This window comes from Chiloscyllium punctatum, chromosome 17, assembly GCF_047496795.1.
Source record: "Chiloscyllium punctatum isolate Juve2018m chromosome 17, sChiPun1.3, whole genome shotgun sequence".
NCBI lineage: Eukaryota > Metazoa > Chordata > Chondrichthyes > Orectolobiformes > Hemiscylliidae > Chiloscyllium > Chiloscyllium punctatum.
This window is the reverse complement of record NC_092755.1, coordinates 94,616,186-95,083,410: the sequence shown is the minus strand read 5'-3', so window position 1 is coordinate 95,083,410 and position 467,225 is coordinate 94,616,186. Positions and strand designations below refer to the sequence as shown.

Genomic DNA, 467,225 nt, shown 5'->3' with positions numbered 1-467,225 from the left:
TGTAAAGGATCCCATGACACTATTTTGAAGAAGAAATTGTTCCTGGTGTCCAGGTAATATTTATCCTTTAGTCAATATGACAAAACAAGATGAATTGCTCATTATCCCACAATTGTGTGTGGGAACTTCTTTATACAAATTGATTCCCACACTTCTTTACAGCAGTAGTAGTAACTGGAGTTCAAGAACACGAATTAGCTTTCAGGCGCTCACGGACATGCAGAGATCAAGATTGAAGGATGCTATATAAATGCAAGTCTTATTTATTTTAACTGTTAAAAATCACACAACACCAGGTTCATTATTTTAACTCAGGCAACAGTCAGGTTGTCATTATGACTGGATTATACTGATTGGGGCTGTAAAAAAAATGAATTCGTTTAATGCATCCCAGACGTAGGTTTAAGGGTGCAGCATTTGACAGTTTAGAACTGGAACGTGTGACTACTGTGAAACCGAGGCTGTAACATCACAGTGAGCGATTGTGTGCCAAAGAGCACTATCAGCCAAGGCTGCAATTGACTGCCCTCTGGTGACAATTACAAATACTACGCTAAATTCTAACTTGCAGCAAGAATGACACAGTTCCATGTTCATTGTTTTTTTTTAACGTGATCATAGCAAGATAAATTGCAGCTCAGAAAAAAAAGTCCAATAATTGGTGCAATTACATTATACTTATGGTTACGTCACTAACTAAGTTACTAGATGCATGTTATCTTTTGTTCTAACCGCTGACCCCTCAGTTTTTATAAATCATATTTTCCAAACCATCTCATTTTCAAAGTCTTTGAATCTCCCAAATCCATGCCATAGCCAACAGTATGAAAATGGCTCTTATCAAAACCTCAGGTAACATCCCATCTGGTTCATTAAGTGTCCTTCAGGGAAGGAAACTGCCATCTTCACCTGGTCTGGCCTACATGTGACTCCAGAGCCACAGCAATGTGGTCAACTCTTAACTGGCCTCTGGACAATTAGGGGTGGGCAATAAATGCTGGCCTAGCCAGTGACGTCCTCACACTGTGAATGAATGTAAACAAATTCTGTGATGGTGGCAAATAAATGGGTCATTTTCAATGTTGAAGACAGTGACAATGTAGGACTGCAGGGATTAATACTTATGTCCTAACCTCATAACATATATTAATCAGGGAATCAAATGTTGTAATTTCAAAGCTTGGCCCTGTCACAAAACTAGGTGGGAGTGGAAGTGGGAGTGGTGCGGAGGATGAAAAGAGGCTTCAGGGCAACTTAGATAGTTTGAGAGTTTGGAAAAAAAAATGGCAGATACAGTATAATGCGGATACTTGTGAAATTGTCCACCTTGGTGGGAAAATGGAATGACAGAGCATTATTTAAGTCATGATAGAGGTGCCCTTGCACAGCGGTCACCGAAAAGCAGGCATGAGGTGCAGCAAGCAGTTCAGAAGGCAAATGATACGTTGACTTTCATTGTGTGAGGGTTTGAGTACAGGTGCAAGGAGGTCTAATTGCAGCCATACATGGCCTTAGTGAGACCACACTCGGAGTACTGTGTGCAGTTTTGATCCCTTTACCGAAGAAAAGATAAACTTGCTGCTGAGGGACAGCAGCAGACTGATTCCAGGGAATGGCAGGTTTGTCCTGTGACATTGAGACAACTGGATCCATACTTACTGGGGATTAGAAGAATGAGAGGGAATTACATAGAAATGTGAAAAACCCTGCACAGGTCTGGACAGACTCTATGGATGCAGGGATGATGTTTACCCGGCAGGGGGTCTGGAACAAGGGGTCATGGACTATGGGGTAGGCCATTTCAGACCAAAATGGGGAGAAATTTCTTCACTTGGTGGGTGGTGATCTGTGGAGTTATCTACCATAGAAGGCTGTAGAGGCCAAGTCATTGAATGTAATTAAAACATTAATACATTTTCTTGAAGCTAAAGGTTTCAAGGAGTATGATGAGAGAGTGGGAGATTGGCATTAAAATAGAGGATCAGTCACAAACATGGTGAATGGCAGAATGAGCAATGATGGGCCAAATGGCCTACTCCTGCTCCTATGTTTCTATTAGAAGAACCGTAACACTTGCAACAGTAACTCTTCCTAATCTTGCACAGTTACTCCCTGGTGTCCCCCACAGATTTATGTTTGACACTTTCCTATTACTTATCCATGTGGACATCACCCAAAAAGCACAGAATCAATTTCTAGTTGTTTAAACTGTCTCCAGCTGATACTCAACTCCACCTCAGCACCACTCCTCCCAATCCCTCCACTATATGTTGTCTGATTGCTTGTCTGATGCCGATTCAGTACTGGATGAGCAGAAGTAACCTCCAGTTAATTATTGGAAAGATCAAAGTCATCATCTTCGATCCCCATGACAATTTTTCTTTCTGTAATTATGAACTTCATCTCCCTCCATGGAAGCTATTTAAGCTTAATTAGGTCTGTGTGTGGCCTTGGTGATGTAATTGTTCCTGGGCTGAGCTTTTGACCACACACCACGACTAATACCTATTTTGTTTCCATAACATTATTCAAAGGGCTTTTCAAGCAATAGAAGCTTCACAGCTGAACTTCTTTCTGTCCTGAGCAATGCCCACATTCATACACTTCCAGCAGGAATTTCTGAACACAGGTCCAGAAAAGACACCTGCCCTCTCATGATTAAATCAGTGCTACTGAGGCCAATGATAGAGTGTGCTGTGGGATTCCAGCTGACATCTTTTGACTTGGTACAAACCAACATATGAACATTTTCCACTTTGTATGTCTGCACAACACTTGGCAGTATATAGTTTAGATCAGAGTGGTGCTGGAAAAGCACAGCAGGTCAGACAGCATCCGAGGAGCAGGAAAATCGATGTTTCGGGCAAAAGCCCTTCATCAGGCATTTGCGCACTGCAAGCTTGAGACTTATTTTTAGCCGTAGGTCATATCTGTGACCTCCACTCTTCCTCTTACATCCTCCTGTATTGTAACATTTTGCTTTAGTCCTTGCACAAAATGCAATTTCACTACTGAACAGATCTGAACATGCTGTACAGACTGGACTTCTTTGTTTTTATTTTTCACCCTTCTACGCTTGCATTGGAACATTGACAGGAATTCCCTGCCCTCTGTTGTCTTGCCCATTCAGCTGTTTTACCCCTTGTGTTGCCTGGGGAGCTGAGAGCATTTACAGGACCCAGACTGATCCTGCAGCTGAGTTCAGATGCTTCAGTACAGATCAGATATCTACTGTTCTACATAATATATCCCATCAGCTTGTGCCTTTTTCTCATAGCATCCTAACCTGTATCTCTACCTCAACCAGTATTACTATAACAGATTATCTAGTCATTATCACTGTGCATGAATTAGTGTCTGAACTTTCTACATTACAAGGATGCCCTATTGGCTCTAAAGAACTTTGTGATGTTCTGAGGGTGTGAAAAGCACTATATAAATGTAGGTCACTAATAAGACAATTTAAAACATTTAACGATGCAAATTTTAATACTTTTATCCGTTTTCTGAGAGGGACTGACAAATTATATCCTCCGATTCCCTCTGAGTCTATCCCCTGGGTAGTCACTTTCTCTGGTGCCACTTCCAGGTATCATGCTTCATATTTGGCTTTGACCACTGGGTCAACAGGCAATTCCATCGTATCAAAGCCCAGCTCCAGTCCTACACTCAGGAAGCACCCGCACTTCCTGAAGAATAGAACAGAACAGGGGAGCAGGAATTGTCACCAAGGACATTAACCTCTGGATACAGTGACCCACTGGAAGCTCATTCTGCCTGAGGTCACCACTGGGGATCGAGATTGGGAACTTCCTGGTTTGGGTACCTTCATATCTGAGTTCTTGAGAAACCTAGTTTTTAATTTGTGTTACTTGTTATTCATCTGAAGGTTAGGAAATGGGACATTTTTCATTGACACAAATTGTTAGCATTTTATTTTAGTTTAACTCGGCCTTAGCTGTTTTGAGTTGTGCAGATGCGCTCCTAGAGTTAGTAGAAGGTGTCCCTTTAGTGACTGCACTCGTTGGCCAATGGATGGGAGAAGAAGGCAGGAACGTCCTGTATTTGACTCCCTGTTACCATCTGGAGATGGCTCCAATCGGGTGGACAGTGAGGCTCTGCAGTTTCAATCTCAGTCTCCGCCTCCAGCCCAGACCTCCACCTCCCCCAGGCTCCCTGGTGGAGTCCCTGACGTGGCAGCACGATTTATAGCGGAGTTGTTCAGTGGAGGCTGGTGCTCACTGGATCTGTGCAACATGTTGCTGCCGCCGGTGCTGCTGACCCTGACCCTGACCCTGACCCAGGCGGTGTCCGGCTACAAACTCAACTTGGAGAAGCCGCCAACACTAGCCCGAGGCAGGGTGGAGGTAAAGCTAGAACAGTAACCCGGGAGATAACGGGAGGATCACCCTCCCATCTCACCTTCCTGCCGGTTACTTCGTTCAAATGGTTTCAGATTCTTTGAGAAGTTGCAGATTTTTGAGTGTTCCAACTGACCCTGATTAATTGTTCTCCCTTTTCCAGACCTGCGGCGGGTGACAGTTATCTGTCCTGACAGAGGTAAGGACTTTCCTTGTGCTCGTCTCTCTCCAGTTTTCCATCGAGTAGTCAGTGTTTTTGAAGTGAATAAGTGCTTTCTGCCTTCCTTTCCCGGTGACAGTGAACTGGGTTTCTTCAGTACAGACACTGCCAGTAAGGAGGGTCTTGGAATGTCAGCTCGAAGCAAGTTCTGGCCACTTCTGTGCCAGAAGAATTTGGCACAATCGCAAGTTTGAGATAGACTGCTTTAATACATCTGTCTGTGTGTGTCTGTGTGTGTGTCTGCGTCTGTGTCTATGTCTTTGTGTGTCTGTGTGTGTGTCTGCGTCTGTGCCTGTGTGTGTCTACGTCTGTGTGTGTGTGTGTCTGTGTCTGTGAGTGTGTGTTTGTGTCTGTGTGTGTGTCTGCATCTGTGCATGTGTGTCTACGTCTGTGTGTGTGTCTGTGTCTGTGTGTGTGCATGTCTGCATCTATGTCTGTGTGTGTGCCTGTGTCTGTGTGTGTCTGCGTCTGTGTCTGTGAGTGTGTGTGTCTGCATCTGTGTGTGTGCATCTGCGTGTGTGTCTGCGTCTGTGTGTGTGTGTCTGCGTCTGTGTGTGTCTGCATCTGTGTCTGTGTGTGTGTCTGTGTGTGTGTCTGTGTGTGTGTCTGCGTCTGTGTGTGTGTCTGTGAGTGTGTCTGTGTGTGTGTGTCTGTGTCTGTGTGTGTGTGTCTGTGGCTGTATGTGTGTCTGTGAGTGTGTTTTTGAGGGGAATGCTACATTTTGAAAAGTCTTAGTTGCTTTGGTTGGGAACAGCAAACGCGAAAACACTGAGAGAAACAATACAGATGCTGTCTGATCAGGCAAGGTTTTGAAGTAGAATTTGAATAGAATAGAAATAGGTGTTGAAACCTGAGAGAATGTTTGTGAGTGGATAATAAGGCAAAGGGATATTAAACTTAATTTAAACTCCAGAAGAGTACACATTCCCCTAGGCAGTTAATGGTAGGTGTCTGGGTAGTATTGTCTAACAGAGAGACTTAGAGGTTCAGGTGCATAGTTCTTTAAAAGTTGTGTGACAGGTAGACAAAGTGGTTAAGAAGGCATTTAGCACACTAGCCTTCATTGCTCAGACCATTAAGCATAGGAGTTGGAATGCCATGTTGAGATTGTGCATTGGTGAGGCCACTTTTGGACTTCTTTCACTGGACGAACGTGAGGACTGCAGATGCTAGAGATCAGACTCAAGATTAGAGTGGTGCTGGAAAAGCACAGCAGGTTAGGCAGCATCTGAGGAGTAGGAATATCAATGTTTTGGGCAGGAGCCCTTCGTCAGTTTGGAGTTTGAGGTTTGTAGAGGTTTGTAAAATCATGAGGGGAATAGATTATGTAAACAGCAAAAGTCTTTCTAATTAGGGGGCATATTTTTAAGGTGAGAGGAGAAAGATTGAAAAGAGACCTGAGGGGCAACTTTTTCACACAGTAGGTTAATATGTGGAATGAACAGTCTGAGGAAGTGGTAAATGCAGGTACAGTTACAAGATTAAAAAGACATTTGGACAGTTACAAAAATAGGAAAGGTTTAGAGGGATATGAGCCAAATGCAGGCAGGTGGGACTAGTTTAGTTTGGGAAACTTGGTCAGTGTGGATAGTTGAACTGAAGGGTCTGTTTCCATGCTGTATGACTCTAAGACTCTAAGTTCTATCGATCGATTCTCCATGTTCACCTATTGTGAAATAAAGTAGCTTCTGAGCTTGTAATGAACTTTATTCAGTTGACCGTTGGCTACAACACCCCTGCAAAATCAGTCCATCAGCCAAAGGCACACAGGCTGGTCCAGTTAACAAGAGGTTAGTTACTCATTTTGATCAGGGAGAAAGTGAGGACTGCAGATGCTGGCGATCAGAGTCGAGAATGTGGTGCTGGAAAAGTACAGCATCAAGGTAGCATCCAAGGAAGCGGAGAATCAACATTTCGGGCGTAAGCCTTCCTGATGAAGGGCTTATGCCTGGAATGTTGACTCTCCTGCTCCTCGGATGCTGCCTGACCTGCTGTGCTTTTCTAGCACCACACTGTCAGCTGCTGGTTTTCATCAACCTGATTAGACATGCCAGGAGTAAATGGCACATGAGCCCAGGCCTCCTCGCTCAGAGATAGAGAAACTACCAATGTGCCACAAAAACCCTAGCTTCTGTTTCCGATATTTTCCAAATCAGCTTTGATAAGAGCTGTTATGAGACACAGCTCTGGAGCAAGTGGGATTGGAACCTGGGCCTCCCAGGTCAGAAACAGGGACACTATCACAGCTCCACAAGAGCTCCAGGTTAATTACGGTAAAACCACTAGTTTAATGTTGTTCAGATAGTGATTGGCCGAGTGAGAAAACTCCGGGACCTGGGAGGTGGTGGGGTGTAGATGGGGTCGGGGGCATGGAGACAGTGCCCAGTCCTAGGGAGACAGGAGGCTGCAGACAATGCTTATATTGCAGATAGACAAGTTGGTCAGTGAATGTTGCTGGTCTGACAAGTAGCAGGAAGCACCAGCTTCACCAGTCCCCTGTATCTTGACTGTCTCATGGTCCTTTGTGTGAGGGAATGTTGGCGGCAGCTGTTTCTCAGCAGCCTGTCCTCACACCTTGTCCCCGATGAAGTGCAGGGTTCCTGTGCAGGATCAGCTTCCCTGTATTGAATCCCCAATTCATTGGAATTAATCCCTGGGCTGTTTTTTTTGTGCTTTTAAACCTGCCTCTCCGACACTCCTTCTCCCAGCTCCACATGCCTGGCTTGTTTCTATGGCAACAGGTGGCATTTGGATAGCACAAGTTAGTCAGTGGCGGAGTTAGCAGAGGCCTGAGCTGGAGGCTGCCGCTGTGGGACATTAATGGAATTTGAGACTACCTTGAAGGGCCACCAGTCGCTGGAGTAAAGAAGATGGTAAATTGAGTACTAGACTTGTAGCCACTATTGAGAGCTTAGCAGCGGATGTTCTGCTGCTCATGTTCTTCTCCATTCTTGTCCACTGGCTGTGTCACTAACTCAATCCACCAGATGACCAATGACAACTTAATTTGGTACAGAATCGTCTGTAGGTATTTCCAATGTGAGGGAAAGGGCTGGAAGCCCACGGCTGGGGACTTAGTGACAGAGGAGTTGAACAGAATTTCAAATAAGGCCCATTCAGCAGACATTTGGAAAAAGAATACACATGCCAAGGTGCAAGTCTGAACACAAGAGAAGGGCGGCACTAGTTGGAACCATTATTCAATGATTGACATTGAAGCTTGAAGATTCTATGAAAGCTCTTGAAATGGCATGGCAATTGTTCTTGAAATGGGCAAAGAACATGTCAAGGTGACGAATGAAGCCTGTCAGAGGAAACAGTCTAGTGCCTCATTTCTCTGGCCCTTCCCAACCCTCCTTCCTGATTGGAGTGTAGTCCCTAGGCTGGGCCCCACACAGGAGTTATTTCAGGTTCTATGTTCCTATGTTGTTTCCTGATCTCTGTCTTCCCTCAGTGTTGGGTGTTTGTGGGAAAGGGAATGCTGAGACCTGAAGATGCTGCTCAATGTTGGGATATACACCCTGGCCCTTCTCCTCTTCCCTTCCAAAGTGAACCATCCACATAGTGGATTGCACATGGAGGAATGCACAGACTGAAAGACTCTGCCAAGGTCAGTTTATAATTTGCACCACAGGAGGAGGACACTAGATCAATGCTATTAAATCTAACTTCTCAACTTGTCTTGTTTCCCTAAGAGTTGGGGCCTGATCTGTCTCTCTCCCTAATTCTGCTTATGAAGCAAAAGGCATTTTATTAATTAACAGTGCTGTTGGCATACTTTAATGGTCATTCTTATTTATGACTCATTTAAAGTTATCAATTTATTGTTTTGGCATTGTTTTTTGGCTCAGCAAATCACACTTTTTATGTCTTAACTTTTTTTATTGAAATATATGTTTCATGTTGTGCCAAACCAGGTCTAAGGCAGCTGCTGCTGGGTTTCTTGCTGAAGGAGTTGAGACACTCTCAGGGAGTCTGACTGCTGTTTGGAGAGCAGGCAAAAGGGGTATTTCACTGCAGTCACAACCTGAAGTGTTGGAAATGCACAGCATCTCTTATGACATCTGTGCAGAGAGAATCAGTGGTCTTTTATACTGGGGAAATAGGAGATGCATTTTACCTGAACAGCTCAGTGAGTCGTGTAACTCAGGTTGGGAAAACGTTAAACTAAACAGTGTGGGTAGTGGTGGTGGTGTTGAGGTTGGGGGTGGAAAGGAGCGGGGTGGGGGGGGATCCTGTGGGAAGAGATGTAGTAATGCAGAGGGAAAACGGTAACAGAGAAAGGTAGTATTAAACTGAAATAATGATAGTGATAGGGGTTAGAAAGAGACAGAGAGTACAAGCTTAAACATACATTTCAATAATAACAATTAAGACATAAAAAAAGTGATAAAAAACAATGCCAAAGCAATAAACTGATCATTTAAAAATGAGTCATAAATAAAAATGACCATTAAGAAATGCCAACAGCATTGTTAAACACACCAGCAGATAAGTATGCAGTTTGTAAAAATGGTAGAAAGACAAGAGTTAAATGCTCTCCATCTGAATGTGTCAGTATTTGTTCCAAAATGAGAGAAGTAACCAGTAATATAAAAACAGAGACAAAACTATGTATTACTTGAAAAGCTCAGCAGGTCGAGCAGCAGACAAATTGGAGTTAACATTTTGGGTTCAGTGACCCTTCCTCAGAACCTCCTCAAATTTCTGTTTTTGTCTCTGATATACAGTATCTACAGTTTGTTTGGTTTTTATATAGTACAAAAATAGTTCTTACAAGCATTTAAATAAGAGAAGAATGACGAAAACTAGTGATGGTCCTCGAAAGTGAATTTAGGGAATTAATGATGGGAAACAAAGCATGACAGATATTAACGAGGTACTTTACGTCTGTCTTTGTCATAGAAGACTTAGAAAACTGTTTTGGATCACACGGTGTATCCAAGTGGTTCTTTACAGATTCAGTTAAATGTCGTTAAGATTCAACCATAGCAATTTGCTTAAATATGAACATTTGATTTGATTCAATTCCCTACAGTGTGGAAACAGGCCCTTCGGTCCAACTCGTCCAAACCGACCCTCCGAAGAGTAACCCACCCAAACCCATTCCCCATATTTACCCCTGACTAATGCACCTAACTCTATGGGCAATTTAGCTTGGCCAATTCGCCTAACCTGAACATCTTTGGACTGTGGGATGAAACCGGAGCACCCGGAGGAAACCCACGCAGACACTGGGAGAATGTGCAAACTCCACACAGACAGTCACCCGAGGCTGGAATCAAACCCAGATTGTTGGTGCTGTGTGGCAGCAGTGTTAACCAATGAGCCAGCATGCCACACATAACCTTTATTGAGTAATGATAAAAGATGGAAAAGGAAAGAAAAATAAAAGACTGAATTGTGAACATCTATTAAGTAATTACAAAAAGGAAAAGAAAGCAATGAGCCTCATGCCCTCTTGCCTGTCAGGGGCTCCTCGATCAATGGCTGGTCCTGGAGGCCCAGGTTTGTTCCTGTTTGTGATCCCAGTCTGAGGTGAAGTTCAATGACTTGGAACAAAACTCTCTCTCTCTCTTATACAGTGTAATAAACTGCCAGCACAGAAAAACAGCACAGAACAGCCACTGATAATGCTGTCTGAGACACGTGCAGGAATGTTCATAGGACTCATTCAAGGTTATGCTGCTGTCAAATATCATCAACAATGTTAGCCCTTAAGCCCATCCTTTACAAAAACTTCCCAAAGATATTTGGAAATGAAGAGGTGACTGGGAAGCAAGAATTTAGCACAATCATCATCACTTTGTCCTAAAGGGTGACAACTAATCAAAGCCAGGTGGCCTGCACCCCAGTCTCTCTAGAATTCTGCAAGATTCCCAGTGGATTGGAAATGACAAATACAATGTTTATCAAGAAAGAAAGGAGTCAGAGTATGAAATTAGAGTCCAGTTAGACTTACAGGGAAACTTCCAAATCCATTATCAAGCAGGTTATAGCAGATACTGAGTAAATCATATCATGATCCGATAGAGTCAACAAAACTTTAAGCAAGGGAAGGCATGCTCAACTATTTTATTAGGATTTCTTTTGTGGATGTAATGTACAAGATAGATAAGGGGGAATCTAAGTTTGGTGTACTCTGATTTCTGAAACGTATTCAACAAGGTGTTACATCAAAGGTTACTACACAACATGATGTGGGGATTCACATATTAACTTGGTAAAGGATTGGTGGTTGAGCAGGAAGCTATAATTAGTTGAGTGCCACAGAGATCAGTGTTGGGTCTTCAACTATTTACAATCTACATCAGTGATTTAAATGAATTGGTTATCGAACGATGGCAGCAAATTTCATCGATAACAGCAAAATAGGTAGTGAAGTAAGTTGTCAAGATGGGATGGAGGGTCCAGAGAAGAATATACACAGAATAAGTGAGTAAGATTAACATAGTCTCACTCTCTCTTAGAGACTGATGCCTAGTAGTACATTTAACCTGAGGGTTAGTACATATTGAGAAGTTGCCAAGTTGAGAATGCCCTGTTTACGCTTCTTCCTGTCCATTAACCAATCATCTATCCTTGTTATTCTATTACTCCAGTCAGTCCTTAGCTTGCCAATGTGCCTTATTGAACAGATATACTACATCTACTGGTTTCCCTTTTTCTAACTTACTAGTTACATCTTCAAAATACTCCGATAAATTAGTCAAAGAGGATTTTCCTTTGGTAAAGTAAATTACCTCATTTGGTTACCTTGGACTGTAAGTAGATTAATGTCACCCATGATGATCACATTGCCTTCCTGAGAAACTCCAATAATTTATCATTTAAGTCTCTGTCCAACATGATAACCACTGTTAAGAGGTCAACTCTCAATGTTTTTTTTGGTGTTTGTGATTTTTCAACACCACTGTATTGTGATCTTCTGAGGCTAGATTCTTTCACCCTGATATTCTTCCTTTACTGTCAGGACCATCCCTCCTCCTTTACTATTCTGTCGGTCTTTCCGAAAGATTGTGTTCTCTGGGATATTTATTTCCAAATTTGAGCACCCTGGAGGAAGATCTCTGGAATGGTGATAGGCTCTAAGTCTTTTATGTCTATTTTTTGCCACTAGTTAATCAGTCTTATTCTGGATGTTTCATACATTTAAATAAAGAACCTTTAACTTTGTTTACCTCTATTTCTAGTAATGACCTTATTTCCTGACATGCAATTGTTTTGTTAAACTCTTTATCCTTTCCTATTCATGTGCGTGTCTTTATCCACATCACAATGTTGTTTCAAAGCTTCTAAACTTTCCCCTCGGATTTCTAAATCTATCCTCGCCCAAACCATCCACCCCCCCCACCCCTCCCGTTAATTTAGAGTGTGGTCCATAGCCCTAATTGTATGTTTCATCAGCACATGGATCCTAATTCCAACTAAATCCAACTTGCTTAGGTGCTGACGTGGTGTCATAAAACATAGAACATAGAAAAATACAGCGCAGTACAGGCCCTTCGGCCCGCGATGTTGCGCCGACCGAAGCCTACCTAACCTACACTAGCCCAATAACCTCCATATGCTTGTCCAATGCCCGCTTAAATGACCATAAAGAGGGAGAGTCCACCACTGCTACTGGCAGGGCATTCCATGAACTCACAACCCGCTGAGTAAAAAATCTACCCCTAACATCTGTCCTATACCTACCACCCCTTAATTTAAAGCTGTGTCCCCTAGTAACAGCTGTCCCATGAATTAAAATCCTAAACCACTCTTTGAGCCACGTTTTCTGCTTAAACCTGTGCCAACTGCCACATGGCTGAGGTAAGAATCAAGAGATGGTTGCCTTTGATCTGCATTTTAATTTGTACCCTAACCTCTCCACGTCCCACAGGTAAAACTAGGAATTAGGTTTTGCTGTGTTGATTTTCACATGGATCTCAATAACTGGATTTTTCCCATTTATCCTTCTCTAACTGGGAGATCTCCTTAACCCTGGCACGAGGTATGTAATACACCTTCAGAGTTCTGTCACGACTGTAGAAAACAGTATCTATTGGCCTGTCTATGTCAACCTCTTTCACTACTATGTTCTTCTTTGCTTTCATCACTTGAAAAGCCTTCTTCATGTTGGAGTCATGGTCAGTCATCTTATCCAAATTGTAATTCTTTTTCTCATCCACAAAGGGAGCAAGCCTATTGGACAGGATCAGGAGCTGTGACTCCTCTGTCACTACCTGCTGGTTCAGTATGTCTGCCTGACCTGCATCATGCCATCCTCACTCTACCTGTTGACCAGTTCTAACATTCTGTCTCACCTACGGGATGTGACTGCCTCCTGGAGCAAAACGTCCCGGTAACTTTTCCTCCTCCCTAATTTCCACAATTTCTGCAACTCAGACTCCAGGTGCCAGTGGCATTTTCAGATTGGCTGAGCTGGGCTCTAACCATTGTTTTCACATTCCATTGAAGGTTCAGAAGTTTTGGGTAACATCAACTATAAGTTTCTATACAGTCAGTATTTTGATTTTTTTTAAAATTGCGTCTTAATTTGAAGATGTCAAGTATGGGAGCTTCAAGCTGGAATGTGACACCTCCTGTAGTCGGATAGCCAACACTCACTGTCCATACTCCAAGATGAAGAATCTCTGACAAGAAATGCTGATAGCCCATGGAACTTCACAATACCTTCAGAAAGGACAGGGAGAAAATAGAATAATTTCTGAATGTTCTTGTGAAAGGCAGTTATTAGAAAATAACACGCAGCCGGGTGGTTTGTATTATGTGACCTTGTTTATGTTGGGTAAGGTAATTTCATCTTGGCACAGGCTAACAGTTTCTTTTCATTTTGCTTCTCTGATTTACAGGTGAAGGCTTTCGTTGAGGAAGACTTACCTCTTTAGTATCCTTTTGAGAATCTGGGCATACATATCAGGTTCATAACAGAAAGGTTGGATTGATTGGCTCTATGCTGGTGCTATATTGGGTTTCAGGGAGAGTGTGCTAGCCTTTAACTCACAGCTCTGTTCCCCACCTCCTCATGTCTATCACCAATACCCACAAGCTGTTGGAACCAGCTGGCTCTGGTGAGTTCTGAGCTATACCTCTATAAGGTCAACTCATCCTCTGACTCCAGAGAAAGACAAAGGCGTGGATCTAAGGGAAAGTTTTTTCCTTAGCTGAAGGAGGGCTGTGACAATTGTCACATCCTCATCACTGCCAAAACTGAGATTAAGTAATTCCATATAGACTAGAAATGTACATCTGCCCGCTATCTGGCTGCTGTGGTAGAATGACAAGATAATGATGGTTAGGAACAAAAAATAACCCCCTGCCCAGACCCAGCAAAGAAAGAAAGTGGGGGGGGGGGGGGGGGGGGTTGGTTGGAATCTACCTGTGGGCTGGGGTATAGCTACAAACTGATGTGTGTCTGCTGCACCTCCCGACCTACTTCACCCGTTTCTGTGACCCTTCTGAGTTAATGCTTTCCTGACCTGCTGCTGAAGTCACAACCTGGTACTGAAATATATTCCAGGAGCAACTCCTGAACTGCTCCTCTTGAACTACGATTTTGAAGAACTGAATGTAAGATCATTTTAATATTTGACATTGTAATTCTTTTATGTGACAGAGATGTTAGAATGAAAGAACACTCAAAGCAGTGACACAAGTGTTAGATAAAAGGAAGTGTCTATTAATTTTGCCCAATAATCTGTCACAGCCATCAATCAAAATCAAGAACCACCCGACCCCATTTCCTATCTTTTGGTGTCTAGGGTAAACTTTCTGATTTACAATGAGATCACAGACAAACCTGGGTCCTCCATCTTGCCCATGTAACTGTGTGTCTCCCTGGACCAAATAAGGTAATTGAGTGGGTAATCCAGTGGGAAGTCAAACTTGTTGCTGGTTGAGCAAAGCTAATGTGCTGAAGGATATTAGGGAGAAGGATTGTGATCATGATTCTGGGGGAGGGGAGAAGAAAGGGAGAGGGAGAGCTGCCCTTTGAAGTTGAAGAATTTCCCAGTGGGGAGGAGAATGAAATCAGGAGCAGCAAGGGGCAAATATTCCTGTCGACTCTACGCCAGGTGTGAGTGATATTTCTTGACCAGCTTCTAAATTCACAACCTGGCATTGACTTACTTCCCAGGAGTGGATCCTGAGCTCATCCTTCTGAACTACGCCTACCAGGAACTAGCTGTAAGACAGTTTTTTTCTTTATAGTTCCCTTTGCACTCATCTCAATGAGTGACAGCATGTGCATGCTGGTGCGTGAAATAAAGTCTGACTTTTGCAACCGGCTCCAACATATTGTACACGCCTGGGCTATAAAGTGACTTTTAATCAACCTATTGGACAAGTTATAGATAAGTGGGTCTTGAACTCAGACCTCCTGGTCCGGAGATATGGTCATTGCCAATGAACCACAACATTCTAAACCGGTAGTAGAACTTGGGTTAAGTGGGAAGGAAAGCCTCTTATACTCTGTTTAAGGCAGAAACAAAACCTCATAAGAGAGGCCTGTACTAAATCATTGAGATTGACAAGTTAATGTCAATTAGGGCCATGTCTGTGTTGTGGGCTCACTTGCAAATTTACTGATGCTACTCAAACCCTGTTTCACATGGGATTGAGAAATCCAACACGTATAAATATTACTATATAATATATAGCAATAGACCATTATGATTAAACCCAAACCTTAAAGGTGAAAGTGCACTGTATCATTCTGAATCAAATAACTATTTTTTTTTAAAGTGTATTTTATTTTGTAAGATTTCTAAGGCACATTTTATTGTTGTTACCCATTGCCTTTGAAGCTTATTCTCTTATATTACAACTTTGTCAAACCTCATTTTGACTTACTATTCAATTCTTTCATTTCTTGCCTCCCTAGCGAGTGGACCTTATGCCAATGACCAGGAAAGAGATCAATGAATTACTGTTGAAACTAGGATTTTACAAAAAGGAAAGTCCGGATGCCCAAGTGCCAATTGAGTCCTACTATGCCCCAATGGTGGGTAAACCCATCAGACAGTTTGACACACAACGAGGGAATCCTGCTAAAGCTGAGTCTGAGGACTTCGCAGAATCAAACGAGTTGAAGCAGGATCTATAAACAAATGATTGAAATGTAACCTCAGCTGGCCATAAATCAATGGAAAGATGATAACTCACAACTGGATTGAAAATGTGATGGCTTTGGCTTAAAACCTGGACGTTTCAGTAATCACATGCTGCTCATTTAACCATCAACCTGTTTATTATTAACATTGTCATTTCTTTCGGTTTAATTCTCTGTTAACTGTGGGGCAAAACACCATTGACGGACAAGTGCAAAAATACACAGGGGCTATCGGCAAGTGAGGGTGGGGAGTATGGGAAATAACTGGAATCCATCTGTCCAGTGGGTCCATTGTATGTTCTACATCTGAGGTTTATTGGGTCACTTTATGCCCAAATGTTGCAAATTGTCCTGCCCAGCCTCTTGGATGAAGTTTATCGGAAAGTGAATGGTGTTGATGGTAAACAGATTGGTCCAGCGAGAGCAGGTCGGCTGAATGAACTGAGGTCAACTGATATCAACAGCATCAGCACAAGACAGAGTGGATTCATCTAAAGAGATCCAGATGAAGGACTCCATGCACCACATGGTCGAGTCTTGGGCCCAGTTATTGATGGTATAAAAACACCAAGTAGGTTCACTGGACTGGTAAGTGTGTAGCTCAGTGTGATTCAGACCAGCAGGGTGTCAGGTCCACCCTTGGTCTGTTCTGAGCTCACTGACACCAGTGAGGGGGCTAGAGCTGTTACAACTGGCCTCAGTATCTCTGCTTCAGTTTGCCCTCCTGCTGCGGAGCACTGTTCTGGGACATCTTCATATCGATCTGTCCAGCCAGGACCAGAGAGGGTCAGATTGTGATGCCATGCTTGGTTGAATAGCCAGCAGACACTCGGTGGCTTATCTCACGTGAAGAAAGGCTACTTGGCTGATGGTGGGGTGAGGTGTTGGTGCGAATGAGACACCCTGGGAAAGGATGGGGAGAAAACTTCATTTGAAAATCAAAACCTGGATATCCTAATAAGAGTGTGTATGTTCGACCCTCACAGTAATGTGAAGACTTACTTTAATTTTTGTGAGGGTGTTTGATCATATTTTCACCTTTTCAGTTCAAGCATCTACCTGGCTGAATACCAACTGCTGATTCTCAGTGTCCAGTCAGCAGAGGGTGCTGGTGAATAATTTTCATTCAATATGAAATATATATTTGTTCCTCATGGCCTCTTTCTGTCCATCTACAGCCCTTTCTACTGGGCGTGCGATACATTTAAAAATCAGAGCATCTCCAGCCCCTATAAACCTAGTGGAGATGTGTTTACCGTAACTCCATGGCCAATGAAGGCTGTGGGGGAGATACTGACCAGGAGAGGGTGACCTTACCAGCCACCTCTGTCTACCTTCCCTCCACTCCACCACAGGCAGAGTTCAAAAGCAGCTTGTGTTTTCACCCTGACGCTCTCTCTGGGTTTTGAAATTTCTTTAAGCAAGAGGGAAACGATAAAACAAAGGGTTGATTTATCAAATTTAGCTGATAGCCTCTCGGCGAAAGGTTAATGTACAAACTGACCGTGCTGCATATACTGTCAGCTGACCTCGAGTTCTGCCTTTTCCAATAATCCGGCTGCATGAATCCATCATTTTGGATTTAGGGAGAAAATGAGCACATTGAGCAAACGGTTGTGCATTTTTATAAATGAAGTATTTTGGAATGAAAGATAACATTTTCACAACCTTACAGTTCACTCTGAAACGATCCTGACCAAGAAAACAACAGCAGACACCCAGTGTCTCCGGCTGGCTGGGTGCTTTTTGCATGTGAGCACCTCAGGCCTTGTCCAGGAATGTACATGAAGCACTCAGCTGAAAGGTGACCAGGCTGAGAGCAGAGGCACAGCATTCCTGAAGGCACAGAGGATTCCATGCTGGAAGAACCCACCAGTCGCAGCAAACATTTGATGTCATTTTTGTCTGTTGGATAACAATAAAATTCGACAGGTAACAATACATCAGTAGTCTGTCTGAGTCCATTTGGTGTGGATGGGAGTCTTTGTTTCATAATTGCTCTGTGAGTTTTTATGAGGGGAATATGGTAGTCGGTGGCCTCCACCCCCACGGGGGGTAACTTTCCAAGAGTTACCATGGAAGCCTGAAACCATGGATAGGTGCGAAACTCATTCATTTCAATGGGAAATGTACCTTCCCAGCAGTCCCCTGGTTCTGGAAGGTTCCCTGTAATGTGTTTAGGCCGCGGGTAACTGAAAGCACGGAAAACGATTCTGCAGATATTGTGGGGGCGGCGGGGAGGAGCAGGGTCACCCTGTGTACTCATAGAACATAGAAAAGTACTGCACAGACAGGCCCTTCAGCCCATGATGTTGTGCCAAGGATTATTCCTAATCTAAAATAAAATAACCTACCTATCTACCCCTTAATTCACTTCTGTCCAGCTGTCACTTAAATGTCCCTAATGATCTGCTTCCACCACTGCTGCTGGCAACGCATTCCATGCATTCACAACTCTCTGTGTAAAGAACCTACCTCTGATGTCTCCTCTATACCTTCCTCCAAACACCTTAAAACTATGACCCCCTCATGCCAGTCAATGCTGACATGGGGACAAATCTCTGGCTATTGACTCTATCCATACTTCTCATTACCTTGTATACCTCGATCAGGTCACGTCTCTTACTCCTTCTCTCCAGAGACAAATGTTCGAGCTTATTTAACCTCTGTTCATAAGACAAGCCCTCCAGTCCAGGTAGCATCCTAGTAAACCTTCTTTGCACCCTCTCCAAAGCCTCTGTATCTTGCCTGTAATAGGTTGACCAGAACTGGTCACAATATTCCAACAATATTCCAAGTGTGGTCTCACCAGGTTTTTGTAGAGATACAGCAAAACCTCATGGCTCTTAAACTCTATCTCCCTGTTAATGAAAGCCAAAACACCATATGCTTTCTTAACAATCCTATCCATTTGGGTGGCAACTTTGAGGAATCTATGCACTTGAATGCTAAGATCCCTCTGTTCCTCCACACTCCCAAGAATCCTGTCTTTAATCCTATATTTAGCATTCAAGTCTGACCTTCCAAAATGCATCACTTGACATTTATCCAGGTTAAACTCCATCTGCCATTTCTCAGCCCAGTTCTGCGTCCTGTCTAAGTCGTGCTGCAGCCCTTGATACTATCAACGTACATCCAACCTTTATGTCATCAGCTAATTTACTAACTCACCCTTCAGCCGCCTCATCCAAGTCATTTATAAAAGCCACAAAGAGCAGAGGCCCAAGAACAGAGCCCTGTGGGACACCACTGACCCTCATCACCTTCTGCCTCCTGAAGGCAGATTTCTTTCCATCTACAATCACTCTCTGCCTTCTGTTGGCCAACCAATTCTGAATCCAGACAGCCAAATCTCCCTGTATCCCATACCTACTGACTTAATGAATGAGCCTACCGTGGGGAACCTTATCAAATGCCTTGCTGAAGTCGACCTGTCATGTCACCTCCTCAAATAACTCAATAAGATTTGTGAGGCATGACCTGCCCCTCACAAAGCCATGCGGACTGCTATGCTTTTCCAATTAGTCATAAGTCCTATCCTTCAGAATTATTTTTGAAACCTTGCTGACCACAGACGTAAGACTGGTCTGTAATTGCCAGGGATTTCCCTATTACCCTTGCTGAAAAGAGAAACAACATTCACCTCTCTCCAATCCCCTATGGAGAGTGAGGAAGCAAAGATCTTCACAGCAGCTTAGCAATCTCCTTTCTCGCTTCCCAGAGCAACCTAGGATAAATCTAGTCTGGCCCTGAGGACTTAACAATCTTAATACTTGCCAAAATTTCCAGCACATCAACTTCATCAATCTTGATCTGTTCAAGCCTATTTCCCAGCTCCTCAAAGTTCTCATTCACAACAAGGTTCCATTCCTTAGTGAAAACTGAAGCAAGAAACTCATTTAGGGCTTCCCCAATCTGCTCAGATTCCACGCACAAGTTCCCTACGTTATCCCTGATTGGCCCTACCTTCTCCCTGATCATTCTCTTATTCCTCACATATGAGTAAAATGCCTTTGGGTTCTCCCTAATCCTTCTTGCCAAGCCTTTTTTGTGTCCCCACCTGGCTCTCCTGAGTCCATTTCTGAGCTCCCTTCTAGCAAGCCTGTAATCCTCTCAAGCTGTGCTAGACCCTTGCTTCCTCCACGTTACATAAGCTGCCTCCTTCCTTTTGATGAGAAGCTCCTCTGTTCTTGTCATCCAAGGTTCCTTCATCTTACCCCTTCTTGCCTGTCCCAGAGGAACAAATTTGTGCATCACTCACAACAACTGCTCCTTAAATAGTCTCCACATGTCTGTTGTGCCCTTTCTGTGGAACAATTGCTCCCAATCTGTACTCCCCAACTCCTGTCTGATAGTGTCATAATTTTCTTTTCCCCAATTAAATATCTTCCCATGGTAACTGCTCCTTTCCCTATCCATGGCTATGGAAAATGTGAGGCAGTTATGGTCACTGTCACCAAAGTGTTCTCCCACCGCGAGATCTGACACCTGTCCTGGCTCATTGCCGAGCATCAAATCCAAAATGGGCTCTCCCCTTGTCAGTTTATCTGAATAAGGAAACTCTCTACTGAGTAAGGAAACCCTCCTGAACACATCTGACAAAAATGGCTCCATCCAAACCATCTGCACTAAGGAGGTTCCAGTCAATATTGGGAAAGTTGAAGTCACCCATAACAACAACCCTGCTACATCTGCATTTTTCCAAAATCTGCCGGCCTATGAGTTCTTCGATCTTCCTACTCATATTCGGGGGTCTGTAGAAACCCCTAATGAGGTGGTTGCTCCCTTGCTGTTCCTAATTTCCACCCATACTGACTCAGTAGACAACCCTTCCTCGACAGCCTCCGTTTCTGTAGCTGTGATGCACTTGCTGATTAGCAGTGCTACACCCCCTCTCGTTCTCCACCCTCCTTGTTCTTTTCTAAAGGTTCAAAACCCTGGAACATCTAGCAACTATTCCTGCCCCTGTGAAACCCACAACTCCATTATGGCCACTACATCATAGTCCCAAGTACTCATTCAAGTACTCAGGTGTGATAGAGCTGTTCTCATATCTTTCTGAGGATTCTGTTAGCCTGGCCTCTTGCTCGGCTACAGGGGCATTGGGAGGGCGCAGGGGGGACTAGCTCAGCATATCTGCTTCCCAGTCTGTGCCACTGAAATCCCACAGGATTGTTGGCGAAGGTTAGCATTGTGCCCTCATTAACGAAAGGAGATATAAGACCAGGTTTCTGGTTTTCGCTGAGTTTTGCTGGGAAGTGAAAACTGAAATGTCCTAACGTGGTGTGCGAATGGATGGGAAGGCCACAATAGATGGAAATGCAGGTTTCCAACTGGCCCATTGTTTCACAAGAAAGAGAACAGGTGTTCCTAAGTCTGAAGTTTTCCCCAATCTCCTCCAAGAGCATTTTCCAATATGCAACCATTACCATCTTGAGGCACAAGGGCAGCAGCTACGGAAAACACCACCAGCTGCAAATTCCCCTCCAAGCGCCGTTGCTTCAGTGTCACTGGGATAAAGGCCTGGTGTTCCTTCCCTAACAGCACTGGAAGTGTACCTATCTGCCCTGGACTGGCAGTTCAACAGCTCCTTCCCCAGGGCGAGGTAGCTGTCTAGTGAGTGATGCCCACGTCCTGTGAATAAATAAACAAGAAGTCCATATGATTAACTGATGGTTATTCTTCAATGGGATGTGGGTGTCACAGGGTGAGCCAGCATTGTTACCCATTGCTAAAGGCTCTTGAATTGATTAGCTTGCTGGACTGTATCCAAGGACAATTCAGTCAATCACATTATTGTAGATCTGGAATCTCATGTAGAGCTTCCTTCCCTAAAGGGCATAAGTGAACCATACGGATCCACGTAATCAGTGATCATTGTCATGGTCACCAACACTGAGACTAGCTTAATATGCCAGGCTACTTATTGAATTTAGTTTCTAGCAGCTGTCGTATGGAATATGAATCTTTGTCCCCAGGCTATTAGTCAGGACATGGGAATGACCAATCCAGTGATATCGCCACAACTTTACCATCTCCCACAGAAAGATTTAGCTCTTTACCTCTTTCAGAAAATTCTGCGCAGTGATGAGCACAAAGAACATGTGGGATGTGTTCCAGAATTATTTTAAAATGTTTCCTTGATTGAAGAGTGCTGGTTATGTTGGGAATCCTGTGTTCTGGAGTTTGGTAATGTCCATTATGTACCGAGGAAAAAGAGAGGCAGGCAAAGTACAGAGAGGCAGCTGCTAAACAGAGACAGAGAAACATGGAGAAAGAGAGATGGCAATATCCCACAGAGACAAGTCCACACACCCTGATGTCTATACTTAAAACAAATCAAGTTATTCTTTTATCAATACTTAAATATTAAAACCATATTAATACAATTGTTGGTTATATCTTTAGATTTGGAGAACTTTTACTCTGCATGGAAACCAGAGTAAAAATCACACAAAATATTGACATTAAAAATATAGACCTAAATGGTGAATGTATGATAGTTCTTTCCTCCAGCCCGCCTCAGCAGTGCCACATGCCCCCAGGCACCATTCACGGCCCCAATCTGAGGCATGACCAACCATCCAATAGTTCACAGGATCAACCCATCATTTTCCAGCTTTGCCTCAAATCCTGTTCCTTTTTCTTCCGTGGATGCCACTTCTTCCATATTTCTTAGGCAGTGGCTGGGAGAAGGCTGGGGAGCTGTTGGCCTTGTGTCTGAGCAATAAGCTCCTGCAAGTCCATAACCTTCTGCCAACAGTCAGAAGCTGGGCAGGACTGCAGCCAGTCAGGACTCACTGCAAGTAGGTTTTATGGAGAGCGGGGGTTGAGTCCTGGAGGGTGTAATGGGTTAGGGCAGAATAGCCTGAACAATGTGAGTCAGGAGATGGGGAGGGGGAGGGGAGGGAAAGGTAGAACGACAGGAAGTATGATGGGAAATAAAAAGGGTAAGCAACAGGTTAGCATGTGTGCAGGAGAGTTTAAGTTCAAGGCAGACTTTGAACGCAATGAAAAGGAAGGATAACACAGGAGATATTATGAGAGATGTTCGAAAGCATGAGGGCACTTTCCCTGAATACTTGTAGCATTTGTAACACAGTCGATGAGTTAACGGCACAAATGATCACAAATGAATATGATTCAGTAGCCATTACAGAGACATGGTTACAGGATGGTCACAACTGGGAGTTAAATCCCCAGGGATATCAGACTATTTGGAAGGACAGGCAGAAAGGTAAGGCAGGTGATGTAGCTCTGATCAAGGCAGTGCTAAGAGATGATATAGGTTCTATGGAGAATAAGATTGAATGCATTTGGGTGGAAATTAGAAATTCTCAGAAGAACAAGTCACTGATAGGCGTAGTCCATAGGCCACCAAATAAAAACATTACATTGGGGTGGGCAATAAACAAAGAAACTAATACCTGTAAAAATGGTATGGCAATTATCATGGGGGATTTTAATCTACATGTCGATTGGTTGAACCAGCTCGGTTAGGGTAGCCCTGAGGAGTTCATTGACTGTATCTGCGATAGTTTTCTTAAACAGTGTGTAATGGAACTGACGAAGGAGCAAGCTGTCCTAGATCTGGTCCTGTGTAATGAAACAGGAATAATGAATGACCTCATAGTCAGGGATGCTCTTGGAAGGAGCGATCACAGTCTGGTTGAATTTAGAATACAGACAGAACATGTGAAGATAAAATCCAAAACCAGGGTCCTGTGCTTAAACAAAGGAGACTACAATAGAATGAGGGAGGACTTGGCTAAAGTAAGACTGGAAACAAAGACTTTATGGTGGGACCATTAATGAGCAGTGGAGGACGTTTAAAGTAGTTTTTCAAAGTGCTCAGCAAAAATATATTCCAGTGAAAAGGAAGGACTGTAAGGAAAGGGTAATCTACCATGAGTGTCTCAGGAAATAAGAGAGGCTATCAAATAAAAAAAGGCATACAAAGTGGCCAAGAACAGCATTAAACTAGAAGATTGGGAAGCTACAAAAAGACCTATAGAGAGAAGTAAGATAGAACATGAGAAAGAATTAGCACAGAATATAACAATAGATAGCAAAAGTTTCTATAAATACATAAAATGAAAAAGAGTGGCTAAAGCAAATGTTGGTCATTTGGACACTGAGAAGGGGCATTTAGTTATGGGATATGAGTAAACGGCCAAAGCATCGAACAGGTATTTTGTGTCAGTCTTCATAGTGGAGGACATGAATGACACACCAGTAATTGACAAAGAGACAAAGGTAGGGTGAGAACTTGGAAACAACCATTATTATGGAAGAGGTAGTACTGGGCAAGCTCATGGAGCTAAGGATAGACAAGTCACCTGGTCCAGATGGAATGCATCCCAGGGTACTAACAGAGATGGCGGGAGAAATAGCAAGCACACTTGTGGTAATTTTCCAAAATTCGTTGGACTCTGGGGTAGTTCCAGCAGATTGGAAAACAGCAAATGTGACGCCACTGTTTAAATATGGAGGTAGACAAGAAGATGGGGAGATGGGGAATTATAGACCGGTTAGCTTGACCTCTGTAGTGACGAAGATGCTTGAGTCTATTATCAAAGAAGAAATAGCAAGGCATCTAGTTAGAAATTGCCCCGTTGGGCAGATGCAGCATGGGGTTATGAAGAGTAGGTCATGCTTAACAAATCCTTTGGAATTCTATGAAAACATTATGAGCAAGCTGGACAACAGGGAACCAGTAGATGTGCCATATCTAGATTTCCAAATGGCGTTTGACAAGATGCCACACTAGATACTGCTGCATAAGATGCATGGCATTATGGGTAAAGTATTAGCATGGATAGAGGATTGGTTAACTAACAGGAAGCAAAGAGTGGGGATAAATGAGTGCAACTCTGATTGGCAATCAGTAACTAGTGGTGTGCCTCAGGGATCAGTGTTGGGACCGATCCAGATGATTTAGAGTTAGGTGTCAAAGTTAGGTACAGTGTCAAAGTGACAGGTGACATTAAGATGAGTGGCAAAGCAAAGTGTGCAGAGACTGTGAAACTTTGCAGAGGGACATGTATACTTTAAGTGAGTGGCAGATGGAATACAATGTTAATGAATGTGAAATCATTAGCAGTAACAGTAAAGAGGATTATCACTTGAATGGTTAAAAGTTACAGCATGCTGCTATGCAGAGGGTCCTGGGTGTCCATGTGCATGAATCACCAAAGGTACAACAGGTAATTAGGAAGGCAAATGGAATGTTGGATTGAGTTTAAAAGCAGGGAGGTTATGTTGCAGCTGTACAGGGTGCTGGTGGAGCCACAATTGGAGTACTGTGTGCAGTTTTGGTCTCCTTATTCGTGAAAAGATGTCCTGGCACTGGAGGGGGTGCAATTGATTCCAGAGTTGAGGGGGTTGGTTATGAAGACAGACTGGGTAGACTTGGATTATATTCATTGGAATTCAGAAGAATGAGGGGAGATCTTATGTAAAAATATAAAATTATGAAGGGAATAGATAAAATAGAAGTGGAGAGGATGGTTTCAAAAGACGAAAGTGAGGAACACAAATGCTGGGGATTAGAGTCGAGAATGTGGTGCTAGAAAGCACAGCAGGTCCGGCAGCATCCGAGGAGCAGGACAGTTGGTGTTTCAGGCAAAAGCCCTTCATCAGGAATGGGCCTTGTGAGCAAAGGGGGTGGATAGGGGATGGGGCTGGGGGGTAGATAGCCAAGAGTGCTAGAGGTGGGGGTAATGGTGATAGGTTGGAGAGGAGGGTGGAGAGGATAGGGGAGAAGGAAGATGGACAGGTGGGACAGGTCATCAGGGCGGTGCCAAGTTGGAAGATTGGATCTGGGTTAAGGTGGGGGTGATGGGAAAATGAGGAAACTGGTGAAATCCACATTGATCCCATGAGGTTGGAGGGTCCTGAGGCGGAAGATGAGGTGTCCTTCCTGCAGGCGTTGGGTAGTTAGGGTATGGCAATGAAGGAGGCCCAGGGCCTGCATGTCCTTGGCAGAGTGGGAGGGGCAGTTGAAGTGTTCGGCCACAGGGCGGTGGGGTTGGTTGGTATGAGTGTCCCGGAGATGTCCTCTGAAGCGCTCTGTGAGTAGGTGTCCTGTGTCCCCAACGTAGAGGAGACCGCATCAGGAGCAACAGAGACAGTAAATGACGCGTGGAAGTACAGGTGAAACCATTGATGGATGTGAAAGGCTTCTTTGGGGCCTTGGATGGAGGTGAGGGGAGAGGTATGGGCACAGGTTTTGCAATTCCTGTGGTAGCAGGGGAGGGTGCCGAGAGGGGATGGTGGGTTGTTAGGGGTCATGGACCTGATGAGGGAGTTGTGGAGGGAATGGTCTTTACGGAAAGTGGATAGGGGTGGGTAACTGTAGGGGTGTGGGGTTCCCAAACTGTGAGGTTGGAAGCTGTGGTGGGAGAATCCCTGAGGTGATGTGGTTGTGTACTGTCTGGGAGATGATGGTTTGGTGATCGGAGATGAGGCTGTGGTCAAGGGGGCAGTAGGAGGAGTATCTTTGAGTTGGCACCTAGCTTCAGTGGTGTAGAGGTCAGTGCGCCAAACTATCTCTGGTGGTGGGGTCTGTGTGTAGGGGCCAGAGAATGATGCGATATATACGGAGGTTAATAGGGTGGAAGGTGAAGGCCAGAGGGGTTCTGTCCTTGTTGTAGTTGGAGGGGTGGGGTTCGAGGGTGGAGGTGCAGGAAGTGGATGAGATACGCTGGAAGGCATCATCAAGCACGTGGGAGGGGAAATTGCAGTCGTTGAAGAAGGAGGCCATCTGGTGTGTTCTGTTGTGGAACTGGTCCTCCTGGGAGCAGATGCAGTAGAGGCGGAGGAATTGGGAATAAGGGATAGTATTTTTACAGAAGGTAGGGTGGGAGAGGTGTAGTCCAGGTAGCTGTGGGAGTTGGTGCATTTGTAGAAGATGTCAGTGTTAAGTCGGTCACCATTGATGGAGCTGGAGAGGTCCAGGAAGGGGACGGAGGTGTCTGAGGTTGTCCAGCTGAATTTAGGGTTTGGATGGAATCTGTTGGTGAAGTTGATGAATTGCTCAACCTACTCGTGGGTGCATGAGGTGGCGCCAATGCAGTCATCAATGTAGTGGAGGAAAAGGTGGGGATTGGTGCCAGTGTAACTATGGAAGATGGACTGTTCCACATAACCGACAAATAGACAGGCATTGCTGGGGCCCATGCGGGTGCCCATGGAGAAAGTGGGAGGATTCGTCTGGAGGAAGTAGGAGGATTCGTCTGGAGGAAGTGGGAGGATTCAAAGTAGAAATTATTGAGTGAAGACCAGTTTAGCCAAATGAATGAGTGTGTCAGTGGAAGGGTACTGTTGGGGATGTCAGGAAATGAAGAAACAGAGGGCTGGGAGGCCCTGGCCAAAGCAGATGGAGGTGTGCAGGGACTGGATGTCCATGGTGAAGATGAGGTGTTGGGGGCCAGGGAAACAAAAGTCTTGGAGGAGGTGGAGGGTGTGGGTGGTGTCCTGAACGTATGTGGGGAGTTCGTGAACTAGGGTTGGGGGGTGGTGGTGGGGAGTGTGGTAGAACAGTATCAAGGTAGGTGGAGATGAGTTTGGTGGGGCAGGAGCAGGCTGAGACGATGGGTCAGCCAGGGTAGTTAGGCTTGTGGACCTTGGGATGGAGGTAGAGCCAGGCAGTGTGGGGTTCCAGGACTATGAGGTTGGAAGCCGTGGGTGGGAGAACCCCTGAGGTGATGAGATTGTGTACTGTCTGCCAGATGATGGTTTGGTGATGGGAGGTGAGATCGTGGTCAAGGGGGTGGTAGGTGGAGGTGGCTTCAGCAGTGTAGAGGTCAGTGCACCAAATTACCATTGTGCCCCTCTTTGTCTGCTAGTTTGATGGTGAGGTTGGTGTTGAAATAGAGGGAATGAAGGGCTATACGTTGCGAGGGTGAGAGGTTGGAGTGGGCGAGGATATTGGAGGTTGAGGCGGTCAATGTTGTGGCAGCAGTTGGATATAAAGAGATTGAGGATGGGTAACAGACAGGCACGGCATGTAGGGGTGGATGGGGTGTGCTGGAGGCGGGCAGAGGGGTCCTCGTTGGGTGGGTGGGAGTCTTGATTGAAAAGGTGGGTCTGGAGTGGGAGGCAGCGGAAGAAGTGTTCGATGTCACAACGCGCGTTGTATTAGTTGATCCAGGAGCAGAGGGGGATGAAAGTAAAACCGTTGCTGAGGACTGATCGTTCATCCACAGTGAGGGGGAGGTCTTGGGGGGGGGGGGGTGGCAATGGTGAAAACTCAGCAGGGCTGGGAGCTAGGACCTGGTATAGGGACGTTTCCACTGGCAGGTGGAACTAGGACAAGAGGGCAGAGCCTCAAGATTAGTGGAAGCAGATTTAGGACTGAATTGAGAAGGAACTTCTTCACTCAGAGGGTTGTGAATCTATGGAATTCCTTGCCCAGTGAAGTAGTTGACGCTACTTCAGTAAATGTTTTAAAAGCTAAGGTAGATTTTTATTTTACAATAAAGGAATTAAGGAATATGGTGAGAGGGTGGGTAAGTGGAGCTGAATCCATGAAGAGTTCAGCCATGATCTCATTGAATGGCAGAGCGGGCTCGAAGGGCCAGACGGCCTACTCATGCTCCTCATTCTTATGTCCTTAGGCTCTAATGGGAGAGTAACAGCACAGTCTGACTCTTCGGGGGAGCTAGGGGATAGATGGTAGAGTATAGCCTGAGCTTAGCATCCTGAGATCTGGGGTAAGGGAGGGTGAGAGGTCCTGCTGAGCATGAGGAGGGGAAGATATTGGGAAGAGATACGTTGTATGTGGATGTGTTTGGGAAGCAGCAGGAGGAACATTGAGAAGTTGAGGAGACAGTCTGTTAATAAAGTCCTTTGTATGTGGAATGTTACAAAGGCTCTAGGTGGCCACACCAGTCCCCCATCCATTTAAATGCCCCCAAATCCAGTCAGAATGGTTTTCCTGCAGGAAAGCTGGTCATATCATTCATGAGCAGAGACAGTAATACTCCAGGTCATGGTCAAGATCCATGTCACAGCCTGGATCTAAAATTAGTTCAGGAATCTGAAAATACTTTAAAGCACATATTAATGGACGTGGAAACAGACTCTGGTGTTATCAAACAGGGAGATCAATAGTTAGGCAGAGAGTCCGGGAAAGTGCAAGTGGTAGCTGAGAGCAATAGGGCTTAAGATAAAATTTCATTGCACACATTTGAAATAGAAGTCAGAGATTCACAACTTATTTTAATCTAGCTGCAGCTGCATCTGTCATCCCAGGGCAATCCAAAAGGTTGCTGTGAAAACTGGTGTGAAGCTGATTAGATATTCTAGTACTATTTTTAAGGTGAGAGGAGAAAATTTTAAAAAGGACACGAGGGGCAATGTTTTTGCACAGAGAGTGGTTTGTCTTTGGAAGCAGTAGATGCAGCTATTTGGACAGGTACATGAATAGGAAGGGTTTGAAGGGCCAGGGACTAACCCCAAGTGGGAGTAGTTTAGTTTGGGAACATGATCGGCGTGGACTATTTGGACCAAAGGTTCTGTTTCCATGCTGTATGGCTCTATGACTAGATCCAATGCTAGGTCAGACTGGTGTTAGGGTGGAACATGATGACATTACTTGTTATTGGCAATAGAAGAGGAACAAAGGCTGCCTGAGGGAAGGAAATTAGCTTAAGAAACAAGGTTAAACTGGACTGGGTTATTTACCGTTGGGATCAGTAAGAGTGCGCTGACACTGGGGAAGTGCACAGAGAGCACAAAATCATCATTGATCAAGGAGGACCATAGAATGGAAACTGCCATCAGCAAGATATTGAATCTCAATCATCGGGTCATTCAAACATGGAAGACTGATTTGTTTCTAACCACTGAGTTACTGTCAAATTACTGAACATACACAAATCACGTAGCAGTGTCTACCAGAGTGAGGAAATTCACAAGGACACGGTCCTCAGCCAAGTGTCCAATTAGGTCATGAATGGGTTTCCTAAAGAGTGTGATGAAGAGAAACTGCAAGGTATATTACACAGAGAAATGATCTGTATAGAACAAGGTTGTGGCCAATGGGTTCTAATTATTCCACTAAGGTTTAGAGGGAGATAGCTAGGGAAATGTCATCAAGAACACACAGGGATAGTCCATATGAAAGCGGTAATGAGGATCTAATTTTGGTATCCAAAAGTAGGTGGAGATATTGAAGAGCTGGTGAAAGGTACGCCTCAGAAGGAGAGATGATCGAAACTAAGTTTATTTTCATTCCCCAGAAACTGTGAGAATGTATCAATTTCTTTGAAGGGGAAGGGGGAGCAATACCTTGTTTCGATAATGACAAATTGACAGAGTTTGAATTTTATGTGCAAAGCCACAAGCGCCAAAACTATTAGGGTTTTGAGAAGTTAGTTTGCAATTTATGGGTTGCAAAATGCGCTGGAGTCAGATAATGGTCCACAGCTTATATCAGAAGAGTTTGAAATATTTCTGAGGAATAATGGAGTTAAACACAATCTAATTGTTATATTCTAGATTCTGGGAACTTTCATAGATACTTTGTTTTACATTTAAATGTATTTTTTAAATGGTGAGTAAGTATAGAGCATTTTTAAAGCTGAGTATTTTGCTACACTCTCTTACTTGATGTCTATTCCATTGTGGAAGTGTAAAATAAAGTTACTTCATAATTAAAAATCACACAACACCAGATTATAGTCCAACAGGTTTAATTAGAAGCACTAGCTTTCGGAGTGCTGCTCCTTCATCAGGTGGTTGTGGAGTACACTATTGTAAGACACAATGCTTCCAATTAAACTTGTTGGACTATAATCTGGTGTTGTGTGATTTTTAACTTTGTACACCCCAGTCCAACAGCGGCATCTCCAAATCATGACTACTTTATAATGGCAGCTTGCAGTTGAGCATGAGAGTGTAACTCAGTGCAATACATAACTAAGGTAAAAACAATGACTGCAGATGCTGGAAGCCAGATTCTGGATTAGTGGTGCTGGAAGAGCACAGCAGTTCAGGCAGCATCCAAGGAGCTTCGAAATCGACGTTTTGGGCAAAGGCCCTTCATCAGGAATAAAGACAGTGAGCCTGAAGCGTGGAGAGATAAGCTAGAGGAGGGTGGGGGTGGGGAGAAAGTAGCATAGAGTACATTGGGTGAGTGGGGAGGGGATGAAGGTGATAGGTCAGGGAGGAGAGGGTGGAGTGGATAGGTGGAAAAGGAGATAGGCAGGTAGGACATGTCCGGACAAGTCATGGGGACAGTTACTGAGCTGGAAGTTTAGAACTAGGGTGAGGTGGGGGAAGGGGAAATGAGGAAACTGTTGAAGTCCACATTGATGCCCTGGGGTTGAAGTGTTCTGAGGCGGAAGATGAGGCATTCTTCCTCCAGGCGTCTGGTGGTGAGGGAGCACCAATCAACCACACCGCCCCGTGGCCCAACATTTCAACTCCCCCTCCCACACTGCCAAGGACATGGAGGTCCTGGGCCTCCTTCACCGCTGCTCCCTCACTACCAGACGCCTGGAGGAAGAACGCCTCATCTTCCGCCTCGGAACACTTCACCCCCAGGGCATCAATGTGGACTTCAACAGTTTCCTCATTTCCCCTTCCCCCCCCCACCTCACCCTAGTTCTAAACTTCCAGCTCAGCACTGTCCCCATGACTTGTCCGGACTTGTCCTACCTGCCTATCTCCTTTTCCACCTATCTACTCCCCCCTCTCCTCCCTGACCGATCACCTTCATCCCCTCCCCCACTCACCCATTGTACTCTATGCTACTTTCTCCCTACCCCCACCCTCCTCTAGCTTATCTCTCCACGCTTCAGGCTCACAGCCTTTATTCCTGATGAAGGGCTTTTGCCCAAAACGTCGATTTCAAAGCTCCTTGGATGCTGCCTGAATTGCTGTGCTCTTCCAGCAATACAAAACTAAACCCAGTTTAGGTCCTACACATTCCAATGTGCACACTTCCCAGCAGGGTACCAGTCAGCAGCAGCCCCACTCCAGGTTGACAATCCTTCCCCCCTCCACAATCCTGATGAAACGACAACTCTCTTGCCCCTCAGACGCTGCCTGACCAGCTGTGCTTTTTCCAGCGCCACACATTTCAACCTAGAAATGCCAACTGTGCTTCTCCAATTCATCCAACAAAGTGCAGAGATTGAATCTAGTTCCTTTATTGTCAAGCACACCAACTATTCAAAGTGACACCAGCACTTCCTTTCACGTAGGGTAAATCCGAATCCAAGATTTCTTTGCAATGCAAGTCTCCCACTTGGTGGATGCGTGCATGTGTGTGCATGTGGATGCTGTCTAGGTCAGTCATCTGAGGAACATGGGTGGGAGTAGGGGGTGAAAAGCTGGATTATTACAGAGAGACACGGAGCTGACAGGACGGAAACCTGGGTAAGACACTGTCAAACTAACTTTGGGGTTGTGTCTGATAGAAACAGAACAGGTGGTCTCCCCAGGACAAGGAGATTGGTACTGGGTTCATCTGTTGTCTGGATATGGTAAGGAACAATCAAACTAACAGGGAGCCACCAGAAGAATGTATACTAAGGCTTGACCTTGTTCTTTCAAGAGTTCAAAAGAAAAATTGCAAGAGATTAGAAGAATGCAAGGCCTATTCTGCGCGTAGATGTGGAAAGGTTGCTCCCCCATGTACGAGAGTCTAAGACAGAAGGCATCATTTCAGAATAAAGGGTCATCCCAGAGATGAGGAGGAATTTCTTCTCTCGGACGGAGTGAATTATTGAATTCTTTACCACAAAGAACTGTAGAGGCCAGGTCATTAGATATATTCAACGCTGAGGTAGATAGATTTTTAATCAGTAAGGAAATGGGAAAAGGCAGGAAAGTGGAATTAGGGATTAACAGATCAGTCATGATCTCGGTGAATGGCAGATCAGACTCAATGGGCTGAATGACCTATATTCTATGGTTTAGTGCTCTACACTGGCTGTGCATGTACCCACTGAGGCTCTGGGGAGGGGACGGGTCATAAAATTGTTCAGCTATGATTTTTCACACTCTTGTTTATTTGGTTCAGTGGATTTTGTAATGCCGAACCTAATCCCAAGTTATGTAATCCTTTAATAAATGACCATTCTAGACTGGCACAGTGGATAACAACATCATTTCCTGACTGAGGCAAAGTATGATGTGAAGTTTTTCTGTTCTTGGTGCACCATCTAGTGGCTGCTTTTAGAACAGTGCTAGCAGAGATCCACAACTCCTCTGTGAAAAAATTAGGAAAAACAATTTTTAAAAATCTTACAATTAAGTGTCTTTATCAAACAAAAACAAAATACCCACTTGTGTCTAATGCTGCACTATTAATAATAAACATTTTTCAAAACAGAAAGGGGGATTTAGTATTGGGGTATGAGGAAATGACTGAGACATTGAACAGATATTTTGTGTTGGTCTTCGCAGTGGAGGACATGAATAACATGCAGTAATTGACGAAGAGATGGGGGTAGTTGAGGACCTGAAAACAATCATATCATGAAAAAGGTAGTGTTGGCCAAGATAATAGAGCTAAGGATAGACAAGTCTCCTGGCCCTGATGGAATGCATCCCAGGGTACTAAAGGGGATGACAGGAGAAATAAGAAATATGCTTGTGGTAATTTTCCAAAATTCACTGGACACTGGAGCAATTCCAGCAGATTGGAAAACAGCAAATGTGATGCCACTGTTTAAAAACAGAGGTAGTCAAGAAGGAGGGAATTATAGACAGTTCATTTAACTTCTGTAGTGGGGAAAATGCTTGAATCTATTATCAAGGAAGAAATAGCAAAACATCTAGATAGAAATTGTCCCATTGGGCAGACTCACTATAGGTTCATGAAGGGCAGGTCATGCTTAGCTAATCTACTTGACCTCTCTGAATACATTACAAACACAGTGGACAACAGGGACCCAGTAGATGCAGTGTATCGAGATTTCCAAAAGACATTCAACAAGGTGCTACACAAAAGGCTGCTGCATAAGATGAAGATGCATGGTGTTATGGCCAGTGCATTTGCATGGATAGAGGATTGGTTAGCTAACAGGAAGCAGAGTGGGGATAAATGAGTGCTTTTCTTGTTGGTGATAAGTGTCTAGTGGTGTGCCTCAGGGACTACAAGTGTTGGGACCACAATTGTTTACAATTTTTATAGATGATTTGGAGTTGGGACCATGTGTAGTGTGTCAAGGTTTGCAGATGACACTAAGGTGAGTGGCAGAGCAAAGTGTGCAGAGGACTGTGAAACTTTGTAAAGGGACATAGATAGTTTAAGTGAGTGGGCAAAGGTCTGGCAGATGGAATAAAATGTTAATAAATGTGAAGTCATCCATTTTGGTAGGAATAATAGTACAAAAAGACTATTACTTGAATGGTAAAAAGTTGCAGCATGTTACTATGCAGAGGGATCTGGGTGTCCTTGTGCAAGAATCACAGAACGTTAGTCTGCAGGTATAACAGGTCATTAGGAAGGCAAATGGAATTTTGTCCTTCATTGCTAAAGGGATTGAGTTTAAAAGCGGGGAGGTTATGTTGCAGCTGTACGGGTTGCTGGTGAGGCCACACCTGGAGTACTGTGTGCAGTTTTGGTCTCCTTACTTGCAAAAGGATATACTGGCTCTGGAGGGGGTGCAGAGAAGGAATCTGGAGTTGTGGGGGTTTGGCTTTTGAGGAGAGATGGAGTAGCCTGGATTATATTCATTGGAATTTAAGAGAATGAAGGAGGATTTAATAGAAACATATAAATTATGAAGGGAATAGATAAGGTAGAAGTGGAGAAGATGTTTCCACTGGCAGGTGAAACTAGAACAAGAGGGCACAGCATCAAGATTAGAGGGAGCAGATTTAGGATTGAATTAAGGAGAAACTTCTTCACCCAAAGAATTGTGAATCTATGGAATTTCTTGTCCAGTGAAGTAGCTGTGGCTTTCTCTAAGTTTTTTTTAGAGCGATAAATAATTTTTGGAACAGCAAAGGGATTAAGGGTTATGCTGAGAGGACAGGAAAGTGGAGCTGAGGCCATGAAAAGATCAGCCCTGATCTTATTGAGTGTCGGAGCAGGCGTGAAGGGCCAGATGACCTACTCCTGCTCCTCGTTCTTATGTTTTTATGTTCTTATGAAAGGTTTGAATATCTTCCTCATAAATCAATTCCACCTCTATACTTTCTCCCAAAATCCCTCATTCCATCTTATAAGCCAATTTATACTGTTTGCTTTCATTGTGTCATTTTCCAATTTATTGATTAGACTTATTACCCTTTAAGTGAAAGACATGCTTGACGTTTTTCCAACGGCAGAGCATGTTGTCTACACTAAGCACTGCACCAACTCCTCAAAGCTCTTTTGAGAGAACCTTCTAAACCTGTGATGTCTAGCACCTAGAAAAACAAAGGCAACTCTCTCCCTATGAGCACTGAGGATCTCAGTCCCTTCACTGGATGGACTGCGGCAGTTCAGAAAAGTGGGAGGATAGTGTTATGCAGTCCTCCAATTGAGGCACTGGTCTGCTGAATGCTCAAGGCAAAGGGTCCAAAGTAGCTGCATTTCAAAATATTTAAGATTGTAATATCTGGTCGGCATGAAGGAGTTGGACTAAAGGGTCTGTTCTGTGCTGTACATCGCTATGATTCTCGGACTCTAACTGCAGTCTCAGGAGCTGAAATAAAACCAATTTTGGATCAAGTGGGATTGTGTTACAGGTTGTCTCAACAAAGCAAATAGGACACTGCTCTCAGCACCTTTGGTACGCTGGCTTTTGGAGGTGGAAACATATGAGAACCTACCTGTAGGAAGCTGCACCTTAGCTGCTGCCAGGCTAATCCACCGGGACTAAGTGCTAAGGAGCTGATGAAGAGGTTGGTAATGTTTTCTGAGATTAGAAACACGTACAGCTCCTATTGCACCATAGTCACTCCTTTAGGGCCAGGGGTCCTGATCTCCACTGATCTGCAGGGAGCACATTGTCACTGGTCTGTCCAAGGTGCAGTCAAGAGTCAATGAAGGAGCTAGATGTTAGGTCGGCAGAGCCTCAGCAGATGACAGACTTAAGAATTCAGCACAAAGCTGTGAATGTTGCTGCAGGTTTGTTGATTAATTACAGGATGAAAAGTAACATGTAGCAAAGTTGCCAGGCTCAACTTTCCAAAGGTTTGTGGATTAACCCAGGGCACAAATTTCGAGACATGATGCTCCACTTGGGAGGTGAGATTAGACCTTTTAATTGCTATTATTTGGCTACTTCAGTACTCCTTCAATTAACCTCAAATAGCAAAATAGTGATTGTTACAAGGTCAGCCAGGAGGGAACTCATAGAATGAGATCCCTGATTGGGGCTATTAACCTGGTCCAAACAGGGAGCCCTGGCTGACAGATATAAACTGGAGTGTCTCACACAGCGTTGCCCTTTGTGAAGGGCAGTGCTTCTCACTGGCCACTTGGGTGTTTACCCTTTTGAGAATTGGATCAGTGTGACTTTGTGCGTGCACATGCAAGGACTCTCCTCCTTGAAGGGGACTGTCCCTGGACTAGCTGCCCCACATTGAGAGAGAGGAAGGAAGAAGGAAGAAGGAAGAAGAGGAGGCAGAAGCGGAAGGTGGTGAGAGCTTTTGAGTCTGGGGCCTACTTTTGGAGCTGCAGCCTGGGCCTCACCCAGGTCAAGGCAGTGTTACTGCTGACCTGGGGCCCACTCCCACTGCTAGTCTCTGGGACCCCGTCCGGACCTGCCTCAGCTGCTGCTGTTTGGAGCCTGCCTCACTGCTGCTGCCTGGGACTCAATTTTGGGGCTGCCTGGGACTTGCCTTGGGGACCCTCCCCCACAGGTCTGCCCCCCACCGCTGCGACCAAGGGCCTACCTGGGACTCGCCCGAGGCCTGCCTCCACCGCTGCTGTTGCCTGAGGCCGGTCTCCACCGTCGCTGCCTGGAACTCGCCTTGGGTGACCGGCCTTGGGCACATCCCCAGGACTTCCGCCACTGCTGCTGCCAGAGGCCCACTAACATTCAGCAGCAGAGGATGGCGAGCCCGAAGGTCGTGGGGCCCAGCCACACCTACGACGGGGTAGCCGCTGCCTTAGGCTCGGCTGTCCCAACCCTGGCCGCAGCTGCAACCCCCTTCAGGCACCTGACTAAAAGGCTGGGGGTAAAGGCCTATCCCCATCCCAACATGTCCATCGAGGCCTGCAGCAAGGCCATGGCTAGTGTGGTCGGCCCACTGGCCATCGTCGCTGCGGCCCGGATGTACAGGAAGGCCGTGTTTTTCCTGAAGACAGAGCAGGCGGTCCACCTGGCCGTGGAGAGGGGGCTCACTGTGGGTGGGACACATTTGCCCGTCGACCCTTTGGAGGTCACGGCCCAGGGGGTCGTGATCTCCAACGTCCCGCCCTTCATTTCCAGTGAGCTCCTTCTTCCCCACCTCAACACCGTGGGGGAGATCCAGTCAGGTGTCCAACCGCTCCTGCTCGGTCTTAAGGACCCCGCTCTCCGGCACATATACTCCTTCTGACGCCAGGTGTTCATTTACCTGGCCCGGGAGGAGGTCACCGAGGGCTCTTTCACCCTCCTCCACGAGGGCACGGCCTACCGCGCCTTCTGGACGGTGGATGGTGCCACCTGTGCCGCGAGGTGGGGCACATAAGAAAAAACTGCCCCACCTAGAAGCCTGCCCAGCCCACGCTAACAGCTGATGGTGGTGCCGCCACACCCACTCCCCCTCCCCCGAAGTCAACACCACAAGCCCCGGCACCGGAGACTAAGCCGGAGGCTTCCAATGCTCTAGCCTCTGGCAGGGAGGGGGGTGAGTGTCCGGCCGGCCAGAAGGCGCTCAAGAAGATGCGATGCATCAGGCCCGCCCACGGGGAGACCACCCTATCCCCTTCCCTGACATCTAGCCCACGACCTGCCTCGACCCAGCATGACAATGCCCCTGCGGCCGTGCCAGCGTCACCCCGGCGCGGGAACCCTGACCCCAAAACCTGTACCTGACCCTAGCCGGGGAGGGGAAGGCCCATAAATTCTCCCCTGGCTCCCTGGGGAAGAGGTGCTGGTCCTTGAAGGAGAGAGACACTCCAGCAGTGCACTGGTGGCGCTGCCCCTCTCCAAGGGACGATCCAACGGTGCCCCTCGACTGTCCCGCACCGTGGCCCGACCTGCCCAAACCCCCAGGGGCTACAGCAGGGCCTCCTGCTGCCTCGACACTTCCGGCCCCTGGGGAGGACTTTAATAACCACACGGACTGTGGTGCGGGCGACAACGGAGGACCCTCTGCTTGGTCGCCGAGCGGTGGAGGGGAGGAAGGTGTCATCCTCGCCTCCCTCCCAGACTGTTTTTCCGGGGGCCTTGGCCCTGGGGGAGGACCTTTTCCCCGAGGAGCCGGGTGTCCTGGTGTCGGGAGGGGAGCGGGGCCCCGAGCCTCTGCTGCCTGACGACCCGAACTCGGGGCATTCCGGGAAGGGTGCGCCGAGGAAGGTACTGCCGGTGACCCTGGGGGGGGGGTCGCTGGCGGTTTGAGACCAGTTGGCGGTCCCGGACCAGCCCCCATCCTCTCGGTGGGGGAGGGTTCGGGATCGGTGGCGGACACCGGGGATGATGTGTCTCTGTCTGCAGTGACATTTTCGAGTCCCAGCTGCCCCCACATCCCCCTCTAGGAACTCTGGGAATTTGTCGAGGAAACTCTGAGTCGCCGGGATAGAGCCCAACTGGTGCTCGACCGCTGGAGCTCTTTTGAAGGAGTTTACTGGTCGGCCCACGCTGCTCGCCAGGTGCCTGGGCTCGACGTGAATGAGCGAAAGCGAGTCAGGAACTTCCTCGGGGTACTCCTGGTGAGGGCGAGAGACTTCTGTGCCCCTCCCCTGTCCTCCCAGTAAATGTATATATAGGTTTTTAACTGTACTGGTGGTGGTTGCACAACGCTTCCGACATGGAGACGACTATAGCCAGCCTCAACATCAACGGCAGCAGGGAGTCACAGTGCAGATTCCAGACCCTCTCAGTCCTTTGGGACGGGAGGTATGCGGTGTGCTTCCTGCAAGAAACCCACACTACCCCGGGAGACGAAGCCACCTGGCTCCTGGAGTGGCGAGGGGGGGGTCTACATGAGTCACCTCACCCGCAGATCTGGCGGGGTGGCTATCCTGTTGGCCCTGCATTTTCAGCCGAAGATCTTGGGGGTCAGAGAGCCAGTGCCAGGCCGTTTGCTTCACCTGACGGTTCGGCTGGGGGGCACGGTGCTTCACTTGGTGAACGTCTACGCTCCCCTGGCCGGGCTGAGGCAAGCGAGCTTCTTCGGAGAAGTGTCCGCTCATCTCGCTTCCATCGACGAGAACCAGTGCGTCGTCCTCGGGGGAGATTTTAACTGCGTCCTCGAGGGCAGGGACCACGGCGGTGCCCGCACTGGCTGTGCGTCGGGGAAGAGGTTGGGGGACTTGGTCAAGTCCTTCGACCTGGTGGACGTCTGGCGGAATCTCCATCCCGACTCCATCGCCTTCACCTTCGTGAGGCCTGGGGTCGGAGCGTCCAGAATCGACCGCCTGTACGTTTCGCGGGCGTACGCCTCCTGTTTTCCGAAGGCCTCCACGCGGCAGGTGTCGTGCACGGACCATCACCTGGTGTGGGCGGAACTCCTTCCGTTCGGCGCCAGGCTCGGCTCCGCGTACTGGCACTTTAATAACCTGCTGCTGGAGGACGAGCGGTTCCGGGACTCGTTTCATCGTTTCTGGGCCGGCTGGAGAAGGAAGCGGGGAAGCTTCCCCTCCCTGAGGCTATGGTGGGACGTGGGCAAGGCTCACGTCTGCGTCTTCTGTCAGGAGTACACGAGGGGGTTGACCAAGAGGCGGAAATCCAGGCTCGTGGAGTTGGAGAGGGAGATGCTTGACCTGGAGTCACGCCTCGGTCAGCCCGACGCGGACCCGGCCCTGCGCGGGGTGTACGAAGAGAAGAAGGCCGCGCTCCGGGACCTGCAGCTCGTCGGGGCTCGGGGCGAGTACATGAGGTCGCGGATCCAGCTCCTCCAGGACCTGGACCGCGGCTCCCCCTTCTTCTACTCGCTGGAAAAAAGGCGTGGCACCCGTCAGCAGCTCCTTGTGCTGCTGGCCGACGACGGGTCCCTTGCCTCTGATCCGGAGGGCATCAGGGCCCACGTCCGAACCTATTACACGGCTCTGTTCTCTCCGGATCCATCCAGCGAGGATGCTCGCAGAGTTCTGTGGGAGGACCTGCCGCAGCTCAGCCCAGAGGACGCCGGAAGGCTCGACGCTCCCGTCACTTTAGAGGAGCTGACCGGCGCCCTCGACTGGCTCTCGAGGGGCAAAACCCCGGGGCTGGACGGGCTGACTGTGGAGTTCTTCAGGGCGTTCTGGGACGTCCTGGGGAGCGACTACGCACAGGTCCTGGGGGAGTGTCTAAATGCCGGACAGCTGCCCCTTTCTTGGCACAGGGCGGTCATCGTCCTGCTGCCGAAGAAGGGGGACCTTCGTTCCTTAAAGAACTGGCGTCCGGTCTCCCTCCTCAGCACGGACTACAAAATCTTCGCCAGGGTGTTGTCTTCTCGCCTGGCTTCCGTGCTGGCCCACATGATTCACCCGGACCAGTCCTACACAGTCCCGGGCCGGAGGATACACGACAACGTCCACCTGGTCCAGGACCTGATCCATTTCTGTCGACGGGCTGGTCTGCCGAGCGCCTTCCTGTCTCTCGACCAGGAGAAGGCGTTCGACAGGGTCGATCACGAGTATCTGCTCGGAACTCTGCGGGCATTCGGGTTCGGGACGCGGTTCGTGGCCCGGATCCGACTTTTGTACGCCGCCGCAGAATGTCTGGTTAAAGTTAACGGGTCCCTGACGGCGCCCCTTCGCTTCGGGAGAGGAGTGTGTCAAGGCTGCCCCCTGTCCGGCCAGCTGTATTCCCTGTGCGTGGAGCCTTTCCTGCGCCTCTTGCGGAGGAGGTTGTTGGGGCTGGTTCTGCACGGCGCGGGCACGAGGGTGGTCCTCTCGGCCAACAACGTGTTCCTCACTTTCACTGACCCGGCTGACCTGGGGAGGATGCGCGAGTGCCAGGCCGTGTACTCGGCAGCATCTTCCGCCAGGATCAACTGGGCCAAATGTTCCAGACTACTGGTCGGTCCGTGGCGGGTGGACTCTCTGCCGGAGGAGTTACGGGGGTTCAGCTGGAGTACCACCCATCTCCTCTACCTGGGGGTCTACCTCAGCCCGGCTGAGGAATCCTGGCCGGCCAACTGGCAGGAGCTGGAGGCCAAAGTCTCGGCTCACCTAGGCCACTGGACAGGACTGCTCCGAGTGCTATCTTACAGGAGTCGAGTGCTGGTCATAAACCAGCTGGTGGCCGCCATGCTGTGGTACCGGCTGGTCACTTTGGTCCCTCCTCCTGGCTTTGCCGCTGACATCCAGAGAACGTTGGTCGACTTCTTCTGGGACAAAAAAGATACACTGGGTCGCCGCGCAGGTTCTGAGTCTCCCTATTGAGGAGGGCGGTCAGTCGCTGGTGTGCGTCCGCACCCAGGTCGCGACGTTCCGCCTTCAGACCTTGCGGCGATACCTTTACGTCGAGCCTCCTCCTAGGTGGTGCGCCCTGGTGACATATTTTTTCCGTCAGGTGCTTAGCCTCAACTACGACACGCAGCTCTTGTTCGTCGACCGTGACGGTTTGGAGGTCGCCCTCAAGACGCTGCCTGTCTTTTACCAGGACCTGATCACTGTCTGGAACATGGTCGAATCGCGTCGCGCCTACCCTCCGGCTGGAGTAGCGGCTGTCGTCAGGGAGCCGTTGCTCAGGAATCCGCACCTCCGTACTCGCGGGTTCGAGTGGCTGTCGGAGGGGAGGGCCGTGGCGGCGAGGGCGACCAGGGTCGGGGACGTGCTGGGTGCCGGCGGCCTGGGCTGGACGCTGCTGCAGGACATAGCTAGCAGGGCAGCGGTAGACGTCCGGTACGTGGCCACCGCCATCCGACGCCTTAAAACGGCGGTGCTCGGACCCGACGTAGTGCACCAGTTGGAGGACGCTCAGGTGTGCGGTGGGATCCCGTCCGCGCTCACCCCGGCCCGGACGGAATTTCACATTGGCCCCAAGGTCCCGTACTTCCCGCGGGAGCCTGTGCCCCACAACCTGAGCCGCCTCCGGAATTTTAATTTTGTCCCCTTTCAGGGGGTAAAAAGGCGGGCCCTGTATCGACTGCTGCTGCACACCGTCCACCTCTTCTCCCTCATCCACTGTCCGGACACGCCTTGGCGTGCCCATTTGCCACCGGGCGGTGGAGATCCCCGGTGGAGGGCTCTCTACGCGGGAGTCCTCCCCCTTTCTCTCGGGGATCTGGGGTGGAGGGTGCTGCACGCAGCAGTCCCCTGCAACCGCAGATTGCGTTGGTTCATGGACTCCCAGCCCAACTGCTTGTTCTGTGGCGCTGTGGAGTCCGTGGACCATGTATAAATTGGGTGTGGGCGTTTGCACTCCCTTTTTGATTTTTCTCAAACCTCTTCCTCTGCTTTTGGTTGCACTTCAGTCCCACGCTCCTGATCTTCGGGCACCCGGTACGGAGGGGGGAGGGCAGGTCCGAAGACCTCCTCGTGGGTCTGCTCCTGGGCCTGGCCAAACTGGCCATCAACAGGACGAGGCAGCGGGCCGTGGAGGGGGTCATTAGGGCCGATTACCTGCTCCCTTCCGGGGTTACGTTAGAGCCCGTGTGTCCTTGGAGGAGGAGCACGCGGTGTCCACCAACACCCTGGAGTTGTTCAGGGAGAGGTGGGCGCCACAGGGAGTGGAGTGTATTATTTCCCCCTCCAACTCTATTTTGATTTCGTCCCTACCCTCCCCTTCACTGTTTGATCACACAGCATTGCCCTTTGAGAAGGGCACTGCTTGTCACTGGCCACTCGGGTGTTTTCCTTTCGAGAGCTAGATCAGTGTCAGTGTGAGTGTGTGCATGTGCAAGGACTCTCCTCCTTGAAGGTGTCAGAGGGGAAGGGGACTGTCCCTGGACCAGCTGCCCCACATCCAGAGAGCTGAAGGAAGAAAAGAAGAGGGAGAAGGAGGAGGCAGAAGGAGGTGAGAGCTTTGAGTCCTGGGCCTGCTCTTGGAGCTGCAGCCTGTGCCTCACCCAGGTCAAGGGAGTGTTGCTGCTGACCTGGGGCCCACTCCCACTGCTGGTCTCAGGGACCCTGCATGATCCTGCCTCAGTTGTTACTGCTTGGGGCCTGCCTCACTGCTGCTGCCTGGGACTCGCCTTGGGCCCCTCACCAGGACCTCCACCACTGCTACTGCTGGAGGCCCACCTCCACTGCTGCTGCATGGGACTTGCCTGGGGGACCCTCCCCAACAGGTCTGCCCCCACCGCTGCGACCAAGGGCCTGCCTAGGATTTTCCTGAGGCCTGCCTCCAACGCTGAGGCCTGCCTCCACCATCGCTGCCTGGGACTCGCCTTGGGCCCCTCCCCAGGACCTCCACCACTGCTACTGCTGGAGGCCCACCTCCACTGCTGCTGCCTGTGACCTGCCTTGGGGACCCTCCCCAACAGGTCTGCCCCCACGGGCCTACCTGGGACTCGCCCGAGGCCAGTCTCACCCATTGCTGCCTGGGACTCGCCTTAGGCACCTCCCCAGGACTTCTGCCACTGCTGCTGCCAGAGGCCCACCTCCACTGCTATCCCCACCCCAATATGACCATCAAGGCCTGCAGCAAGGCCATGGCTAGTGTGGTCGGCCCACTGGCCATTGTTGCTGCGGCCCAGATGTACGGGAAGGCCGTCTTTTTCCTGAAGACCGAGCAGGTGGTCCACCTGGTCTTGGAGAGGGGTCTCACTGTGGGCGGGACACACTTGCCTGTCGACCCTCTGGAGGTTACGGCCCAGAGGGTCATGATCTCCAACGTCCCGCCCTTCATTGCCGGTGAGCTCCTTCTTCCCCACCTCAACATCTTGGGGGCGATCCGGTCAGGGGTCCAACCGCTCCTGCTCGGTCTTAAGGACCCCGCCCTCCGGCACGTATACTCCTTCTTCCGATGCCAGGTGTTCATTTGCCTGGCCCGGGAGGAGGTCACCGAGGGCTCTTTTACCCTCCTCCGCGAGGGTGTGGCCTACCTCGTCTTGCGGACGGCGTGCAGTGCCACCTGTGCTGGGAGGTGGGGCACATAAGAAAAAACTGCCCCACCCAGAAATTGCCAGCTCCTACCAATGGCTGAGGGTGGCGGCGCCACCGCACCCACTCCCCCTCCCCCGAAGTCAACACCACAAGCCCCGATAGCGGGGGCTGAGCCAGAGGCTTCCAATGCCTCAGCCTCTGGGAGGGAGGTGAGCGTCCAGCCGGCTGGAAGGCGCTCAGGAAGATGCAATGCGCCAGGACCGCCCACTGGGAGACCACCCTACCCCTTCCCCTATGACTAGCCCACGACCTGCCCCACCCTGGCATGACAATGCCCCCGTGGCAGTGCCAGCGTCACCCTGGTGCGGGAACCCAGACCCCCAAACCCGTACCTGATCCTGCCCCTGCTTACATCCACTGACCCCACACCCAACTGCAGTTAGGTGGTAGTGTGGGGTTTTAAGGAAAAAAAAACTGGAGTGTCAGAGGTTCTGCTCACTCTGAGAGCTGGCTCTGAGGGAGCTGGATCAGTGTCAAGTATTCTCCATCTGTAAATAAAGGGGGTCATGGCAAATGGAAACTGGCCTCTGTGGAGTTATTTCAGGGAGAGCTGACGACGACTCCAGCTCACACCTTCCTTCCCCATTGTATGTAATGATGTAAAAACGAGTGATGTCACCTTTCTGGTGTGCGAGGAGTGCTGGATGAATTTACTCATTATGCAAATGATCAAATATCAGAAGAGCACATGGTTTAGGTTTGGTGAGAAAGGAGGATGTGACTGTGATTAGAGTAAGAAAGAGATTGTGCAGTATGTGTTGTGATCAGAATTTGAAGGTTGTAATGGGAGAGGATTGTCAGGGATGTTGCTGGATGGGATGAGAGGAACATGCCACATGTTGATGAAGGTAGACAGTTGAAGAACTACAATCACCGAGGCTGTAACTGAACTGTTCTCTTTTCTTTCACACTGTACAGGCAAAACAGAAATCCAAAAACAATATTGGGTCAGATATTCAGGCCAAAGCTTCTGGTACAACAAACGCTCTGTGTGTCAGAGTTCGATAGGAGCTCCACAGTCACATGTTTTAATCTTTTACTCTGGAGAAGGTGGTTTAAAAGTAGTGCTATCAGTGTGGAGATGGTTAATTATTGTCCACTGTTTACGGTTTAATTCATTGGTTTGTTCACCTTGGCTTCCTTTACATTTCATTCCTGGCTTGAAACTTTTTTTTTCACCCACGTGGGGTGGTGTTCTGTTTTTACTTAGTAACACGAATAATTTCACTGATCCTGGTAGATTCAATATTGTAGCATCGCCACCCATATAGACTTAAACTTCAGGCAGCTTTCTCAACCCCAGTGAGTCTACCCTGAAGTGTTGACTCCTCTGAAACTCTGGGAGCAGCAATGAACTGGAAAGTAAAATACTTACAATTCTCAGCTGGATTCTGCAATGAATAGTAATTCAGTATGTCACAGCCCTTCCAAGCATTATACCATCACTCATTAAGAATGAGAGGAGACTGATGGAACCTGGTGAGGATCTGTAATGGCTGTTTTGATCTGACCTGGTCTCGGTGGGTGAAATTGTTGTATTTTGTAGAAATTATATATTCATGGCTCACATGTGCCACCTTCCAGAAAGCCTTTGACAAGGCACTGCACAGGACATTTCTCAATAATATGAGAGCCCATGGTGTTAGGGGCAAGATACTGGCATGGATAGAAGATTGGCTGACTGGCAGAAGGCAGAGAGTGGGGATAAAGGGGTGATTTACAGGATGGCAGCTGGCGACTGGTAGAGTTCTGCAAGGGTCAGTGTTGGGACTACAGTGATTCATGTTATGCATTAACGATCTGAATGAAGGAGTTGAGCTCATTATTGCTAAGCTTGCAGTGTTACAGAGGACAGGTAATGTCAAGGAATTGGGAAGACTAGTTTCTAAATGGGGAAAGGCTTTGGAAATCTGAAATACAAAGGCACTTAGGAGTCCTATTTCAGGATCCTCTTAAGGTTAACATGCAGGTTCAGTTGGTAGTTAGGAAGGCAAATGCAATATTGGCATTTATTTCAAGAGGGCTGGAATACAAGAGCAGAGATGTACTGCTGAGGCTGTATAAGTCTCTACTTAGACCACATTTGGAATGTTGTGAGCAGTTTTCGGCCCCATTTCTGAGGAAGGATGTGCTGGCCTTGGAGATGGTCCAGAAGAGATTTGCAAGAATAACCCTGGAGTTGAAGGGCTTGTCCTATGAGGAACAGTTGAAGATTCTGGCACTGTACTTGATGGAGTTTAGGAGGATAAGGGGTGATCTGATTGAAACTTTCAGGATGCTGAGAGGCCTGAATAGAGTGACACGAGTATGGGGTTGAGATACATATCAGTCATGATCAAAGTGTGGAGCAGATTTGATGGACCAAATGGCCTAATTCTGCTCCAATATCAGTTGGTCTTAATGTGATATTTTTAAGCACGGAAACAACAGTTGGTGTTAATGAAAATGTGGAGATAGTGACGTCTGCTGATTCTAGAGATCAGAGTTGAGAGTGTGGTGCTGGAAAAGCACAGAAGGTCAGGTAGCATCCGAGGAGCAGGAGGATCAGGATGAAGGGCTTCAGTCCGAAACGTTAATGATATGTATCAGCCATAGTACTAACAGCACGACCCAATGTATTATTATAGACATGATTTGGGCTATTGTTACAACTTGCAAATGTGGGATTCAATTTTTAAAATTTGTAGGACTAAAAATAAAGAAGAGTGACAAGTGTAAGTGGGAAGGATCAGTTCAGAAGATTTTAAAAATCTTGTGTAAGTGACTCACAGACAAATGTTTGAGGACCACTGCTCGATTGGATTGTGGTGATGCTCTGCAAATAGTCACCACCAGGGGGCAGGGAAAAACCCACAATCATTATTCACTTTTCCGATATGAGGTTACCCAACGGGTGAGAGGAGTTAATGGCTCACTCAAGTAAACTAAGGAACTCACTAAGATTGGCAGGCAGTGTTTAAGCATATGTGACCTTGATTCCACAACAAACGGTTCAAATATTTATGTAGTAATGCCACAGGGCTTTAAAAAAGCTCTCGTTGAATTAAAATGTTGAGTGCAATCCCGGAATCTCGGGAAGCAGCGAGTTTGGAGGCACAAGGCAACTGGCTGTTGATGTAATGGCATCATGCCACCTTCCACTTTCACTGGAATTAGTTGTTAGTGGGAGTTGCATTCTTATCCTACTGCCAATTGAGGATTTGAAGTGATCAGTTCAGGACACCTTAAGGATGATATTAGGACCTAGTCCTGTCTGGGCTGCAATGATCTCAGCTTTAGGCTGGACAGATCAGAAGTCTTCTACCCAAATGGTAAACTGCTGCTAGTTGGCTATGGTGCAATGGTAGTGGCTCTGCCTCTGAGCCAGGACACCTGTATTCAAATACCACCTGCTCCAGAGGTGAGTCATGACATAACTGAACAGGTTGATTTCAGAAAACATCTGTGCCTGTTGGCTGGGGGAGGGGGATGGTGTTAGAGAAATGTAATTGTACCTTGGGTATGCTTGCTGTTGTCATGTGGCCTACTGTAGTGTGAGCAGACAATAGCAGCTATTAAACAGAACATCACTGACAGTATGGAGTGAGATTGGTGCAGCTGAAAGCTTTTGTATTTTCAGAGCTGTGGGAGAGATAGATAATGAAGTATAAGAATTGTAATTATTGTACTTAGTGGCAAAACTATGAAATAGACACAGAAGAACCTACCTCAGGGAGGTGAATGCCGAGTGGTATTATCACTCAACTATTAATCCAGAGAGGTAAAAACAATAACTGCAGATGCTGGAAACCAGATTCTGGATTAGTGGTGCTGGAAGAGCACAGCAGTTCAGGCAGCATCCAAGGAGCAGCGAAATTGACATTTTGGGCAAAAGCCCTTCATCAGGAATAAAGGCAGTGAGCCTGAAGTGTAGAGAGATAAGCTAGAGGAGGGTGGGGGTGAGAAGAAAGTAGCATAGAGTACAATGCGTGAGTGGGGGAGGGGATGAAAGTGATAGGTCAGGGAGGAGAGGGTGGAGTCGTTAGGTGGAAAAGGAGATAGGCAGGTAGGACAAGTCCGGACAAGTCATGGGGACAGTTACTGAGCTGGAGGTTTAGAACTAGGGTGAGGTGGGGGAAGGGGAAATGAGGAAACTGTTGAAGTCCACATTGATGCCCTGGGGTTGAAGTGTTCCGAGGCGGAAGATGAGGCGTTCTTCCTCCAGGCGTCTGGTAGTGAGGGAGCGGCGGTGAAGGAGGCCCAGGACCTCCATGTCCTCGGCAGAGTGGGAGGGGGAGTTGAAATGTTGGGCCACGGGGCTGTGGTTGATTAGTGCGGGTGTCCCGGAGATGTTCCCGAAAGCGCTCTGCTAGGAGGCGCCCAGTCTCCCCAATGTAGAGGAGACCGCATCGGGAGCAACGGATACAAAAAATGATATTAGTGGATGTGCAAGTAAAACTTTGATGGACGTGGAAGGCTCCTTTAGGGCCTTGGATAGAGGTGAGGGAGGAGGTGTGGGCGCAGGTTTTGCAGTTCCTGAAGTGGCAGGGGAAGGTGCCAGGGTGGGAGGGTGGGTTGTAGGGGGGCATGGACCTGACCAGGTAGTTACGGAGGGAACGGTCTTTGCGGAAGACGGAAAGGGGTGGGGAGGGAAATATATCCCTGGTGGTGGGGTCTTTTTGGAGGTGGCGGAAATGTCAGTGGATGATTTGGTTTATACAAAAGTTGGTAGGGCCGAAGTTGAGCACCAGGGGCGTTCTGTTCTTGTTACGGTTGGAGGGGTGGGGTCTGAGGGCGGAGGTGCGGGATGTGGACGAGATGCGTTGGAGGGCATCTTTAACCACGTGGGAAGGGAAATTGCGGTCTTTAAAGAAGGAGGCCATCTGGTGTGTTCTGTGGTGGAACTGGTCCTCCTGGGAGCAGATATGGCGGAGGCGGAGGATTTGGGAATACGGGATGGCATTTTTGCAAGAGGTAGGGTGGGAAGAGGTGTAATCCAGCTAGCTGTGGGAGTCGTGGGTTTGTAAAAAATGTCAGTGTCAAGGCGGTCGTCACTAATGGAGATGGAAAGGTCCAGGAAGGGGAGGGAGGTGTCATAGTCCGGGAACTCCGCACTGCCCGGTTCTACCTCCTTCCCAAGATCCACAAGCCTGACCACCCTGGTCCAGGTAAATTTAAGGTTAGGGTGGAATGTGTTGAAGTTGATGAATTGCTCAATCTCTTCGCGGGAGCACGAGGTGGCGCCAATGCAGTCATCAATGTAGCAGAGGAAGAGGTGGGGAGTGGTGCCGGTGTAATTACGGAAGATCAACTACGGAAGATCTACGTAGCCAACAAAGAGACAGGCATAGCTAGGGCCCATATGTGTGCCCATGGCTACCCTTTTGGTCTGGTGGAAGTGGGAGGATTCTAAGGAAAAAAGGACCAGTCCGGCCAAACGAATGAGAGTGTCGGTGGAAGGGTACTGTTGGGGACGTCTGGAGAGGAAAAAACGGAGGGCTTGGAGGCCCTTGTCATGGTGGATGGAGGGGTAGAGGGTTGGATATCCATGGTGAAGATTAGGCGTTGGGGACCAGGGAAACGGAAGTCTTGGAGGAGGTGGAGGGCGTGGGTGGTGTATCGAACGTATGTAGGGAGTTCCTGGACTAGGGGGATAGGACAGTGTTGATGTAGGTAGAGATGAGTTCAGTGGGGCAGGAGCATGCTGAGACAATGGGTCGGCCAGGGTGGTCAGGCTTGTGGATCTTGGGAAGGAGGTAGAACCGGGCAGTGCGGGGTTCCCGGACTATGAGGTTGGAAGCTGTGGGTGGGAGATCTCCTGAGGTGATGAGGTTCTGTATGGTCTGGGAGATGATGGTTTGGTGATGTGGGGTGGGATCATGGTCGAGGGAGCATTAGGAAGAGGTGTCCTCGAGTTGGCATTTGGCTTCAGTAGTGTAGAGGTCAATGCGCCAGACTACCACTGCGCCCCCTTTATCCGTTGGCTTGATGGTGAGGTTGGGATTGGAGCAGAGGGATTGGAGGGCTGCGCGTTGAGGGTGAGAGGTTGGGAGGGGGGTAGACAGGTTGAGGTGGTTAAAGTCCCGGTGCCAGTTGGAAATGAAGAGGTCGAGGGCAGGTAATAGGCCAGTGCGGGGTGTCCAGGTGGATGCTGTGTGTTGGAGGTGGGCGAAGGCATCCTCGGAAGGTGGGCGGGAGTCCTGATTGTGAAAGTAAGCTCAGAGGCGGAGGCGACAGAAGAAGTGTCCGACGTCACGGTGTGTATTTATTTCATTGATGCGTGGACGGAGGGGGATGAAGGTGAGTCCTTTGCTGAGGACTGATCGTTCGTCCTCAGTGAGGGGGAGGTCTGGAGGGATGGTGAAAACTCGGCAGGGCTGGGATCTGGGATCTGGTGTGGGTGTAGAGCTGGGAGTGGGGACAGAACCTGTAACTGGAGTGGGTGTGGTGGTGGGGGAATGGGGATGGAGTCATGAGCAGGGGTAGTGTTCCCCTCCGGGGTTCTGGGGGGGTGAGGATAGTGACTGTGGGGTCTGTGGGGGGCGTGTCAGCAGAATGCAGGTGAGTGGCGCTGGTAGGGGTGGAAGTGGTAGTGACCATGGCAGTAGGGGTGGCGGAAGTCACTGAACGTGTGGCATAAGCGATGATGTGAGTGGCTGAAGTGATGCATGAAGAATTGAAGGGCGGAAGTGGTGGGAGTGGCCATGATGGGGGCGGAAGTGACATCATCAATCAGCGTGGGGGTGGCAGCTGCATCAGCTGCATGGCTAATGGCGTCTGAGTAGTTTCCAAAGCCAGGGGAATCTCCTGGAATGTTTGAGGAGCGCTGGTTATGGAGGTGGATAGATAAAAGTTTGTTGTACTTACAGTTTTGAGACCCAAGTAATGTTCTGGGGACCTGGGTTCAAATCTCACCATGAATTCAATAAGAAGAAATCTAAGATTAAGTGTCTAATGATGTCTAATCATTGTAAATTGTCAGGAAAAACTCATCTCGTTCACTATGTCCTTTAGGAAAGAAAATCTGCCATCCTTACCTGGTCTGGCCTACATGTGATTCCAGATCACATGGCAATGTGAAAGAGTGTGGTGCTGGAAAAGCACAGCCGGTCAGGCAGCATCCGAGGAGCAGGAGGATCGACATTTTGAGCATAAACTTTTCATTCCTGATGCTCAAAACTTCAACTCTCCTACTCCTTGGATGCTGCCTGACTGGATGTGCTTTTCCAGCACAATGCTCTTTGACTCTGGTCTCCAGCATCTGCAGTGCTCACTTTCTCCCACATAACAATGTGGTTGACCTTTTCAATTAGTGATGGGCAGTAAAGTCTGGCCTGGCCACTGATGTCCGCATTCTGTGATTTTTTTTTTGAGGAGTTAATGAGCAAATTAGACAAAGGGAAGCCATTGGGGATAATGTATTTGGATTTCCAGAACACCTTTGAAAAGGTCAGGAGGCTGCTAAAATAGATAAGAGACCATGGCCTTAGGGGCAGGGTATTGGCATGGATAGAGGATTATTTGACTAATAGAGGGCAGAGAGTAGGGTTAAAGAGGTCTTTTTCAGAATGGCAATTGGTTACTAGGGGAGCTCTGCAGGGGTCTGTATGGGGGCCATAAATATTCACGTTAATCATCAACAATACAGATGACGGAAGTGAAGGCATTGTTGCTAAGTTTGCAGATGACACAAAGATAGGTGGAGGGACAGGTAGTGTTGAGGAAGCAAGGAGTTTGCAGGAGGAATTGAGCAGGCTAGGAGAGTGGACATAGGAATGGCAGATGGAATACAATGTGAGGAAGTGTGGGGTTATGCACTTTGGTAGGAAGAATAGAGGCATTGACTATTTTCTCAAAGGGAAAGACTTTGGAAATATAGAACACAAAGGGACTTGGGAGTCCTAGTTCAGGATTTTCTTAAGGTTAACATGCAGGCTGTGTTAGCAGGGAAGAAGACAAATGCAATGTTAACAGTCATTTCAAGAGGGCTAGAATGCAAGAGCAGGGATGTACTGCTGAGGCAGTGTAAGGAATATTTGGAATATTGTGAGGGGTTTTGAGTCCGATATCTAAGGAAGGAAGTGTTGGTGCTGGAAGGGGTCCAGAGGAAATTTACAGGAATGATCCTGGGAATGAAGCCTTGTCATGTGGGAAGCCTTTGAGAACTCTGGGTCAGTAGTTAATGGATTTTAGAAAGATGGAGGGGTGTTGGAGCTGTCCCTACTTTTAAGGGACACAAAAAGGCTGGAATTTAAAGAAAAGCCAGCTTAAACTCTGTTTTTAAGAGACACAAAACAGCTGGAATTTTAAAAAGCCTACTTCAGCAATTAAGTGTAAAACAATCGTGCCTTTGAGATTATTCCAAAGCAAAAAAGAGCATTATCTGAACAGCAAGATTCCAAAGAATGCAAAAGACAATGTGATAAGGAGATTCAAGGATGAATAGTTCAAAGATTTGTAACAAGCATAGAAGAAGTAATGGAATTGTAACTCATAAAAAAGCTTTGGAAGATCACTAAACTACAGGTAATTAATTCCAGTCTCATTAAGGAAAGGATATGTTTAGCCTTAAAAACGGTAGCTAAAGTTATTTCAGAAATCAGTTGTTTCTTCAAGGTTTTTTCCAATCTTGCTAGGTTTAAATTGATCATTCTTTAAATAATCATGGAGATAGATTTCAATGTAATTATAAAACTTGATAATGAAAGCACTAAGGGAAAACATTAAAGAGATGCTTGCATATCTTGTCTCATTAGCTAAAGAGTTCTAACAGTAGGCGTAATTACAAAATTTTAATATTAAAAATTTTATAACATAATCAACTGTCTTTTATATAAAAAGTAATGAAATTTCATAGAGATAGCAAGTACAATGAACAATAGAATTCAAGTAGGCCTCAGGGACATGACCAAAACAGAACAGTCAGTAACTTTGGAATGCAACAGTGAAAGATTCCAAGGCCTAGAGTTTACTAAAATTGTTAAAAGATTATGGGAACCTAGGGTTGTCTGTAGGAATGTGCTTCATTGATCAGGTATTTTACAGGATTGGTCCCATAGAGGGGAAGGGGAGGGCATAGTAACCACATTGTGTATGATCATTATAACACAAAATGTATAAAAATACTGTCTTTTATTGTAAAAATCAGAGTGTGTCATTGATTTCTCTTCTAATCTGAGCTGAAGATTAAGTGAACAATTGTCATGGTCAGGGAAAATCCTTTGGCCTCTCCTTACATTAACTGGTTTTTGCCTGAATAAAAGTTTGCCACATGCCTGCATCCTGTCTGCCTCCTGAGTCTTTGTCCTCAGTCGAAGGGGTGGCTGGGAGGGGGTGTCACACTCCAAAAGGGGCCATTCTGATTTGAAATTTACAGAATATCAAGAGGCCTGGACAAACTGGACTTGTAGATGATGTTTCCACCAATAGGTGAGACTAAGACCTGAGGGCATTGTCTCAGAGTGAAAGAACAGTTCTTTACAACTGAGATGAAGAGGAATTTTGTCAGCCAGAGGCAGGTAAATCTGTGCAACTCATTGTCACAGAAGGCTGTGGACGCCAAGTCATTCAGTGTATTTAAGACAGAGATAGATAGGTTCTCAATTATAAGGGGATTAAGGGCTCCAGGGAGAAGGCAGGAAAATGGGGTTGATAAATGTATCAGCCATGATTGAATGGCAGAGCACACTCGATGGGTTGAACAACCTAATTCTGCTCCTATATTTTATGGTCCAATTTTTTAAACCAGTCCCTTTTCATCAGACCATAAGGACTGTACAAGGGATTGCTGCACTTCTTAAAAACAGATTACAGGATCCTCATTGTTATTATGTGGAGATGTAGGTGTTGAACTGGGGTGGACAAAGTTAAAAATCACACAACACTAGGTTATAGTCCAACAAGTTTATTTGGAAGTAAAAGCTTTCAGAGCGCTGCTCCTTCATCAGGTAGCTAGTGGGGCAGGATCATAGGTCACAAAATTTAAAATTAAAGATCAAACTGTCATACAACTAATGTGATATATTGAACAAATCTTGATTTATTGTCAAGTCTTTAATCACTTAGAATGGGGACCCGGGTTTCAATTGATTAATATATAAATCCCAGAACTTGTTTCAAGTCACATTCCTGAGATAACTTAAGGTTGGGCCGAAGGGCCTGTTTCCACACTGTAAGGAATCTAATATTCAGACTCTAACCTCACACCTTTTCTTCTATACTGATACAACCTTAAGTTATCTTGGGACTTTGACTCAAAAGAAGTTCTGGATTTACATATTAATCAATCGAAACCCACATCCCCATTCTAAGTGATTAAAGACTTAACAACAATCGAGGTTTGTTCAATACATCACATCACTTGTATGACAGTTTGATCTTTTACTATAAATTCTGTGTCCTATGATCCTGTCCCACTAGCTACCTGACGAAGGAGCAGCGCTCTGAAAGCTTTTACTTTCAAATAAACCCGTTGGACTATTAGCTGGTGCTGTGTAATTTTTAACTCGTTGTTATTGACATTTATACAGCTACTTGTTCAAACAGAAGCGGAAGGGAGTCCTCTCTACAGCAAATAAAAACTCAAGTCTGAAGAAAGCCAATTTATTTCCCCAGATCAGTTGCTGCAATTTGTGGTTTTTAAGCAATAAGTCAAAGACTTCAATGTGAACCAGTCGCTCTGTGCCTGTTGCAAGCAAGTGGAAGCACTTGGGGAAAGAAGATCAAGGAGTAGCAAATCATGACAAGCTAAAGGAATGTTTTAGTGAACTCTGTGGATGGGGATTATTGAACTCTCTTCCCAGTCTTTCCCTTCATCAATAACATCCAATTTTGTTTTGTATTTGCATGTATAACTGTGTAGGGAGAGTTTTATAAGGGGGTTAGAGTTTCAATTGATTGAACTATATGTCAGTGACTTATATTTGTTTATTTGTAGCTAGAATCGTTTTTGTAATGAATAGGAATCTTTTAAGTACTGAAACCCGATCTGTGCTTTCCGTTAGTCTGGGTCTAAGAGACAGATAAATTACGTATCTTTATAAAATCTCTAACTTCTGTGACGACTTCATGAATAGTGAGGATTTCTCTTGCACTACCCAAGTGAGGTGCAACTATTTCCAAATCACTAGCCCAGTTGAACTACAGAAAATTGCTGCAAACCAGGATTGAAAATTGAATTAAAATGTTTTCAATTGTTTGAGAAGTTTAAAGTTGATATGAAATCTGTGAGCAGTTGTTTATATTTACATAGGGACATTGCTTACAAAATGCACTTAATATTAAGTTTGCAAATAAAAAACAGGATAATACAATTCAGATCATAAATTAGTAATGTAGCATGGAACGTATCCTACTGTACTGCAATACAGGGTCAATGTGAGATAAAAATAGAAAATATTGTAAATATACAGCACGTTTTTCTGAAACCGAAAAGAGAAGTCACAGTTTAAAGATTTTTGATTAGACCTCCTTGGTCTGAATTCATTATTTCCTCTTATTGAGGAGGTACGTTGCCACTTTGTGAGGCCTGTTTCGGTCATGGCTGACCATGGGTTCTATCCTCGTTGTACTTGCTTTCTGCTTCCCTGAAGCAATGCTGCTTGTGACTGAGGAGACCAATGCTTTATGTTTTATGTTACTGCACTGGCAGGATAAATCCCATCCTATCTTTACCTGATATCTGCCAGGTGCATCTTTCAGCAAAGTCATTGGATAAAGAGCAGGAACCTATTTTTGATTTTGGTCCTCCCTTTTATGGTGAGCCTAGCTTAATCAGCTAAGGATTGAATATGGGACCTTTGGTATGTGTTACTCTCAAGACACCGGGTCACACAGAGTTAGCTATGTATTATGAAGATGTTTCATATTTTATGGATTTGAATTTGCAGGATTGTGGATATAACTGGAATGGTTTCTTTTGAAAGATTAAAAAAATACTTTTTGGAACTTTTCTCAACATACATTTCTTAGAAACCACATGGTTCCAGATAAATTCCCATTTTTTTTGCTTGAGCTCACTTCAGGGATAACACTTCACTTGACTGTTTGAACAACTGCGTTTTGTGGCTTCTGTTTGAGCAGTGTTTTTCAGACTTTGGGTTGGATTAGAATCTTTAGTTGGTAGCCAGCCCGTGGAGGGAAAGAAAAACTTTCCAGCTGTTTCTCCTGTCTATTAAGAACCTTTGTTGTAAAGCCAGTATGAAACCTGATTCTCTCCTTGGAGAGCATAGAATCATGGGGTCATAGAGCTGTACAGCATGGGAACCCTTTAGTCCAACTCGTCCATGCCGACCAGATATCCTAAATAAATCTAGTCCCATTTGCCAGCATTTGACTCATATCCCTCTAAATCCTTCCTGTTTATATTACCATCCAGATGCCTTTTAAATGTTGGAATCTAGCACTTCCTATGGCAGCCCATCCTATACACATACCACCCTCTGTGTGAAAAAGTTACCCCTGAGGTCCCATTTCAATCTTTCCCCCTCACCCTAAACCCATGCCCTCTAGTTTTGGACTCCCCCACCTGAGCGGAAACACCTTGTCTATTTATCCTATCCATGCCCCTCATGATTTTATAAATCTCAATAAGGTCACCCCTCATCCTCTGATACTCCAGGGAAAATAGCCGCAGCCGATTCAGCCTCTCCCTATTGCTTAAACCATCCAGTTCTGGCAACATCCTTGTAAATCTTTTCTGAACCCTTTCAAGTTTCACATCATCCTTCCGATAGGAGACCAGAATTACACACAATGTTCCAAAAGTGGCCTAACCAATATCCTGTACAGCCGCAACATGGCCTCCCAACTCCTATACTCAATGCACTGACAATAAAGGCAAGCATACCAAATGCATTCTTCACTATCCTGCCTACCTGCAACACCACCTTAAGTGAACTATGAACCTGCACTCCAAGATCTCTTTGTTTAGTAACATACAGCCCCAGGACCTTACCATTACGTGTACAAATCCTAGAGGAGAAAGTGAGGACTGCAGATGCTGGAGATCAGAGCTGAAAATGTGTTGCTGGAAAAGCGCAGCAGGTCAGGCAGCATCCAAGGAGCAGGAGAATCGACGTTTCGGGCATGATTCCTGAAGAAGGGCTCATGCCCGAAACATCGATTCTCCTGCTCCTTGGATGCTGCCTAACCTGCTGCGCTTTTCCAGCAACACATTTTCAGCGTGTACAAGTCCTACCCTGTTTTGCCTTTCCAAAGTGCAGCACCTCATAGTTATCTGAATTAAACTCTATCTGCCACTTCTCGGCCTATTGGCCCATCTGGTCATGATCCCGTGTATTCTGAGGTAACGCTCTTCGCTGTCCACTACATCTCCGATTTTAGTGTCATCTTCAAGTTTACTATTCCTCCTATGGTCCACATCCAAATCATCTATATAAACGATGCAAGACAGTGGACCCAGCATCGATCCTTGTGGCACACCACTGGTCATAGGCCTCCACTCTGAAAACCAACCCTCCAACACCACCATCTTCTACCTGAGTCAGTTCTGTATTCAAATGGCTAGTTCTCCGTGTATTCCATTTGATCTCACCTTGCTAACAAGTCTACCATGAGAAACCTTGTTCAATGCCTTACTGAGTCCATATACATCACATCCACTACTCTGGCCTCATCAGTTCCCTTTGTTACTTCTTCAAAAAGCTCCATCAAGTTAGTGAGACATGATTTCCCACACAAAAAGCCATGTGGACTATCTCTAATCAGTCCTTGCCTTTCCAATTACATATAAATCCTGTCCCTGAGGATTCCCTTCAACAACTTGCCCACCACTGATGTCAGGCTCACTGGTCTATAGTCCAATGGCTTTTCCTTACCACCTTTCTCAAATAGTGGCACCATGTTAACCAATCTCCAGTCTTCCAGCACCTCGCCTGTCACTTTTGATGATCCAAATATCTCAGCATGGGGCCCAGCAATCACTTCCCTAACTTCCCACGGAGTTCTAGGATACAGCTGATTAGGTCCTTCTGGAAGAATCTGGAGTTTTGTGCTTCCTGAACTTGCTGAATTTGCAAAGACCCTGGTATCAACCTATATTGGTAAATTCTACATTTGCCAGAATGCCAAATCAACAGCCATCTGAACAATCCACACAACTGTTGTTGTCAAGAACTAAAATCTATTGGCCAAAAATTATTTTCTCTTAAAGCGAATGTCTGTAGAGATGTATGTATATCACCCCCCGACTTTTTTGGTGTTAATGGATGCATGTGCTTGAGGTTATTTTGAAGGGTAAATATTTATGTTTTCATGCTGCATGTATTAACCAACTCTGCATCTTTATGATAAAAAATGAAAGAACTGTGGATGGTGTAAATCAGAACAAAACAGAAGGTCTGACAGCATCTGTGGAGAAAAATCAGTGTTAATGTTTAGCTGAATCTGCAGCTCTGAGGAAGAGCCACTCGACCCTAAATGTTAACTCTGTTTTCTCTCCATTGATGCTGCCAGATCTGCTGAGTTTTTCCAGCAACTTCTGATTTTTTTCTGCATTTTTGTTGAAATGTTTTATTTTATTATAAATTAATAATTCTGTGTTTATGAAAGAAATAAATGGCTAATGAATCTTTTTACCCTAAGTCTAAATATAGAAAAAAATGTATGATTGTCCATATCTGGAACTCGGTAAATCAAGTAACCGTATGTTGTGAACTGCAGAGTGGTGGAATTAGCAAAAGGCAATGTCCTCCTCCCATCTCAGCCATCGCCCATTATACAACTGGTTTTAATTTGGTTCTGTTGTATATTAATGGAGTTTTTGCTAGAAATGAGATTGTGAAATCCTCTGAACCCAACTTGTTGGTATGGTCAAATAAGAATAAACTTAAAGTATTTATTAGCTATATTATTACGTAAATAAAATTATATAGTCATTATTGTGTTTCAGATTTAACATTCAATTAGTAGCCTAACCAACAAAAATTGGTAAAGAAAATCAATTCTCTTTAAAAAATATTGATTTTTCCGATGGACTGAATATTAAATCATTAGTTTTCAGACAATCATAAAATGCTGATAGATATTACCCAAATGCCACTTCCGCTCGTCTGGTCAATTTTTAACCTGATCAGAACTGGCATTGAGTTATATACTGTTAGAAAGCCAAAACTATTTTCAGGTTTGGCTCTTATCACCATAATAAAAGCAAACTTCTGAACATGTAATGAGTGACTGAGTAATGCACAATGCTGGTGTAAGAAATTCAACAGCTCAAGAAGTGACCGGAATTGAAAACTATTGAGGTGATTGAGGACAAGCATCCAAATGGTCACTGGTGTGTCGCTGTATAAGATTCCAACTTGCATTCTCCAGTCTATTTTAGATCAGCATGCTGTGTATTAATAGACATGCAGATAATTTAATTTGGAGGGACTTCACTCTCACAGTAGTACCTTTCTGAAGTTTTTGCTACTGACTACACATTTTCAGGTGGGAATAGTAGTTGAACATTTCTCACCCATGATTTGGAGATGCCGGTGTTGGACTGGGGGTATACAAAGTTAAAAATCACACAACACCAGGTTATAGTGCAACAGGTTTAATTGGAAGCACTAGCTTTCGGAGCACTGCTCCTTCATCACAACCACCTGATGAAGGAGCAGCGCTCTGAAAGCTAGTGCTTCCAATTAAGCCTATTGCACTATAACATGGTGTTGTGTGATTTTTAACATTTCTCATCCATCTCTGATTCAAGTCATTCCATACACATAGTTTCAGAATTTCTACTTGTTATTTCCAGGTTGGGTTGAAGGAATGGATAGATCGACTTGTGTCTTGCTAATGTTATGCTGAGCATCAGTCAGATAGCAAAGTCATGTTGGTCAATGATGACTGTCATGATGAAGGGAAATCAATCTCATTTTAAAGATGGTGTTGCTGAAGGGCAGGAAAAAAAGGATGTCATCTTTGACATGGTAATGATGAATGTTAGAGGAGAAACTGCCACTGTGTGGGGAAAACAGTGACAGATCTAGATAAAATTGGTGCCAAGAAATTGACCTGCAAAGTGGGAGATGGAAAGAAGAGTACTCATCAATACTGAAGGCCACAGAGAAGGTAAGGACTGGAGAAATGGATTGGTATAGATCACATCGAATATCCAAATGGTTTTAATGCTGCAGTCGGGGACACAAAGCTGGTAGGAGAGCCACATGACTGGCTTTAAAACAACATTGGGAAGTCCATACATTTTAAGGTTTGAATCTTACATGCATTATTGACAGAGATAACTTTGCAGTTCTAGAAACCAGAATGAAGGGCTTCAAATAGTGTGTGTGGTGGGGCAGAAGGGTGAAATATGTAAATTATTGTTGGGCTCTTTAAATAAAACAAAGGATGACCTGTACATAATGGCAGGTCACATATACAAATCACAGTTCCAACTGAAATGTAATCTTAACACAATTATAGGTCTCCTATCTTGGATCAGAATGTTATGGATCCATTGCAGATTTGAGAGCATAATTTAGCACATTGGAGATGTTACAAAGTCAGAGAATTAAAGATTGAACTGTGAATGTAAAAGATGTCATGACATTACTTGAATAGCAGGAATTGTTTCTGGCAGCCTTGCAACATTTTCCTTTGACCAATGCTATTTGAAAAAATTATCAGCAAATTGATTTTGTTGTTTGTGAAATCTCATCGTATGTAGGCCGACTGTTGTGGTTGCCTACACTAGTGATAGTTGCAAAAACATAAATTGGATTAGAATTGACTCAAGTATATAAAGTGCTCTTTAACTGCAAGGTATTTCTTCTCTAATGCTTCTATCATTAGAGAGGAATTTATGAAAGGGTCTGACATGGACAAAAAGTCAGGAGAGAGGGGTTAGGGAACAAAAGCATCCAAAGATAAAGGAAAATAAAACAACTGGAAATGGAGATCAGCCGAAACACAATCATTTTGTTTGCAAATTTTTTTTATTGTAGTACATTTCTGTATATCTGCATATACTGTGTAAAACAGGCAAGTTATAAAATGCATACATAAAAATATGGACTGTATTACAATGGTGATATGGCCTGAAAAATACATAAATACATGACATTGAAGGTAAAGTCAGGCCTGTCTGACACATACCTCAATGTAGTACAAGCAAAAATATGGTCACGCTGTGAGCTCTTTGAAATAAAACACAAAATATTTAATTTATTTTAATTTGCTTCACAAGTTACAAAGAGAACAGACTTCAAATTTCATATAAGGCAATGTGTGGTTGTACTCTTTAAATTGAGTTTAGCAATGTCATTTAATAAACCAGTTTGTTAGAAGTAGGGCAAGCCTGCACTTTGTGACTGATGATAAACTACCTAAGTAATTGAACAGAAATAGCGTGAAATCAAATCTTCATCTAAATGTGATTGTCAGGCTCAGAAGCACTGATTCAATATGGGACAATGCAATTGGCAATGTATTTGCATCTAACCGATATAATATCTACGTGGTAATGTTTGAACCAATTGCAAAAATTGGAATATGTCCAATTTTCAACTCTAACACTCCCACCTTGATGAGCATGTGGTATTCTAAAAAAAACAAAAGATTGAAATGATCTTCCCAGAGGTAACTTATCATGGATGGCTAAACACGCAATGAATGCAATTCTAAAGGAAAATTCTGATTACTCAGCATTAAGTAAAGGTTTGCTGTTTTTGTATTACTCTTTAATTCATTCAGCTTGCATTGCATGTTGGGTCAGCCAGAGATAATGAGGTACTATGAATATCTTAAAAGCTACAGGAATAGACTAAATTTTGCTTGAAGTGAATGGATGGCTGCTGTGAATTAAGACATTTTAGCAGCAAACAATTTCTGTCAATGTTAAAATACCTTTCATGTAAATACAAGCCAGCAACAAGATTCACTTTATTACAAAGTAAAATGGGTCCATGATCCAAGAATCACAGAATGTTACGGCACAGAAAGAAGCCATCCAGACCTTTGTGCTTGCACCAGAATTTTGTGTATCAGTGTGTACTGCAAGTAATTAGTTAGTAACGTGGCAATGTATATATTTGTTGTACATTTCAATTAAAATCTCTAAGTATATTTTACAAACCAACAAAGAACTTCAAGCTCTAAAATAAACTATGTAGTGGAGCAGATATTGTACGTTTCTTACAAAGTGTGTCAATTTGCAGCCTGTTTGTGAAAATGCTCCTCTGTGTCACAAATTTACATGTTGCGTCCAGAAAGTCAGGGCCTAGAACTCTTTCCCCTTCATACACTTTAGATACATTAGTAACCTTCAACATAATGTCTTCCTCCTTACAACAATAATTATCCTCCATGTACCAATGGGCTAAAATCCATTGTTTCAAAAAGGAGTACCTTTAAATTGGATCAGTAGCAATGGCATAAATGTAGTTGAATGATCAGCCGAAACTCATCTGACACCAATGGCAGCACAGTTATAAAATTTGTATCCAAAATTTCCAAATTCCTATTTAGTTCCAATCTCCATTTCAACCTCCTGTTCACCAGTATCAATGGAATGTAGGTATCACGGTCTAGATGTTAAATGCAAATAGTTACCACTGAATAGGTATCTGCTTACATCATGCAATGTGATGACAGAAAAACAAAATCAGGGGAATTTCCAAAAAAAAAATTGGAGCCAACATTTCAGTTGAGGTGAAAAATCCAATATGGCAGTCAAAAATGTATTTTCTTTATTTCAAAAAGGAAGTACAACTTAAGTGCTGTAAATCAGAGACGCAAGCAGATAATGCACAGAAGGTTAAAAATTTGTCAAGATAAAATTTTTCAGTGGCAAAGCCAGCAGTGCAATGTTCATGGAGGTCTCCTAATTGTATACTTTATCTGGTAGGCTCTTCGTGATGCAGCCCCAAAGGGTCAGCAGCTTTGGAGCCTCAGTAGATTACTAAGGTAGATCAGGGATGGTAGAAGTGCCTCAACACGGAAGCACCCTTCATAGTAGAGTGGGCATAAACACAATCAAGCTTGGTACTGTCACAGGGTTGAGGGCAAAACCCTCTGATTATTTGGGAATGGCTACAATTGTGGCCTTCTGTGGGCTCCAGCATCAACGAACCACCACACTGTCACAGACAGGCTTGTGCCATGGTAAGGAACAGCTTTGCTAGTGACAAAGCGCCAGCAATATTGTAAAATTACTCCTAATAGGGCCTGAACAAGGTAATTAGCTCCCTGTCTCAGCAGAATGAATTCAGGAGCTATCCCCACACAACTCAGCACCCCCTATCTCCAAAGCTCTCATGTCGGAATGAGAACATTCAGCTCCATGTCCTTTTTGGGCCACCTTTACATGTGGACCTGCATTTTGTATATGCCTATATTTTATAAGCAATTTTCTATGGACTAAATCCTTTGAGCAGGTCTCACACATCAACGTGAATGTTATTTTATATACCACAAACCTGAAAGTGAGAAGCAGTGTTACAGTATCTACTTAGCGTGTTAAAATAGAGGGGTAGGGCACAGAGAGAGCAGAAAGTGAGAACTCTACCACTTTCAGAACCTCATCCTGTCACTGCTGCTGTTTATTCAGCACCAGGTGGAAGACTCACCAAGTGAGAAGGCCATGCAAGAGGCCAGGTAAACAAACTGTATCAGCATTGCTTGTGGGTTTCTGGAAGAGGGGATGGTCAGTGCCGTGAATCAAGCATTGTGATGTTGGTAGGATGGAGCTTTAGAAAAACAGGACACTAGGAATTACCCTCCTGTCCTATCTGTTGTTTCCCTTTCCCATTCCCATTCAATTCCCTCCCACTTTCACTTGCCTCCTTTCCCAGTTGGCAGGCTGGACCCTGATCACCTATATGAAGTTTCAGCCATTATTGTAGGATGGTCAGGGGGTGCCAGAGGAAATAAGGTTGATCAAAGGCTACAGCTGTTCCACCCAAAGCTGAAGACTGTTAAAAACTGATTTCTAAACCAAGAATTTCTCACCATCTCAAGTACAGGGAGGATAAAGAATCCACATTTGCAAAATTAAACATTTAAACTAATAAAAAATATTGCAGCAAGTTCAATGCTAACTCTAATAAGGAAACATTGGAATAATGTACAGATACACAGAAGTACATGAGGCAGTTTTCTTCATACAGGTTACATACAGACACATTGCACTTTTAAAAGCTAAATGTGGCATTAAGCACTATACTGATACAGTAAAAAAGGTGTTGCCAATTTCCCCTGCAAAGATTCTTTAATAACACACTCATACAATATGCTTGGCAGAGTGTAATATACTGAGCAGTTTTCAAGTCATATGAAATTAAAAACCTGTGCAGTTTGTGCTTACATTAACAGTGCTAGAGATGTGACCCTCTATAACAGTGCAGCAGAAATCTTAACTTGACACGTGTGTGTACAAATATATTTATTTTGGTGTGATGTGATGGTTGTTCTCTGGTTAATTGGATGTGAAGAAAAAAATGAGCACACCACCAAATATAATTTTCTCTTGTTAATGCATTTGAAAAGTTACTTTGATTATAAAACACATGTACCTGCCCCCTCTTTTGTGGCAGCATCAGCAGACTAAAGGGAATATACTCATAATTAAAAAGAATAATTGTTTAACAAACTAGTGACTGGGTAATAACATAAAATGTTTGTTGTATCTTCATGGATATCAATTTATAACATCAATTATTATGACTAAAGTGGACATCACTAATCTTTTCAATCTGTCTCTGTGGAAAAGTTCAATATGTGTTTCAAACAGATTCAGAGACATTGTTTGAGCTCTGATTAAAGATCATTGAACTATACACTAGTTTGATTTTACCCTCCCTTAAATTGGTATGAAGGGCAAATAATTGAGTGAATTGGCCCCAGAGAGATACTGATCTTCTTCTCACAACGTCAGCAAATAAATTCTGAGTGTGAAGGTCCTTGCACAACCTTCTCACAATGCCACCAATTAATTATCTTAATTGGTTAATTAAGGGTTTCTTTAGGATTTCAACTGACCATTGATCTGATTAACTGTCTTCTGAGCATGCAAGGATACTGGCTGGTTCCTGACTAAAAAGCCAATCTGGGGTGTGTGTGTGTGTATACAGAGACAGAGAGAGCGAGAGAGAGAGATTGGGGAACCTCCATCCATCACAATCATTGGCAATGGAGGATAGGGATGGGGCAAGAGGATGGCCTCCAAAAGCCACTCCAATCCTTACTCTGACTCACTCCCTGACACCCTTCACTTTTCAACCCTGATTAAGTGGTCCTCATCTACTCTGTTGCAGACCATCATGGCTTCACAGCCTGGTTCTCCATCAAGAATCTTCAAAGCTACCAGGCTCTGATTCGCTGGCAGTCTCAGGCATGGCAGGTTTTCAATAGCAAGGCTCCTGATTGGATGGCAAGTTCACTAGTCAGCACTTTAAGACTGTAACTGTCTCTTGATTTTGTGAGTTTTCTTATTGGTGAGACCAGGGTGTTAATGAACTCTGAAGTTAGGCAGAAGTGGGTACTGCAGATACTGGAGATTGGAGTCAAGATTAGAGTGGTGCTGGAAAAGCATAGCAGGTCAGGAAGCATCCGAGGAGTAGGAAAAATCGACGAAGGGCTTTGCCCAAAATGTTGATTTTTCCTGCTCCTCAGATGCTGCCTGACCTGCTGTGCTTTTCAAGCACCACTCTAATCTTGAACCCTGAAGTTGCCCACCCTATGCATAGGGCAAAGAACTCCAAATCCTGGCCACCAATTCTGTTTCTCTTCCAATAGATTCTGCTAGATCTGCTAGGTATTTTCTATTCTTCTTAATGTTTTGAGTGCAGCATTGTCAGATCTCTTTTCAGAGACCAATGATTCCTGACCACGTGTGATTTTGGCAAGTGAGGTGCACATAAGTAAGACACATGGCCAGCACTCTGACTTCCTCCCCACCCCCGAGTTGTTTTCATAGTAGTGTTATACAAGGCATCGGCTATCTTGCTACCTTAGGCTTTTTGAGGCTGTTAACCAACCAGAAAATCTGGTGCCATAACACAATCAACAATGAAAAGTGGAGGAAAATGGGCAGTCCACTTTTATACCAGCTAAAGTGAAAAAGCAGGAAGAAGTGTTTGGGGGATGCCTTGTGCACAGTGGAGGCAGCAGTAGTAGAGCGCAGGATTCCAAAGCTATGAAAATAAGCAAATTTGTTTGTCCCAAAGCAAATGAGTCTCCCCGTTCAAGCACTAACCTTTAAAATACATTATACTTTGAGGAAAGAGTTATAAACCATTGCATTTTTCAACTTGTATTGGATGTGAATAAGGTTTCCTGCTGCCTGCTCCTAGTCATCACTATCCTAGTAATAATGTCTGTCACCAAGATGCTAAGTGGGAATCTGCCTCCACCAATCAGTGGGACAATAAATATGTAGAGAAAGAAAAAGCATAAGATTCAGGAAGAGCCTGGATGACCAGTGAACAAAATGGTTAGATGTGAAACCTTTTTGGTTTCATAAGGATTTTTCTTCTCAACCTGTCCCTCATTTGAGGCATGGTGACCCTCAGGTTAAGCCATCATCAGTTGTCTCTCTGTAACAAGAAAGCAGCCCTATGGTGTGGTAAGTCTATGGTGACTTTACCTTTTTCGGTAAATGTGGCAGAAGATCAGCAGAAATCCCCCAAGAAACTGTAAGTGACTGCTAAGTATTCTTATTGTGTTTCGGCCAACGTTCTAATAACACATCAAACATTTTCTCCCAGTGAAGCAGCTTGGTTCAGAATCCTAATGTTGTTTAATTTGGAAAGCTTGGTATGGGGACAGATTCTGGATTAGAGTGATGCTGGAAAAGCACAGCAGTTCAGGCAGCATCCGAGGAACAGGAAAATCGACGTTTTGGGCAAAAGAGGAATAGAAGGAAGTTTTTTTTTCTAAATAAACACATACTTAAACATATTAGTTCCAAACCTAGGAAGTATAAGTTTTCACTGTACAGGTGATGACCCATCTTCTAACTGAGTGCAGCTCTATAGAATTCTCCAGCTTGACTATCTGTTATACTTTACTTGAAACCTAAAAAAAAAGCTTTTCTCCCATGTATCTTATTATCCCTTGCTCAACACAATAGTGTCTGAACCACAGTGATTACAGCCATTGTGATAATTTTACCCTTCAATTTTTCACATTGAGAACACTTTAATATTTTGCTTTTAAGCATTGTGAAAGAGAAGGAAACACTTTCAGCACACTTTACGTATCACATGGACAAGTCAATGACGTTCACCTTCAATTCCTCTCCTCTGTTAAACATAGATACTTTGTGGGGTATGATTCCATAGGTACTGGCAACATTCCTATATCTCCCCTAGTAAACTTCCTTGACGTAATAACATACTGATGCACACACAAGGTAACCTGGCAACACAGCAAAGTGCAAGCATTCCATTCCCACACTTAAATTGGTAATACTCTTCACTTCTTCCTCAGCACTAAAACCAATTGTAGCACTCCTAAACTATAACTCCATCTTTAATCAGCTGAGGACATAATGAGAATTGAATTGTTTATTGTTATTCCGAAGTAGCACTGTTTGATTGAGGCTAATAACTTAAGAATTTGAATCTCAATAGTGGCAAAATGTGGTTGGCTCTTTGGACAAATGAATTCCATAGCTGGATATATACTGGTTTTATTTTGCTCGAATGTATAGGAAAGTCCTCATTATTAGAATATCTATTAAATGTATCCATTATTTTGATTGTTGAAAGCAATATTATATTTTTTATTCTGACTGCATGATGTACATATTTCCTCTTATCTCACCAATGGCACATTTGGTACAATATAGAAGTAAATTTGCAAAAGTGAACACGATGCAGAATTATTACTTAAAAATGTCACAGTGAGACAAAACAGGTCTACCACATATCCTGAAACTGCCTTCTTTTATTGTTTTGAGAGACAGAAGTAGAGGGAGAGAGGAAGAGAAATGCATAATATAATTTCAATCAATTAGAATCAAATAAAATCAATTTTAAAAGGTCTTGAGAAGTCCAAGGACCTTAATTCAGTGCTGTAATGTGCTTATTTGCAAATGTTTATGCAGACAATTATATTGTATGGAAGGTTCTTTCTCAGTATATTTATAGTTTCTTTTCTTGATTTAGAATTTAAAAAGGGTCATATACAATGGTTTTATAATATACACAAAGTAGACAACTCATTACCCTGGCATTTTCATCCTGTCTTAGTGCAGAAAGAGAAATAAAATCCTACAGCGCAAATGCAGCACACAGTATATACATGTCTTCTGACAACTATCTAAAAACACAAGCATGCTGTGGACTGATATTCTGTTTAAACAGAAACTCAAGATATTCTGGCTTCCATATTCTAGGGCTGGTTACTCGTACCTTCGCAAGTGATTATACAGGGACTGCACGTACGTGAAGACACACTTTGGATCTGGTCTTTTGCCCATTATCATCATATCCTCTACTTCAATCAGGGGATCACAGGAAGCTATTTGTCTGCAATGAGAAAGTATAGATAAAGCAAATTACGCCAAAGTAATGCTTTATGATCGTAACATGCTGTGAAAGTAGATTTTAAAAAAAAAACTTTGCCATGCATTATCTATCATTCAAGATGGTCATAGAATCCCTACAGTGTGAAAGCAGGCCATTCAGCCCAACAAATTCACACCAATCCTCTGAAGAACAACCCACATCTCCTCCCCTTTCCCTGTAACCCTTTATTTCTCATGATTAATCCACCTAGCCTGCACACCCCTGGATACTACAGGGAAACTTAGCATAGCCAATCCACCTAGCCTGCACATCTTTAGACTGTGGGAGGGAACCCACACAGATACAGGGAGATGGTCATCAAAGGCTGAAATTGAACTCAGGTACCTAGTGCTCTGAAGTAGCAGTGCTAGCCACTGAGCCACAATGCCGTGAGTCTTTGCCAATGTCAGAATAGCAGATGGAAAGGATTTATACAATCCTGCAGAATACTCGAACAGAATGCTCATTCATTCTGTTATTCTTCCTTAATAATAGAAAACGAAGAAACGATAAAGGCATAGCCATTAAACAGGAACTAATCTTAACTGAACTCACTATCTGGTGACAATCAATGGAGCGAGACAAAATATATTTTAAAATCCATCATTAAGTTAATACCAGGAATAATATTTTAGTTAGGATGAAAATCTAAATGTTTGGGACTGTACACCTAAATGGAGAACAACAAAAATATATATTTACAAAGCACCTTTAAAGCAGAGGAATGTCACAAGGCACTTCATAGAGCTGTAAATCAGACAAAACTGGAAACTGCGCCGAAGGAGGTAATATTATGATCAAAATGGATAAAGGGACAGCTACTGCCAGTGTGTTAGCCAACTAATATTTTATGTGAAATATTTAATAAACTTTGAGTCAATAAATGACAGAATATTGGCAACCGACTTGAATTAGAAGTTCAACATTCAGAGTAATTAATAGCTACCATTTTATTAGTACCATGAAAGGAAAGGACATCCTAGAAACAAAACCTTGAGGTGAATTTATCTTCATTTCCTGAAAACAAATTCAGTTTATATCAAGAAATGTCAGACCAATGGATATTTCTGTTCAACATGCCTCTTTTAGTGCATTCAGTTTTCCTGATTAACTGGGCAAATAGTTTTAGTACCCTATGAGGAAACTTGTTATTCAAATGAAATCTGTGGCCATTTCACTGCCTGTACTACTATGACTCAAAAGGAAAAAAAATGGAAGGCACTTTTACTTGCAGAATTCAGTGCTTTTTCCTGAATTAATAGCAGCATTTTAGCGAGGATTTCTGATCCTGGCTGGTCTACAAGTTGGGTGCCAAATAAAAGCAGCCAGACTAAATGGTATTAATATAAACACTACTTTGAATAACATAAAACAGGCATGACTTTAGGAGACGAGTTCTGGAACGGAGGCTTTCACAGGGAGCTGAGGCCCTTTGTGGACTGGAGGTGAGGCCTTGACCTTTGAAGCCCGGTGTAGTCTGCAGACTTGGTCTGATGCGTTCTAGAGGCTAGATGCTGGCATGTATTGGGGTGGAAGGACTGCAAATTAAGTAGTTTTTAAAAGTTCCTTTTTATTCTTATTTCTTTTTATATTTTATACCAAATACTTCAGTATCTGTACCCAGGTAAACTGTACCCAATATGGCACCATATGTAGTGACATTGCAAACTTTTCACTGCAGTCATTCAAGTGCATGTGACAATAAAGCTAATTCAATTCAATTAGTTTCTAATGATTAGCTTCAATGCTCCCAATATAATTCAGTTCAAACCATGACATTAAGGGGAACTATTATACCATCTACTGAATTCCTGAACCACATTTAAACTTGGAAGCATCAAAATTTCAAACAGCTCAGATGCTACAGGTTTGATCCCATGTATTGTGACTAGGTCAGATTTCCATTTCTTGACTGGGACCTCTTCTTCTTTTGGGTTTTCTCATTTTACTTGGGATTGCCACAATACTGGTCAATTACCCTTCTCCATATCCTGTCTGTCAATAATTCATGTTCCGATCCTGCCACATTCAAGTGTCTTGCTACAATCATCCAATGATATCAGTCTTTGTCTCCTCCTTTCTCCTGACAATCCCAACTCTATTACTTCTCCACCACAACCACTGACCATACTACTTCACCCTTATCTCAGTTAGTGGTGCAGCCAAATCAGCATGTATCAGTCACAGTCTTGGTGCAGATAAATGGGGAGGGTTAATGATAGGAAGGACATCAGCTATAAAATCACCTTCTAAATCCAAATGGAGAAATAGAACCTCTACATCAAGATAAATTTAGGGTCCTGACCCTGTACAGCATCAGTTTGAAACACAAGCTGCAAATTTTGAAAGAATAGCTAACTAATGAACATGGAGTGTGCTCATTGTTCAAGGGTGGGAGGCAGGTAGTAGAAGTTGAAGGATGAAAAGAGGCCCTGCACCTGCCTGATAATGCAGATAAGGCACAGAAGAGATGTCCTCTCAGTTTTTTCAAAATTGTTAACTTTGAAAAGGGTCATACCTACCATGGTAGGAGGGTGTTGTTATAAAGAAATATGGAGGATCCTGCTCCATTTCACTGGTTTGTTTGAACCATTTCAGTGGGCCTACCTGTTAATTCAAAAATTCCAGTCTGTGTGGGCAGGATTCTTAATTAGTTACCCACAACCAGAGCAGTTATAAATTCAACATACTTTGTTAAAAATGGCCGGGAGGTGAGCGAGTTCAGTAACCTGACATGTCACCCACAGCCATTTTCTGCACTGCTGACTTTGGTCACCCTTTGTTCAAAATCCAGCCCATTGTGTCAAAAATTAAAATATTAAAAACTTTTTGAACTTAGTTTCAGACAAGTTCTTATAGAATATTATTTGATGTGATCCTTTGGTTTTTGGATTGATACAGTTTCGGAATTTTCAGTTGTGAGAATGGCATTTATACTGATTCATTTGTATTCAGTCTTTTTACAATGCATTAGGAGTTTGAACATTGTAAAGAGTTGTGACTAGACAGGACAAGATGCAAATTAAAAGACCATACTTGATATGAAACTGTCCTACAATAAATAAAATAAATATGTATATTTGAGACACTGCACATAAGCATCATTGAAATCCTACTGAAACCTTCCAATAAGAATGAAATAATAATAAAGAATAAGAATCTGAAGCTGTACTTACCAGAAATAACCAACCATATGTCCAATTTTACAATGTTTTGCTATAAATTCTGGGTTTTTATTCCTTTCAATGGGAGGAACAACAGCTAGCTTTATAAAACAATGTTAGAAAATCATTGAATAATTTGGGAATAAATCAAAAAGTAATTGAATATAAAACTTGTGAATCTTTCCTGAAATTAGTTTATTTTAATAGAAGTGGGAGAAAACACTGGAAAACCTCACAATCCTTCTCTCACCTGCACCAGAATAATGGTGGTGCCATCCACTTTCATTTCAGTTAACCCCTATAAAAGGGCAAAAAGAGCCAGCATGTTTGGTAGGATGCCTGACATTTGGATCCTCACTGACTCCAAGGATCGTGACCTTGATCAACCTAAGTCACTGGCCAACTGTTTCCAAGCCCTTGGACCTATATTGGAGGCTGCCCTTTACTGATTGTGCTGGGACTCTGTGACTGAAAGGAGTTTCCCTTGATGTGACTGAGTGCTACTTAACTCCAACTTGAAGACATGGACATTTGAGTGAAGCACATGTCTGTCACATCAGTTGCTGGCACGTAGTGCAGGGCTATTCGTGACATAGCATGATGACATTCAGCAACATGTCCACTCCCTTAACTGGTACCTGCTCACACCCATTACAATCTGCCTGGCCTTGTGTCTATGCTGAAAGGCAAGATATGGAAAGGCAGAGATGCTGTGAACATCCAAGTAAGTGTAAGTGAATGAACTAGGACAGCGAGTGAGCAAGCCTCAGATGTAGTCTGGTCCAAATTTGTGAGCTGCCCTGAATGCAAAGTATCCTTACAGCAGCACTGCAATGCAAGGTGCTGGTGTACTCTAAAGTTCAGCATTAAAATGCAGAAGTGCACGGCAAATGGATTGATGCAGAGACTAGAATGTGTCAGATGTCAAGGTCCGTGACTTTCATGTTATAAATTCTTGAGTTCTTATCTAGCACATGGTAAAATAGGAACCGACATATTAATGAGCTTACCTTCAGTGATAATAAGGGTGATAATGAGGAGTAAAGATCACCATGGATAGGCCTCCCATACCTCCCTAACATGAATTCAACTAGCAGAACTCTTGGAAAATGCAACTTTTCACTCCCGACATCAAGAAAGGCCTTGCTGGACTTGTCATGCAATTGTCCTAGATTCCTTGCTAAAGCTTGTGTCATTCAGGCTCTGAAGAAGATTGCTGTTTAAGTCTATAAAAGATTTATCAGTATTGTGATGATATATTGTATAAGGGTATACAGAGTTGGGAAGAGATATTACTGAGGAATGTCTTAAGGCTCCACTGTAATAATGTTGAAGAAGTAAGCACTATCTTCAGGATCTTTCTCTTTTTCTCTGTAGTAATGTCTATGATATTAATGTAACTTGCATATAGGTGCTATTATGTAATAAACTACATCTTGTCAGACTACCAAGTAGCTTTCCTCAACCACACTGGACCAAGTAGACCCTGTAGATCCGAACCTGGAAAGGGGGTGTTTACAGCAAATCTACCTTATATAATGAACAATAATAGAGTTTATACAGCATGAGGTACAGTGGTACAGATTGCTTTACAGTTATTAATGTGTTTTTGAATAAAAATCCTAAATAAATACTATATTCATGTATGCTTGATGGTCCATTAAAGAATGGTTTCAATGGTAGATGATTTCAGATAAAATATCTTGCTTTCGGTAACTGGCCACATCATTAATTTGCTGAGAGAAAAAATTGAGAGAAAGGTTAACAAGAACTTAATTTGGGGAAGGGCGTGGGAAGGAGTAGATTGGGTGCAAGTTTCTGTTTCAAGCAGGGTTTTAAAGCTTTTTCTTATATTAAGAACAATCTGGTGGGTGCTGACCTGGGAATATCTCCTTCTAGCAGAATTCTTTTTAAATTCTGGATACTGGCTGAAGAGTTTGAAACTCATGTCAACTGAAGGTCTCTGAACAGTGAGTTGAACTTCTGTTATTTCCAATTTGAGAAGATCCTGAGATGGATTTTTCAATACAAAACTCTACAGCTGAAGAATCCTGCAAACAGTGAGTTCTGATCCAAGGTGATTATATTTAAAAATGCTAGCAATGTCTAGTTGAACTGGATATTTGGAGATTTGACTTCTTTGCTGGAACTGGACTGAAAAATCAGTCTTCTGCAAATATTTAAAGTGGTATTCACACCAGTTGGATAATCTTTTATTTTTTGTAAATCTCTGACTTGAGTATTGGAGATGCAAGTCAAAAGAGTGGAGAAGGGAATTTGAGTTAAGAAGTTTGGTTTAGAAAATAAATTAGTGTTCATTCTACTTATAATTATCTTTAATGTAACTAACTACTTAACAGAATGATCATAATACATAAGAGCAGAAGTAGACTATTCAGTCCATCCAGTCTGCTCTGCTCTGCTATTCAGTGACACGATGGCTGATTTGATGATCCCGCTTTCTCTTGATTTCCATAATGATTAAAAAATCTGTCTACTTCAGCTTTGAATTTACACAATGATCTATCCTCAACAGCCCCTTGTATTAAAGAATTTCACAGATTCACTACCTTCTGAAAGAAGAAATTCTTCCTCATCTCTGTCTTATATGCAGGGCCCCTCATTCTGACATTATGCCCTCTGGTCCTAGACTTTCCCACAAAGGGATACAATCTTTCAGTATCTATCCAATTAAGGACCCTGTTTCAATAAGTGCACTTCTCATTCTTTTAAACTTCAATGAGTGCAGGCCCAAATTACTCAACCTCTCTCATAAAACAATCCCTCCATAACTGAGTTCAATATAGTAAACTGTCTCTGGACTGTCTCCAATGACAATACATCTTTTCTTTGGTAAGGGAACTATTGTTTTGAGGATTCCCCTGGGTGTGGAGTCTAGAACCAGGAGTTACAGCCTCAAGCTATAGGATAGGCTAAATAAGGAAACATTTCATCATTCAAAGAGTGATCACACTGTGGAATTTGCGACCACAGAATGCTGTGGAAACCAGGTCATTGAGTATATCCAACAACTAGATTTATACATTTTTAGATATTAAGGAAATCAACGGGGATACTATATTTGTTTCAGCTGAATTTGAAGAGAACAATCAGTATCCTTAAGTGTCAATTATAAGCTAGGATAGATGAATGGATGCTGAAGATGAGGAGAAAAAAAGTGCAAGGTGGACACATGTTGTACAGGATACCTCCTTGAGCCTCAAGACTTGTCACTCCCAGGATATCCCTCAGTATTGCACTTTCCCAACTGTCAACAACTTTACATTATTATTCTATTAATATGAAATATTGATGCTGGGGCATTGAAGGCTTACAGAAATGTGAGGAGATGACAGAAATAATAGTGAGGATAGTTACAGGTTCAGACTGTGATTATGGAACCATAAATGGTGGAATGAAGTATGCTATAGTGAATGCCACATCAAAGAAACAGTGGGTTCTTGAAGTTTCTATTTGACCTGCCATGTTGAAAACTTGTCTGCCAGCTATCTGCAGCTGAAGTATACTTTCTGATACTGTGATTAACTTTAAATTGGAATAGAAACCTATGATTCTCTCATCTCTGATTAGGTAGACTGCAAATAAATAGTGTGACTGGTAGTGGAGTTCACCTAATTTCTAATAACGAGGAGCTCCACTAATTTTATTTCTTTGTTCAGTCTGCATAATTAGGTGTATGCTGGCTGCACAGCTCTGAGTTTGAGCCTAAGATAGCCTGATACAAATTTCTACCCCATCAACTGAGCAGACATAACCATGCTCTTTTACCCATTTTATAAAAACAGGCAGTTGATACAAAAGCCTAAGAAAGTAGCACAGTACTTAAATAGATAAATCCTTCTAATTTATTTTTGGCAGGAAATACATTACTATGACTGCAACCTTCCTTTTAAAGTCATTATGTGCAGTAGTCAAAGGCACACTGTGACCATCGCCTCACAGAAAAAATACCATAAAAAGTCAATGTTTACAGCCTACAAAGGCAGTGACCTTCAAAGGCTGGAATAGCTCACAGATGCCCGTTAATTTTCTTGACAGAAATACCTAACGTGTAATTTTTTAGAAACACATAAAACATACACAATCATTGAATGCAGTATTAACAATATCAAACTTCAGTTTGATACACTGTTTAGTAGTCAAGGAGATGCATACTGTTTCACAAACAAAACTTCTATATTAATTTAAACCTTAGTTCACCCCTTCCCCCATTGTTATTTCAAATTCAAGCCAAGCTATGATGTAACCTAGCTTGAAGCTAATGCATCATTGACAGTATGCAATGTTTGACAGACAAATTTTTATTGCTGGATTGGACTTATTCAAATTGTGATATTTTAAAGAAAGTTAGTATAACATAATTTACCATCCTGCACACAGAACAGAGCAAGTTGATTTTAAAAGCGGTGTTCCCAGAATGGTAAAACTCTACAGCACAGAAAGAGACACTGGTCAGTGCCTGCTTTCTTCACCAGAACCATCCAAATCTGTTCTCAATGCTCTGTTTTCTCTACTGTTAGTGATAATTTGGAATTGACATCATTATAACCTAAACAAAATATAGGGTCAAACAAGCAAAAGTCTCTGTTAAACCTTTTTCTAGAACATCTTTCCTCATAACTATATTATCTTATTATGGGTATCAACCTGCTCTGTTTACTCTGTGACTTATTATTGTTCTTATAATACTGTATGCATTTCAGCACATCGTGTTATAAGTAAGGCCTAGCCTATGCATCTACAAATTAATCACTTACTCTTTATAAAACCTAAAATGCGACAAGCATATTCATGGTTTTATCTATCTATATTCATATTTTCAGGAAATTAAGCATTTGAATTTCCAGGTTCCTTCTTTATCCACCCCTTCTGCATCCTTCCCTTCACAGTTTTACTACAATTCATTCTCAAAACATATTATCTGTAGTTTCTCTGCATTAAATCTGAATTGCCATGTGTGCACTAGTTTATTGTGTCCATTAGTTCAACCTATGTACTTCTGAAGCCTTTCACAGCTCTCCTCACAGCTCTGCCTGAGACCAATACTACTATGTTATAGCAGAACCAACTGCAAATTACTCGATTTTTGCTGTTATAGTACTGTTTATACCTTCATCCCTCAGTTTGATTTGTCCTTTTTAAACAAAAACATTGTTTTTTTAAAGTGCTTTTTTACATATTGAGTCACTGAATGAATCATTACATGCCTCTGTGACACAGGTTTACAAACTACTTGTATGTACAAAGACTGGAATGACATCCTAACCAGAGTACAAATTTGGTACAGTAAACTTAACAGACATGTATTTTGCCATAATGTGGTCTAAATTAAATCAAATTACATTATTTAACCAGAGTGTTTTTTATTAATCCTGGCAGTACTTTGTTTCTGTTATTTTCTTTTAATCATCTTCAGATCTTGATTCATGCTGACATTTTACAACATCTCTCCTAGATTTTCAAGAACCTTAAAATGCTTCCATGAGCATTAGCAAACATCTGCTATTAACCCAAATGGTTACTTTTTATGATTATCCAGCTCAGCTTATCTAGATTCAGATTTTCATCGACAAGAGAGTCAAGAATCATGGGGACAGACAAGAAAGTGAAGTTAAGGTCACAATCAGATCATCAGGATTTTAGTGAATGGCATAACAGGCTCAAGGGACCAAATAACCTACTGCTTCTGTAATGTTTTATGTTCATCTATATAACAGAGCAGATTGTATAATCAGCAGGAAGAATATAACTGAATTATTTTATGCAGAAATATGTCTTTATCAACAGCAATTAGTCGCTATGTAGAAACAAACCCATCCTCATATTCTGATGAAATATAAATAAGGATCTCACAAAAACATATAATACAGAAGAGGCCATTCGGTTCATCAAGACTTCACTGCCAAAAATACACTACCACCTGCAATAGTCCGACACTGAGGACACTTCAAGTGTTCAGTCAAGTACTTTTTAAAGATTGTGAGGTTTCCTGCCTCAACGACCAACCGAGATAGTGCATTCCAGACACTCACCACTCTTCGGATGAAAAAAGATTTTCCTCAAATTTTCCTAAACCTCCTATCTTTCACTTTAAAATATGCCCCTTGTTATTGACCCTTCAATTAAGGTCAGCAGCTGTTTTCTATTCACCCTGTCCATACCCCTCCCAATCTTATATACACCCTCAACCTTCCCTGTTCCAAATAAAACAGCCCAAACTTATCCAACCTGTCTTCACGGTTGAAATATTCTATTCTAGAATAACAGCTTGGTGAATCTTCTTTGAACTCCAGTGCGACCTCAAGATAAATTATTTGAGAATGAGGCCCTAGGTTGTAAACATTCAGTAGCAAGTTTAAATTTTCCATTTAAATCATTAACTTCCTTTCTTTTCAACAGACTAATTAAAAAAAATTAAAGTCTTTTTCTGCTGTAGTGTTGTGTTAAAACAAAAGAAATTTTAAAACGGCAAGTGCGTTATAGACTTTTACAACTCAATTTTAAAGTATTTCAATAGCACAAATATAATTCCTGTTTTTCCATCCTTTGAAACTTCAGACATTCTGATATTCAATAGGCAAAATACACTGATAGAATATGAGGACAAAACACCTACTATCCATAAAAATAAACCCTTGGTTCTGTGAGAATTTGTTTTTTTTCCCATTATCTCTTTAATCCAATGCCACGTCTTGGCAATTCCTCTCATTTTTATCCTGGATAGGTTCTTAAATATAAGTTACGATTTATTAAACTGATCTGAAACTTTACTCTGATAAAACAATACCATTTAAAAGAACTGAGACAGAAAGATAGAATTAAACACCAATTAAATACCTTAAGGCAAGCTAATTGAAATGTTTGATATTCTTTCTGCCCTGTTTTGTCATAAAATATGCCACTGATAGAATTAGTGACTCCTCCCTCTCCCTGGTAAAGAGCTTATTTACTTCAAAAGTCACCATCATGTAAGTTGAGATCAGGTGCAAAATTACTGAGTTTCTTTTAAAACTCGCTCATGGAATGTAGTTGTCAGTGGTTGGCATTTATTATTTATCCTTAATTACCTTGGAGAAATTGGTGGTTAGCTAAGGTCTTGAACTGTTGCACTCCCTGGTGTGTAGTTAGATCCACAGTGCTGATAGGAAGTACATTCCAAGATTTTAACCCAGTGACATAAAGGAAAGGCAGGATATTTCCAACTCAGAAATATGTGGCTTGGAGGAGAACTATAGTGTATTATAGACCTGCTGTCCATATCCTTCTGGGTGTAGAGGTTGTGAGTCTGGAAGGTTCCAATGAAAGGACTTTGGTGAGTTATGGCAGTGCATATTGTAAGATGGTCATTGTATAGAGAAAGGAGTGAATGGTTAAGGTAGCAGATGGCTGTCAGCCACACTGCTTTGTCATGGGTAGTGTTCAGCTTCTTTAGTATTGTTGGATCTGTACTCATCCAGACAAATGGAGAGTATTCCACCACATTTTGACTTGTACTTTCAAGATGGTAGACAGAATTGAGGAGTCAGGAGAGAATTACTCTCAAGAATTCCGAGTCTTTGACTTGCTCTTCTAAGTTTGGTACAGTTCGGTTTCTGTCCAATGGAACTCTCTAGAATGTTTTTCATGGGATACTCAGTGATGATAGGGCCATTGAATGTCAAGGGTGATGGTTAAATTCTCTTTTGCTTGAGATATTCATTGCATGGCAGTTGTCCACCGGCAGGCAGGACACTCAATAGAATAGGCAGGTAAGCTGGTACACTGATGGTTTTGACACACATCATCTTCAAACTCAGAAGGGCAGGCAGGAAAAGGGCAGCATTGTTAGGATGGGAAGGAAATAGTACCATAGCAAGAAATGATCAAATGGAAACTAATGGGGCTAAAGAGCGATACACCTCCTGGACCTGATGGGATGCATTCTAGAATATTAAAAGAAGTAGCGACACAAATAGTAGATGCATCGGTAGTAATCTTCCAAGAATCCTTTGATTCTGGAAAAGTCCCAAAAGACTGGAAAATAGGCAATTTAAGATCTTTATTAAAAAAAGGAAAGAGACAAAAACAAGTAACTTTTAGGCCAGCTGGTTTAAAGACTGTTTTTGGGAGAAGGTGAGAGTCTGTTATAAAGGACGTAATAGCAAAGCATTTAAAAGTACATATTAATATCAAGCAGTGTCATAATGGCTTAATGAAGAGGAAATCATGCCTGACAAATATATTAAATTTTTTTGAGGAAATAATGAGCAAAGTAAAGGAGATGCACTGGATGTAATATATTTAGATTTTAAGAAGGTATTTGATAAGATACTACGCATTAGGCTACTTAATATACTACCTCCCATGGGTGTGGGAGGTAGTATATTAGCATGGGCAGAGAATTGGGTAACTAATAAAAAACAGAGAGCTGGGATAAGGAGGGCATTTTCAGGATGGCTACCTGAAACTAGTGCCACAGGGATCAGTGCTAGGGCCACAATTATTTACAATACATATTAATTACTTAGCTAAGAAAAGTGAATGTACTACAACCAAATTTATGGATGACATAAAAATGAGTGGGAAGGCAAGTGGCGAGGATGGCAAAAGAGTCTGCAGAGAGACATAGACAGGTTAAACAAGTAGGCAAGAACATAGCAGATAGAATACAATGTGGGAAAATGTGAGGTTATACATTTTGGCAGCAAGAACAGATGAACCAAATATTGTTTAAATGGAGAAAGGCTGCAGAAATCTGCAGCACAGACGATCTGGGAGTCCTCATGAATAAATCACATAAACCCATACATGTTCAGCAGGTAATAGGGAAGGCAAATACTACATTTGTCTTTATTTCAGAGGGAATGGAATATTAAAGTGGGGAAATCTTGCTAAAATCATACAAGGCACTAGTCAAGGCCATTGGAATATGTGAACAGGTTTAGGCCTCTAATCTAAACAAAGATATATTAGCATTGAATGCAGTGCAAAAAAAGCTCAATAGATTAATCCTGGGTATGAAGGGATTGTCTTATGAGGAGAGGTTTGGTCTGCGTACACTGGAGTTTAGACGAATGAAAGATGACCTTATTGAAACATAAAAGTTTGATAGGGAACCTGACAGGGTAATTTGGAAAGGTTGTTTCCCTTTGTGGGAGAGTCTAAGACAGAAGGCATAATTTCAAAGGGGTCATCTCAGAGATAAGGAGGAATTTCTTCTCTCAGAGCAAGTGAATTTTTTGAATTATTTACCACAAAGAGCTGTAGAGGCTAGGTTATTAAAAATATTCAAGGCTGAGATAGATAGATTTTTAATTAGTAAGGGAATGAGAAAGGCAGATTTGGGGATTAACAGATCAGTCATGATCTCTGTGAATGGCAGATCAGACTCAATGGGCTGAATGGCCTATATCTTATGGTTTAATGCTCTGTACAGCTCTGCACTGTCTGTGCATGTACCCACTGCGGCTCTGGGGAGGGCACAGATCATAAAATTACTCAACTGTGATTTTTTCACACACTTGTTTATTTACTTCAGTGGATCTTGTAATGGCAAATCTAATGCCAAGTTTGTAATGCTCTAATGAATGACCATTCTAGATTGTCACAGTGGGTAACAACCTCATTCCTTGATTGCTGATTTTCTAGCTTTTAAGATAGAGATGTGGAGAATTTCTTCTGAGAGGGTACTGAATTTGTGGATTTTATTTTACCACAGAAGGCTATAGAGGCTGGGTGATTAAGAATATTCAATCTGAAATAGACAGAGTTTTAATCAGCTAGAGAATCGAGGGTTATGGGGTAAAAGGCAGGGACTGAAGATTATTAAATTAATCATGATAGCATTGAGTGATGGAGCAGACTCAATGGGATGATTCTCCTACACTTCATGCTCAGTCTGGGAATGTTAAATCCAGCTCAAAGAAACAAAACTGCACTAGTATGTGAATGCAGCAAAAATGCAGTGAGTTAATTATACATTTTTATTTTAAATATAAAACATCACATTGTGAGAAGACATGAATGAGTTAGAGAAATACAGTTACATACAGAGAGACAAAATTAAAGAGATCTGAGCATTTATTATGATTCTAAAGTTCTTTGTACCACACCAAAATAATGGCAGAGCAAGAACAACTGTACACTTAAAAACAAAAATTCAGGAGCTCTACAGAAACAAATAGGAAGAAGTTCAAAAAATAACTAAAGTTGGCTTGAAAAATTTGAGTAGGGCAGAAAAATAAGAACTTTGTTTTACCAAGGCCTAAAATGTCTAATTAGATAACATCTCTCACCCTTCTCTCCGTTAATCGCTAGGAGGAGGTTTTGGTTTTAACCAGACCCTTCTGCACCAGACAGCGATAATATTCCTGAATGTAAGTGTAAACACATTTCCAATCGGGCTCCTTCATTCGCACCATATCTTCCACATCCAGTAGCTGTGGGCAGTCAGCATGCTTCCTAGGGGCCAGAGAGAGGGTCAAACAAGAGAGGAGACGGGACACAACAGGGAACAGAAGGAGAGAGGGAGAAAGAAAAAGCAAGAAAAAAAACAGAAGAAAACATAAATTACATTCATCTGGTGACATACAATGAACAAAAAGAAAAACCATGCTTCATGATACACAACATCAATAACATTGTGCCCAATACAGATTCATTCAACAGGGAATGTAGCACATGACATGAATATGGCAACTACATTAAAAGCAATGATTCTAGTGGAAAATAGGGAAATGTATAACCCTTTGAAGAACATACACAACAATTATGGAAGTATTAGCGATAGTTGTGGACAAAAGACTAACACAGAAAGTTAAGTAAATAAGTTAAAAGTTTTAGGGACTAAAAAGCATTCTGTGAAAAAGCAAAAAAAAGAACTGAACAAAGAAAAGAATTTGCAATATAGCCCAACAGCACAGTTCCACCATTACCTCTCGACAAAAGTCAGAGATTGATGCACAGTATGATTTAATATGAAGCCCTCAGGGCCAAAAACACAGTTCTAATCAACATGTTGCTATGACCTAAAGATATGCTCCATTTTACTGTATCAGAGTCAGTGTACATAGATAGCTCATTCGCATCTTTGAAATAAAAGAACTCTCTGTTCCAGCAGTTACATTTTTAAACTGTGATTAATCAGAACTTAGTGAGAATTATGTATTTTTGTTTGTTATAGAGATAGTCAAATGAAACTATGCATATTGATCTTCTCAAGTGAGAAATAAGGAATACCTGCATACATTTTACATTAAGATCCCATTCATGTGAAGGGCAAGGCTGGTGAGAATAGGGAATGTGGGATGACTAGAGAAATTGAGGCTCTGGTCAAGAAATAGGAAGCACATATCACATACAGGTAAAAACAATGACTGCAGATGCTGGAAACCAGATTCTGGATTAGAGTGGTGCTGGAAAAGCAGAGCAGTTCAGGCAGCATCCGAGGAGCAGAAAAATCGACGTTTCGGGCAAAAGCCTTTCATATAGACAGCTGAGATTGAGTGAATCCCCAGAGTACTATAAAAGCAGTCAGAGTATACTTAAAGGGGAAATCAAGAGGACAAAAAGGAGTCTATGAAGTAGCATTGACAAATACAGTTAGGGAGAATCCAAAGAGATTCTAGAAGTATATTAAGGGCAAAAGAGAAACAAGGGAGAGAATAGGGTTGCTCAAAGATCAATGCAGCCATATTTACTGTGGAGAAGGGTATAGAAGCTAGGCTACTGCGGGGAATACATAATGATGTCTTGAAAAGAGTTCGTATTTCAGAAGAGGAGGTGCTGGACATCTTAAAATATATAAAGGCAGATAAATCCCTGAGACCTAATCAGGTGTTTCCTAGACCTTTGTGGGAAGCTAGGGAAGAAATTGCTGGGTCCTTTGCTGAGATATTTGTATCATCTACAGCCACAGGTGAGGTGTTGGAAGACTGGAGGTTGGCTAATGTGGTGCCTTTATTTAAGGAAGGCTGTAAGGAACTATAGACTGGTAAGCCTTACATCACTGGTAGGTAAGTTGTTGGAGGAGATTCTGAGGGACCGGATTTACATTTGGAAAGGCAAGGACTGATTAGGAATAGTCAACATTGCTTTGTGCATGGAAAATCATGTCTTACTAACTTGATTGAGATTTTTGAAGAAATACATTGATGGAGACAGAGCAGGAGATGTTATCCATATGGACTTCAGTAAAGCGTTCGATAAGGTTCCACATGGTAGACTGATTTGTAAGGTTAGTTCACATGGGATCCAGGGGGAGCTAGCCAAATGGATACAAAATTGGGTTGAAAGTAGGAGACACTGGGTGGTGGTAGAGGGTTGCTTCTTAGATGGGAAACCTGTGACCAGTGGTGTGCTGCAAGGATTGGTACTGGCTCCATTCTTTTTCATCATTCATGTAAATAATTTGCATGTGAATATAGGAGGTACTGTTAGTAAGTTTGCCGACAACACCAAAATAGGTGGTATAGTGGACGGTGAAGAAAATTATCTCAGGGACCTTGATCAGATGGCCCAATGGGCTGATGAATGGCAGGTGGAATTTAATTTAGTTAAATGCGCAGTATTGCATTTTGGTAAGGCAAACCAGGGCAGGACTGAGACAGTTAATGGTAGTGCCCTGGGGAATGTTGTTGAACAAAGATACCCAGGGATGCAAATGCACGGTCCCTTGAAAGTGGAATCGCAGGTAAACTGGAGAATACAAAAACTAATATTTTATAGAAAAGCAAGTTTATCATTAAGGCAGAGAACTTAGAGCAGGCTAACCTGTCAGAGTCATTTTGGCAAATGGTGGGTGGTTGGGTTAAAAGATTCAGAGCAACTTTTAGTATATACTTTTCTCAAAAGATCCAATTTAGATTAGTATCTTTTAACTTACATGCAAGTCACTGGAATAGTAATCTCAAACCCCAGGATAATGTCCTGGGAATACTGTTTTGAAATTCACTATGACAGATAGTGAAATCTGAACTCAATGAGATCTGGAATTTTTAAAAAAACTAGTCGAAAGGTCGTTAAAACTTATCTGGCTCATTAGAGAAGAAAATTAGCTCTCCTTACTTGGTCTGGCCAATGTGTGAATGTGAAAGCAATGTGGTTAACTCTTAGCTGTTCTCTGAAAGGCTTAACATGACACAGAGTTGTATTAAATCACAACTCTATCATATTCTGTGACACTACCACCATGCTAAATGGGACAGACTTAAAGCAGATTTAGCAACTCAAAACCAGCAGCAAAATTATATTCGATCACAAATTGTAACCTCATAGCCTAACTAATGCCCCATTCTAGCATTATCATTAAACTGGGAGATCAACCATGATTCAATAAAGAGTGCAAGAACGTTTGTCAGGAAGAGGCATACCTAAAACTGAGATTTCAACCTGATGAAGCTACAATACTGGACTACTTGCATGCCAAACAGCAGAAGCAATATGAAATATACATGACTAAGCAATCCCACAATGAGTGGATCATGGCCTAAGCTCTGCAGTCCTACCGCATCCAGACATGAATAGTGATAGACAATAAACAATTAACATTTGGTGGAGGTTACACAAATATTCCTATCCTCAAAGATGGGGCAGAATAGCACATTATTGCAAAAACTGAGAACAAAAAATGTTGGAAGTCACAGCGGGTCAGGCAGCATCCACGGAGAGAAAGCAAGCTAACATTTTGAATCTGGATTACTCTACATCTGATGAAGAGTAATTTAGACTCAAAATGTTAGTTTACTTTTTCTCCATGGATGCTGCCTGACCTGCTGTGACCTCCAGCATTTTTTGTTTTCAGTTCAGATTCCAGCTTCTGCAATAATTTGCTCCTACATTAGTGCAAAAGACAAGTTTGAAGTACTTGCATCCATCTACAGCTGGAAGTGCTACATGGCTGATTAATCTTGGCCTCTTCTGAAGTGTACAGCATCACAGATGCCAGTCCTCAATCAATTCTACTTACTCCACGTAATATCAAGAAATGACTGAAAACTCTGGATATTGAAAGGGTACAGGTACTGATAACATTCTGCCAAATTCCTGAAAACTTGTCTTCCGGAACTAGCTGTGCCCCAGCCAAGTTTTTCCAGCCCAGATACACTAGTGGCATTTGTGCAACAATGTGAAAAATTGTCCTGTGTACAAGAACAGGGCAAATCCAACCTGGATAATTTCTGCTGTATTCATGCGCAGTCAATTATCAACGTGATTGAAGGGTAGTTGAAAATGATATCAAGAGGTACAAATAAAGAACTCACTGATGCTCAGTTTGGTTTCTACAAAGGCAATTCAGATCCTGATCTCATTACAGCCTTGATTCAAACATGCAAAAGAGCTGAATTCCATAAGTGAAGTGAGAGTGATTGTCCTTGACATCAAGGCCACATTTGAACCAAATGTGGTATCAAGGGGACCTAGCAAAGCTAGAACCATAGCAAACACAGACTGGAATCATACCTAGCACAAAGGAAGATTATTGTGCTTGTTGGAAATTAGTCATCTAAGCGCCCGTTATCAGTGTAGGGATTTCTCGGGATAGTATCCTTGGTCTAACCATCTTCTACTGCTTCATCAATGATCTTCCCTCCATCATAATATCAGAAGTGGGGATATTTGCTGATGATATTGAACAGCGCCAATTACAACAATTCACATATTGAAGCAGGTCTTGTTTATATGCAGCAAGACCTAGGCAACATCCAAGTTTGGGCTAATATGTGGAAGTAATATTTGTGCCTCACAGCACACAATATCTATCTCCTGCAGACAAGAACCTAACCAGATTCCTTTGATAGTTAATAGTATTGCATTTGCTCAATCCCCACTATCAAAATCATGAAGGTTAACATTGATCAGCAGATGGACTGGACCAATTATTTAAATACTGTGGCTTCAAAAGCAGGTCAGAGACTAGGAATTCTGTGGTGAGTAACTTACTTTCGATCTCCCTAATATCTGTCCAGCATCTATAAGGCTCAAGTCAGGAGTGTGAGGGAATACTTTCCATGTGCTTGAATAGGGGCAGCTCCAAAAACACTCAAGAAGCTTAAAACAATCTATGACAAAGCAGCCACATTACTGGCACCCATTCCCCACTGATGCACAGTGGCAGTGACATGTACTAGCTTAAATGAACTATGAATTCCCCTGATTCTGACTTCGAACTATATCACCATTTCATCAATGTTGCTGCATCAAATTCCTGGAACTCTGTCTCTAGCAGCACTTTTGGATTTCTAATGCCTAAAGGAACAGATATTTAAGACAGCAGCACACCACTACCATCTCCAAAGCTTAAGTCTTGGACAATTGTGGACTTCCATGAATGAATGAACCTTTGTTTTTAAAACAATCTTGGGTTTTCTTGTTGTGCTCCCATATGGCAAGCCCACTTCCCATTCTTGGGTAAGTATGTAGCATTGGAAAAGGTTCTAAGGGCTTTAAATGGTAGCGGTACATGTATAATCTCACCTGCCACAGACTTAATTAAGGTGAAGACTGAAGGATGGAAGAGTCCCCATCACCCACCGTTCTACCTGACTAAATGTCCACTCCACCACCAAACTTGGGCCAAGGGAGATCACTAAATCCCACCTTAAGTGTTAATTATAGAACTCACTTCAGACATTTTCTTAGATAATTCATGTGAGGAAATAGCAACGTTGGGCAATGTAGTCCATCTATTATGTAGACCTATGACATGCATGACCCCTCCCTACATGTTGGCTCTTCAGTTCCACTAAGAATGGAAGGAATCAGTTTTGGCAGCACACAAAGAACTGTTTGGCAACTTCCCCGAATTAACATAACTGAATGTATGTTACATTTCCATAATATTAATTAATCCAGCATTCCTGTGCCTTCAAGCAAGCATTGCAGTTTAAATAAATAAAGTCAAAAGCTATATTTTCTAAGGCTAATGACACTATTCATTATTTATCTTGCACATCGTAAAAGTTACTTTCCTTCAAAAATATATGATACAATTATTTGAAATTGTAACCAATTTCGGTTACTGAGAGGTATCTATTTTTAAAACAAAAGTATATTTTTAGTCACTTTTAATTAAAATGAAAGGTTCCAGGAACACCAATTCATAATTACATTGTTAATGGTATTCTGAATGTTTCAACTTCAGAAGCTGCTCCACTAAATATAAGAACTGCATAGAGCAATAAAGAGAAATAAGCGCATACTTAGTATTATATTTAAGGATTTGAACATGTTAAATTTATTTCCTGCCTTGTTACATTTTCCTAAATTTTTTAACCATCCCAATTTTATCATTTAGAAATATAGTCTTGTTTATCAAAGCATATCCATATATACAGTAATACCAAATCAGAATGAAACCAAAACACCCTCCACTTAATCACTGGACAAAATCAGTGATGGTTCCAGCACACAAATAGGATTCTAGTCCACATCGTAAATTCTCCATAGAATAAAGTATTTAGTCTCAACAAGGCTATCAAATTTCGGACTGGATGACAATTTCCTGAAAGGAAGTAAACAGTCATTTCAAACCACAAATGTGCAACTTTTAATAGTTAGATCAAGTACATCTGGGATAATGTAGCTGGAAGAGTGTCAAGACACAAGTCTTCCCACATGCCCTCTCATCTGAGGCTCGGTGCGTAATATGGCAAGACTTAGAATGGGAAAATTATTCATTTAATAACATGACGACAAGAGAGAATGACACTTGTGCAATTGGTACCTTGAGGAAATGATGGGTTAAAATGCCAGAGGAAAGATATTAATGGGAAATAAAGAAGCATAGAGGAGAAATGTAAGATAACTTTGGGGAAAAACCAATCCAAACAAAAAGAAATATTCCCATTCTGCCAAGAACACTTCTAAAAATTTATAAATTTTAAAATCATTTAAAATACTTACATTATTCCTATTTCTGTAACTTATTTAAAATCAGCTCATCAAGAACAGTTCAGAAATTAACCACAAAAACTTTTCTTCTTGTTAGAGAAATTAAACTAGGGAACATGACTTAAAGGAAGAGGTGTCCCTTATAGGACAGATTGTCATTAGTCCGTGGAATTCTTTTCCTCAAGAAAACAGTGGATGCCAGATCACTGAAGGAATTCAAGGCTGCATCAGATAAGTTTTGATAGACAAGCGAATCAAGGTTTATGAGGGGCAGGCAGGAAATTGGAGTTGACACCACCATCAAATCAGCCAAAATTTTACTGAATAGCACAACATGTTTGAAGGGCAAAATGGCCTACTTCTGTTCCAAAATGCTATATGCCCACATCACCTTCCAGGTTTATTAATGCAGTGCATTAATCAGTGTTCAAAGTCACATATCCCCAATCAAGAGATAAAACATGAACGCAATTGCATTAATATTACAATTTCTTGAGATTATTGATCGCATCACTTAAAACAGATGTGTGAATGAAAGTTGATCATTGAAATAACCTACAACCCAAGAAGCTGACAGACAGTAGTGAAAGCTTAGAATATATGCACTTACCAGAAAGCTCTAATTAATCAAATGTCTATGTTGTGCTTATTGTAGAGCTTAGCTATCAAAAATGTCATAAAGGGCATGTGTTTAGTATATCAATAATCAATTACATGCTTGAAAACTCCAGGAAAATCTTGAAGCTTGACTAATTCTAGCAATACCGATAAGTGAACAAACACTTACCATAAATGTTTAACTGGAACATCACCACTGACACTGACAGAAGCGGTAAAGAAAATTTACCTTAAACCTTAGTGGAAGATAAATGTTAATGGAAAACATTAATCAGACCTGTATTGAAGCCAGGCCTTGTACTGAAGCAGGTCTGTACCAAACCAAGCTCTTACAGAAATCAGACATGCAGCAACAGTGGACCATATATAATAAGCCAGTACAAACACCAATCCTGAATTGGAAAAAAATGTCTACATGAACAGCAGGTAGAACCAAAATCAAACCAGTGCTGACAGGATGAGGGTTACCTCTTGTCAATCTACAATCGGACAAGAAATAGGGGTTTGGATTGTTATGGACCAGACTAAACCCTTCAAATTATATTAAGAAAGTAGCCTCAACACTAATGTTTTCTTATTTTAAAAGTAAGTGTAAGGCACTGTGTTCCAGATGCAATTCAATCTGTCAAAATTATTTGACTTTAAGCAAAACACACTTTATTTTTACACTATAGTTAAAAGACAAATTAAAAATGAAACTTAACTTAACTGTCACTCTATTGAAATGCAATTATTTGACTTCAAGCAAAACACACTTTATTTTTACACTACAGTTAAAAGTCAAATTAAAAATGAAACTTAACTTAACTGTCACTCTATTGAAATGCAATTATTTGACTTCAAGCAAAACACACTTTATTTTTACACTACAGTTAAAAGTCAAATTAAAAATGAAACTTAACTTAACTGTCACTCTATTGAAATGCAATTATTTGACTTCAAGCAAAACACACTTTATTTTTACACTACAGTTAAAAGTCAAATTAAAAATGAAACTTAACTTAACTGTCACTCTATTGAAATGCTTAACAAAATAATATATACATTAACTACTACTAATTAACTGTTCAAATATAATAACATCTCATAAACACACCATCGGCAAAGACAAATTCAGTAAAATAGATTGTCTCACATTCAATTCTAGCAGCAGGAAGAGAACCTTAGACTTTAGCTGTCACAGAGAGAGGAATAAGAACTTCCACATACAGCTTCAAGATCCTAGCAACTGCTACTGAAGGCTAAAATTAAAACTCCTCATTCTATGGGAGCTTAACCCCATCCATTCAGGCTGCTTCTATTGTTTCAACTGAAATAAAAACCCTCAAGGCAGAACAAGCTGTTTACTTTATTGGCTTTGGAGCAGTCTGCTCAACTTTTCTTCATAAAAAAAGGACAAAATACACCTCTTAAAGCCATAGCATCATCACAGGGGTACCTTCATTTTCAAACATATAGAGCTGATGTTTTTGCATATACAATGAAGAAAGGTAAACCTGCATTTTCTGGTTTACATTTGCAGTAATTTTTGGGCACTCACCTCAAAAGCAGATAGATGTCACCACAGTTATCAGGCTTATATTAACTCACACCAATACAAATGCTAACATCAGTTGTTAACTTCTTTCACAACACTGATTATAGCATAGCTGGTCACTGGTGTTAAACTGGTAAGAAATGACACAGATGTTGCATCTACACAGAGGTGTGAGTTACTCAGTTTGATAGGAAGTGTATTTCAGTCATTAGATGACTCTTGCTTAAAGCATTTTTAAAAAAATAGTACCAATCCCTGAGCACAAATCCTTGAACTTGTAGACAGCACTAAGGCTTGTTCAATTCTGTATAATATAACACTGTAATATTACTGTTTGGACAATGGCATTTGAGAGGAAATGTAAAGGTCCTAAAATGAACAAGATTATTATATATATTATAGAGAGGTGGTTATGCACAATTCCTTGATTCTACAGTGAATTTACTTACAGCCTTCTCACACCAAGATTATTTTGCTGAACCATGTTTTCAATAAATATTATCTGATCACTCTTATTAGCAGTCGAGTTATGTTTTAGAAACCAAAATTCAGCATAGTTTATTACTTCATGGGTAGTAATACTCCTAGCACATCTTTAAAATGTAATGATTTTTTAAAAAGAACACACTAAATAATTATTGCTAGAGCCACCATTCTAAGCACATGAGGATCCAGAAATGGTACCTACTCTGCCATTTTGAATGCCACCTCGAAGTTATGCCTACGGTTGTTAGGGTTCAATTCTGAGTAATCAAAGGCCTCGGGGAAGAAGTTATGCACCAAAGCACAGAATGCCATCCCATCACTCCAGCTAGAGGAAAAGTTCTGGATAGTCACATGCTGATGGACAAAACCAAACATAGATTTAAGTGAACAGAGGATTAGTTATTTTGAGTTGCACAATGAAATGTAACACTTCTATTGACAAAAACAAAACTGTTCTTCAAGGAGGGAGCTTTACCACTTCACTCTTTTTAAAATCAAACTATTACAAAATTATAATAAAATAAAGAAATGTAGTTGCTGGAAATATGAAACAAGAGAAATTGCTGTTGAAGCTGGCAACATCTATGAGAAGACAGCAGAGATGACATTTTCAGTCACTGTACTTGCTGAGTTTCACTAGCAATTTCAGAAGGTTAACTCTGCTGTCTTCCCACAGATGCTGCCAGTTTCACCAGCAATTTCTCTTTTTGTTACAAGTTATAGTTTACTTCAGCAAAACCAGCAAATTTTCCTTTTTAATATCTGTTCTAAACAACAAGTCTCATACCATGCTATTATATTTATTATTACAAATAAGAAAGTACCTGAATCATTATCTATCTTAAATGGTGTAAAGTATATTCAATGTTGAAAATATTAAGTAATATGTCACTTTCAAAGTCTTGTCCTGTAATCAATGTTAGGAAGTTTAAATTACATTACTTTGCTGTTTTGATAAAGTGTTAATTCAAATAGATTACAGCAGGAGATAACAAGAATAGATACAGAGAAACAATTTTCTTTTGGTTGTGGAATACAGAACAAAAAACTGCAATTATAAAATTAAGGTTTTGCTATTTACGAACAAATTTGGAAGAGTGAAATTGCTCGATCACTCTGTAACGATATGAAAAGAAATGGAGCAAATGGTAGATAAATAGAGTGCATCAGCCATGATCTATTTGATTTGTGGAACAAGCTAGAAGAGTTGCAAGACATCTTTTGATCCAGCAATACAATCTTTATTTTTTTTTAAAATTGCCTTTCTGATGGAAATGAAATTAAATTTTCTCCCGCAGTCATGAATAGATTTTCTACATTTTTCTTCCCGGGTAGGATGGATGTATATGAGAATACCTCATAACCACGTGTCTTGGCTCTACACCAATCAAGCAGCATTTGCTTTATACTGTTAGCATTTGGTACACCACAACTTGAGGATCTCTGCACCTTCACTTTGGCAATGGCTGGATTTCCAGGACTGAAATATAGAAATGCAGATGAATGTTATTTGTTATAAATGGTTAAAACAATTACATAACTAATATTTACACTGCCCCATTTGCTGGATGATTTGAAATGATTTACTCTTGTTGCCACTCAACATGAGTATTCAAGCAAGCAATTTTCTCTGGTTTCCATTTCCTAGTGAGATTATGAACATGCTCAAAGATACTGACTAGAGAACGTCTTTCCATATTTCTTCACAATGTATCTATATGCAAGTAATTTTTTTTTGGTAGTATGAATTCTGTCAGAAATGCAGGACTCCCAACCTTCTACTCTGGTCCACTACTCCATTACTCCCAAGCCTCATGTCTCTCCCAAATTCAAAAACTGTAACACTTGTCCCTTTATCTCTTCCCCCATCATTGTCCAAGGTAACTCACACTCCATACAGGTGAAACATTGATTTAGTCAACAGTAAACATTGTTCTTCTTTCAATCCATTCTACTGTATGTGCTGCTCAAAATGGGGTCTTCTTTATTTTGAGCACCCAAAACGCAGGGTGGGTAACCATTTTGCAGAACACCTCCACTCATTGTGCAAGCAGAACTCCAACCTTCTGGCTGCTTATCATTTCAATGTAACACCTTGCTCTCATGTTGGCATTTATGTCCTAAGCCTCATTCAGTGTTCCAATGAAGCTCAATGCAAGCTGGAGAAATACCTAATTTTCTAATTAGGTACTTTACAGACTTGTAAATTGAGCATTGAGATTGGCAGCTTCAGACCTTTAACACTGTCCTCCATTTTTACCTTCCGTAGTATCCAGCTTCTTGCTTTCATATTTTGCTTTCAGCCAGTTAACCATTATTCTGCTATGAACACTTACTCTGGAAAAATGCTTTGTTTCATCACTGCAACTATTCTGCCGACCATCAACTTTTGTCATATAACATCTTTGATTTGTAATCTCCCTTGCCCTCTAATTCTCTGATTTTATGTTTTGTTCCACTTGCCCCTCCCCTTTCACCAACTGCATAACAACTAATCCTCTTTTCACTTCAAAAGTGTGTCATATAGGACTTGAAACATTTACTCTGTGCCTCTCTCCAAAGATGTTGCAAGACTGCTGAGTTTCTCCAACACTATATTTTTGTTTTGGACATCTTTCTATTTTTGTTTTGCTTTTATTTAAGTTGCAAAGGGCCATGACAGAGTAAATGAGTGGGTAAAACAATGACAAATAGAGTTTAATATCAGCAAGTGTTTGATATCAGCAAGTATCACCCATTCACTTTGGGTCTAGGAGTGATGTACCATTGGATTATTTAAATTGTGAGGTAACCATTAAGTTCTACATGGGCACAAATTTTGGGACATCAATAACTAAAACAGACACAAAACCCAATCAAAGCAACTAATGAAATATTGACTTCTTCCTCATGTGTGTTTGCAAAACAAAGGGGAGGAATTAATGTCTCGGGGCTAGAATCATATTCCACTCCTGGAAGTGGGAAAAATGGCAGATAGGGAATCTAATTCTACAAAGGGCCAAAATCAGGTTCCAGTGAGCAGTATGACAATTTGCAATAAGTTCTTGGAAGCCTCGAGGATAGGTTGTACTTCTTGATGCTTTGGTTGCCAAGCATCCTCATTAAAAGGTCAGCTCATCAGAATTAAACTTCCTTTCCCAACTGAGTACTCCACAAGCAAGTGCAGGATTTCCAAACTGCATATAAGAGGCTTGGAACAAGCAAAGTATTCTACTTCCTGGGAATTGAAGAGAATAGTTGTTACTTTGTCCATTCTGGGAGGTGTTTGTCAATGCCATGCCATGGTTGACACATTAATTGGACTGCAGACAGAGGATGACTTAAGGGGGCATGTTGGAGTGTAATGGTTCAGAGAATATGGTGAAGACAGCCAGGCTGGTAATGGAAGGGAGTCAATCTCACTGGAAAACAGCAGAAGGGCCAAATTATTTAGCTGCAGATATCCACTCAGATAGCCTGTGTGATCCTTGTGGCTTGCAGGGAATGTTTGTCTATCTGAATATACTTTAAATATAGTGCCAGGACCTTTGACTCAACAAGGTAATGATGTGCCTGCTAACTTCCTGATCATCTACGTTGCTAAATTTAAGTTACTTCCTATTTCATGACCTGATTGGCTGAAAAACCTATTGGGTCATCATTTAAGTCTCTGGCTGGAACTTGATTTGTAGACATTCTCACTGGTGGGGAAATTACGTTTATGTACACACAGCAGGTTTCTGTACTTAACAAAAATTACTATCTACAACTAGTTATTAGACTTTAGCTACAGGTATTCAATGATGAACTGTTGGTATATAACTTTAATTAAAACTCTATTCCCTTTATAAGTTCCCCCTTATGTGTGCAGACACAGTGAAAAACATCTGTATTGTTGACAAAAGGAAAACTGAGAAAGCAGTTTGATGGTCTCTGTTCACAGCATCTGCTGAGATGGTTCTTTTGCAGGAGGCCCAGGGGTTTACACTTATAAAATTTCACTGACCTGGTAAAGTCATGGCTTACAGCAACTGCTGGAGAACAAAACTAAACTGGTTTTCTTCAGGCTTAAGGTGAATTTTACTGCTGAAAACAGACCATTCGGCTACTTATTGCCTATCAAAGTTTCACTTATATGCAACCCTTTGGCTCTAGCTCATCTGTAAACTACACTTAAATGATTGCTCCAACCAACAGCTGAATAAACAGTGTTTATAATAAGTGTCAGGTTACTTGCTCTCAAAACATGCAGCAAATCCTCTAATCATCCCTGGCCTTAAAACAGTTCTTTTCTCAATTCAGGTTATAACTAAAAATACAGAGAAATAAAAACATACAATTCTTACAATACACTCCCTTCAAAAATATATTCTTCTTTACATATTACTTCCTACCACAATATATTACTTCACAGTTTGTTGCACTAAATTCAGTTTGCTACTTAAGCACCCATTCCATCTCTATGTCCCTTTGACGTTTATCACTGTTATCTTTGCAAGAAGAGTTGTGGGATGTAAAATTTCGATATCACACCGTTTACAAAGTTTTGGTCCTTTATATTTTCATAAAGAGGCATTCTTAGTACCAAAAGGAAACTGCACTATACACCTCCCCCAATCCAATAAACAACTACTCAATACTGTTCTCTCTTCTAGATGTAGGTTTGCTCGCTGAGCTGGAAGGTTCATTTTCAGACGTTTCGTCACCATACCAGGTAACATCTTCAGTGAACTTCTGGATGAAGCACTGCTGGTGCTTCCTGCTTTCTATTTATATGTTTGGGTTATGCAGCGGTTAGCACTGCTGCCTCACAGCACCAGGGTCCCAGGTTCGATTCCAGCCTCGGGCGATTGTCTGTGTGGAGTTTGCACATTCTCCCCGTGTTTGCGTTGGTTTCCTTTTGGTGTTCCAGTTTCTTCCCACAGTTACAAAGATGGGCAGGTCAGGTGAATTGGCCATGTTAAATTGCCCATAGTGTTTGGTGCATTAGTCAGAGTGAGATGGGTTGCTCTTTGGAGGGTCTGTGTGGGCTTGTTGGGCCGAAGGGCCTGTTTCCACACTGTAGGGAATCTAATCTAACTAATATGTAAAATAATAGCAGGGGGAGAATTTTGCAGTCTCTTACAAGCATATCTGCACCCAATGGAGGAGTCTAATATACCTCAGATAGCCTTCCCATTGTTGTCTCAACATGTCTGCAATTTTATGGTGGGACAAGTGAGGCTTAGGCCAGCCCACTTGGCCCTGTTCCAATTGATGGCCTTAAGTGTGCAATTAATGACCACTTATAGTCCCAGTCATGGACTGCTAATATGCTTTATGCTATAACAAATCTGATTGGCAATCAGCTGTCTGCAGCAGGACTTTGTTCCAAGTGAAGGCAGAAGTCCTGTCTCCAGCTAATTTGTCAAATGGCCACATCAAAGTCAGTATTGGTGGAGATGTGTTCTGCACAGACTCTTCCGACAGCTAGATGGGAAACATTCTCATCTAAAAATGTCCAGCCTTAGAAGATAAAACTTACATGATTAATTGTGGTAAATATCAAGATACTGAACTAATCATTAAGAAAAATCATTCAACCAATTTAAAAAACTGATAACTGAAGGAACTCACAATCTATTTGATTTATCTAGTTAGAATCTATTGTCTCATAAACAATTTCTTACGTTAGTTTTGAATTGTTGTCTCTGTAATTGGTGTTAGCAGGGCATGATGCACCGCAATAATTCATCAAGACTCATTTGATAGTCTGCAAACACTTCCAACTAGAAAAACCAGGACATCAGACACTCAAATCCACCACCATCCACAAGAACCCCCAAAATCACACATCATACTGACTTGGAAATGCTTTGTTGTTCCTAATTAGCAATGTATTAAAATGCTGGAGCTCCCTCCTTAATGTCATTTTGGGTGTAATACCTATATCATGTGGAGTGAAGGTAACTTGCCGCTATTTTCTCATCGGTAGACAATCAAGGATGAACAATAAATGTTGGTCATACTAGCAATTCTCACATTCTATAAAAGCATTTTAAAGAATATACTTTATTGAATTGACTCTGCACCAAAATTAGTATTGTTTTCTCATGTAACATTGTAATAATGTATGGAATATAGAATAATGCACAATACAAGATTTTCAGCATGATGTTTTTACAAATAATTTATTTATTCATTCACGAGATGTTGCTGATCCAGCATTTATTGCCCATCCCTAATTGCCTTCAAGAAGGTAACTGTGAGCTTCCTTCTTCAACTGCTCCAGTCCATTCGGTGAATGTATAGCCATGGGCTGTTAGTTCTGGGATTTTGGCCCAAGAACATGGAAAGAATGACAATGTATTTCCAAGTCAGGACGACGTCTGATTTCAAAACAAACTTGCAGGTGTTGGTGTTCCCATACATCTGCTACCCATGTCCTTGTATGTGGCAGTAGTCATGGGTTTGGAAGGTGTGGCCTGAGAGCCTAGGTGAATTTCTCAGGACACAACACAAAATGTATTTTATAAACTTCTTTTTTGAGAGTCCTACCTTCCACCTTCCTTTTCTAGTTTCTCAATTAATGCCTTCCGTGCCTGTGTTCCTGAAGTGCGTGGCAGCGTTTGTGACCTCATCACCTCTTTCCTCTTCTCAGCCTGCTTCCTCTCAAGTGCTGACACACTACTAGACCGTGCATCATCTTCTCTGTCAAAAATACTGAAAAAAAGCCATACAGTGAAAGAATTCCAAATGTACATGGTTCAGTAAACAATTCCAGGGAGTAGTTGAATAATGTAGACTGTGCATTTCCTTGGTCCAGTTCCTAGATTAAAAGATCTTGATCAGATTGGTTACAATTAATCTGAGAAGTTTTAATATTCAGAGCTAGAGTTTAGAAAATGCTAATTGTGGTAAAGGAGTAATAGAGATAAAAAAGGATAGATGTGAACAGGAGAAAACGGGTTCGTTCTTCTGAGAGCAAAGTCAACAAGGCACAGCCAGGGGAGGGTGATGGGATATAAAAAAATGGAGGGCAGTGGTCATGCTCTGAAGTTGTGAAACTTAATATTGAATCCTAGAGGATGTAAATGTCAAATGGAAAACAAGGTATTGTTCTGCCAGTTTATGTTAATCTCTGTTGGCACATTGTATCAGGTTCAGAGTGGAAATGTTAGCATAGGAACAAGACAGAATAGTGAGAAATTGGAAGGCCAGGGTAATTCCTATAGAGACAGTGGTGATGTTCTGCAAAGCAGTCACCCAATGTGCAGTTGATCTTGCTAATGTAAAAAAGAGTGGGCATTGTGAGCAGCAAACAGCATAAAAATCACCATTAAAAGAAATACAAGTAAAATACTGGTGCCTGTAAGGTGTGTTTGGTGTCTTAGATAGTAAAAGTGAATGGGCAAGTGTTACACTTTCTGTGATTGCATGGGACTGTACCAATGGGTGGAGGAATGTTGAGAAAGTATTAGGAGTCATGGAGGAATGGACCAGAGTGTCAGAGAGGGAATTTTATTTGGAATTCTGACAGTGGAGGGGAGGGGAAGATGTGCAAAGGATGATCATTTGAATGAGAGTCTGGTGGGGCTGGCAAGTTAGGACAAGTAGAATCCTATTGTTATTCTGGGATGGCAGGGAAGGAGTGAGGGAGATGGGTTGGACTCAGTTGAGCAACGTCTGGATTAGTGGTGCTGGAAGAGCACAGCAGTTCAGGCAGCATCCAACGAGCAGTGAAATCGATGTTTCGGGCAAAAGCCCTTCATTTTACCTCAGTTGAGCAACTTATCAACCACAATGGTAGCAATCCTTAGTTGAGAAAAAATAAGGTCTTATCTGAGGCCTGGTGGAAGGTGGCATCATCGGAATAGATGTAATACAAACAGAGAAACTGGGAGAATGGATAAAGATTTTCGCAGAACAGTGCGTAAGACAATGTAGTCAAGGGTAACCCTGGGAGTTGGTGAAAGTTGGTGCACATCCCCAGAAATGGAAACTGTGAAGTCAAGGAAGAGAAAGGTCATGTCAGAGATAGACCATAGAGTCATAGAGACGTACTGCACGGAAACAGACCCTTCGGTTCATGCTGACCAGATATCCTAAAATAATCTAGTCCCATTTGCCAGCACTTGGCCCACTTATCTCGAAGCCCTTCCTATTCAAATACCCATCCAGATGCATTTTAAATGTTGTAACTGTACCAGCCTCCACAAGTTCTTCTGGCAGCCCATTCCATAGAGGCACCACTCTCTATGTAAAAACGTTGCCCCTTAGGTCCCTTTTAAATGTTTCCCTTCAACCGAAACCTATTCCCTCTAGTTCTGGATTCCCCCACCTGAGGGAAAAGACCTTGTCTATTAACCCTATCCATGCCCCTCATCACTTTATAAACCTCTATAAGTTTACCCCTCAGCTTCCAATACTGTAGGGAAAACAGCCGCATCCTATTCAGCCTCTCCCTATAGCTCAAACCCTCCAACCCTGGCAACATCCTTGTAAATCTTTTCTGAGTCCTGTCAAGTTTCACAACATCTTGGAGGGAGACCACAATTGCACACAATATTCCAAAAGTGGTCTAACCAAAGTCCTGTACATCTGCAACGTGACCTCCCAACTCCTATACTCAATGCTCTAACCAACAAAGGGAAACATACCAAATGCTTTCTTCACTATCCTATACACCTGAGACTCCACTTTCAAGGAACCATGAATCTACACTCCAGAGTCTTTTTGTTCAGCAACACTCCCTAGGACCTTATCATTAAGTATATAAGTCCTGCTCTGATTTGCCTTTCCAAAAAAATGTGGCACCTCACATTTATCTAAATTTTAATTCCATCTGCCAGTCTTCAGCCCACTGGCCCATCTGATCAAGATCCCATTGTACTCTGAGGTAACCTTATTCCTTGCCCACTACACCTCCAATTTTGGTGTCATCTGAAAACTTACTATGTTCACATCCAAATCATTTAGATAAATGATGAAAAACAGTGGATCAAACACCAACCCCTGTGATCACTGATCACAAGCCTCCAGTCTGAAAGGCAACCCTCCACCACCATCCTCTATCTTCTACCTTTGAAATTAAAAATCACATTACACCAGGTTATAGCCCAACAGGTTGATTTGGCAGTACTAATTTTTGGAGTACTGCTCCTTCATCAGATAGCTGAGGAGCAGGACCATAAGACACAGAATTTATAGCAAAACATCACAGTGTCATGTATGCAGCTGATACGATATATTGAATAAACCTAGGTTGCTGTTAAGACTTAATAGCACTCTAGGTTTGTTCAACATATCGTATCAGCTAGATGCATGACACTGAGATCTTTTGCTATAAATTCTGTGTTTTATGAATCTGTTCCAAGCTACCTGATAAAGGAGCAGCACTCCAAAAGCTAGTACTACAAAATAAACCTGTTGGACTATAACCTGGTGTGGTGTGATTCTTAACTTTATCCACCCCAATCCAACATCAGCACCTCCACATTATTCTACATTTGAGTCAGTTTTGTATCGAAACAGCTACTTTTCCTTGTATTCCATGTGATCTAACCTTGATAACAAGTCTACCATGTGGAACCTTGTCGAATGCCTTACCGAATTCCATACAGATCATGTCCATTGCTCTGCCCTCATCGATCCTCTTTGTTACTTCTTCAAAAAACTCAATCAATAGCATGCGGCGTGATTTGCCACGCACAAAGTCATTCGTTGTCTTCCCAAATACATGTAAATCCTGTCCCTCAGGATTCCCTCCAACAACCTGCCCACCACCAATGGCAGGCTCACTGGTCTATAGTTCACTGGCTTTTCCTTACCACCTTTCTTAAATAGTGGCACCATGTTAGTCGACCTCCTGTTTTCCAGCACTTCATCTGTAACTATTGATGATGCAAATATCTCAGCAAGGGACTTAGTAACTATTTCCCCAGCTTCCCACAGAGTCCTAGGGTACACCTGATCCTGGGGATTTATCTACTTTTTTGAAGACATCCAGCACCATCTCCTCTGTAATATGGACATTTTTCAAGATGTCACCATCTATTTCCCCACATTCTGTATCTTCAATGTTCTTCTCTACAGTAAACACCGACGCAAAATACTTGGTGCAGGTGAATAGAAGAGAAGCATGGAAATTGAAAGCAAAGTTGATTAACTTTTCTAATTCCAGAAGAGAGCAGGAAGCAGTACAGATGGCATCATCAAAGTAGTACAGAAAGTTGTGGGTGAGAGGGTGAGTAGGACTAGAATAAGGAATGTTCCAGATACCACAAAAAGAGACAGGCACAAATGGGACCCTTGCTGGTATCCACTGCTACACATTTAGCTTGAAGAAAGTGAGTTGAGTTTAAAAAAAGGTTTTTCAAAGTGAGAATGAGTATAGCATGCAAAAGAGATTGGTGGTGGTAAATGAGGACTCTTTAGGCTTTCTTCCCAAGGAAGAAGTGGAGGGCCTTCAGACTGAGGGAGGATGGACATGCAAAGAGATGATACATCTCTGGTGAACAGGAGGCAACAACTGGAAATTCTGGAACCATTGCAAAGCATCAGCAGAATCGTGATGCAAGTGGGAAGGGACAGAACAAAGAAGGTGAGAAAAGTAAAGTCAAAATAGGAACAAATAAATTCAGTGAGGCAGGAACAGAAATAGGGCAGTTCTGTTTGTGGATTTTGGAAAGGAGGTAGAAGTAGGCTGTATAAGGTTGAGGGACAATGATATGAGAAACTACAGAGATTGCCAGAAAAGATGAGATCAGTGACAGTTCTGGAAATAACAGCTTGATGTTCAGTGGTACAGACATGAGCCTTGGGGGAGATAGGAAGCAGTGTCTGAGAGTTAGGAGATTTTATTCACTGTTTAAATGTTTCAGAGTAAATTGAATTTACTCTGTTGTACTCTGAATTTTAAAAAGTAATTCTTACCTTCCAATCTTTTTGGATGATGTGCTGCTGGAAGTAAAGGAGGACTTGGTCTGGACAACAGTAGCTCCACCTGCTAAGACAAAAACAATCAAAGATATTAAATTTTCTGCAAAGAGAGATAACACTCTTATGAAGTGTACCTTAGAATGCTATTTTTAAGTTAAAGAGAATATGTGCATGCAATTTGTTGTTACTATCTAAGTCAGGAAATGAAATTAAACATGTCTCATTAATACTCATGACTAATATTTCGTAGAGTCATATAAATTCCATATTTTATCAGACAGAGAGGGAACTGGCAAAAAGGAAAAAATGTCAGTCCAGGTACTCAGTGTGCTGTCATGTACCTTGTAGCAATTAGTTAGATACTAACAGGACAAAATACTTTAAGGATAATGTTGTGCTTTTGTTTAAGAAGGGATTTAAGGAGAAGCCTGGCAACTATAGACTTGTGAATCTGACTTCGGTGTGAGTAAGTTGCTGGAGGTGATTCTGAAAGATAGGATCTGAAGATGTAAGGAATGATTAGAGATAGTCAGCATGGCTAACCATGGCAAACCCTTCGGTGCACCAGCTCCTGCCAACCATAACCCAAACTAAATTAGTCTCTCCTGCCTGTGCTTGGCCCATAACCCTCCAAACCTTTCTTAATCATATACTTATCCAAATTCATTTAAATGATGCATCTGTACCTACATCCACCACTTCTTCTGGAAGTTCAAACCATTCTCTGTGTAAAAAACAACCTGTCCACATGCCTTTTTAAAATCTTCCTACTCTCATCTTAAAAACTGTCTCCTAGTTTTGAAACTGCTCCCCCCCTCTCAGCCCTAGGGAAAAGACACCTGCCATTCATTTTATCTATACTCTTCATGATTTTGTAAACCTCTATAATATCATCCTTCAACCACCTATGTTCCAGCCTGTCCAGCCTCTTCTTATAACTCAAACCCTCCATTCCCACACACCTCTTCTGAATCCTCTCCAGCTTAATGATAACCTTCCTATAAAAGGCAACCAGAACTGGATACAGTACTCCAGAAGAGACCTCACCAACAGCCTGTATAACCTAAGCATGATGCCCCAACTCCTATACTCAACTGAGCAGTGAAGGCAAGCATGGTAAATGCCTTCTTAACCACCCTGTCCATGTGATGCAAATTTCAAATAATTATATTCTTGAACTCCTAGGTCTCTTTTGTCTACAACACTACCCAAGGTCCTACTTATAATTGTATAAGTCCTGCCCTTGTTTGCTTTATCAAAATGCAATACCTCACATTTAACCAAATTAAACTCCATCTGTCCCTCCTCAGCCCATTTACCCGACTGATCAAGATCTGTTTGTAATCTTAGATAACCTTCTTAACTGTCCACTATACCACTAATCTTGGTATCATCCACAAACTTACTAACCATGCCTTCTATATTCTCGTCTAAATCATTTATATAAATGACAAACAAAAGTGGACCCAGCACCAATCCTCCATAGAACACTGCTGGTAACAAGCCTCCAGACTGACAAACAACCCTCCACCACCGCTCTGTGTCCTGTTATTAAGGACAATTTTGTATCGAACTGGCAAGCTCACCTTGAATCCCTTGTGATCTAACTTTACTAATTAGTCTACCATGCAGAACCCTTTACTTTGTTCATCCAGTCCAACATCAGCACCTTCACATCATGCAGAACCCTGCCAAAAGTTTTACTGAAAGCCAAATAAACAATGTCTACCACTCTGCCCTCATCAATCTCCTTGGATACTTCTTCAAAAAACTCAATCAAGTTTGTGAGATACAACTTCGCTTGCACAGAGCCATGCTGTCTATCTCTAATCATTCCTTACATCTCCTATCTTTTAAAACCACTTCCAGCAACTTATTCACACTGAAGTCAGACTCACAAGTCTATAGTTGCCAGGCTTCTCCTTAAATCCCTTCTTAAACAAAAGCACAACATTATCCTTAAAGTATTTTTTCCTGTTACTGTCTAACCAGTTGCTACAAGGTACATGACAACACGCTGAGTACCTGGACTGACATTTTTCCCTTTTTGCCAGTTCCCTCTCAATCTGATGAAATATGGAATTTGAGGTGTGGAAAATCACAGTATCAATGCTCCTAATCAATCAATACAAAATCAAAACTTCCTAATTCACAGGTTTTAACTTCAAAAGATCAGCCTGTACATTTGATCCCGTGTAACAACACAGTGAAGACACTTCTCCTAAAGCTGATTACATTATATTGCTGGACCTTAAACCAAATCATTGACATCTAGGGTTGGCGTCTCTTTCCAAATCAATTCTGATCTTTGAATCATGTTTCCAAATTAATGCTCACATCAGCTGATAGCTTCATATGAATTCCACCTTCACTCATATGCCAGTTTGACTTGCTAGTGATCTTTAGACCAATCCTTTGTTCCAGACTTTACTGCATCACTGGCTGCATGCAATTGATTCCACAAACTGTGTGATATTTCCAATGCTTTGATTGTATAAAGTAATATTTCAGAAATAATTAAAATTGGAGACAGAATTAAGCTCCACCCAAACTGATGATGTCATGCAGACTTGAATGGAAAATGAGGAATGTGACTTGAGGTTCCAGTGGGGTCAGATGTGTTATTTCTGGCTCCACAAGTAATTATGTCTAACAAAATCTATTTAACATTCACCTCAGAGCTGAAAGAAAGTGCAGGAAAACCTGTGCTGGCCATTAGGAGAATAGAAAATGTAGTCACACTTCAGTGTTAAACGTTCTCAGAGGAGAAAAACCTATAGGACCAGTACCAAATTGAGGTTCAGCTGGGAAGTGACCATTTAAAGCTCAGTAATTGAAATTAAAAATCCCCATGGACAAGGAAAAAATATTTAAATTAATAACACAAATGAGAAAGTGAAAAGTTAAAAAGGAACATTCACTGTTTACAGCAATGTCACTGCCAGTGTAAGTGGACACAAAACACAGATTCAGAAGTAAAGTCTAGAGCCATTAGATGAAGTAATTCCAAGCCTACAGCATTAAAAATGTGGCAAAGCAGATTTAAGAGAACAAAAGGCAATTTAGAAGATTTAGAAGATAGGATCTGGCAGATGAAGATACTTCAAAGAATTTTAAGACTGTGATAAAATTGGGAGATATATACTTTAAACTGTGGGTTTATTAAGGCACAGGCACAAAAACATTTCTGAAAAGTTTGAAAAAAGAAACTGCATTGATGTTAGGCTGGGAAGCGTACAAAAGCATTTGGTTTTCCTGGAGAAAATTGGGAAGTCTCCATCTTGGCTACAGATGGTGAAAAACCTTCAGTTTACCCACAGGAGGTGGTAAACCATCATTTTTCTCACAAAAGAGATTTGCAAACCCCACCCCTCCCAAATTGGCAGTATAGTTGCACAATTTAACAGATTTTAAAGCTTTAGAAGAAAGCATTGTCACAATACAGAATTGGAAGTTTTTTTTTAAAAAAGAAGTAAGTATAGGTATAATGCAGAGACTAAAAGCTTGCAAAACAAAGACAAAAAGACAGCATTGCCATTGTGCAAAATAACCAAATCTTGCAGGCAGATAATTGAGAAGCATGGATTTAATAAAAGACAGCAAATTACTAACAGCATTGAGGTACTGCAGATTTAAAACAGCAATAGGGACAAGAAGAATAAAGACTTGTGTTGTGAAGTTGGGTAAGTAATTGTAGATTGGGAGGCAGAAAGTTAAAATTTAGTGTTTGTAAAATTGTAAAATGCTAGGGGGGAAGCATTGCATAGTTCTTTTAAACGATGGTGCTATTTATGGGCTTAGAAATTTAAAATGAATGTCTGTAAGCAGCAGTTTGAGTTTGCAAATACTCTGAGAGCTCAAACTGAATCATTTATATCAAAAGGCTGTATCAAAGCAGACCAAGCAGCAGTTTTTACCAAGACAAAAGGTTATTGAATTTAGCCAATCAATTTGAACCTGGCACGTAGATACCAAAACCTATTAAATTTAAATCTGATGGTTTTGACAGTATAGGGCCAAATCTGTTGTACAAAATATTGATATGTCATCACAGGTATAAAAGAGGGTGTGAACTATCATCTGCCAGAGTTAACAGCCCTCAGCTCTCGAGAGAGATTCATTGGCTCTCACAGTCATCTATGTCTTAGAGAAAGCACCATCTAAATAATAACAGAAGAAACAACAGAGAAGGCGTTCCTGACAGAAGAATCGATGGAGAACATTTTGGAACCTTACAGAAGATACATAACCTGGCTGTAATTTTGACAGACCAGATTATATTTTCTAGTTATATGAATGGGACTTGTATTTATTTGAACAGCATACCATTAGAATTTTGTTTTATTTGGGAATAGTTAGTAGGTATAAGGGACTTTTTTGGTTTGTTAAGTTTAGTTAATTTATTCACTGTTAGAGTCATAGAGATGTACAGCACAGAAACAGACCTTTCAGTTCAACTCGTCCATGCCAACCAGATATCCGAAACCAATCTAGTCTCGTTTGCCAGCAGTTGGCACACATCCCTCTAAACCTTTCCTATTCATATACCCATCCAGATGCTTTTCAAATGTTGTAATTGTATCAGCCTCCACCACTTCCTCTGGCAGCTCATCCCATCTCATCCCATCCCTTCTGCATGAAGAAGTTGCCCCTTAGGTCCCTTTTAAATCATTCATTTCTCATCTTAAACCTATGCCCCCTAGTTCTGGACTCCCCCACCCCAGGGAAATGACCTTGTCTATTTACCCTATCCATGCCCCTCATAATTTTGTAAACCTCTATAAGGTCACCCCTCAGGCTCTGATAACTAAATTGTTACTTGTTGATTTTGAAGTGAGTGTCAGGGATTTATTTTATTTAACCACTAGAAGTTGCAGAAAAGCAGATTACAGCACTTTTCACATTCTTTTCACAGATTAGCGGATGAGGTGTTCCTCTTTGGGTGTTTTGGTTTCTTGCATGGGTGGCCAACCTTTATAACACTTGTGTTAAGAAGTAAAGGCAGAGAAATAACTCTACTGAGTTGATTTAATTTCAGAGAAAAGCCAAACAGAACACAATATTCAACATCTGTGTAAAGACTTGTAGCTCAGGTGCCAGTTGCAGTTGTTGTGGGTATGTTCGCCGAGCTGGGAAGTTGGTTTGCTTCCTTTCTAAGGGTCCTCAGTGCTGTGGAGTCTCCTGTGAAGTGCTGCTGTACTGGTTGGTTGGAATTTATTTTGTTTCATTCCTGCTTCTTCTGGTTGTTCATTGCAGTGGTCGGTATATTGGGTCTAGGTCTATGTGTTTATTGATGGAGTCTGTGGGTGAGTGCCAGGCTTCTAGAAATGCTCTGGCTGCCTTCTGTTTGGCTTGTCCTATTATTATTGTGTTGTCCCAGTCGAATTTGTGGTCCTTGTCAGCTGTGTATATAGGAACTAGGGACAGCTGGTTGTGGTGTTTAGTGGCTAGTTGATGTTCATGAATGTGGATCGCTATTGTCTGCCTTTTTTTTCCAACAGAGTGTTTCATGCAATCCCTGCATGAAATCTTGTGCACCATGTTTGTCCTCCATGATGGTATTGGGTCTTTTGTTCTGGTGAGTTGTTGTTTGAGCATGGCTGTCAGTTTATGTGCTGTCATGAATCCGAATGGTTGGAGAGGTCTGGCTGTTAGTTCTGAGATGTGTTTTATTTAAAATAGAGTATTTATTATGCTGGGTCATGGCATGACCTTGTCGCATTGTTTGTCTGCCAGGCATCTGCAGATGACATTGCAGGGATATCAGTTCTTGGCAAAGACTTTGTAGAGGTGTTCAAAGACGAGAACAAACATAAATCTGACCCAAACTTTGGATTAGACATGTGGACATAATTAAAAGAACAGGGATTGAGTGCACACACTGGATTATCAACATCATGTTCACAGAGATCAAATTTATGAGAGAGGAGGAGATTAACAACCGACTCCTATTCTTAGATGTGATGGTAGAAAGAACACAGAACGAGGAATGCACAACAAAAGTGTAAGGACACACACAGACCAGATCTTGCATTGTAACAGCAACCACCCTAACACATGTAAGCTGCATTGGGACCCTGTTCAAAAGGTAAAAACAATGACTGCAGATGCTGAAAACCAAATACTGGATTAGTGGTGCTGGAAGAGCACAGCAGTTCAGGCAGCATCCAACGAGCAGCGAAATCGACATTTCGGGCCTTTTGCCCGAAACGTCGATTTCGCTGCTTGTTGGATGCTGCCTGAACTGCTGTGCTCTTCCAGCACCACTAATCCAGTACCCTGTTCAAAAGGTCTATAACACACTGCACAACTCTCAATCTGTGAAGAGAGGGAGAAAAACACCTCTACAAAGTCTTTACCAAGAATAGATATCCCTGCAACTTTATCTGTAGATGCCTGACAGATAAACAACACAACAAGGACATACCATGACCCAACACACTAGCCACTCGACCTTATATTAAAAAAAGTCTCAGAAATGACAGCCAGACTTCTCCGACACTCGGATTCATAACAATTCTTAATCTGAACATGTAATTCTATATTGTATTCAATAGGACCTATAGCTGATGATATTATAATCATCAAAATATAAAATAAAGTGCATACATTTGAAGAGGCTTTCCAAGACTTTGGTAACGAGAATCGATGTTTCGGGCATAAGCCCTTCTTCAGGAAGGGCTTATGCCCAAAACATCGATTCTCCTGCTCCTCAGATGCTGCCTGGCCTGCTGTGTTTTTCCAGCACCACATTTTTCAACTCTGGTCTCCAGCATCTGCAGTCCTCACTTTCTCCCAGACATGTGACAAGTCAACAAAAGAGTAGGCCAAACAGCAGATACTCAGAGTCATTGTCAGTGCAACAGAACAAAAAAAGACGCACAGGCATAAGCAGTACCATGATAATGCTATAACAAATGAATTCTAGATCTATAAAACTAAAGGTCACTACTGGAACTTTACAGCATCGTGACATCAAATGCTGATTAATAATAATATTAATATGTTAGAACATTAGAAAAGATATCAGAGGCATTCCTAGTGGAAATTGATAGTTGAACAATTAGAGTTTGATAAAGACTATAAGCTATAGGAGCAGAATTAGGCCATTTGGCTTGAGTCTGCTCCACCATCTGATCATTGCTGACGTTTCTCAACTTCATTGTCCTGCCTTCTTCCCGTAGCCCTAGATCACCTTACTAATCAAGAAACCTTTTATTGTTTATGAATATTTCATGAATTTACACCTTAAACAGAGGATCTTGTCAGTATCTTATCAGAACAAATACCATGGATGAGGAAACAGAAATTACAGCTTACATGGACGAAACAACATGCTTCAGGTAGCATAATTCTCAAGTTTAAAGGAATGCTATAAATAATAAAGAAGTTTCAAAGAAGATAGTCCTTGTTTCCATGAAGCAGCTTCATGATTATATTATGTATAAGCTACAAAGAGAATTCAGGAAATTTAGAGTCCTCCAGATAAAGAACTGGACCTCTACTGGGCTGAGCAGGAATTAAATCTTGAGCGAAGGACATCCAAGAGATAAAAGATCCACCAGTAGAGTAATTATTCACAGGTCAATTGATGTCATGATTGGGCGGTGTAGTGGCATAGTGGTTAGCACTGCTGCCTCACAGTCCCAGCAACCTAGATTTGATTTCAAACTTGGTTGACTGTCTGTGTGGAGTCTGCACATTCTCCCCAAGTCCGTGTGGATTTCCTCTGGGCGCTCCAGATTTTTTCCCACAGGTCAGTGGATTGGCCATGCTAAATTGCCAATAGTGTTCATGGGTGTGCAGGCTAGTTGGATTAGCCATGGAAAATACAGCATTAAAGGGATAGGGTAGGGTGGGGTGCTCTTTGGAAGGTTGGTGTGAACTCAATGGGCCAAGTGCCTGCTTCCACACTGTAGGGACTCTATGATCAGAATCAAAGTCAACAATCCTTAAGCCAAAGGTAAACAAATCTTCCAAGTTCAAAGAGACCACATTCTGGAAGAATTGTGTTACCTCTTTACTGCCTGAATTTGTTAAGTTAACAGTCTTGGGCATTGATGGGGGAGTGGTAAATAAAATGTAGCTTTATAATTGAATGTATAGCTATTAACTATTGGTAAAATAGTTTGTGAGCAAACGTATAAGAAAGGATTAATATCTAAGGCTGCATTAAGTTTCACTCAGTCTAATTGTGTCAGTTTTAGGGGCAGAAATAGAAATCTAGGTTGAGATCCCAATGGGGTCAAATGTGCCATCACTGGCTCCTGATAGTCTTAATTTCTAACTAGCCCATGTAACTTGCATCTATTGCTATTGTGCAATAAACTAGATCTTGTCGTTAAGACAAATGTCTTTTCTTGTTAAGTCTTACTAGCAGTTCATCTTCGATTGATGTTAATCATATATGACCCTCAGTCCTGTATGGAAAGAAGGATTGGTAGCAAGACTCTACTCCAACCATGAGCTGGTAACGGTTGGTATTGTAAAGGATATCTACAGTTGATAGCCAGTTCTGCTTCTTTGGATAGAAATGTTGCCATCAACCTTTCTTGTAAAACTTGTCTACAGGGCTCACTACTATAAGTGGCGAAGGATTAACTACTAATAAGTTTTTAGGACATATTTAAGTAACAAGGAGTAGTTTATTACACATTAAGATATCAGAATACATTAGTTTAAGACAGGATAACGATATTACATTTGACAAGAGATACTGACATCTCTAAGAGATATTAGGCTAACCTAACTTACATGATTATTAATATAGAGTCAAGGTTAACAGATTAGAATGACAACAGACAACCAGAACTAATTATCTCCTTCCATTATCTCATCACACTCTTCAGTTGATTTTCCTGCTCAATGCAATCATTTGGGGATAATCTTGCCAATTTCCTTCCTGCCCAAATAACCCATCCAACTGTTTAACTCTGTGGACTCTGATAACAATTCATCTCCCATTATCCCTCCAAGGAGCTCCTTCCAGAAGGGTCTGTTCACTTGGGAACAAGATCCTTTCCCTCCGTAAACCTACAGTGGATCATTTCATAGACATTATGACTATAAGAGAAAACCTGACTGAGGTGTGACAATACTTTTCCCATTAATGAAGCCTCACCACCTAATTATATCTTTAAGCACTTTCCTTGAAAGATAAAATGGGACAGATTTGGTTCCTTTCAAATTCTGTTGCTTAGCTACTAATTCCATCCCTCATTCTGTAAACTGAGGTTATACTCATCCATTACAGTATATTCACAACTTTAGTGTCATATTTGGCTCCAGAATAAGCTTCCATCTAGTAAGACTTTATTTCCACTTATGTAACAGTGCTCAACTTGCCTTGTTTTAGCTAATCTGTTATCTCCAGATTTGATTCCTTGCTGGTGTCCCACATTCTACTCTTTATAAACTTGCGATCATCCAAAGGACTATCACTCAGATCTTAACTCTCACCAAATTCAGTACATATAAGACTTTGCATTTCCTAATCTATTTTTGGTACACAGTCAGGCACAGTGTTGATTTTAAAATTCTCATCTTTGCTTTCAAATCCTTCTATGGCCTTGTGCCTCCCTCAGAGATTTCTACAGTCATCTAATTCTGGCTCCTGCAGCTTCTCCTATTTTAATTACTCCATTAATGGCTGTTGTGCTTTTTGTTGCCTCAGTGCTATGCACAGGAATATCGTCCCTATACTTCACCTCTTTACCTTGCTTTTCGCATTTAAGATACCTCCCCCTTTGACCAAGCTTTTGCCATCTGACCTGATATCTCACTATATGGCTTGATGCTATATTTTTATAAAGCTCCTGTGAAACACATTGCTAACTTATGTTCAGGATGACATGTAAGTTGCTGTTGTTATACTGATTGCACTGAAACATACATGCATTTATTGCCAGTGCTTTAAAAGTCTGAAATCATTGTTACTTATGACAGTCTCTGTTGTTTTCAAAGCATTCACGAGTCACTCAAGAAATAACAGAAAGGTCAGTTGAACAGAACAAAGTTTATGGATTTCCTTTTTATTCTATTGCTATGAACTTCTATCATCTCCTTCTTTATTATGTTACTGACTTATTTAAGTTATTTTTCCATGTGTCCATGCTCTCATCCAAAGTGACTATTCTTAATATGTCACCTTAGACAGTCAAAGGTTTATCAAACTATTCAGTTGCACAGTACATCATAGCCAAGCCTGATCATGCCTTCACTTATCATTTTCAAACACACAAAGACCTTTTAACAGAGCCCCATCTTTGGCTTTTATTCATTGTCCCAACCAAGACTCTGAGGTTAACTATAATGTTACACTAATTGCCTTTGTTGAACATGGAGGTCAAATCCAGGATCCTCCTTGTTCAAGAAATTAAGATCCACACTTGATATTGCACTTACCAACTGAGATATTGGAGAAATTTAATCTTGTTGCATACTACAAAGATCCCAAATCGCAGGTATAGCAGAATTTGACATTGTTCAAGAATTTTTATTAGTCCAATTATTTCCACTTACCATCTGTTTTCTTTAAAATGCTTGATTCCATGGTAGTAGTTCGTAATGTTCTGTTGCCACCATCTGAAAGACCAGAATAATTTTCATACTTTTGAATGATACAAGGGCATTAGTATTGAGCCAGTACCAGTATAACCAAGCCAGATTTTTAAAAAATTCTGAAATATATATGTTGAGTTCTTGTCTGTAATTCAACAAGCTTGAAAAAGAGGAATAGAGAAACAAAAGTAACTCAAGAAGAGGTCATGAGATGGCATTAACCTCCAGTTTCAAAGGCTGGCAGCTTACAAGAGGAACAAGATAGATTGTTACTTATTACACTCTATTCTTTTCAATACATTCATGAATCACTCAAGAAATAAGAGAAAGGTCCGTTGAACAGACCAAGATAAATTGTTCCATTGTTGTGGGATATTAAGAATCAAGGAATTAAATGAGATGGAGTACTGAGGCCTTGATTCCAATACAAGGATCAAAGAGTGAGGTGATCTGGTTAGATTTGTTTTTTAGGTGATAATGTTTTAGTCCATTGATTAACTCCTTCTGGAATAAAAGCTCTGCTTTCTTTTCATTACAGATACTAGCTACTCCTTAACTTACTCCAGCAATCTCAATCTTTATTACAGCCGAATCCTGCTGCAAATCAACTTTGTTATCTGAACTGGATTCTCAAATTTTGATCTAACGGGCAATATTTTTCAGGTTTACGTGTAGTACCTTGTTATGAATCGCATTTTCCCCTCATAGTTCCTTCTAAAGTTATCTTGAGCCCTTGCTGCCTCACAGCTAATCCCTTGGACAGCAACGTTCTCCTCTAAACTGTCTTTATGTTCCGTATGTTTCAAGATTAGAATACTTCAGTTGCAGAGGCACAACCTGACACTGATAACATTGCATCTCCCATGTCTAATCCACCTAGCCTGCACACTCTGGGCAATTTAGCAAGGCCAATCTACCTAACCTGCATAGCTTTGGACCATGGAAGGAAACCAGAGAACCCGGAGGAAAGCCACACAGAGAGGGGGAGAACATGCAAACTCCACACAATGACCCAAGGCTGAAATCAAACCCAGTTCCTTGGCCCCATGATACGGTAGTTTTAACCACCAAGAAACCATGCCACTCATAGAAAATAAAACAAAAATTCACACCATTATAACAAAAGCTACATGATATTATAGAATTATGTTAGTGAGCTGCTAAAATATTTGTGAGGCATGATAAGCTCCTTTCAAAATGCAGTCCAATCAATTAATTCAAAATCACATGAACTTCACTAACATGTCAGCAGTACAAAAACTTTAAAATGCAGGATGTATCTTCTCTTTACTGGCTGTTGCCCTTGATGACATTTCTAGTATGGCATGCTCCTGGCCTTGCTATTATATTTCCAGCCATTCAACCAATCATCTTTTCTGCACCTGACTCCCGGAGGATGTCCAAGTTCAAAAAAGATTATCAAGGAAAACTGCTCCAGCTCCTCTAATCACAGATTTTCTCCCTCACAGCCTCGCTACTAATCCAATCATAGAATGCAGGAGAAGTAATGACCCACTAGTATATATCCATGACTTTACTGCTTACACACTAACCTCTGCATACACTCATGTTAAAACATCCTCCCACCAAATCTCCACCTAATCAAAAAAATCCTCTGGCCTCATCTGATATGTCCCTTAGTAAATTCCATTTCACCCAGAAGTACACATTTGTGTGATGGTTAATTCATATATTTAATAAAATGCAGTTTTATGCATTGTGTTTCAGGTGTCACTGATCAGAAGAAATGAAAAGCTAGTCAAGTTAAGTAATACCTGGCTTTTTCCTCTGAGTATGCTGACCTCCATAGCCTACCTTTAAATTCAACTTTCCTCAGAAAAGGAAGGAAACAGCAAAACCATAGTCAGCTTCCAACTGATTTGAACCAGACCATCCTATCCAAAGCCAGTACATGACCACCATGGCTTTTGGATTGAGCTTGGCAATATTCTGGTATACTGAAGAAATTTCCAAAAGTCCAGTTGTACTTCAGATGAAGGTATTCATAGATGCAGTAACTATTAGAATCTTCATCAATGTATAAATTTAATCTTCAGCTTGCAGACTACAACAAACAAGACACAAATATGTGGCCTATTTTCTTACTCATACTCTGATGCTCCCAAAGAGATGCCTTATGTTTCTTTTATTTCTGATCTACATGTTGATCCTGGATGACACCATCAGAAAGCATACCATCTCTTCACATCCACTGACAATACCAGTGCTACTTCATTGACTCACCCACTGGTGCTCAATTATCACACTTGTGAGGTTGCTATGGCTTTAAGAGGTGTGTTTTGTCCTGGTTTCTTTAGGACAGAGAGATTGCAGGACATGTGTTGAGCAGTCTATAAGAAGAGAAACAACTCGTGAGGCCTTGGAGTCTTTTTAAAAGTTGGAACAATACAAGCAGCCTGAGTAGATGAGGGCAAGCTCTCACATGTCTATAATTTTTAGTCAGCTTTCCGCAGTTGTCTCTGGGGTCTCAGCAGGGTTGGAAAGCAGTGAATCCCTCCTGGCTGCTACTACACTCTCTCTCTCAGAATTGTCTTTTTATGTTCTTTCCTCCTAATTGGAGAACTACATGTGAGACAATCTGCTTTCTGAATTTGCCTTTTTGCCAAGGGTGTGTTTATGGAATGTTGCTGTATTGGAACAGTTAACAGAATAATAAATACATTAACTATTACTAATTAAGGTTTCCAATTGATCTAAGTTATTCCAAGTTCTTCTTTCTTTTATTGTATTTTAACTGTAGTTTGAATAAACTGTATTTTGCTTAACATCCAGTAGTTTGACCAATCAAATCTCATCTGGAATGTAGCACCTCACATTTACTTTTAAAATACGAAAAAGTTAGGGTCTGTTATATATTGAGCGGTTTTGTTGGGATCAAAATCTTTAATTCCAGGTGTGCTCAAATGCAGCGAGTGGTAAGTGTTAGTGTTTTGTTTTGGGTGTTTCAGGTTGTTTTAAACAAGGGTTGCTTTGTGTTGTAATGGTTCTTTCAGTCACTAAGAGTTTCCTTGGGGTGGAAGAAGTCACTTTGGGAGTTCTCTCGGAAGTGAGCAAGATAAAAATTTCTGAACTGGCAAACAAGCTGGAGTTGAAGTTGCTTTTGTCCATGTGAAAAGGGAAGGTAATTGCAGCAGTAGCTCAACATTTATGATTGCCAGAAAAGCCATCGGAATCTTTAGAAATGGCTAAAATTTAATTGCAAATGATGTACCTTGAACTAGAGGCAAAAGAAAAGAAAGAAAAACCGTGGCAGAACAAACAGGAATAGAAAAGGAAATGAAACAGTTTGAATTACTATTAAAAGCAGGGGAAAAAGGAGAGGAAGGCCCTAGCAGAAGAAAAAGAAAGAGAGAGAGAGAGAGAGAGAGAGAGAGAGAAAAGAAAAGCAGAAAGAAAGGGAGGTTGAACTTCAGATGTTGGCCAGCAGAGAGGAAAATCAACTTAAAAGGTCAGAGGTGAAGGTAAAAGATAGGCTTAGTGAGGAGGATAGTGATGATGAGCAAAGCCAAAGGCCCAGTTGTAATTTGTTTAAATATGTCCAAATATTACCTAAGTTTGAAGAGAAAGATGTCGAAGCCTTTTTCATTTCATTTGAATAAGTGGCTAAACAAATGAAATGGCCGGCGATCATGCGGGTATTGTTGACCCAAACAAATGTGGTAGGTAGAGCTCGTGAGGTATTTGCATCACTATCAGAGAAGGTATCTGGGAAATAATGAGGAGGTGAAGAAAGCCATATTAAGTCTATATCAGCTTGTACCAGAAGCCTACAATGTTTCAGGAACCTAAAGAGGGAACCTGATCAAATGTACATTGAGTTTGAAAGGATCAAACAAAGTAATTCTGAGAAGTGAATAACAGTACTGAAAATAGATAAAACATGAAGTCCTTAGAGATTATTTTGGAGGAGTTCAAAAATTCACTTGCTGAAATAGTGGAAGAACAGAGAGTAGAAACTGCAAGATTAGCAATGGAAATGATTGATGATTAGGAGTTGGTTCATAAATTAAAGTTTGGCTTCTGACATCAATTTCAGTCTGTCAGGGATAGAAATTGGGGAAAAGAGAAATCCTCAGGTGGTAAAGGAAAAGGAGATCTCATTGAAAATAGTAAAGATAGTTTACCACACTGTAAAAATAAAACCCACGAGTGGGAAAGAAAAGTTAAAAATTTCAGGTGTTTTCACTGCAATAAAGTAGGCCACATGAAGTCACAGTGTTGGTGGTTTAGCCAAAGCACTGGGAAGCTAGATGTGGGAAACAGAATAAGCCAGTGAGTTTTGTTGAAGTGGGAAAGGAAAGCACAATGGAAGCTAAAAAGCTGCAATAGAATATACTACCTGATCAAAGGTTGGTTGTGAAGTAAGTGCCAGATCACTTTAAAGAATTTACTTGTAAGGATAATGTTTACACATGTATGCCAGGAGGAGCAGGTAAAGAAATTAAAATTTTAAGAGATAAGGGAGCATGTCAATCTTTGGTGGTGAGAGATAAGGAGATATGTAATTCAGAAGGAGTATTTCGAAAAAAGGTGGTAATATACTAGAATTCATGGTGAGAGGAGCAACGTTCCGTTATATAAAGTGAGATTGGACAGTCCAGTGAAAAGTGGTAGGAGGAGTAATAGAGAAATTCTTAGTTCCAGGAATCCAATTTATCCTTGGTAATGATATAGCTGGATCACAGTTAGAAGTGATGACTATTGTGGTTGAAAATCCAGGAGATAATCAGTCAATTGAAGTATTATAGAAAGTACATCCTGGGATTTTTCCTGACTGAGGTAACAAGGTCACAAAGCCACAGGTTGAAGCAGGAGGAGAAATCAAAGAATAAAGATAAAGAATTTGAAGTACAATTCTCGGAGACAACGTTTGACTAAATGGTTGAGAGAAAACAAGAACAGGTGGAGGACAAAGTGGATATTTTTAGTTCAGAGAAATTAACTGAATGACAACAGAAGATGAAAAATGAAAGAAATTGTATTAAAAAGCATACACAGAAGAATCTGAGTGTATCCCAGAATTTTACTATCTTAAAACTGATGTCTTGACAAGGAAATTGAGACCATTACACATTTATGCAGATGAGAAATGGGCAGAAGTTCATCAAGTTGTATTACAGGTGGATTATAGAAAGGAGGTGTTGAGGGTAGCACATTAAATACCAGTAGGAGGTCATTTGGGAGTAAGGAAAACTCAATCCAAAATCCAAACATTTTTATCTGCTTGGACTGCATAAAGATGTGGTTGAATTTTGCTGGACATGCCATTTTATTTTTATTTATAGAACCCCTACAGTGCGGAAACAGCCCCTTCAGCCCAACAAGTCCACATCGATTCTCTGAAGAGTAACCCATCCAAACCAATTCCTCTACACTATTACCCCTGACTAATCCACCTAATCTACATGTTGCTGAATACTACGGGCAATTTAGCATGGCCAATACGCCTAACCTGCACATTTTTGGACTATGGGAGGAAACCGGAGCATCCAGAGGAAACCCATGCAGACACAGGGAGAATGAGCAAACTCCAAGGCTAGAATCAAACCCGGGTCCCTGGCACCATGAGGCAGCCTTGTTATACACTGAGGCATCATATGTTTGAGGTAATTGGAAAACCTCAGGCAGCGATAAATCCAGCACTATTAATACAAATTCCTGCATTTGAGGAACCTTTTGCAAGGGTCTTGATTGCATAGAACCCATATCTAAGATAAAAAATGAAAATCAGTATTTGTTGATCATAATAATTGGTCCACTAGATTTCCAGAGGCCATTCAATTATGCGATATCAGGACTAAAAGGATTGTAGACGAGTTACTCAAATTGCTTTTTTGATACAGACTACCCACAAACATTCAATCAGATCAAGGGTCAACTTTTACATCAAAATTATTCAAGGAAATTATGGATAGCTTAGGAATAAAACAATTCAAATCCACTTCATACCATCCAGAATTGCAGGGAGCATTTGAACAAAGTTTAAAGATCCTGTTAAGGGCCTACAGTCAAGACTATACAGAGGATTGGGATAAAGGAATTCCATTTGTACTTTTTGCTATTAGGAATGCACCAAAGGATTCTACCAAATTCAATCCATTTGTGTCAGTTTTTGAGCATAAGGTGAGACGGTCATTGAAATGAATTAAGGAGAAATTGATGAGTCAGCATTCAGAGATTACGTATTTGGACTATGTATCAAAGTTTAGGGCAAGATTAAATATAGTAGGTGAGTTGGTTAAAGAACATTTAAAAATAGCACTGCATGTGATAAAACAGGAAGCATACAAAAAAATCAAAAATTCAAAATTTTGCTAATGAAGACAAATGTTAGTATTACTTCCAATGATAGATGAACCTTTAAAAGCAAGGTTTAGTGGGCCTTATCAAATTGAAAGGAAATTGAGTGAGGTGAATTATTTGATAAGAATGCCAGATAGAAAATGATCTCACAATGTATGTCACATGAATATGCTAAAAAGGTATTTTGATAGGGAAGGAAATATAAAGGAGAATGTGTTACTGTTTACAACACAGAACAATGTGCCATATTCAGATGATTCCGAATTAGATATTACTCAAATTAAAATTGATAACGAGGAAGTTCTCAAACATTAGGATAAATTATTTAGTTACCTTCCAGATGAAAATCTAAATGACTTGAAAGAGTTATTACGGGTAGTCCTCCTATAACATCGTAGTTGCATACCACTGAAACCTTGCTTAATAGAAAATCGCTTAATAGAAATAATGGGGCCTCTGGGAAAAGTGGGGTTGGAACAGACCAGCAATAAGTACCACTCACGGTCACTCAAAAATCACCCAAAAGCCTAACACAAAGTATAGCACAGCCTGAATGAAGGTTAAAATCATATTTATCGAAACAAAAGTAAAATTGACACATTACATTGAAAAATATTGTTAATGTAGGGACAGAGGGTTATCACCATTATGATCATCACCACTTTCAGGTGCAGTTGTGGTTGCAGATGTGGATGGCTGTGGTTTATTGTGTTCTGACTGTTCCTTGGGGGTTGGTTTAAATGAGACCTCAGTTTTTCCTGCCTTGCCCTTTTTCTTCTGTCTTGAAGAAGCTCCTCATGGGTATCTTATTGAACAAACTACTATCCTGCCACATTCTACATTATAATCGTCGTCCTCTTAGAGCTTCAACTGCCTCTCAATTTTCCTGAGGATAGAAGACAAAAGAGAAGTAGAAAGCTCTTGTGGTGCTGCATCTTGGACTTTATCTTTTTCATCTCCAGGTACCACTTCTGCTCAGCAATAAGCTGTTACAGATGAGCTATACAGAGGTCTTCACAGTGGGTCTCAAGCAATACACTGTATAGGAGATTTTCCTCTGGTCTGCGTCGTACCTCTGTGCTGCAGTGTGTGGTGGCTCATTGGAATAATGTTCTGATGCAGCTTCATTTGAGGATGTTGGGGCGATTGCTTCAGTAGTTCAATGTTTGATCCAAATATGTTGCTTTCCTGTAGACGCTGGTTTGAAGTTCCCCATTGGCTGTTCACTCTACTGTGACATCTAGGAATGGCAGTTTGTTGTTGTTTTCATCCTCTTTAGTGAATTTTATGCCACCAGGATACATGAACATCAACTAGCCACAAAACGACATGACCTTCTCTCACTAGTATCCTTACATACAGAGGAGGAAGGATAACTGGGGTAACACATCCATTTAGGACGAGCCAAACAGAGACATGCATGAGAATTCCTAGAAGCATGGCTTTCCAACGGAACTCTATCAACAAACACATCGAGTTAGATCCATCTGCCACCCACTGAGAAAAAGAACAGGAAATTATGTCACCACAGGAAATGATATCATCAACCCAAAGAAACCCAAACATATAAATAGAAAGCAGGAATTATTAACAGTCATCCGGAGACCCACTGAAGATATTACCTAGTAGGGTGACGAAACATCTGGAAATGAACCTTCCAGTTCAGTGAGCAAACCTACATCCATAACCTAGGAGTAGATTGTGTGATATGCAGGTGTAAGAACAAATTAGAAAGGCAAGTGATATGTATAAGAGTAATGCAGTCCTGCAGGAATTATTTCTGGGCTTATACAGGAATTATACAAGAATATTCTTGTCTCAAGGAAGCACAATGAACATTTATTAGTTTAGTTTTTGAGATGAAACTGCTCAATGTATAGTACTGTGCCTCTCACATGCTCTGATAGCTGCTCACACTGGTGCATGGGCTGAATGATGTGGAAAATCTGACACATGTGCAGAATAAATCGTGCGAAACGTGCTGATGGAATGGCACTATTGCGATCAGAGGTAAGCGCTCTCAAAAATACAGTTCCCTAATTTTTCAGTGATGTTATAGCCAAATTGTGCTGCTGAAACATGCTTTATAAGAGAATTACCTGTACAATCACGTGAACATGTGGGGAGATACATAGAAATACACTGGGAGTAAAAATCTAATTACATATGATATAGATATAGGAAACGCTGTTCCAATTAAGCAATATTCTCATAAACTTAACCCTCTAAAGTTGGCACAGGTTCAAGAAGAGATTGATTGTATGCTGAAAGATAATATAATCAAAGTGAGTTACATCAACTAGAGCTCACCCATAGTAATGGTGCCAAAAACAGATGGTACCAATATTATATGTGAACTATCACAAAGTCAGTGTAGTTACAAAGTCTGATTCATATTCTATTCCACATTTGGAAGACTGTATTGAGAAGGTGGGACAAGCAACTTATATTTCTAATTTGGACTTACTCAGAGGATACTGGTAGGTACCTTTATCCGAAAGAACGAAGACAATTTTGGCTTTCGTGACACCGAATGGACTGTACCAGTTTAAAGTCATGCCATTTGATATGAAAAATGCGCCAGACACATTTCAAAGACTAACCAATAACATCATTTCTGGATTATCCAATTGTATGGTGTATATTGATGACCTAGTGATTTTTAGTTACATACTAAAGGAATATTTGCAGCATCTATCGGAATTGTTCAATCGACTTTTGGAAGCGGATTTGGTGATAAACCTAAGAGTGAATTCACGAAAGTCCAAGTCATCTTCTTGGGCCATGTCATTGGACATGGACAGATGACACCACAGGATGTGAAAACAAGGGTTATTCGGAAGTTTCCCATACCTACAACATAGAGGGCAGTACAACGATCCCTGAGATTGAGTGTTTCGGAAGTTAGTACCAAATCTTAACAGTGTTGTTGCTCCAGCTTCTGACTTAGTGAAGAGGTGCCAAAAATTTCAGTGGACAGAGGACTGTCAGAATGCATTTGAAAGCCTGAAAGCTGTGTTAACCACTGCCCCAGTGTTTAACATGACTAACCATGCAAAGCCATTGAAGGTGGCTATTGATGCAAGTGATCTTGGTGTCATTGCTGTGCTCTTAGACTCTTAAAGATGTACAGCACAGAAACAGACCCTTTGGTCCAACTCACCCATGCAGAGTAGATATCCTAAATTAATCTAGTCCCATTTAGAACATAGAACATAGAACAATACAGCACAGAACAGGCCCTTCGGCCCACGATGTTGTGCCGAACTTCTATCCTAGATTAAGCACACATCCATGTACCTATCCAAATGCCGCTTAAAGGTCGCCAATGAATCTGACTCTACCACTCCCACGGGCAGCGCATTCCATGCCCCCACCACTCTCTGGGTAAAGAACCCACCCCTGACATCTCCCCTATACCTTCCACCCTTCACCTTGGCCCATATCCCATTAAAACCATTCCTGTTCATACACCCATCCAGATGCCTTTTAAATGTTGTAATTGTACCAGCCTCCACCACTTCCTCTGGCAGCTCACTCCATACACGCACCATCTCTGCGTGAAAAGGTTGCCCCTTAGGTCCCTTTTAAGTCTTTCCCCGCTCATCCTAAACCTGTGCCCGCTAGATCTGGACTTCCCCACCTCAGGGAAAAGACCTTATCTATTTACCCTATCCATGCCCCTCATGATTTTACAAACTTCTATAAGGTAATGCCTCCGATGCTCCAGGGAAAAGAACCCCAGCCTCAGTCTCTCTCTATAGCTCGAACCCTCCAATCCTGGCAACATCCTTGTAAATCTTTTCTGAACCCTTTCAGGTTTCACAACATCCTTCCAATAGGAGGGAGACCAGTCTTGCAAGAAGACAACAAGACAGAAAGGCTTATTGGGAATTTTTCTAGAAAACTGCATAAGCATCAACAGGTATATTCCATGATTGAGAAGGCGACCTTGAGTTTGGTGTTGGCGTTATAATATTTCAACATTTATATCAGCAGTAATATGTCTGAGACAATTGTATATACTGATTGTAACTACTTAAAGTTTTTGGAGAAATTTAAACATGCAAATTTCAGACTGCTTAGGAAGAGCTTATTATTGCAGCCATTCAGTTTGAACATTATACATATGGCAGCATGAGAGAATGTAATTGCTGACATATTGTCATGACTTTGATGAAGAAAGAAGGTGGTTTTCAGCGGCAGGTTAAACATTGGACTGAAATAGACCGTAGAAGTGAGTGTTTACACATTTAGAGTTAATGTAGTGTACATGTACTAGTAATGTTAGAAGAAAGGTTTTTTTAAAAAATGAAACTAGCTCTGTATTTTGATGGTTCATTTTGTTAATGAGGGAGGTGTGGCTTTAAGAGGTATGTTTTGTCTTAGTTTCTTTTAGAGAACAATTGGGAGATAGGTGACAAGCAGTCTATGAAAAGATAAATAACTTGTGAGGCCCTGGGGTTTTCTTTAAAAGTTGGAACAATAGAAGCAGCCTAAGCGGGTGTGGTCAAGTATCCATGATTTTTAGTTAGCTCTCAGCAGTTGTTGCTGGGGTCTCAGCAGGTTTGGAAGGCAGTGAATCTGTCTTGGCTTCTACACTCTCTGTCTGAGTTGTCTTTTGATGTTCTTTCCTCCTGGATTAGGAAACTGCATGTGAGACAATCTGTTTTCTGAATTTCCTTTTTGCCAATGGTTTATAGGATGCTATTTTATTGGAACAGTAAATTAGTAATAATTACTGTATCTATTATTCTGTTAAGTTTTCCAACAGAGTTAAGGTATTCCAAGTTCTTCTTTCCTTTGCTGTATTTCAGTTAGTGTTTGAATAAATTGTTTAGCTTATTGTCTAGTATTTGACCAACTGAATTGCATCTGGAACACAGCACATTGCATTTACCTTCAAAATAGGAAAAGTTAGGGTCTAGGTTACCTTCTTACTATATTTTGAGAGAGTTTGGTCTACTGCTTGTCTGACATCCAATACTGGATGAGCAGAAATTTCTTCTAATTAAAGATGTGGTAGATAAAATGTGTTGTTTTCGGATCTCTCCACATACTCTGTCATTTAGTTATCAACTTTATCCCTTTTCCTGGCAGGTTTTTAAAGTTAAACCCAATTGTTTGCAAACATTGATGTAATATCTGATCCAGAAATAACCTTCTGACTGAATTCCTGAGTCATCACAAAGACAATCTTTTTCCATCTCTGTAACATTTCCTGACTCTGTCTCATTTGATACTACCTATTGCCAAAATCCTGCTTATGCCTTTGTTACCTCTGTTAGTTGATTATATCAACACATGCCTGGGCAAGACTCCCACAATCTATCCAATGTAAACATGTCATTCAAAACTCTGCTTCCTGTACCCTTACTTGCACCAAGTTCTGTTCATTAACCAGTCTGCTACTCACTGACCTATAATGGCTCAGGATCAAGTCTTGATTTTTAGAATTCTCATTCTTGCCTTCAAATTTATCTAAGGTTTTCTTGTCCCATTCTCTTATGTTCTCCAGCTTGACAATCCTACAAGTATCTACATTTATCCAATTCTGTCCATTTAAGTATCTCTCATTGGTGGCTATGCTTTCAGCTGCCAAAGCCCCAAATTCTTTCATTCCTTCCCTTTATGCTTTTATTCTTCTTTAAGAGACTTCTTAAAACCTATCTTTTTGATCAAATAAGTGATCAATTTTGTTCTATAATGTTCCTGTGAAGATCCTTGGGATGAAATAAAGAACTGCAGATGTCGAAAGTCTAAAACAAAAACAGATATTGCTGGAGAAACTTAGCAGATCTAGCAGCATCTATAGACAGAAAGCAGAGCTAGCATTTCAAGTCTAGTGACACTTGGAATATTCTGTTACAGCAAAAGCTCAACATAAATACGAGTTATTGTACTTAGCAATGTACAAAGCAAGACCTTATGTAATATTGATGATTGGTAGTGTTGAAGTCTTTAGCCGAGTAGAATTCACAGCACAAACAGGAATGCCTGGAACTAGACTATTTGCCAGCCCAAGTGCCTAGTATTAAGTTTGGTATTAAAAGCTAGAATCAATGACATGAAACTATCATGACTGCAAAACCATTGACTAATGTCCATAATATGTTATCCTTACGCAGTCTGGCATCCCTGTGACTTCAAACTTACTTTACCATGGTTGACTATTAACTACTCTTTGAATGGCCAAACAAGCCTCTCAGTTCCAAGGTAATTAGGGATGGGTAACAGATGCTGGCTTTCCATCAGTATTCAAATCACATCACATCAAAAAATAAACAATAATTTTTGGCCGAATTTTACAGGTGGCTAACTGTCCTTACAGCAGAGTACAGGCATTCCAGCCCTTGATGTTGTGTTGACCTGTGGAACTAATTTGAAGCCCATCTAACCTACACCATTCCATTCTTGTCCATATGCCTATCCAATCACCATCTAAATGCCCTTAAAGTTGACCAGTCTACTACTGTTGCAGGCAGTGCATTCCACACTCCTACTACTCTCTGAGTAAAGAAACTACCTCTGACATTTGTCCTATATCTATCACCCCTCAATTTAAAGCTATGTCCCCTCGTGCTAGTCATCATCATCAGAGGAAAAAGGGTCTCACTGTCCAACCTATCTAACCCTCTGATTATCTTATATGTCTCAATTAAGTAATCTCTCAACCTTCCTCTCTCTCATGAAAACAATCTCAAGTCCCTCAGTCTTTTCTTGTAAGACCTTCTTTCCATACCAGGCAACATCCTAGGAAATCTCCTCTGAAACCTTCCAAAGTCCACATCCTTTCTATAATGCAGTGACCATAACTGTATACAATACTCCAAATGTGGCCACACCAGAGTTTTGTACAGCTGCTGCATGATCTTGTGGTTTTGAAACCATAAAACCTCTACCAATAAAAGCTAATACACTGTGTGCCTTCTTAACAACCCTATCAATCTGGGTGGCAACTTTCAAGGTTCTATGTACCTGGACACCAAGATCTCTCTGCTCATCTATACTATCAAGAATTTTACCATTCGCCTAGTACTCTGCATTCCTGTTACTCCTTCCAAAGTGAATCACCTCATTCTGCATTAAACTCCATTTGTCACCTTTCAGCAGCTTATCTATGTCTCTCTGTAACGTACAACATCCTTCGTCACAATCCACAACTCCACCGACCTTAGTGTCATCTGCAAGTTTTCTAACCCATCCTTCTGCATCCTCACCCAGGTCATTTTTAAGCTCTGATCTCCAGCATCTGCAGTCCTCACTTTCTCCTAGTTGATTTTAACCTACTGCGAATCCTCTTGCAAGGATGCCTTCCTTGAAGAAGCTCTCCTCCTCCCTCTACAAGGATCTCAGTGAGTTTTAATGATTTCTCCAGCTTTCTCATTTCCCCTTCCCCCACCTTGTCTCAGTCCCAACCCTCAGACTCAGCACCGCCTCCTTGACCTGCAATCTTTTTCCCGACCTCTCCGCCCCCACCCCCTCTCCGGCCTATCACACTCACCTTAACCTCCTTCCACCTATCGTATTCCCAACGCCCCTCCCCCAAGTCCCTCCTCCCTACCTTTTATCTTAGCCTGCTTGGCACACCCTCCTCATTCCTGAAGAAGGGCTTATGCCCGAAACATCAATTCTCCTGTTCCTTTGATTCTGCCTGACCTGCTGCGCTTTTCCAGCAACACATTTTTAAGCTCAAATCTCCAGTATCTGCAGTCCTCACTTTGTCCTACTCCATTTATAAAAATGACAAATAACAACTGAGCCATCACATCTCATCCTAACATAAGCCTTCTTCTTCCTTTTGACAAGAGATTCAACTTCCTTAGTAAACCATGGCTCCCGTGCTCGGCAACGTCATCCCTGCCTGACCAGTACATACTTCTCAAGGACCTGCAGTAGCTTGAATAAGCCCCACATTTCAATTGTGCCTATCCCCTAAAGTTTCCTTCCCCATTCTATGCATCCTAAATCTTGCCTAATCGCATCATAATTGCCTTTCCCCCAGCTATAACTTGCTGCCCTGTGGTATATATCTATCCCTTTCCAAGAATTACAAGCTTTCAATGAATTTGTAATTAATATTGCCCTCTGTTTGGAGTAACCAGTACTTATTTCATTACCTGCTTGAGTGATTTTCTCAGTCTTTGAGATTGCTGTCACAATCTTCCCATCTGTAGATTTTTGTATCTTAGATAGAGTCATTTCAGCAGTATTTAAGGATTTTCCTTTCTTCTCATCTGTTTTCTGCTTCAGTTCCTGTAGTCTCATTTCACGCTCTTTCTCTCGCTCATCTGAAGAGAGAAAAATACAACTGTTAGAGGAGTTAAAATCTATTTTCCTACTTTGGCAATGATCAATACCTAATGAAAAACAGTTATGTTAGACAGCTCTACAGGTTAGTTCATGGCTACACCAATCCCACACATTTACTGCTTCCACATTGCAGCAATCCTTGGTGGCAGGACTGAACAAAATTAGGCTGAACTTTTCACATGCACTGCCCTTAACACTTGAGTTTACTCTACAGATCTAAATAAAGCAGGTGACGAAGAGCACCAATAAACTTTCTTCAATAGCACAAAAGACTCTTATTTTCCTCAAAAATAAACGCTTAAAACTGAGATGGGCATTGAGTGTTAACGTGTTTTTTTCCCTCCCAGAACAATCTTACTGTATGACACTTGTTAGTTAGCTCAAGGTTTGTTCCTATTCATCAGAAAAAAAGATGATCCATCTAAATGAAAGTACTTTGTTCAATTTTTTTTAAAAATTCTGATTACACTGTAGCATTCACTTTCAGAAAGTATGTGGCTTGCAGCCCTACCTGAATTGACACAGAGTGAATATTGTACAGTGCGGTGTTCTGATTCAGTGGATAGAAGTAAATTATCGGATTCTAAATCCTTATTGCCACTTCTTCTTTGTCATTCGTAAGCTCCCCATCCAAAACATGATCTACGATGATATGACATCAAGAAACAAGACAAGCCTACATTTAAGATTATTCTGCTTGCTACCTCCACACCCTTTCTAATTCAGTAATATTATTTGTATCCATGGGTTCATTTATTAGATAGTGTGATGACAAATGACACACTAATGGACTGAAGTGTTGTCACTAAACATGAAATTGTGATCAATAAGTAACAAAACTTATGAGCACAGTATGGTATGAAGCTCACTCCAAACATAACAGTATTCAGGGCTGTTGGAAATGTCATCCTTAAAAATGGACAGGAGACTTGAACATATTGTCACCATTGTGGTATGTGAGCAAATAACCCAGATTGACTTCAGTATGTTCTGGATTATTCTGTTTCTACAGTCAGAGAGTACTGTGTCAGGGTACTGAAAGAATGCTGGCAGACATAGAACATAGAATGTTACAGCGCTCCATGTAACGTTCGGCCCTTCGGTCCGCGATGTTGCGCCGACCTGTGAAATTAACTTGATGCCCGTCTAACATACACCATTCCATTATTATCCATATGTATATCCAATGCCCATTTAAATGCTTTTAACACTGGCAAGTTATACTGCTGCAGGCAGGCTGTTCCACGCCCCTACTACTCTCTGAGTAAAGAAACTATCCCTGATATCTATCCAAGATCTATCACCCCTCAATCTAAAGCTATGTCCCTTGTGTTAGCCTTCACCATCCAAGGAAAAAAGTTCTCTGTCCACCCTATCTAACCCTTTCATTATCTTATACGTCTCGATTAAGTCACCTCTCAACTTTTTTCTCTCCAACAAAAACAGCCTCAGTTCCCTCAGCCTTTCCTCATATGACCAGGCAACGTTCGAGTAAACTCCTCTGAAACCTTTCCAGATCTTTCACATCCTTCCTATAACGCGGTGACCAGAATTACTCCAGGTGCAGGCTTACTAGTGTTTTGTAAAGCTGAAGCATGACCTTTTGGCTCCGAAACTCAATCTCCCGAGGAATAAATGCCAACACACCATATGCCTTCTTAACAACCCTATCAACCTGGGTGGAAACTTTCAGGGATTTATACATCTGGACACTGAGATCTCTCTGTTATAGAGTCATAGAGTCATAGATATGTACAGCATGGAAACAGACACTTTGGTCCAACCTGTCCACGCCGACCAGATATCCCAACCCAATCTAGTCCCACCTGCCAGCACCCAGCCCATATCCCTCCAAACCCTTCCTATTCATATTCCCATCTAAATGCCTCTTAAATGTTGCAATTGTACCAGCCTCCACCACTTCCTCTTGCAGCTCATTCCATATACGTACCACCCTCTGTGTGAAAAAGTTGCCCTTAGGTCTCTTTTATATCTTCCTCCTCTCACCCTAAACCTATGCCCTCTAGTTCTGGACTCCCCAACCCCAGGGAAAAGACTTTGTCTATTTATCCTATCCATCCCCCTCATAATTTTGTAAATCTCTATAAGGTCACCACTCAGTCTCCAAAAACAGCCCCAGCCTGTTCAGCCTCTACCTATAGCTCAAATCCTCCAACCCTAGCAACATCCTTGTAAATCTTTTCTGAACCCTTTCAAGTTTCACAACATCTTTCCAATAGGAAGGAGACCAGAATTGCACGCAATACTCCAACAGTGGCCCAACCAATGTCCTGTACAACTGCAACATGACCTCCCAACTCCTGTACTCAATACTCTGACCAATAAAGGAAAGCATACCAAATGCCTTCTTCACTATCCTATCTACCTGCAACTCCACTTTCAAGGAGCTATGAACCTGCACTCCAAGGTCTCTTTGTTCAGCAACACTCCCTAGGACCTTACCATTAAGTGTATAAGTCCTGCTAAGATTTGCTTTCCCAAAATGCAGCACCTCACATTTATCTGAATTAAACTCCATCTGCCACTTCTCAGCCCATTGACCCATCTGGTCAAGATCCTGTTGTAATCTGAGGTAACCCTCTTCACTGTCCACTACACCTCCAATTTTGGTGTCATCTGCAAACTTACTAACTGTACCTCTTATGCTCGCATCCAAATCATTTATGTAAATGACAAAAAGTAGAGGATCCTTGTGGCACTCCACTGGTCACAGGCCTCCAGTATGAAAAACAACCCCCCACCAACACCCTCTGTCTTCTACCTTTGAGCCAGTTCTGTATCCAAATGGCTAGTTCTCCATGTATTCCTGTGATTTAACCTTGCTAATCAGTCTCCCATGGGGAACCTTGTCGAACGCCTTACTGAAGTCCATATCGATCATATCTGCTGCTCTGCCCTCACCAATCCTCTTTGTTACTTCTTCAAAAAACTCAATCAAGTTTGTGAGACATGGTTTCCCACGCACAAAGCCATGTTGACTATCCCTAATCAGTCCTTGCCTTTCCAAATACATGTACATCCTATCCCCCAGGATTCCCTCCAACAACTTGCCCACCACTGAGGTCAGGCTCACCAATCTATAGTTCCCTGGCTTGTCTTTACCACCCTTCTTAAACAGTGGCACCACGTTTGCCAACCTCCAGTCTTCCGGCACCTCACCTGTGACTATCGATGACACAAGTATCTCAGCAAGAGGCCCAGCAATCACTTCTCTAGCTTCCCACAGAGTTCTCGGGTACACCTGATCAGGTCCTGGGGATTTATCCACCTTTAACCATTTCAAGACATCCAGCACTTACTCCTCTGTAATATGGACATTTTGCAAGATGTCACCATCTATTTCTCTACAGACTATATCTTCCATATCCTTTTCCACAGTAAATACTGATGCAAAATATTCATTTAGTATCATCTCCCATTTTCTGTGGCTCCACACAAAGGCTGCCTTGCTGATCTTTGGGTTGCCCTATTCTCTCCCTAGTTACCCTTTTGTCCTTAATATATTTTTAAAAACCCTTTGGCCTCTCCTTAATTCTATTTGCCAAAGCTATCTCATGTCCCCTTTTTCCCTCTTAAGTATACTCCTACTTCCTTTATTCTCTTCTAAGGCTTCACTCGATCTATCCTGTCTATACCTGACATATGCTTCCTTCATCTACACTGCCAAGAATTTTACCATTAGCCCAGTTCCCTGCATTCCTATTAATTCTTCCAAAGTGAACTACCTCACACTTTTCCAAATTAAACTCCATTTGCCACTTCTCAGCCCATCTCTGCAGTTTATCTATGTCCCTCTGTAACCCACAACTTTCTTCGGCAGTATCCACAACTCTACCTACTTTAGTGTCATCCACAAATTTACTAACCCATCCTCTACGCCCACATCAGGATCATTTATAAAAATGACAAACAGCAGTGGCCCCAAAACAGATCTTAGCAGCACACCACTGTAACTGAGCTCCAGGAAGAACATTTCCCATCAACCATACCCTCTATCTTCTTTCAGCTAGTCAATTTCTGATCCAAACAGCTAAATCACCTTCAATCCCGAAACTCCATATTTTGTGTAATAGCCGACCATATGGAACCATATCAAATGCCTTACTGAAGTCCATATATACCACATCAACCGCTTTACCTTCATTCACCCATTTTGTCATCTTCTCGAAGAAGTCAATAAGGTTGTTTAGGCATGACCTAACCTTCACAAAACCGTGTTGACTATCCCTGATCAAATTATTCCTTTCCAGATGATTATATATCCTATCGCTTATAACATTTTCCAACACCTTTCACACAACTGACGTAAGGCTCACTGGCCTATAACTACCAGGGTTGTCCTGACGCCCCTTCTTAAACAAAGGAACAACATTTGCTATCCTCCAGTCTTCTGGCACTACTCTGGACAATGATGATACAAAGATCAAAGCCAAAGGCTCTACAATCTCCTCCCTGGCTTCCCAGAGAATCCGAGGATAAATTTCATCCGGCCCAGGGGTCTTATTTATTTTCAGATGTTTCAAAATTGCTAAACATCCTCTTTGTCAACCGTAATCCCATCTAATCTAGTAGCCTGTATCTCCATATTCTCACTAACATTGCCCTCTTCCAATGTGAATACTGACAAAAAGTATTCATTAAGCACTTTTCCTATGTCCTCAGATTCCACACACAACTTCCCACAACTATCTTTGATTGGCCCTAATCTTACTCTATTCTTTAATTCCTGATATACCTCAAGAAAACCTTAGGGATTTTCTTGATCCTATCTGCCAACACTTCTCATGAGCCCTCCTGGCTCTTCTTAGCCCTTTCTTTAGATCTTTTCTGGCTGACTTATAACTCTTAAGCCCCCAACTGAGCCTTCACGCCTCATCCTCATGTAAGCCTTCTTCTTTCTCTTGACAAGAGCTTCAACTCTCTTTAGTAAACCATGGCTCCCTCTCTCGACAACCTACCTCCCTGCTTGATAGGTATATACTTATCAAGGACCTGCAGTAGCTGTTCCTTGAATAAGTTCCACATTTCAACTGTGTCAATCCCCTGCAAATCTTGCCTAATCACATCTTAATTGCCTTTCCCCCAGTTATACCTCTTTCCCTGCAGTATATATCTATCCTTGCTCATTGCTATTGTAAAGACGTATAGTACATCAGACAAAATATGAAGTATAGTCATTTTCTACTTTTCTGGACAGCATAAATAATTTTTTGACACTTTTAATAGATTAGATTAGATTACTTACAGTGTGGAAACAGGCCCTTCGGCCCAACAAGTCCACACCGCCCCGCCGAAGCGCAACCCACCCATACCCCTACATTTACCCCTTACCTAACACTACGGGCAATTTAGCATGGCCAATTCACCTGACCTGCACATCTTTGGACTGTGGGAGGAAACCGGAGCACCCGGAGGAAACCCACGCAGACACGGGGAGAACGTGCAAACTCCACACAGTTAGTCGCCTGAGGCGGGAATTGAACCCGGATCTCTGGCGCTGTGAGGCAACAGTGCTAACCACTGTGCCACCATGCTGCCCATAGCAGTAGGAAAAAGTAATTAATTTACATTGTTGAACATTTGGAACATTGTGTGGCTATAAAGATCCTGAGGGCATGAAAGGCACTGTATTATTGTAGGTTATTACCTTATCATGTTTGGAAACTTGACAAGATTAAGCACAGCTTGAGCTCCGTCATGTACATCATGTAGCAAGACAAAGTTACAACAGCATGATATTTGATCACACGAAACACCATAAGTATTAAAGACATATTGATAAGACCACAGCTTTGCTGACTCAGTATCTGTTGGCTATATGGAGGATCTTAGATTACTCAAGAAGTTCTTCACTGTAAACTGGAACAAGGCAGGCAGATTAAGCAGGCAATCAATTGTGCAGTTCTGCGAGATGCAAGATGAGCAACGGAACCGACTCTAGAATAAGCAAGATACATAATGGTGAGCTAAATAAGCAAACTTGTGATGTTTACTGCAGTTACAACAACTTCTGGAATCATCAGAATGTAGATCTGCTAGAAAAGAAACAATAAACCTGTAATATATACACTGCAAGCTATTGAACATAAGCTGGGTGTTTAAAATAATAAAAAAAGCAGGAAGTTACATCTCTGTCATATTGGCTTAAATAGTCAAAAACAGACTCAGGACTAATACTTTTTAAGACAAGATTGCAATCCTTTGTATGAAGGAATGCCACCACCACAAAATAGTTCTCAATTGCATTAATTAATATGCACTGTGGATTAATATCCAATGTTCTCACTAAGATAAATGTGTATATGACTATTGAACAGCCTGAAAAACACTGCAATTCTTCTTCTAGAATGCTTATGCACATATGTACAAAAAGAAGTGTTAGAATCCCACGTGGAAGAATGGGTCACCAAAAGGGAACATTGTCCGTTGAGAGATTAATTCAGACTACCCAGGCTAACTCTAATTAGGATTCAAATGAAACTTTTGCCTGTCCATTAGGGATAAGTAAAATTTTAGATCTCAACACAGCCTATCACTATCCTTCAATTTGTAATGTCTGGCTTCTGCTCAGGATCTCCCACAGTGCAGGTCCAAGATTTCCTATTTTTCAAAGTCACAGGAATAATCCCAAATTATTCTTACAGTGTTATCTTGTTTCTTGTTTAAGCCACCTACCTCTTTTCTTTTTCCGGAGCTCCCTCATTGCAGCTCGAATTATCTTCCTTTCCTCATAATCTGTTGTGGCATCAAGCTTCAGAAGATATAAGGAAAACAATATCATAATATTGCAATACTTCAAAGGATACAGATCTTTTAGCTTCTCTAATGCTAAAACTACAAGACTTGGGGTTTTATGGTGCCTCAACTGGTTTGAGCAGCGAGTCAATGTGCTACAATGACAAGGAAAATCCCAGATTTGAGTTTCAACTGTGCTGTTAATTGATTTCAATTAGGGTTCAATATAGGTTCTATAATTAACTTTGGTGAATAAGAGCCGAGTAAAAATTAGTCAAGGTTACCACCTTTGCCAGCAAAGCCCATGGAAATTTGTGAAAATGGATGCAGGGTATTTGTGTAAAAGATCTTGGCAGCTTTGCTCACCATATAAGCAAACACAGAAGAAGTCCATGGAACTATTTTCTAGCAAGAAACCAGCAACTTCATAATGTATATCGTAATGTAAATTTGGCAAGATTAAGAGAAATAAAAGACTGGAAAAGTATGGTGACTGACACTTCCTGGGTTAATGGAAACTCATACATAGGAACTTTGGCTGGAGATTCCTTTTGTTCACCATTTATTCTGGAGTCAGTTCTTCCATAGTTATTGAAGATTGAGATTAGGTTACTAAGTCAATAAAACTCCAACTATTTTAGAATTTTCCTTTCCTTCTACTCTTACTGTAGGTGACATATATGCAAAGTTCTACATGCTGGTAAAAATTCTCTATGCTGAGCACAAAAAATCTTTAGAACCAAAAAAAATTCAGACTAATGTAGCTAAATATACAAATTTTTCATATCTGAATGAAAAAAAATCGATGGATCAAACAAACATTAATAATTTCATAATGGAGTGTAATATTCCAGTAAAAATTAAGACAGCCACAATATCTGATTAATTATGTAAACCATACAATCCTACAGCAATTTTTTAAACCTAAAATGATCTCTCAACCATTTAAGTGTATAGTAGAATTTTTCAAAAGATAGTTTTGACAAGACATTTGAATATTTTGGGATATCAGTCTTTCTACTCAGTAGTTTGCTTCTCTCACAAACATTTACATTAGGATTTTATTCTGAGTGACAGAGATGCATCTCCAACTTTTTGCTCCTATTTAGAATATTTGAAATAATTTATAAACAGATCATTCACAAATACCTCAATTTAAGTATTCTTTGCTATTTGGTGCTATACTTAATGCAGCAGGATTGTGGATGGTGGGGTTTCTTGCCCTGCCATTTGAAGAGCAGTGGGGAACATATCCCCATAACCACTTAATACTTCAACATGCATTAATTAGCTGAGGACAGAGCTTCCATCCCTTACTCATGTAGACGTTCTACCGCAGGGAAGTAACAGCCAATCTGACTTTAAGTCCTGTAGTCTATGACAAAGTTTTTCTTAGTGGAGAGGAGGTGGAGGGCAGGTTGGTGATATGTAATGCGCAAACAAGGCTCTTAAGGAAGTCCTCCCTCACCATCCCTGGATTGAGCAGAGTGACTTGTTGGGTCACTCTTGTCTCCGAACCCCTCCACTAAGTTCAGTATTGCAGCCAGTTCTTAAGCAACTAATCAATGAGCACTCAAGGGCTTCAACTGGGGTGAGGGTTGGCAGGCTATTTAGACCACTGTACGATTGCAAATGGATCTGGGATGGGCAGGAAGGCAAACTGGGTAATTTTATAGGCCACTCCCCACTTGCAGACAAACTTTTGACCACAAGTTTGCACAATGAACACATACCATTTTATCCAGGACTTCTTCATCTTCAATCGCGCTTAAATCCTCCAAACCGGGTTTGTTTTTGTTTTCTTTTGTATTATTCTCCTTTTCCTTCTCCTCTGTACCATTAGGTAAAATAGCCTCAATATGTTGTAGTGATTGGGCTGCTTCGGTCATTACTTGTTCAGTATCCATCTGCAAAGACATGTAAATTAAACAGAATCAATTTGTTGTATCTGCCTGGTCTCAGTGTTAATGCATTTCAAATTTAATACGATGAAGAGAAAATGACCTTCACTATTGAACTCCATGATCAGAATTTCCTCAGTAAACCAAGGGAATTGTAGTAATTATAACATTGTTTCTTTTTCATTATTTATTTCTATTGACTGCATTTAAATATTTTGTAAATTTCCAACCAATTACCAACAGTATTGTTCAACTTCCAAACTAATCAGTTTTTTCACATTGAAGGCAAATATTATACTCTTACTTACATCTAGTTTTAAAGGAACTTTTTTCAAGTGGTTGTAAAGGGTTGGTTGATAAGATGAATATGAAGCAAATTAAAAGATTTCTTGTCAAATCAAACAAAAATAATGGCAAAATTACTAAATTTAACTCTAAAGCCTGGAAATCATTGTACCATTAGTGATGTTATATCAATGCTTAATGCATCTGCACCAATTCTTCACAATTATGTGAACAAAGACTTTAGTTCTTTTAATTTAAATGAGTAATACTTCAATTAAGATAGTAGACAAAGGATTTAGATGCAAACTGGCTTGAATATTATTGCTTATAAAACTTTCCAGTTTAAATTTCATCACATTCTCCAAACTTAACTTAGGTTAATGGAATGAATTATATTTTAATCAAAAATAAGGGCTGCATGAAACTGCCATAGATTATGAAAACTTCAGGAGCAAACTAAAATATTAATTCTCTCTCGAATTCTATAATCAACGCAACACAAAATACTATTTTCAATAGCACAATAATTATTGTACAATGACATGGCAGCAATGCTCAGCCAAAACAACAGCAAATATAAAGTTATTGATCTCAGCAAAAACACAAACTTTTGGGCCAGATTTTCCAGGGTGTAGCAATCTTACACAGAAGCTCAATATTTCTGAAAGCAGATTCCACTCAGGTCTCCCTCAGAAATGTGGAGCTGTACTTACAGTCATAGAGTCATAGAGATGTACAGCACAGAAACAGACCCTTCAGTCCAACTCATCCATGCCGACCAGATATCCTACACTAATCTAATCCCATTTGCCAGCACTTGGCCCATATCCCTCTAAAACCTTCCTGTTCATATACCCATCCAGATGTCTTTTAAATGCTGCAATTGTACTAGCCTCCACCACTTCCTCTGGTAGCTCACTCCATACATGTACCACCATCCCTTAGATCCCCTTTATGTCTTTCCCCTCTCACCCTGAACCAATGCTCTCTAGTTCTGGACTCCTCCACACCAGGGAAAAGACTTTGCTTATTTATCCTATTCCTGCCCTCATGATTTTATAAACCTTTTATAAAGTAACCCCTCACCCACTGACACTCCAGGGAAAACAGCCCCACCTATACAGCTTCCCTCTGCACTCAAATCCTCCAATCTTTTCTGAACCCTTTCAAGTTTCACAACCAAGTCTTTCATAGCAGAGAACTACCAGAGGAAGGAAAATCATGCCCTCTTTTTACAAGTCAGGTGCTGTAATTTCAATTTTAAAGGTCCTAACAGTCACTTTGACAGCTGCTGTCAAAGCTTAAACATGAGCTACATGTAAATTAGTGTTCTGGGAGGGTACAGATCTGTAGGGTGCCAGGTTAGTGGGTTGCCAGGTGGGTAGGATGGCAGGGCACCAGGTGGGGAGTGTGTAGTGTTCCAGGTTTTTGGATGCCAGATGGTAATGGGTGAATTGCCAGGTAAGTAGGGTGTCAGGAAAGTAGGTAGCAATCCAGAGTGATGTTAACCAGAGGACAGGGTGTGGTGGAAGCTGGGAAGGTGCCTGCTGAGGTATGGGTAAGGTGTCAGCTGGGTGCCAAGGTGCAAAATGGCAAGGTAGCAAGGGTGTTTATGGTAGATCAGGGTGGGCTGGAGAAATTATGTCTGGTAGAATAGGGGAGGTTGAGTGTTAGATCTAGGGGGTTTGAGTCAGGCAGCTCTGGGGTCAGATCGAGTCTTATATGGCAGGGGAAGGGGATTTGGTGGTTGGGTGCCATGGTCAGGTCAGGTCCCACTGTCGAGGGGATGTGGGTGTCGGTTCCAGTGTTGGTGGTGACGTGGTGATTTAGGGATTGGCTCTGCTTAGTGGATGTCAGGATGCAAGAGTGGAAGGGAGATCTGGGGGAGGGAAATTGAGCTCAGTGTCAGCAGCAGTTCTGGTGGAAGGGGTTGGGGGGTTTATCATGTCCCTATAGGTATCAGGTCATGGTTTGGGCACTGTAAGGGATCTGTGGGTGGTGTAGGTGGGGGGTTGTGAGCTAAGTATAGGATCAGTTTAATCGTTACTCAGGACTTAGAATATGTATTAAATAGTCTATAATTTCTTGAATAAGGTATTTTCTTTAATTTCATCAAAACGATCTTAACTCTTATGGAGAAAAAGTTTATGGAGACTTTCTGTGGGTTCTAGGCATAGAGGAATTATCAAGATGAATATTCAAGTTCTGAGGCAATTCCTTCAGAGATGCTAAAATGGTGATTCCACAGCACTCCCATGCACAATTCCAATCTTTGCTGGTATAACAACTATTTGGCCAGCTGAAAATCTGCCCATTGTTTCTAAGCTTCTGTCAAGTGTGCCCACCAAATAGATACAAAAAAAAACAAAGAGCACTTAATTATTAAACTGGAACTTTTTTTGGTTTATGTTCACTACATCAATGCTGGCAGCTGCTTTCCTCTGTATCATACCTGTGTCAACACTGGCACCAAAAATACTCTAATTCATACCATCCATATCATTTCCCAGTAATACACCAGACACACTTGTAGCAGTCTCATTACAATTGCCTATCCTTCAGTCATGATGTGGAGGAGCAGGTGTTGAACTGGGGTGGATAAAATTAAAAATCCCACATCACCAGGTTGTAGTTCAACAGGTTTATTTGGAAACACTAGCTTTCATCAGGCAGCGTTCCAAAAGTTAGCACTTCCAAATAAACCTGTTGGACCATAACCTGATGTTGTGTGATTTTTAATTCTATCCTTCAGTGTAATTAACATATATCAACCTCAAGCACTTCACTGGCTGTCAACATCTACCAGGACTATCCCTCAATGAGCCTCAAAGATCACAACTATGTATAATAACCCACTTTAATTTGACCCTATGATAATATTACATCTGAGGTTATGAACATTTATTGCAGCTTATGATAACATTTGAAACAGTCAATTAGATATTTAATTCAAAGGAACTATTCTTTACATACAATATTTTTTAAAAATCTCCCATTATTTTCTCTTTAAAACTGTGTGCTACATTTACTAAAATGTAAATTAGCTGATCACTGTGCAAACTATGATAGAGACACCATGTATGACTTCTGGTGTCCTTAGATTAGAAAGGGCTAGAGTCTACGCAACACTGCTCTGTAAGAACTTCTGTTGGAATCAGTTGAGTGTGAAGACCTCAGATGAGAAAATTAAATTGAAAACTCAAGCCCTGTGAAAAAACACTGTTGATTTTCATTGACTCGGTACATATGTGGAGAAAATCTTCTGCAGCACATCCAGAAGCATTTGATACCAATGGAACTGTACTAGAAAAAATGTTACTAAATTCAAAATAGGCAGCAGGTTGAAGAAAGCTCATGAGAGAAAAAAATCCTTTAATGCATTTGACTTTATAAGAGAAAGCAATTTGTTTGCTTTCACTATCGCATCACCTTTTGCTCTCATATACAATTGATCACTACTGACATCACCCTGACCTGGCCAGGACATATCAGATATATTTCACAAGCATATGTCAAGTGGATAAATTGTATACATTTAACAAGTAGGAGATGCATATAGGTTCCCTCACCATTACAGTATATAGGAACCTCAAACACTGCTAATTCATACAAGCTATCCATTATTCAATATTGATTATTACCTCAATCAGATATGTGAGACATTTAAACACTGAATTAAAAAGTATTATCCAAATTTAATTGCCAAATAGAATTTCATAATGCTTTTCCTAAAACAAAATTACTACCAATTTACAGTGAAAATCTAAAGGCAAATCTCTCATAACTGAACATATAAGAAGCAACAGAATGTACCTCAATAATTGATGGTGACTGGGTCCTTCTTTGGCTTGTTTTCCCCATATTCATGAAATTATCCCTTCATCAAATACATTCATTTAAATTCAGCTATAGGAAAACCAGTCAGACTCATGATCCCAATCCGTCTAAATATACAGTCATTTTCATGTCAGGTGCCAGATTGAAATGGAAAAGAATACAACACCTTCTTTGGTTTTGAAGTTTTCAATTGGTCTCTGAATCAAAGTTAATGAGATGACTGCTTACTCGAACTGTATCTCCTATAATCTACTGCATTCTAAACTTCAACAAAACTCATCCATCAACCAAATCCAGATATAGCCTGAATCCTAGAGACAACTGCTTCTCTTTTCCCAGATGACATTCCATCTTAGATATCTAATTCTACAAGCAGGTGAGCATATTTTGTCCTTCAAAACAGGTTCTACTTCATTTTTCTGATCCCTTTCGTTCTTGATTTAATATTCAATCAGTACACTCCGGATAGGTCATATATTTAAGCAATACAACACACAAGCACCCCCATACACATTTGAACATTTCCAACATATTTTGTTTTTATTTCAGATTTCCAACATTCACAATTTTTCTTGTGTTTACATTTTGAAACAGTCCTAAAAACATTTGTCACACTGATATTACTGTAACTATTTTTTATGAACTCTTGCTTCTTTCACTAAATAAAAACCCAAAGGGTTGAAATGGATTTCTTTGCATCAAATTTTTTGGGTGATTTTTTTGCTGCAAGGTCTAGCAAACATTCTCACTGTGAGAGTTAGCTAGTTTTTAATCCCATAATCTACCAAATTTGTGCCACCTCTAAAAACCCTCATGGCATATCACCAGTCCAGATGCTTTGGAGAGGGTGCAGAAAGAGTTCACCAGGATGTTACCTGATTTGTATGGTATTAATTATGAGACAAGACTGGGTAGACTTGGTTTGTTTTCACTTGAACATCGAAGGATGAGAGGCAACCTGATAGAAGTTTATAAAGTTATGACAGGCATGGATAGATTGGATAATTGGAATCTTTTTCCCAGGATAGAAAGGTCAATTAGTAGAGGACATCTAACTCAATCCTGCCCTTTCTCTCATTACAGAAGAAGAAGTCCATAACAGGGAACTAAACCAGTACAGTGGAGGATTCTGGACATCAGGTTCTTCACTCCATAAGAGAAGTGAATTCTTGCCCTCACAGTAGAAGACCAGGTTCACTCCAGTGGGGATCTCGAGACATTCATGTCCTGCCAACTGAGTAAATAGTCCCCTACATTCCAGTGCGATTCCCACATGAACTCCACTGTCAGTATCATCCATTGCACACCACTTCTAACCAATGGTTACGATGCAGCCTGAAAATTTTCCATCACCCTGGTGAAACATTTGGCTCCTCCAGAACCCATTTTTTGACCTTTGAGGACCACAGTACTGAGGCTTTCCCCACCACAGCAGATACTGTTCAGAAGGGTGCAGAAGACTCATCTTTGACTATCTGCTTCCAGAATTAAATTGGTGCAAGGCAGCCACCAGGATCCTGGATGGTCTCCCCAATGACCTTTTAGGTGGGAAGTTGGCAAGCATTGCAGCGCCTCATAAAATATAGTTCACAGCATTTTGAAAATGAGTCACAAGCTGTTTATATCTTTTACACATTAAAGATTCCAACCACACCTGGACTGAGCTACATAATGTCAGTGAGACTCTCCACGCCTGTAATAATTATATTTTAAAACAAAACTTTACAACAATACAATCTTAACCTTCTGGTTCAGTGAAAACAAAACAGAATATAAAATTCATTCCCAATCATGTAGATTTCTTAAGGATTAATGACTGAGTTTCTCCCTACTCATAAAATAAATTAAATAGTCACAAGGTAAAATTCTGTCAGATTGGGAAAAGTTTCTAAATTACAGTGCCTGCATTTGTCTTTTCGACCTTTACAGTGAATGTTGAGCCACTATTAAGTGATGTGAAATAGATGTACTGATTCAGTCATAAATTGCTAAGAATGGTAATGATTTCCATGGCACAGAAAATGGAAACTGAATCCATTAGTGAACTGAATCCTATGAGTATGACGTAGTGTATAGCACTAATTGCAGTCTTTATCATTATCTAAAAACATATCGTACATTATCTTCAGTATATCCATTTCTGATTAAAAATTTTGCTGTTTTTAATTCTACTCATGACCTTGTTTTCACACATATCTGCAAAAACAAAGCAAACCAAAATTATAATTCACATTTCTTAATTGTAATCAGGTAGGGGATACAATTTTAAATTATTTGACAAGGTAAGTTTTATATAAGGATATATGGCTTTCTATAAAATTAAGGCACTTTTGAAATTCATCCAGAATTGTTTTTACTCGATTAGCTTATGCCCAATTAAAGAATTCCATTTAGTATATAGAACATAGAACAGTACAGCACAGAACAGGCCCTTTCAGCCCACGATGTTGTGTCGACCATTAATCCTCATGTATGCACCCTCAAATTTCTGTGACCATATGCATGTCCAGCAGTCTCTTAAATGTCCCCAATGACCTTGCTTCCACAACTGCTGCTGGCAATGCATTCCATGCTCTCACAACTCTCTGTGTAAAGAACCCGTCTCTGACATCCCCTCTATACTTTCCTCCAACCAGCTTAAAACTATGACCCCTCATATTAGCCATTTCTACCCTGGGAAATAATCTCTGGCTATCGACTCTATCTATGCCTCTCATTATCTTGTATACCTCAATTAGGTCCCCTTTCCTCCTCCTTTTCTCCAATGAAAAAAGTCTGAGCTCAGTCAACCTCTCTTCATAAGGTAAGCCCTCCAGTCCAGGCAGCATCCTGGTAAACCTCCTCTGAACCCTCTCCAAAGCATCCACATCTTTTCTATAATAGGGCAACCAGAACTGGATGCAGTATTCCAAGTGCGGTCTAACCAAAGTTTTATAGAGCTACAACAAGATCTCACGACTCTTAAACTCAATACCCCTGTTAATGAAAGCCAAAACACCATATGCTTTCTTAACAACCCTGTCCACTTGGGTGGCCATTTTAAGGGATCTATGTATCTGCAAACCAAGATCCCTCTGTTCCTCCACATTGCCAAGAATCCTATCCTTAATCCTGTACTCAGCTTTCAAATTCGACCTTCCAAAATGCATCACCTCGCATTTATCCAGATTGAACTCCATCTGCCACCTCTCAGCCCATCTCTGCATCCTGTCAATGTCCTCCTGCAGCCTACAACAGCCCTCTATACTGTCAACGACACCTCCAACCTTTGTGTTGTCTGCAAACTTGCTGACCCATCCTTCAACCACCTTATCCAAGTCATTAATAAAAATTACAATCGGTTGAAGCCCAAGGACAGAGCCCTGTGGAACACCACTCACCACTGACTTCCAGGCAGAATATTTTCCTTCTACTACCACTCGCTGTCTTCTGTTGGCCAGCCAATTCTGTATCCAGACAGCTACGTTCCCCTGTATCCCATTCATCCTGACCTTCTGAATGAGCCTACCATGGGAACCTTATCAAATGCCTTGCTGAAGTCCATATACATCACATCCACAGCTCGACCCTCATCAACTTTTCTAGTCACATCCTTAAAGAACTCGATAAACGTTGTGAGGCATGACCTGCCCCTCACAAAGCTGTGTTGATTGCATTTAATCAAGCCATGCTCTTCCAGATGGTCATAAATCCTATCCCTCAGAAACCTTTCTAACACCTTGCAGATGACAGACATGAGACTTACTGGTCTTTAATTGCCAGGGATTTCTCTATTTCCTTTCTTGAAGAGAGGAATTACATCTGCCTCTCTCCAGTCCTCAGGTATGACTCCAGTGGAGAGCGAGGATGCAAAGATCTTCGCAAGTGGCGAAGCAATTGCATTTCTCGTTTCCCAAAGCAGCCGAGGACAAATCTGGTCCGGGCCTGGAGACTTGTCAATCTTAATGTTTGACAAAACTTTCAACACATCAGCTTCCTCTATCTCTATCCATTCCAGCATACACATCTGCTCTTCAAAGGTTTCCTTCACTACAAAGACAGAAGCAAAAAACTCATTTAGGGATCCCCTACCTCCTCGGACTCCACACACAAGTTCCCTATGCTATCCCTGATCAGCCCTACTCTTTCTTTGACCATTCTCTTATTCCTCACATAAGTGTAAAATGCCTTTGTGTTCTCCCTAATCCGTTCTGCTAAGCCTTTCTCGTGCCCCCTCCTGGCTCTCCTCAGACCATTTTTGAGTTCCTTCCTCACCTGCCTGTAATCCTCTAGAGCGGAGCTTGACCCTAGCTACCTCCACCTTATGTAAGCTGCCTTCTTCCTTTTGACGAGAAGCTCCACCGCTCTCGTCATCCAAGGTTCCTTTATCTTACCCCTTCTTGCCTGTCTCAGAGGGACATATTTAGTCATCACTCGCAACAACTGTTCCTTAAACAGGCTCCATATGTCTATAGTGCCTTTACTATGGAACAATTGCTCCCAGTCCATGCTTCCTAACTCGTGTCTAATCACATCATAGTTTCCTCTTCCCCAATTAAATATCCTCCCATTTTGCCTAATCCTCTCCTTCTCCATAGCTAAGTAAAGCATATGCTGCAGCTGTGGAAAATTCTGGTGCAGCGGCACTTGGAGTATTGTGTACAGTTCTGGTCACTGCATTTTAGGAAGGATGTGAAAGCTTTGGAAAGGGTTCAGAGGAGATTTACTTGGATGTTGCCTGGTATGGAGGGAAAGTCTTATGGGGAAAGGTTGAGGGACTTGAGGCTGTTTTTGTTAGAGAAAAGGTTGAGAGGAAACTTAATTGAGACATCCAAGATAATCAGAGGGTGGACAGTGAGAGCCTTTTTCCTCAGATGATGCTTGCTAGCAAGAGGGGACATTGCTTTAAATTGAGGGGTAATAGATATAGGACAGATGTCAGATAGGACAGATGTTTCTTTACTCAGAGAGTAGTAGGGGAATGGGACACACCACCAGCAACAGTAATAGACTCGCCAACTTTAATGGCATTTAAATGGTCATTGGATAAACATATGGATGAAAATGGAATAGTGTAGGATAGATGGACTTCAGATTGGTTCCACAGATCGGCGCAACATCGAGGGCCGAAGGGCCTGTACTGCGCTGGAATGTTCTATGTTCTGAATAAAAACCTTGAGTTAATCTTCCAGAATTGTTAGGTATGGAGTTTAAAAACAGGGAAGTTTTGTTACAATTGTACATGGTGTTGGTGAGGCTGCATTTGGAGTACTGTATGCAGTTTTGGTCCCTGAATGTAAAAAATAATACACTGGTATTGGACACTGTTTAAAAGAGATTCACTAGGCAAGTTCTTGGGGTGAAGGGGTTGACTTATCAAGAACACTTCAATAGGTTAGGCCTTTATCATTAGAGTTTAGAAGAATGCAGGGCATTATTATTATTGAAAGTACGAGATTCTGCGGGGGCTGACTGGATATTTGTTGAGAAGACACTTCCACCTATGGGTGAATCTTAAACTAGAGAACACAGTTACAAAATAAGGTGATACTGATTTAAAACTGAGAAGCAAAAGAATTTCTTCTTCCAGAGAGTAGTGAGTGTCTGGAATTGCATACCCAGAGTATTATGGAGGATAGATCAACCAAAATCTTTAAACAGAAGACAGATGGAGTTTTGAAAAACAGGGAGTTAACAGCTATACTAAGCTTGCATGAAAGAGGAGTTTACATCTGGGGCAGATCAGCCCTGATTTCGTTGAGTGATTGGCAAGCTTGAGGGGCCAAATGGTCTACTTCTGCTCCTACTTCTTGTTTTCATGATCGCTGCAAATTGCCAGAACATAAATTCTTATGCATCTCAGTCACTACTTAATTCAAAAAGCTCCACAGATATTTAATATTGTATTTTATTGAATGTTAACCTTATTTCCTATGCAGATAGCAATGGAGGCAGTGGCAACATAATGGTAATATCATTGGATTGACAATCTGAACTGTAGGTTAATGTCCTGGGGATATGGGTTTGAATCCTACTACGGAAGATGGTTAAAATTTAAATTCAGTTAAAATAAAAATATGGAATTAAAAGCTAGCCAGATGGTGACTATGTAGCTACTGTCAATTGTTATAAAAATCCATTTGGTTCACTAATGTCCTTTGAAGGGGAAATTTGTCATTCTTACCCAATCTGAATCATATGTAACTCCAGACCCACACAAATGTGATTTAGTCTTATCTATCCTCTGAAATGGCCTAGCAAAGTGCTCAATTAAAGGGCAATTAGGGATCAGAAATACATGCTGGCCTCATCAATGATGCCCATGTTCTCCAAACAAAAGAAAATGTTAGGAAATGTTAGGAAGGTGGACAGGTAGGTCAGGTCAAAAGGGCGGATTCAAGTTGGAGAATTGGATCTGGAATGGGTTGAGGGGAGGGAAATTTGGAAACTGGTGAATTCAATGTTAAGGCTGTGTGGTTGTAGGCTCCTGAGGGGGAAGATGAGGTGTTCCTCCTTCAGTTCATGAGTGGCCTTCTTTAGGCAGTGGAGGAGGCCAAGAATGGACATGCCATGTGTGGACTAGGAGGGGGATTCAAAATGGATGGCGATAGGAAGGTGAGGTTGGTTGGTGTGTACGGATCAGAGATATTCCCTGAACCGTTCTGCAAGTTTGCATTTGGTCTCTCCAATGTAGAGGAGACCACATCGAGGATATCCTTAAACTTTAATTACTGCATCCGTTTCTCTTGATGTGGTCTCCTCTGCATCAGAAAGACTGAGCGCAAACTCAACCTGGTGAGGTCGACACAAGGTGAGGTCCTATGACATATAAAGATTGGGTAGGTGAGATAGTCCTGAACAAACATGTGGATCACATGAAAGTTGCTACCTTGAAAACAGGCCAGGAGTGGAACATACCCCAACCCTTAGAACAGCCAAAAAGGCTGTCAGAAACCATGGGTTCTCACCCTCTGTCTAGCATCGAAAAAAACCTCAGAATCCGAGATGGATGCAGCTGATGTTGCAGCCTCGATACTGTTACCACCCAAAGAAAAGGGGGGATTTATTCTGAGATGCTTTGGGTGTAAGAGATGGGCCATGATCAATTACATACCACCTGTATCCAAGTTAGAGTTGGAGGAACTGGACCTGATACAAAAAACATCCCAGAAGTATATCACAATTAATACTTATAAGGGTTTGTACCAATACACACAACCGCAATTTCGGGTATCATCAGCCTGCATCCTTTTTCAGCATATGATAGAGAACATTTTACAAGGTCTACCCCAGGTTACTATTTATCTGGATGATGAACTAATAACCAGGAAGACCAATAAAGAGCACTTGGAGAACTTGGATATAGTGTTTAAACATTTCTCCCAGATGGGCATACGCCTTAGAAGAAAGTGGCCAAAAGTGAGGACAACAGATGCTGGAGATCAGAGTCTAGATTAGAGTGGTGCTGGAAAAGCACAGCAGGTTAGGCAGCATTTGAGGAGCAGGAAAATCGACGTTTCAGGCAAAAACCCTTCATCAGGAATGAAGGCAGGGATACTCTGGGGTGGAGAGATAAATGGGAGTGGGTTGGGGCTGGGGAGAAGGTAGCCAAGAGTACAATAGGTGGATGGAGGTGGGCATGAAGATGATAGGTCAGAGAGGAGGGTGGAGCGGATAGGTGGGAAGGAAGATTGGCAGGTAGGACAGGTCATGAGGATGGTGCTGAGCTGGAATTAGAAGGAAGGAAGTGACCTCCTTGGGCTACAGAGTCAAAGGACCAGGTTACACCATTGGAAGACAAAGTGAGGATGATCAAAGGTGCCCTGGCTCCCATGTCTGTGCCAGACCTTATATCTTTCCTTGGGCTGGTGAATTATTACAGAAAATTAATACATAACCTGGCCTCCATCCTGGCACCATTACATTTGCTATTGGAAAAAGGTCAGATTTGGAAATGGTCACATAGCCAAGAAGTAGCCTTTAGGGAAGTGGAAAAGCAGCTAAGGTGTTGGCTCACTACTGTCCCACTCTCTTCGCCAATGTAATAACTCCAAGAAGGCAGGTATCCCATCATCAAGTCACTTTTTATTTCCATGTGCACAGTACATGGACTCTGACTAGCTTGCTCAGTGCCAGTCCCTAGAATGAGGAATCTCTCTGAGACTCCTGTTTATATATTTTTTTCTTTATTTATTTTCCGGCACTAGTGGCCAGTGACAAACAATGCCCTTAGACCCCTGTTATTTTTTTAAATCAGTCTCCTCTTCTCTTCTCTTGAAACAGCCGAGTCCTTCCCTTCACTCCACACTGGTCCAGCTCCCTCAACAGCCAGCTCTCAGAGTGAACAAAACCCCTGATGCTCCTGTTTATTTTTTTTTTGTCTATTTTTTTCTTTTCTCATTACCTCCACACTACCGCCTAACTGCAGTAGTACTTATTTTTCCTCCGCACCCATATTGTGTGTGTGCAGGTGTGAGACACAGTGAAAGACACAAAGTGTACAAATCTTTATTTAATTTCCACCATCAGGAAGAAAACAAACACCCAAGTGGCCAGTGACAAGCAGTGTCCTTAGACCCCTGTTTATTTTTTTTTGTAAGACCAGCCAGTACAGAGTCAGTCCCCTAAACTGAGGGGACTCTGACTCTCCTGTTTATTTTTTTTTCCTTTTTTTTTCAAAAGGCAATGCTGTGTGAACACTCCTTTTTTTTGAGTGATAATCACCTGTTTATTTTTTTTCTTTTTTTTTACTTTTTTTAAATAGATTTGGAGGGGGAGGCCCCTGTTAATTTTTTTTTCACCCGAGTGAGTCCCGTGTTTATTTTTTTTTCAAATGGAGTTTGTTTTTTTTTTCTTTTTTTAATTTAACCCCCACACTACCACCTAACTGCAGTAGTGCTTATATTTGTCCCAGCACCCATGGTGTGTGTGTGTGTGTAGGTGTGAGACACAGTGAGAGACACAAAGTGCATGAATCTTTATTCAATTTCCACCATCAGGAAGAAAAAAAACACCCAAGTGGCCAGTGACAAGCAGTGTCCTTAGACCCCTGTTTATATCTGTCAAGCCAGGGCCCACTGATTGGGCCAGGTAACACCCCAATCAGAGATATCATACTCAATGAGATCCACCTGGCCCTCATTCCTATCACTACAGTGTCAATGACTTTTTTGAAAAATACTCAGCAAAAATTACCCTTAATTTTATAGGGACACTTGTGAAGACATCTAGCTTTTATGAGGTATGCGAGCCCTATTAGTGGTAGAATTGTTCTTCTCATGAGACATAGTTTCTGACGAGAGGGAAAGCAAAGATTTCAGCAAATTTTTGTTTCCACATTGATTTATATTCCGCAAACAGACAGTTACAGTTATGAAATGTTGCATGTTAAAAACATGCTTTATAAGGAAGAGTTCTGGGTAATCCAAGATGGAGGACGGGAAAAATTTCTGGCTGTAATAGCTGTTTCTTTTTTGAGGTATTCTAGGTGCTGGAGGTGATTTCCTTGAATTCCAGGAGCAGCAATTGCTGTTTCATATGCTGTTGCCTTGTTTTGGAACTTTGGGAAAAAAACAGTCAAAACAACAGCAGTTTTAAAAGGGAGAAGAACAGACAAAGGAAGCACATGGTGAGGTCACTGCAGGAGAGAGAGAGAGAGAATCTGCACAGTTACTGCCTTTGTTGTTTGAATTCATGTATCGCTGGACATCGGAGTGCATCTGGGAAAATTAACAGTGAAATTCACAACTGATCTTGGAGGAACTGTTGGGCGAAGTTCACAGCACAGAATCAGTTAAGATAATCGTTGTTTTAAGTGTGCCCTACAGAGAATCTGCAGTAGTGAGTAGAGTGGGTTCTTTCTTGATTATATGTTTTTGGAGATATGTCTCTTGATTAAACTTAAAATATGAGCCATAACTATAAATTTAACCTGGGGCAGTGTTTGTAGAGGAATAAGACGGTGTTATTTTCTGGGTCTGTAGATTGTGAAGGAGCAAAAATGGCCTTTAATAGAGTGATATGTACTTCTTGTCAGATGTGGGAGTTTAAAGAGAGTTTAAGGGTTACTGCGGATTATATCTGCCATAAAAGCTGCTGGCTGCGAATCTTATCAGATCAAATGGATTGGTTGGAGACAGTTAGAAGCAATGAGGAATTTGCAACAGCAACAGTATGTGATGGATGACAGTTATGACAGTTATAGGAAGGGGGGCAAGTCTCAGATACAGTCACATAGATGGGTTAACTCCAGGAAAGGTAAGAGAGTTAGGCACCTAGTGCAGATGTATTCTGTGGCTATTCCCCTTTCAAACAAGTATGCAGTTTTGGAAAATGTAGGGGGTGATGGATTCTCAGGGGAACGTAGCATGAATAGCCAAGTTTCTGGTATTGAGTCTGGCTCTAATGCAATGAGGGATATGTTGGCTTCCAAGAGATCAATTGTGTTAGGGGATTCTCTAATCTGAGGTACAGACAGACATTTCTGTGGACAGCAGCGAAAAAACAGAATGGAGTGTTGCTTCATGGTGCCAGGATCAAGGATGTCTCAGAGAGGGTGCAGAATGTTCACATGGGGGAGGGGGGCTAGCAAGAGGTCATTGTCCACATTGGAACCAACGACATAGGAAGGGAAAAAGTTGATATTCTGAAGGGAGATTACAGAAAGTTAGGCAGAAATTTGAAAAGGAGATCCTCGAGAGTAGTAATATCTGGATTACTCCCAGTGCTACGAGCTAGTGAGGGCAGGAAAAGGAGGATAGAGCAGATGAATTCATGACTGAGGAGCTGGTGTGTGGGAGAAGGATTCACATTTTTGGATTATTGGAATCTCTTTTGGGGTAGAAGTGACCTGTACAAGAAGGACGGATTGCTCCTAAATTGGAAGGGGACTGATATACGGGCAGGGAAATTTGCGAGAGCTGCTCGGGAAGATTTAAACTTGTAAGGGGGGGGGGGGGGGGAACCCAGGGAGATAGTGAGGAAAGAGATCAATCTGAGACTGGTACAGTTGAGAACAGAAGTCAAACCTTCAGGGCAGGCAGGGACAAGGTAGGACTAATAAATTAAACTGTATTTATTTCAATGCAAGGGGCTTAACAGGGAAGGCAGATGAACTCAGGGCATGGTTAGGAACATGGGACTGGGATATCATAGCAATTACAGAAACATGGCTCAGGGCTGGGCAGGACTGGCAGCTTAATGTTCCAGGATACAAATGTTACAGGAAGAATAGAAAGGGAGGCAAGAGAGGAGGGGGGTGGCATTTTTGATAAGGGATAGCATTACAGCTGTGCTGAGGGAGGATATTCCGGGAAATACATCCAGGGAAGTTATTTGGGTGGAACTGAGAAATAAGAAAGGGATGATCACCGTATTGGGATTGTATTATAGACTCCCTAATAGTCAGAGGGAAATTGAGAAACAAACTTGTAAGGAGATCGCAGCTATCTGTGAGAATAATAGGGTGGTTATGGTCGGGGATTTTAACTTTCCAAACATAGACTGGGACTGCCATATGGTTAAGGGTTTAGATGGAGAGGAATTTGTTAAGTGTGTCCAAGACAATTTTCTGATTCAGTATGTGGATGTACCTACGAGAGAAGATGCAAACCTTGACCTACTCTTGGGAAATAAGGTGGGGCAGATAACTGAGGTGTCATTGTGGGAGCACTTTGGGGCCAGCAACCATAATTCTATTAGATTTAAAATAATGATGGAAAAAGATAGATCAGATCTAAAAGTTGAAGTTCTAAGTTGGAGAATGGTCAATTTTGACGGTATTAGGCAAGAACTTTCAAAAGCTGATTGGGGGCAGATGTTCCCAGGTAAAGGGATGACTGGAAAATGGGTGCCTTCAGAAATGAGACAACAAGAATCTACAGAAAGTATATTCCTGTTAGGGTAAAAGGAAAGGGAATGCTGGATGACTAAAGAAATTGAGGGTTTGGTTAAGAAAAAGAAGGAAGCATATGTCAGGTATAGACAGGATAGATCGAGTGAATTCTTACAAGGGTATAAAGGAAGTAGGAGTATACTTAAGAGGGAAATAAGGAGGGCAAAAAGGGGACATGAGGTAGCTTTGGCAAATAGAATTAAGGAGAATCCAAAGGGTTTTTACAAATACAATAAGGACAAAAAGGTAACTAGGGAGAGATTAGGGTCCCTCAAAGATCAGCAAGGCGGCCTTTGTGTGGAGCTGCAGAAATTGGGGGAGATACTAACTGAATACTTTGCATCAGTATTTACTGTAGAAAAGGATGTGGAAGACATATATACTGTAGGGAAATAGAGGGTGACATCTGCAAAATGTCCATATTACAGAGGAGAAAGTGCTGGATGTCTTGAAATGGGTAAAGGTGGATAAATCCCCAGGACCTGATCAGGTGTACCTGAGAACTCTGTGGGAAGCTAGAGAAGCGATTGCTGGGCCTCTTGCTGAGATATTTGTATCATGGATAATCACAGATGAGGTGCTGGAGGACTGGAGGTTGGCTAACTTGGTGCCACTGTTTAAGAAGGGTGGTAAGGACAAGCCAGGGAACTATAGACCAGTGAGCCTGACTTCAGTGGTGGGCAAGTTGTTGGAGGGAATCCTGAGGGACAGGACGTACATTTATTTGGAAAGGCAAGGACTGATTCGGGATAGTCAACATAGCTTTGTGCGTGGAAAATCATGTCTCACAAACTTGATTGAGTTTTTGAGGAAGTAACAAAGAAGATTGATGAGTACAGAGTGGTAGATGTGATCTATATGGACTTCAGTAAGGCGCTCGACAAGGTTCCCCATGGTAGACTGATTAGCAAGGTTAGATCTCACAGAATTCAGGAAGAACTAGCCATTTGGATACAGAACTGGCTCAAAGGTAGAAGACAGAGGGTGGTGGTGGAGGGTTGTTTTACAGACTGGAGGCCTGTGACCAGTGGAGTGCCACAAGGATCGGTGCTGGGTCCTCTATTTTTTTTCATTTACATAAATGATTTGGATGCGAGCATAAGAGGTACAGTTAGTAAGTTTGCAGATGACACAAAAATTGGAAATGTAGTGGACAGCGAAGAGGGTTACCTCAGATTACAACAGGATCTTGACCAGATGGGCCAATGGGCTGAGAAGTGGCAGATGGAGTTTAATTCAGATAAATGTGAGGTGCTGCATTTTGGGTAAGCAAGTCTTAGCAGGATTTATATACTTAATGGTAAGGTCCTAGGGAGTGTTGCTGAACAAAGAGACTTTGGAGTGCAGGTTCATAGCTCCTTGAAAGTGGAGTCGCAGGTAGATAGGATAGTGAAGAAGGCGTTTGGTACGCTTTCCTTTATTGGTCAGAGTATTAAGTACGGGAGTTGGGAGGTCATGTTGCGGCTGTACAGGACATTGGTTCGACCACTGTTGGAATATTATGTGCAGTTCTGGTCTCCTTCCTATCGGAAAGATGTTGTGAAACTTGAAAGGGTTCAGAAAAGATTTACAAGGATGTTGCTAGGGTTGGAGGATTTGAGCTATAGGGAGAGGCTGAACAGTTTGGGGCTGTTTTCCCTGGAGCGTCCAAGGCTGAGGAGTGACCTCATAGAGGTTTACTAAATTATGAGGGGCATGGATAGGGTAAATAGGCAAAGTCTTTTCCCTGGGGTTGAGGATTCCAGAACTAGAGGGCATAGGTTTAGGATGAGAGGGGAAAGATATAAAAGAATCCTACAGGGCAACTTTTTCACACAGAGGGTGGTACAGGTATGGAATGAGCTGCCAGAGGATGTGGTGGAGGCTGGTACAATTGCAACATTTAAGAGGCATTTGGATGGGTATATGAATAGGAAGGGTTTGGAGGGATATGGGCCGGCTGCTGGCAGGTGGGACTAGATTGGGTTGGGATATCTGGTCGGCATGGACGGATTGGACCGAAGGGTCTGTTTCCATGCTGTAATTAGGCAGAAGTTTTAACTGAAAATATAAAATTAAATTATTTGGAATTGATTTTTACTAATGACTAGAATGAATCAGAATCAAAATGTTTTAATTTTGACAGTACTAGCAGCCACAAAGCTGTTGTGACCTCATTTATATCAGGTGTACCTGAGAACTCTGTGGGAAGCTAGAGAAGCGATTGCTGGGCCTCTTGCTGAGATATTTGTATCATCGATAGTCACAGGTGTGGTGCCGGAGGACTGGAGGTTGGCTAACTTGGTGCCACTGTTTTAGATGGGTGGTAAGGACAAGCCAGAAAACTATAGACCAGTAGCCTGACGTCGGTGGTGGGCAAGTTGGCAGGTGGGACAAGATTGGGTTGGGATATCTGGTCAGCATGGATGAGTTGAACCGAAGGGTCTGTTTCCATGCTGTACATCTCTATGACTCTAATTAGGCGGAAGTTTTAACTGAAAATATAAAATTAAATTATTTAGAATTAATTTTTACTAATGACTATAATGAATCAGAATCAAAATGTTTTAATTTTGACAGTACTAGCAGCCACAAAGCTGTTGTGACCTAATTTATATCTTTCTTAATGAAAGCCAAATAATAGTATGAAAAAACAATGTTGCTCCATTATCAAATGTTTTCACTCTTAAATTATTTTGGAACCAGCTTTATTACCGAAAAAGTGAGTTCTTTCAAATCAATATAATCATAGTTCACTGTAATTCAAATTCAAAATCACTGCTATCCAGCTGGTCCTTATTATAACTCTATATTTCCTCTTGAATTACTCACACCATAAATAACTCTGGGAACGGAACATCATTCTCCTTGAGTTAACAAGTATCAGTCAACTGCCTGTAGCATTAGTGTAAAATAATTGCTTAGCCAGCAATGCTCACATCTATGTACAAATGTACAATAAAATTTGGTCTTATAGTTTTGAGTAGTTAAGGTGATGGATTTGAAATCGACTGAGGTCTCCCTGTAATTTGAATCCTACTGACTACAATTCTCATTCACCCTCACTTTAGAGCTCTGTGACACAGTGACAGTACCCCTGCATACGTGCCAAAGGCCTGGGTTCAAGTGTCATCTGCTCCAGAAGTGAGTAATAACATCAAGTTGATCAGAAAATATCTACAAAGAAAAATTGGCTTTTTGCAAAGTTAATTTATTAATTTATGGTCCCCTGATTCAAGCTCCTCTAATATCTGGTCTGAATTTCCTCGGCTGCTTCTGCTTAAAGCGGAGCAAAGAGTTTCACAGTTCCCTAAGCTGACTTTGTCACATAATGTACAGCACTTTTCATTTAAATGCCTTGGAAAACCAAAACCATTTGTTGGCTCAGGAGCTCATTCTTCTTGTAATAAAAGGTCATATCATAGGCTATTTTTCAAAGGATGGAGAGTCATGTGGTGAAATGTGATATATTCAGTTATAGAGTCAGAGTCATACTGATTCAAAAAGGCCCTTCGATTCAACTTGTCCATGCCAACTAAGTTTCCCAAACCACAACTAGTTCCATTTGCCTGTATTTGGCCCCTATCCCTCTAAACCTTTCCTACTTATGTACCTGATCAAATGTTTTTTAACTGTTGTAAATGTACCTCCATTTACCACATCCTCTGACAGTTCATTCCACTTACGAACCACCCTCTGTGTGAAAAAAAAATTCTCTCAGGTCCCTTTTAAATCTCTCCCAATAACAATATGCCCTCTAGTTTTAATCTCCTTCCCCCTTTGCTATTCACTTTAGCTATGCCTCTCATGATTTTATAAAACTCTGCAAAGTCACCCATCAATCATCCACATTCCATGAATAAAAGTCCCAGCCTACCCAACTTCTCCTCCAACTTCTCAAACTCTGCAATTGTGGTTTAATGTGCAGGATGATCATTTTATGATCTTTGTGCCTCACTATAATTTGCCTAAATGTTGGACATTAAAAAGTTCTGGAAAATTTGAAAAGGTCAATAATAGTAAATTCTTATGCTAAAACCCCAAAATAAAGTTTATATAATGCAGTTAAATGAACAGCACCATTTTAAAACAGCAAAATAAAATTTCACTACTCTTCTCCAAACAATGTTAAATAATAGAAACCACTAAACACCAACTTTCAAATATAAACCATTAGAGTTGAGCCACCCAATTGTCCTGACATCCATATACGTCTTTCCACTATAAGTTTGCTTTACAGTAGTTAGAAATTGAACAAGGCATTTTTCTATTCCTAATCTAGAGATGCTGAAACCAGCTTCATCTCTCTCATCCAAATTTTACTTGTGGAATTTCTGTAAGGTATTCCCAACGCCTCAACTTCACCATGGACATCAAATCCCTCTACACCTTCATCCGCCATGACCAGGGCCTCCAAGCCCTCCATTTCTTCCTCTCCTTATGTCCCCAACAGTACCCCTCCACTGACACACTCATTTGTTTGGCTGAATTGGTCCTCACCCTTAACAATTTCTCCTTCGAATCCTCCCAGATCCTCCAGACCAAAGGGATAGCCACGGGCACCTGTATGGGCCCCAGCTATGCCTGTCTCTTTGTTGGCTTCCTTAGTTACACCAGTACCACTCCCCACCTCTTCCTCTGCTACATTGATGACTGCATCGGCACCACCTCGTGCTCTCGCGAGGAGGTTGAGTGATTCATCAACTTCATTAACACATTCCACCCTGACATTAAATTCACCTGGACCATCGACTTGACACTGACATTTTTTACAAACCCATTGACTCCCACAGCCAACTAGATTACACATCTTCCCACCCTACCTCCTGCAAAAATGCCATCCAGTATTCCTAATTCCTCCGCCTCTGCTGTATCTGCTCCCAGGAGGACCAGTTCCACCACAGAACACATCAGATGGCCTCCTTCTTTAGAGACCACAATTTCCCTTCCCATGTGGTTGAAGATGCCTTCCAATGTATCTCATCCACATCCCGCACTTCTGCCCTCAAACCCCACTCCTCCAACCGTAACAAGGATAGAACCCCCCGGTCCTCACTTTCCACCCCAACAACCTTCGCATAAACTGCATCATCTGCCGATATTTCCGCCACCTCCAAATGGACCCCACCACCAGAGATATATTTCCCTCCCCATCCCTTTCCGCTTTCTGCAAAGACCGTTCCCTCCGTGATTACCTGGTCAGGTCCACACCCCCCAACAACCCACTCTCCCATCCTGGCACCTTCCCCTGCCACCGCAGGAATTGCAAAACCTGCACCCACACCTCCTCCCTCACCTCCATCCAAGGCCCTAAAGGAGCCTTCCACATCCACCAAAGTTCACCTGCACATCAACCAATGTCATCTATTTATCCGTTGCTCCCGATGCGGTTTCCTCTACATTGGGGAGACTGGATGCCTCCTCGCAGAGCGCTTTAGGGATCATCTCCAGGACACCCACACCAATCAACCCCACCACTCTGTGGCCCAACATTTCAAATCCCCTGTCCCATTCTGCTGAGGACATGCAGGTCTTGGGCCTCCTCCACCGCTGCTCCCTCACCACCCGATGCCTGGAGGAAGAACACCTTATCTTCCAACTCGGAACACTTCAACCCCATGGCATCAATGTGGACTTCACCAGTTTCCTCATTTCCCCTTCCCCCACCTCACCCCAACTCCAACCTTCCAGCTGAGCACTGTCCTCATGACCTTCCCACCTATCCACTCCACCCTCCTCTCTGACCTATCACCTCCATCCCCACCCCCCCATTCACCTATTGTACTCTTTGCCACCTTCTCCCCAGCCCCCCTTCCACTTATCTCTCCACCCTGAAGGCTCCCTGCCTCAATTCCTGATGAAGGGCTTTTGCCCGAAATGTTGATTTTCCTGTTCCTTGAATGCTGCCTGACCTGCTGCTTTTCCAGCACCATTCTAATCTAAACTCTGGTTTCCAGCATCTGCAGTCCTCACTTTTGCCTAAGGTATTCCAGCTGCAATATAATCTGTTGTTAACTCACCAAAATCAACATTCTTCACCGAATACGACTCACACAACAAATGTCAGAGGGTAGTTTAACTCAGGAAACATGACAGCTGTGTTCAATATGATTTTTTCCAACAATGCTAATATGAACATTCCAGCAAGGGTCACTGAATAGTTAATCTTTGGTTCTGCTTGGATTCATCCAGAAAACAAAGGATTTTGTGGTGCAGTGGTAGTGTCCTCTGCCTGGGCCAAAACGCCCAAGTTAAAGCACCACCTGCTACAGACATGTGTCATTATATGATTTTGATTTATTAAATTAATAAATTAGTTAATTAAAAAAAAGAAACCTTTGTTTCCATGCAGAAAATGTTGAAGCCACTTGTATCTCAATCATTGTCTGACAAGAAACTAAGAAATAGGATTCAGAGTAATCATTTGGTTTTTGAGCTTGCTAAGCAATTTGAACAGATCATGTGATTTTTGATGTCAAAGTCACCTAGCCCATATTTCCTAATTTTAATTCGTCCCCAAAATTAACCTTCATCTTATGTCTACACTCTGGAATAGAAAATTCTGAAGATTGATAGCACTTAAATTAAGAAATCTCTCATAACTTCAGCCTTAAATTGATTACTTAATGGATTATTTTTAACTGTCAGAAAAAAATACATTAATGTAATTTATAAATAATTAACTGACCTAACAAGTCTATAAAGTATTTACTAAAGTGCCTTCATTATGCTGTTCTAAGTCTTCCAAAAGGAAACTAGATTAGTTATGTTTGACCTGAAAAATATTTGTTTTGCAAAGAAGAAAGTTTAACTAATAAAAGCAAAAGCAGTACTCCAAGTTTAGGTACACAGGAACTTAATAATTATTTATCGGTTAAACTATCATTCAAAAATCAGATCAGATTATATTCTATACTGTCTATAATGGGTTGGATTTTCATAGGAGCGGCAATCTCAGGCTGTATGCCACCCTTTCCTACTTTTATGAATTAAGGAAATTTTGCATTTCTGACAGGACATACCGATCAGGGCTCCTTCAGGCATATGCAGCCATATTTCCATGCTGATTACTCTTCCATAGAGCATAACTGAAAATGTGTTGCTGGAAAAGCGCAGCAGGTCAGGCAGCATCCAAGGAGCAGGAGAATCGACGTTTCAGGCATAAGCCCTTCTTCAGGAATGAGGAAAGTGTGTCCAGCAGGTTAGGATAAAAGGTAGGGAGGAGGGACTTGGGGGAGGGGCATTGGAAATGCGATAGGTGGAAGGAGGTTAAGGTGAGGGTGATAGGCCGGAGTGGGGTGGGGGCGGAGAGGTCAGGAAGAAGATTGCAGGTTAGGAAGGCGGTGCTGAGTTCGAGGGATTTGACTGAGACAAGGAGGGGGGAGGGGAAATGAGGAAACTGGAGAAATCTGATTTCATCCCTTGTGGTTGGAGGGTTCCTAGGCGGAAGATGAGGCGCTCTTCCTCCAACCGTCGTGTTGCTATGGTCTAGCTATGGAGGAGTCCAAGGACCTGCATGTCCTTGGTGGAGTGGGAGGGGGAGTTGAAGTGTTGAGCCACGGGGTGGTTGGGTTGGTTGATCCGGGTGTCCCAGAGGTGTTCTCTGAAACGTTCCGCAAGTAGGCAGCCTGTCTCCCCAATATAGAGGAGGCCACATCGGGTGCAGCGGATGCAATAAATGATGTGTGTGGAGGTGCAGGTGAATTTGTGGTGGATATGTAAGTATCCCTTGGGGCCTTGGAGGGAAGTAAGGGGGAAGGTGTGGGCGCAAGTTTTGCATTTCTTGGTTGCAGTGGTTGCAGGGGAAGGTGCCCGGAGTGGAGGTTGGGTTGGTGGGGGGTGTGGACCTGATGAGGGAGTCACCGAGGGAGTGGTCTTTTCGGAATGCTGATAGGAGAGGGGAGGGAAATATACCCCTGGTGGTGGGGTCCGTTTGGAGGTGGCGGAAATGACGGCGGATGATACGCTGTATATGGAGGTTGGTGGGTTGGTAGGTGAGGACCAGTGGGGTTCTGTCCTGGTGGCGGTTGGAGGGGCGGGGCTCAAGGGCGGAGGACCGGGAAGTGGAGGAGATGCGGTGGAGGGCATCGTCAATCACGTCTGGGGGGAAATTGCGGTCTTTGAAGAAGGAGGCCATCTGGGTTGTACGGTATTGGAACTGGTCCTCCTGGGAGCACATGCGGCGGAGACAAAGGAATTGGGAATATGGGATGGTGTTTTTACAGGGGGCAGGGTGGGAGGAGGTGTAGTCTAGGTAGCTGTGGGAGTCGATCGGTTTATAGTAAATGTCCATGTTGATTCGGTCACCCGAGATAGAAATGGAAAGGTCTAGGAAGGGGAGGGAGGAGTCTAAGACGGTCCAGGTGAATTTGAGGTCGGGGTGGAAGGTGTTGGTAAAGTGGATGAACTGTTCAACCTCCTTGTGGGAGCATGAGGCAGCGCTGATACAGTCATCAATGTAGCGGAGGAAAAGGTGGGGTGTGGTGCCAGTGTAGCTGCGGAAGATGGACTGTTCCACATATCCTACGAACAGGCAGGCATAGCTGGGGCCCATGCGGGTGCCCATGGCTACTCCTTTGGTTTGGAGGAAGTGGGAGGATTGGAAAGAGAAGTTGTTCAGGGTGAGGACCAATTCAGTCAGTCGAAGGAGGGTGTCAGTGGAAGGGTACTGGTTGGTATGGAAGGAAAGGAAGAAGCGGAGGGCTTTGAGTCCTTCGTGATGGGGGATGGAGGTGTACAGGGACTGGATGTCCATGGTGAAGATAAGGCGTTGGGGACCAGGGAAGCGAAAATCATGGAGGAGGTGGAGGGCGTGGATGGTGTTCCGAATGTACGTGGGGTGTTCTTGGATAAGGGAGTCGTAGAGCATAACTGTCATGTAAGACAAACCATATCTGTTCACTGCAGTCAGCTGCCATATTCTGAAACTTAAAGATCCTGACAGCCACATTTACAGCTGCTGATAAAGTCAGAACATCAAGCAAGTGTGATGTCATTAGCTGGGAGTATACTGGCACACTGATGCGGAAAAAGATTTTTGGGTTGAGAAGGCTCAACATGGTGGTGAATGAAGGATTGAGTGCAACTGAGGTAAGGGAGATCAGGTACAGAGCAGGGGAAGGGAATGAGTATGTCAGGTGATGGGGAAGAGATGTTGCATTTGTCACAAAGCTGGTCATTTTTCTAAAAGTTGGTCCTTCTTCTCAAGGATACCATCTCCTTGATTTTTTTCAGAAGGGTCGTAAAACAAACCATGCTCCAAATCAGCTGAAGGGATACAGAGATGAAAAGGGTATTGAGGGGCCTTTTTGTTTATATGTAAACAATGGGTCTTCAGGCTAAAGCTTTTATGTTTTAGAAGTAACTATACAATGAAAGGGGAGTGGTCCCTCTTGAAAGCCGAATTCTGTTTTTTAGTTCAGTTCAGCAGTAGTGTGTTTGTGTAGAAAGGCTGCTGAGGTCAGTCAGTTGAGAACTTCGCTCCCTCCTTCTGCCCTTCTAACTTCGACCTGTATGCTTCTGTCTCAGTTTTACTCTGTGTTTAAGGAGTTTGTTTATTGGGACTGTTGTGTATTTTCGGAACAGCATAATTAAGTCTAGTTTGGATAGGATAAGAGACAGTATTCTATATTCTGTTCTTTGTGTTTCATTCAGTAATTTCGTGAATAAATTTTTGTCTGTTTTAAAACCTGATAGTCAACCTAGCTAGGGACGGCACGGTGGCTCAGTGATTAGCACTGCTGCCTCACAGCACCAGGACCCGGGTTCAATTCCAGCCCCAGGTGATTGTCTGTGTAGAGTTTGCACATTCTCCCTGTGTCTGCGTGGGTTTCCTCCTGTTGGTCTGGTTTCCTCCCACAGTCCAAAGATATTCAGGTCAGGTGGATTGGCACTATTAAATTGCCCATAGCGTTAGGTGCATTAGTCAGAGGGAAATGGGTCTGGGCTGGTTACTTTTTGGAGGGCCGGTGTGGATTTGTTGAGGCCTGTTTCTACACTGTAGGGAATCTAATCTAATTGTACTGTAGGGAATCTAATTTAACTTACTCCAGGTAATTTTCACTGTATGCTTACCAAAACAAATAGCAAAGTTATAGTCTGGGCTGCCGGCTTAAGAATGTTTTGAGTGGTCTGGCCTAGTTCTTAACATATTGGGATCGGCAGCAGAGGAAAGGGTCTCAGATCAGTCTGAGGGTTGCAAGAGGTTCAGGGGAGGTATCTGAGCAAAGTACAGGATCAGATGACTACTTACTCAAGAGTTAGACTATGTATTAAATAATCTAACAGATCCTGGGCAACTACTTACTTAATTGCATCAGAACTCTCCATTTTAATTGGAGATTTTCAGAGGGATCTAGGTGTATGAAAATTTCTCAGTGGAATCTTCAAGTACCCAAGTTTTACATTTTAGAGTCTGTTACAATGAGGATTGTGCAGGATCTCCATGAACAACTCCCAAACACACTGAAATAATGACTGGGCATTGGAAAATCCAGGTCAAGATTTCACAATGATAATTTCCTCAATGGTTTGCTCTCCCACTGACTTCATAGGTCTTAATGAAAACTAATTTTCTTTGATAAAAATAAATCTTAAAATGTACTTTAACAGAAAGCAGTAAGCTTTGGTTTTGCTCCTAGCATCACTTGCACAATCACAAGCTCTTAATCTCAGCAGAGCAATTGGGAAAATCCAGTCATTTCTCTTCTGATGGCAAATTCCTAGATAAGATATTCAAGACGCTTCCTGCCAATTGCTAGAAGTTAATAGAAGGGCAGCATATGAGAGATCTGGAAGGAGCTCACTTGTTTCCTTTTGTTGGTTTCTTCACCTAGCCATGTTGTGTGACAGAACTTAGGTGGAACCAACAAAAAGGAGGGTGAAGATTTAAATTAGCAACTCTGTCCAAAAGTAAGCATTCAACTGATTTTTACTAACTGAAAAGTGGAAGATTTTTCAGTGTAAAATATTCAGTCTCCTGTTTTTAATCATCTAATCAACTTGTTGCAATAATTATCAACTGAAACAGTGGATGTAATTTACTGGGAAGGCAAAAACCCTGCGTGATTAGCGCATCCTGAAAAATTGTGAATAGTGTGCTTGCACTTTTCCAAAATGCACTGTTACCAAGGAAGGCTTCCTGCCTTCACATGAACTTAGAAATTAACCTTATGTACTGATTCTGCAAAACTAATTAATACATTGGTGAAGTCTGCAATCCAAAGGACTAAGATTCTAGTTAATTAGCCCTTTAGGAGAGTTACGACAGTTAACACACCTATCAGTGTGTTACGACAACATTCCACACACATTCATATTTTTATTTTCAGAGGTGTGTGGCAATACATCTGAACAAATCTGATTTTAAAAAACTCTATTGAAAGATGTCAGTAGTTTTCCTCTTCATTCTCCTGAAGTGGAGAGTTTCAGCTTACTGCTATTGCAGGGATAGTGGACAGCGAAGAGGGTTACCTCAGATTACAACAGGATCTGGACCAGATGGGCCAATGAGCTGAGAAGTGGCAGATGGAGTTTAATTCAGACAAATGTGAGGCGCTGCATCTTGGGAAAGCAAATCTTAGCAGGACTTATACATTTAATGGTAAGGTCCTAGGGAGTGTTGCTGAACAAAGAGACCTTGGAGTGCAAGTTCATAGCTCCTTGAAAGTGGAGTCGCAAGTAGATAGGATAGTGAAGAAGGCGTTTAGTATGCTTTCCTTTATTGGTCAGAGTATTGAGTACAGGAGTTGGGAGGTCATGTTGCGGCTGTACAGGACATTGGTTGGGCCACTGTTGGAGTATTGGGTGCAATTCTGGTTTCCTTCCTATTGGAAAGATATTGTGAAACTTGAAAGGGTTCAGAAAAGATTTACAAGGATGTTGCCAGGGTTGGAGGATTTGAGCTATAGGGAGAGGCTGAACAGGCTGGGGCTGTTTTCCCTGGTGTGTCGAAGGCTGAGGGGTGACCTTATAGAGGTTTACAAAATTATGAGGGGCATGGACAGGGTAAATAGACAAAATCTTTTCCCTGGGGTCGGTGAGTCCAGAACTAGAGGGCATAGGTTTAGGGTGAGAGGGGAAAGATATAAAAGAGACCTAAGGGGCAACTTTTTCACACAGAGGGTGGTACAGGTATGGAATGAGCTGCCAGAGGAAATGGTGGAGGCTGGTTGCAACATTTAAAAGGCATTTGGATGGGTATATGAATAAGAAGGGTTTGGAGGGATATGGGCCGGGTGCTGGCAGGTGGGACTAGATTGGGTTGCGATATCTTGTCGGCATGGACAGGTTGGACTGAAGGGTCTTTTTCCATGCTGTACATCTCTATGACTCTATGACTCTAGAAGGGGGAACTAGTATATTTTTTAAAGTGCACTATCATGCACTTGAAGCTGTCTGCATTGGTTGGATTTATATAAGAATTTCACATTGTCTTGACGGAAATATATTCACTGTTATCTTATTTCCTGACTCTTTATCCTTGTGTGGTGAAAAATAATAATTTGTATCATGTACATTGTCCTTAGTATCAACATCAATACAATGGCTGATATTATTCTCATTATGCTACAGAAACAGTGAAAAGCAGCTTTCATACTAACCAAACTGTTGCTTCTAGAGAGATGAACTGTTCCTGAGGAGGACAACATCCGAGTGCTTGCAAATGTTGGAGGATGTGCCACCAAATCTTCATTTTTTTCCAGCCCTAGAAACTTAGTTAGTGCCTCAACTTGTTGTGCCAATCTCTGCTGTTCCACCCTGAGCTGCAGATTCTCCTCTTTTAGATCATTCACATTGGCAGTCAAAGGCAAAATCTGATGGGTGACTTCTTCTATTTGTTCATTTATTACTTTCCTAAAAGCTTGCAGATCAACATGGATCTCCTTCACAGCATTACGCAGTGTATCTTCAAAGTCCCCAATGACAGAAGAGAGCTTGTGAAGATTTTCATTCTTCAAGTTCTCAATGTCAATACCAGGCATGTTGACAGATGTTAGCAGACTTTTACATTTCTCTTCATATAAAAGATTGGACACGTATTCTGACAACATGAGGCGTAATATCAGATACGGTCACCAATCTTCTGTATACAACTGTGCATCTGCTTAAGATCAGTTCACTTCCAGCAATCCTGTTGCATTGTGTGGGTGCACAAAAACTCCTTAAGGTCCCTCTTTGCAACAAATATACCAACAACATCTATATTTAAATACATTGTCTTGATAGAAAGATATCTAATTTTAGGCCTCTCTGGGACAAGTAAATGCTATTGGCTCCCATGGTTGACAAGCCAGCCAATTATTATCCAAATGATCAGCAGGCACAAATACTGACAGCTGGAATTATTGACCTAATGTAAGGACACCACAGGGCAGTAAAGTCTCGATCTGTAAAGTCTGAAAACTACAAACCCTGATGAATATTTTCAGCACCAAGCTCTATTTATATGCACAGGAGATCAATTACACAAATTTTAATAATTTGAAACATTTCAATTTGTGATAGAAAGATCATTCAAAAATGACTAATTGCCATCTCTGCACTTGGTAGTTTATTCTCTTTTCATTATGGCCACAACCACCCTGCATTAACTGGTGTTCAAAACTTGATTATTGTATTAGACTGTCAATGTCTAGGTCATGTGAAGTTGGTAATAAATAAACATGATAACTGGTTTCCATAACCCCAAATTACAGCAAATGGAAAAGAATCAGATAGGTTCATTTCCGATCACTGAGACATACAGAAAAGTATGGCAAAGGGCAAGAGCACAAGTAAGCTACCTCTACATTGGAATAGGTAATTTGTATAAAATAACAAATCAGGGGACTGGGGTGATATATCAACATAGTAAACGATTGGTTAAGAGACAGAAAGCAGTAGGAATAAATGGATATTTTTCATTTTAACTGGCTGTATTACAGAAATGGCAAGGATCAGTGCTCAAGCCTTAGTTACTTGCAATCTGTAATAATGGCTGAGATGAATGGATCCAACCACACTGTAGTGGTGTGTACAGTGTCTAAGGAAGGATATGTTACCTTAGAGAGAAAATTAAGGGTTCACTAGATTGCTTGTTGGAATGAGAAAATTATCATATGAGTGGAGATTGTGTAAAATAAGCCTATATTTTCTGCAGATTAGAAGAATGAGTGATGTTCTCATTGAAATACTTAAAATTCTGAGAGGTTTTGACAGAGTAGAATGTTGAGGTGCTTTCTACTGAGGCAAAGCAGGTAGAAATTGGGGGCATAGCCTTAGAACAAGGGGACAAAAATAAGGAAGAATATTTTTACTTAGGGGATTGTAAACCCTTGGAATTCTCCAAACCAGAAGATGCTCAGGCTTTAAGTTCAAGGCTGAGATTGGTAGATTTTTGATTTGATTTGATTTATTGTCATGTGTATTTTGTTACAAAGTACAGTGAGAAGTGTTGTATGGTGTTGCCACTCTCCAGTGCCATCTTAAAACACAGAAGAATAAACCTAATCACAAACTATAATTGCAGAAAAATAAATGCAGAAATGAAAGAAAAAGTGTCCAACTTTACAGTCCTTCTAATTAAGTTTACCCTGGGCCATGGGCCTGTTAACCAGGCACAAGTTCCCTTCATGGTGCTGCTGCTGCTGGAACAAAAGTCACCACTCTTCAGTGCCATCTCACCTCCATAGACACTGAACTTTGCCAATGCAGATGCCACCAATGCTGCCTGTTACCACACTGGCCCAATTCCACTGCAACCATGAGTCTACTTCAGGCCCACCTTGCTGTGGAGCTGCTGCTGATGCTGCCAGGTCTTGTATTGGGGCCAAACTTGCCTCTGTTGCCATGTCCATGAAGTTGCACCGGACGCAGATGACGCTGGGAAGCTAGACCTGCCTCTGCCGCAGCAGCCATGAGTTGGTGCTAGGACCATCTTGTTGATGCAGAAGTGACTTTTGAACTCGAGGTGCATCAAGGGACATGGGAATTGTCAGGAAGTTGAAGTTAACAATCAATCATGATCTGATTAAATATAGTACGGGCTTGTGAAATTATATACAGGTATAAATCATAGAATCTCTACAGTGTGGAAGCAGGCCATTTGGCCCAACAAGTCCACAGTGACCCTCCAAAGAGTAATCCACCTAAACCCATTCCACCTAACTAATATACCTAGCCTCCACACCCCTGAACACTATGGACAACTTAGCATGGCCAATTCACCTAACCTGCACATTTTTGGATTGTGGGAGGAAACCAGTGCACCCAGAGGAAACCCACACAGATGTGGGGATAACATGCAAACTCCTCACAGACAGTCATCCAAAGTTGGAATCGAATCTGGGTCCCTGGTGCTGTGAGTCAGCAGTGCTAACCAATTGGCCAATGTGCCACCCTAAAATTGTTGAGAACAGTGACAAGAGTGGGATTTGAGCCCACGCATGCACAGCACAATGGATTAGCAGTCCATCACCTTAACCTTTCAGCCACCTCATTACATATTTGTGTTTTGGTAGCGCAATTTGGCTATAATATTGCTGAAGAATTAGGGAACAGTATTTTTGAGAACACTTACTTCTGTTTACAATAGTGCCTTTCCAGCAGCAATCATTTCGCATGTTTCAGTCTGTCCATGTGCCGAAGTCTCTGTGCCATTCTGCACATGTGCTGATTTTAGCTGCCATCAGACCATGTTAGAGGTACAGTACTATTCACTGAGCATCTTCATTTCAAAAACTAAACTAATGAATGTTCATTGCTCTCCCTCTGAGACAAAGAATTTTCTTGTATAATTTCTGCATAAGCCCCGTATAATTCCTGAAGGACTGCATTACTCTTATACATACCATTTGCCTTTCTAATTTGTTCTTACACCTGCATTTCACACAATCTGCTCCTAGATTATGCCCCTCCATTTTTTCAAAAAAAAGTGATAAAAATGTTAGTAAAAAGTGTACTGAAGATAAAATTACAGGTTGCTAACACAAAATAAAGGCTATGATACTGGAAGAGAATCTAGATGTTATGAAATGTTTTGAGCATAAGGATATAGCTCACTTAACAGGAATGAGGGAGCTTACCTTACACACCATTAGTGGCAGCACTGAAAAGATTTAAAGTAAGCTGTATTGCTGGAACAAGTCTGAGTACCAGCAAATCTGTGATGTCATGACCAAAGGAACTTGAGGAAGTGGAGAGGTTTCTAACTGTTTGGAAAGAACATCACAAACAAAAAAAAGCGATCTTGGGCAAAATCTGTCTCACTATAAAAGAGAAAGCCTTATCCATTTATGAAGATCTAAAGAAAAATGCTCAAAATCCTGCAGATGTGCCTGCCTTTAGTGCTAGCAGTGGATAGTTTGCATTCCATAATGTACAGTTAATTGGTGAATCTGCCTGTGCAGACGAGGAGCGTGTGTTGGCATTTCCTCCCATAGTCCAAGATTTTAAAGGATGTGAACCATCACAGGAGCTCCCAAAAATCAAATTGTGTTGCCTTTGCAAAACAGATTGGCTTTGAAGAAGTAGAGAGTCAGGATATTGAGGAACTGCTTAAGTCCCACTGTGAAGATCTCTTGGCAGCTGATCTACAACGGCTTGTTGTCACAGGGGAAGTGGTAGCTGGAGATGAAAAAGATTAAGTCCAGGATGCAGCACCACAAGAGCTTTCCACTTCTCTTTTGTCTATTGCCCTGAGGAAAATTAAGAGGCAGTTGCAGCTCTTAGGGGACAAGGATAATAGTTTGTTCAATAAGATATCATCTGGCACCCTATGAACAGATTCTTCAAGACAAAAGAGAAAGGGCAAAGCAGCAAAAAAACTGGATGTGTTTTTAAACCAATCCTCAAGAAACAGTCAGAAGACAATCAACAACAGCCGTCCACTTCTGCAACCACAACTGCACCTGAAGGTGGTGACGATGATGACCCTCTGTCCCTGCATTAACAATTGTTTTTAATGCAATAGTTTAAATTTCCTTTTGTTTGATTAATAATTATGATTTAAGATTGTGTTATACTTTTGGGTGATTTTTGAGTGCTTGTGAGTGATATTTTTTGCTGGTCTGCCTCTAACCTTACTTTTCCCATAGGCCCCATTATTTCCATTAAATGTTCTTCTATTAAATGAGGTTTTGCTGGAATGCAACTATGGCATTATAGAAGAATTACCTGCACCCTACTCTGACTCCTGTTTCTCATCTTATTATGAAACTTACACTCCAGATTTCCATGTAAAGAATATTTGATTTAGTTTAGGTACCATGGGCTACTTGCACCCAAGAAACTGTATCCTAGTATGAGCAACCAGTGTCAGGACACCAGGAAGACCACATTCTGAAAAAATACTATTTCACCAATTATTACTTGTCGCTGGGGAGGTAGTTCATCAGAATGGTTCATTGTTTCCAGGAAGCGGGAAAATACTAACACAGATTTTTTTTATTGGCTATTTAAACACCTTTTCCAAAAAAATAACAACTTGGATGAAATATGAAAGTTGCAGTCAGAACTACAATCAAGCAAGTGCCTTGAAGGGAAGGCAAAACAATTTGGAATGGGAAATTCGAACACAACAGACACAAACATTTCATTCCATTGCATTCTTACATTATGTCAGTGATTATAATATGAAATAAGGCTGAAAAGATAACTTTAGTGGGTTAAGATTGTAAAGCTTTAAAACATTTACAGACATTATTTGTTGGATGGCACTAACAAAATTTGAACATATATACCTCACTGTATTACAGTTCCGAATGCTGAGGCATTACTATATTAGGTCATTATTTAAGAGAAAACACAGCATTAAAAGAGCAAATATTGTTCTACCATGATATTGTCTTTCAATGCCTGTAGTTGCCAGTCAATGCAGATCTGAAATAGAAGTTCTCAGAATTGCTTTGAAATTTAGCAGCTGTCTTATTTCCAAACATACGAGTTGCAAAGCAGCAATCAAATAATTGACAGTGGACAGCTGACCGGTGAAAAAGCTGGTGCTGCTCAGTAACAGTAAGTTACTGTTTAGCAAAGTGACATGCTGGCCAGTGAGGTGTGTGTGTGTGTGTGTGTGTGTGTGTGTGTGTGTGTGTGTGTATGTGTATACACGTTACACATGTACTAATCCTCACCCCTACTCACTCCACCTTTCCTTAGGCAATGTCCATGCTCTTCAGATCCCCTTCCAATTTGCATAGTCACTTACCCAGTATCCATTGTGCACAAACCTCAGGAGCCATAGGGCGGCATGGTGGCTCAGTGGTTAGCACTGGTGCCTCATAGCACCAGCCTTGGGTGACTGTCTGTGTGGAGTTTGCACATTCTCCCAGTGTCTGTGTGGGTTTCCTCCAGGTGCTCTGGTTTCCTCCCACAGGCCAAAGATGTGCAGGTCAGGTAAATTGGCTGTTCTTAATTACCCATACTGTGAGGTGCATTAGTCAGAGGAAAATGGGTCTGGGTGGGTTACGCTTCAGAGGATTGGTGTGGACTGGTTGGGCCGAAGGGTCTGTTTCCACACTGTAGGGAATCTAATCTAATCAGAATAATCTAAGAGTTCTCACTTATACACACTTGATACAGAAAACAAAAAAGTCTCAATTTACAGAATCCATTTCAAAGATTATGAATTATGTCAATGGTCAATCTGTTATAAGGGAAGATTTCTATTTAGTGACTACTCAAAGGTATCTTGTGTTTTAACAGCTTAAACAATCAATGTAAACTCAGATCTGAACTCAGCATCACTCTCACTTGGCTCTAGAAATTGTGGATGCGTTGGTGATCATTTTCCAATGTTCTACAGATTCAGGATCAGCTCCTGCGGATTGGAGGGTGGCTAATGTTGTCCCACTTTTTAAGAAAGGAGGGAGAGAGGAAACAGAGAATTATAGACCAGTTAGTCTGACCTCAGTGGTAGGAAAAATGCTGGAGTCAATTATAAAGGACGAAATTACGACACATCTGGATAGCAGTAACAGGATAGGTCAGAGTCAGCATGGATTTATGAAGGGGAAATCATGCTTGACTAATCTTCTGGAATTTTTTGAGGATGTAACTCTGAAGATGGACAAGGGAGATCCAGTGGATGTAGTGTACCTGGACTTTCAGAAAGCATTTGATAAAGTCCCACATAGGAGGTTATTGAGCAAAATTAGAGCGCATGATATTGGGGGCAAAATTCTGACTTGGATTGAAAATTGGTTGGCTGACAGGAGACAAAGAGTAGTGATAAACAGCTCCCTTTCGGAATGGCAGGCAGTGACCAGTGGTGTGCCACATGGATCAGTGCTAGGACCGCAGCTTTTTACAATGTACATTAATGATATAGATGAAGGTATTAAAAGTAATATTAGCAAATTTGCTGATGACACAAAGCTGGGTGGCAGGGTGAAATGTAAGGAGGATTTTAGAAGAATACAGGGTGACCTGGACAGGCTAGTTGAGTGGACAGATGCATGGCAGATGCAGTTTAATGTGGATAAATGTATGGTTATCCACTTTGGTGGCAAGAACAGGAAGGCAGATTACTACCTAAATGGAGTCTAGTTAGGTAAAGGGGCAGTACAACGAGATCTAGGTGTTCTTGTACGTCAGTCAATGAAAGCAAGCATGCAGGTACAGCAGGCAGTGAAGAAAGCTAATAACATGCTGGCCTTCATAACAAGAGGAATTGAGTATAGAAGCAAAGAAGTCCTTCTGCAGCTGTACAGGGCCCTGGTGAGACAGCACCTGGAATATTGTGCGCAGTTTTGGTCTCCAAATTTGAGGAAAGACATTCTGGCTATTGAGGGAGTGCAGCGTAGGTTCACGAGGTCAATTCCCAGAATGGCGGGACTATCTCACGCTGAAAGATTGGAGCAACTGGGCTTGTATACACTTGAGTTTAGAAGGCTGAGAGAGGATCTGATTGAGACGTATAAGATTATTAAAGAATTGGACACCCTGGAGGCAGGAAGCATGTTTCCGCTGATGGGTGATTCTCAAACCAGAGGACACAGCTTAAAAATAAGGGGTAGGCCACTTAGAACAGAGTTGAGGAGAAAATTCTTCACCCAGAGAGTGGTGGGTGTATGGAATGCTCTGCCCCAGAAGGCTGTGGAGGCCAAGTCTCTGGATACTTTCAAGAAAGAGTTGGATTGAGCTCTTAAGGATGGTGGAATCAAGGGTTATGGGGATAAGGCAGGAACAGGATACTGATTGAGGATGATCAGCCATGATCCTAATGAATGGTGGTGCTGGCTCGAAGGGCAGAATAGCCTACTCCTGTACCTATTGTTTCTTTACTGAAATAAGTGGATTTGGAGTTTCTGAAACTTAACCAAGCTGTAAAAACAGTTCTTGGGAAATGAAAACATTGAAGATGGTGAGGACTGCAGGTACTGGAGAGGTCAGAGTCAATAAAGTGTGGTGCTGGAAAAAGCATAACAAGTCAGACAGTATCTGAGGAGCAAGACAGTCGATATTTTGGGCTTAACTTTTCATCAGGACTGATTTACCTTCATAACAACATTGAAGCCTATTGAAACTACAGGAACAAATGGTAACATTTTTTCTAAGCTTTTCTAAAATGGTTTGTCAATCAATGCACTCCAGTGCTTTCTCAGTCTAACTGACAGCTGTACCCCGGCCTCTATTCATCTTTAAAGGAATGGGGAATTAAATAACTTCAGATTATGACAGTTATAAAGATCTACACATTCGTGAAGAATGTTTACGACTCCTCCATATTTTTATGACACCCATAAACTGTGGTTATGGCTCTCAGAACATCAAAAATAGGATCTGTGTAAACTCAGCTCTAATTTGAAATTTGAGAGTGTGTTGCTGGAAAAGCACAGCAGATCAGGCAGCATCCGAGAAGCAGGAGAATCGACGTTTCATCAGGAATGAGGCTGCGAGCCTCAGAGATGGAGAGATAAATGGGAGGGGGTGGGGCTGGGGTATGCCTTCTCGCAGAGCGCTTTAGAGAACATCTCCGGAACTCCTCTACATTGGGGAGACCGGGCGCCTTCTCACAGAGTGCTCTAGAGAACATCTCCGGAACTCCTCTACATTGGGGAGACCACACGCCTTCTTGCAGAGTGCTCTAGAGAACATCTCAAGGACTCTACTTTGGAGGGACCAGACGCCGTCTCGCAGAGCGCTTTAGAGAACATTTCCGGGACTCCTCTACATTGGGGAGATTGGACGCTTTCTCGCAGAGCGCTTTAGACCACATCTCTGTGACACCCGCACCAACCAACCTCACTGCCCCATGGCCAAACATTTCAACTCCCTCTCCCACTCTGCCAAGGACATGCAAGTCCTGGGTCTCCTCCATCACAACTCCCTCACCACCCGACAACTGGAGGAAGAACACCTTATTTTCCGCCTTGGGATCCTTCAATCCCTGGGCACCAATGTGGACTTTACCAGATTCCTCATTTCCTCTCCCCTCACCTTACCCCAGTTCCAACCTTCCAACTCAGCACCGTCCTCCTGACCTGTCCCACCTGTCAATCTTCTTTCCCACCTATCCGCTCCACCCTCCTCTCCGACCTATCACCTTTACCTCCACGTCCATCCACCTATTGCACTCTCAGCTACCTTCTCCCCAGCCCCACCCCCCTCCCATTTATCTCTCCACCCCCAAGGCTCCCAGCCTCATTCCTGATGAAGGGCTCCGGCCCGAAACATCAATTCTCCTGCTCCTCCGATGCTGCCTGACCTGTTGTGCTTTTCCAGCAACACACTCTCGACTCTGATCTCTAGCATCTGCAGACCTCACTTTCTTCTAATTTCAAATTGCCTGACTGAATTTGTGTTTCAGATTGGCAAGAGTAGCCTCAAGGGTGAGTTCATTGAATAAATTAGAGATTATTACTTGGAGCAATATTTTGGGGAACAAATCAGGAAGCAGGCTATTCTGGATTTGGTATTGTGTAGTGAGATGGGATTAATTAATGATCTCACAGTAAAAGATACTCTAGGGAGGAGTGATCATAACATGCTATAATTTCAAATTCATTTTGAGGGTGAGAAACAGGAGTCCCACATGAGCATTCTGAGTTAAACAAAGGTAATTACATCAGCATGAGGACAGATTTGACATTTGTGGACTGGGCAGGAAGCCTAAATGGTAAGACAATTGATGAGCAGCGGTAGATGTTCAAGAAGATATTCATTTCCACAGAACTAAAATATATTCTAGAGAGGATGAAAGGTTGTAAAAGGAGTGAACATTAAGATGAACATTTTAAATTTGAGGCACTGATGGAATTGGAGCCCATCATTAATGGCAATGATACTGACATTACAAATGTTAATAAAAGATGCATTTGGTTAGGTTAATATATATGCAGGCTATGTTCTTTTCTCTTTATGTTTGTTGCAATCCACAAGACAGAAGTCTATTATGGAGCTATGAACAACCACATCATTAATACTAAGCGCCGCAGTGAGGAAGAAAAACATAAATAGAACAAGAAAATCCTGTAAATTAAATCAATAATTCTTTGATCAGGAAGGCAACAATATGGCTTCCAATCAATGAGCCCAGGACATTTATCACCTCAAAGCCAATTCATGATAAAAATAAAAACAGAAAATCAAGGCTATTTATGGTCTGAAATTCTTTGCTTCACTGTTAGTAATCCTTAGTATTCCTAAGTGTGGCATATTAGCCAGATTTTAAATGCTGTGTTTATTGTAAATTCAACTGCTTGGTGGAGCAACAAGTGTGTGTGTGTGCAGGAACACAACATTGCACAGAGTCACCAAGTCATCCTTTATCCATATGTGTATAGTACATGGGCAATTGCGAACCAGCTCAGAGCCAGTCCCTAGAATAAGAAGCCTTCTGGACTCTCCTTTTTATTTTTTTTTCTTTTCCCCAAACTACAACTTTGTCAAAGGGATCCCAACAGTAGTGCTTATATTTCCCCACATCGCCTGTGGCTGTGTGTGTATGTGAAGTGACTCAGTAAAATGACACCAATGTGAAAAACTCTTATTCCATATTATCCACCACCAGGAAAGTACCCATGTTGCCAGTGAAACATTAACAAGCAAGGCCTGATATGGGCAGAGCTTACATGAAGAAAGTGAAGGGGGAAGGTGGGGATTAGATCAAAATAGAATTAGAGGGGGAAATAAAGCACTAAATCTCCCACTTTGCCTACCTTTCCCTAAAAGTATCGAGAGCATTTATGAACACCGTGTGCACCCTTTCCATGGAGACTGGTCTCGAATGAAACCACAGAAGAGGGGCAGGCAAATGGCAGAGAAGACGCCCTCCATGGCCCACTGCCTGGACCTGTTTATTGCCAACCTGGACAGGCCCAAGTGCAGACCTTTGAGGACGTCTTCTGACCTGCCCACATCTCTCTGCACCAGATGCTCGAAGATCAGCAGCCTGGGGCTAAAGAACAACCAAAACCATGGCAAAAGGTTTTTCAAGTAATTAAAAAGAGAGTGCAAATGCCCACAACTAATATATACGTGGTGCACGGACTCGACAGCACTGCAAAATAAGCAGCAAGGCAAAAATCTGATGACTTCTGAAATAACTGCACAGAGGCCAGTATCCCTTCATCAAGTGACCCTTTATCTACATGTGCACTGTGCATAGGCTGTGACCAGCTAGCTCAAAGCTGGTCCATATACTGAGGGGCCCTACTGAATCTCCTGTTTAACAACTCCAATCAAGGATCTCATAAACAATGAGGTTCGCCTGGTCCTTGTTCCAATTACTACAGCTTCATTTTCTCCTGAGCAGCCACATTTGTCTCCTCCCTGCACCTGAATCAATTGGAGTTGGAGGGAGGTTAATAGCAGCATGGGAATTGGTTATCACTTTTAAAATTAATTACTGTATATTAAGGTGGAGTGGTCTGCACACACATGAGTGTCAATGTTACTGGTGATATCAGCTGTGCATGCACAGATGAATCCTGAAACCTGACATTGTTAGGTTACATGATGGACCCCATCAATGTATGCACCAGTTGCAGTTTCATTGGCCAGTTTAATGTTTGGTGTGATCACTCTGGATTTTAAAAGGTTACAAGAATACTAATTGCAGAGGATAATCTTTCTATGCTGGAAACAAAACCACCTTCCAAAAACAATTCTGATTTAGCTTCCAAAGTATTTTATTTTATCAGACTGGACTGTTTTCAGTGACTGTGCTCCGGTTAAGTAACAGAAGACAGACTGTGACCTCATGGAAACACAGATCAATCTGTGGTAAGGAAGAATTTAAGAACCTCAGATCGCACTTGGGGAATACTTTGGGTTGGCCAAGAATATAACGTGCTGAATCTAATCTAGATGAGAGGTGATATTTCGCATGTCACACTAGAGCTAACAGGGCTGGATTTTGAGGTACCCCCAGAAGATGTACTACATTGGGTTCTCCTCAACTGAACCTGTGAAGCATTCTCTTATAGCTCCACAGTTTGAGTTAAACAGATCGGCAGACTATACTATAGCTTTATACTAAGCATTGTCAGCTGCAGAGGACATTTTTGTACTGCTCAAACAAACCAGGAAATAGAAAGATTCAATGCTTCCAAATGTGCCAACTCTGGAGAAGCGCATCTGGTTTTCACATCAAAAATATTCAGACTGTTTTGTATTTCCATTATTTGCTATACAATTAAGATTCTTTTCAAAATGCGACGATTCGTAATGGATGTTAGTAGCAGCAGAATTACAGATACCATGATGACAGCATGAACAGCCTGCTATATTTGTTGATGTTGAGAGGTGGATTAGAGACAGTTTTAAAATGTTTTGTAAAAGAAGTAAATGCAAGGCAAGATTTTTTTTTCCACACAGTGAATGGTCCATGTTTTGAATGCACTGTGAGGAAGTGTGGTGGAGAAAGGTTCAATTGAGGCATTCAAGGGAGCATTGGATAATTATTGAAATAAACAACATGCAGGATTCTGGAAAAAAGGCAGGAGTTTGGTACTAAGTCAAAATGCTTAGACAGCCAGTGAAGACACATTGGGCTGAATGGCTTTCTTCTACACTATAACAATTCTGTGATTCTGCGAACAATTCCACAGCGGGAACTAATCACAGAGCCAGTGCCTCTATTGGCCCAAGTTCACCTGTCATGTAGTCTGCTAATCTGAATAGTTCAAAGGAGGTGCTAGTTTAATGAGTAGACTATTCCAGTTGACAGGCTCATTGGCTAAAAACAGATTCCTGGTCCCTCCTTTATTGTCTACTTTGTGGATATCTTGTCACCATAAACTTCACTTCTTTCTTCAGGCCTGGATGGAGACCTTATGAGCACAAGGTAAGAGATAAAGTGACGAGTGCCTCACCTCTCTTGCTCTTCCTGATCATCCCCTTTCAATGGTATTGTGGGGCCTGTCCACTTCATAATACCCTCTAACACTACTCGTGTTGGTAACGCAGAGGTGCATTGCATTTCTTTATCCTTTGACAATTAGTTAATTACCATCCTATCAATATCATGTGGGTATCCAGCAAATGACCGACGATTGTCTGGTTATTGAACTATGTTGAGTTTCTGTGACCCCTGAATCATATCCCAATTTGCTGATGAAGATGACTTAGGGGGTGGAATTTGTATTTCTGGTTTTGTCTCTGGCCAGGACTATGGTGGTGCTTTGACAACATCTGGTGGTTTCCAGCAGTGGGGACAATACCCCTGACAGCCAAATTCTTGCCAGTTACTGAAGCCCAGGAGAACGTTGTGGAACCCTCGTCTACAAGTGGTGCAGGTTTGGCAGGTAGAGGGACGGAGATTTCAGTATAAAGTTCTCAGTAATTTCATCAAGGTATACAGCATGGAAACAGGCTCTTCAGTCCAATTTGTCCATGCCAACCAGGTTTCCTAAACTGAACTAGTTCCATTTGCTTGTGTTTGGCCCATATCCCTCAAACCTTACCTATCCATGTACTTTCCAAATGTCCTTAAATGTTGTTATGTTTTCCATCAACAGCTCTGGGTTTCATTTTCAATATATACTTTTGGGGTTCTATGTTCCTATATTCTTTTCCAATCTCAGCCCTCCCTCAATGGTGTGCGGTGCGAGTGAGAGAGAGAGAGATAGAATATTAGTGTGTGAGTACTAAGTATGTAAATGAGAGCGTGAGCAAGACAGTGTGTGTGTTAGCATTTGTGAGTAGAATATGAAGGAGAGAATGAGAATATGTGTAAGAGAAACACAGACACACACTCCACTCCTCCACGTGCTCATCCTTCTCTCTGCACCCTCTACCACCAAAAAACCCAATCCACACACGTAGCTGGAAAATGACTAAAACCCATGTTAACAGGCAGACCTGTTTCCAATGTATACTTTGAAACAAATATCACCAAGGTCATTTCAGAATCTACTCCAGAAGTGAACATAAAGTCGGTACTGGTCAAGCCTAACTTCTTAGCTCGGCTTGGTTTCCTCCCCTTTCTCTGGTGGTTATGGCTTTGGGGTTTAGTCTGTCTTTCTCTATCTCTGCTTTTTTAGATTAGATTACTTACAGTGTGGAAACAGGCCCTTCAGCCCAACAAGTCCACACCGCCCCGCCGAAGTGCAACCCACCCATACCCCTACATCTACATCTACCCCTTACCTGACACTACGGGCAATTTAGCATGGCCAATTCACCTGACCTGCACATCTTTGGACGGTGGGAGGAAACCGGAGCACCCGGAGGAAACCCACTTCTTAAGTAAAAAAATGTTCTATTTGTTAGCTCAGTGAAATAACTCCACAAATGCCAGTATCCCATTACCAACTCACCCTTTATTTACATGTGCATAGTACATGGCACTGACCCAGTGAGCTCAGAGCCAGTTCCTAGAGTGAACAGGCTCCCTGATACTTTTGTTTACAGCCAGGAATCCCTGATTGGACCGGGTTAACAGACCCGTCAGGGAACTCAAATTCTATGAGGTTTATCTGGCTGAAATCATTCCAGTCACTGCATCCCTTCCCTTGTAAATCATGGGATGTTGGCCTTTTCTTTTTCCTCTAAACTCTTCTGGGGCATTTTCTGGGGCAATTAGTGACTGCATCTACTGGATATTAGCCCACCTCTTGCACCCAGAGTGTCTCAGCCGAAATTCATCTTCTTTTTCAAGTGGTAATGGCGTCGCGGCTGCAACATGTGCCAAGTCCATCTCGTCCTCCGAAGTTTCTTTGATGCTAGGTGAAGGAGGAGAATCCACATGTTCTCACAGCCTTGCTGAATGTTCTGAGGGATCCCAGGTATGTCTTGGTCCTGCCCTGTTTGTAAGGTTGAAGCTTTCATTTGGACCATGTGCATGTTCAGGATGACCTCTCCTACCGAACATTGTATTTCATGGGATCTGACCTCACGTTGACCATGCCTCTTACCCATGCAGGGCTCCTTCTGTGGTTTCAGCACCAAACTTTGTCCCCTGAAGTAAACTACCTCACTTGCTTAGAGGAGTCTTGTGTCCAGTGCTGGTATTCCTGATGCCGTTTCATTCTCCCCGCTCCAGGTCTGCAGAGATCAGATTTAACCTGGTGCAGTAAGTCCCCATCAGTAAGTCTGCTGGAGCTATCCCTGTAGTTACATGAGGGGTGGTCCAATAATCAAACAGGAACTGGAACAGCTTGGTATCCGGTGAAGCTGTGGGCTCTTTCTTTAAGCCTGCTTTCAAAGTTTGGACGACCCTTTCCACCAGACCATTGGATGATGGATGGTATGGAGCTGTCCTTACATGTCGATTGCCATTCAACTTTAGGAAATTCTCAAATTCCCTGCTAGTAAATGATGGCCCAATGTCTGTGAGTGGGAGTCTGTGTATTGAAAAATATGCTCACAGCCATTCAACCATCATCCTTGTGTTTAATGAATGAACTCTATGCACCTCTAACCACAATGGACCTGCATCCACAATGAGTAAAACCATACTGCCCATGAAAGGACTGGCATAGATGATGTGTAAACATCAGAAAATCTGGGCCAATATTTTAGACTTACAGCACCTGCAATACTTTGTTCTCCTATTACATGCTCCATGTTGGATATTTATAATTGTGAGTGATTCAATTTAAATTTTTAAAAAAATCATCACTCAATACAAAGTGTATTTTTTTTGGATAACAAATCCATTGATGTGGATAAATGAGAAATTATTAGAGATAAATTGCTTGGTGTTAATTTACTCTAAGATTTTGTCATTTTTAAACTGGAAGGTGAAGCCAAGAATCATGTGACAATAGAACAATTTACTGTTAGTTCAAGGTACTCTTATTTGTACAAATAATTTCTGTTTGTTGTATTTGTGATGTTCAGTTCTTTTGAATGCCACTATCCAGATATAGTGCAAGGTCAGGTTCAACAAAATGGAGAATCGGGGCATAATATGAACTACCAATTTTTGCGAACTCACCTGAAAAAGTCATGTTGTACCGTGTATTCTGCTTGAAACCTGAACTTGTATCGGGTCTTATAAATAAAGGCATAGAATACAAATGACAACAAGTTTTGCTAACCCTACATAAAACTGTTTAGTACCAAAGTGACTGGGATTCTCAATTTTAGGTACCAGAAGGATCTAGCAGCAAGGATTAAGGGATGAGGGTGGGAAAGGGTTCAGGAACAGCAGACATACCAAATTCCACTTCTCTCTCTGGCCTTGATGTACAGTAGTAGTTCTGCCTCTTAACTGGGTTTGGTACCTTCATTATATCGCTGGTAGAACCAGTTACAACTTGCCCCTGCTGATTACTTATTCTATGCTGACAAATACCACAACTTCACTATTTCTTTTGTCTTATAAGCTGACTTAAAACTCTGTTAAAGAAGATGAAATAAATTATATCATTTAATTTAGAAAAAAGAATGACACTATTTTATTGAAACTCAACTTAGTTTTGTCTGGCAAATATGGTTACTTTTAAATGGCGATTTTGACTCCATTATTATTATACGAATAATGGAAATATAGGGAGAACTAGCTATTTGGATACAGAACTGGTTCAAAGGTAGAAGACAGAGGGTGGTGGTGGAGGGTTGTTTTACAGACTGGAGGCCTGTGACCAGTGAAGTGCCACAAGGATCGGTGCTGGGTCCTCTACTTTTTGTCATTTACATAAATGATTTGGATGCGAGCATAAGAGGTACAGTTAGTAGGTTTGCAGATGACACAAAAATTGGAGATGTAGTGGACAGCGAAGAGGGTTACCTCAGATTACAACAGGATCTTGACCAAATGGGCCAATGGGCTGAGAAGTGGCAGATGGAGTTTAATTCAGAAAAATGTGAGGTGCTGCATTTTGGGTAAGCAAATCTTCGCAGGATTTATATACTTAATGGTAAGGTCCTAGGGAGTGTTGCTGAACAAAGAGACCTTGGAGTGCAGGTTCATAGCTCCTTGAAAGTGGAGTTGCAGGTAGATAGGATAGTGAAGAAGGCATTTGGTATGCTTTCCTTTATTGGTCAGAGTATTGAATACAGGAGTTGGGAGGTCATGTTGTGGCTGTACAGGACATTGGTTAGGCCACTGTTGGAATACGGCATGCAATTCTGGTCTCCTTCCTATCGGAAAGATGTTGTGAAACTTGAAAGGGTTCAGAAAGATTTACAAGGATGTTGCTAGGGTTGGAGGATTTGAGCTATAGGGAGAGGCTGAACAGGCTGGGGCTGTTTTCACTGGAGTTTCGGAGGCAGAGGGGTGACCTTATAGAGGTTTACATAATTACGAGGGGCATGGATAGGGTAAATAGGCAAAGTCTTTTCCCTGGGGTTGGGGAGTCCAGAACTAGAGGGCATAGGTTAAGGGTGAGAGGGGAAAGATATAAAAGACACCTAAGGGGCAACTTTTTCACACAGAGGGTGTTACGTTAATGGAATGAGCTGCCAGAGGAAATGGTGATGCTGGTACAATTGCAACAGTTAAGAGGCATTTGGATGTATATGAATAGGAAGGGTTTGGGGGGATATGGGTTGGGTGCTGGCAGGTGGGACTAGATTGGGTTGGGATATCTGGTTGGCATGGACGGGTTGGACAGAAGGGTCTGTTTCCATGCTGTACATCTCTATGATTCTACGACTCTGTGACTCTAAGGTACATGAGAGTGCTCCAGGTTGTAGGAGTCATAACACTTCTGCTGGTTCTAGCCAGCCAATGGAACACAACACATCCAGGGTGGTGATGGAGGTGTCTGGAACATTGTCACAATTTTGGCACTAGCCTCCAGTTTGCTGGATTGAAAGGGCTGTTTCTGCCGTTGTTTTTTCCTTTGCCTGGGATTGATGCCAGGTGGTCCTCCTGGTTTCATTTCTTTGTTGAGATTTTGTTGCACTTGGAACAACGCAGCAGCTTGCAAGGCCATTTCAGAGGACAGGCGAAAGTGAGGATTGCAGATGCTGGAGATCAGAATCAAGACTAGAGTGGTGCTGGAAAAGCATAGCAGATCAGGTAGCATCCAAGGAGCAGGAAAATTGACGTTTCGGGCAAAAGTCCTTCATCAGGAATGAGCCAGACCAGGTGAGGATGTCATATTTCCTTCCCTGAAGGACATTAGTAAGCCAGATGTGTTTAGCCAACAATTAACAATGGTTTCTTGGTCATCAGTAGATTCTTAATTCCAGATTGTTTTTTATTGAATTCAAATTCCACCATATGCCATGGTAGAATTTGAACCGTGGTTCCCAGAACATTAGCTGAGTTTCTGGATTAATAGCCTAGTGATAACAAAACTCAGTCATTGCCTCCTCAAGTGGCAACTTCGGATTTCCAACTGTTATCCAGGTGCACAACAGGTTTTCAAAGCCGGGGAAGGCACAAGAGGTGCCGATCTTTTGGTAGGTATCCAATGCAATTGGGGCTTCATCAAAAACCCTAAGATTTAGCTCAGTGAATCTGACATGGTTGAAATTTAATAAAATTCCTTTTTTTAAAACTGAATTTGCTTGAGGTAGAGTCCTGTGAATGAGCACTGCCTTGTTGGTAGCAGCAGTTTAAACAACTTCAGAAAATATCAGAATACTTCACAGGGTGATCCCCTTAAATACTGTATACTGACAAGCTCCAGAAAACCTTTCACACAATTTCCATAACACATTTTCACCTACTTAAAAGAAATTAATGCAGAAAATATTATCTAGGCTAACAGAAGTAAAGTACCATCAAGTAAATACTTGAATTTCCTTGAGGACTTTCCTGTCATAAAACTGACAGAACCTTGCTTAGGTTAAATCTTTGTGGAAGTTAGGCCAGTGCAATAGGAGAAGTTGAGGAACTTCATAGTAAAATGCAGAAAAATCTTCAAAATCTGATGATAATAAGGCAGAAATCTCAAGGAGCTAGTGATCAAACCTATGTATTGCTGTACCTTTGCATGCAAAGTGGCATTTTTCAGTTCCAAAAGAGTGCACAATGCAATAAATAGTAGCTGACTAATTATATTCCCAACCAGAACAAATGACTGAAGTAAATACAATACATTAAAATATACATATTAAGTTAAAGTAAAATACAATCATCTTAGAGATTTTATGGAGAAAAATGTTAGATTGACCATCAGTTGTCTCTATACAGTGTTATCTTGAACAAATTTGTTGTCACTCAAACTTTAGGTAAGCAAGAAATCAGGATTTCTGCAAACCTATACTTACAAGGTAACAATCAGAAAAGGATTCTACAATACCATTTTATTGTCAGAAGGCTTCTAGTCATCTCAGATTGCTGAAGCTCCCTCCAATAATATAGACTGCAGATTATATATCAATGTCAGCTTGTGTAACATGATAAGCCAGACTCCCAGTATCAATGTCTCAGTATGAAGTCACACAACGTTCCACATCTTTTAATATTCCTATCTATCTTACTTCATTCCCAAGAAAACCAATGCTGCAAAATACTTTATTAATTACAAGACAAACAAGTGGGGGATCGAAAGTTTAGAACAAGGTCAACAATCCCTGCCAGAACAAATCATCAATGTTAAACATGACTACTGATCATCTAGTTTTTCAATTTATGTGAATTAAAGTGTGTTCATGGGTTGGGGGAAGTTGTTGATTCACAAATATAGTTAAATATCTATTTGGTAAATTTGAGAAAATCACATTTTACACATATTGATCAGCTGTATAAAATTCTCACCAGTGAACTTTATATACTTTATATAGTTCAAAGGTAAATATATTCTCATTGATATTGTAAAATGTTTTTCCAAACACCAGCAATATGAACAAATTTATTTTACCATTGTGTTCCTCCCTTGTAGTTTTCTCATCTTCATTTACAGAAAAGGTGACTCATGCCTACCTACAGTTTCAGAGGCAGCATGAACTGTGAATATATTATTCATAGTTTGAGAATGAACTATGAATAATATACTCATAAACTATAGATATATTACTCAATACCACACTGAATAAGTTTGCCAGTGAGGATAGATAAGCTAACTTACCATGGAAGCCATTTGAAATGAAGATGATCCTATCCACAATGTATATTCAGTGCAGGGAGAGGAATGTTTCTCCTGCATGATGTTAGAGGTGAGGGACGCCATTAGTAACACATTCAATTACATCTACAGGAAGTGCACCCAACTCTTGCTCCTCCAAGACCATATTAGGGAACTGCAGCGGGAGCTGGATGAACTTCGGATCACTCGGGAGACAGAGGCTGTGTTAGGTAAGAGGTACAGGGAAGCAGTTACTCCTAGAAATGAAGAAAGCTGGATAACTATTTGAAGGGGAAAGAAACAGTCAGTGGAGGGATCCCCTGTGGTCGTTCCCCTGAAAAGCAAGTATACCATTTTGGATACTGTTGGGGGAAAACGACTTACCAGGGGTATGGAATGGGGTGCAGGTGACTGGCACAGAGTCTGTCCCTGTTGTACAGAAGGGAAGGAGGGAAAGGAGGAGGATATTAGTCATTGGGGACTGAATAGTTATAGGGTCAGATAGGTTTGTTGGGAATGAACAAGACTCATGGTTGCTGTGTTGCCTCCCAGATGCCAGGGTCCATGATGTCTCATGTCCTTGGAGTCCTGAAGGGAGAGGGTGGCCAGCCCCAAGTCATGGTCCACATAGGTACTAAAGATATAGGTAGAAAGAGGGATAGGAATGTAAGGCAGGATTTCAGGAAGCTAGGGTGGAAGCTGAGAGCTAAAACAAATAGAGTTGTTATCTCTGGTTTGTTACCTATGCCACGTGATAGCGAAGCAAGGAATAGGGAGTGATATCAGCTGAACACGTGGCTGCAGGGATGATGCAGAAGAGAGGGTTTCAGGTGCATGGATAATTGAGGCTCATTTTGGGCAAGGTGGGACCTCTACAAACAGGACAGTCTCCACTTGAACAAAAGGGGTAATAATAACCTGGGTGGAAATTTGCTGGGTTCAAACGAGCTCAGCAGGGGATTGGGATCCTGAGGTGTAGTTCCAGTGCACAGGAGGATGAGAGTAGGGAGGGCATGGACAGGATTTCATGGTCACAGGAATGTGTTGGCAGACAGCAAGCTCGTTTGAAGTGTGTCTGCTTCAACGCCAGAAGTATCCGAAGTAAGGTAGCTGTGCTTGCAGCATGGATAGGTACCTGGGATATCAGTGTTGTGGCCATTTCGGAGACATGGATCGAGCAGGGTGAGGAATGGATGTTGCAGGTTCCAGGGTTTAGATCTTTAATTAAGAACAGGCAAAGCGGTAAAAGAGGGGGAGATGTGGCCTTGTTCATCAAGGATAGTATAACGGTGACTGAAAGAATATTTGACAAGGACTCGACTACTGAGGTAGTATGGGCTGAGGTTAGAAACAGGAAAGGAGAGGTCACACTGCTGGGAGTGTTTTATAGGCCTCCACAGAGTTACAGCAATCTGGAGGAGAGGATCGGCAAATGATTCTGGGCAGGACTGAAAGGAACAGGGTGGTCATTATGGGGGACTTTAACTTCTACCAATATTGACTGGAAATGCTATAGCTTTAGTACATCAGATGGGTCATTTTTTTTGTCCAATGTGTGCAGGAGGGTTTCCTGACACAGTTTGTCGAAGGGCCGACAAGAGGGGAGGCCACACTGGGTCTGGTGCTTGGTAATACCAGGCCAGGTGTTTGATGTAATGGTAGGTGAGCACTTTGGAGAGATTGAGCATAATTCAGTTTAGTTTAGCAATGGAAAGGAATAGATACATGACACAGGGTAAGAGTTATCAATGGGGGAAGGGCAATTATAATGCGATTAGGCAAGACTTGGGAGGCATAGAATGGGGTAGCAAAATGCAGGGGATGGGGAGAATCAAAATGTGGAGCTGGTTTAAGGAACAGATGTTGCATGTCCTTGATAGGTATGTCCCTGTCAGGCAGGGAGGAAGTGATAAGGTAAGGGAACCATGGTTTACTACAGAAATTGCATCTCTTGTTAAGCAGAAGAAGTGACGATGAGATGAGATAGTTCAGATGAGGCGATGGAGATTTACAGATTAGCTAGGAAGGATTTAAAGAGAGAGTTAAGGAGAGCAAAAAGAGGACATGAGCAGTCTTTAGCAGGTAGAATAAAGGAGAACCCTAAAGCTTTCTATAGGTATGTGAGGAATAAAAGGATGACTAGGGTAGGAATAGAGCCAGTCAAAGACAGAAGTGGGAAGTTGTGTGTGGACCCTGAGGAGATTGGAGAGGTACTAAATGAATAATTCTCATCGGTTTTTCACTCAGAAAAAGGAGAATATTGTAGAGGAGAAGAATGAGGTATGAGATATTAGACTAGAAAGGATCAAGGTTAGTAAAGGTGTTATCAATTCTAGAAGGAGTGAAAGTAGACAAGTCCCCTGGGCCAGATGGAATTTATCTGAGGATTCTATGGGAAGCTAGGAAGGAGGTGTTGGAGCCTTTGGCTTTGATCTTTGAGTTGTCATTATCTACAGGTTTAGTACCAGAGGACTGGATGATTGCAAATGTTGTGCCCTTGTTCAAGAAGGGCTGTAGAGATGACCCAGGTAATTATAGACCAATGAGCCTTTCGTCTGTTGTAGGAAAAATTTTAGAAAGGATTATGAGAGATAGGATTTATAATCGTCTAGCAAGAAACAATTTGATTGCAGATAGTCAACATGGTTTCGTCAAGGGCAGGTCGTGTCTCACATACCTCATTGAGCTTTTTGAGAAGGTGACCATGCATGTGGATGAGGGTAGGGCAGTTGACGTGGTGTACATGGACTTCAGTAAAGCTTTTGATAAGCTTCCACATGGTAAGCTATTGGAGAAACCACAGAGGCATAGGATTGAGGGTAATTTAGCAGTTTGGATTAGAAACTTGCTTTCTGTAAGAAGGCAGCGAGTGGTGGTTGATGGAAACTATTCAGCCTGGAGTCCTGTTACTAGTGGTGTGCCACAAGGATCTATTTTGGGACCCCTGTTGTTTGTCATTTTTATAAATGACTTAGATGCAGGCATAGGTGGATGGGTTGGTAAATTTGCAGATAACACTAAAGTTGATGGAGCAGTGGACAGTTTGGAAGAATGTTGCAGGTTGCAGGGGGACTTGGATAACCTGCAGAATTGAGCTGAGAGGTGGCAAATGGAGTTCGATGAAGATAAATTGAGCTGATTCACTTTGGGAGGAATAACAGGAAGGCAGAGTACTGGATCAATGAAAAGATTCTTGGTAGTGTGGATGTGCTGAGGGATCTTGGAGTCTATATACATAGATCCCTGAAAGTTGCCACCCAGATTGATAGTGCTATTAAGAAGGCATTCAGTGTGTTAGGTTTTACTGGTAGAGGAATTGAGTTCCGGAGCCATAATGTCATGCTGCAGTTATACAAAACGCTAGTGTGGCCGCACTTGAATATTGTGTACAGTTCTGGTTGCCCCATTACAGGAAGGATGTGGAAACATTGGAAAAGGTGCAGAGGAGATTTACCAGGATGTTGCCTGGTCTGGAGGGAAGGTCTTATGAGGAAAGGCTGAGAGACTAGGTCTGTTCTCATTGGAAAGAAGAAGGCTAAGAGAGGATTTGATAGAGACATTCAAAATGATCAGAGGATTAGATAGGGTAGACAGTGAAAGCTTTTTTCCTAGGATGATGACGTCAGCTTCTAGAAGGGAGCATAGCTACAAATTTAGGGGTAATAGATTTAAGACAGATGTCAGAGGCAGGTTCTTTACTCAGAGAGTGGTAAGGGCGTGGAATGCCCTGCCTGCCAATGTAGTTAACTCAACCACATTTAAACAATCCTTTGCCCCTAGGAAAGTGGTCATGACAGCTTTCATGAAGTGCTACTACCCATCTGGTGAAGTTACATTCACAGAGCTGTTTGGAAGGGAGTTCCAGGACTTTGATTGAACAACAAGGTAAAGCAACAGATCCAAGTCAGGGTAGCATGTGCCTTGGAGGAGAAGGTACAGTGGTTGTGTTCCCATGTGTCTTCTGGCCTTGCTGTTCTAGCTGATAGATCATATGTGTTTGGAAGACACATGGATGATGATGGGATAGTGTAAGGGATGGCTTAGGTTAGTTCATAGGTCAGCGCAACATCGAGGGCTGAAGGGTGTGTTCTGCGCTGTATTGTTCTATGTTCTAAAGTCTGAGCTCACCATTAGTCAGAAGACCATTTCAGTGACTTGATGGATAGTGCGGTCTGACTCAAAGCCATACTAAGTGGGTAGGTTGTTACTAGTGTCAATTACAGTACCCCTGATTGAGATTATCAGCATTAAGTAATAACTAGGCTGGAACTTTATTTTCTAACTGTCCAAATATGACATTCAAATTCTTTTATCCTGTTTGGTGACTGATGCATCTGAAAAACCAGCATTTAGTTCTTAAGCATGTCATTTGCTTTGTTGATTGCTGCTTCATAGTGATTTGACATGTTTACCAATGGACGGTTAATGTTCTAATATCTCTTTCAGATTCAACCCCCATCACTGGAATACTATTAATGGAAAGTTATTTGCAAAACTTTGCAATAGTATGATTAAATTTCATCTGTCAGCAATCCATTCAATTGCACAATTTGTCTAACTCACTTTATAGTTTTCAGGCTTTATTCCTAATTTACTTATCATTTCCAATTTGACCTCGTGCACTTAGCTGCTGAATATAAAGTTTTAGCAAAAAACTAGAAACATCAGGAGTCCCATAGCTGAACTCCTGAACATTACACACAGTACTGCTTCAGTTCCTTGAAAAATGCTTCTTACCCATTATATTTTATTTAAGTTCTCATTACGTTTTGCTACGAGTTTTCTTTGTCAAAAAATAATAACCTAGACTGTACCTCAGCATATTTATGACAGCGGCCACAGTTCAAGTAATGCTCAAGAAATGTGACACCATTCAGGACAAACATTCACTCTGCTACCAAAGCATAACGGCAGCATTAAGTATCATACATAAGATACACTACAAAAACTCTCCAAGAAGCCTATGACAACACCTTCCAAACACATATGATCTATCAGCTAGAGTGGCAAGGCCAGGAGACACATGGGAACACAACCACTATACCTTCTTCTCCAAGGCACATGCTACCCTGACTTGGAACTGTTGCTTTACCTTGTTGTTGTGGTTCTGTTCACCGAGCTGGGAATTTGTCTTGCAAACGTTTTGTCCCCTGTCTAGGTGACATCCTCAGTGCTTAGGAGCCTCCTGTGAAGCGCTTCTGTGCTGTTTCCTCCGGCATTTATAGTGGCCTGTCTCTGCCGCTTCCGGTTGTCAGTTCCAGCTGTCCGCTTTAGTGGCCGGTATATTGGGTCCAGGTCGATGTGTTTGTTGATAGAGTCTGTGAATGAGTGCCATGCCTCGAGGAATTCCCTGGCTGTTCTCTGTTTGGCTTGCCCTATAATGGTAGTGTTGTCCCAGTCAAATTCATGTTGCTTGTCATCTGTGTGTGTGGCTACTAAGGATAGCTGGTCGTGTTGTTTCATGGCTAGTTGGTGCTCATGGATACGGAACGTTAGCTGTCTTCCTGTTTGTCCTATGTAGTGTTTTGTGCAGTCCTTGCATGGGAATTTGTACACTACATTGGTTTTGCTCATGTTGGGTATCGGGTCCTTCGTTCTGGTGAGTTGTTGTCTGAGAGTGGCTGTTGGTTTGTGTGCTGTTATGAGTCCTAGTGGTCGCAGTAGTCTGGCTGTCAGTTCGGAAATGCTCCTGATGTATGGTAGTGTGGCTAGTCCTTTGGGTTGCGGCATGTCCTCGTTCCGTTGTCTTTCCCTTAGGCATCTGTTGATGAAATTGCGAGGGTATCTATATTTGGCGAATACCTTGTATAGGTGTTCCTCTTCCTCTTTTTGCAGTTCTGGTGTGCTGCAGTGTGTTGTGGCCCTTTTGAATAGTGTCTTGATGCAACTTCGTTTGTGTGTATTGGGGTGGTTGCTTTCATAGTTTAGGACTTGGTCTGTGTGTGTGGCTTTCCTGTAAACCTTTGTGGTGAATTCTCCATTCGGTGTTCTCTGTACCATCACGTATAGGAATGGGAGTTGGTTGTCCTTTTCTTCCTCTCTAGTGAATTGGATTCCTGTGAGTGTGGCGTTGGTGATCTGGTGTGTGTTCTCTAGTTCTGTGTTTTTAATTATTACAAAGGTGTCATCCACATATCTGACCCAGAGTTTGGGTTGAATTTGCGGTAAGACTGTCCTTAGTATCCTTAGTATCCCAGCTATCCTTAGTAGCCACACACACAGATGACAAGCAACATGAATTCGACTGGGACAACACTACCATTATAGGGCAAGCCAAACAGAGAACAGCCAGGGAATTCCTAGAGGCATGGCACTCATCCACAGACTCTATCAACAAACACATCGACCTGGACCCAATATACCGGCCACTAAAGCGGACAGCTGGAACTGACAACCGGAAGCGGCAGAGACAGGCCACTATAAATGCCGGAGGAAACAGCACAGAAGCGCTTCACAGGAGGCTCCTAAGCACTGAGGATGTCACCTAGACAGGGGACAAAACGTTTGCAAGACAAATTCCCAGCTCGGCGAACAGAACTACAACAACGAGCACCCGAGCTACAAATCTTCTCCCAAACTTTGCTTTACCTTGTTATTCAATCAAAGTCCTGGAACTCCCTTCCAAACAGCTCTGTGGATGTAACTTCACCAGATGGGTAGACCTCATGAAAGCTGTCATGACCACTTTCCTAGGGGCAATTTGGAATGGGAAGCACATGCTAATTTGCTAGCAATGGCCACATTTTATTCAATAAAATCTTATCAATGAGACTCAATTCATAACACTCTCATCTCTAAAAGAACAGAATGTGACTTTTGAGCCATCCACCACAACTGCCTGGTTGTGATTCAGTACTGTACTACAAAGCATGCTGAAATGTCAAATTGCAATGCTTTGAGTGATACAATTAAATTACATTCTGTCTATCTGTTCAAATAGATATTAAAAGCATAATACTTGGAGGAAGAATTAAATTGGTTAAGGGCTCATCATCATGGAAATGACACATTATTAACCACATGTCAACGCCATCTGTAATCATTGTTAATGCTGGAATGGTGTAATTTGCTTTTATTGGGAGTTAAAGATATAACAATAGCATCTCATTCTAAAAAGATGAAAGACTTAACAGCAATCTAGATTTGTTCAATATATAATTTCAGTTGCATGACACTGTAATCTTTTCCAATAAACTCTGTGTCTTATGATCCTGTTCCACAGCTACCTGATGAAGGAGCAGTGCTTCGAAAGCTAGTGCTTCTAAATAAACCTGTTGGACTATAACCCGGTGTGTGATTTTTAACTTTGTCCACCCCAGTCCAATACTGGCTGCTCCAAATCATTTGAGGTTAACATCAATTAATCTAGTCTGCACTTTGTAAAGCTTACCTTTACTTGTTAAAGTTGGGGTGGGGGGGGGGGGGGGGGGCTATATTTTGGCTTCAGCAAGTGCTGGAGGTGATTGGGAGAGAATGTCAGTCCCGCAAATGGAAAGGTCATGGTAAAACAGGCAGAGTGTTTGCTCTAGGGTTGTCTGTTACTGCACTGGAGGTTTTGGTGCAGCAGGACAGATGCCAGAAGCACCCAAACAGATACCTGGAGAGCAATGGGAACAGATAATTGTTTCCATGCTATTATTCCATTCCATCAATTCGGAGACAGAAAAATGTTGAACTGAAGGGTGAGGGAAAAATTCTAATAGGATTCTCAGAAAATCCATCAGAAAAATCAGAGCCATTATATTTGAATATTTTCAAACATTTTACACCTTTAAAAATATCATTAACCTTTCTGTCAGCCCAGAATTTCATTTCCTTTACAAAGGATGACATATGGACTAAAATATTTTACAAAGCAGTAATGGATTCAGGTTGCTAATCCACAAGAAGATTTTAATTCCAGCCATGTGACTCAATCACAAGATCCTGCCATCTGTTGTTCTGTCATATAAAGGAATAATGTCGGAGTACATTTTCAAGGGCAAAGCTCAATGTCTCCTTAAATCCTTGATACATGCTCATAGCACACTTCAACTAGTGTTCTCTGTAAAGCATACAAATACAGTGTACTGTGGTATTTTCACTTCTTTGTTGTGAATTTCTTTGTCAGTGCCATAATGCCCAGAAACAAATTACAATTCCTTCCTATAATCTGGATATGTGACTTGAGTTGAATTGCTGGCCACTACATGATCAGAAATGAGCGGTTTGTCACATGGTCGAATGACGTAATTGAACTTCATGGCTAAGGCTACATCAATATCAGTTTTATATTTGTTGTATGCTATGGGAAAGAGCATTTCATGATTAAAGAATATATTTTGGAGATTGCTAAATGTAGTTAGTTGTTAAAACTGGCTATGCCAGTCTATATTAACTACTTATTATCGAGTAAAGTAAACCAATCTGTTTATGTCTCCTTTAAGCAGCATATAAATCCCAGGACAGTATCAAATATCATTCTCTATTTGTTGCAATTCTATGATACTCAACTTGATATTACAAATAAACAATCCTTAATGTGTAATACGTAGGTCACACAAACTTAGCCTACTTCTTAAAAATACCTTTGGAATCTTTGAGTTGAATCATTTGGTCATACTTTAGTCAGGTCCTCTTTCAATACTTAATCCTTCATCGGTTTTACATATAACGGTGAATGTAATGTTAATACCTTTTCTGGTCTAAATTATAACTCTGAATTTATTTACTGATTCTTTAGGAGACTTAAATTTTAAAATAACTTTGCATGATTATAGTAGTAAACCTAATTACTAAATGATATTTGATATTATAGTTTATAACTCAATATGATTCCAGTTCAATTCCAGTTTGGTTTCAGTTGACCTGAATCAAAGAAGCTGAAAAAGATTACAAATGATCACAGTGTGCATTTCAATTGAGGCAATTTGTTCAGTTTTTAAGTGAAGAGTAGGAAAGAATTACAAATCATGCTAATGTAAGTTGAGTTCACTGTAAGGTGGAGGTAGCATTAGTGCTGGTGTTAGGTTTGGGGCTATGAAAATTTATCAGTACAGGTTGAATCACTGTTACAATAAAATAGGAAGACAAGACGAAAAATCTAGCCTGAGCCCTTGTGGAAAATAAAGCTAATTTTATGTCATTACAATGACGAACAAATCCTGTATAAAATAGACAGACAAAATATAAAACTTCAAAATGAGAGAACATACTCTCATTTTAGTTCCATTGGTATAGTTTATAAATTGAGGATTAAATTGAATCAGACTTTTACTTTCCTCAGCAAAATTTTAGGTATACTTTGCATTCCACAATTTTGCCATTCATGAATAAAATGATAAATTTTCACTGTTTGAAATTAATTGTACATTCAGAGTAGCTGCAATTATCCAAAGCATTGTAAAATTATCATCCCGCAACTCTCCAATCACAAATGATGCAATTTCTGAATAGGTGTAAAAAATCCTACCTCTGTCCTCCTTTAATTAAAACCTGTAATCCAACTTTATGCTTTCATTAAACTGCAGAAGCACAAGATCTAAGAGAAGACAGAATTCTCAACAGTCTAACAATGAAGTACGATTAATATTACCCAGAATACTGCAGCCTGAAAAGGAGATGATCATACTCTGATGAATTAGCTATCTAAATAAGCCAAAACTCATTATCTCCTAATCTTGAATTGTCAATTACCAAGTGTTTCAAATCTACATTTAATCCCTCTAAGACGGATTTAAACCTTGAACTGTCATCATAAAAACAGATAATCTACAACAACATATTTCTAGAGTGCATTAGGGACAGTTTCCTTGACCAATATAACATGCAGCCAATCAGGAAATAGGCTGTCTTGATTCATAGGTAATGAGCCATGTTGAATATATGACTTCTGAGTAAAAGCTGCCCTAGCAAGCAGTGATCATAACACGATAGAATTTAATATTCAGTTCAAGAGTGAGCAAGATGAGTTGGAAACAACTGTGTTTAACTTAAATAAAGAGCATTGAAATGAAATGATGATAGAATTAGCTAAAGTGGACTGGGTACATTGATAGAGCTGAAAACGTATTGCTGGAAAAGCGCAGCAGGTCAGGCAGCATCCAAGGAGCAGGAGAATCGACGTTTCGGGCATGAGCCCTTCTTCAGGGTACATTGATAGACAAAAGTGAGGACTGCAGATGTTGGAGATTAGAGTCAATATTAGAGCACAGCAGGTCAGGATGAAGGGGTCCTGCCCGAATCGTCAATTTTCCAGCTCCTCGGATGCTGCCCGACCTGCTGTGTTTTTCCAGCACCACTCTAATTTTGACTGGGTACGTTGATGAACTGGAATGATAGTAAGCAAGCAGTGGTAGATATTTAAGGAGGTAATTCAGTGAAAATACATCCCAGTTGGGAAGAAAAATTCGAAAAGAAGGATCAACCAACCATGGCTAACTAAGGAAGTCAAGAGACAATTGAGTCATAGAGTCATTGAGGTGTAAGCATGGAAACAAACCCCTTGGTCCAACTCATCCATGTTGACCAGATATCCTAAATTAATCCAGTCCCATTTGCCAGCATTTAGCACATATCTCTCTAAACCCTTCCTATTCATATACCCATCCAGATGCTTTTTAAACGTTGTAATTGTACCAGCTTCCACCACTTTCTGACAGCAGCACCACCATTTGTGTGAAAAAGTTGCCCCTTAGGTCCCTTCTAAATATTTCCCTATCTTCATTGAAACCTTGAGATAGATTGCACTTCTCCAGTCAAAGAATGTGATAGTAAGATTTTTTTTTGAAGCTTAATGCAGTTTTAACATTTATTCTTTCATTACCATTATATTATACAACACCCCCCTCCAGTTTACTTTTCTCATATGTTACAAATAAATATTCAAGTAGATAATTACTTTTACAGTTAGAACTATTCCATCTCCCCTACACCCATGCCTCCTAAACTCCATTGTCAATCTTACACCCACACCATGTGTCATCTGCTACCATGGCAAGCACATGTTGGAAACTGGTGGGGCTAGTGTCCATTTCAGTTTGTGAGATGGGCACTCGATCCGGGACTCACTCCCAGTACTATCAATCATGGGCACAGCTTGCACACAGTCCAGACACTTGATAGTGATTCAACATTGTCTTGGAACATTAACATTCAGGAGATTTGTCCCAGTACAGCTGCAGTCCTGGAAAGCCATCACAAACATTCTTGGAATTAAGTGTCGCCTGTTGGTGAGCTGCAAACACTTGGTTGGTCAGGTCTAGGAACTCCTTGAAGTCAATGAGGACCATCCATTGATCAATCATTTAAAACTGCTCCCCTAAAGGGGAGCCTTTACTGTCAAAAGGAGGATCACTGCCAAAAGGGGTGCGGAGTCAAGACTGGGGATAGAGAAAGAAGATGAGGCATCTGCAGAGGTGGGACAAAAATGTTGATGATTGGAAACTCAAAATAAATGAGGGTATGCAGAACAGCAACTGAGAACTTGGAAGGCTTCAGGAGGATGGGTTAATGACAGGGGAAGCATAGCAGAGCAAAGTGAGCATCATAAAGGTGTATCGTCAGTGTTCAGGACAGGAACAATATTTTTAGGTGATGTTCAATGTGGTGGGTCTCCATATTAGTGGGGAGAGAAGAAAATAGACTGACAAGGTAGTGAAAGGTGAAAAAAGGCATATGAGGGTACCTGGCATCCAAGCAGACCCTGGTTCTAATGGTGTTCACTGCGAGATGCATTCCCTACCATCACTTTCCCTTCTCTAGATGAGAAGTGCTACTAGAAAATGGCAGGGACAACATCCAGGGTGGGCAGGGTCAATGTCTCTTTGATGGGTGAAAGCACAAGATTATGTTTGCTGGATGATAGGACATTGAAGGAACAAATACATGAAGCAACCATTTGTAAACCCAACTACCCATGATGGTGGCGCAGTAGCAGCGCAGCATTCAGGCTGCTGAGCCTGGGGCTTGTCTGCTTCTGTCTCCTTTACCTTTTTTTCCCCTTTTCTTTCTTTTACTTTTGCTCTTTCTCTCTCCTTTTTGCATTTTGCAGCGTTGTCAGCAGGGCATCAGTGAGAGCAGAATGGCAGCAACAATCAGGGCAGCCTATTCCAGAATTTGGTAGTGGCAGCAACAGACTCGAGGAGCGACTTTCAAGTGTTTGTGATGGGCAATGGAAGTGGCTTCCGAGAGTCTCTGGGGGCAATGGGAGCAATTTCCGAGGGCCAGCAGCGGCAGCAAGTGCAACGATTGAGGGTCTGCGTGGCACTGAGACTTGAGGCTTTGGGGAGGGAGGCACACTTATTTATGGAGATAAGGCTACCTTATGGCCATAAGACTTTTAGATGTGGATAATTCCCCCTTTCTTCTTGGCTGTTTCTTTTTGTATTCTTGCTTTTTTTAAATTCTGTTTTTGTATTTTAGATGATTGTTTTGGTTTTTGTATCAAAGACCTTTTTTAAAATTTCAATTTTTGTACCTCATATGACGCTGGTGAATGGTGATTTTGTACACATAGAACATAGAACACTATAGCACAGTACAGGCCCTTTGGCCCTTGATGTTGCGCTGACCTGTGAAGCTAATCTGAAGCCTATCTAACCTAAACTATTCCATTATCATCCATTTGTTTATCCAATGACCATTTAAATGCCCTTAATGACCTTAGCGAGTCCATTACTGTTGCAGGCAGGGCATATCACTGCCCTACTATTCTCTGAGTAAAGAGCCTACCATTGACATCTGTCCTATATCTATCACCCCTCAATTTAAAGCTATGTCCTCTCATCTTAGCCATCACCATCTGAAGAAAAAGCCTCTCACTGTCCACCCTATCTAATCCTCTGATCATCTTGTAAGTCTCAATTAAGTCACCTCTCAACCTTCTTCTCTCTAAAGAAAACAGTCTCAATTCCCTTAGCCCTTCCTCATAAGAACTTCCCTCCATATGAGGCAACATCCTGGTAAAGCTCCTCTGCACTCTTTCCAATGCTTCCACATCTTTCCAATAATGCAGCAACCAGAATTGAATGCAATACCCCAAGTGTGTACTCCAGAGTTTTGTACAGCTGCAATATGACCTCATGGTTCCAAACTTCAATCCCTCTACCAGTAAAAGCTAATACACTGTACACACCCTATCGACCTAGGTGGCAACTTTCAGGGATCTATGCAGAGACACAGAGATGCCTCTGCTTGTCCACACTACCAAGAGTCTTACCACAAAAGCCCAGTATTCTGCATTCCTGTTACATCTTCCTAAGTGAAGCATCTCACACTTTTCAGTATTAAACTCCATTTGCCACCTCTCAGTCCAGCTCTGCAACTTGTCTACTTCCCTCTGTAATCTGCAACATGCTTCCGCAGTGTCCACAACTTCACTGACCTTAGTGTCATCTGCAAGTTTACTAACCCATCCTTCTGTGCCCTCATCCAGGTCATTTATAAAAATGACAAACAGCAGTGGACCAAAACAGATCATTCTGGTACACCACCAGTAACAGAACACCAGGATGAACATTTTCTATTAACCACCACCCTCTGTCTTCTTACAACTAGCCAATTTCTGATCCAAACTGCTAAATCACCCTCAATTCCAAGCCTCTGTATTTCATGCAATAGCCTACCGTGGGGACACTTATCAAATGCCTTACTGAAATCCAAATACACCACATCAACCACTTTATCCTTGTCCACCTGTTTGCTCACCTTCTCAAAGAACTCAATAAGGTTTGTGAGGCACGACCTACCCTTCACAAAACCGTGTTGACTATCCCTAATCAAATTATTCCTTTCTAGATGATTATGAATTCTATGTCTTATAATCCTTTCCAACAGTTTACCCAAAATTGAAGTAAGGCTCACTGGTCTATAATTACCAGGGTTGTCACTGCTTCCTTTCTTGAATAAGGGGACAACATTTGTTATCCTCCAGACTTCTGGCACTATTCCTGTAGACAATGATGCCATAAAAATCAAAGCCAAAGGCTCTGCAATCTCCTCCCAGAGAATCCTAGGATAAATCCCATCCAGCCAGAGGACTTACCTATCTTCACACTTTCCAGAATTGCTAACACCTTCTCCTTAAGGACCTCAATCCCATCTAGTCTAGTAGCCTGTATCTCAGTATTCTCTCAACAACATTGTCTTTTTTTCCAGTGTGAATACTGATGAAAAATATTCATTTATGGCCTCTCCTATCTCCTCAGAATCCAAGCCCAAATTCCTACTACTGTCCTTGACTGGCCCTAATCTTAGAGGAGAAAGTGAGGACTGCAGATGCTGGAGTATCAGAGCTGAAAATGTGTTGCTGGAAAAGCGCAGCAGGTCAGGCAGCATCCAAGGAGCAGGAGAATCGATGTTTCGGGCATCAGCCAGAAGGGCTGATGCCCGAAACGTCGATTCTCCTGTTCCTTGGATGCTGCCTGACCTGCTGCGCTTTTCCAGCAACACATTTTCAGCTCTGGCGCTAATCTTAGTCTAGTCATTCTTTTATTCTTGACATAACTATAGAACGTTTTAGAGTTTTCCTTGATCTAACCTGCCAACAACTTCTCATGTCTGCTTCTTGCTCTTCTTCGTGCTCTTTTTAGGTCCTTCCTGGCTAACTTGTAACTCTCAAGCGGCCTACCTGAGCCTTCACGTCTCATCTTTACATAAGCCTCCTTCTTCCTCTTGTCAAGAAATTCAACTTCTTTAATAAACCATGGTTCCCTCGTTCGACCACTTCCTCCCAGCCTGACAGGTACATACTTATCAAGGACACGCAGTAGCTGTTCCTTGAACAAGCTCCACATTTCAATTATGCCCATCCCCTGCAGTTTCCTTCCCCATTCTATGCATCCTAAATCTTGCCTAATTGTATTATGATTGCCAATAATACACTCTTTACTATACTCCTGTTCTTCTTTACTTGAATACGTGACAATAAAACATAATTCTAATTAATTTGCAATCATTTCATCACCCATTTGTTATACCTGAACAGTAACAGTTATTAGGGGTCAAGTGCTTGTCAAAGCCAACTTGCAATATGGCACCAGTGCTTGCAGATTGAAAATGGGGAATTCAATGATTTTAAGTTGGTAACAATGACATAACAAAAGGCCAATGCTGACTGAAAGTGAACTATTATTTGTGCATGCTCCAAGGGTGCAACAGATTATTGTGAACTGAAAAACACTAATTGGTCACAATACTGAAAATTAATTTGCATTGCTGGGGGAACGTAAGCCTTATTGGATTTGTTTGCATTTGCTTTTTCTGTCTGTAATTAAAAGGTCATATTTGGATTTTTTATGTAATGTTCCCCAACTGGATAATGACAAGCTTTAGATCTACAATGGACATTGGGGACTAGGTGGAGCGGAATCAGAAGGTATTCGGACAATGTAGTTACAATCAGATAAAGAGTGGTGTGCTGGTTAAAGAGTGTCAAGGGTGAAAGAACAGATTTGCATGTATGAGGAAGTGTCAACCATCACTGATACCATTTTCTAGGCAAGTATGTCCGCTACCCTGGCAGTTGCTATATCTCTGAAACCTTGGAGCGCTCTTGTATACGGTGCATTTGAGGGTCCAGGACACTTACAAGACCGGTTACTGAGGAATAAAAAATAAAACCCACTGTGACTAGGCCTCATGACATCATTGTGCATGCCCTTGATTTCTAGTAGATGACAGCTCGGTGAGAGCAGGACATGTGCCATTGGCAGCATGGCTTCTGTGTCCTGATGTTGCCAGTGAGAGGAAATGCTAGATTATTCATGTTTGTCCTGCACAGCAACATTTCAAAGATGCTGTAAGTGTGAAAGATGCTCATCTTTCAGTGTCGTACTGTACTGGGAACAGCATTAAATGGGAGGTACTCAAACATGATACATGCCTTAGAATGGGGTAGGTAGTAAATGAGGTACGTTTGATAAGATATGACAAGAAAATTTGCTCAAGTTTAGGGCAGAAACCTTTCCAAAAAACTTAACAAATCTTGGAGTTAGCCAAAAAAAAATAATATTTAGTCCAAAGGATTCAAATATTGCTCTTAAATGTGTGTTGGCTCATTATTCACCAAAGCCAAATGTGCTGTATCAATTTGTTCAGCTTCCTGTTATACTATCTGTATAACTTGAGTTACAGATTTATCAAAGAACTGAAGAAGATTGCTCTGCTCATTCTTGATCCAAGTATTTGCCTCACTAGCAAACTTTGCTCACTGTTCTCAGCTAAGTTTTTTCAGTGATAATAAGAACTGAAAATATTTCCACCACTCACAGAACAGATGTGACTTCCTTTCTGTTGACAGTATGAGACAATTCTATTATGTTAACATTGATAATCTCAACAGGTTTTTCTTTTTGACTTCTTCCATGAGTCTTAAGAGGCCCAATGAAAGTTATGCCGTGATCGATGGATCAACAGCAGTGATTCTGTTAGAAGTAGGTTAACTCCTTTTAAGGATATTGAAGTCTAATCATGCATTTAGGCTCAGAGGTGATAAGAGCTGATTGTGAATTACAATCAGATTTTGAACTTTCATACATTCTTTGAATTGCACTGTTTCTTGTAGCATACCTCAACTCATGAGTGCTAATCCACTTACAAACATAGTTTCACATCTCTAAACAATAACTCCTGTTTTTCAGCTTGGTTTATGATGTAATAGGACAGTGACACTTCCACCTAGGTATTGAGCTTAAAATTAATGGGATATCCATTGACATGCAGGTCTTGTGAATGTTAAATCAGCTGGATCACCAAGTTCCCCTAGGAATGACTTGGATCTCTTTTCTAATGGAGGTACACTACTTAATGCGGGTATGTTTTCTAAATAAGAAGGTTCTGCATTAATCTCTTCTATATAAGTAAGCCTTTGTATTTGTGCTGCGTTTAAACTGTGTTGACATCTTGTGGAAGAGACACTGTCATCATACAGAAGTAGCAACATTTTGTTATAACTGGGCATTGCATGAGCTTGTGAGGCATTCTTTTTATTCCAGACTGCTGACACTGACTCCTAATATCCATTGTTTGGTCCAGCCTTTATGTTATCTTGTTAAGCATGTCTGTAAAGTGTTTACAGCCCATAATGTGTATAGGCTGTGTTGCTCTCATGTTGAAAGGTTGTCTTTTATATTTCAGGATTTTAAAATGTGATTTTAAATCTTCTGGTTTCTGCTTCATGCACCATTTGGATAGTTTTCTTCAAATTTGACTCTTCTTTAGATTTAATAAATCTGACAATGAGTCATCAAATATTCTAGCAACTACCCTGTCTCTATTAATTCTGATTTAATAGTCCTCAGTCACAGTATTCCACTATATAGACCTTAAAGAGGTTTATAAAATCATGAGGGCATGGATAGCACGGATAGGGTAAACAGCCAAGGTCTTTTTTCTAGGGTAGGGGAGTCCAAATATAGAAGGCATAAGCTTAAGGTGAGGGTAAAAAAATTTAAAGGCACCTAGGAGGCAACTTTATCATGCAGAAGGTGGTGAGTGTAGAGAATAGCTGCGAGAGGAAGTGGTGGAGGTTGGTACAATTGCAACATTTAAAAGGCATCTGGATAGGTATATGAATAGAAAGGGTTTAGAGGAATATGGGCCAAAAGCTAACAAATGGGACTAGATTAATTTAGACCATCTGTTCAGCATGGACACATTGGACCAAAGGGTCTGTTTCCATGCTGTTCAACTTTAATACTCTATTGCACTAATCTGTACAAATAATTAATGAAATCATCTTCAGATTACACTAGAGGATCATGTGTTAAGTTTTGCTTTTTCAAAGATTTTGTCTGTCCTCAGACTGAAGTAATTATCAAAAACAGTTAGAATTTATTCAAAAGCATCTATGCTTTCTTTTGTGATTTCTGATGCAAGTAGCTGTAGGACCTATTGAATGCAATACTGTAGTTATTTGTTCAGCTTAAGGTTTAGTATTTAATTTTGAAGGCAATCTGTATTATAAGAAAAGTTTTTTCCCAACATGTCCAATCTTGTATTCTGATTCACCAATCCCTAATATTAAATTCTGATAACAAAATGATTTGCCCTGCCATTTCTCCTTATTAACTGAAAGGGTCAATGAGTGGAATACTGTTGATGTGGGGTACATGGACTGCACTAAACAACAGACTTGTAAGAGAAACTGTAGTACATGGAATATAATCCACAGTAGCAACCGAATAATGGTCAAAAGATACTTTTAAAGCTGCTGGTAGGTTTGTACTGGAGTTCCCCAGGGATGCTGGGATCTGTTTTTTTTAATATGTATTTAATATCCAGATCTTGATGTGCAGGAGACAATTTCAAAATCTGATACAGATACACAAATCCTTTATCCAAAGCCCTCAGGCCAGCTGGTTTTCAGATTTTGGAATTTTTTAGATTTCGGAATAAGTGACTTTTTTACTAAACAGCAGATGCACCTGTGAGTACTACAACACTGAGACAGAATTGACTTCTGCCAGTGCTGGGCCATGCCGCCATGTCACATCTGAGTGACATGGGTCAAGTGGGTGTGGAGTTGGGTTAATTGCATGCACGCCAAACAACCTTGCTATGGAGAAAAAAGCTTCACAAGAAAAACTTTGGATTTTGGAGCTTTTCGGAATTTGGGTGTTTGGATAAAGGATTGTGTACCTGTAATAGAAAACTTGGAAACATTGTAAACTGTGAGGATGACAGCTCAGAACTTCAAAAATCATAGACAAGTTGGGGGAGTGAGCATATAGGCGATAGATGAAGTTCAATGCAGAATGTGAGGGAATGCATTTCGGAAGAAAAAAACATGGAGACACAATATAAAATAAGGGTATAATTCTGAAGGGGGCGGGGGGAAGTGTGGAGGAGCAGAGGGCCCTGGGTGTATATTTGTACAGATCACTAAAGATGACACAACGGTTGGTTGGCCACTAACAAAGCATACAGTATGCTGGGTATTATTAATAGGGGCATAGAATACAAGAGCAAGGAGAATGATAAAGTTCCATAAGACACATGTTAGATCTCAGAAGGAGTATTGTGTACAGTTCAGGGTGCCACACTATAGGGAGGACATGAACTTTTTGCAGAAAGTAAAGAACAGATTTACAAAAATGATTCCAGAGATACAAAACTTCAGCTACAAGGACATATTGGAGAGTTTGGGACTGTTGTCCTTGGAGAGAAGATTAAGAGAATATCTAATAGAAATTTGCCACATGAGGGGGCTAGATACGGATAGGAAGAAACTGTTCCTGCTAATAAAAGGACCAAGATCAAGACGGCACAGACTTAAAATGATTCGCAAAATAAGCAAATGTGAAGTGAGAAAAACAAGTGGTTTGGGTCCAGAATGCACTGCCTGGATGTCTGCTGGAGGCAGGTTCAATCCAGGTATTCACAAAGACATTAGACAACTATTTAAATAGAAAGAATGGTTTTAGGATTTGGAAAAGGCAGGTGAATGGCACTAAATCTCAATGCCCAGTTAGACAGCTAGCATCAAATGGCCTTCGTCTCTACTTTTGCAATTCTGTGATTAATGTAGTTATTTATTCTTAATACGTTAAAGCTGTTTTAAATATGTAGCATATCAATGTCACTTCTTTGATATTCCTGAAAAATTTAATTATTCTGCAATATACAAATGTGAATGGCTTTGAAGCTTTCAATCTTATACTGAAGCAACAATGTTTTAACGCTCTTCAAACTCTGTATAATAACATTATTGCATAACATTAACAGAATTTTCTTCTTCTACAAATTTGTAAACTCTAGATTATAACAATGATGTAGCATGTTCTTATATAGCAATAACATCTGAATTATGGCAATGCTATGATGTTTTTCTTGTTTTAAAACTTTAAACTCTATTAAATAGTAATACTGTATACCTGCTGTATGTTGTTGGTTTTTTTGACTTTTCGTAACAAACAAAATGGTGGTTTCCCACCTTCTGCAGCCAAGATGGAGGTTCCATGCTTCATTACAGATAAAATGGATGATTTCTTGCCTTTTACAGCCTAAAATACATTCCAAATCCCTTTGCACAATTTTAAAAATAAATTTCTGTGGATGTGGCCATCATAAATCTTCCTGCGAAAATTGTGGCTTAAATTACAAATGATCCAATCTTATGATGATCTTTAAATTCTTCTATCTTCTTCAGTTGGACTTCTTTTCCAGATCCTTTATATTGTCCTTTACTTAAATTAAACACACTCTGTGTCTTATTCAATATTGCAGTCCTGCTATAAATTAAAGTTCTGGTCCTTGGTCAATCAACTACAGCCATGTTTCATGGGGCCTCATTATGATGGCAGAGACATTTGTTTTAAAAGGCAAGTATTCCTTTTCACTTCTATCTTTCCCATTCTGACCTTTTATGCCATCTTTTTTAGAGTTTATTCCTCTTGCCCACAGAGATTTCTAATTTAAGTCATAGAACTTCAGATTGCTCCTACAATATTTCTTCTCCAAGGACTTTTTCAACTCCCTCTGTCTAGCTCTTAATCTCTTCCTAGTCCACGCTGATTTTCCTGCACCTCTTACCAGCTCTGAAATGAAGATTTTCTCTGGTATGCTGATTTTTCACTATATTGCTTCCACAAATGCTATTGAACCCACATCCATTTATGCGCTTTTTGCTAGTGACTGACAATGACTTCTTGAAGTTATAAACTGACTTCTGACATTTGTTCCTCCTGGGTTGAATGATTTCTTTTCATTGTTGTTATCTTGTTGTATTTATGCAATGATCCTACTGCTAATAACCATATCATATGACAAAGGACCAAGTGTTAGTGCTGCCATGAAGAATACACCAGGGAACACTTGACTTCCCAGCTTCTGTTTAACTTCAAGCCAAGCTAGTTGTTTCGAATTGGTACAGCTACGATCTTAGTGCGATTTAAAATAGAGCTTAGTTATTAGTATTCGTACTCTTTGTTTTTTTAATATGGTAAAATTCTTTTGCTTTAATCACAGAACCTTGTGGATTTATTCTTCAGTAAATACATGGAATATTGAATTCCAAAAAAACCATACCGGTCTCAACTGAAATTATAACAACAGAAATGCAAAGCTTACCATCATACTGCTGGAACCAGACATTCTGAATGGAGTAGCTCTCAAACCAAATGTCAGCTCTGAGAAAAGACAATAACATTGATGATTTTACCCATCTATTATCAGAGTTAGTTTACAATTGATCAAATTATCATTGATTGTACATACCCAAATTTTCAAACAACAAATTACAAAACCAATGCATTTTCTAAAGAAAAATCTTCAATGAATATCTAATCTTGTTACGGTACACTCTATGCTCCTCTTACTTCTAAATAGTTTAAGGGAAAATTGTCAAGGCTGTCGGGAAAGACCAGGAGAATAGGATGGATTGGAAAGCTCTTTAAATTAAATGGTTCAATTTAAGTTTTAGTCTATGAATTCAAGTGCAGTACTTCAGTGCTCATTTCACATTCTTATCTTCTCAACTTCAGTCTTCTAATTATCAAATTTAAAATCTAAATCCCCAAATGACTATTTATTATACACCTTTACTGCAACTTCTCACAAGGAAAAACTGAGAAGATTAAGAGGTATGTTCATTCTATATCAAACTTTTCTTAGCATTGTTTCTATTTTATATAACTTGATTTGATTTATCCAACATTGTCACTTGCTACAGTGAAAAATGTATAATGCTCCAATGCCACCTTGGATTACAGAATAAATTACTGAATATATTGTATAAATTGTAAAATACTGAATAAATTGATATTAAATTGATGTTACCGAAACTGAAACAGTTTTAAAAGTTCATCTTTCCCACTCCATAGACTTTATCCTCACTGCTCATCCAGTCACCACTGTCTGACATTGTCCCCGGGTCCTGACAATGTGCTCCTCTTCTACTGCCACTGGCACTGTTGCTTCCACTGCCTCCACGCTGAAGACTGTCATGGTACATGGACCCCACACCTTCTGCGACACTAGGCACTTGTCTTTTGATGCCGCCACCTGAGATGGAGCAGGAATGGAGATACACAGGGCCCTAGGCTCCCACAGGAGGATATCAGGAGGATGCTCCAGGATAACCAAAATTAGTTGGTTTTAGTTTACTCTGCACTGTGAACCAACCATTCTGCCAACTGAACAAACTGGCCCCCAAGTTGCATGGCCCCAGCATTAAATGCCAATGAAACAGTCTTAGATTCTTTAAGTACATAGAACATAGAACATAGAACAATACAGCACAGAACAGGCCCTTCGGCCCACGATGTTGTGCCGAACTTCTATCCTAGATTAAGCACCCATCCATGTACCTATCCAAATGCCGCTTAAAGGTCGCCAATGAATCTGACTCTACCACTCCCTCGGGCAGTGCATTCCATGCCCCCACCACTCTCTGGGTAAAGAACCCACCCCTGACATCTCCCCTAAACCTTCCACCCTTCACCTTAAATTTATGTCCCCTTGTAACACTCTGTTGTACCCGGGGAAAAAGTAGAATTAAGTAGAATCTCTCCAAACAAACCAAAGTTTTGTGGCCCTTATAAATCACAATTTCCACTAAATAATTGGATGTGTAAACATCAAAATACTGCAGAGCTAACTCTAATCCAGTGTCTCTTTCTCCACCATTAAATATTTATTTTAACACACATTTAACTTGTGTAACTGACTGGCTATTCAATCCCCATTTCATCATCCTGTACCAACACTCTACCAACAGGAACATCACTGGTATCTGGAGCCAGTTTAAATTTTCTTATAATTCAGTGCTGGAAAAAAAGCTGCAGTTGTCAGTATAGCTTTTAAATAGGGTAGAACACTCTGACGTTCTTTTGTTCATGCAACATTCTTATCTTTCTTCAACAAGTTCAACAAAGGAGCATTTATGCCTCTTAAACTTGCTGCAAACCTCTGATAAAATACACTCATGCCAATATATTGCTGAATTTCTTGTTTTGTCTGAGGCATGGGAAATTTTTTTTGTAGGTTCAACTTTCTTTGTCTCACAGTGTGGTCTAAATAAGTCACTTTTGTTTCAGCAAATTCATTTATAGCCAGATCTATGACCAAATTAGTTATCTGATCTCTTCACAACCAATCAAGCGGTTCATTCAAATGATAGAAATGTGCTTCTCAGATGTGGCTGCACACCAACGAATCAGTGATGTGGACAACACAGTTGTTATCCATGTATGACCATGTTGATTAATCATTGAAATGTTGCCAGTCAATTTTTAATTCCAAAGGATGTGACTTTAAATTGATAAAAGCTGATATATCTTTGGCTGTACTCGGAATTGGAATTTGCCAATGGAGAGTCATAGAATCCTACAGCACAGAGACAGGCCCTTTGGCCCAAACAGGTCCATTCTGACCAAAATGTACATCAACACTAACCCCATTTCCCCGCACTTGGCCCGTTTCCATCTAATCCTTTCCCATTCATGTATTTGTCCAAATGCCTTTTAAATGTTGTTAATGTACCCTCCCAACTACTTGCTACTATCCTTTTAGCAAATCAAATTTTACAACAAATCACACATCTTCAATGGTTGCAATTAGGTTTGAGTCCACTCTTGTTACTGCGTTGACTTTGCAACAATTAGAATAGAATAGAATATCAATTTATTGTTACTTGTATTTATGAAAATACAATGAGATGTGCATAGTCATCACAATTCAGTGCCATCTTAATTACAGAAAGTATAAAAAGAAATAATTGAGACAGAGTTCATTTTTTATTCCCTCCATGACTCCTGGGTAGTGCCATCTTTCCAATTCCTCAACTATTTGTTATTTATTTAAATATTTGTGACATAAAATTTGAAGGTTAATCTTGCTATATTTCTTTGTGTAGACCATATCTTGTAGAACATTGAACTTTTCTAGTATCAATTTCCCAATGAATTATGTTTCAGAAAGTAATGTCCATAATTGTTAAAAGATAATTATTCCCATTCTCAACTTAAAGAAGGTGTCCTACACAGTCTATTAAGGCCCTTTTTTTATTTAAAAGTCTGGTATTGGAATCAAAGGCACAGATCTAATTGATGTTTGGGGTTTCCAACATCAAAACCTTTGCTACATCTTTAGAAAACCTGGTCAGTAAAAATGTTTCATCATTAGAGCTTTGTCTTTAAATAATAGCACTGATTCAATTTTTGAAGAGGCAGTTTAATATAAGTCTCTCAATTCAGAATCTATCAGTTACATTTGTACTAAAAAGAGACAGGTTAAACATGTCAGCCTCACTTTCCCTTCATCCATTTTATTTATATTTTTGAAATTTGTATCAGATAACTGAACTTCCAAGTCATCTCCCTATTTTATTTTCACCTCCTCTTCATGTATAATTCTGCAGGTCTGAGTATTAGTTACATTTCAGTCAGCTGTCCAGGATGTTCTTTCTGTAGCATCTCAGTTTCTTTTACCAAGACAGTTAAATAGTAAATTAATTATTTAAGATTGGAGAGATATTTCCCTGGGATTGATTATCAGATATTGCTGGGAAAAACACTGCTTTTGCTATGCGTTGTCAAAGTCTTTGGAAGAATGAGAAGACAAGGAAGTAATCAATGAATGGTAAGACACTAGGAAGCTCAAAGGAACAGAGGGATTTTGGGGCGCTTGACCACAGAACCTTGAAGGTAGCAGGACAGGTTAATATAAGGGTTAAGGTGGCACACAGGATTCTTGCATTTATCAGTCAAGGCATAGATTATCAAAGCAGGAAAGTCATGTTGGAGCTATACAGAACTTTGGTTATGTCACAGTTGGAATTAAAGTGTGCAGTTCTGATCACCACACTAGAGGAAGGAAGAAAGATGTGATTGCACTGAGAGTTGTAAAAGGAGATTCACCAAGATGTTGCCTGGGCAGGAACATTTTGGCTATGGAGAGTGGTTGGATAAACTCAGGTTGTTACCTTTAGAGCAGAAACGTAAGCAAAGGGAGTTGATGGAAGTATATAAGATAATAAGGGCATGGACAGGGTGAATAGAAAGCAACTGTTTCCCTAAGTTGAAGGGTCAATAACAAAGGAGTATAAATTTAAAGTGAAAGGCAGGAGGTTTAGAGGGGATTTCAGTGAATCCTTTTCACTTGGAGAGTGGTGGGAGCCTGGAATGCACTACATGGGAAGGTAATTGAGGCACTAAACCTCACAACCTTTAAAAAGAACTTAGATGAACATTCAAGGCTATAGGCCTAGTGCAGCAACGTGGAAGTAGTGTAGGTAGCAGTATAAATTTGGTAGTATAGATTTGATGGACCAAAGGCATCTCCTATGCTGTATGATTCTTTTTTAGATTAACTTAAGTACATGCATATATGTAGCCTTTATCCTTTTAGTGTAATCTTAAAGATATTGGCAACATTGCATCAATACTATGTGACTAACCACTAAGAATAACATGCATGATCTATCAAGCTATGTTTAATTCTGGTATATAACTTGCCCAGTATCACTATCAGCTGGGGTCATAACAGGATGGAATGTCTATCTGCTTGCCTGAGAAGCTAGTCAATTGAGATGAATAAATAATCTAGAATGCCAAATATTAGAGGCTGACTAGAATTTTCCAGTTGCCTCGCAGATCCCTTATGGCACTAGGAACTAGTCTAATTGCCTGTGGATGTCCTCCTTGCGACAATCAACAGGTCAACACCTGTGGCCCTTCCCATTCATCTGACCATTACCTGGCTTTCTACAGAGGAGTGTATCTTCCATAACGGTGACCCGCAACTTCAGCCATTTTTTAATTTAAGGTGCTGAAATGGCACCTATACATCCTTACATAAAGTGGCAGGCTGCAGCTATTACTCAGCTGGGCACCTTCCAATTGAGCTTCTGGTATTGAGAGCACAAAGTGACCTATTTTAGGGAAGATCTATCTTACAGACATGTACATAATTGTTAATAAATATATAATTAGGTAATAATTATTTTGAATGTCAGAGTGGTGAATAAAATGGCTGCCGATACATTGAAAATGGTCTGGTGACATGTGCTCATAACAACAGGCTTCAAGATTCATCTGAATATACTGTTCGCGTCCCCATGTTCTAGTTATTGTGATCTCAATTTAAGCGCACGCACAGACTGCCAGCCTTCATTTTACAGCAATTATTTCAAAAAGTGACAATCCTTAGTGTTGCCTCAGCCACTTCTCATGCTGTCTCCTGAGTCTTTGTGCTAATTCAGTCTGGGCCAAGACAGAATTTAAGTGCTGGTCAGAATGAAAGGAAGCCTCTATTGGACAAGAAGAATGTGTATAATCACGATATGATTATATTAGCAGCACTATTTTGGGGTAGGCAGTTACTGCTCCATTGCTGGACTGCACTGTCAGATTGCAATGCTCTGTTCTTGTGAATGCACACTTGTTGCTCCATCTGGTGGTAGCATTCACACAGCCTTTTAAGAAAACAAACAACAGGCAACCAGCAACTGAACAAATGTTACAACGTTTTTTAATGTTGGATGGTGCTGGCATTTATTACCCATCCCTGATTGCTCTACAGAAAATAGTTGTGAGCTTCATTCTTGAACTGTGCAGTTCTTGGGGTGTAAGACATCCACAGTACTGTTGGAAGGGAGTTCCAGGAATTTGACCCAGCACCACTGAAGAAACAGTGATATACTTCCAAGTCATGATGAGAACTTGTCGATTGAGGTGCTCCAGGGAATCTCCTTCTCCAGTGAAATGTTTAATTGTTCACCACATTTGTGACTGGATGTGGCAGGACTGCAGAGATTAGGTCTAACCTCTTGGTTGTGGGACCGCTTAGCTCTATCACTTGCTGCTTATACTACTTGGCATGTAAGTAGTCCTGTTTAGTAGCTTCACTAGGTTGACACCTCAGTTTTAGGTATGGCTAGTGCTGCTCCCAGCATGCCCTCCTCACTCTCAATTGAACAGATTGATCCCCTGGGTTGATGGTAATTGTTGAGTGGGGAAATATGCTAGGCCATGAGGTTGCAGATTGTGCTGGGGATTCTGCCTCCCTGCTGTTACCATCCACTTCTTATCACTGCTGTTTTTCTTATTTAAAATAAGATCTGCAGTTACCTTGGTATTCACTGTTTATAAATATTTTGCTGTGAGCTGAGCTTCACTATCGAGCATAAACAGAACAAGATACAATCTGGACAATATACTGAAATAACAATCACTAAACATTCAAAGATTTAGAAATAAAAAAGGAAACCAAGATAACAGCAAATCTGAGGGCCCCTCAGCTCCTGACCTCATTTCAGCCTTGATTTAAACATGGAGAAAACAACTGAATTTGAGAGGAGGTGAGAGTGACAGCCTTTGACATTGAGGCCACATTTGACTCAGTGTGGCATCAAACAATCCTAGCAAATCAATGGAATCAATGGGTACCGGGGGAAAACTCTCTGCACTTGGGTGTCACAGCTGACACAAAGGAAGTTGGTTGTGGCTGTTGGAAATGAGTCATCTCAGCTCAGGACTTCTCTGCAGGAGTTTCTCAGGATACTGTCCTTGGCCCAACCATCTTCAGCTACTTCATAAATGACTGTGCGGAGATGCTGAAAATGGGGGAGATACTAAATGAGTATTTTACATCAGTACTTACTGTGGAAAAGCACATGGAAGATATAGATTGTAGGGAAATAGATGGTGACATCTTGAAAAATGTCCATATTACAGAGGAGGAAGTGCTGGATGTCTTGAAATGCATGAAGGTGGATAAAATTCCCAGAACCTGATCAGGTGTATCCTAAAACTCTGTGGGAAGCTAGGGAAGTGACTGCTGGGCCTCTTGCTGAGATATTTGTATCATCGATAGTCACAGGTGAGGTCCCAGAAGACTGGAGTTGTGCCACTGTTTAAGAAGGGTGGTAAGGACAAGCCAGGGAATATAGACCAGTGAGCCTGACTGAGCTATAGGGAGAGGCTAAACAGGTTGGGGCTGTTTTCCCTGGAATGTCGGAGGCTGAGGAGTGACCTTATAGAGATTTACATAATTATGAGGAACATGGATATGATAAATAGACAAAGTCTTTTCCCTGGAGTGGGGGATTCCAGAACTAGAGGGCATAGGTTTAGGGTGAGAGGGGAAAGATATAAACAGACATAAGGGGCAACTTTTTCACACAGAGGGTGGTACGTGTATGGAATGAGCTGCCAGAGGAAGTGGTGGAGGCTGGTACAATTGCAACATTTAAAAGGAAGGGTATATAAATAGGAAGGGTTGGGAGGGATATGGGCCAGTTGCTGGCCAGTGGTACTAGATTGGGTTGGAATATCTGGTCGGCGTGGCCAGGTTGGACGAAGAGTCTGTTTCCATGCTGTACATCTCTATGACTCTGACCTGCTCTCCATCATAAGATCAGAAGTGGGGAAGTTCATTGTGCAATTGTCAATGTTCAGCACCATTTGCGACTCCCCAGATAGTGAAGCAGTCCATGTTGAAATGCATCAAGATCTGGACAATATCCAGGCTTGGGCTGACTAGTTGCAAGTGACATTCGCACTGCATAAATGCAAGGCAATGACCATCTCCAATAGAAAATAATCTAACCATGGCCCTTGACATTAAATGGCGATATCATCATTCAATGCCCCACTACCAACATCCTTGGGGTTATCACTGACCAGAAACTTAACTGGACTCTTCAAATAAATAGTGGCTACAAGCACGGGTCTGAGGTTAGGAAGGCTGCAGCGAGTAACTCACCTCCTGACTCCCCAAAATCTGTCCATTATCTAAAAGGCAAAGCCAGGAGTGTGATGGAACACTTCCCAATTGGGTGCAGCTCCAAAAACATTCAGCACCATCCAGAACAAAGCAGCCAGCTTGTTTGGCACTACATCCACAAACATTCACTCCCTTTACAATAGTAGCTTAGTAGCAACATGTACATATCTACAAAATGCATTGCAGAAATCCACCAAAGGTCCTTAGACAGTACCTTCCAAACCCACAAGCATTCCTATCTAGAAGGACGATGGCAGTAGATTTTAATGTCGCTGGATCAAAATTCTAAAATTCTCTCCCTGATGGTATTGTGGTCCAACCCAAAGCACGAGGACTGCAGGGGTTCAAGAAAGGGAGCCCTTCACCAACTGTCAATGGCAACTAGGGACAGGCAATAAAAATGCTGACCAGCCATGACACCCACGTCCCATGAATGAAAAAAAAATACAGAATGTATGTTATAACTTCTACCCTTTTATGTTGGTTTTGGATAGCAGCTGTTGATATGATTCTGTTTTACATTTACACCTGCAGAGAAACAAGTTTCTTTGCTTGTCCCATCAGCATCTCCTCTTGCCATACACAATGATTCCTTTTGAGATTTAGGACAGGAGTTTCAAATGGTTTGGAAAGCAAGATATGAGTTTTACGAATTGCAGCCCCAGAGATTGTCTCAGGATCCCAATGCTTTTGGATTTTGAATTTTGAAAGGCATGGCAGGAGTGTTTGCAAACAAATAATAGCCTCTTAAGCATCTTTAGCAGCTGGTTAAAGGGTCTGCCTGTTCCTGAATGACACTTTCCAACTATTTTTCAATGAGCTCGAGCACACCTTCGTGCCGTGTTGGGTGCATCACAAGACTCAAAATAAACTTCTCTAAAACTGCCTTGGCAACAAATTTGCAAGGTTAACCATCATAGACACAAGAACAAGCACCAGTCTTTACTTTGCTGTATGCCTTGTTCTTCCTTGATGACCTTACCAAGAACTGCCTGCTTTAATCACCAAGACAGCAACAATCCCAAAATGACTGTTATCTACTTTAACTGTTGCACCAGACAGGCACCTCCTGAATCCTGGAGGTGATACTCCTTCTAATTATTATTAATCCTGTTTCCTGGCCAAACAAGCCATTTACATTTAAAAGTCAGATCTTGAGTATAAAATAGGAAGAGGGCAAAAAGGATAGGAAAGGGGTCATTTGGTGGCGAACTTTTTGCCACAGTTGGAGATCAACAACAAAACAAATCATGGTTCAGTCATCCAGCAGAAAAGATGCATAATACTGTCATTCTCTATTCAAATAATATTGATCACTTCCTTATTCCCTTTACAGAAGCTGTTGGCTGCCTTCTCTTTTCATCTTACTGCCCTTACAAAATCTAACCATAACCAATTCACCAGACAGTGACATAAGTGGTCATATCTCCTGGTATGCTTCAACTGGGATCATACTTCTTTCTAAAGTGATGTTACACATATTCTGGCAAGTTGCTATGAGCAGTATTGACAGTCACCAAAAAGTACCACTCAAAGGCTGAAGATACATGTTCTGGTCATAGCCTCAAGTGTGTGCTCTTATTGGAGGATTTTATTGGAGCGGTGTAGCTTCAAGTTCAGCACAGCCTAGTAACATGATAAAAATTAGGGTGAAATTTAAAGAATTAAATACCATCTCACAAGTAATGAGCTCTGAGTTGATCTAGTGAGATTAGGAGTGTGAATGGAGTGTGTGATCTCATGCAATGAGCCAACTATATTTTACGTGGACCAAGAGAAAGAAAATCTGTTTTATTTCAAATATCTCAGATCATAAGTATTTAATACTTCTGCAAACACTGCTCTCAAAAGTTTGTTGAAAAATCATCAAGAGGTTAGCAGAAAGCAGCAAATGTTTGAATAAAAGGCAGATCTGTCATAAAAATCAGTACTTCATGTTTAAACAAAATCAGCACAGCATTAAAAGGAATGGATATTGAAATCATTTCTTTATAGAATAATGTTACGTAAATTTTTCAGATGGTAAGATATGCCATTGTACTTTATATCATAAAGGCAGACATTCTAAATGAACATACCTCTCCTCTGTGAGGAAGGTGCACTAGAGATCCTTGCAGAGATGACATCTGGTTTCTGGCCCTCCTTGACTTCAATTGTCACAAGTGTCTTCATGTTGTCTTTATTGCCGATAAAAGTATCCTTCTCCTTTTGTCCAGAAAAACTTCTTTGTAAGAGATTGATTGTTCTAGCAGACACGTCTGAGCACTCAGCAGAACTGAGTTGGTCTAAGCACACTGAGCTGTCTCTGCATGTTTTACTAGAGTCCTTCTCTGACGCAGGCTGGATTGTCTGTGACTTGTTTATGTTGCTCCTCCCTGGAGTTCTAATGTATGATTTATCAGCAACAGCATTTTGTAAGTAAGGTTTCTTAGTGTAATCCTTGTCAAAAGTCCTTGTTTTACTTGATTCATCTGCAAGAACGTCAGATGCAATCGAATTACTTAAGCTTTCAGTAGAAGAAATCAATGAATTTGTTGTCCTAGGTGGACCTTTCTGTACTTCTGCAGTTGCAAAGTTAGATTTGACAGTGCTATAAATCAAGTTGCAACCAGATTGTGGTGAATGTTTTCCATCCCTTTGGACAAAGCGGAACATGTTCTCCTTCAAGGATGTAGACCTGTCCCGCTCTATCCCATTTCTCTTGTTTGAGCCCGTGAGTTTGCTACTTCTACTGGACAGTAAGTATTCAGCCTCTTTATCTGTTTTTCCTATAGATTTGCCAAATTCCCATGTGTCCTTAAGTCCTGCAGACTTTATTTTTGGAGATATTTCCGAATATGAACTTTTAATTTCTTTTATCTTTATTGCAGGACTGCCTGAGAATAGCTGCTGTTGCTGTAGAATTCTGCTATTTCTGCCTTCATTTCTTTTCTGAGTGCAGAAGTGTGATCCAAGTTCAAAAGGTTGGTCAGGTGAATCCATTGTAAACTTCTTCATTCGGTCTTGTATGGAGTTACTTTTTCTGATAGGCGTGCTATTCATGTGTATGCCACTGGCTTTTTCTGAAAAGCAAATACAGAATGAGGACCATTTACTCGACAACGTGAGAACAAATCAATGTTAATAGTATGGACCTTTATCTCACAATTCTTTAGTGGCTAAGTATGTATTTTTGATAGGTAAAAATCTTGAAATTCAACCATATATCATTAAATATGTGCATCCTTATTGGAGCAACACATTTTCCATTAAAAATTCACAATGCACACTGGATCTGGGAAAGAATAGCAGTTAAGGTTCAATAGCGGGCTCTAGCAATATAGACAGTCATGAATTTTATGTAGAAATATTACATTTTCTTTATCTCAGTGAAATAGGAAATCACAACAGCTTATTTAATACCTTAAGGTTACAGATGTAACATTATTAAGCTCCATTTACCATTTGTCTCCCTGCTAGCGTCAGTGGTAGCATCTACACAGCTTTGTTGATTGGTTCTGGAATTGGAAATGCTCATTTAAAGTTCACTGGTCAAGCCTGAAATGGACTAATAAGATCCAGCAAGGAATGCATCACTTTAGACAAAATCCAACATCCATATCAAAGTGAGAAAGTATCCCATCAACTGGAGGGTTGAAGGAGGCAGTTTTATGCATTGAAAAAACTGAGATGGCTTTTGCAACCATCTCAGTGAGTAAGGACGGGAGGATCATAGTTGATTATCTTTGCAAAGAAGAAGTGTGATTGGGACACTTTGACTGGAAATAAATATTGTTTATTTTGGTTTTTGTTTTAAAGATAAATCTACTAATTGCAAGGTTGAAGTTTTAGAATTAATTAGAATGTATTATTTATAGAAAAAATATAAAGAAAACATTGAAGAATTTTACTGAACCCAAAAGTAATGCAATAATATTGAGCAAAAGAAAAAGTGTGTATACAATTCTAAATTGGGGTCTTCTACAGCTACCTGAGAGAACAAGATCAATAATGGGTGTTAGCCAAGGTCACACTTGAATTCCAAATTAAGCATGGAATACCGATCTCTTCGACACTCACTGAGCTGCCTGGTGCACTATTTAATGGTTCGCGCTACTTCACCAATCTTTGTTCCCAAGTCTCAAATACTCAGTCCTACTTTTCCCCAAATAACCAGAAATTTAGCCTGAGTAGACTTGCTTATGTGCAGACAGTGACATTATTACACATGGAATATAGTGGTGTTGATTGTATATATGCAGGTGCATTCTGGTTTAGAGTTTTTGGTTACTAGTAGTTCACATCATAGGGTCCACTTGTGAGTAGGTCGGCAGTCATTTTGATAGCCTTCTTCGAGTTCAGAACAATTTGTCCGTTATTTAGTAGTGATCATATTATGATTCAGTTAAATGTAGCATCTATGAACTGGCTAAATTTCTAGATTTAGGTAAGGTTGACTTCAAAGGGTTGAGACACAGACTGTCCACAGTAACATAGGGTGGCATGGTGGCACAGTGGTTAGCACTGCTGCCTCACAGTGCCAGAGACCAGGGTTCAATTCCCGCCTCAGGCGACTGACTGTGTAGAGATTGCACATCCTCCCTGTGTCTGCGTGGGTTTCCTCCCACAGTCCAAAAACGTGCAGGTTAGGTGAATTGGCCGTGCTAAATTGCCCGTAGTGTTAGGTGTAGAGGAATGGGTCTGGGTGGGTTGCGCTCTGGTGGGTTGGTGTGGACTTGTTGGGCCGAAGGGCAAAGTAATCTAATCTAACGTGTCAATATGCAAAGTAAATTAATGTGTTACAGAGCCAGTTGACATCCATAAGGGGAACAACATCTACTTGTCAAATTAAATAATGAATGACTTAAGAGATAACGTAAAATCTAAAAGAATGCTTACAAACTGATAGAATACGGACCCAATTTATTTAATCTTTCCCAATAGAACAGTCCCTGTATCCCAAGAATTAGTTTGGTGATCCTTCATTGGCAAGAATATCTTTCCCTGGGAAAAGTTTTGCAGAACATCTACATTCTGGCTCATAAACTGATTCTGAACTTCCAGTTACCTGCTACTTCAACACATCATCGTGTTTCCTGGCCAATATTTTGTCTCATACCTGCTGCAGTGCCATAGAAAGGATCAGTGCCAAAGCTGGAAGAACAACATCTTGTGCTCTGCTTGGGGACCCTACAGCCTTTTGGGCTAAATATTGAGCTCATTCCTTTTAAAGTCTAAACACCTAATTCCATGTCCTTTATCCACCCCCACACCGAGGCCTTGTCATGATATAGGGTGCTTGTGAAATAGCCAGTCCTTTTGACAATTTATGAAGTTAAAAATCACACAACACTGGGTTATAGTCCAACAGGTTTATTTGGAAGCTGTGATGAAGGAGCAGTGCTCCAAAAGCCAGTGCTTCCAAATAAACCTATTGGACTATAACCTAGTGTTGTGTGATTTTTAACTTTGTACATCCCAGTCCAACACCAGTACCTCCAAATCTTGACAATTTATGATCTCCATTATCAGCTTTTCTTTTTCCCTGACTTACTATCATCCATCCGCTTGTCTGCCTAACTGTCTTCCTCTCTCTCTCTAGGCTTCTCTCCACTATTAGGTAAAAACAATGACTGTAGATGCTGAAAACCAAATACTGGATTAGTGGTGCTGGAAGAGCACAGCAGTTCAGGCAGCATCCAATGAGCTGCTTGGATGCTGCCTGAACTGCTGTGCTCTTCCAGCACCACTAATCCAGTATTCTCTCCACTATTGCTCACCACCACCACCCCTCGCAATGTCTTCCTTTTTTTTCCAATTCACTTAGATTTTACAAATCCACTTATGCATTCTCTTCATAACTTATGCTTGCACCTTGCTTTGTGTTATCTGCAAACTTGGAAACATTATATTGAAACACCACTGTAAATCATTGAATAGATGGTGAGCAGCAAGGAACAAAATTCTGAGCCTTGGCATATCCCACTAGCCACAGCCTGCCAACATGAAAATGACCCACTTATTCCTGCCTTTCTGTCCACTAATCAATTCTCAATCCATACCAGTATATTCTGCCTACTCCCATGCACTCTAATTTTATCTATACAGCTTTTGTTTGAGGTCATATTGAAAGCTTTCTGAAAATCCAATTATCATAAATCCACCAGTTCTCCCTTATCTACTCAGCTAGTTACATGCTCAGAAACCTCCAATAGGTTATGAAACATGTTTTCTCTTTCAAAGATCCATTTTGATCCTGTCCTACACTGTTTTCTACATATTCTTTTTATTGCATCCTTTATTATAAATTCCAGCTTCTTTCCCACAACTTGTGTTAGTCTGTTCTGTAGTTCCTCGATTTCTCTCCCCTTCCTTTCTAAAATAGTCAGATAATATAATTGTCGCCTTCCAATCTGCAGAAACCATTCTGCAGTTAGTAGAATTTTGGAAGATAACCACTCATCCTCAAGGTGACTGTAAATGTGGAAGATATTTGCAGGCCAGGTTCTCTAGCACTATCCCCTAACATTGCATTTAACCTCAGTGTTGTCCATGTTAATGCACAATGCCTTGGCTACAGTCATCAACACTATGGTTCAAGGATGCATAATGTTTGACATAATTTGTAGTCAAGGAGTTGGTTATTTATCCAGGAAGAGTGATGCTCGGTAATTAGAACTTATTTCACTGTTGACATCTGAAGATGCTGCTCATCTTTCACGTGGGTATGACTTAACAAGATCAATGACACTAGTACAGACATTTTAAGAGTACAGTGCATATATATTTACAAAAGTACAAGATCATTTATAACATGTATTACACATGCCACTTAAGTGATTTCAGTAAGATTTTTTTCAGTAAGATCTTTCCCACTACATCTAATAGCAGGCCAATTTTCACAGCTGTGGTGGAGTAAGTCTTCACTGTCATTGGCCTTCTTGACCTGGGAGACTTGGGCAATCATACCCAAAGCTGTTTGGTTTAGAGGGCCCAGGACTAATGAAAGTATCCTTCCCAGGTGCAGGCTCACCATCTTCAGGTGGAAGGTCTGCAGGCTTTGGCATCATAGATAGGAAAAAGATAGGATACAGGCACTTCTTTGGTATCCTGAGAGGAAGCTTCTTGGTGACCAGTGTGTGGCTCCTTCCAATAGGTGCTTAATTTAACCACCCTGTCTCCCTGAGAGGAAGGGGCACCTGGAGTGAGGTCAAAGTCCCTCCTCCTCCAGCCTTATTGAACACTTATGGGTAATGTGATGAAGTGCACGCCTGTGCAAATATAGAGAAACTGAGTGGGCTGCACCTGGCTCTCCATGGCAGTTGCCATATCAAAAACCATATGCACCATTTTGGAGCTAGCAGGGTACTTGTAATATTGGTGGTGGTCACCTCCATCCATCAATCGAATTTATTGACTGCCACTGACAAACATGCTTGCTGTTCTATCTATGCATTTTCATGCTGTGGAGGTGCCAGTGTTGGACTGGGGGGTGACAAAGTTAAAAATCACACAACACCAGGTTAAACAAGTTTATTTGAAAGTACAAGCTTTCGGAGGGTTGCTCCTTCACCAGGTAGCCAGTAGTGCAGGATCATAGGACACAGAATTTATAGGAAAAGATCATAGTGATATATTGAACAAACCTTGATTGTTGTTAAGTCTTTAATCACTTAGAATGGGTTGCAGGTTTTTTTTAGATTAGATTCCCTACAGTATGGAAACAGGCCCTTTGGCCCAAAAAAGTCCACACCGACCCTCCAAACAGTAACCCACCCAGACCCATTCTCCTAGCCTATATTTACTCCTGACTTAGTAATTTAGCATAGCCAGTTCACCTGACCTACACATCTTTGGATTATGAGAGGAAACTGGAGCACCCAGAAGAAACCCATGCAGACATGGGGAGAATGTGCAAACTCCACACAGACAGTAACCCAAGACTGAAATCGAACCCAGATCCCTGATGATGTGAGGCAGCAGTGCTAACCACTGAGCCACCATGCCGCCTCATTTTGATTCATTAACATATAAATATCAAAACTTCTTTCAAGAGATAACATTCCTGTGATAACTTATTGATTGAGCTGAGATGTCACCTTTTTCTATAAAACCTTAAGTTATTTTGGGAATATAACTTGAAAGAAGTTCTGGGATTTATATATTAAGTGATTAAAGACTTAACAGCAATCTAGGTTTGTTCAATGTACATTGCATCGTGGTATGATACTTTGATCATCAATAATAATTTTGCGTCCTATGATCCTGCTCCACTAGCTGCCTAACGAAGGGGCAGAGCTCCAAAAGCTTGAACTTCCAAATTAACCTGTTGGACTATAACCTGGTGTTGTGTGATTTTTAACTTTATGCATTTTCAAGAAGTAATTAAAATCATGGGGTCATTTTCCATGACCTGAGCAATTACTTGATGTCTGGCAATCCCCTGTGTCAAGGACCTGGACATTTCTTCTTTGACCAGCTGCTGAGATGTATCAGTGATGTGCTTACCAGGTTGCACTCCCATTATTAATCTAGAAAAAGTACCCACTGAGGTGAAAGGCTCTGAGTTGGAGGAGGGTGAACATATAAACCTTGCTGGTGCATCCTCTGAGAAGCAGGTAAATGTGGTTGAGACACAGATCACTTACTATCAGATTAAATGGTGAAATTGGTTGCAGGGGTGAAAAGGCAGTTTTCACTATACCTGATTTTCGTTTCCACCAAATTTAAGAGAATGATGGTTTAAACCCATATCCGAGGCTGTTTTGCAAATTTCAAAGGTTGTTTGTATTGAATCTGAGATTTTCCAGGTAATTTTACCCCTCCCTGATGAGCTGTAATGTTTGCAGCTTATCCCCAGCTCAAAACTCTGAACTTAAGTTGCTCATGCATTGCATCCAGAGGCTCTAACATATTATAGTTATGATATATCACCTAACCTGCTATCTTACATGCGTTTTGTTTCAACTAATTTACAGTTCTGCCCCTCACCAAACTCCCTTCACTCACCCGACCCCTGACATCACACTCTTGTAACTCAAGCAGTACTCAGTACATGGGTCTGAGTAGAGGGAACATTGATAGGAACTCACCAAAATTAGTATAGCAAAATAAAAGTCACTAAATAGATGACACAAGAGTGACAAATCACTTGGAGCTTTGACTTCCAATCCTAGGGTTTTAAAGGAAATAGGGATGAACAGTACAAATGATTTAAACATAATCTTTCAAAGTTCTCTTGATGCACCAGTCCACTTTTAAGAAATGTGATGGAGGGAAATCAGGGAAATATAGGCCAGTTGGCCTAGCATCTGTGGTCAGGAAATTCCTCGGATCTCTAAAAGGACTGAGTTACTGAACACCTTGGAAATTTTCAGTTGATCGATAAAAGCAGCAGGAGGAATTTCTAAAATACTCCAGTTCTGAAGAAGTCATATCAGATTCAAAACATTAACTTTGTTTCTTTCTTTCCAGATCCTGCCAGAACTGCTGAGTTTCTCTAGCATTTTCTGTATTTTGATGATGATAAAGAGAAGGCAATAATAATTAATGACTTTAATCTACTCAGAAACTGGCCTGGATGAGGAGTTCATAGGGGCTACAAAGGGGTATCAGTTACACAGGGGTGGCTACCTGCTTGCCTTTTTAACTGCAGAATGAATTGGCAAAAGAGAACATAAACAAAGGATGATGAAGTATGCACCAGAAATTCAAGAATCTGTTCTGAAATAATATGCAGAAATTAAACTAGAAATGGATAAGCATGATATGAATGACAGAATGCTTAAAGAGTCTTGCATTCCTCCAATGGCTATTTACCATGTGAATCAAACTGGAAATAAAATATGTCAAAAATAAATGCATTGCCAATATGTTACATTTTCACCATTATGTTCACAATTTAGCCTGTGGTTTTGTAAAAAGTCATTTAATCAGCATAGTATTTATGTTACTACCCCTGAGATGTCCAACGTAAATGTAATTGCCATCTATGGGAAGGGCAATAGGCTAATGAAAAAGACCACCTTGGTGTGTGAATGTTTCTTTCTAAAAACGAGCATCAGATTAATATGTCACTGTCAAGCAAGTGCCAAGCATTACTTGATGGGACCTGTTAAATTGTCATTTGTATATTCTGCAAGGTCAGGAAAATGATCAGGACAGGGAATAAAATTGACATTGATACCACCAAAGAAATTTAAATTAAAATAACTTGGTTGAAAATTAAGCAATATGTTTGGCTTGGGAAAGAAAGTGTAAATAATGAGGCAATGTTACTTTAAAAGGTTGTAATAAATAAGTTGGTGGACAAAGATGGTAAGCTATGACATAATAAGTCTGTCAAAACACAATATCAGTTTTTATAAGTGTATTGAGTTTGCTTAATGTTTATTCAAATCAAATTCAGTACCTCATATGGTACTCTTCTATACCGCAACAGAGATTACTCCATAGCAGCCATCTGCCAGTTGGTGAAAACAATGTGAACAACCCATTTCAGTTAGACATAAACATACAGAAGGCTAAATCACAATCACATGGGACTTCATAAATTAAATGTTACTGTTCATACTTATAGTTCTGAAGAAGGGAAAGGGTTAGATTCTGTGTGCTTAACAACTGGACATCAGATATAAATCTGTGACACAGTTCTTTGGATGCTGTGAGGCGGAAATATCAAAATGAACACTTCTGCTGCATCAGTGCTACAGGTTCCAATGGGAGTCCACACTGCTGAATCCAGTAGCTCAGAGTGCTTTCTATAGTTTCCTCCCTCATTATGTCTTCTTCTTTCTTCCACATATTAGCCCTAGTTTTGAGAGCAGACCTAAGGAATGTGTGTTTAAAGATTACATGATAGCAGAATCAATCTCAGCTATATACAATGCCGGTGTCACTGCTATGACAAGTTTGCTGTAGGCTCAAGCAGCATTTTTGCAGTCTCAGTTCAGAAAGTCCCCAGCTTCTATACATGCCTGGCTTTCCAAACTTTCATCCTCATCTGTAAGTAGTTTTATTGGTTTTAGAATAGCCTCAATATGCTCATGACTTTAGATCAATGTGAATACATAACAAATTGTAATTTATATTGTGTCTTTAACAAACCGCAGAGGAAAAGATTTTCTAGTAAATACAAAGCTGTTTTTTAGAGTAAGAAGGGAGATATCTACGCAGCGAGCAAGCAAGGCATTGCAAGTCCTTTGCTGTTTTCCCCACCTCCTTAAAGTGACTGAGGTGATGACTAATAACCGTTATTTCTGAATTCAATTATTATTATGTTTTTAACCTTCCAATGTCTGTGCAAGGTGAAATGATTCAAATGGCTAAACCAACAGTGAACTCCTCTACTACTGCGTACATTAACTGCAGGCTTACATTCAAACATTTATTTGGCATGAGCTTTGCAGATAAATATTTCTTAAAAATTAATATTAAACCAAATGAAACAATGTAAGAGGGAAACTGAGGGGTCCAGAGCATGGGGATAAACAGGTGAAGGTACAGCTGGCAATGATGGGACAAAGGAGGGACGATGCCCAAGAGGTTAGGTTAGTGGGAACATATTTCTAAAGGATTAGGAGAGCTGAAAGAAAAATACAAGTAAGTGTAAGCATGAAAACCTGAACGAATGAGGATTTGAATGAATGACACTTGGTGTTAGATAGGATGTTAGTAGATTAAATTGCAATGAGCTTAAGTTTACAGGTGTGGTGGTTGGGAAGCCAACCGGCACAAAATTGGAGTATTAGAATCAGGACATGTCAAATGTACAGATGAGGTCTCAGCAGGATATGGGTCAAGGTAGGAGTAGAAACAAACTGTGTGAAAGAAGTGGAATAAGGCTATCTTTTTGATGAAGGATATGTTAAGGGGACATAGTATAGATTTTGTGGTAGCAGTGCAGGAGGAAGAAGGCAGCTACTATTTAAGATGTCATGGCAAAATTGGATAGGTAAGAATGTGTCAAACTGCAGGTTGTCCCAATTAGCTAGACAGTAGAAAAGAGGCAATGCAATAGGATGATGTGTTTGATTACGTCAAGAGCAGCATGACATGAGAAGAATGATGAAGGAGAATGTTTCAGGCAGTTATAAAAGTGGGACTTTTCAAGACACAGTTATGTTTTAAAATGCCTTCTCTAACTTAAGGTGAAACAAAATATTTTGGATAGGAGAATAGTGATCATACTGAAACCTCTGCACAGAGATAGTTCACACAATCTGGTTGTCATGGGGAAAGAGAAGTGAACTAAAACCCATTGAAAGCCCCAGTGCCAATTTTCACAAGACAGTACAAGGAACAGCTGCTCTTTGAAGATACAGAGACACACAGAGAAAAAGTGGCAAAGCAGATAACAGCTGTGTGAAAGCAGGATATTGTTAAGAATCCATTTTTCTAGTTAAAGGAAGACAACAGAACACATGGAACTTTTGGAGACTACAGGAACAAGGAGTTGCTGATGTGGACTTTACTGGTGGAAAGCAGATCTGAAATATGGGTTAAATGGATTGATTTTCAAAAGATTTTGAAAGTTGCAACCTGGTGTTACAAAGCAAAGTGAACCTGTTGGAACATGTTCTTGTAACATATCTACCAGAAGTAGGTGTATCGTGAAAGGAGTTGTATGAGGTATCTTCATTGCCTTCATTAGTTAATGCAAAAATACCTTTTCTTTACTTCAAAACATTATTGCCTGTTCTGTAGTTTTGATTTATGTTCATTTCTGTTTGAAATTTTTTGTTTGTTCTTCAGTTTATTTACATTGACACTGGAATTTTTTTATCAACCTCTAAAGGGATATTAATGTGGTATAATTACACTTTTTTAAAAAAACTTGGTTCAGAGCTGTTTTAGTGATGTGGCAGGAGAGGAAACCAAATGGCAACACTCAAATATGCAGTTGCAGGAAAGAAGAGCAATCATTTACTAGGCAATAACATATCTAAGAGCTTTAATGAGAAGAAGGTTGAGCAGTAATTTGTAAAGATGGTCAAAAGCGGCATCTTTGAGGAAGAAGTGATGGTGTGATTTCGAAAAGGATAGGAACAGATATAGAGAGAGACAGAGAGAGAGAGAGAGAGAAATACTTCCATCATTAATGAGCTTGGAAGAGAAGATGGAAAATTGAGTGGTCAACAAATAGCAGAAATGGGTTGAGGAGACCAGGGTGTGATTTCATGAACACAATATATTTGGAAAAGACCTGAGGGAAAAGAGAAACTTAACTATGTCACTGATGTGCACACAAAATGTCTCGATCAGAAACAGAACAATAATGGCAAGACAATGTGGAAACATAAAATGGCAAATGTTACAGGAAAACTATTGACTGTTTGGTTAGGTTTCCAATTCAACAGATTAGTTCTATCCTTCTCAAATATCCATGGTTGCACTTGCTGTTCTTATCGGGTCCAGTAGACAAAAACATTATTGCAATATCTAATCACCTTTTCTTTGTTTTCCCAGAATATTGAGTTCATTTTTAATGTCCTAATGCCAGTCAAATTAGATTAACATCAAATCTGGTATTTAATTAGCTTGGTTACTCAATGTAGAAATTTGTGAAACCAGGAGAGAATCTGTTTAGAGTTGTATTACCATGCCATCAAATTTTGGAAAGAACATTTCACTGAATACTACAATTAACTAATCTCAAAACAAAAAACACCATTATTTAATGGTGATTCAAAGGATGAAAACTAAAGGTCAGCTGTTCCTTATTTCCTTTAAGGCTCCCTACCACATATCCAGCTCCAAGAGCTGGTAGGCAATGTTCTTGGTTGAGATTCAGTTGACAATTGAAACAGGCATATCTGTGGTGCACTGCACAATTGTATTACCAGACCACAGAACTTGTCTCTCATTAGAGAGATCAAATAGTGATGGTTTAACAAGAGTCACCATACCTCAGGCAAGGGATGAGGCTGAGAAGGGAAATCCTTTACAGTAACCAAAGCTGGTGCAGGAATGAACCCTCACTATTGATGTCACTCTGCATTGCATACCAGCCAGCCAACTAAGCTAAACCAAGTCTTTGTAGTAGCCTATTAACACTCAAAATCACTAAAATCCTGTTGAGGTGTATTAGAGTGTTTTCTGAAGTCTTAGTCTTTAGAAATTAAAGACATTGGTCTTCAGAAACTGATTGCAAGGAAAAATACTTCAAAGGAAAGAGTTAACTAGTTTCTTTTTATCTGTTTAATTTGTTCACATAAGTACTCATGACAAAACATCCAAAGCAATTTGTGAAACTGTGCAGATTTGCTTTCATTTAAGTTTTGAATTGAAGCCAGCAAAGACTAAGAGAATCTTTCAGCATTTGATTATAACAGGTTGTATTGTGTCCTGTTTGGAGTGTCCTACTGGGAAAAAAAATTCCTTATTAGGTTAAAAAATGTAAGAAAGTGACATGACTTTTACACAATTCCACTGAATGCCAAAACGGCACATTTCCTTTTTTTGCTGTGCACTTTTTACTGCTGTGTGGGAAAGCACATGTATGAGACTATGCTTTGCAAATACACTCAAAAGGAATAGGCAGATGTTTATAAAGTTTATCTGATTGGAGTGTTCCACCCAAAAATAAAAACCACACTGAATGAATGTAAACATACCAAAAATGGAAACAGTACAAGCTCACAAAAAGAAACTGGCAGGAAATAGAGCAAACTGGTTTTCCAACCAAAGTGAACATTCAAAACTGCTGGATTCCTTTTGAAGTCCTCAACAGATTACATCAAAAGGATTTGACCAAGATTGAATACGTGTTATGTATCTTGTCCTCTACTGCAGAGAAACATAAAAGATTTTCACTAGTAACAATGGGCACAAAGCTTTGCTGGGAAAACAATTATCAAATTCTACCAAACACAAAGACCTCAAGTTCAACTTTAATTCTGGGTCTATACAGAATTTATTTATTCAACAAAGATAACAGCAAGAATACGGCAATTGGTATCAGCAGTCTCTAGCTATGGATAGGAAATTAATTTGTTCTTACTGCTCTGGATCATCATCCAGTAACTTCTGCTAAAAAGGATTAGTGCATGAACACCATGAGAGGATAAGACCAGTTTTAGCACTGTTGTTTTACACGATTTAATAGCCTACTAAAATTCTCATCAATGTTCATATATTAAAATGATAATTAAACAAGATAACAAAAGATATTCCTACCATTGGGCTATAACACAGCAAAAATCAATGATCTTCAGAAGTAAAAAGCAGAAAAATGCAGAAAATTAGGTGACTAGAATTGTCCAACATATATTTACCAGACTACTTAATGGTCAGATAAGAATACCACTCAAATAGGCACCTCATACTTGTAATTGCATTGGAAATGTAATGATTACAGATATATGCAAAAGCACTACAATGTTCAAATGTAGACTTTCCATGTGATTTTCATCTGGGCCATGGAGACTGGGCACTCTTAAAAATGGTGGTAGGAGCAGAATTCAGACTCCTACCTCCACTTCTGACAGTTCATATTTTCACCAGGTGAGGGGGGTGGAATTGAGATTCCAACATATCGGATACTAATTTAGGGGGAACATTTGAACTCAAGTATTATAAGATCTATGCACTGTCATGCTGTTGAATTATTTATATTGCTGGTCCTCTGATGATCAAAAGAACTACCTGTCTGTTTATTTGAGATTTGAAAAAAATCTGTTCTAGCATTTTCAAAGCTGATTGTTAACATAACCCAAACTGCCATCACCACAATGTTATTAAGGTTTACTTGCTTTCCACTACATATCACAAAGTGGAGAAAGGGGTCAGTTGTAAGCTCAGTCTGATAACAGCTTAAAAGATTATCATGGGATATTTCCTTAATGTAGGGTTATGAACATAAATGTTTTTAAAAGGAATGAAGTATCTCTTTTAATATATAATGAAGTCTGTAATAGACATTTACAATTTTATTTCTACATTGAATTATGCCTCCATTGATCTGGTAGATACTGAGTTAACATGGAAGGGTATAAGGGCAAGGAGCAGTAGAAGCATGGGTTAACATATGCTGGCATAGAGAATAGGTACAGGTATTAGGCATGTGAGGACTGAGCACTGGTGGACTTAATGTTTGAGAAAGCAACTAAATGAAATTGCCTTTTACACAGACTTCTTTCTGCATCTGGCAGTTCATGGACATCTGATTAGCATTGGGAGAGAGCAGTCAGACTGCATTCTATACCTACCTCCTCCAAGACCAAACATTGCACCATTTGGGATATGTTCCCCTGCAAGTAGGTATGCCGAGCTAAAATCCAGTCCTTAATTTCTCAGGCCATCCCATTGTGTATTAATAGTATCGTAAAGGCTAAATGTACTTTAATAATTTTATGGCCTAAGTAATTCTGTGCCTGCACAAATATTTGGTTTCGTAGTTCCTAGTACATCAATCCAACAATCAAAACATCTAGCTGCTCAGTTGCTTCTGATGCAAGTACATGGTTCAAACAGAATTTAGATCAGAGTGGTGCTGGAAAAGCACAGCAGGTCAGGCAGCATCCGAGGAGCAGGAAAATCAATGTTTCGGGCAAAAGGCTTTCATCAGGAACCTTCAAACAGAGGTTAATACCTGGTGATTAATATAACACTAGTTTTGTATTTACAAGGCTATTTAAATAACAAAATACTCTGTCTCACCAGTTAACTCTTTCTGCTTGGATGGAGTTGCTATGCTCCTTGGTGTTTGATCCTCATAAATGATCTATGAGGAAACAAAGAAAATCAAATGCATCACTGCCATGCCTCAAGATTTTTTGAGCATTTTCCCATGAAAACAATTTGGACAAAAGAGATTTCAATGTTTGTTTTAAGTAGCATATATACTCATGCATAGGTCAATCTCATGTATAAGTTGACCCCTTATTTTTGGTCAAAACATCTTGTATTTTCCATATATCTTGTGTATAAGTCAATCCTACTATAATGCGTTCAATCACATTCATTCATTCACACCCTATTCATTCATAACTCTATTCATCACTCTTTTTTTACTATATCGCACCTCCATTCATTCATTCATAACTCTACTTACAACACTTGGTTTACTACGGCACATTTTGACTCATTTGTTCAGACAGGTAATTCTATTCATTGCTCTTTGTTTACTATATCGCACCTCCATTCGTTAATTCGTAACTCTATTTACCGCATTTGCTTTACGACGGCAGGTTTTGATTCATTCATTCATTCAGACTAAGTCTATTGGTACTTATCACACTTTGTTCACTATACATCCAAAGTTAATATCATTAAAACGTTAATTATTTTAACTGTGCCATTATGAATAAAAGTGAGATATATTAGCTACATAACGGTATATCTTTAATTCTTTGACAAATTTGTTAATGTTGCTGAGGTTCATAACAGAGTAAATGGGAGGGAAATGGAAGAATTTGGCAAGAAAGTTCAAGATGCTTACACATTCAGAATTTAATAAATGTTTCATTTTAAGTGTGTCATTATACCAGTTCATGACAATGTTGAACAGTGTGATTTTGCAGGATTTCAATGAATCTTTGACTTGCTAAATTTTTGTACCAGTCTCTTGCTTTTATCTGGTATTTACCTTTGCTGAAATTCATTGTGTTTTTCTTCTTTAACTGGGATTAGTTGTGCGATCAAATTGACTTTTGTTAATAATTCGGTATTTCAAACTGCAGCGTGAATTTCAGCCCCTCAAAACTTGTGCCTGTGTATTAGTCGACCCCTAATTTCAGTTTAAGAAAACCGTCTTCAAAATTCAACATATACACAAGTTTATACAGTACTAGTCAGCATGACATTCAAACACATGAATACATATATAACTAAATGGCACAGTTGGATGTTTTGTGCAGCATTCATACATTGGCTAGTTGTTCAGCAATATTTGGTCGTTTAAGGAGACATCTGCCACCTTGGTAATGACAAATCTTTTGGATATTTGTGTTTCTTTAAAGGAAGACTTTTTAGGCATCAATTCAGATATCAGTAATGCAGCAGAGAGGCATCAAAAGGGTTATCAAAAGAGGCACTGGATTTCAAAAGTAGAAACTGTACTGTTCAACAAGGGCTTGTTCTTGTATTAAGTAAATAGTCTAACAATTGGGCTATCATACTCTTTATACTTTGTATTTTTTTTGTTCTGTAATGCCATGCAAATGAAATTGATTTGATTATAACAAGTGACATCTATTATTCTTATTTGTTTTACCTACTGTGCAATAACATAGTTTATGACCTCAACAAACAAATCTTTCTCTAGTGTTAGTTCAATCTATCTTTACAAAGATTAACGAACTACATGTGTTTTGTGGATAGAAACCTGGTACAGATTAGAAGAGAATTTCCTGACTACTGCTATTGTTGCAGCAAACAAATGACTGTGGGATTTATCTTACAAGAAGAAAGGCAACCAGACAACTTATGGCACTGATTGACTCCACTAAATCTGCTTAAATGTCACTCCTCTATGCCCAATTTAGTCTATTATTTATATTAGTTTTGCTTATCTGCCTTCCCTGGTTTTTAGCACTACATGTTTGCATATATAGTCATATTTGAAACTCAAAACCCCAACTTCACATTCTACCTTTATTTTTGATTTGTCTGTTCCTCATGTCTGATATCATTTGACTAGATCTGTCGTGAAAAATGCAGCTTTCTGTAGCTCTCCTTTCACAACATTTTCATTTACTGGAGATCAAAGCTAAGTTTACAATTGATATGTCTCAATGCACACTGTTAACAGATATATCAAATAAATTATCATGGGAGAGGGCCATAGGTAACATCTATGTTTGACATTTGCAGCTATTTTCATTTTCTAGACATTTAGTTATATTATTCCTAAATAAACCAACATTCTTTATGTCGGTTTATGTTCAATTTGGATATAATTTTCCATACATCATTCAATGCTATCCTGAGATCATGTCTACTGGCCACTGTGCCTTCCATCCACAATTCAGTCACCTCAAGGCCTAACTTCCAAAGTGTTCCTCATCAGCTTTCCAAGTTTTACTGTATATAAATGCCAGCATATCTGTTACATTTTTCCTGCTGTAAACCTAGACAACTTAACATACCTATCACTGCTGAGCCTTCAATAACTCCCTATCCATTAATACATGAATATTAAAATTCTCACTTTGTTTACCATACATGGTTTTGTATTGCATTGCATTTTTAAGAATTATTGATTCACCAGATATGTCGCTGGTTGGGCCACCAATTACTGCCATCCCTAATTTCCTTTGGATAGGTTTACAGCCATTGTCCATTGTATGTTCCATCTTCAATACTCTTCACTTTCTTCTTGGCTAACTATTGATTGGCTGAATTTAATTATTAATCGACCATCAGTCATCCACTATTGTACAATCTGTAAACTCTTCTATCTTGATTTATATTGCCACCTTTAAAGCCCAACTTTACAAAAACCTCCTATAAGTCTCTTCCTGACAGGCATTACTTTTGTCTCCACATCTCTAATATATTTAATTTAGGAATAGGTTGCATTATAACACACTGTCCACAAAATTTTTTTAAAGTAACTTTTTAAGGAAAGAAGGGACTCCAATTTTGTAGCTTTGCTAGAAAGTTTACCTTATTGTCAAGTGTCATGAAGCATGTGTTCTCTTCATTGTTGTCATTGGCTCTTCCTGTAGTTGCTGAAGGTATATTATCATTGATGTCAGAATTCAACCAGTTTTGGACAGAGCCCAGATTCACGTTCCTGGAACTTATCTCTGGCTGGAAAATGCTATCCATATCCTCCCTTTCAGGTGTAAGAGGTCCTGCGATGACATTCTCATTGTTATTAATTGAGGCACACCTATTTTTTCTAAAAACTTCAGTTTCTTTTATACTGGTATTTTCATTGTTGAGACTTGAAGGATTATTCTGCTGCAATGCATCATTGTATTGTGTTGAAATTATCTTGTGGGTTTCTAATGTGCCCCTGGAACCATTAGATGTCATATATTTTTTGGAATCTTTGTAACTTTCATTTTTCAAGTCCGAGTCAGTACTAAATGAGTGACAATCCAAACAAGAGGATTCTGCCCTTTGTCGAGATCCCCAAATTGATTTCACTGAACCATCATCGACTCTCTTCAGTGGATCGAGAACAACTGTTTCAGAGGCTATTTCTGTAGTTTAAAAGAAACAAATTTTAACTTTAAAAAATACTACATCAATTATTATGCATAGTAACCAGCTGAATGTCAATCCCATTTCCAACAAGTACAGAAGACAAATATTGCTTCAACATTGCATATGCAGGTCATTACCGAATCAGTGCTTTAAGAAATGCTTTTATTATCCTACTTCATTGAAAAGAAACTAATACAAAGCCTGCAGATCAAATACATACCTACTTCAGAAACTCATCTCATTCACATTACAGAAAACTATCATTTACAGCATTCATGCTCATTTGCTTAACCCAGTTTATGCATAATTTGATGTTGCCATTTATTACAATATTACCAATTTTATATGAATCGTTATTTTTGCCTGATCTATATTGTGCCTGTATGGGGGTTCAAAGGCCTACCAATAACTCACATCAAAGTTTTCCACTAAAACTCATTTTATATCTTGGTCTTTCAATCTAAGATCCTCTCTCACTAATGTATTCATCCAATCTCTTATTAAGAATGTTACCAAGCCTTCTTTTCCTTTTTATCTATCCTTCCAAAATGCTGGTTATCCTTGGATATTCAATTCTGAATATGGGTCACACTGTTGCCACATCTCTGTAATGGCAATTAAACTTACCTCAATTTATGCATTCTGATCATAACCCTTTTCTTGAATGTCTTATGCATTCAGAGAGACTGCATTTTGTTTAGCTGTTTTTTATTTGTTCATGGAATTTGGGCATCACTGCACATTCTTATTTGCCATTGAGACAGTGTGCTAAATTGCTTCTTAAACTTCTGCAGCCCATTTGCTATGGGTAAGCATACAATGTCATTATGAAGGGATGATTTGTGGGTGCCAGTGTTGGACTGGGGTGCACAATGTTAAAAATCACACAACACCAGGTTATAGTCCAACAGGTTTATTTGGAAGCACTAGCTTTCAGAGTCGTGCTCCTTCATCAGGTGGTTGTCATTGGGAGACCACTAGTCAATGTTGAGGAAGGAGGCCGCCCTGTCAAATTCCTTTGGGATACTGGAGGTTCCCACACAACCCAAACACCTCTAGGTTCAATAATCTCCCCCGGCAGACCACAGGGACTATTGCTTTAAATGGGTTTACTCTCAATGTACAGGAAGAGTACATTATAAAACTGATAGAATTTAAACTAGATGTCATTACATGTCAGCATTCTGCTTTTTTAGTCAATCTTCCCCCAAGTGCAGTACATATACTTGGTATCAATTACATGACTAGATGCAATTTTGCTTTTGATTCAGTGAATACCTGCATATGGCAACTGTCTCTGACTAGCAATGTAGTCCCACCCATCATTTCAGCAGGCAGTTGTGCTAATTGAATCTGTACATAGAAGAGTTTCAGGTTAATCCCCTAACAATGACCAAGGATCCGACTATGAGAGAGATAATTATAAACACAAAAGGGTATTCGCCCAACATAAACCTGATTGTGAGCATATCCTGGGAGAGGTGATAATCCAGGGGCCTGACCCAAAACCACAAAGACAATACAGTTTCCCCAGACAGGCACAGGGAGAGGTGGCTAAGGTGATTGATATTCTGTTTCAGCAAGGAGTGCTGCAACCAGTGGCCTCCACTAATAACGTTCTAATTTGGCTGGTCAGGAAGCCAGATGGTTCATGTCGTTTAACCACTGATTATTGTGAGCTTAATAAAGTACCCCTCTCACTGCACTACCAGTAACTACCAGCCCAGCCACAATAATGAAACGAGCCACAAGCGAAATACTTCACAGTACTTGATATCAATAATGGCTTCTGGTCATAACTTTGAATTGGTCCTGCCAGTAGAAATTTATGTTTACCTTCTAGGAACAACAATGCACCTGGACTTATCTACCCTAAGGGACTACAAGGGTTTTCCTGGACCAACTGTGTAATACAATATATAGACGACCTACTTCTACAGCCAAAAATAAAGGAGGAGCACATTCAGCTCTTAAATGTAACTCGAACTGTTACACAAGCTAGGATGTAAGATAAACTTGAAAAAGGCATAAGTTCTATAGCCAAGAGTTGCATACTAGGAGACAAAGATAAAAGTCACACAACACCAGGTTACAGTCCAACAGGTTTAATTGGAAGCACTAGCTTTTGGACTGCCGCTCCTTCATCAGGTGGTTGTCGAGCGGCACTCCAAAAGCTAGTGCTTCCAATTAAACCTGTTGGACTGTAACCTGGTGTTGTGTGATTTTTAACTTTGTACACCCCAGTCCAACTCCAGCATCTCCAAATCATGAATATTAGGGCATGATAGGAAAAGGAAGATAGACCAAAAGTGAATAGAGACCATTGAATGACTCTCACTCCCAAGAGACATTTGAGCACTTTGATCTTTCCTAAGGTTAGTAAGATACTACAGGAACCACAGATTCCTGATGAAGGGCTTATGCCCGAAACATTGATTCTCATGCTTCTCGGATGCTGCCTGACCTGCTGTGCTTTTCCATAACTACACTCTCGATCTTCAGCATCTGCAGTCCTGACTTCCTACTACACACTGATGGGTTTGCTACCAAGGCAGCCCCACTCTCAAGATTGCTAAAAAAAAGAACGCTGCCTGGAATTAGACATTTCAACACATAGTGGCAGTAACTGATTTAAACACGCCCTCGGAACAGCACTCGCCTTTCTAGTGCCAAACCATGTATTACCATATACCCTAGAAGTTGCAGCCACAGATCAGATGACAGTTGCTGTTCTACTACAAGAGAGGCACGGTAGGCAAGGCACAGTGGCCTAAGCCTCCAAAGTCCTACAGCCTGTGGAACAAGGGTTTTCTATGTGTAAACAACATCTCGTTGCAGTCTTTTGGACAGTCCAATATTTCAACTATATCATTGGTTTAAACCCACTGACCAAGCATACCTCAATCCAGCTCCTGCCGGATGGCCAAATCAAAGATGACTCAGTGAACCAGATTTGAGCTGCATGATGGACTCTACTGCTTGAAGTCGGGACATCACAGTCAAATGTACCAAGGTGTCCACCTTCCTAGGTAATAACCTAAATTATGGAGGAGACCCACATGACTACCAAATCATAACCATTGAACACCTCACCAGCCCTTTTATGCCTAAACAGCAGGAAAAACAGTTAGGAATGAGACAAAAAGATAACCAGGCAGATACAGCCGTCAGAGTTTATGTAGATGGATCCTCCACAATAGAGGATGGCATTCGGATCACTAGCTGTGGGTTATACATGACTGACACTTAAGGATAGCCATTAGTTGAACTAGCTTTAAAATTACCCAGCCATCAAAGTGCCCAAGCTGTGGAACTAGCAGCTGTCGCCTATGTAGTCAGCCACCCTGATCTGTTCCCTCCACCCCAGAAATATATATTCTGATAGCATGTGCTGTGCAACAGCCTCACTGAATTCTTATCATTATGGGAGGCTACAGGTTTTATTTCTGCTGATGGGAAACTCCTACCATCAGCCTCCTTATTAAAGTACATACTGCAGACTGCCAGTGGAAGGGAATATGGCATAATTAAAATTAGAAGCTTCGACAAAGCGTCAACAGAAGGTAACCGCAGAGCAGATGTATTAGCCAAAAGAGGTGCTCGTGTAGGAGAATTCTGGCAGCCATCCATAGGTAAGCAGGCCAATGCAGTCACTGTCAGTCAAACATAGAGGACCTCAGGCAAGCACAACACTGCGATGAGTCCTTAAAACAAATTGTGGGATCAGTTTATCCAGATACCTACACTAGGTAGAAGGATTCCCTACAAGTATGGGACGGGTTAGTTCTAAAAGCAGGAGTCTATGTAGTCCCTATGCAAGACAGGAACAAAAAAAATATCAATACCATGATAGGCATGGATACCAGGGAATAGAGGCCACTACAGAACAACTAAAAGAACTGTGTTGGTGGCCCGAGTTACACAGGGATGTAGCACACTATATAGGGAATTATCTGATCTGCACCCAAAATAATCCAGACAGGTACATCCAAAAGAGAGAACAGAGACACATCCATCCAGTGGAAGGGCCCTGAACAAATCTACAAATTGACTGCCATCATGTAAGAATGGATATATCTACATCCTAGTCATCATAGACACTTTCGCAAAATGGGTGAAGGCTTTTCCTGTTAGGGGAAATATAGCCAAAGCAACCGCACAGATCCTAACTCAACAGGTGTTTGCAAGATGGGGTCTACCTCGCAGTATCAAGTCAGATCAGGGAACACATTCCACCAGTTGAATCATGTAAAATGTGATGATTATGCTTGGTATCAAACAGAAATTCCACACTGAATACCAACTCCCAATGCAGTGGGATTGTGGAAAGGATGAACTGTACCCTTGAAGGGATGGCTAGGAAGGCAGTGCAACAGATGGTTAGGAAGGCAGAGCAGTGCTCTGTTTGTCCTCACGATGGTATGCAACACCATCTCCCGATTCACAGGGTATACCCCTCCATATCCTGACAAAAGGCCAAGCCATGAAGGGAGTCGACTCTTTGTTTGGCCTCAACCTCATGGAACCTGCCCTTACTGCCCTCAACCATGAAAAATTGGTGCAGCAGCTCATCAAGAATATCAAGGCCACTCAGCTGGCAGCAGCTCTCAGGTTAGGGACTAGAAGGAAAGTAAGTCAGGCATACTTCGATAGCAAAGTTACAGTTACCGATATAGTCAATTTATAGATTTGTTCAGGGCCCTTCCACTGGATGGATGTGTCTCAGTTCTCTCTTTTGGGTGTACCTGTCTGGATTGTTTTGGGTGCAGACCATAGAATTCCCTATATAGTGTGCGACATCTCTGTGTAAGTCGAGCTGATGAAGGGCTTTTGCCTGAAACGTCGATTTTCCTGCTCCTTGGATGCTGCCTGACCTGCTGTGCTTTTCCAGCACTACTCTAATCTAGGCCCGATAGCAAAGTTAACCCTGTCGAATACCCAGTAGCACACCAGATGATGCTATAGACCAATAACCCTAATTCCTTTCTCTCCCCTAAATATTCACACTGTGGTGGATAAGGCAAACTCCTCAATATACAAGGTTCTACTAGCCACGAGAAAAACCGGCTGGTACCATGTAAACCACTTAAAAGCCTATAGCACACAATACAGCCATTCTCACCATCTTAATATTTATGGTGGATGACACTGCCCTAGAACAGACAACAAGAACAAGGATACCCCCAGACACATCCTCTCAGTCAGCTGTACTGCTGACAAAGTCCATACCATTCCATCACTGCCTCCAATGCAGCTTCAATGTCTAAGGAGCCCCCGGACACTGTAGATGAGTCAATGGCAAACTTTCTAAAAACTTGGAATGACTTGCTACTAAGTAACCACACGGACATGTTAAGCATCTCCCTCAGTCTAACCAATACAGGACTCTCCGACAGGCAGATCAAACATCCCTGACTCACTATAACTCACACCCCAAACGACATACCCGCATCATGAACCCATTACACTATAAAAAGGCGAATGCAGACTATATAAAAACAGACTAACTCAGACTCCCGAATGATAGTTCCCTGTCACTACAAGAAGGAATGACTGGGCACAAACATGGGAGTTGAGAGGATTCAATATTGCCACTAATATTGCCACTATTGCCACAGAGGATTCAGAACACACTGATAAGTTTCTGTTGGCTGTTTATTTGACAAATGCACTCATTCACTAATCCAAGTGATGAAACAGTTCCTATTAGCTACCCAAGGCAAGGTGCAACTGTCTCTGATGGTCCATACTCACATGCATTTCACAAGTCTTCCAACTCTTATTTCTGTGTATGCTGGTGTGATTAGTCAGGTTACAATTCTTCCATTGCCCACTCATTTTCATTTATATTTAAATCATTGGTCTCTTACGGTCGTCTTCACCTTCACTGCTAGTTAAATTGTTGGTCTCTTGAGATCATCTTCACCTTCACTCATATTTAAATCACCGGTCGTGTTGAACACCTCATCTAAGTACTTCAGGCAGGGCCATTTCATCTTTACTTGTCTTAAGTCATTGGTTGTCATGAGCACCTCATTTCAGTCTTCCCTGACCACTTTACATTCTGGTTGTTTCAACCACCTTAGCCTCTACTACTAGAAACCGAGGTTGCAGCCTCACAGGCCTCTAAACCTGACTCAACATTCAAATGGGGTTCCCACTCTTTTTTTTTGTTATTTGGTTTTGAACAAAAGTGGGTTGGGGCATATACTTTATATTAGTTTGAAACTATTCAGATATTAGACAAGAATAACAACAGAAACAACCTTAACCTCTCTCCAGAACAATCATGACCACACGAAACACAATCAAGGTATACCTCATCAAGATCCTAATTGTCACCAGGAACAACATGCATGAGACATCAAACAGATCAGGACATATGTACCCAAAATACCTATGGCTTGGCCCACCGTACACAGGCGAATGTGAGAATGGTGTGTTATGAGTACACCCCAATAAAAGTATAATGTTCGGATGTAACAGCCAGTGGGGCAGTATATAAAAAAAGTGCGCTTAGATGTTTGCTACCTGAGCGTGGAAATCACCAGTGATTGGTGGGGATTCTCAAACAATGAGTGCTGCCCAGAAAAGGGATTGGAACTTGGGCAGCGATATCCCGGGAAACTCATAAAGGGTAAGTTCATTCCGTACGAAATTATGAATGGCCTGAAACTAGCTGTAGAGCCACCTCAACCCGTTTGCCCTGATGCCAGCCATGGTCCACAAAGCAGACAAGTTTTAAAACCTACTGGGAAAATATTGTATGATAACATCCATCACAAACTGGTACCTTTGATGGTGAATTTAGCAGGAACCCAACTGCCAGAGTGGTGCTCTCTCCAACTTAAAAGATTGTACCTCCACTTGACCCGTAAATTATTTGGACGAGAGATAGGAACAGACCACAGAAAGACCAAACCCAGATCAGCGAAACAACAAAAAAGGAAAATACCAGATGACTTAGCGACAGCGTATGGAGCAGGGGTATCAACCATTAATGCCCTTGATTTGGCCAACCTGGACATTAAGTTCAGAGTCCTGACCTGACAAGTATAGTAGACCTTGAACACAAGTAAGAGGAATAGTTGGTAGAATGCCAAAGGGGAACTAGTTGGAAATAAAGCCAGTAGCCTTATGGTAGCTCTGCTAGAAGAACATGCTAAAACAATACACTAGATAATAAAAGGGAAATTAGGAGATGACAGTAGACAACAGAATCAGATCATGTGCAGCAAATATGGACAGTGGATGACAGAACAGTTGACAGAAAATCTTGAGCAGGCTAGACAGGGACAGGTCTCATCCTGGATCAACAACGAACAGGTAGAAAATTTATTCAGGGGAAAGAAACACCCCAAATTATCAGACTGCCAACTGAGGCAACTGACCAGAGTGTGGTTCAACAATGACTGTAAAAGAATTCCTGGGAAAGTTTTAGGGATGGTATTAGGACTCCCAATAATCACAGACGACAATTGGATTAAGGATGTTCAAAGTAGAAAACATAGTCACCATCCAGGAGGATCTATGGATAGGATATGATGGCACCTTACCATATGCAGTAGAGAAGGAAGGGAGGCTCATAGGCACCACTTTGCACCAGTGTCAACAAACTAATACAATGCTAATATGCCTGTACTCAACTTATTTGAATGAACACGCACTGTGTAATTCAAAACAAGCACCAGCCTGAATTGCCTCATAGAGGCTCACAATCTGGACACCGATGTAACCCTAGAAGCTTACAGGGGAGAAGAGAATATTGCCTCACAACCTCACTTAGCACATATCAGTATGTGATAACCCAATATATTTATCACTAACAACACCTTCTGTATTAAGCCACACATACCTGCCAGCATAGGCCCAATTCAGTTGATAAATATACATAAGAGGGAGAGGGTGGAATTCAGTGCGAGTGAGGAACTTCGACAAACACTGGAGGAATATCTGGAGAAGTACACCATTGGTCTCCAACTCCTGCTGGAGGAGTTACGCCAAATCCGAACCCGGTTGGCTACTGCCCATAAACCCTCACCAAGATAATACAGCAGGTGAGTAAGGGAAATCAAAGTAATGACTTGGTTAGGAGGATTTCTGGGTCAGAGGCTCCAACATATAATCCATCCCTGGTCTGTTTTGTGTCACAAATGTCCATGTTGCTGACTCTGGTTACCCTGGTATACCTCACCATCCTCACTGTCAAATTTGCCTGGAGAAAGAACGAGCTGTCAAACAAACTGGATCTAGAGACCCCACTCAACTTAAGATCTTCCCAAACTTATTAAAACCTTGTACGTATTTCACTAGGCCTAGTGAACCTTAGTTACCACTGTGTGTAAAATGTTCTGTAATGCTTGTTCAAATTTGTTTATTAAAGATTTCTTTCTTTTTTGTGTTTTTATAGCATTGATCAGCCTTTCCATTTCATTTTTCTTAATGAATTTGCTTTTGTATTTGGCATTTCTCTGACACCTTATTTATTTTAGTTTACTGTATTTGCTTGATCTGAGTTAGGTGTGATTTTCTCATATGCTATCTGGAACAGTTTAGTTGTTTTAGCATATATTGTGCTTTGCTTGAGCCTGGATGATCATGTAGTCAGTGCACAGAGATTGGTCTTTTATTGTGTAATCCACCATGCTTCACATTCAGGATCAAAAGGAGGGACTATGGCTAGACGGGCTGCCCAAAATGATACCATTTATGATGGATTTGAATAAAATGGACAAGGACTAAAGCATGCTGAGAAATGGAAAACAACCTTGACTTAAGTGACTGTGTTAATCAGCATGCTGCATAATCCACAAAGGCTGCAGCTACCAACAGACAGTTTGCAAACAAACTTGGTAGCTGCAGACACCACAATATATAGCCGAATTTGAGTTTGAATAGAGTCAATGGAATGTCATCCTCAAGGCGTTTGGAAACATCAAAGTGTGTTCCAGACGTGGGGGTGCCTCTCACCCTTATTTGGAGGAGGCTTTGTGCACCCAGCACCTCCAGGAATGGAGGCCTAAGGACTACTCTGCCATCAACATGCCAATGCCTGGTTGTGTCTGATCGATCTGGGTGATCGAGCCTGATTGATCCATTGGTGAACGGTGAAGATCCTTCCAAAAAAGCATGAAGACTTTGGAGTATAAGAATCACCACCACACCATGCATGGCGATAACTCGAGAATAAACACCGAGAAGAGAAGACAACCTTGAGACCATCAGGAGAAGACCACACAACATCATCATGTGGAGCAAGTGTGGTGGTATATAATCACCCCGAGTTAAATTAAAGCACAGATAGAATTGTAGTGTAATTTGTTAGTTTACAGTGTATTTTGTTGTGGTAGTATTAACTGTGTTAAATAGATAAATATTGTTGTTTTACTATTATTAAGAGTTGACTCTCAGTTCTTTTGTTGGATATAAGAATTGCAACACACTGTGTGGCAGGCGCAACAAGATCTAAACATGGTGAGTGTTTGATGCTTAATATCTCAGCTTCAATTGCAGCACAAATAGAAGTCGCCCAATATATGAGTACGGTAGTGAAAGCAAAGACATTAGCTGCAAATTCGGCATCATAGTTTCAAATGGTGTGTTACAGTTCACTCAGATTGTAAGTTTCTGTGGCAACATGTGTTTTGACGTGCATGTTATGTCTGTAGCTATTTCTTTCCAGTGCATAACTGGTCTCAAATGCATAGAAAAATGTACAAAAAGGAGCAAGAGAAGGCCTGTCAGCTCATTGAACCCATTCTACCATTCAACAAGAACATGACTGATTCTTGATCACAATGCTTTACTCCTGCTCTTTCTCCCCATACTCATTGACAACTTTAGCCTCTAAAAAATTGTCTATTTCTTTCTAAAATATAATCAAGACTTGGCCTCTACAGCCTCCTGTGGTAAAGATTTCCACAGGTCCAGCACCCCCTTGCATGAAGAAATTTTGACTCTGTCCAGACCTGTCAGATGTTTGTACATTTGAATGAGGTCCCCTCTCATTTTTCAAAACTCCAGTAAATACAGACGCAGACAATGCAATCTCACCTCAGATGACAAATTTCTCCTTTCCAAGAATCTTGTAAACCCTCATTGTACTCCCTCTATGGCAAATATTTGGAAAAGAGACCAAAACTGCACATAATACTCCAGGTCTCATTCAAGACTAGTACATCTTCAGTAAAACTTCCTTGCTCTTGTATTCAAACCTTTTAGTAAGGAGTTAGAATAAAATACTTATGGATGGTAGATATTTGAAATAAATGCAGAAAGTGCTGGAGAAACCCAGAGGTACTGATTGGGTCAAAATTCAGGAATTTCCTCTCTAAGGGCATTGTGGGTTAACCCACAGCATGTGGGCTGCAATGTTTCAAGAAGGCAGCTCATCACCACCTTCTCAGCAAGAAATGCTGGCCAACCAGTGACACCCACGTCCCACAAGTGAATAAAAAAACTCATCTTGAATCCAATGACTCTTCTTCAGAACCAGAAATCTCTCTTGCTCTAACCACCTGCCATTGACACACGTTGGAAGGATTTATAGGTTTATACTTGACCTCCTAGACTGTGTTACGAATTCACCTTCATTGACTATCAAGTCCTGAGATGGATCTTGGACAAGTATCTGCAGTGCGACAAGGTTTCCTTCATAGATACAAAGATCAGTCATCAAAGGGGTTCACAGGGTCCTATGTGTATGTATGTATAAAAATGTTTTTTATTCATATTTAAGAATAAATAGAAGTTTGCTATTAAATTGTGCACTTGAAACATTTAGCATGGAAAGTGAAGGGTGAGGTTCATGAAATAATTGATGACTCTCAAATTCAATCTCTTCAACTGGCTTGGAAACTATTAACTCTGCTCTTCAAAGATGTATCTTTTAAGGTCAAAGGTACCCAAAATTATTCTCCAAGGTCATGTGTAGTCTCCCCAGTTGAAAATCAGCAGAGCATCATCAGTCATGCGGCAGGTACTTGAGTAGTACTGCAAAGGAGCCAGAGGACAAACAGAGAAAATAGTTACTAATGGAATGAAAAAGTTGAGTTTTGTAATCATTATCAGAATGGTTTGTTTGAAGTATTATATATCAAAGTCAAGAGCTTGGTATTGAGCGATATTGCCAGGAAGCCAGTAGCCACCCTGTGGTTTGTGGCAATGCACCTGATACAGTAGACTGCTGCATAATTAAGGCATCATGATTACTACCAGAACACCAAGAAATTTTCATGGTGTGCTAATTGTTGTCACCATAATCTGGATATTCAGAAAGTGCAATCCTTTCCTATTATGGTATGCTTCAGAATTTATATGCTGTACTCACAAAGCAACATGTGTTCGGTCAATGGTACCTGCATCATGGAGAGGCATGCCCTCTTTGTGAAGCTTGCTTTGTCAGCTTCACATGGGGAAGTGAAAATGAAGTGTACTCAGCTCTTACTGCATATAGAGCCTCAGTGATTTACCTTGCACAGTGGACAGTGAATTGAAAATGTTTCAATATTGCCTTCTCCAGCCTTGAAACAGCGTGAAGCCAAAAAATGGTCATTGTCACCTTTATGGTAACTTAATACTGCCCCTTTCCTTCTATAAGGCAGCATTTCTTGCAGCAGATTTAGGTGAATATCTGTTTGTTAAGGCATAGCATTTAACATAGTGTTAATCAGCAGGGACAGCGAAAACAATTAACAACTCTGCTGCAGAATAGATGTCAACTCAATACTATTACAATTATATATCCCTTCTTTGTGGTTTTGTCCTGCTTAATGTTTTATGTAACCAGACAGCTGAAAAAACAAACTACAGTATTTTATTAACAGCTTCCATCTCATTGAGGAAGATTCTGGCCATGATATATCTAACAACCTGCTCAAAAAAACTGTACTCCCATTGACAACTTTGACAAAGTCCACAACAACTGAGATAATCCACAATATTCCACAATATTCTAAAGCAAACTGCAACACTCTAAAAATAAGTTGATTCACCCAATCCCAAAATGTTAACTGATTCTTTTTTAAAAAAATCCTGGTCCTGTATCATTGCTAAAAACTAATCAATTCAGCCTTCAACCATACCTTATTTATGAACCATTATTTATCACTGAAATCCATCTGTTAATCTTTTTTAGATTATATTGTTTACAGACAAATGGGGTAACAAACAGAAGCAAAAAGATTACCTCTGTCCATCTTCATGAAGAAGACATCATTTGCTTGAAGCATGTTTTTTCATTTCATTCATTGGATGTGAGCACTACTTGTGAGACTAGCATGTGTTACCCATCCATAATTGCCCTCCAAGGTGGGTTGAGAACAGCCTCGAAACAAACAGTCATCGTATCAAAATTTTAAAAACCCAGGGGCAGACCAACGTAGCGATATAAGACACATAAGGCTGTGCCATTGTAAATAATCCTGGAACCCATTTTACAAACTGAGACTCACACACGTTTAACTTCCACAAACAGTATTTGGGAAAGCTGTCATTATAATCAAGTCATGTCCCAGTCTGCAAAGTGACAATGGTGATTCAAGGGTATTTGGGGACAGGCAGGAAAATGGGGTTAAGGCTGCAATCAGATCATTCACAATATTGTTCCACCATCCAGTAAGCTTGATGAATGAAATGATCTACTCTGCTTAAATTTTTATGATCTTACGACCTACTTTCAACTCATCTGCAAGAATTGTACTGCTCATGTTTGTGATGAGTGTTGTTTTGTAGATAATGCATCTTCCATATTCATCTTGTGAACAGCTAAAACCTTTATCCTGGTCCAATCCCACACATTGATTTATAATTCTGTAATAGCTTTGATAGATTTATGGAAGATAAAAACACTTTGATATTTAACCTTTTAAGATCTGCATGAGAGAGGGCCAATTTTTAAATTTTAATTTCTGATTAATTCTCCTGTAGTTCTGATGTTTTCATTTTACTCTTCCCTTGACTGTCATTTCTAAGGTAATATCTTCCAACATGACGACATAATACGCTCACTGATTCTTTTTCTATCTGGATTGGACACCAAATAATTCACATAATTATGCTTATTGTTGATTTGAGAAGTTGCAAGGTACCTTGCTTTAATAAACATAGGAACAAGAGTAGGCCACGTATCCCCTCAAACCTATTCTAACATTCAATACAATCACAGCTGATCATTGTCCCATATTCCTGAATAACTTTGACGGATAAAAAACATCTATCACCTATTTAAAATTAACAACAGTGTTCCAAACATCCAAACTTGTGTGTACAAGTGCTTCTTAACATCTCTCCTGAACAGTCTGACCCTAATTCTCAGACTATGCCCCCTAGTCCTAGCATCCCCAACCAATGGAAATAGCTTATCTTTAGCTACACTGTTTTTTCCTGTTAGTATCTTGAAGATTTCAATCAGATTACCCCTTAAACTTCTACATTTTAGACAAAACAGGTCGAATTTGTGTAAGCTCATAACTTAACTCTTGAAGTCCAGGTATCATTCTTGTAAACCAAATTGTACTGACTCTAAGGCCAGTGTCTCCTTCCTAAGGTACTCCAAGTGGGATCTAACCAGAGTTTGTATAACCGCAGCATAATTTCTTCACCCTTGTATGCCAGATGTCTAGCTATAAAGGCCAACATTCAATTAGCTTTCTTGATTATTTTCTGCATCCATTCATGACATTTTAAACATCTATGCACCTAAACCCCCAAGTTTCTTTGTACATCCACTGCATTTAACTTCATACCATCTAGAAAGTATCCTAATCTATCCATTTTTGCTCCAAAATTGATAACCTCACATTTATCTACATTGATCTCTATCTACCACAGTTTTGCCATTTACTTAGTCCATCAAAATCCCTTTGTAATTTTATGCTATCATCTATACTGTCTATAATTCCACTTAACTTTGCATCATTAGCAAATCTGAATATTAGACATTCTATGCCATTATCCAAGTTGTTAATAAATAATGTGAATAATTGAGGCTCTAAAACAGATTCTTGTGGATACTACTGGTCACATCCTGCCAGTTTGAGCTCGTACACATTATCCCTATTTTCTGTCACTTGCCACTCAACCAATTTCCCAGCCATGTCAGTAAATTGCCCTACTCATTACCTGAGTCACCTCTTCAAAAAATTCATTGAGGTTTGTTAAGCATGACTTACCTGTCATGAATCCATGCTACCTCTCACTGATTAAATGAAAATTTTGAAGTTGCTCATTACACCATCATTGATTATAGACTCCAACAATGTCCCCATCACAGATGTTAAGTTAACTGGTCTGTAATCCCCTGGTTTTCCTCTTTTGCCTGTCCTAAAATAGTGGAGAGATGTGCAATTTTCCAATCCAAAGAGATGACTCTGGCTCCCCGGAGACACTAACACCTTGTTTCCAGAACCAAAATTTCAAACTTTAGTCTTCTTATCTGCTCTAGTTTTCATTATTGGTTTTCATTTGGGCTTAACAATAAAACTGGATATTATTATGCAAAAAAAGTAAATAAAATAGAAAACAAAATATTTATATATAACAAATGTTTAAAGATTTAAAAACATGCACTAAGAATATAATCCCATTAATCCCAACAGAATCCACCCAGAGCACTTAAACATAAAGCAAGTTCCCTTCTCTATACTATATAGGATTTGGCTAAGCTGTGGCTTCAAATTGTCTGGTCATGAGAATCTGATGGTCTTTTCCTTGATTTGTCATGTAACTTTCTCAGTTTCAAGTAACTCTGTCGTGTTTTAACCAAACAGTTCTGGTCTGGAACTTCTGCTAAACTCCTCACACTAAGATAACCTATCTTCTCCCTTTCTCAGGAGCAACTGCTTTATACAACTAGGTTCAACTAAGAACCCTGCTGATCTGTTCAAACTGAAACAAAGAAAATCTTCTTCCAAAACAGTGGGTGATTACCCTAATTCAAAAGTAAAAAAAAAATCCCTGATTTTATAAACCGCAGCCTGATGAACACTGTTTATCTGTTTCTGTCATAAAATTCTCTCAATGTAAACAAAACCCTTGATATTTAGGAAGTCTTTCTCACACACTGTTTTAAATTAAATCACTTTGGATATAGAAAGATTTATGTTAATCAATAAATTGATTCAGACAGACAGAAAGCCCTTATGCCACTAACTCAAATTCAAAATTTCAACCATAAGATAAATTATACTTCTCACATACAAGAAAGGCACTAACGTTAAGGGTTCACTATAAGCCCATAAGAAGTAGGCCAATCAACCCATTATGTCTACTCTACCATTCATTGAGATCATGGCTTACCCTATAATCCTCAACTTCACTTTATGCATTTCCTGTACAACCCTTGGCTTCCTTACTAATTAAATATCTGTTCTTCTCAGCCTTGAATAGTTACACAGATCAGACGAGGTCCTTCAGCCGCATCAAGTCTGCTGTGTCATTCCAAGAGCTCATCCACATATTTTTTTAAATGTTGAGATTTTCCACCTCAAACATACTTCTAGGCAATGCATTCCAGATTCTCACCATCTGCTGAATGTAAAACATTTTCCTCAAAACCTCTCTAGACTTTCTGCACTTCACCTTAAATTTATACTCCAACATTATTGACCCTTTGACTAAGGGAAAAGCTGCTTCCTCTTCACCCTGCGCATGCCCCTCATAATTTTGTACACCTCGTAAATGTAATAATCTAATCTCAGTAAAGTAATAAAGAATTCCACAGATTCTCTACCCCCAGCAGAAATTCTTCCTCACTCGTATCTTAATTGTGCAACCCCTTTTTCTGAGATTATGCCAAGTGGTCCTAGATTCTTCCACAAGAATCCTGTCAATCTAAAACTCTTTAGCAGAAATCACTGGAGAAACTCAGCAGGTCTAGCACCATTGGTGGAGAAAAAGCAGTGTTAATATTTCAAGTCTGGAGAAGGTGGGCCTTTAACGTAGGCATGTTGGCTCCTCAGGATACACATATTTTTAATTAACCTGTTCAGACTTGCTTTGACTCACCTCTGGAACAGGCGGGACCTGAACCAAGGACGAAGATATTTTTTAATCAACTTATTCAGAGATGTTATTACAGAATTCTGAAGCATGTGGGACTTTATCTTAGGCCTTCTGGTTTAGTGATAGGGACATTACCAGTGCATCACAATAGCCCTTCAATATGTTTTAAAATCAACTCATTCAGAGATGTTGCTGCACACCTCTGCAGCAGGTGGGCTTTGAACCTGAGTCTCTTAGCCCTGAGAAAGGGACACTACCATTCCACCACAAGAGACCCTAAAGATATTTTTAATCAAATTGTTCACACATATTATGAAACATTTCGGCAGCAGAGGTAGAGACACAACCACTATACCACAAGATTCCTCAGAAGTAGAGCAGATATTTTCAAATCAACTTGTCATAGAGTCATAGAGATGCACAACACAGAAATAGACCCTTCAGTGCAACTCGTCCACGCTGACCAGATATCCCAAGCAAATCAAGTCCCACCTGCCAACACCCAGCCCATATCCTTCCAAACCCTTCCTATTCATATATCCATCCAAATGCCTTTTAAATGTTGCAATTGTACTAGTCTCCACCACTTCCTCTGGCAGCCCATTCACATACACACCACCGTCTGTGAAAAAGTTGCCCCTTAGGTCTCTTTTATATCTTTCCCCTCTCACTCTAAACCTATGCCCTCTACTTCTGGACTCCCTGACTTTGTCTATTGACCCTATCCATGTACCTCATGATTTTATAACACTCTAAAATGTCACCCCTCAGCCTCCGACGCTCCAGGGAAAGCAGCCCTAGCCTATTCAACCTCTCCCTATAGCTCAAATCGTCCAACTCTGGCAACACCCTTGTAGATCTTTTCTGAACCCTTTCAACAACATCCTTCCAATAGGAAGGAGACCAGAATTGCATGCAATATTCCAGACATATTCCAGAGATTGAGCAGAGATATTATTTCACACCCCTGCAGCCAGTAGGACTTGAAGCCAGGTTTCCTGACTCAGAGTTAAGATCACTACCTCTCCATCACAAGAGGGCTATGAAGTAGAACATTTTTAAAAACTACTTTCTAATCAACCTTTTCAGAGATGTTATGAATGTCTCAGGATAGGTGGGAATTAAACCTGAGCCTGCTGGTTTAATAGTAGGTACACTACCTCTACAACATAGGAGTCCACAATGGTGAGGTATATATTATGACATACCTCAGAAGGAGATTGGACTTGAACTCAGGCCTTCTGCCCCAGAGATAGGGACACTACCTGTATACCACAAGAGCCCTCAGAAATGGGGTCCTGTTCTATACCTAACCATTCTCAGCTGTGTTATCAATTACCCTCCCTCTATCGTAAGGTCAGAAGTAGGGATGCTGACTGATGAATATACACATATTCAGTACCACTTGTGACTCCTCAGACACTGAAGCAGTCCATGATCAAATGCAACAAAACTTGGACAATATCCAGATATGAGCTCACAAGTGGGAAGTTACATTCTTATTGTAACACAAATGATAAGCAATTACCATCCCAAAAAAGACAGGATCTAACCATCTCCTCTTACATTCAAAGCATTTCTATCATTGAATCCCAAACTACCATCATTCTGGGGATTACCATTGACCAGAAGCTCTACTGGACTCACCAGATAAATACTCTGGCTACAACAGCAGGTCAGAGGCTAGGAATCTTGTAGTGAGTAACTCATCTCCTGACTCTTCAAAGCCTGTTCACCATCGACAAAGCACAAATCAAGAGTGTGATGGATATGTCCCACTTGCCTGGAGATACTGAAACTTGACAAGCTTAGCAACATCCAGGAGGCTACCTGCCTCTATTCCTGATGAAGGGTTTTTGCCTGAAATGTCGATTTTTCTGGTCCTCGGATGCTGCCTGATCTGCTGTGCTTTTCCAGCACTACTTTGATCTAAACACCCAGGATAAAGCAATCCATTGATTGACATCATAACTACATTCTCTCTACTATTGATGCACAGTAGCAGCAGTGTGTACCAACTAGCAAGAAGCACTGCTCCAGACTCAGTACATTCGAAACCCACAACCATTAGTATCTAGAAGAACAAGGTCAACAGGTATATGGAAAGACTTCCATTTGCAAGTTCCCTCCAAACTATTCACCTTCTTGTTGTGATATATATTGCAGTTCCTTTAGTGACATTTGTAAAAATCCTGGAATTCCCTCCCTCATAGTGCTGTCAAGATAAGTACAGCAAATGGACAGCAGCATTTCAAGAAGGCCAGCTTCTCAAGAGCAAATGGGGGTGGGAAATGAATGGTAGCCAGATACCCACAGCCCATTAATAAAAGTAAAAAACAAAATATACTTTATTAAAAATTCCCACACTGACAAAAAGCCCATTGAAGGCCCTGCCTTCTCAACCCTGCCTATGGTGGGGTTGATCTTCAGATTAAACTAGTCACCAGTCTATTCTCTATAGTGATAGAACGGACTATAGTAGCATTCACTTTTTAATACCCGTAATTGGTAGATTGCCTTACGAGGAAAGGTTGGACCATGTAGGCTTACATTTGTGAGAGTTTAGAAAAATAAGAGATGTAAACATGACAGTTTGACAGGATTGATATGCAAAGAATGTTGCTTTTTGTGAGAGGATCAAGAACAAAGAATAATTATTTCAAAATAAGGGATTTCTCATTTAAGACAGCATATCTGGACTTTCAAAAGGCCTTTGATAAGGTGCCACACGGGAGGCTGCTGAGCAAGGTGAGGGCCCATGGTGTTCGAGGTGAGCTGCTGGGATGGATTGAGGATTGGCTATCTAACAGAAGGCAGAGAGTTGGGATAAAAGGTTCTTTTTCAGAATGGCAGCCAGTGACGAGCGGTGTCCCGCAGGGTTCGGTGCTGGGGCCACAGCTGTTCGCATTATATATTAATGATTTGGATGAGGGAACCGGGGGCATTCTAGCGAAGTTTGCCGATGATACGAAGTTAGGTGGACAGGCAGGTAGTACTGAGGAAGTGGGGAGGCTACAGAAGGATCTAGACAGGTTGGGAGAGTGGTCCAGGAAATGGCTGATGGAATTTAACGTGAGCAAGTGCGAGGTCTTGCACTTTGGCAAAAAGAATAAAAGCATGGACTACTTTCTAAATGGTGAGAAACTTAATAAAGCCAAAGCACAAAGGGATCTGGGAGTGCTAGTCGAGGATTCTCTAAAGGTAAACATGCAGGTTGAGTCTGTGATTAAGAAAGCGAATGCAATGTTGTCTCTTATCTCAAGAGGGTTGGAATATAAAAGCAGAGATGTACTACTAAGACTTTATAAAGCTCTGGTTAGGCCCCATTTGGAGTACTGTGTCCAGTTTTGGTCCCCACACCTCAGGAAGGACATACTGGCACTGGAACGTGTCCAGCGGAGATTCACACGGATGATCCCTGGAATGACAGGTCTGGCATATGAGGAACGGCTGAGGATACTGGGATTGTATTCGTTGGAGTTTAGAAGATTAAGGGGAGATCTAATAGAGACGTACAAAATAATACACGGCTTTGAAAAGGTGGATGGTAGAAAATTGTTTCTGTTAGGCGAGGAGACTAGGACCCGTGGACACAGCCTTAGAATTAGAGGGGGTCATTTCAGAACGGAAATGCGGAGACATTTCTTCAGCCAGAGAGTGGTGGGCCTGTGGAATTCATTGCCACGGAGTGCAGTGGAAGCCGGGACGCTAAATGTCTTCAAGGCCGAGATTGATAGGTTCTTGTTGTCTAGAGGAATTAAGGGCTACGGGGAGAACGCTGGCAAGTGGAGCTGAAATGCACATCAGCCATGATTGAATGGCGGAGTGGACTCGATGGGCCGAATGGCCTTACTTCCACTCCTATGTCTTATGGTCTTATGGTCTTATAAGGACATCTTCTTTCTCACAAAGGATCATGAGTATTTAGAACTCTCTTTTTCGAGAGGTGGTGGAAGCAGAGTCCTTGGATAATCTTAAGATAATGGTAGATAGATTCTTAATAGACAAGAAGCGATTGATCATTAATTAGCAATGTCAGATACAAATTTGAGTACACACTAAGTTCAGTGCAGTGCTAACAGATACAGGGCAGTGGATTGATTTTCCACAAAAAAGACAAACTAAAATGCTTAATTTCTTTAGGACATTCTGTACAATGTACTCCATTTACCTGTTATATTGTCTCCTTTCTTGGCTCAATGTCAAATTATGTTCCTGTGGGAGGCCTTAGCATGTTTTACCATATTAAAAGCACTAAATGAATGCAAGCCCCAAATGTTGTTGGCAGGCCCTCATCTTCATGTGTAACATGCAGCTACCATTTGGGGCTCCATAATAAATTCAGCTATGATAGCTTTTTCCTAACAGCATCATGCACCTACCTATACCAGGATGCGATAACTTGACTAGACCGAACAAATACCGTAACAGATTGTCACAAGTCAAAAAGTCTGCAACCTGTTTACACCAATGAAAAAGAGGTATAGTACATCTGTCAAAAAAAACTTATTTCTTAAATGCAAACAAATCTGATTTTTCAGATCTCAGAATATTAATAATTAATACTGTTGCCTTCAGAATATTCAAGGACTCTGCTTCCACCACCTCTTGAAGAGGAATTCTAAATACTCATGACCCACTGTGAGAAAACAAATCTCCTTATATACAGTCTTAAATGGGAAAACCCTTATTTTGAAATAGTGATCCTTTGTTCTTAATGCTCCCTCAAGAGGCAACAATGTTTCAGTGTACTAGTACCCCATATTCCCAACAATGGGACTTTTTTGTAAAAATCACTTTATTTCTTTGATCTGAATAGAGACCACAGAATAAAGGACATGGCAATTTATAAGACGATAAAAAATGTTACTTAAACTGGAAATATCTCAATCTGCAGCATTTCAAGTCAAACTGTCCTCTCAGAAGTTTTTTTAAGAAAAGGATTGCAAAGTAGCCTCAGTACATACCATCAGACTCACTCCGAATTCTCCACCTCTGGTTTTGAAGTTCTTGGGCTTGCGCTTGCACCTTTTGTAGCTCCCCCAAGCTTTCAGTCTCTCCTTCCTGAAAGCAACAACTTTAGTCAGTAAGTACAGTGTTCATATGAAAGGAGATCATAAATAGGAAGAGAGCCAGATTATGAAACACTGTACATTTATCCAGATTTTAAAATGAATGGCTCACAAATGTCACTCTTTTCAAACCTGTGTCATTTTCATCCCTCTAGCTGCTGTATAAACGTTAAAAAAATAAATCAGTTATGAACATAGGAACACAAGTAGGCTAATTAGTCTTGAGGCTATTTCATCACTCCTTGAATTCTTTGAGGACCTTGGTCCTGAAGGCGTAGTTGCTGATGATGGGTAAAGGAAACCAGGGATGCTCAGGAGTGTAGAATTAAAGGAACACAACATTCTGAGAGGCTTGTCAGTCTTTCCCTTCAATTGGTTGATCTTGAGCCAGCATTTCCCAGGTGGGGATAGCATACAGGCACAGAACTTATAGGCAGAGAGATCAATGGGAAAGAGATCAAAAGATCATACCAATGATGTGAGGGGAGTGTTGAATAATAAGTCTCTGCAGACAATCAAAAGTGTTAGACAGCGATGAGTAAAGTGTCAACAGCTGAACAGTAAATGAAGGGGATGACCTATAATCTAATTAATTGAGGTAGAGAGATAATTACAAACATTTAAAAAATAAGGTGGTGCTTATGCCCAAAATGTCAACTCTCCTGCTCTTCAGATGCTGCCTGACTTGCTGTGCTTTTCCAGCACACTTTTTTTCGGCTATGTACAGCAGGCAACTCAATGTCTGTACCAGTGCTGCCTCCACATGAGGCGGTACCAAATCCATTGGTAAGATTGGTGCACCAATGTCAGTGTTCTTGCTCATACCAACATGCTGAGAATTGAATCACTGAACATGCTCAATCAACTCCAGTGGACAGGTCATAGAGTCATAGGGATGTACAGCATGGAAACAGATATCTTTCCCCTCAATCTAAACCTATGCCCTCTAGTTCTGGACTCCCCCACTCCAGGAAAAAGACTTTGTCTGTTTAGGTCAAAACAATGACTGCAGATGCTGGAAACCAGATTCTGGATTAGTGGTGCTGGAAGAGCACAGCAGTTCAGGCAGCATCCGAGGAGCAGCGATGAAGGGCTTTTGGCCGAAACGTCGATTTCGCTGCTCCTCAGATGCTGCCTGAACTGCTGTGCTCTTCCAGCACCACTAATCCAGAACTTTGTCTGTTTATCCTATCCATGCCCCTCATAATTTTGTAAACCTTTTTAAGGTCACCCCTCAGCCTCCGATGGTCCAGGGTAAACAGTCTCAGCCTGTTCAGCCTCTAACTATAGCTCAAATCCACCAACCCTGGCAACACTCTTGTGAATCTTTTCTGAACTCTTTCAAGTTTCACAACATCTTTCAGATAGGAAGGAGACCAGAAATGCACGCAATATTCCAACAGTGGCCTAACCAATGTCCTGTACAGCCACAACATGACTTTCTAACTCCTGTACTCAATACTCTGACCAATAAAGGAAAGCATACCTTCTTCACTATCCTATTTACCTGCGACTTCACTTTCAAGGAGCTATGAACCTGCACTCCAATGTCTCTTTGTTCAGCAACACTCTTGAGGACCTTACCATTTAGTGTATTGTTTACATGCCTGTCACAAGATTGCCAAAACAAGCTCTATATGTGGGACTTCAACACAGCAAGAGAGCCCCCGAAGTACAAAGGAAGCACTTCAGGGATACACTCAAATTCTTCTAGAAAGAGTGTAACATTCCCACCTGGGAAATGCTGGCTCAAGACCAACCAATTGAAGGGAAAGCACTTGTCTCAGGTGGGCAGGATTTGTACACTGATTCTCATCCCTAATGGCAAACTGGAGTCAAGTGCTGACAAAGAACAGCATGGCAATCCAGACATTCCACCCTCTAATTGTCCCAACCACCAGCTGACCCAGCTGTGACTGAGATAGTGCTTCGTGTATGCTTTTAGTGTGGAAGCAGATCACCAGGGACTGTCTAAGTTCTTGTTGCTGGAAACAATTGGATATCTTCTCTTTCATGCTGGTTCTTCACTCCATCTCAAATATATCTGCAACACTCCCAATACAGCATACCCAGGTCTAGATTAAATATTTGTGGCATCATACAGAAGGATGGTGAGGGCTATCGCTCTGAACACTATTAAGTTTAGTCTGGGCTCAAAAGTTGTGGTTATTCCGTATTTATTTGTAGAATCTGCCAAATGCATTGTTTGTTGTCATAAGCCTACCATCCACCTTTTCACTGATGGTGACATCAAATGAGATGATACTCCCCTAATAGGTAAATTGCTTGCAACATTCAGTTTGGTTCCCTCAATGACACGGTTTAGTGGTCTATATTCTTCTTGTGGTGCAGGCTACAGTTTTATATATACTGGGTTTTTAAATCCAAAATATTGTGCCTACTCAGAAAAATGTAAACAATACAGTGCAGGTGTGATTGACAATGGGCCAGAAGAGTGCAGACATCAGTGAAAGAAAATTCACAGATTAGTTTTTCAAATCTCCACATGAGCCTGAAGATTCCTCTTGTTAAAATGATTTCAGCAGCCTGGAAAGGTATGTAAACTTCCTCCTTAAGGTCTTCCATTGCCTGCTGAAGAAGATAGTGATTAAGGCTGGAGCTAGCAAACATCTCTGCTTCACAACACTTGAGATTTGGAAGGGATGAGAAGTCTCTGTTGAGATCAATGTATTTTAATTAAACTGCATACTCATAGCCAGGAACCTTGATGGACATCCAAATTTTTCAAGGATTTCCCAAAAATCTATCTCTGCTCATGGTGTCAAATGCCTTAGTGAGTTCTGCAAACCTTAGTTTTGCTCACAACATTTTGCATGTCTGAATGCAAATACATGTCTGCAGTGCAGCTGTTTTCTCTGAAACCACACCACCTCTCTGGCAGCTTTTCTTCCAAATAGTGGGTAAAATTCTATTCATAAGTATTCTAGCCAGGTTCAGATTCCACAACAGTTGGGAGCTGTTTGCCATTTCTCCTTTTTTTGTAGAAGATGATGACAATGGCATCAAAGATCCTGTGAAATCCTTCCCTATTCCCAGCAAGTCATGAAAGCCGAATGGAGTTCAGTAGTAGGGCAGAGCCACCACTCTTTAAGACTATGGATGGAATTCCATCGACCCTGGGGGTTTTGTTACTCTTATTTGGTTCACGGTAATCAAAATTTCCTCTAAAGGCAGGATTCCATTCAGTTATTTTTGACAGGCTAATGAAAAATGTGTTGCACTGTGCACTCAGCACTGAAAAGTGTTGCGAAGAGTTCCAATCAGTGATCCCAGTGTTGTGTAATGTCTTAACACTGGCGATTGTCAGATGGTTTCTGGCTTGATATGTTGGTCCATAGATAGAGTTTAGTGTTTTATAGTAACTTGTAATGTCTCTAGTTGGCGAGCTAAAGTACTCGAACAGGTTTTTGTCCACAAATGCAATCACCATTTATCTGGACGTTTCTCAGTTTATGTTGAAGGGTGATGCATACTTGACAGTAGGCTGTTTTCTTCTCATGGTTTTTGAACGCCACCAGGTGAGATTTTATAAGCTGACATTTTTATTGAAAGCAAATCTTGAATTATATTGTGATTTTCAAACCAGTACCTCGTCTTCTTGGTACTGAGTCTGATGACCTCACTAGAGGGGTCCATACTCCCTGATGTATTCTTTTTAGATCCAATGTGGATGGCATCACTCTAAACAATACTGAAATTCACTGCCACCGATTTTGCATTATCAACAAATGTGAATAGAGTCTGCAGTAGAGTGCAGCTGGGGTTTGGTGAAACAGGGTATCTTAAAAGGCAAGTTTTATCATAGAATCCCTACAGTGTGCAAACATGCCTTTCAGCTCAACAAGTTCACACCAAGTGTTCGAAGAGTAACCCATTCCCCTTCTACTCCACATTTACCCCCGCCTAATGCATCTAAATTATACATCCCTGAACTCTACTGGCAATTTAGCATGGCTAATTTACCTAACCTACACATCTTCGGATTGTGGGAGGAAACCAGAGCACCCGGAGGAAACCCAACGCAGACACAGGGAAAATGTGCAAACTCCAAACAGACAGTTGCTCGATGCTGGAATCGAAAATGAGTCCCTAGCACTGTGAGGCAGCAGAACTAACCACTGAGCCACCATGCTGCCATTTTAGGGAATAATTTTAAGCATTAATCTCAGTCTAAATTTCAATCTAAAGTTTAGTTTGTTCTTTAATTTAGCAATTAAGTAAAAGTTGCTCTTTTGATTGGGTGAAGTTTAATTGCAGCTTTAAAGCAGGAGTTTACAGGCTCTCAGCTGAATATAGTTAATTAGATGACTGGTTTAATCCATTTTCAAAAACCTATGAATTAGGACTATAAAAGGTGGGCTCATTCAGTAGTGCCTTATTACATTAGAGTGTAGGTGGAGTTAGGCCTTGCAGCCTCTTGTAAAATAGAAGTAATGTCGAGGGAAGCTTAGAGTATAATGGGAATAAGGGACTGTCTGTAACTCTTACAATACAGGTTCCCAGATGTCTACCTATTTTGAACAATGTGCTTTTCCTCCCCCCATCATCCAGACAGCCCTCCGTTGCACCACCTCCATTCCCTGTTCAACTACTCTAACCCGCCTCCCTGTCCCCCAAAACGATATAAAGACAGACTCCCCCAGTCCTCACCCACCATCCCACCAGTCTCCGCATCCAATGCATCATCCTTAAACACTTCCACCAACACCAACTGGACCCCACCACCAAGAATATCTTCCCCTCCCCACCCCTCTCTGCCTTCTGCAAAGACCATTCCCTTCGACAATCCTTGGTTTGCAGCACTGTCCCCACCAACCCCCAGGTACCTTCCCCTGCAATCAAAGAAGATGTAAAACCAGCTGGTGCACCACCCCCCTCACCTCCATCCAGGGCCCCAAACAGTGCTTCCAGGTGAGACAGAGGTTCACCTGCCTCTCCTCCAACCTCGTTTACTGCATCAGATGTTTCTGGTGTGGTCTTCTCTACATCGGGGAGACCAAATGTAAATTTAGGGAATGGTTTACTGAGCATCGAAGTCAGGTCTGCAGGTCCGAACAGACCTCCCAGTTACCATCCATTTCAATTCCCCCAAACACTCCCTTTCTGACATGACCATCCTTGGTCTCCTCCATTGCCAAAATGAACCCCAGTGAAAATTGGAGGAACAACACCTCATCTTCCAACTGGGCAGCATACAACCCAGAGGACTTAATATTGAGTTCTCCAGTTTCAAATAACCTCCCTCCCCATCCCTCGACTCCCTTCCCAACCCCTTTCCCTTCCATTGTTCCCTGCCACCAACCGAATTCATTCCTCCCACTGACCAACCAGGTCATACCCTCTACCTGTCGTTACCTATCCCCACTTCACCACCCTGCCCCCAACACCCCCTTTATCTGCAGCTCCCCCCTTACCCACCCCCAGGCCTGAAGAGGGGTTACACCCGAAACATCAACTTCTCCACCTCCTGATGCTGCCTGTCCTGTTGTAGTCTTCCAACTGCATGCCTGTCCATTTTGGATTTCGGCATCTGCTTTTTTTTTTGTCTCTAACTCATACAGTATAGAGCATTGGAAGTCAGACAGAAAGAAATCTGGTGAGGAGCAATAGGCCAGTAGAGAACTTTTAAAAATGAGTGGCCCAGTATATTTTCACTCCTCCCTGAGATGACATCTGTATTCAAAACTGACATGGCGGCACGGTGACTCAGTGATTAGCACTACTGCCTCACAACGCCAGGGACCCAAATTCGAATCCAGTCTCGGGTGAATGTCTTTGTGGAGTTTGCACATTCTCCCCATGTCTGCATGGGTTTCCTCCGGGTGCTTCCGTTTCCTCCCACAATCGAAAGATGTGCAGGTTAGATGAATTGGCCATGCTAAATTGCCCATAATGTTCAGGGATGTGTAGGTTAGTTGCATTAGTCAGGGGTAAATATAGGATTATAGAGTAGGGGAATGGGTCTGGTGGGTTACTTTTCGGAGGGTTGGTATGGACTTGCTGGACTGAAGGGCTTGTTTCCACACTGTAGGGATTCTATTAAAAATCTATTAAAAATGGGGCAATTAGAAGCTGCTGATTGGGTCAGTTTTTATATTAATTTCACTTAACTTGTAAAATCTTTATCTTGTGGTATATAATTTGTTAGGGCTATACTCCTGTATTAACAAGGCTGGGCAAAGAGCCCTAAGTTAATAAGTTCCCCGAAAGATTTAACGCAAATGAGTAATTCTTGGCAGAAGTGTTTGAAGTTGTAGTTTAGTCCTCCACTTCTGAGAATGGAGGCACATGGCCTGTGTCTGGGGACAGCATGTGTGTAGGAAGCCTTTTAGCCCTTTACCACTTTTTATTTCATATACTTTATTCTCAAATCTTTATATACACAGTCACTAGAACAGTTTTTCTTTCTCTATTGAGAGCAAATGTTAGAGTTTGATTCTCCTGACTGTTCTAATCTCCCATAGGCAGGAGTCTGATTTAGAGCTGGTGCCAGAGGTATTGATTACCTAAGTAGATAGGTGGTTGCTAGCTTTAATGTTTTTTTCTCTCTAAATCCTTAGCAACCTTTAAATTGCTTACCATGTAATCTTCTATCAAAGCTCAGAGATGTTAAGTAGAAATCTAAGCACTGTCCAGATCTCATCAAATGACTAGTTTTATTTTTCATTTGTCTAAAGGCACTTTATGGAGTGGGGAAATGCAAACACAATCTGCATATTATTCAGTTTACTGTGAACAATACATTGCTTAACTAACAGGTCATTCTGCTGTAATGTGCATTTTGTTAATGTGAATTCACTGTAACACTATTGATGAATTTGGGACATTTTTCAAAAGCGTGAACTTTTTTAAATGTGCACTGGCTATAACATGATTCTGGACTGATTAAATGGCACAGCTATTGTGATTTTCTTATAATGCAAGGTCACATGGAAGGCTGACAAGGGAGGGGAGGGGAGGAGAATGTGCTTGGAGGTGGCTCAGGTTTTTTTTGGATGTGGATGCTGGTAAGGGGGACTGTCCAGTTAGAGATAGGGCGAAGGTCAAAATGCAGAAGATGGATCAGATAATTTTAAGAGCCCCAGTCAACCACAGTGTGGGGATATTTTTGAGGCCCCCTTGACAAAGTTGGCATCGTCCAAACAGAAGCTTCTCCTGTATTGTTCCTTCACAAGGCAGTAGCCAGCTGCCTAGACTAAATCCCAAACTAAACTAGTCCTGCTTGTCTGCACTGGGCCCATATCCCTCAAACATTTCTATTCATGTACTTGTCTTTTCTAAACCTTTCCCTCAGTTTAAATATGCCCCCCCTCCCCCACTCCCGTCTTGAAATTATCCCATCCTAGGAAAAGATAGCTGCCATTCACCTTACCTATATCCCTCACAATTATAAATTTCTATGTCACTCCTCAAACTCCGGCACTCCAGTGAAAAATCCGAGCCTCTCCTTATAACTCAAATTGTCCATTCCCAGAAACATTTTGGTAAATCTGTTCTGAACCCTTTCTATTAAACCCCCCTGTAGCAGGCGATCAGAAATGGACACAGTACTCCAGAAGAGGCCTCACCAATGTCTTGTATAACCTAAACATAACATTCTAATTCCTTTGCTCAATGGTCTGAGCAATGAAGGCAAGCATGCTAAATGCCACCTTAATCACCCTGTGTGTTGCAAATTTCAAAGAATTATGTACCTGAATCCCTAGTTCTCTCTGTTCTACAACACTGCTCAAGGCCCTGCTTTTACCTACTTTTGTTTGTCTGACCAAAATGCAATACCTTACACTTATCCAAATTAAACTCCATTTGCCATCCTTCAGTCCATTGACCGAATTGATCAAGATTTCTTTCTAACCTTAGATAACCTTTTGATGAGGGACTTATGCCCAAAACGTTGACTCTCCTGCTCCTTGGATGCAGCCTGACCTGCTGTGCTTTTTCCAGAGCCACACTTTTCAACTCTTATCTACAGTCCTCACTTTCTCTCATAACCTTCTTCACTGTTTACTATAACCACCAATTTGAATGACAACAAAATGTACAAACCATACCTTCCATATTCTCATCCAAATCATTTTACATAAATGACAGACAAAAGTGGACCCAGCACTGATTCCTGTGGAACACTGGTCACAGGCCTCCAGTCCAAAACAACTTACCACCACCCTGTCTTCTACCATAATCAATTTTGTATGCAATTGGCAAGTCTACCCTGAATGCAATGTGATCTAACTTTACTGATTAGTCTACCATGCTGAACCTTGTCAAAGGCTTTACTAAAATCCATGTAAACAATGTCTACCACTCCCCTCAATCTTCTTGGTTACTTCCTCAATGCAATCAAATTTGAGACACTATTTTCCTCACACAAAAACCATTGAAACTATCCTTAATCATTCCTTGACTCTCCAAATGCATATAAAGTGTATATTTCAGAATCACCTCCAACTTACACATCACTGAAGTCAGTCTCTCAGGTCTCTAGTTCCTAGGCTTTTCTCTACATCTATTCTTAAAGGCATAACATTAGCTACTCTGCAGTCATCTAGTACCTCACCTGTAGTTTCAGATGACAAATATTTCTGCAAGATCTCAGATCTAGAAGTAAGAGTTACGTGCATAGGTAATGTTCTGAGAAATTTTAAAATCCTTTATAAATGCAACTTGTTCTTAAAGTTGCAAAGATTATAATAAAATGGGATCTAATTGATGTAACAGAGCAGAGGGAAAGCTAAACATTACAGGAATCTGGGAGAAGTTACCCTGTTTCATAATTACTATTATTATAATTGTCAAAGGAGTCTGTTAAAGCAGAAGTTTTCTCATTCATGAGATGTGGCTTGAGAGCTGGGCCATAATCTACCAGCTAATATTTATAACCAGACCAGAACTCCCACAGCTGCCTTGACTACACTTAGAGTCATAGTCATAGAGTTGTATAGCACAGAAACAGACTCTTCGGTCCAACTCATCCATGCCAACTGGATGTCCTAATCTAATCTACACCCATTTGCCAGCACTTGGCCCATATTCCTTTAAACCCTTCCTATTCATATACCCAATCAGACGCCTTTTTAATGTTGTAATTGTACTAGCCTCCACTACTTCCTCTGGCAGCTCGCTCCATAAAAACAAACAAACAAACAAACAAACACACACACACACCCCTCTTAGGTCCTAAACTTATGCCCCCTAGTTCTAGCTTCCCCCAACCCAGGGAAAATACTTTGTCTATTTACTTTATCCATGCCCCTCATGATTTTATAAACCTTTATAAGGTCATCTCTTAGCCTCCAACACTCCAAGGAAAACAGCCCCAGCCTATTCAGCCTCTCCCTATAGCTATCCTTCCAATAGAACGGAGATCAAAATTGCACACATTATTCCAAAAGTGGCCTAACCAACGTCCTGTCCAGTCTCCTCACACGTATAAGGACTGTATTCAACTTTCCTCGATCCAAGTCAATGTACTTTATGTGTTCTAACAATGCCACCTTTGAAATCATGTTTGTTTTTCTCTCCGCATGATTGACAGAACCTTCGACACTGCCTACCATCCTTCTTGCACTTCTGCTCTTTTGCACCTATATTCACAACAGAATTTTCCTCCACTTCTGTTATCACCATAGGAATTGGTACTGGGTCAATTTTTCTCTGTGATTGATATAAATGACTTGGATGAAAATACAGGAGGCAGGTTTAGTAAGTTTGCAAATGACAACGAAATTGGTTGTATAGTGGACAGTGAAGAAAGTCATCTAAGATTACAAAGATCTTGATCAATTGGGTTAATGGACTGAGTGGCAGATGGAGTTTAAGTTGTTTTAAAATAAAACCTAATTTATCCAAGTACAAGACTTGTACAATTTAAAAATAGGGCTTTGGCTAGTATTGTAGAACAGATCTAGGGGTTCACGCACATAATGCTTGTGAAGTTTGCATCACAGTGGTTAACAAGGTATTGAGCATGTTTGCCTTCATTGCTCACTCCGTCCTGAGTATAGGAGTTGGGGCAACATGTTGAGATTGTATAGGATGTCGGGGTCCTTTTCTGGATTGTCCTGTTATAGGAAGATATTTAAGCTGGAGAGGGTTCAGAACAGACTTACCAGAATGTTTCTGGGAATGAAGTGTTTGAGTTAAGACAGGCTAGAAGCCTGGGAGTTTTTCACTGGAGCATAAGAGTTTGAGTGGTGACTTTATAGAAGTTTATTATCATGGGTATAAACAAGGTGAATGGCAGATGTTCAATTCTAGCCCAATCTTGCAATGCATTCATTCCTGGAACAATTTGTCACTCATGACTACCCACTTTCAGTTCCCTGAATGCTACATTCACGGAAGACAGCTCAATAGGGCAGAAAGACTGAAGAGATAGTGGGCTACCTGAATTTCAGTTTCTCAATCCCCGTGGGGAGAGCTGCCTGACACTGACTCTACCTAATACCTGGATCAGAGGCTCTCCTAATTACTGTGCCAGGACCCACTGACTAAAGGCTGCCTCTTTGCCTTTCCAGGCAAGGTTACCTGGCTTTGTCTGCATTAAACAGCAAGGCAAAACAGAAGTAATATGAACTTGGTAACTCTGACTGAGGGAGCAAAACAAAGGCATTGCATGACAGGGTGCTCTGTGCATCTAGATAAGCTGAGTGCTTGCTCTATAGTGTTCAAAGTTCAATTTGGCCAACTCCAATTCATGAGCTGGGTGTAAATCACTGAATCGTGTCCTTCTGTAGCATTGCAATAATTGCCAGTACAGAATAAGGTGCAGTATCAAAGCGCAAACAGTAAGTGGATCATAGATAGTACAAGGGTTCTTAAAGGCTGGATTATGTCAGGTGTCAATGTCCCTGGACATGGAGTATCTATGGCTGGTGCCCAATCTCCGATATAAAGGTCTTTCAGAAGAAGCAGCAAGCTGAAATTGCCAGGTTTCCACTCTGACTTTCAAGTTGAGAATTCTGCACATCTAGCTTTTTTGGGTTTGGCAATATTAGAAACTAAATATAAATGATGCAAAAAAACTGCAGGTGCTGAAATCAAGCACAGATTGCTGGAAAAACTCAGCGGGTCTAGCAGAATCTGGAGAGAAAACAGCATTAATGTTTTAGATCCAGTGACCCTTCATAACTGATTATGGCTAGGAAAAGATTGGCATATGTGCTGAATATGGAATGGAGGAGTAAAAAAATGCAAGCTGGATGAACAGCATCTCATTTTCTGCTTGGGGAACCTGGAGCCTTCAGGACTTAATATGGAGTTTGATAATTTTAGGGACTGAACATCTCCCATGTCATTAGTTATACAGACATAGAGATGTACAGCATGGAAACAGATCCTTTGGTCCAACGCATCCACAGCAACCAGATATCTTTAATTAATCTAGTCCCATTTGCCGGCACTTGGCCCATATCCCTCTAAATGCTTCCTGTTCATATATCCGTCCAGCCTTCACTTCCTCTGCCAGCTCATTCCATACATGCATTATCCTTTGTCCCTTAGGTTTCTTTTAAATCTTTCCCCTCTCACCGTAAACTTATGCTGTATAGTTCTGAACTCCCCAAGCCCAGGAAAAATACCTTGCCTATTTACCCGATCCATGCCTCTTGTGACTTTATAAACCCATGTAAGGTCACCCCGAAGCCTCCCATGTATAGGGAAAACAACTCCAGCCTATTCAGCCTCTCCCTATAACTCAAATCCTCCAACCTTGGCAACATCCTTGTACTGTAAATCTTTTCTGAACCCTTTCAAGTTTCACAGCATCCTTCCTATAGGAGTGAGACCAGAATTAACTCCAATCCCCACATACCAGGCCTCTGCCTTATCCTCAAGCTGCTACCACAATCAACCCATTATCAGCCACTCATGATCCCCACTAGCAGCTATTTATCTATTCCTTCATCTGTCCAATTGTTTGTTGTTTTTCCCCTTTGGACTTCATCTCCATCTATTGTTTACCCGCCCTGACCCCAACCCACCAATCCCATCTTGAACCCATAGCAATCCTTCCTAGCTATAATTCCTTCTGAACGAAGGGTCACTGGACCCAAAACACTAAGCAGGTCTGGCAGAGTCTCTGGAGAGAAAGCAGAGTTAATGTTTCTGGTCCAGTGACCCTTCCAAATAAGATGTAGCCAGACTTGCGTTTCTCCAACAATTAACTTATCTAATTTCCAGCAAGAGCAACTCTGTTTGGTTTCTTAAGGGGAATTGTTGCTTGTTAAATGTCTTGTTGACTATCCAACTTCCCTCTAATAGAAATTGGGTGGTGGGGGAAACTCTGTTTTCTCTCCTCCGATGTTGCCAGACCTGAGGTTTTTCCATCAATTTCTATGCATTAAAGATGTAGTAAGATGCTCCTGACATTAAAGGCCTCATTAGGCTTCTCACCCTGCTCTGCCAAAAATCTCACCATTGTTCAGGTACCAATAGGTTTCCATCCATCAACTCTGCTTATCTCCCCACAGCTGGTATTTCCAACATTTTCTATTTTTGCCAGTCATTGGTGCTATTCTTCTACTTGCTTTTAAAAGCTATCATCTACAGCATAAACAAATGCTCACTCTTATTCACAATATTAATTGTAATCAGAAATATTACCCTCAATTAATATACAAGTGTAATTTAGTTCAAATAATTCCCCATCAATATGTCGCTTAAATATAGTGTGTATTTCTACAAAAGCAAAATGTGGCTGGTTGTTTTTGTATAATACACTAATTGAATACTCTGGTATATGGAATAACTCTAAGATTCATAGATTGATCATTGCATCTTTACCACAGCACATGCTTCTAACAGATTTGGAAGAGCAAATTGGCATTAAATCTTTAACTCTGGTTTGGGGGCAGAAGCAAGTTGTAAAAAGATTCAATCATGCACCTCCAACTGAGTCTGGGCCAAGTTCCAAATATGAGATTTCAGAAGTTTATAATGTTGCTTTTCAAAAACTGCAGCTAAATCCAGTGAGTAAGGAGGCCTGAGTGAGCAAGGCATGATCATAAACACCACCCGACAAGGAAAAGGCAGCCAGTGAGTCACTTTTTCCATGAAACTGACTAGGTAAAATGATGCCTCTAGCTGTTAATAGTTCCCTTCTCTCCATAACCCATACCACCTACCGACTCTCAGCAAAAATGACCAGGAGAAAGGAATAGAAAGAAGCAAAATTATTAGGGTGAAAGATACAAACAAAAAGAACTCGGACCAGAAGCAGATGCACAGAACCAACAATAATAAACCACGTACAAGTAAGATCCATACTGTTTAACCTACTGAGTGAAAACATGATTGTGGAGGCAAGAAATCAGGCAGGGGAGGTTCCACCGCCTTACCCCAATTACGCCTGTAGTAAGCCTGTGGAAACATTCAATTCATGTTGACTTAAGAGCCTCAGCACATTGCTGGTATTAGCCCAGCAATAGTTTGTGGTTCACTATATGGAACATAAGACAAGCAAACCCTGGTGTGTTTACTTGCTGGCTCCCAGAGTATTTCCTTATTCAAAGGTTCTCCATCTAAACAAGGCATCAGTCATCAGGTACCAGGGGCCTCCTGAAAGCCAAACCCCTGCCCTTGCTGTCAATACCCCTGACCTGGATCCAGGGTGGCATTTTTTTCTGATAACAGGCATTGCATTGCTGTGCAAAAGACCTTCCAGCATCTATGTGGCCATCAACTGTCAACAGACAAGGCTTCCACCACAGGGATCCTGGGAGGGGATACCTCATTGTAATACTAGTCAGGCACTTGATAGGTCTTACCACTTGATAGGTCTTTGCAGAAAGAGGTAATGTGAGTCTCCCTGGCTCAATATTGGTAATCAAGAACCCACTTGCCAACAATTCTGCCCACTGTACACAATGGCATAGGGGATCATTTAATCCTTAAAAATAACAAAAGATGTTTGAAATTGAATAATTTGTTTCCTCTATCAGTTAACTAAATTTTCACAGCAGTTAACGTTGCCATTCTGTTAGGCCAGCACAATTTATTTTAACTCCTTGTGTAACTCTGCAAACTCAAAGGAAATATGACACTAAATTGTCAGTTTTCTCATACAGCAAAATTTAACATTGGCAATAGGGTTTAGGCTGTATCTCATTTGTTGGAGAACACCTACCAGAATTGATTCTCCAGCAAAAAGCCTTCAACAGCACTTAAGACTTTGAATCTGGAAATCCTGTCTGCCCTGTGCTGCTAGCCAAATTGCTTTTGGTTGTTGATAGACCATTGAGCTGTGACAGCTTCCAGCAATGTATCCATCAGAGGCAATGGAACACCAAGCTTCAAGTGACAGGTGAGTGAAGATGGGATCTGGTTTGCTGATTGGTAGAAATGGGGGGTGGTGGCAGAGGAGATGGGAGAACTCTCAGCAGACCACCCACTTTCAAACACATTTGGGTACCTAGAGTTTCTTAATCAAACTTGGTATTTGAGGGACTTAACCAGGGTTTGCTTTACTGGCTTCCCAGTTAGTGGCTCTGCGACCCACTACCGGTTGAATACCAACAGCAGCAGGCTGAAGCTCTTGAATTAAGCAGTAACTGCCCATGTAAAGGTTTTGATTAGCATCAGGGTGGGATGGTCATCTTCCATTCTATCTATCTATCCTGGATTCAATATAGCAGAGGTGCAAAGTCAATGGGGAATCATGGCATCCAACTCAATGAAGGTCCCCTCAACATGAAAAATTGCTGCTAGGAATAGCACAAAATCCCATCTTCTTCAATTGTTTTAATTTCTACTGGTATTGTTTCAAATATTTATTTTCTCGCAATCCAGTTGTCATGCTGTTTCTTTTAAAAAGATTGCAATAACTGAGTCCAGTGCTCATGGATCAGACACTAAAGAATTTCTCTCTCCCACCAACCCATTCAATAACATTCCTAGGCACAAACTTTCCTCGGCTCATTTTATGGAATATATGCTATGAATAGAAATTAAAACCTTATGAAATCAAAGACTACCAGAAAATCCATTAAGTACTAATTGACAATAGTAATTAAATCACTATCTCCATTAACATTTGCTGTCAACACTTTTAGTACATGTTATAACTCCAGTTTGTTTATTACTGATTATGAACATTCAGCCTTATAACATTGTCTTTTTCCCAAATTATGTTGTCAATAATATCATTGCATGGCAATCTTGTTCTATATGTTGCAGGAATTTCTACTCCCACAAAGGGCGGCACAGTGGCTAAGGGCAGTGCGGTGGCTCAGTGGTCAACAGTGCTGCCTCACAGTGCCAGGGACCCAGGTTCGATTCCCACTTTGGGCGACTGTCTGTGTGGAGTTTTCACATTCTCCCTGTGTCAGCGAGGGTTTCCTTCCACAATCCAAAAGATGTGCAGGGCAGGTGAGTTGGCTATGCTGAATTGCCCATAGTGTAAGGTGCATTAGTCAGGGGTAAATGTAGAGAAATGAGTCTCAGTGGGTTACTCTTTGGATGGTCAGTATGGACTTGTTGGGCTGAAGGGCCTGTTTCCGCATTGTAGGGAATCTAGTCTAAAAAAAAGTCTTTTTGAACCTTCATCTGCGATTTCATGAATCAAAACCAATTCTTGACAAGCAGAATGATAGATGAAGCAAATTAACTTAAGTTTGAAATAAAGTGTCAGTCAGAATGGCAATACACAATCTGATAAGTGCAACAAAGTCAAAACCAAACAAGACCAATACTTTGTATTTTATTTCTGTATTGCTGATGCGTGATTGCATTAGAAGATCTGAGTTAATATTAACTGTACTTTAAGCAAAGCATGAGTATGGTTATTATTACATTGTATGGTTATTATTACATTGTACTTGTAGTGTCAATATACAAAACTCACCTAAGCTAAAACTACTCTGGAATATTGTACTAAAGGCTCAAGATCATTGGCAGTTCATAGACCCTAAGATCAAAAAATACTGCAACCTGATTCAAATGATTGAACATAACCCAAACGTACTAAACTGCCAATTATGCAGTGATGCAATCAAGTATACTGGCTTCCATATCATAGAATCCCTACAGTGTAGAAACAGGTCATTTGGCCCAACAAGTCTATACTAAACCTCCAAAGAGTAACCCAACCAGACCCATTCCCCTACCCTACATTTTCCTTGACTAATGCACCTAAAGGGCAATTTACCATGGCCAATTCACCTAACCTGCACATCTTTGGACTATGGGAGGAAACCAGAGCTCCTGGAGGAAACCCACACAGACACGAGAATATGCAAACTCAATACAGACAGTTGCCCAAGGCTGGAATCAAACCTAGGCAGTGTGAGGCAACAGTGCTAACCACTGAGCCACCATGCTACCTATCAGTCCCTTGAGATATTTCACTTTTTCAATTTAAGAGGGGGGAATTGAATTTGCAATCATCAGAGCCTTAAGGAAATTGCATGAATTCTCGAACATTCCTGGTGCTTTGGGGATAAAGCAGGGAGTGGAACTAATCAGATAGCTATGACACCAATAAGATGAGCCAAATGTTTTGATTCTACAAATGTTGCAAAATACAGGCTATCATTGTGCCACTGCCCAATTAGCAGAAAATGCTGGAGAAACTTAACAGATCTGTTTAACTTAGCAGCCAGCATCTATGGAGTGTTAAACAGTTAACAAAGAAGTCACTGCACTCCAGTTAACTCTTTCTATATCAACAGATACTGCCAGGCATGTTGGCTTTCATTCTAGATTTCTACTAAAATATGTTGATTTTATTTGAAGGTCTACTGTTAGTCTGAATGTGCTGAGGTTAGGTCAAATAGGAGAGATATCAGCTGTTACCTTCCAAGTATCTTATGATTACTCTACATGTCCATTTGAAGAATGGACAATGTGGCAAGGTGTATTTAAGAAACTATCCCTGGAAAAAGAACAAGTTAATAAAAACACAACGTAAGAAGAACACTTTTTAAAAAATGTTACCTGTTTGAGCTTTAGGAGGAGAGAACATGACTGTAACTGGGTTAAGCTGTTTCACAAATTAACAAACAGCATTAAGTACTTTCCATAGAGGTGTCCTATTCTCATCTGCAGCAACAAAGTTATGCACAAGATATAAATAAATAATTACGGGCAGCACAGTGGCTCAGTGGTTAGCACTGCTGCCTCAGCACCAGGCCTTGGGTGACTGTGTGGGCTTTGCACATTCTCTCCATGTCTGTGGGTTTTGTCCAGGTGCTCCGGTTTTCTCCCACAGTCCAAAGATGTGCAGGTTAGTTGAATTGGCCATGCCAAATTGCCTATATTATTCAGGGATGTGTAGGTTAGGTGTATCAATCAGGGGAAATGTAGAGTAATAGAGTAGGGGAATGGGTCTGGTTGGGATACTTTTCAGAGGGTCAGTGTGGACTTGCTGGCCAAATGGTATGTTTCCACATTGTATGGATTCATCATTCTATGATTCTATGAAGATATACATACTCACTAAACAAAAAACAAATAAGCACACCCTATCCTGATTAGGAAACTATAGTGAATGTAACAAGATCAGCTAGGTGGCCCTCATAGAATGAGTTCCCTCAGTGGGGCTGTTAACATGATCCAATCATGGAACCCTGACTGACAGAAAAACAGAAGTGTCAGACATCCTGCTCAGAGTGAGCTGGATCAGTGTCAAGGACTGTCCACACGTAAATAAAGGGTGACTTGGTGACAGGATACTGCCCCCTGTTCCATAGGATTCTGCGTAATCCAAGATGGAGGACAGGAAAATATTGTGGCTGTAGGGGTTGCGTTTTGAGGTATCTTAAGTATTGGAGCTGATTTCTTCAAATTTCAGGAGCAGTAATTACTATTATAAGCAATTGCATTGTTTAGGAATTTTGGGAGAAAAATGAATCAAAACAATGGCACTTTAAAAAGGAGGAAGAGAGACAAGGGCAGAGACCACATGATCAGTGAATCAAATGAGAAAGAAACGTACACTGCTGTCTGACACAGCGGTGAATCTTCACAGCTAATGCCTTTGCTGTTTTAATTCAAACATCTCTGGAAATCAGTGTCTAAAAAATTAACTAACAGCAAAATTCACAGGGGTGGCATGGTGGCTCAGTGGTTAGCATTGCTGCCTCACAGCACCAGGGACCTGGGTTTGATTCCTGCCTTGGGTGACTGTCTGTGTGGAGTTTGCACAGTCTCCCCGTGTCTGCATGGGTTTCTTCCAGGTACTCCAGTTTTCTCCCAAAGTCCAAAGATGTGCAGGTCAGGAGAACTGGCCATGCTAAATTGCCCATAGTGTTAGGTACATTAGTCAGGGGTAAATGCAGGGGTATGGGTCTGGATGGGTTACTCTTCAGAGGGTTGGTGTGAACCTGTTGGGCCAAATCGCCTAGTTCCACACTGTAGGGATTCTAACCTGACCTTAAAGGAACCTGTTTGGGAGAACCTGTACAGGAGTAGCTAAGTGCATATTTTTAAATGTAACCTTGCTGTTGTTTTTTTTTGAAAATCTACAATAGTGAGTAGAGTGGGTTTTTTTTACTATTTTATTCAAAGTGTTTCTTGTTTAAAGTTTTACATTTTTAAACTTAGATATGAAGTTAGCTTGGAGTAGTGTTTTTAGAATAGTAAGACTGCTATTTTCTGGATGTGTAGATTAAGATGCAAAGCTGGCATTTAATAGAGTGATGTGCTCTTCCTGTCAGATGTGGGCAATTAGGGAGTGTTTCCATGTTGCTGATTGCAGGAAGTGTTTGATTGCGAATCCTATCAGATCACATGGATCAGTTGGAGCGGCAGTTAAAGGCAGTGAGGAATTTACAGGAGCTAGGAGGTGTGATGGATGGCAGTCACAGGAAGGAAGATAAACCATAGATACCATCAGGTAGATAGGTTACCACCAGGAAAAGTAGGAGAGAGAAGCAGGTAGTGCAGGAATTTCCTGTGGCTATCTCCATCTCAAACAAGTATGCTATTTTGGAAAATGTAGAGGATGGACTCTCAGAAAATGTAGCACATAGCCAGATTTCAGTACTGAGACTAACTAATGTAACAAGAGGTACACCAGGTTCGAAGTGATGGATTGTGATAGGGGACTCTCTACTCAGGACCACAGGCAGATGGTTCTGCAGCCAACAGCAAGACATCAGAATGATGTGGTGCCTTCCTGATGCCAGGATCAAGGATATCTTGGAGAGGGTGCACAGTAATCTCAAAGGGGAGAGGAACCTGCAGGAGGTTGTTATCATTAGTTCAAACATAGGAAGGGAAAAGGATGGGATTCTGAAGGGTGAATATAGGAAGATAGGCAGGCATTTAAAAAGGAGGTCCTTGAGGGTAGCAATATCTGGCTTACTCCCACTACGAGCTAGTGAGGGTAGGAATAGGAGGATAGAGCAGATTAATGCATGGCTGAAGAGCTGGTGCAAGAGAGAAAGGTTCACATTTTGGGATCTTGGAATGCCTTCTCAGGTAGAAGTGCCCTGGCAGGGGGACTGATTGCACCTGAATCAGAAGGGAACTAATATACTGGCAGGGAAATTTGCTAGAGCTGCTTGGGAGGATTTAAACAAGTAAGGTGGGGAATAGGACCCAGGGAGATAATGAGGAAAGAGATCAGCCTGATACTGGTACAGTTGGGAAAAGAAGCAAGACAAACAGTCAAGGCAGGCAGAAATAAGGTAGGACTGATAAATTAAACTGCATTTATTTCAATGCAAGAGGCCTAACAAGGAAGGCAGATGCACTCGACATGGTTAGGAACATGGAACTGGGATATCATAGCAATTAGATACATGGCTCAGGGATGGATAGGACTAGCAGCTTAATGTTTCAGGATACAAATGGTATAGGAAGGATAGAAAGAGGGCAAGAGAGGGGGAGTGGTGTTTCTCATAGGGATAATATTACAGCTGGAGGATACTCTTGGGTATACATCCAGGGAAGTTAATTGGGTGGAACTAAGAAATAGGAAAGAGATGATCACCTTATTGGGATTTTACTACAGACCGAAAAGTGTGGTGCTGGAAAAGTCCAGCTAGTCAGGCAACATCCAAGAAGCAGGAGAGTTGATGTTTTGAACATAAGCTCTTTATCAGGAATATGCTCGAAACGTCAACTCTCCTGCTACTTGGATGCTACCTGACCGGCTGTGCTTTTCCAGCATAACACTTTTTGACTCTGATCTCCAGCTTCTGCAGTCCTCACTTTCTCCTTGTGCTACAGACCATCCTCCCCGGCCCCAAAAGTTTTCAGGAAATTGAAACAAATTTGTAAGGAATCTGTTATGTGTAAGAATAATAGGGTGGTTATGGTAGGGGATTTTAATTTTCCAAACATAGACTCGGACTGCCATAGTGCTAAGGGTTCAGATGGAAAGGATTTTAAGTGTGTACAAGAAAATTTTCTGATTCAGTATGTGGATATACCCACTGGAGAAGGTGCAAAACTTGACCTACTCTTAGGAAATAAGGCAGGGCAAGTGACCGAAATGTCAGTGGGGGAGCACTTTGGTGCCAGTGACCATAATCCTAGTTAGATTTTAAATAATAATGGAAAGGATAGACTGGATCTAAGAGTTAAATTTCCAAATGGGAAGAAGGCCAATTTTGACAGCGTTAAGCAAGAACTTTCAAGAGTTGATTTGAGGATGGATGTTCACAGGTAAAGGGATTGCTGGAAAATGGGAAGCCTTCAAAAATGAGTCCTAAGACAGTATGTTCCTGTTAGGGTGAAAGGCAAGGCTGGTAGGTGTCAGTAATGCTTGATGCCAAAGAAAAGGAGAGACAGCATACGTCAGGGATAGGCAGCAAAGATCAAGTGAATTCTTAGAATATAAAGGCAGAAGGAGTATACTTGAGGGAAATCAGGAGGGCAAAAGGGACATGAGATAGTCTTGGTAAATAGGGTTAAGGAGAATCCAAAGGGATTTTAAAAATACATTAAGGACAACAGGGTAACTCAGGAGAGAACAGGGCCCCTCAAAAATCAGCAAGAAAGCCTACGTGTGGAACCACAGGAGATGGGGGAGATACGAAACGAGTATTTTGCATCAGTGTTTACTGTGGAGAAGGACATGGAAGATATAGAGTGTGAGGAAATAGATGACAACATCTTAAAATGTCCACATTACAGAGGGGGTGGTGTTGGATGTCTTAAAATGCTTAAAGGTGGATAAATCCCCAGGACGGGATCAGGTATATCCTAGAACTCTGTGGGAAGCTAGGGAAGTGATTGCTGGGCCCTTTGCTGACATATCTGTATCATCAATAGCCACAAGTGATGTCCCGGAAGACTGGCAATTGACTAACATAGTGCCATTCCTTAAAGAAAAGCAAAGGAACTAAAGATCAGTGAGCAAGTTGTTGTTGGGAATCCTGAGGAACAGGATGTACACATATTTGGAAAGGCAAAGACTGACTAGGGATAGTCAACATGGCTTTGTGCATGAGAAATCATGTCTCACAAACTTGATTGAGTTTTTTGAAGAAGTAACAAAGAGGATTGATGAGAGCAGAGTGGTGAACGTGATCTATATGGACTTCAGTAAGGCATTCGACAAGGCTTCTCATGGTGGACTGGTTAGCAAGGTCAGATCACATGGAATACAGGGAGAACAAGCCATTGGATACAGAACTGGTTTGAAGGTAGACAGGTTGCTGGTGGAGGGTTGCTTTTCAGACTGGAGGCCTGTGACCAGTAGTGTGCCACAAAGTTTGATGCTGGTGCAATGTTTTTTGTTCATTCTTTACAGAGGAATCTCAATTATCCAGCATTCAATTAATCAAACTTCGGATCATTCAAACAAGATTACAATGCGTGGCTAACTATGTTATCCAGCATTCGATTAATTGAACAAAATACTCTCCACCCGTGTCCATCTGATAATCGAGGTTCCTCTGTGAAAGATTTGGATGTGAACATAGGAGGTAGAGTTAGTAAGTTTGCAGATGACACCAAAATTGGAGGTGTATTGGACAGTAAAGAAGGTTAATTGAGAACAGCAGCATCTTGATCAGATGGGCTGAGGAGCGGCAGATGGAGACTAATTTAGATAAATGAGGTGCTGCATTTTGGAAAAACAAATCAAGGCAAGACTTATACACTTAATAGTAAGGTCTTGGAGTGTTGCTGAACAAAGACATTGGAGTGCACGTACATAGTTCCTTGAATGTGGAGTACAGGTGGATAGGATAGTGAAGGTGTTTGGTATGCTTGTCTTGATTGTGATTTGGAGACATCGCTATTAGACTGATGAAGGAGCAGTGCTCCGAAAACTAGTGCTTCCAAATACACCTGCTGGACTATAACCTGGTGTTCTGTGATTTCTAACTTTGTCTTTGTCAGGCAGTGTATTGAGTATAGAAGTTGGAAGGTCATGTTGTAGCTGTACAGGGTATTGGTTAAGCCAATATTGGAATATTGTGTGCATTCTGGGTCTCCCTGCTATAAGGATGTTGTGAAACATGAAAGGGTTCAGAAAAGATTTACTAGGATGTTGCCAGGGTTAGAAGGCTTGCTCTCTATAGGGAGAGGCTAAATAGGCTGGAGCATTAAAGGCTGAGGGGTGACCTTACAGAGGTTTATAAAATCATGAGGGGCATGGATAGGGTAAATAGACAAGGTCTTTTTCTGGAGGTGGGCAAGTCCAGACCTAGAGGACATATGTTTAGGATGAAGGGGAATAAAGTTAAAAGGGACCTAAGGGGCCTTTTTCTCAGCAGTGCAAAATGGTATGAGCTGCCAAAGGAAGTGGTGGAGGCTGGTATAACTACAACATTTAAGGCATCTGGATAGATACATGAATAGGAAGAGTTTAGAGGGATATAGGCCCAGTGCTAGGAAAAAGGACTAGATTAATTTAGGATATCTAGTCAGCATGGACAAGTTGGACCAATGGGTCTATTTCCATGCTATATATCTGACTCAATGACTCTTTGAAGAAATTTGCTTGCAATAGTCGACTTTGAGTTGGAATAAGCATTTCTGGCATCAGGCTGTTGTTTGGAAAGCTTGACTTGTTCAATCCTCCCATCAAAGACTGGGCCCAAAATGTGAAAAGAATTAGTTATTTTGTCCAGGCAAATGACAGTGCGGCAAATGAAAAGCAACAAGTAATTCTGCTGACAGCTTGTGGAGGATGCACTTGGTTATTTCTCAATTAATAGGAACCTAACATTCCCTGAGGCACCAGATACTAACTCTTTTCAAGAGTTGATTGACTTAGCTAAGGGTTATTATAACCCTAAGCCACCTCTAATTCTGAGATGTTATCAGTTTTATTTCTCAATTTGAGAACAGGGGACTCTATCAAGATTTTTGACTAGGTTGAGACGACTGGCAAATATGATTTAACTCTTAAAGAGATGCTGAGTGAGACCGTATAGTATGTGGGATTAATGATGTAACCATGCAAAAGCACCTAATAGCTGAAGCCCACTGAACTTCAACCAGGCATCAATACTGGCTTTATTATTAAAAAGTGTGGCAAATGGAGCATATGAGTTTGGGGAACACCACTTGAGTGAAGGCAGTTATTTAGTGTCATTCAGGACATTCCCGGACCAGAGGTTCTCTATGTCATCCCATAGCAAAACCCGAAACCAAAGCCAAGCCTTGGCCAAATGGCTAAAACATTCTTCAGGATCCAGGCCAGCAAGTCTTGTTGTCAGTGTTATGAAGGTATAGGTGTGTATTGTACCTTTAAGAGTGTGTGGAAGCTAGCACAGGCCTAGAGAAGCACAGAGTGTGCTGGAAAATGTAAAAAATGTAACATTTGGTTGAAACAAATAGCTGAAGTTATGTTGCCATGCAACAAAAACAAATTCAAACTGGGCCAATCAGTTTAAATTATGCCGCAGATACCAAAATCCAATCCAACTTGAATTTTACTGTTTGGGATGACATCAAATCAATGAAATGATCCAATGTTTTGGGTAGAAAACTGGCTATTTTGAACAATTAGGGGAAGAACAGCAAAGAGCAGCCAAGGAAGCACCAAGACTGCCAGTAGAATAGGTCTCTGAAAGGTCAAGATTAGAATGTGCTGGAAAAGCACAGCAGGTCAGGCAGCATCCAAGGAGCAGGAAAATTGATGTTTTGGGCATTCCTGATGAAGGGCTTTTGCCCAAAACTTCGATTTTTCTGCTCCTCGGATGCTGCCAGACCTGCTGTGCTTTTCCAGCACCACACTAATTTTGACTCTGATCTCCAGCATCTGGAGATCACCTAGCTCTCTGAAAGGTACCCATCCATAAGAAATTTGTGCAGCAGAAGTCCAAAGTCAACCTAGAAAAATCTACAGAGTTCGACATCCAAAGATGACAATTGGGTTTGAAAGTGATATGTCGTAAATTTAAGAGGGAATTTATTGGACCAGTATTATACAGTGGGAGGTAAAAGATAGGTTTAAGAGAAAGGAGTTGTAAATAGTTGTCTAATGTTTTCATTTGGACTTAAAGAATAAAATGGTTAATTTTTACTTTAAATAGTGAAATCTGGGATAGTTCTTTGCCTCTTGAAATTTAACAGATTATGGTGCTGGGTAAGCTTCTCTGTGTGTCAGGTTTAAATTAGCAGAGGGATTTACCCCATGTCGTAACACCAATATGTAGACTCGAGACAGCAAAAGAGTCCTATTGGACATAAATGAGAACACAGGCTTTTATCTAGGAGACTGCACATCTTGAAAGTGCACCTAAAACTGGTTTGGAATAGTTAAATTGCTTTGCAGTATCCAAATCTGAACCAATCAAAATGTCTGCTTAAATGGTCACCCAGTTCTAATGGAGTCCAGTGCTGATGTGGCAGATTTAGTGATCACTGAACCAGTCTTTAACAATTTGCTTTGGACTCCAACCCTTAGGTTTGCCCAAGACCTCAGCTATTCTGAGAACCTATAACAGGCCACTTTGACAGATAAGGGTAAAACTTCTCAGAAGCAGCTGGTTCAGTTACCACTGTAATAAAAGGTAAGAGGTGTAATCCAGGTAGCTGTGGGAGTCGGTGGGTTTGTAAAAAATGTCGGTATCAAGTCGGTCGTCATTAATGGAGATGGAGAGGTCTAGGAAGGGGAGGGAGGTGTCAGAGATGGTCAAGGTAAATTTAAGGTCAGGGTGGAATGTGTTGGTGAAGTTGATGAATTGCTCAACCTCCTCACGAGGTGGCGCCAATGTGGCTACAGTCATCAATGTAGCGGAGGAAGAGGTGGGGAGTGGTGCCGGTGTAATTACGGAAGATCGACTGTTCTACATAGCCAACAAAGAGACAGGCATCCCATGGCTACACCAACACATTCCACCCTGACCTTAAATTTACCTGGACCATGTCTGACACCTCCCTCCCTTTCCTAGACCTCTCCATCTCCATTAATGACGACCGACTTGATACAGACATTTTTTACAAACCCACCGACTCCCACATCTACCTGGATTACACCTCTTCCCACCCTACCTCATGCAAAAATGCCATCCCATATTCCCAATTCCTCCGCCTCCGCCGTATTTGCTCCCAGGAGGACCGGTTCCACCACAGAACACACCAGATGGCCTCCTTCTTTAGAGACCACAATTTCCCTTCCCACATGGTTAAAGGTGCCCTCCAACGCATCTCATCCACATCCCGCACCTCCGCCCTCAGACCCCACCCCTCCAACCGTAACAAGGACAGAACGCCCCTGGTGCTTACCTTCCACCCTACCAACCTTCACATAAACCAAATAATCCGCCGACATTTCCGCCACCTCCAAACAGACGCCACCACCAGGGATATATTTCCCTCCCCACCCCTTTCCGCCTTCCGCAAAGACAATTCCCTCCGTGACTACGTGGTCAGGTCCACGCACCCTTCAACCCACCCTCCCATCCTGGCACCTTCCCCTGTCACCACAGGAATTGCAAAACCTGTGCCCACACCTCCTCCCTCACCTCCATCCAAGGCCCTAAAGGAGCCTTCCACATCCAAAGTTTTACCTGCACATCTGCCAATATCGTTTATTGTATCCATTGCTCCCGATGCAGTTTCCTCTACATTGGGGAGACTGGACGCCTCCCAGCAGAGCGCTTTAAGGAACATCTCCGGGACACCCGCACCAATTAACCACACCGTCCTGTGGCCCAACATTTCAACTCTCCCTCTCACTCTGCCGAGGACATGGAGGTCCTGGGCCTCCTTCGCCGCCGCTCCCTCACCACCAGACGCCTGGAGGAAGAAGACCTCATCTTCCGCCTCTGAACACTTCAACCCCAGGGCACCAATGTGGACTTCAACAGTTTCCTCATTTCCCCTTCCCCCACCTCACCCCAGTTCCAAACTTCCAGCTCAGCACTGTCCCCATGACTTGTCCTACCTGCCTATCTTCTTTTCCACCTATCCACTCCACCCTCCACCCCCGACCTATCACGTTCATCCCCTCCCCCACTCACCTATTGTACTCTATGCTACTTTCTCCCCATCCCCACCCTCCTCTCACTTATCTCTCCACCCTTCAGGCTCTCTGCCTGTATTCCTGATGAAGGGCTTTTGCCCGAAACGTCGATTTTACTGCTCCTCGGATACTGCGTGAACTGCTGTGCTCCTCCAGCACCACTAATCCAGAAACTGTAATAAAAGGTCCAGGCCCAAGCTTCATAGAGTAAAATTAGTTGAAAAAGATTCACCTAGGTTGGATCAACATTTTTTGATCAGAAAATGGTTGCCTGAATGAAATCCTAAAAATACCCAAAGCTTTTCAGTAAGGTCTAGGGATTATCAAAAAAGTCAATGCCACCTTGCGTGTTGACTGGGAAGCAATTCCAGAATCTGCAAGGGCCATTCAGTACAACCTGCCTTACAGGCAAAAGTAGAGGAAGAGACCTGAAGTCTAGAAAGCCATTCAGTTTGTGCAATGGGTAGCATGATTGTGAAGCCCAACGGGTTGTTTCACCTTTGGTGATTTTGAACAAACTTTAAACCATTTTTTTGCAGCTAGATAAATATCCATTCCCTTGCCTTGAAGATTTATATGCAAAGCTTGCTGGGGGCTGTCCTTAATGAAACTGGATGTGAGCCATGTGTACTTGCAATTGTGGTTAGATGAGGATTCACAGAAATATGCTATAATTATACTCATAGCATTTGTGCCAATATAAGAGATTGCCATTTGGTGTATCATCAGTCTGAGCAATTTTTCAGTGGTCATTGGAAAACATTTTATAAGGTCTACCCTGGGTTGCCATTTGTTTAGGTTTGATAACAGGGAAGATCATTAAGGGGGAATTAGAGAACTTGGATATAGTCCTTAGATGTTTCTCAAAGTGGGTGTACACATTTAAAAGGGAAAAATGTGTTCCAAGCACCCTATGTGGACTACAGACTCAACAAGACCAGGCTTAAAGATTGTGAGGATGGTCAAAGATGCCCTGGCTTTCACAAGTGGAGCTGAGATCTTTTCTTGGGTTGGTGAACTATTACAGAAAGTTCATATACAACCTGGCCTTTGTCCTGGCACCTTTGTATCAACTCATTTTTTTTAAAAGTAAGCCTTGGAAATGGTTGCATAGCTAAGCCATAGCTTTCAGGGAAGTGAAGAAATGTTATCATTCTCCTCAGATTTCAGCACATTATTATCCCAAATGAGATCTGGTAATTGACATGCAATGTTTCTCCCTATGGCATTGGGGCAGTATTAACTCATAGATGGCCAAATGGAGAGGAACACCCATAGCATATGCATCCCGGTCTTTGGCTAATGTGCAGCATAAATACATCCAGATAAAGAAGCAAGTTTGGTGGTCATGTTTGGAGTCAGAAGTCAGAAGTTTGTGGATGTAAATTTGTAATAATGGACCACACCCCTGCTAGACCTACTTAAAAAGGACAAGGTAATGCTGCACACAGTAATAGAGCCCATAACTGAATTCAACCTAAAGCTAAGTATGTAGAATTACAAGTTGAATCAACCTCTGGGAGGCCAAGTAGCAGATGCATCAAACTGCCTCCTACAGGCAGAAACACCACCATTGGTACTGCCATGGGAAGAGTCTATATGGTTTTTAAATTTACTTGAGACACTTCCAGCCAGTTGACAATGTCAGACTTTTGGGTGCTGAAAGATCTGGTCCTAGAAAACCTGAAACAACTGGTGGTGATGGGGATACCCAAAGGCCATCACAACCACAACTGAAACGTTTTTGGACTTGGAGACGAGATCACAGTAGAGGATGGCACATTATGGGGAGCAATTGTCCTGAGTAAAGAGTGCTGCCAAATACTGGTTGAACCCCCTCACGGTCACTCAGGGGTTTCCAAAATAAAGGTGTTGGGCAGGATTGGATGCAGACATAGCTGTATTGGGGGCACAGTACCCAGAGTGCCAACAAGACAAATTACTGTCAGCAACTCCCCCACATTCATGGGAATAGCTAGGTAAACCCTGGACTAGGTTACGTGTCAACTATGCAGGTCCTTTCATGGGCTTGATGTTCTTAATCATTGTGGATGCCCACTTAAAGTGGCTGGACATCTATACAGTTCATTTGTCAACCATGGGAATGACAATAGTAAAACTGCATGCATCCTTTGCAATACATGAACCCCCAGACATGTTGGTCACTGATAATGGGCTGTTCTTTACCAGAAGGGAATTTCAGTATTTCCTCAAGACTAAGGCAGAGGGATGTAGTGATTTTAATGAGGTTAGTCAGGTGGACTTCACAGAATGAGCTCCCTGATTGGGACTGTTAATCTGATCTGATCAAGGAGTCCTGGCTGACCAATTAACAGGAGCATCAAACATCCTGCTCACTGAGTGCTGGATCAGTGTCGTATTCTCCACATGTAAATAAGGAGTGAATTAGTGATGGGATACAGATCGCTGTGGCATAATGTCAGAAACATTTCGCTATTATTTCATTTTTGCTGGGTCCAAATCTTGGAATTCCCTTCCTAATGGCATTGTGGGTGTACCTACACCAAATGGACAGAAATGGTTCCAGAATGTAGCTCAGCATCACCTTCTCGAGGGCAACTATGGGTAGACAACAAATGCTGGCCTGATCAGAGATGCCCACATCCCATGAGTGAATAAAACAATTGAAAATGTGACCAGCAATTGAAAATTGTATTTGCATTTGTCCCAACACACAATATAGATATAAACTTCAATAATAAGCATCTTGAAAAGTTTAATAGTCCTTTCATTCCTCTGAATTAAATCCACTGAACTATTGTTCAAATGTTTTTCCTACCATTAGAAGACCAGCCATTGGAAGGACAGTGCTATTCCTTGAGACTGATTGACTGCACACTGAAAAATATACAACTCATGTGTGAGCTCTCCAAGGAAAGATGATACAGACAAGCACATATACCGAGCCTGCTGCCAATGACATTTATAGAGTGCTGGTGAGTCATAGGATTAAGGGCAGGAAAACAATGTAATGCATTATGTTTTAATACTTTTCAAAGAACAGAAGATGGAAATTATCAATGGGCCTGTGGGACAGCCAAACCCCCACAAAGGAAACACTAGCCAGGAACAAAGAATAAAGCGTGTTTCTTTAAAGTAGTACAACTATGCGTGAACCACGTTACTGTGTTTTGGAGTTCTGTGACAATAGTCTTTCCAACCAATTGTTTTGTAATATGCCATATTACAAAATGCCATATGCCATATGCTAACCTGCCATATTCCAAGTAAAGGCACTTTACCAGATAGTCCCACATGTAGAATCTTCCAGGTTGATTCTAGTTTTTGCTTTGCTAATGTCACTTCAGGAACCTACGAATGAAATCTGTAACCTTGAGCTGAAGAAACAACTACTTGACTGCCATCCAACAATTTCTGTTGAATAGCAATCACTTGGGGATACCTAAAAGGCAGGATCATACGTAGCTGGAATTAGCTGGAAAAAATGACCATGTTGGATAAGGACTGTGATCTGCTCAGTTTTGACAAAAGCTCATCGATCTGAGACAATATGTGTTTGTGTGTGTTGTACATATTTTGCTGGACCCATTTAGTATATCTGGCAAGCTTTGTTTTTAAATTTCTGATTTCTAACATTCACAATATTTTACTTCTGTAATAGAGTCTGCTGATTACCCATGCAACTGTAATCTAATATTAGGAGAAAGTGAGAACTACATATGCTGTAGATCAGAGTTGAAGAGTGTGGTGCTGGAGAAGCACAACTGGTCAGGCAGCATCTGAGGAGCAGGAGAGTCAATATTTCGAGCATAAGCTCTTCATCAGGAATGTGGGGGCGGCCCAAGAAGGCTAAGAGAAATAGGCAGGGGGAGGGGGGGTAGGGGAAGCTAGGGGAAAGGTAGCTGGGATTGCGATAGGTAGATGAAGATGGGGTGATGGTGATAGGAAGGAGAAAAGGGTGAGAAAGAAGCAGAAAGGTAGGAAAGAAGTTGGGCAGGTAGGACAATGCTGAGTTGAAAGTTGGATTTGGGATAAGGTGGGGGAGGGGAAATAGGGAAACTGGTGAAATCCACATTGACCCCATGGGTTTGGGGGTCCCAAGGTGAAAGATAAGGCATTCTTTCTCCAGGCATCGGTTCGGCTGCCCTTGCATGTCCTTGGCAGAGTGGGAGGGGGTGTTGGTGTTCAGCCACAGAGTGGTGGGGTTACTTAGTGATTGTGTCCCAGAAATGTTCTCTGAAATGTTCAGCAAGTTGGCGTACTGTTTCCCCAGTGTGGAGGAGACCACATCGAGAGCAATGGACACAGTAGATGATGTGTGTGGAAGTACAGATAAATCTCTGTCGGATGTAGAAGGATCCTTTGGGGCCTTGTACGTGAGGTGGGTGGTGTGGGAGCAGGTTTTGCACTTTTTGTGGTGGCAGGGGAAGGTGCCAGGAGTGGAGAGTGGGTTGGTGGAGAACATTTTAACTCCCCCTCCCAATCTGCCAAGGACATGTAAGTTCTGGGCCTCCTCCACCACCAAACTCTAGCCACCCAATGCCTGGATTAAGAACACCTCATCTTCTGCCATGGGACCCTCTAACCACATGGGATCAATGTAAATTTCCCCAGTTTCCCCTTTTACCCCGCCCCACCTCATCCTTGATCCAACCCTCCAACTTGGCACCACCCTCTTGAACTGTCTAACCTGTCCATCTTCCATCCCACCCTCCTCCGACCTATCATCTTCGCCCATAACTTCATCTACCATCTGAATTCCCAGCTACCTTCCTCACAGCCTTGTCACCCTCCTATTTATCTCTCAGCCCCCTTGGGCAACCCCCCATGCCTGATGAAGAGCTTATGCTCGAAACATCGACTCCCCTGCTCCTCGGAGGCTGCCTCATTGGCTGTGATTTTCCAGCACCACACTCTTCGACTGTAATCTAGATCAGTCATACTTCCAGGTGGCTCAGTGGTTAGCACTGCTGCCTTACAGCACCAATGAAATGGGTTGAATTCCCACTTCAGGCGACTGTCTCTGTGGAGTTTGTGTTGCCAGCATGGGTTTCCTCAGAGTGCTCCAGTTTCCTCCCACAATCTAAAAATGTCCTGGTCAGGTGAACTTCCAGTAATTACAAATATTCTCTTTGGGCGGCATGGTGGCTCAGTGGTTAGCACTGCTGCCTCACAGTACCAGGGTCCCAGGTTTGATTCCAACCTCGGATGACTGTCTGTGTAGATTTGCACATTCTCCCTATGTCTGCATAGGTTTCCTCTGGGTACTCCAGTTTCTTCCCACAGTCCAAAGATGTGCAAGCCTGGTGAATTGGCCATGTTAAATTGCCCAGAGTGTAAGGTGCATTAGTCAGAGGGAAATAGGTCTGGGTGGGTTACTCTTCGGCGGGTCGGTGTGGACTTGCTGGGCCATAGGGCCTGTTTCCACACTGTAGGGAATCTAATCTAATCAAATCAAACCAAAGGAAGAAAATGGAGAAAAAAAAACCTTTAAATTATATTTAGCAAATTAAGTGAAACTTAGAATGAATTATGGAAGGAATCATATGCTGTGAGTTAACATCCTAAAGATGAGAGAATGAAAGTTTTGGTTTACAATGTCTTTCATAACCTATGAAATGTTATAATCAGCAGCTCAGGGCGCAGCACCTTCAGGAAAATAGAATGATATGAATTTTAACTAAATGAAGCAAGTTTAAAAAATATCCACATTGCTTCACAAACATCACATACTTGTTAGCTGTCACAAGTAAAAAGTCAGACTAAATTTTCAGATTTGTGCCCATTTTACAATGTGAAGAAGCTTTATACATTTCATACAAAATGTCTTTAGTGGAGGAACTTGCATCATAACTGAGTCATGATGAATATCTGCCCACTGTTCTAAATCATGACCCTCACCTTGGCCCATTTTTCTGCATTGAAGCCAAATGGGCATTTCAGGCAGAAATCTGGCTGATAATATTCCTGAATGAGGAATGGTGAAATAGGGAGGAAAACAGCAGGCGAACAATTTGATCCTGGCAAGAGAAGTGCAAAGAAGAAAGTGAATGCAATCATTCCTTTTGGTTCACTGTTGAACCAACCACAAAAATCCTTCTCTTTTATGCACATTCTTAAATTTGCCTTGTCCCTATGCTCAATTTGGATTTAGTGTGCTTGAATTAATGGACAGTTAATGGACACTTTTTCATTTATCTTGTCTCTGAAAGGCATGACTCCTGGAGTGATACAATACTTTTGGATTTATTAGCTATACTGTATGGTACCTGTGGTCATACTACATCTACAAAACACTGACTGCTGACAGGCTATTTGATGACAAAACTTTGCGGACAAAAGCATGATCCTATCTTCATTCTTTTATTTGTTCTTTCAAGGTATTTAGGCATCCCTGGTTGGGTCAGCATTTGTTGTCCATCAAATGTTGTCCTTACAAAAGTGATGGTGAGCTCTCTCTTGAACCACTACTGTTTGTGTGATTTAGGTACATTGTACATTGATATCTTAGGAATGGAATTCTAGAACTTTGACCCAGCAATATATCATACAAACACTTTTTAAAAAAGGTGAATGAATTGGGAATGCACAGGAGAACTTTCGAATTTAATGAAAAAATTTAAGTACACGGATGAATAGCCTCATTTGGCTTCCTCTGTGTTAGATAGCATTCATGGCTCACTAGTGATACACCACCTCCACACTCCAGTCAGAAGATCATGACACCTGTGCACATTGTCCATGCCGGCATTTCAGTCTGAAGATGTTGTCATTCAGATATGAGGCATTAAAAAAGGTTTCATCTAGACTCTCAGATAGATGTGAAAAATTTCAAGACACGGTTTTATCTGAAAACAGGGAAATTCTCCCCAGTATCCTGGTCAATAGTTACTGATCAATCAACATCACGAAAATAGATTCAGTTAACTATCTCATTGCCAGTTCTGGCCATTTGTAAATTGCTTGCCATGTTTGCTGTATTGTAACTATACCCAAAATGTTCTTATTTGGCTCAAAAGTACTTTGGAAAATCCAGAAGTGATGCAAGATGCCTTATAACAAATTGAAGCATTTTGTTATGTCACATCTAAACCAAATATTGTTTTGTTACTTCCCTTCCCAAACAAAATGGTTACCAACACAAGCATCTGGCTTCTTAAGACTGGAACCACAACCCCACTGATGGAAAACTAATGCTTAGACATCGAAATGTGGTGAGCAAGATCATTAATGCCTCCCTGAAGCTAATTCCTTTACAAACAGAAATCGCTTTACCAGCCGATGAGGGTCAGAACATCTTACTTGTTCAACCTCAAAGACTTTTCAGAGTCTCGTACACATAATAAGCATTATAAGAAAAGCATCTGGGAAATGTTATCATGAATTCTAACTGGCACAATCCCACTTACAGAACTGACAGATACTGAAAATGCTGCAAATGCACTTTCAGCAGGTCAATTAATGTCTGAACAGAAAGATAGATTTAAAACATTTCCCAATGAATCTTGAGATCTATGATCTATGACTTTGCTAGTGAAACAATATTCATTGTTTATTCTTAGTACCATTTGATAAACAGTGGTGTTCCACCTCCTTGAAACAGATTGATTATAATTGATCAATGTGATAATCCATTTCATTGGGTAATTAAAAGTCAATAAGGATAGTGTGGAAATCAATGTGAGCCAAAGCTGCTAGGGATGATTATATGGGAAATAAAGGAGGGGTAAGAAGGAGTGAGAAGCAGCAGAATTACCAATCACTAACAACTTATTAACAAACTTTAGATTCAAACATAAGAAATGGAGATTTGGTACAGGGTGAGGACCACCTACCTCAGTACCAACACAAGCCAAATTTGTAGGAAATTAGAAAAAAATTATGGGAGGGAGATTATCTTTGTAAATCTTTCTCCACTACTTTTCAGAAATCCAAGAAAAAGTGATTTAATTGGCATTTGGCATTGCATATCCACTAGATAAGATATTCCAGGAAAATAACCCTTCTATTTAATCCTGTGAATCCACATTTTTAACTGGGGGGAGGGGAGTAAGAAATAGCATTGTTAATAGTATTAAATCAAAAAAATGAACTCTTTCCTTTTCATTTAATTAAACTCAAGTTGACATAACAAAGAATCCAATTCCATATTTGGATATTCGTCTGTTGCGTGCAAATAATGGGTTTGTAGGAAATTCCAAACTGAGGATATGAATCACAAAACAACTCATCTAATGTTTCCTGTGACTGCATCAATGTCTTATTATTACCAGCAGGTGTCATTAGAACTCAGCATACTAAAGGTTACGTCATTTCCGCCCTCTCCAGCTCCATCAGCAAAAATAAAAAACTGAATCATGTGGAATGCCAGCTAGTTTTTATCTTGGCTATCTATTATCTGGTTGTCCCAACAACATATTTCCTACTCTAAAGGAAAATGGAATTGAAACAAAGTGTGAGGAGTTTAGGAAAAGTCAGACTTTTTGGAATTTTCTACCATGTTTCCTGTCTATGTCAGGGAGTCTCATCATCAAGTTGGCAGTAGAATTTTACACGTCAAACTGAGTACAATTGATGCTAGATATTTACTATAACAAAGTAATCAAAAATAATTATCTTTAAAGTTCCAGTTAAAGCAGACTGTCTTGCAGTATTTGCATTTTTAACTTTACGCCTTTTCAGTGCATTAGAAAATCAGTGAAAGCAACTGAAAATTCCAATTCTCGACACTCCTGGAAGTCATCCAGCATCTACTAAATAACACAAATACACAAACTTTCAAGTAAATTACATAATTTTTTTTTCACAATTTGTTTAGGATTTTGATTTGAAAACATGATGTGGATAAAGTGCATGGAATAGAATCTGGGCTATGATTTTTCAGATGTTGTTGTGTGCCAATCAGTTACCAAGAACACAACAATATTAGTATACATCTCAGAGTAAATCTTTATATCGTTGATGTTACACAGAATTGTATTAGCAACCTTAACCTAGAAAAAATGATCAGAAGGACATTCATAGAGGTGTGACATGGATGCTGAACTGACGAAAGATGGCAAAAATCTTGATTAAGAATGTTAGTTTTAACAAAGATTTGAACGTAGAAGAGGTACATATAGAAATAAAGAAGATGAGTAAGTGTGATTTAGGCACCTGATAACCATAATTGCCATTTATGGAACAAATGGGAAAGAGTTGCACAATAGGCCAGATTGAGAGGAAACGGATAGTTGGCAGTGCAGTGGAGGGTATTGGGTAGAAGAGTTACACAATAGGAAAGGGAATAAAATCCTAGATTAGAATCAAACTTGAAACATTTGCAGGACCAAAACCCAATCTAATACAGCATGGGCAGGGGATGCACTTGAGTACGATGGTGCAGGTTAGGTTTAAGGAACAGATTTCTAGTTGTACTGGATTCTACACAGCCTGCTAAGGCAACAATGGAATAAAGAACTCCAGAAAAGAACAAACTTGGATGAGGCCTTTAACAGCTGCTAAACTGAGCCAGGATAGAAACGAAAATTGTTATGCAGAGGGGATATGAACTCAGCGGACTGAATCTTACTTTTTCTTGGCTAAGTCAGAATGCATTGAGTTTTTACAAAAGATTTCTGCCACGATGGCTAGTATGTTTTCTCATAATTTCTTACCTAGTCTGCCTTATTAACTACCTACCTTGCCACTCTGATGTCCATTACACCCGATTCTAGCCACAGCTTACCATGCACTATTCTTTAAACAACTTAGTGCCCACACCATTTTTAAAAGTCTACTGTACACACAGACAAGCATTCTCGGTCCAAAGCTGCCCTGCATGGTTCCTGATATTTTCTCAAGAGATAGCAGAGCATCCCTGCACACAGGGACCTGGATACCCCAGGGTAGTGCAGAAGTAGGTTCTCCACTTTTCCCATGATAAGCAGTGAAGGATACAAAATAAGACTATGCCAGCCTGGTTTGAGGTTGTCACCTGGGTCAGTACAGTCTCAGTCAATTATAAGAAAGCACAGCACTGTGGAAAGTAGATCAATGACAATCTCCAATTACCACCATCTTATCTCCATTACTTCTCACTTCCTTTCTTTCTGCTATTGTACCTGTCCCCTTTCAAGTCTCATGCTCTACTACTCTCATTATTACCTGCAACATCGGCCCCACTCGCTCTCACCCACCCCAACTCCTGACATCACTAACTGTGTATGCCTTCTGCAATGCCTAATCACTACTTGGAGCACCACCCAGTCTACACAAAAAGAAACAGCTGTGTCACCTACTTTCAACTTTAATATCTGCCCCCTTCTCATTCCAGGTGAGAAACAGCCCACAGTTAGCAAGGCATTCAACAAGCAATAATCCCTTTTAACTGTCAACTTGCCACTGCCCAACAAGAAAGTTGCCATGTCACTTGTCAGATGCATAAACGATGAAGCAAGATGGTCTCAACATCAACATCAGTCTCAGTCCTGATGAAAGGTCTCAACCTGAAACAATGACTCTCCTGCTATGCTTTTTCCAACTCCATACTTGTTCGATTCTGACTTTCCAGCATCTGCAGTCCTCATTATCTCATCAGATGTCTCACCTGGTTCTGCCACAAATCTCATCAGATTCCACATCACATTGACTCCAAACTACGTTTCAGGGCAGGGTCTATGAAATGTTAGGCTGAGAATGAATTTAGATAATACAGAACAGGATTGAGCTAAAGATGTTGGAAGAGGTCAGAGCCAGTGTGTGGTAATACATATTGCATCTGTGATAAAGATCCTCGGCTTTTTTTAATTAACAGGATTTGGCCATCAATATCTAAGCCTGTAATAATTGCCCACCCCTAGTTGTTTTGGAGAAGGTAGTGGTGAGCTGTTCTCTCAAATCACTGCAATTCTTGAGGGTGCAGGTGCACCAACATTGCTGTTAGAGACAGAGTTCCTTGATTTTGACACAAGAACTGTGAAGGCATAGTAATATAGTTTCACTTTGGGGTGGCCCAGTGACTCAGTGGTTAGTGCTGCTGCTGCCTCACAGTGCCAGGTACCCAGGTTTGATTCCACCTTCAGGTGACTGTCTGTGTGGAGTGTGCACTTTCCTCCAAGTGTTCCAGTTTCCTCCCAAAGATGTTCAGGCTAAGTGGATTGGCCACAATAAATTGTTCTGTAGTGTCGAGTGATGTAAAGGTTAGATGGGTTAGCCATGAGAAATGCAGGTAGAATGCTCTTCAGAGGGTTGGTGTAGACTTGATGGGCTGAATGGCCTGCTTCCATACTGTTCAGATTCTATGATCCTATGAAGTCAGAATGGTGCATGACATTGAATGGAACTTGTAAATGTGATACCCCAATGCATCAAATGCCTTTGTCCTTCTAAGTGGTTGAGGTTTGGTTTAGGAACCTTTGTGAGTTGTCATAATGCATATTACATCATTAATGAAGAGAATGAATGTAAATAGCATCGGTTGTGAAAGGATCAAGGGAGGATGGTGGTGGAGAAGTTGCCAACCAAGAAGGCTGCTTTGTCCTGAAATTTGATATATTGTCTGAATTACTGTCCTTGCAGGAGCAGTTAGATGTTTATTTGGGGCAGGAACCCTCAACTCACTAATTCTCAACTACTGCCATCGTTCCATCCCACAGCAAATCGTTGCACCTCATTGGGGTACTGTGCTGGAAAGCAAGCTCTACTATCCCCAGACTCATCAAAAGGTTAAAGATTTTTTTCAAAGTTTGCATAATTCCTAAATTTACCTGTCTTCTAGATGGAGATTTACAGAAAGCACAGAACAGGTTTCAGTATTTAACAACAATTACTATTTATTAGAAATGAATAGATTCTAGCTACGGGTATACAATTATGAACTGTTAAAATATTACTTTAACAGTTAAAATATTAATTAAAACTCAAATTTCCCTTATAACACTTTTTTTGTCTGTCTGCATGTGTATGTTGGAGGAATTTTGAGAGTCCAGGAAAATACTGGGAAAGCAATTCAATGATTTCTGTTCACAAGATTCACTGAGATGATTCTTTTGGAAACATCAAAAGTACACAAACATAGAAAACAGACCATCAATAGGCCATTCAAGCCCTTTGAAACTGCTCTGTCATTCAAAGTTATCATGGCTGATCATTCAACTCAGGGCCCTGTTCCTGCTTTATACCTTACTCTTTGATCCCTTTAGTTCTCAGAACCATATCCAAATCCTTCTTAAGATCATTCAATGTTTTGGTCTCAACCATTTTCTGTGGTTGAGAATTCCACAGGTTCACCATTCTCTGAAGAAATTTCCTAAATCTCCTAAATCGCATTCCTCTGTTTTGCCAGGACTTGCTGTTTGGTGATCTTGCTTTCCTCCAGGTATTTTTACTTGCCTACGATTTGGTTCACAAATTATAAAAGTTTCTGATTTATTGGTTAAAAACTTACAGCAAATGGTAAGGAAAAATAAACTGCATTTATGGAATCTCTCTACAGTATGGAAGCAAGCCATTCGGCCCATCAAGTCCACATCAACCTTCCAAAGAGTATCTCACCCTATCCCTGTAAAGCTGCATTTCCCAAGGCTAATCCACCTAGCCTGCATATTTCTAAATACTGTGGGCAATTTAGCATGGCCAATCCACCCAACCTGTATGTGTCTGGACTGTGGGAGGAACCAAAGCACCTAGAGGAAACCCATGGCAACACAAAGAGAATGTCCACACAGACAGTTGCCTGAGGCTGAGAATCAAATCCAGATCCCTGGTGCTGTGAGGTACCAGTGCTAACAACTGAGCCACCATGCCCCACCAATCTTGATTTCTTCAAGCTTTAGGTGGTTTGAACAACACAGACAAAGCAGCATCCTCCTTCCCGGAGGTCTAAAAGCCTCTGACTATTTTGATCACACTCAAACTATTCAACCATCTGGGATCTATTCACACAGTTGTTGGGGCTTTGTCACAATATCTGCTCATAACTCTACCCCTTCATTTGGTTCTAGTTGTGAAAGGCATAGCATATCAAGATGATGCAGCATACTCTTTTTCTGGATTATACTGCAGGACACAAATGTAGTGGTCCAGAACATCAAAATCTCATTTTAAGGAATACTTTGTCTGTTCCACTGTGGTTCTGGTAGAATTATGTGCAAAATCATATTGTACTTGTATCAGTTTGAATGCCTTGTAGAGATGTCATCAGCCATGAATGAATGGGGCAGCCTTTCCCAGCAGAGATGCATACCTAAGGACTTTGCAAAGATGCATGGACATTTTACATTTCCAGTGTGTACGCTTTGTAATACCACCCTGGATATCGGATTTATACCTCCAGACGTTTGAATTTATAGTCTCAGATGAACTAGACATCGATGGATTAGAAGTCTTTTCAGCTGATGAACTCTGCAGGTTGATGATGCAGTGCTCTTAAAGTTGCTTAGCTGCAGTCTATACTGCTCTGCAATGGGAAGTCACTGATAATGGAGAACCTTGCTGTCAGCGGTGTTTGACTGTTGTCATCACAGGGACAGTTTATTATCTCGTGTACTTGTTGCAGGCTGAATCACTCTGTACATAAACCTTGGATACACCTTAGACAATAAACAGCACGGAAACAGACCCTTCAGTCCAACCTGTCCATGCCAACCAGATATCCCAACCCAATCTAGTCCCAACTGCCAGCGCCCGGCCCATATTCCTCCAAACCCTTCTTATTCATATACCCATCCAAATGCCTTTTAAATGTTGCAACTGTACCAGCCTCCACCACATCCTCTGGCAGCTCATTCTATACACGTACCACCCTTTGCGTGAAAAAGCTGCCCCTTAGGTCTATTTTATATCTTTGCCCTCTCACCCTAAATCTATGCCCTCTAGTTATGGACTCCCCTATTCCAGAGAAAAGATTTTGTCTATTTATCCTATCCATGCCCCTCATGATTTTATAAACCTTTATAAAGGTCACCCCTCAAACTCCGACACTCTAGGGAAAACAGCCCCAGACCGTTCAGCCTCTCCCTATAGCGCAAATCCTCCAACTCTGGCAACATCCTTGTAAATCTTTTCTGAACCCTTTCAAGTTTCACAACATCTTTCCAATAGGAAGGAGACCAGAATTGCACGCAATATTTCAACAGTGGCCTAACCAATGTCCTGTACAACCGCAACATGACTTCCCAACACCTGTACTCAATACTCTGACCAATAAAGGAAAGCATACCAAACGCCTTCTCCACTTTCAAGGAGCTATGAACCTGCACTCCAAGGTCTCTTTGTTCAGCAACACTCCCTAGGACCTTACCATTAAGTGTATAAGTCCTGCTAAGATGTGCATTCCCAAAATGCAGCACCTCGCATTTATCTGAATTAAACTCCATCTACCACTTCTCAGCCCATCTGGTCAAGTTCCTGTTGTAATCTGAGGTAACCCTCTTCGCTGTCCACTACACCTCCAAACTTTGGTGTCATCTGCAAACTTACTAACGGTACCTCTTACATAAATGATTTGGATGCGAGCATAAATGACAAAAAGTAGAGGGCCCAGCACCAATCCTTGTGGCCCTCCACTGGTCACATGCCTCCCGTCTAAAAAACAACCCTCCACCACCACCCTCTGTCTTCTACCTTTGAGCCAGTTCTGTATCCAAATGGCTAGTTCTCCCTGTATTCCATGTGATCTAACCTTGCTAATCAGTCTCCCATGGGGAACCTTGTCGAATGCCTTACTGAAGTCCATTTAAATCACATCTACTGCTCTGCCCTCAATCTTCTTTGTTACTTCATCAAAAACCTCAAGTTTGAGAGATATGATTTCTCACGCACAAAGCCATGTTGACTATCCCTAATCAGTCCTTGCCTTTCCAAATACATGTACATCCTGTCCCTCAAGATTCCCTCCAACAACTTGCCCACCACAGAGGTCAGGCTCACTGGTCTATAGTTGCCTGGCTTGTCCTTACCGCCCTTCTTAAACAGTGGCACCACATTTGCCAGCCTCCAGTCTTCCGGCACTTCACCTGTGACTATTGATAATGCAAATATCTCAGCAAGAGGCCCAGCAATCACTTCTCTAGCTTCCCACAGAGTTCTCGGGTACACCTGATCAGGTCCTGGGGATTTATCCACCTTTAACCATTTCAAGACATCCAGCACTTCCTCCTCTGTAATCTGGACATTTTGCAAGATATCACCATCTATTTCCCTACAGTCTATATCTTCCATATCCTTTTCCACAGTAAATACTGATGCAAAATATTGATTTAGTATCTTCCCCCATTTTCGGTGGTTCCACACAAAGGCCGCCTTGCTGATCTTCGAGGGGCCCTATTCTCCCCCTAGTTACCCTTTTGTCCTTAATATATTGTAAAAACCCTTTGGATCCTCCTTAATTCTATTTGCCAAAGCTATCTCATGTCCCCGTTTTGCCCTCCTGATTTCCCTCTCAAGTATACTCCTACTTTCTTTATAGTCTAAGGATTCCCTCAATCTATCCTGTCTGTACCTGACATATGCTTCCTTCTTTTTCTTAACCAAACCCTCAATTTCTTTAGTCATCCAACATTCCCTATACCTACCAGCCTTCCTTTTCACCCTGACAGGAATATACTTTCTCTGGATTCTTATCTGCCTCCAATCAGCTTTCAAAAGTTCTTGCCGAATACCGTCAAAATTGGCCTTTCTCCAATTTAGAACTTCAACTTTTAGATATGGTCTGTCCTTTTCCATCACTATTTTAAATCTAATGGAATTATGGTCACTGGCCCCAAAGTGCTCTCCCACTGACACCCCACCCCACCAACCGTAACAAGGACAGAACACCCCTGGTGCTCACCTTCCACCCGACAAACCTTCGCATAAACCAAATCATCCGCCGACATTTCCGCCACCTCCAAAAAAGACGCCACCACCAGGGATATATTTCCCTCCCCACCCCTTTCTGCCTTCCGCAAAGACCGTTCCCTCCGTGACTACCTGGTCAGGTCCACACACCCGTACGACCCACCCTCCCATTCTGGCACTTTCCCCTGCCACCGCAGGAACTGTAAAACCTGTGCCCACACCTCCTCCCTCACCTCTATCCAAGGCCCTAAAGGAGCCTTCCACATCCAAAGTTTTACCTGCACATCCACTAATATCATTTATTGTATCCGTTGCTCCCGATGTGGTCTCCTCTACATTGGGGAGACTGGGCGCCTCCTAGCAGAGCGCTTTAGGGAACATCCAAGACACCCGCACCAATCAACCAAACCGCTCTGTGGCCCAACATTTCAACTCCCCCTCCCACTCTGCCGAGGACATGGAGGTCCTGGGCCTCCTTCACCACCGCTCCCTCACCACCAGACGCCTGGAGGAAGAACGCCTCATCTTCCGCCTCGGAACACTTCAACCCCAGGGCATCAATGTGGGCTTCAACAGCTTCCTCATTTCCCCTTCCCCCACCTCATCCTAGTTTCAAACTTCCAGCTCAGCACTGTCTCCTGGACTTGTCCGACCTGCCTATCTCCTTTTCCACCTATCCACTCCACCCTCTCCTCCTTGACCTATCACCTTCATCTCCTCCCCCACCTCACCCATTGTACTCTGTGCTACTCTCTCCCCACCCCCACCCTCTAGTTTATTTCTCCACGCTTCAGGCTCACTGCCTTTATTCCTGATGAAGGGCTTTTGTCCGAAACGTCGATTTCGCTGCTCGTTGGATGCTGCCTGAACTGCTGTGCTCTTCTAGCACCACTAATCCAGTATTTAATTTTCAGCATCTGCAGTCATTGTTTTTACCCCAGTCACCTGCCCTGCCTTATTTCTCAAGAGTAGGTCAAGTTTTGCACCTTCTCTAGTAGGTACATCCACATACCAAATGAAAAGATTGTCTTGTACGCACTTAAGAAATTCCTCTTCACCTAAACCAATCTAATACTATGGCAGTCCCAAGCGATGTTTGGAAAGTTAAAATCCCCTACTATAATGACCCTATTATTCTTACAGATAGCTGAGATCTCCTTACAAATTTGTTTCTCAATTTCCCTCTGACTATTGGGGAGTCTATAATACAATCCCAATAAGGTATATAACTTCCCTGGATGCATTTCCTGGAAAATCCTCCCTCAGCACAGCTGTAATGCTATCCTTTATCAAAAATGCCAACCTCCCTCCCCTCCTCTTGCCCCTCTTTCTATCCTTCCTGTCGCATTTGTATCCTGGAGCATTACATTGCCAGTCCTACCCACCTCACCCATTGTACTCTGTGCCTGTTTCTGTAATTGCTATGATATCCCAGTCCCATGTTCCTAACCATGCCGAGTTCATCTGCGTTCCCTGTTCGGCCCCTTGCATTGAAATAAATGCAATTTAATTTATTAGTCCTACCTTGTCCCTGCCTGTCCTGACTGACCCACTTCTGTTCTCAACTCACAGATTGATCTTTCCTCACTATCTCCCTGGGTCTCACCCCCGCCACCTTACTAGTTTAAATTCTCCCAAGCAGTTCTCGCAAATTTTCCTGCCATTATATTAGTCCCCTTCCAATTCAGGTGCAATCCGTCCTTCTTGTACAGGTCACTTCTACCCAAAAGAGATTCCAATGATCCAAAAATGTGAATCCTTCTCCCATACACCAGCGCCTCAGCCATGCATTCATCTGCTCTATCTTCCTATTCCTGCCCTCACTAGCTCATAGCACAAGGAGTAATCCAGATATTACTACCCTTGAGGACTTCCTTTTTAAATTTCTGCCTAACTCTAATCTCCCTTCAGAGTCTCAACCTTTTCCCTTCCAATGTCGTTGGTTCCAATGTGGACAATGAGATCTTGCTTGCCCCTCTCCCCACCGTGAGAACATTCTGCACCCTCTGAGACATCCTTGATCCTGGCACCAGGGAAACAACACACCATTCTGCTTTTTCTCTGCTGGCAACAGAAACGTCTGTCTGTACCTCAGACTACAGAATCCCCTAACACAATTGATCTCTTCGAAGCCGACGTACCCCTCGTTACATTAGAGCCAGCCTCAAAACCAGAAACTTGGATATTCCCCTGAGAATCCATCACCCGCTACATTTTCCAAAACCGCATGCTTGTTTGAAATGGGTATATCCACAAAAGACTCCTGCCCTAAGTGCCTACCTCTTACCCTTTCTGGAGTTAACCCATCCATGTGACTGCATCTGAGACTTCCTCTCCCTTCCTATAACTGCCATCCATCACATACTGTTGCTGTTGCAAATTCCTCATCGCTTCTATCGGTCTCTCCAACCGATTCATTCGATCTGATAAGATTCGCATCCAACAGCATTTATGGCAGATATAATCCGCAGTAACCCTTAAACTCTCTTTAAACTCCCACATCTGACAAGAATTACATATCACTGCAAAGACCATTTTTGCTCCTTCATTATCTATAGACCCAGAAAATAACAGTCTTATTTCTCTACAAAATACTGCACCAGGTTAAATTAATAGCAGTGGCTTATATTTTAAATTTAATCAAGAGACTTATCTCCAAAAACATAATCAAGAAAGAACCCACTGTACTCACTAATACAGCCTCTCTCGGACAGACTTAAAACAACAATTAACTTATCAGATTCTGTGTTGTGAACTTCGTCCAAACCGGTTCATCCAAGATTAGTTGTGAAATTCACTGTTTGTTCATTTTCCCAGATGCACTCAGATGTCCAGCGACACATGAATTCAAAAACAGCAAAGGCAGTAACTGTGCAGGTTCTCTCGCTCTCTTTATCTCTCTCTCTCTCTCTCTCTCTCTCTCCTGCACTGTCCTCACCATGTGCTTCCTTTGTCTGTTCTTCTCCCTTTTAAAACTGCTGTTGTTTTGACTTTTTTTTTTCCAAAATTCCAAAACAATGCAATAGCATATCAAACAGTAACTGCTGCTCCTGGAATTCAAGAAAATCACCTCCAGCATCTAAAATACCTCAAATAAAAAAGGACAGCTCTTACAGCTAGAAATTTTTCCCATCCTCCATCTTGGACTACCCAGAATCCTTATGTCCTCATTCAGGTGAGGAGTCAAATATCTGCTGCATTGCCAAGTCATGGTACTCCTGGCCTAGTTATGAAAGACTATTTTTCCTGTAATGACACAAAGGCAGTGATAATAAGATGTTCCCAAAGAGTAGCTAGGAAGTCCAGAGGACAAGAGATTAGATTAGATTACTTACAGTGTGGAAACAGGCCCTTCGGCCCAACAAGTCCACACCGCCCTGCCGAAGCGCAACCCACCCATACCCTTACATCTACCCCTTACCTAACACTACGGGCAATTTAGCATGGCCAATTCACCTGACCTGCACATCTTTGGAGTGTGGGAGGAAACCAGAGCACCCGGGAGGAAACCCACGCAGACACGGGGAGAATGTGCAAACTCCACACAGAGAGTTGCCTGAGGCGGGAATTGAACCCGGGTCTCTGGCGCTGTGAGGCAGCAGTGCTAACCACTGTGCCATCGTGCCGCCCAAGATGTCAATAGTTTGGGAGGATAAAGGTGGATGAGAGCCATTGTATGGACACGCTGCATACAAAAGCTCAGTTACAATCCATGAGTTAGATTAAGTAGTAGTGGCCCTGAGAATGTGAGGTAGCACAGAGAAATCAGTGGCAGTTGAGCACAGAAGGTTATTAAATCTTCTTACAGCACTGCCAGGTATATCTTTTGCCTCGGGACACTGCACTGACTTAGGTTGCCACCTTTGGCCAGTTTGCAGAAAAGATCACTCCCCTTCTTTCAATGACAAGCATTCACCAGGACCTCCAGATTCTGTCAGAAAAAAAAGAGTTGCCATCTTCCCTTTCTGTGCCATCATAAGTTCAAACAGTGTAGGACTACAGCTTAAGGGCCAGTTCCTGAAGTGACAGAAATGCTGTGAAGTTGGGGGTTTGAATATGATGTCAGCAGTGTAAATGTTGCAAAGTAAGGGCAGTAGTATTTGCTTCAATATTTCTTTTGTATGATTCATGAGCCAGGTCTGAAGAGGCCAGTGGCGTAATCAATGAGCTGAAAAGTAGACAATTGTGCAAGAAAAGTCAATGTGGTCCATGTCTGGCCTCCTCCCATGAATCTTTCCAAAAGCAACACTTAGGGAAAATTCAGCCCATAATCATTGGATCAGACTTTCACTGACTCCAAAATACCCAGAGATGTTCCTAATGGGCATCTTATGTCAGAGCAGCTGAGTGAGTAGCCTGCCTCTTTGTCATCAGGGATAACATTATGTAGCAATAATCAAAAGTGTAAAAGGAAAAGATCAATTATCTTAAATATGGCATCTGTGTGGAGCAATTGGCACTTGAATATTACTTCAAAGTGAAGCATCTGATTTCAAGTCCAAATCTAGAGACTTGAGTGCTACACAATAAGACATGCTATTCTTTAGATAACATGAAACTAAGTCCCATCTATCCTCTCCACCAGACATAAAAGATCACACTGCACTTTAAGAAGTAGAGAGAGAGAGAGATCAGTATTTTAGCCAATATTTCATCTTTAATTAGTTCCTTGAAATAGACCATCTGGTCTTTCATCTTGTTGATGCTCATGGGAGACTACTGGCCACAGATTAGCCTCCACATTTTTTGCTGCACATTCTGTTGTAATGCAAATTTTGTTTCAACCAACATTTATCAACCAACTCTTGATAAACTGGCAAATATTGTATATCTCAAATACAGCGATCTACTGCAATGTATCCAAATATTTGTGCTGTAAATGAAGTATAACAGTGATGTTTATACCCTCTGCATTATATTTCTATTACTTACTGTTTGTTCTTACATTGATTTTAGGAAATGTGTTAATATCTTAACATCCCTCAAAAATTCTATGTAATGTTTCAAAGTTTTACTTGGTCAGGGTTTATTGTGATTATACATACCTCAATTATCCAGACTATTTGGTCAACCAGCACACATCTGGTCACATAAGTGCTGATTTTTAAAAGAATTTGCTGTCCTTTGCTCTATTATAAAGCGAAGGTTGACCCCACACCTCGGAGAAGTAAAACCAAAACACCCAAAGTGGAGCATCTTGCTGTATAATCTGTAAGAATGTGAATAGAGGTGTAACCTGCCCTTCAGCAAATTCTAGAGGTTAAATAAAACACCGACACTAACTTTAAAATCAACAAGTAACAATTTATTTATCTAACGCTAACAGTGAACAAATTAACTAAACTATTAATAAACCAAATAAATCTCTAACTACTAACTATTCCCAAATAAACAAGATTTGAATGGTATGCTTTTCCAATAAATACAAGTCCTACTCATGTAGAAAAAAAAAATTTAGTCTCTTGAAATCACAACCAGGTTCCAGAATATTTTGTGCTTTCTTCTGTTGAGTCTTCCGTTAGGAAAGTTTCCTTCAATTCTTCAGACAGGAATGCCTTTTCCTCCAATTCTTCATTGTTGGTTATTTAGATGGTGCTTTCTCTAATATATAGGATTACTGTGAAAGCCAATATTTCTCTCGAGATCGGAGGGCTGTTAGCTCTGGCAAATGGCACTTAGTTCTGGGATCTCTGTCTAATTGTCCCTTCTTTTATACCATGATGACATAATAATATTTCTTACATTAGATTTGTTCTAATGTTGACAAAACCATCAGATTTAAATTTATTAGGTACTTGGCATCTAAGTGCCTGGTTCAAATTCATCGGCGAAATTCAAAACTTCTTGTCTTGGTAAAAACTTGACCTGCTAACTGTACGGCCTTTCAATACAAAAATGTTTATTCGGGCTCTCTGTACTTACATTTTGCATTTCTAAGCACAGAAAAATCACTATCTTTTAAAAGGGACCATGCAATTCTCCTCCCCCCACCACCATGCCCCCACATTTTACAATTTTACACACACCGAATTCTAATTTCCTGTCTGCTGATCCACAATTACTCTAACTTCACAACAGCTCTTTATAAGCTGAAAAACACAAAAAGCACTGTACGTAAGTCATTTGGTCTGTCTTCCCTTCAGCTAGTTGGAACGTTTACTTAAGTAATTTAATTCACAAATATTTTATTACCAAAAAAGAGATAGTACTAAAACTTTCTATCTTGCATTCATCAGGACAAATATAAGAATGTCAATTAGTGAGTTTTGAGAAGATTTGTAGCTCAGGTTGAGGTTCTGGATGAAGGTTTGCTCACTGAGCTGGAAGGTTCATTTTCATGAACACAAGTTATACGCCAAACAAAAAAAGGGTGCAAACTATTCAGCAAGATTGAAGCATTGCGTAAAAGATTCTAAATGCTGATATTTTGAACAGCTGTGTTTGACTGACAGCTTAATGAGAAGGCAAGAAGGCCAATGCATTTCAGTAGGAATAGTGAATGACGTTTTTTGGTTGCTGACTTGAACTGAAGCTCACCATGGCACAAGGCTCCTCTGAAACGTTATAAACTGTAAATACTAATTGAGGGGGAGATGAAAATATGGCAGATTTGTAGTCAAGCAACACAATTTACAATTAGAAACACAGGAATAGAAAACTATCATTCAGTCCTTCAAGCCTGTTGCATTATTCAATGAGATCATGGTTGATCTGTGGCCTATCTCCACATAACTGGTTTTGTCCCATATCCCTTAATACCTTTGCTTAACAAAACTTTAACAATCTCGGATTTTAAGTTAACAACTAATCCAGCATCAACTGTCAGTTGAGGAAGAGAACTCCAAACCCAGTATCTTTTAAGTGTCGAAGTGCTTCCTAACATCTTTTCTGAACCGGCTATCCTTAATTCTTGGACTATGCCCCCTCGTCCTAGAATCTCGAACCAGTAGAGATCTACTGTCTTCTTCTGTTAATATTTTGAAGATAATATTTACATTACCTACACTAATCAGGAAACATTTGATAGGTTTGCTCTCCCTTGTTTGGTATTCATTCATAAGATATGGGCATCACTAGCCGAGCGAATTCCTAATTGACTATTAACTGTCATCCTGACAATCACATATCTGTGTAATTAGGAACCATACGTAGGCCAGACCAGGTAAGGAAAGCAGATTTCCCTCCATAAGTGATACTAATGAATCCAATGGGATTTTACAACAATTGACCATAAACACCATTGCATTTTATTCTAGTTTTTTTTGTAATTAAACTCAAAATTTCATGATGTGCTATGGTAGGATTTGAACCCATGTCCCCAGAACATTAACCTGAGGTCCTGGATTAATAATCCAATTATATTACCACTATGGAACCACCTCTTGTTTCTAACACTCTTGGAAAGGCTGAAAAAGAAGACAGCAAGAGGAAAACAAAAATGGAGATTTTAAAGAGGAGAAGGGAAGTCAAGGGAAAAGAACTGGGCAGGTTTGGTGAAAGAGCAAACACATTTGCCTCAGGAATTTACAAGTAAAACATTTGCTGAAAATTCAAGACATCAAGATGGCAGTGACAGCTGAGAAATTTTATCCAAGGATATTTGATTATATGATATAAATGAAACCATTATTAATGTAAACATAGCAACTTATAATGGAAAAAATGGTTAGGATTGCTGAAAGAATGACACGTCTGACTCAAAAATTTACAAATGGAATATATTTGATGAAAATTCAAGGCATTGCTAAGATCGTACAGACATTTGTGAAACTTCCTCCAAGAACACTTAATTACATATAGACATTACCATTAATAGAGTTAAGATATGAAATTATAAAGGAAATAATATATTAAAGTGCAAAAAAAGTGACAAATCATCATGTAATTTTTCAAAACATTTAGAAATATGAAAGATTCTAGAGAGCAACAAATATAGACCTATATACCCTTTTGTTGCTGATTGTGGTTTACATCCCAAATATTCCTGAGAGAATCTTGACAGGAAGTAGGACATGCATTCACATGCAAATTGTATTTGAACATATTTAAAGCATTTTATTAATGGAGAAATAACTATCTACAATGAACAACAGCTATTTAGCAGAAAGCCCACCTCTACAATAAAAGGTAAAGGTAAAGTCAGACTTGGATTATAGGTCTGCTGTCTCATTAGGGAGGGATGACTGATGGTGTTTTAACCAGAGGGTTACCACACCTCAGGTAAGGGAAGAGGCCGAGAAGGAGGGACCTTCATGGTAACCTCACCTGGTTTGAGAATGGAATTCACGCTGCTTATATCACTCTGCATCACAAACCAGCTGGCTAGTCAACTGAGCTAATCAACCCCTGCATCCTAAAAATGAGCTCAGATGTAAATTGAATTCTGTTGTGTCCCATGCACACAACTCCAAGGTGAAGTCCAACTGCTTGTTGTATGCATACTAGTACTTACATTTCAAATTGGCAGAAGAGTATGACTGGTGTTATTTGAAGTGATTGGGGAAGGCTTCAGATAAAAGAAATCCCTTAACTAGAAACTCTGGAATGTAGTTTTAAGCAGGTTTCCAGATTTCAACAGATGATTTGCCAACAACTCTCCTCCTCCCCACTGTCAACCCTCCCAATGATACGCTGTTGCTCATTTAAGATGAGCAATCATTTCTCAGACTGGAAAGCCACCTAAATCAACAGCTTTAAAAGGTGTTTGAGCTAGAAGGCCAGAATTCAAATCCCACCTGCTGCAGAGGTGTGTACAGTCTTTGCTCTGTACCTGCAAGGGTTCCATTCCTGAGAACCCCTGTAAATGACGACATTTGAGAGTGCAAAGCTTGTTAAAAATAGGGTAAAATTTGCAGATATGCAAATATTGCCTGCAGATGTTGATTTTTGTTATTGATTTTTTGGTGTGGATAGGTGAATTCACAATTCGTGATTTCATGGATACAGAGAATTTACAGTAATAACATCTCAACATGTTGATTAGAAAATATTTTTTAAGGTGTGCGCTGATTGCCTTGCCAGAAGTACTTCCAAATAACATGTGGAAAGCCACTTAAAATGAACACTGCACCAATGCAGCTTCCAATCATATCAAATAATAACATTCACAACGAGTTATATTTAATGGAGCACTCTATAATTTGATCAACTCATAATGGAGATTTACATATCATTTCTTTCCTGGCAGCCAGAATTTGCCATTCAAATTGAAATTTAAAATGATACACACTTACATTAAAAGTAGCCAGAAAGGGCAAGAATGAATAAGGGAACAAGGATTTCTGGGTACCACATGTCCCCTACAATGAATATATTGCACCTATGTCAAGGTGAACTCTATACATCTCAAATATTCAAGTTAATGGGATGTCAAAACTGAATGATAAACAGAAATAACCTCGTACAATCAAAGTAGTAATGTTAGCTGTGAGCATATATCTCTTATACCAATTAAAAATCAGTAATCAGGAATAATGGGCCTGTCATAGCAAAGGGACAGCAAACAACACAAATATGCAAAAGCAACGGATTTTTCAATGGCAGTTACCTTTGACATGTTATTAAATCACTTCGAGTTATCAGTTCAAAATAAATATCAAGGATCACTTGATTTAGCAGGTAAACCAAGTGCTTACTTTTCCTTTCTTTTTGTCCCAATCTGTATTTATGATTGGGAAAAATGCATTCAAAATTCTAAAACTGTCCATTCATAATTTATATTTTTGGTGCTTTGTTTTTGAAAATGCTCATCAAGGCAGTTAACATTCTTTTTAATATGAAGAGGTGAAACTAGATTATTGATTAGATTAATGAAATACTCACTTGTGTTTGAAGAACATTTTCCTTGTCATTTGTAGGTAGATCTTTGGTTGACCATGTTGTTTGTGATGTGATGTTCAGAGGGTAAGTGCTAGTTGTTCTTTCATTTTGCAGTGCTCTATTATGAACTAGCATGCCAACTGGCTTGTTTGGCATGGATGCAGCTGAATTAACAGAAAATGAACAGTCTATGTAGTGTACAAGCAATTTTGGAACATATTCTTACATTGCTTAGATTAACTAGTGAACCACTGATCAGAAATGAAAGTTATACTAATGGGGAATGCTCAGCAATATGTAGATGTCAACCTATGTTCATTAGTAACATTCCTCCTTCAGTCAAAAGGCTATGAGTTAAAGCTCCACTTGAGAAACCTGAACAATCAATCTAGCCAGAAATTTCAGTGCAGACCTGGAGAAAATGTTGCACCACTGGAAGTACAATTTCCAAATGTCAAAATTAACTGAGGCCCTAACTCAGGCAGACAAAAAAAAAAGATCTTAGAGCAATATTCAAGAAAAAGGAGAGTTCTCCCAGTGTGCTGGCTGGCATTTATCAACCATGACCTAAGGTTGTATGATTATTTAGTCACTTGTAAAGATCTATGCCTGGGTCTCTGAAAGGTGCATATTGGGGGGGGGGTATTCCTAAATTGCCATAGTGACTACAGTTCAAAGGTACTTTGTTGATTTTGAAATGTGTTATATTGTACTGATAGTAAAATATTTAATTCTGAATATTGGATGATGTTGTGACTGTTAATCTTATCTAGGATAATAGTACTGGTGCTAAAGTATTTCTCAGAACTTTCTCAAAGGATGAGGATAAACAACCAGTCAGAGTTCTGGTGCCTGATTACTGTCTGATGATTCCTCAGATCATTAGCTGAAACTTGACATTTGTTTTTTGAGTTTTCAAAAAATGGAATGGTAGACAGATTTTGTACGGTAAGTCCATACATATCAGCTCATGAATAATGGGTCTTGGTCTAAACTTCTTGTAAACTTTCTTATTCTTTAAATTTTGGTTTGCTGGTGCGATGTTATTACATTTTCGAAGGGAAATAATAGATTTCATAGAATCCCTACAGTGTGGAAACAGGTCCTTTGGTCCAACAGGTCCATGCCAGCCCTCTGAAGAGTAACCCACCCAGACCCATTCCCCTACCCTATATTCTACATTTACCCCTGACTAATGCACCTAACCTACACATCAATGAACACTATGGGCAATTTAGCTTGGCCAATTTACTTATCTTTGGATGTATAATCCTTAAGATAATGCAGCCACAGTCGGTCCACTTACTGCTCAAAGGTAGCAAAATATGCAGATTTCTCATGAATTCAAGCACTGTTAAGAAAAAAACTCATTGAATGAACACAAATTAACCCACCTTCAATCTCTCGCTCACGAAGTTTGCGAATGGCAGCTCTAATCAGTTTACGTTCTGCATATTCACCTGCATTTCGGAGCTATTGAAGCACAAAGAAAATCAAAGTTAATTGTTTACTGCTGAGACCTAAACAATTTAAATTTTTTTTGCATTGCAAGCTTTTTGTAATGCCATGCATGTCGTTGTAATTTAGGTTATCCAAAAACCATTTCAGGCAAGGTAACAGTACATATTTCTTAGCACCACATTGACTAAGGGGAATTCCCACTGTTATCATTCAAACAAAGGTTTTCCTGAATAAAGCTTAATATGACTTATCCTGACCGTGGTTGCAAAATTATGAAAAATATGAAAAGGTATTTTTTAAAAAGGGTCAAAAATCAAATCCTAGCATCTGTTGATAAACAAATCTCCTTGGGAGGTTCAATGCTGGAATCTGTACCAAAAACAAATGCTAGAGATCACAGCAGGTCAGACAACATCCATAGAGAGCAAGCTAACCTTTCCAATCCAGATGACTCTTACAAGGAGTCTAGATGGCTCTGAAGAGTCATCTGGACTCAAAAAGTTAGCTTTTTCTCTCTCTGTCTGACCCAGTGTGATCTCCAGCATTTGTTTTCAGAAAGCTCCTTGGCCAATATTAATTGCTTTCAGAAATCTCCTTGGCCCGTAAATTATAAATTTTCTTGGAGACAAGAATCTAACTTCTTTTAAATTTATAAATGGATTCAAATTTAGATTGGGTTGTAGTGCTAAGGGTGTGTGGAGTGAGGGAGCAGGAGTGGAGGAGGCAATTGTCTACATTTGCACTTAGTCAACTATCCAGTAAAGTACACAAGGCAGTTATTTACATCCACACCCAGTTGTACACGAAGATGCACATGATATCGCCCATTATGCTTGAGGTCTTCCAAAGCAGAGATACATCATCACCCAAGAAATAATTTAATTTGATTCAAGTTCCCTGTACATTTTTGTTCACTCGGTTACAGTTCATTGCTGTTGTGTCTTAAGAAGGTGGCATTCATTAACTTAATGAATAAAAATCTCTGGTTAATTTTAAAAATTTTGTCCAAAGAGACATGGTAATCCTTAGAGGGGATTACCAACAGAAGTCGGTGCATTAGAATGTGGTACGAACTATTTAAGAGCCATAGCAACTTATATATACAAAGTTACAATTCACCCAGGGGAACCCCATGTGTCAGTGCAACAGTACCCAAATTGTGGATCACAGCGCCAGTTGGGATCACAGGAACAGCCAACGGTCCCAAGCATCCCATCCTGCAAGACTGTCTCAAGCAGTGTTCAGCCCTTCATCTTGCCAGACTCATTTCTCTCGGCACTGGGCTCCTGCCTGTGGCTGATTCACTGCGTATCAAACCTCAGCCCAACCACAAATTTGATGGCCATGCCTCTGAAGTTGAGCTGCAGCCTGTTGAGCTCAAACACAGAACAACCTCTGCTCCACTATCAGTTCCCTCTGGATAACAACCTGTATTTTCGCTGCTACCTAGCAAAAGGTCTGTGAGCTGAAGCAGCTTGGATGAAATAATGGATTAGTGGTGCTGGAAGAGCACAGCAGTTCAGGCAGCATCCAAGTAGCTTCAAAAATCAACTTTTCAGGCAAAAGCCCTTCATCAGGAATAAAAAGCTTTTTATTCCTGATGAAGGGCTTTTGCCCGAAACGTTGATTTTGAAGCTACTTGGATGCTGCCTGAACTGCTGTGCTCTTCCAGCACCACTAATCCAGAATCTGGCTTCCAGCATCTACAGTCATTGTTTTTACCTGGATGAAATAATGGACTGGTGAAGACGAAATATAATCTTTGTAAAAAGTCCTTTAAAAATACAATTTTTAAAAAATTATATGTTGATCAATAAGAAAAACTTTAATGTAAATATTTTATTATAGTTTATTTTTGTTTCAGCTGAGGTTGCATTAATTTTCAAGTTTATCATGGGTTGGGGGAGTACAGGGTACTCCTGTCATTGACACCTGTCATTAACAACAGTATTTTGCATTTATACAGAATCACTATTTAATTTCCTTACTTTTGTCTGAATTCTATAACTTTTTTTTTCCCTAAATTAAATAGCCAGTTAATTGAAAGATGAGATAAGGGATAACTAAAAATCAGTCCAGAGATATCAATTTTAAAGAAAAGTCTAAAAGGAGGTTGACGATTCTCGGTTTGTTCATCTTAGTGCCTGAAGACAGTGGAGTCCATGGTGGAGCAAGGGGAGGAGAAGGAGAGTAGAAGCAGAGGGCATGAAGGGGTTTATAACATAGGAGAAAGTTAGAGAGAGGGGATGCTAAACAGGAGTATGAAAATTTGAGATGTTGGAGGATTGGTAGCTAACATAAATCAGGGGTGATGCACATGGATATTGAATAGGCTTTATGCAACACAGTTTTATGAATTAACATCCCGGAGGGTAAGGAATGGTGGGTTTGCCAAGACAGCATTAAAAGTGGTAAAATATGAAAGGTTGAGGAAGAGACCAAAACTGGTGATGTTGCTGAAGCAGAGAGGGAAATTCTTTGTAATGGGCAGCATTTAGAATGAGATACACAGTTCGGAGTTAAAAAGAAAAGGACAATGAGATTGCAGCAGTTTGTTTCAGCCTGAGACAATTAAATACACATTGATATTTTTAGTATCAATTACATTGTGTTGTATATACAATTAATCTTCCAGCTAATTTATAATGTCGAATTAGCATACATATTAAAAATGATCCATGCAGCAGCATATCGTTGCAGAAGAACAGGAAGCCAAAGGAAGAATCTTTGGAAGGCTTTCAAAATGACAGTGCAAAATGAAAAGGGTTGTTATTGAAGATTATATATCAGTACAATCATACAGTGATGACTTTAACCTACAATTCCACCAAACTGGGCACAACAGGAAAGTGGCATCAGAGAGAGAGAGAGAGAGAGAGAGAGAGGGAGAGAGAGATCTACTGCATCAAAACCTCCATACTTCAAAAGGCAATAATCACAGAGCATTTCACTTATAAACTTGGCTTAGGCAGTTTCTTGGGTGAGTTTGGCATAGAAAATTGATTGGAAGAAATACTGCATGTAGTTGCAAAAGAGATTGTCAAAAATCCAAGTCTAGGATCAATATATACAAGGACATTGGACAGAAAAGGAAGTTTGAAGATGTAATGGTGAACCAATGGAGGAATCCAAGGTAACCTTTTTGAGGGAGTGATAAGCATTTTGAAAAGTTTCAATGCTGAGTAGTATGAGCCAGTTATGTGACCATCTTCATTGGGAGGATTGAACAAGTCAAGTTTCTTAATAACAGCATAATGACAGAAATGGTTACCCCAACTCAAAGATGACTGCTGTAGGCATATTTCTTCAAGAGTGTATTTTTCCTCTTGTCACCAATGAAATAACTCCACAGAGGCCAGTATCCCATCACCAAGACACCCCTCGTTTAGGAGAAAGAGAAGGATATATATGCTGGAGAAGTGAGAGTCGAAAACGGTGATGCTGGAAAAACACAGGTCAGGCAGCATCCAAGCAGCAGGGGAGTCGCCATTTTAGGTATAAGCCCTCCATCAGGAGAGTTTGTGGAGAGTTCTTGAGAATGATACAACTCTCTCAGTGTATGACTGAAACTCCTGTTTATTTTTGTCAGCAGGGTATCCTGATTAACAGCCCCAGTCAGGAATTTCTATGGAAGTCCACCTGGATGACCTCAATACAATCATGGCAAAATTTTCAGTTAATCAGGGAGCGCTGGCATTTATTCATGACAGATTGGTCATCCCTGACAAACCTCACTGAATTTTTTGAAGAGATGGTTAAGGTATTGGACAGGGGCAGGTTTATGGATCTCGTTTATACAAGACTACCAGAAGGCATAATGTCCCACAAAGGATACTTTTAACTGAGGTAGAAGCCTACAGAAGTTTGGGTAAATGACTGATATGCAGTGAAATTGGTTGAGTGGCAGATGATATAATGTAGTGATAATGGGTAGGTACTCAGATTGGCAGGATGTGACCAGTTGTGTCCAGGAAGAAATTCCAGCCTCAGGAGACTGTGTGGAGTTTGCACATTCTCCCCACATCTGCGTGGGTTTCCTCCAGGTGCTCCGGTTTCCTCCCACAGTCCAAAGATGTGCAGGTCAGGTGATTAGGCCATTCTAAATTGCTGTTTGTGTTAGGTGCATTAGTCAAAGGGAAATGAGTTTGGGTGGGTTCATCCTCAGAGGGTCAGTGTGGACTTGTTGGACCAAAGGGCCTGTTTCCACACTGTAGGTAATCTAATCTAATCGTGAGGCAAGGTGAATATGTGGTAGGGGATGAGGTGAAATGAGTGGTGTGGGCTGGTGGTCCTTGCTGTTTGATTATAACTGGAACAAAGTCCCACAGTACCGATGCCTTGTGAACAACTTACTTCGAGACCTGGTAGCGCTTGTGACTGACTCTTTCAGACCTCCAAGCAATGCCCTTCCATACCCACTACACACTGACATTAGAACATATTATAAAGTTTTAAGGTCATTCATTGACAAACTCCACAGGCCTGTCAGCATCTGTACATAAAAAGCAGAGTTAATGTTTTGGATCCAGTGATGTCTCCACAGATGCTGCCAAACGTACTGGTTCAGTTACCACTGACTCTAGTAAAAGGCTTGGCCCAAACTTGATGAAAGAAAATCGGTTGAGAAAGATTCACATAAGTTGGCTCATCATTCCTCGATTACAAAATGGTTACCTGAAATGAAGTCCTAATTATTTCCTAGAAACCTTTCAGGAAGGTCTATCAAAAGGAGCCAAAGCCACCTTGCATGTTGACTAGGAAGCAATTCTGCATTGCCCGCCCAGTAACATTTACCTTACAAGCAAAAGTATTTGCAGAAGTCAGTAGACTGGAAAGGGAAGGAATCATCAAACCAGTCTAGTTTGCAGAATGAGCAGCACTAGTCTTACTGACTGTGAAACCTGACGTGTCAGTTCATCTTTGTGGGGATTTCAAACGAATGGTAAACTGCTTTTTGTGGCTGGATAAATATCCAATCCATCACAGAGAATTTATACGCAAAGCTGGCAGTGGGGGATCTGTCCTTCACAAAGCTGGACATGAGCCACTAATTGTAATTGCAGTTAGTTGCGGATTCCCAGAAGTATGCTACTACAAATAACCATTAAGGGTTTGTACCATTATACAAGACTACCATTTGGGGTATCTCAGCCTGTGCAATTTTTCAGCAGACAATGGAATATATTTTACAAGGTCTACCCCAGGTCACCATACATCTAGATGACATGCTAACAACAGAGAGGACCAATAAGAAACACTTAGAGAACTTGGACACAGTCCTTAGACACTTCTCCCACGCAGGCATATGCCTTAGATACCTTAAGTAACTTACTTGGGTTACAGAGTCGACAGGTTTGGCGTACGCCTATTGGAAGAGTTCGACTGACCACCTCCCATGTTTGTACCAGAACTTAGGTTTTTCCTTGGGCTAGTGAATTATTACGGAAAGTTCAGACATAACCTGCCCTCCTTCCTGGTATCATTGCATCAACTTTTTTAAAAAAAGGGTCAGACTTAGAAATGGTGTCTTAGCTTTCAGGGAAGTGAAGAAATACCTCTAAAAGTGTTTGCACCTAAGATCCCAAGTGAGATTTAGTATTGGCATACAATGTCTCCCTGAATGGTGATAGAGTCATACATTTGGCCCACTGTATCTATGACCAACATACACTAATCTCATTTACCTGCACTCGGTCCGTAGCCTACTATGTCCTGGCATCAAAATGCTTCTTAAATGTTGCACGAGTATCTGCCTCTACCATGCTCTCAGAAAACATGTTCCATATATCTACCACCCTCTAGATGAAAAAAAAACTTTGAGATTGCCTTTAAACCACCTCAGATTCTCCCCTAAATCTCTCTCCCCCCACCCCCATTAAAATTTTGGCCTCTGGTCTTAGACAATGGCTGCCATTGGGAAGAATTCCATAATAACTCACCAGCCCAAGGAAAAGCCCAATTCCCACAATTTACTCTGTCTATGCCTTTCACAATTTTGCATACCTCAATCAGATCTCGCCCCCCCCCCCCACACCCCCAGACTCATGTGCGCCAAGGAAAACAAGCCCTTTTGACATTGTTGAAAGTAGTGACCCTGTCACTATCTAAGACCAAGTTGGACAGGTCACTGAAGATAAAGAGGATAAAAAACTATGTGAACATGTGATTAGGATGACTTTCTTGAAAGATAAACACAGATGTGCACAGATTGAACTGAACACTTTGTTTTCTTGGTATAATTTTCTTAAACTACCTTCAATTGTTTTGAAGAATCACAGTGGAATTTGTGACATTTCCACCCTGCCCGCCGACTTCCACAAAAATGGTTTTATAATCTTTATCATTGGGCTAGTAGAAAATGTTTGTCCCCATCCTAGCTTTTTGGAAACCATGACAATTTTAATTAAGATTTTTCTTTTCCAAAGTTATTAAAGGATATCAGGTAAAGTAGGATATGTATTAAGCTGCAGATCTGCTAGGACTTCATACTCAATGGTGGAAAAATTCATGAGGCTAAATGATCAGACCTTCTGTATGTCAATTATACTAATTGGCAGAGAAGGCTAGTGGAATCAACTGTCCGAGTCCTGCACTTACTTTTTAAAATTTCTTGTGTTCGTGATTCTTAAACTATCTCCAGCCTAACTTTTCTCAGTACCCAGTTTGATCAAATGACTTGGGAACAAATCACAGAAGCAACAAGCTATAGTCAGACAATCCCAAAAACCAATGGTTTACATCAGATTCTGCAATGCTGGAAACATTGGTAAAATTTTGGGGAGGAATTAAATAAATAACAGACAAAGGAGGAGAGAATGATAATGAGCATCCCCTCTAAACATCAATGTGAAAATCCAGATTGCAACTTCTTCAAATTTGTCTTTTGCATATGCAATCAACTTCATTCAGAGCGACTGAACTCTTCCCAATCAAGCTTATCAACAATTACTCAACATTTCATTTGCTATTCATCAACACATTTGATTCACTCTATATAAGAAAACAGGGGAGCAGAAAGATAATGAGACCTATTAATATTCCAACTATCATACTGCAAACTTGTGCACCAGTAGTACCCAACTGAACTCAAGAGCATGAGCACTCTGCTTTCTTGGATAATAATATTAATCTTATCCGAACTTTGTAACCTGCCTAACAATAACTGGATTGAATTATACATTCCAGACCGGCTGTTGGCATGAGCGTGGTTTCCTTGCAGAACAAATCAGAAATGTTCTCCAGTCCAATTGTGTTGCAAGCTGATGATGAAGTCCAATTTGTTGGCACATAAGTCCATGAATTTTTAAACTAATAAAATGTTGAGCTAACCAATGTAGGCAAACTGGTTTCTTAAAAGGCTGAGGATAACCAATTAACTTGCATCAATAGTTGAAGGAAGAATTTAAGTTGTATTTATACTAATGTAAGCCAATGTATGGTCCCCAAAAATGGGGATTCTAAGTCTTCCAAATGCTCACCCTACAAATTGGAATGCTAAGAAAACTGAAAAGCTGTATACATTATCAATGGACTGAAGAAATAATATTGCTCACCATGACTGTTAACTCATCAATGTCATGAATTGACTCTAGTTTCCCTGAAAGAATATCCAAAGACTGTTTCTGATCGTCTTCTTGTCTGTAAGATTTGACAAAACAAATTCAGAAAGGGATAAATGAAAGCATTACAATGCACTTCGTTCAACATTAATACAATTTAGCAGATCTCCACTGCACTTCTTAATAAATGGACAGATGTGCTAATACATGATACTTATAGGAAGTGTATGCAATATGTAGACTTAAAATTTTACAGTATTATGAAGATGCTTCATATTTATATTGCTTAAAGAACTGAAGTTTTGAAGGATTATGGAAATAAATTTATTTCAGGTTTTACAGAAATACCCACAGTGGATTCTTTTAAAGAGGCTAGTGAAAGTTCACTATGGACATTGGAGATTATTTTTATAAAGCCCCCCTGTAAATTACATGACTAATTATAATGATTTACTTTGCAGTAGCCACTTCCAGGGTTATTTTGAACAGTGACTGGCTTGGAGAGTTTTTTTTTATATCTGGCTCAGTTGGAGGAAAACCTGCTGAGGATAAGCAGCTCAGCTGACCTTGCCCATTTCTGAAAGGAAAACACTTGCAGAGTTCAGAGTAAAACTTATTTACTCTTAAAAAGGTGATTGAAAAGTATTTTGAGATTGTAATTTCTGAGTAAACTGTGTCTGCAAGATTTCAGAACCAGAAACATGATTAATGACTTGATACATGGGTCAGAACCCCAGAGAAACAAATTCGAGAAAATTTTAAGATTTATCCTTGTATCTTCCAGATAACCCATTGACCAAAGTGGTAAGTTTTCAGAAAGCTAAAATCTGCAAAAAAAAAATAATCTTTTTTCTCTTTTCCTGAATAGAAAGTTTAAATAGGAAAATTAAAGAGAAAAGCATTTATATTTCTACATTACTGTTTTCTGGAGTCTGTTCAGTTGGGGTTCTAGCCTGTGTCAAGTCACGAATCATGTTTTTGGCTCTGAAATCTTGCAGACAGAGTTTACTCACTAACTTGATTGAGATTGAGGAAGTGACAAAGACAATTGAAGAAAGCAGATCAGTGGATGTGGTCGACATGGACTTCAGTAAGGCTTTTGTCAAGGTTCCACATAGAGAGAGTCAGAGATGTACAGTACAGAAATAGACCCTTCAGTCCAATTCGTCCATGCCGACCAGATACCTCTACCCAATCTAGCCCCACCTGCCAGCACCTGCCCATATCCCTCCAAATCCTTCCTATTCATATACCCATCCAGATACCTTTTACATGGTGCAATTGTACTAGCCTCCATCACTTCCTCTGGCAGCTCAATCCATACATGTACCATCCTCTGCATGAAAATGTTGCCCCTTAGGTCTCTTTTATATCTTTCCCCTCTCACCCTAAACCTATGCCCTCTAGTTCTGGACTCCCTGACCCCAGGAAAAATACTTTGTCTATTTATCCTATCCATGCCCCTCAAATTTTGTAAACCTCTACAAGGTCACCCCTCAGCCTCCAAAGCTCCAGGGAAAACAGCCCCAGCCTATTCAACCTCTCCCTATTGCTCAAATCCTCCAACCCTGGCAACATCCTTGTTAATCTTTTCTGAACCCTTTCAAGTTTCACAACATCTTTCTGATAGAAAGGAGACCAGAATTGCACATAATATTCCAAAAATAGCCTAACCAATGTCCTGTACAGCCGCACCATGACCTCTCAATTCCTATACTCAAAACTGACCAATAAAGGGTAGCATACTAAACACCTTCTTCACTATCCTATCTATCTGCGACTCCACTTTCAAGGAGCTATGAACCTGCACTCCAAGGTCTTTGTTCAGCAGCATTCCCTAGGACATTACCATAAAGTGTATAAGTCCTGCTAAGATTTGCTTTCTCAAAATGCAGCACCTTGCATTTATTTAAATTAAACTCCATCTGCCACTTCAGTCCACTGGCCCATCGGACCAGGATCCCAGTGTAATCAGAGATAACCTTCTTTGTTGTCCGCTATACTTCCAATTTTGGGGTCATCTGCACACATACTAACTATACTTCTTGCGCTCATATCCAAATCATTTATATAAATAACCCAGCACCGATCCTTGTGGCACTCCACTGGTCACAGGCCTCCAGTCTGAAAAACAACCCTCCACCACCACCCTCTGTCTTCTACCTTTGAGCCAGTTCTGTATCCAAATGGCTAGTTCTCCCTGTATTCCATGACATCTAACCTTGCTAACCAGTTTTCCCGTGGGGAACCTTGTCAAGCGCATTACTGAACTCCATATAGATCACATCTACCATTCTGCCCTCATCAATCCTCTTTGTTCCTTCTTCAAAAACCTCAATCAAGTTTCCGAGACATGGTTTCCCATCCCTAATCAGTCCTTACCTTTCCAAATACATGTACATCCTGTCCCTCAGGATTCCATCCAACAACTTGCCCACCATCGACATCAGGCTCACTAGTCTATAGTTCCCTATAGTCCTTACCACCTTCCTTAAACAGCGGCACCACATTAGCCAACCTCCAGTCTTCCAGCACCTCATCTATGACTATTGATGATACAAGTATCTCAGCAAGAGGCCCAGCAGTCACTTCCCTAGCTTCCCACAGAGTTCGAGGATACACCTGATCAGGTCCTGGGGATTTATCCACCTTTAACCGTTTCAAGACATCCAACACATCCTCCTCTGTAATCTGGACATTTTGCAAGATGTCACCATCTATTTCCCTACATTCTATATCTTCCATCTCCTTTTCCACAGTAAATACTGATGCAAAATACTCGTTTAGTATCTCCCCCAACTCATGTGACTTCACACAAAGTCCACCTTGCTGATCTTTGAGGGGCCCCATTCTCTCCCTAGCTACCTTTTTGTCCTTAATATATTTGTAAAAACTCTTTGGATTCTCCTTAATTCTACTTGCCAAAGCTATCTCATGTCCCCTTTTTGCCCTCCTGATTTCCCTCTTAAATATTCTCCTACTGCCTTTATACTCTAAGGATTCACTCGATTTATCCTGTCTCTGCTTCCTTCTTTTATTTAACCAAACCCTCAATTTCTTTAGTCATCCAGCATTCCCTATACCTACCAGTTTTTCCTTTCACCCCAACAGGAATATACTGTCTTTGGATTCTCATTATCTCATTTCTGAAGGCTTCCCATTTTCCAGCCATCCCTTTACCTGCGAACATCTGCCCCCAGTCAGCTTTTGAAGGTTCTTGCCTTATACAAGGTAGACTGGTTAGCAAGGTTAGATTACATGGTATACAGGGAGAACTATCCATTTGGATACAGAATTGGTTCGAAGGTAGGATATAGAGGATGGTAGTGGCAGGTTGCTGTTTTGACTGGAAACCTGTGTTCAGTGTTGTGCCACAAGGATTAGTGATGGGTCCTCTGCTTTTTGTCATTTATATCAATGACTTAGATGTGAATATAGGAGGTACGGTTAGTAAATTTGCAGACAACACCAAAATTGGCAGAACGCATCAACTCCTCCTCCCAGTCCGTCAAGGACATGCAGGTCCTGGGCCTCCTCCACTGCCAAACCGTTATCACCCAATGCATGGAGGAGGAACGCCTCATATTCCTTCTTGGGACCCTGCAAACACAGGGAATAAATGTAGATTTCAACAACTTCTTCTTTTCCCCTCCACCCACATTATCCCAGTCCCAAGCCTCCAACATGGCACCGCCCTCCAGACCTGTCCATCACTTCCCTCGCTGACCTATCACCTTCATCCACCTTTCGCTTTCTCAGCTACCTTTCTCCAAACCCCACCCTCTCCCATTTATCTCTCAGCCCCGACCCACAAGCCTCATTTCTGATGAAGAGTTTATGCCTGAAACGTCGATTCTCATGCTTCTCAGATACTGCTTTTCCAGCAGTATACTCTTAATGCTGAATATAAACCCAAACTAAGCTAGTCCCACCTACCTGTTCCTGGCCCATTTCCCTCCAAACTTTCCTATTCATATATCTATCCAAATGTCTTTTAAACTTGTAATTGTACCTGCATCCACCATTTCCTCTAAGTTCATGCAAACCACCCTCGATCTATCCTGTCTCTGCTTCCTTCTTTTATTTAACCAAACCCTCAATTTCTTTAGTCATCCAGCATTCCCTATACCTCTGTATAGTAAATTTGCCTCACACGTCTTTAAAATCTCTCTCCTCTCACCTCAAAAATGTGCCCACTAGTCTTGACATCTCCCACGCTAGGGGAAAGACAACTACCAGTAACTCCATCTATTTCTCTCACTATTTTATAAATTTCTATCAGGTCACCTCGCAACCTCCTAAGCTCCAGCAAAAGTCCCAGCCTTTCTTTATAAATCAGTCCTGCCATACCTATCAACATCCCGGTAAATCTCTCTTCGGAACCCTCTCCAGCTTGATGATATCCTTCCTGTATCTGGGTAGTCAAAACTGAACATAGTATTCCACAAGAGGCCTCACCAAAGTTCTGTACAATCTCAATATGACTTGCCAACTGCTATACTCAAAGAAGTGAGCACTGAAGGCAAGTATGCCAAACACCTTTTTAACCATCCTGTCTATATGTGACATAAACTTCAAAAAATTATGTACTTGAACCCCAGGTCCCTCTGGAGGAAGTAACTAGAATGATTGATGATGGCAGAGCAACAGACGTTGTTTATTTGTATTTTAGTAAAGCCTTTGACAAGCTTCCACATGGTAGATTAATTAGTAAAGTTAGATCACATGGGATTCAGGGTAAGCTTGCCAATTGGATACATAATTGGCTTAATAACAGGAGACAGAATAATGGTAGAGTGTTGCCTTTCAGACAGGAGGCCTGTAACCAGCTGTATTCCACAGAGATTGGGTTCTGGGTCCTTTTTCTTTTCTTTGTTATTTATATAAATGATGTGGATGAGAATATAGAAGGCATGGTTAGTAAGTTTGCGGAACACACCAAAATTGGTGGCATAGTACAGTGAAAAAGGTTTTCTAAGATTACAAAGCAATCTTAATGGTTTTTCTCCCCACCATCAAGTCACCCATTGTATTTTTCATTGATTATTCACTACCACTAAATATTCCATGTTTTTCAATTGATTAATTTATATGCAAAGGCCTTTAAGGGTAATGCAGCTCTCCAAATGAGAGAGAGAAAGGGAGCGGGCTAAATCAAAATGAAGTTGAACGAGAAAATAGAAACAAGCTCTATTTTTTAAGAAGTACAGAAATGTCAACCAAACGGTGTTTCCCACCACGAAGTTCCTGTTCCAATTTTCACCTATTAACCACGACCGTTAACTCACCCATGTTTCCTATTGTTCAATTTACATGCAGAGCCCATTAAGACCAATGTAATTGTAAAAGGTGAAGAAGAGAGCTAAATCAAAGTTACAAAGAGAGTTAAAGCACTCTATCCTCTCCAGTTGCCAACTTGCTCAAAAAGCATCAAGAGTATCGATAGACACTGTGCACCGTCTCTTCAATTACACCCAAGTATGAGTGTAGCTTTGGAGAGAACCAAGCTCTTAAATACAAAGTTTTATGGGCATCATTGTCCACTGTCTCTTAACAGGATTAGTTTAGAACAGCATGATAGTCAACACAGAAATGGTGGGCTGAAGGAACTGTTTCTGTGCTGTATTGTTCTGTGTTCAAAGTTAAATTGGTTGATTAAAAATATCATAGGATTAAAGTTTTTGATTGTTGTGGAATTTTACTCACACTTTCTTGAAAAAGAACTCTAATTCGGATATCAAGCTGAAAGTGCCTTTTAATTTGATGTTTATAAAACCAGCTACAACACATAAATGATCAACAGTGACTTCCTTTTCTTCATTGTCTCCCATGCATACACATACTTTATAAACGTTCACAAGTTCCCTTGAATTATCTCTTTCTTAAACCTGCCATCAAGTATTTCAAATAATTTTGAAAAATCAGTGTATAATTAGAAGCTGAAGAAAACTGTTCTAGCAGTTTGATGAACTAAAAGTATATCCTAGATAAATAAAGCATATGGCACAAATCTGCTTTAATCAAAAGTCAGTGTGGTTAAACTTAGCACTGTATTCTTACTTATGATTAATTATTTAAAAATGAATAAATTTAATATTTCCTACATTATCATAACATTTCATGGCTATTTGAATAATTACTCTAATTCATCCTATACCATCTTACCAATTTCTCATTCCAGTCAACCACCATTAGGTCACCTCTATCCTCAACTTTGCCATCTTACACAGCCATAAGAAATCAATCTGCATCATAATTAGAGCTTTCTCAATCATTTCCTCACATCGCCTCTACAAACTCTTACAACTGCCCTAAAACACACCACTTATCACTTCCAATTTCCAAAAAAATTCCCTCATGTGCTTGATAACACAAGAATCTTGTCACTGGACTTTCTCCTTGATTCATTTATCAAATTCCTGCAAACCTGTCTCACCTTTTAGTTCATTCCTATCAGCTCCAGCAACTGTCCAGAATCTTGACATAACTCAGGACACAGCAACCTGCTTGACTGGCATCACATCCATTAATATCCATTCCATCCACCAACAAAATTGTCTGCCATCACAGCACTCTACATTAGACCAAATAAGATAAAAGGCACTTACAGCTTGATACTCTAATTAGAATTCTCTTTCAAGAAAATGTAGTAAAATTCCACTACAAATCAAAAACTTTTAAATCATATGATATTTTTAATCAACCTGCTTATCTTCGAACATAGAACAATGTAGCAGAGGAACAGACACTTACAAACATGTCGTCATGTAAGTCATGCCACCATTCAATGGACAGAGGTGAAGGGTCATACATCCACAAGAGACATGGACCAACAGAAATATTCACAGTATGCAAACAGCCTTGTTTGTACAAAGATGAGAAGAACAAACAGTATAGTACTGTGAAGGAATCAATTTCATCTTAATGTAATCTCTGCTAGCTATGTGCAATGCTACCTACCATCACCTATACATATGTGTGTAAAAAAATAGATATTTTGCAAAGAGATAACAAGCAACATGCTAAATATCATGAGAATTGTACACATCTAATCAAAACAATCAATGGAGTGAAGGAACAAACAGTTCAACATCACACCCATATGACATGGTTACAAAGTCTGGTCAATTGATGACCAGAATGCTTCAATGTTTTTGAAGCATAGACAACACCTCAGAAAAACACTCATTCAAATTTTCTTCTTGTGAGTCAAATGTTTCATGTTAAATAATTCTGTACTTGCCAATGATTATGTTCCATGTGAATTACTAACTTGTGCATGTATTCATGTTAGGCTGTATTGATTACATGAAAAAGGTATGATTACTGAAATAGTTATGACAGGAAGTGATGCATGTCGATTGATGCAGTAGCTACCTTAGTCAGTTTGCACAATGAGCAGCAACACAGGTTGACCAACTGTCTGATGTTTTAAAGGATTGTCTTTATTTTGACTACTTGTCCTGTGAGCCTTAAACAGACTTTTTATTCTTTATTTCAAGGAAAGCCTGTGCAAGACTAATCCTTGAACTCCTAAGGGCACATTTGAGTGATTTGTGCAGGAGTGCAAGGGAGTGATCAGTCAGCTGAGAGATGATATCATTGTGATTTAACAAACTGAGTTTTCCTTATGCCAACCACCCTCCGCCCCCCCCCCCGCCCCCCCCATTCCTGCAGAAGCAAAATGAACATGTAAATAAGTGTGGAAAATAGCAAGAAGGAAAACTTTAAATGAGAGGAAGTTAGTTCTGGACAGGCTGTCAGATGGGAGAACAGTGGCAGATGGAGTTTAGGGCTGTAAAATTTGAAGCGATGCAATTTGGTAGGACTATAAGGCAAGGAATTACATGATGCGTATTATTGAGATTAGTGGGGCCTTTTGGAATTTTTCAATCTAAATGCCTGTCACCTATTTTGTTTATATTTAGCTGGAACAATATTACTCATCTCCATCCTAACCTGGAACTATATAGTGTTCCTTCACGGTCACTGGGTCAAAATCCTGGGACTTCTTCCCTAACAGCAGAGTAGGTGTGTCTACACCAAATGGACTGCAGTGACTAAATACAACAACTCACCATTGCCTTTTCAAGGTCAACTAGGGATGGACAGTAAATGCTGAATAAAAAAGTCCACTTCAGTGGACATTAATTGCTCAGTTAAGGCCTTAATTGGTTCCCACTGGCATGTTGGTTAGCCAATCCCACTGCTGAAACAAAAACAGAGTGTGCTGGAAAAACATGCCTGACAGAATTTGCAGATATAATTGCAGTGGAGACAGGGACTGGCAAGAAGGCAGTGTGCAGCAAACATTACGAATGCTGGAGAAACTCAGCAGATTTTGTAGCATCTGTGGAGAGAAAAGAGAGTTAATATTTTCAGTCCAATATAACTCTTCTTCAGAACGTTCTTTAAAATTACAACAGTTGTCAAATCTCTTGACCCCTTGTACTAATTCATACTAGAACAACATTTCTCTGGAATTTGGAGTGAAACGTAACTAGAGCTCAGCAGGTTACAGCTGGTCACTTTTAAAACATTGGCACTGTTCTCATTCTTCACTAATTTATTTTAAACATGTTGAAAAGTCTGTGTTATCACAGATGTGTAATACTGTTTTTGCCAAGAATTATATGCTCCGTGTTTGGTCCCAAGCATGGAATTTAGCTTCTTGGAAGCTTGGCCTTGATTCAAGGGTCCATTTGTCCCTCTAAAGTTTGTAGTTCCAATTATCTTATATTTGAAGTCTATTCATTCTAATTATTATAAATTATTAATAGTCCAAAAGTTTATAGGTCTCATCCCAAAATTTAAACAAAGTTCTGGTTTGTTGCTCCTTCATCGGAGTGGCCACTTTTACAGTCAGAGTCATACAGCAGGAAATGAACCATTCGGTTCAACCAGACCATGCCAAACATAATCCCAAACTAAGCTAGCCCCACATGCCTGCTCCTGGCCCATACCCTTCCAAACCTTTCCTATTCATGTACTTATCCAAATGCTTTTTTAAACATTGTAACTGTATCAACATCCACCAATCCCTCGAAGTTCATTCCACACATGAACCACTCAGTAAAAACTTTGCCCCTCATGTCTTTTTTAAAATCTCTCTCCTTTCACTGTAAAAATATGCCTACTACTCTTGAAATCCCCGTCCTAAGGAAAAGACAACTACCATGACTCCATCTATCCCTTGATATCTTATAAACTTCTATCAGACCACCTTTCAACCTCCCACACCTCACTGAAAAGTGTCCCAGCCTATCCAGCCTTTCTTTATAACTCAACCCTTCCATACCTGGTAACATCCTGGTAAATTTTTTCGGAATCCTGTCCAGCTTAATATCCTTCCTATAACTGGGTGATCAGAACAGGACACATGAATTCCCAACTCCAATATTGAAAGGACTAAGCAATGAAGGCAAGTATGACAAACACCTTTCTAACCAGCTGTCTATATGTGATACAAACTTCAAAGAATGATGTACCTGAACCCCCTAGGTTCTTCTGTGCTACAACACTACCCAAGACCCTATCATTAATTGTATAAGCCCTACCCTTATTTGTTGTACCAAAATGCAATATCTCACATTTATCCAGATTGAACTTCACCTTCATGCATAAGCCCACACAAATAGCTTCACTAGACAAGCTATCATTGGAGTTCAATTCTATCTTCAGAAGCAACTGACCAGGCACACTTTTCAGCAGGGATCACACACTTATTTTCTCTCTCTAATATGGAGGCAAACTCAGGAAATACAATGCTTCCACTAATGCCAGCTGTGTTAGCACAAAGAGTTTCTGAGCCTTAGGAATTTTGTATAGCCGAGGTCCACATCAGGAAGGAAGTTTACTTACTGAGTTATCAGGGAACTGCACTAATGAGATTTGCATATTTGGTACCAGAAAGAGCAAGAAGGAAGTTTCTATATATAGGAAACACCAATGTACAATTCCCTGCTCAATAAATTAGTATTCATTTAAAGCCATAAGTATTAAACTTACTGCTGTACTGTATATAACCTTACCGTTGACGATTCTCTTTGTTTTCATGGTGTTCATTTGCTCTTTCAGAACGAAAGCGTTTGGAAGATAGTGCTTCCTCCATCCCTTTCAGTTCTTTCCTCCTCAGCTCACATATAGTGGAACGAATAAGTCTCCGCTCATCTAAGTCATCAGTCACTTCAAGCTGTTTTGGGTAAATTAAGGAAAATTGCAGTTAGATTCAAACTTTTCACATAAAGCTACCGATAGTCAATTCAAGTCAGTGAGTAATATACAGAAGCAGAATTCTACACAGATGTTGAAAATCTTAAAATGAAAACAAATAAATCTGGACAGTATTTAAGAAGAGAGAAAGAAGTAAATGTTTAAAGTCAATGACTTTCTATCAGATTCATAAAGTGTGGCTTATGCCTGAAATGTCTACTTTCCTGTTCCTCGAATGCTGCCTGACCTGCTATGCTTTTCCAGTGCCACACGTTTTGACTCTGATCTCCAGCATACGCAGTCTTCACTTTCTATCAGAACTGAGTGAAATCAAGCCTCCAATTCTAAAACCTGCTTTGCAAGTGATTAAAAATACCAAAAACCTAAAATGAAACCAATTAATTGCTACTTCCACACCATAAGACAAGAAAATATATGGAAAAAAAATCTAATTTTGTAATGACTAGAATGTCTGGATAAATGTGAGGCGAAATTCTTGGACAGCACAATTAAGACAAGGAAATATATGACCAGCAGGACCCTGGGAAGTACCAAAGATCAAAAGGACTTTGGTATGTGGATATCCCAATCTCAAAATATCAGGACAGATAGATAAAGTGGTCAAAAAGACATATGGTATACTTGCCTTTATTAGTCAAAACATTGCATTTAAGAGCAGGGATGTTATGCTGGAATTATATAAACTGTTGGTTAGGCCACAGTTAATGTGCAGTTCTGGAATCTACATCACAAGACAAGTCCTATTACTGGAGAGGATGCAAAAGAGATTGACCAGGATGTTGCCTGAGGTACAGAGTTTCAGATATGAACAGAGATTGGATAGACTGGGGTTGTTTTCCCTGAAAGCAAAAGGAGATCGAGAGGGGATGTGATTGAGATATATAAAATTATGAGGAAGTAGATAGGGTTGACTGGAAGAAACATTTCCCATTGATGGAGGGTTCAATGACCATCGGGTATAGATTTAAATTAAAGAGCAGAAAGTTTAGAGGAGATGTGAGGAAAAATATCTTCAGCCAGGGTGGTAGGGAGCTGGAACTCACTGCCTATAAAGGGTGTTATAGACAGAAACCCTCATAACAGTTAATAAGTATTTAGATTTGCACTTGTGAATACCAAGGCATGCAAGGCTGTGGGCCAAGTGCTGGAAAATGGGATTAGAACAGTTAGGTAATTGTTTTTGACTGAAGCAGACTTGATTGGACAAAGGGCGTTTTTTTCTGCACTGTAGACCTTAATGACTAGTGGAGAGATTGTAATGAGATCAGCCAGGTGGACCTCACAGAATGAGTTAACTGATTGAGCCATTACTCTGGTCCAATTGGGGAGGCCTGGCTGACAGATCTAAACAGGAGTGTCTGGGTGATTTGTTAGCTCAGTTGGCTGGACAGGTCATTTGCAACAGCATGGGTTCACTTCCCACACTGGCAGAGGTCAGCATAAAGATTCCACCTTCTCAATCTTGCCTCTCATCTGAGATGTAGTGACCTTCTGGTTAAAATCTCCCCACCAGTCATCTCTGTCTGTCAATGTGGTTTTCTGGGACTATAGTGCCCTTACCTTTAAGGAGCCCTCTTGTCAGCCCTTCAGGCCTACTCCTGAACTGAGAGACTAGGTACAAGTCCCACCAGCTCTAGAGGTGTTTACAGAGGAACCTCGATTATCTGAAAATCAGATTATCTGAAGGAGATCTTGAGGTCCCAATAGAAACATTATATCAAGATGTGTTTCCAAAAGTCAGTGTTTTTTGTCTACAGTGATTAAAAAAGGCACCGTCTCCAAATGACTGACCACCCGTGTTCTCTCTCCCCCCACACTTTCCCTGGAGTTCTACAGAAGGTTGCACCCTATAACCCTCATCCCCAGATAATCACTTCAACATTGTACAGGACAAATATGGAACCTGTCAAAACGTTGCAGTAAAAGGTTTGTGTAGGGCTGTGGCTGTATGTGTGTGCACACACTTTTTGGAGATTTGCTGATATACAGTCCAGCTACTCTGGAGAGGGGGCAGAGTTGGATGGGTTTGGGGAGGCAGGGATTGGACGGGGTTGGAAGGGAGGGTGCAGGTGCGGGGCAGTGTTGGACGGGGTTGGGGGGCAGGGGCAGCATTAGACAGGGTTGGGAGCAGTGTTGAACAGAGTTGGAGGGCAGGGGGCAGTGTTCAACAGGGCAGTGGGGGCAGCGATGTTGGACGGAGTTGCGGGGAAGGTGTTGGACAGGTTTGGGGGGGGGGTAGGGGGTGGGGCAGGTGTAGGGTGATGTTGGACAAGATTGGGGGCGGTGTTGGACAAGGTTGAGGGGGTAGGGGCAGTGTTGGACAAGGTTGATGGGGTAGGGGCAGTGTTGGACAAGGTTGGGGGCCAGGGCGGTGTTGGACAGGATTGGGGGGGCGGTGACAGTGTTGGACGGGTTTGGGGAGGCAGGGGTGGCATTGGATGGGGTTGGGGGGGCACAGGGGCAGGCAGGGGACAGTGTTGGACTGAGTTGGGGCAGGCAGGGTGTGGTGTCGGATGGGGTTGGGAGTGGTGTTAGATGGGGTTGGGGGCAGTGTTTCGCGGGCTGTGTGCTGCTACTAGTCTCCTGAACAGGGGGGGCAGACTTTAAAAGCTCCGAGCCCCAGAGGAAAGGCATTTAATTGATTAACTGAATGATCGATTATCCAAATGAAACAGTGCCTGTCCATCTTGTTTGGATAATCAAGGTTCCCCTGTAATAACATTCCTGAACAAGTTGATCAGATAAACAGGTTACATTTTTTAACCTCAAAAAAAACCCCAGAACTGTCACAGGTTCTATTTAAGAAGAGAGCTAGCTCGGAGAAAGCTGGATCAGTGTCAAGGGCTCTCACCTGTTAGTAAAGGGTGATCTAGTGCCAGGATACTGGCTTCTATGGCTTTATTTCAATGGCAACAAAAGCACACATCTAAAGAAATTCACTTAAGTCATCTTTGAGTTGGGGTAAGCATTTTTGGCACTATGCCATTATTTGGGATGTTTGATTCATTCAACCCCGCTATTTGGAAAGAATGAGTTAAGTTTTCTGGGTAAATGACATCCTGGCAAATAAAAAGCAACCAGTAATTCTTCTGACAGCTTGTGTACCTACAGCTTTTTTGGTGATCAAGCCTAAATATCCCTGAGGCACCAGATACTAAAATATTTCAAGAGTTGACAGTTCTAGTTAAGGAATATTACAACCCCAAGTCTCCTCTAATTCTGAGACAATATCAGTTTTACACAGCAGTTGGAGAACCGGTGGAGTCTGTATTGGGATTTTTTGACTCGATTAACATGACTAGCAGACACGTGACTTTGGTTTATCCCTTAAAATGAGATGCTGAGAGACCGTTTGATTTGTGGGATTAATAATGTAAACATGAAAATGTGCCTATGAGCTCGAACAAAATTGGACTTCAAAGAGGCACTACAACTGGCTTGACCATGAGAAAATGCTGCAAATGGAACCCAGTCAGAGCATTGAGTACAGAAGTTGGGAGGTCATGTTGCATCTGTACGGGACATTGGTTAGGCTACTGTTGGAATATTGCATGCAATTCTGGTCTCCTTCCTATCGGAAAAGGTGTTGTGAAACTTGAAAGGGTTCAGAAAAGATTTACAAGGATGTTGCTAGGGTTGGAGGATTTGAGCTATAGGGAGAGGTTGAATAGGCTGGGACTGTTTTCCCTGGAGTATCGGAGGCTGAGGGGTGACCTTGTAGAGGTTTACAAAATTATGAGGGGCATGGATAGGATAAATAGACAAAGTATTTTCCCTGGGGTCAGGGAGTCCAGAACTAGAGGGCATAGGTTTAGGGTGAGAGGGGAAAGATATTAAAAGAGACCTACAGGGCAACTTCTTCATGCAGACGGTTGTACATGTATGGAATGAGCTGCCAGAAGAAGTGGTGGAGGCTAATACAATTGCAACATTTAAAAGGCATCTGGATGGGTATGTGAATAGGAAGGGTGTGGAAGGATATGGGCCAGGTGCTGGCAGGTAGAACTAGATTGGGTTGGGATATCTGGTCGGCTGGACAAGTTGGACCAAAGGATCTGTTTCTGTGTTGTTTTTAAGACTCTTATATGAGTTGCAGGATATACCATTGGAACTGGACACCCATTGTCAGTTCAACTGAGCTTGAGGAGCACTGCTTGAGTGAAGGCAATTGCATAACCTCACTCCCGCCATAGCCTGATCAGACAGACTCTAGGTCAGCCCATAGCAAAGTCCTATAAGAGAAGCCTCAGCCAACCTTTAAAATTTGAGGATCTGAGCCAGCAAGCTATTGTAATTGTTGCCGGTATGCAGACACAAGGCAGTAAAAAAAAAGTGTCCCACTCAACCGAAATTGAATAAGAGAATTCATAAGAGTACACACCCTGGAAAGTCCACTTGCAACAGGTTTAGAACACTTAAATTGCTTAGCAACGTCCTAATCTGAACCAAAGTAAACATCTGATTAAACGATCATCCGGTTATAATGGAGGTCGATATTGGCAAAACCATTTCAGTGACTGTAGTACCAGTCTTTGAGGAAATTTGCTCTGGACTCCAATCCTTCTGTTTGTGCAAGACTTCGGCTACATTGAGAACCTATACTGGGGAACTTTGACAGATTAAGGGCACAACTACAGTTCTGGTCTGTTATAAGAAACAACTGGTTCAGTTACCACTGATTGCAGTAAAAGGCTTGGGCACCAAGCTTGAGGGGATGAAATTGGCTAAGGATTCATGTAGACTCGCTTAACATTTTTCAATTAGAAAATGACTGCCCGAGCGCAGTCATAATTAAATATTCAGAAGCTTTTCAGGAAGGTCTAGAGACCAAAGAGCCAAGACCACCTTGCATGTTGATCAGGAAGCAATTCCACGATTCTGAAAGGGTCACCCAGTGCCATTTGTCTTGATGGCAAGTGTGTAGGCAGAAATCAGAAGGAGTCATCAAACTAGTCCAGTTTGTGGAATGGGCAGTACCAGCCATACCAATTGTGAAGCCGACAGGGTGGTTTGCCTTTGTGGGGATTTTAAACAAACAGTAAACCGCTTTTTGCAGCTGGAGGATTTACATGCAAAGCTGGACATTAGCCATGCATTCTAGCAAATGCAGTTTGATGAGGATTCCCAAAAGTATGCCACAATTAATAGCCATAAAAGGTTTGTACCAATATACAAGACTGAGATTTGGGGTATCGTTAGCCTTTGTAATTTTTCAGCAGATGATGAAGATCATTTTACAAGGTTTATCCCAGATCGTCATTTATCTAGATGATGTGCTAATATCAGGCAAGACTAATAAGGAGCACTTAGAGAACTTGGACATAGTCTTTAGACATTTCTGAAAGGCCGATGTATGCTTTAAAAAGGGAAAAATGCGTTCCAGGCATCCCAAATAACCTACATGAGTGACAGTTGACGAGACCAGGTTACACCCATTTGAAGATAAAGTGAGGGCAAAGATGCCCATGCTCCTACTTATGTACCAGACCACAGGTCTTTCTTTGCACGGTTGAATTATTTTGTGAAGTTCATACATAACCTGGCACCTTTGCATAAACTCTTTAAAAAGGTTCAGCCTTGGAAATGGTCACTTAGCCAAAACCATAACTTTGAGGCAAGTGAAGAAACACCTTTCATCCTTTAAAAGGTACTGGTATCCCAAGTGAGATCTGGTATTGACATGCGATGCCTCCCCTTAAAAGGCATCAGATTAGTATTAGCTCATAGGTGGCCCAATGGAGAGGAACACCCAACAGCATAAGCATCCAGGACTTTGGTTAATGCACAGTATAAACACATTGAACAAAGTATGGTGTATTTAGTGGTGTAGCAACCATATCATTGATATGCCTTCAATATTGCAACTTCCTCTCCTTCCTATTCCTAGATGCAGACCTGACTCTACAGCAGGGGTGACTGTGATTGGCCATATTGATGTGGAAAACTTAGGTAGCCATCTCCTGAAGCATTTTGGCCTAGATAGCCCAGACCTGCTGAGAGCTAAAAATGCAAGACAGACTCCATCTTTTGTGGCAGCCTACTAAATGTTTCTGCCACAAATGCCAGATGCTTTTGTGACTGTCTCTGCAGGTTCAGCAGGTTACTTATGGCTGAGAACAGGTGTATCTTTTGTATGGATCCAAGTGAGTGCTTGGTCAATAGCAGTCTGCTGTACCAGAGGTTTCAGGTTTTTCCTTCCTCCATTGGCTGTGGAGATGCATTAATGATATGCTCACCAGAATGTGTTCCCAAGTCTAAACTACACTGAGTATTATTGTGGTGGTCTCTTTGCTGCTGGAGGGTACAGGTGATTGCTGGTGCATTCTCAGAGGACCATATGCTTCCTCCTCGGAGTTGGAATTATCAGTGAGGGTTTCAGGTTGTGTCCACATGCTTCTGGACACTCCCTGGGCGCCTACAATCTGCATAAGAGGGAAGGAATTAGTTAGAGAAAATGACTAGCTGGTGTAAAGCAAGAATGTGTCAGTGTTGGTATTAATCAGAGGAGCATAGCACAATGGAGGTACTGGGTTGGTAGTCTAATGTTGTCTCCCTTTCACCACATGATCTGTCCTAGTTCTCCCTTGCCCGCTGTGCAAGTTTATGAAGTGTATGGATAGAATGAATAGAGAGCAGCTGTTCCCCTTGGTTGAGGGGTCAATCATGAGGGGACATAGTTTTAGGGTTAGAGGCAGGAGATTCAGAGGGGATTTGAGAGAAAAAAAAATTCACTCAAGACAGTGGGAATCTGGAATGCACTGCCTGGGATGGTAGTGGAAGTTGGAAACCTTACAACCTTTAACAAATATTTAAATGAGCACTTGAAATATCATAGCATTCAAGGATTTGAGACAAATGCAGGAAATTGGGATTGGTGCACCTTTCGTGGTTGTTACATTAGTGCTGACTCAATGGGTCGAAGGGTTTTTTCTGCATTGTATGACTTTCTCCAGTTCCCTCACCTTGTAGGGAATGAGGAGCCAGATGTCTGTCACCGCCACCACTGTCCTGCCTGTTTTGGATTCCTCAACTTGATTGTGAGCCAAATGAAGGAGGGTGAAGTAGGATAGAAACGAATGCAAGAGGAGTTTATGATCATGCATAAGCACAAAGGGTGACTTAATAGGAAGCAAGAGGGCTGGAAGAGCCAGTAGTTGTTGAAGGTAAGTTGTGTGAGCCTGAGTAAACATAATGCATGCAATACAGAAAGCTGCAGTCATTAGCCTTGGTGAAATGCAATTGCAGTAGTTAAGTGCCGCTTATCCTGCTTTCTGCAATACTGGTCATCCCCCTTTTAGGAGGCAACACTCACATATGCTGCTATCTTTGACCTGGCTGGCTGAGTTTGATGGGTAGACTCTTGTTGCAGTCAGCCAGGAAGAGCACTGGCCTTCACCCTTTCTCCTAATCAATTAGTCCCACATGATCTTTATCCAAGCTTAGCTTTGCTCTGTGCCATCTCGTGACAGTTTAGAGATGAGTGCCACAGTTTGATGGGCAGTTCCCTCCTTGCAATGTGTGAAGTGGTGGCAAGCTAGGCTTCACAAACGGTGTCGGATCCTTGGAAGCCAGAAATTCCAGGCACTGACAAGCTCTTCAGTCTCACTTGCCACATCCAATATCTTGCTTGCATAAATAGAGGTGAGATACATGTTTGTGAAAGATAAGTTCCCATGCTACGATGGAAATGATGCCACCATTCTTTAACATCACGTGTTAAAATCCTGACCAATGTTCCATTTACATTTTTAGAAATCGAAGGGAAAAGTATGACTTGTATCCATCAAGCATCTTTCATGATCTCAATATCCCAAAATGCTTAATAATTAAATAGCTGCAATAATTAAATAGTCACTGTAACAATGCAAGGAATGGCAGCAGCCAATCTTGATACAAGGATAAACCATAAACAGCTATGTATCTAATGAACATACATTTTGTTTCAGTGGTGCTGGTTGAGAGAATTTTCTTTAGAAGTCACAAAATATTGTCCCTTTTTTGCACAGATGAACTTAATACATCTTTGGTATTATAACAAAACATATAATTTATTTCTTCCACATACCACATTCCATTCATCAATCAAAAGGGAGAGGTAGGCAACCTTTTCTCAGGTCCCTTTAGGTTTCTGCCAACTATAAGAGTCATGGAATTGCAGCCAAACTGGTCATCTATCCAATTTGTCTACTTAGTCAAATTTCTAAACTTCTATTACTAGTCAGGTTCCAGTTATATGAACTTTCACATGTTTTTGACAGTTTTTCTACTGAAGCTCCTCCCCCAAAAATCAGTTTATACCTAAAAATGTGGAACTATTGAAAGTTTACAGATATGTGCAAGATAGGCTCCCACTCTTTGTTCCATGTCCATCATATTGCCCCTCAACCTCATTCATGACTCATTGTGAAAAAACACTAATACAAAATGTTATACAAACGGAGAAGATTTCAGCTTCAATAATATAATGGTGAAATTGAAACAAATAATCTATTTGGGGGAAGAACAAAAAAAAAGCTTTCAGCTCTTGATCACAGTCCACAAACTTCTCCGACAAATGTTTTCATTTATGCGGACTAAAAAATGCAGGGCTTAGTAGTGATGCATGCCATTACCAAACAGCCTAAATAATAATAATTGGATTGCACATCAAGAATGTTCAGTTGAATTTATATAAATGATCTGGATCTGAGCATAAGAGGTATAGTTAGTAAGTTTGCAGGTGACACCAAACTTGGAGGTGTAGTGGATAGGGAAGAAGGCTACCTCAGAATAACAAGCTCTTGATCAGATGGGCTGAGGAGTGGCAGATGGAGTTTAATTTAGATAAATGAGGTGCTGCATTTTGGAAATCAAATCAAGGCAGAACTTATACATGTAATGGAAAGGTCTTGGAGTGTTGCTGAACAAAGAAACCTTGAAGTGCAGGTTCATAGCTCCTTGAAGGTAGAGCCACAGGTAGATAGGGTAGTGAAGGAGGCATTTGGTATGCTTTCCTTTGTTGGTCAGAGTATTGACTAGAGGAGTTGGGAGGTCATATTATGGCTGGCTGTATAGAACATTGGTTAAGCCACTTTTGGAATATTGTGTGCAATTCTGGTCTCCTTCCTATCTGAAGGATATTGTGACACTTGAAAGGGTTTGAGCTATAGGGAGAGGCAGAATAGGCTGGAGCTGTTTTCCCTGGAGCATTGGAGGCTGAGAGGATGACCTTAGTGAGGTTTATAAAATCATGAGGAGCATGGATAGGGTTAATAGTGACAGTCTTTTCCCAGGAGTTGGGGGGAGAAAAAAAAGAGTCCAGAGAGGGTATAGGGTTTAAAGGTGAGAGGGGAAGATCTTGAAAAAGGGACCTAAGGAGCAACTTTTTCACACAGAGGGCTGTGCATGTATGGAAATGAGCTGCCAGAGGAAGTAGTGGAGGCTGGTACCATTACAGCATTTAAAAGGGCATCTGGATGGTTATATGAATAGGAAGAGTTTAGAGGGATATGGGCCAAGTGCTGGCAAATGGGACTAGTTTAGGTTAGGCATGGACAAGTTGTCCCGAAAGGTCTGTTTTCGTGCTGTACATCTGTATGACCCTATGAATGAGGGGCAGAGCCCCATTATAGTGTCTGCTACACAAAGTGGGGGTTTAATGTGTTTAACTAATTGATGCCAAGAAAGTCTGGAGACCTGCAAGGTCTTTGTGCACAAGCAGTTTAAACAAAATGGACTGGAAGTCAACAGAAGTGGAGAAAACATTACAAACTCATTGATGATGAAATCCTTGTCAAACAGCTTTCCTGACAACTAAATAGAAACAATGTTACCTGACCAACATTTCTCAACATCTTCAGATGTAATTAATTGTATAGACTTGAACAACATTAGTATGTAGTGTTTAATAATGTTCACAATTAATCAACAGATTTTTGTTTAAAAATCCTGTCAAGATCGTTGAACAATTATTTAAAACAAATGAGTCACGATCATGGTTTGTACGAGGCAGCAATGTCATTTGGAAGTAATGCTTTTTTTGGATAAGCTGTTTATGGAAAATTAAACTGTTCACAAACTTGAGCCAAGAAATGTTGGCTACAATGAAATGAAAATGTGCAACACATAAAAGTCTTCACTTGTTGACTCTTTCCTCAATTTATAAATCAACCCCTCAAACTAGGAACAACCAGAGTTCACTGTGTTTTGTGCTGAGTCAGCTGATCTCCAGTAAGAGAGTGTCTCACCCTCAAGTATCTTTTCTCCCTCAATCTTGATAGAAACATAAGTAGCTCTAATTTTGTGGCTGATATAAATGTGTGAGTAGCCATCTCTTCAATCGCTATCTTGGTAGCTGGAAGCTATCCCCAGGGGTGGCATAGTGTCTCAGTGGTTAGAACTGCTGCTGCACAGCACCAGGGTCCCAGGTTCGATTCCAGCCTCAGGTGATTGTCTGTGTGGAGTTTGCACGCTCTCCCAGTATCTGCATGGGTTTCCTCCAGTTTCTTCCCATAGTCTAAAGGCCTGCAGGTCAGGTGAATTGGCCATGCTAAGTTGTCCACAGTGTTAGGTGTATTTGTCAGTGAGAAATGGAAGTGGGTTACTCTTCGGAGGTTCGGTGTGGACTTGTTGGGCCAAAGGGCCTGTTTCCACGCTGGAGGGAATCTTAATCTATGATAATGACATGAAAAGCTATGGTACTGAGAAAGAATTAAGAGGAGCTACTAGGAAAGTGGTCGCACACATAGATGAAGCCCTTTGTTACTGTTGTACACCAGCTGAAAATTTGTGGTGTTGAAGCACTTGTTGTTGAATCCCACTGACCATTCATTTGGTATTATGGTGGCCACATGCAAGTTCTTTGGGAATCTTTGTGAATCCAGCAATAGAGGGGAGTCTCATTGTGCCTGCAAAGATCACAATGTTAAACATTGTGAAAACTGTGCAGTACGCGCAAAAAGAACAGAAGTGACATGCAAGATATTAATGGTCTACTGCAGGAGATATGCTGTTAAGGTCTATTGCTAATCCTTGGAATGAGCCAAGAAGCAAAGAAGTTAAACAGCACACTTTCACAGCAATTGGCAGGGCAGAGAAAGCAGTATTGTGAGGCCACGAGGTCCTCCTCAGAAAAGACACAAGACAGGTACCATCTCCTTAAATAGGCATCATCTAATTCACTGACTTGTCCAAGTAAGATCTTCTGTACGATGCTGGAGGCAAGACCTTTGCTTTCCTGTCTCTCATTCCCCTCCTCTTTCCACCTTAAGCAGATGTCAATAAATATGCTCCTGAAGCGATTGATCCTTGTAGCTTCTTGTCCTTTTCTCAATAATCTCATATCCTGCTGTTGTCAAGCTTGAAATCAGTTGCACTCCATGGTCATGATCATTGATGCCCCACACCTTTTCACAATGATGGCCCCACAATGCCTGTAGGGCCATAAACTCGAAAAACTGTCTGAGTACACAGAACATTTGCTCCGCTAATACAGCTCACAAAATGGCAACTACATGCCAACAGATGTCTCCCTCAGTTGTGTACTATTTTATCCGTCCTCATAATTGAGTAGAGCAGTGATGTCTGGATCCCTGTTTGTTCCAGATCCATCATGATACTTAATCTTACATAAAAATTGAAAACTGGCTTTGAACAAGCTGACAAGCATGTTAAAAAGAAACTTAATCTGGCATTAATCGAAAACAAAAACATTGCCAGATTGTTTCTTTCATCTTCCTGAATACAATTACTAGTGATCTAAATGGCAGGAAATCGACAAAATTTGGTAGCATGAAATTCGACACCCACTGCCTCAGTTCCTGCCCCCATATCAAGGTGTAAATCCTTTTCACAGTCAGTAGTATTGAAATCATCTTCATCTAACAAGTGGAATTTAATTACATCAGTATTCAGGAGATTCCATTCCTACTCTCATTAATTAGGAGTGATATTTAATTTTTACAAAATTTCCGAAGTAGAGAAAAGTCTCTAGATGTTTTACAAATAAATGTAATGAATAAGACAGTGACTGATCTGGTGCAATAGAGCGATAGAGTCAAATGTACAGCATGGAAACAGACACTTTCATCTAACTTGTCCATACCGACCAGATATCCTAAACTAATCTAGTCCCATTTGCCAGCACTTGGCCCATATCCCTCTAAACCTTTCCTATTCATATACCCATCCAGATGCCTTTTAAAATGTGGTAATTGAACACGCCTCCACCACTTCCGCTAGCAGCTCTTTCCATACACGCACCACCTTCTGTGAAAAAGTTGCCCTTGGGGCCCCTTTTAAATCTTTCCCCCTCACCTTAAACCTATGCCCACTAGTTCTGGACTCCCATACCCTGGGCTAAAGCCCTTGTCTATTTACCCTCTCCATGCCCCTCGTGATTTTATAAACCTCTATAAAGTCACCCCTCCGATGGTCCAGGGAAAAAAGCCCCAGCCTATACAGCCTCTCCCTAAAAGGAAAAACTGTCCAACTCTGGCAACATCCTTGTAAGTCTTTTCTGAACCCTTTCCAGTTTCACAACATCCTTCTGATAGGAAAGAGACCAGAATTGCACACAATATTCCAAAAGTGGCCTAACAAATATCCTGTACAATTGCAGCATGACCTCCCAACTCAATGCACTGACCAGTAAAGCAAAGCACACCAAACGCCTTCTTCACTATCCTATGTCTCCACTTTTAAGGAATTATGAACCTGCACTCCAAGGTCCCCTCCAGGATCTAGTAGATCTAGTGTTTGATCCCTTCTAAATGGCAACCTTTTGAGAGAGTGTGGCTGCAAAGTATGAGAAGTGCTCAGACATTTACCTTTGAGCATATATAGGAGGTGAAATATTTGACTAAATAGGAGTCTTGTTTTTAGCAACATTCGAGGTCAGGCTGAGGTTCTCGCATGCAGCCCTGAAGGGATCAGGAGTGGCTTACAAATTAGGTACAGACCAATTGCAAGTACCCTGCAGTTATCCACATACCTCAGTCATGTATGCCCATATTTGACAAGCTTAATTTTGGCATGAAGACAAAAGGGTATCCATCCAGGGAGTTAATATTACAACAGAGGGCAGCTTAACTTTGATGGGGTGAATATCCATTGTCAGATATACTGCACAGGGGCTATCATGCATCATCGTCTGAATACAACCTACAACAGCAAGTCCTCAAAGTAACAAACATATTACTAAACAGTACAGTTATCTTCACACTCCCATAGTGCAATCAGACCTGGACTGTGAATCCATGACTAACAAGAACGCTAGAGAAATTCCACCACCAATACCTCCACTGCACACTCCAGACTTTATATGCAGACTGACAAACAAACGTAGATAGAATCTTTCTTGAAGCTAGCTCTACCAGCACTCAGCCAAAACTCCTGCAACAACATCAACAGATGGACTGGACATGGTGTCCATTTGGCTGAAAAGCATCTCCACCAGCAAATCATTTTTTCCTCAATTCTCAAATGACCAGTGTTCTGGGGAGGACAATGGAATGATATCAAGACACAATGAAGTTTTCTTTGAAACATAGCAGTATTGACCTTAATGGAGGAGAGGAGATTGCTACCAATTGGTATAAAATGAGGATAATTTATCCATTAAGCTGCGTCATGCTTAGACTCCAAAAGGTCTTAAATTATAAGGCAGGACACTGCCACAGAAGGGAAGAAAGGAAATAAATCCTGTATTCCAAGTCCAATTACTTTGTGAGAAATGCTGCCCATGATGCCCAAAGATCTGAAGGTCAAAAATCAGCCTCTGGTCAGATGAAGACCCATGGCAGAAATGTATGGTCCTGATTAAATGTCTTCCATATGCACCCAACATAACGAATAGTTCAACACTCAAGTGCTTTCTGGAGTCACTTTCCAGTTGCCTTAAAATGAATGCCTATTGTTGACTCCTACTTTTATACCTCCCCTGTCTCCAACTACTTTCACTGGCTACCTATTAGACAGTAATGAGATAGTGATGCATATGATACTATAACAGTATATCGGCAGTTATGCTCTAGTGTCAGAAAAGAGGGAAGGAATAATCTATACCAGAGAGAAATAGAATATCTTATGGAAATGAAATCAAGACACACTAACTTTCCTTGAAACATAATCTCATGTATAGTCAAAAGAAGTAAAAGCAGTCTTAAAGATTCAGACTACAGTCACTCTTGGGTAGAGGAAACCGTCCCAAAGTATACCATGCTGCAAGTGACCAAGTAGGATCCCAAAGAGGAACCAAACCACAAATCACCTCTCCTCAATGTATTGACTTGCAAATGATTAACACAATCGCTGTACAATCAGATTGAGAAATCTTACCAAAATTATAGATGGTTTAGGGATTAGCAATTAAGAGTTGACATACTATTTTCACAACATTATCTGCAGGGGCCACACATCAACCTAAATCTGTGAGCAACAGAATGCTTGTTCAATATTTCTAATAGTCCAACAGCATTGTTACCTTCCAAATTTTAATCCCTTAAAACATTAAGGACTGGGATATCATAGCAATTACAGAGACATGGCTCAGGGATGGACAGGACTGGCAGCTTAATGTTCCAGGATACAAATGCTGTAGGAAGGATGGAAAGGGAGGCAAGAGGGGAGGTGGAGTTGTGTTTTTGATAAGGGATAGCATTATGGCTGTACTCTGGGAGAATGTTCCTGGGAATATATAAAGGGAATTTATTTGGGTGGAACAGAAATAGGAAAGGGATGACCACCTTATTTGGATTGTATTATAGACTCCCCAATCGTCAGAGTGAAATTGAGAAACAAATTTGTAAGGAGATCTCAGTTATCTGTAAGAATAATACGGTGGTTATGGTAGCGGATTTTAACTTTCCAAACATCGACTGGGACCATCATAGTGTTAAGGGTTTAGATGGAGATGAATTTGTTAAATGTGTACAAGAAAACTTTCTGATTCAGATTTGGATGCACCTACTACAGAGGGTGCAAAACTTGACCTACTCTTGGGAAATAAGGCAAGACAGGGCAGGTGACTGAGGTGTCAGTGGAGGAACACTTTGTGGCCAGCGAACAGAATTCTATTAGTTTTGAAATATCGATGGAAAATGATAGACCAGATCTAAAAGTTGAAGTTCTAAATTGGAAAAAGGCCAATTTTGTTAGTATTAGGCAAGAAATTTCAAAAGTTGATTGGGGGCAATTGTTCACAGGTAAAGGGACGGCTGGAAAATGGGAAGCCTTCAGAAATGGGATAACAAGAGTCCAGAGACAATATATTCCTGTGAGGGTTAAGAAAAAGGCTTGTAGGTGTAGGGAATGCTGGATGACTAGAGAAGTTGAAGTTTGGGTAAGAAGAGTTATATGTCAGGTATAGACAGCAGAGATCAAGTCAATCCTTAGACAAGTAGAAAGGCAGTAGGAGTATACTTAAGAGGGAAGTCAGGAGGGCAAAAAGGGGACATGAGATACCTTTGCAAACAGGGTGAAGGAAAATACAAAAGAGATTTTATAAATATATTAAGGACAAAAGGGTAACTAGGGAGAGAATAGGGCCCCTCAAAGATCAGCTATGTGTGGCTGGGGATGGGGGAAGATACTAAACAAGTATTTTGTATCAGTATTTATAGTGATAGATACAGAATGTGGTGAAAAAGATGGTGACATCTTGAAAAATCTCCATACTACAAAGGAGAAGGTGCTGGATGTCCTAAAACACAAGGGTGGACAAATCCCTAGAACTGGATCAGGTGTACCCTGGGACACTGGAAAGCTAGGGAAGTGAAAGCTGGGCCTCTTGGAGATATTTGTATCATCGATAGTCACAGGTGAGGTGCCAGAAGCCTGGAGGTTGGCTAACATGGTGTCACTATTTAAGAAAACCCAGGGAAATGTAGACTGGTGAGCCTGACATTGGTGGTGAGCAACTTGGAGGGAATCCTGAGGTACAGGATTTACATGCGTTTGGAAAGGCAAGGACTGATTCGAGTTAGTCAACATGGTTTTGTGTATGAGTAATTAATGTCTCACAAACTTGATTGAGTTTTTTGAAGAAGTAACAAAGAGAATTGATGAGGGTAGAGCAGTGGACGTGATCTATACGGACTTCAGTAAGGCGTTCAACAATGTTCCTCACGGTAGGCTGGTTAGCAAGGTTAGATCTCATGGAATCCAGGGAGAACTAGCCATTTGGATACAGAACTGGCTTGAAGGTAGAAGACAGAGGGTGGTGGTGGAGGTTTGCTTTCCAGTCTGGAGGCCTGTGACCAGTGATGTGCCACAAGGATCGGTGCTGTGTCCACTGCTTTTTATAATTTATATAAATGATTTGGATGTGAACATAGGAAATATAGTTAATATGTTTGCAGATGTCCGTCATTTAAATTGGAGGTGTAGTGGACAGCGAAGAAGGTTACCTCAGAGACAACAGGATCTTGGTCAGATGGGCCAATGGGCTGAGGAGTGGCAGATGGAGTTCAATTTAGATAAATGTGAGGTGCTGCATTTTGGAAAGGCAAATCAGAGCAGGACATGTACACCTTAACGGTAAGGTCCTGGGGAGTGTTGCTGAACAAAGAGACCTTGGAGTACAGGTTCATAGTTCCCTGAAAGTGGAGTCGCAGGTAGATAGGATAGTGAAAAAGGCATTTGGTATGCTTTCTTTTGTTGGACAGAGTATGGAGTATAGGGGTTGGGAGGTCATGTTGCAGCTGTACAGGCTGTTGGTGAGGCCTCTTTTGGATTATTGCGTGCAATTCTGGTCTCCTTCCTATTGGAAGGATGTTGTGAAACTTGAAAGGATTCAGAAAAAATTTACAAGGACGCTGTCAGGGTTAGAGGCTGAGGGATGACCATATAGAAGTTTATAAAATCATGAGGGGCATGGATAGGGTAAATAGATATGGTCTTTTTCCGTGGGTAGGAGAGTCCAGAACAAGAAGGCATTGGTTTAGGGCGAGAGGGGAAAAATTTAAAAAGGGACCCAAGGGCAACCTTTTCATGCACATGGTGGTGTGTGTATAGAGTGAGCTGCCAGAGGAAGTGGTGGAGGCTGGTACAATTACAACATTTAAGAGACATCTTGATAGGTATGCAAAGAGGAAGGGTTTAAGAGGGATATGGGCCAAGTTCTGGCAAATGGCACTAGATTAGGTTAGGATATCTGGTTGGCATGGACGAGTTGGACTGAAGGGTCTGTTTCTGTGCGGTACATCTCTATGACCTGTAAAAACAGTTACAAATGACATTGTCTGACTATGATACATCATCCCTTGTTAATCACTCTGCAGTCCTGTCATAACAACTCAGAGGTTGTTCTCCACTGTCTCCATTAGATATGATCAGTTGGCATAAATACATGGTTAAGTCACAGTATAATTTCCCATCATACCTTGCGAGGAGCCTCCACTGCATGTGTCAATTCGTTCACCCAAATATCAGTCTTGGAGACCACAAATTCCTGCAGCCATGCAGATTACAACCTTCATCTTTAACTCTTGCCATAAACTCTGCATCCTCCCTGCTAAAGTACCATTCACTGGCAACTGTATCAACCATTAAGTCAGGTGTATAAATGCAAGTATTAATAATGCTTTATTCCCCATATTTTTCTATGAAGTATCCCAGCATATTTTTAATGTTAAAGGCATAAAATAAATTCAAATTGCATAGTCATCCATTTACTGCACTTGAAATGAAAAGTTATCAAATCAAAACAGAAAAGGACACTGCCTGCAGTAACTGAAAGCATCCAGCAGGTGGCAGTTTGTTTCATGAACAAAAATGGTCAGTTTAGAATACGATCATGGTCAGCACAAAATGGGTGGGCCAAAGGGCCTGTTCCTGTGCCATACTGTTCAATGTTCTATTAGAATTTCAGTGGCCAGTGCATTCACTTATATCACATGTTTAGAATTAAGACCTATGAGCTGGATACCTCTACATGAATTTAACTGATGGAAAGGAATGAATGAGAAAAGTTAAAATAAGGAGAAAGCAGTAAGGGAAAAGAAGATTTTGTTTTCATTTGCAGTATATGAGCGTCACTGGCTGGCCAGCATTTATTGTGTATCCCTGGTTGCCCTTGAAAAAGTGGTGGTGTGCTGCCTTTTTGAACCACTGCAGTTCACAATGCCATAAATTGACACACAATGCCCTCAGAAAGCAATTTCCAATATTTGACCCTGCAGCAGTGAAGGAATAGCGAGATATTTCCAAGTTAGGATGGTGAGTGGCTTGGAGGGTAGCTTGCAGATGATGTTCCCAAGTAATCCTTGTTCTTCTAGATGGAAGTAGTTGTGGGTTTGGGGGGAGCTGTCTAAAGGATTATTAGTGAATTTCTGCAATGCATCTCAAATAGTACACATGGCTGCTGCTAAATGTTAATGGTAGACAGGAAGGATGTTTGTGGATGTGGTGACAATCAAATGGGTTGCTTTGTCCTGGGTGGTGTCAAGCTTCTTGAGTGTTGTTGGAGCTGCACCTGTCCAGGCAAGGGATGGGGTGGGGTAGTATTTCAAAGTCATGATTTGTGCAATGTAGATAATGGACAGGCTCTGGAGAGTCAGGAGATGAGTTACTTGCCACAGTATTTCTAGCCTCTGACTTGCTCTTGTAGTCACTGTTTAGGTGGTGAGTCCAGTTGGACTTCTGGTCAATGGTAAACCACCCACCGCCCCCCCCCCCCCCAAACAAGATTTGACAGTAGGGGATTCTGTGATGGTAATACCATTGAATGTCGTAGATTGTCTCCGATTGGAGATGGTCATTGCCTGGCATTTGTATGGTGCAAATGTTACTTCTACGAGAAAGTGAGGACTGCAGATGCTAGAGATCAGAGCTGAAAATGTGTTGCTGGAAAAGCGCAGGTCAGGCAGCATCCAAGGAGCAGAAGAATTGACATTTCGGGCATGAGCCCTTCTTCAGGGCTGAAGGGCTCATGCCCGAAATGTCGATTCTCCTGCTCCTTGGATGCTGCCTGACCTGCTGCGCTTTTCCAGCGACACATTTTCAGCAAATGTTACCTGCCAATTGTCAGATGCTGACCAGATCTTGCAGCATTTATTCATGGACTGTTTCAGTATCTGAGATATCCATGTTTAAACAAAGGCTGTAATGAGGTGAGGAGCTGAGTGGTCCTGGTGGAACCCAAATTGCGCATTGCTGAGCAGATGTTGCTCGATAGCATTACTGATGGCAACTTCCATCACTTTACCATCATTCTACTCTGTCATGAGTAAGGGTTGAGTGGAGGATATGTTGGGTTGTGTTGGTTTGCAGATTGCTGGAGTACAATTGTACTGCTGTCAATGGCCCAAAGTGCCTCATGGATGTCCAGCTTTGATATGTCGGAAGTCTATCCCATTTAGGATGGTGATAATGCCACACAACCGAATGGAAGGTATTCTCAACAAATACTGTGTGGTGATCACTCTTACTATCATGGACAGATGCATCTGCAGCCGGCAGATTGTTAAAGATGAAGTCAAGTATGTTTTTCCCTCTTGTTGGTTCCCTCACCATATGTTGCAGACCTAGTCTAGCAACTATGTCCTTTTGGATCTGACCATCTCAAATCAGTAGTGTTGCTGGTGAGTCATTCTTGATGGTGGATGTAGAAATCAGCCACCCAGAGTACATTTTGCACCCTTGCTGCCCTCAGTGCTTCCTCAGAGTGCTGTCCAATTTGGAGTAGTATAATATGCGATAACCAGCAAGTGATTTTCTTGCCCATATTTAACCTGAAGCCATGATTCAGGTTAAACAGAGTCAATGTTGAAGACTCCCAGGGCAACTCCTTCCCAACTGTATACAACAGTGCCCCATCCTTTGCTGGATCTGTCCTGCAAATGGAACAGAAAATATATATATGAATAGTGATGGTGGTGTCTGGTACATTATCTATAAAGAATGATTCCATGAAGTGACTATGTCAGGCTGTTGCTTGACTACTCTAAGAGAGTTTGCCCAATTTTGGCACTAGCCCTGCGATTATAGTAAGAAGGACTTCACAGGGTCAACAGGACTTTTCTGCCATTGTCTTTTCTGGTGTCTAGGTGGCACTAGGTGGTCCATCTAGTCTCATTTCTTTGTTGATACTTTGTAGCGATTGATACGACGGAGTAGCTCACTCGGCCATTTCAGAGGGCAGTTAAGAGTAAACCATGTTGGTGTGGCCTGGAGTCCCATATAGGCCAGACCAAGTAAGGATTGCAGATTTCCTTCCCTGCAGGATATATTAGTGCGCTGGATAGGTTTTTCCCCAACAATCAAAAAATCATCATCAGTGGGTTCTTAATTCAAAATATTTTCACTGAATTCAAATTCCAACATTTGCCGTGTTGGGATTTGAACTTGGGTCCACAGAATACTAGTTAAATTTCTGGATTAATAGTCTAGCAAAAATATTACTATGCCATCACCTCCTTTGGCTTGCTTATGGTGAAGAATGAATGCAGTGTAATGTGTACATATCAACTGGGTTTTGAAGAGATGATGCAATAATTTGACACATGCATATATAAGGAAAGAGAATGCAAATGAGATCTAAAACATCTGTAAAAGGTAATTTAGATGGAATGAGGAAAGGCTTTTTCACAGTCAAGTACGACAAGTTGAGCAACTTCTTTTAGCACTACAACAGCCTGGAGAAGTTGACAAATGGAATAGCTCCTGTTTTACTGAAGATTAACTCCCTTGAAAGTCAAAAATGTAGCCTGAAAAAATTTCATGGAAGACTTGCAAGAATTACAACTGGGCATGCTCAGGAAATAGGAATTGGAAGTGTGCAACACTCAGATATCATTGGGGGCTGGTGCAGATCACAGAGACTTTAAGGTCACAGAAGAACCTCACAGAATGCATTTGTATGATATCACCAAGAACCAAATGAAGAAAAGAAATAGGAGTAGACCAAGAAAATATCCTTGGCAGGACACGTTCATAGCCTAAAGTCATTAACAAGTTCAAATTCTTGGTGTTTGACAGCCAATGCATTAGTAAAGTTCCAGAGTTCCCCATGTTTCCCACAGCACAGCAACAATGACACTTCAAAACGTACATGAAGTACATGCTAAAGTGGGTCTTAAGGCAGTAAGTAGTACATGGAAAGTACATAGTACATGTACATGGAAAGCTTTCTCATTTGCTTCGATTAATAGTTGTTGCTTCAGTTACTTGGACTTCGATGGACTGCAGCAGTTCACAAAGGCAACTCATAATACCTTCGAGAGCAACTAGAGGCAGGCAATAAATGCTGACCCAGCCACTGATGCCAAACATCCGTGGGTGATTTTAAAAAAGGAGAGAAAAACTTGTATCGTAAACATGTTCATCAATAGATCATACATGCAACCATTAGTTCTAATGAAAAAAAAAGATAAACTATGCTAAAAGACAAATATAAATTCTGAACCACTACTTAACAAAAAAGTCAATTGCAACAGAAGTCACCTTGAAGCAATAGTCTTGGTCATAAAGCTCTATTCATGATTGATTTTAATTGTACATTGTTAATTCAGTAAACTTTTTGATGGCCTAAATCAGCTTTAAAGCTCAATTTTTTCAGGTTTTCGCTAGCACATATATTTAATGTGCGACATTTAATAAAGATCAGGGATTATCAATAAAACTAACTGGCCTTCAATGGATTCTCAATAAATACAACAAATGAAAAATTAAATGAATGTGTGGAATAATTATATTGTATTACAATAAATCCAACTTGCAATTGTACAAACATGTAGTTTTATCCTCCCATGGGAGATAAAATCTGGAACACAGTTGATGCCAATAACCCCTCATAGTCCCACATTACCACTTATCTTGACAAATCACTTCTACTTGTCCAGACAGCACAACATTTACTGTCAGAGATATTAACTTATTTTATATGGAAAAGCAAAAAAGGTAAATGGAGATTAAATTCAACCCTCAGTTGCATTATGGTGTAAAGATTCCAAACTTACTTTTTAAGCAAAATGAAACAAAAATATTTTACCAAAAATGGTAAAGAGAGCATTAGCTTACAACTGGGTGCAGTTCAGAGAAAAGGAATTTGTGCAAATAGATTCTAGGAATTCCAAACTTTTACTAGGATGTAAAAAATTGAATGTGGCACATCGCTTGAAGGACATCTCAAGCCATGTCACATTCAAATTGATTACTTTGAACCAAGTCTGTAAATAGAAAAATCTAACAGGAAATATGAATTTAGCAAGGTCCCTAAAAGCATCAAGTTGATTAAATAATCAGCTAATCTGGTACTTCACATTAGCATTGCCCTTATCAGGCTTTGCCTGTTACTGGTTCACATCAGTGTTTTTCCTGGTGAAAACAAAATCTGGCACTTTAAGAAGCTTCTTCAAAATGTGATACACATACTTTTGTATCCACCTTAACTACAAACACAGGGGGCAACAGTTTTTGCTATTGTTCATGGAATATTTATTCCAATGATGTCCCTACAATTAAATACAGATCAAGCAACAAAGTTTAAGACAAGTTTCATGTTTAGTTTGATTCAATTCGGTAATTGTTCGATTGTTAAATATTTGGGGGAAATCATGCAAACAAACATTTGCACCAAGTCTACTTTTACTGAAAGCTCCAAACTTATTCGCCATATTCCCAAGATGTCTGCAATTCCAGCACCAAATTCAAGACATCTTTCCATTTTCTGGCTATTGGTTACTTCTGCAGAGGTGACTTTGGTCTCATTTCCCCTACTAAATGTAAAGATAACATCTTACATAAAAAATATAATAATACTCTTCAAAAACCTAAATTTTAATTTGCATTTTAGAAGCTTTTTTTTTAAAATGTTCACTTATGAAATATGGCTGTTTGCTGGCTCCGCCAATATTAATTGACTATGTTGAAAGTGATCGATGGGGTGCCACCCAAATAGGTTCTTTGCAGTGGATGGTGTGGGCAGCACGGTGGCACAGTGGTTAGCACTGCTGCCTCACAGCGCCTGAGACCCGGGTTCAATTCCCGCCTCAGGCAACTGACTGTGTGGAGTTTGCACGTTCTCCCTGTGTCTGCGTGGGTTTCCTCCGGGTGCTCCAGTTTCCTCCCACAGTCCAAAGATGTGCAGGCCAGGTGAATTGGCCATGCTAAATTGCCCACAGTGTTAGGTAAGGGGTAAATGTAGATGTATGGGTGGGTTACGCTTCAGCGGGGCGGTGTGGACTTGTTGGGCCGAAGGGCCTGTTTCCACACTAAGTAATCTAATCTAAAAAAACCCTCTCAGCTGCACATATGCAGGCAAATGGAGAGTATTCCTGCACACACCTGACGTGATGGACAAGTATTGTGGAGACTAGAGACAAGATACCTTCGAGAGAACTCCTCACCTCTAGACTGCCCTGTAGCCACTTTACTATTTGGTTGGTGCAATTCACTTTCTGGTCAATGGTAATCCCCAAAACATTGATCAAGGGAGATTCAGCAATGGTAATGCCACTAAATGGCATGGGATGGTGGTTAGATTCTCTTGTTGAAGACAGGTCATTACCTTGGCATTAGTGTGCCATAAATGGTTCTTGCCATGTATCTGCCCAAACCTGGATATTATTTATGTCTTAGTGAATATGAACACAGACTGCTTCAGTACCCGAGTTGTGAAAGAAGCTGAAGATTGTACAATTAGCAAACATTCCTACTTCTGACCTTATGTTAGAGGGAAGATCATTGGTGAAGCAGCTGAAGATGGTTAGGCCTAGGCCACTATTCTAAGGGACAGCAGCATTGATGCCAGAGGCCAAAAATGATTGATCTTAACAACCACAACCATCTCCCTTTGCGCTGGTATTATTCCAAGCAATGGAGAGATTTTCATCCAACTCCCAAAGACTCCAACTTTGCTAAAGAATCTCTGTGGTACACCAGTGGTATACTGCCTTGATATCAAAGGCAATCATTCTCACCTAACCTCTGGAGTTCAGGACTTTTGTCCAAGTGAATGTACCAAGCTGTCATGAGGTCAAGAGCAGAGTTGCCCAGGTGGAAAATAAACTGAACATCAAATGAGCAGGTTATTTCTCAATCAGAGCCACTTGATATCACTGTCGACAACCTTTTCCACCACTTTTCCAAACAGTAGTGCTAAAGAGGGTTCAATTTGATCTGCTTTTTATGAATATGATGTGCCTGGACAACTATATACATCAATAGGTTACTGCCGGTGTTGTAACTGTACTGGAAGAGCTTGAACAGAGAAGAGCAAGTTCTAGAGCACATGTCTTCAGAACCATTGCTAGAATGTTGTCAGGGTCCATAACCTTTGCAGTATCCAGCGTCTTCAGCAATTTCTTATTGCATAGACTGAATCAAACTGGTAGAAGACTGGCATTTGATGATGCTGCTGACTTTAACAGGATGCTAAGATGGACCCACTCAGCACTTCTGGCTGAAGATGGATGCAAATGCATCAGCCTTGACCTTTGCATATATCTGCTGGACTACACAATCATCGAGGATCAGAATATTTGTGGAAGCCTCTTCTTTCTGCTAGTTAATTGTCTAGCAGTATTTACAATTGGATGTGGGCAAGACTGTAGAGCTTAGATTATGATCTTAGGCTCGTTTTTCGTATGCTGCTTCCACAGTACGGCATGCAAGTAGTCCTGTGCCATAGCTTCACCCTAGATGATGGATCACCATACCTAGAGTTGCTAGATCGGTTTGAAATCAGTCCCATTTTACACAGTGGTGGTGCCAGAAGGCAATAAACAGTACCTTTAATATGAATACAGGATTTGGTCATAGAGTCATACAGAACAGAAACCAACCTTCAATCCAACTGAGCCATGCTGACCACAATCCCAAACTAAAACTAGTCCCACCTGCCTTCTCTTGGTCCAAATTTCTCCAAACATTTCTTATTCATGTACTTCTCTAAAATGATTTTTAGATGTTGTGACTGTACCTGCATCCATCACTTCCTCTGAAAGTTCATTCCACACCCGAACCACTAAAAAAAAATTGCCTCTTTTTCAAATTTCTCTCCTGCCATCTTAAAAATATGGCCCCTAGTCTTGAAATCCTACGTCCGAAGGCAAAGACATCTGCCACTCACCTTATCTCAGTATCATATAAACTTCAAATGCTCACCTCTCAGCCTCCAACACTCCAATGAAAAATGTCCTGGCCTATCCATTCTCTTTATAACTCAAATCCTCCATTCCTGGCAACATCCTAGTAAATTTCTTCTGAACCCTCTCCAGCTTAATAATATCCTTCCAATAACAGGGCAACCAGAATCAGACAGTACTCAAGAGACTTCACCAACGTCCTGTACATCCGAAATATAATGTCCCAACTCCTAGATTCAGAGGTCTAATCAATGAAGGCAAGTATGCTAAATGCCTTCTTAACCACCATATATGAAATGTAAAGCTCAATGAATTATGTACCTGAACCTCTAGATCTCTGTTCTACGACACTGCCTAAGGCCTTACTTTTAATTGTATAAGTAGTGTCTTTGTTTTTCCAAAAAATGTAATACCTCACATGTATCTTGCGGTGATCTCAAAAGAATGGTTATTAACAGACAAGTCTGATCCCACAGAAACCTAGCTTGATAAAATTATGATCTATTTGTTTTAGTTTTAACAGAGTCTCTCACTGAAACATAAACATGCAACTCTGCAGATTTATTTTGATAATATGTCGTAAAGTTATTAACAAAAGAAATGAAGATAGAATAGAACTAACCAAATCAGCTCCTTAGAATAGAAATTCAAATTCTTCAAGACACAAAAATATACTCCATTAATCCCAAATAGAGTCAGAGATGTACAGCATGGAAAAAGGCCCTTCAGTCCAACCCGTCCATGCCGGCCGTTTATCCCAACCCAATCTAGTCCCACCTGCCAGCACCCAGACCATATCCCTCCAAACCCTTCCTATTCATATACTCATCCAAATGCCTCTTTAAATGTTGCAATTGTACCAGCCTCCACCACTTCCTCTGGCAGCTCATTCCATATATGTACCACCCTCTGTGTGGAGAAGTTACCCCTTAGGTCTCTTTCTATCTTTCCCCTCTCACCCTAAACCTATGCCCTCTAGTTCTGGACTCCCCAGCCCCAGGAAAAAGATTTTGTCTATTTACCCTGTCCATGCCCCTCAATTTTGTAAACCTCTATAAAAGGTCACCCCTCAGCCTTCAACGCTCCAGGGAAAACAGCCTCAGCCTGTTCAGCCTCTCCCTATAGCGCAAATCCTCCAACCCTGGCAACATCCTTGTAAATCTTTTCTGAACCCTTTCAAGTTTCACAACATCTTTTCAATAGGAAGGAGACCAGAATTGCAAGCAATATTCCAACAGTGGCCTAACCAATGTCCTGTACAGCCACAACATGACTTCCCAACACCTGTACTCAATACGCTGACCAATAAAGGAAAGCATACCATACACCTTCTTCGCTATCTTATCTCCTTGCGACTCCACCATCAAGGAGCTATGAACCTGCACTCCAAGGTCTCTTTGTTCAGCAACACTCCCTAGGACCTTACCATTAAGTGTATAAGTCCTGCTAAGATTTGCATTCCCAAAATGCAGCACCTCACATTTAGCTGAATTAAACTCCATCTGTCACTTCTCAGCCCATTGGCCCATCTGGTCCAGATCCTGTTGTAATCAGAGCTTCAATTTTGGTGTCATCTGCAAACTTACTAACTGTACCTCTTATGCTTGCATCCAAATCATTTATGTAAAAAGTAGAGGGCCCAGCACCAATCCGTGGGGCACTCCACTGGTCACAGGCCTCCAGTCTGAAAAACAACCCTCCACCACCACCACCACCACCACCCTCTGTCTTCTACCTTTGAGCCAGTTCTGTATCCAAATGGCTAGTTCTCCCTGTATTCCATGTGATCTAACCTTGCTAATCAGTCTCCCATGGGGAACCTTGTCGAATGCCTTACTGAAGTCCATTTAAATCACATCTACTGCTCTGCCCTCAATCTTCTTTGTTACTTCATCAAAAACCTCAAGTTTGAGAGATATGATTTCTCACGCACAAAGCCATGTTGACTATCCCTAATCAGTCCTTGCCTTTCCAAATACATGTACATCCTGTCCCTCAAGATTCCCTCCAACAACTTGCCCACCACAGAGGTCAGGCTCACTGGTCTATAGTTGCCTGGCTTGTCCTTACCGCCCTTCTTAAACAGTGGCACCACATTTGCCAGCCTCCAGTCTTCCGGCACTTCACCTGTGACTATTGATAATGCAAATATCTCAGCAAGAGGCCCAGCAATCACTTCTCTAGCTTCCCACAGAGTTCTCGGGTACACCTGATCAGGTCCTGGGGATTTATCCACTTTTAGCAGTTTCAAGGCATCCAGCACTCCCTCCTCTGTAATCTGGACATTTTGCAAGATGTCACCATCTATTTCCCTACAGTCTATATCTTCCATATCCTTTTCCACAGTAAATAGTGATGCAAAATATTCATTTAGTATCTCCCCCATTTTCTGTGGCTCCACACAAAGGCCGCCTTGCTGATCTTTGAGAGGCCCTATTCTCTCCCTAGTTACCCTTTTGTCCTTAATGTATTTGTAAAAACCCTTTGGATCCTCCTTAATTCTATTTGCCAAAGCTATCTCATGTCCCCTTTTTGCCCTCCTGATTTCCCTCTGAAGTATACTCCTACTTTCTTTATAGTCTAAGGATTCACTCGATCTATCTTGTCTGTACCTGACATATGCTTCCTTCTTTATCTTAACCAAACCCTCAATTTCTTTAGTCATCCAGCATTCCCTATACCTACCAGCCTTCCCTTTCACCCTGACAGGAATATACTTTCTCTGGATTCTTGTTATCTCATTTCTGAAGACTTCCCATTTTCCAGCCATCCCTTTATCTGCTAACATCTGCCTCCAATCAGTTTTTGAAAGTTCTTGCCTAATACCGTCAAATTGTGCCTTTAAAAATTGAATAAATAAAACTTTCACGTGGCACCCAAACACACTCAATATACAGCACCCAATACATGAATCATACAGAATCTCTGGTGTGAATACTGTAGTTAATACCCGTTACGTTTAAGGTAATTGTGACTTTAACTGTTAGATTGGAACTGTAGATAGCTTCTCATTAGAGCCATTTTATACTGGAGTTCAAATATACTCAACTTCAGGCAACCTCTTCAGCATAGGGTTTTACCCTATTCTTCCTGATCTGGGACCAATTCTAACTCTTTATTCTAAGGTAACCATGCTTCAGTATATATCTTTCTCTTATCCAGGACACTAGTCTATACAACTATCCTATTCTAATGAATTCACAGGACTGCTCAAAAATCAAAATCAAAACAGAAACCAGAAGTCTCCCTCTCAAAGCTTTTTGCATTTCCCTTAAGATTTTTTTTTAAAATCCAGAAATCACAAGAAACTTCAAGATCCCACTATTTAACTTGCTAATATGCAAAATAATCTACAATTAACAAATTATCCACTCGTGGTTTAAAGCTCGCTCACAAAAATTGTTTTTTAAAAAACTCCATGGCTACAGAAGTATTTATTAATAACTATTAAGTTCAGATGCACAGAAATCTTACAGGTTACTAACTCAAAAACAAGACATCTATATTCCACTCCCACAGTTAACATTACAGTCTCAATGAGTACAAGATCATGTTAATTCCTTCCATTATGGTCAGAGACAGCTGCAGCTGCAGTCAGTAGACTGATAAGGATGAGTTCAAGTAGACTTTTCCTTCTTGTTGTTTGCTTCACCAACTGCCACCAACTCAGTCAGCAGACACCAAACCATTGTTGGTGATGGGCACTGAAGATTCCCCCATCCAGAATACTGTACTTTATCATGCTCAGTGCTTTCTCTAAATGACAATCCACACGAATGAGTACCGATTTTCATTAGCTGAGGCAAGTGCAGACAGGTTGTAGTCAGCAGTACATTTCCTTGCCTATGTTTTATCTGATACAATAAGAATTCTTGGGGTCCAAAATCAATGTTGAGGACTCCCAAGGAAACTAACGTTCAACTGTATATGGTGTACCACCACCTATGGTGGATCAGTCTTCCCACTGGAACTGGACATACTCAGAGATAGTGATGGAGGTGTCTGGGACATTGTCGTTTAGATATGATTCTGTGAGTAAGACCATGTCAGACCGTTGTTTGACTAGTCTTTAGGGCAGCTCTTTTAATTTTGGCACCACCCCTCCCAGATGTTAGAAAGGAATTTGCAGAGCCAAATAGAGAGGAGTTTGTTGTGGTTGCTTCTGTGATCTGTCCAGCTTCACCTTTTGCTTTAAACTTTATAGTAGTTGTGATGCTTGCTGGTTTTTAAAATAACTGAGGCTGTTCATCAACTTCTCCCACAACATTCACCCTGCCCTTAAATTCACTTGGTCTATCTCAGACACCTCCCTCCCCTTTGACCTCTGAATTTCCATCTTTGGCAACAGTCTATAGATGGATTTTACCATAAACCCACCAAATCCGATAACCATACCTCCTCCCATGCAGCATCCTGCAAGAATTCCATCCTGTTTTCCCAATTCCTTTGCCTCCACTGCATCTGCTCAGACAAGGAGACATTCCACTCCCAAGCATCCCAGATGTCAACCTATTTTGAACATGCTTTTCTCCCCTGTCATCCAGATAGTCCTCCAGCCCATCTCTGCCATTCCCTGCTCAACTGCTCTAAATCCCCTCCCACCAAATGCAATAAAGTTATTTGTTCTAACCTAACACCCCACCAGTCTCCGCATCTAATATATCATCCTTAAACACTTCCACCAAATTCAATTAGACCCCACAGCAAGAACACCTTCCCCTCTCCACCTCTCTCTGCCTTCCACAAATACCGTTGCCCTCGTCAATCCTCAGTTCGTGCCATTTTGTTCATCAAATCCCTCATGAACCCCCAGTACCTTCCTCTGCATTCATAAAATATGCAAACCCTGCCGGCACACTACCTACCTCACCTCCATCCAGGACCCCCAAACAGACCCTCCAGGTGAGACAGAAGTTCATCTGCTTCTCCTTCAACCTAGTTTACTGCATCCGGTGCTCTCGATGTGGTCTTCTCTACATTGGTCTTACCAAAGGTAATCTCAGGGTATGTTTTGCCGAGCATCTCAGGAGGGCCAGACATCACCCATTTTAATTACCCCCTCCCACTCCCTTTCCAACACAATCATCCTTGGCCTCCTCCACTACCACAGCAAATCAGACTGCAAACTGGAGGAGCTAAAACACATCTTCCATCTGGGCAGCCTACAACCCAGAGGACTCAACATTAAGTTCTCCAATTTCAAATACCCTCCCCTCCCATCCTTAGACTCTCTTCCAACTTCTCCCGCTCCCTTTAATTCCTCTGACCAACCTTACCTTCCAGCTACAACTGGATTCATTCCTCCCAATTAGGTTGTACCCTCTACCTGTGTTCACCATCTCTACCTCACCATCCACCCCCCTCCCCACCCAAAACCCTCCCTCACCCTCCCTTTACACCCACCCCCACTCCTGAAGGGTTACACATGAACTGTTGACTTCTACACCTGATGTTGCCTGGTTTGCTGTGCTCATCCAGCCCCCTGCTTGTCTACCTTGGATTCCAGCATCTGCAGCTTTTGTGTCTCTAGGGGTATTTCAAAGGGCAGACGGAGGTCAACCAAACAAATAGAGAACCATCATTAACATGAGGGACCATATTTGGGCCATAAAATCTAATTAATCCCTCTGCTCTAATTTTGATCTTCCTCAAAAATTTTCTTTTTTCGCTTGCACTTTATTTATAGTGCACAAGTAATGCATAACTGTTGTCTAAAATTCTACTCGCTTTATTTTCATTTTGAATTGAATTACAATGTTACCTTCTCCTCATGATCTCACCACCCTGTCCCATGCAGATAAGTATTCTTTCTAAATTAAAATCTTTGAATTTCCCTTGTGGTATCACAAAGAGTACCACTACCACAGCCATCAGCTATTCAAAGAGAATGCCTTCTCAGGAGCTGACTAATGTCGTCCACATCCCAAGAACAAATAGAAAACATTTCAAATATAAGCCAGAGTAATGCGGAGATATTCCCTCAACATTCAGCACAAAAAATGTATAAAATTAATCGCTTTCATCTACATTGGACTAATGAAAAGAAGCCTAACAGGTGAACTTTGCTAACAGAGGCTGAATTCTGCTATAAAACTAAAGAAAATATGTACAAGACTAAAGTTTGCTAACCAAAATTTGAAAACAGAAGTACTATTTTTCACAAATGTGGTCATTTTTCACATATTCTTACTTCACATGTAATGACTGACTACTGATGTACAGGACATCACAGTTAAATTCAAATCAAAGTCATCCAAAGTTGCAAATTAAAATTTAATTGCGTTACTGTTTGAAGAACCATAATGATATACTGTAACTCAGTCTAATACAACTTCCTCTTCCACGATCTTCTAAATTTTATCTCCTCAAATAAACATGATAGACATGAGTAATAATGGTGCAATAAAAATATAAAACATCATAAAATTGAACAGCAGCAATATTTTCATGAATTAACAGCAAAGTCATTAAACATAAACAGCTGCACTGGCACCAGTTAACATACATCATCTCATCCAAGTGTTCACGCTTTAATTATGACTGGGGCTGAAACTATTTGACAACAAAGGCATCACAATTGAAGCTCCAATATCACAAATTTGGAGATCAGTTAGTATAGCATAGACGCTAAATTGAACTTGGGGAATTATTGACATGATAAGCTTCTGCACATCAACTGATGAGTGGGAACATTAAGATAATAAATCTTATTTTTATTCTGTCACCAAGAAATCAAATCCATACATAGGATGCACAAATGTTCAGGTATGCTAAAGTTAAGACTCACTATATAATAGTCACGTATCTAAACACTGACTGACCTACATTAACCTTTTCCCATTTTGATAACATCTTGACTGGAGTGTAATCATGTGATATTACATTGACATGTGGCAATGTTGTATTTCAAAAATCTAAATCAGCAGCCAATAATTTAACAACTGCATACAAATGCAGAGATTTTTTACAGTCCAAATAATGGTGATTTACTCCAGTCAAAAACACTGAGTGAATATTTTTCCACTTTTTACAACTGGTTCCCAAACCAGTGAGTTCCAATGATTCCGTAAAATTGCCATTCTTAAGAATAAAATCTCAAAATGACAAATCTGAAAATCCATCTATTTGAATTAACCTTGTCTGACGTAGATAGAATGAGAAGGGGACAAGAAAAGATGGTTTATTTATATTCAAATTAGAATGAATTCATTCCATAGCCATGAGATCATCTTTAATTTCGGTTTTACTCTACGGTGACTCAGATCTAGAATCTTTATGCAGGAAAGTCTTGGATTTTTTTTAATACTCAAGGGAATCATTATTTCCAGTTGCTGGACAAAAGTCAGCTATATTGAAATCTTTTAAAATGGAAATCAGAGTTGGGGCTGGGAAAGTACTAGTTAATTAAACCTCTAGTGACTTGTATGTGTCTCTTATTGTGTTCATATTGTAAATAAGAAAACTGTTGATAGTCAAGTATTCTATATGTTTGAAAAACCAAACTTCTTAAAATTGTAACCTTCAAATGAGAGCTTAGCATTAATAGACTATCCTATGTTGGATCTTCCTTGTCAACTATTTTACAGAATTGCTTATGCTATCAGAACCTGGCTCTGTACTAGGCCAACAGAATTTACTCTGGGTAGTATTTCATGAGCCAAAGACATCAGTAATAATAGTGAAATAAAAATAAAACATTATAAAATTGAACAGCAGCAATATTTTCATTAATTAACAGCAAAGTCATTAAACCACATCATTGCAAACATCAGAAATGCTAAAATGCCACTTGAACTTTGCAGTCTGCAGTATTAAATAAGAGAATTTTGACATCTAAATGAAAGCTGCTCTTACTTAAAGATAAGATCACATGGAGTTAGGGATAATTTATTAGTTTGGATAGGAGATTAGCTAACCAACAGGAAGCAGAGGGTGAGAATAGTTTTTTTTCCTGGATGGCAAGATGTAACTACAGGAGTGCCACAAGGTTCAGGACACCAACTATTTAAAATCAGTATTAATGACTTGGATACAGGAATAGAAGGCACTATAGCCAAATTTGCAGATGATACTAAAATAGGTGGATAAGTTGCAATAAACAAAAGAAATTTACAAATAATTACGCATAGGTTAGGTGAATGGGCCAAAATTTGGCAGATAGAGTTTATCGTGGATAAGTGTGTGGTTATCCATTTTGGTCAGCAAAATAGAAATGCAACTTATTATCTGGAATAAACTTCAGAGTGCTTCAGTGCAGAGGGCTCTGGATGTCCTCATGAATGACCAGGCGATAAGGATCTAATAAGGAAGGCAAATGGAATTTTGAGATTTATTGCCAAAGGAAGAGAGAGTACAAAAGTAAGGAAGTGTTGTTGCAACTGTACGAGGTATTAGTGAGACTACACCTGGAGTATTGTGTACAGTTTTGATCCCCTTACTAGAGAAAGGATATAGATGCATTGGAGGCAGTACAGAGGAAGTACACTAGATTGATTCCAGAGACGAAGGGTTTGTCTTTTGAAGCCATATTGAGTAGTTTAGACTTTTAGAGTTTAAAAGAATAAGAGGAGATCTAATTGAGTTACACAGAGATGTTAAAGCGGGTTGACAAAGTAGACAGAGATGTTTCTTTTTATGGTACTTTCCAGAAGAAGAGGTTATAATCTTAGAAGGGGTAGCAGATTTAAAATGATGAGGAGAAATTCCTTCTCTGCAAGGGTTGTCAATCTGTGGAATTCACTACCTGGATATCAATGGATCCTGGGACATGGAGTAAATTTAAGGAGGAGACAGAATTTTCATTAGTAACAAATTGAAGGATTATGGAGAGCAGGCAGGAAAGCAGAGCTAAGGCCGAGATGAGATCAGCTATGGTCATATTGAATGGCAGAGCAGATTCAAGAGGCTGAATTGCTTACTCCTGGCTCTAAGTTCTTCTGTTTTTATAATCATGAAGTGGGTATTTATTTAAACAGAGTGAACCATCAGATAATTCCTAGTTTTGTTGGGTTTTTCAAAAATCCTTTAGACTGCAGCTTTCACATTTTTTGGATAAATCACAAAAATGTGAGAAAAAAAAAAATCAACAAATTGCCCTTAGCAATGCATTTTAGGTCATTCCCTAAATGGCACCCCTTATAGAATTTTTACAGCACAAAATGTTTCTGGAGTCATTCCACTCTTGCTTTCGTGCTGTGAAATCAAGATCTATTGTCAGTCACAGAAGGTCTTGATGTAAAAAAAGATAGGGGAAAAATGTCAAACTTATTCAAGGTTTTCAAATTATCATTACCTTTTTTTGTATTCATTAGGTCAATTTGCTAGAAATACCAAAGAAACTTTTCTCTGTTTCATCAATACTCAAGTTCAGTATTACCAAATGGCTACTTGACTTTACTTACATTTATACACATTTAAAATTTTCCTTGATTGTAATGTAATATTTGCAACTTCAGTGTAAATTTACACTCAGATGTATATATTTTGAAAACCTTCTTTCCTATTTCCAATTTCATCATAATCTCCTGAGACAAAGTCTCTCATATTCCAATTTTAAAATTGGATCCAGTTATTTTTTTTTAGATTTTTTTTTAAGATTACTTACAGTGTGGAAACAGGCCCTTCGGCCCAACAAGTCCACACCGCCCCGCCGAAGCGCAACCCACCCATACCCCTACATCTACATCTACCCCTTACCTAACACTACGGGCAATTTAGCATGGCCAATTCACCTTACCTGCACATTTTTGGACTGTGGGAGGAAACCGGAGCACCCGGAGGAAACCCACGCAGACACGGGGAGAACGTGCAAACTCCACACAGTCAGTCAGTCGCCTGAGGCGGGAATTGAACCCGGGTCTCATTTGTGAAAATCACAACTGAAGTAAGGGTCACTGGTCTATAATTACCAGGGTTGTCTCTACTTCCCTTCTTGAACAAGGGGACAACATTTGCTATCCTCCAGTCTTCTGGCACCACTCCTATAGACAACGATGACATAAAGATCAAAGCCAAAGACTCTGCAACCTCCTCCCTGACTTCCCAAAGAATCCTAGGATAAATCCCATCTGGCCCAGGGGACTTATCTATTTTCACACTTTCCAGAAGTGTTCATTGATTCTCCTTGTGAACCTCAATCCCATCTAGTCTAGTAGTCTGTATCTCATGATTTGGAGATGACGGTGTTGAACTGGGGTGCACAAAGTTAAAAGTCACAGGACACCTCCCTTCCCCCTACTTGGGGGAACAGATTCAATAATTTTTTCCTCCAGCAATATATCAACGTGGTGAACAGCAATTCTGAAAAAGATATCACTAAAAGTTTCTTAACACATTACCCTCTTGCTTTTAGCATGCCACGATGTAATCAGAGCCAGGGTGGTGGAACTGCATGTGAGACAAGTCTCAGAATTCAGGGGTTACATTCTAGGAGCCTTGAATATCCAACAGTTGAAAAGTTTTTCAAGCTATGAAGACAAGACTGGGGTCTACAGAAAGGATGAGCAAACTGACCACGGCACTGTGGTATAGGTAGCCATTCAGGTGGAGTGAGGAAACAGGAAACAGAAAATACAGTATTGGTAGGGAATAGTATAATTAGGTAGATAGTTCATGCTTTCTGCTGCTGTGAGTGCTTATCCAGAAGGGTGTATGTCTGTTCAATGCCAAGAATCATGAAATTGGAGGAGAGGGAGCCAGTTGTTGTTACCCACATTTGTGTCAACAATATTGATAGGACTAGCAAGGATTTTCTACTGAACGAATTCAAACAGTTAGGAGCTAAATTAGAAAGCAGAAACTCCAAGGTAATAAGTGTGGGATTACAGGTCGTTCTGCTATAACGCACATTTAATTAATCCAAATTCACTAATGCGATTGACAAATTGGGGACACAGTTTCTAAAGCACAAACTTTTAAAATGTATGTTGGCTGTAATGCGATTACATCACCAACATTTTAAGCACTCGTTCTAAAGCACAATTTTTCTATAATGCAGGATTGCACAAGAACACAAGCATCGCATTATAGAATAACTAACCTGTACTGCCTGAGCCTAGAGAAAACTGGTTAAGAGTAAATAAAGTCAAGGAGTTAAATGTGTGGCTCCGATACTCCTGTGGATAGAATGGGTTTCAGTTCATGGAACAGTGGCACCAGCACGGGGGTAGAAGGGAGATCTTCTACTGGACAGGCTTCACTTAAACCATGCTGGGACGAGTGACCTGGTGAATCAATTAACTAGGGAGGGTTTTAAACTTATCAGGGAGTGGGGAAGGTTTGGGAAACAGGAAATGTAGGTTCACAAAATAAAAAGGATATAACAGCATTACATATTTGGGTAATGATACCCAGAGTGGGATAGGGAGATACAGAGTGTGAATAGAAAAATAGCTACAAATACAAAGAGTAAATGTGGTAGAGAGGCAAAATCAATGGCTCTTAATGTAGTATTCAGAACTGTTTTATATTATAGTTGGTTCACGTTATGTTGAGACAGTGTCCCGATAAAAGCTCAGTCTCGTGAGCAGTATTGAATCACAGTAGTGAGTCATCAGCCAGGTTATAGGCTTGTTCAGACTGGTGTTAAGTTTTAATAAGTGCACAGAATAAAGCCTCCCTCTTGCGTTACAGCAAACAATGAGTTTGTATATTTTTTTAGTTCTGACTGGAGTCTAGTAACTGCCCAGTACAGAACAGGAACAAAATAAATGAATTAATGGCAAAACTAGAGGTGAATGGGTATGATCACGCAACCATATTTCTGTAATGGGTGTAAGGGAATCAAAGCTGGAAACTAAATATTTAGGAGTTTGTGACTTTGAGAGGATAGACATGAAGAAAAATGGTAGTGGTGTGTTTTGTCAGAACAGAATGGAATAAGCACAAATAGCAAGAAATTATTTTGGATTGCAAGATATAGAATCTATATGGGTGGAGGTAAGAAATAATATGCAGATGAGAATGCTGGTGGAATTAGTCTATCAGAATAAAACAAGACATAAGAATGGCATGTAGAAAATAAAACACATTAATTATGGGTGACTTTAGCGTTTATATAGATTGGGAAAGTCAAATTAGCAGAGATAGTCATGAACAGCAATGCAAAGAGTGTATTCAGGACAATTTCTGACAATAATATGCTATGGATCCAGCCAAAGATCAGGCTTTTTTTGGACTTAGGTGATGTATAATGATGCAGCTATAATAAATGTCAGAATGAAAGATACCCAGGAAACAGTGACAATAACATGGTAGAATTTAGCATCCAGTTTGAAAGTAAGAAACCTGGGTTAAGTGCGAGCCTTAAGTAAGAGTAATTAGAAAAGAATGAAAGCAGAGTTTCATCAAGTAAACTGGGAAAGGTGTTCTGCAGAAAAGATGAATAGTTGTAAACATTTAAGAACATACTTTATGAATGACAAAGAAAAATCTCAGAGGAAGGAGAATTCTCAGAAGGCAATAAACCAACCATGGTTAACCAAGGAAGTCAAGAATAGTGTGAAATTGAAATTTAAAAAACAACACAAAATGTGTCAAAGATTAGTGTTAAGCCCAATAATTAGGAAAGTTTTATAAACCAACAAAAACTGCCCAAAGAGAATAAACCAGGAGGGTAAACTTAAAGTAATATCAAGACAAACAGCAAAAGCCTCTTTAAATACACAAAAAAAATGGAGGGGCCAAAGTGAATGTGAGGCTCTTAGGAATGAGGTTGGGGATATAATAATGGGGAAACAGGAAAAGACAGAAGTTGAATAAATACAGAAGACACTAATAGCATTCCAAAAAATGCAAAATAATTAAGGGTCAAAGGGGAGAGAGGAAATAAATACAATAACAATTATAAACAAAAAGTTTCAGAGAAACTAAATCAGGCTAAAAACAAATATATTCCCTGGACCTGGTGGATGTATTCAGATTTCAAAAGAAGTAGATACAGAGACAGGGGGTGCAATGGTAATAATGTTTCAATAATTCTTAGATTCTGGACAAGTCATGGAGGATTGGAAAACTGCCAATATAATAGCATTATTCAAAAAGAGGAGAGAGAAAATGGTAACAATAGGCGAGTTGGCTTAACATCTATGATTGTGAAAATGTTAGGGTCTATTGTAAAGACCAACAGCAGAGCATTTAAGGTAATTCAGATAAATGTGAGGTACTGCATCGTGGGAAAGCAAATCTTAGCAAGACTTATACACTTAATGATAAAGGTCCTAGGGAATGTTGCTGAACAAAGAGACCTTGGAGTACAGATTCATAGCTCCTTGAAAGTGGAGTCGCAGGTAGATAGGATAGTGAAGAAGGCATTTGGTACGCTTTCCTTTATTGGTCAGAGTATTGAGTACAGGAGTTGGGAGGTCATGTTGTGTACAGGAGATTGGTTAAGTGGTTAGGCCATTTTGGATATTGCATGCAATTCTGGTCTCCTTCCTATCAGAAGGATGTTGTGAAACTTGAAAGAGTTCAGGAAAGATTTACAAGGATGTTGCCAGGGTTGGAGGATTTGAGCTATAAGGAGAAGTTGAATAGGCTCTTGGTGTTTTCCCTGGAATGTCAGAGGCTGAGCGATGACATTATAGAAGTTTATAAAAATCATGAAGAGCATGCATAGGATAAATAACCAATCAATCTCTTCCCTGGGATGGGGGAAGTTCAGAACTAGAGGGCATAGGTTTAGAGTGAGAGGGGAAGATATAAAAGAGACCTAAGAGCCAACTTTTTCACACAGAGGGTGGTACATGTACGGAAGGATCTGTCGGAGGAAGTGGTGGAGGCTAGTACAATTGCAACTTTTAAAAGACGTCTGGATGGGTATATGAATAGGAAGGGTTTGGAGGAATATGGGCCGGGTGCTGGCAGGTGGGACTAGATTGGGTTGGGATATCTGGTCGGCATGAACAAGGTGGACCGAAGTGTTTGTTTCTGCACTGTACATCTCATTGGCTCTAATACAAATGTAATCAAAGAAAATCAATATGGCTTCATGAAGGGGAAATCATGCCCGACAAATATACTAGAAGGCTTTGAAGAGGTTACATATAGGTAAAGTTACCAAGAATTCTAGAGATCCACTGGGCTGCTCTCTCATCAGACAGAGACAACTAGCAGTGCTATAACCTGGGGATCGCCATGCCTTAGGTGAGGGAGAAGTTATAACGGGAGTCCTTCATGCTAACTTAGCTGGTGCAGAAATTGAACCTATAATGTTGGCATTATTCTGCATTGCAAACCAGTCGTCCAGCCAACTGAGCTAACTGACTCTCAGGAAGATTTGGTAGAAAGCATTTGCTAAAAGTACCACAAATTACAGTAGTTAAATATTTATTAGTGCCCATGGTGTTGGGTTAGTATATTAGTATGGATAGAGAACTGGTTAACGAATGTAAGACAGAATTTGCATAAAGAGGCATTTTCAAGAGATGCCAGTCACCAAATCTAACTAGTGAAGTACCACAGGGATTAGTGCTGGTGCCGCAAATATTTACAATGTATATTAATGACTTGAATGTTTATCGCCAAGTTTGCAAGTGACAAAATATGTTGGGAAGGTATGTAGTGAGGATGATACATGGAATCTACAGGGCAATACAAGCAGGCTGAGTGGGCACAAACATTGCAGGTAAAATATAATGAGAAAAAATGAAGTTTGGCAGGAAGAGTAGAGGAGCTGAATATTTTTTAATTGGAGAAAGGCTGAAGAATACTGCAGTACAGAGGAAGTTGAGAGTCCTTCTGCATGGATCTCAAAAGGCTAGCAGAAAAGTTCAGCAGGAAATAGGGAAGGCAAAAGGGATGTTGGCTTTTATTTCCAAGGGAAAGGATTTGAAAATAGGGAAGTCTTGGTAAAGCTATACAAGACATTAGTTAGACCACACCTGAAATACTGTGAACAGTTTTGGTCCCTGACCTAAGGAAAGATATACTGGTATTGGAGGCAGTCCAGACAAGGTTCAATAGATTGGCCCTAATATGGAGGGATTTTTCTTATGAGAAAAGCTTGAGTAGTTTGGGCCAGTTTAAAAGAATAAGAGGCAACATTCTTCAAAGCCATATTATTCTCAGGGGCTTGACAGGGTGGATTGTTTCCCCTTGTAGGAGAGTATAATCTCAGAATAAGGAGGCAGTGCCTACTTAAAACAGAAAGAAAAAGGATTTTCTTTCTATTAAGTAGTAGTGAATCTGTGGAATTTCTTATCCCAATGGATTGTAAAGTTTTGAGATGAAAGAATCCAAGGGTTATGGGGAAAAAGGCAAAAAAGTGGAGAAGAGGATTATCAGGTCTACTATGATCTTGTTGAAGGCAGAGCAAGCTCAACAGCCTGAATGGCTTACTTCTGCTCTGACATCTTATGGGTCATTGATGGTCACACTGACCATATCTTTGATGAAGGATTAGCAGAGGTGGGAAGGGGGTGCATATGAGGGTCAGTGCAGTGTGAGGGTCAGTTCTCAGGAAGGGTTACTTGACCTGAAGGATTAACTTTGATTTCTTTCCACAAATGCTGCCAGACCTGCTCAGCTTTTCCAGCAATTTCTGTTTTTGTTTCAGTGCCGATCAGTGACTGACATGGCTAATCTGAAGGGTCAGAGCTGAGAGGATAAGGCTGGGAGTTGAAAAAATAAAGCCGCCATTGGGTGGGGATATGTGGAAGCTCAGGACTGATGGGGAGGATAGCAAATTCTTTCTTTCAACAGAGAAAGGAAATGAAGGTTGGGGTGGGTTAGGGATATGGGGCAGTTCTCCTGATTGCAGAATGAGTTGCAGGCTGTGTCTGGCAAAGCATGACGTGTTGCCTTCAATTCTCATCTGAATATCAAATGCACAATTGAAACGGAAAAGGTTAGGACCACGACTGGTGCAGCTAAATTTTTTCTGTCAGAGTGTTTGAGCTCCGCTTGTGACCAATAGAAGTCTTTTCATGTGAAATTGTATTAATCAGTATGGGTTAGAGACATCTATAGTCACAAAACATGACACGTAAAATCCTAGTCACAAGCAATCTTGATCATGTCACATGTCTTTATAGAATGATCATAGCCATCTCTGGACAACATTAAAAGGGTCACCTGAAGATTACAACTCAGTCATTCCAAGGTTTCATAGGCAGCACAAGGACAGAGTTGATTTCCTCTCACTTTGAACTAAGTATTCACCATGCAATGCTACCTTTCTTGGGTGATGTGGGGTGGGAGTATGAGGACAAGGTTTTAGTAAGCCTACCACAGTGCCAATCTCATACTGTACTTGGACAACATATATTGCATATGTTGGAATAAGGTTCACTGTGTCAAAAGTACACATTGAGGCATACCATGGCCCTCCTTCGAGCCCCCCCACGTCTCAGTATGAAGGAGTGTACAACTAAAACATCATTTGCGAGTGATGCAAATGGCGGCTGCACACATTACTGGAACCCTGTCCTGTTTCTGATATTCCCAACACAAGTTCATTGGGACCACAATCAATGGATCCAGCCCCAACAGGATTATTATTGCTGTGACTATTGTGCTCAAAAACAGCGAAATTGGAGGAGGAACAAATGTGCCAACAAGCCCAGGTCCAATAGCAACCTCCAGCAGGTTGGAAACAACTTCAGTATGACAAGGTCACAGCTCGAGGTTCCCTCATGAAACAGAGGTGGTACAGGTGGCCCAGAGTCCATTGTGCTTGAAGGCATTTGATCCAGATGAGTGACAGTTGTACATTGCATCCACAGATAATAGATGTTCTGGAACACTTTCCCAAAAATATGCTATCTACTGGAGCAGGGTTTGTGACCTAAAGGGGTGGGTGGCAATCCTATCCCAGTGGCTGTTAAGTTGACAAATGTGCTTTTTTATTTTAAATAATGTAATTAGCTACTTCTCAGGATCCACAGGGGTTCTGAGTGGAATCCCTCAAACCTAAAACATGACAAGGCTGTTACTGATGTCATTTCTGCCAGTGTCCAGATCAAACCTCTTCATCTCTCATCCCTGTTACTGCATCAACGCTACAGGGAGTAGTCTTTATTACAAAGCAGAGCTCCCAGAAATACAGATTGCATACAAATTGTAACATGGCAGACTTCCTCAACAGGAAAAGATTTAATTCCATCAATGAGTCATTGATGATCATCAGTACCACATCTTAGAACTGGAGAATCTGAAAATTGCCGTGGTGTCTATATCCTTGAGAACTCTCATGTTGCCAATTTGTTTCAAAGGCCAGATGCCTTACAAGACTAGTTACTGAGAGACAAGGGCTCCTCTTGTTGACCATGGCTGATGACCCCATTATGCAACACCCTAACTAAGGGTGAGCATAAAGGCAATGTAGCATACTTTTTAACCAGGGCCATGACAACAGACAACAGGCCTCCTGTTGTGGCCTGAAGCCATGGATAGTGGTAGAGGTTCCAATTTCTTTTCATCACATGGGTCTGAATCCACAGTATCTGGGTTAGAGGCAGGTATGCTACCAGTGCAATACAGGACTTCCCTTCCAAGGATTCGGCACATTTGTGTATATATTCAGAATACCCAGAAATACAACAAATGCACTAACCTTCACAAATGCAAGTTGGTGTGGATACAATTTCTTCAATGAAAGTGAAGTCCCAATAGAAGATCATGTAACCAATAGAGCTTGAAACACATGCTTTAGTGTCCAGGTCAAAAGCATTGATAGTCATAACCCTGTCTGAACAAAACAATTTTCCCTTCCACCTCATGATCAAAACATCGGAGATATTTTTAGTTTAAAGATTCAATGCAAATTGGCAGGGGCACCATCATGCTGAGGTTTAGAGACTGCCTGCCTTAACACGCCTACTTCTGTGGAACTGCCAGCATGACATTTCTAAAAGCTTTTTAATGGAGTCTGGAGCATCAGACTGAGGGGTGACTTTAAGGTTTATTAAAATGATGAGGGGCATGGATAGGGTAATTAGACTTTCCCTGGTATCGGGGAGTCCAGAACTAGAGGGCATAGGTTTAGGGTGAGAGGGGAAAGATATAAAAGAGACCCACGGGGCAACTTTTTCACACAGAGGGTGGTATGAGCAGCCAGAGGAAATGGTGGAGGCTGGTACATTTACACCATTAAAACGCATCTGGATAGGTGTATGAATAGGAAAGATTTAGAAGGATATGAGCCAAGTGCTGGCAAATGGGACTAGATTAGTTTAGGATATCTGGTCAGCATGGACAGGTTGGATCAAAAAAAAGGGTCTGTTTCAATGCTGTACATCTATGACTCGAGGACACTAAAAGCCCACACATACAACTTCCCCTTCCAAATGATCCCTCATGACCTCCTTGACAACCAAATGCTAACTCATGCCCCTCCGTGTTATGACACAAGGAAAGCAAGCCAAATCAAATCAGCCTCACGGTCACTGGGTTTGGAACACAATGAAGATAAAAAAATTCAATGAGCCTCAAATTTGCTCAATTGTTCCTAACCAGACTTTATGAATAACGGATATTGGACACCAAGTTTATAAACTTCTTAAAATTATCACTTTATTATTAATAATGCAACTTTAGCAGACCACAGGAATACAAGGCAAACTAATTGATGTCTACAATCTAAGCCCAATCTTCTTTGATCATGAACCCTTATTCTCACACCGACAGACAGACAGACCTAAGGGATAAACTGAGAAATAAAATAAAGAATTGTAATTTTCCCATTTGAAAACTTAGCAATAACACCAGGCCTTCATGATGGATTCTATCATAGGCAAGTAGATTGCATATCTCTTGAATTCCAAAGTCACTGAGCAATGCAAACAGCCTTAGCAGACCTCTAGAAATTATTCACTCACTTCTTACAGATAGGGATTCTCTTTTCAGAACATTAAACAAGTTGATAACTGGATGAAACAAGGGAGAGAACAAAACAAAGCAGCACCATCTGGAAGCTTTCAAAACACAAAACTGCCTGCTGCCAAAGCCCAGGCAGAACCAGTTCATTCTTCCTTTTCTCTCTTCAACAGTCTTTTGTGGTTCTCTGTTCAGCACCAGTTCTGCCTTGATTAACCAATTCAACATCCATCCAGTCTCCTAACACAGCAACATCTTGGTGCCTAACTGTCTAGAGTGTCTTTAGAGCAGTAATTAACCTGCACTCTTTCAAGGCCAACTCCCCTTAGCAAACATCTGTCTTCATTTTCTTATTTCTTTTAAATTGAGCTGCTGTTCACAGTTCAATTCTCACCTTAGTTTCAAACCACAGATGAAAAATATAAAAGAAAAATAATAAAGGTCTCAACAATCACTCTGATGCCAACTATCTGTCCCTCGCCCTTCATAGCTCCTTCTACTAATACAACTCAATACCAACACATACCAGCCACCTCTTCACACCTCCTCATAACCCTTAAATCATATTTGCACAGTATCCACAATGGGCAAAAATCAGGACGCATGAGGAGAGAAGGAAAATCCTCCTGACCAGCTAATGCAGCACTCCCATTAGATAGTGAAAAAAAAGACTTCCCATTCTTGAAAGTCTTTCAAAATTGCCACCTGCCCAAGAGATGTGTCAGGAAATGTCCAAGCAGATTGATCTAAAAAGTATCCTTTAACAGCTTCTTTAAACTGTCAATCAATGATATTGTAACCACTGCTCAGATTATTGTAGCTTAAGATTTTTAGCCAAGCATTCATGATAACATCATATAGCTCTTGCAGAAATGTCAAAGAACTCCACTGAAACTGTACAACAACATGCTAAATATTTTTTAAAGTTTGTGGAATCTTTCCAATTTCAATTCAAAAATCCAGCCCATGGTTTCCCTGGGAAAAATGGACTTTCACCATAAAAAAGGTCCCTTGGTACTTTTATCAGCGGGGCCTCCCAATTAAATTGTACAATTAAGGACTAGCGGGCTCTTTGCACTACCAAATTACAGGGGCTTTATCTCTGAAGCCTTGGCATAAAGTCAGGTAGTTCATGGAATATTCTCTACTCGCCTGGGTAAGTGCAACTCTAACAAAAGTCAAGAAGCTTGACAACATCCAAGTCAAAGCTACCCACTTGAATAACATGCCATTTAGCATCTTAGATCTTTCTCTCCTTCCACCACCAACACAAAGAAGGCAGCATCAAAAACGCTTTCAACTGTACCTTCTAAACACGTGACTTCCAATACCTAGAAGGACAAGGACAGCAAACACATGGCACCACCACTATCTCCACACCATCCTGATTTGGAACTGTTGCTAGATCAAATCCTGGAATTCCCTTCTGAATAGTACTGTACATATACCTGAATCATATGGACTATCATGGTTCAAAAATGCAGATCACCACCACCACCTTCTCAAAAGGAATTAGACATGGATAAATCTCAAATAGGCAAATCCTGTGAAAGTAATAAAATATTGTGATCAAGGTTACTGAATGCATCTTCAAATGCCATATTCTTACATATGTGGAAACCACTATTTTCATAATGCTTTTTTCACCATCAACCACCACACCCCACTCAGTCATTTATCAACAATTTCTATCAACCACAATTCATACTTCACATTCATAGCCTGACCTCACCCTCACAGACATACTGTTGCTGCAAACTTTACACCCACACACTGCCAACATTTTTGTAATGAGAGGCACATCAAACAAACCTATTGCATTACACTCGGTGACAAAACAGAACTGAATCGCCCCCATCTTTCCAGGACAATGTAGCAATAATCACAACGATTAAGACCAGCTCAATAGCGGAAGCTCAAATTGAGTGCACTTATTGCCACTCAAGTGAATTTGTTGCCATACAGCCTTAGGCATCATTGTTGCAAATATTTAGATGAAAGGGGCAGTCAACAATCTGCCTTCCAAACATTAGAGTACTAGGATTTCGGAGGTGTTGGTCCAATGTAATGAGTGGCTCTCTGAAATATGAACCTGATGTCCTCTCTCAAGATGAGAACCTTTGCCCTCACACATTGCCACTATTCCAGGGCACCTGCTATTACTGCCAACACGGACTACTGACAGTCCATTACAGGTGATGCATTCTAAAGCTGTGTCTTTAGGTTTAGAGTTTCTCAAGGTTGTCTTGTGAAGCTATCTGTAGTTTCCCTAACTTAAAAATCAACACTCAATCATACCAGCCATGTGCCAGTGACTGGGACAGCAATGCATACACCAGCAAAGACACCCACAAGACAGGCATTGAAGGGAGTATCATAAATGCAATTGAATTTTTAAAATCGAATATTGGATAGTTTGTTTATTCTTGTTTGAGGATGGCTCCTTTGTGATGGTCAAAAAAAGGTGCTGTGATGATCAATGTGAGAAGAAAGTCAGTGAACAGGTCACAAAGAGCAGTGCTAGAAAGGAGGACGATGTGCTGGCTCCCTCCTCCTTTCGGCTCCTTCTCTTCAGCTGCAAGCCATACACAAGCGGTGTATCACAAAGTGATCCTGAAATTTTGCTGAACTCAATGCTTTTTGGATGACCAAAACTAAGGAATAAAATTTTTTGAACATTTAAAAGAATATATAGTTAAAGTATTACATACAAAACAGATTCAACTGCAGCATGAAACAGAAATATAGACTACAGGATTTATTACCTAATTTTCAAATCAAGATTACTACAGGATAGGAGTTTGGATAAAAGGGACTTGCTCCTCTGATCATTCACCAGTGATCTCTTTTGGAAGTAGATATAGACAGAAGTCACATGACACCAAGTTACAGTCCAACAGATTTATATGAAATCACAAGCTTTTGGAGCACAGCTCCCTTGTCAGGTGAAGAGAGAGAGAGAAGGGTACTCAGACACAAAATTTTAGGTGGATAGATCAAAAGATCATACAACTAGTGTGAGTGGAATGTCAAATAATAAGTCCCTGCAGGTGACCAAGAGTGTTAGTCAACAATTGGAGGTTGGAGGGCGGAGGGGGGGGGGGGCGCAGAACTAGAGGGCACAAGTTTAGGGTGAGAGGTGAAAAATTTAAAAAGGGATCTAAGGGGCTACTTTTTCCACGTAGAAGGTGGTGATTGTAAGGAATGAGCTGCCACAGGAGGCTGGTACAATTACAACGTTTAAAAGGTATCTGGATGAGTATATGAATAGGAAGAGTTTAAAGGGATATGGGTCATGTGCTGGCAAATGGGACTAGGTTAGGTTAGGATATCTGATTGCCATAGACAAGTTGGATCAAAAGATCTGTTCCAGTGTTGTACATCTCTAGGACTCTGACTCTAATTCAGATGTGGACAGAGGTACTCCTAACAGGATGTGCTAGGCTAGGGTGGCATGGTAGCTCAGTGGTTAGCACTGCTACCTCACAGCACCCGGGACCTGGATTTGATCCCTTGGGTCACTGTGTGGCGTTTGTATGTTCTCCTTATGTCCACATGGGTTTCCAATGAGTGCTCCAGTTCCTTAGCACAGTTCAAAAATGTGCAGGTAAGGTGGATTGACCATGGTAAATTGCTTCATAATATCCAGGGATATATAGGCTATGTGGATTAGCTGTAGTTAATGCAGGGTTATGGGGATATGTGCAGGGTTAAGTCTGGGTGGGATGCTCTTCAGAGGGTCAGTGCACTATCAATGGGCCAACAAGCCTCTTTCTACACGATAGGGATTCTGTGATTCAAACCACGAATGAAACTGTACATTTCCTGCTGTATGAAGACATATAGGAAAAATCAGAGCAAGAGTACACCATCCAGTCCCTCAGATCACCATCATTCTAGATCATAGGTGATCCTCTTATCCAACTTATCCTAATATTAATTGATCTTATTTGTACCAACAAATTTCTCAATTACTATCTTGAACAAAATCAATGGCTGGGCTTCCACAGCATACTGCAGAGAACTGCTATAATGTTCCAAAGTTCAAATTTATCCTCAGCAAGACCATTGTCTCTTTCACATGGCCTTGGTCGAAGAATGGCCTGCATTGCACTTGTGATCACCCTCAGGGATTCCACAGAGTCATTAGTCATGGTTGCAGAAGGGTTTCTGGTCTCCCAGTAGCTATTCAAAAGGCACCGGAATTTATACGCAAAGAATCATTGAAGAAGCATGTTGTTTAGGATTGTAGATGAGGAACAGGATAGACCATAAGTGGCTACTTGAATGCTCATTGTATTATTAACAAAGTAGATGAATTAACGGCACAAATCATTGTGTATGATTATGATGTGGTAGGCATCACACAGACATGGTTGCAAGGGGGTTTAGGACTAGCAGTTAAACATCCAAGGATTTACAACTTATCGCAAAGACAGGGGGGGGTGGAAAGAGGTTGCCTTGTTAGTTAAGAATGAAATTAAATCTATGGCACTGAATGACATAGGGTCAGATGATGTAGAGTTGAGGAACCACAAAGGCAAAAAAAACAGTGGGAGTTAGGTACAGACCTCCTAGCACTGGTCAGGACCAGGGCACAAGATGTACCAGAAAATAGATAGGCCATGTCAGAAAGGCAAGGTCACAGTGATCATGGGGGACTTCAATATGCAGAGGGACTGGGTGAATAATGTTACTGGTGGATCCAAAGAAAGGGAGTTCACTGAATGCTTCCAAGATGGCTTTTTGTAACAGCTTGTGATGGAGCCCACAAGGGAGCAGGCTATTCTGGACTTAGTGCTATAAGCCAGGTTTTATAAAAGATCTTAAAGTAAGGAAACACTTAGGAGGCAGCAATCATAATATGGTAGAGTTCAATCTACAGTTATTGGATGTAATGGTGTTACAGTTAAATAAAAAAAGGTAATTACAGGGACAGGAGGGGAACTGATGAAAATTGACAGGAAGCAGAGCCTAGCGGGGAAGACAATGGAGCAACAATGGCAGGAGTTCCTGGGTGTAATTGAGGATTGAGGACACAGTACAGAGGTTCATCCCAAAGAAAAGATAGATTATGGGGGGGGGGGGGGGGGGGGGGGGGGGCGGTCGGAGGTTGTAATTAGACATCCGTGGCTGACAGACGAAGTCAGGAAATATATCAAAGAAAAAAAAAGAGAGAGCCAATAAAATGGCCAAGACCACTGAGAAATCAGAAGATTGGGAAGGCTACAAAAACAGAGGATAACAAAGAAATAAGGAAGGAGAGGATCAAATACGAAAGTAGTAATATAGAAATGATAGTAAAAGTTTATTTCAATACATAAGAAACAAACCAGAGACAAAAGCAGACATTGAGCCAGTCCAAATTGATGCTGGAAGGATATAAAGAAATAGCTGAAGATCTTAAGTACTTTATGTCAGTCTTTACAGTGGAAGACTGAGTAATATCCCAACAATTAAAGGAGAGTCAGGAGGCAGAGCCATTACAAAAAAAAAGAGAGAGTGCTAGAAATGCTAAGAGGCCTAAAAATTGATAAATCCTCTGGCCCTGATGGGTGACATGTCCTCCCTCGAACTCTAGGATATTGGTTGTGATCTTTTGAAAGTCACTGGAGTCAGGGAAAGTCCCACATGATTGGAAAATCATTGTTGTAACCCCCTTGTTCAAGAAAGGATCAAGACAAAAGATGGAAGATTACAGGCTGATAGCCTAACCTCAGATGTTGGTAAAATTCTAGAATCCATTGTTAAGGATGAGATTTCTAAATTCTTAGAAGTACAGGGTCAGATTAGAACAAGTTAGCATGAATTTAGTAAGGGGAGGTCGTGCCTGACAAATCTGTTAGAATTCTTTGAAGAGGTAACAAGTAGGTTAGACCAGGGAAACCCAGTGGATGTTATCTATCTAAACTTCCAAACGACCTTTGATAAGGTGCCTTACTGGAGGCACAGTAACAGGATTGCCCATGGTGTTCAAGGTGAGTTACTGGCATGGATTGACTGTCTGATAGACTGTCTGATTTTTGGAATGGCAGCCAGTGACAAGTGGTGTACTGCAGGGTTCAGTGTTGGGGCCACAGCTGTTCATTTTATATAATAATGATCTGGCTGAAGGAACTGGTACATTGTTGTGAAGTTTGCAGATGATACAAAGTTAGGTGGACAGGCAGGTAGTAATGGTGGTGGGAGGCTGCAGAAAGATTTAGATAGTTTAGGAGACTGGTCCAAGAAATGCCTGATGAAATTCAGAGTGAGCGAATGCAAGGTCTTGCACTTCGGAAAAAAAAAGAGAATGCAGGCATGGACTATTTTCTAAACAGTGAAAAAAAATTCATAAAGCCAATGTATAAAAAGGATCTGGGAGTGCTAGTCCAGGATTCTCGAAAGGTTAATTTGCAGGTTGAGTCAGTAATTAAGAAAGTGAATGTGATGTTGTCATTTATCACAACAGGGTTGGAATATAAAAGCAGTGATGTGCTTCTGAGACTTTATAAAGCTCTAGTAAAGCCGCATGTAGAATATGGTGTCCAATTGTGTCCCTCGCCTCAGGAAGGACAGACTGGCACTGGAGTGTTTCCAGCGGAGATTCATACAGATGATCCCTAGATCCCTAACGTACGATGAATGGCTGAGGATCCTGGGATTGTATTCATTAGAGGTTAGAAGGTTGAGGGGAGATCTACTAGAAACTTACAAAGATAATGCATGGTTAGAAAGGGTGGATGCTGGGAAATCGTTTCCATTAGGTGGGGAGACTAGGACCCCTGGACATAGCCTTAGAATTAGAGGGGGGCAATTTAGAATGGACAGAAGACATTTCTTCAGCCAGAGTGTGGTGGGCCTGTGGAATTCATTGCCATGGAGCGCAGTAGATGCCCGGACGTTAAACATCTTCAAGGCAGATAGTGATAAATTCTTGATCTGGCGGTCCATGGGGAGAGTGTGGGTAAGTGGAGGCGAAATGCCCATCAGCTATGATTAAATGGACTCCTGTGTCTTACACTGTTATGACTCCAAGATTACATTGAATATTCACAAATTGATCATCTAGACAAAAAGTTCAAAATGAATTTAAGAAAACAATTTACTCAGAGTCAATTTGATTAACCACAATAATAGACCATAAAATCATAAGACATGGGAGCAGAAATTAGGCCATTCAGCCCATGGAGTCTGCTCCACCATTCGATCCTGGCTGATACATTTTCTCAACCCCAATTTCCCACTTTCTCTCAATCTTTGATCCCCTTGGCAATTCTTTAGTCAAAAATAAAGTGTACGGTGTAAGAGGGAGGTGCCTCTTATGAGCAGAGAGATTGTGACAGCACATTTGTCTGTGACAAGCTGACAGGTGCAGAATGTGCTAAGGATTGATAATATGGAACAATCATCTTGGGGTTGTGTTTTGATGTTCAAGCAATCCTTTTTGAATTTAACCAATTAATTGCCCAGAATACCAAGATCCGCATGTTAGCATAATCAAGAACTTATCTGTTTTAAATATACTCACTCAATGCCCTGGCCTCTCCAGCCTTTTGTGACAATGAATTCCACAGATTCACCACTCTCTGGTCAAAGAAGTTACTCTTAATCTCTGTTCTAAAGGATCTTCCCTTTACTGTAAGGCTGCACCCTAGAGTCCTCATCTCTCCCCACTAATGGAAACATCTTAATGTCCACTCTATCCAGGGGGTACAGTATTCTCTAAGTTTCAATCAGAATCCACCCCCTCATCCTTTTAAACTTAAAGTATAAACCCAGAGTCCTCAAGCGTTCCTCATGTTAAATCTTTCATTCCTGGAATCTTTCTCGTGAACCTCCTCTGGACCTGCTCTAGGTGCATTGCACCCTTCGAGGTATGGGGCCCAAAATTTCTCAATTCTCTAAATATGGTCTCACCACATCCTTATAAAGCATCAGAAGTACATCCCTATTTTTATACTCTAGTCCTTGAGATGAATGACATTGTATTTGCCTTCCTAACTACCGACTCAACCTGCAAGCTTACTTTCAGAGAAACTTGGACTAGGACTCCCAAGTCCCTTTACACTTCAGATTTCTTCCATTTAGAAAATAGTCCACATCTCTATTCTTCCTACCAAAAGTGCATGACCTCACACTTTCCCATTTTGTATTTCACATCCCACTTCTTTGTCCGCTCTCCTAACCAGTGTAAATCTTTCTGCAGCCTTCCCGCCTCCTCAATACTACCTGCCCCCACCTATCAGCAAAGATAGCCATAATGCCCTCAGTTCCTTCATAGAGATCATTAATGTATACAGTGAAAAGAGGTGTCCCAACATTGACACTTGAGGTATACCACTAGTCACTGGCTTTCATCCTGAGAAGGACCCTTTTATCCCCACTCTGGCTGTCTGCCAGACAGCCAATCTTCTATCCATGCTAGCAACTTGCCTCTAACACCATGGGTCCTTTTCTTACTTTGCAGTCTTCTGTAAGGCAACTTAAAGGCCTTCTGGAAGTCCAGATAGATAACATTCATGGCTTTCCCTGGTCAACCTGCTTGTTACCACCTCAAAAAATTCTAATAGATTTGTCAGACATGATTTCCACTTACGTTTACGGTATTATTGGAAAGTACATCTGTAAAACAAACAGTCATACAGCATGGAAACAGATACTTCAGTCCAACTCCCCCATGCTGAACAGGTTTCCCAAACTAAACTTGTCCCAATGGCCTGCATTGGCCAATATCTCTTGAAATCTTTCCTATTCATGTACCTGTTCAATTGTCTTTTAAATATACCTGCATCTACCACTTCCTCTGGCAGTTAATTCCACATAACACCCTCTATGAAAAAGCTGACCATCAGGTCCCTTTTCAAATCTTTCCCCTCTCACCTTAAAATTATGCCCTCTAGCTTTGAACTCCCTTATCCTTGGGAAAAGACTTTGACTATTCAGCTTATCTATGCCCCTCATGATTTTATAAACCTCCAAGGTCATCCCTCAAACTCCTACACTCCAGGGGAAAAGGTTACAGCCTATCCAACTTCTCTTATAACTCAAACCCTTCAGTCAGTAACATCCAAATAAATCTGGATCTTTTCCAATTTAATAATATCTTTCCTACAGCAGGACTAGACAATTAAATTTCTTCCAGGTGATGGACACAGGTGCAGTCCTATAGTTTTATAATATTACTATATAATGATACAAGAAGCTGATGATTAAAGCTCATGAATTCAAAAACATTTAAAAATCAATGTACTCAGATTAGTTCTCTTTGGTGAAAGTAATCAACAATAGTATTTTTATATAGGAATTTAAAGTTAAACCATGCCTATGCTATTGTGTTTGAGGCATATTGTTTATCACAAAAATAAGATTGGAAGTATAGCAGTTTCATTAGTGCAATTCTACAGCAATAAAGAAAGGGTCGTCAAAAGATCTAATTACAAGAATAAGACATTCGCCCAACTGGTCTCTCATTAGGTTTAAACTCCATGCTGTCCAAAGTCTCAATTTGCTGCTGTCTTGTGAAAGAAGCCTCATCTAAATGGTGGAGTGGGTAACTTTCTCCACATCCACACTAAACTCCTTTATAAAATGTTGAAAATCTTTAAATCATAGTTTTTATTCATAATCACTTTTCCAGAGAAAAAGAACCATACTCCAGTCTTTTCCAAATGAAGTGTTATTATTACACTCATTCCATTGTAGTATTTTTAGTATCAATGGACATTTGTACTAAAACCTTAAAACAGCATATTAAGTCAACTTGAAGGAAGCAAAAAGTCTTTAGTCTTCACCCTTCAACAACCCTCAATATTCCATCCATTCTCCCTCCACATCGGTTTTGAACATTCCAACATTATAGGGTGCTACAACTCGATTCAAAATCCAAAAATCAAAATGGACAGCAACCGTCAAAAACATTTGAAAATTTGATAGAATCATTGAATCCCTAGTGGTGCAGAAACCGCCATTCGGACTTGAGTCTACACTAATCCTCTGAAGAGCATCCCCCACCCCACCACCCAATCGCAGCATTTAACATGGCTAATCCACCCACCTTAGACATGCCTGGATGCTACGGGGAAATTTAGCATGACCATTCCACCTAATGTGCACATCTTTGGACTGTGGGAGTAAACCAGAGTACTGGGCATAAGCTCTCAGACACGCAGAGTGTGCAAACTCCACACAGAATCACAAAAGGCTGGAAACAAACTCAGGTCCTTAGCATTGAGGCAAGAGTGTGCCACCATGCCACCTTAAAGACCTAACATTTCCATACCACCTTTTACTACATTGGGAAGTCCCAGAGCTGGATTCTATTATCGTAACTTAGGAAGCTCAGAAACCCGGCTGTACATAGCAAGTTCCCACAAACAGCAACTGATGCCTAAAAACGGTTAGCAAGAAGATTGTTTAACCTTTACCCTGTCAGTTTTTATTGAAATTATCTGTGGCAACTAAATTTGCCATATTGAATTATCTTAACTAATAAGACAAGGAGCAAACATCTAGACAGTGCTGATTGATACAGTTGGAGGCGAACTGGCCTTATATGGATAAAAGCTTTTGAAATAAACCCAATGTAAGCCAAGCCAGTCATTAAGTAACTCTAGTGCCAAGAAGTTTTGGATTTAGCAAAACCAGTGAAAATGTTGCCATTCTATATTTTCTGATGGGCTGTTTGATGTGGATCTCCTCACCACATGAAAGTATGAGAAAAATATCCCCTCTACAGAAAAGCATTAGAAATCTCTCCAATGTGTTCTAGTATCCAGGAAAACAGATTCCCACAAGATTAAACCAAGAGAGCTCTCCAATTGTGTTAAAATATTGAAGTAATCATAGTAGTAAGCAGAAAGAGCCTCAAAAGTATAGAGGTGCAGAATCAAGATTATACAGCGTGGAACCTGACCCTTCAGTCCATACTTTTTTTTAAAACTTAGTTTATTATGCAATAGATTAGTTCACAATGCTCCAGTATAAGATTGGAGCATCACATCAGCAGGGACTCAACTTGTTTTAGGCTGAAAGTCACAATAAATTATAGAAGGAACAACTTGAAAAATTGGGATAAAAATTTGAATAAGTTTTTTGTAAGTCATTAAATGAAGTTTAAATAAAGCCAAAATACAAACATGAATTTTTAAAATAGTATTTTAAATTAGTCACACCAATTTACATAATTATGAGGTAACAGAATGACTAACTACACTTCAAAACCAAAATCCATATAGCTGTCAGGTGTTACAAGTGCCCCACATTGTGAGGCAGAGAGTTAAATTAATATATGCTAAACCAGCTTTTGCCATTATAAACAGTTATTTGTTCCAAATTCACAACATTTATACACCACCAAAATCTATCACAATCTGTGATCAGCTATTCCCCTTGCTCCCCAGCCTCAATCACCAACCTACCACCAATTTTGATTGCAAAGGAAAACAGAATCAATGAGGAGGTGCTCAACGACTTAATGCATAAAGATGGATAAATTCCCAGACTGGATCAGGTATACTCGAGAATTCCATGGGAAGCTAGGGAAGTGATTGCTGGGTCCCTTGCTGAGATATTGGTTGATAGTCACATGTGAAGTTCTGAAAGACTGAAGATTGGCTAATGTGGTGACATTATTTTAAAAAGCTGGTAAGGAAAAGCCAGGGAACTCTAGACCAGTGAGACTGACATCAGTGATGGACAAGTTGCTGCAGGGGATTCTGAAGGACAGGATTTACATGTATTTGGAAAGGTAAGGACTGATTAAGAATAGTCAACATGGTTTTGTGCATGGGAAATTGTATCTCACTCACTTGTTTGGGTTTTTTAAAGAAGAGAAGAAGAAGATTGATGAAGACAGAGTGGTGGATTTTTTCTACATGGACTTCATTAAGATGTTCAAAAGGTTCCATGTGGTAGATTGGTTTAAAAGTTGGATCACATGGAATGTGGGGAGAACTTGCCACTTGGATACAAAATTGACTAGAAGGCAGAGGGCAAAGGCTGGTGGAAAGTTGTTCTTCAAACTGGAAGCCTGAGACCAGTGATATGCCACAGGGATCGGTGCTGAGTCCATTGCTTATTGTCATTTATATAAATGACTTGGATGTGAATATAGTAGGATGGTTAGTAAAATTTTCAGATGACATCAAAATTGGTAGTGTAGTGGATAGCAAGAGAGGTTAGCTCAGAGTACAATGAGACATTAATCAGATGGGTCAAGAACTGGCAGATGGAGTTTCATCCAGGTTAATGTGAAGTGCTACGTTTTGGAAGGGAAAGTCAGGGCAGGACATATACACTTAAGGATAAAGTCCAGGGGAGTGTTGCTGAGCAAAGACATTGGAGAGTAGATTCATAGTTCCTTGAAAATGGAGTCGTAGATAGACAGTTTGGTAAAGATGACTTGCCTTTATTGGTTAGTGCATTGAGTGTAGGAGTTAGCAGGTCATGTGTGGCAGTACAGGACATTGGTTGGGTCACTTTTGGAACAATGTGTTTAATTCTGGTCTCCCTGCTACAGGAAAGATATTACGAAACTTAAGGACGATGCCAGGGTTGAAGAGTTTGAGCTATGGAGAGAGAGACTGAATAGGCTGGAACTATTTTTCCTGGAGAGTCTGAGACTTAGATATGACCTTGTAGAGGTTTATAAAATCATGAGGGGCATGTATAGAGTGAATAGTCAATGTCTTATTCCCCAGGATAGGGGAGTCCAAAACTAGAGGGCACAGGTTTAAGGTGGCGGGGGGGGGGGGGGGGGGGTGCGGAGAGGGAAGATTTGAGACTCGCAAGGAGCAACATTTTCCACGCAGAAGGTTGTGTGTGTATGGAATGAACTGCCAGAGGAAGTGAGAGACTGATAACTTTTTAAATGTTGTAATTGTATCTGAACGGGTACATTAATAAGAAGGATTGAGGGAGGTGTCAAATGCTGGCAAATAGAACTAGGTAAATTTAGGATATCTGGTCTGTGTGAGTGAGTTGGACTGATGGGTTAGTTTCCATGCTGTATATCTCGATGACTCAACTTGCTTTGAAATTATTTGGCCTTTGTGTTCCCCTTAACATTCACTATAAACAACATAATGAAATTTCATTAAAAATACTGGAGAAGCAGAAGGAGGAAGTGATTCTACAGAGGAGATTGAAACAAATCTGATAATAATCATATGTTCTTGAACGTTTTTATGAGACAAATATTTTCACTGGTCACAGGAAATAAAGAGCATGGTTTTAAAGATAATTATCAAATATAAACAGGAGAAATTTTATGTAGGTTGGTGGTGTAAACTGCTTAGCAGATAAAGTGGGAGCAGTGTGTAATTGTTTACAAAAAGTGGACTAATGCTTAAATCAGTTTTAAAAAAAAAAGAGGGATCTGAAGAAAAGGGTATGGAATATAAGCAGAAACTAAAAAAGCCTTGCAAAAGCAATTACAATATAAAGTTTGATAGAAAAAAAAGCTATTATAATTCAACACTTGCATGAAATTGTTAAAAATAGGACATTCACCATTTTCGCTTTGGTTGCAGTTTGAAAAACCTCTGACATTTTTATGTTGCTTAGAATGCAAGGAGGTAAGTAAGGTGGTATTAAGTTGAAAGAGGAGGAGGGTGATGGAGGAGGAAGCAGGAGGCTTTCAGAACTATTCTTTCAATTATCTCTTGAGATATGCACTGTATTTAACCTTGCTTTAGTGTCCCTTCTAGTGGCACATCCCAGCTTGTGAATTCCTTGTTTAGGCATCAATCCAACATTATATACCCTTCAAGAAATACTGTTTACAGTAAATTTGCAGCACAAAACAAAAATACAGGTAAAGATCCCAAAAAGGAGACCATCTAAGGAAAAATACTGACAGCACATATTGGACAGCAAAGAAACACCGGGCTCAGGTAAACCTTATTTTTATGCACCGTTTAACACTCCTTTTGCTGAATAACAGCAATTACTAGTAATTAGTTCTTCAAATGTAATTAACTGATGCAACCTATGGATAAAATTCAAATTCAAAGAGTAATATTTAATGTCAGCAACCACAGGTTTTTGGCTATCAGCTGGGCAGTTCAATTTCTTTTCAGATCTGCTGCAAAGGGGCAATTAGGTACCTTACTAAGTAGCAGATAGATTTCTGCTCATGAAGAGCTGACAGATGGCCTCAGGTGATCAGGAACAGTTCTATGGAACGTGGGACTCCGAATACACACCCCTCACCACCACCACCAGGAAACTCAACATCACCAGACTTTGCTTTTTGGACTACAAGGTGACAAGGCAACTGGCAGTCAATGGGGAAACCATCCACAAGCCTTTCCATCACAGGGTGCATCTTCCATCCTCCTGTCCATTTAAAATGAACTCCATCAAGCTTGCCATCAGGTGGGCATTATGTTCCATCCAATGGTTCTGAAATTTAGGAAAATTTGAATAGAATAATACTTACACAAGTTAGAATCTTTTGGACAAAGTTAGAGCTCCTGGAATTAAAAAAAGCAACTGTAGCAGCATGGATACAAAATTTGCCAAGTGTCAAAAACAGAATAGTTGATATTTCTGTTCTATTTCTAGCGCAGAGTATCCACCTCATTATGTGGTAGGTTTGCTGGAACCATCCTCTAAGTGTAGGCATTGACAGGACCTGCTTGGTGTGGTGTGGTGTGGTGTGGTGTGGTGTGGTGTGAAGAAGAAATTCCACTGATGATCTAGCTACAAGATTCTCTAGTCCAGAAGAAATATAATTTATTGCATTTCAGCAACATGCAATTGATTTATAGAGTCATAGATGTACAAAATGGAAACAGACCCTTCGGTCCAACCCATCCATGCCAACCAGATATCCCATCCCAATCTAGTCCCATCTGCCAGCACCTGGCCCATATCCCTCCAAACCCTTCCTATTCATATACCCATCCAAATGCCTCTTAAATGTTGCAATTGTACCAGCCTCCACCACATCCTCTGGCAGCTCATTCCATACATGTACCAATCTCTGTGTGAAAAAGTTACCCCTTAGGTCTCATATCTTTGCCCTCTCACCCCAAACCTATGCCCTCTAGTTCTGGACTCCCTGACCCCAGGGAAAAGACTGCCTATTTATCTGATCCATGCCCCTCAATTTTGTGAACCGCTATAAGGTCACCCCTCAGCTTCTAACACTCCAGGGAAAACAGCCCCAGCCTGTTCAGCCCCTCCCTATTGCTCAAATCCTCCAACCCTGGCAACATCCTTGTAAATCTTTTCTGAACCCTTTCAAGTTTCACAACATCTTTCTGATAGGAAGGAGACCAGAATTGCATGCAATATTCCAACAGCGGCCAAACCAAGTGTCCTGTACAGCTGTAACATGACCTCCCAACTCCTGTATTCAATACTCTGACCAATAAAGGAAAGCATACCAAACGCCTTCTTCACTATCCTATCTACCTGTGACTCCACTTTCAAGGAGCTATGAACCTGCACTCCAAGGTCACTGATTTGATAGATTTTTAGGAAAAAAGTAAAGAGGATCAGGATGTTAGGATGTTAGAGGAGTAAGACCTAAGTTGTTCTACCCACAACCCCATTATCATAGTATTAAGACTCCTCACTATGAACCCTTCCCAATCCATGTACAACAGCTATTCTTTGTTGTTATGAACATCTGATTTTTCTGCTAGTAGTGATTCAGACTTTAGCATCTAGGGCAGAATTCCAACATTTGCAGACAAACAAAACTTGGTGATATTGTGAACTGTGAGGAAGATGGTATCAAACTTTAAAGCTTTGTTGGATAGGGAGACAAGTGGCAGATGAAATTTGAGGAGAGAGGTCAGTATTACTTGATTTTGCTCTAAAAACCATCTGACTTGTGGCTGTAAATTTCAACACTGATTATTTTTAATACTTCTTGGTGAAACCATGGTTTATTTCTTGTCCAGCAGAAACAAAGACTCATTGGAAATGCATGGACGTTATACATATCCAACAATACCAGGAAGTGGAATTAGTCAGTCAATCAGGTTGAAGGTACTGTAACATGCTGATCTTAAGCCACTGAATCAAAAATCTATATTTTACCCCCAAACCCTCTGCCCTTCACTCTTGCCCAAGAACTCGAAATTGCAGTTTCATAGATAGCAGTTAGTGTCCATTATCACAACCCAAATAATAGAAGCAATACAACCTCCAGAGCTTGCTTTGTCTTTTAATACAAAGAAGTCTAACCTATCACCAAACTCAATTTTTAAAAATCTGATTCAAATGCCTGCATTCCCCAAGAGTCTGAAATTCCAACAATCTCAACCTGAAATATACTCTGCAGTCAGGTATCCAGCACTCAAAATTCCAAACATTGAAAATTAGTCTTCATTTTATTTCAACATGTCCTACCTCTTATCCTGATCAAGGACAGTCTCTCAGCAGGTACCCTGTTAAGGTGATTCAGAGTCTAAGCTTGAATTTGATCATCTATTACAAAACTCCAGAAAATGTAGGCCTGTTTTTCCCAATTTCTCCGTCAGGGCAACCCTGTCAGCTCAGGAATCATTTGTGAACCTTTGAAATAGATTCTCTCAAACAAGTATATTCTTTTAGGTATAGACACCAAAATTACACAAAAAGTACACCAGGAGTGGTCACTGACTGGTTGGTTGCTAGGTTTAAGAGCTACTCACTGTGTCCATGTCTCAAGATACTGATGTATAACCTCAACTGAACTGGATGGCAGATTTAATGCCACCCATTCCTCAACCAAGGCTATGGGGGAGCAGAGTATATGGCTGTTGAAGGTGCAGTTCTACTGCTTGGACCAGTCAGACAATGGGGGCTCATATAATGTGGACAAAGTGTGCCACATCATCCTGGCATCGGTGCTCTGCAGATATTAAGGCAATGTACTGGACGCTAAGAAACTAGGGAATGGGAACTGACTTCAAAAACAGAAAAAAAAGAGGACATTGGGGAGAAGGAAACTGCTCTTGTTCATTATAGAGCTCAGCTGCATCAGGTGCTACTAGCCAGACAGAATCTTTTTTTGATACCCACTTCCAATACAAGAGAGTTGGGAGCAATAATGGACTGTAAAATGTTCTTTGATAATGGTGACTATATCTGGTTTGCATCTGATTACATATTCTCAGAAAGATACCCAGCAGATATCCCAGAATTCACTGGCATCCTTTGTGCCCAAAGCATCTTTAAAAGAATAGTCTACATCTGTGCAAGCATGGTCAGTCAGGAGCTGCTGTGCACAGTTCCTGACATTTGTCCTAAACATAGCAGACGGGGAGAAATCCCGACTTGTTTTGCAGACAAGGACCAGGAGGTACTCCTGAAATTATCAGATCAGCAATGATTTCATTGAATGATCTAATTCTGCTCCAATGTCATCTGGTCTTATTACAAAGAAAAGATGATTTTCTGATCATTATCACATTGTAGTTTGATAGAGCAAATGGCTGCTAGATTTGTTATGTTACAAATGATCATACAAAAGTATGTAACAATAATAAAACCAAGAACTGCTGATGCTAGAAAACAAATTGCTGGAGAAATTGAGAAGGTCTGACTACATCTGTGGAGAGAAAGCAGAGTTAATGTTTTGGACAGAGTAACCCTTCTGAATCAAAAGTACGTAATTAGCTGTTACAGGCTTTGAGATGTCCAGTGGTCATGAAAGAAAGATCACTATTTAAATACAAAGTTCTCTTTTAGCTGATATTAAAAAAGATATCAACCATGATTGCAAAAGGACCTGTTTAAAAAAAAAGATTTTGTTGAACAGAGGTTGCAACAATAAAAAACTTAAACAAATTGAGTCAAATCACCTTTGTCCCTCACTTTTTGAATATAAAAATAATGCAGTCACATTGATTAGCTGGGATCCAAACTGACATGTTTGTTTATTGCAGGATCTGCTTACAGAATAAACAATATAAAAATACCTGTCTAAACTGAAAACTGAAATCAAAGTATTTATTTGAAGCTGGTAAGTAATGAATGTACTTCAAATGTTTTATATTTTCTCAGAATATTGCAACTTGGGAGCAGGAAATTGGAACTGTTAGTTTTACTTCGTTTGACAGAAGTAATAAATATCTTCTGCTTGACCCAGTTATAGCAGAACACTACAAACCTCCTTCAGTATCTTAGAGTATTAATACCTCAAAAGGATATCTGCTAGAACTATTAAACATTCTATTTAATTTTAAAATGTGACTTATTTTAAAGTTACTTATCAAAAAAAAACACGACATTTGCTTTTAAATTATTAATTATCTTGGTCTTGTAACTGATCATAAAATGTCATTAACATTTCCCCAGCGTTGTCACTTCTAGTCTTGTGTGACATATCAACAGCTTTTTTGTTACAGATAAAAAATGTTGAAACGACTTCCTCTAATGTGTTGTTTTAAGATGCTTGCTAAGGGAGAGTAATCTCAATATTTTCATCCAATTGACATCATTTTGCATCCTTCAGAAATACTAGTGTCTGAACCAGCCAGGAAATGTTTTTGCAAGGAGGGAGTAAATAAGACAATAAAACAGCCACAGAACCAAGTCAGACCAATGATTCAGAATTCATGCCAGACATATTTTTCAGATCTTAACATCTTGTAACAAGGCTGGTGCTGGGGACACTTGGGGACAAACCATGGACATTAAAATTGGGTGGGGATGCGGAAGGGTTGGGGTTGGTGGCAGGGATGCCCAAAGGATTCCTGGAGGGGCCTAAGGCCAGTTATTCCTGCCTCACAGATCTTACAACTATCACTTAATTTGCTTTTTATGTTTTCATGATGTTTCTCTAGGAAACCTGCACAGCAGTGAATTTTGCATCAGGTTCCCAATGCAAATAATAAAAGCACTTTATAAAGAACCCTTCAAAACCTCAGGTTCTCTCAAGACACTTCAACCATTAAAAAAACTTTTAAAGTATTGTCATGTATGAAATGCTAAATAAGCATCCAGTCTGTTGACAGCAGTATATTCCACTGCCTTAAAATCACTTGTTATTTTGTGCATGCAGCATGTTCAGCCATTTCACATTAATATTTAAACCACTGTGGGATAGGAAGAGAGAATAATGTCAACGTCCACCTTATAACCAAGGCAGTAGAGTACTTCCTTGCTAGGAAAGCAAAAGCCTAATTTAGATATAATTTCCAGGTCATAAAAACATAACTAGGGTTAAATTAACAGTTCTAATTTCTTGCTCCCAAGTTGCAGTACTCGGAGAAAATGTCCAGTATTGGACCAATTTGCACACTTGCTTTTCTACTGGATGGAAGCATCTCCAGATAAAATTCCAGCAGTTTAATCCCTCTTTTCCACTCCAAGTTTAAACATCTGTACCATTTACTGGAATCATGTCAGCTAAAATTCAGAGTCTCAAGCCCAGTAATGATTCTTTGTCAGAATATTGTTCAATCTGAAAAATAAAAAAGTGCTTTTCCTCTCTTTCTCTACAGAGAGTGTCAGCTGTGTTCAACATCTTCACCATTTTGTCTTAATTTCAGATTTCAAGCACCTGCAGTATTTTCCAATTCTATCATTTCAGTCGATCCCTGGTAACAATTGATAGTTAAGTCTCATGTTCAACTAGATTTGAGCAAGTTTTTTTTAAAATCTCTCTGTAGGAAATGGGCATGTGGCTGGGGCAGCACTTATTGTCCATCCCAAATTGCCCAGAGGGCAGTCAAGAGTCAACCACATTGCTGTGGGTCTGGAGTCACATGTAGGTGACTCCAGGCAAGGACAATAGATTTCCCTGCCCCCCCCCAAAAAAAAAGAAACCAGTGAGCCAGATGGATTTTTTTTCCCCCCCAAACAATCAGCAATGTTTATCTGATTGCCAACAAGTTGTCTCTCTATTCCAAATTTAACATTCATATTTCACTATATGGCATTACGAGATTCAAACCCATGTCCCAAAAACTTTAGCCTGGGTTTCTGCATTACTAGGCCAGTGATATGGCAATGCTGTTTTTCCAGAAAGCCAGTTAGTGCAAAATAAAATTGGAGCCAATCTTTACATACTACTTAAATAACAAAGTTATATTACAAGCACGCACTTCCTAACCCATCTCCATCTCCGGGTCAGAAGGTTCAAGACCCTTCCTGAAGTGTGCTGTGACATGTCTGAATAGTTTGATTGAAAATAATACATACCTCCTAAACCAACCGCCATAAAATTTTAGTCTTTATCTATTTGGGGTGTGTCAAGACAGAGTTAAGTGAATCACTAATTAATGCCAACTGCCAGATACAATTCACAGAAAGGAGGCATTTCAGCCTATGTCATGTGGAGGTGCTGGTGTTGGACTGGGGTGCACAAAGTTTAAAAATCACAACACCAGGTTATAGTCCAATAGGCTTATTTGAAAGTACAAGCTTTTGGATTACTACTCCTTCATCAGGTAGCTAGTAGGGAGGATATGTTGGACACTGAATTCAACATGTCATGCAACTGATGCAATGTATTAGACAAACCCAGATGGCTGTTAGGTCTTTAATCATTTAGAATGAGGATCCAGGTATCAATGGATTAATGTGTCAATCCCAGAATTTCTTTCAAGTCACTACCCCTAGATAACTTCAGGTTTTGTCAGCATATAAAAAGGTGGCATCTCAGTTCAGACATTGCGTTAAAGGTAGGAGGCGAGAGTCTGTCTGTACCCCAACCTGTAATCAAACTGGTTTTAAATTTCCAAAGTAGGAATTTATAAAATGACACATTGACTACAGATTGTGAACAAAATAGAATGTCAACTACAAATCTGCAAGGCAAATTCACCCCATAGACTTGTGTGCACACCCACGTGTCAGCATTGGATCTCCAGGTGATCAATCCCTTAGCGTTGTCATTCTCCCACCTTTTCCCTATAATCTCTGGCTAAATTTTGAAACATCAGTCTAGCAAAGGAAGTAGTAGTAAGAGCTAGTCTGCATTTCACAAATTAATTCACAGGACCCTCTGCTGCATTAAAGTGGATAGCACTTTTCCTTTCTCAAACCTAAAACAGGTGAAGATTGGCGTTGAGAGATTTTTAAACTTTGTGCATCCCAGTCCAACACCAGCACCTCCACATCATGACAAATAGGCTGAATGGCCTCCAGGTGAAGATCACTTGTTTCTCTAATTGAAAGTGAAATTTGAGCACTGCCTTAGGGACAGAACGATGACGATGACGACGACGACGACGACGACGACGACGACAAGTGAGGAAGGTAGGGAAGAGAGGGAGAGGGCTAAATTAAAATGGGAGTTGTAGGGAAATAAGGCATTTAACCCTGCACTGCCTAAGTCTCACTGAAAGCTTAGAGGTTATTGGTGGAAACAGAGTTCATTCTCCTGGATATAAAAAGCGGTTTATTTCCCCCCCCACTTATGTTCTTTTATACACATAAAAGATTACACATAAAAGTTAGTGACATTTGGCCCCACCACCAAATCACCCATAGTACTTTTCACCTACAAAATCACGCATGTTCCCAATTAATCAATTTATATGCAAAGTCTGGCAAGGGAAATGCCAAAAGGAGAAAAAAGGTATGGAGGGAGTTTAATCAAAATAGAATTGGAAGGGGAGATAAGGCACTCTACTGCTTGCGGTGCTCACTTCTCTCTAAAAGTATCAAGAGTAGGCACTTCATGCTCCCTCTCCAAGGACACCAAGACACGAACATGGCTGCAGAATTAGGGGTGGACAGACAATAGGCGACTATGACACTCTAGTGCTTGCTGCCTGGACTGGGTTATGGCTACCTTGGTCAAGTCCAAGAGTGGACCCTCAAGGAGATCCTCCGATTTGACCACCACTGTCCACACCAGATGCCCAAAGAACAAGAGCATTGGCCTTAGTGCAACAGCATAACAAAATATTTTTCAAATAACCAAAAAAATTAGGCAGGGCAACTGCCCACAACCAATATGAGCATGGTCTATGGACTCGTAGCACCACTAAATAAACAGTTGGGCTGGGAGTTCATGAACCACCTTAGCTTATGATTGCACAGAACTGCTGAATGAAAAACCAGTTTGTATTTTTTTTTAAATCAATCAATTTGTTCAGAGATGTTATTATCCACCTCTGGAGCAGGTGGCACCTGACCCAGGCATCCTGAAAGGGGCATTATCTCTGCACCACAAGGAACTTTAAAGCAAAAAGGTTCACTCATGCACAGCCTGTAATAAAAAGACATCTACTCCATCATGGATTCTAAATCCAAGTCTCCTGTGTGGCAGGCAGGGATACTGACCATTACAGAGTGAGGTGCTTCCAAAGCTTAGTTTGAAGGTTCTTCAGATATTTTCTCTTAACCTGTTCAAAGAAGTTCTTACATACCTCTGGAGCAGGTGGGACTTAAAGTTAGAACCAATTCCACTCCACTCCTTATCTAATGGGAGGGTCACTACTATGTGCTGTAACTAATATCAGGTGCTCTTCATCTCAAATAGAGCATGCAACTATAAAGGTTCAAATCCTGCATCAAATGAGCATTAGCAGGTCACATTTTGCCTTTCCAGGTAACATAATACCTTTTTAAAAGCTTCATTTGGACCTGCCACCGCCACATTCTTGGAAAATAATTTGCAAAGCTTAAACCACTAAGTGCTTGGAAAAAAAATTACTTTGTTTCTTTTGCCAGTTATTTTAAGGGTGTGCTGTCATCCTCGATTCATTCATGAATGGGAACAGTTTCTACTTACCAATTCTGCCCAGACACATGATTTTGGAATACTTCCCATCAAATCTCTTTGTAGACTTCTTTGCTTGAAGGATAACTTCTCCAATCTATCCACATGAGTGAAGTTCTTCATCTCTGGAACCATCCTCAATCTTGTCTGCACTCTACAATGCCTTCAAATCCTTCCTAAATGCAGCATCCAGAACTGAATGTAGTACTTAACCGAGGCCAAACTTACATCTTTTATTTACTTAACCTCTTGTCTCTTCTGGCAAGTAACAAGTGAGGCTCAAGAGCTGAAATCTCCTGGAGAGATTACCATTCTGTTCTGAATTATGAATTTTCAATTGTAACAACTAATTAGTCCTGCAATAAGAATAAGCGTTGAAAAAAGTAAAATAAATTAGCTTTTAGATTCAAGATGGTTTGTAAAAATTGAGTGCATTGTGCATTCTGTTTTTTCTGCCTATTTATAGTGTGCTATAAAGACCAAAAAGGTACAATCAGAAGCTCCTAAAGAAACGAAACATTAATTAGATCTTTATATACACTGCTTTTTTGGTGCGTTACTTTCTCACCATTGGATTTATTAATTGTCAGGTGCATCTCAAAATAATAAAGCATTCATTAGAAGTTTGTTGGAAATTAGAACACCACAGCACTTCCAGAATAACTTAAATGAACAGAATGTCTTAATTTTGAAAAAAAAATCTGCTCAGCTTTTAAATATTGATCCAAAACAAATCAAGCAGTCTGAAACTTTTGAAGAATCCAAATTCCCCGAAATAACAGTTTAAAGTTGGGACAGACTAGATGAATATAACACATCCATTTAGAAACAGAAGATTACATGTGATTAATCTTTCCATTTAATCTAAGTATTTTTGTTTTTACAGTGGAGAAGATATCAAGCATAATTCAAATACTTTCAAACCTAAAAACTGAATATGGTACAGGAGATTTAACTCCCAGTGTAGTTAATATAACCAGTGTATTCAGGAGAGATAGATGCAGTCTGCTGAAGCATTGCTTGCAATCTTAATAGACAGTACTAGGACCTTAATGCAATTTTAACTCAATTTGTCTCAATAGTGGTACATGTTAAAATCTAGTACAGTAGGATTAGTTTTCACAAACTGATCAATAGGACAACAATACCTCCCTTTCCATTTAGGTACTGTACAGCTTTTATGTCTCAATGTTGAGTTAAATAACTTCAGAAACAGACTGAATTATATCTGATCTTCATTTCTCTTACAATTTCCACTCCTCCCCATCCCCATGTCCCCAATAGCCTTGCTTTGTTTACTTTGCTCTTAGTACAGAGACTTGGTCTGTCCAATACAGATTTTTTTTTCTTTTTCCACCTCTAACAATCCCACTGTCTTTTCCACTGGGCCTCTGCCACAAAGTATAAAAAGAAAATTCAACATTTTTCAGTTCTGAAGGGGTGTATCGGACTCGAAATGATTACTGTTTCTCTCTCCACAGGGAATTTCTCCAGAATTCTGTGCATTGGTGTTAGTTTTTAACTTCTGCAGCATTTTGCCTTATTTGATTTGCAGGAGTACAATCTAATTATAAAAGCAACGTTAAAATGCTCAATGGCAAATCAACTTATTTCAAAGATATGTGAAGTTGCAGTTTGTTTGATATTAACACTGACCTCGTTAATCACCCGTCCTTCTGAGTACTTCCATTGGATTACAGGTTGCACTGAGGATTGAGGAGTTTAAATCATCTACATCTCCAGTCTAAAGTGCATCAAGCAAGTCACCAATGTTACCTTCCCATTGCAAATTAGTAACATTGATAATGTAATGGATATCAATAGCCAAAGTAAGGTGGCTCTGATTTGCAGCAGTAGGTCAGCAGGACTACCATCTACTGAGCCACAGGTAACCAATTAAGGCAATGGTTCCCAAACTGGAATTTGTGAACACCTGAAAATACTGGAGACCTTCCAGAGGATCCACAACACAGGGACAACCCAGAGGTAGGCAATGTTGGTGTCAAGTAGGTTAATGACCAGAGGAGTACTCTGCAACCTGTACTTCTCCAAGGCACTTTGTACTCCATGTTCAGAGACTCCTGCTCTTTAGGCTCCTACTTTCCACATGCTTCTACTTTCATTGTGCTGTGTACTCAATGTTCCTGCACTCTAATTTCTCGGAGTTTTAGTCACCCTGAGCTCCTGCCAATGATAAACACACTTCAGTTAAAAACCAAGCACACCCCTCTTGTTTTAGAGCTAAATATCTGGTTTTCTAACCATTATTAAATACATTTCACGTGCAGTACAGAACTTCCACTTTTTAGTACTATACCCTATAAATATACAGGGATTTGTGATCACTAGTACACTTTTAAAAAGAAAATAAGCTTGAAATGAAATCCATTTGAAAACCACTGATGTCTTCTTAATTGGTCTCTCAGAATAAAAGATAACTTGCTTCCACTCTGGTTTGAAAATTAAGATGGTTGATGAATCCCATACGCAAATCAGCAGACCGCCAAATGTTGGTAATGCTTCAAGGGTCAGATAGATGTGGTGATTAGAGATTTATGCATTTTCTACGATGCTTTGACTTCACCATTGAGAAACCTCTTTGGGGTGCCAATGTGCATGGCATCTTCCCATGTAAAGCTTTTCTATTTTAGTTTGTTGCATTCCTGGAACTTCAATTAATAGGTATGTGATTTCATAATGAATGCTTTGGGGATATTTCCAAAGCATTTCCATGATATTCCTGGGAGTCTCCTTCAACAAATGAATTCTGAACAATTCAGAGTTGCTCCAGGAGTATGGTGTCAGGCATAAGAACATATTCCACCCAACCAAATATGGTGCAAGAGATTTTATTCCTATTGTAGACAGACTTTCCAGAACAGAAGAGGCAAGGTTCAAACTTGAACAGAAAATGACCACTTGGTGCAAATGCTGAAATGGGTAAAGAGTAGGAAACTATTCATTAATATGATAGTATTCAAGGGACTTCAACTTTGAAATTGAATGACAAAGGTCTTTTTTAAATTCATGGGAATGTAGGCATCACTGGCTAGGTCAGCATTAATAATCAACCACTAATTGCCCAGAGGGCAGTAAACCACATTACTATGGATCTGGAGTCACATGTAGGTCAGATCAGAGAAGGGTGGCAGATTTCCTTTTCTAAAGGATGAATGTAATCCAGTTCAGTTTTTACAATAGTCTACAGTAACATTGGCAATGTTAATTCCACATTTTTGTGAATTCAAATTTCACTATCTGGCATGGTGGAATTTGAACCCAAGTTGTGGATTACTAGTCCAGTAATATTACCATTATGCCACTGCCTCCCCTATTTAGACTGGAGCCATATAAACACTGGTGTTCAAGGTACAGTTGGTTCTGATACAACGATAGTTAAAATGGTGCAGCTATTGTGAGATTGACAAGAATTGAACTAATGGAGCCAGAATAGAATTACCAAGACAGGTTAGAAACTTCACATTCTACAAATAACGGTCTAAATTCTTCAATCACGTTAAAGCCAATTTACATTGGAGAAACACCCGTTATAGTAGAATAGACTGTATTTTTTTTTTTACAGATGATCATGGCTTTGCAATGGGCAGAAAAATATTAACACAATGTGGACTGTGGTTAATTGTGAAATGAATGATTAAGCACATTGGATGACAGTTCCAGTGGCTTGAGCAGATAATGTTAAATGTAACATATTATTGAATAATGTGTAAGAATCCATTAAGCATAAATGTAGAATTGATAGGAGTAGAAATACCAATTTTAGATGCAAAAAACAGGAGGGGGGGGCAGGCTTTTTTCCCATTCACTTGAGACTTGGAGGTCACTGGCTGCACCAGTACTTATTGCAGTCTCTAAATTGCCCTCAAGAGGAATTTAATTTATTGTCACGTGAACTGAGGCACATGAAAAACTGTCTTGCAAGCAAGACAGACAGATCACATGGTTAAATAGCAGCGATAACTAAATAGGTAAACAGCGGCAAAAACCAAAACACAAGTACAGGCAAACGCTCGGTTTGACAGTCCATTCAGTATTCTAACAGTAGTGTATAAACAGTTTTGAAACCAACTGGTGTATGTGTTCAGGCTTTTATACCTTCTCCCAATGGTAGAGGTTGTAGAAAAGCATTGCCAGGGTGGCATGGATTTTGGATAACACTGGCAGCCTTTCCTTGACAGTTGGCCTGGTGGATAGATTCTATAGTTGGCAGGATTCTATAGCCATCATGCCACGTTTTCTCAGCTACCAGAGGAAGAGATGTTGTTGGGCCTTTGTAACCAGTGTGTCCACGTGAAGTCCAAGAAAGCTTGCTGTGGATGACCACTCCCAGGAGCTTGACACTTTCCACTCGTTCTACCTCTGTGCTGTTAATATGTTGGGGGGCGGGGGGCACATGAGTAACATCCCACCAAAAGTCAAATGGTTTTGCTGGCATGGAGAGCTAGGTGGTTCTCGTTTTTCCAGGACTTCCACCTCCTGTCTGTAGTCTGCTTTGTCACCATCTGAGATTCAGTGAACTTGTAAATAGCATTAGTCTGGTATTTGGTGACACAGTCATGGGTATACAGTAGTACAATAGGGGGCTGTGTATGAACCCCTGGGGGACTCCAGTGTTGTGTTATGAGGATTGTGGCCTAGAACAGAAAAATACAGTTCACTACAGGCCCTTTGGCCCTCAATGTTGCACTGATCCAAGCCCACCTAACCTACACTAGCCCACTATCCTCCATATGCCTATCCAATGCCTGTTTAAATGCCCATAAAGAAGGAGTCCACCACTGCTACTGGCAGGGCATTCCATGAACTCACGACTCGCTGAGTAAAGAACCTACCCCTAACATCTGTCCTATACCTACCACCCCTTAATTTAAAGCTATGCCCCTCGTAATAGCTGACTCCATATGTGGAAAAAGGCTCTCATGGTCAACCCTATCAAGTCACCCCTAAACCTTCTTTTCTCCAATGAAAACAGCCCCAAGTGCCTCAGCCTTTCCTCATAGGATCTTCCTACCATACCAGGCAACATCCTGGTAAACCTCCTCTGCACCCGTTCCAGTGCCTCCACATCCTTCCTATAGTACGGCGACCAAAACTGCACACAATACTCCAGATGCGGCCGCACCAGAGTCTTATACAACTGCAACATGACCTCAGGACTCCGGAACTCAATTCCTCTACCAATAAAAGCCAGTACGCCATATGCCTTCTTCACCGCACTATTTACCTGGGTGGCAACTTTCAGAGATCTGTGTACATGGACACCAAGATCGAAGATCCCTCTGCTCTTCCACACTACCAAGTGTCCGACCATTAGCCCAGTACCCCATCTTTTTATTACTCTTACCAAAGTGAATCACCTCACACTTAGCTACATTGAACTCCATTTGCCACCTTTCTGCCCAGCTCTGCAGCTTCTCTATATCCCGCTGTAACCTGACACATCCTTCCTCACTGTCTACAACTCAGACTTTCATATCTGCAAACTTGCTCACCCAACTTTCTAGCCCCTCCTCCAGGTTATTTATAAAAGTGACCAACAGCAATGGTCCAAAACATCCTTGCGGAACACCACTAGTAACTGCACGCCAAGATGAACCTTTACCATCAACTACTACCTTGTCTACTTCCAGCGAGCCAGTTCCTAATCCAAACCTCCAACCTCACCCTCAATGCCATACTTCTGCATTTTTTGCAGTAGCCTACCATGGGGAACCTTAGCACCTTACTATAATCCATATACATCACATCTGCTTTACCCTCATCCACCTCCTTAGGTCACCTTCTCAAAGAATTCAATAAGGTTTGTGAGGCATGACCTGCCCTTCACAAAACCATGTGGACTATCCTTGATCACATTATTCCTACCCAGATGTTCATAAATCCTATCCCTTAGAATTCTAAGACTTTGCCCACAACAGAAGTGAGACTCACCGGCCTATATAGTTACTAGTTAGTAGGGTTATCCCTACTCCCCTTGAACAAGGGAACCACATTTGCTATCCTCCAGTCTTCTGGCACTATTCCTGTCAACAACGAGGACATAAAAATCAAGGCCAATGGCTCTGCAATCTCCTCCCTTGCTTCCCAGAGAATCCTAGGATAAATGCCATCAGGCCCAGGGGATTTATCTATTTTCACCCTTTCCAGAATTTCCAACAACTCTTCCCTACATACCTCAAAGCCGTCCATTCTAATTAATTGTGACTCAGTATTCACATCGACAACAATGTCCTGTTCCTGAGTGAATACTGACGAAAAGTATTCATTCAGTGTCTCCCCAATCTCTTCAGCCTCCACACGCAACTTCCCACTACTATCCTTGACTGGACCTATTCCTACCCTAGTCATTCTTTTATTCCTGACATACCTATAGAAAGCCTTTGGGTTTTCCCTAATCCTACCAACTAAGGACCTTTCATGTCCCCTCCTTGCTGCTCTTAGCTCTCTTCAGATCCTTCCTGGCTACTTTATAACTCAATCGCCCCAATTGAACCTTCACGCCTCATCTTTACATAGGCCGCCCTCTTCCCTTTAACAAGGGATTCCAATTCCTTATTAAGCCACGGCTCCCTCACACGACCCTTTCCTCCCTGCCTGACAGGTACATATTTATCAAGGACACTCAATAGTTGCTCCTTGAACAAGCTCCACATATCAATTGCACCCTTGCCTTGAAGCCTATTTTTCCAAGCCACGCATCCTAAGTCGTGCCTCACCACATCATAATTTCCCTGCCCCCATCCCAGGCAGCACCAGCCTGTGGATCAGGAAACGGAGGATCTAGTTGCAGAGAGTGGGGCTTAAATCAGAGATTGCTAAGTTTAGTGATCAGTCTCAAGGGGATAATAGTGTTGAAGGCTGAACTGTAGTCATGAGTAGGATTCTGAAGTAGCTGTTCTTGGTGTCAAGATGTTCTAGGGAGGAGTGATGGGCAAGTGATATGGCATCTGATGTGGATCTGTTGGTCCAACAGGCAAATTAGAGCGGGTCAAGAGTAGTGGGGAGGCTGGAATTGATTAATGCCATAAACAGCCTTTCAAAGTTAGGACCACTGGATGGTAGTCATCAAGGTGGCTCATGGAGCATGTCTCAGGCACAGGGATGATGTTGGCCCTGTTGGAGAGATGGGGCAGTGGCCTGCTGCAGGGAGGGGTTGAAGATGTATGAGAAGACCTCTGCCAGTTGATCTATGCATGCTCCGAGTGCACGGCCTGGTATTCCATCTGGGCCCATTGCTTTCCTTGGATTGACAAAGGAAAACGGATCTGATCTCTGATGCAGGGACTGTTGGGATAGGTTCATTAGGACTTGTCAGAAGCAAGCATAGAAGGCTGCGATCTTGCACGGTCTCTTTTTAGAACCGGTGATGTAATTCAGTCCTTGCCATAGTTGCCAGGTGTCTGTCTAGGTCTCTAGTTTGGATCGGTATTGGTCCTTGGCTGTCTTAATGGCTCTGCAAAGCCATTTATATTTGAGTGGGTCTTCTGATCTGAAGACCTCATGCCTGGATTTTTAGTAGGTTCTGGATGTCCTGATTCATCCAGGGTTTTCTATTGGGAACACCTGGATTGACTTCCTCAGTATGCAATCCTCCACACACTTGCTGATAAAGTCTGACAGTGGTGGTGTACACATCCCAGGCAGCACCAGAGTTGATCTTCTGCCTCCTCCGACCAACGCTGGACCTGTATCTGCCATGGGGTCTCCTGCTTGAGCTTTTGCCTGTAAACCAGGAGAATTTCCTGAAAAGGAGGACAGGGGATGGAGCAGTGGGCATCTATCAACGGTCAAAAAAATGTTTGGGCCTCTGGTGGGGCAGATAATGTTCTGACGGTACTTGGGCAACACCTTCCTTATATTGGCTTGATTGAAGTCACCAGTTACAATAAACAGGACCTCAGGATGTTCCATCTCTCTGGTGTTAGTGGTGGAGCACAGCACATCTAGAGCTCCCTCACCTTTGCTTGTGGCAGTATGTACACATCAGTTAGTATAGCAGCAGTAAATTCCCTTGGTAGATAGTAGGGGGTGGTGTTTGATGGTGAGGAATTGAAGAGTTTGGGAGAAATGGCTGCCCAGGGTTGCAACATCCTTGCACCACAAGTTTTGATTAAAAAGCAAACCCTCCACTCTGACTTATCCAAGGATGCTGTACGGTTCATAAGATGGATAGAAAAACCATCAGCCTGAAGTCAGGAATGGATGGGTTGAGCCAGGTTTCTGTGAAGCAGAGTGCGCAGCAGTCCTGCAGTTCACACTGGAAACTGAGCCATGATTGGAGTTCATCCATCTTGTTCTGCAGAGATTGTACATTTGCTCGGAGTAAGCTAGGAAGGGTCAGTTGATGGTCAGGTGCCCTCTTGAACAGCTGCAATCTATTATGTTGTTGGTAGACCCACAGTTCTTTTAAAGCAGGAATTCCAGGATTTTGACCCAAAAACCATGGAAGAAAAAACCTTTAAATACATCCAAGTCACGATAGTGCGTGGCTTGAGGGAATCTTGTCATTCACGTATCTGCTGCCCTTGTCCTTCTGGAAGGCAGTAGTTATGGGTTTCAAAAGGTACTGTCTAAGGATTATTGGTGAATTTCTGCATTTTGTAGATAGTACACTCTGCTGCTGCTGAACGTTGGTGGTGGTGGTGGAGGTTGTGGATGTGGTGCCTGCAGTGATTTAACAAGGTCAGCCAGAATAGGAGTTTCCTGATTAGGTATATCAACTTGGTCGAATCAAAGAGCCCTGGCTGACAGACAATTGGAATTTCAGGCATCCTGTTCACTCAGCTGAGTGAGGGAGCTGGATCAGTGTCAAGAATACTCCATGCATAAATTAAGGGTGACTTGATGATGGCATACTGACCCCTGGAATTACTTCATTGCCAATAAAGTGGGTTGCTTTATCTTGGATGGTTTCAAGCTTCTTGAGTATTGTTAGAGCTGTACTCATCCAGGCAAGTGGGGAGTATTCCATCATATTTCTGGTGTGTGCCTTGTAGCTAACGAATAGGCTTTGGGGAGTCAGGACATGAATTACTTGCTGTAGTACTGAGCTTCTAATCTGCTCTTGTATTTATATGCCAAATCCATTTCAGTTTCTGATTAATGATAACCCCAGGATCTTAATAGTGGGGGGTTGAATTTCTGGTAGTGGTTATATTGCATCTTATTGAAGATAGTCATTATCTGGCATAAATGTTACTTACAACTTCAGCCCCAGCCTGGATATTGTCCAGGTCTTGTTACATTTCAACATGGATTTCATCAATGTCAGAGATGTAAAAAGTGATGAACATAGTGTAATCATTGACAAACATCCCAACTTCTGACCTTAAGAGAAGGTCATTGAGGAAGCAGCTGATGGTTGGGCCTAAGACATTAACCTGAGGACTTATTGCAGAGATGTCCTGGAGCTGAAATCACTGACCTCCAACAGCCTCAACCACCTTTGCTTGTGCTATGTGTCTCTAACCAGCAAAGAGTTTTCCCCTGATTCCTACTCACGCCAGTTTTGTTAGGGCTCCTTGAGGCCCCACTCTATCAAGTGTGACCTTGATATCAAGGGTGATCACTCTCACCTCACCTTTGGAATTCAGTTCTTTTGTTCATGTTTGAATCAAGGCTATCATGAATTCAGGTGCTGGGTGATCCTGGCAGAATACAACCAGTGCACCACTGATCAGATGCTGCTTGATACTACTGCTGATGACAATTTCCATTTTTTTCAGGCTGACAAGCTTGTCTTTAAATGATGGGATGCACAGATTGACAAATTGGATGCAGTAGCAAAGTAATGCTAAACCAATACTGGTCATTGTAGAGTCAGAAGTTAGCATATTGCTTCGTGGACATTATGAATGTGGAAGGAGCATAAGCAACATTGTACCCATGCTCAGCATCAGTCAAGAGGTTGACAAGTGTCATGACCCAGGGCTGTAGTGGCCCTTAATTTCCAGTAACCAGCCTTAAGGCAACCAAACAAGTTCACCTGCACCTCCACACACATCATTTACTGCATCCGCTGCACCCAATGTGACCTCCTCTACATTGGGGAGACAGGCCGCCTACTTGCGGAACGTTTCAGAGAACACCTCTGGGACACCCACACCAACCAACCCAACTGCCCTGCGGCTGAACACTAACTGCCCCTCCGCCAAGGACATGCAGGTCCTTGGCCTCCTCCATCACCAGACCATGGCAACACGACACCTGGAGGAAGAGCGCCTCATCTTCCACCTAGGAACCCTCCAACCACAAGGGATGAATGCAGATTTCTCCAGTTCCTCATTTCCCCTCCCCCCACCTTGTGTCTGTCCCAACTCTGACTCAGCACTGCCTTCTTGACCTGCAATCTTCTTCCTAACCTCTCCGCCCCATCACCCTCACCTTAACCTCCTTCCACCTATTGCATTCCAACACCTCTCTCCCAAGTCCCTCCTCCCTACCTTTTATCTTAGCCTGCTTGGCACACCCTCCTCATTCCTGAAGAAGGGCTTATGCCCAAAATGTCGATTCTCCTGCTCCTTGGATGCTGCCTGACCTGCTGTGCTTTTCCAGCAACACGTTTTTCAACCAGACAAACGCATAGGTACATCACAGCACTCAAATGTAGGAATCATGGCAGGTGCAGGAAGTAATTGTGACCACAGGTTACCCAAGTATTAATGGAATAGAACCCCTTCCTGTTGAAGGATGACTTCAGCATTTTGATAAAGCCCTTTCAATGCCACACATGTACAGTATATGGCACCATGCATCTGGAGAAGCCAGTTCTGTTCCTGAATCCTACTGCCCGAGCTGCAGTAATCATATCAGGAAAGGAAATAAAGCTATTTGTGCCAGTTCACTAGGTTATTTATTGTCCTGATGCATTTGTGGATTTCAGCAGAGATTCTACACAGCTCCCCCATTGCTCCCTGAAAGGGACCAGTCGCACTTTACCTTCACAGCCAAAGGAAGTGGACAGCTTACACACCTGCAGTCCTCAGGTTTTGCTCCAATATCTGGCATGGTTCAGTGTTCTGGGATATATGGAGACTGCATAGGTACTGCATCTGGTTTATCCAGAGAAAATGGAGACTAGCCAAAAGCTCAGCACCTCCTGCAGACACATCCTGAAGTGTCCTATGACTGCAACCTCCTGCATCTCCTTTCTTAGGAAGGCAGCCATGGCAACCAATATCCCACTCACAGCAGAATAGAAATTCTGTGTTGAGAATACAACTAGAGACTAAGGTCGTTTGATCACAGAAGAGTTATCATGCCTTGCAGATAAGGGCTGAGCATGCTACTCCAGACAGAGATATGCCAGGCCCCTACTAACTAGGGCCTTGCTGTAAGACAAAAAAAAGGAACAGTAGAAGGCCTTTCAGCCCATCAAGCTTGCTCCTCATTCAACAGCATCCTGGCTAATTAGACATTCCTCACATCCACTTGCCCATCCTTTCCCCATAACCCTCATTTCCCCCACTGATAAAGAATCTATCTCAGCCTTAAAATATACACAAGGACTCTGCCCCCACAGCTCACTATTGCAAGGAGTCCCAAAGACTACTCAATTTCTGCTTTCTTTTCTTTCTGAATAGGAATGGTTATATTAACAATTGTCCAATCCTTCAGTACCTCAAGAATCCAATGATTTTTGGAAAGTTACAACCAATGCATCCACCATCTCAGTGGTTACTTTTAGGATGCTCAGATGCAAGTCATCAGGGCCAAGGGACTTACCTGCTTTTATCCCCATTAGTTTGTCTATACCATTATCATTACTAAAGAAGTGGTATGTAGTTCCTCTCCGTGTTCTTAGTACTAATGGAATCTTCAAAGAATCTTCCATCATAAAGCCAGGATTGATTTAACTCTTCTGCATTTCCTGGTTTCTCAGCTACTCAAGAACAATTAGGGACAGACAAGAAATGCTAGCCAGCCAGCAACACCCACATCCCACAAGCAATATAGTATTTTTAAAAAACTCACCCTCCCAGATTAGTTTTCCAAGAGACCACTTTGACCATTTTTTGTCTTCACATATTTAAAGTGCTTATTATCAGTTGCCGTCAGTTTATTTTCTATCATTTTTGTTCTCTATTGCTGCATTCTGAATTTATCCCAGTCTTGGAGTTATTACTGACTTTGGTTTCCTTATGCTTTTTTCTTTCAACTCAATACTCTCCTTAACTTCCTTGGTGAGCCATGGTTTGCTCAATGCTCTCAATCTTTACTCGGTACTAGGTTTTTGCTGAGACATGAAATACCTTCACGAGATGTCTGCAACTGCTTGCAGTTCTGTTTAGCAAACTATCCTAATTTCATAGTAATTCCCTCTATTTAAGTTCAAAGTTGTTCCTAACCAAGTTTCTCACTCTCAAAATGAATATTAAATTCTATTACATTATGATCTCTACTTCTTAGGGGATCTTTTATTTGGAGTCATTTATTAAACTTGCCTCTTTACCCATTAAGAGATCTGCAATAGCCTACTCCTTGGTTGGCTCCATGAATTGCACTTGGAAACTATCCCTAATGGACTATGAATTTATCATAGCTATCCCTTGCAATTTGACTGAATAATGGAGGTAACAATATGACTTAATCAACTTGAGCCTCAGCATATGCAGCAACTCGAAGGTGCTGTGCCAGCTATGCAACCATTACATTAAAAAGAGAGACTGCTGGCTTGCACTGAACCTTACTTCAGGCTAACTTTTTGTAACATTCAGTACAGGCCATTGTTAAAATTTACATGACCGATGACAAAAATGATGATTCACATCTCCCATAGTACCTTTGGAAGTTACACAGCTAAAGGTTTACCTTTTGTCAGTGTAGGCTTCTTATTATGTCACTGCTGCTAACTTCAGCATCATTAAGATGCTAATATTCAATTTGTAAGCATCAATGTTATGGTGTAACTTGCCTTTACCAAGCACCTGACCACAAGTACCTCCACTGTGCATGTTGCAAACCAGCAATTAAAATACTACAAATTAAATGTAGCGGGGTTTGCAAATGGCTACTCCATGTACAGTATTTGTTCCTTCAAATATCCCATCATCCAGCAAACATTGATTCCACACTTCCACCCAAGTCAGCTCAACAAGTATTGTCACAGCCACCTTCTAGTCACAAATTTGCATCTAGAGAATGGCAAGTAACAGCAGGAATGCAACTCATGATGGCCACCATCAGCACCCGCCCCCAGATTCTCCATGTCCACTATTACCTTGCACTATCCCAACAGCCTATTTCAGCTGTATGTCCTTGTGCTTCCTCTCCTCCCACCATGCATAGCAACAAACATGCCATGCCACTTGCTAAAAGTGGCAAAGTTGGAGCAAGATGTTCCCAATTCAACTCAGACCTCAGACTTCACAAATTTTCAAGACCATCTTGAAAATGGTTCTCTATGCACTCTGCTACCTCACCCATGGAGCAGTTCTTCATGCAAGATTAAAATGTTGCCAAGTTATTCAATGACTGGGCTAGAACAGGGAAGGAAAAAGAACTAATTTATTTTCCAACCAAATATCCACAACCTACACTTTGCAACTGGAATTACTGGATATTGATCAAGACCCAGAATTATGGCTGGTAACTTTTCCTTTCCTAAAAGGAGAAGGGCTGTCAATATTTATAGCATTCTTACAAACAGTACTTCCTCACCTAAAAGTCAAATGTAACAGTTAGCCTTCAAAAAAAAATTTCAATAAAAAGTTGGAAATTCTTGGAACTGCCTAGTGGTATATACTATAGAGATATGATTCAACTTACCCATGTAAAACTGAAATGCTATCCTAAATCATGACTATCTCAGATTCAAATAACTTGTATCAAATTGATATTTGTGCCAACTGTGCAATTTAAAAAAGGTTTCATCCCACTTCAATTCTAAGGTGACTGAAACAGTTTGCAACCCAACACTTCCAAAGTCATGGCCCTGAACAAGAGGGGAATTTGGAAACTAACCTCATTATATTCACAACTCACTATGTACATTTCTATTATTGAAATATCATTAAAACTCCAAGTTGATTATAACCCCTTTGCAGCAGCATTTCAATTCTATTCTCAAGTAAGCACAATTTGAAGACAGACCTAAACATTATTCCAACAAAATACACATTCATTATAAGACAAAGTACAAGTTATTATAAATACATCCTCTTGGTACCTATTTGCTATGGCTCTGCACAACTGAGCCAAACTTACCAGCAGATTTTCAAAGTTTAATTTCTCACCAGCTAAGGAAGCAGTAGGATGGTAAACTGCTTGCCATGCCAAAGCGAAGGATATTATGGGAAGTGCAGCAAGTGTAGTCTGGATATTCGCTTTCAGTTTTTAATGCAGCAACACTATTTGAAAGTGTGCGCACAAGGGCATGCAGTATATCAAATAGGCTTCTGATACTCATTATGTCAGGTTATTTGTGAAGACTATTTTGTGGGTAAGCTAACCACTATTTGTAAATGAAACAACAGTAAGAGACAGTACCTTCAGGACAGAGGAGAAGAAAATCTCCTCCACCGAGAAAGAGTGAATAAAACAACGATTCCTACTTTAGCCTTCATTGCTATTTGCCATCAGCAATTTTCAATAAGTTCCATAAAAGAGACATGACTCAAAATGGTCAATTAATGCATTAATGTCAGAAATACAACTACAGCTAATTTATACCAAAATTTTAAAATATACCTCCTCCTAAAAAAGGTGGCTTAGTGAAAAGAACAAGAAGCTCCCAAGAAAGCAGCAAAACTGCAAAGTGTTCTGTTGCCTCAACATGTTTAGACATCTATTTCTGCAGATACTTCAGCTGGTAGTCATTAATAAAGATATTGCATAAATAATTGAAATAAATTAGATCACTTGGAACAGGTTTTGCTGTAGGCTTTAGTGTCCTGTAACAAAAACATTTCCCAGTAGAAACAAGAATCATTCAAACACTGCAGCATAACAAAAGCAAGGTTATCAAATGCATTTTTACAAGAAATAATCCATTAGGTTTGTGGTGATAAGCAAGTTTAATGATATTTCCATTTTGTTTATACCAGAACAACATATGCTCATGTCAAGATATCATCTTAAAAAATATTTGATTCTGTTCACTCAAAACAAGAGCTGTTGCCAAAAGGTTGTAAGGTAAAATCAACTTCTCATGGAGTTACAGATCAAGACAGGCAGATGGCCCAATTGGATTTATAAAAAGGTAACAACACCTAACATTTTATTTATGGACATGAAACTAATTTCAGTTTCTAAACTAAACACATAGCAACATTCTGGTGTGGTTCAAATATATTGAAAAAAAATAGGGCAAAATGGGACATTGCTTGTGTATATCTGGTGAGATCACTTTGTACGGTATAAGTTTATAAATAAGCCAAACACCACCACTTCAAGACTGGAAAATACTTGATTCATTTCAAATTCAAAGGGAAAGGGAAAGGGACACTATTACAAGAATGTGAATAGGTTTTATTGTGCTATCATCATCATGACTCAATTGATATTTTGCGCTACTGGAATGCTGTTGTCAATCCACAAAGATGACGTTCTGCCTACCACAGTTGAGCAATGTTGTGTATTTATTTTTTTGAGTGGCCAGTGACAAGCACTGCCCCTTACCCTCCTGTTTCTTTTTTTTCTCCTTTTTTGGTAGTGCTTATATTTTCCCAAGCACCCATGCTGTGTGTACAGGTGAGAGACAGTGAATGTTGTGTATTTATTCTAGAGCCAATCAATGTCAATTACTTCCTAATGATTGGCTGATTGAGGCAAACATTCTCCCAGTTGATCATAATAGAATATAGACCGCACTCAGCCAGTCCATGCATGAACAACCCAAGACAATATCTATTTATTATTAGGATTCTATAAATGGGCAGCATTTGCTAAACAACCAAATATACTACCTAATACCAATGTAACATAATCAGTTGATCCTAAAATTGGCTCATTTACATTTGTTGTTAGTGATATACCAACATATACTGACAAGCTGTGGCTTTAAGTGTGTATTTGGTACTGGTTTCTTTTAGAGAGAACTGGGGGACAGTTATCAAGCAATCAATGAGAAGATAAACAACATGAGCCTTAGTTATTTTAGAAAATGCACAGGAACAATGGAAGCAGCCTGAGTGGGTGTGATTAAAGTCTACAGATCCAGGATTTTAGTTAGCTTTCGGCAATTGTTACTGGGGTCTCAGCAAGATTGGAAGGCAGCAAATCTCTCCCGACTGCTCCACTGAATTCTCTCAGAATTGTCTTTTGATGTTCTTGCCTCCTGGATTGGAGCATGAGAATTTGCCTTTTTGCTAAGGGTGTGTTTATTTGGTGCTACAATATGGAATAGTTAATTGGTCATTGTTACTGTACCTACTATTCTGTTAAGTTTTCCAATACAGTAAAACTATTGCAAGTTAGAGTTATAGAGATGTACAACATGGAAACAGATCCTTCGTCCAACTTGTCCATGCTGACCAGATATTCTAGATTAATCTAGTCCCATTTGCCATCACTTGGCTATATACCACTAAACTTTTTTCATATACCCATCCAGATGCTTATTAAATATATCAGCCCCCACCACTTCCTGAAAGCTCATTCCATCTATGCACCACACTTTGCATGAAAAAAGTTATCCCTTAGGTCCCTTTTAAAAAAAATTTCCCCTCTCACTAAACCTAAGCTGCCTTGTTTTGGACTCCCCCACCCTGGGTAAAATACCTTGTCTATTTATCCTATCCATACCCCTCTGATTTTCTGAGCCTCTCAGCTTACCCCTCCAATACTCCATGCAGGATAGTCCCAGCCTATCAGCCTCTCCCTATAGCTCAAACACTCCAAACCATGGCAACATCCTTGTAGTTAAAAATCACAACACCAGGTTATAGTCCAACAGGTTTATTTGGAAGCTGATTGCAAAGTTTGGTACCCATGGGAATAGCCTCAGCCAGGCTGTAGTGTGATATGGGTTCATATCACTACAGGTGACCCCACTGCATGACACCCACACAGACCCTTCCTCAAACAAGCTCTCTCATATGCACACAACCCCCACTCACATGCACCCTCTCACACACTTAACCAAGCTTACATATCGTATCACATCTGTCGCTCCTACATGCGCAGGAGCAAGCAAGGACTGCAGATGTTGTAGATTAGAGTCAAGAGTGTGTTGCTGGAAAAGCACAGCAGGTCAGATAGCATCCAAAGAGCAGGGAAAAAATAAAAATTGACATTTCGGGTATAAGCCTTTCATTAGGGCCTTCACTGATTCTTCTGCTCCTCAGATGACCTACTGTGCTTTTCCAGCAATACACTCAACTCCTACATGCACACATACAAGCTTATAGGGTGAATTTGTTTTTGTGAATTAAGTTTTATTTTACTGAAAAACTGCACGAATTCATGCAAAACTAAAACTATAGAGGGTTTGTCAGTCTAACATAGCATTGGAACACAGACTTCACACCTATTGTTTAAAAAGTTGAGCTACCTTGAGAATGTAATTTAAGAGAAGCTCTGGGAATTACATAAATAACAGAAACCAGGATATAAAAGATGAAAGTTTTAATCTAAGATTGTTTACTGTATCACATCTCCATGACACTAGACTCCTTTGCCAATAAATTCTGAGAATGATCTTAACCTCCACAACCACCTGATAAAAAGGGACGGCATTCCAAAAGCGAGTGCTTCCAAATACGTCTATTGGATTATAGCTTGGTGTTGTGATTTTTAACTTTGTCCACCCAGTCCAACACTGGCACCTCCAAGTCATAACACCCTGTAGATCTTTTCTGAACGCTTTCAAGTTTCACAACATCCCTCCTATAGTAGGGAGACCAGAACTGCACAGTACTCAAAGTGGAGTCACCAATATCCTGTACAGCCACAACATGACCTCTCAACTCTTATGCTCAGTGCTCTGACCAATAAAGTTAAGCATACCAAATGTCTTCTTCACTATCCTATCTACCTGCATCTCCACTTTCAAGGAAAGTATGAATCTGCACTCCAAGGCCTGTGTTCAGCACACTCCTGAACTTTATCATTAAGTGTACAAGTTATGCTCTAATTTGCCTTTTCAAAATGCTGATCCTCACATTTATCTAACTTAAATTCCATCTGCCACTCTTCAACCCATTGGCCCATCTCATTAAGATCCCGTTGTACTCAGAGGTAACCTTCTTCGCTGTCCATTATACCTCCAATTTTGCAGTTATCTGAAAATTTATTAACCATGCCTCCGATGTTCACATCTAAATCATCTAAGTGACAAAAACAATGAGACCCAACACCAATCCTTGTGGCACACCAGTGGTCACAGGCCTCCAGTCTGAATAGTAACCCTCCACCACCCTCTTTCTATCTTCGAGCCAGTTCTCTGTCCAAATGGACAGTTCTCCCTGTATTGCATATGATCTAAATTTGCTGACCAGTCTACCTTGACAAACCTTGTCGAATGCCTTACTCAAGTCTATACAGGTCAAGTTCTTCTTTTATTTTGTTGTATTTTAAACTATAGTAATTGAATAAATTGTGTTTTGCTTAGAGTAGTTTAACCAATTGAATTGCATCTGGAAGACAGCACTTGATGATATTTACCTTCAAAATAAGAAATTGTTAAGGGTCTAGGCTACCTTCTTAATGTGTTTTGAGGGGTTCTGGTCTGGTCATAACACCAGAAATCTGTTCTCTGCAAGTAATAGTTCTATGCTGAAGCCTTGTGACTTCGCGAATTGCCCAGAAGCAGAGGAGCTGTTGCTTGTTCCAGATTTGTTCTTTGATCAGCATGGACTTGCAAACAACCACAAGTCCTTTTCTCCTGAGGTAAAAATTGTGGAGATACAACAAAAATACCAAGTTTGAAATTATGTATTGATGAGCACAAAATGCACATGTTCAACAAAAGTCTCTTTTCAGCAACATTAAATCAAACAATCCAATCAATACACTATCCAAACTCAAGAAAGCTACTCCAAAACAAGCTGCCAACTTAGACATAGGAGTACAATTTTTGAGAAGAATTGTAGCTCAGATTAGAGGTTTGGGTTACAAGTTTCCTCGGTGAGCTGGCAGGTTTGTTTTCAGACGTTTTGTCACCATGTTAGGTAACAGTGAGCCTCCAGTGAAGTGCTGCTGTTCTGTCCCACTTTCTAAATGTCGTCTTGATCGGATAAGGTGAGTGATTTCATTCTGGTTATTTTTCTCAGAGGTTGGGAAAAGGGGTCCAAATTGATGAATTTTGGTTTGAATGCCAGGAAATTCCCATGCATGTCTGTTTGGCCTGTCCTAGGATGGATGTGTTGTCCCAATCAAACTGGTGTCTTTCTTCGGCTGTACATAAGGATACAAGTGATAGTGGGTCATGTCTTTTGATGGCTAGTTGATGTTAGTGTACCCTGGTGGCTAGTTTTCTGCCTGCCTGATGTAGTGTTTGTTACATGGTATTTTGGTATGGTATTTTGTGAATGACTTCATTTTTGCTGATTGTTGGTATAGGGTCCTTTAGATTCATCAGTAGCTGTTTCAGTATGTTGGTAAGTTTGTGGGTTACCATGATGCCAAGGGGTCAGAGTAGTCTGGTAATCATCTGAGATATGTCTTTGATGTATGGTAGTGTGGCTAGAGTTTCTGGGTGTGTTGTGTCTACTTATTTGGGTTTGTTGTTTAAGAATCGATGGACTGTGTTTATCGGGTACCCGTTCTTCTTGAATACATTGTATAGATATTTTTCTTCTGCTGCTTATTGTTCCTAGGTGCTGCAGTGTATTGTGGCCCGTTTACATCATGTCCTGATGCAGCTCTATTTGTGGGTGTTGGGATGATTGCTTCTGTAGTTAAGTATCTGTTATCAGTCTTAGATAAAGTATCAGTGGATATACTGTACTGGAAATGGAATGGAGGATCAGATCAGCATAATTTCATTAAATGGTGGCACACAGTCAATGGGCTGAATGGCCTAGTTCTAGTTCTGTTTCTTGTCTTAGGTACTTCCAGAAGGCATTTGATAAAGTGTCACAAAGGGTTTTGTGGAAAATAGAAGCTTCAGTGTAGGTAGTAACATAAGCATTGTTATGGACCAGACCCCAACAAAATATTACAAGTTAGCCTTGACCCTAACTTTTTCTTATTTTAAAAAAAAGGTAGATATAAAGTGTGTATTCCAGGTGTGATGTGATTGGTCAAGCTACTTGACGTTAAGCAAAACACTAGTTACAATAAAAACAAAAGAAAGAAGAATTTAGAATAACTTAACTATTGGAAAACTTAATGATAGATACAGTTCCAATTATTAACTATTCCAATATAGTAACATCCCATAAACACACCCCTTGGCAAAAAGGTAAATTCAGACAGATCCTTACATGTACTTCAATCCAGGAAGAAACAACAGCAAGAGAGTTTTCAGAGAGAGAAAGTAGCAGCTTGCTATCATATAGCAGAGCTTCCAAACCTTCTGGGATCCCAAACAACATCTAAAAGCTAAAAAACTAGAAAGCCTGGCTTACGAGAGCTGTCCACTCCCCTTTCATTGTTACAATGGTTAAAATCTAAAGGCTCCCCCCGCCCCAAGTTATTTACTTAGGCAGTTTTCAGTAGCCAGTTCAATACATCTGTCTTTACAAACTCTTCAAAAACCTAAGGACACAATAACCTTTTTAAAGTAACAGCATCATCACAACATGGATACAAGACTGACCAGCTAATAGGAAACAGAAGTGTAGACATGCATAGGTTCTTTTCTGGCTGACAAATTCTAACAAGTGGCATGTCACAGGGATTAGTGCTGGAACCTTAAACATTTACTATATAAAGTGACTCAGATGAAGGGACAGAGGTATGGTTGCTACACTTGCTGATCACATAAAAGTAGGTAGAATGCAAGTTGTGAACAGCACTTAGGATGGGAGGTTAAATGAGCAGACAAAGAATAGTATAAAATTGTCCATTTTGACAGGAAGAATAAAAATGAAGCACATTTTCTGAAATAGAGAGAGATTGCAGTGCTCAGATGTAGAGTGTATGTATCACATAACCTAGTATATTTACAGGAACAAGAAATTAAGAAAACTAATAGTTATTTATTTTACTGGTAACTGAACACAAATAAGGGGTTACATTTCAGTTATACAGAGCACAGGAGAGATCATAACTGGAGTACTGTGTGAAGTACTCAGAATCCCGATATTGAAGAAGCAGGCCATTCAGCTCACGGAATCCAACTGCCTCTCTAATGAGCATCCCATGTAGACCCACCCCGAGAAAGAGTGCAAGCTAATGTTGAGTCTTTAGGACTCTTCAGAGCTGAAGTGAAGGGTGGAGGGAGAAACATTTATGCTATAGTTTTGGGGGGGGGGGGGGGGGGGGCGCGCGCGGGGCTGCAGGAGTATAGAATGCTAGGGGAGAAAGAATGTTGATTGTCCAGATTAAGTGATCTGCTATTCTCATATGCTGAACGATGTTGTGTCTAACTGAGAGGCCTAAAAGAACAGACATTCCCGGTGGGGTGGTGGGTGGGACATGGTGACAGAATGTAACCAGTAAGGCTTAGAGAAAGTGAAAGACCAGCACAACCCTGGACATCATGGGGCAATTTAGCATTGCTAATCCACTCAACCTGCACATCTTTAGACTGTGGGAGGAAACCAGAGCACCAGGAGGAAACTCACATGGACATAGGGAGAATATCTGTCTGTGTGGAATTTGCACAGGCACTAAAGGGTGGACTTGAACCTGGGTCCCTGGCATTGTAAAGCAGTGGTGCTGCCCCCTATAACAGTCATATAATTGAAGGAAGGATGTAATGATTTGGAAATAGTTCAATACTTTTACCAAACTAATTCCTGGAATGGGCATATTGAAGTAATACTGAAAGTGTTGCTGGAAAAGCTCAGCAGGTCAGGTAGCATCCAAGGAGCAGGAGAATCGACAGAAGAACGGCTCATGCCCAAAACGTCGATTCTCCTGCTCCTTGGATGCTGCATGACCTACTGCGCTTTTCCAGCAACACATTTTCAGCTCTGATCTCCAGCATCTGCAGTCCTCACTTTCTCCATATTGAATTAATAGAAATGTTTGGACAGTATAGGCCTAGATTGGTTGGTTGGAGTTTAGAAGTGTAACGGTAACTTGATTGAAGCATACAAGATCTGAGGAATTTTGACAGGCTAAATGTGGAGGATGGTTCTGTCTTGGAAAGTTCTAGAACAAGGGATCACTGTCTAAATATAAGGAATTGGCCATTTTAGAAATATGGAGTTTTTTGAAGATGGCCATGAGCGTTTGGAACACTTCCTAAAAAAAGGGTGGAATATTTTTAAGACAAAGATGAATAGATTCTTAATACACATTCCTGCTTACCTTTGTTTATTTTAAGTTACAGTCATATCAACCTTGATCCTATTGGGTGGCAGGACACCTCTAGGGGACCGAATGACCAATCATGGAGGAGATTTGAATACAAGGATGAGAATTTTAAAAAATGAAGTCACTGCTTAACCCAAAACTAAATGTATGTCAGTGAACACAATAATGATGGGCAGTTGGGACTTGGAACAATTTAGGACAAAGTTTTGGCTAACTTCACAGAAGTAGGACGTCAGCCAGAAGTGCACTGGAATGATCAAGCCTAGAGGTAACAAGAGTTGCTGCAACAGAATAGATGAGACAGGCAACATTACATGCAAGTGGGTGGTCTCAATGATGGCATAGATATGTCACATTTCGTTATTTTAAAAATCACATTCTAATTCTCGAGAGCATTCTTTTGCAATAATGGAAATATGTTCTCCAATTCAACTAATGAAAGTTTTAGGGAATCGGAGCTGACAGATGTAACGTAATGCCCTCAACATTTGTACCCTCACTGGGCTGGTCATTGTATTTCCAGGTCCGCCAGAAAATATCGTCTAAGTTTCTATGTTTCCGAAGCGACCAAAACTGATAATTGTACAATTTACTTTAAAAATCTCTACAACACCTTAATGTTGCCAAACCAATACAAAATCAGGTTACACGGAGATGGGAATGTGCACATATTTCACTCATCCACCTACATTTAAATTTTTAAAACTTTCAATTCCGAAGAAATTATGTTGGACTCAAAATATAAACTCTGCAAATGCCGCCAGATCTCTCGAGTTTGTCCAAAATGTTCGGATTATGTTTTAATTAAACTGTCCATCCTTCTTGAAAGATGCTTGCATATTCAGTCTAACTTTCTAAGCGTGCTGCGGTCAGTGCTACGTAGAATTGCAATTCAGAAGTATCTACAAATCTCCTCAATGTGTTAGCCGATTGAGCATTGTACGCCAGAAAGATGCAATGCTTTCCAATTAGAAAGCCAACAAAACTTGAATCAATCACAAAATAGCAAGATCGACATACTAGACGAGATTTAACGTGCACATCTTTGCAGTTCTGTTGGGACAAGAAACAGAACTAGGCCATTCAGCCCATTGACTCTGTGCCACCAGTTAATGAAATTATGCTGATCTGATCCTCCTTAATTCTATTTCCAGTACAGTATATCCACTGATACTTTATCTAAGACTGATAACAGATACTTAACTACAGAAGTTTCACCTTTACAGGAACAAAAGGTATTTAATTCGTCGTGACATCGTAATTAAAGCAACTTGGCTACTCAAGTCCAGAGATTTACCCCAACTTCTGCTGAAGGTCAGAGGTGACCTGTAGCTTCAGCCCTGCTCCAGCTAAAATCTCGGACCCTGCGCCTCAGCAGGTCAGGTTAACTATTTTAAACTGGACATTTTTCAAAGGGAGTTTAAATGGAAAGGACAAACTCAATAATTCCATCCGGCATTAAATAAATACTTACAACACACGAATATCGTGGCTGTTCGACACCAGGTCAAGATACAAAAATTTGGAACTTTTAAAAATAGCACAAAATACAAGAGTAGTGAAAATGTGGCAAGATTCATAGCCGTTTTCACATCTTAAAAGACTATTAACAGCACCGAGTGACATTCCACATTCAACCGCTCGAGGCCCTAACATGCCCCGAACCCTTCCAAAACAAAAACCAAATCACGGAAGCCAACTCTCACTTTAAATCAAGTGCCTATGCGCCTTGGTGCATCATTGGCCTGGGGTGGCACCACCTCTCCCACCCCGTCACCCACAGCAATTATTGCTCAGGGTCGCATATTCCGCAGCCAGGTACACAGCGGAATTTTGCAGTAACAGCCGCCGCCCTGGCACGTTCAGCAGCAGCCAAGCAGATCCCAGTACCAGTACCGGGTTGGGACAACATTTTAATCCCAAATAAGTGGGTCACACTTTCTCACCAGCTTCCTGAGGGCAGTTTCATCCAGAGCGGAGTAACGGTCTGCGGACATGGTCAGACTGTGCCCCGTGCTGGCTCAATACTCCGGAGGATCGCAAGATGACTTAACCAACAGGACTTTTGTCTTTTGCGGAAGTTCGTGTATCCCGGCTTACTCTCGATGGCCTTTGCTGGTTTATTTCAAGTCGACTCAGACCCAGGTAAGTGGGTCGCTGTCACTTGGTGACAGGAGGCGGCCGCTGACAGATCGCTGCAGGTGCGATGGTCTTTGATCCCGCAACTCGGTCGACAGTCAAACAGAGGTGGGGCAAGAAAGAACAAAAAAAAAGCTGGTCTCCTCTCAAAAGTAAGATTAATTCGACGTTGAGGGAGATCAGGCGATCGCTGATCCTTTACGACTTTTTCCGAACGTGTAGACCCCCGGAACACCAAATCCCCGGGGATTCCTTATCCCTGAGTTCAAATTCCGAACCAGCGATCCCGGGAACGTTCCATTCACAACCGCTCACCTCAGCGCGAGCTTCAAATAACGACCATCCCCACCAAGCCCTGCCCACCAACCCCGACATCGACCAATCGCGTCTTGGTGTACCCTACCAGCTTCTTTGTGATTGGTGCACGGGTATCAACGGTCGCTTTGACACGCCATAGCTCGGCCCTCTCTGCCCTGTGCACCTTCGGACGATGGAGTTTGTCCATAAGTCAACGGTTACTCTCAGGTTATATTGCCGGTGTTTAGAGATAGTCAACCAGAAAAAGGAACAGTCAAGTCCAGGATATCTGAAAATTAGAAACAGAGAATGCTACAAATGTTCAAAAGATCTAGTTAGAGCTTTGGAAAAAAGAGAAAAAACATGTAACGTCGATTACCTTTTTAGGAATTATTTTGCTTTATCAGTACAAAGCTTTTTCACGAGTTGGGGATGTCTCCAACTGTTTTACAGTGAATTTTAAATACACTTGTCATGTAGGAAGCACATTAGGCAATTTGCAGACGGCCAAATCCCACAAACAATGAGACAATGACCAGAGAAACAGTTTTTATTTTTGTTGATCTTAAGTTATATCTACTACCGCCTGCTGTTCTTCAAAATACTGCCATGGAATCTTTGAAGATGGAGTTAGGCTCAGCTGGATCCTCCTACCACGTAAAAGTCCAAGTGTTCGTAACACACATGCCTTCACTCAGACGAAGTTGGCTTATATGAGATCCTGCCTGACTGCTGATACTCTTGTAATGCAATTATGTTCATACCTATAAACAAAAAAGATCTACTGAATACAAGTCAGGGCTTTTTACCCATTTTATTAGTCTAGAGTTCTGAAGCCAATTGAATCATCTCTACTGCTGATTCAGCTGAGATCAACCAAATGAGCCAGATATAAATACTGTGAATTTTTAAATAAGTGTAGCTCAATGGTGAGTAACTGAATTACACAGCCCAAGTAGATTACACAACATTGAAAAAGTATGATCTGGGAAGACACAGCTCATCCATTTTAAAAAATATACACTCATTTCATCTGAATTGTCTAATCAATCTTAGAATAAATCTGATCTAAAATCTGTTCTTTGTGTTAAGAAATTCTTACTTAAATCTTTGTTAACTTCTCCCTTCATCAGGTTTGGCCCATGCTGCTTTTCTTCTTCTTCGCTTACACTGAAGTAGTGTTCCACATTTACATTATCTATAAATTTCAATATCTTGTTTACTTCTTTAAGCTCCCATCTCAAATGTGTTATGGAGCAGAGGTTAACCCACCGTCTGACAGTTAAACTTCTAAACACCCAAAAGGAGCACCTCGCCTCATAATCTGTTATGAAACAGAATAAATGAAATGAAATCATTTCATTCACCCTACAATCAACAAGTAACAATTAACTTAGCCAACAGTGAAAAATTTAACAGGACTACTAACAAACAGACCAATTCCTATTTAACTACTAACTATTCCCTAATAACACAAAATCCTAATGGCATGCTGTTCCAATGAAATACAAGTCCCACTTTTATAACAAAACAGTAGAATTTATTCTCTCAAAATTACAGCCAGCATACATCTTCCAGAATGCACGATGCTCTCTCCACTGAACAAAATAATTGAGGGTACATTCTAAATAAAAACTATTTTAATTTGATACCTTCTGAGTTGTAATCGAACAACATTGTTCTTTTGTCATTTGTTTACTACTACTCCAAATGATTTTATCCATTAAGTGACAAATCTACCATCAACACTTTTATGATTCAACTTTAGGCATTTCTATGTATCCATAGTATAGTTATAATATTCAGAATGTGCAAATATGCACATTTCCTTCCAAATGTGCATATACCTAGCTGTTATAAATTTTATCTACCGTTGTTCTTCACATTTACAGAGATATCCATCTTTTTTATGTTTAATCATTTTAAAGTCAAGTATCTGCTGAATACTGCATACTTCAGAATATATTAGCCTATATCATGTTTCACATAGAATTCCCCAATGTTTTCTTACATTAAATAATATAAGAATTAATTGTCCAAAACGAATAGGCATCGCTTTCCATTAGGGAGAAACAATTGGTTATGTACAGCTGCACAACCCTGTGGCAAGGCTAGGAGGTATACCTCTATGAACTTTCAGAGCTAGTACAGGGATTAAACCTACACTGTTACCTTTACTTTGCACAACACTAGTTATTTAACCAACTGAGCTGACATAATGTTAAAATGTTAAAACACAAACTCCATCTAGTGGCCTATGTGAAATAAATTCTTCCATTTTCATGCAACTGTATTTGCAACTTAATTACTTCTGATCATGTTGTCTAATTCTAGTTTTGTGATTTATTTCTAATAAACCTATTTACCCCAGTTCTTAACATCAGTTCTGTAAAATGAAATCATTTCAGTTACATAGAATCTTTCAAAACATAATCTGAAAGTTTTGGAAATAGAATCAAGTGTATCAACTGTCATGCCTTTATAATACTTTTCATAGAATGATAGTAACAATGCTGTAGCCAATGTCTCCATCCCCACCTGACTCACAATCATTTCATTTTGAAATTGGTCAATGTACCTTTAGATAACTAGTTCCTTTTCCTATCAAGGAACCCCTGTCACCCTCTTCAGCCACTAGGTTCAGATTGTAAGATTACACAGTTTCCAACAATCCCTTCAGTCTAGGTATGTCAACCTTCTGTAGTTTCATCTCAGTCACCTTCCAGCCAAATCTCAAGTTCAATCCAAAGAAAAGTCATATTGTACTTTTAGTGTTAACTCCCTTTCTCTTTCCATTGATGTTACCAAAACTGCTGAGTTTCATCCAACATTTCCTTTTTTTATCTGAGTTTGATCTTTCCCCACCACCCACACCTTTAGTTAACTGATCCTTGCCATAGGGTTGTGGAGTAGTTCCCCTGAAGCTGTACAGAACCAATTGTTTCTCCCTAGTGGAGAGTAATGCCTATTCTTTTTGGACAATGAACTTCTTCTGCTGGGTTAGCCAGAACATGGTGAGTGTAACTTTTCTGGGGCAAATATAGTCAGTAGTTTATAGTTAATGAACATCAATGTGCAAGTGTTAATAGAATTTTTAAAAACTGTTTCAAGGTATTTTGAAAAGGGCATTCCAATTTTGTAAAACAAAATGATTATCAAGAGAAATTAGTCATATCTTAGAATAATGTATCCTTTACATTTCAGTAGATATTGTTATGATGTTATGACTGGGTATGTCAGATCCCTGCGTTAAACCTGGCTTGATAGATTTTTTAAAAATTTTGGTTTTAAGAATGTGGTCTTTCACTAACACATAAACATACAATGTTGCAAATTTTATTTTAATAATAAACAAAATAAATTAAGCCAAAATATAATAAACCAAACTATTTAATTATAATACAAATTTAAAAAGTTTTAACTCCACAGTAAAATTATAATCCCATTAATTCTCAAAACACTCCTTTGCAAGTTTGGAAAAAAAATCCCTTCAGCAGTAACCAAAAGTACTCCTTCTACAATACATTGAAAAATGTTTTCCTAACACCTCTGTTGGCTTAAGATATGCATGAATTTAACTCAATGCTGATAACTTCGTCATGGAGCTATCATAGTCATAGAGTCATAGAGATGTGCAGCATGGAAATATACCTGGTCTTAAACATACTCAGCTTTAAGTAACATCTTCAGGGCTTTATCCCAACGTTTCTAGTTTGGGACAATCACTACAGAATCACAGCACAGAAAGAGGCTATTCTGCCCATTGTGCTTGCAGGTCTCTTACTTAATGTCAATTCCCTGCCTTTTCCTCATAGTCTTAAACATCATTACTATCCAAATAATTGTCCAATGTCTTCTTGAATACCACATTTGAACCTAACTCCACCATTTTTCCAGGCAGTACATTCCATGCTCTAACTAGTCAATATCACCAGCAAGGAGGCCATGACCATCTGAAAGTAACTCCGCTAGGCCAGCCATGTGTTGATGATGCCTGAGTTCCGACTGCCAATGTAACTCTTTTTGATTCAGCTCAAGGGAGGCACTCGAAGTAGAGGAGGACAAAGGTAATGTTTCAAAGTTTCCTGAAGCCTTCTCTGAAGAAATAAACATAGATATCATGCCGAGGGGACCATTGTTCAGAAGAAACTGATTTAAAGGAAATGCCTAAATGAAGGAGCACAATTCTTCAACAACATTTTATGGCAAGAGTAAGTCCAGAAAAGAAACTGAATAAAGGAATGTCAAAAATGTCAAGGCCAAGGACATTTTCTAGCTCACAGAAATGCCTGCCAAATGTGCAATTGGAACTGCAGCCACAGGAATAGGGGCATCAGTCACGTAAGATCTCAGATCCCATGACCAGTGACATGGAATTTCCTAGATGGATGATTATACTTGTTAGCAATTGATTGCCAACAACTCACTATGTGAAAAGGTTTCTTCTTGCATCACCCTCACTTTATTTGCACATCACTTTAAACCTATGTCCTCTTGTTTTTTATCCTTTTGGAGTGGTACGGTGGCTCAGTGGTTAGCACTGCTGCCTCACAGCACCAGGGAACCAGGTTCATTTCCCGCTTCGGGCAACTGTCTGTTTGGAGTTTGCACATTCTCCCCGTGTCTGTGTGGGTCCCCTCTGGGTGCTCCAGTTTTCTCCCACAGTCCAAAGATGTGCAGGTTAGGTGAATTAGCCATGCTAAATTGCCCATAGAGTTAGGGGAATGGATCTGGGTGGGCTGCTCTTTGGAGGGTCGGTGTGTACTTGTTGGGCTGAAGGGCCTGTTTCCACAGTGTAGGGGAATCTAAGAATCTTTGGAACAACTTCTCCCTATGTACTCTATCCAGTTCCTAACTCTTTCTCAAAAATAATTTAGTTTTACTATATTTTCCCCTTCTTGGCAGTATTGCTCTACATAACCATCTCTATCGATGGAGTTCATAAAACTGCCTAAAACAATGTAAAACTGAAAAAAGATCCCAAGATATGGGCCTAACCCCAGAAGATTAAAAATAGAACCCCAGTCTAGAAATGTTGAACAGATCTTAAAGCACAATTATCTACTTTGCTATGTTATAAAACATCCTAAGATAAACAAAAATCCCATGTATACTCCAAAATAGTTCTTACAAATTGTCATAATATAAATCACCAAGGCTACAAAAATATTTACAAGCTAATAATTAATTATAGTCAGAAATTTATAGGTCACTACTACAAAATACAAAAATCTAAATGTAACACAAATGAAATTAAAGTATCCCATTAATAACTCTTTTTGCATTCCACCACCATTTGTTTTGTTATGTAATTATTTCTGCCCTTCAGACTATCACTTTGATTTCCCTTTATTTCCTTATCTCCTCAATCCAAAATGAAATCACACAATTTACACTGCACTCAGTTTTAGAACGGTTTTAAAGCTAAAGTCAGAAATTGTTCAATACTGTTTAGTACCAATAAAAGTAGTTCTAATGGCTGTTATATTGTCTGACATTGACTTGAACCTACTGAGGTTTTCTTCTGCTCAAGATCAGCTTTAAAAAGAGATGCCATTTCTTTTAATCAAAGCAATTTTCTTGCAAATAGCCAATCCCACAAAACCATTCTACATATCAATGAAAAACGTTCTTGACATTCCAATACATAATACTTCCATAGAATGAATCATTAACACTTGAGCTGCCAGATTTATCAATGCCTAGAATATAGCCCTTTATTTACTATTATACTTCAGCAGCTATTGATTTGCTCAATCACTACCACGCATCCATCTTTGTCTTCAAAAACCTTTCCTCTCTCCTACTTTCATCAATTCATTCTATACGCTGGATTCCACTCCCACTCTGACCTCTCTGACCTTTCTATCTTCAGTCTGTTACATACTTCCATAATACAAGCTCAAGGAACAGAGTTATCTTTTCAATAGTTACTTTACAAACTGACTACCTTGACATCAATAGACAAACATAGATCTTAAACATTTTTCTCCCACTTTTTCCTGAAAATGTTGTATCAATTTATCATTTATCCTCACCTTTTGCATACATGGTCATCCCATTAATAACTCTTTTTGCATTCCACCACCATTTGTTTTGTTATGTAATTATTTCTGCCCTTCAGACTATCACTTTGATTTCCCTTTATTTCCTTATCTCCCCAATCCAAAATCATTCCCCCCATACCCTCATGATCAACACTTCTCTGGCTATATACTTACCTAAAAACTATTACTCTCTAGTATGTTCCAATGATGATAAAACACCATCACCCTAAAATGCTAATCCTGACCTATTGAGTATTTTCAAACTTTTTTTTCACTGCATTTCACTGCCTCAATTCCACAGATATAAGCACATGACTGATATGACCATTCACCACCAGGTCCATTGGGCCTTACTGTCCTCTGCCAAAATAGTCCAGGATCAGGATGGACAGCAAAGACAACCCCAGATTTTTCTTGACAACATTACTGTAAATTACTCCAACCTAATTTCCAACTATTACAAGGCATTCAAGACTTCTTTGTCACAGGAGCTTTGAGACCATTTGTTCATATTCCCATCACCCTCATTCTCTTGCTCTGAATCTACAACTTTCTCCACTTTCACACAACCATCTCCTTATTCTATGAAATCCATTTCTATATCTACTGATCACACAATCTTTGTGATGCAAATGATGGCTGAGATTGTAAATAATTCCTTTTCATCAGGTGCTATCCATTCTCCTTTTTATGAACTCACATCAATGTCCCTACTCCAAAGAAACCATTCTTTACTCCAGATCATTGCAAAGTACTGTCCATGTCCACCATCCTTTCTCTCACCAGTCTTGACTATATTGTACATACTGCCTGTTAGTATCTAATGCTGTTAGTAGGATGCTAAATACCTAGGAGTTAAAAATAACAAAAACAACACTTAGGTGTTGTGAACTAATTTGTATATAAGCGCAGTCAGTCATAACGTGGTTGGTTGAAAAAAATCTTACTAGTAAGTGTTAGATCTAAAAACATTTAATGTCTTGTGGTGAGAAGGGCACTATCTGTCAAATCTTTCATACACTCCTGAACTCTGCATCACAGTATGTTGCCCTCAGAATGCCTGCAATTGTAAAGATTTTGTTGCACATCTCCTTGTGGAATGTACCTCCTCAAGGAATGTCTGGAGAGGGATGCAGTGATTTTTGTCAAGATTTATCCCAAGCAGATCCATGACAGAAACAGAAAAAATAGTATGGCTAAATCAGTCAGCCCATCAAGTCTGCTTTGCCATTCAATTTGATCATGGGTGATCATCCAAATCAAAATTGTTCCTACTTTCTCCCCATAGTCTTGATCCTTTGAGCCCTAAGAGCTATATCCAACTCTTTCTTGAAAACATTAAATGTTTTGGCCTCAACCACTTTCTGTGATAGAGAATTTCACATGCTCACCACTTTTGTGGTGAAGAAATTTCACTTAATTTCAGTCCTAAATAGCCTACCCCATATCCTTCAATTGACACCCTTGATTATGAACTCCCAAACACTGGGAACATCCTTCTTGCTTTTAACCTGTCTAATCCTGTTAGAATTTAATGTTTATGAGATCCTTCCCACTTCTTTGAAACTCCAGTAAATATAATCTCTTTTCATACATCAGTCCTGCCACCTTTGCATCGGTCTGGTAAACCTTTATTGTGTTCCCTCCAAACCCAAAGCATTGAAAATCAGGAACAAAACGCAGAAATTGCTGTAAAAACTCAGCTGGTCTGGCAGCATCTGTGGAAAGAAAGCAGAGTTAACATTTCAGGTTGAAACATTAACTCTGTGGATGATCCAAGATTAATCTGTGCCTATTCAAGTAACAGTTAATCCTATCTCTCAAAATTGATTCCATTAATTTCCCTTTCACCAAGGTCAGACTGACTAGCCTATAATTTTTTGGCCTATCCCTCACACCCTTTTAAATAATGGTACAACATTTTTAGACCTTTAATCCACTGCTCCTCACATGTATCCAGTGCAAATTTTAAAATGATCCCAATAGCATCTGCTATTTCTTCCCTGGCTTTGTGAAGACAGAAGAAAAGTGTAGATTAAGAACATTGCCCACATCTTATACATCCACATGCATATCATGTACATCTCTACTAGGCTCAATTTTTTTCCTGAGTTATCCTCTTGCTTTTTTTGTCCTGATAAAACATTTTTGGATTTTCCGTAATTTTGCCAGCCAATATTCTCTCACATCCCTTCTTTACTTAGCAGAAAATAAAAGCTTGCGATGAAAGGAGCAACAGTATAGCATGGATGGAAAATTGGCTGACTAACAGGAAGCAGAGAGTAGGCAAGAATGGGTCTTTTTCTTGTTGGCAACATGTAATTAGATTTGATTTATTAACATGTCACCTAAGTACAGTGAAAAGCTTTGTTTGCAAACAGTATAGGCAGTTCATAGTAAATATGGGCATACATGTTAGGATGCTTGGACAGAGCGAGGCAAACAGGTTACACTGCACAGGAGCTGCACGAAGCAAGATGAACATTAATAAGATCAACATTATTTGAAGTTAGAAAGTCCATGCACCAGTCCAGTATTGGCAGGAAAGAAGCTGTTCTTGAACTTGTTTGTGCATATGTTCAAGTTTCTCTATCTTCTGCCTGATCATAGAGATTGTAGGAGCTTTACTCGAGTGGGAGGCGTCTTTGAAGATGTTGGCAGCCTTTCTGCGGCAACTAGAAGTCTAAATGGAGTCTGTGGATAGAAGTCGAGAGTGCGATGCTGGAAAATCACAGCAGGTCAGGCAGCATCCGAGAAGCAGAAGACTTGACGTTTCGGGCATAAGCCCTTCATCAGGAAAGTAGAGAGAGATGGAGAACGTCTTCAAGGCAGGCATCCTTCAAAGAAGCATTGCAGTAAGGTTAAAATCAACTAGGAGAAAGTGAGGACTGCAGATGCTGGAGATCAGAGTTGAGGGTGTGGGGCTGGAAAAGTACAGCAGATCAGGCAGCTTCTGAGGAGCAGGTGAATCAACATTTCCGGCATAAGCCCTTCATTAGGAATGGATGAAGGGCTTATCCTGATGAAGCACTTATACTCGATGAAGGACTTATACCCGAAAAATCAATTCTTCTGCTCCTCAGATGCTGCCTGAGCTGCTGTGCTTTTCTAGCACCACACTCTTGACTCTGATCTCCAGCATCTGCAGTCCTCACTTACTCCTCTGGATGGAAGGTTGCCTTCCATGATAGTCTGGGCTGTGCACCCAACCTTCTGTAGTTTCTTACGGTCCTGGGCAGAGCAGTTGCATATCAAACCATTATGCATCCAGATGGTATGCTGTGGTGCATTTGTAAAAGTTGGTGAGGGTCCTCATGGACATGCCGAAGTTCCTAAGCTGTCTGAGGAAGAAGAGGCATTCTGTCTTCTTGACCATTGCATCTACATGGGAAGCCCAGGAGAGGTTGTCAGTTATTGTCACTCCTCGGCATTTGCGCTCTCAACCCTCTCAATCTCCACTCCATTGATATAGATGGGGGCATGTTCTCCTCCTTTCTTTCTGAAGTCAATGAGTCATCCTTTTCCCGACATTGACAGAGATTGTTATCATTGCACCATGATACCAAGCCCTATATCTCCTTTCTGTATTCTGACTCACCATTGTTTGATATCCATCCAACCACGCTCGTGTCGTCAGCAAACTTAAAGATGTCATTCAACTAAAATTTGGCTACACAGTCATCGGTAGTACAGAAGGGGACTGAGAACGCATCCTTGGGGGGCTCCAGAGTTGAGGGTTATTGTGGAGGAGGTGCAGTTGTCTATCTTCACTGATTGCAGACACTGGGTCAGGAAGCTGAGGATCCAGTTGCAGATGGCAGAGTCAAGAGCTAGGTCTCAAAGTTTTAATATCAATCTGGAGCAAAGATTGTGTTGACAGCAGAGCCAGAGTCAATGAACAGAGTCTGATGTAGGTATTCTTGTTGTCTAGATGTTCCAGGGATGGGTGCAGGTCTAGGGAAGTGGCATCCACTGTAAGGAGTAGTATGCTGCAATGATCAGTACTGCGGCTTCAACCTTTTACAATATATATCAATTACTTGGATGAAGGGACTGAAGATATTGATGGTTGCTAAATTTGCTGATGACACAAAGATAGGTAGGAAAGCAAATTGTTAAAATTGTGATGAGGAAACTCCAAATAAATATAGACAAGTTAAGTGAGGGAGTGGAGATTTGGCACATGGAGCATAATGCGGAAATTTTTTAATTACTTATTTTGGCAGTAAGAACAAAATATAAGTATTTTACGTAAGTTGTGAGATCTTGCAGAACTTTGAGATCCTGGAGTTCAAATGCATGAATCACGTAAGGTTAATCTCAAATACAGGAAGCAATGAGGCAAGATGTTTATTGAAAGGGGAATCAAAAACAATAGTAGGTTATTCTTTAGTTTTACAGGATATTGGTGAGACTGCATCTGGAGTGCTATGTAGAATATTAGCCTCCTTAAGGATCGACATAAATATTTTGGAATCAGTTCAAAGAATGTTTCCTAGACTAATACCGGAAATGGGTAGGTTGCCTTACGAGGAAAGGATGGACAAGCTAGATTTGTATCTGCTGGAATTTAGAAATGTAAGGGGCAACTTGACCGATACACATGTGCCTCTGTAGAGTCTCGACAGTTTGGGTGTAGAAGGGATGTTTCTTCTTGTGGGAGAATACAAAATGAAGGGTCGTTGTTTAAAAATAAAGGGTCACCCATTTAAGACAGAGATGAAGTGTTTTATTTTTCTTTCAGATGGTTATAAGTTTCCCTCAGAAACCGTGGAGGCTTTCAATATTTTTAGGGCAGAGATAGATTCTTGGAAAGGAAAAGATTGAAAAGTTAGCAGGAATAGACAAGAATGTGGACTTTCGGATTACAATCAGATCATCAAATTACTATCAGTAAACAAAAAGGAACTTTTTCCCTTCAATGCAGGGATCAATGACCTGAGCATAGACTTAAGGGAAGGGCCAGGATTGTTAGATGGGAGGTCAGGAAAGTATTTTTCACCCAAAGGTGAAACTCATCGCCTGTTGGGTTATAGCAACAGAAACCCACATAACCTTAAGAAGCCAAGGCTTACAAGGCTATGGGCCAAGTGTGGGAAATTGAATTAAACTAGTCAGATGCTTGTACTTGATTGAGCTGAAAGATGTGTTGCTGGAAAAGCGCAGCAGGTCAGGCAGCATCCAAGGAGCAGGAGAATCGATGTTTCGGGCATAAGCCCTTCTTCACTTGAGTTCTTCACTTGAATCTAGCTTGTCCATCCTTTCCTCGTAAGGCCTTCTTCACTGAGGGAAACTTCTTGTACTTGATTGATCAGACTTGATGGGCTGGAGGGCCTTTTTCTGTGTTGTATACTTGTTTTAATCTATATCTGTAAGTTCATACAGATATAGATTTCTGTATATCAATTTCTTTTCAATTGCAGAACCCGTCCTGGTTTCATTTGAATTAAAATAAGTTAGGTTTATCTGTTCCACAAGGTTACAGTCCTGGCAGAGAAGACAAAAATTTCCGTCATACAAAGATAGAGAATATCCCGTGGAAAGGAGGACTCATGCAATTCAGGACATACTGTAATTGAACTGTAAACAAGATGGTGAGAAAATTTTGATTTCTATGAGAAGGAAATTTATTTAACCTTTAAGATGACATTTCTACCATGACCTTGACAAGAAGATTAACAAGATGGACATATCTGTGCTTCTACTCAAGGACAGCTGCCTCTTTTCTGCTGTTCATATGTCATTGTTGCAATTTCCGGACAGCATTTCCTCATGCCAATTATAAAGCTTTGTATACATATGCAACCCCTCACTCCCTTTGAATCACAATACTCACAAATTATTCTTGGAACCAGATCACAAACAGTTCAATAAAGTCAAAAAATCAAATTCAAATTCAAAAGATGAAGATTCTTAATGAAAACAGAAAAGTTCTTTAAATACTCAGCAGATTAGGCAGCATTGCAGAGAAACAGAATTAGCTCCGTGTCAATATCTTCCATTAGAATTGAAGAAAGATAGAACTGTGAGAGATTTTAATAAGTAGGACGTGTAACAGAGAAGAAAGAAGATAAGATAGGGTCTGAGATAGCATGGAAGACAGGGAAGTGTCTTTTGCTTAGCACAGATTCCCTTTGGTTCCACTTGCCCATCACCCATTTTTCAACAGCTTCAAACCCATAGAATTCCAAGCCTCTTCAGTTCTGAAGAGGAGTCATTACTGAACTCAGTGCATTGCATTAACCTTGAATCTGTCATTAAACCTTCTGACAAGGGTAGTCCTGTTGTCATCAAGCTATTGACTCCATCACTCACCAACTCAAGTATATTTTTCTATCTTCCCTGTACCATGACTCATCACTGTACATCAAGCTTTTGTTTCTATCCTTGATACTGACCTCATTTCCTTTGGAGATCTTCCCTCTAAAGTCTTCCATATTATGGGCCTCCAACTTTGAACAACTACATCCTTCCCAAAATCCACAAGCAGCACTATCCTAGCAGACCAATTATTTCAGCCTGTTCCTGCCCCATAGAACTGATAAGAAAAAATATCGTAACTCCATCTTTTCTCCCTGTGCTCTGATATCTTCCAGCATACATTTATGATTTCCTGACACACTGTGTTATTTCTATTCTTTGCCCCTCCCAGAACCTCTAATGGGTTCCCTTGTCCTCGCTTTCTGCTCCACCAACTTGCTTACTCAAAGGAGGATCCTCTGCCATTTTTGTCACATCCAGCATGATGACATTGCCAATCACATAGCGTCATAGAGATGTACAGTATGGAAACAGACCCTTCAGTCCAACTCGTCCATGGCGACCAGGTATCCTAGATAAATGTAGTCCCATTTGCCAGCATTGGCCCATATCCCTCAAAACCCTTCCTATTCATATACCCATCCCGATGCCTTTTAAATGCTGTAATTGTACCAGCCTCCACCACTTCCTCTGGCAGCTCACTCCATACAGGCACCACTCTCTGCATGAAAAAGTTGCCCCTTAGGTCCCTTTTAAATCTTTCTCCTCTCACCTTAAAACTAAGCCATCTAGTTCTGGACTCCTCTACCCCAGGGAATAGACCTTTTTTACTTACTGTATCCATGTCCCTCATGATCTTATAAACCTCTATAACTTCACCCCTCAGCCTCCAACGCTCCAGGGAAAACAGCCCCAGCCTATTCAGCCTCTCCCTATAGCTCAAACCCTCCAACCCTGGCAACATCCTTGTAAATCTTTCCTGAACACTTTTTCACAACATCCGTCCTATAGCTGGGAGACCAGAATTGCACACCGTATTTCAAAAGTGACCGAACCAATGGTCCAGTATAGATGCAACATGACCTCCCAACTCCTGTACTCAATGTACTGACCAATAAAGGCAAGCGTACCAAACACCTTCTTCACTATCCTATCTACTTGCGATTCTACTTTCAAGGAACTATGAACCTACATTCCAAGGTCTCCTTGTTCAACAACACACCCCAGGACTTTACTATTAAGTATATAAGTCCTGCCCTGATTTGCCTTTCCAAAATGCAGCACCTCACATTTATCTAAACTAAACTTCATCTGCCACTCCTCAGCCCATTGGCCTATCTGATCAGAAAATGTTGTACTCTTGAGGTACCTTTCTTTGCTGTCCACTACCTCCAATTTTGGTGTTATCTGCAAACTTACTAATGATGTGTCCTACGTTCACATACAAATCACTTATATAAATTACAAAAAGCAATGGACCCAACATTGATCCTTGTGGCACACCAGTGGTTACTACATCTGAAAAGCAACCTTCTACAATCACCCTCTGTCTTCTAACTTTGAGCCAGTTCAGTATCCAGATAGCTGCATTCCATGTGATCTAACCTGGCGATCCAGTCTTCCATTTGGAACCTTGTTGAACACCTTACTGAAGTCCATATACATCACAGAAACAGAAGTTGCTAGAAAGGCTTGGCAGGTCTGGCAGCATCTGTGAAGAGAAATCAAAATGAACATTTTGAGTCCAGTGACCGTTCCTCAGATCATGTCCACTGCTCTGCCCTCATCAACACTCTTTGTTACTTCTTCAAAAATCTCAATCAAGTTTTTTTTTTAGATTAGATTACTTACAGTGTGGAAACAGGCCCTTCGGCCCAACAAGTCCACACCGACCCTCCTAAGAGCAACCCACCAAGACCCATTCCCCTACATTTACCCGTTCACCTAATATTACGGGCAATTTAGCATGGCTAATTCACCTAACCTGCACATTTTTGGACTGTGGGAGGAAACCGGAGCACCCAGAGGAAACCCACGCAGACACGGGGAGAATGTGCAAACTCCACACAGACAGTTGCCTGATTTCCCATGTACAAAACCGTGTGACTAACCCTAATCAAACCTTATTTTGCCAAATACATGTAAATCCTGTCCCTTAGGATTCCCTCCAACAACGTGTAAACCACCAATGTCAGGCTCACCAATCTATAGTTCACTTGCTATTCCTTACCACCTTTCTTAAATTGTGGCACTAAATAATAAACAACCTTCAGTCTTCTGGCATCTGACCTGTGGCTATTGACGATGCAAATATCTCAGCAACCAACTCCCTATCTTCCCACAGAGAACTATGGTACACCTGATCAGGTTCCGGGGATTTATTCACCTTTATGCATTTTAAGATGTCCAGCATGACCTTCTCTGTAATATGGGCATTTTTCAAGATGTCACTGTTTATTTCCTCATGTTCTATATCTTCCATATCCTTCTCCACAGTAAACATTGACGCAAAATACTTGTTTAGTATCTCCCCTATCTCCTACAGTTCCACAGATAGGCAGCCTTGCTGATCTTTAAGGGGTCCTATTCTCTCCCTAGTTACCCTTTTGTCCTCAATTTATTTACAAAATCCCTTTGGATTCTCCTTAATCCTATTTGCCAAAGCTATCTCATGTCCCCTTTTTGCCCTCCTAATTTCCCTCGTAGGTATACTCCTACTGCCTTTATACTCTTCTTGGAATTCACTTAATCTCTGCTGTCTGTACTTGGCATATGCTTCCTTCTTTTTTTTGACCAAAACCTCAATTTCTCTAGTCATTCAGCATTACCTACTTTACCCTATCAGGAACATTTTGGCCCTGGACTCTCATTATCTCATTTTTGAAGGCTTCCCATTTTCCAGTCCTCTCTTTACCTGCCTCCATTCAACTTTTGAAAGTTTTTGCCTAATACTGCCAAAATTGGCCTTCCTCCAATTTAGAACTTTAACTCTTAGATTTAGTCTATCTTTTTGCATCACTATTTTAAAACTAATAGAATTATGGTTGCTGGCCCCAAAGTGCTCCCCCACTGACATCTCAGACATCTGCCCTGCCTTATTTCCTATGAGTAGGTCACATTTTGCAATTTCTCTAGTAGGTACATGCACATACTGAATCAAAAAACTTTCTTGTACAGACTTAACAAATTCCTCTCCATCCAAGTCTTTAATGCTATGTTAGTCCTGGTCTATGTTTGGAAAACTAAAATCCCCTACAATAACCATCCTATTATTCTTGCAGATAACTGAGATCTTCTTCAAAATTTGTTTCTCAATTTCTCACTGACTACTGGGGGATCTACTGTAAATCCCAATAAGGTGATCATCATTTTCTTATTTCTCAATTCTACCCAACTCACTTTCCCAGGAATATACTCCCTAAGTACATTTATAATGTTATCCATAATCAAAAACGTCACTCCAACTCCTATGTTGTAACTCATTTCTATCCTTCCTATAGCTTCTATACTCTGGAGCATTAAACTGCTAGTCCTGTCCATCCCTAAGCCACATCTCTGCAAATTCTATGATATCCGAATCCCATGTTCCCAACCATTTTCTGAGTTCATCTGCCTTACCTGATAGGTCTCTTGCATTGAAATAAATGCAGTTTAATTTATCAGTCCTATCTCGTTCTCTGCTTTGTTCCTGCCTGCCCTGACAGTTTGACTTGCTCCTTTTCTCAACTGTGCCAGCCTCAGATTGATCTCTTTCCTCACTATCTCTCTGGGTCCCACCTCTCCCAACCGTATTAGTTGAAATTCTCCCAAGCAGCTCTAGCAAATCTTCCCACCGTATGTTAGTCCCCTTCCAATTCAGGTGCAATCTGTCCTTCTTATACAGGTCCTTCTGATACAGGAGATCCAATGATCCAAAAATGTGAATCCTTCGCCCCTGCACCAGCATCTCAGCCAAGCATTTATCTGAGAAACTTAATAATGATCAATTTCATCAACTTGTGGCACTGGGGGTAATCCAGACATTACAACCCTTGAGGGCCTTCTTCCTAAATTCCTGTTTAACTTCCTTTATTCTCTCTTCAGAATCTCATCCTTTTTTCTTCCTATGTCATTATTTTCAATGTGTACAATGACATCCTGCTGGTCATTCTCCCCTTTGAGAATATTCTGCAGCCTCTCCAAGATATCCTTGATCCTGGCACCCAATGTTTTCCTCTATTGTTCTGTCAGCATTCTGAAGGGAGTCTTCCCTTCTTGCTACTTTAGTCCATTCCTTCATCGCCCCCAAAACATTATTACCCTTCCTTCAGCAATTTCTCTTTCAAGGTGTAACACTGCCCATTTACCTTCTCTTTGTTCTCTCTCCTTTCAGGTGAAGCAGCAACTTACCTTTTTTTCGATATAATCGATGTCTTTGCTGCTCACAATGTAGTCTATTCTACAATAGGGAATCCAAATGCAGAACAGTTAACCGCTTTGTGGAATACCTCCACTCAGTCAGCAAGCACGATGATGCCAATGTTCCATTTGCTTCACATTTCAACATACTAAATTGCTCTCATGTTCATTTCTGTCCTAGGGTTTTTAAGTATTCATTCATGGGATGTGGGCAACTCTGCCTGAGCCAGCATTTACAAGCCATCCCTATTTGCTCTTTGGAAAGTGGTCATTATTAAGTTTCTAAGAAGGACCAGAAGCCTGAAACATGAAATAGTTAGAGTTTCATTATGGTTATGTTTTGACAGCAAGATTTAGGTCATGTGATCTGACTCTGAAAGTGACAGTCTACCTTACTTAGACAAATACACATATCCCTCCCCATTACATCAGAAATTTCTGCAATTAAGACAATCACAAAATTTACAATCATAGATGCAACAGTCAGTAGGTAAGAGGTTCTCAATGAGTCAATTCGTGTGTGACTGTCAGCGCAGCTCACATGTCTGTCTCACATTGCTTTAATCTCTCATGTTTTGGAACGTACTAGGAACGTTGTCTGTTGTTGTCTTTCCTTGGAAGACCGAATGTTCGGAGATTTACACAATGTTGTGGCATTCTTCGCTAAGGGACTGTGTGACAGATGGTTTCACTTCTGTGGTTCTTCCTGTGATCTTGTCACAAAGTACCATGATCATCACTTTTGATAGTATTGGATCATTGCTGGTGTATTTCTTAACTTACCCTGCCATTACTGGAGTGTTCTGTACTTGTTTGAAGTAGAAAATATTTACACAAGGTCTGTTTGTAGTTGACTCATTTGGAAAAGGTAACCTAGCAATGCCATCATTTTCCCATGTAAACATTAATTGTGTAAGTGTGAGATGATAGTAACAACACTCACCTCTGGATATGGCTTACTGCAGGAGAAGGTATCTCTGCATGATGCCAAAACATTGTGGTTAATGATCTATGATCTTTTAATAGCATAACTTCCTGGCCAACGGGTTTAATGGAATCATCTAATGCCAACAATGATTCCTAGAGGTTCTTTTCTCTATTCTTTAATTTTGCTTTGCTTAATAATCTTGATGCAAAAGCTATTGACTTTTCTTCACCATTGAGCAATGTGTGAGAAATGATTGCTCCCACTCCATATGGTGATGCATTGCATGCAGGTTGTAATGTAGCTTTGGGTCAAAATGGGTGCGGACTTCTGACTATAATAAAGCTTCTTTGTCTCGTAAAAAGGATTTTTCACATGTATCTTCCCATTTGCAATTCTTGATTTGGCATAATAAATTGTGTAATGAATTGAGAATGGTTGCAAGATTTGGGATAAATTTGTCATACCAATTGAGCAAGCCCAAAAATGAGTGTAGTTGATTTACATTTGTAGATGCTGATGCCTTTTACGTTTGAAGGTGACTTCTGTATTCCCTTAGCATCAATGACATGGCCTAAATATTTGATGTAAATTGTCAAAAATTCACATTTGTCTTTCCTCACTCTTAGGCCATAATTTTTAAGTCTCTGCAGAGTAGCATCTAAATTATGGAGATGCACTTGTTTTTGTTTCTCCCATGACTAAAGCATTGTCTCGATAACTCTGGACTGTCCAATCATTTAAAATTTGATCCATGGCACATTGAAATAATGTAGGTGTAGATGTGATTCAAAGGAAAGTCCCTTGTTTTGGAGAGTCCTTTATATGTTGCAATCATCAAGTATTTCTGTGACTCAGGATCGACATTCATCTGGAGATAGGCTTGACTAAAGTCAAATTTGCTGAAAAGCTGACCTCAACTGATCCAGCAAAGAGGTCATAGGACATAGAACATTACAGCGCAGTACAGGCCCAGTCTGAAGCCCATCTAACCTACACTATTCCATGTACGTCCATATGCTTGTCCAATGATGACTGAAATGTACTTAAAGTTGGCGAATCTACTACCATTGCAGGCAAATCATTCCATACCCTTACTACTCTCTGAGTAAAGAAATTACCTCTGACATCTGTCCTATATCTATCACCCCTCAATTTAAAGCTATGCCCCCTTGTGCTCACCGTCACCTTTCTTGGAAAAAGGCTTTCCCTGTCCACCCTATCTAACCCTCTGATTATCTTATATGTCTCTATTAAGTCACCTCTCAACCTTCTTCTCTCTAACAAAAACAACCTCAAGTCCCTCAGCCTTTCCTCGTAAGACCTTCCCTCCATACCAGGCAACATCCTAGTAAATCTCCTCTGCACCCTTTCCAAAGCTTCCACATCCTTCTTATAATGCGGTGACCAGAACTGTACACAATACCCCAAGTGCACTAGAGTTTTGTACAGCTGTTGCATAACCTCATGGTTCCGGAACTCAAACCCTCTGTTAATAAAATCTAAAACACTGTATGCATTCTTAAAAACCCTGTCAACCTGGGTGGCAACTTTCAAGGATCTGTGTACCTGGACACCGAGATCTCTCTGCTCATCTACACTACCAAGAATATTACCATTAGCCCAGTACTTTGCATTCCGGTTACTCCGACCGAAGTGAATCACTTCCCACTTGTCCGCATTAAACTCCATTTGCCACCTCTCAGCCCAGTTCTGCAGCTTGTCTATGTCTCTCTGTAACCTACTACATCCTTCGTCACTATCCACAACTCCACCATCCTTAGTGTCATCTGCAAATTTACTAACCCACCCTTCTACGTCCTCATCCAAGTCGTTTATAAAAATGACGAACAGCAGTGGACCCAACACCGACCCTTGTGGTACACCACTGGTAACTGGACTCCAGGATGAACATTTCCCATCAACCACCACCCTCTGTCTTCTTCCAGCAAGCCAATTACTGATCCAAACTGCTATATCTCCCACAATCCCATTCCTCCGCATTTCGTACAATAATGGTTATGGATTAAAGGTGAAGAATACTGCTTAGCGCACAGTACCAGATTAATGATGTATACCAATTCATCTTGTTCCATAACTGGTACAATAGACATGGTCCAATCAATCACTCACATTGCAGGTTCAAGGACTTCAGTCTTGACCAGCTTCTCTAATCCTGCCTTGACCTTTGGTCTGATTTCATAAGGCACTGATCTAGCCTTGCAACATTATCACCCTTGATTTTCAACTTGACAGAGGTTGTTTGGATGCTCCTGGAGCCTATTTGAAAATAATAGCATGTTTCTTTAGAATTTGATCAGCTGCAAAAACTGACAAGTGGCTTAATTCAGCCCAGTTGAGTTTGATTTTCTCCAACCATGTTCTTCGCAATAAAGCTGGAAAATTTCCTTTGAAAATGTGCAAGGACAAGTCTTCAAACTGACCATATAACTGAATATTAAGAGTAATACAATCCTATAAAGACACCACGACACCTTTGTATTTTCTGAGGACGATTTTTGACAGTTGCAGTGTAATGTGACTCAGCTCTTTTTAATACACACTTTTCAGTATCAATGAAACTGCCACTCCAGTGTCCATATCCATTCCTACCAGGTTGCTATTCAGTAAGGAAATGACCCAGTATTGCTATTGTCAGGAAAAGCCAGCATGTTTAATAACAGCTTTTCTTTGGACTGAGAGGCTGGGCTTCTCATGCCCTTTTGAACCATGTAGAAATTTTTGGAGGACATGGCTAGCATGATATGATCTGAGTGCTTCCCTATTTGTTAACCCATGTAACATATACTATAAAAATTGGGTTCTTGTTGAGACAGATGTCTTTAAGATTATTAACAACACTAACTACTTAGATTGCTACAGTATGACAGATTTATGCATAGTCTTGAATCTGTGCTTGCTGCTGTTATGTACATTACATACTCATACTGAGTGACTGAACAAACTACACTGATTCCATTGTACTGAGAAAGTAACTAAAAGCAAGGCAAGTACATTTATACCAGAACACTATATGTCATGAACTATCTTAAAGGTACACTGCCTTATGCAATCACACACCAACTCTCTGTATCCTTCTAAAGTAGGGGAACTCCTTTTTTTAGAATGTACAATATGCATATATATTAATGTCTATATCACATTCAGATGATACTTTGCTAGATGTACTACACAATCAGATCGAGACTTGATTAAGGTATCAGCACTTGTCTGGGTAGCTTCATTTTGTGGTGTGCTGTGTGTCATTGCAAATTAATATATGTCTTTTGGCAAAGTTGTGGAGTTGTTGCTGAGTATGACACCTTCAGAATCCAAGTTGTCAATCTTTATGAAGAGTGGTTTATTATATGCAGTTCGGATTTGTCACCTACTTCTTTGCAGGACTGGACCATTGTTCATTACAAAGTCATATGGCCAAGGCTGGATTCAACAAAGTAGTATCCTACCACAAATTCATGTTTTCATATGAAAATTTTGAACTCCTAAGCTTTGTCCTGGTTCAATTTGAGATATCTCTCTGCATGCTTGTTGATTATGCTCTTGTACCATTTAAGTCATTCATGTTAGCCTGAGCCGTCACTAGAACCTTAGAACCAAATGCAATGCCATCCTGAAATAGACACACACCATTGCTTTTGGGTAGCATCTATTGTCATGACTCATCGATTCACACTATTCCCAAAAGTTACAACAAATGCAAACATTCAATATAACTACCATAAAACTTAATTTGCCTCTGACTTACTGCTATCCAGATTCAAAGCAAACCATACGAGTTACTTCAGTAGGAATAGAAGAATAACCCTAGTTATTAAAACACTTTGAACTTTAGCAAGAACAGCAAGAGAGCAGGATTTCTAATATATGTATTTTAAATTTACCACTTTTAGAATGCACATATACACAAAGAAAATCTCAAAACTAGATGATTTTGTTTCATAATCCTCAATTCTTCAATAATGCCTCAATATTATCTACATTGAGATGATCAGTTTGTAGTTTATTGGGGTGGACATGGGTATTTCTAGTTGTCTTTGGATTTTAAAAATTTTTCTGAATATGGTTTATCTACTCTTTTCATAGAAAATTAAAGACAGCACTTTGACAGAAAAAGGGGTGAGAGAGACATTGAAGTAGCTAGCTCTGGATGCGACCTTGCATCTTTCTGTTTTTAATTCTTCGCGGAAGATCTGCATTCAATGGTAACCTGACTAATCAGAGGATTGGTGCTATGTTGAGCTCTCATGAACCTAGAACAACTGGGGCCGATTGAAAAATAAAATATAGTCTCTGAACAGTTTCCTAGAATTCACACAGGTGATGCTACTTTGCCTGGGCTCAGTGACCCCAAAAAGTAACACTGCTGCATTTTGCATTGGTTAGCTCTAATTGCTTTGCAAACCACAAACAGCATTGTTTTCTTTGTTTAAAGCAGTGTTCATTTTCAGTCTACAGTCCAAAAGCAAAAAAGTATCATTTTTAACTGTACTTCCAGTGTGGTAAACTTTGCTAGATCATAATATGGAAGAACTCAATGGCTGGATAATTAAGCGTTTTTGAGAGACTGAAAAATATTCTGGTGATCTTTCTGCCATGTGTACGGAAGATTTTGAAGCGAGATACCTTGGTCATAAATTTCAGTACATACAGACATAAAGACTTGGCGATACTTAGCCTTGTGACATAGGCACCTTCTGTATATCTTCTCTTTAGAAAGGACCAGGTCTAATATTGGTTGACAAATAGATTGAACCAAAGAAATTGATTTGGGGGTTATTGATTATTCGACAATTTTACTATTGAAAACAAGACCATGTTTTCATACACTATAAAGACCTGATGCTCATATTTAGTTATTTTGAGAACTACAATATTATCTGTGATACAGAGACAATGTAGTAGATTCTCAATGATACAGTCCAAATGTAGTTGGAATATAACCTGCATGATCGGTGATCCAAGTGACAATGTGAGGAAACAATATCTTCTGAAAGGTGTTCTAAAAGTTGTCAGTTCCTGTGACTAGGGAAAAATGCATGGACAATATCCACCCTTGGACTCTTCTGTAGTCATCTCTTTAATGCAATATTTAGTCACCTTGGATTTCTTTACTCAGAGAGTAGTAAGGGTATGGAATGCTTTGCCTGCAACAGTAGTAGATTCACCAAGTTTAAGTGCATTTAAGTCGTCATTGGATAGGCATATGGACGTACATGGAATAGTGTAGGTTGGATGGGCTTCAGATTAGTATGACAGGGCGGCGGAACATCGAAGGCCGAAGGGCCTGTACTGCGCTGTAATGTTCTATGTTCAATGTTCTATGTTCTATGTTCTAAACATGTATAGTTCTATCTTCAAAATACAAGTAATAGAGTTGCACAAATCAGTGTGATGCTCAACTTTCCAAATGATTTTTCTTGTACAATGGAATCCAATTCCAGTTTGAGCTTTTCTTGAGTATGAATGATGTACTTACAAAGAAAGTCAATACTGGGTAGGGTAATATCTTTCAGTTGTAACACTACTTCACCTTTAGGTTGCTAATAGTATCAAATCACAGTCTTAACAAAGGTTAGTCAGGTCATAGATATTGCAACCTGGAATCTTTGGTGCTATAGCTGATGTTTTGGATATACTCTGGACTATGATCATGTCTGGAACCATGCATGCTGGTAGACTGAAAATAGAAGGCTATGCTGTATCAGCAACATAATTAATTTCAGCTGTCCACCCCAACAGCTGTATCAACATTTAAGATGGGTAATGCCATCGCAACAGATATCATTTAAGTAGTTTACTTATCATATGTGAACTGCACTACATTGAGCCAGTTTCCTGATTACATTTCTTTTAAGAAGCATTGAATGTTAAAATTTGAACTTGCAACAATGTCAATCTTAGTGATTAGTGCATTTTTCCATACATTTGGTGGTATATCACTTGGATGTGCAAATTTGGACCCCCATGAAGGGCCTCTCGGTTCCGCAATTGGTCAAATGAACACGAGCAGCTCAGTCTGGTTCAGCAAGATTTAACAATTTATTACGATACTGGGCATAGGTTATCCAGCAACACAGGGGTTAAGCACCTCTGTGTACTCTGGAATAGCTGCGCGCTTTAGCTTAAAATACAGGCAACTTTTATAGGTCTCTTAACAAACAGAACAGCCTTAATTGCAAAACTAATCCAATAAAATGAAATCAACTGATATTATGGACATCAGGTTAACCCAGTGGTATTTCCTGGGAACCAACTTTGTTTTGCACATTTTATCTCTCTGCACCTGCGTCTACAAGGCCAGCTAGGATGGTTAGTAATGTCCTATCTAGCTTGGTTAATTCCATACTATGAAGGGAGCATTGTCTGCTAATCTTTGATCCGATTAGCTCAGGAACGCAGCTTTTAGTAGATGAAAAGCCATTTTAAACACAGTGTTAATTTGCAGCCTAGAAGCCATTTTATTATGTTACTTAATGTTACTTGCATTGAGAAGCCATTTTGTAGTTAGTAAAGGCATGCATTAAAAGGTTACTCCCGCAACAGCCTAAATCCAGATTTTTGATCCTCAGCTGAAGGTAAAAGCCTCATTTTTTTCTAATGGTATCTGTGTAATAAATCAAATTGACTGCATATAATGTTTGACAGGTGAAACAATTGTACAAATTCCAGACTAAACAGACATTGTATCTTTAAGAGATCCACATGACATCATACCAGCCAGGTTCCAGTATAAACATAGAAAATAGAAGCAAAGAGGCCAAATCATTGAAAGTTTTCAAGGAGGAGTTAGATTCAGTTCTCAGTGCTAAAGGAGCCACTTAGCTCCCCTATGCAATACAATTATGGCTGATTCTCTGACTTTGTACCTTGTTCCTGCTTTCTCCCCATAACCTTTGGTTCCTTTAATACTGAGAACTGAGTCAAACTCCTCCTTGAAAACTTTCAATGATTTGGCCTCTTTGGGAGTGAATCTCATAAGAATTTTCTCCTCATCTTAGAGCCAAATGGCCTACCTCTTATGCTTAGGCTGTGATCCCCTGATTCTGGTCTCCCCAGTCATCATGAGCATCCTTCCTGCATTTACCCTGTCTATGCTTGTTAGTCTTTTATAGGTTTCTATGAGATCCCCATTTATTCTTCTAAAGACCAGTGAACATAATCCTAAACAATCCAGTCTCTCTTCATATGCCAGTCTGCCCTCTCAGAAATCACTCTGATAAACCTTTGTTGCACTCCCTCCAAAGCCAGAGAATCCTTTCTCAGATACAGTGACCAAAACTTCACACAGTACTCCAAGTGTGACTACATCAAGGCCCTGTGCAATTGCAGCAAGACAATTGCAGCTCCTGTACTTGAATCCTTTTGCTATGAAAGTCAACATACCATTTGCCTTCTTCCCCAATATATTGCCATTCAGATAATAATCTGCCTTCCTGTTTTTCCTACCAAAGTGGTTAAGTTCACATTTATCCACACTCTACCTCATCTGAGATGAATTTGCCCACTCGCTCAACTTGTCCAAATCATACTGAAATATTTCTAAACCCTCCTTAAAGTTCAACTTCTCATCCACTTGACTGTTATCTGAGAATTTGGAGATAATATATTTAGTTCCTTCATCCAAATCATGAAAATATATTGTGAGTAGCTGGGGTCTTTGCATTGATTCCTGTGGTATTCCACTAGTCACTTCCCGCCAATCAGAAAAGACCCATTTATTCCTACCGTTTGTTTTCAGTCTGTCATCTCGTTCGCCATTCATGTCAGTACACCACCTCAGTTCCAAGGACTTTAACTTTCCATGCTAATCTCTTATGTGAGACCTTATTGAAAGCTTTCTGAAAGTCAAATAAATCAGATCCACTGCCTCCCACTTATCAACACTGTTAGTTATATCTGTAAAAAATTCTTCCTTTTGTTTATTTTAGCTACTCTCTAACCCATACAAACTGGTCCAGAATCTATAGGATCTTGAAAGATGATCATCAATATATCCCCTATTTCTAGGGTTGTTTCTTTTGGCCTTGGAGATTTATTGACCTTTATTCCCATCAATTTCCCTAGCATCATTTGCCTACTAATACTGATTTCCTTCAGTTCTTCCTTCTCACTAGACACTGCATTCCCTGAATTTTTGGGGTGTTATTTATGTGTCCCTTTCTGAAGACAGAACCAAAATATGTAATTAAGTGTTCGGCCATCTCTTGCATTCCCATTATAACTTGCCTTGTTTCTGATTGTAGGGGACCTACACTTGTCTTCACTATTCTTTTTCACTTCACATAATTATAGCAGCTTTTACAATTAGTTTTGTATGTTCCCCATATATTTAATCTCATGGTCTATTTAATAAATCCCAATTTGTCCTTTTATTTAAAAAAAGTCCTTTTCTCCTCTTTCGCTGAAATCGAATTTTCTCCCAATCCTCAGGTCTGCTGCTTTATTTGGCCAATTTGTATTCCCCTTCCTCGGGCTTTATATTATCCCTAATTTCCCTTGTTACCCATGATTGGAGTATCTCTTCCATTTTAGTTTTGTGCCACATAGGAATGAAAAATTGTTGCAGTTCCTCCATGCACTCTACCATTGCCTATCCACTGTGACCCCTTTAAGCAACTTTCCCCAATTTATAGTCGCCATCTTGCACCTATAACATTGCTGTTTCCCTTATTTAGTTTCAGGACCCTCGTCTCAGAATCAGCCACATCACTCTCCACCTTAATGAAGAGTTCCATCATATTCCCCAAAAGGATTTTGCACAGCTAGATTGCTACTTTTTCAATGACAAACTTACTCAGAAAGATGAATTTATAAAAGTTTAGTATAAATTCCTTGTTGTTGAATTATTTGCTTTGATTAATAAAGCCAATAACTCTATATTCTAATGGTTTAGTTTGCCTGAAATCTGTAATTATCTTCCTCATTGTTGACTGTCTTTCTGATTTGCACGTCAATTACAAATTTCAAAATTCTGCTGCATGCCCAGGTCATCCTAACATTGGACAACTGAATACTTCCCTCTATTCCTTAGAACAACCATTCATCAATACTTTCTGTTTTTTTGACTTTTTTGCCAATTTTGTACCTATGTTGCTACTGTCATTTTAATGCTATGGAGTTTCATTTTATTAACAAGGGTGTAATAGAGTATTTCATCAAACACTTTTGAAAGTTCAAGTGTTTAGAAGTTCAGATATTTAAAAAGTTCAGATATTCCCATATCATAACACTCCCTCAAGAAGGTGGACAGGTGACCATTCATATCTTGAAGGATAAGCCCATGGATTAAGCTGATAATGAGAGTACGTCAATATGCTGAATGACAGGGAATGACTGGACTTTGCAAAAATGGCATGTAACTGGGAAATAATAAATACTTCTAAACACAGAAATGATTTCTTGTGTATTTCTCCTATTCCATTTAGAAAATGACAAAATATCTATCTAGGATTGTTCAATGTATCATTGTATCACTGTAATCTTTTGCTGTAAATTCTGTGTCTTATAGTCCTGCTTTACAACCACCTGATGAAGAAGCAGCACTTCAAAAGCTAATGCTTCAAAATAAGCCTGTTGAACTATAACCTGGTGTTGGATGATTTTTAACTCTGAATAAAACTTTGCTGCTGATCCAGACTTTGACACCAGAGGGCATCAAATAAATACAATGGCTTTAATTCAGTAGCAATTTATATATCACCATTTTGAATACCTCGATTGTACCTGCCTACACCACACTTCAAGGCGGTGCATTGCAAACCCTAACTATTAGGTTAGGTTCCCTACAGTGTGTAAACAGGCCCTTCAGCCCAACTAGTCCACTCCAACCCTCTGAAGAGTAACTCATTCCCCTCTGACTTATGCACCTAACACTATGGGCAATTTAGCATCATCAATTCACCTGGCCTGTGGGAAGAAAGCAGAGCATGTAGAGGAAACCCATGCAGACACAGGGAGAATGTGCAAACTCCACACAGAGTCTGTCCGAGGTTGGAATCAAACCTGGAACCCTGGTATTAGGAGGCAGCAGTGCTAACCACTGAGCTAGCATGCCACAGCTATTCAAGTTATTTTTCTCTCATCACATTTGTTTCTTTTACAAATTACTTACACCTGTGCTGTATTGTTCCTGATCCTTTTAGATGGGAACAGTTTCTCTTTATCTACTCTGGCACCCTCAGGATTTTGAAAACTTCAATCAAATCTACTTTTAGCCTTCCCCTCCAAAGAAAACAGTCCTAACTTCCAATCTATCATCATAACTAAGGTTTGTCATTCTCGTAAAGCTCTACTGCACTCTGTCCAATGTGTTCACACCCTTCCTAAAATGTGACACTCAAAACAATAATAGCCTGGCTGAGGTACAATTAGTGTCTTTAACAAATTCAGCCTAACCTCTTTGCACCTGTTCTGTCCTGTTATTAAAAATGCCCAGAGTATTATTTGCTTTATTAGCTGCTAACTCTACCTGTCCTACTGCCTTTAGTGACTTATGCACAAATACACTCAGGTCTTTCTCCTCCTGCACATGCTTTGGGGGAGTGTCTTTATTTTATACCTCAATGTTCCTTCTACCAAAATGCATTTCCCACACTACTCTGCATTTAACTTCATCAGCAATCTACCTGCCGACTCTACCAAATTCTCAACTTTTTTTCTCGTTTTAACACTGTTGTCCTCACAATTTACAAATGACTAAATGGGGTAGTCCAGTGGTAATCAAACCCCACTATTTCCAGAGATGCCACAAAACTTAAAGATTTTTAAAATTCATTTGTGGGATGTGGGTGTCGTTTACTGGCAAGCATATATTGCCCATCCCAGTTGCCCCTGAGAAGATGGTGGTGAGCTACTTTCTTGAATCACTGTAGTCCACCTGCTGCAGGTTGCCCCATAATGCCATTAGAGAGAGAATTCTAGGATTTTGATTGAACAACAGTGAAGGGGTAGCGATATATTTCCAAGGCAGGATGGTGAGTGGCTTGGAGGGAAACTTGAAGCTAGCAGGGTTCCCATGTATCTCCTGCCCTTGTCCTTCTAGGTGTAAGTGGCTGTGGGTTTAGAAGGTGCTGTCTTTTGGATTTTTAGTGAATTTTTAACAGAAGTACACACAACTCCCCAATTTACCTGAATTTCAGACCGTGATAATTAGACACACCAAAGAGTACTCTCTGCCTGAGACTCCTTTTGTCTTTACATTAATTTTTCTGGCATTAATTTTTCTGATAAATCCCTATAGACATACAGATTTTAGATCAAGACGAAGAGCAGTAAAGTTTATGATGGTGATCAATATTTTTATTGATTTAGTTTATTATTATTATGCCATTTGTGAAAGACAAATAATGCATTGATAGGGCATAGACCAGAGAACAATAATAAATTAAGTTTGCTAAGAAAAGTAAGGTATTTGACAAGGTTCCCCGTGAGAGACTGGTTAGCAAGGTTAGATCTTAGGGAATACAAGGAGAACTAGCCATTTGGATACAGAACTGACTCAAACATTGAAGACAGAGGGTGGTGGGTGGAGGGTTGTTTTCAGACTGGAGGCCTGTGACCAGTGGAGTGCTACAAGGATCGGTGCTGGATCCACTACTTTTTGTCATTTACATAAATGATTTGGATGTGAGCATAAGAGGTATAGTTAGTAAGTTTGCAGATGACACCAAAATTGGAGGTATAGTGGACAGCGAAGAAGGTTACCTCATATTACAACAGGATCTTGATCAGATGGGCCATTGGGCTGAGGAGTGGCAGATAGAATTTAATTTAGATAAATGCAAGATGCTGTATTTTGGGAAAGTAAATTTTAGCAGGACTTATTCACTTAATGGTAATGTCCTAGATAGTGTTGCTGAACAAAGAGACCTTGGAGTGCAGATTCATAGCTCCTTGAAAATAGAGTCGCAGGTAGATAGGATAGTGAAGAAGGTGTTTGGTATGCTTTCCTTTATTGGTTAGAGTATTGAGCACAGGAGTTGGGAGGTCATGTTGCATCTGTACAGGACATTGGTTAGACCACTTTTGAAATATTATGTGCAATTCTGGTCTCCTTCCTATCGGAAGGATGTTGTGAAACATGAAAGGGTTCAGAAAAGATTGACAAGGATGTTGCCAGGGTTGGAGGATTTGAGCTATAGGGAGAGGTTGAATAGGCTAGGGCTGTTTTCTCTGGAGCATCAGAGGCTGAGGAATGACCTTAAAGAACATAGAACACAGAAAGTTACAGTGCAGTACAGGCCCTTTGGCCCTCGATGTTGCACCAATCTATGAAATTAATCTGATACCCATCTAACCTAAACTGTTCCATTATTTTCCATATCTATGTCCAATGCTCATTTAAATGCTCTCAACGTCAGCGAGTCGACTACTGTTGCAGGCAAGCTGTTCCACGCCCCTACTACTCTCTGAGTAAAGAAACTACCCCTAATGTCTGTCCTAAAACTATCGCCCCTAAATTTAAAGCTATGTCCCCTCGCATTAGCCTTCACCATCCAAGGAAAAAGGCTCTCACTGTCCACCCTATCTAACCTTCTGACTATCTTATACGTCTCAATTAAGTCACCTCTCAATCTTCTTCTCTCTAATGAAAACAGCCTCAGTTTCCTCAGCCTTTCCTCATAAGACCTTCCTTCCATACCAGGTGACATCCTAGTAAATCTCCTCTGAACCCTCTCCGAAGCTTCCACATCCTTCCTATAATGCTGTGACCAGAACTCCACACAATATTCCAAGTGCAGTCTTACAAGTGTCTTGCACAGCTGAAGCATGACCTTGTGGTTCCTAAACTCAATCCCCCTACTAATAAATGCCAACACACCATATACCTTCTTAACAACCCTCTCAACCTGACAGAGCATATTGCAGCACTGATGAAAGAACTCAATGACCTCAGGCTCATCTGAGAAAATGAGTTCCTTCTGGACAGGACCTTCAGCAAGGTTATTACACCGACCATACCAGAAGAGAGTAGAAGGGAGAAGACGGTGAGGAAGGCAGAGAGGAGCCAAGTGCAAGAGACCCGAGCGGAAGTACCTTGTCAGAAACAGAAGAGGGACGGGTTGCACCTTAATAGGGAGGAGACCAGCATTCTGGCAAGCAGGTTTGCCACTGCAACACAGCTGCGTTTAAACCAAATAGCGGGGGGTGGAGGGGACAAACTTGAGGTTTAAGAAGGAAATTGAAGGGAAAGTTAGAACATGATAAGTCAAGAAAGACAATGATATCAATGGAGCAGAAAACTCAGAAAGGGATCATGCTGTAAGGTTGAGTGAAATAGGGATTGATAGGAAAGGTGAGGGCAGTAACAAATTTAAAATATTACATATGAATGCACGAAGCATTAGAAATAAGGTTAATGTGCTTGAGGCTCATTTGGAAATTGGCAGTTACGATGTTGTGGGGATAACGGAGACATAGCTTCAAGTGGACAGGGCCTGGGAAATGAATATTCAAGGCTATGCATGCTAGCATAAGGACAGACTGACAGGCAGAGGGGGTGGGGTGGCCCTGTTGGTAAGGAATGATATTCAGTCCTTTGACCTAGAATCAGGGGATGTAGAGTCAGTATGGATAGAGCTGACAAATTCTAAGGGTAGAAAGACCCTCTTGGGAGTTATCTACAGGCCCCCAAACAGTAGTCTGGATGTAGGGTGTAAGTTGAAGAAGGAGCTGAAATTGGCCTGTCACAAAGATATTACTACAGTTGTTATGGGGGATTTCAACATGCAGGTAGACTGGGAGAATCAGATGGTACTGGACCACAAGAAAGGGAGTTTTGGAGTGCCTCCAAGATGGATTATTAGAACAGCTGGTGCTGCAGCCTACCACGGAGAAAGCAATTCTGGATCTGGTGTTGTGCAAAGAACCGGATTTGATCAGGGACCTTGAAGTGAAGGAACCATTAGGAGGTAGTGACCACAATACAATCTGCTTCAATCTGCAATTTGAAAGGGAGAGGGTAGAATCGGAAGTGACAATATCTCAGTTGAATAAAGGGAACTATGGAGCTATGATGGAGGAGCTGGCCAAAGTTCAATGGTGCAATACCTGAGCAGGGATGGCAGTTGAGCAACAATGGCAGGTATTTCTGGGTAGAATGCAGAAGATGCAGGATCAGTTCATTCCAAAAAGGAAGAAAGATCCTAAGAGGAGGCAGGGGTGGCCGTGGCTGACAAGGGAAGTTAAGAAACATATAAAGTCAAAAGAGAAAAAGTCTAACATAGCAAATATGAGTGGGAAAATGGAGGACTGGGAAGCTTTTAAAGAACAGCATAGGATTACTAAGGTAAAAAGACGCAGAGAAAAAATGAGGTACGACTGTAAACTGGCCAAAAATATAAAGGAGGATAGTAAAAGCTTTTTTAGGTATGTGAAAAGAAAAAAATGGTTAAGACTAAAATTGGGCCCTTGAAGACAGAAACGGGTGAATATATTACGGGAAACAAAGAAATGACAAAAGAGTTGAATTGGTACTTCAGGTCTGTGTTCACTGAGGAAGACACAAGCAATCTCCCAGAGGTAACAGTGGCTGAAGGACCGGAACTGAAGGGAATTTATATTTGCCAGGAAATGGTGTTGGAGAGACTATTAGGTCTGAAGGCTAATAAGTCACTGGGACCTGATGGGTACTGAAGGAGGTGGCTCTAGAAATTGTGGATGCGTTCGTGATTATTTTCCAATGTTCTATAGATTCAGGATCAGTTCCTGCAGATTGGAGGGTGGCTAATGTTGTCCCACTTTTTTAAGAAAGGAGGGAGAGAGAAAGCAAAGAATGATAGACCAGTTAGTCTGACCTCAGTGGTGGGAAAAATGCTGGAGTCAATTATAAAGGATGAAATTACGACACATCTGGATAGCAGTAACAGGACAGGTCAGAGTCAGTATGGATTTCTGAAGGGGAAATCATGCTTGACTAATCTTCTAGAAAATTTTGAGGATGTAACTCCTGAAGATGGACGAGGGAGATCCAGTAGATGTAGTATACCTGGACTTTCAGAAAGCCTTTGATAAAGTCCCACATAGGAGGTTAGTGAGCAACATTAGAGCGCATTGGCGGCAAAATACTAACTTGGATTGAAAATTGGTTGGCTGACAGGAAACAAAGAGTAGTGATAAACGACTCCCTTTTGGAATGGCAGGCGGTGACCAGTGGGGTACCGCAGAGATCAGTGCTGGGACCGCAGCTTTTTACAATATACATTAATGATATAGATGATGGTATTAAAAGTAATATTAGCAAATTTGTTGATGATACAAATTTGGGTGGCAGGGTGAAATGTGAGGAGGATGTTAGGAGATTACAGGGTGACCTGGACAGGCTAGGTGAGTGGACGGATGCATGGCAGATGCAGTTTAATGTGGATAAATGTATGGTTATCCACTTTGGTGGCAAGAACAGGAAGTCAGATTACTACCTAAATGGAGTCAAGTTAGGTAAAGGGGCAGTACAACAAGATCTAGGTGTTCTTGTACATCAGTCAATGAAAACAAGTATGCAGGTACGGCAGACAGTGAAGAAAGCTAGTAGCATGCTAGCCTTCATAACATGAAGAACTGAGTATAGAAGCAAAGAGGTCCTTCTGCAGATGTACAGGGCCCTGGTGAGACCGCAGCTGGAATATTGTGTGCAGTTTTAGTCTCCAAATTTGAGGAAAGACATTCTGGCTATTGAGGGAGTGCAGTGTAGGTTCACGAGGTCAATTCCCAGAATGGCGGGACTATCTTGAGTGGAAAGATTGGAGCAACTGGGCTTGTATACCCTTAGTTTAGAAGGCTGAGAGGGGATCTGATTGAGACATATAAGATTATTAAAGGATTGGACACTCTGGAGGCAGGAAGCATGTTTCTGCTGATGGGTGAGTCCTGAACCAGAGGACACAGTTTAAAAATAAGGGGTAGGCCATTTAGAACAGAGTTGAGGAGAAACTTCTTCACCCAGAGAGTGGTGGGTGTGTGGAATGCTCTGCCCCAGAAAGCTATGGAGGCCAAGCCTCTGGATACATTCAAGAAAGAGTTGAATAGAGCTCTTAAGGATAGTGGAATCAAAGGTTATGGGGTTAAGGCAGGAACAGGATACCAATTGAGGATGATCAGCCATGATCATAATGAATGGTGGTGCTGGCTTGAAGGGCAGAATGGCCTACTCCTGCACCTATTGTCTATTGTCTACAACCTGGATGGCAACTTTCAGGGATTTTTGCACCAGGACTCTGAGATCTCTCTGTTTATCTACACTGCCAAGAATTTTACAATTAGCTCAGTACCCTGCATTCCTGTTATTTCTTCCGAAGTGAACTACCTCACACTTTTCTGCATTGAACTCCATTTGCCACTTCTCAGCCCAGCTCTACATCTTGTCTATGTCCTTCTGTAACCCACAACATTCTTCGGCACTATCCACAACTCTGCCTACCTTAGTGTCATTCACAAATTTGCTAACCCATCCTTCTACGCCCACATCCAAATCATTTATAAATATGACAAATAGCAGTGGCCCCAAAACAGATCTTTGTGGTACACTACTGGTAACTGAGCTCCAGGATGAACATTTCCCATTGACCAACACTCTCTGTCTTCTTTCAGCTAGCCAATTTCTGATCCAAACCACTAAATCACCTTCAAACCCGAAATATTTTGTGCAATAGCCTACCATGTGTAACTTTATGAAACACCTTGCTCAAGTCCATATACGCCACATCAACCGCTTTACCTTCAACCACCTGTTTTGACACCTTCTCAAAGAACTCAATAAAGTTAGTGAGGCACAACCTACCCTTCACAAAACTATGTTGACTATCCCTAATCAACTTCTTCTTTCTCTGATGATTATAAATCCTATCTCTTATAATCTTTTCTAACATCTTACCCACAACTGAAGTAAGGCTGACTCACCTAAAATTATCAGGATTGTCCTCACTCCCTTTCTTAAATGGGGAATATTTGCTATCCTCCAGTCTTCTGGCAGTACTCCTGTTGACAATGATGACAGAAAGATCGAGGCTAAAGACTCTGCAATCTCCTCCCTGGCTTCCCAGAGAATCTGAGGATAAATCCCATCTGGTCCAGGGGTCTTATCTATTTTCAGATCTTCCAAAATTGCTAAAAACTCCTCTTTGTCAACCTCAATCCCATCTTATTTTGTAGGCTGTATCTCCGTATTGTTACTAACATTGCCATTTTCCTATGTAATACTGATGAAAAATATTCATTAAGGGCTTCTCCTCTGCCCTCAGATGCCACACACAATTTTTCATTAGTACCTTTGATTGGCCGTAATGTTACTCTAGTCATTCCTTTATTGCTGATATACCTATAGAAGGCCTTAGGGATTTCCTTGATTCTATCTTTCAGAGGTTTTAAATTTTACATTATCTTAAATTATAGAGGTTTATAAAATCATGATGGGCATGGATAGGGTAAATAGGCAAGGACTTTTCCCTGGGTTGGGAAAGCCTAGAACTAGAGGACATAGGTTTAGGATGAGGGGAATGAAATAAAAGAGTCCTAAGGGGCAGCTATTTCATTCAGAGGGTGGTGAGTGTGTGGAATGAGCTGCCAAAGGAAATGGTGGAGGCTTGCACAATTGCAACATTTAAAAGGCATTTGGATGGGTATATGAATAAAAAGGGTTTGGAGGGATATGGGCCAAGTGCTGGCAGGTGGGACTAGATTGGGTTGGGATATCTGGTCGGCATGGATGAGTTTGACCAAAGGGTCTGTTTCCGTTCTGTACAGCTCTATGAATCTATGACTCGAATTAAAAATGGCAGATTTCACTTGGTTGCAATACTTTGCTTAACTTATAGCCTTAGTTCAAAATAATATTTTCAAAGCTTCAGTAGATCTTGAAAATCTTATGATTTTGACTTTAGATTGGATTTTGATTTATTGTAATGTGTACTCAAGTACAAAAGTACAGGAGATAGAGTGAAATGTGTATAATGTTGCCACACAAGGCACCATCTTGGGTGCAAGTACCTAGTACAAAATCTTAAGAACAAGGTAGAAAGAAAGAACAAAGTTAAAAGTTAAACCTTGCAATAATTATAGTATTGCATAAAACATATACAATAAGGTTAAAAATTACATATTGCATACATTTTTAGTTGTAGGTATAAAAATTAAATTTCAAACATTACAGTCTTTCTTAAGTGCTTAGCCACGATAGAACCACACTTCAAAGAATCACTGAAGACCAGAGGTTCACGCTGAGGCCATGCCGGGTTAAGAGACTGCCCTGTACTGCCAAAGGCCCACTGTGCTGGGCCAAGAGGCCACCACTGTAGGGCATTGAGAAATCGCCATGTAAGGCCAAGATACCACCGTGCCAGCTGAGAGTCTGCCACATGGAGCTGAAAGACCACCACACCAGGCCAACAGTCTGCCACACGGAGCCACAAGACTGCTAGGCTAGGCCCAAAGACTGGCACACCAGGCTGAGATTCTGCCACGCTGGGCTGAAAGATCACCACAATGAAGTCCAACATGCTGAGCCAAAGTCCGCCAAACTGGGCCAAAAGAACCATTAAGCTGGGCCAAAAGACCACTACACTGGGCCAAAAGACCACCAGGCTTGGAGGTTGCCACACCAGGCTGGGACGTCACCCTGCCAGGCTGGGAGGCTGCCTTGCCAGGTCTGTGCTGGGTATAAGGTTGAGAGTCGGAGGCCAGGAGTCCATCGCTGAGAGAAGAAAGAAGAGAGGAGGAAGAAAACACAAAAGAGAAGGGAAAAAGAGAGAAAAAGAGAAATGGACAGAGCAGACAAGCTCTGTCTGAAGTGCTCTACTGTGCTGCCATCTTGGATCATTTTGTATCTGAATATATTTTGAATCTGAAGACACTTGCTGAAGGTAATGTGATTGATGCAGTGTACATGGACTTTGAAAAGCCAGTATTTGTTGGTGACCTTTGCTCAGGATTATCATTCTTACTTCTGATAATAATATGTTGTCCTCTGTGGTGATTTGGTCCTGTTGGGTCTAGAAAGGTTTCAAATCTGAATGTGATGACCCTTTTGTTTTCCCAATCACCATCAGCTGTTTTAGTTTTGCCAGGACGGGATCTTTTTTGTGTGCACAGTCTAATATTGTCAGCAGTGACTGAAAGTGTGTCCAGAAAGTTTAAAGCCAAATTGGAATCTTCCAGTGGCGGCATCACTGATGAGGTATCCATCAGTAGGAGGTAGCTTAAGGTAGCTGCATTTGCCACTTGGCCTTCCAAATGGTGTTCCAACTTGTAATTGTGTGCACTCAGAACACACACAAATGACAAGGACCACAAATTCGACTGGGACAACACAACGATCATCGGATAAGCCAAACAGAGTACAGCCAGAGAATTTCTAGAAGACTCCATCAACAAGCACATAGACCTAGACCCAATATATCGGCCACTACAATGAATAACTGGAACCGGCAACTGGAAGTAGCCGGAATGGAACCAAATAAATTCCAAATGACGCAGTACAGCCGCGTTTCACAGGAAGCTCCAAAACAATGAAGATATCACTTAGACAGGGGACGAAATGTTTGCAATCAACTTCCCAGCTTGGCAAACATAACCACAAGTACGAATTTGTCTTGAATCTATGGGTAGCATGGCCCCATCCACTTTAAGCAGCCCTAGCAGGGGTTTGTGGTTACTACTACAAATTTACATCTGTAAAGATATTGATGGAGCTTTCTCACACCAAAGATGACTGCCAAACCTTCCTTGTCTATAAAGGCATATTTCCCTTTGGCCTTTGCCCGTTTTGACAGTCCCTAGATCTTCCTGAAAAACTTTCATATACTTAATTAGGATTTCATTCAGGCAGCCATTTTCTAATTGAAAAATGTTGAGCCAGTCAAGTTGAATCTTTCTCAACTAATTTTGCCCCATCAAAGTTGGGCCCAAGGCCTTTACTACAATCTGTGTAACTAAATGGGCAGCATGAGGGCACAGTGGTTAGCACTGCTGCCTCACAGTGCCAGAGACCCGAGTTCAATTCCTGCCTCAGGCGACTGTGTGGAGTTTGCACATTGTCTACGTGGGTTTCCTCTGGGTGCTCTGGTTTCCTCCCACAGTCCAAAAATGTGCAGGTTAGGTGAATTGGCTTTGCTAAATTGCTTGTAGTGTTAGGTGAAGGATAAATGTAGGGGAATGGGTGTGGGTGGCGGATCGGTGTGGACTTGTTGGGCTGAAGGGCCTGTTTCCACACTGTAAGTAATCTAATCTAAACCAGTTGCTTCTCATAAGAGATCAGAACTGAAGTTGTACCTTTAATCTGTAGGGGTTCCCCAATACAGGTTCTCGGCCTAGCCAAGGTCTTTTGCAAACTTAAGAGTTGGAATCCACAGCGAATTTTGGTAAAGTCTGGTTCCATAACCACTGATACAGCTGTGCCACTATCAACCTCCATTAGAACCATTTAACCAGACATTTATTTTGATTGGTTCAGATCTGGATGTTGCTAAGCAATTTAACTCTTCCAAACCAGCTGGACTTTCCAGGATGTACATTCTCTGAGGTACCAGCCTGTTAGTTCTCTTACTCAGTTCAGGCCTAGTAGAATTCTTTTTCTGTCTCAAGTCCACATATTGGCAGCAACTACAATGGCTTGATGGTCTGGATCCTTGAGAAAATTTTAACTGTTTGGCCAAGACTTGGCTTTGTTTTGGGGCTTTGGAGCTAATCTAGAGTCCCTCTGTTCAGGATGCGTCCTGAGTGAGGCTATGTAATTACCTTCACTTAAATGTGTTCCTCAAGCTCAGTCAACCTATTGAGGGTGTTCACTTATAAAAAAATCCCCTGTAACTCATAAGCTTTGCCTGCTGCATTTCCTATTGATAAAGCCAGGTGTAGTGCCTATTTGAAATCCAGTTGCACTTCAGCTAGTAGGCACTTTTGCATGGTCACATCATTAATCTCATACACCAATCAGTTTCTCAGCATCTCACTTAGGTTAAACTAAAACCACATGCCTCTGCTAGTCATCTCAACCTCATCAAACTTCCTGACATGGATTCCTCTGGTTCCTGAACTGACAAGTAAAACCAATAGTGTCACAGAATTAGGGGAGGCTTGAGATCATAATATTCCTTTGTCAACTCTTGAAAGATTTTCTCATCTGATGCCCCTGGGAAGGTTGGGCTTCTAATGACTGAAAAAGCTGTGGGTCCACAAGATGTCAGGAGAATTACTTGCTGCTTTTTATCTGCCCCAAAATCATTTGCCCAGAAAAAAAAGAGGCATTCCTTCCGTATACTGGGCCTGGTCTTTGACAGCAGGATCAAACATGTCAAGCTTCTAAAATAGCAGCATAATACCAGAAAGACTCACCCCAACTCAAAGACAGCTGTTGCGAGCGAATCTCTTCAAAAATGTGTTTTTCTCTTGTTGCCACCGAAATAACTCCACAAAGGCCAGTATCCCATCATTAAGTCACCCTTTACTTGCATGTGCACAGTACATGACCCTGACCCAGCTGGCTCAGAGCTGGCTCCTAGTGTGAACAGAACCCCTGCCACTCTTATTTATATCTGTCAGCCAGGACTCCCTGATTGGACCAGGTTAACATCCCCACCAGGGAACTCATATTCTATAAGGTTCACCTAGCTAACCTTCCAGTCACTACAGCATTCTCTGAGGTGTCGGTACAAGAATTATTGGTTTTCTTGATTTATTAATTCATGAATTTACAGAGTGCAATTACAAAATTTGTGGATGACACAAAAATTGTAGTATTGTGAATATGAGTGGGATAATGATAGACTTCAAGAGGGAACAAACATGGAATGGGAATAAGTAACAGGTGAAATTTAATGCAGAGAAGTGTAAAGTAATTTATTTTTAATATGAAGAATTAGGAGAGGCAACATAATCTTAAGGGTACAATTCTAAAGGATGCATGGACTGAGTGTTTGGGGATTCATATACAGAAATCATTGAACGTGGCAAAACAGGTTGGGAAAGTCATTGAAAAGGCAAATGGGATCGGATCCTGGGCTCTTCAATCAGAGGCATAATGAGCAAAATCAAGAAAGTTGTGGTAAAATGTTATAAAACACTGATTCACTCTTAACTGAGTTTGTGTCCTATTCTGGGACTTGAGGAAGGATGTGAAGACTTTAAAGATGGTACAGAAAGCCTTGTGAGCATGGTTTCAGGGATGAGAGATTTCAGATTTGACAATAGAGTAGAGAAATTAGGCTTGTTCTCCCTAGAGAAGAGAAGGTTGAGAGAAAGTTTGAAAGAGTGTTCATGATCATAAGTGTTCTATATAGAATTGGAGAGACAGAGGATACACACACTGAATGACAAAAGAAGGGATGGGAACATGAGGAAAATCTTTTGTATGCAGCAAGTGATTAATATCTGGAATGCAGAAACTGAGAGTTTGGTGGAGGCAGATAAAATTGTATAATTCAAAAGGCAATTAGATAAGCATCTGAAGAGAAAATAATTGTCACACAATAGGGAAAAGGCAGAAGAATGGGAATAAAGAGCAATATTGTTCTTGCAGAGAGCTGGCATAGACATGAAGGGCTGAATGGCCTCCTTTAGCATTGTAACCATACTGTCATTCCTATAATCCTGGATACATAGGGACAACTCTACCTTTCTTAAATGAGGGCTCTAGATTAAGAGAAAAATACTGAGACAAATATTTGGCAAGAACATATAAAAAGACAAGGTTGATCAAGTAGAAGTGGATAATGATTTAAAAGTTCCTCGATTTTAATAGGAAGACAGATTAACATTCTCTACTCTAGTGGGCCTCAGAGAAAGGATCTATGTATGCATTAGTTTTTAATAAGCAAAATATTAGTCGTCATATGCCGTGATGGATGAAGCACTGTTCACAATCAGCATTATTAGTAAGCAATCACAAATATCCAGTGAACCAAGTGTTCCTTCAGCTGGTACAATGTGAGACAGTAAATTCAGGAAGCTTACATTTCCAAATAATGATATTGAAATTCTTCAGAAAGATATCTTGCTGAAAATTCTGTGAGGGAAAGAGATTTTAATAATAAACCAGATTTTAAAAGGTGACTTCTGCCAGTTTTGTATCAACTACTAAAAGCTTGTTAAAGAACATCAAAGCAAAATATTTTCCTAATTACTTTACCCGTCATAGAGTCCGACAGCTCAGATGTGGAAGTCCTAAGATCCTGCCCCACTAGCTACCTGATGAAGGAGCAGTGCTCCAAAAGCTTGTGCTTCTAAATAAACCTGTTGGATGATAGCCTGGTGTTGTGTGATTTTTAACAACTGCACGGAGATAGGCCCTTTGACCCAAACTGATCCATGATGACCAAAATGACCACGCTAACCCCATTTCCTTGGACTTGGCCCATATCCTTCAAATCCTTTCCTATTCATGTATTTGGCCAAATGCCTTTTAAATGTTGTTAATGTAACTGCCTCAACCACATCCATTGGCAGGTCATACCGTATGCATACCACCCTCTGTGTAAACAAGTTGCCCCTCAGGATCCCTTTTATTCTTTCTCCTCTAACCTTAAACTGATGCCCTCTAGTCCTCAATTCCCCAACCCTGGGAAAAAGACAAGAGTGCATTCACCCTATCCATGCCTCTCATGATCTTATACACCTTTATAAGATGTCCCCTCAGTCTTCTACTCTCTAAAGAAAAAGGTTCTAGCTTGTCAACCTCTCCCTATAACTCAAACCATTGAGGCCAGGCAACATCCTTGTAAATTTCTTCTGCACTCTTTCCAATTTAATAACATCCTTCCTATAGCAAGGTGACCAAAACTGAACGCAGTAGCCTCACCAATGTCCTGGTACAGGAGATTTTGCTGTCATTAGGAACTCTCAATAGTCTGGGGAATTTCCAGAAGTTTTATCATTGAATGTCTGACCATGTGATATTTCAACATATGATTTTGAATTTGTCTTACAATGGTTAGGCCTCCAGTGCTTTAATATCTTTGCTCCTAGATTCACTCTCACAGCTGTTGGGCAAAATGTTGTCAGAACCCAGAGGCTCACAAACAAAAATGGGAAACCAGGGGCATGGAAAAGAGGACAGAATAGGAACAAAAACTGCAATGGGGAAACTTCGATTCCATTCACAGGAATTGCACCAATAACTAATTATAATACTAGTAATAGTCAGATTTCCACTTTGACCCTTTGATAAGTCACTATTTTTTAAAAAATTAATTAATAAAAGTAAGCAATGCTGATAGGGCAGCATTTGTTGCTCCTTCCTACTTGCCCTTGAGAAGGAAGCGTGGTAGTAGTGGTAATCTGTGTTCTTTAACTGCAGCGGTTTTTGTGATGTAATGTACATTTAGGGTGCTGTTAGGAGAGCAGCTCTGAGACATTGAAGGAATGGTGATATAGTTCCATGACAGGATAGTTTGTGACTTGGAAGGAAATTGCAAGTGCTGAGGTTCCCATGTCCTCAGTCAAATCAAGTGAGATATCCTGTTGTCAGGGGATCTGGGTTCAGTAAGTCAAGGGCAGTCTTTAATATCAGTCCAGAGGTCTGACCACGATCATTTATCTAGTCACGATGGTCAGGATCAAAATCGTTTCCTTATAGGGGCTGAGGAGCCAAATGTTGAGCACAGCCACTGGTCTTAGCTCTTTCTGACCTACTGTTTTCTCCTTGTATGGGAGAAAGGGATTGAGTAAGATGCAAATGTGTAGCATAGGTGTCGGTGCTAATGCAGATAGAGGGAAGGTGATAAGGTGTCCTGAATGAGTGAGTAGGTAACCACAGTGGCCATGCAGGGTTAGTGGTTTGGGGGGAAATAAATTGGTTAAGAATGAGTGAGTTATATATGATAGTGAGAATGGTAGAGCATCAGACTTTATGGGAAATGTGTGCAGGAGAAGACATAGAGTCAGTGTGAGATAGCAGATAAAAGATGGTAGACCTACCCCAGTGGGGCAGAGTTGGTCATTGACTTCTTCCTGCTCAATGTTCCTCCAGTTCGCTAAGACTGCATTGACCTGAGTGGGAACCTTAGACTAGGCAGGCAGGCAGGGCCTGATGTTGTGGTCTCTTCTGCTAATTCTGTGCGAACAGGATGTTCCTATTCTGCTCCACCCCATCCACCAAGATGTCCAAATTCTTGTGCACAAAGCTAGTGGCAATTTCCCCTTATCTACCATTTATAGGGAAAATCTTATGAACCGTGGAGAGCAGCTGTAGATTGACAGCGCTTGAGGAGATGCACAACAGCCTTTTAAAGATAATTCTTGTGCCAGGGTTCATGGGATATCCCAGTAGCAGGGAGGAAGTGAGTTCTTCAGATGCTGGAGATTAGAGTTGAACTGTGTGGTGCTGGAAAAGCACAGCCGGTCATTCCTGAGGAGCAGGAGAGTTGATATTTCAAGCATAAGCTCTTCATCAGGAATGAGAGACATTGCGACCTCAAAATTTTCTTCAGCCGCCTCCACCTCTGGGCTTACTTTTCCCATCAGGACACCCGCCCACCCACCAAGGACCCCTTCTCCTGCCTCCAACACACCCCAACCACCTGGACACCCATGCTGGCCTGCTACTCGCCCTCGATCTTTTCATCTCCAACTGCCAGCGCAACATTAACTGCCTCAACCTGTCCACCCCTCTCACCCACTTCAAGCTCTCACCCTCACAACGAGCAGCCCTCCACTCCCTCTGCTCCAACCCTAACCTCACGATCAAACTAGCAAACAAAGAGGGGTGGGGTGGCATAGTGGTAGTTTGGCACTCTGACCCCTACACTGCTGAAGCCAGATGCCAACTCACGGACATGTCTTCCTACTGTCCCCTCGACCACAATCTCACCTCCCATCACCAAACCCTCATCTCCCAGACCGTACACAATCTCATCACCTCAGGAGGTCACCCACCAACAGCCTCCAACCTCATTGTCCAGGAACCCCATGCCACCCAGTTCTACCTTCTACCTAAAATTCATAAACCTGACTGCCCCGGTCAACCAATCGTCTCAGCCTGCTCCTGCTCCACCAAATCTATCCCTGTATACGTTGACACCGTCCTGTCCCCCTTGGTCCAGCATCTCCCCACATACATTCAGGACACCACCCACACCCTCCACCTCCTCCCTGACTTTCGTTTTCCCGATGCCCAACATCTGATCTTCATTGTGGACATCCAGTCGCTGTATACATCCATCCACCATGCTGAAGGCCTCCAAGGCTCTCTGTTTCTTCCTCCAATTAGTACTCTTCCACTGTCACACTTATTCGATTGGTCCTCACCCTCAACAATTTCTCCTTCGAATCCTTCCACTTTCTCCAGACCAAGAGGGTAGCCATAGGCCCCAGCAATGCCTGTCTCTTTGCCAGGTATGTGGAACAGTCCATCTTACGCAGCCACACAGGCACCCCTCCTCACCTTTTTCTCCACTACATCGATGACTGTATTGGCGCCATCTCATGCTCCCACAAGGCGGTTGAACAGTTCATCAACTTCACAAAAGCCTTCCACCATCTTGGATACCCCCTCACCTTCCTGGACCTCTCCATCTCTATTTCTGTGATCAACTCGATATCGACATATATTTCAAACTCACCAACTCTCACAGCTACCTGGACTATACCTCCTCCCACCTGCCTCCTGCAAAAACAATATCCTGTATTCCCAATTCCTCCACCTCCTCTGTATCCGTTTCCAGGTGGACCAATTCCACAACAGAACCTCCCACATGGTCAACAATGCCCTCTAGTGCAACTCCTCCACTTCCTGCACCTCCACCCTTGAACCCCACCCCTCCAATTTCAACAAGGACAGAACCCCTCTGGTTCTCACCTTCCACCCCATCAACCTCTGGATGCAACGCGTCATCCTCCACCATTTCCACCACCTACAAACAGACACCACCACCAGGGATATATTTCCCTCCCCACCCCTATGTGTGTTCCCTCCATGATTCCCTTGTTTGGTCCATGTCACCCAAAACACAACCTCCACTCCCGACACCTTTCCTTGCCACTGCAAGAAGTGCAATACCTGTGTCCAGACCTCCCCCTCACCTCTGTCCAAGGCCGCAAAGGATCCTTCTACATCCAAAAAAAATTTACCTGTACTTCCACACACGTCGTCTACTGTGTCTATTGCTCTTGATGTATTCTCCTCTACAATGGGGAAACAGGACGCCAAATTGTTGAACGTTTCAGATACATTTCTTGGACTAAACAAACCCACCACCCGTGGCCGAACACTTCAACTCCCCCTCCATTTCTGATGAAGAGCTCATGCTCGAAACATTGATTCTCCTGCTCCTCGGATGCTGCCTGACCTGCTGTGCCGGTCAGCAAATCTCGATAGCGGTGAGTATTTCAATTTAGGACAAAAAAGGAATATCAGACTAGTATCAGGTAAGAGTTAGTTAATGGAGTGGTTAGTTAATGAGGTGAGTCTGGCATGTTTGTGCAAGAAAAGAATCTTGGACCTGAGGAGACATACCTTCCATGAAACATGGCAAAAATGTTACTTTTCCAATATGTGGCAAGATTCAGCTCAACATGTATTGGGTTAGAAGGGGAGAGACGCAGTCAGAAATGTATTGCAACAAGGATAGATAAAAGAAAATGTGGGACAAATGAGAATATGGATGTGTTCTGGGAGTTTTTGTGGAAGTCTAAGAATATCTGGATATGCAATCTGGAAACTTTGGAACTTTTTTAGTGGCTGGTGCCCAACATAACTCAAGAGTGGGTACTAATAAATGATGGCTTCTTCTATCAAAACCCCATCTATATATTTAGAAGACTGACAAAAAATGACTGGCATGAAATTTACAATAAAGCTAAATGTGTAGAGTCATATTAATGTCATTATTGTTCTTCTATCTGGTTCTGAAATTATACTGACTAAATTGTAGCTGTAAGAACAAATCATCATTGTGTAGAATTATTTTAAATAGCTCAAGCATAAGGAGATGAAGAACACAACCTCAAGCTTTGTTATATCAATATAAATATCTGGCTCCTCTGGTCGACATGACTTGTTGTCACTGCAGGCAATCCCTTGGCCCAAGAGTAATGTCATTTTATATTTTGCAACAAGATATTCCAAAAAAGCAATGATCAGCCCTAATATTGTTTAGTGTTGAGTACATGAGTACTTGTATTTGAGTACATGTGATTGTGACATTACAATGAGATCACTGACCATCAGAGGTGTTTTGTGTATTGTGATTGGTCAATATACTACTGTTGTAGTGATTGTCAAGATTAAAAATAATGCTGAGGTTCTGGAATCTGGAGCATATACCAATCACAAGGGGTTTTTTTTTTGCACATTATGTTTGTATAACAACAGGGAGGCAACCATCCTGAGGACAGGTGTCTTACAAAACTGATCCTGGTGGTTACTGAGAACAGAACAGGCCCCATAGAATTTGTGCATAATAAACCTAAAGGAAAATCCTGAATCTCCAAGTGCAAAAATGCAGATCTCAACAAACTTGATTCAGCAGGTGGTTGCTAACTCTGTCCTCTAACTGCTGCAAACGAGAGACAGAAATCCAAGTGTCAAAACTATCCAACAGGAAACAGGAGAAGCAGCAGAAGTATGTGGGTTATTAATTCTGAACTTCCTTCTTAATTACTGAAATGCCATGTATGAGTTATCTCATCAAACTGTGACTAGGTTACTGGTAAATCAAACTGCAGGGTTCAGATAAAGTTTTTGCTTTACTGAAGTATCAGGTTTAATCCCAAATTTATGAGTGTGTCTATCAATCTCATGTAGGGGCTGCACTAATCTCTGGACTAGGGTTGGAAAATGAAAAACATATTAATATTCCAGATCACTATGCAAAAACTTTTAAGTGAATTTGAAAATCAGTGAGCTGGTTCCCGTGTAGTATTCTCAACTAACCTCAACCATCTCACTGTCATGATTCACACATGCATAACAGCTACATTATTGATCCTGCCTCTGGAGTGATAGATTAGATTACTTACAGTGTGGAAACAGGCCCTTCGGCCCAACAAGTCTACACTACCCCACCGAAGCGCAACCCACCCATACCCCTACATTTACCCCTTACCTAACACTACGGGCAATTTAGCATGGCCAATTCACCTGACCTGCACATCTTTGGACTGTGGGAGGAAACCGGAGCACCCGGAGGAAACCCGCACAGACACGGGGAGAACGTGCAAACTCCACACAGTCAGTCGCCTGAGGCGGGAAATGAACCCGGGTCTCTGGCGCTATGAGGCAGCAGTGCTAACCACTGTGCCATCGTGCCACCCACTTTAACAAGGGAGTCAATCAGTCAAAAGAGAGTCAAAGGGAATAGAGACTTAAAAGAAAATAAAGTTACAGTTTAATTTGATCATGGTTATGATGTGATCATTTGTTTTACAGATTCACCCCTTGATTTACTGATATAACAGATTTCTTTTTAGTGTTCACCCAATTAAGGAAAATCAGTCTCTAGTTATTTTATTTGTTTTGCATCTTAAACCAATCACCTTTCCATGCTTGAATAGCTTGCTAATAGTTTCCAAAAACAGACTGTATTCATTATGAATTGAAATCGCTGTTTGTTAAAAATTCTTTTAATGTATGTAGCTTCTTGATCAGAGTAATTGTGAACAGGGAATACATAAGTCACCTGGTACATTTCCTAAAAATTTATGCAGATAATATACATTATCTGGGCTACATTACTATTCTGGCTTATTTACAAGTAATGCAATCCACAAAGGGACATTGGCATGATATTAAAACCATAACAGTTAATGGGCAACTTGGAATTAGTCCAAAAGAAATTAATATCTCCTTCTAAGTACACTAATATTTTATAGTTTCTAGGAATAGGGCACTTTTTAATGAATCAGCAGAGCCTTTTCTTATTCCTTGGTACAGTAACAGTATCCTGTCTCAAAGCATATCTTTCAAGATCTGACATGCAGAACAGATAAGCTGTAAATGCCAATAGAACTGCCACTTGCTCAGATGAACATTTCTGAAGAGAGCTTATTTTAAGGTCAAAACTGAAGATGGAGCCAGGAGGATACTCAAGTTAGGCCAGGGGAGACAGGGAGGAAGAGGGAATTGGGTGGTCCTAGTAGGACTATAGAGGGTGCATATGGAAATGTGGAATGGCATGCCAGGAATGCTGGACCTTGATATAATTAGGAGTTATGGGGTAGAAGAACTTTGGAGTCTAAGAAGACTCTGAGATATGTCCCTGAGATCTTGGAGGGGGGCTTAAAATTTTGCAGTATTCCAACGAGAAGGCTGGAACCTAAAGCTATTCAATTGGCTTATGTGTACAGTGAACAAAAGTCTGAGGCTTGAAAGTCTTCAGGCCATCATGTGGGTGGACTTAAGTAGTTTTGAGACTGGAAAAGGCTTGAGGAATTTAAAGAATTAAGGATTAATTGAATCCATGAGAAGTCAGTGAGGTTACATGAAGGAGCTCAGAACAAAGAGTATTGATAGATCTAGAAGCACTAGTGTGATATTATATGGCTTGAAATACAGAGTCTTGATAAATTTAGCAACACATGACATTTGGATGTGGGATTATTGCAATTTGCTGAGGCATGGGAAGAGTTGGGTGATTGTTCTGGAAGTGCTGAGACGAGCTATGTGAGAGAAAGGCCTGGTTTATGAAGGCACTGTATTGGTTGAGAAACACAAAAACAGCAGTTGCTGGAAAAGCTGAGCAGGTCTGGCAGCATCTGTGAAGAGAAATCAGAGTTAACATTTTGGTTCAGGTGGCCCTTCCTCAGAACAGGTCTGAGGAAGGGTCACTGCACCTGAAATGTTACCTTTAATTTCTCTTCACAGATGCTGCAAGACCTGCTGAGCTCTTCCAGCTATTTCTGTTTTTTTGTTTCTGATTCATAGTATTTGCAGTTCTTTTGGATTTTTATTTAGTAATGGTGGAGGGATTAGGGTGGGTATTGGAGGGAAACAGGGAGCCTGAGGAACCATAAGAATTGAAGATGCTGAGTAAATTTTGGAAGGTTAGATAAAGATTTTGCTAGACTATTGATTTTCAATGAGAGAAAATTCAGGTAGATTCTATTACCAGTGTTGATTCTCCCTGTCTATTTTTATTGCAGTCCAATTGCTTAATACCCTGGTGGCAAGGATGAAAATATAATCTAAACTGTTGTTTTGCAACAATTGAGGTGAACTGTCATCTAATGCAAAATGTATTACCAAAGCTAATAAATAAGTAACATTCTATCTTGATTGCATGACATTCTGGGATTTTAGCAGTGGAAGTGGACATGTATATGATGCATTAATGAAATAAAAATAATGTGAATTATCCTTTGACATTATATATTGGAGGGTACAGTGACATTATTCTTGCAAATATTACTGATTGCAGGAGGTTTTTGTAGGTCTAAAGCACAATTATAGAGGAATGAATATGCATGTACATGTAATACCATAAGTACAGTCTATTCTTGTTATTCTAGTCAATTTTGCACAAAAAAAATTGTGAATTACCTAATGATTTAAGGTGCACAGCAAAGTGTGAATGTAATGTTAACAATTTTGAATGATCAGATAATTTGAGCTTAATTATTTTGAATTAAAACCCTGCACCCTGCATTGGAAACTAACAAAATAGCTCAGTGTTCCATGTTTTCACAGTTCAATTGCTTGTTATTCATTTTGTACCATGCAAGTAGTAGGGTTGTATTTTACTGAGTGTGGCTCTTTCAGTTACCAGCATCCTAACACCACCATCCTCTGACATCATTGACCCTGCAGCATATCTCTCATTTCCCTGTGTTTGTTAGTTCTAGCCATATTATGTTCCTTATTGCCCGTTTTATTATTTAATTCTGAGAGCTCTCACTTTCATTGTTTCATGAGATGTATCCGTATTACTTCCTTAACGTTTTCCTGAATGTTCCTGCAAAATGCACTTTCATTTCTACATATTTTCTACAGTCTCTTTAGTGTATTCCCATAGCCTTTTTGTGCTATAAGATGTTCTCTCCCCATTGATCCTGAACTGTACTGTTCAACATTTACTTATGTTTTATTCATGATTGCAGGTTTTCCTCATTGCTTTGGGTCCCACTTTATCCTTGTGGTTCATTATATGTTCCCCTTAGTATATTATGCGTTGGTCATCTGTTATATCTTCCCTACCTCTTCTGAAATGGATATTTCTCTATGGTTTACATCTCAAAATCTTGCTTTAAGAAATTCCCCACTACTCCTTAATATATACCTATTTTTGAGCAGTCAATTCCTCCTCTTTATATCTTCAGCTGTTTTCAATGCTGTATTCCCACTATTACTCGTAGTTTCCATTCCTACTTTCTGTACAATGTACGTTCCTCGTACAATTCTAAAGCCATATGCTATTTCCCCAAACTGAAATAAAGAACTGTGGATGCTGCAGACCTAAAACAAAAACAGGAATTTGCTGGCGAAAATCAACAGGAATGGCAGCATCTGTGGGGAGAAAGCAAATTTAACGTTTTGAGTCCGGTGACTTTTCAAGACAGCTGGAATTGGGGTGCTGCTAGACTTGCCGAGTTCCGCAAGCAATTAATTTTTTGCTATTTCCCCAATAGTTTGCTCCTGCTGTACGTCAATTTGTATATGCTCGGTTACTGTTCCCATTCCTGTGTTGACTCTTGTTTTACATATTGATGCAATATTCCAGTTCGTGTTCATTGATGCTACTGCCCTGGTGGCGATTCCTACTGTTGCCTCCGGTCTTGTATTTTACTGGCATTGGTAGCAATGTACATATTCCTCTGTACTTATGTGTATTACTGATCCTCTTCTAAGTGATGGATACTGTACCTTGGTAACACAAAAAAGTATGCAATATTATTATCCTGATACTGGAGGGGTTCAATGTGTGAACACGTTGGTAGCTCCTCTATTGCCCAAAGCCCGAACTCTGCACACTAATG

The 467,225-nt window shown here is 41.0% G+C and overlaps 2 protein-coding genes across 5 annotated transcripts; one reads left to right on the top strand and one right to left on the bottom strand.

Annotated features, from left to right (window-relative positions):
- Nucleotides 1-4,172: 4,172 nt before the first annotated feature.
- Nucleotides 4,173-17,635, top strand: selenom (selenoprotein M). Of its 2 annotated transcripts, none has more exons than XM_072587986.1 (5): nucleotides 4,173-4,367; nucleotides 4,525-4,560; nucleotides 13,437-13,471; nucleotides 14,076-14,154; nucleotides 15,467-17,635. In XM_072587986.1, the coding sequence occupies exons 1-5, from the start codon at nucleotides 4,257-4,259 to the stop codon at nucleotides 15,686-15,688; spliced, it is 483 nt and encodes a 160-aa protein (XP_072444087.1). In that variant the 5' UTR covers nucleotides 4,173-4,256; the 3' UTR covers nucleotides 15,689-17,635. The 2 variants fall into 2 exon arrangements, with proteins under 2 accessions (XP_072444087.1, XP_072444088.1); XM_072587987.1 differs by lacking the exon at nucleotides 14,076-14,154 and adding an exon at nucleotides 14,691-14,769 and having other exon boundaries at nucleotides 4,175-4,367.
- Nucleotides 17,636-60,745: 43,110 nt separating this feature from the next.
- smtnb (smoothelin b) lies at nucleotides 60,746-416,714 on the bottom strand. Of its 3 annotated transcripts, none has more exons than XM_072587983.1 (20): nucleotides 416,192-416,714; nucleotides 325,121-325,281; nucleotides 315,084-315,168; nucleotides 307,464-307,542; nucleotides 306,073-306,233; nucleotides 253,953-254,049; nucleotides 232,435-232,979; nucleotides 229,486-229,549; nucleotides 214,926-215,909; nucleotides 205,192-205,250; nucleotides 135,610-135,783; nucleotides 133,817-133,892; nucleotides 126,928-127,098; nucleotides 112,445-112,507; nucleotides 101,918-101,990; nucleotides 97,541-97,705; nucleotides 92,381-92,504; nucleotides 91,227-91,378; nucleotides 81,789-81,954; nucleotides 60,746-68,290 (listed from the first exon to the last, which is right to left on the bottom strand). In XM_072587983.1, the coding sequence occupies exons 1-19, from the start codon at nucleotides 416,240-416,242 to the stop codon at nucleotides 81,807-81,809; spliced, it is 3,432 nt and encodes a 1,143-aa protein (XP_072444084.1). In that variant the 5' UTR covers nucleotides 416,243-416,714; the 3' UTR covers nucleotides 60,746-68,290; nucleotides 81,789-81,806. The 3 variants fall into 3 exon arrangements, with proteins under 3 accessions (XP_072444084.1, XP_072444085.1, XP_072444086.1); XM_072587984.1 differs by having other exon boundaries at nucleotides 101,918-101,987; XM_072587985.1 differs by lacking the exon at nucleotides 81,789-81,954.
- Between the last annotated feature and the right edge of the window lie 50,511 nt (nucleotides 416,715-467,225).

Bases quoted from the DNA above. Each gene is read 5' to 3' on its own strand.
- smtnb (XM_072587983.1), bottom strand. From the start codon at position 416,242: ATGTCCGCAGACCGTTACTCCGCTCTGGATGAAACTGCCCTCAGGAAG. The intron at 135,784-205,191 runs GTAAGCTTTGCA...ATGTCTTTGCAG, and splicing joins CTGGTTCCAGCAGTATGATG to ATGGATACTGAACAAGTAAT. The intron at 133,893-135,609 runs GTATGTGTTCAT...TATCTTCTGAAG, and splicing joins AAGAAGTCCTGGATAAAATG to CTTGATGCCACAACAGATTA.